At 41.5% G+C, this 576,716-nt stretch overlaps 9 protein-coding genes, 1 non-coding gene and 3 pseudogenes across 21 annotated transcripts; 4 read left to right on the top strand and 9 right to left on the bottom strand.

Annotated features, from left to right (window-relative positions):
* Positions 1-1,408: 1,408 nt before the first annotated feature.
* On the bottom strand, positions 1,409-32,805 carry C3H3orf52 (chromosome 3 C3orf52 homolog). Of its 3 annotated transcripts, none has more exons than XR_009451869.1 (7): positions 32,542-32,805; positions 26,257-26,386; positions 16,760-16,887; positions 12,544-12,614; positions 7,664-7,845; positions 6,546-6,848; positions 1,409-2,843 (listed from the first exon to the last, which is right to left on the bottom strand). XR_009451869.1 is itself a non-coding variant. In XM_059687866.1 (6 exons), the coding sequence occupies exons 1-6, from the start codon at positions 32,695-32,697 to the stop codon at positions 2,839-2,841; spliced, it is 672 nt and encodes a 223-aa protein (XP_059543849.1). In that variant the 5' UTR covers positions 32,698-32,802; the 3' UTR covers positions 1,409-2,838. The 3 variants fall into 3 exon arrangements, 1 of the variants encoding a protein (XP_059543849.1); XR_009451870.1 differs by having other exon boundaries at positions 6,546-6,797; positions 32,542-32,804; XM_059687866.1 differs by lacking the exon at positions 6,546-6,848 and having other exon boundaries at positions 32,542-32,802.
* A 10,987-nt stretch (positions 32,806-43,792) lies between these two features.
* Positions 43,793-89,142, bottom strand: TMPRSS7 (transmembrane serine protease 7). The gene is made up of 18 exons (XM_059687867.1): positions 88,853-89,142; positions 86,125-86,368; positions 82,942-83,072; positions 80,093-80,160; positions 78,794-78,987; positions 77,816-77,854; positions 76,334-76,562; positions 74,973-75,103; positions 72,535-72,647; positions 68,324-68,430; positions 64,079-64,215; positions 61,406-61,513; positions 57,756-57,866; positions 56,594-56,710; positions 51,286-51,457; positions 49,258-49,526; positions 45,973-46,109; positions 43,793-44,205 (listed from the first exon to the last, which is right to left on the bottom strand). Exons 1-18 carry the CDS (start codon positions 88,898-88,900, stop codon positions 44,038-44,040), a joined length of 2,523 nt encoding a protein of 840 aa, XP_059543850.1. The 5' UTR covers positions 88,901-89,142; the 3' UTR covers positions 43,793-44,037.
* A 13,506-nt stretch (positions 89,143-102,648) lies between these two features.
* TAGLN3 (transgelin 3) lies at positions 102,649-116,229 on the bottom strand. The gene is made up of 4 exons (XM_059687870.1): positions 115,902-116,229; positions 114,584-114,758; positions 104,589-104,691; positions 102,649-103,118 (listed from the first exon to the last, which is right to left on the bottom strand). Exons 1-4 carry the CDS (start codon positions 116,079-116,081, stop codon positions 102,977-102,979), a joined length of 600 nt encoding a protein of 199 aa, XP_059543853.1. The 5' UTR covers positions 116,082-116,229; the 3' UTR covers positions 102,649-102,976.
* A 90-nt stretch (positions 116,230-116,319) lies between these two features.
* ABHD10 (abhydrolase domain containing 10, depalmitoylase) lies at positions 116,320-141,942 on the bottom strand. Of its 2 annotated transcripts, XM_059687869.1 has the most exons (6): positions 141,749-141,942; positions 139,904-140,087; positions 132,298-132,409; positions 131,775-131,912; positions 123,368-123,442; positions 116,320-116,438 (listed from the first exon to the last, which is right to left on the bottom strand). In XM_059687869.1, the coding sequence occupies exons 1-5, from the start codon at positions 141,888-141,890 to the stop codon at positions 123,389-123,391; spliced, it is 630 nt and encodes a 209-aa protein (XP_059543852.1). In that variant the 5' UTR covers positions 141,891-141,942; the 3' UTR covers positions 116,320-116,438; positions 123,368-123,388. The 2 variants fall into 2 exon arrangements, with proteins under 2 accessions (XP_059543852.1, XP_059543851.1); XM_059687868.1 differs by lacking the exons at positions 116,320-116,438; positions 123,368-123,442 and adding an exon at positions 126,444-127,439 and having other exon boundaries at positions 141,749-141,938.
* A 3,725-nt stretch (positions 141,943-145,667) lies between these two features.
* PHLDB2 (pleckstrin homology like domain family B member 2) lies at positions 145,668-387,961 on the bottom strand. 9 transcript variants are annotated; one of them, XM_059687871.1, is made up of 22 exons: positions 387,807-387,961; positions 263,005-263,119; positions 231,291-232,642; positions 210,744-211,127; positions 204,241-204,384; positions 202,858-202,995; positions 191,649-191,777; positions 185,905-186,060; positions 184,864-184,974; positions 182,993-183,082; positions 179,663-179,806; positions 178,614-178,799; positions 176,727-176,867; positions 175,425-175,524; positions 174,136-174,240; positions 171,146-171,166; positions 166,760-166,967; positions 155,079-155,169; positions 153,997-154,143; positions 151,762-151,981; positions 148,098-148,183; positions 145,668-147,485 (listed from the first exon to the last, which is right to left on the bottom strand). In XM_059687871.1, exons 2-22 carry the CDS (start codon positions 263,069-263,071, stop codon positions 147,345-147,347), a joined length of 4,161 nt encoding a protein of 1,386 aa, XP_059543854.1. In that variant the 5' UTR covers positions 263,072-263,119; positions 387,807-387,961; the 3' UTR covers positions 145,668-147,344. The 9 variants fall into 9 exon arrangements, with proteins under 9 accessions (XP_059543854.1, XP_059543859.1, XP_059543857.1 ...); XM_059687876.1 differs by lacking the exon at positions 174,136-174,240 and having other exon boundaries at positions 387,807-387,960; XM_059687874.1 differs by lacking the exons at positions 263,005-263,119; positions 387,807-387,961 and adding an exon at positions 250,476-250,601.
* Positions 196,320-198,818, bottom strand: LOC132229276 (large ribosomal subunit protein eL21-like; annotated as a pseudogene).
* LOC132229613 (protein C1orf43-like) lies at positions 325,131-325,936 on the top strand. The gene is made up of 2 exons (XM_059686171.1): positions 325,131-325,139; positions 325,363-325,936. Exons 1-2 carry the CDS (start codon positions 325,131-325,133, stop codon positions 325,822-325,824), a joined length of 471 nt encoding a protein of 156 aa, XP_059542154.1. The 3' UTR covers positions 325,825-325,936.
* A 3,854-nt stretch (positions 387,962-391,815) lies between the features above and the next one.
* PLCXD2 (phosphatidylinositol specific phospholipase C X domain containing 2) lies at positions 391,816-454,517 on the bottom strand. The gene is made up of 4 exons (XM_059687881.1): positions 453,812-454,517; positions 412,229-412,689; positions 405,728-405,969; positions 391,816-398,422 (listed from the first exon to the last, which is right to left on the bottom strand). Exons 1-4 carry the CDS (start codon positions 453,957-453,959, stop codon positions 398,263-398,265), a joined length of 1,011 nt encoding a protein of 336 aa, XP_059543864.1. The 5' UTR covers positions 453,960-454,517; the 3' UTR covers positions 391,816-398,262.
* Positions 413,376-413,755, top strand: LOC132229277 (small ribosomal subunit protein eS25-like; annotated as a pseudogene).
* An 18,784-nt stretch (positions 454,518-473,301) lies between the features above and the next one.
* Positions 473,302-563,022, bottom strand: CD96 (CD96 molecule). Its single transcript, XM_059686172.1, has 14 exons — positions 562,884-563,022; positions 560,554-560,946; positions 546,157-546,281; positions 533,897-534,104; positions 530,137-530,192; positions 518,003-518,093; positions 515,214-515,402; positions 511,206-511,298; positions 493,244-493,312; positions 492,308-492,379; positions 480,447-480,512; positions 479,346-479,435; positions 476,289-476,412; positions 473,302-474,429 (listed from the first exon to the last, which is right to left on the bottom strand). The coding sequence occupies exons 1-14, from the start codon at positions 562,942-562,944 to the stop codon at positions 474,321-474,323; spliced, it is 1,746 nt and encodes a 581-aa protein (XP_059542155.1). The 5' UTR covers positions 562,945-563,022; the 3' UTR covers positions 473,302-474,320.
* Positions 483,073-484,758, bottom strand: LOC132231851 (cytosolic 5'-nucleotidase 3A-like; annotated as a pseudogene).
* LOC132232140 (small nucleolar RNA SNORD113/SNORD114 family) lies at positions 491,425-491,495 on the top strand. The gene has a single exon (XR_009452287.1). It is a non-coding gene; the product is annotated as a small nucleolar RNA SNORD113/SNORD114 family (small nucleolar RNA).
* Positions 522,951-525,354, top strand: ZBED2 (zinc finger BED-type containing 2). Its single transcript, XM_059686003.1, has 2 exons — positions 522,951-523,030; positions 523,264-525,354. The coding sequence occupies exon 2, from the start codon at positions 524,081-524,083 to the stop codon at positions 524,732-524,734; it is 654 nt and encodes a 217-aa protein (XP_059541986.1). The 5' UTR covers positions 522,951-523,030; positions 523,264-524,080; the 3' UTR covers positions 524,735-525,354.
* Positions 563,023-576,716: the final 13,694 nt, after the last annotated feature.

Consider the following 576,716-nt stretch of genomic DNA (forward strand, 5'->3'; position numbering starts at 1 on the left):
GGTTGCCTAGTGGGCTGAGCTGTGCTCCCCCAAACTGGGGAGCTCTGGGCTTGTCCTCCCACCTGTCCAGGCCTTAGTTTCTTAACCATAAAAAGAGGGGACTGCCTTCTAACACTAAGAGGATATTTTTCTAATCATAAAGAAAAATATTAAAGGCTGTGTCTGCATGCAGCTGCCAGCAATGCAGTAATAATGTGAATTACCTTATTTTACAGTAATGGGAGCAGAGGAGGAAGATTTAGAGAGATAGCTCCCATTTTTCTCAGCACTGGTCAGATTTTGAATGGGGCAAGGAGAGACTGTGCACCTGACCATAGTAAGACACAAACTTAAGTAAAGAAAGGCAAACCTCTTTATTAAAATCCCACCACTGCTTCAGGGTCAGTTTATGTCCTACTTCCCAGGCAAATATTTTTTCCAATTATACTATACTAGATACTCTTTCCTAGGACCACCCACAGCTCTATATTTTATCTTTATTTAATTTTAACACCTGACTCTCCCCCGCCCCCTCCCCCCCCCACCCCCTCCTCCCCCTCCCCCCCCGGCCGTTGTTTCTTGTTTCACCTATGCAGAGCCTGAATCCCTGTAAGACCAGAAGTTTCCTTCCTTATTATGGTCTTCTTCTACACTGGTGTCTTCTTTAGTCTTCTGCAAAACTCATTATTAAAAAATCTATAGGACTAAGTTACTTTGTGAGGCAAAAAAGAATTGAACACAGGGATAGAATTTTTGTTGGGGTGACAGGTTCCTCAGATCTGGCTGTATCCTTTCGGTCCATATCTAAAAGACTTCCACAAAAGACCAGTCTCAAATTGTTCAATTATTTCACAGGTATTTGTTAAAAGCTTATTATGCACCAGGCGTTATGCTCATCATTAAAATGTGTGATGACCAATATTCACCTCTGATAGCAGAGTAGTGTATATGTAAGTGCCATTTTTTCCAAACCCTCCAAATGCTTTCGTCACAAAGTTCAGGTCTTACCACACCACGTGGACTAAAGGGTGAACTCTATGGAAAATTCTATGACTCGTAAGTGGTCAAAACCCAGGACAAGGTATTTGCATCTTGGTGCTTTCCAAAGGAGAAGGGAAGATGAAAACCAACCCTGTCTTGATCCCAGATATACACCAACCTTTCCTTCCAGCCAGGCCCTTCAGACACCTGGCCCTGCCAGAGAGGGCTCTGGGAGGAAGTGGAAGGGATCAAAGCACCCGCCCTTCACTCACTGAAACAGAGAGGAGGACTCAGCCCACCCCAGTTCAATCTCACTCCCTCAGAAGGGGAAGCTGCCCTCAGGGAAATGAAAAGATCACTTCCAACACCATTTACTGCAAGAAAACACCAACCCAAATCATCGCCCTGGAGAGTTGCCACCAATGAAGCAAAGGGAAATGGGACAGTGCAGAGGGCAAAAATAATTTATTGTAAATATTTTTAAATCTTTTTCCATGAAAAGTCTTCATTATTTTCTAAAAAGTACAAATACATTAAAGCTTACACTTGACATATAAAAAATAAAGAGGAAGAAGGATAATTCACCTGTTTTGCTAGTTTGAGGAACTATCCTCAAAATGAGACAGCGTTACAATGAATGCATCTTCTAGTTCAATAAGAAGGAAAGTTTTCACATTATCCAGAGTCCTGGGTCCTAAAGAGCTTAAGGCAAATCTACCTGAGACAAGACTCAGACACACCCCCATACACAGCTGTCCCCCATACTAACTTCCACCTAAGGTCAACCTAACTGAGATATTAGGCTAAGGAGCTCTCATTATAGGACCACAAACTCTTTCTCCTGGAAAATTCCCAGCAATTTCCCTGAGAAAACAAATAATTCTGATCCCTCATGACAGGCAAATGACCGAGTCAGTTACCAATATTCTCCCACCCTGTAAGTGAACTGTCATTAATCTTATAACTGTTTCAGAGAGTGGTTCTTCCTGTTTCAAAACTATCTTTCATCAGATCTATGATCAATGCCTGAAGACACTGAGTCCTACTAGAAGGCCATAACACTGGACCATGAAAAGCACTTGTGTAATAGTTCTAGCAGATGGTTAGGGTTCTTAACGATTCCCTGATGGAAGGTTGTGAAAATATACATGGAAAAACTATCCAAAATGAGAGCAAAGTGTTCAAAACTCACAGGGAATTATGTTTTTAAAAGAGGTGTTCAGGAATCATAGGAACAATGAGGAGATGCAAAATAATTTTAAAATGTACATTTCCTTTCTGTAGCTACTGATAACACAGTGACATTGGATGATGTGCCTACAGCTGGTTTGCTAAGAAATGCAGTTACAGGTCATGAAGGTAGACACATAACCATGCTGCTCTGGGCTTAAATGCCCTCCCTATCCTCACAGGCTTGCTTAGAGGTAGATTAAATATAATGTTGAGCAGGAGAGGGATTTCAGTGAGCCACTGGCTCAATTCTCCCTCACCTGCTGCCACCTCTCCAACAACACAGGCTGGCGGGATCCTGCCCGAAAGTCTACCCCAGCACTGAAGAGAAAGTGTCCACATGGCTGTGGGGACAGGTAGCGCTTCAAGAATAGCAGTGACTTCACACTGGAAGGTTCACCCTGCTACTCGGTCACCCTTGTCCCATCTGGCTTCCTGCTTCTACCACCAGTGGGACCAGGGCAGCTCTTGCTGTTTTGCTGGATGTCTTACTGTGCACAATCAGGAGAAAAAGGACCATGCCTAGCCCTCTCGTCATTTCAAATCCTTCCAGTTAATTCACAGTATCTTTTCTGTAAAAAAGAATGAGTTATCTTCATCCCACAGCTCAGGGAACACTGCTTCAGACACAGACCGGCCTCAACCACTTCACTCTGAAAAGAAAACACAAACAAAAGACGCTTACGAATTATGATTAATTTAAACACCCATAGTTTCATTTGACTTTATTTGGTTTGAATATATACTCGTATAAAATTGGAATATTGTAAATTCCTAACAGAAAACTGCCTCTTCAGTCAACACACACACAAATACAAACTCTGAATCCTTTCCAAAAGGCAAATACCACATTGTCTGCTCATTGGTTTGGGTATAATTCATGAAAAATAACATTTGATGAGGCCTTTTGAATACTGAGGACATTTTAACATTCAGTCCTTTTTCATGATCTCATTATAAAAATACCTCTAAATGTTCAGGTTTTTTTTAAAGGTGCACACTATGTCATGAGAAATCCAGATGAGGGAAATGGTGTGAGCTGGCCTGGCTAAGGGGGTGATGCCCACGCAAGGCTCTGGGACACTAAATAGGGAGCCCTTCACACTCTGCCACAGGGTTCTCACAGTTGACGTTGGGACCTGGGTAGTTCTAGAGAGCACTGTAAGGCGAAGAATCCCTGACCTCACCACTAGATATTAGTATCCAACATACAATCTCAATAGTGACAACTAAAAATGTCTCCAGACAGTCCTGGCTGGTGTGGCTCAGTTGGTTGGGAGTTATCCCTGCACCCAAAGGTTGCTGATTGGATTCTCAGTCAGGGCACATGCCCAGATTGTGGGTTTGCTCCCCGGTAGCAAGTATGCAGGAGGCAGTCGATACTCAATGTTGTGCCCTCACATCGATGTTTCTCTCGCCCTCTCCCCTCATTTCTCTCTAAAAATCAATAAACTATTCTTTAAAAAAATAAAATAAAAATGTCTCCAGCCATTGCCAAATATCCCTGGAGGGAGAGGGGGATGCAGAATTGTCCTCAATGAGGATTAGTGTTCTTTGGCTAAACTCTTCCAGTTTTCTGGAGAATCTATGAACAGCCAAAATGGTTTCCCTTGATGCCCCAGGGATAGGATTCATTCTGGCTTCTCTGCTAGGAACCAGCTCATCAGCTTACCCCACAAAACCTGCAAACACGATTCACTGTCCTCACTGCCTGGAGCCCGGTCCTCTCCGTTCTCACAGAAACCCGGGTTTGCCTCTATTGCCCTCAGTCTGCCAGCTGACTCCTTCACTTATGAGAAACCTGTGCAAAATAACTAACCCAGATCCAAAATAGACCCTGAAGTCCCAACGAAGTCACTGTTTTACATTTGCAAAACAGACTTCTACTCCTCAGACTGGGACTCCACCCATACAGAATGTGAACAAACTCAAAGACAGGGGAGGGAAGGGTTGATCCATTAAAAAAAACAAATGCCTTTACCCTTGAGGGTATTATGCTTAAGTGAAATAAGTCAGACAAATACTTTATGGCCTCGCTTGTATGTGGAATCTAAATTAAAAAAAAAAAAAAAAAGAAAGAAAGAAAAAGAAACTCATAGCAAAAGAAAGCAGATTATCAGTTCAGTGGGAGATAATTTGGGTGAAAGTGGTTAAAAAGGACAAACTTCCTGTTATAAGTACCTGAGTGTATGTACAGCATGATGACGTAGTTCACACTGCTGTATGGTACATTTGAAAGTTCTAAGAGGGTAGATCCTAAAAGTTCTCACCACAAAGAAAAAAATTCCTCATTGTTAAAAAGAAAGCAACAGACTCAAAATGAAGTCACTTTTGCAAAGCCCCACGAAGACTTACTGCCTCAGAAAAAGGCTGAAAACGCATCAGCCTGGAATTTCCTGGTCAGCAAGAGTGAGGTCACCTACCTGATAAAATTCCCTGTCTTCCCAGCAAGGGAAGGTCACCTTGCCCTAAGTCCTTTCTTTTCATTTCCTTGCCCCGCCCTTTTTCTGCTTATAAAAACCTTCTATTTTTTACAATTGCTCTGAGCACCTCTCTGTTTACTAGATGGGCTGCTTCCAGATCCATGAATCATCCAATAAAGCCATTCAGATCTCTAAGTTTACTCAGTTGCATTTTTGTTCCTTAACAGTAACCCTATGAGATGACAGGTATAAACTGAACTTATTGTAGTAATCATTAGGAAATATGTGTCAAGTCAATTCTATCTCAAGTCAATTGTAATAAAATTATATATCTCAATATTTTTAAAAATCCTTTTTGATTATTATAGTAAGGAAAGTTTTTATTTCTATAAGGCATTACAATATGCCTGCAGCTAGGTCAAATAGTCATTGTATTTCCAAATCAGAAAATGAGAAATATTCACAAAATACCCCAGGAACCCAAATTAGAGCCTAATTTAAAGTTCTGACTCTAAAGTACACACACATATGAACCCCAGAGGAACCACAGCCTGGCCTCAGAGAGTCCTTGGAATCCCTGAAATTGTAAAATTTTGTGTAGGGGAGGAGTTGTGTGCCTTTTATTCTGGAGAGAAGGTACTTGGTTGTCCTCATCCTCTAAGGCAGCGGTTCTCAACCTGTGGGTCGCGACCCCTTTGGCAGTCGAACGACCCTTTCACAGGGGTCGCCTAAGACCATCCTGCATCTCAGATATTTACATTACGATTCATAACAGTAGCAAAATTACAGTTATGAAGTAGCAACGAAAATAATTTTATGGTTGGGGGTCACAACATGAGGAACTGTATTTAAAGACCCAGAAGGCTGAGAACCACTGCTCTAAGGAGTATACGAACCCCACAATGTTAAGAATCTCTGCTCTTTGAAGAATTAGAACATTATCTTTATGAAAAACCAACTCATCACAGGCATGGTGGTAACCCACCAAGCCCCCAGAGCATGTGAGCATGAGGAACTGGCCTAAGCACCCACAGGGTTCACTTGGTCCCTCCCAGGGGCCTCGCCTATCCCTGCCACAGCCATCTCTTCTCTTTCATTGGAGTTTACCTCTCACTTGCCCTACCTGCCTTCTCTTGTCTTTTTCCTTCCTCACTTCCCAAATGGTCACTGTCTACCCATCCATTTGAGAGGGCCTGATAGCCATAGTCCTGAAAATATTTAATGGCTGAAATGCTGCTCAGGCATGCTATGGAAAGTGGATGTGGGGTCACAGGGTTCCCCAGGAGAAATGATCGAGAGAGAAAGTACAATCTCCTGGGGAGCAGCAACTGGCTGACTCACGTGGCATCCCTGGGGCCGGAGGCAGAGTCCGACTGGGAAATGTCTCTGAGGCTTTTCGGCTGAGCTGTCCTCTGACCTCTAAAGCAACACCCCCTTTATCATACTCCCAACCTCACAATCCTCTGAAGCCTTTCTCACACTCCTCCCCCGTCCCTCACCTACATTTGGAAAGAGCTGGTAACCACAACATGTGCAGAGAGGGCTCGGAAAATCAAGGCCAGTCACCACAGCAGGCGGCCAACGCATCTCATGCAGGGTAGATTTCCCCCTCTCACCTCTACACAGGAGGCGCCCGTCCAGTTTCTTTCTTTCCAAAATTCTTGTGGAGGGTGCATAACCCCTCCACTCCACACATGTATGCTGTCTGCCTGGCCCACAGACACACTTTATTTATCCAGATGCTCTGTGAGGAAACTATTCCTTTATGAGACTTCCCCAGTGAACTGAAATGTGGCCTTCTGAATGTCATTATTTCTGTTTAGTGTGTATGTGTGTGTGTGTGTGGGGGGGGGGGGGGGGTGGTATTGTGTGTGTATAAAAAGCTTTAAGAACTGCTTGCTAAAACTTTCCGCCGAGATTAATCTACTTCACCTTCAGCCATCATGATCAGCGCCCGCTCTCGTGCTGAAGTCCTACAAGTGCTTTATAACCTCTGTTTCACTCTCCTGACGCTGGGCTGCTGGCACCGTGCCTGGTGCTACACGTCTCCTTCTATTTGCCTTTTTCATTCATTCCACTGTTACTTATTGCTCATGTGCAGAGAGTGTTTCTGATGGGTGGTCCACGAGAAAATGAGATGCCCAAGACGGTTGGCCTGTGGGGCTAAGGAAAGCTAGTGCATCTCTAAGGGAGGACTCGGAAGGAAGTGAGGAGAGATGGAGAGAAAGGCCAGAGCTTCAGTAGACACATGGAAGGACATGTCAACGCTGTGGCCATTCCACCTCCCCGCCTTCCTTCTGCCAAGTCTTGGTAGGAAAGTTCTCCTGATAAGCGGGGTATATTCTATGCTTATTAAACAACATAACAGTTTCCTTGTTTTGTTCTTAGTTTTAAAAGTAGATGAGTAGATTTATTATACTTTTCTAAGGAAATAGGTCAATTTGCCTTTTTATACCTCTCTATTAATTTCTTAATGAACTCAGTGGCCTTCAACAGAAGAAGAGATAAGTTGCCAAGTGAGATAATACTTCAATGATTTAGCTATATTGTTTATTGCAAACTCTTTAACACTTACTTCTCTTATGAAATCATGGTGTTTCCATGAAGAGTATAGTCACACTTCAAAGATATTGTGCTTTGGGTTCCAGACCACCATAATAAAGAGAGAATCACAATAAAGCAAATAAAAATCTTTTTGCAAGTGAAGGGTCTTGCCTTCGATTTGTAAAGAAAAAAAAAAGCAACATCCATGAAGCACAATAAAGCACAATGAAATGAGATATGCCTGTACTAATGACATTATGAAGTAGAGTATGGGGCTTAGCATGTGGATGAACTACAACAAGGAAACTTTCAGCAATCCTCATCTTTATAGTTCAATTACTTTTTCCATGATTTCCCCCCAACTACTCAGTCTGGAGGATAGGGACTGTGTAACCTCCACAGAACATGGAACATCACCTGCACAGAAATCAACCCGAACTCTCTGTCCCCAGTCTGGTTCACTTGTTTATCATCCCAACTCTGACTTTTTGACACGCTCAACTTACCATAGAGCAACAGGGACTCCGGATCAAGCCCCAGAGTCTCACAGCCAGACAGGTTCTGATCATGGAAATCCTGTAGCAAAATGCCCAGCACCAACTCCTCACTCATCATATACTTCATAAAACTGTCATCTTCCGATGGAACCCCAAACTGCAGGTGGTAGGTTATTGTGGCATTTTCCTCTCTAAAAGGCAAATTAAACAGAGAAAGTCAAATGAAACAGAATCGCACTGCCAGTCTGGAAACTAGTTTTAGCAATAACATTTCTTTTTTTTTTTTTAGTTCCTCGTGTTCTTCCAAGTACAAAATAGCAAAGGGTGTGCTGCCCTGGAAGAATCCTCTTCCACGGGTCCAGCACAGAATATTCCGGTGACCCCCACCGCCTCCTCCCGCTTAGAACACAGCCCCTGGGAGTCCACTGAGAGAAGACACTGAAGGGAGAGATGGGACCAGCGATTGTCAAGGAAGAGTCCAGGGCCCACTGTCTGCCCCAGCTCCAGCCTTTGACCGCCCAGGCAGGCCAGGAAAGCCCTGTTCTCCTCCTGTATTCCCTTCTGCATGCGCTCACACAACACCCCTTTCCCTGCTCCAACAAGTGCAGGTTAGTCAGAGCAAATTGCTTTAGCCAGTTCATTAGTGTTTAAGGTAGGGCCCAAAGCTCCCTGCCTTCAGGGGTGCAGAACTCCTGGTCTCGCACTGCTCACCCTGTGCACCAGCAGCAAATCATATCTCCCTGCTTTGACCCCAACTAAGAAACTTGTTCTGTCTCATTTCCACTCCCGAGGCTCCCAGCAATGCGCTCTCAAGAAGGGGACCTAAGGAATTTTTCCCATTATCAAAATAAAAATAATCATAGGGCTATTCTCAGTTAATGAGTAGATTATACTATCTGTTAAATGCTACATCAACATTTAAGTTTTCCACAATTATCCTATTACTTTCAAGATGACCCAGATTAAGAGCAAGAAATAAAATAATTAAGAGGTAGCCACATCTGAGACTCTAGCCCTAGGGCGTTTTATAAATAGGCCAGTCCCAATAGTAAGCGCTGCCCTTATTAAGGACAAGCAAAGAGCTCCCTCTTGTGGCCAGAGGTCACCTTAACATTAACGTGGCTGACAAGTTTATACAAAGACAGCCAAGAAAAGTGCCAAACCCTGTGGTTTAGATGAATGACAGTCAGACCCTGGGGAAACAGTTTCAAGGACGCCACTACAGGCAGGCTGAAAACTGCTTTCAAACTCTAAGCCAGCAACTCTAGTTTACAGGTGCTCCCTGTGCTTTACCTTCTAATTATCGCTAAGGATGGTCACATCTTGACTCACAGCCATCTTATGCTCCCATGGGCAAAGGGTTGGCTTATCGAAAGGACTAGAGGCTGACTTTCATAAGACCAGACCAGATGCTGAATGAGAGGTTTGCTCTGTCTAATGCAGCCTGGTCAGCCCATTGTCATTCTACCAAGTGAGTCTTGGGGTGAATGTACTCAAGGCTGAATTCTGAGGAGAGAAGAGCGATTTTCAGGGAAACAGAGAACTCTGTGGGCTTTGCCTCATCTGCCCACCACCTGAGTGGGTCCAGCAGCGGATGAACCAATGGGCATTTCCCAGGTTTTCATTGAGCGGGGCTGGGACTGAGGTCAGGATTTGTGTCTACACAAATGTCTGCAGGCCTGTGGCTGTCTCCTCCTCACAGGCCGCAACTGCGGCTTTGGAGGCAATGGCTTTTGTTCCTCAGTTGAAACTCTGCCTGGATTTTTAAAAATGTTCCCAGACAAAGTTCTTTATCTAAAATACTAAAACCCTTGGGTTTTTCTTTCCAATAACTTTTAAAAGCAGATTCTGTAACAGTAAGTGTTCAGACTTTGAATCATGTTTCACTCCTTTTTCTGATGAGTTTTTCCCAGTGTCAACCCCAAGCCATTACACAATCCCATGTCCTCTAAGCCATAATAGGAGACTGGATTCTTGGAAAAGCCCTTCAGTCTAGGTGGCTCTTAACTTTGGCTCAGTCTTTGAGTTGCAAATTGGGGCAAGTGCACGGAGAAAAGCATGTTGGGTCTAATTATGCATTTCTCCATTTTCTATTGGTGTTTTAATACCAAAGGCTTATGATTAAAATGAGCAATGTCAAAGAAGTCACCTTACTTGGCCATAGAAATGATGAGATCTTATTTGTGACAGCATGAATGGACCTAGGGCAGCCGGGGGCAAACTACAGCCCGCGGGCCGGATCCGGCCCGTTTGAAATGAATAAAACTAAAAAAAAAAAAAAAGACCGTACCCTTTTATGTAATGATGTTTACTTTGAATTTATATTAGTTCACACAAACACTCCATCCATGCTTTTGTTCCGGCCCTCCAGTCCAGTTTAAGAACCCATTGTGGCCCTCGAGTCAAAAAGTTTGCCCACCCCTGACCTAGGGCCATGGTCGGCAAACTGCAGCTCGTGAGCCACATGTGGCTCTTTGGCCCCTTGAGTGTGGCTCTTCCTGAGCCTTAGGAGTACCCTAATTAAGTTAATAACAATGTACCTACCTATATAGTTTAAGTTTAAAAAATTTGGCTCTCAAAAGAAATTTCAATCATTGTACTGTTGATATTTGGCTCTGTTGACTAATGAGTTTGCCAACCACTGACCTAGGGTATTATGCTAAGTGAAATAAGTAAGTCAGAGAAAGACAAATACTATATTATTTCACTTGTATGTGGAATCTAAAGAACAAAATAAACGCAATATTGAAATAGATTCATATATACAGAGACTAGACTGATGGTTGTCAGATGGGAGGAGGGTTGGGGGACTGGGTGAAAAAGATGAAGGGATTGAGAAGTAAAGATTGGTAGTTGCAAAATAGTCATGGGATGTAAAGTACAACATAGGGTTATACAGTTGAAAAAAGTTTTTAGGAGTAAAATAGGCAGGTTTAGGGAGTTTTAGGAATTAGGGGGTCCATGGGGGAGGAAGGCATAGTTGGTCAGGGGCTTGGAACTGCCAAAAGGCATTCATTCACAGAGGAACAAAAGGTGCCACAGAATAAGGGGAAAGGAAGATATCCACTCGAAGAAGACAGGGACAAGCCACAGGATATGGGGAGAAAGAGGAAACAAACTTTCACAGAGAATAGAGAAATGCTGACAAATGGGAGAAAGAGGAAAACAGATTTTCACAGGAGATAGAGAATTCTACCACTGAAGGGGGAGAAAGAGAAGGGGACAACACGAGGCATTTAAGTTTTAAAGTTGATATTTTACCAATAAGAAGGAAACATAAAGAGACAAAGAACTTCAGCCTTTATAAATCTTAGGGAAAAGGAGCTTAGTGGGCTACTCCCTTTGGGAGCCCTTCCCCACATGGGAGTCTGTACTTGTTTCCAATAAATTTCCACCTTTTCATCTACTACCTTTTGTCCGTGGCTTCATTCTTCGAATCCAACCTGGACAAGAACCCAGGAAAGAAACCACCCTTGCATCATGCTCAGAAAAAACCCCACTCGATTCATAGTCAATAATATTGTAATAAATAAGTATGGTGTCAGATGGGTACTGGAAATATCAGGGAAAGCATTTTGTAAAGTATATGATTGTCTAACTACTATGCTGTACATCTGAAACTAATCTATAATAATAAAAGCGTAATATGCTAATTAGACCAGACAGCCGAATGACCTTCCCGACGACCTACTGGATGAAGCCGGGGCTGCAAGGGCCGAGGCAGCTGTGGCAGCTGCGAGTGCTGAGCCCCTTGCATGAATTTCGTGCACCGGGCCTCTAGTACAAAATAATATTGAATATAAACTGTAATTGAGAAATAAAGTTTAAAAGAAAACAAAGTCATCATAAGGTCACATGTACATAGGAAATCCATAAAGAAGGAGAAATAGGTGGTCAAGGCAACCTGCCACTGTATGCCTTTTCAGACATCAGATCCATTTTCGTTTGTCCCCATTGTGCTACCACCTGCTTTACATACTTCCCCTCCCAGCTCTATTCATATTATGGCTTTGGAAATATATGGTTAGAGAGGGAGCCCCAGTGGAATATTGCCTTTGATGATCACATCCCAGGGATATCTTAGGAATAGTAGATAATAAAGCTTAGTCAGGTAAATTTTATCCTACAATACAAAAAGATAATCAAATGACTTCTCTATATACATATGCCTTTTACTTTCCCTGTAGTATACCCTATATAATAAAAGGCTAATATGTAATTGACCAAACAGTAGAATAACCGGTCGCTATGACGCACACTGACCACCAGGGGGCAGACACTCAACGCAGGAGCTGCCCTCTGGTGGTTGGTGTGCTCCCCCTGGGGGGGTGGGGGGGAAGGGGAACGCCGCTCAGTCAGAAGTTGAGCTCTCAGCCGGCAAGCACATTGGCAGTAGCAGGAGCCTCCGCAGCAGTGCTAAGGATGTCCGACTGCTCCCGGACTGCGACAGGGTGCAGGCCGGGCTGAGGGACCCCTGCGAGTGCATGATTTTCGTTGGGCCTCTAGTGTCTTTATATATTTTTAATATTACACAAGGAACATGGACTCCTATATTACTTGTGTTCCTCAAAATCACAAGTCAAACATGGCTTCTATCTTTTCCATCACATCACTATCTGAGATCTATTTCTATTTCTACCCTTAGCTCATTTATGCATTCTCTGTTAAACAGGAATGGTGTGCCTGGGACTGGCTTTTCCTCTCTTCTGTGTGACCTTGTTAAGTTATCTAATTAATCTGGGCTTCACTTTTCTCCTTTGTAAAATAAGGGAGTTGAGCCCAGCACTGACAAGCTACAATTCTATTGTTGGTTCCCTTTATGCTTTGAGACTTGGGAGGTCCTTCTAGGTAAATGGTGGTGTTGCTTTCCAGATTCTCCACATTCTTACCTGAAGTCCATTATTTCCACTGAAGTAAAATAACGATTCAGAGATGGGGATGAGCTGTACACATCTGTGAGCTGAAACAAACAGGAACAAGTAAAATAACCACACACATAATTGCTGGATCTTATTGCATATCACCTGACAAAGCAAAAGTACTCCTAGACAAAGGGGATTCAACACTAGCTAGAAACTAAGTTATCCAAAGACTCTGGATCAAGAAGCAGACAGAGGAGGGCCTAGCACCAACCAAAAATCAAGTTCACACTCATGTAAAAGAATCTCATTTGATAAGGATCACGTGACCAGGCTGGGATTTTCAACATCTCTTATGTATTGCACTGACACTTTGTGGCCTTAATGAAGAGAGGGGTCTGCAGCCTGTGTCCACCCAGACCCCAAGGAACTCGGACAGGAGAGAACAGGGCAGTGGCTGGGAAGACGGCAGAACAGGCCACTCGGGGCCTGGCGCATCACTGGACAAGGGCTTTCCCTCCTTTCTTGAGAGCTTCATTGTAAGAAGAAACAGCCACGCTAAGCCACAGGTAAGGCACTTTTCCTGGAAAATGGGACCAAGTGGGGCTGGTGTGTAATTGCAAAGATAATGAAGTTCTTATTTTATGCATGAAATATTGCCATCCCAAAAAAATGACACCTATGTTCCCACTACCCATGTTTCTTTGCTTCACATTTTATCACATCTAGTTCACCCTTTCACTCTAAGAGACAGAACAAACTAAGCTACTCTTCTTACACACAATTCCTCTCTCACCTAATGCTAGCCATTGTCCTAAAGAGGGTATGACTCCTTCTCATGCATGTTTTTTATAAATATAATATATCCTGGTGCAATCAGCGCTACATAATTTAATTTGTTTTTTATTAAAATAAAATGTGCACCATAGTCTACACAATCTTCTATGACTTCGTTTTTCTTTTCACTCGAAATTATGTTTGGGATTCACCCATAATGGTACATCTAGAATATGAAGGCCTTTCACTCTAACTCCTAACTCCTGCATAGATTTCACTAAATGGTTGGACCAATTTTCCCATGTATGTACAAACTATACTGAAGTTATCACCCTTGAATATCTCTGTGCCTCTTTTCTCATGTGTGTAAGAGTTTCTTACACACATGAGAAGAAATGCCAAGAAATGGACTTGGGTCCATGATTAGGCACATAGCCAAAGGAACTAAATCTTGCCAAACTGCTCTTCGTCTTACTCTTCTCCCAGGAAGGTAGAAATGATCCATTTCCCACCGCCCTGCTGGTACTTAGTGTTACCATATTTTTAGATTTTTTGCCAGTTTGAAGATTATAACATTGTACTTTACGTCGTTTTAATTTGCCGTAAGCAAATTTTATCCATTGCTTTTGTGCATCTAGGCATCTTGGTTAACATACCCTTGAAATGCCAGAAGTATTCCTCTTTTTCAGATCCACAAGGGAGCATATAATCTTGTTAACTATTCTGTAATTCAATCACAGAGATTTCCCTGCCTTGCTTTCTCACACCTTCAAGTAATCTTCCTTATGTCCCCTCCTTAATTCTCATGGTATAAAAGAAACCACAAAGTAGTCATTCTTGAGAGCATTTGAGATTTTGTGTCTTGCCATGATGTCAGTTTGCTCAAATAAACTCATAAAAATTCTCTACAGATTTGGACATTCTCATGTTGACACCTTCCTTCCAACCTTCTCTGTTCCCTCCCTCCCTCCCTCCCTCCCTCCCTTCCTCCCTCCCTCCCTCCCTCCCTTTGTTAATCCTAATGACCTAGCACAGTGTTTTGTACATAGGAGGCTTTCAGAAAAAATTCAAGTTAAAATTTTAAGAGGAGTGGTACACTAGATCACTCTTAGTGTCCACTGGAAGGTTCTTTTAGGTGGCATAGTCCCCTGTTATAATTAGGACATATTTATATATTTGGGAGCTGTTAACCACACTATCTACTTTAGGCTAAAACGCCCCCCCAGAAAAAATGGGGGGGTGCTCCGTGTTCTGGTGCCTCCCATACTTGGCCTATGAGGCTGGGTGCAGACTGAGCTAGGAGCCTAGTGAGCTGATTATCAGAGTCAGGCTTAGTGGCTAAATAGAAAACAGCTTCCAGAATAAGAGAAATTCCTTCTCCTAGGTTATCATAGGTGCCATGCTAACTCCTGCATCCAGCACATGCACATAGCTAATGGGCTGACTTTAGCAGAGAAATGGCCCCAACCCTAAGACAGCACTCAGGTGGTGAGATATGAGAGGGGCTAGGAAAGCTGTGTTCACAAATGCAAGACAATAAAGCAAAGGAGAGGACATAGCATTCCAATACACACTCCCACTGACCTTCCTTCTCCAGAAACTTTTGGAAGCTGGCCTAATGGGAGAAAGGGAGATTCTCGGCCTGACAATAAAAGTGATATCTCCAAGTTCCTCATTTTTAATCCTGAACATATTTGATTGGGAAGCCGTATTGAGGGGCGGGGGGGGGGGAGGGGGGGGGGCGCGGCTGGGGACAGGAATCTTTTCACTTCACTGCATCTTTTATCATCTGCAAGTCAGATAATTTTTTAAAAATATTTTATGAGGTTCTTTCTTTCTATGCATCTCATATGCACCTGTGGGTATACAGGGAGAACTCAGTGATTCTCATTGGTTAGAGAAGAAACCGGCTCAGAGGCCTGTGACCTTGGCCCAGAAAGCACCCTCAGTTCCTTTGCCACGACACAGTGACCAGCTGAAAACACCCATAGAGTGAGAGATATGGGTCTCAAGTGAATGATTAACTATGTCCATTTCCCTTTGACATAGAGAGTGCAGCCTGTAATAGGTGACATGTGTGGTTGCTGATTCATTTCATTTTTGCTCATCAAATGCAAACCCTCAATTTAAAAAGCAACCACGAGGAAAGCAGCAAGAGGCTCTTCAGTCTGCAGCTTGCTCCGCAGGCAGCTGGAAGGACGGGAGGAAAAGGGCACCGCAGAGGAGATAGAAGCAAGGAAAAGAAGGAGGAAGGGAAACCCAAGATCATCTTCCCAGAGCACAAACTCCTGTGATCAAAGGAGCAATCGAGGTTATCCCCTGGGGACTCAGAGCTGACGCAGGGGTGACTGAGATGGAAGCGCCTCCTTTAGGAGCTGTGCTGGAAGCCAAATGAAGAGAACTCGCCACATTCGACCTACCGCTGCAAAGAAGAGTGTAAGGGACAGCAGGCTGGCCTTGCTTGGATTTTCCTATCAAAACTTTTGGGTCTGGCTGTGAACCACCCTGTCTTTGACAGGATGACCAGGATTGCCCTGACCAACCCTCCTGGTCTGGCTGCAGAGCACCCGTATTTCACAGAGGGCTCATTCTCCTCAACTTCCCACTCCATAAATCATGCCACAGTCACCCACAGGGCCACATTCACACTCTCCTTCACTCCCACACCCAATCCGCCATTAAGCCTTATTGAATCAGAAGACCTCTTAAATCTCACTTAAATCTTCCTTCTTCCCCCTGACATCACCTAGTTCAAGGCTCCCTGTTTCATCTGGCCTACCGCAACGCTTCTCACTATACTCCACTGCAGTGTTTTTTCACCATTACACAAAAAGGTGAAAATGAAAGTTACCCTGTCAACCTGCAGATTAAAATCTTGTAGTGCTTTACCCAAGAGTAGGAAAACTTCCCTTCCTGTTAAGCTTCACCTCTGCAAGTCCCCACCACAGCATGTGGAGGCCATAGTACACTTCTGTGCAGACCCTCATCCCAAGAATCTCCTCCTTCAGGAGGCCTTCCAAGTCTCCATCTCCACATCAGTAGTCTAGATGTCCCCCCCGACTTTGTGGTCGTAAAACATCCTATATGCATCTCAACCATTTTTGCAATATCTATTTAGTTGCTTCCTCTACTTGGGCTGTGAGCCCCCACTAACAGCACACAGGTTGTAGCCCTGGCACTTGGCATATGGTCTAGCAGATCACAGACCCTCAATAAAGCTACAATTAAATCAAATGTAAGAGCAGAGTGAAGAAACAAAGCTTTACCCTCCCTCCAGCTGGAGGCCAAGGCTCTTCCCTCTGGTTTTGCACTACAGAAAGTCCATTTACAAATGTCTGTTTCTACCAAAATTCAGACCAAAAATATCCAAGCTTGAAGCTACTTACTCTGTGGCTCTATGGCTACTGTTGTAGCAGAATCCATATTCTAATTGTTTGAACTCAGTAAACAATGCATAAAGTCCCATTACCCTTTTCGTGAGCAGGTGAGGCAATTCCTTTTCAGTAACACACTCCTCTGGAATCTTTAGCATGACCAAGAATGTTTTATTTGATGATAACTCAAGTATTTCATTTTCATCTTCATCGATGTAAGTTACTAAAAAGAGTGGAAGATGGAAATAAAAGGTAAAAAAACACATATGCATAAAGTAATAAACTTATTCATTAGCTGCTACACTTTCAAGACAAACAAAACAAAACAATGAGCATTCATCAAGGATAAAGCCTGGGAAGAGTAAGCAAGTATGAACAGAAATGCTTTCCCCTCTTGGTAAAAACAAACAAAGACAGGGTCTTCCCTCCATCATGATAAACATGTTATTTGTTTGTTTTATGCCATAGGGTTCTCAGCTTCCATTGAATACAGACTGAAGGAAGGGCCAAAGGGCCAGTGGGATGGAGTGGGAAGAACGTGAATTTTTTTTTGTTAAACTGAACCTGCAACTAACTTAGCTATGTACACAGGTGTCAAGGCAGATGCCGGGGGACAGTCAGGACAATGGGACGAAGAATGAGTGATGGGGACAGGGAGTGGCCAAAGGAATCATCATGCACCAGAACAGAGCGGGACTCAAATATGAGCATGTGAGCCCATGTCTTGAAATCTCCCAGGGAGACATGGGCATGAAGTCATCACTCGTGAACACGTCTCACAGGATAGGAATGTTGACACACTCTGTTTGCAGAAGGAAAACCAAACTGTACTCAGAGCCCCGGGGTGTACAGGACAATGAGTTCTGTGTGGCTGCTTGTGCTCTAATGACTGAGCTAACTGATTTTCATGCAGTCAGAGCTAAAGGAAAAACACACAAAGTGAGGAGACAGGAGCTAGAAGTAGGACTCACGGTACTAATTATGCTCCTGATTCTGACTCAGCCTCACCATCTGAGCCCACGCACAGACCACCTCTCTGACCCTGAGAAAGGTGTAGGTGGGTGGAACTTGCCATAGACTTTTTTCTCAATTTCCAAGCTTTAAAAATAACATAATTAGCCTCTGTAACTGGACTTTGGAAAGACCCCAGTGGAACCAATTCAGTGTTTCTGATGGGAGGGTGGGTGAAAAGAAGGAAGAATTCTGGGACTTACTCCCTGAGACAGTCTGGTAAGGTGAGACATGAGGAGCAAGGGAACGTGCTGAGAAGAGCTGACAGAGCAGCTGAGACTGCCAGCTTAGAAAGGCCCAGCTACTCAAGGCTGGTGCACTGGCCTCTGGGAACTTAGGTTTCTGAGAGTTCCCACCATTCCCTGATAAGTGTGGCTCACTGTGCCTCAACTCTTTGTACAAACAACACGGCTTACCAGGAATATCTTTCCTTTGGAGAGTCTGGAATGTTAATAGGGCCAGACAGAGGCTGCCTATGTGACCAACCCCAATAAAACGCTGGGCACTGAGTCTCAAATGAACTTCCCTAGTGGAAAGATTTCACAGCTTGTTGATACAACTCACTGTTAGAAGAATGAAGTGTGTCCTATGGGACTGCACCAGGAGAGGACTCTTGGACACTTGCTTCTCCTGCATTTCACTTTATATCCTTTTGCTGTAATAAATCATAGTCATCTCCACAACTACATGCTGAGTCTGTGAGTGCTCCCAGCACTCACTGAATCTAGTGGTAGATGTTGGGGACCCCAAACACAGAAAATTACCCATGCATCTTTATTTGTTGTAAGTCACACATTACATTATTTTGTCTGACAATAGCAGAAAACTTGCAATGTACAGGAATCTGTAGCAAAGCAAGATTTTGATAAATTCTGTAATAAAAAGGGGTTTTCCCCATATTTTATATTATACTAGAGGCCCGGTGCACAAAAATTTGTGCACTCGGGGGGAAAGGGGGAGTCCCTCAGCCTGGCCTGTGCCCTCTTGCAGTCTGGGACCCCTCGGGAGATAACGACCTGCTGGCTTAGGCCTGCTCCCGGGTGGCAGAGGGGAGGCCCAATCCCTAGGTGCAGCCCCTGGTTGGGCTCAGAGCAGGGCCGATTGGGGAGTTGGGGCGCCGCCCCTGTCATGCACAGAGCAGGGTGGATGGAGAGGTTGCGATGCCACCCTCAATCACGCTCAGGGTAGGGCCAATTGGGGGGTTGGGGCACCACCCCTTGTCACACTCAAGGCAGGGTCGATGGGGAGGTTGCGGCGCCACCCTGTCACGCACAGAGCAGGGTCAATCAGGGGGTTGGGGAGCGCCCCCCTGTCACACACAGAGCAGGGCCGATCAGGGGGTTGGGGAGCTCCCTCCTGTCACACACAGAGCAGGGCGGATCAGGGGGTTGGGGTGCCATACCCTGTCACACTCAGGGCAGGGACAATGGGGAGGTTATGGCTCTACCCCATCACACACAGAGCAGGGCCCGTGGGGGGGGGGGCGGGGTTGGGGCGCCACACCCTGTCACACACAGAGCAGGGCCAATCAGGGGGTTGGGGCACCACAGCCTGTCACACACAGAGCCGCAGGGCAATCAGGGGGTTGGGGAGCTCCCCCCTATCAGGCACAGAGCAGGGCTGATCAGGGGTTGGGGAGTCTTCCCCTGTCACAAACAGAGCAGGCCGGATAGGGAGGTTGTGGCTCCGCCTCCTGTCACACACAGAGCTGCAGGGTGATCAGGGGGTTTGGGCGCTGCCCCCTGTCATGTTGATCCTGGTGCTGGGAGGCATATTACCCTTTTACTATATAGAGGCCTGGTGCATGGGTGGGGGCCGGCTGGTTTGCCCTGAAGGGTGTCCTGGATCAGGGTGGGGGTCCCCACTGGGGTGCCTGGCCAGCCTGGGTGAGGGAATGATGGCTGTTTGCAGCTGGTCACACACCCTTCAGCGTGGGGGTCCCCACTGGGGTGCCTGGCCAGTCTGGGTGAGGGGCTGAGGGCTGTTTTCAGGCTGGCGGGTGACTGAAGCTCCCAACCACTCCTTTTTTTCTTTTTTTTTCTTTTTTATTCTGGGCCAGCTTTAGCTCTGAGGCTCCAGCTCTTAGGCCTCCGCTGCTGAAAGCAGGTTTCTGGCCTTTGTTTACCTTCTGTATTTGAAACAATGTTGCGATCCTACTGGCTGAAGTCGGGCGACTAAAGCAGGTATCTGGGGTTTTGTTTAGCTTCTATATTTGTAACATAGTTGCTTAGAGTTGCAGCTCAGAGGCCAGCAGCGGCAGGCGGGGAACGTTGGAGTCCTCCGTCACTGAAGCAAGCCTCATGTTCTCTTCCAGCTGCCTGGCTGCTGGCCGCCATCTTCGCTGGCAGTTAATTTGCATATCGCCCTGATTAGCCAATGGGAAGGGTAGCGGTCGTACGCTAATTATCATGTTTCTCTTTTATTAGATAGGATGTTGGGATCTTAGTGAAAAGGTTATTTGTATCCTGCTTATGTTGTTTGCTACTGTCATTGGTTATTTGTCTTCATTCTTTTGTTGTTTTTGCTGTTACCATATCGAAAGCCATTCCCCATGTGTTTGAAATTCCTTGCAAAGATTATTTTAATAGCTGCATAATGTTAACTGGCTTGCTAATTTTCTTACATCTTTTAGTGTTTTCAGATTTCCACCGCTATAAATAATGCTGCAGTGGATATCTTTGAGCTCTACACCCACCCTGCACATTTCCAAAGTAGATATCAGTGCCTGGGAAAGGAAAGGGGGTGTCAGGGGGTGGATACAGAATTCACATAACTGCTAAACTCAAGGGCCCTGAGAAGAGATGCCATCTGAAAAGACATCTCCAATAATATTAGTTCTAAAGACCTATATTTAACTTGTATCATCGAATAATGTATCTGTCCCAAGATCTGGCTAAATAGATGTTTGTTAAAATAACAATAGCAATGGTTTTACCTAGTCAGCAAAGCTTGTATGTTATTAATGAGACTTCATCTGAGCAGCATTTTCCATGTAGAGAAAACTATGAGGGTTTTTTTTGTTTTGTTTTGTTTTGTTTTGTTTTAAAGCTTAAAACATATAAAGTGCAATTGCAAGTACACAGAACCAGCTCTTTGGTTGGAATATTAGCAATGAGGCAGCAGAGAGGTGTCTGCAGGAGGTAATGGAGCTTGTTAAATGTCTCCCAGGAAGGAGGTGGAGGTAAATCAGGTGGTGATGGATCAGATGAAAGGGAACCAAGAGAGAATGGAGGCAGAGAGGCCAGTAAATTGGGAGAGAGAGATTTTGATTGACAGCAGTGGGAAGTACAAGGAAGGAAGCGGAAAAGGAAGGAGGGAAGAAAAGAGGAAGAAAGGAAAGAGAAAACAGGATAATGGAAATAGAGCTGACTTTAAAGGTAACCAGATTTAGTTTGAATCCCAGCTCAGCTATTCATTAGCCATGTGATCTAAGCAAGTCACTTAAATGAACTCTGAAGCTGTTTCTGCAACAGAAACATCAACATATACATTGTAGGTGATGTTAAAGATGTAAACCAACACTCATAAAGTATGAAGCATGGTGCCTTGCAGTAACTGGGTAGTCAATGATGAAAGTTGCTATCAAGACACTACTAAGGAATGACTGACAAAACTTGGTCATTACCTAGATATGGAAGAGAAGAAGAAATAAAAAATATTCCAAAATATCAAGTAACTAGAAGAATAATGGCTACTATGTACAGCATTATGTACAGACACATGGATACCACTTGTAGATATGCAATCCTTATGCAATCCTCAAATCATCCTATGACTTAAACATTAATGTTTTCATTTTAAAATAAAGACATTGAGCCCTGGACGGTGTGTCTCAGTGGATAGAGTGTCTGTCTGTGTACCAAAAGGGTCATGGGTGTGATTCCAGATCAAGGGCATGTACCTGGGTTGCAGGTTAATGACAATTGGGGCATTTGAGGGAGACAACCAATCCATGTGTCTCTCCCACATCAATGAATCAATGATCTCTCTCTCTCTCTCTCTCTCTCTCTCTCTCTCTCTCTCTACCTCTCCCTTCCACTCTCTCTAAAATTCAATGGGAAAAATATCCTAGGGTGAGGATTAATAAAAAAAAAATTAAAATAAAAACATTGAGGCTTAGAGAAAAAGCATAATTTGTTCAGGTCAACTGAGCTAGTAAAAAGTAGGGTTGAGTATATTTGCAGACTCAGATTCAGAATCACTTATATTTTACCCATGTGGAAACTGAGGCCTAGTGTGTTGAAGAATTAGCCTAAATTTAGACAAATGCATGGTGGGCTTCTCAAGGGAAGGAATAAAGAATGTGAAAAGTAAGACAGCTGAAAACAAGCTTCAGGCACCACATGTGAAGGCCAAAGGCAGGAAGAGCAGGAAACCTAAAATCCAGGAGTTCTGTAGACCCAGAAGAGTACAACACAGCTAACAGAGCTGAAGGCTGCAAATAGGTCAGGGGATGGGAGGGAGGCCATTCATTGGGTTTCATGATCAAACAATTGTGGTGACCTTGGGACGAACAATTTGGAGCCAAAGGATTCAAGTGGTTTAGGGATACACAGGAGACAAATCTGAATGCAGACCACTCTTTCTAGAAGTTTGCCAATGAAAGAATAGAAAGAGAAAAAACACCCAAGTGAAGTGACAAGATTCTGGTGGAAGATTGCTTTGAAGGAGAGATGGTGCTAGCACATTTGAAGAGGCCCAAGTTGAGAAGAGCCTGAGGAAGCTTAGAGAGAAATGGATCATTCTGAAGGTCCACAGGTCAGAACCAGTTGGCAAGGATTCTATGGAGAACACAGGTGAAGGGGTCAGTCTTGGGAAGGTGGATAAATATATGCAACTTGAAGGAAAGAGGAACAGGTGAAAATTGCCAAGAAATTTCAAAGTACTAGGCCTGCTATTATGTTCCTACCCCCAAGGACCTTGGTACTTGGAGTTTCCTAATGCTGTCTCCTGGGATTTTCCCATGACTCATCCAACACCAGGGAGCATTGTCAAGATGTTGTAATATCATAAAATGGAGCTCTTTTCCCCAACTCACAGGTAAAATAAACCCACTCAATACAGCATCACTTGGAAAGTCCCCGCTTATATGTTGGTACCATAGCGTCCCTACTCACTGAAACCTGGATGTTAGAGAGCACAGGGGTCAGATAGAAATCCATAATGCTGTGGGGTATCATATAAGTATCCCTAGAGTATTAAATCTGATCACCTTTAAATCATATTTCTAAGCATCCATTTATTTGTCACAGTTTGGTTTTCATAACATTTTAAATATTTTTCCCAAACCAAGAAAAGTTTCATTAGAAAGGTGTTACTCCCATCTCTCTTCTCCCTGGTTGTGGCAAATTAGCAGAGAAAGTAGAACCCTTGAGAATGCTTAACTGATTCTCCAAATTATCCAAAAAGATGACTTCGAGAGCGGGGAAGGTTTTTTTTCCCCTTTACTCTTCACACCAAGGAATTGCTCATTCCTTAGGGAGGAGAGAATCCATTACTAACCTTTTCCCTAAAGACCTGTGAATTCAATAGGATTCCCTGGGCCCTGTTCATAACACTTTTCATTTAAAATGATCTCATTGTCTACAGTGAGCCTGTGAGAGCGCTGTCTTCTCTTTTTGCAGTGTGCACGCAGCCCCAGCTCAGTGTCTTAGGCTGAACCATGACCCTGAATTTACAATTACTTCAATGGCATGCCACAGGTAGAGTGGCAGGAGAGCCCACCCAGGGGAAGACAATAAGGGGTGCACAATTTTCAGAGAATCAATAATAAAACGACCATAGGTTGCTCTGCTGGGATTCTTAACAATGTCAGTAACAAGATCCACCTCCCTACCCAGTGCCTCAACCTCGGTACTCCATTGTCTCTTCCCCCAACTAGTTACCCTTTGCTGTGTCCACTCCAACTCCATAGATACCAACACCTCTGCCACAGAGCCTCACTCTGAGAACTACAGAGCCCTAAGACATAAGATTACGGAGTTGAGAGGAAGGGAAGAGAGAGGAGAATGGCAAATGTAGTTCCCGATGAACCTCACTTCTTAGTGAACTTGGATGGCACAGGTACAGCCCTTGACCCTGCCCTTTCCCCAGACAGCAGCATCTTCCACAGAGTGCTCAGAAATTCTACAAGCCTTTGATTCCTATCAATGGGCTTGGCAATTAGGCAATGGCTGATCTTTGCAGATGGTCATCCCAGAGTGCCTGCAGAGCTGCTGAGGGTGAGGCTGAGACTCACAAAGGGGAGCCCTGTCCCACCCCTTTGCACCTATTGCAACTCCACTGTCTATCTCCCACAGGCCCAACCCCCTGGCGTGCCAAGTAAAATAAAAGTATTTCTCTGATTTAAAAAAAACAGTAAAAGTTTGAAAATCTCTCACAGCAATAACGTTTTAAGAATACAATCTTCTAAAATAGGAAATAAAGTTTGCACTACAGTGTTAAAAAGTTCTTCCCTGAATACCATCCTATGAACTTGGCTGTCCCCTGAGAAGTTGATGAGGGAAATAGAACCCCTTCCTCTGCAGATTGCTCTTTATGAGCTGAAGGGACCAGATAACTTTTGGGGATGGAAGATAGCTCTTGAGTCTTGCACTTTAGAATCCCGGATGTTAAACATCTAGCTCTGTTGCATCATCCTTTGTTTTGGGCCCCAGATGCCAACAGACAAATCTGTCGACTTTTAGGATGGCATCAGCTAATTGTGATAGGACAAGGCTGTGTGACTCAACTATAGTTTCCACATCCACACGTGGGAGTTGATGGGAAGAGGGAGTATCAATGCTCACACAAAAACAATTGTCCTCAGCATGATGGCAGAGGTGTAACACCTCTTATTAACTTCTCCCCACCTCAAAACCAGCCTATTGCCTCAAAGAATGATCTATCCCATCTCAACAATGTCCTAAGTAAGTAAACGTAGTGCCTCACATTGACACTGTTGTCAATGTGAGGTTGGCATATGTTATCAATGTTTTCCTATTCCTTCAGGGGCCATACAAGTTTGGGAAAGGATCTGAAAGGATTGGAAGGGGGAAGAGCTGGAGGTGAATGGCAAATGCAGTTCCTGAGGAGAATTCCCAGGACACCCTCCAGAGAGACCCAGGGGTTTCCCTTCTTGTGCTCATTTTCTGACTAGGTTTGCTGTGGAGAGCCTGACTCAGCCCAAATCCTCATGGGACTGAATTACCCTCAAGAGTATCCCAGCTCCACTGGAGAGCATTATGCTAAGTGAAATAAGTCAGTCAGAGAAAGGTAAATATCACATGATCTCACTCATTTGTGGATTATAATGAACAACATAAACCGATGAACAAAAACAGATCTAGAGACAGAGAAGCATCGATCAGATGCTCAAACCTCAGAGGGAAGGTAGGGGAGGGTGGGGGTAAGGGGGAGAGATCAACCAAAGGACTTGTATGCATTCATAGAAGCATAAGCGATGGATGCAGACAACAGGGGGTGAGGGTGAGGGCAAGACTGGGGGGATAAGGGGACAATGAGGGGATACAGACACATTTGTAATACCTTAATCAATAAAAAATTTAAATAAATAAATAAAATAACAGAAAAAAAACAACAAAAAAAGAGTATCCCAGCTCCAACTAAAAACAGTTTTTTTCTCTCCTGTTTTGAATTGAAATGTTTGCCCACCGGAGGATGCTATTTTTATGCATCATAAAAACCTTAATACTGATAATCATAAAAAATTGGAAACTACCTACAAGACTTTAAAATGGTGTGGAAGACTACCCAATGGTGTAATTTAAAAAAAGAGGCTTCTAAACTTATTGTGGTAATCATTTCATAATGTATATAAATATTGAATCATGATGTTGTACACCTGAAACTAATAGATGAGATATGTCAATTATACCTCAATTTAAAAGTTTTTTTAAATGTTCATAAATAATTTTATAATAAATTGGAAAAATGATCTCAAAATACATTAGAATCCTAAAGGGTAGGCCACGAGACTACAAATAAAAATCTGATCTCACATTATTTTTATATTCATGATAAATAATTTTAAAATGAGATAATTATGTAAAACATACAGTTAGCATCATGTTTTTGTTTTGTACATACATACAACATAAATACAATATAGTTATGTCCAAAATAAGTTCAAATAATGACAGCTTACAGGTACATGGTTCAAGTTTTTAAAACTCTCAAATACACTATTCATTATTTTATCATGATAAGCATATACCAGCTATATAAGGTGAAGTACAATAATTATTTTTACTAAACAAACTATAAGAAAAAAGTCAACAAACAGGTTTAGAGATACAAAAATATCTCAATCAGTGTTTAAGTAAGTTAAAAATGTAAGAAATCTTCAAGATCCAATGGGCAGAGTTTAAAGTAAAACAGTGGTCTCCATACTACTTACGGAGCTTATAAAACAAACAACAAAACAAGAATCATGTATTTCTCCCACCCGTATAACACATTCCACACCAGTTTTAAATTCAAATTATAAATAACAAAATAGTAATGAGTAGATATACCATTTCAGTGTAAGTCATAAGCATTAAACAAGTTTTCTTAAAATGTCATGTGTAAATCCTCTTACCTCCAATAAGACATAAGCTTATGATGATCACTACAATGAGACCTAGGAAAATAAAGGCGATGGCCATCCACAATTTACACTTCCCACACAAAGTCCTATTACAGGAGCTCCAAGGGCTTTTCCGTTCAGCCTGGAAAGCAGAGGGAGATTGTGAGTTAGTCCTTTGGTTTCAACAAGCATGTTTGAATGCTTAGTATGGGCCAGGGACACAGAAGTGAAGGCAGCGGGATTCTGATCCCACCGGGCTACAGTCTACTGAGTCAAGTTTACAAAGGGGTGGGCTGGAACTTCACAGAAAAGTTAGTAAGAAATGCCCTGGGAACTCTGAGCGGGGGCAACCGGCAGGATGTTGAAGGGTGGACAGAAAAGTACTTCAAAGCCACAAAAGAGTATCCCTGGTATTGATTCATAATGGAAGTGGCCAAGAGCCTGCTGATTGATTTCTGGGTTTCAGGGGCAAGTAATGAGAGTTAAAATTAGAAAGAGTGAAAGGCTGAAGAATATTTGAGAGGGTTCTGAATGCGGCCAGAGCAGTTTGTACTTAATTGGGGTGTACTGGGGACCTGTTGAAGATTCTGGAACATAAAGCTGAATGAAAGTTTCAAAAAAAGGTCATGTATAGTATAGAGTGGACACACCAAAAAAAAAGCTAAAAGGCTACTGCTGTGACCCAGACTCTAGGTAATAAGGACCTGAGAAGGGAAATGAAGGGAAGGATGAAGAGACAACAGGAAATAAAGCTGGAATGGGCATAGTGAGGCACAGTGTGGGGCCAAGTAAAATAACTACAGCCAATACCATTTCTCTTCATCCTAACAGCTCTGCAAGGGAGGCTTTAGCCCACTTCAAAGATGCAGCTCAGAGAGATTGGTCAGGACGAACCCCTCTGTGAGTCACTGCACAGCTGATGCGCTCTCCCTTTCGTCCACAGCCGCCCTGTGTCACTGTGCAGAGAGCTCCAGGTTCTGAGCGAGCCAGACTCCTCCACTCCCAGCACTGCCACCTGCCCCTAAAAGGTCCCCTGACTCTTCTCCCACTGGGCCATCAGTAATTCCCACATGGACAGCATGGGAAACAATGGAATATGACGGAGAGAAAGTATGTTTCTGTATCGGAATCCCAGTTACACCACTTAAAGTCCGGTGACCATCAGCAAGCTACTAAAGCTCCCAGCCCCAATGTCCTCAACTGTAAAACATAAATAATAAATCTATTTTTAGGGGCTGCTGTGAAAACTAGAAATCATGTGCACGAAGCACTTGCTAACAAACATTAGGACCCGAACACATGGGCATAATCATGATTGTGTGTCCCGCTGCCCCACAAGCAGCTGCAGCACTCCAGAGGCTCGCTCTCAAATTGACTGACATCTTGTTCAGATCTCCCCCATCAGGATTTTGGTGGTGGCCACCAGAAAAGGAAACTGTGTGTCCACTATAGTTCACACGTTCTCAATGAGTGGTTGCCAAGCCTGGCGGCACATCAGAATCACCTGATGAGGAATTTAAACTACACAGACCTAGGCCCTACCCGGACCTAGGGGACCAGGGTGTAGGGAGGTGGGGGCATGCCCCAGCTTATGATTTTCACCCTCCCAAAGTGAACCAATTGTTTTGCCAGGGTTGAGACCACTGGTCTGAAGCCGCCCCCACTCCTCAGGGGCCAGGCCAGATCTCTCCTGGTGGAGGCCTCCCCACCACCGCACCCATGGAGAGATGCCCCAGTCCACGCAGCTCACCTGCCGCTGCCCTTTCTGGTTACATGTTCAAATATAAACAGATACTGGCCTTATCTTCCTAAGTAAAGTGAAACCACATCGAGGGAAGGGTGGCTCTTAAACTTCCCTGTTTTTGCATCCCACTCTTGCGCTTCATACAGGTAACAGGCACTTCATAATGTGTTGCCGAGTTACAGAGGGCTCCAAATATGTTAAGAATGTACCTTGAGAAATTCTAGAGTGGAGGTGACACTTTGGAGCACCCAAGTACACTCGACGCTGGCTCTATGGATCAAGGGTGAGGGAGCAATAGATGCCCTGGGACTATCTGAACAGATGAAAACCCTCTCGGGGTGTCTCTGGAGTCCAGGGACAAAGCCACACCTCATCTCCACCTGACGGCGGAGAACTGCTCCAAAGTCACCAAAGGCAAGGGCTCGATAAGGCCCGTCGGGGGGGAAGTCCCAGTACAAGGAACCTTTAACTGTTCAGGACACAGAAACATATCTTCCTGTTTACAGAGCCCCCCAGACACGGACCATTTTAGTGCTGAGACAAGGGGCAGCTGGGACCATAAAGATGAGTGCAGAATGGTCCCGAGTCTCCAGTGAGTCACAGAATGCGCATCAGTGCACCGCCTTGATTTCTTGCCCCGTCACTTGTGCTGTCCCTTGGAGGCGGTAAACCTAGACCCCTGGTGGTTTGAGACCACAGTTCTGTGACTTCCTGGGAGAAGTCGGCTCAGAATTACACAGCCCTCATCTATAAGAAATGCCTTTCCTGTCCAGCCAGAAGCTTCCATCCCTCAGCCTGGCCCCCGAACCTCTGTCATCAGCCCCGCGGCAGAGCCCACTACCCCTTGCATGACTAATCTTCACAGACTTAAAGTCAATATAAAACAGCCTGTTAGCCACTCCTGACCCAAAACTAGAGTGCAGTGCTTCCCAGCTGTCTGTTCTTTAGAACCAACCCAGGAATTAGTATTTTTCAGAAGTGTCCCCAGGAGAGCCCACTGTGCCCTGAGGGTGGACAGTCTCCGGTGTAGGAGGTGTGCACTACCTGTGCTATCCGAGTCTCCCCCCAAAACCCGATCACGGAGATGCACTGCCTCCTTCATTGGCTTCCTCGTCCTCTCTTGTCCAAATGTTAGGCCATGAGGAGCGGCCACAGGCAGGTTCTTGTGCAAGGTGCCTTGGAGATTTTTGCAAACCGCACCTTACAGTCTCTGATGGCACTAAATGGCTCAAGAATGTGTGTGGTTTTCCTCTGAACATTCCCCAGGCAGTCACATCCCTCTTCAGATAAAAGAACCCAAATACATGACACAGAGTCCTTCGATAATGGCTAGGCTACCTATCGCTTTGGTACAAAAAGCTTTTCTTCTCTGGCTGAGTCAGAGGCAGATATTACATAGATCTAGGGACATCTAGCATGAAGGAAACTGAATTTTATGATTTTCATTGTGGGATTTAATCCACTTGCTGATCCAAGCACAAAGGAGCCAGTTGATTCTTGTCCTAAATTCTGAACCACTCATTGCAATGGGGCCAATTTTCAGCTAGCCTATTTATATAAAGTCTTGCCTGCCTCAAAACGATCAGTGTATTGGATTTTTATTATTCTGATGATGATGTTTTTATTTCTTAAAATGTTTCTGGGACTTGTATTTGGAAACAGGTCAGAGCTTGTGTAATGAGCCATAAAAGAAAACCGGTCTCACTCCATTACCCATAATTTCTTTTTCATTTTTGACCGAACCATATTGCCATGTTGATAGTGCTGGCAGACAACGTGAAGTTCAATGACATACAGTCCTTTCCCTTATAGCCCCAAACCCAGAACAAGAAAGGGGAATGCGTTCTCTCCACCGCCCTTGATACTCTCTCAGCTCAACCTAGAAAAATATCCATGAAGTGGAATGGCTTCTTCCCAATTATCTAAAACTGTTCCCTACTTCTCACCCCTCTCTCTGTCCATCCACCTGCAATTCCATCATTCCAAATATGCTACCTAATTCTTAAATAAACCTCTGTAAATTTATGAACTGACTGAAATTAGTAATATGTAACTTAAGTTATTACACATAAATGAGTATAAGTCATATATTATATTTACATATTTAAATTATATGTTGGTATATATCTAGCTGTGTAAAACAAATAAAAAAAAACAAACAGCATGAGCCTGGCCAGTGTGTCAATGTTTGAGCATCAATCTATAAACCAGAAGGTCACAATTCAATTCCCGGTGAGGGTACACGCTCAGGATGTGGGCTTGATCTCTGGTGTGGGGCATGCAGGAGGCAACCAATCAATGATTCTCATCATTGAGTTTCTCTCTCTCTCTCTCTCTCTCTCTCTCTCTCTCTCTCTCTCTCTCTCTCTCTCTCTCCTCTCTCTTTCTCCCTTCCTCTCTGAAATCAATAAAAATATATTTTTTAAAAATTAGAAATCTTAACATATAGTTTAAGGAGACCACACACAAAATTCTTACAAGTCTGAATCTTGTGCTTGTGCTACATAACACTTTACAGAATTCTATATTAATTGATTTTTCCATTTAAAATACACTTCAACCTTATTCTATAGAACCAAAGAGAAAGGTTAGATAAGGGTTTTTTTCTATTTTTTCCCTTTATAAAAAGATTTTTCCCCCATTCATGCATTTCTAGAATGTCCTCCAAGTGCTCATGCAACCCCTCACCTTCATGCCATTATGTCACTCACCACTAGTTTCCCATTTGATGACCTACAAAGTAAATTCACAAGGAAGTCTAGACTATCTGTATATATACCTGAGTCCAGAGGAAGTTAGTAGTACAGCGATTTCAACCTGTGTGCTGCAAAAATTTTGAAAACATGCAATATCTGATTATTTAGTCAGGGGCACTCACCTCTTTTTCCTTAGATGGTTAAACTAAAAATTGACAATAGCGAACACAATAGACATCTGGTGTGAATGAATTAAAATTATACTTTTTTTGTTGATCGGCAAAATATATATTTTTGGGTGTGCTATAGAATCTTAGTAACTAGTATGTGTGTCATGAGATGAAAAGGGTTGAAAATTACTGAATTACAACATGAAAGCGCAATCTGTATTAGGAGGTGCTAAACAATGCTAAAATACCGATACAGCGTACCCTACATATGTTTGGCATTTTCTTCCACTCACTGTTTTCACCAAGGCACGGCCAGGCCTGGGGAGAAGCCAGGTTAGCCACAGTACATTACCATACCGGGAGAGCTGGGAAAACAGACCTCAGCGCCTTGCCCCAGGACACATCCTTTAGCTGTGAAGCAGTCGCCAGAACTCAGATCTCTGGACTCAGTCCCAAACCATGAAGTCTTCGGGTTGTCCTGGGTCTATCTATCTAACATGAGGCAAGTATTCCCAGTTCCCATTCCTGACACTTCCTTGGACTGACGCAGCACACCCACCGCTGTGGCCACGGGCACAGGATTAGACCATCTTCCTCCAACTTCCCTTCTCCAGTGGTGCTCAAACATAAGGAACCCAGTACTCTCCCAGGTACCTATCGGCAACTGTGAAAGCAGACTTAACAGTATTTCAGGGAGCAGTGTGGAAGCAAAAACAGTGCTTTCACCTTTTGAATGTCCTGCTTATCCCTGAACTCAACAGTTGGGCAGCCAGAGTGGGAGTGGAGGAGCAGAGTAGAGATACCAGGATGGAACCATATGCATGGGGAGTTCCACGCAGCCAGTAAAACTCAAGCGAGTCTTAAGGTTAATCACAAGGTACATGGCTGGGAATCCCAAGTCTCTGCTGTTTTACAAGCGTTTGATGAGCATGAATAATGTTCCCCCCGCAGCGAGGGCTGAATCAGGGGAGTTCCGCCAAAACATTACCAAGGACTTTCTTGGAGATTGAAATAAAGCCGAAGCAAACGAGGCGCAGTCTAATTCTTTAGGACAAAACCTTTGAAATTATTTTCCTTCCACCGAGCAAGGCAAGTTTATACCCCACCTCCAACCCCTAGCCCTTCTTGTTCTTGATGCTTTTTCCACTCTCCCCATCTCTCTTGCTGTGAAATCAAGTGGTCACACTGGGGAAGGCTAGCAAGTGTGTGTGTAGGGGCTCTGGGCCAGGCTGGGTGGGCGGTGGGGAGGAGGACGTGGGAGGAAGCAGCAAGGTAGTAACGAGGGAGTCAAGGAGGTTCTGGAGAAAAGGAAAAGACGCCATCTATCGCTCTAGTTCTATTTGAGAAAAACAACAACAACAACAACTAAAAGTTACAGGACTTTTTTGAAAACCATCTCTTTCTCTGGGGATTCTCTCTCGGAAGAGAGGAGCCACACACCTCCTAGGTGGGATTCTTCAAAGTTGCGTGGGGACCAGGGGGCTGCGAGGGGCCTGGGGCTCGGGCTGGAGCGCATTCCGGGGTCCACCCCCCTGAGGGCTTCCCATCGCGCACCACCCGCTCCCATTGTCGGTGGCGCCGGAGAGCGGGCTGGAAACCCGACTCAGAGGAGCCCGGCTCGGGTCCTGGCGGGGAGCCCGGATCCCAGCGCGCTCGGGCGATGTCGCGGGCGCCAAGGAGGCCTTACCGAGCCTGGACGGGGCTCCTGGGCTGGACGGGGCTGCTCTGCCGAAAAGGGGACAACCTGAGCGGCTCCATTGAGAGGCGTCTGCTCGTCCGGCTGCCCCTCGAGCACCGAGAGCTCCAGCTGGTCTCCGGGCGATGGGGGCCTGGCCCCTTCCATGGACGGCAGAGGACTAAGCCCGCCGGGAGCAGGCGGCACACACCCCACCCCAGGGTGCAGAGTCCAAAGCTGCCTCCCGGGTGGCTCGCTCTGCACCCCCGTGGGTGGGGAGCGGGGCGGGGAGAGGGAGACCTCGGGCGGCGGGCGGGGCCAAGGGCAGGGGAAGGCTGTTTTTCTGGTTTGTTCAGGGCGCTGCCTGCGCTCCTTTCTCTGTTCGTGCAGACAGGAAGCAGGAGGGCCTGGCTGGCTGGCCACTGTGGCAGGGATGGGCAGAGATGGCCTGGCAGCGCTGTGCAATGGGAGAAAGTTGGGTTTCCGCCCCCAGGAGCTGTCTGTTTCTGGGATTTGACCCAGCTTTCGCCGCCTAGCAAAAGTTTATTCATTTCATCAACAAATAATCCGAAGCAGCTCTTGCTGCCTGCATAGAGCCAGGTTCTGATCAGATGAAGATGGCTAGCAATACACAGGGACAGCTGCTTCCTTCCACAAGCCCAGGGGCTGGCAGAGGCAGCATCAGTAGTGAAGGGAGGGGACAGCTGGCTTTGGGGCCAGACTGTGCCAGTCAACCCCTCTCACAGGCTCCTCTCTGTGAGACCTGGGGCATCACCTCTCGGTGCCAGTTTCCTCACCTGGAAAGTTGGCATAACATCAGTGCCCACCGAATGGAGTTGTTGCCCTGGTTAAGAGAGCGGATGTCAGAAAAAATGCTCAGAACAGTGACTGACAGCAGATAGTCATAAACATTGGCTATTATGCCCAGCTGGTGTGGCTGAGTGTGACCCATGAACCAGGAGGTCACAGTTTGATCTCTGGTCAGGACAAATGCCTGGGTTGTGGGCTGGATCCCCCAGTAGGGGGCATGCAGGAGGCAGCCGATCAATTATTCTCTCATCATTGATGCTTCTCTCTCTCTCCCAGTCCCTTCTCTGAAATCAATAAAAATGTATTGAAAAACAAACTAAAACCTTGGCTATTATTATCTACCTTTAGGAAGAGGAGTCACAGACACACGCACACCTTCCCCCCCCACCCCCCCCGCCACACCCACACACACCAGCACCACATACATACCTGATGGAAAAGTATACACAGACACACACACACACTTCATGGTTCAAAACTTCTGGTTTCCTGAGCCTGGGATTATGTTGGCTAAGCCTGTGGATCCTCTGGAGCTTCTGTTCAGAGCAGGCTTGCCTCCCTACTTTTCACCCCTGCCCCCAACACATGCACATATTGAGAGCAGTTTGAAGTGTGGGCAGGACACATATAGATGGATTCTACTTCAGAAGATGTTGACTTGTGTTCAGAAGTCTGGCACCCTCACTGCCTGCTGTTCAGACACTGCCTAGATATTGGGTCTCTACCTGCTCCCAGATCATCTGCACTTTGGACTCCATCTGCCTGCTGATGGGTCGTGCTGACCGCAGCCACTCAGCTGCTGGCCTGCACTGACTTCTGCCGTCTCTGCTTTTCTCTGTTAGAGGCAGGTCCTGCAAAAGTCCATTACATTCTCAGCTGAGAATGTTTTTATGGAGGAGCAGGGTTAAGGGAACCAAGAGGGGATGTCCAGGCAGCTAAGGACTAGCTACAGCAGAAAACCATCAGCACCCTGAGACCTACTGGACCACTGATAGGATCTGTGGGGGGGAAAAAGTTGCAGCCGCCGTCAGAACTGCAGCCCAGCAGGGAGGAATAGCTATTCTCACCTCTTCCCACACTGCCAGTCTCCTGCCTGAGACTCCTCTTGGAAACTGGTGATGGAAATTGGACATCAGCCTCCCAGAGCTCAGAGCAGAGAAATGAATCTAGGGTGCTAAGAGAGAAGAATCTGACTGTACCTTTCCCTGCAATAACTGGCATCTAGTCTTCCCTCTCTAATATTCAATAGTCAGTAGACTCCTCTGCTCTGACCACATTCCTCTTCCTGGAAGGCCCTTGCCTAGCCCATTCTATTTCCATCCCCACTTCTTTGCATATGATGTTTGCTCTGCTCGGAATGTTTTTCCTCCCACTCCAGCCCACTTTCTGCATTGACAACACCCATAAATCCCAGCTGAAACATTTTTTCCCACTAAACCTTCCCTGACTCCCCTCTTCTACCAAAAGTTATCCACAGTCTTCCCTGCTACCAATACTCAGTGCACTTGTGCTTAATATGTCACATATTTAGTCCAATGTAATTTAACCAGCAGTATTGGATGCTTGCTATGTGTCAAGCATTCTTCTGGATGCTTGAGATAGGTATGAAGAGATAGGTAAATAAAACAAAATCACTGCCATTGTGAAGCTCACATTTCATGAGGGGAACCAAACTTAATAAATAATATTTCTAGAATATGGGAAGGTAATGTCTGCTATGGACAAAAAGGTAAATCAGAGTAAGGGAGGCTGGAGTCCTGAAGGGTGAAGGTTGGGGGAAGGGAAAGAGTTGCGACTATAAATATGATCAAGTTACCTCACTGAGAAGGTGAAATAAATATGTCCTGGGAAAGTAATGCACATCATATTGACTATCATTAATAATACTGTATTGCAGCCTGGCTGGTGTGGTTCAGAGGTTGAGCACCTACCTATGAACCAGGAGGTCATGGTTCCATTCCCGGTCAGGGCACAAGCTTAAGGTTGTGGGCTGGGTCCCTGGTGGGGGCATGCAGGAGGCAGCCAATCAAATGATTCTCACTCATCATTGATGTTTCTATCTCTCTCACCCTCTCCCTTCCTCTCTGAAATCAATAAAAGCATTTTTAAAAATAATAATACTGTATTGCATATTTGAAAATTGCTAAGAGAGTAGATCTTAAAAATGTTATCATGAGGAAAAAATTGTAACTATGTAAGGTGACATGTTAACTAGACTTACTGTGGTGATCATTGTATACAAATATCAACTAATTATGTTGTACACCTGAGACCAATATAATGTTATATATCAAATATGCCTTAATTTAAAAAGAAAAGGTGAAACTTGAACGCAGAGTTAAAGGTGGTAAGGGAGCTAGCTGTGCAGATTTCGGAAAGAAGAGGGAACTCCAGGACAAAGGACCTGATACTGGAGCCTGTGTGACTTTTACTTTCTGAGAATCAGGAAAGAGGCCAGAATGGCTAAAGTGGAGTATGAACAGTAATATTTTTCTTGTCTGTCTTCTTTATTGTTTAAGTGTCTTGAGGTGTCTGCATTCCCAGTACTTATCTCTGCATCCAGCACAGTGCTCTCTGTAAGTGTTGTTGAACTCGATGATTGCAGGATCTCAGTCTCAATGGGAAAGCCCTCTGTCATGTCCGATGGATTGTAGCTATCTTCCAAGCTATCTTTCCTCCTTTAAATGTCTTCTTCACTGCCCCAAAGGATGAAAAAGCTACTGTTTCCTGTCACAAACACACTCCAAACTGGATCTCCTCATGCCTTCTGAGCATTTATTGTAAAGTAAGGTTTATGTAGTCTGTAATCTAGACTACATTTCCAGAATCCCATAAACCTAAGCCCTGTACATGGTTGGCATCTGTGTGACAGTATAGGTTTCGAAGACAAGCAGAGTTAGAACTCTCACAATCTAGATGTTCTTGGACAAGGTGTTCAATGTGAGATTCTTTCCTCGTTGCAAAATAATTCCTACGCAGTAGAGTTAGGAGGATTAAGTGAAGCAATTAGAGCAAGGCACTTATTATTGTGCTTGACAAATAGCAGAGACTCAGTAAATACTCCTTTACTTTCCATGATCATAAGTATCTCTGTAACTCATACCTACCCCTGACCTTTAGTACCCAGCAACATCCTTTGATTTAACATATTTTCTTTCAATATTGATTTGTGTTCCTATCCTGCCATATTTTCTTGATCACTGACACTTGTGACACCTCCCAATGTTGCTCAAACCACTTAAATTCTTACTTACAACCTGTTCCTGATTTCTCCTAACTGCAAATTTCTCAATTTCCATACAGCTGACCTAGAATGTAGATTAGTGTTCAAACCTCAACTTGAGGAGTTTTTCATCCTGCTAGTCTGGCTCCAAACTAAGAATTCAGAATGAGTTTGAAAGAAATGTTTTTCCCTGGAGGTAGAACTGAGTTTAAATTAAACAATTCTTGATGAAAGTTAAGGATTAGTGAATGAGTAACCAAATTCTACCTTGTAGAGAGTGGCTATAGGGTTAAGCCTTGGACTGACCTGTGGCAGGGCCACAAACAAGTCCCAGCTTGGAGGGCAGAGCCCTCTTGGCAAAATGAAGTTTAACCTTATAGCCCTCCCTAGTTCCTTCCTAGGTAGCTAATGGCCTGTGGGAGGTGCAGCAAGTGCTGCTAAAACAAGGTGAAACTAACAAGAACATTGCAAACATGTTGACCACTACCCTTGTTTTGATCTCACCATAAAATAAAGCCTTGGCTTGCAGGTTGGATCTTTCTGTGTCCTCATCCAGGCATGGGAGATCTGCTGAGCCCCAACTATATTCTCTTGTCTGTCTTTTCTTTAATCCTTTACCAGGCCCGTCCTCAAGCTCACCAAACCCTTGGCTGTGCTGGCATGGCACACTACCTGGATTTATTTGTGCAATTTCTTCAAAATCTATTTCTATGGGGGTTTGCTTTTTAAAAGAATTGTTCTTTCATGTATACTTCTTTAAATGTGCCTTTTAAAAATGTACTATTCTTAAAAAGTAGTTATGTTTAATATATTCAAATTATTACTGATTCAATTTCTTAGTTTGCTTAAGGAGTCAAATGTAAATAACATTAAAAAATTCACCGATGGACCAATGGAGGAGGATCCAAGATGGCAGCCAATGGGACAGCAGACTGCAAGATAGTGTGTGAGTGAAAAAGTGAAGGGAGAGTGTGTGGACATGTGGGGAGTGTCTGTATTTGTGAGTGAGAGACAGCTATATTCCACAGGACTGTTGGTGACTGGTGGACCAGGCTCCCCTGGCCAGGCAGCCTCTACTACTGCTGAGATCTCTCCCAGAGTGCCTGGCTCTGCTGCAGAGACCGTGCCATCTTGAAGGGGAGAGTGGCTATGATCAGAAGCCCAGCCTTACCTTCAACCTGGAAGACCTCAGATACATCCCCAGGGACCAGCTGCCTCAGCTTCGAACCCATGAACACCGAGACTGCAGCCTTCCTGGCCATGGGCACCTATAAAGTTTGTCCAGGGGGAGACAAAGTGGCGCCAAATATGTGGACGGGCCCTGTGCCTTCTCACAGAGCAGATAGAAGGAACAGCTGAATCAAACAACATCCACCCATAATTGGTGAATTAAACACAGCTAGTGAGGCAATCTGTGGATGGAAAGGTCAAAGATCACCAAGAGCAGTGGTTCTCAACCTTGGCTGCCACATTAGAATCACCTGGGAATCTTTTTAAAATCCTAATTTCTGGGCCTCATCCTCCAGAAATTCTGTTTCTTTGTTATGGGGTGGGGCCACAACATTAGTAACAAAGAAACAGAATTTCTGGAGGATGAGGCCCAGAAACCAGAATTTTAAAACGATTCCCAGGTGATTCTAATATGCAGCCAAGGTTGAGAACCACTGACCTAGAGAGAGCTCTGCCTCCTCAGATTCATCTGGGTGTTTGTTGTTTGGGTGTTTGTTGTTGGTATTTTTTGGATTAGCTGTTGGTTTTTTGGAGTTTTCTCCCATATACATATTTTTTCCCTCTCCTTTTTTCTTCTCTTTCTTACATTTTTCCCTTTTCTCAATGTCATTTTTTCACTCTTTTCTCTCCCTTAATTCTCTTTTCTCTGGTGGTAACCTTTATTTGGGGTTATTGGTATCATGAATACATTTATGTTTGGTGCCCTGTGCATTGTGTCTTGTCATGTTGTATTTTGTGCCTTTAAGTCAATGCAGGAGAGAGAAAGCTACATAACCAGACACCCTGAGAGGACTGAACATAGAGAGACAAAGAAACAGCTCCCATATGAAAAAAAAGGAGGAATCACCAGAAAAGGAAGTAAACAAAATGGAAGCAAGCAATATGTGAGAGGAAGATTTCAGAGCAATGGTCATAAGGACACTGAAAAGGATGGAAGACAAATTCAACAATATGTGTAAGAACCAAGAAGAAATGAAGACCCAAGAAGAGATGAAAAATGACATCGCTGCAATAAAGAACACAATAGAAAGCATCAACAGTAGACTAGAAGAAGCAGAGAATTTCATCAGTGAGCTAGAAGACAAGGTAGGAAAAAATACCCAAGTAGATCAGCAACTGGGAAAAAAAAACCTCTTAAAAAACAGGAGGAGAACCCTAACTGGTTTGGCTCAGTGGATAGAGCATCGGGCTGAGGACTGAAGGGTCCCGGGTTTGATTCTGGTCAAGGGCATGTACCTTGGTTGCGGGCACATCCCCAGTAGGAGGTGTGCAGGAGGCAGCTGATCGATGTTTCTCTCTCATTGATGTTTCTAACTCTCTATACTTCTCCCTTCCTCTCTCTAAAAAATCAATAAAATATATTTTAAAAAACAAAACAAAACAGGAGGAGAGCCTAAGCTAACTTTGGAACAATACGAAATGAAACAACATCTGCATAATAGGGGTCCCAGAAGGAGAGAAAACTGAGCAAGGAATAGAAAACCTGTCTGAAGAAATAATGACAGAAAACTTCCCTGATATTGGGAAGCAGAAAGAACTCACACAAGTCCAAGAAGCTCATAGAGTCCCAAACAAGATGAACCCAAAAAGACTGACATCAAGACACATTATAATTAAATTGGCAAACACCGACGACAAAATAAAAATCTTAATGGCTGCCAGAGAGAGACAGAAAGTTACCTACAAGGGATCTCCCATCAAACTATCAATTAATTTCTCAACAGAAATACATCAGGCCAGGAGGGAATGGAATGAAATATACAAAGTCATGCAAAGGAATGGTCTGAATCCAATACTGTACACAGCAAGGCTATCAATCAAAGTTGAGGGTGAAATCAGGAGCTTCAAAGACAAAAAAGGACTAAGGGAGTTTATTACCACCAAACCAGCAATGCAAGAAATGCTAAAGGGACTGCTGTAAAAAGAAGAAATAGGAAGGAAAGAAAGCATAAAGAATGAATAAAAATGGTGACAAACAGGTACCTATCAATAATAACTTTAAATGTAAATGGACTAAATGCCCCAATCAAAAGGTATAGGGTAGCTGAGTGGATAAGAAAACATGACCCATATATCTGCTGTCTACAGGAGACCCACCTCAGAACAAAGGACTCACACAGACTGATGGTGAAGGGATGGGAAAAGGTTTTTCAGGCAAATGAAAATGAAACAAAAGTTGGAGTAGCAATACTTATATCTGACAAATTAGACCTCAAAGTGAAGGCCATACTAAGAGATAAGGAAGGCCACTTCATAATACTAATGGGAGCAATCCAACAAGAAGATATAACTCTGAAAAAAATATATGCACCCAATACAGGAGCACCCAAATACATAAAAAAAAACTTGTATAAGATATCAAGGGAGATATTGACAGCAATACAGTCATAGTAGGGGACTTTAATAACCCACTAACACCACTAGGTAAATCCACTGAACAAAAAATCAGCAAAGAAACATCAATCCTAAATGACTCACTGGATCAGATGGAATTAATTGACATCTTCAGAACATTTCACCCCAAAGCCATAGAATATGCATTCTTCTCAAGTGCACATGGGTCATATTCAAAGATAGACCACATATTGGGACACAGGCAAAGTCTCTTCAAATTCAAGAAGATAGAAATCATATCAAGCATCTTCTCAGATCACAATGTCAGAAAATTAGTAATCAACTACAATAAAAACAATGAAAAAAATCAAACATCTGGAGGCTAAATAGCATGCTATTAAATAAAGATAAGGCTACCAAAGAGATCAAAGAAGAAATAAAAAGCATCATGGCAACAAACAAAAATGACAACACAATAATCCAAAGTTTATGGGGCACAGGGAAAGCAGTCTTAAGAGGGAAGTTCATAGTTCTACAGGTCTACTTCAAAAAGGAAGAAAAAAATGGTAATAAATTAACTAACCTTACAACTCAAAGAGTTAGAAAGAGAGCAACAAGAAAAGCCCAGCAGAAGCAGAAGGAAGGAAATAATAAAGATCAGTGTGGAAATAAATGACATAGAGACCAAAAAAAAAAAAAGAAATACAGAAGATCAACAAAACCAACAGCTGGTTCTTTGAAAGGATAAACAAGATTGATGAACCTCTAGCTCACCAAGAAAAAAGAGAGGACCCAAATAAACAAAATTAGAAATGAAAGAGGTGAAGTAACAACTGATCCCACAGAAATACAAATGATTATGAAAAAATACTATGAACAACTCTACTCCAACAAAATGCACAACCTAGATGAAAATGAACATATTCTTAGAAAAATATAAGCTCCCAAAACTCAATCAAGAATAAAATAACCTGAATAGGCTGATAACTACTAATGAAATTGAAACAGTAATCAAAAATCTTGATATGATATTATACATAGCAAACCCTAAAGACTCCATCAAAAAATTATTAGGCTTAATAAATGAATTTGGCAATGTAGCAGGATACAAAATTAACGCCAAGAAATCTATGGCATTTCTATACACCAATAGTGAACTTACAGAAAGAGAGACTAAAAAAGCAATCCCATTTACCATTGCACCAAAAAAATTAAGATACCTAGGAATAAACTTAACTAAGAAGGTAAAAGACCTATATGCAGAAAACTACAGGACACTGAAAAAAGAGATAGAGGAAGACATAAACAAATGGAAGAACATACCATGTTCATGGATTGGTAGAATCAACATCATCAAAATGTCCATACTACCCAAAGCAATCTATAGATTCAATGCACTCCCCATTAAAATACCAACGGCATATTTCACAGACCTAGAACAAACTCTCCAAAAATTCATCTGGAATAAAAAAAGATCCTGAATAGCTGCAGCAATCCTGAGAAAGAGGAACAAAGTAGGTGGGATCTCAATACCAGATATCAAGCTGTATTACAAAGCCACTGTTCTCAAAACTGCCTGGTACTGGCACAAGAAGAGATATATAGATCAATGGAATAGAATAGAGAACCCAGAAATCAGCCCCAACCAATACGCTCAATTAATATTTGACAAAGGAGGCAAGAACATACAATGGAGTCAAGACAGTCTCTTCAATAAATGGTATTGGAAAATTGGACAGATACATGCAAAAAATGAAACTAGACCACCAACTTACACCATTCACAAAAATAAACTCAAAATAGATAAAGGACTTAAACATAAGACGAGAAACCATAAAAGTATTAGAGGAATCCACAGGCAGCAAAATAGCAGACATATGCCGAAGCAATTTCTTCACTGATACTGCTCCTAGGGCAATGGAAACTAAAGAGAAAATAAACAAATGGGACTACATCAAAATAAAAAGCTTCTGCACAGCAAAAGAAACCATCAACAAAACGACAAGAAAGCCTACTGCATGGGAGAACATATTTGCCAATGTTATCACTGATAAGGGTTTAACCTCCAACATTTACAGGGAACTCATACAACTAAACAAAAGGAAGATAAACAACCCAATAAAAAAATGGGCAATGGACCTAAATAGAAACTTTTCAAAAGAAGACAGAAGGAAGGCCAAGAGTCATGAAAACATGCTCAAAGTCACTAATCATCCAAGAGATGCAAATCAAAACGACAGTGCGGTACCATCTCTCTCCTATCAGAATGGCTATCATCAACAAATCAACAAATGACAAGTGCTGGCTAGGATGTGGAGAAAGGGGGGAACCCTCGTGCACTGCTGGTGGGAATGCAGACTGGTGCAGCCACTGTGGAGAACAGTATGGAGTTTCCTCAGAAAACTAAAAATGGAACTCCCATTTGACCCAGTGATCCCACTTCTTGGAATATATCCCAAGAAACTGGAAACACCAATCAGAAAGGATATATGCACCCCTATGTTCATAGCAGCACAATTCACCATAGCTAAGATTTGGAAACAGCCCAAGTGCCCATCAGTAAATGAGTGGATTAAAAAACAGTGGTACATCTACACAATGGAATACTACGCTGTGGTAAAAAAGAAGGAATTCTTATCATTTGCAGCAGCATGGATGGATCTGGAGAGCATTATGCTAAGTGAAATAAGCCAACTGGAGACAAATATCACATGATCTCACTCATTTATGGAATATAATGAACAACATAAACTAAGTAACAAAAACAGATCCAGAGACAGAGAAGCATCCTTCAGACTGTCAAACTCAAGGAGGAAGGTAGGGAAAGGTGGGGGTGAGGGGAAAAGATCAACCAAAAGACTTTTATGTACGCATATAAGCCTAACTAATGGACACAGAAAACAGGGGGGTGAGGGCATGAGTTGGGGAGGTCAGGGGGGTTATGGTGGGATAAGGACACATATGTAATAACCTTAATAAAATAAAATAAATCTATGCCATGGGAAAAAAATAAAAGTAAATTTAAAAATAAATAAATACATAAATTTTTTTAAAAATGTATAGTTGTTGCCAAGACTTGCTGACCAATATAAGATGTTCAATTTTGCTTTTCTTGTTGCAATACTTGCTCTTCTTTCTTTATCTTCTTTAAGAGCAAATAGTATCCCAAATGTTTATTGCATAAACCAAGAAATAAGCTATCATCAAAGTGACATCACCAAAACATTAGCATCTGTGAAGGAGACATTTTTTTGTGTATTTAAGTTCATTAGAGCACTAAGTATCAGGCATGTTTCTTTAATGGAATTTCTTATTTCAATAAGACAGATTTGCCTAAAACCTTATAAATAGCTGTACCTTTAATAGGCACATAAAAATGCATTATCTCGCCGAAACCGGTTTGGCTCAGTGGATAGAGCGTCGGCCTGCGGACTGAAAGGTCCCAGGTTTGATTCCGGTCAAGGGCATGTACCTGGGTTGCGGGCACTTCCCCAGTGGGGGATGTGCAGGAGGCAGCTGATCGATGTTTCTCTCTCATCGATGTTTCTAACTCTCTATCTCTCTCTCTTCCTCTCTGTAAAAAATCAATAAAATATATTAAAAAAATGCATTATCTCAACATTTCACCCATTTCATATCTTATTTTAGAGGCTTAGTTCATAACATTATCTAATATTTCTTCCATGCCTGAATCTATGGCCCTTTGATGCTTGAGAATGAATATAACTATATACTTGAGGCAATTTACTAGGGAATAAAATACATCTCTCTGCTTTTTAATAAATAACAAATGTATGCAATCTGAAGCTTGCTCAAGAAAAAAATTGGTTGTCTTATTTTATTTGTAATTACTCCATTCTTTTTAAAATAACCTATCATATAAATTACAGTCAAAAATCCAACTTGTACTATTACAAAAGAGGGACATATTTATGAATCCAGGAAACAAAGTTTGACACCCTCGTGTAAACACCAGGAAAGTTTGGTCTTCCGCATCCATGTCCCCAGCTAACAATGCCAGTCAAAATCCATTTTCCATCACTTTTTCTTCGACAAGACAAAGGTCCACCCGAATCTCCCTACACAAGAAGATAATGTGAGTATGAAGCACATTTGCCATTAACTTTGTCACTAATGTATCTAATGGACTGTATTCCACACTCCCATTCTGACAGGTTTTTGCTGTACTAATTATTATGCAGTTTGGACAAGTGTCAAGAAATAATGTGAAATTCCCAATATCATTTTAGAATTACTTTCCTTACAATCAAAATTCTGTATTCATTACAAGAAATTTGATTCTTCAGGCCAGAAGTAACATTAGAATATTCTTGCAGGGGAAACAACTCTCATAAACTGCCAAACAAATAATGAACCTCAATAGTAATAATGATATTAATAATAGCTAACATTTAATGTGAGCTATGTGCTAAGCTCTGTTTTGGGTCATTTAATCTTCACAATAACCTTATGAGGCATTGTTACCTTGGAAGGTTAACCTCTACCTCTAGGCCATGTACCTTCAGTGGTTGGCTCATAGTCCCAAGGAAGAAAGTACAAGAGACCCTGTTTAGTTAGCCAGGTCCAATGAGGTAGCCCTAAGGATCACTGGCTGGCAGCTGGCAGAAACAAATTGCCCTCACTTGAGGGTCCCTTCTGATACCTCAACTCCATAAAGCAAAGACTGAAGTGATACAAAGTTTAAAATAATTCCTACAGTATTCATCATTTAAATTATAATGCCTGGATATTTATTTTCTCATTTTGGAGAATAAGAAAAACTATAACTTACTCAGAGGCAAAGATAAAAAAAAAAAAGTAGTTCAAATTTGCTCCTGTATCCCATCCCCATAATTCTAAATCTGATTTAGGTAAATGCTGACTACTTGAGTCAGAAAATTTTTGAAATTATTGCCACATCTGTAAACCCTGGTGGTTAGGTGGAACAGGACAGTATAATTGACTAGCTGCAATAAGCACCCAGAATACAACAGTTTTAGCATTAGTGAAATAAGGGTTCAAATCCCAGGCCAGGTATTTACTGACTAGCTATGTGATCTTGGGTGATTTATTTACCCTCTCTGTGCCCCAGTTCCCTCTTCTGTAAAATGAGGATAAAAGCTCTATTTGATTTATTCTATATCAAGGATCTAGCATAGGGCTTGCCACAAAATAGGAGCTCAGAAGATAGAAATCACTATTATGATGAGTCGTTATGGCATGGTGGCTAAGGTTGTGGAAAGATGTGGGAACAAGTCCCATTGTCTTCCTCATTCTCTAAATTACCTGTTCACTTTTTGGAAATCATTTAGATAACTGCAGAGATTAGAATCTGAGGCTCAGAGCATTGTCCCCCAAAAGTTACCTCCAACCTTACCACTGTCAAGAAGTGACAGAGGCAAACAAATGAGTGTGCTCTGTCACCTCTCCCACTCCTCTTTCATTTCCCACAACCTGTGTCAAAGGAGTAAGTGAATAAAACCCTTATTTTCAGAAGGTAAATGGTTGCTGCTAAGGAAATCAGTAGCAATTCTAATAGGGTGTGCATGTGTGTATATTGCTTTGTTTTGTAGTTTTTGGTTTTAAGAAAATCATGGCAGAATGCTAAATGCTGACCTCATTCTCTTAATATTGAAGGAAACTACATGGGGACTAGAAAACTGAGTTTTATAGACTCAATTATTTAATCATCTTTCTGTGATGTTAGACCATCGGATTATAATTAACATCTGAATTAAGTGAAGCATTAGCCCTAGTTATGTATTTCCCAGTGTTGTGTAGACCAAATGTGAAAGCATTTATGGAAACTATAACATGTTAAGCAAGGGAACGGTAAGATGACTTACTCTGCAAGCATCTCTCTTGCCGGACATGACGCCCGCACAGAGCATCCGCGAAGTAATGATCCCATAGGTGGAAACACAGAGGGTTTGGTCAATGAGCTCTACCTCTGCTTGTTGCAAAACAGGGGAGCCTTTATTGTCTGAAAAACATGTTGGAGGCAGAAATCATGGAAATGACTATACTTAATCAGGTTTTTATTAAACAACTAGAGGCCCGGTGCACAAAAATTTGTGCACTCGGGGGTGGGGGGGGTCCCTCAGCCTGGCCTGTGCCCTCTCCCAGTCTGGGACCCCTCGGGAGATAACGACCTGCTGGCTTAGACCTGCTGCCGGGTGGCAGAGGGCAGGCCCAATCCCTAGGTGCAGCCCCTGGTCGGGCTCAGAGCAGGGCCATTTGGGGAGTTGGGGCACCGCCCCATGTCATGCACAGAGCAGGGAGGATCATGAGGTTGCGATGCCACCCTCAGTCATGCTCAGGGTAGGGCTGATTGGGGGGTTGGGGCACCGCCCCCTGTCACACTCAAGGCAGGGTCGATGGGGAGGTTGCGGCGCAACCCCCTGTCACGCACAGAGCAGGGCCAATCAGGGGGTTGGGGCGCTGGCCCCTGTCACTCACAGAGCAGAGCCCATCAGAGGGGTTGGGGTGCCGCCACTCTCACACTCAGGGCAGGGCCGAAGGGGAGGTTATGGCTCTACCCCGTCACACACAGAGCAGGACCCGTTTGGGGGGGCGGGGGGGGGGTTGGGGCACCACACCCTGTCACACACAGAGCAGGGCCGATCAGGGGGTTGGGGCACTGCACCCTGTCACACACAGAGCCGCAGAGTGATCAGGGGGTTGGGGAGCTCCACCCTATCAGGCACAGAGCAGGGCTGATCAGGGGGTTGGGGCGCCTTCCCCTGTCCCGAACAGAGCAGGGCGGATAGGGAGGTTGTGGCCCCGCCCCCTGTCGCACACAGAGCCGCAGGGCGATCAGGGGGTTCAGGGGGTTTGGGCACTGCCCCCTGTCACACTGATGCCGGTGCCGGGAGGCCTCGTGGCTCCGCTGATCCCCGTGCACTGGGTGTGTGTGGGGGGGGAGTGTCCCTCAGCCCAGCCTGCCCCCTCTCACATACTGGGAGCCCTCAGGCGTTGACCCCCATCACCCTCCAATCGCAGGATCGGCCCCTTGCCCAGGCCTGACGCCTCTGGCCTAGGTGTTCGGCCCGGGCAGCGGGGACTCGCAGCTGCAGCGGCCCCACGATCGTGGGCTTCACTTTAGGCCCAGGCAAGGGACCCCTAGCTCCTGGGACTGCCAGCTTCGACCGTGCCCAGCTCCCATCACTGGCTCCACCCCTACTTCCTGCTATCACTGGCCAGGGCGGAAAAGGCACCTGATTCTCCGATCATGGCTGGGGGGCAGGGCAAAGGTGGCCCCAGGGCCGCCTTTGCCCTGCCCCCCAGCTCTTAGCTCCCCCCTGGGTTTCCGATCACTGTCAGTGGCAGGGGGCTTCTTCCTGCTTTCCCTTTGGCCTCCCTGCATTGTGCCTACATGTGCAAATTAGCCGCCATCTTGTTGGCAGTTAACTGCCATCTCAGTTGGCAGTTAATTTGCATATAGCCCTGATTAGCCAATGAAAAGGGTAGCTCGTACGCCAATTACCATTTTTCTCTTTTATTAGTGTTGATGTACTCACATTAACTCCTTTCATTCTCAATAACAATTTTTTAGATACATTCTATTATGATCCCCAAGTTCCTAATGAAGACTGGGAGGCTTAGGAGGTTAAAGGACTTGCCCAGTGGCACACAACTAGCAAGTAACAGAGCAGGATTCAAACCCAAGGTCTGACTCGCTCACTTGGGCTACTGTCATACTCCTTCGCCATGTCCTCCTGCTTTCAGTAGGACTGTGAGTCAGCAACCGCTATTACCAACACTTACTAGCCAAGTGGAGCAGCGTAACATATATGGGAGTTTCCTAGGAACCGTAAAACATAACATTTTGGATATAGCCTTTCCACTTCCTTTTTAACCTATCTGGCTAAGAATACTCAGAAAAATACACATATACACTCATGCTTGTGCAGAAAATGTCTCCTGATAAGTTGGTTGAGTAGACTCTTCTTGTGCTTTAGGATAATGCATTAAAGTCCTGAGAGGTTATAAGTGTTCAAGCAGTTAGCCGACTTCCCCGTTGAGTCTACTGAGACCTTAGCAGGCCCAAACTGGTGGTGAACATCATAACTTCAATAAGTAAATGAAGGCAGTGAGCACTTGAGAAGCTGCCCAGTGAATCTTTAGGGAATGTCCCAGTGGTCGGCAAACTGCGGCTCGCGAGCCACATGCGGCTCTTTGGCCTCTTGAGTGTGGCTCTTCCACAAAATACCGACTTCTGCACATGGGCCACGAAGTTTCAATCACACTGTACATGTGCGCCTGCATGTGGTATTTTGTGGAAAAGCCACACTCAAGGGGCCAAAGAGCCGCATGTGGCTCCTGAGCCGCAGTCTACCGACCACTGTCCTAACCCCTTGGGAATGCCTGCAAGGGAATCTGAGATGGTTGGGAGCTCAAGGGCAAGTATTAGCACTAATCCTTGGAGAGGCATTCACTGTAAGTTATGGACTTTTCTCTTCACTATATTAGTATATTTAGAACCGACCATGACTCCAGACCATGACAAACCTTGGCAGGTTAGATGTATGGCTACCCTCATATACTCACACTTTTGTGAGTAATGAAAAAAATGCCCCTCCTGGGTAAAGGAAATGTAAAAAGCCATCCCCAGGCCTGAACGTGTGTCTGGAGAGCTAAGGGCAGGCTGGATTTCAGCCCTCACTCTCAGTACCTCAACCAGATGTCCCTGTGCAAGACATACTTGTATAATCCTCCAAACAGATGTCTAGGAGTTGACACAGTAGGGTGTGTGTGTGTGTGTGTGTGTGTGTGTGTGTGTGTGTGTGTGTTCTTTCTCCTTTATGAAGATGAATCACTTCTTTGGATGAAAAGGGAACCTAGAAAGAAGGAGGAATTTATTCCTATTTTTAGTGGAAAATTTTGAAAACCCCTCAGAGCCTGAAAGGCTATCTTTTCAATCCTGCCTTGCACCTGTTTCTTTTGGGGATACATGGAAAGCATCATAAAACAGGAATAATAATACCTTCCTCCATTCTACCTCTCAGAGTTATTAGGAGGCTCAAAGGAGACCATCTACAAGAACCCCCTCTATGAACCCCTAAGCACTAGATCAGCACAAGTTATTCTTATCTGGAGGGAAGAGCATAGCCGTTCACCCATACACACACCTGCTTCGTGCCTTCGCCCCCAGCCGGTCACCCAGCACTTTTCCCCACTGCGCACTTTCTGGCCAGCGGGAGGGATGCATATTGGCTGAATGAGCTGTTTCAGGGTCTCCGGCCAGGCGACACTGAGCTGTAGCAAGGCAATATCGTAGTCGAAGGTCTGGCTGTTATAGTACTCGTGGACCACAATTCTTCTTACTGGGGAGACAAACTTGGCGTTCCCCTGCACATACATCCCCAGGTGAGCAGTCCATGGCGTCGGGTCTGACAGCCTGGTAGAAAAGGAACCAGGCACGAAGTCAGTGGCTTAATGAACCAGACATGGTGAAACAAGTATTCCACAGAGAGATGAGCAAAGGGAGGTCTGACTTTCATTCCCTATCACAGTCGCTGGCTCTGTCCACAGACGTGGCAAGAAGCACAACTTCTCTGAGGCTCTCTGGTCTCCATATTAAAAGCAGAGATAGAGTAAGGTCTAGTGAGGGTGGTGAATGATAGCTCCTAGTATGCACCAGCAACATCCTAAGGAAATGTTGGAAATTTTCTTGCCACTGGTATTTCATAATCCACACACAGGTAAGAACGTTAGTGACTAGAATGAATGCTATATTCTTCCGAGTGATACTAACAATAGTCTTCGATGGAGGCAGCCAGGGCCAGTAAGACAGTGGTCTGGGAATCCTTTTGCCAAATTCCAATAATATAAATAACCAGATAGATTAGAACTCAAAGTGCTATAAGCAAGGATTTAATGAAATTATTGTTTGCTGGAAGATTTAAGGATCACTGCTCTAACTTCTCAGGCATGACCATTCCCAGGGGCCCTTCCAGAACTCTAATCCTGATCCCTGTGGCCTCCCACAAAATCAAGAAGGGTCTTGTCATCTCTATGGGAGGTTTTCATCTCATTTCACCAGTACAGCAGGCTTACTCTGGTAGGGTGAAGAGAATGTGGAAGCTTTGGAAGTAAAATAAGGACAGAATTCAAAGAGTGTGACCCCTAATTTGCTTAGCTGACATCTCATCGGTGGTACTGGCGACCCAGAAGGGTATGAAGGTTAACATATAACTTGGAGCAGTTTCATAGCATTAAAGACTAAGGGTCACATAAAAGCTGTTTTAGTCATTAACAAAAATCCTGTAATTTCTGGGAGAAGCAAACATTCTAATTGTATAACTTTGTTGAAATATCCCATCCACTAAAAATTTTTGAATAAGAAGGTAATAATATTTTTGTATCTAAGATCCAGTAGATTCTAAATAAGGTTACATTTTAAGTGAAGTTATTTTCTATGCTTTTCTTTTGTTAGGGGCAAAAATATAATATTGGGGACTAACTATAGTTATAAGAAATATGAATCATGCTCTGTTAACCTTGTGATTGCCTTGTTCTGATTAAAGAAAGGACATTTTAACCTAGCTGGGAATTTTATCCTCCCGCTACTCCAGTCAACCTTGGACCTGGCAGTCAACCTTGGACCTGGCAGTCAACCCTAGAATTCGGTCCATTCTCATTCAAGAACTGCCTATTATCATGGAAAGATTAACAAGTTGCCCAAACAATGGAGTCCTGCCCCAGCATGCATTGCCTCCTTCCCCATGCCTGTAATCCCTACTTCCCCATGTAAACTTTGTCCTGCCCTATATAAGCAGCTGATTTATGGGGGGGCTGCAGAGCAGATTTTTGTGGATGACCTGCTGCTCTTTCATACTGCCATTGTTGTTGGAATAAATGCTCATATACCACCCAAACCTGTCTCTGACTTGAAAGTCCTATCCTAGTTCTTCAGTTTAGTGAAAACTTATTCATTCTTGATGTTTTTTTGTGTTGTTCTTTTTTCTAAATGTCAATATTTCCTAGAAGAAATGTTTGCCACACAATTGATGTCAAAAACACACACAAAAAACCCCCACAAACTACCAATTATGAGTGAACGCCACCAACAGGAAGCTCTTTCTCACAACGTGAAGGCATATGCATCATCTGTAGTCTGAATGTGCCACTTCACAGTACAGACTGAGATGCCCTACCTGTTTCCATGGAAACAGTGGGCCGCAGAGAGAAGCCACTCCCTGGAGATGACCGAGGCTCCACAGTAGGCAGATCCAATGAAATGGAGGCTCACTTGCCAGGGCCACCCCCCTTCCAGGGTGTCGGTGCCCCCAATGATGCGGTGGAGGGTGGAGGCACTCCCACTGCAGCCTTTGGGAGAGGAAGGGTCATGTGATTTAAAGGCAGACTTAGAAACAAATTGGAATGAAGTCGGGTTTAGTGCAGAGTTTGTGACTGATTAACCAGGAAAGCAATTGAAATCTGCTTATCTAGATAGGAGCCAATGTGTGGGTCTTTCTGAAACCAGCACCAACAAACCACTCCCTCCCGAGTCTCCTACAGTAACGTGAGGGGAGGAGGGGACCTGTTAGTAGCAGCTGCTCTGATAGGAACAGCTGCCGTGGGGCTTAGGTTGTTAGTAAAAAGGAAAAAATTTCATTCCAAATGCAACTGAATTGAGACTGTCTTTGAAGTTCTGCTGATTTGAGAAAAGCATTTGGGAAACAATTTGAAAGTCCAAGACTAAGGAAAACCTATTAAGAAACACTGGTTATCAGAGCAATTCTTTTCCGGTGTAAATAGTACTGATAAGGTCAGAGAGTTAACATGTTGCTACATAGCCAATAGAGGCCACACAAGTAACAATACCATATGGCAGGTTAGTTTTCAAACCATAGATAAAGCAAGAACCAGGGCTTTATTTGATCTAAGGTAAAGCATAATTAGCAAAGTCATCCACTGTGTGCCAGTATGCATTTCTTTCTCATAGGTTTTTTATTTAAGAACTTGTCCCTTGAGAGAACCAAGATGGCGGCACAGGTTAATGCCGGAGATTGCTGCCTCGAACAACCACTTCAGAGATATAACTAAAGGACAGAACAGACATCATCCAGAACCACAGGAAGGCTGGCTGAGTGGAAATTCTACAACTAGGAGGAAAGAGAATATCATACCCAGACTCAGAGGAGGCGCAGTGCTGAAGTGAAATACTCAGGTGCGGAGTGCGCTCACAGAGCGGGCTGGTGGCGGAGGGTGCGGTTGTTGTTTTCAATCGGGAGGGAGTTTCAGACTCTGAGCTCCAGATCTGGGCGAGTCTCTGGGGACCCAGACTCAAACGGGAGAAGCGGGACTGTCTGGCTTTGGTCAGAACTCGAAGGCAGCTTTCTCTCCGAGGTTTGCAGCAGTTGCTGGGACTCTGAGAGGCAGAGCCCCTAGGGACAGAACTGAGAGCAGCCATAACTGCTCGCTCTGCCCGCCCTGTAGATCCCCGGGGACCCGCCCCGCCCAAGCCCTGCGCAGAACCATTTGCCGGATAGCCTCAGGCAAAGGCTAGATTAGCACCGCCCTAGAGATCCAGCACAGAAGCTCTCCCACTGCAGACACAGCTGACTCTCATAGCCAGTTAGCCTGGAGGTCAAATCACCCCTGGTATCACCGACAACAATCAAGGCTTAACTACAAGACTGTGCACAAAGACCACTAGGGGGTGCACCAAGAAAAGATAAAAAAATGCGGAGACAAAGAAACAGGACACAAATGTCAGAAATGGAAGATATAGAGCTCAAAACCACACTTTTAAGGTCTCTCAAGAACTGTCTAGAAGCTGCCGATAAACTTAGTAAGGCCCTCAAAAAGACTGGTGAGACCGCCGATAAATGTAGTGAGATCCTCAAGAAATCTAATGAGACCCTCGATGTTGTGATAAAGAACCAACTAGAAATTAAGCATACACTGACTGAAATAAAGAATATTATATAGACACCCAACAGCAGACCAGAGGAGCGCAAGAATCAAGTCAAAGATTCAAAACGCAAAGAAGCAAAAAACACCCAACTGGAAAAGCAAAATGAAAAAAGAATCCGAAAATACGAAGATAGTGTAAGGAGCCTCTGGGACAGCTTCAAGCGTACCAACATCAGAATTATAGGGGTGCCAGAAGATGAGAGAGAGCAAGATATTGAAAACCTATTTGAAGAAATAATGACAGAAAACTTCCCCCACCTGGTGAAAGAAATAGACTTACAGGTCCAGGAAGAGCAGAGAACCCCAAACTAAAGGAATCCAAAGAGGACCACACCAAGACACATCATAATTAAAATGCCAAGAGCAAAAGACAAAGAGAGAATCTTATTTTTTTAATATATTTTTTATTGATTAAGATATTACATATGTGTCCTTGTCCCCACGTTACCCTCTACCCCCCCCCCCCCGCTCGTGCCCTCACCCCCCCGTTGTCCGTGTCCATTGGTTAGGCCTATATGCTTGCATAAAAGTTCTTTGGTTGATCTTTCCCCCTTACCCCTCCCCTCCCCTACCTTCCCTCCAAGGCCCGACAGTCCAATCAATGCCTCTCCATCTCTGGATCAGTCCTTGTTCATCAGTTTATGTTGTTCATTATATTCCACAAATATAATGAGATATATATAGTGAGATCCTGTGGTATTTATCTGCTCTCCAGTTCCATCCATGCTGTGGCAAATGGTAAGAGTTCCTTTTTCTTCTTCCTCTTCTTAAAGAATACCTTTCAGCATTTCATATAATGCTGGTTTGGTGGTGATGAACTCCTTTAGCTTTTTCTTATCCGTGAAGCTCTTTATCTGACCTTCTATTCTGAATGATAGCTTTGCTGGATAAAGTAATCTTGGTTGCAGGTTCTTGCTATTCATCACTTTGAATATTTCTTGCCACTCTCTTCTGGCCTGCATGGTTTCTGTTGAGAAATCAGCTGACAGTCGTATGGGTACTCCCTTGTAGGTAACTGAGTTTCTTTCTCTTCCTGCTTTTAAGATTCTCTCTTTATCTTTTGCTCTTGGCATTTTAATCATGATGTGTCTTGGTGTGGTCCTCTTTGGATTCCTTTTGTTTGGGGTTCTCTGTGCTTCCTGGACTTGTAAGTCCATTTCTTTCACCAGGTAGGGGAAGTTTTCTGTCATTATTTCTTCAAAAAGGTTTTCAATATCTTGCCCTCTCTCTCCTTCTGGTACCCCTGTAATTCTGATGTTGGTATGCTTGAAGTTGTCCCAGAGGTTCCTTACACTATCTTCATATTTTTGGAATCTCTTTTCTTTTTTCTTTTTCGGTTGGGTATTTTTTGTTTCTTTGTATTTCAAATCTTTGACTTGATTCTTGGGATCCTCTTGTCTGCTGTTGGATCTCTGTAAATTATTCTTAATTTCAGTCAGTGTATGCTTAATTTCTAGTTGGTCCTTTTTCATGTCCTCCATGGTCTCACTATACTTATTGAGGGATTCATTAAATATATCGGCGGTTTCCATAAAATTCTTGAAAAACCTTATAAACGTGGCCTTGAACTCTATATCCAGTCATTTGCTTTCCTCCATTTCTGCCATTTGTGACCTGTTTCTTTGTCTCTGCATTTTGGCTGCTTCCCTGTGTTGATAGAGTGGCCCTGCGCGCCAGGTGTCCTGTAGGGCCCAGTGGCTCAGCCTCCCCAGTTACCTGAGGTGGACACTCTTGGTGCACTCTTGGTGCCTTGGTTGTTGTAGGATCACTGGGAGGAATTGACCTCCAGGCCAAATGGCTGTGAGAATCAGCTGTGTCTGAAGTGGGAGAACTTCTGTGCTGAAGACACCCTTTTGGGGCAAGACTTGCTTCAGTGGGGCTTTGGTGCTCACTGAGTCTGCTCCCTGAGTGTGTCCCTTATGGATCTGAGGGGTTTCAATCTGGATGGTCCCCCTCTGACCACTGGGTACAGTGGCTCCTGGATCTAAGGAGGTGCTAATTCAGCCTCTGCCTGAGGCCACACAGCAGGAGCCACGAAGAGGCTCAGCTGTGAAGCAATGCAAGCTGCTGCGGGGCCTTGGGCCTTCTCTTGGAAGTTCTGGGTCTGCCTGGCTCAGCTGCAGTTAGGTAATTATCAGTTTTCAAAGGGCCGGTACATTCACATGCAAAAGCCTCTGCCGCAGCCTGGGTGGGGCGGGGTCTCAGGGAATCAAAGGGTGTAGCAAGCAGCTATGGCTGATTCTCCGCCCAGCCCTAAGGAGTCCCGAGTCTCAGTGCCCCGGTAATTACTGCAAGCACCTCTGAGGGAAAGCCACCCTCAAGTTCGCCCGCTGCCCGACAGTTCAGCTTCTCCCCGTATGAGTCCTGGGTCCCCAGAGACTTCCCGGAACCAGAGTTCAGAGCAGTCGGGAGCTTGTGATTCAAAAAGACAGCCGCATCCTCAGGTGCCACCCCCTTTCCGCACGCTCGAGCCGCCGTACCTCTGCACTTCACCTCCGCAGCTCCTCTGGCTCTCAGTGTGCTTTTCTTTCCTTCTAGTTGTAGAATTTACACTCAGCCAGCCTTCCTGTTGTTCTGGATGATGTCTGCTCTGTCCTTTGTGGTGTTTTTCAATTGTTGTGGGAGGCGGCAATTTCCTGGTGTTTATCTATGCCGCCATCTTAGTTTCTCCTTAAAGAGAGAATCTTAAAAGCAGTAAGAGAAAGAAACCGAGTTACCTACAAGGGAATACCCATACGACTGTCAGCTGATTTCTCAACAGAAACTTTGCAGGCCAGAAGGGAATGGCAAGAAATATTCAAAGTGATGAATACCAAGAACCTACAACCAAGATTACTTTATCCAGCAAAGCTATCATTCAGAACCGAAGGTCAGATAAAGAGCTTCACAGATAAGGAAAAGCTAAAGGAGTTCATCACCACCAAACCAGTATTATATGAAATGCTGAAAGGTATCCTTTAAGAAGAGGAAGAAGAAGGAAAAGGTAAAGATACAAATTATGAACAACAACTATGCATCTATCAACAAGTGAATCTAAGAATCAAGTGAATAAATAATCTGGTGATCATAATAGAATCAGGGACATAGAAAGGGAATGGACTGACTATTCTTGGGGGGGAAAGGGGTGTGGGAGATGCGGAAAGAGACTGGACAAAAATCGTGCACCTATGGAAGAGGACAGTGGGTGGGGAGTGAGGGCGGAGGGTGGGGCGGGAACTGGAAGGAGGGGAGTTATGGGGGGAAAAAGAGGAACAAGTGTAATAATCTGAACAATAAAGATTTAATTAAAAAAAGAAAAAGAACTTGTCCCTTGATCAGAGTTATTAGCAAGTGAAGTTCTCCTTATAAACATCTGGTACATTAGTGCTTGTTATCAAGAAAGAAGGTGGAATCTATTCTAGTGTTTTTAAAACTGAGGAATAATTTCATATTCAGTTCACTAGTACTCTTCTCTGGGCCTGAGGCAACCTCTGCCAGGGGAATGACACCAAGAAGGGGATGAAAAGCAAAACTGAAGAGGAAATCTGGACTCTAGCTACTCACTGCAGCCTTCTTCATCGCTTCCATCTGGACAATCCACAGTCCCATCACACTTGGCATTTTGTTTCCGAAAGCAGATATCATTGCCACACTTAAAAGTTCTGTTGTTGCATGGAATGCCTAAACATGAACAAAAGAAGACAGGGGTTTGTTTGTTTTTTTATCCAAAAACAGATCTGAATAAATGACACTGAACTCTGCAAACGATGGCTTAAGCACAGGTTGGGTATTTTATTTGCTGCTCTGGGAAACACAGCAGAGGGAAATGAAGCAATGGCCCTCATTGGCCTGCCCCTTCACTTCAGCAGAGCCATTGGAAGGCCGGCAGGCGGGCAAGCGGGCGGGCGCATCTGCTGAGAATCAATCCAAGGGCCTCACCTTTCTTCCACTGCAGAAGAACTGCAAAGCAATTGGCCATATCATTGACTTTAGGTCATGACCTCTCTGCTATTATCTTGTTCTCCAAGAAAATTTTGGAGCAAAAATCATCACCATACTCAGTCTTTTTACATGATTGGGGCAGTGGGGGTGGGAGAGAGAATGGACAGACTGAATTATAGCACATTTGTTCACAGTGTGTGTGTCTCTGCAGGGGCATGGTTTTTAGCAAGTTCCCTCAGTGTCCTTCCGTCTGGAGCGGCATTAAAAGCAAGTAAGCAATGAAAATCTCCCAGTATTCACACACCCACACATAACACTCCACCCCAGTTAGTGACCAACAATCTCATTCTGTCCAAGACGGAGAGGATTCCCGGGATATGGATTTTCAGTATGAAAACTGAGAAAGTCCTGGGAAAAGAGACAACTTGATAAGTTGATTATCCTAATCCAACAGAGGTGTTTAGATTCTGATTTAAAAGAATTGTATAGCCCTGGCTGGGTTTCTCAGTGATTAGAGCATTGGCCTGTAGACCGAAGGGTCGCAGGTTTGAATCCTGGTCAAGGGTATGTACCTCTGTTGCAGCCTCGATCCCTGGCCCTGGTTGGGGTGAATACGGGAGGCAACCAGTCAATATATCTCTCTCCCATTGATTTCTCTCTCTGTTTCTCTCTCTCCCCCATCTCTGTTTCACTCTCTAAAAATCAATGGGAAAATATCCCTTGGTGAGGATTAAATTTATATATGCATTTTATAGGTAGAACAGCAGAGTGCCAGAGCCCTTACTCTGAGTGCAGTTCTGCTCGTCCTGGCCGTCCTCACAGTCCCTGAAGCCATCACAGACCAGAGGGCCCGGCTGCCTGAAGGAGCTGGAGTTGCAGGCAGGTTTAAGAGTCACTAGAATGAGAACAGACAGAACAATCCTGAGCCTGAGACATCACCTGGACTCTGATGACGAGCAGTGCCCCTCTGCAGGTAGGCTCAAAGGGTTAAGACGACTTAAATGCAATGAAAAGTGTGTTCTCCTCAAAATGGACATATTCAGGGAGAAAAGCAAATGTTTAAACTTCGGTGTAATTCCTAGCACTTTGAGTTTGTCAGATCTGAGTTTTTGCTTTTGTGTAAATGTGTTGAACTCTGGTGGGTTATTTAATTACAATTAAATGCATTGTAAGATTTTTATTTTAAGAAAAAAAAGCATCAGGTATTATTTAAATTGAACTTATCTACCTTCCTAAACAAAGTGGGAGGGTCCTGAGATTGGGGATTTTGTCTTATTCTTCTCTGTACCTCAAGCCTCTGTCCAAATAGTAGGTGCTCATTAAAGGCTTGTTATGAGCTCTGACCTGGTGGCTCAGTTCGTTGGAGTGTTGCTCCTACACCTAAAGGCTGTGGGTTTGATTCCTCGTCAGGACACATACCCAGTTTACAGGTTTGATTCCACTGGGGCACATTTGGGAGGCAACCAATCAATGTTTCTCTCTCATATCCATGTTTCTCTCTTTCTCCCCCTTCTCTCTTGAAAATTAATAGAAACATATCCTCAGTTGAGGAATTAAAAAGGTTTGTTGAATGAATTATGAATGTGAATTCTTAGAGGATAATAGACTTGTAGTCTATATGTAAGGAAAACTCTCTTTAAAATTATTTTATCTCGAGAGATTCATATCCTGAATTAGAAAATACCAGTGTAAATTGATCACAATTTTTTGGAGTATTTTTTAAAAATTGCCTTTTTAGCCAAAACCGGTTTGGCTCAGTGGATAGAGCATCGGCTTGAGGACTGAAACGTCCCAGGTTCGATTCTGGTCAAGGGCATGTACCTAGGTTGTGGGCATATCCCCAGTAGGAGATGTGCAGGAGGCAGCTGATCGATGTTTCTCTCTCATCGATGTTTCTAACTCTCTATCCCTCTCCCTTCATCTCTGTAAAAAATCAATAAAATATATTTTTAAAAATTGCCTTTTTACAAGTGACAGGCACAGTATATTAGCAGGCATTCTTAGAAGGTATGATTTCTTAGACATTTCTGGTTCTGTGAAAGTTATCACTTTTATTATCTGATTGTATTTTTTTCAGAGGTACCTCTTGTGAGGGGCAGGAAAGGACATTGCTACTCTAAAATAGTTCCTTAAGTCTCCAAGAATACCTAGTTGATGCCTAGGAAGTAGCTCTCAAAATGGCATGATGAGAAACAATGATTACCAAAACAAAACAAGACACACACACACACACACACACACACACACACACACACACACAAAACAAAACAAAAAAAACAAACAAACAAAAAAACACATACACACAAAAAAACAGTCCTTATTCTAAAATAACAATAATTACTTTGTTTTGAGCAAGGAATAATAATAATTAAAAACAAAAGCAATCTCAATTGCTATAATGATCAGTTTCCTTAGTAAATAGAAGACCCCATAGATTCAAAAGTTCAGTGCACTATAAGTTTAAAAAAGTTTCATTCTGGCCCTAACTGGTGTGGCTCAATGGATAGAGCATCAGCCTGAGGACTGAAGGATCCCACGTTCGATTCTGGTCAAGAGCATGTACCTTAGTTGCGGGCACATCCCCAGTAGAGGGTGTGCAGGAGGCAGCTGATCGATGTTTCTAACTATCCCTCTCCCTTCTTCTCTGTAAAAAATCAATAAAATATATATTTTAAAAAGTTGTATTCTGTTTTGTCAATTAAAAAAAGGAGTGTAGAGTCTAAGGTTATTTTTATGAATATAATTTACCACAATTAGTTATATTAACTACAATATTTCTCCAAGAATATAAATAAGATTCAATAGCTTCACCATCGCAATTATTTGAATTAAACTCTGGATCCTCAGGAGAAAGTGTTACCAATAGTATCATATGATCCGGTGAACTTTCATCCCCATATTGCTCCCTGAAACTGAAGATAGATTCAGAAATGACATGCAAAGAGTAATGGAAAACCAACAGATATCCTCCGCGCAAAATAGGAATATCCAATACCCCAACCCTTAGTCATCACCAATGTGATATTGATGCAAACTATATAAGTAAAAAATAGTAACAGTTCTTTCATTCACAACACTTGTGCTCCATACTTCACTGCAGATTCTCTCTAGCTGAAAGAACTGTGCTTTAATATAGGACTGTTCCATATTTAATTTTTTGAGGAAACTGCATAACATTTGCCATAATGGCTGCAATATGGAACTACCATTTGGCCCAGTGATCCCACTTCTAGGAATATATCCTAAGAAATCAAAAACACCAATCAGAAAGAACATACCAGTATGCACCACTATGTTCATAGCAGCATGATTTACAATAGCTAAGATCTGGAAACAGCTCAAGTGCCTATCAGTACCTAAGTGGATAAAAAAACTGTGGTACATTTACACCATGGAATATTATGCAGCAGTAAAAAAGAAGAATCTCTTACCCTTTGAGACAGCATGGAGGGACCTGGAGAGTATTATGCTAAGCTAAATAAGTCAGTCAGAGAAAGATAAGTATTATATGATCTCACTCACATATGGAATCTAATAAACAAAAAAACAACAACAAAAAGCAGATAAACAAAATAGATCCAGAGACATAGAAGCATGGAAGAATCTCAGAAGGAAGGTCGGGTGGGGGGAGGGGTGTGGGGGGGGGGGCGGGGAGAAGAGATCAACCAAAGAACTTGTATGCATATATGCATAACCCATAGACACAGACAATAGTGTGATGCAGGCCTGGGGTGGGGGGCAGGGGCAGGCTAGAAGGGGTCAATGCAGAGGGAGGGTACATCTGTATTACTTTCAACAATAAAGATAATTTTAAATTTTTTAAAAAAAATAAATTGTTTAAATAAATAAATAAATAAATAAATAAAATGGAATTGTTATATTTAAGATTGTGGTTGACTAAATTATTTGCCACAGATCACCACTTCCTGTGGTATATTATGCACCCCTATCCCTTGCCATGACCCCACACTGTGAAGAATAAATCTCCCTGTCCCTTGACTATGGACATAGCTACCTGACTTGCTTTAACTGGTGGGATATGACACAAGGGATGGTGTGCCAGTTCCAAGCCCACAATTTAAGAGGGACCATGTGATGTTGCTGACTCCTTCTTTGCTCTCGTCACTGCCCTGGCTAGCACCCTAGGTCAATGAGGAAAAGAGCCATGAGGAGTAAACCTGACCCCAACCTTCAAAGAACCAAACTCAAGAGGACCCAGTGCTTGAAGCAGAGCCACCCAATGAGCCCAGCCTAGATCAGTCACATCCCAGACAACCAGAATGAGTGATTGTTGTAAATCCCTGAGTTTGGGGGTTGATTGTTATGAAGCAATAGGTAGCAGCTGCGAAGACCCAGGATATGCAGCAGGAGCAACAGTGGCCCTGAGAAGTTATTTATTCATATGAAAGTCATAATAAAAGTTTGATTACCCACCACAGAAAAGTTCATCACTTTCATCAAAGCAGTCATTTACTCCGTCACACCGCTGGGCCTGAGGGACACACAGGCCCGAGGAGCATCTAAAAGATCCAACAGGACAGGCTACAGAAAATTAAAAAATAGAAAATATTGTGTGGGTCCCTAGAAATCACTGGAGCACATTAATAAAGAAATATGAAGTGATTAGTGATTAAGGAATTGACAATATAACAGTAGTAATTACATAAGTTCTTCATCAAATCTAAGTTACAGGTGATAATTGAAAAACAAAAAAAGCAGAATTTATGAGAGCAAAGAAATCAAATAAATTCACCAAAACAGAGTCAACATTGCAGCCGGGTCACATGTAAGTCAAACTTCTACTTCCTCCATTCTTGCCTAAGCTCTCTGGCAAGACTCAAAGAAAGTGAAAGCTGAAGAGTACCTGAGAGAGCCCAGCATTCTTAGTGTGCAGTTTTAGACACCCAAGGGGGGTATGAATGGACTCTGGGGTCTGAATCCTCTATGATCAGATGCATTCTTCTGAGTAGTCTTTAGTTATATTTTCAATTAATCTATGTCTCAAAATATATGAGTAACCACAGATCTTAGAAAGTTGGACCTAGAGTAATTAGTGACTGGCCTCGAAACTCAGGACTCCTGCCTCCTCCCCAGTCCATAATTTTTTTCACTTCAATCAGATTGCAAGTTAAAGATTCCATTCCTGGTCTTGATTCATGAATCCTAGCTTATAGCTACATATAATAGAAACTAGAGGCCCAGTGCACGAATTCATATACCAGTGGGGTCCCTCAGCCTGACCTGCAGGATCGGACTGAAACCCACTCTCTGACATTCCCCAAAGGGTCCCATATTGCAAGAGGGCAGCGGCCAGGCTGAGGGATCCCACCAGTGCACGATGGGGACAGGGGAAGGACTCGGGAGGTTGGCCAGCCAGGGAGGGACTGTGAGAGGGCTCCAGGGCATGTCCAACCCGTTTCACTCAGTCTCAATCAGCCTGACCCCAGCAGCAGGCTAACCTACCAGTCAGAGCATCTGCCCTCCTGGTGGTCAGTGCACGTCATAGCAAGCGGTTGAGCAGCTTTAGCATATAAATAGCATATTATGCTTTGATTGGTTGACCAGACACTTAGCATATTAGGCTTTTATTATATAGGATAATAAATCCTTCCTCCCTTGCTATGGTCTGAATATTTGTACGCCCTCCCCAAATTCATATGTTAAAATACTAATGTCTGCCCTAACCGGTTTGGCTCAGTGGACAGAGCATTGGCCTGCAAACTCCAGGGTCCCAGGTTCGATTCTGGTCAAGGGCATGTACCTTGGTTGCAGGCACATCCCCAGTAGGAGGTGTGCAGGAGGCAGCTGATCAATGTTTCTCTCTCATTGATGTCTCTAACTCTCTATCCCTCTCCCTTCCTCTCTGTAAAAATCAATAAAATATTTTTAAAAAATAAAATGCTAATGCCCAATATGATGGTATTAGGAGGTGGTGCCCTTGGAGGTGATTGGGTCATGAGGGCAAGAATGGGCTTAGTGCTCTTATAAATGAGGCTTCACAGAGTTCTCTAGCCCTTTCCACCATGAGAGGATACAAGGAGAAATCTGTGATGCAGAAAAGAACCCTCACCTAACCACACTAACACCCTCATCTTAGACTTCCAGTCCCAAGAAATGTGAGAAGTAAATTTCTATTCCTTACAAGCTGCCTGGTCTGCAGTATTTTGTTACAGCAGCCTGAATAGACTCAGACACTCTCTGTACAAAGGAGTTGGGGAGAGTACATGGTAAGGATCCCACTATCTCAATGATGCACAGTGGAGAGGATGAGTTCCTGAAAAAGAAGATGGCTTACTATGTACCTGTTTCCTTGCTGGAAATGCTAATATTCCCATATTCAGAAGTGGACTATTCTAAATCCAGAAATAGGGCATTAGCAAAAAGAAAAAGGGGAAAAAAAAGATGTGTTCTATAGGAGCCTTCTCTCACATCTTATCCTCATGGAGTCCTAAGTGGTTAACCCTGCCTTTCCCTCTTTTAACACGTCAAGAATTTCCTGAGAAAGTCAGTATCTACTCCCTCCAGCTCTAATGACTTTCCTCAAACATTGCTTTGTCTATTGACCACTTCCTGGTCACTGTTCCAGTGCTTCTCACTGTGAAGCTTGACATTCTGACCACTGGTGGCTGAGCGCTCCTTGACTGACCAGCTCTCCCTGTAGATGAGGCCAAAGAGAGTCACAACTGTTGGTCTCCAATCGACCAAATGTTGGTGTGCACATCGTATTTACAAATAATTCTGGCTAGCAAAAGACAAATAAAGAAATGGGCTTGGTCTATACTTTAGGAGTAATGTGAGATGTTATTTTACAAATATGTTTATAAATCAATAATAAATAATTATACTATTTGTTCATAAATTAAACTATAGCAGTAATAAATATGTAATTTTGTGTATTATCTATTATATATTTAGTTTACAGTATATAAATTTGTTAAATATATATTTATTTATGTAGTATTTATTATAAAAATAAAAATGTAATAGAAAACAGCAGAAATAAAGCAGTTTTCATTCCTTTAAATTCTCCAAGTTTAGAGTTATTAAGTATTAGCCTCCTTTTCACCAATTTCTTAAGGTTTTCTAAGGAGCTGATCCCAGGCTTACGTTGACTGATGTTGTAACTGCCATATTCCACCAGAAGTGGCTTGTCCGAGAGCTTGGAACTGCATTGAAGCTGAATGTGAACAAGAGGGCTGGGCACTCGGAAAATGGTCTGGTGATCCATGTAGGAGCCACAGTACCTGAGGAGACAAGAATCGAAGATACAGGGTCTGAGGTCTTTCAACTGCATTCCTATTGACCATGAATTCATTAATGCTTTGGTCACTTGAGCTTTGTTAGCATTTCTTTTTTTTATATATAAGCATTTCTTAGGGTGGAGCTGATAGTTATCCTTTCTAAGCTAAGTGTCTGTGATTGAGTAACGTCTGCCCCCTAGATGTTGTCCTCCGCTAAATAAAACAAGAGCAGTACCACAGCCTGTCTGTTACCTCGCCCCTTGCTTTCCTCACCAACACTTATACTCAGAAGAAATATGGGGTTCATTCTCCTGGTCCCCACTCATTTTGTTGTGTAAATCACTGCGCAATATTGCCTGCTTCTGTCTACAAACCTCTCAATAGAGCAGAGTGGAATACATGAGCTCAGATTGAAAATATACAAAGAACCCCAGCAACACTTAAAGCAAAAGAGAACAATATCGTTTCAAACTAAATTGAAATCAGATGCACACTTCAGAGCTTGTCCTTGGCAAAATTTCGAAGGAGTAATGTCTATCTACAATATTTCTCTATCTCAATTTTTCTTACTTGTCATCACCTAATAGACAATGTCCCTCCTGTTAGTAATTCTTATTATACGAGCCCTGTGGTTAGTGAAACATGAAGTCTTATTACACAGGGGCCCATGATAAGTTAGGCCTTTGCCCTGTGTAGGTGAGGCTCTTCCCAGGGTGAAACCTGCAGGGTCTCAAAAGGAAATAGAAGACACAAGGCTTGAGGGGGAATGTCCTCCACCGGAATCTGTGACTGTCAATCACTCCAGGTCCCCAAAGCACTTGGGAAGCACCGTGTGTTCCAGGACCACACACAGGTATTCAGTGGGAGGGGCAGAGAGTTAACCTATGATTTCAACATTTGAATAAGGAAAGCATTCATGTGCATTTCAGAAAGAAACTTTTGCAATTGGCTGATGTTCAGGACTTGATGGACTAACAAACCAGCTCCTGTGATAAGAGGAAGAGATAACAGCTGCCATGGCCACCAGGCCAAGTGGAAGCCAGTGTCTGAGAAGCATCTGAAAGCCAAGTGAAGCTTTTGAGGCCATAGACTATTCTAGTTGATCATCTTGGGATTAGAATACAAATTTATACGTGGAATCTAAAGAACAAAATAAATGAACAAACAAAATAGAAATAGATCCATACATACAGACAATAGATTAATGGTTACCAGAGAAGGAGGGTGGGGGTTGGGGGACTAGGTGAAAAAGGTGAAGGGATTAAGAAGTACAAATTGATAGTTACAAAATAATCAAAAGGATGGAAAGTACAGCATGGGGAATACAGTCAATAATATTGTAATAACCATGTGTGCTGCCAGGTGGGTACTTGAAATATCAGGGGGAACACTTGGTAAAATATATGATTGTCTAACCACTATGGTGTACACCTGAAACTAATACAGCATGATGTTAACTGTAATTTAAAAATTAAATTTTTTAAAAAGAATACAAACTGTGTTCTGAAAACATGATGATTGTTATCTGTGTCATAGTGATTTTATATATGTTCTCTATTAACATATACTAGGCTTTTCTTGCAAAGATGAGCCTCACTCAAATATTCAAAAGTCAGGAGGAAAAGTATATTTGAATACATGCTTGGGGTGAAGTTTAGAGAGGAACAGTCAGTAATGAGTCATGTCAGTGGCTAATGAAACAAAATTTTTTTAAAAAAAATAAAAGGTTGGAGCAACTCAGCAAAATTGAGTTTACATGTACAGGCATATAATGGGTAAGAAAACTGAGATGTAAGGAAGTGAAGTAATGGGTTAAAGTTTATATGGCAAGCGAGTGGAAGCAGGATTTAGACCAGCCGGACCCGGCCCGTTTGAAATGAATAAAACTAAAAAAAAAAAAAAAAAAAAAAAAAAAGACCGTACCCTTTTATGTAATGATGTTTACTTTGAATTTATATTAGTTCACACAAACACTCCATCCATGCTTTTGTTCCGGCCCTCCGGTCCAGTTTAAGAACCCATTGTGGCCCTGAGTCAAAAAGTTTGCCCACCCCTGATTTAGACACAACTCTGCCTGATATTATACCCTGGCACTTTCAGCACAGCAGCAGCCTTCCCCTCAGGAACTCTGCTTTTTGTAGGAGGGTCTTCCATTTTCTCAGGGTTCATCTACTGCATTCAAGCTGCCCTGAGCATATACACCCATTCCCATTCTCTCTCAACTCAAGATCTGTAGGCTTTCTGGTGTCAGATTTACCTTTTCCTCCTTCCCATGACAAATCCAACACCCCTAGGCTACCCTCAGCAAGCCATCAGAAATTAGTTTAATTAGAGCCTTTCCTTTGGAGATGAAAAGGGCTGATAATGGGAAGAGCTGGCATTTTGAATCCCAGGGTTCAGCTGCATCAAGATAATGTGATAGGATCTTAGCCAGCCACAGGACAAAGTGAAGAGCTGGCCCTTCAGGGAAAGTACTTAGGCCAGAAGGCTTTCCTAGTAATGTCTCCCCTCATACTTTAACAGCAACATATTTGGGTTAGGCCAACCTTTCCTCTGGGTAAGGCCTTCCATTGGATTCCACACATATGGAAATTGGGGTGGTAGGAATTGCTACTTGGTTGGGGGGAGTATCTCATTTTCAAAACGGCTCTATTTTAGGAATACAACTTTACAAGAGATATCTCTCTACAGATTTGTTTTATAGACATCAATTAGAATACTAAAATGCAGTATCCTTAAAGCCTTGGAACACATTCTATAATATTTGTCCATTCAATGTCATTTCAAACACAATCTTATGAATCATAAAAATAGCTAATTTTTTTGGTGTGTAATATGCATTATTTCATTGAATGTTTACCCCCCAAAACACCTTATTAACTAGGAATTATTATCTCATTTTATAAACTGAAGGTCAAAGAGGTTAAATAACGTGTCCTAGTTAATCACCCTACTAAAAGACAGAGCTGGAATTTGAACCCGGGTCTTCTGCTTGTGCTATAATAGACCCTCAATTCAAAGACACTCCCAAAGGAGTACAAAGCACATCTTAATAATGGAGCCAAGAATGCTTTAAATCAGATAGAATCTGTTCCAATGATGACAGGACGAATGACTATTTAGCAAGAAATCTAAAAGTCTCAAGAAAGTAAAAGTGGTTGTTCAGGAAAATCCTTATGAAAGGAAAGGTTTTGCCCTGGTTGTTGTGGCTCATTGGTTGGATTTCTGGTTCAATTCCTGGTCAGGGCACATGCCTGCTTTGCTAGCTTGTTCCCGAGTAGGGGGTGTGCAGGAGGCAGCCGATCAATGTTCCACTCTCAGGTCAATGTTCCTCTTTCTCCCTCTCCCTTCCTCTCTCTAAAAGTCAGATACATATATATATATATATATATATATATATATATATATATATATATATGGATTCGTTCATGGAATAACAGTGAACAAAGAATTAGCAAGAAAAATCCCTTAGGCTACCTTCAAAAGGATAAAAGGATTCTTATCACAAAGTAAACAGAGAAGCCATTCTGCTGCCAAGACAGGGCATCCTACAGTTTAAAATACAAGACTTATTATAACTTTAGGAGCAAATAAATAATAACAACAAGGAAAGGACAAACTAAGAATGAGAATGAGGACCTACTATGTTGGTTTGGGATGCGCAGGCACCTAGATTTCTCTCAGCCTTTCTCTGATCAACCTCAACCCATGTCCCAGACTCAGGATATAACCAGGCCAATTAGGCCTCTTGTACTGCACAGAATTGGCTAAGGGTTTCTAACTTTTATACCACCTGGACTCCTATTTATTATTTTCCTCCATGACTCCATAGTTTGAAAGACTTTATCTGCCAAACTATTGTTGTAAAGTGCAGTGTGCACATTCACAGCCCAGCAGCATAGAGCAAGGACTGAGGAGCCATAAAGCATTGATTTGAATCCTGTCTTAATCACTTAAGAGCTGAGTGGCCTTGAGCAAGTATTAACTCCTGTATTCCTCAGTTTCCCTATCAGTAAATAGTAAAGTATACTCTTTAAGGACAAGAAAACCAAGGCTTTGAACCTCTGAGCAGGGCCCTTCATCGGATTCCTCACACATGGAAACCACTTACATGTGCTCATTAATTTCCCACCATCCGTGGTCACAGCCTTTCACACTCTTCTTGGTTATTGAATAGTTATGGAATTTCAGTGCTATGCCAAGAGTTGATAAAGGAGTCTGTGAAAAACAAGCATAGGTAAAAAATATATATATATTATTCAATTAAGGACATATTTCAGGCTAAGATTGTCTTACTCAGAACCCATTTCTTGGCTTGCTTTTTTTTTTTTTTTAAAATATATTTTATTGATTTTTTACAGAGAGGAAGGGAGAGAGATAGAGAGTTAGAAACATTGATCAGCTGCCTCCTGCACATCTCCTACTGGGGATGTGCCCGCAACCCAGGTACATGCCCTTGACCGGAATCGAACCTGGGACCTTTCAGTCCGCAGGCCGACACTCTATCCACTGAGCCAAACCGGTTTCGGCATGGCTTGCTGTTTTAAGGCCATTTTATTCTTTGTGCCCTGTGGCCTGTGGTGGGGTAGACCACTAACTCTGAGCAAACTCGGATGAGGAGGAGAACACGATGGAGAGGAAAGTGGGCAGCCCCATGCTCAGGGAGCAGCTAGTAGGTCCCACTTTGAGTGAGCTAAGTGATATTAGATCATATGTAGGTTTCAGTTTCCTCCCACTAAATGAGCCTAGCTTTGAAAACACCCACTTATTAATGAGTGTAGACATTGTCCTCTTTCAGTGATAAAAATGACATAGTTTATGTAAAGCACTACTCAGACTCTTTAGATAAAGGAGAAGTGAGTCAGCATCCTCTTCACATGAAACCTGGTTATTCCTAAAGGCAGTTACTGAGTCACCCCTAGATCTTCACAGAAGAGACTACACAAGAGAGGGAGCTGCCTATATAGTACAAGTACATATGAGTGTGTATGCATGTGCGCACACACACATACACACACATACACACATACAACTGACTTTTTATGGCATTGTGTGACATGCATATACATTATGCCTAATATGCCACAATTTTAGTTTTAATTTTCATTTGAACCAAGAATTATTTGCAACTTCTTTCATTTGCAAGGAGTAGAATTTTGGTTTATCCATTTTCAAGTTCTCTAATTCTATCTTAATTACATAAAAGATTATTTATTGCCTATACTTCTTTTAATTTTTTAATTTATTAAGGATTGTTGTGATCGTATTTATGAATGCTCCAAGATCATTTTAAAAAGAAGGTAATTTCTCTCTCTTTCTGTTCACATGTGTTTGTGTGTATAATATCCTCATTATTTCTATGGTTTAATTCCTTTCTTAACCTAATTTTTTATTTCCCACTATCTGTTATGAACCAAGAGAAAGAAATTAACATCTCTTATTTAAGCATTGTTTCTTCTTCTTCATATGTCCTATAGATTTTGATCTATAAGTATTCATGCTATATCCTTGGTGTATAAACAATTGTCATAATTATATCTTCACTGTGGACTGCCCTCTTTGTAATTATAGGTTGCCTTCCTTTTTTCACTGAAGGTTGTTGCCCTGATTTCATCATTGGCTGGCACTACGGTTGTGTTCCATGCTTTCTTTCTGTTTACATTTGCCTAATATGATATTGCTCATCATTTATTTTCAGCTTTATTAAATCACTTTTTATTCATTTTGTCTTTTGAAAACAATATATTGAACAATTAAGTTTGTAGTAATACTTTGTGATTCAATCCTAGTCTATCTTTTTTGTTGTTCTTGCATTGAGATATATTGACATAAACATTATATGAGTTTCAGGTGTACAACAGAATGATTTGACATTTGCATATATTGCAAATGTTGACCATAGTAAGTCTAGTCAAAAATCCATCACCATATAGTTAAAATTATTTTATTTTAATAAGAACTTTTAAGGTCTATTCTCTTAGCAACTTGCAAATATACAATACAGTATAATTAACTATATTATTTTCACCTATAGTCGTGCTGTACATTACGTCCCTATGAATTATTTATTTTATAACTGGAAGTTTGTGCATTTTGACCGCCTCCACTCATTTTGCCGAACTCCCACCTCTAGCAACCACTGATCTCTTGTCTATATCTGTGAGTTCAGCTTATTTTTTTAGATTCTGAACATAAGTAAGATCATAATATATTTGTCCTTCTGTCTTTCCCTTTTCCTTTTCCATCCCCTCCTTTCATCTTCTCTTGCCCCCATTCTCTCCCCAACCTTCAGACTTGATAGTCATCTGAGGCTCTAAGATTCTGCAGCCCTGAGGCCTTAAGATTCTGGCAGTGAGCAAGAGTCCAGCATCTTAATGTTTTAATTATTTTGTAAATGTTTGAGATGATAATAAAAATAATTTAAGGATGCATGCCATCAGGAAATTACCACTAAGTACAGATTTAAGTATGATAAAAGTATACATTTTATAAATATTACTAAATTATAAATTTAATAAATATTTAACTGACTTGCACAAATAATATGAAGCTAGCATGCTCCTGCCTCAGGGCCTTTGCCTCAGCTGTTCCCTTTGCCTGCAGCACTCTTTGCCTAGGTATGCACAAGGTTAGTTCCCACATGTCTTTCAGATTTTATTTCCGTGCAAATGTTCCCTTGTCAGTGAGGTTTACCCTGACTATCTTACTTAAGATAGCTAATTCTTTTTTTAAAAAAACATATTTTATTGATTTTTTACAGAGAGGAAGTGAGAGGGATAGAGAGTTAGAAACATCGATGAGAGAAACATCGATCAGCTGCCTCCTGCACGCCCCCTACTGGGGATGTGCCCGTAACCAAGGTACATGCCCTTGACTGGAATCAAACCTGGACCTCTATCCACTGAGCCAAACCGGTCAGGGCAAGATAGCTAATTCTTGACTTCCTCCCCCAGCTAACCACCACTCTCTCAGCTACAGCCCCCTTCCCTGCTTTAATGTTCTCCATAGCACTGTACATCCATATAACATACTGTATACGTATTTCAATTGCTCATTTGTTGCCTATCTCCCCTACTGTATGGTAAACTCCATGAGAGCAGAGTTTGTGTGTGTGTGTGTGTGTGTGTGTGTGTGTGTGTGTGTACTTTTATGGATCCCAGTGTTTAGCATACTGCCTAACATGTAGTTGGCCTTTAGCAATGACATATTGAATGAATGCAAACTGTATATTGCTTACTGCTTACATCTAATTGCTATGTCACACTATAATGATTTTATACATATATACTGAAAGAGCAAAGAAGACATCTTGCCCTATCTCCCTCCACATGATATTACAGTTGGAGAAAGAAAAATAGTTTGCAGACTAAGATTAAAAAAAAAAAAAAAAGCAGGAACACCCTGTCTAACACCAATAGGAGATGTACATCTATACTCATAAAAGGGTAATATGCTAATTAGACCGGATATACTGGACGTCTTCCAGACGTTATCCCAGACATCGTTTCTGACAAAGCCAGGGGCATGGCTGGCCTGAAAACCACCTGCGGCCCCTCACCCAGGTTGGCCCCGCCGTCCATTTGGGATCCCCCCACCCCGATCCAGGGCCCCCTTCAGTGCAGGCCATCTGGCCCCCACCTATACACCAGGCCTCTATCTTATATAACAAAAGAGTAATATGCAAATTGACCCTAACAGCAGAACGGCCAGAACAACTGCTGGACCAGTTACTATGTCAGGCACCGATCACCCGATGGTGAATGGGGAACCAGGGGTGGGTGGCGGCAGGGGGCGGAGCTGGCTGTGGGCAGCTGGGGGAAGATGGCCCTGATCGCAGGCCAGGCCTAGGGACCATAACCACACACAAATTTCGTGCACTGGGCCTCTAGGATTCTATAAATTTACATTATGGTTTGCTTATACAACTGAAATATATATTGCCTAATGCAACTTATTATTTATTTATTATTCCTATTATTATTCCAATGGTGAAGTAATTAAAAATTAACAAATGAGCTCTGTCATAATAAAAGAGTAAATTCTTTGATCCCATAATAATGTCTTTGCATTTTTAATACAAACAGACAAAATAATAAATGGGAAAATAAGCCCCAGCCTGCAAAAGGCAGTTAATTTGTAGGCAGAGGGTTGAAGTTGCAAAAACTTTCATGTTCTAGAATTTCAAAAATATTTATGTGTTATAAAACTAACTAATACTTTTTTGTAATTAAATTTTATAATAGAGGTAATTTAATTCAAAAATAAATTGCTACTAAAAGTACTATAACAATATTTTTTAAGGTAGTGGTAAAACTAGGCTACCTGAAATTTCCAGGTACACTTGCATTTCGGAGGATAGTAGCTTGGGTAATACGGACTTGAAATTTTCCCTTCAAAGCCAGTGATTTCTTTGACCAACACTGTGTTTTCACACTCTGGAAGAAAAAAATTCAGTAACACACAATGATTTGCAGTTGTGACATTATGGGACTGACACTGCATATCTTTCTTTCACTATAAATGCACAGTTTCTTAATCAACAAGCATGTATATATGAATTTAAACTAAGTTTTTACAAAAGAAATAGTACCCTGCCCTAACCAGTTTGGCTGAGTGAATAGAGCATCAGCCTGCAGACTGAAGGGTTCCAGGTTCGATTCTGGTCAAGGGCATGCACCTTGGTTGCGGGGGCACATCCCCAGTAGGAGGTGTGCAGGAGGCAGCTGATCGATGTTTCTCTCTCATCGATGTTTCTAACTCTCTATCCTTCTCCCTTCCTCTCTGTAAAAAAAATCAATAAACTATATTAAAGAAAAGAAATAGTACCCTACATAGGTATAGCTAAACTGTTTGTTCAAATTCTATATTTGTTTTCAAATAATGTATTTTGGTTACACATTTACAGGATGCTATTACTTCATAAAAAACACAGTTAAGCCTGGCCAGCATGGTTTAGTGGTTGAGCATAGACCTATGAACCAGGAGGTCATAGTTCAATTCCCTGTCAGGTATGGTCTGGGCACATGCCAGGGTTGCAGGCTTGATCCCCAGTGGGGGGTGTGCAGGATGCATCCAATCAATGATTTTCTCTCATCATTGAATTCGCTCTCTCTCTCCCCCTTTCTCTCTGAAATTAATAAAAATATATATTTTTTTAAAACTCACAGTTTAAATAAATTTTTAAAAGCTTCTGAACTTCTTTTGTTCAACTAAGTGCATCCTTGTTGTTGAAATATACCTAGTTTACGTAACAAGTTCTGTTTAAGACAATCTAAATGTCTATTCTTGCTGTATGGTAACCCTTCTCCTAGAATGTAAGCTTCTTGAGAGTATTGATTTACCTCTATTTTGTTTACTGCTATTTCCCTAACACCTACAGCCATTCCTGGCATATAAAGATATAACTATTTGTTGTTATAACTATTTGTTGATGAATAGACAAAGTCCATTACAATGTTCCTGAGATAATCACATTCTTAACCTTTGAAGTTAGAGATAATTTTCAACCCAATAATATCTCAAATATCTAGTCCAATAAATCCATTTTACATTTAGTTTTGTAATAATTTGAAGCAGAAAAACCACCAAAATAAGCCAAAGCCTTAAAATGTAGATGAAACTACAGCTATCACTATGTAAGCCAAATCCTCTTCCCTCCTCCCCCTTATCTCCCATTCTGATCCCTTTGGCTTTATCAATGTTCATAAAGAAGTTACCAAGGAGAAGAGGGGGGACATCTGTAATACTTTCAACAATAAAGATAAATTATTTTAAAAAGTTACCAAGACATGACCTGTAAGATCCGATCAGTTGCAACACGTATCACAAAGAGACTAGAGTTTCTTATTGTTTTGCTTTACTTCATTAACCCAAGTCCAAAAGAGAAGAATGAGGGGGGTCATTTCTGCTCATTGTTGCCTAGTAAAACCCACTAAATCCTCAAGGTTTTTGCTTCACGGGCACTTTCTGGGATGGCATTCACAAGTATGACTATAAATGAGACATCACAAGAGACAGACAAGTGTGCTAGTTACTTGCCTACCAGCTCCAAACGGACCCTTCTCTGTTCTGCAGTGCCAGGCTGGGACTCTGCAAACCATTTCCTTTCTTTACTACCTGGCTCCCTGATAGGCTCTTCCAATGGGGGTGCCAATTGGAAACTAGAAGGCTGGAGGAGGAAGAATCAGACTTCCCACCTCTTATTCCTGGGAGGGTCACCCGAAGGACACTTCTTCACCCCCGCAGGTAACACTTCATTCCTGTACAGAGCTGAATCCTGTTAGCAGTTTCTCCACCGTCCACTTTATTGAATCTCCTGCAAAGATACCAGCCTCTGCTGTCTGGCACCCCCTCCTTAGAGGTCTGGGTTCCAGGTCCATGAATATCTGCCTCTGAACTCAGAAACACCAGCACCAGCTGAGCAGCCACCCTTCCCCAGAGTTTCATTTCACAAATCCCTCCTCCAAGCTCTATTCCCCCAGTTGCTTCTTACATGTGTTGCTTTCTACATGATACAAAGAAAACTCAGTTTTCTTTTTGCCTTTTGAGTTACCTAGTTAACACCTTTCTATTGAGTTACCAGTTCCTTAAGTTAAATTTTCTCTACTAGAATAACTGATACGATATTTATGTTCCGACTGGGCCCTGAGTCAGGGTCCCTGACCTACACAACTAGTGTTATAATACAGCCTCAGGAGAGATCAGACAGGAGCATCGTAACAAATATTTCTACAGGTGACTTTGGGGGGCGGGAGACTTACTTTGTTCTGGAATGACTTCAAAATATGCCCGGATTCCTGATAGCCTCCATATCTGAGGAGATTTAAATGTCACCAACATGAGATTATTTGTAGAAACAAATGACATTAATGTTCTTGTAGGTTCACACATTCTGAAACCAGATAACAAAACAATACGTGAACAGCAGGTTACTGAGGAGTGGGCCTACATCCAACACTAATTCCACACATTGTCTGGACCAGCCACACAGTTCTTGTTCATCAAACTCCACCAGCCAGGTCTTCATCCCCTAGTGGCTACAGGGCACAACACATGGAAAGGAGCTGACACAGGAACAGAAGATGGCCAGAGAATCTCCCTGGATGGCCATCACTGGACCCTCCTTGAGGGCAAACAAGGTAGAAAGGGGTACTTCGTGGCTAACAAAATCGGGTTCAAAACTCAGGTCCATCACTTAACTGGCTGAAAAACTGTGGGCAATCAGGTACTAAGTCATCATAAATGCCATGTCCACTACCTCGAATGGAAGGAGTAATAATGGTTTACTCCTCACAGCACTGTGATGAGGCTTAAATAAGAAAATAACTAGATATGTCTGGAAGGATGAAAAAAACTCAACAACAATGATCGAGGAGTGAGAGCCAGCGACAATTTTACCATTCCCTGCACATATCTATATACTGTATGGACTTTTGACACACACATGCATCCCAGAAATACAAAAAAATAAATACATACAGAAAACACTGTTGCATAGATAAATTAATACTATTCAAAGTAAAATCATTCATGTACATTTTTAGCACAGTGAAGCACAAATAATAATGCTGACTAAAGGCCAACTGACATTAGGTTAACAAAATACTAAGCACTCATAAAGTAAAAAATATATATATGTGTAAATGAAAAGATTTATGCAAAAATACAACAGATATTTGTTCTGGGTAATAGGCACTTGTGAAATAGTTGACATTGTTTTCTCTGACCTCACTTTCACAATGAACATTGTATTATTTTAAAATAAGGAACAACATTTGCTTGTTTTATTGATGTTATACAATCATCACAGAATACTTATTCTCACACTTTATTGAAACAGTGTACTTCACTATGATTGCAATCAAAGTAAAAAATTTTTAAAAATCTGGTAGATTTCAGAAATATTGGCGGAAGGTCCTGCTATACTGATTTCTACTCTCTTATGCTACAAAAGAAAAATAAACGTTGTATCTGAGAGGCTAATTCAGAGCATGGGTCAGTCACTGACCTGAGTATATGCAGAAGTGGCTCACAAAAAAACCCAAGGGGAACCCAGGTGCTACGAAAGAGAGACATTGTACAAAAAGCCTTTTCACCCACAACCAGAGTGCCTGCCTGATACCTGTACAGGACGGTGCTCCGGATGGGCAAGAGGGAGTCGTAGATGGTCAGGGAGTCGGTGACGCAGTTGTCGGCTTCGATCTGGACGGACTCTATCGACAGGCGAATCAGGTAGCCCACGATGGCCACCAGCTTGAAGTGGCACATGAGCCTCCCGGAGGTTGCAGAAATCTCCAGAGGGTAGCGAACGGACAGATGATCTGCATACAAGTACTGAGAGCAGCCTTCCTCTGTGGAGACAGCGCTCTTGTGTTGTTTTTAGGAATGACTTTTCTAGAAATCTTGTTAGAAGAGTAAAGAGCAGAAGAGGTCCCATGAAGGCCATCTGCTGCCTTTGCCAGTCTGAAGTCCACGCCCCTCTCTCCTGATCACAGCACCTGGACTTCACTTTGAGAAACTGTCCTTATCATGAATATATGGTTTGGTTGGGGTTAACCTCACCCCTAGGTGCAGAGGTAGGCACGTGACTCAGACTGGCCAATCAGAGAGTCAGATAAGCTGGGTCAGGAGTGGGCTTGTCAGCCAACCAGAGATAATGAGACCCAGTCCCAGCACTTCTGCAGGGACTATCGGGAAATCTATGCCGGTTTATTTCCCACTATGGTTACTAAACTGATAAATTATAAGCCTGGATCTGCAGGTGGCCATTTATGCCACCACATTGGACAAATACATTTGATGGGGCCTCAACAGAGGAAAGCAGAGATGCAGAGTGCCAGAGACCAATTCCAGCATGACAGCAGGGCTACATCTGGGAATGGCTGAAGGCATTTCCCCAAACCTGAATAAGATACATTAAATTGATTTCTTGGCTGCCAGACAGCTAAAGGGCATCTTAATCTACATGTTATTGCCTCCTACTGGCCAAACACCTAAACAGCTGTAGGCTAATTCCCCGTTCTGACAATGGACTCTGTACCAAACCCTGACCCTTTGAAGTGTATATCTCTGCCTTGCCTCAGGACAAGTTGTGTTAATAAAAAGTATGGGGTCCTGGGGATGAGGAGAACCTAAGGCCTTAGACTTAAGACCTTAGAACTCAGCTCCTTTAGCTAAGCTCCTCTGACCCCCAAATGCCTTACAAAATTATATCTCGTCTCCAGACTCTTTATTACTCTCTGGACTGTTATTTAAAATCTACCCACAACCTTCTCCCGATTCCTGAACCCTTCTTGATGCTGGGACAAGAGCACCAACAGCAGAGTCCTGATGATATGTTGTCTTAGAACCTGGCCCAACCGAACCTGAAGCCTCCCCCCCCACCCCCACCCCCACCCCAGGGGAGCCCCATTCATATGAGTCAATCAAATTTCTTTTATGCGTAGACCAGTTTGAGTATATTTCTGTCACTTGTAACTGAGAGAGCACTCACAAATACCATCAATTGAAAAGGAAAACTACAGCCCAAAAGATACCGATTTGGAGGCAGGGCGGGGTGGAGGATAGGGTAGGAGGAGGGAAGAAGCCACATGACATAATTTACCAGGTCCTATGGTTGAAGAGTAATCTGACCGAAGCCCAGCTGCATTGGAAAACAAACAAACACACATAGAAAAAAGACCGTCAATCTTGTCATTTCATCCTGTTAGAATTTTGCCTAGAAAAAAATATTTTCAGTCCTTTAAAAGCAATCCAGCATATCTGGGGTTTGTTTTAAAATAATCCAGTGAGGGGAAGGGAGGTTGTTTAGGTATTTACAGATCAAATAGGACAGATGTGAGCTGATGGTCTTTGGCACCGAGTAAAGGTAAGGGTACACTAGAGTTCATTTTTCTATTCTCTTTCCTTTTGTATGCTTGAAGTCATCCATAGTAACAAGCTTTAAACATTTTTAAAGGTAAAAAAGGAAACAACAAATATAATAATAATTAGTCATGTTAATTATATCTGAAATAGTATATGTGGTACAGAATTTTCATTCATTTAACAAATGTGTATCAGCTTCCTACTATCTGCCTAGCATATATATAATTGAAATCAAAAGAAAAAGCTGCATAAATTTTGTATTATGCAAAAATTAAACCATTATACTGTCAAGACAAATGATGGAATTTACATTTGACAAGGCTATGGGACAGGCCGTTTGGAGCACTGGGCAGTGCTACATAACATAGGTTCAGTTCTGTCTGGATGAGGAAAGAGTGAGACAAAGCTCAGAAAAATTTTCCTTCTGCAGGACTTTGTGCCTTGGAGCCTTAGTTTGAATAAACCAAATCAAGTATAGGGAGGGGTGCATTTTAATAAATTCAATTTCATATATATTTTGTCCCCAGTTCAATTGTCCAATCAATGTATGTAACCTTTAGTAACTTCCTTTACCAACATAGCTCCCATATCTTCAACTAATCCTGCTCCACTGGGACTGCCGAGAGAATACTTCATTACCACGGAGACTGCGATACTGACAGTATCAGGAGTGCTGCGGGAAGGAATGCTTAAAGGAGAATTACCCAACAATCACCATTTAGGACCACGGAGTCCATGTCCACAGCCAGACCCTGCAAGCTTCCCACAGAGGTCCGGTTTATGATGCTCGTCTGGATGGAGTCCTTCAGGATGGCGGCCACACAGTCCTCACAGAAGATATGGCCCTTGGCATGTGGCATGACAAACACAATCCAGAAGTGGACCAGGAGGCCACCTTTGTTGTTACTGCTGTAGAGAACGGAGAAAGATGTTCAGAGATACCTCTTAGGAAGGAGACTTTTACAGGAAGCCAGTGGCCCAACTGGTAATTTCAAGGTAAGGCCTGTGAGCACAACTTTCAACTGAGCGTGACTTCCTTCTTTAGGAATTCATCACCTCCTAGTACAGGGACTGGAAGGGGACAGCATCATGGTATGTGTATTCTTGTGTTGGGCTCAGATCTAGAACCATTAGTGTATAGTTGCACCTCCATGGAGAACACACTATTTCTGTGGCTGCCAATCAGTATTCACTGCTAATACAAATAGCAAGTTATAGTTTTTCATACCTCATGGTGTCCATATACAGTGCTAAATCTGCTTTATCCCATTTAATTGTATCAGAAAGGTTGGTTATTATTCCAGTTTTACAGATGAGAAAATTAAAACCAACTACAACTCAAAACCACACAGCTAGGAAGTAAGAAAACCAGGAATCCACCCCATTTTGGTTTCAGTCTGACCCTGGAGAAGGCACTGCTAACTGTTCAAATATTATCATGATTTATGGGGAGGAAAAGCCACACAAGATAATGTTCTGTAGTACATAATTTGGGTAATAAAAGTGAAGGAAAGAAAACAAATTGCTTTATTCTAAGACTTTAATACCGAAATGGATTGTGAATCTGTAGATGTATTGGGGGTGGGGGAAGGTGGGATACAGTACAGGGCACCTGATTTTTCCTAAAAATGATTTGGCCATGGAATACTTTTTTTTTTCTCAAGAGACCTCCAGTGATCAGTTTTTACTGAACATATTTTGAGAAATACTGGTCTGTGTTTTGTTTTTGCCCCGATCCAATATAGCAGCCATGTTAATGGCCATTTTGCCCACTGGCATTAGTACAGGGTCCTGGATCCCAGCTATGGGGAGAAGGCGGGCTTTGGTAGATAAAAAGAAAAACTCAGCAAGAGAGCATAGCAAAGAATTGGGTCACTATTGTGCTAAAAGGGAATTAATCCACAACCGCCCCTAAGAAGTTACTAGAGAATGGTGATACCTTGGCCTTTTCAGGGCTTTGAGAGGAATTTACAGCAGTGAACACAGAAATCCCAAAGCAAGGGACCCCCAATACCTGACATCTGCAATGACAGACTGCTTGTAAAATTTGGAGAAGGCAGATGTTGTGTAAACCAGGTTTACCTGAAAAAGAAAAACCGAGGTCTCTGAAGTCTTTCACTCTGGCTTCCTCTCACAGTACCAAGCTCTGATTAGCTACCAAGGAGATAAACAAGACTCAAATGAAGGCCTCTAACTCCAAACCCAGACATTATTCCTTGAATTAATTTTTTTTTGGGGGGGGGGGGAGTAGTTAATCCTCACCAGAGGATTTTTTCCCCATTTATTTATTTACTTATTTTTTAGAGAGAGTAGAAGGGAGGCAGGGAGGGAGGGTGGGGGCGGGGGAGAGAAACATTGGTATGAGAGAGACACATCAATTGGTTGCCTCCTGCATGTGCTTCAGCCAGGCCAGGGATAAAATCTGCAATCCAGGTACATGTCCTTGACCGGGAATCAAACCCAAGACCCTTTGGTGTGCAGGCTGATGCTCTAACCACTGAACAATACAGGCCAAGGCTATTCCTTGAATTCAAATAAATTTTTACTTCCTGTAGCAGTCTTGGGTTTTTTAACCTTCATTCTGCTTTCTCTGAAGAATAATTTGTTACCTTCATTTATTTCTGTCTTTATTCACCTTAATCAAGCTTAACTTCTGTGTTCTGCCTAAAGTTAATTTGCTCCACAATTAATAAATCAAACGCCTTTAAGCACATTTTAAAAGTGCTTGACCCAACCTCTTTTCTATTAATTAAATGGCATGGAAAAATTAAATTCTTAAGGACACGTTGCTATATTAGCCACTAGGGGGCGAGTGGTGCCCACAACCAGGACAACCACCCCTTTCCCTACTCACCAGTCTCTAGGGAAACACCCAGCCCTTTTAAAACTCCATTAATTGCATCTCAAAAGAGAGACATTTCAATCAATTTATCTTTTTTCTCCCTACTTAGCATTTCTAAAACCAAACGGACCCATTTGTCACATCTTCTCTTGAATTCCCCTTTCTACACAGTAGCAACAATTTACCCACCTAATTGCCCAGAAGGGGGAGTGGGCTGGGGAATCACCTTAGAAATAATATAGTATAGTGGGGGGAAATATGAGCTGTGACGTTTAAATTCACTACGCAACACAGAACACGTTACCTATACCTGCTGAGCCTCCATTGTGCTTTTCTCTCCCACCTCTCCTTTTCTCCTTCCTTTCTTTTTGTCTTTCTTCCAGTCTGTAAAATGGTTGTCAAAATGCCTACCTCTTTGGGATAATTTGAGGAATAATTGATAAATATTAAAAATAAAGGCCAGCGTGGCTCATTGGTTGAGTATCGACCTATGAACCTGAGGTCACGGTTAATTTCCAGTCAAGGGCACATGCCCAGGTTGCAGGCTCTATCCCCAGTGTGGGGAATGCAGGACACAGCCAATCAATGATTCTCTCTCATCATTGATATTTCTATCTTTCTCTCTCTCTCCCTTCCTTTCTGAAATCAATAAAAGAATATACATTAAAAAATAAAGTGTTTAGTACATACCCAGTATATAGAAAGCCCTCAATAAACAAGAGCCACTGCACCTATTTTTGGTTTTGCTTGCTCACTCTCACAGCTCTTCCTCAGTCTACAGTGTATGTAGACTAGTCTACACCAAAGTGTAGTGGAGTCACCACTGTGCAGGCCACCATTGCCATTAATATGCAGACACAATTTGGCAGAAACTTTCTAGTTAATACTATGTACCAAGATTGATGAATCAATATTTTTCTATTTAACCAGTAATAATTTTAGAAAATCACCCAAGGAAGTAATTAGAGATACAGACAAGTAATGTAAATAATTTATTGTAGCATTATCAATAGTGGCAAAAGCTGGAAACAACTTAAATACCCAATAAAAAGTAATTTTCTAACTTTGTAGTATTAAAACTTATTTACTTTTGTTCTTTTAAAATATTATCTTTTTATTAATTTCAGAGAGGAAGGAAGAAAGAGAATGAGAGAGAGAGAGAGAGAGAGAGAGAGAGAGAGAGAGAGAAACATCGATGAGAGAATCATTGATCGGTTGCCTGGGCACATGCCCTTGACCAGAATTGAACTCAGGACCCTTCAGTCTGCAGGCAGATGCTCTATCTACTGAGAAAAACTGGCTAGGTTTAAAACTTATTTTTTAAAGAACATTTACCTGCCTAGAAAAATACAATCTAATGGTAAAAGTTAAAGATCAGATTATAAGACTGAATATCTATTAACACCTTAATATTGAGCTATCCCTTATGTGTGTGGTCCAGAATAAAAAAGGGCTCTATCTTTGGTGATGTTAAATAAGATTTTAAAGTATTTTTATACTTTTATGGGTTTTACACTTTACATATTTTATTTATACTTTTTAAATTTATGCTTTACACTTTTAGATACTTATTTTATACCTCTTTTACATTTTTGGACTTTTCTAAATTGTTATAATAAATATGTATTAGTTCTTTAATGAGAACGTTCTTTTTAAGTGAAGAGATGTCAGTGCATGGAAGTTGAAATAAATGTATGCTGATCACAGAGTCAATCAGCACACATGTCACGTCAGTACCAAAAGATGTTTTAAAGATTACCTGGTTCAATCCCTTTATTTCACAGATGAGAAGAACTGAAACTGAAGCTCATAGAGCCATTTCTTTTACTTTCAGCAGAAAGAAAGAAGCAATTCTATCAAATAAGCAATTCTATCTTACAGCTGACGTGAGCTAAATCCCATGTTTCCTGACTATTTCTTCTGCCGATCCCGCACACTGTGACCCTCCACTCTACCTTTCACCCCCTGACCCCACCATGCCCAGCCACTCACCCCCTCCCCCACACCCCCCATCACCTCACCACTTGTTGTACAGTCCGTGTCACTGACAGAAATTCCCTGGACTCCTTCTGTCGGTATTCAGGAAGAAACTCAATATTGGTGATGCGAAACATTCCAACAAAGTAAAAAGCATCTTTGCTTTCTGTCTTGCCTGTAAGATAAGAGAAAGGGCAGGTAAGGGTCTTTCCCATATGTGTGGTAATGAGGCATTGCCTGATCTATGCCAGTATCAGGCTCCTGAAATTATTTAATTTTAGGCAACTATGTAGTCTACTGGTTCTGCAGCTTGTGGGGTTCTAAATGTAGTTAATAACATCTCTTCCATCAGCAGTAAATCACCATATCCCTTAGGATACTCTATTCTCTCTATCAGCTTCTGACAAGAACTTAAGAACAAGATTAAAAGGTAAAAGGTATACCTCTTAGACAGTCTACATGTCATAGAGTCACTAAGGGGCCAAAGAGAATATATACAATGTTTATGGATCCCAAGTCTGTAGAAGGTAAGGAGGTAAGAAATGTATACAGTCAAGCTCTGAGGAGAAGTGAGCGTAGCGTGAGAAGAGGGGACGGCCCCCAGTGGTCCTTCACTGAGCCCCTGGCCTCTCATCTTCTGTCTGACTTTGGCTGATGCCCAGGGTGCTGGCCCGTCCTCAGTTCTGTGCGGTGCAGGGAGAACTCATCCTTCTGATAAGCCACTGTGGTCCTCATCCCAGTGTCAGATCACTTTTTCTCAAATGCTTTGCCTGTGAGGTCCATGGCTTTGGGCATCAGGCCTGCCCAGAAACAGGCAAAGATACAACTGTGTCTGAGTTGTCTTCAGACAACAGGTGAAGACACTGCTGTTGTTTGAGAAGAGCTTGGGGCAATGAGGGCTTTCTTTCTGCCTTTTCTTTTCTTTCAAGCCCTAATAGAGGGTAGCCAGTGCCTGACTTAGCTTTGAAGCTCAATAAATATTTGTGGGAAGGAATGGAAAGAAGAAGGGAGCTAGAGGAAGAGCACAAGAAAATGCTAAATAAGTCATAGTTATTAAAAAGATGGTGCATGAATATTATGTGAACTGAAATAAATTAGGTGAAAAAAGAACAAGAACCATATGATTTTACTCATATGTGTGACATAAAACAAAAAAAGCAACAAATGACCAAACAAGCACACTCATAGACAGAGAACAGTATGGTGGTTACCAGAGGAGAAGGGTGTGGAAGAAGGTTGAAAAGCATAAAGAGGGTCAATTATATGGTGATGGAAGGGGGCCAGACCTTGGATGGAACACTTAGTGGAATATGGAGGCGATACAGAATTGTACATCTGAAACTTATACAATGTTATTAACATGCGTTTCTCCATTAAATTTAATTTTTTAAAAAGAAGGTACAACTTGGCTGAGTGATAAGAAGCAGCCTCTGTTGTATAGCCAACCCAGGGTCCCACTAGTTCCAAATGGTGTAGTGAGGCAGTGGGGCGGGGAGGGGGGCACAGAGTAGGCGGCAGGAGGCCTGAGCTTCGGTCTTAGATTTGTTCTTTCAAGATAAGTGACTTTGGAATGATCAATTTGCCTCACTAGGCCTCTCATATAAAACAAAGGTTTGTTTTGTTGCTGATTTTACCAGGTAAGTGATTCTGTGACTTTTTTTTTTTTTTTTTTGCCCCCTTGCAGACTTTTTAAAATTTGAATGAGAGCTGTGACTCCTATCTAGAAGTTCACATATCCTCTGGCATCCGTAAGTATTCAAGAAGAAGAGTAACAAAATTGTGAGGGAGATCAAGTAGGCCTTGAAATGATTACAATAACCAAACTCTTTAGCACAGCCTAACACACAAGACCCTGGTTGGTCTCCTGATGAGCTGTACACTTCATTGCTCAAGGCCATTGGCCACACCCAAGTTTCATGTATTGAAACTAACCTGTTATTTGTTGAACGGGTTCTCGCTATCCATACCATTTTCCCTTTGCTCCTACTGGTCTGTCTTCCTGAAAGGATCTTCTCTGACTTTAACACAGCCAACAAACTACTTCTACACAACAATCTTCCAAAACTTCATACAAAAATGCTAGGGCAATGGGAAGTCTCAGTTGAAGGCCAGAAGAGAACTGATGGGGAAGAAGTTGGTTTTTTCTGGGTTGGGGTTGTGTGTCTTTTGTGTTTGACTTAATTGCCCATTGACTTGACTTCTCTCACTGGTATATAAAGACAGACATTCTTCCTGTCTACCACTCTGTCCCCAAGTCTATCACAGAGCCCAGCTCATTGTGGCTACTCTAAGATGTGTCAAATGAATTGTCAGAAGCCAGTTCTTGAAGCTTTCTCTGAATTCTATCCTTGGGCAGGTTGGCTGCCTCTCTTCTGTAACTATAAAGTAATTGATTAAACAAAAAACAAAACAAAAATAAACTCACCCTCCCTTTCAGCACTAAACTCTTTTTTGAAAGTACAAAATCTATATGTGAGCTTTTTGAAGGTAGGAGATGTATCGTGGCATGCCTGATGTCTTGCATTATGCCACACAAATTATAGGTGACCTGAACTGTTCAAGATAATATTTGTTAATTCTTTGCCTATAAGGCTCACTTTCCAACCACATTTTAATATCCTTGATAGAACACATATCTTATATTAAACATATTAAGATGTATAGAGTGGGAAGATGAGCATAAGTCAACAAAGGCTATACAATTGCTGCACTGCATTGGGTTAGTCTTCTCTAAGGAAGAACTTAGTTATGACTCCTGTCCAATCAATCAGATCGACAAAAACATAAAAACAGAGGAGAGAAAGGCTCATGAGTACAATGAAGCTCAGAGAGCTGGAATATCAGGTTGCCTAGAAACAGGCAGTGGGTGGAATGAGGAAATGAAACAGTTTAGCATTCCATTCATTTTTAAAGCTCAAAATGGACTAAATGGATTACATTTCTGAACTAGTCAACATTTGCTCCTGAGCATCCTCCTCCGCTCTCCCTATCCCCCATCTCTGCTCCTCTTGCTCACCTGTGGGAAGAGAGCAGTAGTAGGAAAAGGAGAAAGGGGAAAGCAATTCTGGTTTCTTCCTCCAAAAACCTCAACAGTTTCAGAAATGGTTATTAGTCCAAGAAATAAGAAAAATCTATCAGAAACACCCAGGGGCAGATTGGGCCTGCATTTCTCCTGCTGACTTCACTGGGTAAGCCCTAACTCCAAAGGAAAGTAGGTTTTAACTCACTGATGTAGAGCCACAGAAGGGTCCAGGCTATGACTGCCAGGATGAACAAAAACACTGTGAAGAGAATGATTTTATTCTGGACATTCCAAAAGGGAGCTTTCTTCTTGGGCTGCTTCTTGAGTTGGGCTTTGTTGATGGGTTTTCTTGGTGGCCGTCTCCCTGGTCTCCCTGGTCTCCCTGGTCTCCCTGGTCTCCCTGGCAGCTTCCCGGGGGCACTCACCACCTGAACTGAGATATTAGATATCTAAAAATAAAAGATGTGTTATCAATTAGAAGGAGTCTGGAGCAAACATTTCAAACTCACGGCCCACAGGCCGCATGCAGCCCACAATGAATATTTTTGTGGCCCAGCCAATATAATGGTATGTAAGACACATTTTAATAAAAATGTCATAACTTAATTTTTACAATATCCTGTTAAACATAATCTATCTATATAAAACCCTAATTTGCAAATCGACCAAACAGCGGTACGATCAGCAGAACAACTGGTCGCTATGATGCACACTGACCACCAGAGGGCAGACACTCAATGCAAGAGCTGCCCCCACAGAAGGTGGGTGTGAGCAGGGGCCACCAATCGCCCTGCTAGTTGCCTCACAGATCAGCCCTGATCACCAGCCAGGTCTAGGGACCCTACCCATGCATGAATTTCATGCACCGGGTCTCTAGTTATTAATAACAAACTACAATGTTCACTAATGACTGATTACTATAATCGTGTTGCATTCATTTTCCTTACTCGCCTTACCTGCAGGTGCACCATTTCTCTCCACTAATACTAGGAGTGAATATTTTAGTAGCTGATTGCCACATCATTACTCTTGGACTGACTTTTTTGGTGTGTGCAACAGGAAATATTTTGCTTTCAGAGAACAAGAAAAATAGGTTTATTTGCATTATGCTTATTAATTTGTGTGGTTATTCAGTGTCTGGTAAGTTAATGTTCAAGAAAAAATATTAATTTTATTAAAATGTCCTATTATTTTATGTTAATGATTACTCATTTATTTCAGCCCTTTGTATTCAGCATGCCTCAATCGAAATAAACCTACATTTCTATGAAAATTGAAGCTTTTGTTATTTTGTGGCCCACATAAACTTAAACCTTGCTTATTTGGCCCGTGTTAGCTTTGGAGTTTGCCATGCTTGGTTTAGCGCTTAAGTGCTATCTCTCAGCAAAGAGAATTTGGTGCTAAAATGCCTAAATGTGTTAGTCAAATGATTTACATAAGCATAATAAATTGACTTGCATTTGAATCGCACAATTAAAATCAGAAAAAAATAGACATTATGTAAACTCCAGTGAAATGGTTCCCAGGTCCTCTCCTCAACTCCCCCTTTTGGCTAATAGATGCTGCAGAGGATAGGCCTGAATTTCATGGAGTGTAGACTGGAGGACTGGAAGGTCAGCAGTTGATTCCTGTGTACACGGCTGTGAGGATATGTGTTTGTGTTTAAATGTTTGTATTATATAGCTTTTCTCCCATGACCAATTTCTTCGGGGCTGAAACAGGATTAAAATAAAAGTATAAGTTCCTTAGAGAAGCAATTTCTTAATTGTGGCCTCAGGACTGAGTGGTAGGAGAAAGGCATGAAGGATGTTTGTGGGGGGCTGTATGTAGGAAAGGACCAAAGTGCTGCTTTCACCATTGCCGCACACGTATGCACTTTTATGCCAGCCGCTGCCCTGATCCATTTCCCAATCACAGACAAAAGAATGATTTAAAAATAAAGAATGAAATAGAGGACTCAGAGAGGATATTGGTTTTATTGTATTTGTGTAAAAAGTGTTATATGCTGGAGGAAAAATACATCATTTAACTATTTCCCTTCCCTTTTTTTCCTCCTCTATCCTCTGCCATTTGATCCTGTGAATTCTTTAATAATGTATGTGAGAGTTTAGCTTCTTTGAAGGAGAGATTTATACATGTCAGGGTAACTAAACTCCAGTGATGAAATGACTTTTAACCACACATTCTCTTGAAGGCAACCATCTAGAACACCAACTCCAAAGAAATAATCTCTCTTCTGGGCTCCCCTAAGAGTTCTTTCATTCTGTTACTCTCCCTTATTCTTCCCTTCAAAGCACCTGTCTTCCCGTCTTTAATCCTACCAATTCATGGGATAATATGTGGCCAAGGACATTCTCAATTATTCATGGCTCCCTCATTCTTTTTTGCCAAACACCCTTGTCAACTCCTGGAGTGAAATGTAGCTTATATTCCTCCTGGTGAAATTGAACTAGACCAGACCTCATTTCATGTGATGTCCTGCAGGTTTTAGGATGATGTTTCTAAAGAGAAAAACATTCCATGAGCTGATTATAGTGTCACACTATTTTCAAATATTCCCCCAAAGAAGTGAAAAAGAAAAACACGCAGAAATGCTAGTGCATGTAGCACTGACAAGGCCAGGGTTGGGTCTTTGAGCGCAGGAACACATTATAGGCAGTCTCAGTTAGCACTGATTAAATTTTAAAATGGAATTTGTGCAGAGATCAGTACAATTTCCCTGGAGTTTTACAAAAACAGCTGCAAATCAATTGCCAAGTACAGCACTTCAAAGCAAGCCCACATTTGTAAAATCCATTAAGTACCAGAGGAGGATAAAGTATTTCATTTTTATCCCCTTTATTTTTATAAAGTAGCAATGGTCTCATTTTACTAGCAAGGTCAACAATAAGTGGCACTCAAGCAACAGAGAGAGCTTCCCACGCTGTACTTACATTCACATCAGCAGGTTTGGATGAAACATCACTGTTTTCTTTGTCCATTTTTCAGTGTTCCACATGTGAACATCCAAAGGTGCCTCAAAGCCAGTTTTCAGCCCCTTACATTCTCTCTTGAGAAGAACTGGTGGCCGCATTCAAGCTAGCTTTCAGAGGAAAGGAATCAATTTACCTTCCCCGGGTCCAGTTCAGAAACTGAAGCTGCCTCATTGCTATATAGCGAATGTTAAAGGGACCTAGCAGTCAGCGTTGCACCCCAAGCTAAAGCTTTCTTCATGTAACTCTAATATGAGCCAGCCCCCCCGCCCCCGGACTGAGCCTCCGGGCAAGTTTGCCTCCCATGGATACAGTCCAACAACCCCCAAATATTTACAAATCATTTTTAAATTTTTGCCAGCCTCTACTAAAGCATATTAAAATATCTCATGTATAACCTTCGGCTCCACCACTTACAATTCTCCACATCCCATTGCTCTTGCTTCGGAAGCTTCACTCTCCATCTTAGCTCTCAATTTTCCAGCTACCCTCTCTGAAAAGCCCTAGCTAAGAGGTTTGTTTGTTTGTTTGTTTGTTTGTTTTCCTTTTTCTTCCCCTCCTCTGGCAATACTCAGTAAACCCAGGCTCTTTCTGATAACAGTCTCCTGTTCCCATCTCTCCCATTCTTCCCAAGTCAACCTGAGTTAGGTTCAAGCTGAGGAGAGGAAGGAAGTGGTGAGGGGCATTGTCAGAATTTTCCTTGGGAGGCCGGGAAGGAAGAGGCAGGGATTGCTCATATGTTACACACCTTGTCCTTGTGACAAGAACATGCTTCCCTGGGGGCACTGGGTGTCAATGGAAAACTAATCAATTGCCCTTTTTTATAAAAAATATGTTTTTATTGATTTTACAGAAAGAGGAAGGGAGACGAATAGAGTGATAGAAACATCCATGAGAGAAACATCATTGATCTGCTGTCTCCTACACGCCCCCTACTGGGGATTGAGCTCGAAATCTGGGCATGTTACCTGACTGAGTATCAAACCAGAGACCTCTTGGTTCACGGGTTGATGTTCTACCACTGAGTACACTGGCCACCCACCCCTCACCCCTTTTTTAATCCTTATCCAAGGATATGTTTTTATTGATTTTTACAGAAGGGGAGGGAGGGAGAGGGAGAGACATGGATGTGAGACCAAATTTGAAACCTGGGTGTGTACCCTGACTGGGAATCAAACCCATGTCCCTTTGGTGCAGGAGAGGACACTCCAACAAACTGGCCAGAGCTAACCAATTGCCCTTTAAAGAAGAAACACTACTCTGCTGACCTAGACACAAAGGGCTGGTCCTAGGAAAGCAAGTGAGAAACTGCCTGCTGCAAACGGCGAAAGATTAGTGAGTAAAACAGAGTGGCAAAAAAAGTATATCACGTTGTACACATTCGCTTCTGGGCTTTCTTTGTTTATTAATAGCACTGGCGAAATGACTAATAATGCTTTAGGCTTGCTAATTATAAGACTGGGATATTTGAAAATGAAGTCCTCTTTAATTGCCCATTCTTTCTGCATTATTTTCCTTATTTCTAGACCCGCTTATTTCACCAATATAAGTTAACTATATGGCCCTGGGCAGTGGCCACTGACACAGACTCTCCTTATGTTCAAACATTAGGCAGGCTCCTCTGAGCCCTCCCTTTGAATGGGCCTCATCCTTGGGCCTTGTGTCCCCGGCCTAGCCCAGTTGTAGCAAGAACCCTGATGTCAGTTTAGTGAGCATCTCCATCTTGATATTTGATCAAGTTCCTCATCCCCCAAGTTGATGTATAAATCCTTGGCCTGACTTTATCGAGAACCCCTCTACCCTCGAGATCTCCCCTTAGTAGGTTTCCATCCACTGGCCCCTCATTCTGTTTATTGGTCATAAATCAAAGGTTATCTTAACTGTATTTGAAATTGAGCTCTGTCCTATCATGAAGTCTCTCTTGTATTGCAAGAGCAGTGACTAAAACCTGTCTTTACTGCCTCTCGCTAGTGTCTTGCTGTTTTTGTTTGACATCACCAAGAATAAGACGGGGCAGCAAATCCTAGGAGGCTGCACTATACGTACAGAATTTAAACTCAGTCATAGCCTCAGCCTGTTTGGCTCAGTGCATAGAACATCAGCCGGTGGACTGAAGGGGCTTGGGTTTGATTCTGGTCAAGGGCACTTACTCGGTTGCAGGCTCAATCCCTGGCATGTGCAGGAGACAACCAATCAATGTGATGTTTCTCTCTCTCTCTCTCTCTCTCTCTCTCCCTCTCTCTCTCTCTCTCTTTCTCCCCCCCACTTCCAATCTCTATAAAAAAAAATCCTCAGATGAAGATTAATAAATAAATAAATAAATACATACACAAATGCAATCATAAAACCTGCCTGCTACAGGCTTTTTATTTTTTCCAGCAATCTATAATAATAAAAGCATAATATGCTAATTAGAGCAGATGTTCTTCTGGACGAACTTCTGAAAGAAGCCGGGGCTGCGAGGGAAGCCCAGGTCCCGGGTGCCAGAGGGAAGCTGGTGCCTCCTATATGTATTCCAACTGGGTATATGCCATGGTTAGGAATCAAACCCACAACCTTTCAGTGTACGGTCGATGCTCCAATCGACTGAGCCACACTGGCCAGGGCGAAACTTTTCTTATAAAGTGCTGGGGGCGCGGGGGATTATTACCTCCAGGGGTCAAATATTCCAGAGAAGCCACTGGTTTTGAGCAGCAATAACAGCTGAGGTACCAGACAGAGTCTTGGTAAGTGCCCATGCATCCATCCACGTGTTGCTTCCTCTCTCATGAACGTTCTGACACAGGCCTCCTTCAATCCCAAACATATGACAAAGAGTCACAATAGTCAGATGTGGGGCGGTGCTTCCCTTCATAAAGGTTTGAAAGACAGTGAAGAGGTTTTTATTCCTTTTCCAGGAACAAAGGCTCCTGTGCTGAGGGGAGCAGGGGAGGTGTCTACGTGCTGGCCATGGCGTGCAGTGACCTGCACTGGAGGAGAAACACTTCACCATTGCATTCGGCAGTGGTCACTGGGAGTCCATCACTTATCCGATAAATCAATTCAACACATAAACACTCTAAATATTTCAACCTTCTGTCCCAAAGGCAAGCCCAGTGCATCTGAAGGCCCAGAGGTAAGGCCAAGACATCAATCCAACCTGAGCCCCTGGAATAGAAGGCTGTTAGCAGTGGGGGTGACATCTCCATCCTTGTCTAACCAGAGGAGAGGCCAGCTCTCCCATAACTGATAAAGTTTGTTTCTGCTACTTAGGACCCACTTCTCTCTATTATGATAAATGGCCACTGGAGGCGTCATCCTATCTCCAGTCTCCACCCAGCTTTCTGCAGAGGGGGAATGAGTCCTCAGGAATCACAAGGGAAGCCAGCCAGCCATTTAACACTCTCACCCTCAGTGTCCTGCAATGAAACGACATGGCAGTGATCATGACTTCTCTTTCCCTGCTGACTCACAGGGAGCATCCTTCTAATCCTCTGGATCACATCCCATGGGTCTTTTTGAAAAAATGAAATGATAGGAGGGCTTCTTAGAGAACCTTTATATCAGGACTATTGTAATACCCTCCTCTAGGCTCATCTCTCACAGGTGCATATGACCACTGGCCAAATCTTCCTGAAATAACAGTCCAATCTCCTTTTGCTCAGTCCCCCTCGCCTGACATTCAAGATCTTCCTCGGTGTGAAACCAGGCTACCTTCCTCTGTCTTCCTGTCATATCTACTAAATTTGCTCTTTCAAAGTATGCATTTTCGATCTTTATTCATCCATGGTTATACATCTATTTGCTCAACATTTATTGCATGCCTACTATGTAACAGATGCCAAATATTGTTTAAATGAGTTAAATATATCACTACCTTTAAAAAAGCTCTCAATCTAGGACGCAGTCATGCAAACTACTGATAACAATATTATGTGAGAAGTGCTCTCAAAGAGGTGTCGACAAGATGACACAGAATCGTGGAAGCCAATATTAGCAGCCCTCTCCTCGGAATCAAGTGCCCCTAACACTGTCACCACCGTATCTGCAGCTCTCTTGCAAGCTTTTCCACCCCAGTCAGCAGCACTTTCTTCTTTACTTAAAAGTTTTATTGTGTATACCAGTGCATGAGAATTAAATGTTATAATAATTAATCAAATACCACTTTGTGACATCCCTCATGTTGTCTTGATTATTCAGTTTTGTCATGTGTATAGCCTATCTCCAAAAGCCTTGAAGATCAGGTCCCTCCTGGACTAGCCTCTTTGATGTAATAGCCTCGAGGGGCTGGGGGTGAGAGTCCCTTCGGGAATTGGTTGCGTCTGGGACTGGCACCACCTTATTTTAAGCTAATAAGTTAGCCTGATACATGGATGGTGGTAGAAGACACAAGACTGATGGCTCAGCAAACAGCATAAGTGTGCAAGTTTGCATTGGTTCCCTATTTCCCTTACGTTCCACAGGGGTGACACAATTTGGTTTAGATGGTTGCAGTTTATATCATGGCTGAGGAATGCTGAGCTTGGGGAATCTACCATTTTTATAGCAAGCTATAAATAAGCCTGCCCATTGACTGAGATATTCACTCATCCTTTAAGTTGCTCCCTGAAAACATACCCGGAAAAAATAGCTGAGATAGCCATCAGGACATTACATTCTCGGCATACCTAGCACATCGTGTCCTGAGGCTGCCATAACAAAGTACCACAAGTGTGGGGTTTAAAATGACAGAAATTGATTTTCTCACAGTTCTGGAGGCTAGAAGGCCATGTGTGAAATCGGTAGGGAAGAATCCTGCCTTGCCTCTTCTTAGCTTCTGGTGGTAGCTGGTGCTGCTTAGAGCTCCTTGGCTTTAAGCTATCACACTTCAGTCTCTACCTCTCCTCAGTTGTACATAGGATCCTCCACTCATGTGTCCCTGTCTTTTCTCTCCCTATAAGGACACCAGCCCTATTGGATTAAAGGCCCACCCTACTCTGGTATGACCTCATCTTAACCAATTATATTTGCAATGACCTTATTTCCAATTAAGGTCATATTCTGAGGTAGTGGGAGTTAGGACATCAACATATATTTTGGGGGACATAGTTAAGTCCATAGCACCCTGCAAGATCTATAAGAGTAGGAAAGACTATTAGAGAATTGTCTCTTTCAATAGAGTAAACTTGCTTCTAAGAGCACTGCAGAAATTCTATAGCCTGGTCAGTCTGGGGCAGCTGCAGGTGGCATTCTAACCATATTGGCTAGCTGTTATCCTAAACCCCACTATATTCTTCTGACTCTTTTTCCCTTCATAGGGAGGAGAGGGGAGGATGGCGCAGTATGACTGAGTCATGGTCCAGGAGGAGACATTAGTACATCACCATGGTCAGCCATGTCAATACCAGGGGCGAATGGTCAGAGATTGTCCTGCCCTAGACCAGTAAATGCGGAAACAAGAGGGTAATTGCTTATGCTTTTTTTCTTTCTGGTTCAGTGAACACATTAAAAAGACCTCTTTCCTCTATGTAGGTGCCTGGTGAAAAGACTGCACAATTCAATATAAATATATGGTTGAGCTAAGGGGCACTTGGGTGAACTAGATCAGAAGACATTCTACAATACATCCCTAACCAAAGAAACCCTAGAGGCCCAGCACTCACACAGAAAACTATCAACATATTGAGTTTGCAAAGCATCTGGCTCACTGTAGGAGATGAGTCAGCTCAATGTTTGATGAAGGAATGAATCTGCTGTACAAAAAAGCATTGACTTTGGAAATTATGTGAAGGTCACTGCATAACAAAGGGATGCTTTTTAAAACCAGCTGAACATCAGATTAATCAGATGGAAAGGGTAGGATTGGGGAAATGACTGAATAATGAAGGATGATAATAATAATGATAGAATAAAATAAAATAGATAAATCAAATGAACTTGGCATAGGGAGGCATGAAGAAAAAGCAGAAATAAAAACAAGAGGAGGAGAAAACAAAGGGACAGGAACAATTGAGTCATTTGATATGTGCACCCCAGTGCTTACATGGTCCTGGAGAGCATCTCACTTCTTAGCAGAGTCCAGTCTTGCCCTGCTCTGCAGATTTAGCTTCTCTACCCATGTCATTTCTGTCATGCTGCTCCATGCTCCAAGCTTCTTTGGAGTTTAGCACCTTGTTATACCAACTCTCCCATAGGCTATGTGCATATTCTGGAAACTGAAATAAATCGCATTCAACTATTTGCTCATTATCCCAACTCAGTCCCAATTAGAAATCCCAGTGGCCCTGATGTAATTTACAAGTGGCAAAGGAGAAATGCCTCAGTAGCCTGGCTGGTGTGACTCAGTGGTTGAACACTGACCCATGAACCAAGAAGTCACTGGTTTGATTCCCTGTCAGGTCACATGCCCAGGTTTCAAGCAGGCAGGAGGCAGCTGATCAATGCTTCTCTTTCATCATTGATGGTTTTTTTTTCCTCTCCCTCCCTTTCCCTTCTTCTCTTTCTAAACAATTAATAAAAACATATTTTAAAAAAAGAAATGCCTCAATATTGGTCATTTCTGTTAAAGGTGAAACGTTTGGGAGCACAGCTAACATCCAAATAAAAGCAAAAATTCTGCCCTTCTCTAGTCCCTCCCCGCCCCCAGAAGAAAAAAAAATTATCTCAGAATTAAATTAGACCCTTTCTCTCAAGAGTTGTTTGGATCTCCAACATTTCCTCCCCTACTTGAGGGAAGTTATATGGTAATGAAGCAGGGTTTTAATTTTCCTGTGTGTGTGTTGTTGTTTTTCTCAATTACAAACCAACTGTAGGTTCAAGTTTTGTTCCAGGCAATACATACGATGTCTGTGTGATTTATGTAGCATTAGCAACTAATTTATTTTTTATTCGTTCCTACCAGCACCTCTCTTTGATCAAAGCTTCCCCAAAATCTTAGGGTATCTGAGATGGGTGTTTATTTGCCAGGTCTCCTGGTTGTCATGTTGTTATTGATCTCATTGGAGAATTCTAAACCATGGTTAGGAAGGCTCATGGGCCTACTGCCAGGATGCAGGGACCTCCAGTGGAATCTTATTGCCTTTCCCCAACAAGCTAAGTGCATCTGGCTTACTGAGGGTGTTTGCTGCCATCGTCTCACTTTCTTGTCAAGCATGAAGGATATATGAGCAGATGTCTCTGCTAAGTGATCTTTCAGTGCATCAATTTGCTCCAGTGGGCTGGAAAGAGTTTTATCTTAAATGGTACTTTTTCACTTCTTTCACAAGTTGAATGTCACTAGAAGTCCTTGATAGCACCAACTCACAGTTACCCACAGCTGCCAAATCCCCTTTCTCAAGATTCAGGCCCTTCAGCCTCACTGATAAAATGCAGTGGTGTCTCAGCTAGTTAGCAAGGGATAGAATCTGCCCACTGGGCTGGTATCAGACTGGGAGGGCCATTGTTCTCCACAGTAATCTGGAGCCATGAGGCAGGACTGCACAGGTAGGGGCTCTGGTTCCTGACTTCTCTTATGGTAAGTCCACATTAGCTGAGGGAATTTGTTCCTTACCAAACCCCTGAGGGCAGCATGGGGCCTGGCATATAGCAAGTGCTCAGTAAATCTTGGCTAATGTACTAATTAAGTACCAATTAATAGCATCTACTAATTTCTATGAATTAATGGATACAGCACTGCTAAAGACCTAGCTTATCCATCCTTGTTACTTTTACAGAAGAGAGTATTGCAGATTACTTTTCTTCTCAAAATTAAATTTCGTGCTCAAGGAGAGTGCCTCGCTCATTTTATCCAGATCCTGGGCCCAATGAAAGGATTCCAAATAAAAAGAAAGATTGGCACAACACTGACACGGTTTTGCAGGAATATTTCAGGTCAGGAATTAAAAGTAAAACAAGCTACCTTAAATATTGCTACTTACGTGCACAGGGTGCTCTGAACTCAGAAAGGAATTAAACACATCACTTGAGCTGCATCCAGAAAATCATTCCTGTCTGCGCTTGACCTGAATTTAGACAGCTTTTCCCTGTGTGCTCCTGCTGGGGAAAGATTTAGTGCTCCTTGAGGGCAGGGACCCCTTCTTCCCCTGGGCATCCCCTAGAGCAGTGGTTCTCAACCATCCTAATGCCACGACCCTTTAATACAGTTAGTCATGTTGTGGTGACCCCCAACCATAAAATTATTTTTGTTGCTAATTCATAACTATAATTTTGCTACTGTTATGAATCATAATGTAAATATCTGATATGCAGGATGTATTTTCATTGTTACAAATTGAACATAATTAAAGCATAGTGATTAATCACAAAAACAATATGTAATTATATATGTGTTTTCCGATGGTCTTAGGCAACCCCTGTGAAAGGGTTGTTCGACCCCCAAAGGGGTCACAACCCACAGGTTGAGAACCGCTGCCCTAGAGCCTAATACTGAGTTTAGGATCCAGAAGGCAGTGTTGCATAGTGGAATTCATAAAACTTTGTAATCATAATGTTTAGAGTTCAAACTCCAGTTCACCTTCTTACTAACTGTGCAAGCTTGGGCAATTATTTAATCCTCACTTTCCTCATCTGGAAAACTTTGTAAATACTTTGCAAGATTATTATAAGCATTAGAGGAGATGTATATAGCACCTGATACTTAGTAGGTGCTTATCTTGCAAGTGAAATTCTCTTATTCTCATTATTTTTTCCCTTCAATTGTTCTGAAGCAAGATCTCTTCTCAGGCAGGGTGTCTCATTTTGTAATCTATGTGAGCCAAGCTCATCCCATCTTAAGACTGATGCAATGCTCTCCCAAAGAACTATTAACCCAAGAATGTGGAACCAGAATGGATCTTTCACTTTAGCCAATAGAAGGCCATTATGTGTGTTTCATTAAAATAAAGGTCAGTAGGGTAATATTTACCCTAAATTCATTTGAACCATAGTGAGATTTATCCTTGCCCTTCAAAATAGCTTGACATTCTTAGCTTAGGTCCATAAAAGTTGATATATTTATTTCAAAAATATATAATAGGCTCATAGCCACATCAAATTTTTTATTTAGCTGAGTGGCAAATCAATTAACCACATTTTGCTGTAGTTGTCTTGTCTAAGACATTCAAGTTAAATTCTGGAACTAATAATTTATGTTTTGGCCCCATATTTTGTGATATGATTTTTACCAGTTGACCCTTTTGTCCACCAATCCTGTGTGCTTTGCAAAGTCACTAACAAGCATGAACAGTTCATGGATTTAGTGTGCTCTTTGGCAGAAATGAAAAATTCTAAGATTTTGGGCAAGAACCCAGCAATCATAAAATTCCTTTGCAGCTGCCCAGGAAGAACACCAAGTTCCACCAGCACCCTACTAAGCAGATGATGTCCTTCAAAATATTCACAAACATAGTTTTAAATTGATGCGAGTGTAGAGAAATGGTCACACTTCAACTGTGCAGGTAAGACTGTAAACTGGTGCTGTGGATGGTAATTTGAGACTATTATTCAAAAATGGATGTTTAGCCTCTAGGAAATTTTCCTATGAAAAATATTATAAAGATATATGTACAAGAATGTTTCAGAGCATTAATTTTAATGGTGAAATTTGGAAAACTCTAAAATTCAACAATAAATGATTAATCAAATGAAACATGATACATCCATTCAATGAATTTTCAAGGGGGGAAAATCAGTCTTTTTCATGTAGAAGAGCTTTTTAGGTAGAAAGGACCAGCTTCCTCTTTTCACTTTGTTGAGGCATCCCTGTGGGTCACATCCTCCTGGGACAAGCTGCTCTTCTGCTTTCTAAGAAGCTTCAGTGGTGGATAGGTGGTAGCAAAGAGAACCTAGGTTACGGCCAAGGGATAATAGGGATGTAAACTTTCTACACATGCATTGTAGGATTCTACAATCATAGGCACTAAACTGTGGGCAGTAAGATCATAAAGGGTCTTTCGTGTTCCCTGAATTGCCTTAATATTTTACAACATTTTATGGGGGGGGGGTGCGGGGGGGGGCGTTGGGGCGGCGCGCGGAATCTGTTTTGAAATATAAAAGAAAAAGCTACCAAGCCCACCCAATGCACAACTACCTTGAAGCTAGAGTGATAGTTAATACATTAAGCATGCTAAACATAAAAACCCATGTTATTAACAAAGCAGTAGCAAGATAATAACATAGCTACAAACCAACATCTGAGTCACTGCGTGCTTCCAAGGAGCGTGGTTTCAGATGCTCATCTAGTATGGATTATGTCATAGCAGTCACTGGCAATTCAAGGCAATTTTGACTTAATCATGTATTGCAGAAAGTACAAATGTTTAAAAAGACTCTGTTCTCTTTCTATTGTTTGCTGCGTGCACATGATGGCAAAGAAGGACTGTTTTGATGTGAAAATTGCCATTTCTATAATTTACAGCATGTCAGTATCACACAGAGAAAAGCTAAGTGCCAGATGCCTAGAAGAATGCTGCTAGTGGCCCCCAAGCCAGTTCTAAAGGCCGAGTGGTGTCCCTGACTCACAGGGTGAGAATAATGACTATGCAGCCTTCATTCTCTCTCAATCACCTCTGCTTGTAACTAAAAAGAATACATAGCATGCTAAGTAGATCTATAATTTAAGAGGAGAAAAAGGTTGGGGGGGGGGGTGTGTGTATGTTTATTTTAAGGACTTTGCTCTGGATGTATTCAACCATTAGATTATTTTATGAAGCTGAAATGGGTAAATAAATTATCAAGGACTGGCACCTACCATGTGATGTAGTTCTTTTTTTCCCTTCACCATTTATCCCCCCAGACCCTCTTCCCCCTCCACCACCGCCTCTGCCTCACCAGAGCAATCACCACACTGTTTGTTGTCCCTGTCAATGATGAAGTGGTTGTTAAACAATGCTTGGGAGCAGAGAATCTTATCTTACTCAGGGGATATAGTGGCCTTAAGCTTATTCATTATCTGCACAACTGAGGACGTTACCAAGGCCAAGGCCATGTGAAAGATGGCCTTGAATCCACATCATTCAAGAAGCTGACCGTGGCCTATTTAAGTGAGGAAATTTAGCCTTCAAAACGTCCAAGGGAACTAAGCACGCAAAACAGCTTGCAAGAATGACGTGCTCTTTTCTGCCAATAATGCTATCGTAATTTAAAATTTTACCTTTGTGCTTGACGGTTATCATCACTGTGAAAGATTCATAGTCAACAGGATTATTTCAATTTCAATGGCTGGTAAAAGGAGCAGTTTTGGCAATTACATTTACTATCAACAGCAGTGCTGCCATCTATGCATGATGTCATTAGGGCTTTCTGTAAATGCCTGAAATGGCAGCATGCCTGGAAATAAAAAATAAGACCTTTTAAAACAGTGAGCTTTGTGTTTCCATTGACATAAGACCCAGCTTTAGTCCCAGTGTTTCGGGGGAAGGGTGATATGGAAAGTAGAGAACTCTGGCCTGCTCTGACTAGAGTCACATTTTCTTAAATCATCTTCTGTCTTTGACATATTCGAGAACCAAAGAACGGAACATGCATTCACACTGCAGATGGCACTGGCCATTAGCAAACACTTTTGTCCCTGTGATCAGCAGGGGCCTTGACCTTGGCTCTTGGGTTGAGGCGACAGATGTGTGAAGCTGAGACCTGCAACCATCCCATGGAATAACTTGTACCTTTCACATCAAGGCTAGCTCTAACTAAGCTGATGGAATTTGGCCTTTAAAAATGTAACTTGAAAACAAATAAATTTCATGACCTTAAGGTCCTGACTTTCAACCCTGCTCCTTAGCGGTCCAAGATGGGACAAGACTCCCCAGCATGGGAGCGTAGGTATTTATTGTTCCAATCACTACGGCCCTTGCTCAAGTCCACCCAGGAAGCAGCTGTCTTAAAATCCAGGCCTCTTCTTCATTGTTTTCCATCTATTGGGACAAGTGGTGGAAGCCCACAGTGCATTCCCTAAGCAAGCATTCGTCTAGCAATGGTCTCGTCTAGCAAGCATTCCCGGCTGTCCCAGGCCAGAGAACTTCCTTCAGAGGACCCAGGTGAACTCTGCTCTCTTTTGGCCCCTACACTTAAATAAGCAACTAAAGATACAAGGAATGGTAGGTTACATTCTGTTCGCTCAAATAAACTACAAATTCATTCAGTTAAGAGCCACGTCCGTATTTCTTTGTATCTCCTAGTGCAGTGATGGCGAACCTTTTGAGCTCGGCGTGTCAGCATTTTGAAAAACCCTAACTTAAACTCTGGTGCCGTGTCACATATAGAAATTTTTTGATATTTGCAACCATAGTAAAACAAAGATCTATATTTTGATATTTATTTTATATATTGAAATGCCATTTAACAAAGAAAAATCAACCAAAAAAATGAGTTCGCGTGTCACCTCTGACACGCGTGTCATAGGTTCGCCATCACTGTCCTAGTACCTAACACAATTCCTTAAATATACAGGGTGTCCCCCCAAAAAATGTATACACATTTTGAATAATTATTCATTTCAATGGGTTAAATCTGAAAAAAAAAGAAACATCAATTGAGTTACCAGCTGTAAGTGTGTATACATTTTTGGGGGACACCCTATATTAAGGACTCAATAAACTCTGCTGACTGATTGATTGACAGGGATGGTTTTCTATTCATTTTCATATCTTCAGCACATAGATGGCTTTTGCTGATTACCAGGATAGGACAGTTTTGAATAAATAAATGAAAAAAGAATGCTACCTTAAGACATTAGTTAATAATGTCTTAGGACAAGTCACTAAGAGAGAATTAGCAGAAAATCTGTTAAAAATCTTCTGCTGAGTCTTAGTGTATAAAATAGGTAAGATCAGTGGTGCCTGATTGAAGGACTGAGGACCCAGGACCCTATCTCCTCAGCAGCTCTGCCCTCCCCTGCCGTGTGGATCCCATAGAACTCTCTATGGAAGCTTAGAACTGCAAAGAACTCAGTCTGAAAAACCACCACCTAAACAGAGTTTGGTAATGTTTATAATTTCATTTATTTTTTACTTTTACCTTTTTTTATTTATTAACAATTCAGTATGTGGATAAAAGACCTTACTTATTTTGTTACTTAAATGCATTGCTTTACTTCCTCCTCCCCCCCCCCCCCGCCGCCCACGCCCCCCCCCACCCCCGCCCCCTCATTTCTACTGGTAGCAAAAATGAGATGAATTGGTGGTCCCCAGACTAATTTGCCTTCTTAATTTTTCTGTGGAGGAGCGAATCTTTAAATCCTATCCCATCCATGCTAGATCTCAGTCTTAGGCAATAGTTTAGGGGCTTAGACCCTATAACTAGAAACAAGCAATTTCCATTGCCTATCACTCCTGGCTGATGAAAAAACTGTATAGATGTCATCATCAGACCCAGGGCCTGGCCTGCAGGGAAAAGATTATTGCTAGAGAAGTGAAAACTGCTCACTCCTTCAGCTGCTCTTCACCCATTCGTTTGATAAAACCACCCACCCGTCAGACACTTCCTGGGCACCTATAGAGAGTGCCGTGAGAACTGGGGTTTGGGCTTGCTCATTCCCCACAGAGTCTCTAGAATAATAAGAACAAGGTAGGTACTCAAAAAATATGTGGGGGTCAAAGACCTTATTCTTGAACTCATGACATTGGGCTCTCAGAGTGGGCAAAACTCTCAATTGTCGACTGCAATGTCAGAGATAAACATTACAACCTTATAAGAGCTTCCTCAAAGCTAAGCTCTATTTCCACAGTTACAGCTACAGCTTAATCCTATCCTAGTGTCCACTTGAGTGAAATAGGAATCAGTCCTACCTGCAAAATCCCTAAGGCAAAAAAAAATGAACATTACACTTTAAGACATAAGACTAATTTGTTTATTTGGTGTGTTCTGTAAGTGGAGAAGGGAAAATTTGGGGAAATAAATAAATAAATAATCAGACAAACGGAGACTTGAGGGCAAAGAAGGAGCTGAGGGGGAGGAAGCGGAGTCTTTGCATAGTTCTAAATGAACAGGAGGTGGCAGCAGTAGGCAACGCGGGTTCTCAGCGGAAATGCAGCACTTGCAAAAACCAGGGACAGGAGGCTTTGAGAAAGGTCAGAAGGTGACTAACGATTTCTTTGTCATAGAGGCCCGTGGTGTGGAACATCCGTCCTCCCTACTGGGGACGGATGCAGCGTCTCACAGGATCTGCCTGGGCATCCCGTACCCCGTCATGCCCGCCTGGGAGGCGCCCTTGTTGCTGCCCATCTGCAGGCCTATCACATTCTGTCCTTGGCGAAGCTGCTCCTCTGAAAATCCTCTCCGATTCTGCTGGGCTTTCCTGGGCAGAGGGAGGGAGATGGAATAATGTCATTCTGACGGTTTTCAAACCCTTCCCAAGATAGGTAGTTAGACAGGCTTTGGTGGGGGCGGTCACCAGATAGAAGAGCAGGCCCTATCCCAGGCTACAGACTGGCCATGAACTATGGCCCTACCCTGGACTATGACCCTACCCTGAGCTATGGTTCTATCCTAAGCTATAGTTTTACTCTGAGCTACGGCCCTACCCTGAGCAATGGTTCTACCACACGCAAGCCCTGCTGTAATGCATGAGCTCTTACTCCTTGGAAGCCCAGATGTTTTTCTAGAATTTCCAGCCAAGATCAGTAGCTGCCTCTCTGGGGACTTCACTCTTGGATAACTTTTCTGTCACCCTCTTTCTCACAGTTACTTCAAACCCTTATGAAAATTAAAACCAACTCTTCTTACAAAGCATGTCATTAATCCCAGTCCACCCTTCCCTGTAAAGGCCAAGGGTTAAAGTTCCATTTTAGAGCTGAAAGACCAAGAAGTTATAAAGGGGGAATTTCTTACTCTAGATAAGAAGTCAGCAAACTTCAGCAAAGGGCCAGATAGTAACTAATTTTGGCTGTGGGGGCCATAGAGACCATGACAGGTCATTAATAAAACTAGGACTGAAACCAGAATTTCAACTGGCCAATATCTAGGTGATTTTTTAGACCAAGTTCTTTTGAAATAACACAGACTTGCACCTTTTTTTAACCATCAAAAAGAAGAAAAGGGGGGTTAGGGAAATGAAGAGTCAGTTAACTGGCACAACATGTTCTTTTCTCTTCATCTCCCACTGAATTATTGGGTTGAGTTTCAGCTCTCTACTACCCCCAACTCCTGAAAAACAACAAAACAAAACTCCTTAGGAAAAGGCCCTTTACTGACATGACTGTATAATTTATTATTCAATTCAGACCAGGCCATTTCTGAGAGTGCTATTAATAAATACACCAGGACAACAAGTATTAACCACTGTCTCAGGCAAATAGGACGTATTTTCCCTTCATTTAGTAGATAGATAGATAGATAGATAGATAGATAGATAGATAGATAGATAGACAGATAGATAGATATGGAGAAAGAGAGAGAGAGAAAGAGAGAGAGAGAGAGAGAGAGAGAGAGAGAGAGAGATATTAGTTTGATTCAGGGCTACTTGGGTCATAATAAAACCAAGTTCAGACATCAAGCCACCTCTGAGAAAAGCAATTTAGTCCTGCTCAATCTCAGAAGGAACAGAACCTGGAAGCAATGGTAGCAAAGGCCTGACCATTTCTGCCCCAGGGGGATGATGGCCTGAACATCAGCATCTTCCCTTGCTCTGGGAGACTCAGTTGTGGGGACAGGAGTGCTTGTCCCTGGGGACTTTGTGTTGAAATAGCCTCCGGGAACTACAAGGCTTCAGATGCTCCCTTTCGTTCAAGTCAACCTCTGCTCCCGCAGGGCTGAGAAAGGCTTTTACCTGTGAAACCAGGATGGCTCTCCCCGGTAGCAGCCGTCATCCTTGGTGACTGCAACGCTGCCTAGAGCCATCAGGGTCCTCTGCACAGCTGCCATGTCCTTCCCTGGAAACCAATGAAGAGATTCAAGCCAAGGAATCTGGAAGAGGGGGCTGGGCCTTCGGGAAGGGAATTCTGATAAGGGGCTGCAGGCAATCACAGTCCGGGGACAGGGATAGGAAATACTTCTCAAAGTGGCCTGCAGACAAGCAGAGCCCAACCTCTCAGAAAGAAAGAAAGAAACAAACAAATCACCGGGCTCATTCTTTTCTATATGAGGCATACCAGAGATGCCAGTTTCTAACCCGTTCAGAGTTGCTGTATGAATCAGACACTCCAAACACTTAGCAGCTCAGATCTAGGTATGTCCCCACTCTGAGCAGAGGCCCTGGCCTGGGTGGGCCCTGCTGGCTGTGGTGCGGAGAAGTCCTGTGGGCAGACTGGTGGTGGATTACGGAAGAGGATTTTCCTCAGGACGGGAAAGAGAAAAGGAGACTGGAAAGAAACCGGTTGGATGGATTAACTGCACCAAACCCCAGGTGGCTTCTCTCTTTCACTTTATCTGGGTTAAAAGGATCTAAAATCACCCATGTGCATCAAATTGAGTATTCACATGGCTGTTTGGGCTGGAGGCCTGGCAAATGAGGAAAAACAAATCAACACAGAAGCACTCAAGTGACACAGATGACAGACCCTTTATTCTGTGCTGCTTGAAGGAGTTAATGGAGACAATAAATAAGTGGTAGGCAGGCATGCATAAGAGAGAGAGAGAGAGAGAGAGAGAGAGAGAGAGAGAGAGGGAGAGAGGGGAGGGGAAGCACTGTTAGCTGAGGGGACCAGGCCAGGGACCCTTAACCCACGGAGAAGGCAATTAGACCCTCCAGGTCAGCCTGCTCCTCCCATCTTTTCTCCCTTCCTCCCTTCCAGTTGACGAACATGTCCTGGACTGGGAAAGATGCTGCTATGTGATTAGCCCTGCAATTTAGAACCAGATCCAAGGTCCATACGAACCAGTTTGGAATGCAAAAGCTAAAGGCACAGGGTTAGAAAGGAAGGCAGCATTCAGCCTGCTGGGGAGTGGGGGAAGTTAAAGGACAAAGATTAAAAGGCTCCCTTCAGGCTGAGTGAGCCATCTGTCGGCTCTCCAGCCCAGCCGCTGCCGCACAGTCACGGGGAAATACAGGGTTCTGGGGGAAAGGCAGACGGGAAGTGAGAATGGAGTACAACTCTAATAAAATAAGCAATTAAGGCCTACAGAGGAAGTCCAGTTCAGGATGTCCATTTATTCAAAGATGAGAGAGACAGCAGATCCTTCTCTCCTCGCCTCTCTCCTCCGTCCCATTAACCAGGGGCGGTTTCCTGGATCCTGAGGCCTTGTGGGACTGGTTAATGGATACAGGGATAAAATGCTCTTAATGTAGAGTCCCCAAGACGCAAGGGACAGCTGGGATAGTGGAGAATGGAGAACCTGGGCAGCAGAGAAAGGAAGAGAGCACAAGTAACACTGAGAATTAAGAAAGAGGAAAGACAGATGTGGTTATTAGCATGATTTTTCTCTTCTGCAGATGAAAAACGTTTCTGTAATTGTCACTGAATAGCAGGATACTTGGATATTTAAAAAAAAAAAAAATAGAACCGCAGTGATGCTGCTCTGAAGGACCACTCTGGGAAGTAGTGAGTCATTAAAGAGAACCTAGAGAAATGATTAAGCACAGGGAGGCTTAGGAAGGTTAGAGTGGATCACGCATCTCCACTCTGTACAATGAGCGCACTAGGGATGTTTCCGGTGGTTGGTATGTCCAGGTTCTGGGAATTTGTGGAGCTTGACAGCCAGCAACTCAGTCACAGACACTCTCCTGGAGCCATGGGTGCCGAAGCAAGTTCTGTTAACCGTAGACCCAAGCCTCCTTCGTGTAGCTGGCTAAAGTATATACTACATGAACCCAGAAAGGATGGAGGGAACTAAGTTGGGGGTAAAAGGAAGATATCTAGAACTATAAAGACCACCCCACCTTCATCCCAGAGAATGGAAAAGGAAGCAACTACACGATTGGGACAAAAGAAGCCAGGGAAGGAGGCATTAGATAGGAACAACATAGAAAGGTTTTCCTTAAGAGAGTTTCCAAGACAAAAGATTTGATGTAAATTATAGGCCAAACACTTTACCATACCCGACACTGACCCCATAGAATTGGTGTTATTCCTCCCAAGGTATTGATAGAAAAACGAATCTGGAGATATTCACTAACTTGATTCACCCACCAAGTAAACCAGGGCCTGGCTTTAGCTCTGGTTTCTGAAAATAAAGCACACAAACCGTCCACTAAGCCACTCGACATGGGTCCCCACCGCAGGCGGCTGAGGCAGCTGCCTCGATGACCAGGGATGAGCCGAAGGTCCGGCAGTGGCTGCTTCAGTGCCCGGGCAGAGCGAACGCACTGGGAGGAGGAAACTGGCCACAGTTCCTGGACCCCACAAGATCAAAGGCACCAGCCGCGAATGGCGGTAAGTCCTGGAGTGTTTTTGTCTGAAATCATTTCTCCAGGTCTCAACTTAAATAAGATTGAAGCAAGAAAAGGCAGTTCACGTCTGTTATTGTCCAGATTCTAAATAACGCCATGAACAGAAATCTGTGTCTGTAACTAGTTGGTGTCTAGCCTGTTTCTTGTCATGTGTGGTTCCGTTTCTGGTAGATGCTCCTGGGAAGATTTCCAGCACTCAGCCTGCACTTCCCTGACCAGCTCCGAAACCCAGATCAAGGGCTGTGGGTGGAAAGGGGCCGTTGTGGAGGCTGATCCCTGTCACTGGGGTCAAACGTTTAAATGTCTAAAGGAGCGGCGAGATGAAGCAGTATCTGTGAAGTGTGCCAGGTAGAAGGCAAGGAAAGCTAAACTGCTGTGTCACCGCCAAGTGCAGAGAACACAGCCTGCTTCAGGGCAAGAGCTTCTTGGATGACTTATGGGATGGTGCAGGGGTCTCTTTAAAAATATGAATTTTGAGGTCATTCCCTGGGGAGACTGATTCAACAGGCCTTGGGTGGGGCTTAGCAGTTTATATTTTTAATAAACTCTGTGAGGCAAGTTTGAGGAACTCGGGTTTCACCTGGTGGCTCCCAAATGTGACTGATCATCAGAATTACCTGCGAATCTTAAAAATGCAAATTCTGGGACAATCTCCTGAGGCGATTCCGATGCAGCCAGGTGGGATAGGCAAGCTCCAGTTCTTTGGTTTTTAATTTCTTAAAAAATCAAAATGTCTGGCATGTGGTAAATACTAAGTAATATTTGTTAAGCAATAACTCCTTCCTTCACAGATATCTTCTTCAAAGTCAAATAGTAAAATCAATAATTAGAAGGGCTCTGCTCCAACCTGTAAGCCAGCTCAGAGGCCTGGGAGCTTGGAATCTCTTTGATCCCTGAAAGCTACCCCTAGATCAGCGGTTCTCAAGCTGTGGGTCGCGACCCCTTTGGCGGTCGATCGGCCCGTTCACAGGGGTCGCCTAAGACCATCCTGCATATCAGATATTTACATTACGATTCATAACAGTAGCAACATTACAGTTATGAAGTAGCAATGGAAATAATTTTATGGTTGGGTCACAACATGAGGAACTGTATTTAAGGGCCAGAAGGTTGAGAACCACTGCCCTAGATACTGTGGCAAGATCGTTTGAAAACCACTGCTCAAGGCTATTCTCCCAAGGGGGAAGGAGGGGAAGAATAGTACCAACTAAGTGCTGGGAATTTTCTAGATGCTGGAGAGCAGAAATGATACTGAATCTTAATGGTGATCTAAAAATGAGACCTCTGCTCTGGCCAGTGTGGCTCAATGGGTAGAGCACTGGCACGAGCACCAAAGGGTCCCAGGTTCATTTCCCAGCCTTGGTCTCTCACATCGATGTTTCTCTTTCTTCCTCTCTTTCTGCTCCCCTCCCTCTCACTCTCTCTTTAAAAAAAAAAAAAATCATTGGGAAAAAATATTCTTGGGTGAGAATTAACAAAAATAAAAAGAAGAATGAGACCACTGGAAAAAGAAGGGTAGAGACATATGAAAGCGGAGTGGCCAAGTGTATACTAACAGCTCGAAGTTTTAATCAGGCTACCTCTAGCCCCCTATCACAGGGGAAGCTAATTAGAACTTGAAGTTGTGACAAAAGATGGTGGCCCAGTAGCTTCCATGTCTCACCAACAAACCTTTTCTGAGTCTCAGATAGTGACTGCCACTTTCACTTGATGGGAGAGTGCTCCCTGTTTACTGCATTATCACAAAACAGTGTTTCTCTAAGTGTGGTCTTTCTTCTAGTCCAAACTACCAAATGGTAATCTCTGGGGAGCGGGGCCAAGGTTCTGCATTGTAAGGCCCCCCTGGCCCAACCTCAGGGATTCTTAATGCCCAAAAAGTTCGAGGTCCATTACCTTAAAGATGCTATAACAAAGATTTTTTTTTTTATTACTTTCATGATAGCTTATGCATGTCTCTGAAAAGAAAAATATAAAGAGAACAGTAAAAAGAAAAAGAAATGGCCAGAGAAACGTCATGTTGGTGGAGAAAGTTGAGTTGGACATTCTACTTTCAATACTAAAACTCAGTGTTATGGTCAAAATTCTGCTCCAAAGCGTCTTCCATATTACATCAGTTTTGACTCATCCTTTGCTACTCCTGGATTACTGACTTTTTTCATCTTTCTGGGACTTAGAGAGAAAGCAATCGGTGGAAGGAGTCATTTCTTATTTCCCTGTGTAGAAAGTTAGGGATAGGCCCCAATTCTCCTTTTAAGGTGGAGGAAAGCTTGCTGTAGTCAATGGAGAAACGTCAGAGGGGAGGCAGGGCTTGCACTGTGAATTTAATTAATTTTTGTTGCGTGTCTCCCTGGAGAAACTCTCTAGGGCAGTGGTTCCCAGACCAGCAGAAGCAGAGTCATCTATGAATTGGTAAGAGATGCAAATTCCTAGGCCCTACCCCACACATAATAGTTCAGAAACTCTGGGGCTGGGCCCAGCAATCTGTTTTAACAAGATGATTCTGATGCACGCTGGAGTTTGAGAACCCCTGCTAGAGAAAACAACAGCCAAACACAATTGGGAGCAGCACTTGTAAGAAATGCTGTGAAGGCTGTTCGGATAGAAAAGGAAGCTTCAAGCAGGAGGCATCTGTGATGTCTCAAGTCACTACAGGCACCTCACAGTATCCCAAAATATCTCTCAAATTGGGTGAAATGTCTCTTTGCTCTGCTGTTGAGGAATGACACATGCAGTGACACCTCCTCAGAGAATATATTTGGACTTTCCAGGCACTCCATCCCCGGATGTAAAACCCACCTCCCCCCTAGCTGCCAGCCATTCAGGAGGGGGAACAGGGAGGCATGAAAAACCTGTGTGTCTCATTCATCATCAGTAAAATCACTGAGAAGAGTAATCAGATTTGACTGATCTTTGAGTCTTGCCTGCTCTGACATTCTAGAATTCTACATGTGTAATGTTCACCATATAGTTATGCAAAGGTTAGTCGTCAAGGGACTTCGAGTAGGGGAAAGAAGCCAGCATTGTGCTAGGCATTTTACACATTTAATCCTTACAGGAACCCTCTGAGGAAGGCGCTAGACCTGTTTATAGAGAAGGGAACTGAGGCTCTGCGAAGCTATGCAGTTCAAACACGGTCACACAACTAGGATGTAGTTAAAGGGTTTCAGCCCATCTACCTGGCTCCCAGAGTCATGCTCATTCCACTGTGCTGACATCTTCTGGGTCTGAAATTGGGGAAAGACATCAAGAGGATCATGACCAAGCCCTAGCTGTTTGGCTCAGTGGATAGAACATCGTCCTGTGGACTGAAGGGTCCTGTGTTCGATTCCGGTCAAGTGCACATCCCTGGGTTGCCGGCTCGATCGCCATTAGGGGGCATGCAGGAGGCAGCCACTCAATGATTCGCTCTCATCATTGATGTTTCTATCTCTCTCTCCTTCCTCTTTAAAATCAATAAAAATATATATTTTTTTTTTTTTAAAAAAAAGGAGGGTAATGGCCAGGAGGTGGGAAAAAGTGTAAAGCCCGCCCCTCCCTACTGAGGAATGGCAGACAAATGAGGGCAAAGGTCATCCAGGTAACCTACCAGCTTCTGTGTGAAGCCATTAATGGAATCCATTTGTGAAAAGACAAAATTTGTGCCTGTCCAGCCTTGCTCCTGTGCTCTCATTTTGTATTAGTCTTAAAAAAAAAAAAAAAAAAAAGGCCAGGCCAATCACAGCAGTAATTTTTACATTTATTATGCTCTGTTATTGCCAGGCACTATGGTAAGCACTGCTCACACATTATCTCACTTACTCCCCATGTCAACCCTGTGAAATAGATATGATTATTCCCATTGACATTAAGCTGAGGAAACAGAGGCTTAGAAAAGTTAATTGATATGTGATGGAGCAGAGCTTTGAACCACAGTCTAATTTCTGACTCACTGGACTACCTTCCAGGATAAGTGTTCTTTGGGTCTGTCTGACCAGCATACTCACTAACTCTCACATGTTCTCTCTCTTTTACACACACACACACACACACACACACACACACTTTTCTTGCTCATCCTTTCTCTCCTTCCCCCTTTCCCTCTGAAGATGCTGAAATCTAACCTCCAGTTCACTCTCCTCTGAGCACAGACAGCTGAGTCAGCCCCATCCCTGCCCTACCCCTACCCTTTCCAGTGGCCCTACCCGAAAGTCACCAACCAGGCACTCAGCTTCTCATTGAAGAGAGACTTGCCCAGTCCCCTCCCATGCTGTAAGTGCCCTTCCTCCTTCGGCATCACCAGCTCCCTCCCGGGGAACTTTACTAGTTTTGTCTATAACATCCCTGAGAATGGGTTGTTTTCTGGGCCATTCAGCCCTGGGTTCCTTTTTGAAGTCCAGAACCTTTCATTCTGGTGCCCCCATTCCGTTCCAAACATTTCACGTTGTATCTAAAAGGGTTTTCAGGATCGTGGGTGCATCTGGAGCCTCTGCCTGTCTAGATAACTGAAGCCTAAGTAGAAGGCATTTGGCAAGCCTGGGCTCCAGGCTCTGTATGTCTGCAACATAATAGCAGCAGAGTCACTGGGCAGCTATGGGCAGGATGAGCCCTCCTTGGAGAGAGGCCGGGCAGAGGGCAAGGGGAGCTGAGAGGTGTGGCGCATAACATGCATGCAGCGGAGGAAGAGAAGGACTCAGGCAAGGAAGGCTGGACCTGCAAAAGCCAGGGCCACGAGGGCAGAATCAGGAGTGAATGTGAGTAAACTGAAAACCACAGTCAGGGTGTAGAAGAGCAGGGGGAATGTGGCACTAAGCTAAGCAAATGGCTGGTCCAATAGCTCTGTATACAAACACGTACACGCTCATACACACATAGACACACTAACTGTGCCTCACAGCATCCCTCTAAGGCCTGCATATTCATCCCCAAACTCAAGAATGACAACCAGCTCTTACAGAAAGGACCCAGCCTCAGTTGCCCAGTCCATGTGCAATCTGTGGGCTCACTGCTGGGTTTTCTAGGGCCACTGCCCCACCCCCTTTCTCTGCTCAAAGAGCAACCCACCTTCCCACCTCTTGCTCCACTGCATAGAAACCAGCTCTGGCCTGAGCTTCAGGCAGTGATCTTGGGGGATGTCAAGTATCTCCTCTAAGGTTTAGAATGAGTCTCCCTGAAATTCAGTTCTCAGTTACCCCTCCATGGAGAGGGCCACCACACCCTGGGGACTCTAGAGGCCATCTAAACACTCCTACATGTTGCTTTCCTGTGGCCAGCTCTCCCTACCTCTTGCATGACCTTACCTGTAGCAGGCCGGCCACAGCACCTCAGGAGTGGGTTTCCTCCCTTAATTCTTGGACAGCTCCATCCTTCTTCTGCCTGGGGTTGAGACCCCTCAGTGTCTGCCTTGTTTGCTTTTTCTAGGAGCATTAACCTGTCCGGGAATCCACCTGTCCACTACCCTATCTCATGCCTCTCAACCTCCCTCTTCCCTACGAGGTATCTAACACACAGGGCTGGGGCGGTGGTATAGATCAATACCTGCTCTCGCTCCCCCATCACTGTCAGCACCTCCTGGGTGCTGTAGAGTCTTTGGAAAAGGGGGAAAGGTGAGCAAAGCATCCTCAGTAATGGAAAGTCAGGCAAGCACCCTAGGGAGACACACCTCTCACACACCTTCCAGGTTCTTCATCCTCCTACATTTCCTGTACTGGGTGGGGGAGCTCATGGGGCCCCTTCCATTTACATAAACCCCCTAGTTAGTGCAGGGGCTCTAGCCTTTTGTCCCACACAGCTCTGACTCATCCTCCTCCTTTTCAGCCTCATCCATCATCATTATGACTCAACAGCTCACTCATAGATTAGGTGAAGGCAACAGCCTACTGGCCAAAGCGTGGCATGGCAGACTAGTTAAGGCCTTACTGTTTGGCATCAGAAAGATTGAATTTGAGTCCTGAGCTCTGCTAATTACCAGCCAGCCAAATGATGAACACATGCAATCATGGGCAAGCTCCAGTTTTGTCATTTATGAAATGGGCAAATTAATAACTTTTACTTCATAGAACTGTAGGAGAATTGATTGGCAGTATGTAGTAAAGGACTTGAACCTTGCCTAGTGCATGGGAAAAATATCAATAAGCAGTAGCTATCTTCATTAGCTGGGGAAACTCATCATAGTTTTGATCTAAAAAGAAAGTATCAACTGTGGCATTCCACAGGGATCTGGAGGCACGTGCCCATGAAGTCAATGGCTTGGCCTGAATGTCTGGCTACCCAATTTTCCAAGTAATGGCAAACACAAGGAAAACTGACAGGCATCTTAGGATTTTAACTACTGGTCTCTGAGTGAAACAGGAAATGCCAGCTCTCTGCCTAACATAGAGGAGGGTGAGAGGATTAAGGAGGCAACAGTTTCTTTATAAGTTGTTTAGAAGAATAATGTTCTGCAAGAAATATATTTCAACCATCATCTGACTATCCCTTAAAATCTCATCGTCTATTGATCACAGGAAAGTTACCCCATTCTCACTGCCAGGAGAACCATTTGGTCGATGCCGTGAGCATCCTATTGGTTGGGTCGCTGATGACAGCCAGTGACAATGAGCAGGACAGAGCAGAGTCAACCTGGAAACCCTGCTGGGATTGGTCTGCGTCTCCCTGTGCCCAGGCAGGTCTAGTGTGAACAGTTGCATGGGTGGGCGTCTACATTTGGTCTCGGGGACACAGCACTATGACCATAGGTCCCAAATTCTCTGGCAGTGTCTCCACTCCCCACATATCCCCCAATAATGGTGGATTGTTATATATGTCCTGAAATGTGATATGATTTTTATGCCTCTTAAGGTTTCTTAAGTCAATTAGCAAATGTGAAAGAAGAAACCATTTATCAGACTCTCTGAGAGAATACATATCTGGAAGGTATAGTCACCAAGCTCCTAGTTTAATAAACGGTTGAGGTGCTATTTATTTCTGAGACTGAATGACAAAATTGCACCAGGTGGCTTTATCTGAGTCCCACTGCTGGTGAGTCAGAACACACCAACACACACACACACACACACACACACACACACTCACACACACCCCACTTTCTTCCAGTAGCTTTTTGTTCAGAAAGGGTATGATGTGGGAGGGATAGCAGGAATGAATGGCACCCATATAATGATTTTAGCTTCCTCTCTGTTTATTCCTTAGTGTTTTGAGGTCCCTGCTGTGAAATGGGGTGTGCATTTCCTTCAAGGAGGGTACCCCCTTCAATGGAACATCATAAAGGGGAGACTAACAACACCCCTGGGTGACAGCTGGTAACACACCCCCTCTTCACACACTCAAACACATTCACACACACACACACACACACACACACACAGGCACAGGGGAGAACACTGTGAGCAGATTTCACAAAGAAATGGGCAAGGAGAGGGGGAGGGGAGAACAATCCCCAAAGGCATAGAGCTGATTACCTTCCCATAAATCCACTGTTTGAAAAATGTCAGTGGTCCTGACACCGTAGGTCTCTGCAGCTTTTAGGAACTGGGAGATCTGCTCCATCTGCTTAAAAGCCATCTTGGACTCAGAGATCTTGGCAATGGGCTCTTGTCCAGGTGGGTATAAACTGTTTATCAGCTTGCACAGGACCTGAAGGGGAAAAGGCAGGGACACCATCAATTTTCCCTTCAATATTTACCGACCACTAATGCAGTGAACCCTGGCCCCCACCGGACACAGCTGAGAGGTTTGACACAGGCATGTCTTGGGCCCCAGGCAGGCATGAGGTCTAGGCTGGGTGGCCAAGCTCCCGTACCAAACCCCAAAGACCCAGGCAACCCCATCCCAGGGCTGCTGCTGACCTCAGTGAGCCCAGTAGCCCAGGAATCCTTCCATCCTTGCTCCTCCCTTCCCTTTTCCGGGTGAGGGTAAGAATGTTTACAGATAGGAAATGATGTGCAGGGACGAGGCCATGATTTCAATGCAGGGATGAGCTAGTGGTGGCGCCCAGGGTGGTCAGATGATAGCATCTAAGATTATTTCTGCCATCAAAAGGCAGATCCGAATCAGCCTTCAGTAACTCATCCCATATATGCTAATGATGTATACACAAACGGAACAGGGTACCCTCCTCCCAGGTACCTATCACCCAAGTGCTGGGCAGCCCAACAGAAGCGTGGGTTAACAGTTATGTAACAACAGTCAGTCACACCCTGATGGGAAACCATGGGCTTGTTTAAATCAGCAGGGCCTGCGGTCCCCAATTCCCCAAACACAGGAGCATCTGGTCAGAAAAGCAGTTATCAAATAAGCATTCCCTTCAGTTCCCTGAGAGCCCCTCCATTCACCAGACAGACATGGAGCACGAGGGGGGGGGGGGGGGCACGGCTCTGGAAGGAAGGTGGTGAGTCTCCCCGCTCCTTTGTTTTACTATGTAACCAACCATTCCCCTGGGGAAGGGATGGCCCCAGATGAGCTGATGCACCAAAAAGGCTGGAGCGATCTCAAGGAAATATTTACCTCTATTCTCACTGGAAGAGCAAAAGGGCTTCGGATTTGCCAAGAGCTCAGAAGGCAGCTGCTGTGTTGGTTGGGTGGAGAATCCCCTGAGCTAGCTGGGGAAGGGGCGGGGGGGGGGGGGGGAGAAGATCTTCCAACCCCGAGTAAGTCAAGGCATTTCCATGCCCTCCCAGGGGACCCCAAGCGGGCAGCAGCTGCTCCCCCCCGCAACCTCACCTGAAAAGAGAAGGAAGCCCTGGAGTCTGCCCTGCCCACCGATCCCGCCGTCCTTACCGTCCCGTCCATCAACCACTGCTGAAAATGGGCCCTGCCGGGGGGCGGGTGCTCGATGTCCTCGGCGCACTGCAGGATGATCCAGTCCACCAGCTTGTTCTCCAGGTCCGCGTCGTACTTCTGCTCGATCTTCTCCTGCACCTCTCGGCTTAAGCCGTAGCTCGGGCCCCGGTTAGCCATCGCTGCAAAGAAGAGAGGACACGCGCGGCATCCACACAATAGCGCGGGGCTGGAGGTGGCCGGGCCGCCTGGCCCCGCGGCAGCACAGCGGGCAGAAAACCGGGCGTGGTTTAAATCAAGGAGCCAATGAAGCCACGGGGATTTCACCTACAAACAAGAAAGGAAAGCGCAGCCACGCGCCAGCGACTCTAGAATAAAGCCCCTGCGGGTCCGGGGGGAGGGGGGTGCTGGAACCTGCCTCTCGGTCCCGCCTATCAGCCCGAGGAGATGATGCGCGGGGACTCACATTCACAGCAGCAAGAGAGCTGGGTGGTCGTTTCTCACTCCTTCCAGTAGCACTTTGCAGCGGCAGGGACCCTGAGATGGGACCGAGCAGGTGATTAACAGGCAGGGAGGACGGCCGCCTTGACGGTCAGCTGCCTGTGCTGCATGGCTTTTGCTAGAATGGTGCACTGATTCGATTTTCTCCAGGCTGAGGGAGGTCGCACCAGGGCCGTTGCTAAGAGCCCTCCAAAAAGCCAGCCCTCTCCTGTTGTCAGTCAAGCCCGCCGCCTCCCTCCCGCTGAGAGCTTCTTTCTCAGCCGCAGGATTCTTGCCCCTCCTCTGGGGGACGCGGCCCCTCGGATCCCAGGCCAGCGCACAGCTGCACTGGGGATGGGGCCTGCGAGAGGGTCCATGCAGTCAGCTGTCCATCTGTCAGGGGTTGCCAAGCCGCTCCCCCCTGCCTGAGGGAACAGTTGTCTGGCAGGATGGGACAGGAGGGGCTGAGAGCTGCAGCCATTAACTGGCTCTGCTGCTAGCCAGATTTCATCCAGAAACTTCCATCCTGTGGGAAACTGTTGTGCCTCAGGTTGACTTATTCAAGGACTGCAGCTTTTTAATGCTGTTTTTACTAGAAAGACACCGAGAGCATGTTTTATAAATTAAAAAGAGCTCAATATGCTAAGAACTCTTGGAATAAAAGATTTGGATAGGGTGTAAAGATTTTATTTTCATTAAGGAACAGTAGAGGACAACTAATGTATTATCAGTGGTAACTATGTTTGCAAACAAGACTTCAGAAGAAATCATCAGACTTATGTTGACCTGAAATTTGTTTTTATAACTGTTAAAGGGTTTGGCAGTTTATCTTCCTAGTCTGGGAGTAAAGATCGAGTCTTACTGGTTTTGTCTAAGTCTCTGGGTACTTATCGTGAGAGAAACAGCCAAAAACTGTTCTCTGGTTCATTCAACAAAATAGTTTTTGAGCACTTAACTGTTTCAAATACTGTGCTCGAGAGAAATAGAGCATAATTCTTGCCTCAGGAACGATTGATCATTTGACTCAGGCACATTAGATAAAGCAATTCTAGTACATGGGGTGGTGATCTTTGTTTCTGTGGGAAATTGATTAGAAGCTGTGCAGGAAATGACTCCTCAAATAATACATGTATTGCAAAAAAATCTACTGCTGTCTGGAGCCTGGACTAGTGAAAATTTAATTACTTAGTACATAAGTGGTGGGTGTGCCTGAGAAAAGACTTAGTGGTCAATAGTTGAAGGCTTAGGGAAGAGAATTCTGAAAAAGTAAGGGTTGTGGGAGATTCGGGAGGTCTGAGGAGAGCAGCCAGTTTAAAAAACAGCATGAGAAGGGCTGACTAATGAAGGTCTTCATGCTGCGTGGACTCCTCAGTTGGGGAAGTTCTACAGACAACAGAACTCTCTCCAGAGACTTCGAGCAAAGGGAAAAGGAGGGAAAATTGTCAGCAGAATTTTGAACGTCACTGAGTTGCATCATGGGTGGCAGCAATAAGGGCAATTGCAACCTCAGACTAAGGAAAGGGAGGCCCGGGGAGAAGGTATGTCACTTTTTCTGCAGCTGGGATTACTTTAAGGAAGATTTGGTTTGTTAATAAAGACAGAAACAATTCTGAAGGAGGTGCATTTGCCCCCATTTTAGATTTTTTCAGGCTATGCTTTGCAGATCTTTTATACCCAAAGATTTCTTCCCATTGCAACAAAATAACTGGGTGCTTTAAGTGAATGCTTGAGGTCAAGGTTCTGGAGAGGATATGGCGCCAGCAAGGTATAGGTTAGATGTGTCCAGAAATTCACAGGAAGTAATTACAGAAAAGAAGCTTGATTCCCTGGAGGAGTGACAGTGGAAATTGGCTCAACCCTGTGTTTACTGAGTGTCTACTAGTATAGTTAATTTTTCAACATAGTTTTTAAGTGCCCATGTATTGAGATTTAAAAAAATGAATGAGACATGGTGACATGGTTTAGTAGCCAAGCTAAACTTGTAAACAATAGGTGCCAGCCAGGTATCATGCTAAAACTATAGACAAGATACAAAGGTACAATTATACCTAGAGGAAGAGGGTAGGGGATTATGGAAAAGGTTTATAAGTGAAATGACTTTAAGTCTTAAAAGATGAGTATGTGTTTGCCCAATGAATGGGGCAAGGTATTTGCTAGGTGGATGGGTGAAGGCAAGGGGGGAAATGTTAGTGGCAAAAGCAGCTTAGTTAAGAAGGTGAAAATGTTCTAATATTCACAAAGCAAAGGGTTAAAGGGAAGAGACACACAGTAAGAAAAATTAGTCTGGCATGTCAGGCAGGCCCCAGATCATGCAATAGTGTGGTTGCAAATGCCCATGGTTAAATTTCTAGGAATTTTGAGGGCCAATGTTTAAATTCATCCATTATAAACAATTAAATTATATAAACTTACACTTAAATAATTATATTACAAACCAAAGTCAAATACTCAAAACAGATCACAAAGTTATTTTGCTATGTTTTAATATTACCTTTGTTTTTGAGGATATTTATATTTATTGTCTCTATATAGTTGTCCATGAAAGAATGTTCAGCCTAAGAAAAAGTCTTATAAGAGTTTAGTTGAGCCAAACTGATGACAATGACCAGGAAGCAAAATCTCAACAGACTGAGAAAAACGCTCTGGAGAATGGCAGTTTTACAGCTTATTTTATACATTAGTGGACGGATTAGTGCACATTGAAAGGAAATTAATTAGAACATTTTAATATCGCTATTTGCCCTTTCTCTATAATAGAAGCGTCAACCAAATTCATGATCGACAATGACAGATTGAAACACATGTGTGCGATTTGCACCAGCAAGAACTTTATATGTACTGTGCATGCACAAGTCAACTTAGCCATATATATATATATATATATATATATATATATATATATATATATACACACACTAGAGGCCTGGTGCACAAAAATTTGTGCACTCGGGGGGGGTCCCTCAGCCCGGCCTATGCCCTCTTGCAGTCTGGGACCCCTTGGAGGATGTCCACCTGCTGGTTTAGACCTGCTCCCTGGGGGATCGGGCCCAAGCTGGCAGTCAGACATCCCTCTGGCAACCCGGCAGCCCTCGGGGGATGTCCACTTGCCAGCAAGGAGCAGGCCTAAGCTGCAGTCGGACATCCTTAGTGCTGCTGAGGAGGCGGGAGAGGCTCCCACCACCACCGCTGTACTGGCAGTCATCAGCCTGGCTTGTGGCTGAGCAGAGCTCCCCCTGTGGGAGCGCACTGACCACCAGGGGGCAGCTCCTGCATTGAGCACCTGCCCCCTGGTGGTCATGTGTGTCATAGTGACCAGTCATTCCCAGTCGTTCTGCTGTTAGGGTCAGTTTGCATATTACCCTTTTATTATAGATAGAGGCCTGGTACATGGGTGGGGGCCAGCTGGTTTTCCCTGAAGGGTGTCCCAGATCAGGGTGGGGTCCCACTAGGGTGCCTGGACAGCCTGGGTGAGGGGCTGATGGGTGTTTGCAGGCTGGTCACACCCCTTTCAGGGTGGGGGTCCCCAATGGGGTGCCTGGTCAGCCTGGGTGAGGGGCTGATGGCAGTTTGCAGACTGCTCAAGCCCCCCCCCCCCCGGTGGGGACCCTCACCCCATGGAGGTTTGGCCAGCCTGGGTGAGGGGCTGATGGTTGTTTTCAGGCTGGCCACACCCCCTTTAGGATGGGGGCATCCCCACTGGGGTGCCTGGCCAGTCCGAGTGAGGGGCTGAGGGCCATTTTCAGGCTGGCCAAGCCTCCTGGCGACGGAAGCTCCCAGTCTCTCCTTTTTTTCTTTCTTTATTTTTTTTATTCTGGGATTTATTTTCCTTCTATAATTGAAACTTTGTAGCCTTGAGAGGAGCTCAGGGCCGGCCAGGGCGGGTGGAGGGAAGCCTCCTGCTCGCTCCAGCTCCGAGGCCATGGCCGGCTAAAAGCAGGTATCTGGGGTTTATTTTCCTTCTATAATTGAAACTTTGTTGCTTTGAGTGGAGCTCGGAGCCGGCCGCGGCAGACTGGGGAGCTTGGCTTCCTCCATCATTGGGGCAACCAAGCCTCCTGCTTGCTCCATCTCTGTGGCTGCTGGCCGCCATCTTGGTTGGGTTAATTTGCATGTAGTTGCTCTGATTGGCTGGTGGGCGTGGCTTAAGGCATAGCGAAGGTATGGTCAATTTGCATGTTTGTCTTTTATTAGTGTAGATATGAAGTGAAGCACCCCAACTTCTCTTTCAGGTAATCATCAGCAACACAGCAGTAAATATCAACACAAAGCAGATTATTATTGTAGGTCACACAGGGAGAACAAAGGGTAAAATATTTAACTGCAGCAGTGTTTGACTATATTCTGCACAGTGAGAAAACCTGAAGTCATTTTCAAGTTCCACCATTTCTTACTTCTTTTCAGTCGAATCAAGTTTCTAAGATTTCTATATTTCTGTTTTCTGGCTAATGAAAAGAAAATAGGATTCCACCGAGTCTCCTATCTACCTACTCCAGGACTTCTGTGAGGATCAAATGAGATGAGGCATGGGAAAATGCTTCACAGACATTTGGTTAGTGTAAAATGTTTCCACCTGGCTATGAAGCAAGTTGTGTTCCTGGGCTGAAGAAACTGCAAGGAGGCTAGTTGCCAGGGAGAGGAAGCCGGGTGTTGCTACATAATGTCAGTACCCCGACAGACACTTAGCATATTTGCCTTTTATATATATAGATTTCCAGTGCACATCATATGTACTGGCCATTGGTTGGATGGTCACATGGATGTATGTCAGTCACTTAGCCTTTTATATATATACTAGAGGCCTAGTGCACAAAAATTTGTGCTCTGGGGGGGGGGGAGGTTCTTCAGCCCAGCCTGTGCCCTCTCACAGTCTGGGACCCCTCGGGAGATAATGACCTGCTGGCTTAGGCCTGCTCCAGGGTGGCAGAGGGCAGGCCCAATCCCTAGGTGCAGCACCTGGTCGGGCTCAGAGCAGGGCCGTTTGGGGAGTTGGGGCACCGCCCCCTGTCATGCACAGAGCAGGGCAGATCTGGAGGTTGTGATGCCACCCCTAGTCATGCTCAGGGTAGGGCCGATTGTGGGGTTGGGGCACCGCCCCCTGTCACACACAGAGCAGGGCCAATCAGGGGGTTGGGGCGCTGCCCCCTGTCACTCACAGAGCAGGGCCCATCAGGGGTGTTGGGGCTCCATACCCTGTCATGCACAGAGCAGGGTCGATCAGGGGGTTGGGGCACCACACCCTGTCACACTCAGGGCAGGGCCGATGGGGAAGTTATGGCTCTACCCCGTCACACACAGAGCAGGGCCCATGGGGGTGGGGGTTGGGACGCCGCACCCTGTCACACACAGAGCCGCAGGGCGATCGGGGGTTGGGGATCTCCCCCATATCAGGCACAGAGCAGGGCTGATCAGGGGGTTGGGGCACCTTCCCCTGTAACGAACAGAGCAGGGTGGATAGGGAGGTTGTGGCCCTGCCCCCTGTCACACACAGAGCCGCAGGGCAATCAGGGGGTTTGGGCACTGTCCCCTGTCACGCTGATCCCAGTGCCGGGAGGCCTCACGGCTCCGCTGATCCTGGTGCTGAGAGGCATATTACCCTTTTACTATATAGGATAGAGGCCTGGTGCATGGGTGCGGGCCAGCTGGTTTGCCCTGAAGGGTGTCCTGGATCAGGGTGTGGGTCCCCACTGGGATGCCTGGCCAGCCTGGATGAGGGAATGATGGCTGTTTGCAGCTGGTCACACACCCTTCAGGGTGGGGGTCCCCATTGGGGTGCCTGGCCAGTCTGGGTGAGGGGCTGAGGGCTGTTTTCAGGCTGGTGGGTGACTGAAGCTTCCAACCGCTCCTTTTTTCTTTCTTTTTTTAATTCTGGGCCAGCTTTAGCTCTGAGGCTTGGCTCCAGCTCTTAGGCCTCAGCTGCTGAAAGCAGGTATCTGGTTTGTTTGGGTTCTATAATCAAAACAGTGTTTCAACTCCAGCTCTGAGATCCCAGCTGGCTGAAAACAGGTTTCCGGGGTTTTGTTTAGCTTCTATATTTGTAACAATGTTTCAAACTGCAAGCTCAGAGGCTGGCAGTGGCAGGCGGGGAACGTTGGAGTCCGCCGTCACTGAAGCAAGCAAGCCTCATGTTCGCTTCAAGCTGCCTGGCTGCTGGTCGCCATCTTGGCTGGCAGTTAATTTGCATATCGCCCTGATTAGCCAATGGGAAGGGTAGCAGACATATGGCTAATTACCATGTTTCTCTTTTATTAGATAGGATATAGATTAGCATCCAGGGAGGAACCAGGGAGGGTTACATGAAATCCATGGAGGTAGATGAGGAAGGTGGGAAAAATCAAAGCAAATCTGGTTCTGGGAAAGAATAGTCCTCTGCTATTTCAAAGGTATATTTTCTTTGATGCACAAAGACAATAGACAATATCAAAGGTAAAGATTGACCTTTGTCAAAGAAGCTACAGGCCCACGTAGCCCTCATGACCCACTTTTAGTTAGGAATTGATATGTTCAGACCACCCTGTCTCTGAGTTTGTAAGACCCACCATGCGGGCCTCCCCTGAGCTTATCACATTTAGTATGTGGGCCATTTTTCCTCTAGAAGATAGTGTATATTCTACATAACAATGTGCTATGGCTACTTCTTCCCAGCTTCCTCATATTCAGTGACGTCACAGTGGTAGCATGAAAGCAGCCAAGGCAAGAGTATTTATGCCATAGATGTTGGTAAACTCTACGAATCAAGGAGCCCCCTCTTGAATGCCCTGGAAATTCATACTTACATATCATCCAAAAGAGGGGTGTGTGTGTGTGTGTGTGTGTGTTTTCATAGGGAAAGGGACCCAGCAGTTCTGATTTGGATGAAAGAAAGGGAGAGGGTCAGATGACTAAGAAGTTTGACCTGTATACAGGCGTAGTGGTGGTGCCATTTATTGTAAGGGGACTCATAGGTAGGGAGGCATCTAAAGGGGGAGCATAGTAAGGTTTGTACTCACTGGGTTTGGGATGTTCATGGTTCATCCCAGATCATTAGGCAGTGGTTTTATGTACTTGGAGCTCAGGAGAAAAGCCTGTAATGGAGGAATGTACTTGAATCACCTGTATGCAGGTAGCACTTAAAACACGGAGCATGGGTGTGGTTGCTCAAGGTACATAAGTAAGTAACAAAGTCAGAATGAAAAGGGGCATATTAACATTACAAGGTGGGCAAGGAGGAGAGCCAGCAAAATGGGTTGATGTAGCATGGTCAGAGACACCTGGGGATAAACAACGGCAACACCTCTGACCTCAATGGTCCTTTGAAAGAGGGAGGCTGGCATATAAACTGAGAATCTCAAAGGAGTACTATCAAAGGGCATGAGGAGGGTGCTTGCTTTTCATGAGAGAGCACAGAGGACCCAGCGACGAACTTGACCCACTGGGTCAAGTTTTAAAGAGAGAGGGATGAGGAGCTCCTTTGATCTGTCAGCAAAACCCTGGAAGCCCAAGACAAGAGAGAGCCCAAATGGGAAAGTTTAATTTCCTCTGAAGATTCATTTGGTTTAAAAAAAACCTGGCTGCCTTTTTCTAGGTATATTCCCTAAGCAGCAAATCATCACATTTTCCCCTTGAACCAAGTTATGCATATATGAGTATGTTCTAAACTAAAGTTACTTTAGATTTGTATGTAAAGGGGATCTTAAAATGTATATAATTCTAACCATCTTCCTCCGGAAAACAGTTCTTTCGTTTTTTTTCCTTTTGTAAACCGTCCCAAATTTAATATGTCACATATTCCTTTTGGGTGCTGCCCTGGAAATGGCTATGTGGTAGGTAATGTTCTACTTGCTTTCTATCTCCTTTATAAAACTCAGCCCTGCCCAAAGCCCTTTTCCTCCTCTCCTCTGCACAGGCCTTTCTATTGGTTCCTCTGAGGACAGCACACTGTTTAGATTTGGCTGGAAGTGCCTCTGAGCTCAGCAGATGCAGGAGAAGCAAGTACAGTGTATCATGTGGCCTCACTGAGCCTGCCTTTCCATTGAACATGCTGAGGTTGTTTAGAGGGGTCATGGCGCTTTTTGGCTTTTTGAATAACGCAGGAGATCAACAGCACAAGGCACTCAGGGGCTGCTGGTTGTTGGAGCATTTTCCCTGTCACTGAATATATAGCATGGAGTGGTTTTAGTGGGGGGAAAAGAGCTTTGGGGAAAAATTAAAAAGGAACACTGAAGAAATTAATAATTTACTAGAATACACTAAATCCCACTGATTCAAACTCCTATTGAATTTTTGATGCTACCCTCTGCAAAGCTAGATTAAATTTTAAAATTGTTTCTATCTTTAGGTATTGATTTCCCCCTCCTCCTTTCTTTAACCATTGAGCATTTGAAAGGATATCACACCACACATGCTCCAGATCGCCACAGGAAGTTAGTAAAGGGTAACTACTACTTTGCCTCTACTTTTCTTCCTAAATCCCCATGGACTGCATTCATCAGTTCCTCACAGGACTGTGCTCTGTGCGTACTAAAAGCAAAAAGGTAGTGACTCCTATGTTTCCTTCTATTTGTGCTGTACTTAATTCCTACACTTTATTATCTAGGTTTATATTGTCGTTTTACAGATGAAGAAACCTCAGGGAGGCTAAGTATATTGTATCACAGGGCTAGTAAATATGGTGGGCCAGGATTGAAATCCACTCTATAGTCTGTCAGTAACCATTATACATACTATTCTTCCTCTACAGGTGTACTATGAATCTGTAATCGTATTTATTACATTTTATTGTAGTTATGTAACATGGGTCGGGCCCTTTCCTCATCTTTGCAATCCTTGTGCCTGCCAGTGACTGGAATAGCTCTTCTACCATCCACTATCAACTCCTTCTAGCACCAGGCACTGTGGCACACACAATTCACATATTTATGATTTTTGTTTGGTATAAAAGATAACTCAGTCTGTAGTTTTATTGCCTTGTAGGACATTAACCTGTTTCATATCTGTGTCAGGCTTCCTGAAGACCACTTCTAGGTTTGATTTGTTAGGACTCGGCATATAACTGTACTCACCGCTACAATTTATGACAGCAAAAGGATACAAAGCAAAATCCACAAAGGGCAAAGAACCTGAGGTGAAATCTGGAAAAACTAGGCACGAAGCATCAAAGAATTCTCTCCCAGTGGAGTCACACTGGATGAACTTAATCCCAGTCGTGTTGTGACAGCCCAGAGTTTTTACTGGGAGCTGGCCACTTAGGCAATCTCTGCCTGGCACCTATGCCAGACAAAATTCCAGACTCCCAGAGGCAAGCAGGTGTTCAGCACAAACTGCATTGTTTGTACGGACAGTTTATGCACAGTGAGCCACTTTTATCAGGCTGGGAACCCCCCTAAAATTCAAGTTCCCAGATGCCAGCCAAGGGCCAATCTGGTATGCAGGTCTCTGAGGATAAGCTGTCAGGCTGCTGCTATGTTAACCCTTTTTGGCACAAGAATTTAATCCCAGCATTCTTTCTTCCTGTTGTCAACTTTGTTTTATTTTGACAGACATAGCTCTACCAAGCTAAATGAAATCCAACCAAACCTAAATCTAAAATACACCAACTCAATAGTAGAGACTGACTACTGCAGTTATTAAAAAAACAAACACAAAAAACTTTGTATTTGTATTTAATATTTTCTTACTATATTTGCACTTCTGAAAGTCCTCTTAAATGGCAAGTACTTGCCTATTGAAATCTAAGGCACACATTAATAATAAAGAAGTGTTTCTGCAGGTAGGCAATACTATGTAATGATAATTCCCTCTTTAAAATATGAAATATATCATTAAATTTCCCCATTTAAATATATTACATATAAGCCAAAACTTAGAAATGATATAACCCCTGTATATCACTGTAGCTTTGAGCCTTTAAAAAAGATAGCCTTAATTTTAAGTTTAAATATAACATGCAGAATAGTCTTTATTTTTTGAACTTTATTATGCTTCAGATGTTTCTCTAATCATTTTAAGTTTGTGTTCCTATATTTTGTGAATTGATTTTAAAATCAGAATTTTACAAGTCTCCATATACAATGATACCAAACAAAATACGAAAATTTTAAGCTTTATTAATAATTCTAAGGAGACGAGAACACAATTAAAAGCTGACACAGTTAACAAAAGCATTAGAAGTTAAACATCTCTTGAATAAAAATATAGGAAATATAATAATGGAAAAAAAAATCAGGGACTGAAGGAAGAAGAAAGTTTTCCAATTTTCGAGCAGCTGGTATATTCCGCCCTCTGATTCTGCAGGTTATATATCTCTGGATTTAACCAACCACGGGTCAAAAATACTTAAAAAAAGAAAAACTCCAGAAGGTTGATTCCTAAAACAATACAGTATGACAACTATTTACAAAGCATTTGCATTGGAGTAGGTAGTACAAACCATCTAGAGCTGATTTAAAGTGTACAGTAGGATGTGTGCAGGTTAGATGTAAATACTATGCCATTTTTCTATAATAGACTTGAGCATCCTCAGAATCTGGTATCCAAGAGGTGGAGGGTGTCCTGGAACCAATCCCTGGAGGGTATAGAGGAACAATTGTACTTTCTTCACAATTTATATCACTTAAGTGCAAAGACATCATTAAATAAAACCTCATGTGATATCTACAAAATAATGGTAAGAGGAAAAAAACCTAATATCAGGATCTTCTGGATCCACTAGTTTACATACCGATTACAAAAGTGATTCTAGGTAACTACAGTTGAAAGCCTATCAATTAAGTCATCAATAGTGCAAACAAGAAGATGAATGTCTGCTTTTTCTTTCATTCGGTGATCACCATGTTTCCGAAGGATGACATCTACATCTGTGCTGACTACTCGGTCAGCAATCTGTATGGACGTGTGCCAAGATACAACGTCATCCTTCATGCAATGGAGCAATCTTATAGGGCAGTTCACAGGAATAGGGCTATGTAATAAGCAGTGGTGTTCAGCTTCTTTAATGAAACTATGCTGAATGTGATAAACTCCTTCTTCATTGTATTTTGATGGCATGCTCCACACGCCTTTCATCTCTATTTCCTTTTGTGCCTATTGAAAAAAATTAGGAAAATAGAAGTATTTATGACATACTAACACGTGCAATAATATTAAACAATATAAGAATTTAAATAGAAAAATATGTACAATATAATATAAATATTTAGGCATTTTTATGTCTTTTTTAATACCAGAAAGATTTGATTCAGTGAAATTGAGTGGTTGAAATCCATTGATTTCAGTGAAAAGCTGTATATCTGAAAGTTATACTTCTAAATATGTCTCAAATGACTTGAAAACAAGAAATTCAAAAAATATAAAATGTATGAAACTATAGTATTATCATGGGGTTTTCTGCATTAAAAAACATGTGAACCAAATATTTAAAGCAAAAATGATACTCAGTTGTCTTTAAGCTATTCCGGATTGCTCCTGAATTTGTAATTTCAGTAATTAAAACTTAGTTTCACTGGTTATTAAATAAAGTGAAAACTATGCTAATTATTGAGACACAATAATGGTTGCATTTTAAACATCCCTACTCAAATAGCTGTTATCTGCCACTGAATTGAATGAATGTTGTTCATCTGAAGAACAAACTTCACAGAATGTTTTATGTCCTGAATCCTCAAAAAAAAAAAAAAAGTTCAGAAATAGCAAAAATAGTATTAACCAAAGAAAATGTGCAATATGCATGAGTTCTACACCAAGAAACGGTATCAAGGCAATGTGGTTGAGAAGCTTGGTTTCCAAACAGCTGTACATCCTGTCTGACGCCCTCTAGTGTCCAAAGAAGGAGACAATGATTAGCGTCAGTAAAGAGGTACACCAAGTTCCTACGCAGTGAGAAATGCTGGGTTTTAACATCTCAAAGCTAGAAAAAATAGTAACACTCCCCACTTCTGCTCCCTGGACATTTTTGGGCTAGCTGTTTGTATAGAAAATAAAAAAAATAGTGGTCCTAGTGTCCCTACTCTTTCCTTACACATGTTTTTAAGTTACCAAGGGCTCAACATGTTTCTGTTAACTGTTTCCTGGTCTGATTTAGGATTAGCAAAAATGTGCTGATTGGCAGAATATAGATCTTCTCAGTCACTCAGGGGGTATCTACCATATACCATAATCCTCCCTTTGAGTGATGTGAACATACACACAAATAGAAATGTACCTTAGATCTTGTCATTTCTCAATAACAAACAAAAGAAACCACCCTATTAAATCAACTCCTTTCCACTCTGCCACATTCTTAAAATAATTTCTTACCATGAGCAGCATTATATTAGCGAGTTAGAGGATGCAGTCAAGAGGTCCAAGGTTTAGATGCAGAAAGATGCAATGGTAGGAAATTTAGCAGCATGAGGATACTGAGCAACTTATGTATGACAAATAATCAAGAAAGTGAAAAAAACTCAGAAATAGGAGATAAGTGCAAGGAAAACCGGCCTCACAATTTTAGACCTGACAGGAAATCATAAAGAACCTGACTGCAGACAATGCCATTTCTTAAGGAGACGGGAAGAACAAGTAAGCTAAGACTAAACTTAAAACATAATATATGGCACTGGGTTCAATGCAGAACTTGAGACATTTAACACTACATATGCTATTTTTTCTTACTTTTATTTCTCTTTTTCCTTCTGCTCCTTCACTCTCTAGAGCAGGGTTCTCAAACTTCACCTGAAAGACTTGTTAAAACAGCTTATTAGGCCACACTCCCAGTTTCTGATTTAGTAGGTCTCAGGTGAAGCTCAAGAATATGCTTTTTGACTTTTTTTACTGAATTAAATTTAATGCAGTGACACTGGTTAATACATTATATAGATCCCTAAGTTTCAAGTGTACAATTATGTGATACATTACCTGTATGCTCATCCCCCAAATCTAGTCTCCTTCAGTCACTATATTTCCCCCTTTACCTTTTTTGCCCCCTCGCCCTTTCCTCTGGTAACCACCATACTGTTGTCTGTATGAGTTTGTTTACTTTGTTGCTTTCTGTTTTATATCCCACACTAGAGGTCCGGTGAACAAAAATTTGTGCACTTGGGGAGGGGAGGGTCCATCAGCCCAGCCTGTGCCCTCTTGCAGTCTGGGAACCCTCGGGGGATGACCACCCGCTGGCTTAGGCCCGCTCCATGGGGGACTGGGCCTAAGCTGGCAATCAGACGTCCCTCTGGCATCCCAGGAGCCCTCAGGGGATGTCCACTTGCCAGCGGGGAGCAAGCCTAGACTGCAGTCTGACATCCCTAGTGCTGCTGAGGAGGCGGGAGAGGCTCCCACCACCACCGCTGTACTGGCAGCCATCAGCCTGGCTTGTGGCTGAGCAGAGCTCCCCCTGTGGGAGTGCACTGACCACCAGGGGAGAGCTTCTGCATTGAGCATCTGTCCCCTGGTAGCCAGTGTGTGTCATAGTGACCAGTCATTCCCAGTCGTTCTACTGTTCGGGTCAGTTTGCATATTACCCTTTTATTATATAGGATAGAGGCCTGGTGCATGGGTGGGGGCTGGCTGGTTTGCCCCGAAGGGTGTCCCGGATCAGGGTGGGGGTCCCGCTGAGGTGTCTAGCCAGCCTGGGTGAGGGGCTGATGGCTGTTTGTAGGCTGGTTACACCCCCTTCAGGGTAGGGGTCCCCACTGGGGTTCCTGGCCAGCCTGGATGAGGGGATCATGGCTGTTTCAGGCTGGCCACACCCCCTTTAGTGTGTGGGGGGGTCCCCATTGGGGTGCCTGGCCAGTCTGGGTGAGGGGCTGAGAGCCGTTTTCAGGCTGGCCAAGCCCCCCGGCGATAGAAGCTCCCAGCCTCTCCTCTTTTTCTTTTTCTTTTTTAATTCTGGGATTTATTTACCTTCTATAATTGAAACTTTGTTGCCTTCAGTGGAGCTCAGAGCTGGCCACGGCAGGCGGGAAGCTTAGCTTCCTCCACCACTGGAGCAACCAAGCCTCCTGCTCGCTCCAGCTCCTTGGCCATGGCCAGCTGAAAGCAGGTATCTGGGGCTTATTTATCTTCTATAATTGAAATTTTGTTGCCTTCAGTGGAGCTCAGAGCTGGTCGTGGCAGGTGGGAAGCTTGGCTTCCTCCATCATTGGAGCAACCAAGCCTCCTGCTCGCTCCAGCTCCATGGCTGCCAGCCGCCATCTTGGTTGGGTTAATTTGCATATAGTCGCTCTGATTGGCTGGTGGGCATGGCTTAAGGCACAGTGAAGGTACAGTCAATTTGCATGTTTGTCTTTTATTAGATTAAATATGAGTGAAATTATATGGCACCCCTATGTCCACTGTTCACTGCAGCACTATTCACAGTAGCCAAGATCCAGAAACAAAGTGTCTTTCAATGGATGACTAGATCAAGAAGATGTGGTACATATTTGCAATGGAATTCTAATCAGCCATAAAAAAAATGCCATTTGCAACAACATTTGAATTTTGAGAGTGTCATGTTAAGCGAAATAAGTCAAATGAAAAAGGACAAGAACCATAAGAATATGCCTTTCTAAGAAGTTCTCAGGTGCTGAGGCTGCTGGCCTAGGGACTATACTTTTTGAGCCGCTGCTCTAGACCATTTTCCTTTCTCTAATTTTCCGGGCCACAGGCTTGCCAGAATCTTAGTACCACAGGTAAAATTTAGATCCCTAAGAAAAGATGCCCAAGGAAAACTCAATAGATTTAATAAATAAATAACATATACAAAAATAAACAACTATTACCCACTATTTCTTTACCCTTGCAGACAACTGAAGTGCTTAAACATATGTCCAATAATAAAGTATAATAAACTAATTACCTTCCCAGTTATTTCAGAAACCTCATTCTACCATATTTTGCTGAGGAATATACTAATAATGAAAAAGTAATCTCTTGGAAGATGAGAAGTAGGAGTAAAAAAAAGAATGTCAACTAAATATCTAAGACAGAATTGGCTATCTTATCTCCTGTGAGCTAATTCTTGGAGAGCTGTGCTGAGAGGATCTGAGGCTGTTTACAGGCTAAAAAAAAAAAAAAAAAAGAAGTCATAATTGATTAGTCAAGTTTAATGTGGTCATACGAATAGGTACTATTTCTCACATGCCACAAAGAGGAAAAGAAGAGATCATGATGCATGATCAAAATAAGTAAATGCAATTAATAAAGAAAATGTTGCTAAAAAAAGACATTTAAAGTGTTATTTCATTAATATGGCTCCAACATTTGCCAGAATGAATTGAAGAGACTGAAGAAAAGGAAACCTTAAACAAGAGACTAAATAGTAAAGAAAGCAAAGAGATGGTATTTAAAAAAGCAGCTAAGACAAAAGATGGGCCAAAATAGTAAATCACAGGAATGATGACACATGAACAAATATTCAAAGAAAGAGGAAGCAGAAGGATGACAGGAGGTATGCCTGTGACTTACCTCAACAGGAAGCTGATTAAACTCTGTCACTAGGCCATCTACAGCTGCAGCTATACCAATAAGGGCCACAACCTTTTGTGGCCGTGCAATTGCAGCATGAAGCATAAGCCATCCGCCGAGGCTAGATCCAACTAGTATCTAAAATTGAAAATATGTGTAGTTTTAAAGAGCAATTTTTTTCTTTTCTATAAAGGTAGTGAGTAATTTAACAGAATTTATATACTTTTTTTCTTTTATATCCTTTGGCTCCCAGACTTTTTAATAGTTGATACAAAGCAGAATTAAAATTATGATTACTTTTTGTTAAAGTATTTGGTCTACAATGGAGAATTATGACAATAAAATAGGTAAAATAAGTAAAATGGTACTTACATTTTATGAGGAAGTTAAAATGACAGAACAATTTTAAGTCAAATATCAATATTGGTTGTTAAAATTTAAATAAATTTTCATATCAAAGAAACAGCTCAAATATCATGAGGGTATCATCAACAATGATATCATATTTAACAAAAATAGTCACCTGTGGTCCTTCAGCTAAGTCATCAATTATAGAAAGAACATCTTTTCTCCATTTTCCTACTGTAGACTCTTCTAAGTTACCTTCTGATTGTCCAACTCCTGAGTAATCAAACCTGAAAAAGGGAAAATACATATCTATATCCAGATATCTATCTAACTACATACTTGTTTCTCTGATTTTTAAGGAATATAGCACATTCATCATTATACAATGCCTAAAATGTATTAAATCCTATTGGCTTAACCATCAAATAGCCCCAAGAGCCATTCACTTTCTGATCTCCTCCACTGCTGGCAGCCGGGTCCATGTCACTATCCTCTCTTGACTGATCTAAGAGTCTCCCTTTCCAATTTTCACCCTCATAGTCTATTCCCCACATTGTAGTCAGTGATCTTTTTAAAATAAAAATCATGTCTTGTACAAACCTGCCAAAGGCTTTCTATAATCCTATATAATAAAAGGCTAATATGCAAATTGTCCCCTCGGGAGTTCAACTGACTGGGAGTTCAACCGTTGCTATGACGTACACTGACCACCAGAAGGCAGCATGGAACAAAGGAAGACCCTGGCTGGCAGCTGGCAGCAGGGGGAAGGAAGGCCCCGATTGGCCCTGATTGCTGGCCAGGCCTAGGGACCCTATCTATGCATGAATTTCATGCACTAGGCCTCTAGTCTTTAAATAAAATCCAAGGTCCTTACTACACTCTGGCCCCTGACTGCCTCTCTGATCTTGTTCCGTACTGCTCTCTCTCCCTCACAACCACATTGTCCCTCTCCTTCTTGAAGTTAATGGAAAACATCACCCATGTTCCTGCCCTAGAAGTTTTACATCTGCTTCTCTCTCCACATGGAATACTCTACCTCCAGATATCCACTTAGATGGCTCCCTCACTTGACTCAGGCCTTTGGCTCAAATGTTACATCCCCAGAGGTCTCCTCTGACCATTCATTCTAAAATGGCACTCCTTCCATCATTCTCTACTCCCTTACCCTGCTTTATTTTCTTCACTAGAGGCCAGGTGCATGGAATTTGTTCATGGGTAGGGTCCCTAGGCCTGGCCATCGATCAGGGCCAATCAGGTTCCCCACCTCCTGGCCTCGCCGTCTACTCCTTCCTTCACTCCCTCAGCGCCCTGCTGCTGGTCGCCAGCCGTGTTCCGCGCTGCCCCATGGTGGTCTGCGCATGTTATAGCGAGCAATCGAACTCCTGGTCTCTGGGTCAAACTCCCGAGGGGACAATCTGCATATTAGCCTTTTATTATATAGGATAGCAAACATTGCTACTTGACATTATACGTGACATTTGATTATTTTGTGTGTGCTCTGTCTCCCACACTAGCATGGAAGCTCCATATGAGCACAGGCTTTGTTTTGTTCACCACTGCTTTCCCAGTGCCTCGCACATGGTAAGTGCTTAGTATATACTTACTGAATTATTAGTGGAAAGGAAAGAGATCAAAATCAAATTAATTACCAGCCCATCCACTTAGTTTCTTCTCCTTCCAACTTCTTAGTTCTCCTGGCTCAAAGTCTGCCTGATCTGTGAATTTCATCTCTCCTCAAGGTCTCAATTCAATAAATCTACCACTCCTGTAGATCGCCATAAACCCTAGTTATATTTAACTACCCACAATTCTAAGCCCATTCATAACTTTGAGTCTTTGTATGGTTTCCTACTGCCTACAAGACCCACCTTTCCTACCCAAATTCCTAATTGTGTCACCTCCTTTGAGGAACTTTCTTTGCAACATATGCCCTGTTTAGAACCAGTCACTGTCTTATGTATGTACTCAATTAACACTTTTCATACTGTGTGTTGTAATCAGGTTTTGAGTACAGTGGGGCCTTGACTTACGAGTTTCCCGACTAACGAGTTTTTAGAGATACAAGCCGTCTCTCAGCCCATTTTTTGCTTTGAGTTGCGAGCTAAAATTTGGGTTACGAGCCAGCTTCAGATACCCCACCACTAGTTGGCGCAGCGAACGTCACAGTGAACGCCAGAACATCAGCCCAGCATCAGGTGCCTCACTCGTTCACTGTAATGATTTGAAATACGAGTAATTTGAGTTACGAGCTCCGTCACGGAAAGAATTAAACTCTTAAGGCCTCACTGTATTTGTTTCTCTCTGACTAGAATGTCAGGTCTTCAAGGTCGTACTGTCTTATTCAAAATTGCCTGCCCTGTATCATCCATACTCACTCACTTGCATTTTTTCCCCCTTACATTCTTTCCATTCTCTACAATTTGGTAACACCAATATCCTGGTGCAGCTCTTTGTCATCTCAAAACCACCATATCACAGTAACCTGCTAACTGTGCTCTATGACTCTATTCTCTCTTTGGATGGATCCACTTTATAACTGACAGATTATATTGATATGGCATTTATTTCAACGGCTCCCTGTGACATACAACATAAAAAATTAGTACTTTAGCCTGTATTTTTAGGCCATTATATTCTGGTCACCCCAGATTGACCTTTATTATTTCATCAAAGGAAACTACTGCTTTGGCCAAATTGATCAACTTGCTGCTCCTAAAGTAAGCTCTGTTTTCTTTCTCTGTTGCATGAGTCATACTATTTCCTTCACCTGAAATACCTTTTCCCATCACCTTCATTACTGATCTCCTCTCTCAGAACTTCGTACAAATGAACCTTTTTTTGCTGGAAAGCCTTTGCAGAAAAAGAAAAAAAAAATCTCTAGCTAATGAAATTTCTACAGAATTCATTTTTATCAATCACAATCAAAACCTGCTTTATAAGACAGTTTGTGTTCATATGTATGTCTTATCCCCCTGAGACTGTCTTTGCATTGTCCATAGTGACTAAGTATGTAAACCTCACAGTGAGTATCATAATACATTCTGAATGAATAGAAATGGAAGGTAAAAGTAAAAGATTTTATTCAAATTTTAGCTTTCATTTTTTTCTGATTCTTAAAATCTTGTAAAAACTAATAAATCCCAATGTTTAGTATACACGTAAGAGTATGTATGTAATATATAATATATATTTCTTTACAGATAAGGGATTTGTAAGTGATGATGGAGAAGAAAGAAATTAAAATTTTCTTTAGGTGTCTAGTGAAATGACTCTTGGGAAATGGGGCAACAAGGCAGCTGCTGAAGTCTAAATCACAGTAATTATTTCCTCTCAGTCCAGGATACATAGGAGACCAGGGAAAAGAGGAGAGAAAGGCACCAACTAGTCCTCCTTTTCTTCTCCTTGATAGGCAATTGGGTATTTCTCCTTGCTGCATTTTTTATATTTTCCTTCCAAATATATGGTAAAGATGCAGAATACATATAAAGGCACTTCATAAAGGAAATTATAACCATTTAGTGAGACTAATAGGTTGCAAGTAAGAACCCTAACTAAAAGTTAAAGATAATTCAAATATATTCAGCAGTTTTAGGACTTTTAAACACAGGAACAAAATCTGTCCTAGCCCGGCCAGAAAGGCTTAGTTGGCCGAGCAATGTCTCCATGCACCAAGAGGTTGTTGGTTCTATTCCCAGTCAGGGGCACATGTCCTGGTTTCAATCCCCAGTATCAGGTGAGAAAGAAAATTGGGGATTTAAGTGGATAGAAAAGTCTTTATAAAAGAACACTGAAGAATAGTGCAGGAAGCAGCCAATTAATATTTCTTTCTCATCGATGTTTCTCTCTCTCTCTCTCTCTCTCTCTCTCTCTCTATCTCTCCCTCCCCCGCCCTGCTTCTCCGTCTCTCCTCCTCCCTCTTCCCTCTCTCCCCCTCTCATTTCCTCTCTCTGAACTCAATAAAAACATATTAAAAAAAAAAAGTCTGTCCTAGTAGCCTCAATACTCTAGGACATATTCCCAAATCTAGAATTAAATATTCTATTAGGAATAATTATGCTAGAATACCAGCCCTAAAACAAAATGTTATAGTCCTTAGCTCTGACTCAATTTTATTTTAGGCATGGTGACAGGACATTAAGAATACATTTTCATATAGACAGACGTACTACTTGTTGTATAATACATAAAACTAACCATTTCCTCAAGATCTAAATTTTACAGCCAACAATCACAATAAAAGTAAACTGAGAAATTTTAGTATAAATAGAAGATAAAATCTCTTATAGCAAGCTAAATGCAATAGGTAATGGTGATTAGACTGTAATGGAGTTTTGATAAAAGCAAATAACAGACTTGATCAAATTAAAAATTTGTAGTGAAAGGCTATCCTTTTTAAAGGTTTGTTAGTATAAAGATACTAGAGGCCCGGTGCACGAATTCTTACACCAGTGGGGTCCCTCGGCCAGGCCTATGGGATCGGGCTGAAACTGGCTCTCCGACATCCCCCAAGGGGTCCCAGATTGTGAGAGGGCGCAGGCCAGGCCTAGGGACCCCAACGGTGCATGATCAGGGCCAGGAAGGGACACAGGATGTTGGCCAGCCAGGGAGGGACCCTGGGAAGGCTCCAGGGAATGTCTGGCCCGTCTTGCTCAGTCCCAATTGGCCGGACCCCAGCAGCAAGCTAATCTACCAGTCGGAGCGTCTGCCCCCTGGTGGTCAGTGCACGTCATAGCGACTGGTCGACAGTCTGCTCCCCGGTGGTCAGTGCACTTCATAATGAGCGACTGAGAGGCCTTAGCATATCATTAGCATATTACGCTTTGATTGGTTGAATGGACAACCGGATACTTAGCATATTGGGCTTTTATTACATAGGATACATAGACTGCATTTTAACACCATACCACTTAATAGTCTCCAAACATTATAATTCTATTATGATTACTCAATATACCTTTAAAATGTATTTTACATATATCCAAAATGCAGAAAACCTACATATGTCTTATAGGGAGATAGAAATGGATAGCTCTCACAGCCTCAATTTAAACTTAAGAACTGGCAAAAAGGTTATTTCTTGATTCAAAATATTTTAGGGACAAAGAGGGAGAATGATGACAATATTTCTGTTATCATGATATTTTGCTGAGGCTAGTCCCCTTCCTAGATAGCTCTTCCTTCTTATCCCAAACCTAACTATTCTTCAATGTTCCTTTATAAAGACTTTTCTATCCACTTAAATCCCCAGTTTTCTTTCTCTCACCTGATAAAGTAAAGGGTACTGCTCTTTTGACACTATCACTTTCTGATGAGTATTTTTCCCAAATTACTCATATGCATTTTCTCCTGTTTCCCAGCCTTATAAAAGGTTCTTTAAGGGTAATGACCATCCTATATAATAAAAGCCTAATATACTAAGTGTCCAGTTGGTCGTCCGTTCAACCAATCAAAGTGTAATATGCTAATGATATACTAAGACCGCTCAACCGTTTGCTATGATGTGCACTGACCACTAGGAGGCAGACAGTCGACTGGTCGACCAGTCACTATAACGTGCACTAACCACCAGGAGGCAGGCACTCCAACCAGTTGGTTAACACATTGTATGCGGGAAACGTATTTATACGTTTTACGTATTTATACGTTCTACCAGTGTAGAAGAGCACGGGACACGTATTAATACGTTTTTTATAGACTAGTGGTAGAATGCGGGTAACGTATAAATACGTAAACTAAAGTTATCGTAATTTTACTGAACGTTGCCATTTGCACAAGAAATTAGCAAAAATCGCCCGCGCCACCTGTTAGCGAGCAATAAAAACTACCCGCAAACAATGTGTTAACTTGTTGCTGGGGTCTGGCCAATCGGGACTGAGCGAGAAGGGCCAGACACGCCCTACCCGACTGGCCAACCTCCCATGTTCCTCCTCGGCCCCGATAGTGCACCGTTGGGGTCTCTTGGCCTGGCCTGCGCCCTCTCACAATCCAGGACCCCCTTGGGGGATGTCAGTGAGCCAGTTTTGGCCCGATCCAATAGGCCAGGCCGAGGGATCCCGCTGGTGCACGAATTCGTGCACCGGGCCTCGGCGGTTCTCAACCTGTGAGTTGCGACCATCGGAAAACACATATAGCATATCAGATATTTACATTACAATTCATAAAAGTAGCAAAATTACAGTTATGAAGTAGCAACGAAAATAATTTTATGGTTGGGGTCACCACAACATGAGGAACTGTATTAAAGGATCGTGGTATTAGGAAGGTTGAGAACCACTGCCTAGTGCAGTGATGGCGAACCTTTTGAGCTCGGCGTGTCAGCATTTTGAAAAACCCTAACTTAATTCTAGTGCCGTGTCACATATAGAAATTTTTTGATATTTGCAAACCATAGTAAAACAAAGACTTATATTTTTGATATTTATTTTATATATTTAAATGCCATTTAACAAAGAAAAATCAACCAAAAAAATGAGTTCATAGGTTTGCCATCACTGGCCTAGTGTTTTATATTTCACAGCACCCAAAACAGTGCTAGAAAGTCTACTTGCAAAAGATACACCAGTCTTCAGAACAAGTTAATAGATTTTTTAAGAGTTCTGAGAATGAAAATGAAACAATTAGTTAATCTGATAAAAGAACTAAGAACTAATTATAAATGCTATATAATTGATATAATTTTTACTATTATGTTAAACACATACTAGTAAAGTCTAAAAGTTTTTATTATTTTATTCCTAAAAGCTGTATTTTCTAGATCTACTGAGCAAATGTTAGTGGAACTACCTTTTTCTAGGCTGTTCTGAAAATAATTCAGAAATTACCTTAATCAAATCTCATTTTTTTAATGATGAAAATAGGTCCAGTGTTTATTAACGGACTTATGTGTCACAGTTATTGCTAGAATTGATTCTACGGCCCATGTTTCTTGAGTTCCAGGCCAGTGCTCTTTCTATTAAACCATACTATCTTTTCTGGCAAATTAGGCACTAAATAAATAATTGTTATAGGTAAACAAACCTAGTAACAGCAACATAAACATGTTATTTTACTAAAATAATTATCAGCATAAAATATTACAAATTGTGAAATCAAGTTTTAGTTAAACACCATATATCCCTATTTATACTTATACATATTCAAATCACAGCAGTGAGGAGAAAGAAAACGCAGGAAATGTGAATTATATAATACTAATTTTACAATACAGGAGGCCCTCCAATATTTTGTTCAAGGCTGTTCCATTATAATATTGATGAGATGTCACAGGCATTTAACTCTTGTTTATATCAATTAGTCTATGGTAAAACTGGCTTGTTTATATGTCATTTCACTTAAAGTTGCAGAACTTATCAATGACATTAACTGATGACTTACTGTACTTTTAAATGCATATATATTATTTTTAAATACATATTTTAGAAAGTAAGGTAATAAACAGTGGTAAGTAAAAGTCCTTAAGCCCCAAATGGAAAACCACAATATAATCACAAGAAAGCCAACTATAGTATATTGGTTTGTTGTCTTATTAGGTTATTGTAGCTAAAGAACTTAGTTATCATTAGTTTCCTTTCCTGCCAGCATTCAATGTGGCACAAAGACTTTTTAAAAAGGTCTTTTAAAGGTTGCATTTACAAGCACCCTAAGTCACAAGGAAGTTTACAACCATTAAAATAAATTAATCTATAAAAATGCTGGCTTGCTTCAATTGGTTAGAGCAGAAGTAATTCTCCACTGACATGCTACATGGTAGTAATATTTTCTCTAAAATGTGTTGTTCCTACCTTATATAGGCGTGACCTAGAGATTTGCAAAACTCCTCAATCGCCAATGCTTTTGTACCAGTCATATTAGAAATATAGCCAGGGAGGAAGATAATTCCTGGACTTTTGCCTTTTAGTCTCTTATAAGCCAGTTTTGGAAGGTCTGGTCGACTAAGGAAAGAGACTGATGCCTTTTGTCTGCAAGCTAAACAAAGTACACAAAACATAAACCAGAGTTTGCAAATACAGTTTTTGGAAAACCATATATATATGTATATATATTTTTTCAATCTTAACTTTAACTTGTCAAATTGATGTCAAATACTATTTCCACTTAATAGAAAACACAAAACACTGATGTATTCTATTCGTCTGTGCATATTCTATGACAAGTCTGTGCATATCTTCATTTCAAAATCAGTACCTTCTTTGAGTAAGGTCCAATCTTGCTTCTTCAAAAACGTTTGAAACCTTCCTCTCCTTTACTGTGGCTACAAAAACTTGTCAGTCTCTTCCATGTGAGCTGATAAAGTTTACCTCATTCTGGATTTAAGAAGTTGATTTTAAAAAATTAAATTGGAGACCTTAAAACTATTACTTTTACATGTAAGCTTGTTTCAAAGTTTCCATGTATAGTGAAGTATTACAAATTTAAAACTTTCAGTGAAAAGCAGGGCTAGAAGGAGCCAGTTACATTGGTTGGCAGATTGTATAAGCAGAAATGTTCATTTCCCGTTTCCCTAGTTCAGCACTCAAAAATCCTCCCTATCCTGTTAATGTTACTTCCCAACACAAGAATGTCTCCGCGAGACAATCATCTATTTAACCTCGGTAAGCTTTAAGTGGACAGGTTAACATTATATCCATAAAGGATCTTTGTACAATAAGAATTCGTTCAAAGCCTGGTGCTTCAGTGCTCAATAGATGAACTGGAACTTCTTTAATGAAATGTAATAATGAAATGACACACTACGCTAGAAAAACATATAACACGTCTTTTGATTGTGTACAATTAAATGCAAGTTAAACTGATTATAAACATTTAAACATTTTAACTCAAAACAAAGAGTATCTGCAATGACAATTCCCATTCCAAGCAATCATGCATCTGAGTGCCCAAGGTGTGGACAAAACAAAACCAAAAGCTAAAAAGGCAAACTTTAGAAAGACAGACTATATACACTTTGAACAATTATTAATTCCAATGGGTTAAATCTGAAAAGAAACATCAATGGAGCTCAGCTGTTAAGTGTATATACATTTTGGGGGGCCACCCTATACATGGGAGGGTAGCGCTGGAATAGGAAGAGGGAGGAACCAAGCACAAGATAAAGAAAATGGTAAAGGCTCCGATTTCTGGTTTAGATTACAGTGTCCTTTATCAAGGAATGATGATGGTTTTCACGGAGCGGGAGCCTCGAGAAGACAAAATGAGAAATAAGGCTCGATCTTTATACACTTTTACAACGAGACTGTTCCAATTGTAAGTCCCCTCAAGTCCACGGAGGGCAGGTCCGTGCACCTTCACAGAGTCACGATCTGTAAAAACCCCTACAACCCACAGAGAAAAAAGAAGAAAAATGAACTAATCAGCAAACGCGGTAAATGCTCGTTAACTTTCCCTCTTCGGCGCTGAGCGCAGGGCAGGCGGGCGGAGAGCGGGACCCTGGCGGAGCGTCACCGCTGGCAGAGGCCGGGCCCCGGGTCCAGGACACCCCGGGCCGCCGCGCTGCTCTCGCACAGCCTTCGCCAGAGCTGCCGGGACAAGGACATTTTTGAACGGGGCGCCAAAAACGCACAGAAAGGAACGGGTGAAACCGGGATGTCCGAAAGAACGCTTTCTGTTCCCGTCTTTCGGGCACTAACCTGGGAACCACCGTGGCGCCTTCTCGGGCTTCCGAACGAGTAACGTGCAGAGGCCACGGTGGAAGCCGAAGGAGACGGCCGTACAGCCCCACCTCCGACAAGGACCCCTGGCCGCCACAGCCGCCATGCCCACTCCAGCCATCTTCCCAGCGGCCCCTGCGCCCCGCGCTGAGCTACGGAGATGCCGCAGGGCGCAGAGGAAGCGAGGCTGCGCATGCGCCCCGGCTGGAAGACGGGATTGGCTAAAGAGCGCCCGGAAGACTCGCGGCGCTCGGAAGCGCGCATGCGCAAAGCGGCGTCGCTCTTGCCCGCTTTCGCTTTGGGGCAGTTGGTTGCCCTCTGGGGCGTGTCGCTAGCTATTGCTCAGCGGGCAGGTAGGTATTGCAGGGCTGGAAGCAGCGCGGAACCTTTCCAAGGTTCATAGGTTGGAAACCCGCTGTCTCATCGCCCTGAGGGCTCTAGGGAGTGGAAGCATAAAAGTTAAGCTTGATGCAGTACAAGTCGCTCTCACCCTCTTGAGGGCTTTTTTTGCATTTTTATTCTTAAACTTTATTATTTTTTTTCCATCACCATTTATCCTCCCTATATCTCCTCTACCTCCAACCCCTGACAGTTCTAACCTGTACTGGAGAGGCTTCCACAATCTGACCGCAAACCCACTTGTTTAAAGAGTGGAACAGAACATTCATCCTCCTCCGCCCCTTTCTAAATTTGGTTTTGTTCTTGCTCTTCCTCTTCCTCTGCCTGACTACTGAGTCAGTCTGACCCTTGCCTCACGTTATATGCAAAAATAAGTCCCAGTAGATTGAAAAACCAAAACAAAAACAAACTCTCTCGTTTTCCTCTCTAAAATCCATAAAAACATATTTTCAGGTGAGGATTTTTAAAAATCTCAACAGAAGAAATAAGTACATTTAGGAGAATATTTCTTAAATATATTTTTAATTGATTTTTCACAGAAAGGAAGGGAGAGGGATAGAGAGCCAGAAACATTGATGAGAGAGAAACATCGATGAGAGAGAAAAACATCGATCAGCCGTCTCCTGCACGCCTCTTACTGGGGATGTGCCCACAACCAAGGTACATGCTGTTAGCCAGAATCGAACCTGGGACCTTTCAGTCCGCAGGCCGATGCTCTATCCACTGAGCCAAACTGGTTAGGGTAGAAAGAACTTAATCTTAAAACTTGCAATTCCCAAATCATAAAGAATAAAAACATTTGACTATATACAGATTTAAGCATTTTTAATGTATTTTTATTGATTTCAGAGAGGGAAGGAGGAGAAAGTCATTGAAATATCAATGATGAGAGAGAATCATTGATCAGCTGCCTCCTGCCTCCCTCCCCCCACCGCTGGGGATGGAACCCACAACCCCCGGCATGTGCCCTTGACCAGAATTGAATCCAGGACCTCCTGGTTTATAGGTCGAGGCTCAACCATTGAGCCACGTCAGCCAGGCCTAAACATTTTGAATGGCAAAAGGTGCCTCTAGTCAAATGAGAGTCTAGAAAAATTTATTTTACAGCACAACAGAACATGAATACTTCTATTTAATCTGCTTCTAGAAATGATAAAAAATATAATTCCAATAAAATTGGTCAGTGGCTATGAATAGGCAGTTCATATGTGTAAACATGATGTCCAACCTCACTATTGGAAAATGTGAATTAAAAAAAATAACATGCCATCTTTCCCCACCCATCTGATTGGCAAAAATTAAAAACAGCAATTATTGTCAAGAATCCTGGGAAACTGGTACAAATATATGGCTGGTGGGAATGTGAATTGCTAAACTCTTGTCAGCTAATATGATCACATCTTTATAATTTTAAATACGTATCATTTTCAACACCCCTGATCCAGTGGTCCCATTTTGTGACTATCCTATAGAAAACAATATTAACACATAAGGATTCATATTATTACTACAGCACTAGTTTGTTTGTTTGTTTGTTTTTTTAATCCTCACCCAAGGATATTTTTCCATTGATTTTTTTAGAGAGAGTAGAAGAGAGAGGGAAAAACGGAGAGAAAAATTGATGTGAGAGAAACATTGATTAGTTGCCTCCTGCAGGAGCACTGACCAGGGCTTGGCCAGGGAAGAGCCTGCAACTGAGGTACGTGCCCTTGACCCGAATCAAACCCGGGACCCTTCAGTCTGCAGGCTGACATTCTATCCACTGAGCCAAACTGACTAGGGCAACTACAGCATCAGTTTTAGAAGCAAACAGAAGAAAAAAACGAAATGGCCAATAATAGAAAAATCCTATATAATAAAAACCTAATATGCTGTGTCCAGTTGTTCAGTCACCCGTTCAACCAATCAAAGCATAATATGCTAATGATATGCTAAGGCCACTCAACCGCTCGCTATGATGGGCACTGACCACCAGAAGGCAGACACTCTGACTGGTAGGTTAGTTTGCTGCTGGGGTCCAACCGATCAGGACTGAGCAAGATGGGCTGGACATGCCCTTGACCCCTCCCACAATCCCTCCCCGGCTGGCCAACCTTCCGTGTCCCTCTCCAGCCCCAATTGTGCAAAGGATGTCCAATTGCCGTGCCTAAGCCATCAGTCGGACATCCCCCGAGGATTCCCGGACTGTGAGAGGGCGCAGGCCAGGCTGAGGGACCCCCCCCCCCCCACCTAAGTGCACAGATTTTGTGCACCAGGCCTCCAGTGGTTAAATTGTGGTACAAGGATTTCTGGATTCCAGCTTTGACACTCTAATGTAATTCTGGAGGGTCTCAAGCATCAACAAGGAAGGCCTTATCTTGTTTTCCACTACTTAAAAAGTCACTATGGTTGATATACTTTGAGTAAAGCTACTTTAATGTCTTGGTCATAAATATTGGAGCAATGATTCGGAGTTAGAATTAAAGGCAAAGGTTAGAAAAAGTGAATCAGCCTATCTTTGGAGTCTTGAGAACCAAAGAAAACTTAGCTGGAAAAGTTAGCTAAATAGAAACTGAACAGATATCTTTCTTGAGAAATGTAAGGCCAGAAACAGAGAGCAAGGACAGCCTCTTGACTTCAGGACAAACTTTGAAAGTTGCTAAGTTATTTTGCTAGTTCTCTATTAGGCCTGTTGTAGACTACAGAGGGACTAAGTTAATATGGCGATGCCCAATGCACACCATTTCACCATCCCTCATATCCTAGCAATACATACTTATCCTCAAAATTTTTGGATAATTGCACAGATTCTCAATCATCCCTGTCCCTATTCTCTTCCTATATTTTTGCAGGTCTTGCATTTGATGTGCAGCAAAATGGAAAAAACAAACAAAGAAAACCTGATTTGTCCTAATAGTGGGGAAAAACACTGCACACAATCCATTGATCATTTCCTCTGTACACCCTTATTGGTCTAACAAATCAGAAAAAAATTGGGGCTGCTGTCAAGTAAAGGTACTTTTACTGACAGAGATGTGTTTGAAGTAGGCAAATTTGTTTCCATTGACCGACTGTAAACGTTGCCTTCATTAACCGGGATGAAAGAGCGTATTGGTGAGGGCAGTTTCTCTCTCTGAAACCTGCTGCCTTTGTTCAGGGAGACGGATGAGGTCCCCATGGAATAGAGCCCTAGAGCTTTACTTCACACCTGTGTGATTGATTCCTTGTCATAGAAGTACAAGTAAACACAGTCCTTGTAACCCCCAGTACTAAATGCCTCTGTGAAAAAAGATAATAAGATGTCAGGGTTTCCAGGGGTACCTCATTTTGTTAACAACAAGAATGTGACCAGAGATACTTCTAATTACTTGTTTTTAAACCACAAATCATATTGTTGGCACACAACATCCTTTATGTAGAGTCTACAATGGACTTTGGCTGATTAATCCACCCGGGCACACTTGTCATGTTACCAATAGGCAACTTCCTAATGAGAGATGAGTTTATCTTCAGGCTGAAATCTGGTCAACATTTTAATCCAAACTCAACACATTTTGACACACATTTTTAAAAGGTTTACTACATCATGCAAGATATAAAGTTGATTAGAATATCTTTACAATCCTATGCAGAGAGTACAGTACAAAAAAGTTGTATCTTTACATTAAACCAAGAAGATTTAAGCGATTATATTCACTTTTTTAGATCATTACAAGATTTAAGGGTGATCTCTGAAAAAGCAAACCCAGATAATAAAAATGTCTCCTGCAATCGTGATTTTGTCCTCTACTGTTCAAGTAAAATCATGTGTCATCCAGTTGCAAAATCTTATTATTGGCAGTATGTATACATATACACAAAGCACACTGCAAATGTAAAAAATTGTACCCAGTCAGGCCTGACAAACATTTCATGGACACTTCTAATCATTTCACCTTCACTAGTAAGTATTGTCATTATTTTCTACTTCTATTCATTTGCCACGTTTTTAGGAAAGTACATTCATACTTACAAACACACAACATAACAAACCATGATAAATGGCATTTAAAAAACTGTTATGAAAGAGACTTGCCTGAAGTCATTTAATTCAACCAAAAATTAATTTAACTCTAAGAAACAAAGGCTTATTGTAAAGAGATACATGATAAAATAGTACATTTCAGAGAACATGATTGAACTTCATTTGATATTTTATAAAACTACAGCATTCTGTAAATAAGTATTTTAATTGGTCTGTTCTTTGGTTAAAAAAAAACCACAAATCTGATTTCATAGTTATGTCATGTGAGGCTGCAATTAACAGGTGTGCTCTGTAACAAAGGAAAAGCCAACAATCTAAGGAATTGGCTACTGGTTACCTGTATTTTCAGCGCTGGGAATGGAGAAATCTTCAGGAAAACAAGCTCCTAATATTAAATAGTCTTTTTATTTTAGTTGCCCAATGTGACAAAATATGTCCAAGATTGTTTTTTTCTAAAATACACAGCTTTCTGTTCTTTCTTCTTTTACAAAAAAATGGTTTGCTATACATATACAGTAGCTTATGCTGGTGGCAACTCTTCAAAGTCAACTGCCTGGGCACTTGATGGCATCAAAGCATCATTTTAAAGTGTAGAATAACACGAAATGCAGTTCATCACTTGAAACTACTACCATTAAACAAAGGTCATGTCAAGTCTTTGGTTTGGTGCAATACTTAAAAATTAGGGCAAAAGTTCCTCCTGTAATATATTCTTCCCCAAGGCCCTGTGTGCTCATATTTATAATAATCTTCAGCAAAATGCTCCTGTTTTTAAAAAGCCAGGTAATACCAATAATGTCAATACCAATGATTTGGGTGCTAGAGTAATCACATATTTCCAAGTATGTACATTTTGTAAACTGTTTAGTTCACCGAGATCAACAATTGATAAAAAATAGTTTATTAGAAATGCTCCTCTAAGTGATGCTATTTACCAAAATAGTATTTTCTTTCTCACAGGTGCTTGATTCTTTTGCTATTTATGATCAAGCTTTGAATTAAAATCCCTTCTTTCTCATTTACAAATGGCTTCCTCTTAATATGAAAAGAGTTATGAGTATGCACAGTGAAAGGGATGGGTCTGTAGGGTCTTTCCATCTGGGATACAATATGGCTTCATTCTTGTAAGAGATTATTGCCGTCTGCCCTGAAGTGGACTGTCGCTCCAGTTCACTACAACATGAAGTGAGTGTAGCCTTCTGCCCCAGTAACTATGACATCCATCCAGATCCTCATGGCTTCCGGTGATGGGGCCACCATGTAGTAGATTCTGTCATGTGTCTTGACGCTAAAGGTGAGTAATGGGTTAGGACTCTAAAAATCAAAAAAAGGGAACAAAAATGTAACACATGTATCTTGAAATTTTAACACGAAACAACACCAGGGCTTCTTCCTCTTTAAAAGTTCCAATTTATGCAAATCTACACAGGCATTACTTTTGCTCTAGTATAACCTATACCCCAGTCCCAACACCGTTCTCAAGACTGACTATCTTTCTGGCCTTTCTGCACAAGAGTTTTCACAGAGAGCTCACCAACCCTCTTAGCAGTTCCTTCTGTAAAGCTCTAGGAGTGTACCTGGCTGATGGTGGGTGCTCAACAAATAATGGCTGTTAGTCTCAGCCCTACTCAGATCCTTCCTCATAAGCAGGTAGTATGTTCTTAGAACCCTAGCAAAGAGTCACTTGGCAGGGTCTCTCCAAACCGGTATGTCCCGAACATTTCCTCACTGTACCATGATGTTTTTTCCCCACAAAAAGATCAGCTATGCTAATTACTTCTATGGTTATTTTTCTACACCATGCTGATCATATCTATCTGCTATGTCAGAACAATCAATCTAAATTGCTTCAAATAAAACACACACACATATTTTGCCAATTTAGGCATGCATTAAAATGGTAGGAACCTGAAAATCAATGTTTACCTTATTAGCATTCTTGAGGTGATCATAGTATACTTCTTCAATGGCTTGAAAGTATATTACTCCTTTTAATTTCGTTTCATGCTTGTCTGCAACAATAGATGAGTGTTAAATACGTTCTCACCACCAATGGACAGGAAAAATTATAATTCATTATAGTCATCATTAAAATATTTATCTAATATTAAAATTATCTAAGTTTCAGGTATTTTAGGTTAGTGCAATAGCCTGGTTCTATATTGAAAAAAGATGAAATTATCAGCCCAAACTGAAGCGACTAAGCGACTGCCCAAGGTTTTCCGGCAAACTAGCAGCCAAAAGATAACCCAGAACTTCTGTCAGATGAACACACAAAGAATAAACACCATTGACATGGATATAAATCATTTCCCCACATTCCTTAAGACATTAGACTGGAACTATGAATATGCAGAGTTGTTGTAATGAAATTTATAACAATTGTGTTTTTCGACTTATATTTTAAAATAATATGCTACTTATATGTCTTTTCCATCAATTTCTTGTCCAGCATGCTTGATTTATTTGCCTGTTCCCAATAGAGCTTAACATCAATAATTTAATGTCCCTTCAATGCAGCATTTTCCAAACTGTTTCTAAGATTTCATCAGATTTTCCATAAAAAGCAAACAAAACACTTAAAAAACAAACACCCAAACCTCCAACCAAATAAACAACATCACTCTGTAATCTAATAAATTCCTGAAATATAACTTACATTCATCAAGAATCATAACACATGAGCATATTAAAAGTTTTTACAGCATGATGAAGATGCAGAGAAAGAGACTCTATCATACTTTGTTGGTGGAAGTGCAAATAAAAAAAAAGCCTTTTTTGGAAGGCAATTTGTAAAATAAACACAATTAAAAATGCAAAGCCATCCTCTTAGCAATTCTATTCTAAAACGTCTTGTATAAAAGCTCCTGATGCGCATGCACACAGATTTGTGTTTGTGATAGCAGAAGGCTGCCAAAGTCTGCTTGAGCTTTAGCAGGGAACTGATTCAATAACAGACCAGCCATAAAATGGAATCTAACAGCCACTGAAAGGATGGAGGTAGACGTGTATGTGCCCAGTAGAGAAAAATCTTGAAATACTGTTATGTGAAAAAAGTTATGAAGTTATGAACAGAGTGTAATTTGGTCCCAACTGTATTAAAGAAGAAAGAACACATGTAACATACTGAAATTGAGATATAAATGAAGAGAGAAAATCTAAAAGGATATTTCAGATGTAATAGTGGGAAAAGGTTAGGACTTTGTGATGGGAAAGAGGCAATTTCTTTATAGACATTTTTGTTGAATTTTATTTTTATTGTTTTACTAATGAATATCCCTTTCTTCCCCCAACAACAACAATAAAATCCTAGTATGAAAAACAATATCCCCTAGGAAGTTCAGTAGAAAATAAAGCTGTTTAATTGTATTTAACCCAGTGTATCTCTCAAACATTTGCTGGAAAGAGTCTGCAATATTCATGGGAATACAATAATACTTTGTTCTCTGAAGACAGATGCAAAATAAAATCTGAAGATAAAAGTAAATCTTGTTAGTGTTTCAAGCAGACAGAAAACTGTGGAATGAAACTTCTGTTAGGCACTTCATATATGAGACAGAACTCTGAAAAACATAGGCCTCACAAGGACACTATGAACTAAGAGAATCAACAATGGTTTGGTAAGCTGATGAGGTAATGCTACTCATTTTGTTTCAGTAGCATTATCCTATCAACTTACAGACATTTTTTTCTGTGCCTCAGTTTTTTAGAGATTCTTCCAAAGTTACCCAGTTAATATGTGGAGGCCAAGGACAGAGCCCGGGTTCAAGGCCAACAGAGAGATCAAAGACTAGCTTTCAGCACTCACCTTTACAGCTCCTTCATGCATACCAGGGTCATCGACCTCACCGATAAGCTAACGGGGCATGGCTAACGTGGGATCAAGTGCAGCCTGAACTGCAATCTGTATGACTTCCTGTGGACTGATCTGTTCCTGAACTTGGTGCTGTTTGGGGACGAGTGTGGGTGGAGGTGGCAGGAGCAGTCAAAGCCGATGATGGCTGCAAACAGAGCCAACTGGCAGCGTTCGCCAAACGGGGTCCCACCGGTCAGTTATAGAATATATAAACATTAAAAAGCTGAATTAAATATGATGTTGTCTGTTTTATGCACTAGGATTCTGAGTAACTTTCCATATGCCAAAGAGGTTTGTAAAAAATTGGAAACCAGTCACTAAGAAGTTTAAGTTTGGAAAAACTCATTTCCATGGGTCAGAAGGAAGGGCCACTGAACCACCCACCTGACAGATAAAATGAAGTAAGGATCCCGGAGAAAAGGAGAATGAAACTGTTTGTCTGAAATTATTTCAAAATTTTACTTTTGAAAAATTCTGGGTGAGGTTGCCTGTGGAGACTAGCACACAGCAAAGTTTTTTGTTTTTTTTAAAATGTATTTTGCAGACACTAAATTAGCATTTCTTATTAAATAGGCATCTTTTCTATCGTACTAACTGGAGAGAATGTCTTTGGATTTCCATAAAATTCAAGGTCATAAAGCCCTAGAGGGGCAAAGCAGGGGACCTGTAAGGTTAGGCCATTCGGGTCAGGCCACTAGCCACTGTAGTAACTGGAACCCCACTCAAAGAGCTCCTATGAAAGGCACGTACCCCCACCCTCTTCTCACCCCAATTCTGGGGCTCCACAGCCAGTATTTCATTTCTTTCACATGCTTCTTGGTGTTGATACTTCTCTTCATAAACATATCCTGACCTCACACTATACATTAAATGGCTGAACTGTTATTTTTTACTTATCACATACATACTTTTTTAAAACAATTCCTGACAAGGCTTTAAGTGCTGATACAGTCGTCACAAAACGAGTCTTTTGATAACCTCTGGGATGATCCCCCCTTCTTCAGAGCTGAAAGGAGGCCAGAGTTTACTGTGGTGGAAATGGACATGTTTCATATGGATCAAGAGTAAACAAGAGGCTTGTTGATAAGTATGCAGTCACACTAATATTCCTGTATTTATGGAAGATGATGTAGGGTGTGTTTCTCATAATCCATCATTTAGAGCATTCAAAAGATTTCAGTCACTTAATAAATACTTATTCACTAGTTCACTGATAAGCTTTACTCTCTGAGATAAAAAGACCATTCCAGTTTATAAAATATAGCTGAATGTCAGCTATCGTTGCCTATGACTTAAATAGGGCATATGACAATAGATAGATAGATAGATAGATAGATAGATAGATAGATAAATAAATAAATGAATAAATAAATAAATAAATAAATAAATAAATAAATAGAAACCTTTTTTTTTCTGGCTTCATGGTTTAAAAAGAGAAAATTTGGTCTCGAAAATATAGTCTATTTAATATATATTTGGACTTGAGCTTATTTAAGAACTACAATAGTTTATTTCATACTTTTAGAAAACATGATTTTTATTATTTCTAAGAGGAAATTCACATCACGTGGACCATATAATCTGAACATAAAATAATTATACATTTACAAAGTTAATATTGTCATTATTTCTATTATTTACCAATTCACTATTTATACTGAATTTTATTGTTTTTACTCTTTAACAGAGGGTTCCTAATTTGAATACATTGTTTAGATTTTTCCCATCACCCACCTGCATAATAAGAGAATGTGCGCTTGTTCCGATCAAAAACAAACCAACGTTTTTTCCAAGTTTTAATTTTTCCACCCATTTTGATGAGGAATCCTCGGCAGGTCTTCTCTGTGATGGACACATGATAACAGGTGTCGATATTGTGGCCAGCAGTCTCCACGTGGCTCCGCAAATCGAAGTCTTCCTTCCGGACAGGCAGATAGCGTGTCAAAGGTCGAGCCTGGAAAAGGGCAAACCCATTGCATCTGAAACTAGTTATCTGCTTCATTTAGACCAGAGGGGTAGAAGCAGAAAACAACTGAAAAACCTAAGCATTAAAATGCCCATGTGATTATGAGCACTTAAAATTCTTTTTTTAAAAAAATATATTTTATTGAATTTTTACAGAGAGGAAGGGAGAGGGACAGCGAGTTAGAAACATCGATGAGAAAGAAACATTGATCAGCTGCCTCCTGAACCCCTCCTACTGGGGATGTGCCCGCAACGAAGGAAAATGCCCTTGACTGGAATTGAACCTGGGACCCTTCAATCCACAGGCCGACACTCTATCCACTGAGCCAAACCGGTTAGGGCAGCACTTAAAATTCATCACATGGGGTCTAAAAAGTGGGTAGTATTTTAAGAAGGATGCTACAATATTGTGGGGGGTGGGGTGGGAACTAGGGGGTAAGCCCAGGCCAACAGATCCTATGTCTAGAGAAATGGACAGATGAGAAAATGGAAAAATGTCATTTATCTTAGCATTCAAAAAGGGTACTTAGCACTTAAAAACACAGGGAAATGAAGCATGAAGTTACCTGGGCAGCTTCCTACAGATGAGGACTCCTCCACTGTAAAGTTTCCAGTCCCCCCACCACCACCTCACAGTAGCTCTTAAATAATTTCAGACATGACTGATGGAACATTCTTTAGCAAGTACAGACCCCACAAGATTCCCCTCATCTATGCACATCGGCTTCCATAGAAATCTAAGGCAGAGATGTATGTTTTGCAAAGTGAACCTAAATTAAGGTAAAAAGTGGAGTCAAAATGCTGTTCAGGACCAGACACCGAAGAGATAGATGTAGATGTCCTTTATTTCACTGTGGCTGGAGTAGAGGTTCGTCTAACCTAGGAAGCACAGATCACCATGGGCAATGCTTCTAAAACAAGGCTTTCTTTTATCCTGTTAAATTAACCCACTCCTTTACCCTGGGGAAAATGACCTCATCATATACTTGGTTAAACCTTATACTTAGGATTAAAATAGAATTGTACTTTTTGGTTTGGCTTTCAGATACCTTAACGGTGAATCAAAATTTGGCAGAGGTTTGGCTTAATAAAATAAAATGAATATGTTTCACTTTGTAGTTCTCCTTCGATACTTTGCCTTTGAGACTGTGATACTTTGTAAACAGATGTTACAGACTTTCGGTGCATCGCAGCCGTAAAGAAAGTCTCTCACTGCTGTACTATCAACTGCCAGCAACTACAAAGAATCAGGGAAATGGGGCCTTTTACCTTTAAGTCTAGTAAACTTTGGTAAAACTGATTTGAACTTCAAATTACATGGACTTAACAAAATTTTATTTGAGTTTCTCAGAAAACATACATTATGTAAGCAGCTCTAGTGACAATCACAGAAATTCAAACTCTAAGATGACCAAGATAGAAAGTTAAACGGAATGGGTGGTTTCCCCAAGTTTTGCTCGAGTTCAGTAATTTCATGTGGACCGTTGTAGTAAAGGGGACACGTGTGACAATTCAGTGGTTAGGAAACATCAACAACAAACCAGAACACTAACACTACCACCAAGAAACAGGTCTGGTAAGATTACCCTCTTCTGGAGTATTTGCTTCCAAAAGATGCCTTAATAGGCTGTCTTCTCTTCCTCAGCCAAAGGTTTTAGTTTGGGTCTTGTATTTGCTTTCAGTAGTAAATCCAGCTGCATTTTTCAAAGCTCCTCAAAAAAATTCTTCTTTTAAATATAGCCCCCACAATGGGTAGAAGACAAAGTGTCTTTCCCATCAGATGTCCCCTGCACGAGCAGGGAAAGTGTCATCTGATTGGTAAGCCCTGATAAGTTTCAAAATCAACACGTTTGGTATTTTTCACCCACTAACGCAGGTTTTCCCCTTAGCCATTCTACGTCAAGAGCTAATTCCTGGAAGGCATCCTGACACAGCATTACCTTCCTCTACAGAACAGCCACTAGGGGGCAACATACTCCTATGTATCCACATTGATACACCAACCTGCGCCCTTTGTTTCTCCCTTATTTTCACTTCCTTTTCAATCAGCTTCTGCCTCTGGCTAGTTTCTTCCTGCAATCGTTTTTCCAGGAGTTCTCGGCGTCGTTTCTCTGCTTCCAGAGCTCGTTTTTTGGCTTCCATTTCCCGTTCCTAAACAGCATTAGGCAGAATACATTTTAAGACATGCTGGTTAGATTTGAATGAGTCCAGTTAATATCAAACAGGAAATCCTCACTAGAAATTCTGGTGTATAACCTAGTCTCTTATAACATGTAACCTCGACTAAAACACTCGTTATCACCTCTCACATGGCTTACAAAATCATCCTATGCAAAAAGGCAACCAGTAACTTGGACTAACAACTGAATTTAACAACTGAAAATCCAGCCGGTGATAGTACATTTAGTCATTTCATATTGATGACCACGACTCTCCCATTGCTAACAAAAAGCCTCTCAAATTGTCAGCCAACGCTGGTCATGCGATTTAGCCTTTCTTTCAGTTGCCTTCTTCTAACTGAAGGTCATGCATGGGTCCTTCCAATTCCTGTTGTTGCTCTGCAGCTTCCTGGCCAAAGGTCGCAGAGGAAGCACATGGGGCAGTTAGAAGAGGAAAGGAGGTGCCCCTGGGCAGGATGCGAAGGCATTCTGGGGGATTCCTAAGGAAGTTCAGATTCTGCTTGAAATACAGTCACAATAACGAGGGATTTTTAATGTTACAATAGAGTGGTTAATGCAAGCTGACAAGGAATGGAGACTACATAACGACATGACATCCCTCCTCATTCTTTGGCAGGCAAACAAAGCGCCCAACAAAAGGAAAACATAATACAAAGCATTCATTTCAGTCTACGTCAACGCTATGTCTATTTTCAATTATGAAAGATTGTAGTGCAGTAAAGAGCCTTCGAAATCATCTAACACCCTTAGTTTCCAGATAAGAAGAGGAAGCCGAGAAAGGCTGAGTGACTACTCCACGACCACACACACCACTGAGTGAGGCCCTAGGACAGCTTCCTGGTGTCAAGTGCAGAGAACCTTGAACCCCCACATCTCTGCCCTCCAGCATCATGATCTGAGACCTACCCTGGATTCTAGCAGCCGTGTCTTCTCTGCATGAGCCTGCTTCAAAAGTCTCTCCATCTCTTCTATCCTGGCAATATTTGAAGTGCTGGCGCTAAATAAAACACAAAAGCCTTTCAAGAATATAGTTTTGGAATGAGATCTCTTCACACACACACACACACACACACACACACACACACACACACACACACTCACAGGTTCACAAAAGTGTACGGCAAAATCCAATGAAATTTAAAGGTCTGAAGGGGCAAGTCAATTTAACTCTGAAAATCGTAGGTGATACTGACTTACCTCAGTGTAGGAGACAAAATGCGGGCAAGCAAAATAACGCCCACATGCTTTACTCATAAACAAACCAAAAACAAATTTTATGAAGAATGTTTTCAAAAGGCTTCTTGCAAAGTCTAAAAATTTTGGCCTGTGGGAGGCCTTCCCATTAGCTGAATTATTCAGTCAACAGACTAACAGGACTAACACTAAAGTTTTAGGTAAATGACACCTATGGTTTGAAGCACCTTTATTTGGTTTCGGAATATGTGCCATTAGCTGCTTTTTTTGTTGTGCTTTCACATCTGTGGGCATTTTATTTCTTACATGATAATGCCAATTAAAAAATGACTTCTTATAGGTGCAATGGGAGGGTGGTGGCCAGTTTTGTCAACAAGACCCACCCGCCATACCAATGAACAAACTGCATAAAGGGATCCAAGAGTTTTGAAAGAAATGCATTTTGGAAAAGACATCACACAAACAAGTAAAGGAGAAAACCAAAAAACAGAGGAAATGAACCCTGCAGAAGAGTCAGGGGTAACCAAATGAAAAAGAGAAGAACTTGGAAGTGAACAAACTGCATAAAGCGATCCCAGAGCTTCAAAAGAAATGCAACCTGGGAAAGACATCACACAAACAAGTAAAGGAAAAACACAACAGAGGACAAGAAAAGTTAAGGGTAACAACATGAGAAAGGGAAGAACTTGGAAATGTTTACCACTACACAAAAATCTCTGTTTTTCACTTGCTTACATTTTATTTCACTAGTTTGGAAAAGAGAAATTGTAGCTGAGGTCAAAATGAATTTAGTCTGATGTTGCAGCTGCGGAGAACCAAAGTTGTTTCTTATGCATGTCCGCGTGTATGACCGCTTACTTATCTGTCTTCTTTCCCAAACTCTCTTGAGGAGAGAGAGGCTTTTGTGCCTCTATCCCCCATAGCATAGCACCCGGCGCACAGTAGGAATTTGTGTTTGTAAGACATTCATATAAAAGTGAATTCATATAAGATATATAAGATAATTGCCGAAACCGGTTTGGCTCAGTGAATAGAGCGTCGGCCTGCGGACTGAAAGGTCCCGGGTTCGATTCCGGTCAAGGGCATGTACCTAGGTTGCGGGCACATCCCCAGTAGGAGATGTGCAGGAGGCAGCTGATCGATGTTTCTCTCTCATCGATGTTTCTGACTCTCTATCTCTCTCCTTTCCTCTCTGTAAAAAATCAATAAAAAAATATATTTTAAAAAAAAAAGATAATTATTACTGAGGTCTTCCAAAATCAGGTTTTGGATCATCTCAAACGTAGGTTGTTCTGAAGATATAAATGACCGCAGTAACACAGGACATGTGGTTTATCTTAAAAACAGTACTGTGAACACAGATGTTTTTAGCAGTTTTATTCATATTTGCCAAAATTTGGAAGCAACCAAGACGTCCTTCAGTAGGTAAAGAATAAATAGACCATGGCTCATCCAACATTCCTACTTATCATCCAGCTTGTGCCCTGAACATTGTTACAGAAAAGTCACTGCATCCACTCCTTCTTTGCTTGGACAGCATTGTTAGAATGCTGATTCTCATGCTGAATATTCCTACAGCTTCCATTCACTGACCTAAGCAGGACCCTGAAGCCACTTGAAACCTACCCAGATGAATTGGTTGCAAGTAACTTGGTCAGACACAAATATTTTCAGTCCATGGTTTTCCATATATTTGCAATTTGGGTTTATCTTGGGGATAAGTTTTCAAACATTTATCCAACTTTCAATATTTCTGTTCATTTTTTTAAAAGAAATTTTCGGAGTGTTTTCTATGTATTTGATAATAGTTCTAATTAATTTTATGCCAATTATATCCAATCTATTTATTTGGCAATGTTCTCAGAAATGTCTTAATTTTTGCGCCAAATGAGCTGAATTTTATGAAAACACTTGATAGAAGAAAGTACATGTTAACACTGACCATGTCTTCATTATTTTAGGCACCTAAAGTCAACTTTTTTTTTTTTTTAACTATGCTGGATACGCTGTAAAAAGATACTTAGTTATTTTATTAAAAATATAAATTAATTTTTATCCATAGACACTTAATTGTTCTCCACAGCCACATTTTTGGTACTGTTCACTTGAATATTTCCTTGACATTAAGCCACTTTTATTCAGCAAAACTTTTGCTGCTTTATGATATCATGTTGCCACCCTTTGATGAGATTCGCTTAGAGAAAGAGTCAGGAGGCCACTGAGGATGTGAGGCCTGTGCACATCTCCTGCCTCAGTTCTCAGAGCTGCTATGAAGTTGCTACACTCAGGTCAAAGCTGAGCCTTGCCGAAACCGGTTTGGCTCAGTGGATAGAGCGTCGGCCTGTGGACTGAAAGGTCCCAGGTTCGATTCCAGTCAAGGGCATGTACCTGGGTTGCGGGCACATCCCCAGTAGGAGATGTGCGGGAGGCAGCCGATCGATGTTTCTCTCTCTTCGATGTTTCTAGCTCTCTATCTCTCTCCCTTCCTCTCTGTAAAAAATCAATAAAATATATTAAAAAAAAAAAAAGCTGAGCCTTAAACATCCTGGGACAACTGCTGTACGCACATGTATGGACGTTACTTCCTCCTCCTAATTTCTGACTCCCTCATTTGCATATTGGAACTGCCCAATCCCTGTTAAGTTAGCCATATTCCTTCATTTTCATGGAGGACCAGAATGGGAACCAACTTGTAAGTTTCACCCCTATAAAACCCTGCCTTTCTCTTTTCTCTTCTGAGCACAATTGAGGTTGCTGCCTGAATCTGGGCCTCCTGGGTTGCAAACCTTTTTGATCAAATAAGTGCCTTTTGTTCTTTATGGGGCCTGGGCCTCTTCTTTGGTTAACACTACCCAAGATAGAAAGCAGACTATAAACCTTGGCCTAACATGAAGAGATTAGAAGCACCTCAAATTCTGGTTAAAGCATCTTTTAAAACCAAGTTCAGCTATGGATTGCTTTCAATCCGGTTCCCAATCTTCTTTCTTTCTCTCACATAACACTGCTGGTATTTAAGCTATCACGAGCAATCAGCTTCCTCAACATTTTCTAAAAAATATGAGCACAGGGTCAGAACTTAGAAAGTTAACAATGGCAATAGTAATAATAATGTATTACTATAGGTGGTATTTAGAACACTACGTTCTATAAGACAATCAGTAATTCTAGCAGAATAGAGATTTTATGCAGAATCAATTCTCAGTTACTGTTTTCTAAGACCAAGGTTTGCTTTCTTAGCTCCATGTTTGTTTACAGTGTAGCAAGAATGCTGAAAAAGCAAAAACATTGTCTGACTCAAGTAACTTTCTGGTAGATGCAAAAATGATGTCTCAACAAAAACTGAAGGGCAAATGTACCCACAAGTCTGAGGAATTCTGTAATTCTACAAATGGCTTTTTGTGACATAATAAACCACAAGACTAAGTTTATGTCACTAGAATTTCAGCATGCAATTACCTTTTTGAAATATGTATATTTCAGGATATTTTAATCCATCATTTTTTAAAAATTTAAAAAAAGAAAAATTGTAGTCCTTTATTCTTCTTTCTACCTATCTTCACAGAGTTCCCATTAAGGAAGTCCTGTTGAAACACACATTCCAAACATTAGTTCCTATTACCCACTTTCCTGATGTTTACCCTTTATTTTCCACCATAACCAAGGGTGTGAGCTTATCCTAGGGTAGCATGGATTTTTTTAAAGGTAGATGGTGGTGCAGAAGAGACATGCTTGTTTTTCTCTCGCTTGTCTGCTAGACCTTTTATAGCCATTTTCTACTTTGGCTTCAATTTTTTGACCTTCAGAGGATCTGACAGAAAAATTAAATAAACGCTGGTACTAATGACTGACTGTAGTGCCTGGTTACCCATATCTGCTAGCACTACCAAGTCAGTTCTGTGTGCAGGAACTATGGAAAATGACGGTGGTCACAGGTAACTGCCTGCCAGGAATGGTCACTCTGCAATGATGCTATTTTCTTAATGTGGCATGTTCAGTGGGAACAATCTTGTTTTCAACCCTAGGAAACCATTCTCAGAAAAAGCAACCCAATGAGCAAATAAAAATAAATTAAGGTTTTGCTGGTACTTAAGTGTTCAGATCTGAACTTGTAATGCTTGGTACATATAACTGAAATGGTCCCTTTTTAGGTCATTTCCTGTACTCACTGCTGCGCCGTAGTTGTTTACCTCCGTTAAATATGGGAGATGGGGTGGGGAGTGATGATCTGGAAGGATGCATATTTGCTTCTAATTTTGAAGGGAAAGAAGAGGGGGAGTAGAAAACAGAAGAAGAATAAAACTTCAAGATAGGAAAACCCTTAAAGTGTACTTATTTATTAAAGACTAGGGGCCCGGTGCACGAAATTCGTGCACTGGGTGGGGGTGGGGGGAGTGTCCCTCAGCCCAGCCTACCCCCTCAGGCGTTGACCCCCATCACCCTCCAATCGCAGGATCGGCCCCTTGCCCAGGCCTGATGCCTCTGACAGAGGCAGGGGACCCTCATTTCCCCCCATCACTGGTTCTGCCCCCAGCCCAGGCCTGATACCTCAGCCAGAGGCGTAGACCCCCATCACCCTCTGATCACCTGATCGGCCCCTTGCCCAGGCCTGACGCCTCCGCCAGAGGTGTCAGGCTTGGACAGGTGGCCCCCATCTCCCCCCGATCACTGGCTCTGGCCCCCGCCCAGGCCTGAGGCCTCTGGCCCAGGAATCATGCCTGGGCAGGGGACCCCCATCTCCCTCTGATCGCTTGCTCCACCCCCCGCCCAAGCCTGACGCCTCTGACCCAGGCTTCAGGCCTGGGCAAGGGGACCATCATATCACCCCAATCCCCGGCTCAGCCCCCCGCCCAGGCCTGATGCCTCGGCCAGAGGAGTTGACCCTCATCACCCTCCGATCACCAATCACCAGATCGGCCCCTTGACCAGGCCTGAGGCCTCCGGCAGAGGTGTCAGGCCTGAGCAGGGGACCCCCAGCTCCCCGCTGTTGCAGGCTCCGCCCCTGCCCAGGCCTAACGCCTCTGGCTGAGGCGTCCGCCCAGGGCAGCGGGGACCCGCAGCTGCAGCAGCCCCACGATCGTGGGCTCCGCTTTAGGCCCAGGCAAGGGAACCCTAGCTCCCGGGACTGCCAGCTTCGACCGTGCCCAGCTCCCATCGCTGGCTCCACCCCTACTTCCTGCTATCACTGGCCAGGGCGGCAAAGGCGCCTGATTCTCCGATCATGGCTGGGGGGCAGGGCAAAGGCGGCCCCAGGGCTGCCTTTGCCCTGCCCCCCAGCTCTTAGCTCCCCCCTGGGTTTCCGATCACTGTCAGTGGCAGGGGGCTTCTTCCTGCTTTCCCTTTCGCCTCCCTGCATTGTGCCTACATATGCAAATTAGCCGCCATCTTTGTTGGCAGTTAACTGCCAATCTTAGTTGGCAGTTAACTGCCAATCATAGTTGGCAGTTAACTGCCAATCTTAGTTGACAGTTAACTGCCAATCATAGTTGGCAGTTAATTTGCATATAGCCCTGATTAGCCAATGAAAAGGGTATCGTCGTACGCCAATTACCATTTTTCTCTTTTATTAGTGTAGATGGCTCAGCCCTAGCTGGTTTGGCTCAGTGGATAGAGCGTTGGCCTGCAGACCGAAGGGTCCTGGGTTCGATTAAGGTCAAGGGCACATGCCTGGGTTGTAGGCTCGATCCCCAGTAGGGGGTATGCAGGAGGCAGCCGATCAATGATTTGATGTTTCTATCTCTCTCTCCCTCTCCCTTCCTCTCTGAAATCAATAAATATATATATATATATTTTTTAAAAAGATGGCTCAAAAAGAAAAAAAAGGTCAAGCTTTCAAGAATTCATCATAGGAATATTGTTATAACATGTCCACAATTATTAGGGAAGAGGGGAGAGTAGTCTGATGTTTTCAAAATAACAACTAAGTAAAACATGCCAAAGAAATGTGGGCAGTCCCTCAATGATTACTACATTGGGGAACTAAAGTGCTGCATTTTGTATTCTCTGTTTTAACGTCCAATTTTTATTCCCCTATCATCATTATATAATAGTTGCTGAGTTACTGACTTTTGTTTGGGCCCTGTTATTCAAAAATACCACATCAAATTGGTCAGTTTACATTGGACAACAGTCATTTATGAATAACTACTCAAAGCTCTAGGATTTCTGTCCTGAGAATGTCAGCTCCCGCTAAGATGGCTCCAACACCCTCACCAGGACCACAGGGACTACCAAGCACCTTCAGGTGAGAGATGGTTTGATGCCCAAAGTTCCACACACTCATGTGTCTTCCTCAAAATAGTCATGTTATATATGTTTTTAAGGGAAATACTGCATCTTCTAATCTATACTAATAAAAGTGTAATATGCTAATTACATCGGGAGACCTTCCGGACATCCTTCCAGACAAAGCCATGGTGGCGGGGCCGAGGTAGAGGTGGTTAGGGGCAATCAGGCCAGGAGGGGAGGGCAGTTGGATGTGATCGGCTGGCGGGGGTGCAGGTGGGGGTGAGCAGGCTGGTGGGGGGGCAGTTGGAGGTGGGCAGACCAGCAGGGGGGTGGGGAAGAGTTGGGGGTGATCAGGCTGGTGGGGGGGGGCAGTTGGAGGTGAGCAGGCTGGCAGGCAGAGTGGTTAGGGGCAATCAGGCAGGCAGGCAGGTGAGTGGTTAGGAGCCAGTGGTCCTGGATTGCAAGAGGGATACCTGACTGCCGGCTTTGGCCCAATCAGACCTACAACGGCAGTTGGACATCCCCGAAGGTGTCCCAGATTGGAGAGGGTGCAGGCCAGGCTGAGGGACACCCTCCCTCCCCCTGTGCATGAATTTTGTGCACCCAGCAACTAGTCCTATCTAATAAAAGAGAAACATGGTAATTGGCGTACAACTGCTACCCTTCCCATTGGCTAATCAGCAAGATATGCAAATTAACTGCCAGCCAAGATGGCGGCCGGCAGCCAGGCAGCTTGAAACTAACATGAGGCTTGCTTGCTTCAGTGACGGAGGACTCCAACGTTTCCCGCCTGCCGCTGTAGGCCTCTGAGCTGCAACTATAAGCAACTATGTAACAAATATAGAAGCTAAACAAGACCCCAGAAACCTGCTTTAGTCCGCCGGGCTTCAGCCAGCAGGATCGCAACATTGTAAGCAAAGGCCAGAAACCTATTTCAGCAGCGGAGGCCTAAGAGCTGGAGCCAAGCCTCAAAGCTAAAGCTGGCCCAGAATAAAAAAAGAAAAAAAGGAACAGTTGGGAGCTTCAGTCACCCCCAGCCTGAAAACAGCCCTAAGCTCCTCACCCAGACTGGCCAGGCACCCCAGTGGGGACCCCGACCCTAAAGGGTGTGTGACCAGCTGCAAACAGCCATCATCCCCTCACCCAGGCTGGCCAGGCACCCCAGTGGGGACCCCTACTCTGATCCAGGACACCCTTCAGGGCAAACCAGCCGGCACCCACCTGTGCACCAGGCCTCTATCCTATATAGTAAAAGGGTAATATGCCTCCCAGCACCAGGATCAGCGGAGCCACGAGGCCTCCCAGCACCGGGATCAGCATGACAGGGGGCAGTGCCCAAACCCCCTGATCACCCTGCGGCTCTGTGTGTGACAGGGGGCAGGGCCACAACCTCCCTATCCACCCTGCTCTGTTCGTGACAGGGGAAGGCACCCCAACCCCCTGATCAGCCCTGCTCTGTGCCTGATAGGGGGGAGCTCCCCAACCCCCTGATTATCCTGCGGCTCTGTGTTTGACAGGGTGCGGCACCCCAACCCCCCTCCCCCCACGGGCCCTGCTCTGTGTGTGACGGGGTAGAGCCATAACCTCCCCACCGGCCCTGCCCTGAGTGTGAGAGTGGCGGCGCCCCAACCCCCTGATCGCCCTACGGCTCTGTGTGTGACAGGGGGCAGGGCCACAATCTCCCTATCCACCCTGCTCTGTTCCTGAAAGGGGAAGGCGCCCCAACCCCCTGATCAGCCCTGCTCTGTGCCTGATGGGGGGAGCTCCCCAACCCCCTGATTGCCCTGCGGCTCTGTGTGTGACAGGGCGAGGCGCTCCAACCCCCTGATCGGCCCTGCTCTGTGTGTGACAGGTTGCGGCGCCCCTCCCCCCCTCCCCCCAGGGGCTCTGCTCTGTGAGTGATGGGGTAGAGCCATAACCTCCCCATCAGCCCTGCCCTGAGTGTGAGAGTGGCAGCACCCCAACCCCCTGATCCGCCCTGCTCTGTGGGTGATAGAGGGCGGCACCCCAACCCCCTGATCCGCCCTGCTCTGTGAGTGACAGGGGGCAGCGCCCCAACCCCCTGATTGGCCCTGCTCTGTGCATGACAGGGTACAGAGCCCCAACCCCCTGATGGGCCCTGCTCTGTGAGTGACAGGGGGCAGTGCCCCAACCCCCTGATTGGCCCTGCTCTGTGCGTGACAAGGGGTGGCGGCGCAACCTCCCCATCAACCCTGCCTTGAGTGTGACAGGGGATGGTGCCCCAACCCCCCAATTGGCTCTACCCTGAGCATGACTGAGGGTGGCATCACAACATCCCGATCGCCCTGCTCTGTGCATGACAGGGGGTGGCGCCCCAACTCCCCAATCGGCCCTGCTCTGAGTCCGACCAGGGGCTGCACCTAGGGATTGGGCCTGCCCTCTGCCACCCGGGAGCAGGCCTAAGCCAGCAGGTCGTTATCTCCCGAGGGGTCCCAGACTGCGAGAGGGCACAGGCTGGGCTGAGGGACCCTCCCTCCCCCCCGAGTGCACAAATTTTTGTGCACCGGGCCTCTAGTCTATATATAAAAGCTTAAGCGACCAGCTGACCGGCCAACTGGTAGCTATGACACGCACTGACCACCAGAGGACAGACACTCAATGCACGAGTGGAAACCACAGGCATGGAAACATGGAACAGACTAATGAATCTCAGAGGGAAGGGAGGAAGGGGGGAGGGGGGAGGGAGGGAAGAGATTGACCAAAGATCTTATATGCATACTAGAGGCCTGGAGCACAGATTCATGCACTGGTGGGGTCCCTCGGCCTGGCCTGTGCTCTCTCGCATCCTCAGGGGATGTCGGAGAGCCAGTTTTGGCCCAATCCCCACACGCCAGGCTGAGGAACCCCACAGATGTAGGAATCCGTGCACTGGGCCTCTGGTATTGAATAAAGTGAAATACTAAACCTTCTAACATTAAATAATAATGGCAGCAAAAATAACAACTTTATTCATTATTATTATTATTATTATTATTACATAATCCCCTCCTTAAATTTGGGTCATTTCCATGTGACAAGCAGTAATACAATTATGGTTGCTTTTGTTTTTCCCAGGAATGCTTTTTTTTTTTCTCTGATAGGATATATCCAATAATATTAATATTGTGCCCATTAATTCCAGGATTAAAATACACTATACTCTATTTATTAAAACTATAGTATCTGTCCTTCCCTTCTTTCCCTTCTCCCCCCAAATTTCCTGGCTACAATGTCTGGTTACATTTGGGTCTCTCATATTCTTTTCATTTATGAAACACTAACTAACCCAAACAACTAAATATAACTTGCTAATAGTCTTTCCTTCTGCCTTTGTCACTCTTTTTTATTTTTATACTATTTTTTGGGGGGGAGGGGGAGGAGAGTAAATTATTGAAACCTTTGTAAAGAATGAAATTATATTCCGATGATGGAAATTTTCCATCAAAATATTTAAAAGGCCGTCCTCCCCTTGTATTCAAGAAACAATCTCTCCATTTCACAGACTAGCAAATCAGGGCTGAGAGAAGTCTGAGGTCTCCTTTAAGTGGCACAAGTACTCCTGTTCCCAGCCTGAGGCTTCATTCCAATATAGGAACACTTGTTTGTTGGCAGCTATCCAACTAGACATTTTCTTTTGAGACACAAAAATGCTCAATTACTGTTTATTGAATATGGGATTTCTTTTGGTTTAAATCATAATGCTTCTCAGCCAATTAACTAATCAAACACAGAAAAATGTCAACATCGAAAATATGTCCATTTTATTATATCCTGAGGTACTTATTTAGCTAACACGTATAGAATATCTACTATACATCAATATCTCTACTAGGTGTGGAAATTGAAAGATGATTAGACATCTTCCTTGACATTGAGGATTTCACCCATTAATTATTGAAGAAAAAATTTATACTGCAATGGGATCAGTGATATAGTAGAAGAAAAACAGCTAGTGCAATGGAAATACAGAAGAAAAAGCTCTGAAGGAAAATTTTTCATGAGTTTCCAACGTAAGTTTGAACTTGAGGGATGAGGAGAATTTCTCCTGGTCAGATGGGAGTGGGGCAATGATAATGGAATAGATATTTTGTAAGGCCAGACAAGATCAGTGCTCAGTAGGTACAGGTTGAGTGAGTAAAACAAATGAAAGCATGAGCTGACTACAGGCAGTGGTGTGCTGCTGTTCCAGCTCTCTGGAGGAAAACAAAAACCCTGATGTGTAGCAATTGCTGATTTATGTGGAATGTATATTCCCACCATGGCCAATCTCAAACTCCCAACATGACATCACTGATTGCAGAGTTAGGAGGAGATGTGCACATTTGGCACTTGCCAGCCAGTATGAACCGACTCTAGCCCACTGCTGACTGTACAGCAATCCATATGTGTTTGTGGAATGCAGGAGCCTATAAATGAAAGAATGAACAAACTACACTATTCCAGGGCAAGAACCGAGATGGTTAAAGGCACAGAGATCTGAGAATTCATCACCATGTCAATTAATACCAAGCTCTGTGAGGTGCATCAGGAGAAGAGAATGAATGGGGAGTTGGGCTGAATATAGAATGCCATGTTCTGGGGTCTGACTTTATTCAAAAGGTAGCAGCACATCATCAAAGCTTTTGAAGAGAAAAGGTACCATGACTAGATCTATGTCTTAGATGTGCCTTTAGCCATAATTCCATGAAAACAACATTGTTTGCCTCAAAGTATAAACACAAATGTGAATGGTTAAATCCTTACAAAAATTTCAATATGCAGAACAGCTAAAGCCTCCCTTTTAATGAAACACAAGGGTAAGAAATCCTTCGAAGTTCTTATTCCATTGTTGGAAATTATTTCTTTATTTAATCAAAAGCAGTCCTAATGAAGCTTAGAGTCAACCAACAGAAGCAAAAAGATTTTGAAGCACAGTATACATGTGAACTCAAATGTAAATAATGAAGAAAGATGAACTATATGATGTCTGACTGGCTGAGTCACACAGGATACAAAGAAATTACTTTAAAGGCCACCACGACACCCAAACTCTTTCTGCATTACAGACTCTATGTCTCAGAAATTTGGGTTTGTACATATACATACATTGCCCCAAATTGATGTCTTTACGCTTTGAAACCAGCAGGTCCTTCGCCCAACCAGACACCTTACCTACAAAGAAATCTTACCTAGAAATATTGTCAGGTGAGCAAGCAGAGATGCTGGTCTCCATGCTATCAGAGCTGTCTAGGCTCAAAGTATCAAAGGCCTGGTCCTTGTAGCCATGATCTGGGTAGTGGAAACTGTTCAAGTAGACATTTGATTCAGATGCTGTGCGGTTGTAAAACTCTGAAGATTTCTGCCTTTGTCCTTCACTCATCTGTTGGTGATTATACCCTGAGGAAAGAGCCATAAATATGTTACTGTGCCTCATTTTTAAGTCTTAGATCTTATAAGACTCAAACTAGCAACCCAAAACATCTGCCTATGAAACTTGGCCCTTGGTCTACTTTGTTTTGAAGCCAAGAAGATCAAAGAAACAGCATCATGCTCAGTGCAAGCACCAAATTCAAAGAAGTGGTCTTGTGAGTGATCTTTTTTTTGTCAGTGGATCACTTGACACTTTCCTATGCCATTCCCACATCTCTGCACAAGTGAGACTAATATTATCAGCACACACAGAAACACAAGAAAACCAAAACAGAAACACAGTGAAAGGCCCTGAACCCTTTCAAAATAGCTGGGTTCATGTCAGGGCAAAATGACTCCTAATGATAGGCAACAGTAGGGCCTTAGGGCAGTCACCTTTTCAATGATATTCATATTTAAGGGATACTCGATCTGGTCATAAAAGAGCAGCTGAATCATCGAGGTGTAGGATTTGAGAAACTTATCATTTACTCACCATCACTAACACTTTCAATCTGGTTAAGAGACAAACTGTACATTTTTCTCATTCTTTTTTTTAAATTTCTTTATTTGTCATTACTTATTTAAAATATTTAGAGTCAACAATCCTTCCAATGGTTGTACTCCGCCTAATTACTGTACATACAGTAAGTCCTAACATTATCGATAGAGTCTTGAAACTGTGGTGAAACGACCATACGAAAACCAGTTTTCTCACAGGCTAATTGATATAAACAAGAGTTAAGTTTCTATGGCATCTCATCAATGCTATAACAAAACATCATTATTTAAGGACCTATAGATATAGCTGTCTTATTTTTCCATCTGAACCACCAGCCCTCCATCAGTAGGTGATATTGACCACATGACAATGTAGGCGCTACATCAATAGCAGCAAAAGTACCATTACTAAGAGGTGTTCTCCTTACCCTGGTGCCTGGTCAGCTGTGCATTAGGTCATTGGCTTTACTTTGCATTATTGCTACAGCTTGTTCTGTAGTATCTGATTTGGGGCATCATAAATCGAGTTTTTCTTTCCTTTCAATTCTCTATGTACCATACACTCAGGAAGCAGGAGTCATACTGATAAACAATTTCTTATATTCATTCATTGCTTTAGCCAGTACTGTAGTTTGCAATCTCTTTCTCTCTGAGTAAACTGACTATTAGATCTACTAAGAGCACACAATTGGCCCATTTGAATTTTGCCTCTTTCCTTGTGCTCTGCTTATTTTTCACTGAGGCTTTTAATTGACAATGAAATGTCCAAAAAGCAGGCAAGAGAGTGAGAGAGGCAAGTGGTTTCAAACAGCTTCCTCCACTGTTGATTAAACGTTTCAATTTAAAACCAGAGCTACATCCATGATGCAAAGCATCACACACCAAAGGCTACTATAGAGGGATTTTAGTTCTATGAGTTTTCACTCATTAAAATTTGGAACAGTTTTAGGTACCTAAGTGAAAATATGTTAATTCAGATAAGGCCTCTTCTGGAAAAAAAGTTTTTATAATATAAAAATTATAATTATCCTATAATAAAAGCATAATAATAAAAGGGTAATATGCAAATTGACCCTAACAGCAGAACGACGAGGAACGACTGGTCGCTATGACACGCACTGACCACCAGGGAGCAGATGCTCAATGCAGGAGCTGCCCCCTGGTGGTCAGTGTGCTCCAACAGGTGGAGCTTCACTCAGCCACAAGTCAGGCTGACAGCTGCAAGTGCAGTGGCGGTGGCGGGAGCCTCCATGGCAGCATGACGGATATCCGACTGCAGTTTAGGTGGGGAGTGGGCCTAAGCTGCAGTTGGACACCCCCCAAGGGCTCCTGGGCTGCCAGAGGGATGTCTGACTTCCAGCTTAGGCCCGATCCCCTGGAAAGCAGGCCTAAGCTGGCACGTGGACATCCCCCGAGAGGTCCTGGACTGCAAGAGGGGACAGGCCAGGGTGTGGGACCCCCTGAGTGCACGAATTTTCATGCACCAGGCCTCTAGTCCTATATAATAAAAGCATAATATGGTAATTAGACTGGACGTCCTCCCAGATGTCCTTCCAGACAACCTTCCTGATGAAGCTGGGACTGCGAGGGAAGCCTGGGTCCTGGGTGCCAGAGGGAAGCTGGTGCTGGCAGCTAGGTGAAGGAAGGCCTACTCTTGCATGATTTTTGTGCAACAGGCCTCTAGTAAATTATAAATACCAGCACGTGCATGCGCGTGCGCGCACACACCCGTAAAAGCTAAATATCAGTAAGGCAATATGAATATATAAATGCACACCATGAGATTTTAGGCAGATTGACTGACATTACTTGTAGTGATTAATGCATAAAGCATTAAATGAAGCCCGTATAGTCATGAGAGTGGAGCATGTACCTTTAAAAAATACAAGGCAAACAATTCATTACTCAAATATTTACCTTTGATATTTGAACTTTTAGAATTACTAATTGCTCCTTTAAAAATTTTTTTTTAAATTATTCATTAGGAAAAGGAGGAGGACAAAAAAACTCACTAGAAATGATTTAAAAAGGTCATACATGTATCTTGCCTATGCTTTCAAAAGGTTTGTTGTGAAAGAAAAGTTCCACAGTGACACCAACTACACGGATGACATTTCCTTGTTTTAGTATGAAAAACAAATCCCTAAAAGACAACCATGTAATTGAAAACATTCAAGAATTATCTGCTTGGCAATGACATGTGCCATGCCTCAACTTCCCCTTTGCCTCCATCCCTCAATCCCTATGATGCAATAACACTTCCTTAGAAAAGCAGAAAGGAAGGTGAGTATATTTCTTCTTAAAACAATGCATGTCCTGCTCCTCAGATCTTCCAGGAGTCCTGTCCCCACCCCCAACCCCCCACCAAAAGTATCACAGAATAAGCAAATGAACTTAGTATCTTCAGGTGAGGCTAAAATCATTCAAAATTTTCAGATGCAAGCATGAGGAAAAGCTATGTGAGAAGGTGTACTGTGTTAAGGATTGCGCACGTAAATTTCCCAGATCACCCATTATTTGTTGAGGTTTGGCTCTATGTCTTAGAGAACCTTCCACCATTCAGGTGGTAAAATAAGCCTTACATTTTCATGGCAACTTAAATGAAAAAGCCAGCTGCCAATGAGCATGTCTTTCACAATGCAGGACTTTCGTTTCCTGCGGACCCAATGTGAATGGAAATGTTCTACCTTATGAATCTTCTCATTTCTCCCAACAGGCAACGTTTTATTGACCACGATGAACTCAACTGTCACCTGGCTTAGCCTCCTCCCTCCTGAACAATTAAAAAAAAAACCCACACCAAGTTGCCCTTGCTATTACAAATAAGGAGCTCTCCTCTGTGGCTCTGGAATTGTGCCAGGGTGATTCCAAAGATCTGGCTTTGGGATTCAGGCTCAGGCTTGGCCATCCAAAGGTGTAGGTACTTTCATTAGAGGAGAGGGCCTGAGTGGTGCTGGTGCAGTGAGGTAGCGCAGAGGACATACCTATGTCCTGTTCATCACAGATTCCCTATTTAGTTAGCATATGGATGGCATGAAATAAAGAATCACTCAATGAATTCATGTTCTCATCTATAAACGGCAACCAAATTAGTGGCTAAGTAAAGAAGTGGAATGCATTTACTTTCCAAATTTAGTAAGTGGATTGGGAAAAACGAGGCTTTTCCAACCCCTGAGACTGCTTGTTTTAAGTTATGCAGCAAGAATAACATGCAGCAGTGGACAGCATCTAAAAAGTAAAAAAGGCCTTGTAGATGCTTCAAATCCTTCCTGTGTGGACAGAAAAAGCTATTTAAAAGGGCATTTTATAGGGTTTATAAAGTGAGATCTGACAGCTGAGACCAGTCACTAAGCATGGCATATACAAGGACCCCAAACAACTCAACTCTCTTCACTGCCCAAGAAGAGCCAATATTCTGCACAGGCAAGGTCCACTTATTATTAGTTTTAGTGTCAGCCTCTGTGAATTCTGGGTAATTGGACCTAAGAAGTCCTGTGTGAGCTGATCACTATGAGATACACAGTCTTGCTCATATCTTCCAAATGCGTGGTATATCTTTAAGTGCCTATCTAGGCCTTAATACAGAAATGACTTAAAATTATAACCTGGGTTTAAGAGGACAAAATCAATCCATACTTCTGGCAATTCAGCCTTTCATAGCTCACCTGCTGAGAAATTCATTCTTCCTAACCATATTCCACAGCCGGAAGATGAAGGCACAGGACAAGTCAGGAGTGAAGAGAATGACAGAGAAAGGGAAAAAGATACAAGATCAAAAAGGATGACCAGAGGACAGGAAAAATATACGACACTTCAACATGCAGTCATTGTTGGTGTTAGTGACAACAGCAGATTGACAAGGCAAGATGTTCACATCTTTAGATTAAATCTGAGTTTATAGAGAAGAACTCAAGAAGCTAAAAAAAACACAAACAATAAGCTTATAATACATGCACACAGTCAAAAAAAAAATTTCTTAAGGAAAAAAAAATCTTTCACATACATCAGTCAACCAGAAAATAGGGAGAATAAAAACATGATTATAGCTATAAAACAGTTCATTCTTTCCCATGCAGACAGTAACAAATTGTCTTTAAGAGCGAAGGTTTGTAAAATGTCATTCAATTATTTGAAGCAGTGTCCATCAAAGTGTATAACTCAGTTCCCTAATATCCTAGATCTCTATCAGCTAGCCACAGTAATTACATCTTATTGATTCAGGCCAGCTGGTTAAACTGTTCTTCACTCTCCACTAAGTCTTTCACATGAAATAGTCTTACATGGAATGATTAAGTAGGAGCCCTTTAAATCTTTCCATCTTCCCACGCAGCCTGCTTTATTTATACCCAGTCTTTATAAAGGAGTAACCTCATGTCTTACACTTAGCCTATATACACCACAAGACCCACTCTTTCCTTTATCTAGATCCTGAGTGTTACAAAACAATGCTTCCAAAGCACTCACGCTTCCTGCATGGTCTGTCCTTGTCATAAAAAAAAGCAAAACAAAGAAGGTCATGCAGCTGCCTGTGAATGAATGGCAGCTGCACCCTGCAAGGGTGCAACGATTTTTCTCCATTGTGTAAAAGGAATAATCATCAGACTAAAATTCTGCCATTGTACAGTTTTAATTCCGATCATTTCTTAAAGATGACTTCACATTGACCTTTCACTATTAGCTGGAAACAAAAACACCACACAAGGAGGTTGTCATACCTTTCTTGGACTTTCCTGCATTAAACAAAAGACAAAAGGACAATGATTTCATTCACTCTAAAGCTCAAAAAGCAATAGTTCACAAGTTGTACAAAAGCCAATAACCATTACAACTTTTAAGAGCCGAGTTCCTGGGCTATCTGCTTTCAACTCTGCCCTCGAGGACCTTTGTCTGCATGATTCACATTGTTGGTTACATTAAAACAATGCTGATTGCGGGATGGCTTATACTTACACCGTGGTCCTTGATGTATCCTTGATGCACAAACAGCAAAAAAATAGCTCATTTAAGTTAACTGTGTAAGTCAACAAAAATGGTAAGATCTATTACATTTGAGTTGATGAAAATGTGTTAGATCCAAACTTTCTCAAAACCATGAAATTTTACTTGTATTTTAGTGCTCGTGAAACAATTCTAAATGAAATGATGATTCAACCCTCCAGGTCACTGGGCCACCAGTATGGGCTCAACAGAAAATCCTGCCAAATTTAAGGTCTGCTGTGGCTCTAAGAACTGCGGCCCCCAACCCCTCGTCCTCCACGTGGGGGAGCCACGGGAGACAGGCTGGCCTCACAAGACACATCTCATGCAATTGGATCAACACACACGATGCTTCTCCATTTCCTCAGAAGCCGTCTCATCAGCACCACAGAAACGCTTTAAGGAACACCACTTTAGCTGCAGTAGGAAGACTGAAGCGGCAGTCTTCTCGGGTGTACCAAAGACCTACCAGCGAAGAACCAGAGCAAAAAGATCAAAGACAGTATATTTTACAGAGGGCATTTCCCTAAGGTGACCTAAGAGAATCAGATCCATTTTCCTGTATGAATGTAGCTTAGGGATTCCCATTATTTGAAGGGAAAACAGAGACTAGAATATTAGAGGTGAAACATCCCTTTGTTTCACCATATTCTCACGAGGGTCATCTTACATGATGATGTTAATAGCTCTTATTTTTACAAATCCATGTAGTATAAAGGTCTTGTTTTCATTACTCTCTATTTTAAGAAAATGTTTTTAAAATAAAGTATGGTATTGGGGCCAATCCAAGCTTTGATGTTTTCAGCCACTGAGAAAAAATACATTTAAAAAGAAGTCTATAAATATTGCAGAAAAATGCTTCGATAAAACATAGTCTTGACTCAAATGAACAGTAATAAATGAGAGCTAAAAGGTACTTTTATGTTTATTATTTATAAATCATAAGAGCTATTTTTAGCTTCAGAAATTATTGTAAAACAAAAATAACAGGCCCTGGCTGGGCAGCTCAGTTGGTTAGAGCATCATCCCAATGTGCCAAGGTGGCAGGTTTGACCCCTGGTCGGGGCACATACAAGAATCAACCAATGAATACATACATAAGATAAATAAATGGAACAACAAATCGACATCTCTCTCTTTCTCTTTCTAAAAATCAATACATAAAACTTAAAAAAGAAAACACAAAAGTTCAATCAAATGTATTTTATTTAAATGTAACATAAACCTATCATACATTACAAACCTCTCTTCTGACTACTACACACTCTATTAACTATTAACTAATTTCTAATAATGATTCAAAAACCTTGCTCAAGCTCTAGCTCGTTGCTCAATGGTTAGAGCACTGGCCCTCAGACTGAAGAGTTACAGGTTCAATTCCAGTCAAGGGCACATGCCTTGGTTGCAAGCTTGATCCCCTACTCTGGGTCAGGGCGAGTGTGGGAGACAACCAATTGATGTGTCTTTCTCACATCGCTGTTTCTCACTGTCTCTCCCCCTCCCTTCCGCTCTCTCTAAAAATCAATGGAAAAAATATCCTCTGATGAGGATTAACAACAACAAAAAAAAAAAAGGAAAGAAAAAACAAACAAACCTCATTCAAGTGATATATATGTATATATACAAAAGTTATACACATACATATACACATCACACATACATACATATATATACATACCAAAATGTATATATTTTTTTCCTTTTTTTTTGTCTGATAGAAAACCGGTGATTATCCCCTGATACCATTGGCAGAGAGGCTGAGCAGTCAGGATGGAATCCCAGCCTGCTTGGAGGGAAGAGATTCAATCCCACTGGAACATGAATACATTTAGGGTCCACATGACCACCACTCTATCAGCCTCTGCATTTACATCCTTTCACACCTCCATCACATTTACCACTTTTTACTGAAATTATCTGTTATGTGTCTTTTTCCCTCACCAGACTATAAGCATTTCAAGGGCAAGAATCATGTCATTCATCTGCATTCTTGGTCTCTAGCACCCTGCCTATTCAAAAGTGAGAGCCAGCCAGGCTGGTGTGGCTCAGTGGTTGAGCGTCGACCCATGAACCAAGAGATCACAGTTCAATTCTGGGTCAGGGCACATGCCTGGGCTCAATCCCCAGTAGGGTGTGTACAGCAGGCCGCCAATCAATGATTCTCTCTCATCATTGATGTTTCTATCCCTCTCTCTTCCTCTCTCTGAAATCAATAAAAACATTTTAAATAAAAGTGAGGGCCAATACGAGTATAAGTTGTTGCCCTAAGCAACTGTGTTAACACAATAAATCTAATCTCAAGAAGACTCTCACAGTTGGAACTGCATTGCAGCTATTTCTACTAGCCCACAAAGACTATTTGAGAACCCCGTTATAAAAGCAATGCATTTTTACAAAGAAATAAAATACCCTGAGAATCAAAGTCTACCTGAAACCTCACAACCACATTAGAAGAAAGGCTCAAACCACATTAAAAGGCCTAGGGGAGTTTGTCCTGGGCCACTGGTGCTCCATTTACTGTGTCAGTTCAATGAATCTTTAGCACATGTTTCAACACAGTGGCTCAGCCACAAACCAGGTGAGTGACTTAGGGTCTCTCTTTTCTTTCTACCTATAAAATGCAAAGGTTAGCAATTCTCTAGGGGCATTTCTGGTTTGAGAATACTATTACATTTCTGAAGTGCAAAATTTGAAACATACCAGTCATATGTGTATATAGGAAAAGTTACCTTAGTACAACAATAATCTATCTATCTATCTATCTATCTATCTATCTATCTATCTATCTATCTATCTATCTATCTATCTATCTATCTATTCCTTCCCCAAAGGGGACACATGAAGAGTGAAATCAAGGGCTTTGCTTGCTGCCCTTTTAATGATCCTCAACCTTGCTCTCCCTCCCTCTCTCTGAAGAATTTTTATGCTTAACAAAAGGCATCGCATTTGATTTTTAAAGTGACATACCTCTGAGCATCCTCCGAGATTCTGAGTCTTTGGTCATGGTTGCCAGCGAGTGAGGGAGCACGCTGCCACAGCTGTTGCTCTGTCCCAGGGGCAAGTGAGCCTGTGAGAACCGGGAGGAAACACTTCAGGCAAACTGCAGCCCAGTGGTCCTTCAGGACACGGCCACATCCCTGTTTCCACGGCGCCTATCTAAGCACAGAGGGCAGGACAGGAAGGTCTTCCAACCCATTTGTGGATGCTCAATGATAAAGACCAGTTGCTGTCCCTCCCAAGGAGCTCCATGGAAGTCTCCACATCACAGCAGTTCCTCCAGTGGCAGCAATTCCAAAAGACAGGGAAAACACTTGTTCTTTAAAACCACCATTGAGAGCAACTCAAAGTTCCGCATGCATAAGGAGCAGAGGGCAGAGGCAGGGGCAGGAACGTGCAGGGCATGCACCAGGACAGAGCAGACCTACCCTGCGACACGGGCGCCTATTTCCACCTCCCCCAGTTATCTAATGGGCTGAAACCTGGAGAAATCTATAAACTCCTCCAGTGGTTCTAGAACTCTCTTTAATAGCAAAATCCTTTACGTAAAATATTCTTGGAACCCCAGTTTATAAAACAGAACGCCAGTTTAAAATAACGTTATTCTGACTAAGGTCAAAGGAAGAGCCCCAAAGCCTGTCCCCTCAGCGCCTCCTTGTCACCTCCCTTTCCTCCTCTTCCTGCAATGACCACTCAGGCATATCAGCAGAACATAAATGAGGGTTTAGGCATCAGACCACATGGTTCGTATTCCAGCTTCATGACTAACCAACTAAGGGCACTTGGGCTAGTCACTTAGCTTCTTTATACCTCAGTTTATCCATATGTACAATGAGGATAGCAATTAGTATCTCTACTGAATAGTCTTGCTGGATTTTCAAATCAGACAATCCGCATAAAGCACTTAGCCCAGTGTCAGGTTCAGAAATGACTCAATAAAAATCTGGTCCTATTATTCCTATAATCCAGAGCTTGTATCTTCCAATTTCCAGCTGTAGGATGCAGCCACAGGAGTCTGCCACATGAATACCTCCTACCACTTATGTGGTGGTGGCAGAAAATACCCTGGACCAGGTTCTTTGGTCCCAGAGCATACAATTCCAAATGTCTTCTGAATAAGACAGAAAATGCAATTTAGTCATAATGTCTGCCCAACAAGCAAACTTAATGATTTATTATTTAGCATTTTCTTTAAGGACCTTTGAGCATCTGTCAACATAAGGACGAGAAGACTCCCTGAATGTGAAGCCCACAGTTCTCCCCATGTCCTACCTTCGGGGCGGTGCTTCTCCCCATAGTAGCACTGCTGAAGTGTGGGGATATGGAAGGAGTGCTTTTCTTTCGAGGCAAAGTGTCACTCAGATAGAGGCCTTCTTTATGCTGTTTTTTCCTTTCTTCCAGACTTCTAAAGTGCTTTAAATGCAAATGTAAAGCAGAATAGAAAAACTTGACTAATTGCAACAGGTCACTGAAGAAATTAAGAAGTATGCATTTACCAAGAAGTTTGGGAATTTTAACAAAATTTTTAAAAATCCAACTCATACTTGTGTTCACTAACAGATTTGGGCTAGCTAGCATTCGGTAAGATGCACAGGCAGTAGAAGAATTTTTTACTGAACCTAGAAACAAAAGGGAAAAAAAAATCCACCTTTCAGTCTCATAGTTAGTGCCTGCTGCCTTGGGACCTCAGGACAACTTACAAATGATTATGATGGTCGCCATGTGGATGGCGGAACAGCCAGTGGACAAAGCAAGTAAGCAGTTTCTCCCCTTGTCTGTCTGGACAGTTCTGTGTGGTGGCACAGATCCCAGTGTGAGGAGAACAAAAAAAGGGAGAAGGAAGAAGACGGAGAGAAAGAGCAAGTAAACAGGGGAGTTGTTTTAAGGTTGGAATAATATTTCAATCACATAAACACACTCCAAATCGGCATAACGTTTCCATAAAAGGCATCCTTCTAGGTTACTCTTTTATTTAAAAAAGATCTTGGCCAAGAAGCCCCTAGAATAATCCCTCACATAAAAAAACAAAGCCCTCCTGTTGACTATTTCTTTTTTTTCCCCTTTCAGATTCCTAAGGCAAAAATTTGCCAACTTGACATTTATCCAAAATTTCCTTGGCCTCTCAAAAAAAAAAAAAAAGTCTTCAATAGTGAAGTTATTTCCTAGTTAAAGCTTCTTTAGGTTTGATCATTGTTATCCTCAGCTTGGGCTTTTGAAATATGTAAAAATTAATGCAAATTTGAGTTACTAAATTCCTTCTTTTTCTTTACACGTGCCAATTATGAAACATATCTGCATGTTTACTTTAACATTATCTACTTATAGTAGCTAATACTTACTAACCTAAAAGTACTGGGGAGATATAGTCCTTTAACAGAGAGTAAAGATACCTTCATGAAATGTAAGGGCTGGCACGGCACAGCAGGACTTGCCTATTTTGGGGAATCTAGTGTCTATGCTTCCTTATGATCTTCTGGGACCCAATTCACATAGGAATTTGATTATAATTTAAAGGAGGCTCATAACAGATTTTTTAAACACAAGCATACATATGCACTGAATGTAGTGAAAGGAGGGCAACATTAAGAATTACAAAAATATATATTTTAATCTGGTCAATATAAACTGTTGTTCTATGGCCCCAAAACACTACTTGGGTGACACTGGACAAGCTATCTACTATACTGAGCCTCAGTTCCCTAAATGTCAATATGCAGTTGATTCATATTTCATGGGATATTTAAAGGGAGAAATGAGATGTGTATTTGTAAAATGTTTAGGAAATTTTGACACAGAGTAAAGGAATGACATCTATTATGGTTTCAATAATGTTTAAAAATGTGTGTTGACACAGCAACTTTTATACCATGGATTTTATGGAAATAATAATTATTATTTTGAAAAGACCCAAGATAAGTTGCAATATTTTGGTTGAGTGAAAACTAATGTATGAGGATATAAAATTAGCTCAAATATATCAAAACTTAGGAGAGGACAGTCAAGGTCCCAAAGTTATAACATTCCCCACACCCTTAGGCCTCACTAAATGTCCTTTAAAAAGAAAATCAGCAAAGGAGTATGCACCTCGTCTTTTTAAGAAATTTCTTTGCAAAAGTTGAAGGAAAGATTTCCAAGCTCTGAACACCAGGTCCTAATTACCTGTTGCTCCTGCTGCTGCTGCCTTCTGTGTTTCTTAGCTGGCAGAGGAGGAGGTGTGTCATTTAAAGGGAAGGGATTGACAGACGGAGCCATGACTTCAGGCCAAGGGGCTGATGGAGGTTGAGTGACAGGATGAGGAGAAAGGGTAGAAGGAAACATAAATCCAGGACAGACAGGTGATCTTTGCTTTATGGAGAAAAAAAAAAGTATACATGTGTCCATATAAAATGAAAGAATAATGACAAAGAAATGAAATAAATAATCTCATTGTTCTCTTTTTCTTATATTTTAATCAAGAAATCACAAATGATAGGCTGTATCTTTCCATTTAGCCTCTAGTGAAAACTCCAACCTGCAAGCAACTTAGATCAACAGACGGTATTTTCACTTATTATTATTTGCCCCTTTCCAGATGTTTTAGAAAGACATAACATTAAAAAAATCCATACTGCAAAATGTAACAGAAAATAAAATTGCCCTAGCCAATTTGGCTCAGTGGACAGAGTGTCGGCCTGTGGACCAAAGGGTCCTGGTTTGATTCTGATCAAGGGCACATACGTTGGCTGCAGGGCCCTCCCTGACCCGGGCCCTGGTCAAGGCTCATGCAGGAGGCAACCAATCAATGTGTTTCTCTCACATCAGTATTTCTCTCTCTCTAAAATCAATGGAAGAATATCCTCAGGTGAGGATTAAAAAAAAAAAAAAGAAAAAGAAAACAAAATCAAACTGGAAAGGTGATTCAAACCAACAATTTTAGAAAGACTTTTGATTTTTAAGAAAGCTAGATCAGGTTAGAGTACTCAGATATAGAGTTTATGATTTTGAACTTACTTCTAGTAGTCCACTCTGTCCCATATATTTCATGGTTTCTTGTATTACAATTGGTAGAGCAGTACCCCCAAATTGGTATGTTTTTCAAACTCAGTATCACTTTGACCCTCTGGTCAACCAGACGTGTATTTGTCACAAGTGCCCTCATTTTCAGTTAACCGGGGTTAATTTTTGACATGAGGAAAGCAGTGAATGAATGAAATGTCATGCCAACACACCTCTTTATTTTGTGGCTGGCTCACCAGTACAGCTGTGGTAGGCCCAGTGGCAACAGCATCAGCGTCAGCAGGGAACTGAGTGGAAGGGGATAGATTCGTGGAATTGCCACATGGCTCATTAATTTCATTTACACTGATATAGCCCTAAAAGGAGGAATTTAGAAATTAAACACAAAGAAAGCAAAAGCTGAGGCATGCGAGAGTATTAATGCTCTAATATAATGGAGTTAGCTTAGAGCGGCACGGCCAGATATCTGTGGTATTATCAAATGCTTCATCAGGGAGTTATCAGCAATTAAAATGGATTTACAGTGCTTAATCATGAAAAATGATATTCCAAACATTAAAATCAATTTTCCCGTTGAAATTATAAATAACCCAACATCATTGATTTTAAAATACCCGGAGGTATCACCTTTCATTCTGTTGACTGAATGAGGTTGTCATTATACAACATTTAAAATAATCACACACAAATCAGAGATATAAAATTGACAATGTAATCATTCACTCTCTATTTCAAGAGCCTTTTCCACATTATTTTTAGATTTTTCTCTCTTCTTCTGTTTCCTGATAAATTAAAGTGTGAGTGAATGTGGGCTGAGGGCTACTGGTTTTTGCTCTAAGTCATTTATAAAACAATAATTTATTTGTAATGGAATCCAACTTTTAGGCATCTCAATTAAATGAGAATAAGAAGTACACTGTCCTCTAGTGTGCTTCTCCTAGCAAGACACATGAACACACACACACACACACACACACACACACACACCCTAAGGTGGAGTTGCAACTTGAGGATATTTCAATTCAAGGCAGCTCCTCCAACGCCCACTCTACCCCTAAGACAGAGAATTTCCAGTTACTTTAAATTCAATGATTCAATTTTGGCTTCAGCATAAATACCCATAAGTCAAAGTCTATCATCTTCAAACTCCTGAATTTATATTTGAGGAAAAGGCACTTGCAAATTTTCATGGAAAGTAATTGTACAGACCAATCATGATTTTCACCACACCAATAAAGCAGTATGAAAAAAGAATAAAGAATAGAAAATAGTATCTCTTTCAAAGGTAAAATAGTGTTAAATTTAACACTTAGGTTCTTCTATTAGCCCATCAATCTTTTTAAAAAATGGCTCAAACAAAGGCAAAATAACATTATGCTGATGAAGCAAAAATTCCAGGCTAGAAAGCAAGGCTTTACCGAGAATTGTAATTATGAGAAAGTAGAGAAAGTGGGAATTGACTGTTTATAAATTGTAGGTATCAAAATGCTGCTGAATTAGTCTCTCACTTCAGATAGAGGCAATGAATACTATGTAAAGTTTTATAAGATTAAATGGAAAAAAGGCAGTAGAAAACTGGGTTGTCCAAATTTCATTTTATCTTTGATAATGAATCAGAAATGAACAGTAACAACTTTTGAGTTATTCTTTTTTTCAGTTGATAGTAGAATGTTTCATAGACCACAAAACCAAATTAATTTATTCAAAAATGTATGCAGCTTGTCAAAAGTGGGACTTGTTTAAAAGTTAGATATAAATTTACCACTCCTTAAAAACTGAGAGAGAGAGTGAGAAAGAGAAAGAGAGAGTAAAGTCAGAAAGAAAGAAAATCAAAACAACTTGTGAGTCAAGTTGATTTGGTCCATGAAAGAGAACACATAGCTACTCAAAAGAGTTGCAGACACACAAAAATAATAAATCCAAATAGCCTTTTGAAACCAGGAAGTCTGCAGAGAAAAAGAACAACTCACTCATTAGTAGAACAGGAAAGATTTTATTCTTCTACTATGAGGTAAAGAGACCTTGGAGCCTACTTAATTCCTTGGATGCTATAAGCCTTTCAGACTCACTGTGTCCAGAGTCAAACTGCTTATCTTCCCTCTTGAACCTATTCTTACCCGAGTCCTCCCTATCTTAGGAAAATGTACTCAGTATCCATCTCATTATTCAAACTGGAATAATGACATGGCTCCTGACACCTTCCTTAATTTACTTCATCCCCACATCCAGTCAACCACAAGAACTGTCACCTCTGGTTCCAAGATCCTACATGCGCATCCAGCTAATTCTCCCCATTTCTGGGCCATTGCTTGACTCTGAGCCGCCGCATCTCCAGCCTATACTATTGCAATCACCACCACTCTGGCTTCCTGGCATCTCCGGCTCCTCCTCCTAGTCCAGTAGAGCAGCCCAGAGTGATGCTTAACCAATGGATGTCAAGTGATGTCACCTCCCAGTTTAAAACCACTCAGGGGCCTCCCACCCATAGAAAATAAACCATGTTCCTTTAACATGGCTCACAAGACCTAGCCCCTGCCCACCTGGCGAACATTCTATATTTGGCTACACTGCATTCACAACCACCCTTTGTCCACTGAATCTGCCAGTTCCGGGTTCTGAATTATGGGAGAGAAACTATGAAACTGAATCATCTAATAAAGCTTTTGTGGAAATAGTTCACAAATTGCGTCTGTGGTACACATTAAGCACACCGGTTATGTGATGAACATTTACTTCACATACCCTCCCCCCCCCCCAAAAAAAATACTTTCTATGCAGGAATTCTTAATTCTGATGTCTTTTTAAAAGCAATTTATAAAGGGGTTGTTATTATGCAAATTTTTAGGTAGAAGCAAGCTTTTTCTTTAGCTTTTTGTAGAATATAAGTATAAAAAGTTTTCTTTCTTAGTCAAGGTTATACTTTTCCAAATTAGAGTTAAAACAGTCACCATTGTAGCAGTGTAGCTCTATAAAAAGATATTTAGGAAAGGAGAGTGTTAGGGTCTGGGGGAACATGGATGTTTGGGATAAAGAGTGTATATAGTTTAGTATAAATAAGATTTTTTAATTTAGATGGAAAGTAGCAGAAATGACTTTGGGAGAAAAAAGAGAGAGAGAAAAGAAAGAAATCAGATTATCTTCTCAAATATAATGGGGAATTTTTATGTTTTAGGAGACTTAGAAGTAAAATAAAACAGAGGGAAAACTGAGAAAGGAAACTGCAGGAAGGAAAGAAGAGAATTTAAGACTAGTTTTCTTCTGGAACCTAAATATTTTGAAACTCTGAGTTAACTCACAATGTCATTGTCAAGCAAAGTATGCACGCACACACACACACACACACACACATACACACAAACACATACACACAGGGCATTTGCATAAGACACAAAAATAATGAAAGGCAGGAAGGCTATCAACACATGGAGTGCTTTCCTAAGTCATTTAAGCTCATGTTTTTCCTGTTCCGCTAATCGCAGAAGACTGAGGTGCACGTCCTGATGTCTAAGGTGATATGAGTGGGCATGAAAATCACAGCTCACCTCCTTTAGAGTATTTGGGTTGACAGGAAACCCTTTCCCCCCAGAGAGGCTGGAGTATTTCTTTTCCAGATTACAAAGATTTTCCTTTTCCTGAAAGAACACAAAATCTATTAAGTTTAATCAACCTTGGATTTCCCTGATGATTAAAACTCTTTAATTTTTTTTCAGATGATTTCATATATCTTTTGTAAAGTGTTTATATTTAAGTCTTTTGCCTGCTTTTAAAAAAATTATTTATTGGGTGTTTAAGTATTATTATTGAGCCATAGGAGTTTTTAATATATTCTGGATACAAGTTCTTTGCCATTTCCTCTTTAAAAAATCTCTTTCCTTACCCAGGGCACTTGCACTCCTATAATTTCTTCTGGAAACTTCATCACGTCAAGTTTTAAGTTTAGGTCTATAATCGCCCTCAAATTAATTTATATGTATGGTGTGAGAATGGATGGTGTTGAGGTACTTTTCTTCCTTGTTTACCCAGTTGATCCAGCGCTACCTGTTGTAAATACTTTCCTTTCTCTACTAGATTTCTTGGAGCCTTTGTAAAAAATGAATTAGACAGCATATGTGCGGGTCTACTTCTGGACTCTGTTTCCACTGATCTATATATCTATTTGCATGCTAGCACCACACACACAAGTAGTCTTAAATCCTGCAGCTTTATAGTAAGCCTTGAAGTCAAATAGTATAAGTTCTCCAACTGTGCTCTTGTTCAAAGCTGTTTTGGCTATACTATACTGTTTACATTTTCATATACAGGCAATTCTCATATTTTGCAGAGTTAATGTTCCATTATGTTGCCATGAACACTGAATTAGTGAGTGCAGAACCAGTGTCCCTAAAGGAATGACAGGGTTGGATTACTGTGAGCCTCTGTATTGATCAATCAGCAAATACACATAACTTTATTTTATGTGTGTTTCTGTAAATGATGATCAACTTAATTTTAGCATCAACCTGCCAATCTCTACAAAATGTCTGTTGGGATTTTTATTGCCATTGAACTGCACCTATAGATCAACTTGGGAAAGTAATTTTAATACTTATGAACCATAGTTTTTACAATAGAATTATGTTTCATGTATTTTTAATAAGGAAATGGTATTTCTGTGAGGGTGCTTATCCATTTATAAAAATTTATCCCTAAGAAGCTTTTTCCTTTTCAGCTAAAATTTCAGAAACCGCTTACATATTACACTACATAATTTAATCTGTGCCCTTGACTGTTATGTGCAAGGGTAAAATGGTGGTGGGGAGGCTAATGGTGCTGAAGCAGAGTTCATCCCTAGAGCAGTGGAAAGGAATGGCAACTACAGCTCCATTCAGAGGCTTGTAGGTGCTGAAGAAGCAAGAGGAGAGGCGCTGCTGGGGATTGGTATGGGTACAGAGGCACTTTGAGTGAACTTATAATTCTATATAAAACACTGATTTTCCTCTCTATTCTCAAACTAAAAATACCTAAAAAGGGAACACTCCAGCTACATTTCTTGTAGGTGGGGTCATGGTACAGCCTCATATTTTAATGTATCATCCGGGGTTTGTTTTTTTCCTGCACACCATTCTGGGTCCACCTCATATGATCCCAAATGTCACCTTCCTATGTACTGGCCTGCATGCAAAGCTTAGTTGGGAGACTAGGCCCTTCCACTCAGATTTCTGGTGCCTTATTCATGAAATTAGACTATGGCCATATCAGGAAATCTGGTTGTGGAGGGATCCCTTTGCATGTAGCCACTTTAGGGGCTGGGGTGTGGACATGGTCCCTTTGAAAGTCATTCTTAAATTGCAATCCACTGCTCACTATTAAAAGGCACTTGCTTTGTAGGAAATGACTTTCCCCAAATTTCCAGGGCTGAAAAGGAAATACGTACTCTTTGCAGCATCATTATTAAATTATTCTTTTCTTTCACAAAGTGATCTTGTTCTCTCTGAGCCTGCTGGACAATGTGGTTGGCTTGCTTTTTCAATGCAGAAATTTTTTCCTAGCGGAAAAGAAGATGATCATAGAAAGATGCAAATTAGACATACAAAGGTTTGCCAGTCTGTCCTAGAAACAAGAGAAGAGGTGTTTATAGCTGGAATAACGTTCTCATTGATGGTTGGCCGATTGCTACCCAGAGGCAGTTTCCTAGACGACAAAGCTCGCGGCTTTTCCTTACCAAAGTCCAACACAGTTTGAGCGATTTGAAATCTATTTGAAGAACCCAGAAGTCAACAGGAAATCTTGTTTTAGACTACAAATGAATTTTTGGCATCATCTTGGGAGACGCCTTATGGGAAAAACAATGGAATTTCTTATTTAAACTGAGAGCATAAGATGTCACCTTCTCCATCTTCCCTTTGCTCAATTTTTTGGGTTTAGTCCAGAGTGTTGGGTGTGATTCTAAATTCTGGAACAAGAGCTGATTTCTGGGCTGGACATCTGGGTGCTAGGGGTTGGGAGGAGTCAGTAATGTGCATGGCATTCATGGGGCTATTTCTAATGGTGACAAGCTATCAGCCAGCTTTGCGAACTATTGAGCAATGGACAGAGAAAGTTTCCAAATAGATTTTGTTCATACAATTATTCTGAAGCTAGTTACTATGACTGCAAAAGGAAGTAATTGAAAACAAATATCGAAATTTCTGATTTTCTCTAACTTGGTTTTCACATAAGAGAAAAAAATAGGTATTATTTATAAATGCATCCACAGCATTAACTAACAATGACTGTAACATGTAATGTTTATCTAGTTTAAAGCACCATTTGGCTCCATAATCTGCCAAATGTGATATGTGATTAAACACTCAAAGACATTCAGATGTAAAGACAGGCAGACAGACACATGCTATAGCTGTATTATTGATTATTATTGTTACACAGTGAGGGGCATATTATGATTTTTGTCTTGAATGACAGCCGGCAGAAGTACCTTTCTAGTAACAATATTCCGTTGATATTCAGCCACCTCACGCAAGAGCTGTTGGGTCAGGTTCTCCTTTTCCTCATCCAGACGGCTCTCATGCTCTAGCTGCTGGAATTCCAGGTCCTCAAAGTGTTTGCTCTCAACATCCAACAGGTCAGCATCCTTTGGAGAAAAGCAAATGAAAACAAGACACACTAGAATGGCTACAGCCTTTTTAATGTGAAAAAAAATTTAAAAGCAAACAGTCCAAAATATCTTTTCAATTACAACATCAAACAGGGTTATAGTATGGTAATCCTTCCTTTTGGAATTAACCCCCAGTGCAGAGACTGTTATTAGAATTGAAAAGGACTTGGGAGTAGGGGATGGAGACACATTTATTTCACCATCGATTTTAGACTACTTTGTGGACAGAGAAATTCTTGCTTTAAATCTACTGGGTGGCTTTAAAATGGATCACAAAGTATACAAAGAATTCAGTGAATAACCTAAACATTATCTGCAGACCAAAGGTGTGACATAGTCTCTTGATAACATTCCCACTTTCCACAAATGGTCAAATAAAATGAGACTTTAGTTCAGTGATTAAATTCAAGATTTCAAAGTTGTTGACTGTAAAAAAAAAAAAAAGAAAGAAAAGTTGTCATACATAACAGACCAGAGGTCTCTAAGAGGGATAATATGTCCCAAATGGCACACCACACAATCCACTAAGATGTGAAGAGAAAATATTAGAGCTCCTTTATACTTAATTTTAGTTTTTCCTTCCCTTTTATAATTCCTCAACAAATGTTCTTTAATCTACATACAAGTAAGTAGCATATATACATTATTTAATATAAATATATATTTTTGAGCATGCATAAGTATATATATATGATCAACGTAACATATAGGCATGCATGCTCACATAATTTTATTGAAGAGAGGTGTAATCAAACATATTTGGAGATTGGGGTTCTTAAAAGATTGTTTATAAAACTTCTTAGTGGAAAGAAGGGACCTTAGCTCTCATCAGGCACAAAGAGAGACTCAAAGATTATACACAGTACTCAGGGTAATCTTGAGGACACTTAAGAAAGATCTGAAATCATAAAAATAAGATAATCTAGAACGGACATTCTCCAACTCATAAGATGCCTGAAGACAAGAATGAATCTGTATCTGTGCAAAAATCGACCCGTGTTGTATAAGTTATTCTCCAATTTACTTTTTAAAAAAATCCACCCTTTACTTTTGGAGAGTTTGACAGAACTATAAATGTGGTATGTATAGATTTAAAAATATATAATTTATAAATAATCTCTGGCAAAAAAGGAGAGGCAGCTGAACTATATGGATTACAGCTCTTCATAGGCAAAACAGCCAAGACTTTTTTCCAATCAAAACATCAAAAAGAGATGAAAAAATAAATATATCATAAATTAGATCTGCATTAGCATTTTACTCCATCCACCTCCTAGTTTTTATGTAAGTGATAATAAATTAAGTCTTTTAATCAAATGGAATGTATTTCTATTTTATGGAATAATTTTATTCTGAGAATGATTCACAGAAGAGATATTAGCTACCATGTAACCCCTGTGATTAAAACCAACACTATAGCAACAGAAGTGTATTCTCAAAGCTTAAGAGCAGAAAAAACAATTTGAAAATTTATCATTTAAAACTTCTTTACACTTTAATTGGCCAGACTAAAATATGGTTTTGGTTTCAAGTTATTGTCTGACATTTCAAGTTTCTCAGACATTTCATGTTTATAATTTCTAAAGAAATGAATAAACTCAGACCAAATCTAGTCTCTACTGAAGAAATTAAGAGATAACTTAAGTATTATGTCTTGAAACAAGTATTAAGACATATAGTCTTGCAGCAATACATTAGCTGATATATTTATTCATACAGCTGTACACACTCATTTTTAAAGTCTTTCCATTAAACTTGATTTGTGTCTAAATGTTATTGAGATAAAAATTTAACAAACCCTTTTTTTAGTTTGTAGATAATCTACATTCAAAGTGGATATATGGCTCACAATATATACACTATGCTAGTCAGTCCCTCAATCCACATCTGGTTAACATGCAATATGTTATTTTAACCGCACGCAGGTCAGAGAGTCACTAATTAATTTGTAGTAAATATTTAAACCACTGCATGACAATAATAGCACACTAGGAAGGAAACTGGAAAACTAAAGCTAAACTCAGCACTCAGATTCCGTGGGTGTAATCATCTGACCAAGTTATCTAAACTATCAAAATGTGTGTCTATAAACTTACACTGTGAAAGAAAAACAACTTGGGAGGGCAAAAAAAACATTTAAAAGATATTAGATAATACAAATTTAGGGGATGAAAATTGGGGGCAGAAGCAGTTTCATCGAGCACAGAACAATATAGGCAGGAAGCTCCGGTAAGTATACAATGAGTTGCATGAAAATCTGAACTCCACCTCACTACTAGAAGAACATTATAGATCTCTACCGCTGGCAAGCTTAAAGGCCAGGTGTGAAAGGCCCTGAACCAGCTCACTAAAGAAAATTCAGTGCAATTCCTTTATTTTCTTTCCAATAACTTTTGAGAATTTATATGGCAGAGTTTATATGTAGATGTTTATGTTTTCTTTGCCTTGTAGAGGAAGAAGAGAATAGATGTGATAAAGCCAGGAGATATTAAAGTAATGATTTCATGACAGCTCAAGACTAAGTCTGAAAGAAAATTTAAATGGGGCTCAGGGTTTGTTAACATTCCTGCATCTTATGTTCTATAGTCAAACACTTTAACTGCATACTTTTGAAATTTGGAAAGATAATGGTACAATGGTACATCTAGTACAACCTCTTCATTTTATATAGGAGGATACTGAGGCCCATGGAGAATGAATGACTTGTGCAAGATTAAATTATAAACTGATTGTAGAGTCACTGACAAGGTCTCCCAATTATAGATATTATGGTGCCCCGCTGGTGTGGCTCAGTGGTTGAGCATCGACCTGTGAACCAGGAGGTCATGGTTCAATTACTGGTAGGGACACATGCCCAGGTTGTAGCTTGATCCCCAGTGTGGGGCCTGCAGGAGGCAGCCAATCAATGATTCTCTCTCATCATTGATGTTTCTATTTCTCTCTCCCTCTCCCTTCCTCTCTGAAGTTAATTATATATATATATATATATATATATATATATATATATAATGAAATATATATATATACATAATGAAATATATATATATATATATATATATATATATACACACATATATATATATATATATTATGGAATAAAATTTTTTTAAAACCAGAAGCCTAATCTCAACTAGGCAGCTGAGTAAATATCCAAAGCACAAGAAACTCTCCTAGCCAGGTGTTGCCTGCATTTAACAGTGGAACCTTTCCTGGCAAATTAAAGACTCATTTAATTTCAGCTTTCTTTCCCACACTACTCATACCCCGGGGAGCAATTTGATTGGTGAGCCCATATCCACTACATACTACTTCAGGCCATGGAACAATACAGATGAAAATGGTAATCTGACTCTTAAAGCAATGCTTCAGAGGTAAGAAGTGCAGTTATAAATCCATAGGGTTGAATACACAAAATCAACCTACAATTTCAGCTTAAGTATTTGAGACAACATACAGTTTAAGAAAATGATGTTCTTCCTATTCCTTTATGATTTTATTTTGTGTAACTTGCCACCTAATGAAATTTGTTGTAATAAAATCAACTTTGTTGTATCTAATTAAAATGCCTTGGGGAAAACTTTGTGGTGAAATGGTAATCTGAAATATTTGAGGTCTGAAGGGAAATGAGTTGTGAAAACACAGGAAAGTTTCACTTCTCACAAAACAAGTGAACTTTTTACTGATTAAGCCAAGGGATGGGTGAAGAGTTACTATGGTCATTATTCCTGAAAAATAGAATTCGTAGACCTCTTGATATCAAGAGAACAAAAGCTATCACAAGCCAGTTTCTCTCCTAAAGAAAGGGGTTTGTAGTAAGTATAATACACTCTGCTTGGGGAGGAAGAAGAAGGAGTCTTGGCCTTTAATTAGTGAAATATGCTTTCTGCATAATTTCCTTTCCTCTTTTGTACTCAAAATCCTTACAACATATTTATGAGTTGTCCTATAGAAGCTAGATTAAGCAAACAGCAATTATATCAACCTAGGTTCAGTTTATTAAGAGACTCTACCAATTTTTATTTGAAGTGATGTTTATAAAGAATGCAAACAGTAACTGCAGAGGAAAGAAAGAACAAAATATGTAGCAATGTTGTTGACTCATAGTATTCCAGCTATGTAAAAACTTTAATAATAAGGGAAGTTGAAAATATTAAACAACTATAAAAATCAGTTTCTCGACCTCTTTTGTGAACTGGCATAAAAACAAACAAATGACAAACTAAAATAATTTTATAAATACGATTATTCTTTTCCTAATCATCAATACCACAAGATTTCCAGAGATTGGTGCCATTGAGGGATTAGGAGTTTTCTCTTCATACAGCAAATTTAGCTGCACCTGATAAAATGAGTGATGAGGAAGAAACACTGTTGGAACTTTCTTTGATCCAACATTGTAAGAAATAACAAATATTAAAACTGTTATGCTGCAGTTTAACTTGTCTGCATTTGACACTCTTTATTAAGTGCTTTCCACCTCTGCAATATACAGAAAAGTTTTAACTAATTTTTCATAACCTAGTGATTCTCAAGGCATCAAATATCTTTGTATTAAAGGTCATCTTAAACATTTTCAAGGGTGGGCTATCTTATTTTTCAACTTGGAAAGCTCAAGAAGGTACAGACATAATGGCATGAATGAAACTAGCCTTCTTTTCTACTCATGTGGAATCATAAATTGTTAGTCACTCAAGACTAATTACTACTATGTGATTTATTTGAAAGTCCAAGACTCTTAATGACTGCTTCCCCAGGGTCACACTTTATTTGGGCTTCTGTTTCGAGGAAACAGCCCTGTTATCTCTGAATTAAGAAGTGGCCTTTACCAGTGATTCTGAAACCACCCCTGTAGTCATGTTTGCAGAGCGTGGCCGTGTTCAGCACGGCCAGCATCACGGATCAGTGAATAACCTGATGAAGTTCAACTAGCAGGTCTGTGCTGCACTGAGTTTTTAGAAGTCATGAAATTCACATAGGAGATGTTGAGGCCATTAGTACTGCCCTGCATCTTGAGGCTGCATGTCTGATTGCTGCGATCGTGCTTGTGAGTTCAACGTCACTGGGAAGTAGAAAGAAAAACCACACACTAAGCGGTGGTGGGGAGCAAACAGGAGAATAGGATACTTCTTGGACAAGAAGATAAAATCAAGCTAAAAAATATTCAAGGGCAAATAGTATTCACAATGTAGCACAGAATGGGGTGAAGATGTCAGTTGATTAAAATGCTACAATCTAGGTGACCATTACATGTCAGGAATTGCTCTCTTTAAAAAACTACAACAGAAAACAAAACAAACAAAAAAAGCACCCCCAAAACAAAGAATGTTTTTACATTATCAGTTAGGTGATGGATTCTAACAAGGTAATTTTTAACTGATTAGCATGAAATAATATATACTGTCAGCATGCATATTTCTGTTTAAAAAAGTATCTAATGACCAGAACTTATGCAAATTTATGGTATGTGAAAAAGGAAGTCAGAGTAAGTGGAATTTAACTGAAAAAGCAAAACAAAACAAAAAAAAGGCAAAAAAACAACGGGCACATTCCTGTTTGCTACTGACCCTCTTCAGCTGCTGCTGTAACTGTTCCCGCATGGACTCAGGGCAAGTGTCCAGCTGGGTCTTCTGCTCGGAGTACAGCTCCTGGAGCCTCTCTAGTTTTTCCCTTTCAGCATCAAGCTTTACCTTCTCCTGAAGTTCAGAGATCAGAAAATAGAAGAGTAGAAATTACCTTCACACCTAGGCAGGCGTTAGTGAACATTTCCCAAGGATAACACATACAGTACAGTATACGCAAACGCTAGGTACCCTATGGACGTAGAAACATAGGTTAGTGACTAGGGAAAGGGGGTATCAGTGGAAGCAGAAACAAGGGACCCGTTTCTGTATTCTCAAAACACAATCTACATCCTGGAGTACTGGCAATGACCCCCATCCTTCCTTCCTTCCTTCCTTCCTTCCTTCATGCCACCACGTTACAAAAGCCGGGGAAGCAACGGTAATGTTGGTCAATGGTCAACAAAGAACAAAAGCAATGCCAACTGAATTCCTAAGACAGCCTTGCAGAATCACTTGGCAGAGAGCCAGACAATGAAAAGCAGGCATTTACCTCAAGTGCTGTGGGAGTCCAATTTGCTCAAGACATTTCTTAGGCAAGCTTTGAAAATCACTGAAATTTTATTCCCATGTCGGAGGCACATTGGGTAATACCCAGCATCCGAAACAGTTCTAGCTAACTGGTCAACCTCAGTGCTTAAGCAATTAGAGGATCTGATTCCAAGGAGAACATCTAATTCAGAGGCTGAGAGAGTTAGTAAAAAAAAAAAGACTTGACCAAGCAGTGAGAGGAAGGTATATAAGAGACCCTGAATGTGTGACATTTACTGTGGAGATAAGAACGTCCCCTACAGGGACTGACTGAAAAAATAAGTGAAACATGGACTGTGAAAAAAGAGGAGAGGAGAGCACCCAGGAGTCAGAGAATAGAAGAGAAAGGAGAAGATAGCACTAAATCCCTCCGAAGTCACACACTCCAAAGTGACCCGGACATTTTCCAGAGTATAATAGGCGAATCTGTAATACAATGATTATCAGGCCTTCCAATGCCACTTGGTAAACAAACAAAACTTCAACCTGTTTAGCGCCGATCTTCCCAACTTGTGTTCCCTTTATGATACTCTGAACCCTTGACGTAAACTTCAGACCTGATTCTCTCCTTGCGGAACCCTCTCGGACTACACAAAAGCACTTTATGAAGCATGACCGCAGTTTCACCCTCAGTAAGCAAAATACCATGTCCTTCCTTCCTTCCCTTCATTCATTCCATGTGAATTGGTAGAAATAAAACTGGTTCCTAAGTATATTACAGAAGTATTTTTTTAAAAGATGAAGCTCTGAAGTAGTCCTATGGAATTATACTTACTATAACTTCTTCATCCAAAAGGCCATGATTTCCTGTGTAAACATATATTTAGATTCTTTATAAAAGATGTTATGGGGTTTTTTTGTTGTTGTTTTTAAGTCTAAAACTGTATGACATCAATACCTATGCCAGTTCACTTGAGTCTCTATTTTTGGCTTAAATTTTAAAGTGTCAAGAGCATTTTAGGAATGTATGTTTTGATTTAGAAATGCATTCTTTTCTCATAATGATTAAATCCAGAAATCATAAAACTAAAATCCTAATTCATATATCAACCTAAAAATGATTCTGCAACTTATATCTCAGCAGATTGTAAGGACAGTGTTCTTGCCTTTAATGGCAAGTTTGCTCATTGGGCACATACATTGAGCAGGAACTGGAGAAAGCAATGACACTGTTCACAGAAAAAAAAAAAAAGAAAGGATTCTCAAGTGCTGATTCATAGTAAAACTGAAAATACTGGCAGGATCAGTTGGATTTAGTGTTTACTTTTAGAATCAATCATTTTCCCCTTAATAAAACAGCAATACAAAGTACCCACTGTCTTTTGGCCAATAAAATGTATTTCCTCTCTGTGTGGATCAAAGATGGCCCTCTTTAGAAAGCAAACAATGTTATCCAAAAACAATTCCACTTCTAGATATTACATCACCAAATTTTGCAGTAACTCTAGTTCCAAACAGAAAGTTAAGCAAATAAGAAAATCACTTATTCCAATTAAATACCATAAGTTCAAAGCCCCCAAATTTAAAGTTATATTTGATAAAAAAAAAAAACACTGATACAATATTTGATAATATGAAAAGGTGCTGGCCTAAAACACAGGTCTCAATCCAAAGAAAGAAACAATTGCTCTGACATCCTCATTTTAAAAAATTGTTCATAATAGATCACAAATGAACAGCTAATAAAAAAATACCTTCTGTTTACATAGTGCCTTCCTCCTGAGGTGCTCAAAACGTTTCGCAACTCCATACAAGGGGGCGGTTAGAAGAATTATGCAAGCAGGCACCATCAGAGCCTTCGGCAGCTTCTCTGCGATTTACCAGTAAGGCTGTGACCACTACCTAGGTCTCAGAGCAAAAGCTCAGTGGGGCCAAGGATAGGGCAAAGGAAGTAAAGGGGAAGGATGAAAGAAGGACTAGTGGCAGGTGTGCCTGGCCATAAATCACAGAGGACCACAGAAGTGACAACAGTCCTGCCAGAGCCAGAAGTAGAACCAACTGTGAGTCAGAAAGAAATTAATATTCCTCTCTCCTATTTACTGCCCAGGAAGTTTTCAGAGGAAAATTAGCTCCAAACAGTAGTTAATTAGAGCTGAAAGTATCACCTAATACAGCGAAGGTAAAATAGATGGACAAATTAGACGGAGTTCTAATTGCTTTTTACAATTATTGCGCTCTAATTGCTTTTTACAATTATTGCGTTATAATTGCTTTTTACAGGGATTCTTGCTTTTTACATGTAAAATATAAAAACAGGGTGTTATTCTCTGCCTCCAAATTTAAAACTCACCTATACCAATGACCATAGCACAGTGATATTTCCCAAACATAAAATTGGGAAAGAGTATAACTTTTTTAAAGATTCATAAAATTGATTTTCAGGAAATACATGAATTAAGATAAATTTTTAATATTTTAACAAATTTAACTTTGTTGACAAAATAAATTTCAAGGAATTGGGACACACCAGGAAAACCCAGGTGTACGGGGGCCATTTACAAAAACAAGAACAGACCAAGATTCCCTAGAGGCACGGCTGCTTCCATCAGCACTGTTCTTGCATTGACTTGTCCTCGTCACCAATTCATTGCCAGATGGTGCCTGTTTTGTGTATTTAAGACTGATGTTCCTGAGGTGTATATTCAGCCAAAAGTAAATTATTCGCAGGCAAATAAAAGTAGAATTCAGTACATAAACCAGGCTTATAGTTGTTTCCATAGCGAGTTGTTCATTCACTCACTCAATAAATACTTATAAGGGGCTAGAGGTAGAGAAGAGAGGGAACTTGATCACTTCTCATGAAGTGCAGGCTATTCAGCTCTGTGGTTCTTAGCCCAGACTGTGTATTAGAATACCTTCTGTGAGCTTTTCAATATGTTATTTCCAGGCCTCCACTCAGTCAGAAAGGCTAAGTAATGAGCCTCTAAAAAATTTCATCAGCCCAGCAGGAGTGGCTCAATTGGTTGAGTACCGTCCTGTGTGCTGAAAGGTTGCCGGTTCAATTCCCAGCCAGGGCATCTACCTAAACTGTGGATTCGACCCCTGGTGAGGCACGTAAGGAAGGCAACAGATCAATGTTCCTCTCTCACATCGATGTTTCTCTCTCCCGTCCTCTCTCTAAGCTTGTCTTCGGGTGAGAATAAAAACAAACAAAACAACAACAAAAATCTCTCCAACTTTTCTAATATGCAGCCAGGATGACAATCACTGATTTAGCTACCCAGGATGATGTGAAAGGCAAAAGCAATTAACTATATTTTGATTTTCCTAATAAAGACACCAGATTCTACCACAGGGTACACCAGAAATTGTTCTTAAATATTTGGTCTTAGCACCTTTGCTTCAAAATATAAAAGGCTTCTCCTACAAGTAACATCCCAGTTGTTTTTGTCCCAAATTTTTACATTCATATTAAATGCCTCAAGTAAACTAAACAAAAAATTGGACTGTGAGAGATTTCAATATCCAATATGCAATCAGAGAGAAATGATGCATTTCAAATTCAGATGCAAAATGGTTTTCTTCTAATAGACAAATGGTCAGGAGTGGTTATAAAGTTACCCTAAATAATTGGAATTTGCACAAAAGAATTGCCAATAATCTTGAATGAACGTAATAGTCCAAGGATTGTCATAGGACCACTTATGTTGCTAGATCTGTGGTTAGAAGACAGTAACATAAGTTTTCTCTCTTTTAAGTTGTATTCTTGAACTGAGAGTTAACCTGTTGGTTGTACCTGAATTCCAATACCACACAGAAATTCTTGAATACCAATGAAAAAAATCATTTTAGCATATCTGAGTGTGCAATACTTGTTAAGCAGATGGGTCAAGATTGTTCTGAAAAGATTCTTACTTTTTTAAAAATATTTTTTATTGATTTTTTACAGAGAGAAAGGGAGAGGGATAGAGAGTTAGAAACATCGATGAGAGAGAAACATCGATCAGCTGCCTCCTGCACACTCCCTACTGAGTATATGCCTGGAACCAAGGTACATGCCTTTGACAGGAATCGAACCCAGGACCCTTGAGTCCGCAGGCCGACGCTCTATCCACTGAGCCAAACCGGTTAGGGCAGATTCTTACTTTTTTAGCTTGTATGGCTGCTAGTTAAAACAGAGGACACTCAGTTAAATTTTAACTTCAGGTAAACAATAAATTACCTTTTAATGTAAGTATGTCCCAAATAATGCATGAGACATAATTATGCCAAAAATGTCTTTTATTTTTCAAACTGTCATGCTATGGACTCATAGGGAATGGGCTCCCACAGCTCAGGCTCCTTTTCATTGGTTCTCACACAGTGTGCCTGTCTGGGTGGAACAGGCTGGCGCTTCAGCTGAACCCAGGTTTCTTTCTCTGTGGCTCCCTTCCTCTTCTGATCACTTTCCTTCCCACGTTTCAGGGAGCTATCTCAGTTCTTAGAGTGTTTAATACGCTCAGTACATACATTCATTCTGTTGGCCAGATCTTACCCTTAACTTGTTTGTTCACAACAATGTCCACCACATGTTGGATGACACACAGACTCTTCCAGTTTTGCTAGGGGAACATTTGTGAACACTGTACTTCCCTTGATGCCTACATCATCTTTTTTGTAGATTTGCATGTATGTGGCCAAAAGAACGATTCCACGTTTTCTAAAAGGCCCAGAAAACACATAGCGGGTGCCTCTCTTCTTTCCTTTTGTGTTAGCCATTTTGGCGAATTACTGAAAGATGGTTATTCCGGCCCAAAGGAAAAAGTTATTTTCTGTGTATTGAAAATGCAAATGTAACTGAGCATATATATATTTGGAAGGGGCCAAATCCAACAACCTCATTAGTTTGATAAGGTTTTCTTGAAAACTAAGATCCATCTTTGTAACTTCCAAACTGTTTAGCACAGAATCCAGCACACACTAGGTAATAGGAACATGAAACATTGGGTCAGATTTTGAATGGGTACAATGATGGGTTAAAATTCATAGTCCCTAAGCCATCATTTTTAAGAGTGGTCCATCCAAAATCCTCTCTGTACACCCTAGAATCCCTTTCCTTAACATTTTATAAACACTGTGGGGTTGTCTACCAGGCAGGCATCCTCCTTGGTTCATGGATTAGGCAACTGTTTTAAGCCCAAAACCACTTATCTGAAATTCTTAAGGCCACAAGTGTTCCAGATTTCAGAATATTCTTAATTTTAGAGGGGTTACACAGTTCATATAGCATATATTATATGGCATTTCCAGTGAGGTTGGGAAGATACCTTTACCTAAACATATTACCATTACTACAGCTACTTAAGAATATTCACATCAAGTGAATATTAGTCAAAGTCAGGTTTTGCGACCAACTAAATTTTGGTGCCAACCTTAATAAGGACTATTTTTCCCCCATGAAACTTTTCAGATTTTTGAATTGCAGAGGAATTTTATAAACCTATGTCAACGAATGGAGATGATCGAGAACCCATTCTCTGTCTGCCTCTGAGGCATTTTCCTATATTTCATTTTAGGATTTTTTCCTTTGGCTTTGACATTTTAATTACAAAATTAATGGATATTTAGTATAAAAAACTTGGAAAACTAAAACACTAGGAATTTATGTAATCAAACAACCACCAGAAAAGAATACCCTAATCTGGAATCCTGTTGATTTAATCCGCAAATCCTTGATATATTTCCACATCCTCTAACCAGGGAGCTAACTTTGAAATGTAAGAAAAAAGCACGGGAAGCGCTGGGTCCCTCTGAACATGGACTGCGATTTGGCCAATGCTCTGCACTCAAGAGGCATTAACACTTCGCTAAGGAATTCGGGGCCTGGCTCATGGTCTTCCCCTGGCTCTGCAGGAAGGATGGGGAGGAAGTAACAGGTACTTTGGCAAGATAATAATGGGCAATAAAACTTAACCATTTGAAATACAGTGATATATGCTTATTGTAGAAAAATCAGTCCATTAATTTAAGATTTCACTCAGGAGCATGTTGTATGGCATAGAGTAATTTAAGTTTCAGTTCACAACTTTAAGATTATTTGGCTACAAAATGTGCAGGTCTGGATGGCTATAGAATATCATAATCTACCTGAGTGAGGGTCATTAAGAAAACACAGAAGAAAAATCTTCTTAAACAAATATATATGCGCATACCTTCTCAGCAGCTGCCCAAATGAGACTTTGCCTTGGCTGAAGGCAGTGGAAAGAAGGGAAGCCGGCTCCGCACAAGGCTTTTGCCCAAACTGAGCTCCCACAGTCTGGTGGCCTCCCAACTCTCAGTCACCAAGCCCAGCAAAGTAAAGGAGTTTACTAGAGCAGAGATGAACAATCCTCTCTCCTTTCACCCATCCCCCCAAAACATGATGGCCTCTTTGCTTACTGCTTCGTCAACTAAACATCCCCTCTGAGTTGATGTGTGAGTCGGATACTTACATCTGCTCAGGGTTTTTCTGACTCATAGAGATTCCATCTGTGATGGGACCGCTGTCTGAGAACAAGGCAGGCAGGTGGCATTAGCTCGGAGTGACATGGAAACAAGCTTACTGATGCTCTTGACAGTGGTACCCAGAAGGGCAGTGAAAGGTTGGCCCAGAGAGCCGCTGAGCAGGTGTTCAATACGTATATAACTGAATACATCGTCTACATTTTATGTTACATTTATGTTTATATTTTATATGGTAACATTTAATAAATAATAATCATCTATATTAATTTATACTAAATATATCAAATTACATGACAGTTCCCAAATCAGTTAAAAGAAATAATACTAAAGACTGGTCTTGAGAGCCAAGGAGACGGGGTCAATAATTTCACAGCGGGATTTGAACTCTGAGGTGTTGCTAAACCTTCTTCCTACAGCCAGGCCTACAGGATGTGCTATCAACATCTGAATCGGAGCTTGCCCAACAGGGATATGTTTTCAGGTTTTGGTTTACTCATTCCACAGTTTATATCTGATAGCAGCAACAGGTGTATGGAAAAGGAAATGAGAATTCAAAAGAGCAAAGGCCACTTCCTCCTTCTGTCTTACGCTCCGGTTCGACTGGCAGTGTGATTACAAGCCCATTGGCATGTGCAGTTGGGCCGCCTGTCCCAGCTGTCCTGACACTTGGCTGCTTTGCTCTTGGGCAGGTGTTTGGCTCAGTGCTTCTGGAAAGGCCCAACCTAGATTCGTCCTTAGCAGGAGATCCATGAACAATTCTCAAAGAATACTGGGTGGTATGCTGGCACTCACTACAAGCTCAGTGAACAGTCTAAAACACTGCCTTCCTCTATTTCACAGGCCAGAGAGGAAAATAAATATCCAACAAGCCCAGAACGAATGTAAATGATCATGTGTGATTCATAAAAGGACTATAACAACAACAGGGAGAATATAATCTGCACTGGAGAGGTCTTTAAGGGCTTTTTGGAAATACTAACACTGAACCTAAGCCCTGAAAGATGTAAACAACAGACATGGAATATGAGGAAGGGAATCCAGGCAGGGCAAACTGATCCACAAGGGACCTTTTGTGGGGGTGGGTAGGGGAATAGATCTTTAAACAAATAGAAAGAAGACCACCGTGAGAGTGGTGTGAAGAAGGGGAGGGTGGTGACAGAAAGGCACATGACAAGTAAGGAATTCAGATTTATATGAAATCCAGCGGAACACAAACCTGAGCGATATGAGCTAATTTATATATATTTTTAAGAGTCACTCTGGATGCTGTGAAAAGAATGGGCTGAAGGAAAGAAAATGGGAATGGGACCAAGGAAGATATTTTGAAGACTCAGAAGAAAATACTGTTAGTTGAGATGCAGAGAAGCTGAAGTAATTGAGAGATGTGTTCATAATCAACGATGTGGGAGTGATGGAGAAGAAGTGTCAGATCTACTCCCAGGTTTCTGTATAAACATCGGGGTGGACAGAGATGCCACTTCCTGGGCTGGGAAAACCGGAGGAAGAATAGGATTGGAAAGGGAGAGGATGTGGAAGGCAAGGGGAAAGATAAGATCAAGAGTTCAGTTAGAGGGTGTCCCAGTTGACAATATCTGAGTGTAGCTGTCAGGTGGGCCACAGGATATGAGTCAGAAGTTCAGAAAAGGATGGTAGACTAAAGACAAACATGAGACAGTAACGAGCATATACAGGTTTTTGGAAGCCATGGCTATAAAATAATGTGAGGATACAAAAAAAAGGGTTCAGATCAGAGACAAATACTCTTAACACCTGGTTAGATAGAGACAGAGGAGCAAGCAAAGGAAACTGAGATGGAAAAGTCAGGAAGATGAGTAAGAGATAAAAATGAAAACCAGAGGAACATGGTATGGGAAGCAAAGGGGTGGGAGAGAAGGGAAGTGCCAAGAAAAAGTTGTCCCCTGTCTTGAATGCTCCTCAGGCGTCTAACCACAAGAGGACTGAAAAGCACCCCGTGAGCTGGGCAGCACCTACGTCTTCAGTAGTTTTAACAGGAGCAAATCTGATGGAGTAGTGGGAGCCTCAGCCAACTGGAATGAGGAATGGTTAAGCGGGAAGAGGACACACAGAGTGCTAGAACAACGAAAAAAGTTTGCCTATGATAAAGAGAAGTGAAATGAGGTATTAGCTAGTAGAATGTTTAGTTTTAAGTAATAAATTTTTAAAATTCTGAAGTTGGCATGTTGACAGTAAAGACCCAGTAAAGAGAAAGATGTTGAGGTGAATGGCATGAGGCCCATAGCATATACAAAGGCTCTGGTCTTTGAAGGGAAGAAAGAATCTTCCATAACTGGGAAGAGATGGGATGCTTCTCATTTCTCAGTGCAGTGGATAATTAGATCATCTCAAAGCCAGAGGGAGGAAAGGGGACCAAAGGTTTGAACAAAGCAAAGGTACAAAATCGCCATACTATAAAATGGTGGAATAAGTTTGTTTGAGAAACACAGTAATGCCACCAAGCAAGACAGGGGCTCCATTTGAGTTTGGTTGTCAAGAATATGTAGTAGTATCATCTAGCCCAGTCGGTTTTCACTTCCCTCAACCTCCTCTGGAACCCCTCACCCAAAGCTAGTTTCTGCCATTTTTCACACCATGTGATGACAGATAATAATCCCACCTTCTAAGACCAACTAATCCCTTAACAGCTGCATGAGCTGATCCTATACTTCAGGCTCCCACTTGTATGCATAGCCTCTATAAGCCACCAAAACAATAATAGGAAGGATGGAGGGCACCCCCTTGCTTGCTTCTGCTCATGTTCCTGGAGTTCCACATTACCTTAGGTTTGCAGAACATAACACAACTTTCAGTGGAAGTGAGATTCAGCACTGACTCAGCTTACTTCACTTTTGTGTAGAATCTGATGCTAATGACAAAGACAAATAGAACTTGTAGGCCATGCCATGCATAGGCTATACAAAGATAAGTAACTACAGGGATGGGAAGGCAGAAAGGTTCACTAGGAACTTGATACCGATTCCTATGCCCCGTAAGTTTTCCGAAATGACATAAATGATAAAATACTAGGAAGTCCCAAAACACAGACATCTGATGCCTCCAACGAAAGTTTCTTGCTATCTCAGTGCAGGATCTTTGAAAAGCATTATCTTCTCATACTGCACAACTAGACAATCAACCCTCTGACTTGGTTTTGAGCTTTGAAAGAAAAATATACCTATTACCCAAATGGGTTCTTTATTATTTCAAAGTCTGGGGCTAGACGAAACACACATAAAATTTAATACGAAAAAGCTGTGCAGTTTAATCTTGACAAGCAGGAAACCAAGATATTGATGTGTAGCTTTTAATCTGACTTCAATTTCTGACAATATCTTTTTGAGCTTATTTTCTGGCACCAAGATCAAATGCCCTTATTTATAGGTCTTGAACAAAGAAGAACCTATAAAAAGGAAGCCACATTCAGCAGAAAATCCTTTCCACATATTACCAGTAGAACTTACTCAAACTGAACATTTTTTCTTTTTCTCAACTTAGTGGAGAACATGGAGAGCAAGAAAGAATATGTTAAAGCTCGTTCTGCTTTTTCTTTCTCAAACTAGAATTTTAATTTTCAGTTTAGGCTTAGGTCAGCTGTCACTAACTCAGAATGTGAGAGGAGAGTAAATAAACTATTTCCCAGAGAAAAATAAACAAATAAACAGACAAACAGAAAACACAACTACCACCTGGGATTCTAAAAACTACAACTTTTCATACTTTCCCTAGTAAATGTAAGCAAACTTTTAGGTCGTGGCCTCAAAAGTATAAGCTAAGACCTTTTCCAGGATAAGTGTCAACTGTGTTTCACAGACAGGATTCCCTGGGTAGTGTGTGAGGATCTTCTGAAAACTGCAATGTGTCTTTCAAGGAGCAGTGCACTTGCATTGAAGAGCATGGCAAGGCAAGACAGGGGAGATGAATGGCTCCCATTCATCTTTTTAATAAACAGAAAAATGAAAAGAAATGAGGCAATCATATTTGAATATGCTTAAGCCATTTCTATAGGGCACCAGTGGTAAAGAAGGTCAGTATACTAAAATAATTCTCTAAAAAACACAGTAGAATCAGAAGAGGAGAAAGACTGATGGAAAACCATGGTAACTCATACAACATTTAGATTCAAACAAATGGGACCACCATTTTTTCCCATGAAAATTGCATTCAAATTAGCATTTTCTTTTACCTTGGTCTTTTCACCAACAATGTTCTTTTCCAGTTCTGCTATCTTCCGGTTTATGTGATCCAGAATCTCCTTCTCTTTCATCAGTTCAGCTGTTTCAGACTTCTGCTCCCCTTCCAAAAGAGCACATTCCATATCCAACTGCGGACACAAAACAAAGCCCAGAGGTGTTTCACCTTTAGGGGAACGCTCAGCTGCCCACTTTAGGGGTTCATCTTTAACAGCTTCAAATTCCAAGAAGTAACTACTGTATCAGCCAGAATGTGGGGCCTAGAGATTATTTCAGAGGGCCCATGAGAGGCTTAGGAGTCCTATAGAAATATATTCTATCTTCCTAGAATATAAGAAAACTAGTTATTTAATTTTCCTATGATGACCCTTTTTCTGCTTATTTCTCTGGATATTTTGCCTATCTGCTTAGTTTCTGGCTCCACCATGAACCATCTAGGGAGCAACCATGCCTTTCTTTGTTTGTCCCTAGAGCATGGGAAGCAAAAATTGCACTCAGCCAGCATGCCTGCACTGCATTCCTTAGGAATGCCAGCAGGAGGGGCTTCCAGGGTCTGTGCGCAAGCTGACAGGTGAGCAGTCCCCTTCCACTATGGGGCTGTCTGCATCATCTGTGAGTGCAAACATGCAGATCCTGCCTTGGCAGAACTATTTGCTCTTTCTCACTCCATGGAGGTAATATAAAAATGTTCCATCTCTTCCGTTATAGTTATAATTCTATAACCAGAATTACAGTCTGTCTGTGTCTTTCTCCCCCTTGGTTTGCAAACCTCTAGGAAGCTAAGTCCATGTTCAATTCATATGTAAATCCCTGCTAGAGTATCAACATGGTATCCATCTCACAGTAAGCATGCACCAAAAATATTTATTGGGTTTGAACTTGAACACCTAAATTCATGGTACCTTGAGTCACAGTCTTGTAGCAAGTTAAAAAGCATATACAGTAAGTCCTCACTTAACATCATGGAAAGGTTCTTGTAGTTGTGGTGAAACAATGTATAATGAAACCGAATTTTACTATAGGCCAGTTGATATAAACAAGAGTTAAGTTCCTACAATATCTCATTAACGTTAGAATGTAACAAAGTTGAACAAAATAAGTTATTGGAGAGCCTGCTGTACTAATTAAGATAAATTCAGTTATACATAAAGTAAATGAAAAATGGCTGAATATGTTTACCTCTGTTTATTAGGAAAAGAGAAATGTAAAACAAAAAGGCATTTTTATCCTGCATATATACCCACTGAACAAATGTTTGCTCATGTTGACTTCTCTGTATTCCAATGCCTGTGTCCTAATGGGCAACAATATTTTAAAGCTAAAAACAAAAGAAAGAAAAGCAGGGAGAGAGTAAAAAATTAACTCATGGCTTATACCTCTCTGGAAGATTCATCCATCTGGTCATTTATATCTTTGATTTTTTGTTCAAGTTCCTCAAGGTTGTTCAGAATTGTTATCCGGGTCTCCTCCATTGCAGCCAGCTCCTGAATCCTTTGTTCCTCACTTATGCCCTCTGGAGTCTGCAATCAATCGACACAGAAAAGAGATGTTCACACTTGAATTCCAGAATTTCCCAGTTCATGAACCAGCCCCAGGTCTAGTGTTTCTGCCTCTAGTCCTATCTGGATTCTAACAGCAGCCTTTTGATAGTTTAGTAGGAACTCTGCATTTCCCCACAGAATCTCAGCAGTTGGGCTCTTAGACTAGCTCACAGAATTTATAAATTCATATATTTTTAAAATGAAATAGCTAAGGTTATACAGATGAGGAAACTGTGGTCCACAGAGATTGTAGTTACTTCTTTACAAGGCAGAGACCTAGAACCTAGGCAAGACTTTGACCTCTTCCTCAGGGATCTCTTGGGCATGCTGCTGCCTTTCATTACAAACTCCTTATCTCTCCCATCTCCAAGTGAAAACATCTACAACTGTCTCTGGAATCTCTACCATACTATTGGGTCCTACTGCTGGGGTCATCTGCAAGTGAGCTTTCATGCTTATTTCTTTCTTTCCAACACAAGGTGGAAAAAAGCAAGGGCACATCCCATGTGGCCCAATCTCACTAAATGTCCCACAAAGTTAATTATCAGAACAAAACAGGCTTAATTACTTCTATGATCCCCTCCCCCAGTGATTTAAAATGAGACACCTAATATTAAGTTAATTCACATTTTGCTTTTTGTGTTAGCACACTACTTACATCTTATAGGATCTTCTTTCTATATAATGTTTAAGACACTATCTGGAAAATAGCCTTTAGTGAAATGAAACAAGGCCCTCGCCATCATTCATAAAATTATGTCATAAAAAAATGAGTTCCTAAGCAAGAAACGAGAAAGTCAAGAAAGAAATTAAGTGAGAGAAGGCATACTTACTCCCCTGAACAGTTATGCCAAACTAGAGGCCCAGTGCATGACATTCGTGCATGGGTAGGGTCCCTAAAACTGGCCGGTGATCAGGGCCAATCGGGGGCCTTCCTTTTGGCTGCCAGCTGGGGCCTCCCTTCCCTGGCTGCCAGCTGGGGCCTTCTTTCATTCCGTGCCTCCCCCTAGTGGTCAGTGAACGTCATAGTGAGCAATGAAACTCCCCATCTCTGGTTGAACTCCTGAGGGGACACTTTGCATATTAGGCTTTTATAGATATACATGCTCAGGGAAAAGGGAATGTTGATCATACACACAGCCAAAATATCACTGCTTGTTATGTTAAGAAAAAAATATAGTGAATTGCAAATAGCCAATTTCAAGAATTCAGGTTAATTATCTTGTGTATCACCAAGTAGAGACCAGTCTTACTGTATGTCAAGAAATGCTGGTATATTTAAGTTTCATTACTCTTTAAAAAAGGTGTAATTTTTTCATCAGTAAGTCAATGATTCTATAATTTCACAATTAGAAATTAAAAGCAGGTCAGATAAGTAAATTATTTACGATTATTCACTAATCATTAAAAGAAATATTCAAATGAAAAACTATTAAAATTTATTGTATCTCATTAAGTTCATTTAATTTATTTAAAAATCCTGCCAAAACCGGTTTGGCTCAGTGGATAGAGCGTCAGCCTGCGGACTGAAAGGTCCCAGGTTCGATTCCGGTCAAGGGCATGTACCTGGGTTGCGGGCACATCCCCAGTAGGGTGTGCAGGAGGCGGCTGATCGATGTTTCTCTCTCATCGATGTTTCTAACTCTCTATCTCTCTCCCTTACTCTCTGTAAAAAATCAATAAAATATATTAAAAAAAATAAAATAAAAATCCTGAAAATAACTTTAAGAAGATAGGCATCATATTGTGTTCTTTTATTAATATTCTTTACTCTATACCCCACTTGCTGCTTGCTCCTTAAGGAGACTAAATGATTGAGAAGTGACAAGTATCTCAGGTTGACTAGAACAAGGATGCAGCCCTTCCAAGCTGTGACATTTAGCTTTCTAATTGCCACCTGAAATCTGTATCTTATTGACTAATAATACAACTGTGACCTTTTTACCACAGACAATGAATCGCATTGTCCTAGTACTTAGGTGCTTGTGGTAGGGCCTGAGGAATTCCTGTAACAGTGCATGGCATTCCGAAATCACTGACATGTAATCCTAGCAGGAAAGCCTCAAGAAGGCCGGCATCCTGTTGGGTCAACATTTCATATTAGATTTCAACTTCCAACATGGTTTAAAAATATCTCTCCCACTGGTGGAAGCAAAGCATTAAGAGAAAACAAAAACCGAACAATCTTCAAAACCATAAAGACAGGTAATAGTGGCAATTATAAGAATCTCTATAACTCAAAGTTTCACAATAGGTATATTTAATAATAACTGGAGAGGCTGTTTATAGCAATACATACCATCTAGAAAATTACTGTGTGTTTATTTATAAAAAGCAAAATCTTTAAAAGGAATTCTAAAACTCTGGTTTGTGATAGAATGGGGTGTGGATGTAGACCTCATTTATATCAAAATAAAGAAAACCAATAGAGAGCCATGGGTGTGGTGGCCACTAAATATCTTTAGCTTTATAGGGAAAGAGAAAGCTTTAATTTTAATCTCTCTGGGATATTTTTATTGTAATGGATAGGATTCCACTGGGAGTGACATTATTTAATAAGCCCATTACACATGTATGTGCATCCCCAAGCATGCCATCTCTACAGTAACAGATAGACACAGAGAAAGGGGAGAGAGGATAGGAACTTTGCATCTGCCTTTTTTTGTAGATCTCTTCTTAGAAACATCTTGCAACCAGACAAGGATGCAAGTGTGAGGGTTTTCCACTGTAGACAAAGTGATTACTCAAAAGGAGAAGAGTGAAAAGTACTCATCACAAAGAAGAAAACATTTTTTGGTAACTATATGAGGTGATAAATGTTAACAAAATTTATTGTGGGAATTGTTTTGCAATATATGTTAGTCAAGCCATTATACTGTATACCTTAAACTTATATGCTGTGGTATGTCAATTATATCTGAATAAAATGGCAGCCAAATGAGAAGAGTAAGGTACTCTTAACTTTCACCTCAGGTGGTGACAGACAGGTTGACAAAAGCTCATTAAAGTTAGCTTATTTCCAAAGTTTTCTGTACCTTTAAGTGTTTGGTAAAGCAAGTTGCAGAATGGTTATCTCCAGGTGCCTAAATATCATTAAAATCTTTGTTTTATTAAATGGGCTTAGAGTTTTTTTCACATTCCTCTCTACACTAATCCTTAGATTGATTAATAACAAACACTGTACTTTTAAAATAATTCAGTGAGCAGATTACTCCAAGAGGAAGGGCACCAAAAACAAATGGCCAGAACTTTTTAATAAGATTCTATCTCCTGTCTTGAGGTAACATATGTCTGTCTTCAAAAAGTAATAAATGAAAAATGCATTCTCGGGAACCCATCGCCCTCTCACTGGCACTGTCTATGCTGCTGTGTGCAAACCACAGGAGCCCCTGACGTTTCCTGTCTCCCAGGAGGCACAGTCAGATGCTGCTCCAAGCCCCAGAGGCTCCTAGTCCACAAACCACATTTGAGCAATGGAAAACATCTGTCCTGCTCTGCTCACTTACATACCAACAGCTTTCTTGTCACAGTCCTCTTCAGGAGGAAACCTGTCTCCAAAAGGATGATCCTTAGGGAGAGCTCACAGCTTAGCATCAAAACAAAATCTAGCAGATCTCCATAAGAGAAGACATGTGAAAGGACTTAGGATAAAAAGGTAGCAAAGGATTTCTGAGAAAACACAATGTGACAACAGGTCAAACTATCAAATGATGGATCATTCACTGTGCCTGAAAGACAACTCTTGAGTTTCCTTCCAGGTCCTAGTTTTTTCTAACAGTTGCATCTTTCTGGCAATACAGACAGATGTGCTATTTGAAGTTCCTCTCCACAGAGAATTAGAAAAGTAGATGTGGTCATTAGAAGGAAGAAGGGATTGGACAATCTAGAGCAGTGATGGCGAACCTATGACACGCGTGTCAGAGGTGACACGCAAACTCATTTTTTTGGTTGATTTTTCTTTGTTAAATGGCATTTAAATATATAGAATAAATATCAAAATATAATGCTTTGTTTTACTATGGTTGCAAATATCAAAAAATTTCTATATGTGACACGGCACCAGAGTTAAGTTAGGGTTTTTCAAAATGCTGACATGCCAAGCTCAAAAGGTTCGCCATCACTGGTCTAGAGTCTTGATGGTCATGATGTATACAATGGGAGAACTCAAGGTAGGTGACTTCTGACCAAGAGCACTCAACTTTTTTAACAAGAAAAATCTTGTTGCAGCCAAACAAACAAAAATAAAAACAAATGCATAAACTCTCCTGAACAGTACTCAATGTGATAAATTACCTCCAGAATTTAGAATTTAGTACCATGATGACATATTTCTTGTAAAGAATCAGTAAGTGTCCTTCTCTTATAACAACAACAACAAAAATAACTAACATATCTTTTTTTATATTTGACTAGAGGCCTGGTGCACGAAATTTGTGCACTCAAGGAAGGGGGTGTCCCTCAGGCTGGCCTGTGCCCTCTCGCAGTCCAGGAGCCCTCGGGGGTTTGTCCAACTGGGCCTAAGCCGTCAGTTGGACATCTTTAGCACTGCCGCGGATGCCAGCATGAGCCCGGCTTCTGGGCTTCTGGCTGAGCAGCACTCCCTCTGTGGGAGCACACTGACCACCAGGGGTATCCTGCATTGAGCGTCTGCCCCCTGGTGGTCAGTGTGCATCATAACAACCAGTCATTCTGCCATTCATTCTATTTGCATATTAGCCTTTTAGTATATAGATTCTTTGGCCATGACTGCCAAGAATCTGAGTCTAACTTAGTGGTCAGAGCTACTTAAATAAATAAATTAACTAGTCCTATTTATTCTTAAATAAATAAATTCTTTTGATTATGATACTTGCTTTCCCAGACTCTTTTTCCTGTTTTTTACTATCTTGGTGTTCTAATTTTATTGTAATAAAATACTTATCTTCTAATATATTTTATTATAAAGTGCTCTTAAATCTTTTCTAGAGAACAGGTAGGAGAATTTTTTAAAATTTTATAGAAAAAGAATTCTTAACCTGTGTGAAAAAATAGCACCAAAAATTTTTCCTTGAACTCCATTTTAAAAATCCTCAAATTTGAAAGACATTTTAAAATCAGCAAACGACCAGCAAACTTAATAATAACTATGATGAAATATAAATCTTAAACTTTCATATGTCCAAAAACTTTCACAGAAAAGCCAAAAGTCAAAGTTACCATTCATGATAAAAGACTAATTTCATTACCAAAATACTTATTACTCAGTAAAAACAAGGCATTTTCCAAAAATTGGGTGAGGATCATAAATAAATGTATTTAAATACAAATTAGCAATTAAAACAGTAAAAATATGCCCACTTTCATGCATATTAAAAACAAGCTAATTACACCTATTAGCTTAGCAAATTGAGAAATTCTGATAATAAACAGCCTTATGAAGTGTATAGAGAACCAGGTGTTCTCATAAAATAAACTGTTGAAAGTGTAACTCTTTTGAGAATACAATTTGGAAATATTGATTAAAATAAAAAATATACAAACTCGTTTACCTAGTGTTCCACTTTTAGTAAGCGATCTCAGAGATAATATTTGCACAATATATATATACCTTGAAAATTTGCTGCATGTAGATTTTACTAGTCAAAAACTGGAAACAACTAAAATAGTATTCCCAAACATAGAACACTAGTCATCCATTGAAATGAATGAGGTAAAGCTGTGTATATTAATATGCAAAGATGCTCAAGACATTTAGGGAGGGGAAAAATGCAGAACACCATGTATATGTCTATGCCTATAATATATGGCCGTGGACGCACAGAAATATTAGGAAAGCATGTAAAACACTTTGTGTTTATCTCTCAGGTGTACAACTCAGAAGGGACAGAATGGGAGAGATCTTTCTTTCTACTTTTCTGAGCTGCTATATTTTTTACAGTGCAAGCTTACTGCTTCATAATAAACACTAATTTGCTACATCTTGCTAATACCTCTTAAACTGAAGCTTCACTAAACACATTTAGCAAACAAGCATGATAGAGCCTCTAGTCTCTACGCCAGTGATGGCGAACCTATGACACACGTGTCAGAAGTGACACTCGAACTCATTTTTTTGGTTGATTTTTCTTTGTTAAATGGCATTTAAATACATAAAATAAATATCAAAAATATAAGTCTTTGTTTTACTATGGTTGCAAATATCAAAAAATTTCTATATGTGACACAGCACCAGAGTTAAGTTAGGGTTTTTCAAAATGCTGACACGCCGAGCTCAAAAGGTTCGCCATCACTGCTCTACGCCAATGCAGATGCCCAGTCCTGGGCCCGCAATCCCAGTCTCTGTGCTCTGTCTCCTTTACCTTTGGCAGGATACTTAGGTAAGAGGACTCGTTGGAAGCTTTCAGAAAGGCAGAGGGGGGCGGTGGGGGAGTCCTGGCGAGGTCCCTGAGCAGCTCCTCGTTCATGGCGCTCCTGGGGGAAAGGAAGCTGGCACTGCTCTGACTCAGGCTCCCGAAGACTGCCACGTCCGCCTCGTGGCCAGCGCCTTTCTGGTGGCACCTGTATCTGACATCGGGGTTCACCAGGGCTTCTTCAAACACAGATTCCTCATCAGAGATCTGCAGTTTCTCAAGCTCCTTATTGATTTTCTGCACATCTGCCACGGTGGTGCCAAGGGACAAGCGACTGTCAGGCTTCGTGTATTCAGCACAGAGGCTGAGGATGGTCTCCAGACGCTGTCTCTCCTAAAACACGAGGGGAGGAGAAGGTCAGTGAGTCTGTGAGAACGGAGACAACAACAAATAGAAAGAATGAAGAGGCTGGGACCACTGGTGACTTTGTCCCACACACGAACCCACAGACACTTGGCTGGGGATGATTTCCATCTTCTCTGATGGACACATACAAGGATCCAGATGACACCAAGGTCAACAATGTCTGATATTCCTCCCAACCTATATTCTGGGCTGTCCCCTTTACCTGTACACACCAGTGTTGGTCCTAGCCCATAGAAGCAATCAGTAAGCCTTTTCTTGGTTTAACAATTTTCCAAACACTTGAAAGGGTTTTTAAATCTCTGTTTTAAAAAATCTTCACCCCCCTCACTCCCTGTACCTATCTACCTTCAACAATATCTAGCTCTTTCATCACTATAGATTTAGTATTTGTCCTTAAAATATATTTTCTAAGTTCCTATAGAAATATCATTCTACTGTTAGACACACAAAAAGAAAAATGTAAATATAAGAATTTTTTAATTTAATAGGAATATCTAGGTCATCATTTTATTTCTTGAAATGATTCAAAAATTTCAGCTCCTTTTTATGTTTCATCACCATGTGAAGGTATTTTCCACCAATTTCTCACATGAGTAATTGAAATGATAAAAAGGTGGGAATGCTGCATGAAAATGAAGACTATTTGATGTCGTGTCCAGACAGAAAGACAACAACGTAGTTCAGATTCTGAGATCATTAAATCCTTGATTCATTTAACTGAAAAATAAGATGATTGTTCATTTGTTTTTTAAAAAGCAATATATAGGCCATTGATGTCTATAATGGTACCACTAACTGAAACCCCCTCATTCCCCATGCAAAACAAGTAGATAGGATATGATTCTTGACTTTAAATAAATTTACTAAATATTCGTGAACAACAGGGTATAATTTACAAAATGCTTATCATAAGCCTAGACAGCACTGTTTGGATTGGGGAATCTCAACATCTTCACCTTAATTTTAATGTCTAAGGGGAAAGAAAAAAAAATAAAGTAACAAAAAACATCTGTTGTGATTAAATCTACCACACTGAAAAGAGAATTCAAAGCCTTCTAGAGAAAAGCATTTTCCAAACCGGTCGTCAGTTACAAAATAGAAAACTTTTAAATAGCACTGGGCTGCTATTTTCAATTTCTAATTGCAGCAAATCTATAAGGACAAAATCCCGAAGGCAGTTTGCTTTTTATTAGTGAAAGGAGTGTCAAGTAGAAAAGTCAAGTAGGTACAGAGTAACATAATTCCCTGGTTTCCATCAAATACATTCATTAAATGACAAAATAGAAGTCATTTGAGTTGTATCTGACTTTTATCTGGCTTCTAAACATGCCCCCAACCCCCCAAAAGCAATAGCTTGATCAAAAGGACTATTAAACTAGTTGCTATAAGCCCCCACCTCCCTTTCACTGCCTGAACTTCTGGACTCCAGCTGCAGCTCCGTCCTCATGGCCTCTTCCCACTGCAGGCACTCAGAGCCACACACCCGCATCCCGGGAGCGCTGCACCCTGTCCATCTAGAAGCCCGGTCCTTATTTATCTCCACAGCTGCCACCAGCTGCCAAGCCCTACCCATCTCAGCTCTATGGGGAGGGTTGGGAGGGGGTGGACTCAGCATTCATTGCCTTATTTTAAACCTCTCCAACCACCCGGAATATGCAAAAAAGAACCTGCAAGGGGATGTGTGAGGAAGGGGGCAGGACTGAGATATTACATTTTACTCTTCTCAATAGCATCTACCTTAGAGGCTAATCTCCAAAGGAAAGTGTTCTTTCTACCCTTTAGGTAAATTAAGTTGAAGCATCTATGATCTAGAGAGATTATAGAGTGTATAAATGAGCCTGGACATTACAGTTGGGATTTTTTGGAAATTGTCAATTTCCATTTATCAGGGCTCTCAGGACATGTGGCCTTCGAAAGCATAAAAGGTACTTCTGCCTGGCCTATAATACAGCAAAATTCCTCCCACATCTCCCTCCCAAAATAGTTTCTTTTGCTGCCAGTGCTCTTGCTTAATTCCCGAAGGAATAAATGACCCCAGCCCGAAGATGAATGCTATTTCAGAGAGTGAAACGCAGCATTCAACGGCTTGTACACAGGAAGTTTGGTCTACTGGTATGTGCTTCTCTATTCTTATCACCCCATTCACAAGCCAGTCTGTCTAGGCTTGAATCACACACACACACACACACACACACACACACGCACACACACACACCACTGCTGCCCATGAGTCTATAACAAATTCAGGCCACACCGTGGCACATTGGCCCCATAAAAGTGGCACCAAAGAAAAATAAACTGATGATGAAAAGTGCGTCAGAATAAAGTCTGCAAGGCATTTCGGAAAGCACTACAAGAAGCCTTTTAAGGAAAACCCTGAACAGAATTTCCCCTCAGACAATAATTCTCCCTTGAGCCCGCTTCGCTCTGGAGTTTTGTTCCTTCCCATTCATCACACCAATATTCTCCACTCTGCATGACCTAAAACCAGGGTGACTGCTCCAGACCAGGACACTCAGAATCCAACAGGGCAGTATTAATAATTATGCTGGAACATCAAGTGCAAACTGGGATTGGCAAACTCCCTTAAGTTCGATTTCCTTTGGCATTTCACCTAGTGATATGCCGAGGTGGGAGGCTTCCCTCTTGGAGATCTTTACATCCTACCTCCTTTCCAAACCAGCAATTTACTGCACATTCTCCTGAAAAGCCACCAGCACAGAACCCAAATATCCACATGGTCCATGCTGCTAGGGTTGAGAAAGCAGGTCACTTCAAAACACATGATTTCAAATACATTTTTATTTTTTCTCCCTCTCCATTTCCCCTTTCCTCCATCCCTGTGTACCACATGTATCAAATCAAAGAAAGCTTTTTTTAAATATATATATATATATATATATATATAATTGATTTTTTACAGAGAGGAAGGGAGCGGGATAGAGAGTCAGAAACATCGATGAGAGAGAAACATCGATTCAGCTGCCTCCTGCACACTCCCCACTGGGTATGCGCCCGCAACCAAGGTATATGTCCTTGACCGGAATTGAACCTGGGACACCTCAGTCTGCAGGCTGACGCTCTATCCACTGAGTCAAACCGGTCAGGGCCAAAGAAAGCTTTGAAGGAGACACAAGATCTGACAAAATATACCTGAAGAAAATGGTGTGCAATACTTTCCCTCGGGTTTAAAAAAAGTAAACAAACAGAGTGTTCCTTCCTTTTCAGGGGAATGTGTCGGGCATTGCCCCACTGCAGTTCCCAGCCCTCAGTTCACAGTTCGCATCCATCTCCTCAAACCATCCAGTCTCCTTGGAATCAACTACAGCTAGTGTAGGCCATAGGACTCTAAATATAATGCAGAAATAAATTAAGCAGAAAACTAAGCATAGTTAAAAAAAAAATTAAATCCTTCCGTTATAATTAAATATATTGAGTCATTACATGAACCATAAGGTCAATCTTTGCCGGGGTCCAACCCCAGCGGGTCCAGGGGTCCCCAAAGGTGTGGACAGAGTCGGTGAAGAAGGAATGTCAAGGAGACAGCGTTCAGTTGATCAGCAGCCTAGCCAGGATCTCTAGCCAAGTTCTGGTTTCGATCTCCAGAGAGGTTCTGCTTCGGATCTCCAGCGAGGTTCTGTAGCCATGTTCCCTCGCTAGGTTCTCCAGCCAGGTTCTGTCCAGGCTCTCCAGTCAAGTTCAGTGTCCAGGTTCCAGTCAGGTTCTCCTGCCAATCTCTGTAGTCAGGTTCAGTCCAGGATCCCTTGCCATGTTCTCCCGCTAGGCTCTGTCTCTAGGCTCCGAGGCCAGTCCCTCTCCAGGATCCTCCGGCATGCTCTCTCCAGCGAAGTTCTTCTGTCTCTAGGCTCCGTGTAGGTTCTGTCTTCTTGATTCTGTTCTAAGTTCTGAGTGTTTCTGTCTTGTTACAACTGTATTTATACCAGTTGATTCAATCCTATCAATCTCTATTACAAAGGTTAGGGCGTTTCTTATCTCCATTCCAGGGAGAAAAGATTATGTAGTTTAAGCATGATTGTTCATAGTTAAAGGGATTAATTACCCGCCTGGCACTTAGTTGAGGGGTTTTATTCCCTCCCTAACTTCAGGGGAAAATCCCTACCTGGGGATTCAACCTTTCTCGGAGAGGTGACTTTGGTTAAAACACAGCGCCAAGAAGGTGAGCAAACATATTAAGAACCGTATGCCATATATGCCAGGTCCCTTGAAACAGCAAGGATGGACCGGCTCCCGGCAAATTCCCCCTTTTTTATTTTTTAAAAGCAGGCATTAAAAAGAAAAACCCCAAATGCTCTCCCGGCAAATCTTTAATGGTGGATATAATTTAGTTGAAAGGAGATTGAATTTTCTTAAGAGAAACCTTTATAACTGATAAGTATGACTTTACTTCTCTCTACTGTTAACCCAAGAAATTCAGTATCTCCCCAATCTTCAATTCAACAGATATTTTAAGTTACTCAATGCCCAATAATATGCTGGTGATACCAAGTTGAAAAAAGACAACATATCTAGCCTAAAAACTTCAACAGAAGGCACAAATGGGTAATCAATTAAAGAAAACAGTGATAACAGAGGTTTACAGAAAATTTATGAATTCACAGATAGAGAAGAAAAATTACAGAAAAACAAATTTGAGTTGAGTTCTCAAGAATAAATGAGTCTGTGTGACCTATTGAACAGCAGGGTGGGCAGGACATTTCTGTAAAGGAACCATATCATCAAAGGCATAGAGTGGTGGAATATCCCAATATGCCAGCAATCAGCAACTACTGTGCTGCTAGGGAGATGGGACTCTTCATAGGAAGAGGGGTGAAGTGCATACATAGAAATAGGCCAACTTTCTTCCTCTTTATATCAGGACTCAAGAGATCCCAATAGCCCTAAACAAACTGTTGAAATAAATTCATAGACCCTGGTCTGAAAGTGGATGGCAGAATGAGAAGAGCTGGGCTAGCAGCATTATTTCCAGGACTCCACGAGCAAATTCTCATGTCTTCATTAGTGGGGGGACAATCAGGAGGAAAAACAGTAGCAATAAGTCTTTTATGTGAGTCTACTTGTTTTTAGAGATAAATGCTTTGGCACAGTAACTAAGGCTTCTAAGATCAGTTCTCTTTCTGGACACAGTGAAATGGTTCTTCCCTTCCCTACCCCAAATTAGATGTGACTATCAAACTTGCCTGGGCCAATGAAATGTGAGAAGCAATGTGTGTCACCTCTGCCTGAACAGCCAGTGTATGATTCATTGCACACCTTGCTTGCCACGGCGGAGCGGCAGAGGGTGCTGGCTCCAGCCGCCTGAACCCTGAGCGAGGAAATGTGGAGCGGAGGCTTCATGCACTCCGCGCTGGATACATGGAGTATTGTCACACAGCACGGTGGGGTTGGGGTAATGCTCCCTGACTCCACAGGGAGAGGCGAGTGGAAGCTTCACATTTGAAACCTCCCGACCCTGCCTTAAGCGGGTTTTTTTTGTTTTTTCTTTTGGCTGATCTTTATCTGTAGCCTTTCCCTGTAATAAATGATAACTGTGACTAGAACACCTTTCAGTGGGTTCTGTAAGTCTTTGCAGCAAATTATTAAACACGAAGGAGGTGTTGGGGAACTCCCTGAACCTGCAATTGGTGTCCAGTGAAGGTGGTCATGTGTAGAGACAGTGCCCTTTCACTGGTTTGCACACTTACCCAAACATTGCCTTAGTATTGTGTGTGTTTGTTTTTAAATCATTTTAGAAAAAATGATCTGATTAAGAAATTGTATATATAAGTAAGGAGTTTTTATTGTTTGGTTTTACAAATTATCCTCATGGAAGTCACTTTAATATCTAGCTAAGAATATTTCATTTTATAGTCTGTCTGGGAAGTCCACGTTCAGACTTGCGGTCAGGAAAACGCTTTATTCTTTACCCTTAGTTTAAACAGATGTGCATGTGTGCCTCATCAGAAAGGCTGAGCTGGAAAGAGGCCCAACTGATGCATGAGAGAGTAATGGCTTTGTGTGACCGTATCTGTTCTGGAGGGGACTGCAAGTTATTTGGAGAATTACTAATAACGTGATAGCTATTGATTGATTGGTAAACATGTGTTATGTGCAGATTAATACAAGGATATTGCATCATATACCCCTATTCTCCACCCATAGGAATGGATAACTGTATACCGAGGGAGGCTAAGACATATGTAAGCAACGAGGACAACATTTACCACTCAGTGGTTTTTCAGTACCTGCTTCTAAAATATACTCAGTGCACTCAAATACACAAACACACTGAGAGGAGATCAAGGCCATCCTGTCTGAGCTCCCTGAAGTTCCCTCCTGTCACTATCTCTATGTATCTGGTCCTCCTTCCTCCATTGCACACAGTGGCTAAGAGCATGAACTCTGGAGCCTGACTTCTTGGGTTTGGCTCCTGGTTCTGTTGCTACTTGTATGGCTCTGGGAAAGCCATTCAGCTTCTCCCAGACTTCATTCTTCATGTAAGAAACAGAGGATTACCAGGGTATCTACCTTATAGGATGGTCGAAAGTATTAAAATGCATAATATAATATATGGCTGGCACTTAGAATGCTGCCTGGGACAAAGTGAACACACGCTGTTATCTAAGGAGAGTCCCCAGGCTGAGCCCTCTGTCCGCGCCACTGCACCATATGCCCTCTCACTGTCCTTGTGGGATATCCCAGTGATCCCTTCTCCAACACTCACTTCTGCTCTGTGACTGCATCCCCTCTGTCTGAAAAATAAAGAATAATTTTTATCATATTACTCAGTACATCTACTCTTCTACTTCCCTTCAGACCCCTCCACCTCTACAACTCCAATCACAAAGAAGTTGCTAGTGCTTAAACTTCATTCCCCCTCATTCTCACCCTTTGCAATCTAGAACAATGTATTCTGCCTATAAGAGAAGGGGCACCTCTCACTTCTCCAGGAAAATCAGGAGTAAAGTGACCAGAAATAGGAGAAGTGCTTTGAAATAAAGGCATCAGGACTTTTTATGAAGGAAGCCACTCTCTGTGATCTTATATTTTAATGATTGTGGGGTGAACTGCCCTCTCTCCCCCACAGAACCACTGGACACTCAGGGCAGAATCTATGTGTCTAAGATTGATTACATGGAAAGAACATGGATTTGGATTTCTGGCACTTACCAGACCCCTAACCCAGAAAGTTATGATCAAGTTTAACCTCTCTGTTACCTGGTCTATGAAACAGAGATAAGTGCCTACCCTAGAGTTCTTGGGAGAATTCAATGTAGAATGTTTTATATACTTTATACGAAATAGTCTAAAGCCTGTGCCTGTCACATACCAGGTGCTCAGTGTTTGTTAACCACAATTAGAGATGGTTTCCATAAAAACTTGAAGTGAAATAGATCATTGTCTTTGGGTCCTGGGGAACCATCTCTAATATTGGTTAACACGCAAACCTTAAGACCAAACCCAATTTTGTTCAGGCAAAGGAAATGCAGGGAAAATGTTTTACTGAAAAAAATGCACAAATTTACAGGATCCCTCTGCCATTCTGGAAGGAGAAAAACAAATCCTTCGCGGCCCCAATCCCTTCTGCATGGTGGGCAGGCACCTGCGCCTCTGCAATAAAGCTCTGCCCAGTCACCACAGCAGCCCAGCCTCACTGCCGTTCGCTCCCTCAATTCCCGCCATTACAGGGCAGCATCAGGATGGGTAAAGTAAGTTAACAATTTTATGAACAGAAAACACAATAATTAAGACAAGAGTAAACTCTGTAAACCTACTTTTGGGCCACCCTGTATATTCCCTACAGCACATTAAGTCCAGCAGAGTAGCTTCTAGACATAACCCTCCAAAAATCCATTCTCCTATCCAGGGCACACACTTCAGCCCTGACATAAAATCTAGGTTTCTACTTCACACTGCCTGTGGCTCCACCTTAAACACCAGAAACCATCAGGGTCTCTGCCCTATCAGGGTGCAGCACTCAAATACCTGAGGACCTCATCATATCCTGCCTTTGCTCGTACTCAGATACTTGGTTCTTTCAGTCTCACTTCATAAATCAATTCCTCACGCTCCTGACCATTTTCTAAAAAATTATTATTACTCACCAGTGTCAACATCTTCCGTAAATCCTTACCTTCTACTATTTCTAGCTGTGTCTCTATTTTAGAAATACCCTGCACTTTAATATATATATATATATATATATATATATATATATATATATATGAATATAAAATAAGTATATATTTAATTATAGCACATTTACTAAGTGCATTTAATTATTATTAATGGTGGGAAGTAATCAACCAAAGAATTTGTGTGTGTATATGTGTGTGTGTGTATGTGTGTGTGTGTGTGTGTATATATATATATATATATATATATATATATATATATATACACACACATATATATATGTGCATAACCCATGGACACAGATAATAGGGTGGTGAGGACCTGGGACGGGAGGGGGGATTAGGGAGACAGGGGGTGGGGGGCGGGCTAGAAGGGGTCAATGGGGGAAAATGAGGGACATATGTAACACTTTCAACAATAAAGATTTTTTTTAAGTAGATGTAATACTTTAATATGTAACATGTCATATAATTAATAGGTTTTTTTATATATACATATATATGCTGATGTAACATTTACTTTTGTTTTCATTCCATCAAACATGTCTTAAAATATTATCACTTGATTTAATTAATCCTGTTGCTTTTTAACTCAAGAATGTTTTTCTCAATTTGCTTTTCCCACCAATTATTTGCTTTTGTTAGGCAGACAAGTTAATCTGTAACACAATGATCACCTAACTAGGATCTTCTGTACTTCAGTCCTTTTCCTGATGCTGTTCACATCATGTTGCCATTTAAAATCTACTGGCATGGTAGTTACAGAATAATCATGGGGAATGTAAAGTACAGCACAGGAAATATAGTCAATAATATTGTAATAACTGTGTATGATGTCAGATGGGTACTAGATTTATCAGGGTAATCACTTTGTAAGTTATCTAAATATCTAATCACTGGGTTGAATACTTGAAACTAATATAATATTGTGTGTCAATGTAACTGAAAACTAAATTTTTAAAAATCAAATGGTAGACTTGAGGTTTATGAAAAGTTTTACTGTTACTTGGGTTTAGTGAATTAGTCTTATTCCTTTTAATTCTACTTGGCATTTTTTCAAAATTGTCCTTTCCCGAAGTCTAAAAAACAAACCCAGAACTGGGATATGGTTTTAGCAATTTTGAGTGAGGAACACCAATTCTTCCAAACCAAAACTCTTCAACCAAACATGTCCCAACAGAAAGGTTTGCTCCTTGTGGTCACTTAGACTTCAACAGAGCAAAATTCTTGCATGTTTGAACTTGGAAACGCTAATCATTTCATTGACTTCTGCTTCTGGGAAGAAGTACTAAGTACAACGAGGAACCCTGGACATTTTATAGTACATAAGACAAACATAAGAAGACTATGAAACAAGGAGAAAGGCATCGGATCAGCTAGGAACTAGGACCTGAGGAAAAACACAGAAGTGAGTCCCCTGGGATTTCCTTGTCCACACACATCCCAGATTGTGAGCTAAAGAGAGGCAACAACATGCAACACCCTCACTCAATCTGCAGGGAATTATGCAGAGTGAATAAAGCCGAAATCAAAAGGCTACATAGCATAAGCTTGTATTTATGTACTATTCTTGAAATGAAGAACAGATGAGCCAGGGGTCAAGGAGGAGATGAGGGTAGGTAGGAGGAAAGTGGGAGTGGCTATAAAAGGGCAACAGGACAAACCCCTGTGGTGTTAGAACTGCTCTGTATCTTGACTGTATCAAGTTCAATATCCTGGTTGTGACATTGTACTATAGTTTGCAACATGTTACCACTGGAGGAAACTGGGTATAAAATACAGATCTCCAAATTATTTCTTATAATTGCACTTGAATCTACAATTTCCTAAAAAGATTAACTTTTGGGGGGGGGGGAGAGGAACATGCCTTCTAATAGGTCTTAACCTGCACTTTGAGATGGCTGAATCAAAATTATTCTGTTGAAAAAGTGGTGAGTGTATTTGCATTGTAATACTTGTTTTAGACTAAAAATAAAGCTCAAACTTTAAAAATATCCTTCATAGCAAATATTCACATGAACTTTTCTAGAATTGAGGAAGAAAATATTTCATTGTCAGAATTAGCTAGCAGTCATAAACTTATTTGATGAGAAATTTTAAAAAGGTAGATAATAAATGGCTTTTAATTTAGAGATATTAAGTAATTTGAAAAACAAATATGGAGATCACTTTTCTGAGAAAATATCAATAGCACTCCCTCATCACCCCATTCCTATGTACCTGTTGATATACTATATTTTGAATTTCATCTAGTTTGTACATTTTTCTATAAAATTTGAGCTTTATTTCTCATTTAACAACAAATCCTTGTGTATATTGGCTTGTCAAGTTTTAAAAAGAATGAGACTTTTTCCATATTCATAGCGTATGGGGCCTCCTTTTCGTCTAAATTACCTTTTATATTTCAGCATTTAACCTGAGAATGCTAACCTATGTTAAGTACTATTCACAGTACAGGTCCCTCAGTTCTGAGGAGGGATTTCTAAATGTGTGGCACCATCAAGAGGCAATAGCTTGCACTGCCACTGTAATAAGAACCTAGGTAGGGTTTGCTTTCAAATACAGAAGAACCTACTTTTAATAGGGAACTAATTGTCACAGACTCCTGTACCACAGAATTACACTAAGATTTCAGCCCTCTGTTTCCCCAATTTGGAGCCACTAAATCATTGCTAAACACTACTTTTTCCCTTTCTAACTCCCTCCCAGCCCTCCAAGTGAAAAAAAAGTGGTAATTTTTTATTCTCGGTTAACTGGGGACAGTTGACAATCCTAATTTGCTGATGATTGTTTCAATACTTACTGAACATCTACATATATGCCAACAATTTTCTATTTAAAAGATAAAGTCTTTATTCTCTAGTGATTCAAGGTGATGTGACCAGAGATAACAGTCTTTTTTATATTACCCACAGTTATATATTTACTTGTATTTTTTAAAAATATGTCTTTATTGATTTCAGAGAGGGAGAGGGATAGAGAGTTAGAAACATCGATGATGAGAGAGAAACATCAATCAGCTGCGTCCTGCACACCTCCTGGGGATGTGCCCACAACCGAGGTACATGCCCTTGCCTGGAATCCAACCTGGGACCCTTCAGGCCGCAGGCCGTTGCTCTATCCACTGAGCCAAACCGGTTAGGGCAATTAGAAATTAAAGAAGTAGGCTTAGAAAATGGATGACTTAGTTATGCAGTAAATAGCATCACCAATTTAATCCTGTGCTGTGCAATATATCCTCACTAATTTCACTTTTTTCCTGTTTTTCTTAACATAAGAAAATTTTAGATTATGTGGTTCACATTTATGGCTCACATTATATTTCTGAGCTAGACTCTATAAACCATCCAAACAAGGCATAAAAGTGAAAGAAGGCAGGGAATCACAAAGAACTGTCTGGCTGTTTTAAACATCAGAGCTAAGTAAAGCAAGACTCCACAGAAACAAGGCAGGCGTTGCTAAATTTGGTGATTAAATCATGTGATGTAATCATGGACATTCTGACTCAGAATACAGGAAGAGATTCATAGTACCTTAATATCCCTTTAAAAAGTTTGAGCCACCAAGTTTATTTGGTTAGAGAAACCAACCTCTCGCCCCATTTGCAGTTTAACTGGCTCACTTCCCACGAGTGCAAACATTTTTTAAAAATTAAAACTACAGTCAGGATGTAGCAAGAGGAAGGGCCACATCAGGAAGGAGCTGCCTTTCAAGTCAGACTAGAGGACAAAAGAGTTTTCAATACCTAAGCTTGCCTTCACATTCCAAACACATTCTACTTAAGGAAAAAAAAAAAAGATGAATACTATGGCTAGGCAACGATAGTCATTCTCTTAACATTGTCCATCCTGCACCCAACCAAGAAATGCTGTCAAATTTGCGATACAGGAAGATCTGAAGGCCCCAATATTGCTTTTGGGGCCAAGAGCCACTGAAGTGGATATAGCAAGAAGCAGGTAGAAAAGCAACACACAGCTACAGGTAGAGTAACTTTCACCTGTTTCCTCTCTGGTCTTTAAAATAGCACCTGTGTCTTATTACCTTAAGATTAAACAACACATACATTTATGTTATAAAATTCCATAACTCCTTAAATATGCTCAATTACACTTTTACTTAATATTAGAAACATTAGAGATCAATGGTCTACTCAACAGTACACAGCCTTGGTTTTTGTATGATCCTGGAGAGCACCAATTTTTCTAAAGACTGATATAAAATTTTCAAAATAAAGAAAAAAAACCCTCATTTTTACATTTTCATTTTTAATTGAAAACGGGAAGGGAATTTCTCCATTCCTGGAAATAAAATGTATGCATTTGTGCTAATTTAGTTGCATCTTTTGTATAGAGCTTCACTATTACCTGGAGCTTAGTGTACAAACGTAAGGTTGAAATGTCTGGGAACTAAGAGTACAGCCTGCAGCACAGAATAAGGCAGTGGTTCTCAACCTTCTGGCCCTTTAAATACAGTTCCTCATGTTGTGACCCAACCATAAAATTATTTTCGTTGCTACTTCATAACTGTAATGTTGCTACTGTTATGAATCGTAATGTAAATATCTGATATGCAGGATGGTCTTAGGCAACCCCTGTGAAAGGGTCGTTCGACTGCCAAAGGGGTCGTGTCCCACAGGTTGAGAACCACTGGAATAAGGACAGTCACAATAAGTGTCATGAATGAGCCAGAAACATTCATTTACTCCTCTCAAAAGCATGTATGCAATGCTTCGCATTTCCCTCGTCTAGGGGATGGATGTACAGCATTGAGTAAGACAGACATAGTCCCTACCTCTGGCAACTTAAAATTTTTTAGTCATAAACTGCTTTCAGAGGAGCTATGCGAAACACCTTCCAAACAATAGAGAATTGTCTCAGACATTTCACCTGTTCAAATAATAACTACCACGGAGATATTAACATGCACTTGAAAGAAAGCCAACCTTTATCTTCAATATGGTAGAGCATGTAAAAAGTTAGAAAACCGTATTCCATGATGCCTGATGAGAGCTGGCATCAGATTACAACATGTTTGAGAAATGAATACCAAGTCTGGTCTTACATAGTTCTAAACAGTGACAATGCTGTTTATCAGGGCACCACAGAGAACTGCCGTCAACCAGACAGAAGACAATGGACTGCTCTACAAAGCAATCTGTGGGAGTACATCGGTTCTCCACAATAGCACACAGATGCTTTGGCAATGGAACCAAGTGAATCCTCTTAGCCACAGCAGGGTTTTCCTTCAGATTATTTTCCTTGTTTTCTTTTTAAAATTACTTACCTGCCCCAGACCATAAGAAGTACAAGATAGCCATCACTATCTCTGAATTACTGGGAGGGTATCAAATGAGATGAATAAAAGAATATCCTGTCCACTTTATGATTTCTCTAGCCTCTGGAACATCCGTTTGTCAAAGGATCAGCATCCCAGCCCCCTAGAGATCCTTAGGCATTACTCCTAATTGGAAAATAATGCAGAAGTTGGAAGTTTAAACGACCATTGACCAGCCCTAAAGGACACCATGAGGTGTGAGAACTGAAATGCACACACTTCATGCACATTGGACCCAATCAAGACCTCACTTATTCTAGTAACGTGCTTCATTTGGAATATTTTATAATAAGGCTTGATATCTGATTTCTAAAATCATAAAAGAAGAAAAACCTGGCATAATAAAAGCAAAGTTTGGCAGCTGAGCGCAAGAAAGAAGAAAATTATAAAAAGGTAAACATCTCAAATAGCACAGCAGTTGGAAGCTGCTCACTATAGACTCCAAGAAATTTATTATGCCTCATTAATAGGTCCTCAGAGGTTCATAATTAGGGTTCAATCTTTAAGACTCAATGTAATTACCTTGAATTTTCAAATAAAGAATTAAAAGTAAAGAAAAAACACACAGATGAAACACTGCTATAATCAAAGCTAAGCCAAAAAACGCTGAAATTAGATTCATGAACTGGCTCTTTGGTTTCCTCATTAATGAGTTCAATAAATCTTTGGCATCTATTCATTCTGATTTGTGTAAGAGCTGTGTTTATTTTTTGAAAATTATGCTTTGACAATTTGGAAGCCCCAGTGAAAAGTCCAAGTGGACTGCATCGCTCAGGAAGTATACACCTCGTGGGCTGGAAGCCCAGGCACAGCTTGCCTTGGCTCCCGGAGCAAACCCCACATGGCAGTAGACCTTGACCTTCACTGCCTGGATATTCTCTGAAGGTTTTGTTTTCCTCCCCCGTGCTTTTGTTTTTGTTTCGGATTCTCAGCCAAGTTTGATTGGGGTTTTGGTTTGCAAACAACCTGTAGTTATTATCCCCATTGGTGGCAGCAATGACTGGGGATCTGGTTCTGTGGTCTGACCACTTGGTGATCTGTCTAGTAGAACTGGAATCTCGTCTTGCTCAGGTGAAAGATGACTGGACATTTGTTTATTGTTGGTTTTAACTTGTTTGCTGCTTTTCTATTTGTGAGTTCAAATCAGGACAATATTTTGTGCCCAGTGGAAAAGCCATTAGTCTTGCTCCAGTGTTTACTTTTGATCTGTAGCAGAGGCCATTGAACTTACGCTCTAAGTTCTTTATTTGTCTGTGCTCTGTTGCTGGGGTCCAGCCCCAGCGGGTCCAGGGGTCCCCAAAGGTGTGGACGGAGTCGGCGAAGGAGGAATGACACGGAGACAGCATTCAGTTGATCAGCAGCCTAGCCAGGATCTCTAGCCAGGATCTCCAGCCAAGTTCTGGTTTGGATCTCCAGAGAGGTTCTGCTTCAGATCTCCAGCCAGGTTCTGTGTACATGTTCTCTTGCTAGGTTCTCCAGCCAGGTTCTGTCCAGGTTCTCCAGCCAGGTTCGGTAGCCATGTTTCCTCACTAGGTTCTCCAGTCAGGTTCTGTCTGAGATCTCCAGCCAGGTTCGGTCACCAGGTTCTAGTCAGGTTCTTTTGCCATATTTCTGTAGTCAGGTTCAGTCCAGGATCTTTTGCCATGTTCTCTCCAGCGAAGTTCTTCTGTCTGTAGGTTCTGTGTAGGTTCTGTCTGTAGGTTCTCTCTTCTTAGTTCTGTGTCTTGCTGTCTTGTTACATCTGTATTTATACCAGTTGATTCAATCCTATCAATCTCTATTACAAAGGTTAGGGCGTTTCTTATCTCCATTCCAGGGAGTAAAGATTATGTAGCTTAAGCATGATTGTTCGTAGTTAAAGTGATTAATTACCCGCCTGGCACTTAGTTGAGGGGTTTTATTCCCTCCCTAACTTCAGGGGAAAATCCCTACCTGGGGATTCAACCTTTCTCGGAGAGGTGACCTTGGTTAAAACACAGCGCCAAGAAGGTGAGCAAACATATTAAGAACCGTATGCCATATATGCCAGGTCCCTTGAAACAGCAAGCATGGACCGGCTCCCGGCACTCTGTACCTGAGGTGGCGGGAGGGGGGAGGGGGAGGGGGGAGGAATCACTTGTGTGGATGAAATATTTTCCTACCTCCTGAGGACAATAATAAATTAAAATATAAGGACCTCTGCTTCTGATTAGTTTATAGAGAGTAATAGCATTTAAATAAATCTCACATTTCCCAAATTCTACAAAATAAAATTCTAAGAATTTTGATGTGTTCCTTTTTGAGAAAAAGACCTTTCTCATCAAAACTGCTGACTTCATAAAGTATTTTTCCCCCTTAGGAAATATGTTTCCAGGATGAAAGTGAATGCTTATATAAGTCAGACTGACTTGATAATCTTATTTTAAAAACAGCTCTTTTCCTTTTCCTTATTTAATCAGTATATAGTATAATTCAAGTATAATTTCATTTTAAATAGTTTGGATTTGGTTTATCATAAAGAGATTAGTTTATCTGAACTTCTTAAAGATAAGCTAAGTTACTTTCATATGATGCTTAAGATTATAAAAAATATAAATTTGTGCTCAACTAAACAAAATTATATGGGTAACCAACCTTTTAAAATCAATAATAAGTATGTTCTGTGATGTGTCAGCTTAAACCTAATTTCCAATATCTTTAAGTATCTTTGTCTTAAAGTGTCTGGTTGTTTCAGAATGAAAGAAAACCGCGAAGAAGAAAAGTTGATGAAAATTTTAAAATTGTAGGTCTGCAGAAATGGAGCTTTATTTGACTTTGTTTGTAACACCTGCAAAGAGTTAAGTCTATAAAGACATAATAAGATGCTAAAATTCTGGCAAAGTTTACAAAGGTTTATTTATGAAGTACTTATTTTTGTTAAATGTAATGCATGACAAGTACCCTATTAATGTAAAACTACAATGCAGTTATCTTTACTGAAACAGAACATTGGTCTTGGAGAAATCAGCCTATGCTTACGAAAGGCAGGAAAAATTTATTTTTTTGTGTAATCTGCCCGGGAAGCAGTTTCGGTATCTCACAAGAGGAACTTTGTGTACTTACGCTAACTGGGATATATCCTTGCATTTTTAAAATGACAAAAGTCACCCTAACTGGTTTGGCTCGGTGGATAGAGCGTCGGCCTGTGAACTGAAGGGTCCCAGGTTCGATTCCAGTCAAGGGCATGTACTTTGTTGTGGGCACATCCCCAGTAGGAGGTGTGTAGGAGGCCGCTGATCGATGTTTCTAACTCTCTATCCCTTGCCCTTCCTCTCTGTAAAAAATCAATAAAATATATTTTAAAAAATAATAAAATAAAATGAAATGACAAAAATCTTCCTCATTTCTAAATGATTTAAGACTTCTTGTTTATTATAAAATAACCCATTGTCACTTAATTATTAGGTAACCAAACTGCAAACACTTGTTGTTCAAAGACATGGACAATCCTATATTATTCAAATGATAAAATTTCTGGTGAATATTCGATTTTGCCTTACCGAGATCAGACCCTAAATTTAGAAGAAAAAAAAAAAAATTCCACGGTATCTTTTATACCTGAACAACCTTTAAATTTTCCCAGAGGACCCCTGGGCAATCACAAGATTTTTTCCTTAATCCTACAAAAAAAAAAAAAAAAAAAGCTAGAAACAATTAGGTTTGTTTTGTAGACCCCTTATTTATAAATAGGTCAAAACTATCAAGAATTGCATAGGAAAACTTGTCAAATCAAATGAGAAGTTTGCCTTTCCCAGGATAATTTTGTGCAGGTAAACTATCTATAATAATAAAAGCATAATATGCTAATTAGACCAGACATCCTTCCAGACATACTTCCGAATGACCTACGGATGAAGCTGGGGCTGCTAGAGAAGCCCAGGTCCCGGGTTCCTGCCAGTGGCTGGAGGGAAGCCCAGGTCCCGGGTGCTGGAGGGAAGCTGGTGCCAGCAGCCAGGGGAAGGAAGACCTGCTCTTGCATGAATTTCATGCATTGGGCCTCTAGTTATAATACAAATAGAGATCAGAGATGCATACTTATAGAAAGGCTCTGGATATACCGAATTTCAATGTCCTCATTATCTGTGATACATTCTTACCTTCAGAGGAAACACTGATTAAATAAGACCAATGCCTTATGCCCCAATAGATTTTAGCTCTCCTTTTTGCTGACACTGTTTATTACATTAACCATAGATTAACCATGGCCATATACTCTTAACCTCATCATTAGTCTCTGCTTTTCTCTCATGTTTACCTAAAGACTCTGCTTAAGTTATAGGCTAGAATGTGCCATAACAAAAAAAGACAGTCTCAGAGCCTCACTGGAAGAAGTTTGCCAGGTACTCTTCACTCTTGAGAGTTTAAAGAATAGACTTATGGGTAAAGCTTCTCAGCTGACATTATGTAGACAAGTACAAGACAGTGCTAGGCAGCTGCATCAGATTTTCAGGACTTATTTTAGTCCAGAAATAGATGACTTCATGTTAGCAATGAACCAAGATGCACAGGAATAAGAATGAATTACATAGAAATGATGGAACTGATACAGGAAATCTAATTTCTAAATGTAAATATGTGTTTTGGAAAATTACTGGTATTATTTTCAATGTTCTATTTTCTGATGGGAAGACCCTTTAGCATTCATCTTGTCCTATCTCTAACCTTCAATTTAGCTGACTATGATTTTGTAAACTAAATAAAACATTCTCTTAATGGTAGCTTGTTCTGCTTGGTCCCTCAGAAATCAGGAACCAATATTTTTCCTAAGACTCTTTACTTTTTAATGGCAGTAACATTACTTGCAGAGGCTCAATAGAATCTGCCCTCGGTTTTACTAGGATGTAATCAGACAAATATTCTATGCAACAGAATCCAAACCTAGACTGTCATATTTAAAAATAAGCATCATTTCATCAGCTATGACAAGCCCATTATTAAAGGAAAAGAGTTGTAACTTTATATTTGGAGCCACAAAGCTCTTCCAAGAAGTTGAACTGGGACCTACTGGTGGCTTACAAGGCATCAAGTTTACAGGCAGTAAGAAAGGTCACTTGGGATTGCCAGGAGCCTCAGCAGATGTGGGGACACTAGAGGATAGAGAAATTCACCAACACTTTTAAGTGCTAAAGATGAAAGCCAGTGGAAATGAATTTTGAGTTTGCTTTCCTATGCTTGGAACACAAGAGTAAATAAGAGCATTTGAGGAAGATCTTTGGAGCAATGGAAAGCACTGAAATGTTCTTCTAGATTTCTTAATAAATTAAATAGATGTTAACTCTCCTACTCCATTAATAACAGTTGTTCAACACGGTACAGTAGTAGGTTTGCTATCCATATACAATACAGCTTTCATATGTTAATTAGAACTTCTTCTAACTTATGTCAATGAATCAAGCCCAAATACAATGCCTTTTTCTGACCATGAAAAACCTCTGGAGATTATGATGACAAAGGAAACTATCATATTGGAGCATCATCCAACAGACACACCCGAGGAATAGCTAACTCCCTGAGGATACACACATTTGTATTCTTACTATTACATATTAGGATATCTCAAAACACTGCAACAGTAGACATTAAATTATCAAATCTATGAGTAATGCAAATTATTCTTTTGCTAAAATGTTAAACAAATTTTGTCCTGTATAGATGCCAATGATTTCTGCCCATTATAATCAACACAAAGGTTACATTTGTATTGTCCTATAGGGCATTAACATGTTCGGTATATAACTCAGAAATCTTATTCCAGCATACTTCCTTTCAGTAACTAAAACACTTTTGATACTTGTATACTTTTGTAAACCAGCTTTACCATCCTGCTGCTTCCCTCATTAAAGAAATACAGAATTCATCATTAGTGAATTAATCTAATCTGTGACAGCGAATCATCCCATAAACAAAAACAAAACAAGCAAAAAAAGTATGCTTAAAAGAATTTAAAAATGCAGTAATTTGTCCTCATTCATTATGGACTTCTCACGGAATGTTCATTCCTTTCTCATTATTTTTAATATTTTCCCAAATAAGCATAAATCCATTTTAAATAGAAAAGGACAAGCCAAAAACATTTGATTATATGTAGTCGGGAGTCACTATATATACTAAGAGGCATGGCTGAAGGGAGTGTGAGGTATGTATGTGGGTGAACAGTGCAGAAAAAAGGTTGAACACCATTTTGGCAACCTTTCAATTTTCCAGACAACTTACTATACAGATTTCTGCCTAAACCCTGATGCATTCTAGTTTCACTGATTATTTCTATGATACCATGAATACACAAATTTGACGATATACATAATATAAATTGATGTTTCCTGACAGTCTTAAAGAAAAATTTTGTAAGACATAAGAAACTCAGTAAAATTCACAACTACCTTTGTTAGGTGTCTCAGGAATTTATACCTGTGAGAAGTCTGCAGAGCAACTTAACATAATATTAGGAACATATGGACCTTCTAAATACCTACAGCTAACTAATAACAGTGACCTGGGAGGAGGAGAGATAGAGATAGTGGGAGAAATTCTAGGAAGGCACAGCAGTGGCTGGTGCACATGGAAATTCTACGTGCCCACATAAAACCTTGGAGTTTTTCTCCAAGAAGCTGTTCAATGAAACAGTGAGATCAAGTCAGGTGATTACCAATCGCTCCATCTCCTGCTCCCTGAGTCTCTCCTCCCTTTGCCGCCGGTGGTAATCCATCAGGTCGTCTCGTCCTGAAATGGAACTGATGCTGCTTTTCCGTTCCCGAAGGACAGGCTGGGGAGTTCCTGAGGCCTGTCTGAGGCTCTCCAAATCTGCATCATCCAACTCGACAGACCCACAAGAGAAGTTCCTCCTGGCCACGAACACCCTGTCTGGCTCTCCGGGAGGAAACGAATGATTGGAGCTGGTCCCCGAGTAGGACGCCTTATCGAGGTCATCAGAGGCACAGGAGGAGGTGGAGGCCAGAAGCATCTTCCGCGCCAGGCGAGGGCTGCCCGGGACACTGAGGGTGGAGCTTACGTAAGGACTGCCCTCGGACACAGAGGTTTTATAGGGTAAAGCGCCTGAGCTCAAAGAAGAAAAATTCAGGTAATTGTCGTTGTCTATGATGCTATGAGGTAGGTCCTTGTCCCCCGGCTTGGCTCGTTTGGAATTGCCCAGAGAGTTTCTTGGAGGCAACGTGAGAGGCGTCAGCTGGTTCTCTGTGGCCCTGTGCAACCTGGGCAGCGATCGGCTGTAGGCTCCCATGTGACTCAGGCTGCTGCCCGAATACTTCCTAGTTCTTACACCCATGTTCTCAGATGCCGGCTCCTTGTGTCTGGTCAATTTGGGCTGCAGGGTCAGGCTGTCCTGGATGCTCATTTTTCTGGCTTGCTTTGGGCTTGAGGGCATGCTCGCCGCCCCTGATCTGCTGATGGGAGAGGGGCTGGTGTCGCTCAGGGAGCTCCCATTCCACATGGCCAGGAGGGAGCCAGACGCCTTGCGGCTTTCCAGCCCTCCGAGAAAGTAGACGTTGTCGTGGGATTTGTTTCTGGAGCTATGTTTGGAATAGGGAGGCTTCTCCGAAAGCCTCAAGGACCTTTCACTGTCCCGGCCAGTGTAATGATCAAAGTCCGTTCTTCCACGCGAATATCCACCGACGGAGGGTGAAGTGCTGCGTAAAGGAGTAGGAGGAGGTTTCATGGAAATATTCTTGTCAGTGCCATCACAGGAGAATGGCTTGCTTCCCTGGATTTTGGCCAGGGAGGGGCTACTTCTGACACTGGTCCCCAAAGGGGAAGGGCTTCTCTTCGCAGGCACAGGCTGTGAGAGTGTCAGGTAGGAGCCAGAATAGTCTCCGTTGGCTTTAAATCTCAGGCTGGAAGAATACTTCTTCGGGCTCAGGCTCTCCATCATGTTTTGGGAATCGTTCTCAAGGGAATTTGCCGCAAAGCGTGCCTCTAAACTACCATTCTGTAAATCCAGCTGTTGTTGCACATGGCTATGCTCTGCCATAATGCTGCCGGAATCTGTAAAGGAAAAAGAAAAAGAGAAAGTTTTACTTAAAGAAGGTTTAAAAGGACCAAGTTCTTATCAGCCCACATCTGAACAAATAGCCTTGCGGCCTGACCTAATGTAATTAACAAACACAGTCTCTGTTTTAGTAATAAACCTAACAAACGTGTACTGCAAAATGAAGGAGAATCAGGACCACTGGTCTGGGATGTTGATTGTTCAAAAGAAAAAGAAAAAAAAGAAGCTCAAAAGGATATCAGTGACATTTGAGAGGAACAAATCCCTAAATGCAGGTGAAGGATTAGGCTGGTACATAAAAAAAAGCCCATTTCCCTTCAGGGTTCCGGTCCTGGGCAGACCACCTGCTTCCGGAGCACCTAGCAAACCCCAAAGGGAGGACGCAATGGGCCCTCCTTTACATGTCTCTGCTAGAATCACTAACTGCTCAGAAATCAGGTCCTGAGAAAACAAAGTTCACATTTTGGCTGAGAAAGAACATTTTATGTTAGATGCTGACAAAAAACCCATCAAGGTAAGAAGATGGTTCTTTAAGAGGGGTTTCAACAAACCTCAACAAAGAGACTTAATACAGCTCCTGTACCCACCAGGAAAAGGCAAGTAATAGAAGAAACAGTGTTTCCCAAATTACCATAGTATTCAGGAAAAGGGTGGACAGAATTTTTAAAAACCTGAAACTGACTTTTCTTTCAAGCTCCGGGTACCCCAAATGCACCATGCTCATCCTTCATCTCAAACTCCCTCCTCTCTCAGAAACACCTTTCTCCCTCTTTTGTACCTTTTTGAACCCACCCATTCCTCAAAACTCAGATTAGGAGTCTATCTTCCATGCTTACATTTTTTTTGAAATGTATGCAACCATATGGACATATTTGGATGTTAGCTTGAACAATATTAACTTAAGAAACTAAAGTTTCAGTCTATAAAACTATATCTTAATTAAAAATTATCACTGCAGCTCTAGCCTGTTTGGCTCAGTGAATAGAATGTCGCCCTGCAGACTGGAGGGTCCTGAGTTCGATTCTGATCAAGGGTAGAGATATCTTGGTTGCAGGTTCTAACCCTGGCCCTGGTTGGGGTGCATGCAGGAGGCAACCAATCGATGTATTTCTCACATCGATGTTTCTCTTTCTCTGTCTCTCCCCCTCCCTTCTACTTTCTCTAAAAAACAATGGAAAAATATCCTCAGGTGAGGATTAACAAAAAAAATTAAAATCAATAAAGGTTAAATCCTTGATAAATGCTGTTTTTAAAATAAATAAGTACATAAAAATTTTAAAAAATAAAAATTATCACTGCATGTGAGAAGGTTTATACATCTAATTGATAAAAAAATTACCTTCAGATCATCATCAAAGTGGACACACAGACATTCTCACTGAACTCATGCACTGCTAAGATGGTCCTCCAACTAACTCCTCAGGCATCTCAACCCTAGTTATTATATCTCTGGTCTCTATTTAAACAGTGTTGCTTATGGTTAGTAATCAGTTTCATAATGTGCTTGTTTCTGTCACTAGGCCACAAGATTAAGGAAGAGGGATAAGTCTCGTACTTCTATCTTATCTCCACCCTCTCCTGACTCCCACTGTTCCATGGGTGAGACACTCGATGAACATGTTTTTAATTTCGTCACAGCCTTCCCCACTCCCTCCCAGCCACAGACTGAAGGAACTTCGTCTTGCCTGCTCAGCGTCACAGACTTCCTAGGCAAGTTCAGGCAGCCTAATAAGGAATTGCTTTTATCCACAGAGCGGGGCCAACAAACAGTCTGGCTGCTAAAATCCTAGTGATGGGCTTAGCATCCATCTGCCCATAAAGCTGTAGCTTCTCCCAACAAGCTCTGCCTTGGGTTCCTTATCTTCCAACCAAAAGCCCTGCCCTGATGTATAAGCAGACGACTAGCTTTTGAAGTATCCTCACGAAAGTAAATAAAATTGGAATTCTCCTTTAGAATTGCCACCCAGCTGGAATCTGGCCCTGCCCTCTGGCTCTTGCCCGGTCTTTTGTTTCTCAGGAACAGTGCCATCTCTGCCCCCAAGAAAAATGTCCCTATGTCCCTCTCAGCAACTGTCTCCCATCATTCTGACCATGAAAGCAACAGTAGCCTGGTCTGAGACATATCTCACTATGCCTCCTTGGAGGACTGAAACCAAGATGACCTCTAGGCTTGGCCCCTTCTGTTCCCAACTGGTTTCATCTCTGGTTGGTTTGCCACATTGAAATTCCAGCAAACCTTGGCCAATTCCCTCAAGTTAGATATTTTATCATTGAGGACACCAGAAAATAGTTGGGATACTGAGGATATTATTGGGGTGTGGGGGCGAGACTTTCTCCTTCACCATCTCCTGTGTCCTCTATCACTTATCTATCATCTCCCTCCTCATTTTATCCATCAACAAATCCTACCAACATGTTCTTCAAACATATTCTAATCTGATCATTTCTTACCATTCCCCCTGCTACCTCCCTATTGCAAGCCAATATTTTCTACTAGAGGCCTGGTGCACGAAATCATGCACAGGTGGGGTCTGACCAGACCACCCCGATCAGGGCAGATTGGGCAGGGCCAGCTGGGGGGAGGGCACGCACGAGGTTGGTTGGCTGGCCCTGCCCCTGATTGGGGTGGGGAGGCCAATCAGGGGGTGGGGCTGGCCAGGGGGAGGGGCCCTGGGCGGTTGGTAGGCTGGCCCTACCCCCTGGGTGAACTCTGGTGGAACTCCTGGTGGAGGGACAATTTGCATATTACCCTTTTATTATATAGGATTGCCTTGTCTATATGCCTCTTCTCCTGCAACAAGAATAACCATAGACGGAATCACAACAAAAAGTTAGCAATGGTTTATCTGGGTGGTGATTTTTAATTCATCTTTCTCATAGTAGTTTTTATTTTTCACATTTTAGACAATGCATTACTTTACAAATTAGAAAAACCCCCACTTAGTATAAAATACTAGAATACAATCTATAGTTAGACTCCGTTTTAAAGTTAATTAGACCCATTTTTCCTAAGCTCCTGACCAATTTTTGAGCCAGATATTAGCTCTTCCAAAAAAAGTTTATTTTAAAGTACTTTTTATTAGACTAACTTAATACGCAAATGTTTGAAGACTTCTACATGACTCTTCTTTTTCTGAACTCTTCTAAATGACTCAGGCAAAATGTTAATTATGAAAATGTACCCATTTCATATTTTATGCATCTGAAATACTATAAAATCAAATATAATACCTTCCCTAATATGAATAAAGTGAACAAAGTGTTATTTTTAAAAGTCTCCAGATGTTTGTCGAACATAGTTTAGACAATAATATTAGTATCTTCATTTTTTTAAAAATGTAGTTATTAGGATATTTCATGATTTCAAGTGGTTCTGCTTACAGTATAGAAAAAAATTTAAATCTCAATAGGTATTTGTAAGTATTTCAGTAGGTAGGTATTAAGTGCCAACCACATGTCAGACTTTGGATTAGCAGGCATTAGTGTAGCCCACTAATATTCCTGTTCTCCTCCTTCAGAAACATAGCGATGTTGGTCTTCCTCGTTCCTGTGACATTAGGTATGGCTATGTCCCTTGCTTAGAGCAATCAAATATGAGAGAAAGTGACATGTCAATTACAAGTTGAACTGTCAAGGGCCAGAGCAAGATTCATCATTTTCATCTTACTGCTAAGATGACTAGCATGCATTCAAGTTTGTGGAGGATTCATTAGCCTACCCTCCACAACAAGGACACCATAGAACAGGGCCCTTGCCAACCCTAGACTGTCTTAAGCCACAGAGATTTGGGAGTTGTTACTAGGAAGGTGTTAATCTTCATTAAGTGCCTACCATAAACCAGGCTTTGAGCTAGGCATGGAAAGTATGTGGTCAAAGACACCCTTTCCCGCCTTTACACAGCGTACAGTCCAAGGGGGAAGACACACATATAAACAAATGCTGGAACAGCGTGATACGTACATCAATAGAGGAGTGATTGACAGATTGGCAAAGGGGCATGGAGGGAAGCTAACCCAAGAGAGAGGGGTAGTCTGGGGAAGTTTCGATAAAAAGAAATGACAATGATGTTAAGTCCTGTAGGAAGAAGGGGAATCTGAGGGCTATTATCCAATGGTAGCATAAAGCCACATCCACACCCAAAATGTTGTGATTTTAAGGATATACACTAAATCCCAAGCCCATTTGGGGCCAGACGACTGGTACATCCAGCAACATCATGTCTCTGACAGAACAAAAACTGTGTAGGAAAACAGCAACAGTTATTTTTTATATCACGGTCCTTAAAAATCTAGGATATAACACTCTTGGGAAAAACAGTATTTAATAGCCATGTATTTCCCTCTCCTAGTTAATCCTTTCCCATCTCCACCACTGCATAAGACAAGCTGTCCGGGATCTAAGGCATAAGCCTGGCCTCGGGGTGATTTAAATTAGACAGCATCCTCTAACCATTTAGGATATTTTAGACAAGGATAGAAAAGGAAATCCATAATAAGGTGTTAGAATACACAAGAAAATAATTGAAGCCGGTTAATGGGGAAGACTTTGGTTTTAAGATAATGTATACAAAATGGGAAACAGACCTAAGTTATAGAGAAAAGGTATTTCCACAATGTGCAGAGACAGCAGTCCGGAAAGCAAGGCAGAGCAGATGTTATGAAATAGAAGTCAAAGCTAAGCATGAAGCCCAAACTGCATTATAAATATTTACTCTAACAGTAGAGTTGAAGGGTTTAGCACCTCATGTCAAAATGGATATGTAAATTTAATTTTTGACTCAGAAATATAAGATATTGATGTCATTTTTTAAAATCCTTGCCTGAGAACATGCTTAGAGAGAGGAAGGAAGAGAGAGAAGTGAGAGAGAAACATCAATGTGAGAGAGATACATTGATCCATTGCCTTCCAACTGGGGGGTCAAACCCACAACCCAGGTATGTTTCCTGACCAGGAATTGAACTAGCAACCTTTCAGTGCACAGGACAATGCTCAACCAACAGAGCCATATTGGCTAGGCATGATGTCATTTAAGATGACAAAACCGTGTTAATATATTTCAACCTGTTTGCAGTTGCAAATGCTACTTAATCACCCAAATTAAATATTATCAAACTCTGTTCCCTCTTTATTTTGGGCCAATAAAACTGTAGAGTATCAAACCACTACATGTTCTTACTACCCTGCAGGATGGCAACACTCGGTTCTCCTCTCTATCTCACATACACTCTTATAAAAAATAAAAGGTACTTAATTACTGAAGCAGTTTGGTTGGCCAATCAAAATATAATACCCAAATATTCAAAATAAAATTGGCTGGAAGAAGATCTGCTTTACAGTCTCTAGGGAGAGACAAGCGGGACATTTGCAAATAATAAACCACATCTGAGAAACAGCCATGCACCATTTCTCCACCATACATACTTGGAGAAGAAAGTTACATATGATTTGGATGGAAGGACGTTCCAGAGAATATTTAAAGGAATATACATGTTTGACACCCCAGGTTTTCAGTTCAACCTTACTGGGTCTGTTAAGGATGGGTGAAAAGTTGTACATTTAAAGGTTTATCATCAAACCTGGCATTGATTCATTTTCCTAAAGCTTACTGTACCTGCCAGAGCTAAGTGCATGTATACTTGTCTCAACTTGCTATCTCTTAATCCCACAAGTCAACTCAATTCAAAAGGTGGAGAATCTGCCACATAGATGGAATTTCTGACCCTAGGAGTGACAATAATGGCTGTTGATACCTCTCTCCTTCCCCTCTTCTTTTCATTGCCAGTGACATAAGAAGAGTGAATGTCTGAAAAGGAGAAAAGTATAGGAGAATGTAGAACAGTGTGGACAAAAAAGGGGTTTTATGGAAAGTAACCTTACAGGTGAACTGGTCATAAATTCCTATCTGGGCAGGTCATGGTGGGTAGTCAAGCTCCAGGAATATAACCTCTTTAGTAAAAGGTTTATCTTTACCTTCAGCAAGCCCTGCCCAACGTTTCTGTACATCTAGGTTAACACACCTTTGAAATGCCTTTTTTCCGAGCCTCAGAAGCAAAATCACCCTCAAAAGAATATATAATCTTATTTTATTTTATTGATTTCAGAGAGGAAGGGAGAGGGAGAGAGAGAGATGGAAACATCAACACTGAGAGAAAAACATTGATCGGCTGTCTCCTGCACACCCTCTACTGGGGATGGAGCCCACAACCCTGGCATGTCCCCTGACTGGGAATCGAATCGTGGCCTCCTGATTTATAGGTCGATGCTCAACCACTGAACCATACTGGCTGGGCAGAGGGCATATAATCTTAACTACTCTGTACTCCAATCCCTGCCTTGCTTTCTCCCACCTTCATGTAATGCTCCTTACATTCCCTGCTTATTACAAATGCATAAGAGAAGCTGCAAACTTCCATTCTAGGAAGCATTTCCCCACCAGTCTGTTGAGGTTTTTGCTTCCAGGTGAATCCTCTGTTTGGATCAAGTAAATTTTTATAAAAATTCTCTACAGGTTTGGACACTCTCACCTGGACAACCACGTAACCTACCCTGAGTGAGGATGAAGGCGTGGCGGGGAGAGGGGAGGCAGGAGGTGCACCATACAATGGAAGAGATTGGGTGTAACTCCAGCAAGGAGGGAGCTCTGCAGACAGGATGCATCGGAGACTGCAGCTGAGTATAGGAAAAGAGGAGGAGGAGCTCGATGGTGGGGGGTGAGAAGAACACCGCAAGAGGTGTTGCCCAAGTGACAACCAAGAGGGGGCCAGTGCAGGAGAGGCCTCTGTCAACACGTGTAAGAGAGGAGGCGAGAAGACTCCACTGTTTCTATACTGGTGTGTTTATTTGGGGTTCCCTGTACATTTTATGTAAACAAAAAAGTCTCAGGAAATGATAAAATCACTGCATTATGTTACTGTGGAAGCATAACAGTCCCAGGGGCTTTCATGGCTACGGATATTGCATGCTCACCCACAGAATGGGCCCGCGGAGGCATCTGGTGCCCGCGTGAGAGAAAAGACAACACCGGGAAGTCTAAACAGGAAAGAAGTTGAAGTGTTGAAACATTTGGACTTACTTTCCAATAGTAAATTTAATTCCCCCGGAAGTCTTGCTATTCTGTCACCTGAAGTATATCATCATCTCATGGTCATCTAGAAATCGCCAGGAGTCAGGAAGAGATCTCAGAAAGATACCATACAAAGTCTTAGTACTTTTTCCCTAGGGAAGAAAAGTGCTTGATAAACTAATTTCAAGTGCCTTGGGCCTGTCCAGTGTTGCTCAGTGGTTGAGTGTCAACCCATGGTTCATTCCCAGTCAGGGCACGTGCCTGGGTTGTGGACTCCATCCCCAGAAGAGGGCGTGCAGGGGGCAGCTGATTAATGATTCTCGATCATCATTGATATTTCTATCCCTCTTTCCCTCTCCCTTCCTCTTTCTGAAATCAATAAAAACATTTAAAAAATAAAATTAAAGTGTCTTGGTAGATTCTTTACTCCTTGGTGCAATTCTTTTTAAAATACATAGTTTTCCAGTTCTGTGTGTATCAAATAACAAGGCAGTGAAGCTGATCCCACGCAAACTACAAGTCACCAACAGTACAGTGATCCTGGTGTCCCAAGAGCAGGCCCAAGAGCAAAGTTAAAAAAGACAGTATAAAATGAAGTGTTTGCTGTGTTGTACTGTGTTGTGTTGGAGGAGAGGGACTCCAAGTCTGGTCAATATAAATGCAGTTTTCCAGGTAATTTATACCAAGATAGCTTGGAGAGCCCCGAATTATGCAACATATTAATTGTCGGATGTTGCAGTGTAGAGACACTTCTTAGATCACCTAATAAAGCAGGAATTAAGGACAGGGAGACTGCAACAAGTGATAGAAAAGTGGAAATCATTTGATATTGCTGGGGAAAGGCAGGGTTGTAGATGACAGAAGCAAACTTGGGAAAATACAATCTACAAAAAATATCATAAAGTGATAGGTTCAAGTTTCCACTTTATGGCAGAGTTTGCTTCCTACCTGTGCCCTACAGAAGGGCCGTCGGAGCCGAGGGGCTGGCTCTGGGAGTGTATTTGGTGCGGACTGCTGCCTAGTGCGCAAAGCTCTCCCAGAACACTGGTGGTCCACAGGCTGGCCTCTTTCAGCACTGATGTTTACGCTAGGCAATGTTTCAAATAAAGCATGTCCTGATGACATGTAATTGAATTCAGACACCAACTTAGAACGGCCCCTCAGACACAGTGCCATTCTTTGCATAAATGCTAGTGGGCATTTCTGTGGAGACCAATAGCAGCAGATGGGGCCTGAGGGGAAGCTTTTAGAGGACTGAAAGGGAAAAATGGAGAAGTCTGTTTCAGCCCCAAACTTCAAGCTTAAGCATGGAGAACAATGAACACAAAAACCTCCCTCTTCCCACTAATCCCAACATGAAAACATGACGAAGAAGGGGGCTCATCAGAAGCTTCAGGAACAGCCGCTTCCTTCTCTAGCAACAGTCTCACTTCAGAAATCTGAAAGTAGCCTATTGTCCCCATCCTCCATTATCCAAACAGCATCCATATAAACCCCCAGCCCTCCCACCGCTCCCTTTGCAAACATACTTTCCTTAAACATACTTTCTTTTTTCACAAATATTTCCTTTCACCACTAAACCCTCCTCTGCCTCCTCCATTTCAGCAAACAAGCCTCCCCTCTCCATAAAGCCCCACAACCATTGGCAAACACCTTCCCCAGGCAAATATTTCCAGATCCTCTCTCCTTCAAATCTCAGCTCCCACAGTTTCTCAAGCATCCTTAAACCTGGACCTTCCCATTGTCTCAGCCTCCATCTCTACAGAACTTCCTCATCTCCTACTCACTCATCCAGATTCCCAAACTCTGGTCCTTTAACGCTTCCTCCACACTCAAGATTGTATATCCCGGTGCAGAGAAGATTGAAAAAAAAAAAAAAAAAGTTCTGTTAGTAGACATTGTACTCTTCTTGTTCTTTTGGCAAATAAACAAAGCAGCAAATGGATTCCACTCCTCTTCCTTTGTACCATGTTCTTGGTTATTTAAAGATCTGCCCATTCGGACAAAATAATTATTATCCACTAGAGACTCTTACGTAGGTTGACAATCTCCAAGGAGGATATTTTCATCTCTCAAAGTTCCCCAAAAAGCTGTTCCACAGAAATAAGTGTATTTTAGTGGCAGAATAATGGCTGTTTTATTCTTGCAGATTGAGCCTATTACAACAGGAGGTTATAAATCTTACTGTGTGTAGACACGCACATACATGCTCACAGACAGACACACAGAGACAGACACACGCTGCCCACATAGTGGTCTGAAATGCACAAGGGCTTTTTGTGCCTGCCAGAAGGGGACTGCTCTTGAGGACCTCGGCAGTTTGAGGCAGCCCCAGAATCCGCCAGGTGTGTGGAGGTGATGCAGAGCAGGGCGGGGAGAAAGGTGAGGACCGCTATAATGTTGACATGATATCTCAGGACACTGATTACATGAGTTTCTTCATTTTCTTTTGTTTTTGAACTTCTACTTTATTACATTCTGAAAACAAGTAAAAGAAGAGGTAAGGGGAAACCTTAAAGAAAGAACCAAAGTATCGGATGATGCTACAGGGAGGAAAGCAGCACAGAAGGGAGTGGTGAGTGATGGGTAATAATGAGAACATTTAATGTAAATGGAAGAAGCGAGGGCAAAAAATAAAGTTTCAGCTTGTGCGTATCACAATAAAGGAGTCGAACTCCACACTACCATTTACTTCTTTCATCCCTAGCTGTATTGAAGTCTAAGCTTTGTAAAAAATAAAAATAAAAAAATACTCCAGATGGTATTCAAAGGTTCCTAAAGTAGTCACAATCAACAGCCATACTTCAAACAAGGAATGAGGATCTTTTATTTTCAGTTTTATAAATTATTTTTAAAAAATGAATTAAGCTTCTTTGAAATTTGTACATTTGTATATTTTGTCACCTTTTAAAATGTTTTTCTTTTTCAAGTACAGTTGACATTCAACACTATTTTGTATTAGTTTTAGGTGTACAATACATTAAATGAGGAGCTACTTTTAAATAAGTCTAGATTGTCTTATATTAAGAACTCTTAAGAATCTTAGAGGACTCATAGTGAAGAAGGTAAAACATCAATTATAGGATTTTAAAAAAATGTGTGCTAGTCCCTTGAACATAACTTGTCTGTATGAACTTTAGACTAGCCAAGGAATTCGGCTGCATGTTTTCTGCGATAACTCTCTTCAGCCAATGAGGAAGGCAGGGAAGGGAGGACAGAAAGCAGAAGTGACCTCAAAAACATCTGGGTCATTCAAATTCCCTGCCCATATCGTGAAGAAATGCAGCCTCAAAAAACATTAAAACATAGACACACTTCTTACATGTTTATGTTAAGACAGAGACTGATACATTTCGTAAATTCTTACATTACATTAGTGCTTCTCTCAAAGTGGGAGAGTTCTTTAGGCAAGAAATTATAGACCCTTATTTTCAGGGTTCTTTATAGAATCCTAAAACAGTTGTAGTTCAAGATAAAAATTTCTAAAATGTTCCCAAACAAATCAAATGTTTCAAGATATTTCTTATTCCTGACTATTGACCTAATTCACCCTTGGGTCAAGGTGATTCTGACTGCAGACCTGGAAGAAGCCCCTCTATCAAGTGATCACCCCAGGGAAGATGAAGCCATAGAAGACGAAGGCGAGTCTGGAATCGCTACCGTGGAGGTCTTGGTCCATGTGCCCTATACTTCAGATGCACTTCCGGAGCAGAAGGAAGTAGTGTCCTTCAAGCTCAAAGCCAATCTCAAGAAAGAGAAATACTGACCCTGAGATCACCTGGGGATAAAGATGCTCCCTCTTGACACTGAGACCATCGCTCCTGGCTTGAATTGAAAGCTGAGTTCACAGGAGCAAGCTCTGGTCTTTCCACCATCCTGCCCCACCTCACATTACTGATCAAAATACACCCTCTTAAAAATCATCTTTTATTAAAGTAACATTCCCCAAACAAGCTACGTTCCCCATTCCCTTACCCAATATTTGTAAGCTGGAAATAGTCAGGCATGAGTAGGCTCAAGAGAGATGAAACAAACACAATTTGGCCACATCTTCCATGATCATGTTCTTCCCTTTAACTCAAAAATTGAGTGAATGGGTTTCAAAAATACTACACAATAAACAAAACAAAACAATAATGACACCATCTCTCCATTACTTAATGGTTGATTATGCAAGGTGGATGCTATAAGACACTTAATTTTTCCTTCTCCTGCTACCTACCTTGTAACCATTTCTTTTGCTTGTGAGAAAAAGGAAAAGGGAATGAATCAGCAAGATCAATTAATAACTGATTAAATTAAGTTTAATCAATGTTGGTTTTTTATATCTGGCCCAAAGACCTGATAAAGGAAATGGTTACATTAGGATGTTAATTTTATTGTAATGGACATTCTAGTGCAAAAAACACTGGACAGGCTGCCGGGAACATGAGTCAGGAGACCTGGATGGGCCTGGTTCTGCCAAAATAAAGCAGACGTAAAAGCTGGAGCAAGTCTCTTCACCTGTCTTCACCTTGTTTTAGCTGAGGTTTCCACATATTTAAAAAGGTGAGAGTAAACTGGATGTTCTTTCTGCTCCAACTTTCTAGACTCCCATAGATACTGGTTAAATAACAAGAAGTGCCAGTTATACAATGCAGGAAATGACCACAGAACAGAAACATGTTGTAGTGATAAGGTGGCAGCTACCTAATTGGGAAAAGATTTCACCCGCGCTGTTGCCCATGACATTCCAAGGGCATGGTAAATTGTTCCAGCATATCAGAGTGGGAAAAAGGCCTGGTCACAGCCATGATAATGCAATTCAATATGGGTATTTGATTCAGCAGGATGTATAAGAAATATTTTGTCTGGATCCCCATGGCTTGCAATTTCCTTCATAAATCTTAAGCTGTGTTTGAAACCTACTTCTGCAATGATATAAGCGGTGTGGCAGCCAGACATCATTTTCTAGTCCCTTCTGAATATCTGCTTGCTATGAAGCACTATTCAGGCTGGGTCTGAACTAGTCCAAAAAAATGTAAGAGCTGGCTGTCCTTCACTCTTACCTGTCCTTGTTTTAGCCATAAAGTGGTCAAGAAACAAATCTGGGGGAAATCTGTAACCTTTAGTTTTTTTCTATCCTTGATGCTAATTCCATAAGCATAGTGCCATCTAGAAAAGCACATGCAATGTGCCGATAAAATATTCTAAGATGATGAACCTTGATTTCTAGATTTTAAGTCTTAGAAAAGACTGTGCTGCTGCTTGAGGTTAACAATATTACATATTGGCATGAGCAAACTTTTTCTTCCCCTTAATTTGTAATGTAAAGGAAAGCAGCTCATCTGATAAATCAACCTATACACACTATGCAAAACAAACTATCTCTTATAAAAATTTATCCATGTAATTTAGCCTGTTACTCTCTAGTTTATTTGTCTGTTTCTTTGTATAGCAAGTATCGCCAAGCCCTACCTTTCCTACTGCACCTCAATAAAATGATTTTTATACTTTGGTTTCTCTTACTTCTTGCCTCTAAAGCAGATATGGCACAAAGGTGCCTTTCAACATCTAAGAAACATCCCTAAATATCATGCAAACAACTGTGTGCAAATTAACCCCTAGAAGATTTGAATTCCTGGGTGACAGAGACAAGCTCTGCCTCATTAGATATTTATTTTAAAGGGATTTGAAAACCTTGGGCTACCCTTTTCGTTATTTTTCACTTTCAAGAGATAAGAGTCACATTAATCAAGTGCCAATAAATATTTTCAGCCAATAGTTTTTGCTTTTTAATCAACTCATGTCTTCTCTCCTATCATTTAAAAAATAAAGGTAACAAGAATGACTAGCAAAAGGTGATTATGAAAAGGCTACTGCCTCTTTTATTGCAGCATCCAAAGGGACCAGTCCCCTTCCAAGAGTCATCACTTGATAATCATTTCTAAATATATTACCATGTACTTGGCTTTGAGGTGCACCCATTGGCTAGGTGTCATAATGATAAGAACCTACCTCCGCACAGGGTAGAGCTCTGACCTCTCCCAACAAAGGCATAGTGAAAAACTCTCCTATATTGCGAGAGCCTCCCAGATTTGAGGATTCTAACTACTGCGGCAGGACCACTTCGCACACAGAACTAGAATCCATAATCACAGGCCCCGTGGCTGAGTAATGTAAATGTAATGTAAATGTGGGAGTACATATGTTCATAAGTGATCAGGCCACATGTGCACAACTTTTCTGATAATCAAAAGCTCACTGAGATAATTGCTTTCGATAAACAGAGCTGTGCACAGATACCATGCTGGTTAAACTCTCCTAGGAAATTAACAAAAACTTTATATTACTATCATTTTCTTCCTCACAAGGCAAACAGATGGGATGGTGGAGACCATGGGGTATAAGAGGAACTATAATAGAACCGGATTCAGAAGAGTGGGCTTGCAGATTCTGCACTGTCCAGCCAATTGGGGGGATTGTGGCCAAAAAATTCATAGAAGAGGATTTTTGAGGTTCCTTTTACCCCCAGATTTATTTTGTCTTACTTGCTCAAAGAATAGCTAAGCTTGAAGTGTCTTCAGATTCCTGTCCCAAGTTCCTTGCTATCACATTTATCTTAGATATCCACTCATCAACGTATGAATTTCCCCTACAACTGCCCTAATGCACACTCATTTCCTTATTTGCCAGGTGTCTTTTTTTTCCCCCAAAGAAAAATGTTTTTCTATTATGATTTACATTCAATATTATTTTGTATTACTTTCAGGTGTACAACACAGTGGTTAGACAATCATATACTTTATAAAGTAGTCCCCCACCCCCACCCCGATATTTAAAGTACTCCACACCCAGGAGGCCTCTCTCATTCTCCCTTCTGTCCAAGACAACCCTATCCATTCATGCACTCTGCTCTTAACCCACAAGGCAAGGAGAGAGGGAAAATCTCCAATGTCCTGCTTTGTACCTGGATTCAAAAGCAGCATCTGCTATGTCTGTGGAACCATCTGTTGCCCCCTTTGCCATGGAAGGACGGTGCAGGCATCAGACGCAGAGTGTCACAGGTCACACAATGGAATTATCCCCATCTCGGGGCTGACACACCCAGGCATATGCTCCAGAGTCACAACGGCTAATGCCACTCTCCCCCACCAAAGAGTTTATTTCCTCATGGAGAAGGTACCGCTAAAGCCTCACAAAAGGTCAGATCCACTTTTTAAAAAGTTACATTTGCTTGAATATCAGTTTCTAAAATCTCTAATCCTAGGTTATTCCTAGAACTATGCCTGCTACTTGAGTCATTAAACTCTGAGCAACTCTTACACCTATCAATGACCTTACATGCTAACACTCCCAAATTCTGTGATTTTAAGTCCTCAGTGAACACAAGAAGTTCCTTCCAATCTATGGTCTATTAAGCCCTTTAAAGCCAAGGGCAAAAGAACCAACCTGCCGCTGACAATATGGCTTCTATGACATGGTCTCTTTGTTGAGCAAGAACACAATTGGCTTCTTGAGGATCCAAATGAGATGAAGATCCCCAAACTTGTTAACAAACGCCCAGGAGGCAATATCGCAGTGAAGAGTTGGGGGCTGGATGATTCATTGTGTGTCCTGTGCATTGCAGGATATTGCACAGCATCTGAGGCCTTGTCCCACTAGACACCAGCCCCAGCGGTCAGTTGGGGCTGTTCCCTGCTCCCAGCTGGGAGAACAAAAAATGTCTCCACACATTAGCCAAGACCTCCTGGGGAGGGCGGGGGAGGGGAGGCAAAATCCCTCCCTCTCCCCACTGAGAACCACTCCTATAATGTATACCAGGGCTTTAAAATAAATCACGTCACTTAACATGTTTTTTTGTTTGTTTCAAATGGGTGACATTTACACAGTTAATTATACCAAGATTATACCAAGACCTAACAGTCATCCTATTTATAAAGACCTTGCATTGCTCTTGGAAGATGTACTAGTACTAAACCACAGACTTCCCAAGCACAGCCTCTCTGCAAAGGATTAAGAATTAACATACAAAGTCATAATCACAACTGCTCTTTAAAAGTATTTAAAAGGAATCACAATTTTCACAGTAATTTACCAGTGCACTCCAGAATCAGACCTCAAAATAGGGCTTTGAAGAAAATATCGAGAACCAGTGGTTGGTTTAATTACTTGGCTTTTTTTCTTCTTCTCTCTCTTGTGCAAAAGCCCGCAAATAAAATGTTTCTGAAAAGATTGCTGAAGAGTTCCAGCTTTGGTTTGGGTTCTTTATGATAGGAGTTAGCAAGCTCTTAGCCCACTTTGCAGGAGTATCTCCACCTACCCCCCCCCCCCCCCCCTTCAAACAGGGATCAAGAGACAACGCTAAAGAGCAGCAGCTGCCAGCTGCATGAAACTGATTGAAGCCTGCAAACTGACTGAAATGATGGCTACTCTTAACCAAACATCTCATTTTTCCATTTGTGAGAAAGGCTGGGATTTGCAAACCTCTGGCTCTCAGGAGGTAAAGGCTAAGCTGGTTAACTAAGAGCAAAAACTCAACGCCCCCTTGCTTTTAAAGGAAACGCCAGTTATAAACGTTTTGGGGACTTTACAGTTTAAGTACATGTTTTAATTCCCACATTAAATATGTAAGGCAAACAACAACACACAATCAACCCAAAGCCTTTTAAGTAACTAAGACCAAGATATTAAAAGAGAATCATGAACAGACACTTTTCAAAGAACCTTAGCTCTTTATTCAAACAAATATTTACACAATGGAGGACAAGGGTATCAGGGAGATAGCCATTCTGTTAAAATAGTGGGCGATTCTAAAGGCTTATTTATCCTAAATTCAACTACTCTGTTGCTATCCTACCAGGAACTAAGAATTCAAGTGCTTTAGGGGCAAAAGGTTAACCCTCCGAGAAACTGTGAACTTCAGCTGAATTTGGATGTTTGCATCTCAGAGACATATGTCAAACGCCTAAAGAAAGCCAAAGTGGGAAGCTCAAAGTTACAAGTCCAATACTTGAAAATACCCACTCGTACAATGAAGGGAAATGTAGCTGACAAATATTTACACTAAAAGGACTCCACATTTTTCTGCCTCTTCTCCTTGCTCCACTCCCAGCGGTGTCTGGGGGTGACTCGCTGTGCACTCTAGAACTCTTGAGAGCTACCTCGGAGCTGCAGAGGAAAGACTTCTAGGGATGAGGGCAGGGCCAGCCCGGAGGATATCCAGCCCGGGGCAAATCTACCGACTGGCAAGGCTGCGGGAGCAGCTCTCTCTTTAGTTGCGAAAGGTAGATGGGGGAGGCGCGGGAAGTAAGTTCGACTTCCCAAACTCTTTCAAACGGGAAACCCCAGCGCAGGAAGGGGACAGCCTGTCAGCCTTTTAATTTCCTGGCGGTGGCGGGAGTCAGCCAGGTCCTGGGCGCTTTAATAAATGATGACTGCTGGGGCTGTTATTAAACCTACCAGCCAACCTTGCGCCTCCGCCGCGCGGGGCACGCGTGAAGGGGCTCAAACATTCCCCATCACCTCCAGCCGCTTGAGGGGTGCGGAGACCGCCATACCATAAACTTTTGGGGAAATCCAAGTCCAAATCAGAATCTGAGGTTCTTGGGCGGTTCAAACTCGTGAGCCCCACTCTTGAAACAAAGTGGAACCAGCCAGATATTTGGGGGGCGGGGGTGTCGTCTCTGACTCCCGCGCCCCACGCCACCCAGCCGTGGACCTTCTCCTTCCTCTGCCTACAGCGACAAAGCAACTATATTCCCAAGACCCCGATCCTTCTCTCCTGGGGTGTCCCAGAGTTCTCGGTAAAAGTTGCCTCAGGTCCCCCCAAATCCCGCCTGACCCCTACAATCGCTCTGTGAACGTCTCCTGTACCCCGACAGTCCCTTCCCAGGATCCTCACAACAGGAGGTCCAACCGTCCCCCGAGAAACCCCCCAGAGCAGTGCAGCCCAGGCTCCGCTCACCCCCAGCCTGCGCTTTTGTCCCTACAGTCGGCAAGAGAAGCAAAGAAGCCGGTCCCGGCGCCACTCACCGCCTCATCTTTCCTCCGAGCCGCCTCTCTCCACCCGCCCGCCGTCCGCTCGCTTGGCCCCAGCCCCGCTCTCCCGCCCGCCCCGCGGCCCTGGGCTCCCGCAGCGGCCGCCCGGCTACTCCGAACTGGCGGAGCGCAGTCAGCGCGCCCCTCCCGGCCCGGGCGGCCACTGCCTCCTCTCCTCCCCCAACCCTCCGCCGCACAACCGGCGGCGACCAACTCCGGGCGGGGGAGGCAACGCCCCGGGGGAGCGGCCGGGACGGGCGGAGGCGGCGCGGCCCCTTCCTCCCGGCTGGCCGCCGCCCCCTCCTCACCTGGGGCGCCCGGGCTGCCGGGTGCCGGCGCCGGGGGAGCGGAGGCGCGCTCCGTGCGCCCAGCAGCTCGGGGCGGTCCCCCTCGGGCTGCGGTGGTGGGCTCCGCGCCGCTCGGTCCCGCGCCCCCGGCCCCTTCGAACCACCGCTGCGCACCCGAGGGACTTGGAGCAAAGAAGCTCCCGGGCGGTTTGCAGTTGGGGCTCTACTGCGGCTGGCGGGACCTGGCTGCGCGCCCCATCCACAGGCTTCACAAAGCTGCGCTTCCCGCAGCAGCGCAGGAGACTTTTGTGGCAGGCTTTTTTTTTTTTTAAATGAGCTGTAAGAAGGACGGGAGGGTACTCATCCTGGGGTGACGATTTCCCCACCCTAAGGTGAGGTTTCTACTGGGAACTCCAAGTTGCCACACCTCCTCCAGACAGTTCACCCGCCAGCAGGTACCTGATGCGTCAGAAAAACAGCTTTGCCAAGTGGTTGGGGAACGGCCTTAGCTCAGGGCCTAGGATTTTTAAATGCATGCAAATGTCCTTTCATTTATTTCCCCAGAAAGTTTTTATCTTTGCCAACATATTTTTCTGAGTTGCTGTAACCAATGAGAACAGCGTGGATGTGAATGTCCTCCAATGGGTGCTGAGGAAGGCGACCGATTGGACCCAGGGTGGCCCTGACTGTGGTCCGCGGGAATGTGAGCCTCTGCCAAGTTCTGAGCCAGTCTCTGGGTTTACAAAGATAAAGGCCCTGGGCCCTTAGGAGCTCACAGCTGCCAGAAAGAGCACAATGCCCTGGCCCGTGGTTCAGTTAGAGCGTCCTCCACACACCGAAAGGTTGCAGGTACGGCTGGATTCAGGTCAGGGAACTACCTAGGCTGCCGGTTAGATCACAGGTCTGGGCATCTAAGGGAGGCAGCCCATTGATCTCTCTCTCTCTCTCTCTCTCTCTCTCTCTCTCTCTCTCTCTCTCTCTCTCTCTCTTCCTCTCTCTCTCTCTCCCTTCCCCCCTCTCCCTCTCCCCTCTCTCTCCCTCCCTCCCCCTTCCTTCCCTCTCTCAATCTGCCTTCCCCTCCTCCTCTCCCTCCCTTCTTTCCTCCCTCTCCAAAATAAAACTTCCTCCTGTGAGGATTTTTTTTTTTAAGAGCACAATGAAGCGCACACTAACTTAAGATCAGTATGGCTCTGGGCAAGTAGCTTTAGCTCCCACAACAATTTTTCATCTATAGTGTAGTAATAATGGCCCTGATGCTGCAGGGTGGTTAATAAGCTCCTGGATAAAGTACCTAATGTACCTGACACCGTGAGTGGCACTCCTGGGCACTCAACAGATGGCTTATTTAATGAACTCTTCATTTGTGCAAGTATAAGTCTGGCTTCTAATTTTGAGGAGAGGTTTACCTATAGACAGCTTGGTGTTTTATAGGACGAGTCCCCCGCCCCCCCAAACACACACCTTGCCGTCCCCCTTAGCCCACAGAAACATACATGGATCATTCCAACACTTAGCGCTCTAGCATCTCTCTCTTCTCTCCCACATCATCTGTCTCCCCGCTTATTGTATCATCACCATGATCATAAAATCATGTTATTTTCCCCATCTTATAAACAAAAAGCTCTCTTAATTCCACTTCCTCCTCCAGGCACTTGTCTCCTTCCCCCTCTTGTTTCTTACTGCTCATCCACAGCAAAACTGTAAAGAGTTGTTAAGAAAAGCTCTTCTCCACGTTCTCTCTTTCCATTTACTCCAACCAGGCTGTGCTTCTCCCATGTCCCTAGAATTCATCTTCCCAAGATGAAACTACTCCAGCTGAAGGTGTCTCTGTCCTCATCTCACTTAAACTATAAGTAACAATGAACACTTTTCTTCTCCTAAAACTGATTTTATTTTACTCTCATGACACCATGTTTTCATGTTGTTTGTCCTACCCCTGACTCTTTTGGGGATCCCTTCTCTTCTCCCAGACTAAGGAGTGGTAAGTGCCCCAACTTCAGACTTTGGACCTCTGTCTTCTTCTATCTGCGCTCCCTCCATTAGTGACCTCATCTTGTCTCATGGCACTAAATACCATCTATGTGATGACAACACTCCAATTTTACTTCCAGCCTGGGCATCTCCCCGGACCTGTAGGTGCCGTGCAGCTGCCTACTCGGATGTCTACTAGGCTTCTCCCACTTAATTTTTTTCAACACTGATATCCTGAAATTCCTCCTTCCAGCCTCCAAAGACCCTGTCATAACTGAATACTTTCTCTGATCAGGCCTAAAACCTTGGTGTCATCCTTGACTTCTATTTTTCTTACATTTCAAATTTAAACCATCAGAAAATCTTTTTGGTTGTATTTTTAAAACACTGTAAATTCAAAATGCAACCACTTACTACCTCCACTGTCATTGCCACCCAGCTCTAATCTCACCACATCTTGACTTTCAATACCCTTGTTCTCTTCATGCTTTTGCCCCCCTTGTGGGCTGTTCTCAACACAGCAGCCCAAAAGCTCCTTGTAAAACCTTTAAGGCATCTCATGACTCCCCTCTCAAAACCTTGCAGTGGTCCCCATCTCAATCAGAGCAAAAGCCAGAGTCCACAGACAACACATGCTCTTGTCATTCTCTAACTTCAGCTCTGGTTTCTCTCACTTAGCTCCAGGCACTTTTCCAAATATATTAATTAGTTTAATCCTTATAGCAACCTTATGAGGTAAATACTGTTATTATCCCCATTTTCTAAGTAAAAATGAGGCACAGAGAAGTCCATGATCATTCAGTTAATAAATCTGTAGAGGAAGAATTTGAACACAGACAACATGATTCTAGATTACATGCCTCTTGAATGCTCTCCTCCACCTCTTCTTTAAGTAGGAATGACAGGGGAAATTTCTGCATAATAAATAATCCCGAACCATTAGACAAAAAATAATCCTTATCAGCCTCCCCGCACTGCCTTTTTAAAAGAAAATCTGTTGATGTCTCTGTCTCTTTTACTATAGCTAAGCTCCTAGAAAGCTAGATGGATCATTTTTCATGTTTGTGTAAACCATATCCAAGACTTAATAGATACTTGATAGAAAGGGCTCAAAGAGTATTGATTTAATGGAGCTTTTTTAAATGACTAAATCCAGTGAACCATCTAACTCCTGATGAGTTAGTATGGGTCTTCAATAGCTTTCATAATGCCATAGTGACCTGAATATAGGATAAATAAACAAAAGTTAAATTAAATGTGAAGCGCAGATCCCAGCATCTTAAAATGTGTAGAATGCACTCAAAATTTAACAGCTATTGTTTTTGTAATAATCATTATTACTAGACTTTCTTTTAGTTGTGACATTTAAATTATTTTTATATTTTTATTGATTATTAGAGAGAGAGGAAGGGAGCAGGAGAGAGAAACATTGATGTGAGAGTGCAACATTGATGCCTCCTACCACTGAGCCCACAACCCAGGCATGTAACCTGACCAGCAATCAAACTGGCAATCTTTTGGTGCTGGGGACGATGCCCAACCAACTGAGCCAACCAGCCAGAGCTTAGTTGTGACATTTTTAAAAATAGAAAGAAAAAAGAAATGAGCTCTTTCCTTTTACATTTTCCATTTCCTGGGTTCTTTAAATCAAAGTCCCTTATTTAATCACAGACCCGAGCTACACCTCCCTCTGTCTGCCATTTCCTTTTGTCCACTTAGGCATATTGTGTGGTAAACTACACAGCAGAAATTGCTTCCCTTTTCCTTTCTCCAGGATCTGTAAAGATTGAAGTGCCTGATCTTACTTTTCTGTGTCCTTCACCCTCTCAGTTGAGGAAAGGTGAAGTGCTGCACACAGTGATATATGAATTATTTTCCTTGGAATTAATTTTGCTATTGTACCCTTTCATTAGCTAAGACTGGTTGGACTTGATTAACTCTTATGTCCTAACTCTGTACATTTTTTCTGTGTTTGCAATGATAGCCTTGCAGAGAATCAAGAAGTTTTCATTTACAGAGTGCAGTGAAAAGATCATGATTTTGGAGTCAGGTGGACCTGAATTTAAACCTTGATTCAGCCCCTTTACTAGCCAAGTAATTTGAACATTATTTACCTTCACTGAGAAATAAACTTCTATTCTGAAAATTGGGACTAATAACCTCAAACTCATATTTTTATGAAGCAATTTGATAATATATGCACCATGCTTTGGACAGGAGCACTCCCAATGTAGTTTTATTTTTTTAATAAAAAAATAAATATGGCATATATTTAAGGGGCAAAACATGATGATTTGATGATGGACATACATATAGTGAAATTATTACTACATTCAAATGATTTAACATATCTCACATTATTACCTTTGTGTGTGTGTGATGAGAACACCTGAAATCTACTCTCTTATCCAAATTCCAATGTTCAATGCAGTATTGTTAACTATAGTCATCATTCTGTACATTAGCTCTCTATACTTATTTATCTTACCTAACTGCAACTTTATATTCTTTGACCAACATCTCCCCATTTCCCCCACCTCACTGCATCTGCTGATCAACTTTCTTCTCTCTGCTTCCATGTAATTGATTTTTTTAGATTCCACATCTAAGTGAGATCATGCAGGTTTTTTTGTTGTTGTTCTGTATCTGGCTTATTTCACAGGGCATCAAAAGAGTAGTTTCCAGCCACACTTGCTCTTTTTCTATGGAGCTGTTGTCAATGATATAAATCATTGTGTTGGACTGTCCTATATAAGTTTAGTTCCTCATCATAAACTCCTTTTAGAATTTAGTACTTTTAGAATTTTCTCTTTTACAAAATCAGTGTACTTTAATTAATTATCAAAGGTATCTTCATGTATTTTCATACTAGATATGCAATCATTGTTAAGAAGAACTATGTAAACCAATGTTTCCCATTGTATCCTGGTTGCCAGGAAGCTCAGTGTGAAATTTACTGTTAAATTGTTGTACTTTGGTAATAAAGATTTTGCTTTCTATTCCTTTTTTTTGTTTGTTTATGTCTTCTATGCATTTTTATTCCAAAAACCTTATTAGATATTTGAATTTTACTATATGTTCTCAAATACATATTTAAAAATATGAAATGTACATAAAACATTAGCTCTTCAAATTAACACCAGAAAATTAACCAAAATTAAAGTGAAAATTTACCCTATATGCTGATTTATATTCATAATATTAAGAGATTAGTTCTCCAATTATGAGAATAATCTAAATATATTTGGAACATGTGATTAATTTCTGCATCAAAATGTTTCTTTTTGCCCAGCCCCCTACCTTTTCTGTGAGTCTGTATTGGAATCAGGCAGGAAAAGGATTCAGTGGTGTGTGTGTGTGTGTGTGTGTGTGTCCCCTTTGGATTAACCTATCCCAGGTGCATTTGTGTGGCCCACTTTTCAATCACTTGAGGACCCTGAATTGGTCTACTTTTCCTGCATGGCAGACTTAAAACAAGGAGTTTTCTTTGTAGCTTATCTGTTCATCACAGAAACAGCACTCTATCAGTAGTACTCCTTGATATTGTAAGAAACTCAGCTTCTCTTCTCTGTTGCTTTTCATTATTTTGTTTCCATATGACTTTCACCATCCCTCCAATTTGTTTCATACCTTAATTTCAAATTCTCCTTTAATATAATATACGTATATTTTTTCAGCCACATTGGGCAGGGATAAGTGCACTAATGGATGTGCCAGATATAAGCTGACCTCACTGCACTGAAGACATCTGACAACTCACAGCAGGGAGCAGGATTCAGAACATGGGGAATGTTAAACACAAATGCAAATTTATTAGGCATCTATTCTGTTCCATATGGTGTGCCTAGATGGATGGGAGATGAAGATAAAATAATACATTTGTTATGTCTCTCTAATAAGGAATATACTGGATAGCATATAACTGTAATCTATATATATAAAAGCCGAAGCAAAATTACAACCAAACTACTGAAACGACCAGAATGGCCGGTTGACCAGTCGCCATGACATGCACTGACCACCAGGGGGTAGACGCTCAATGCAGGAGCTGCCCCCTGGTGGTCAGTGTGCTCCCACAGCCAACCTCCCATGGCACCTCCCTCAGCTAGCTAACCTCCACAGTCCCTTCCCTCGGCCCCCATGGGGGGGGGGGGGCAGCAGGCCAACCTCTCGTGGTCCCTACCCCCAGCTGGCCAGCCCCCAACTAACCGGCCAACCTTCCGGGGTCCCTTCCTTTGGCCGGCCGGCCCCCTGATAGGCCTCAATTGCTGGCCAGGCCAAGGGACCCCACCTGTACACAAATTTGTGCACCAGGCCTTTAGTGTAATGTAAAAAAATTACTAGAGGCCCGGTGCATGAGATTCGTGCACTGGGGTGAGTCCCTCAGCCCAGCCTGCACCCTCTCGCAGTCCAAGACCACTCGGGGGATGTCTACCTGCTGGCTTAGGCCCGAGGAGATTGGGCCTAAGCTGGCAGTCAGACATCCTGCTCACAGTCCAGGGTTCTCGCTGTCTGGGATCCCTCACTTCTTACTGCTGCAAGCAGGAGAGGCTCCCACCACCGCTGCTGTGCTCATCAGCTGTCAACCCAGCTTCTGGCTGAGTGGTGCTCCCTCTGTGGGAGCACACTGACCACGAGGTGGCATCTCCTGCATTGAGAGTTTGCCCCATGGTGGTCAGTGTGCGTCATAGCGACTGGTCGTTCTGCTGTTTGGTTGATTTGCATATTACGCTTTTATTATATAGGATACTGTAAAAAAACGGTATCTATGGCTAATGAGTCTTTGCAGAGGAGATAACATGAACAAGGCAGGGCCACAGTAAAGCCAAGGCAAGCTAGGGACTAAAGCAGCTGGCCTGAGTCCACAGTGCATGGAGTGGGGCATGGGAGATGGAACCCAGGGAGTCAGGACCAGATTTGGGGGCAGGGGAGTGATGGGGCTTTGAATTTAAGATTTCAAGTCTAATACCATTTTAATAATGTCATTTCCTTGCTATACACTTGCACTGGCTCCCCCTTGCCTGACTAATACAGGAAAAGGCAGCAGCTGTGTAGGAAGTGGAAACTGATTATATAGGGCTAGGAAGAAAGAGAAAGATGAGCTCCAGCGACTGAGTTTAAAGTTAACTCCAAAAAAGCACCATGGATTCTATTTCCTAATACTGTATGTTAGACAAAAGTATCCATGCAAGTCCAGGGGCTCAACTGAATTATATAAGGTCCCAGTTAAGATCCCGAATCTCTCTGTCAATTCTTAACTGCGTCCTTTTTTTCACCTTATGATGATGCCATAGTCACAGATCCAAAGGTTCTCATTTAAATAAGCATAAAAGAGGGACCTTTTGGCTGTTGAGTCATGTGTTGGACTAGAAATTCAATGACTTAAAATTCCAATGTACTGGCTGTGTCACTAGGTGCTGGGGGCTACTTGCTTGACCCCTTTGATGTTTCACATTATGGGAATATTAAGTGCATTGTTTCTCTCAGGGGAGTTGTTAAGAGAGCTAATAAAAAATTATTATATAGCACCCAGCTCTGACTACAGATTTATCAGCACTCACGAGGTTCTAAATGATTGTCTGCAGCACTCGTTTCTGAGATACAGAGAGTGATATTTATAAGTAGTATAGTTCTTTTAGACTCATTGGAATTTCTGGCTGTTCTCAGGAACCAGGAGAGTTTCTGTGAATTAAAAATATGCCTAAAGAAGATGATTGCAATTCATTCACTGTGTTTCTCCAAAAGGAACAAAAAGAAAGTCTATTTAAAAGGTCCTCCTCTTGTTCATTTAGAGAGGTTGCTGCCCAGGATATTTGTATTATAATTATGAGATTGATATAAGAACTTCCAGAACTTCAACATGGGTGGATATTGTATGGATATTGTATGGGTGGATATTGATGTTTGGATATTCCACACCTTTAATGTTAATACTAAAGTTAGTGTTACAAAAGGCTTAGCTTAGCAACCCAACAACGCACAAGGGGGAAGTTACCTATATTGAATGAATTGTGGATATGCTTAAAGGGTGTGTTTCCCTCCCGCTTCCTGATGCCTGCTAGCAGAGCTTTCTGTGGCTCTCCTTCTGTTTCCTCTCCAAAAAGCCCAGGTGAAGTCTGAGGACCTCTAACAACTGGAGTGCTATGGCAGGGGTGGGGGATCACCTCACTGCTTTTCATTCCTCTGGTCTGTTGAACATTGATAGACAATGCAATCAAGACAATTCCTGATGTGGTTGATTATTTTCCTGTTGCACAAGCTCTTATCCTATCTGATTCCTGAAGTTTATCAAAGTGACCAGGCAGGTGGAAAATTTCTTACACAGGCAATTTTGAAGGACACAAATGGTTGGAGGGCAGCATTACTCTTAATGAATAATTCAGTGGTAATTTGTCATCCAAAGAAAGTTTCATCTCTCATGGGCTATTAGAATGTCATGTTAAATTCTCTATGACTTTGTAAATAGTTTAATGTTTTGATCCTATTGGAAATATCAATCTCTTGTCTTTAATTACAACTGCCACAATCCTCAGTATAACAAAGAAGGAGTGTTGAGGGATACAGATGGAAGAAGGTGGGTACGTACTGTGCACCTTCACAGGGATGGCTCCTGGGCACCACAGACCAAGCAAATCCAAATCATCACCTCCCCCCACTGGCACCTCTTAACCTTCCTTCTTTGTTATATTCCATAACTAAATAAAGGCCACTTCTTATATTTAGTCTTCCAACCCTCCAATTTGGAAAAGGTCCTCAGTCTCTTATTTTTTCTCAACCTCTATTACTAATCTGTCCCCAAATCAAATCATTTTTACCTCTTAAACACCTGTCAATAGTACTCTTCTCTCCATCCCCTTTACCTTCATTTATCACCTGGTTGTATTCTTAATTCCCACTCCTAGAAAGGGCCAGGACCAAGCCTGCGTGTCGGGGGAGATGAAGTTTCACTAGTCCTGGGGCTGAAGGAACATTGGGTGTGTGATAGACAAGGCTCACTCAAGGCAATGGAAGATGGAAGGGCCTAAAGGCAAAGGTAGGATTCACACTTTCATGAAAGAGTCAAGGAGTATCAAATCCAAGACCCTGTGTATTTGGCCCAGAGAGGTAATGGGGTTTGGGAAGTTGCTGAGTGATTACTCAGTATTTGAAGCTTGCACTTATGGTAGGGATGTGATGGCCAGTGGGTCAGCAGCAGGCAGACACTGGAATTATAAAGCTTCTAAATTAGGTCTGTGTCTCAATAGCACTAATTAAAGTTTGTAATTATTATATTTGTCTTTTTTTTTCTTATCTCCCCACTAAATTCTAAGCTTTGTGAGGTCAGGGACCATTATATCCCCAGAGCCTCCCACAGATTTTCATACATGGCAGACACTATAAAATATTTGTTGAATATGTGAATTGGTCTTGAATATTGAAAATTTAATCTAGTCACTTCAATCTTAAGAATTCTTCAGTGACTCTTCCATGCCTTCAGGATGAGATAAATCCAGAATCCTCAGTTTAGCATCTATATCCTATCTAATAATAGACAAACACGGTAATTAACCGTACCTCTGACACACTTCTCATTGGCTAATCAGGGCGATATGTAAATTAACTGCCAACCAAGATAGCGGCTGGCAGCCAGGCAGCTGAAGCGAACAGGAGGCTTGCTTGCTCTAGTGATGGAGGAAACCAAGGTTCCCTGCGTGCCGCTGCCGGCCTCTGAGCTGCACTCTAAGAAACAATGATGCAATTATAGAAGCTAAACAAACCCCAGAAACCTGCTTTCAGCCATCAGAGCTGGAGCTGCAACAGTGTTTCAATTATAGAAGCCAAACAAACCCAGGTACCTGCTTTCAGCAGCCGAGGTCTCAGAGCTGGAGCCGAGCCTCAGAGCTAAAGCCAGCTCTCAGTTCCAGTGACAGCCATAGAAGGTAAATAAATCCCAGAATAAAAAAAGAAAAGAAAAAAAGGAGAGGTTGGGAGCTTCAGTCACCCGCCAGCCTGAAAACGGCCCTCAGCCCCTCACCCAGACTGGTCAGGCACACCAGTGGGGACCCCCACCCTGAAGGGGGTGTGACCAGCTGCAAACAGCTATCATCCCCTCACCCAGGCTGGCCAGGCACCCAAGCGGGACCCCCACCCTGATCCGGGACATCCTTCAGGGCAGACCAGCCGGCCTCCACCCATGCACCAGGCCTCTATCCTATATACTAAAAAGGTAATATGCAAACTGACCCTAACAGCAGAAGGACTGGGAATGACTGGTCACTATGACACACACTGACCACCAGGGGGTAAATGCTCAATGCAGGAGCTGCCCTCTGGTGGTCAGGGCGCTCTCACATGGGAGGAGCTCTGCTCAGCCACAAGCCAGGCTGATGGCTGCCAGTACAGTGGTGGTGGTGGGAGCCTCTCCTGCCTCCTCAGCAGCGCTAAGGATGTCCGACTACAGTTTAGGCCTGCTCCCCACTGGCAAGTGGACATCCCCCGAGGGCTGCTGGGCTGCCAGAGAGATGTCTGATTGCCAGCTTAGGCCCAATCCCCCGGGGAGCGGGCCTAAGCCAGCAGGTAGTCATCCCCTGAGGGGTCCCAGACTGTGAGAGGGCACAGGCCGGGCTGAGAGGTCCCCCTCCCCCCCGAGTGCACAAATTTTTGAGCACCAGGCCTCTAGTATGTATATAAAAGCCTAAGCGACCATTAACCATTTCCATGGAACGACCAGAATGACTGGAATGTCCAGTCGCTATGGTACACAATGCAGGAGCTGCCCCCAGCCTGCAGGCTTTGATTGCTGATAGGGCCTGCTGGCCAATCTCCCGGTGCCTCCCCACGACCAGCAGGCCCTGATCATCCAATCGGGGCCGGGCCCTCGGGCTGAAATGGGGAACCAGGGGTGGGTGTCAATGAACGTGGCCCCTTTTCCAGGGAGTCGAAGGCTGCCTCCCTCCTCTGGGCTGGCAGCCAACCTCCTGAGTCCCTCCCCCTGGTCGGCAGGGCCTGCTGCCCGCCCACCACAGTAACAGTTGGCTCCTCCCCCTGGTTGGCAGGCCCGATCGCCCAATTGGGGCCTGCTGGCCAACCTCCTGGTTCCTCCTCCCGGCCGGCAGGTCTCAATTACCTGATCGGGGTTGGGCCCCAGGCTGGGACAGGGAACTGGGGGTGGGTGGCGGTGGATGCGGGCAGCGAGGAAAAGAGGAAGGGGGGAGGTGGGGAGGCAGGGAACTGCGTGGTGGCAGTGTGCGGGCCATGAAGGAAGGAGGAGGTGGGGAGGCAGGAAACCTGATCGGCCCTGATCTCTGGCTAGGCCAAGGGACCCCACCTGTGCACAGATTTAGTGCACCCGGCCTCTAGTTAACAAATAAACAAAAAATAAAATCATTTGGTTTCTCCAGGGTATGTTTCTACCTAGTGGCTTACCATTTCCTCTCTCCTCTTCCTGAAAGGAGGGGAAGTGTCAATCATGATATGCTTCCTGTAGTTATTTATCATGTTCATACACTTCTCCCCTCATAACCAGCAGCAGTCAGTTCAGGGGTCATGCTCTCCAGAAAGCTTTTCCCTATTTCAATCCCAGTCTTGGTTAAGTGCCAAAATATTTAATATTACTGGATTGCAAATTTTTCTATTTTATCTTCCATCTCTGCTCAAGACATAAACTCCCTTAGGTAAGGGAGCTATGATGGTTAAACTTTCTTAGGCTATGGTGCCCAGCTGTTTGGTCAAAAATCAGTCTAGAAGTTCCTGTGAAGATATTTTTTCGATGTGATTAACATTAAAATCAGTAGATTTTGAGAAAAGTGAATTACCTTCTATCATGTGAGTGGTCCTCATCCAATAGTTAGGCCTTAAAAGCAAAGACTAAAGTTTTACAAAGAGGGAATCATCACTACAACATAGAAATGCTCCTTGAATTTCCAGTCTGCTGCCTTGCAGAATCCATAGTCAAGACTGCAACATTGACTCTTACCTGAACTTCCAGCCTTGGGGCCTACCCTACAGATTTAAGATTTCCAGCCCCAACAACCATGTGAGACAATCGTTTAATTCCTTAGAATAAATCTCCATCTCTCTCTCTCCTTCCAGGGTGGGGCAAAAGTAGGTTTAGGATTGTGAGTGCATGAAACAGATTATTCTTGTATTAACATTTATGAATTATTGTACTATTTTCCATACAAACAACTATAGACCTACTTTTGCCCCATCCAATGTGTGTGTGTGTGTGTGTGTGTGTGTGTGTGTGTGTGTGTGTGTCTATTCTATTGATTCTGTTTCTCTGGGGAACCCTTACTAATGCTAATACAGGAGATTTCTATTTTAACTATTTTTGTTTCTGTGTCTAGAACTTAGCACAATAATTAAATGAAAATTTTAATCTAGCTTGAAATCATTCTCCCTTAATAAAGAGGACTTTGCAGTGCAGAGACAAGGTGCTGGTTTTAGGGAAATACTAATGAGGTTACCTGACACCAGGTTCCCAGCATATCCCTGAGCACCTCCTCCCCAACCCCGATTACTTGACCATCTGAGGCATAATAAAAAATAATGAGGAAAATATAAATTTTATGAGCCTATTTATTCAGTTTTGAATGCTGGAAACACATTATAAAGACTCAGCCAGCACAAGCCCTGTGAATTGGGAGTGATTGGGTTGCAGCCTCGTCCCTTCTGAAAGGAGACTACAGGATCAGCTTCTCTTCTAGAGAGATGAAAACCATGATGCCTTTCTCTGTTTGTTCCATCTACTCTTTTTTTGTGTGAGCTTTGATTTTTTAATGACTGATGAGTTACTGGAAAAAAAATTGCCATGCCAGCTGCTTTGGCCTACATGCCATTCAGCATCTGGTTCAAACTCAGCATGTCTTCAGTGAGGGCAGCCAATCTTAGGCTGCCTTCCTGCTGCTTGCTGGACTCCTAGGTTTATGCTAGCTAAACAATGCTCAGTTATTCCATATGTATGGTAGACAGGAAATACTCTAAAGTCATTACTGAAAATCTCTGAGCATGAAGTGCACACCCAGGGAGTTCTCACCTAAGTGTTGCTCATCACTAGCTCCATCCTCCTGGGACTCCTCTTTCTGGGTATTATCCTCCTCCATCGGGATCTTCTGCTGAATCTCAGAGGAGGAACTGGGATGGGTGCCAGCCTGTACACAGCAAGAAAAGAGAAATACCACGATTGGGAAGCTGAAAGCCACGGTGACCTCTGACAACTGACCGTCAACAGAATTACCATCTGAGGAACACTAATTACTTTGAATTTGAAAAACAAACATTCTGGGTCTTTCTATAATCTCACTGCTGATTAGGCTTTAGAAGGACAAAACTTAAACACCATCACCACCAATCATCATCAATGAAAGCACACTTTTGAATGGATTAATTAAAGATTTTGGGGGGAAAAACAGCAACAAAATATGCCAGCAAACAAGCAGTGAACAACACTTAGCCAGTAAGAAGAATCCATTTATCAGCATAGTTGTTTCTACTTGGGGTTTATTGTTGCTAATTTTCTAATTTCCACCTCCCCCATGCTTATTTACCAGCTATCCTGTTAGGTACTTTGTATTTATTATATCTTTTTACAAAATTTCATATTATAGAAAAGGTTTAGCTAATGTCTTTGTTCTAAAGAGCTCTCCAAGGAGCTTTTGACTTGTCAGGCTTCCTACAGGTCTTATATGTCCAGTTTTTTTGTTTTGTTTTGTTTTTCTGCAAACTCAGGGATGCAGACTAGGGGATGCCCTACAAGATAATATGATCTCACTGTCATGCAAGGACTCCTATTTGCTGTGTTCGTGCTGTGTATTTGATTTTCACAATAACTCTAAGAATAAGTGCTATCATTTCCATTGTACAGATAAGAAACTTCAGGCCCAGGAAAAATAAACAAGTTATCAAAGGTCACAAAACCAGTATGTACTGGTAAACTCCTTTTAAAATAACAATGCCCATTCCCTATTCAATTTTAAATTACTCTTTTTTTTTAAATTAAATCTTTATTGTTCAGATTATTAGAGTTGTTCCTCTTTTTCCCCCCCATAGCTCTCCTCCACCCAGTGCCCACCCCACCTTCTGCCCTTACCCCTCCCACTGTCCTCATTCATAGGTGTACGATTTTTGTCCAGTCTCTTCCTGCACCCCCACACCCCTTTCCCCCCAAGAATTGTCAGCCTGCTCCCTTTCTATGCCCCTGGTTCTATTATATTCACCAGTTTACTCTGTTCATCAGATTTTTTATTCACTTGATTTTTAGATTCACTTGTTGATAGATATGTAACTGTTGTTCATAATTTTTATCTTTACCTTTTTCTTTTTCCTCTTCTTAAAGAATACCTTTCAGCATTTCATATAATGCTGGTTTGGTGGTGATGAACTCCTTTAGCTTTTTCTTATCTGTGAAGCTCTTTATCTGACCTTCAATTCTGAATGATAGCTTTGCTGGATAAAGTAATCTTGGTTGTAGGTTCTTGCTATTCATCACTTTGAATATTTCTTGCCACTCCCTTCTGGCCTGCAAAGTTTCTGTTGAGAAATCAGCTGACAGTCATATGGGTACTCCCTTGTAGGTAACTGACTGTCTTTCTCTTGCAGCTTTTAAGATTCTCTCTTTGTCTTTTGCTCTTGGCATTTTAATTATGATGTGTCTTGGTGTGGTCCTCTTTGGATTCCTTTTGTTTGGGGTTCTCTGTGCATCCTGGACTTGTAAGTCTATTTCTTTCACCAAGTAGGGGAAGTTTTCTGTCATTATTTCTTCAAATAGGTTTTCAATATCTTGCTCTCTCTCTTCTTCTGGCACCCCTATAATTCAGATGTTGGTACACTTGAAGTTGTCCCAGAGGCTCCTTACACTATCTTCATGTTTTTGGATTGTTTTTTCATTTTGCTTTTCCAGTTGGGTATTTTTTGCTTCTTTGTATTTCAAATCTTTGACTTGCTTCTTGGGATCCTCTTGTCTGCTGTTGGATCTCTGTATATTATTCTTTATTTCAGTCAGTATATGCTTAATTTCTAGTTGGTCTTTTTTCATATCCTCCAGGGTCTCACTAAATTTATCAGTGGTTTCTAGAAAATTCTTGAAAAACCTTATAACTGTGGTTTTGAACTCTATATCCAGTAGTTTGCTTTCCTCCATTTCTGTCATTTGTGACCTGTTTCTTTGTCTCCGCATTTTTTATGCTTCCCTGTGTTGGTAGAGTGGCTTGGTGTGCTAGGTGTCCTATAGGGCCCAGTGGCTAACCCTCCCCAATTACCTGAGGTGGACACTCTTGGTGCACCCCTTTGTGGGCTTTGTGCACAGTCTTGTTGTAGTTAAGCCTTGATTGTTGTAGGATCACTGGGAGGAATTGACCTCCAGGCCAATTGGCTGTGAGAATCAGCTGTGTCTACGGTGGGAGAACTTCTGTGCTGAAGAGACCCCTCTGGGGCAAGACTTGCTTCAGTGGGGCTTTGGTGCTCACTGAGTCTGCCCCCTGAGTGTGTCCCTTATGGATCTGAGGAGTTGTAATCTGGATGATCCCACTTTGACCACTGGGTACACTGGCTCTTGGATCTAAGGAGGTGCTAATTTAGCTCTGCCTGAGGCTACCCAGCAGGGGTTATGAAGAGGTCTGCAGATTCCCCTTCCTTGTTTGGGGTTTGGAGGTGCCCAGATGAGGCCCAGCTGTGAAGCAATGCAAGCTGCTGTGGGGCCTTGGGCCTTCTCTTGGAAGTTCTGGGTCTGTCTGACCCAGCTGCAGTTTGTTAGGTAATTTTCAGGTTGCAAAGGGCCAGGGCATTCATATGCAAAAGTCTCTGCCACAGCTTGGGTGGGGCGGGGTCTCAGGGAATCAACAGGGCAGAGCAAACAGCTATGGCTGATCCTCAGCCCTGCCCTAAGAGGCCCCGAGTCTCAATGTCCTGGTAATTGCTGCAAGCACGCTGAGAGAAAGCCGCCCTCAAGTTCAGAGTTCTGCCTGCTGCCAGACAGTCCAGTTTCTCCCCATATGACTTTGGGTCCCCAAAGACTTCCCGGAACTGGAGTTCAGAGCAGTTGGGGGCTTGTGACTCCCTCCCGATTCAAAAAGACAGCCGCGTCCTCAGTTGCCAGCCCCTTTCCGCGCGAGCCTCTGTACCTCTGCACTTTACTTCTGCACCTTCTCTGAGTCTCAGTGTGCTTTTCTCTTTCCTTCTAGTTGTAGAGGTTACACTCAGCCAGCCTTCCTATAGTTCTGGATGAGGTCCGTTTTGTGTTTTAGTTGTATTTTTGAAGTTGTTATGGGAGGCAGCAATTTCCAGTGTTTACCTATGCCGCCATCTTGGTTTCTCTTTTAAATTACTCTTGATGTATTAAGGAGGATGGATTTTAATGTTGGAAGAACTAGAGGCACAAAGACCGTTATGGGTCTATACAATATTTGAGAGGACAGATGCTAAGAAATTAATTTAAAGCATTTGTTTAAGATAACAAGGTCCAGACTGTGATACGTATGAGAGGTAAAAGTCATCAGGCCAAGATGATTTATTGGTACTGGGAGGTGGGTACCGGGGAGAGTCTGGTGTAAATATGGGTAAAGTAGTAGATGATGGTGCTATTATTTAAGAATGGAAATAGAGAGTGGAGGAGATGTGGAATTATAAGGGGAATTCAATTTTAGATATGTTGAATTAGAATACATCTGTAAAACATCCAAGTGAAGTTAGATATCATGGCTGAAGATATGTATTTGGAAGATGTAGATATTGAGAAGTTTTGCTTTTCTTCAAAATGAGAGGCAGTAAGCTAACTGATTCATAATCTGAAGGAAGGAAGGTACAGAGGTAAATGGTAAAGATATAGGAGAAAGGGGGACCAAGTGATTGAAGATGATCATGGGAGAAGAAAGAGAGGGTAAGGTCAAGAACCCAGTGGATGGTTGGCTTTGACTAGATGAAGTGCTCCTCATTCTAAGAGAATAGGTTTGGGAAAGGAGATGTGAATAGATGCCCATCTAGATCAATAGCTATGTGTTAGGAGAGGTTGAGAGTAGAGGAATTCCATACTGAGGGCCTCACTTTTGTCAATGAATTATAAGGCCAACTCTTCCATTGAAAGTACCAACTTCAATATTATTTTAGAAGAAAATGCTGAAATATAGACTTGCATTGTTATATTAAATAGAGGCTTGAAAAACTTTTGTGCTGAAAATGCTGCCATCAAGAAAGTGAAAAGACAACTCAAAGAATGCCAGAAAATATTGCAAATCACATATCTGATAGGACTTGTATCTAAACTAGAAAAATAACTCTTAAAATGGAAAATGGGGCTTTTCTGGAGTGGTATTATAGCTGTTTCCTCTGGCACAACATACATTGAGAAGAAGAATGCCAGGAGCTAAATGTTTTATTTAAACCTGTGGTTGCTGCTCAGAAAATAAAGACAAAGTTGGTGGTTTATATGTTCTTCATGTAAGAGCAGTCTACTAAAGAAGAGAAGTAGCTGTGTTGTTAAGGCTGAGAAATTTGAAACAAATTTTCAGATGATACACAACTTCTAAAAATCCAAGATGGTGGAGTAGGTGGAAGTTGGACTCACCTCCTCCCATAATCACATAAAAATTACAATTAAATTATAGAAAAACCAACGCAGAGAACCATGTGAAGAGTAGCTAATCAGAAGTTCTATAACTAAGGATATGCAGAAGAAGCAACAATGAGATTGGTAGGAGGGGCAGAGGTATGAAATTAGCCTGCTCTGCACCCATGTGCCATGGTTAAGAATCTGGAGGAATATTTCAGCTACAGAGGAACAAGGGCTCTCAACCCTAAGCTGGGCTGTCCAGCCCAGAGCACCAGTGCTGGAAAGAGGAGCCCACATAATATCTGCTGTAAGACAGAAGGTTGATGGAAACCCAGGGACTGCACACAAAATCTTACTCGAAGGCACTCACCCTGGGCAGAGAGAAGATGGCTCAGCGCTGGAGTCATATAGGGAGAGACTGAATTGTATGGCTTCAGAGAGCTGGAGAGATGCCACCAATGCCTCTGTGTTGAGTCCCTTTCCCACACCACCTACTAACACCATCTTTACTGGTCTGCCACTCACCCAACAAGGCATTGGCCTGGGATCCACTCTGGAGTCTCCCTGAGGCCCTGCCATAACCAGTTTGTTCATGGCTGTGGGCTCTGCTGGCAGCAGCCAACCCAAGCCTGCATTGCAATCTTTCTTAAAAAACTCTTGAGGAATTCAGGTCAAGTTTGAGAGTGTCAGAGACACACAGGCAGAGACTGAGTTGTGTGGCTTTAGAGCAAGGTCCCTTTTCCTCAAACACCCAACATGCACCACTGATCCTGTGTGGAGCCCTCTCCCCACATGACATTAACTTTGGGAGCTACACTGGCTCCACGCTGAAGTCTTCCTGAGGTCCCACCCTAAGCAGCTCTCCCATAGCTGTGGGTTTTGCTGGTGGCAACCAATCTTCACTGAAATCGTTGCCTTTCTTAAAAACTCTGGGAGAATTCCAAGTGGGCTAAGGGTGGTGCTGGAGATGCACAGGGAGAGACTAAGTTCTGTGTTTATAGGGTGAATACCATCTTCTTGCAAGCCCTATGGGTACCACTGTTCCTGTGCAGAGCTCTCCCTCCAATGGCCAAAACTTAATGTGCTCTAGCCTGATAAACTTTACTGGCTCTACCCCAGCGGTTCTCAACCTGTGGGTCGCAACCCCTTTGGGGGTCGAATGACCCTTTCACAGGGGTCGCCTAAGACCATCAGAAAGCACATATATAATTACATATTGTTTTTGTGATTAATCACTATGCTTTAATTATGTTCAATTTGTAACAATGAAAATACATCCTGCATATCAGATATTTATATTATGATTCATAACAGTAGCAAAATTACAGTTATGAAGTAGCAACGAAAATAATTTTATGGTTGGGGGTCACCACAACATGAAGAACTGTATTAAAGGGTCACGGCATTAGGAAGGTTGAGAACCACTGCTCTACCCTGATGACTCCCAGACACCCTGCACCGTCACAAAGGTCCAAAGGCCAAAGGTGGGTGGCAAGTGGCCTCAGTGTACCCTGAGGCATTTGCTGAGTGCCTAAGACCATAACTGGCACTGAGCTTGAATCTACATTAATCTGGTGAATACCACTTGCCCTTACCTAGTGACTCCCAGAGAACCTAACTCATGCAACTTGTGTATCACCTGAGGTTTGTTCAGTGGCTACACCTTATAAGCAGCCACAAGATGGCAGTGGGTCTCAGGGTGCCTTGGGCCTTTCGCTGACCTACCCCAGGCCAATACTGGTGGCAGCTGGCCTTGGTACACAGCTTGACTGCTCCCACATATTCCTAGGCCCAGCATGGGCAGCTACCAAACATGCATTACTTTGTGGCTCCTAACAGATAACCCAGGACCAGTCACAGGCAGTGCCTGGCATTGACATGCATAAGAATCCCTCCCAACAGGCCCCAGAACCAACACAATTGGATTGTGATGGCTGGATTCAGATCACATCAGAGCACAACCTAATTAGCTCCACAAGCAGCACATCCAAAGGGTAGTCTTGGCAGGCACCACACCCAGATGGGGCAAAACACATTTTAAGGGGTCATCCCCAACACATACACTGTGGTCATGGCCAATCCTCATAGCCCAGATAGCCTGAGAGTCAACCTCATCCACAGACATACCAAAAACAATCAAAACTCACTTTCAACAAGAGGGCGCTAGGATCCCCAGAAAGGACATCGCTGGAGCACCCACCTCAGGTAAACAGGGAGACTGCGCCACTGGGCCCCACAGGACATGTATTGCATAAGGCCATCCTATCAAGACTGGGAGACATAGCAGATTTATGTAGTTCTCCAGAAAAAGAACTAACTGATATGGTGGCAAGTAATTGATCAGATATAAAGTTCAAAACAATGGTTATAAGAATGCTCAAGGAACTTGGCATTAGTGAGAACTTCAAAAGCACAAAAGGAATATAGAAACCATAAATAAGAATGAGTCAAAAATAATGACTACAATAATGAAATGAAAAACACACTAGAAGGAATCAATGGCAGATTAGACAGCAGAACAAGGAATCCAAAAAATTTATATGGGGCCACAAAAGGCCCTGAATAGCTAAGCAATCTTGAGAAAAAACAAAGTTGGAGGTATCACACTACCTAAGATCAAACTATACCACAAAGCTATAGAATCAAAACAGCATGGGACTTCCATAAAAACAGACACATAGATCAATGGAAAAGAATAGAGTGTCCAGAAATAAACCCACACCTACATGGTCAATTATTTGACAAAAGATGCAAGAGCATATAATGGGATAAAGACAGTCTATTTAATAAATGGTTTGGAAAAATTGGACAGATACATGCAAATATAAATAAATAAAAGTATACCACCTTCTTGCACCATCCTATATAATAAAAACCTAATATGCTTTGTGTCCGGTAGTCCAGTCATCTGTTCAACCAATCAAAGCGTAATATGCTAACGATATGCTAGGCTGCTCAACTGCTTGCTATGATGTGCATTGACCACCAGGGGGCAGGCAGTCAACTGGTCGACCAGGTGCTATGACGTGCACTGACCATCAAGGGGTAGACCCTCCAACTGGTAGGTTAGTCCAGCCAATCGAGACGGAATGTGATGGGCCTGACACGCCATGGAGCCCTCCCCCAGTCCCTTCCCAGCTGGCCAACCTCCTGTGACCCTCCCTAGCCCTGATTGTGCACCAGTGGGGTCCCTTGGCCTGGCCTGAGCCCTCTCTCAATCTGGGCTGAGGGACACCCCCCACCCCTCTAGTACACAATTTCATGCACCAGGCCTCTAGTATACAATAATAAATTCAAAATATACAATAATAAATTCAAAATAGATTAAAGACTTAAAAGTAAGACTTGAAACTATAAAACTCCTGGAAGAAAATGTAGGCAGTAAACTCTCTGACATTTCTCTTAGCAATATGTTTTTCTGATATATCTCCTTGGGTAAGGGAAACAAAAGGAAAAGTAAACAAATGAAACCACATCAAATTAAACTGTTTTTGCACAGCAAGGGAATTAATCAACAAAACCAAAAGACAATCTACTAAATGGAAGAAGATATTCATTACCGATGCATCCAATCAACAAGGGGTTAATACCTGAAATTTATAAAGAACACATACAACTCAACACCAAACAAAGAAACAATTCAATTGAAAAATGGGAAGAGGATCTGAATAGACACTTCTTTAAAGAGGGCATACACATGGCCAATAGACATATGAAAAGATGCTCAGTGTCACCAATCATCAGAGAAATGCAAATTAAAACCACAATGAGTTATCACCTCACACCTGTCAGATGGCTATCATTAATAAATCAATAGCCAACAATTATTGGTGAGATTGTGGAGAAAAGGGAACCCTTGTGCACTGTTGGTGGGAATGCAGATTGATGTAGCCATTATAAAAAACAATATTGATGTTACTTAAAAAATTAAAAATGGAACTGCCTTATGACTCAGTGATTCCACCTCTGAGTATATATTCAAAGAAATCCAAACATTAATTCAAAAGGATATATGTACCCCTATGTTGATTGCAACATTATATACAATAGCCAGGATATGGAAGCAGCCCAAATGCCCAACAATAGATGAGTGGATATAGAAGAGATGGTACATATATACATTGAAATATTACTTGGCTATAGAAAGAGAACTCTTACCATTTGCAATGGCATGGATGGACCTAGAGGGTATTATGCTAAGTGAAATAACTCAGACAAAGGCAAATACCATACGATTTTACTTATAAGTGTAATCTAAAGAATTAAATAAATTAATAAACAAAATAGAAACAGTCTCATAAATACAGAGTTCACACTGATGGTTTCCAGAGGGGAGGGAGGTTGGGGGGCTGGGTGAAAAAGATTAAGGGATTAAGAAGTACCAATTGGCAGTTAAAAAATAGTCAGGGGGATATAAAAGCCCAGAATATGGAATACAGTTTATAATATTGCAATAACTATTTATGGTGCCAGGTGGGAACCTTAAACATCAGGGGAATCACTTTGTCAAGTATATGATTGGCCCCTATGTTATACACCTGAAATATTCTAATTAAAAAGTAAAATTAAAAAAGACAACTTTTGAAACATGAAAAAAACCCCCACAATGATCATGGGATCTGAATAGACATTTCTCCAACCTGAAAATGATTACAGGATCTGAATAGATATTTCTCCAAAAAAGATGTACAAATGATCAATAAACAGGTGAAAATGCTGTTAGGCATTAGGGAAAAGCACATCAATATTGCAAAGTGATACCACTTTACACCCACTAGGATGGTTATAATGAAAAAGACAGATAATAATGGAGAGGACACTCATATTGTGCTTGTGGAAATGTAAACTGATACTTTGGAAGACAATCTGAATGTTTCTCAAAAGATTAAACATAGAGCTGCCATGAAACTCAGCAATTCCACTAGTAGGTGTATATCCAGAAGTAATGAAAACATATATTCACACATAACTTTAAAACACATTTTCTTATTATCATCCTATATGATAAAACCTTAATATACAAATCGACCAAACGGTGAAACGACTGGTCGCTATGATGCGCACTGACCATCAGGGGGCAGATGCCTAACACAGGAGCTGCCCCCTGATGGTCAGTGTGCTTCCATCAGGGAAGTGCCACTCAGCCAGAAGCCGGGCTTACGGCTGGTGACCGCAGCAGTGATGGCCACTCCCGCCTCCGCTGCAGCGCTAAGGACCTCTTGGGGGATGTCCCACTGGCACAGGGAGTGGGCCTAAGCCGGCAGGCAGACATCCCCCGAGGGGTCCTGGACTGTGGACTGCGAGAGGGTGCAGGCTGGGCTGAGGGCCCCCCCCCCAGTGCACGAATGTTGTGCACCAGGCCTCTAGTTATTCATAATAGTCCAAAAGTGGAAATAACTCAGATATCCTTAAACAGGTAAAAGGAAAAATAAAATGTTATGTATCTACTAGAGGCCTGTTGCACGAAAAGATTCGTACAATAGGCTTTCCCTTCCCCTGGCTGCCAGCACCGGTTTTCCTCCAGCACACGAGACCCAGGCCTTCGCTTCGGCCGGAGTTGCCTTCAAGCCTTCGCTGCTCTGGCCAGAGCTGCCTTCAAGCCTTCGCTGCCCCTCCCAGCCGCCCCAGGCCGGGTCGCACATGAGATGCCCTGATGGTCCCAGGCAGGCCGGCCGATCGCTGCTGCACCATCCGGCAGCCCCCGGTCGGGTCGCACATGGGACGCCAGCCGCCCTGGGTCACAGATAGCAGGCCCAGATGGTGGCAGGGCAGGCAGGATGGCGCTGTCCCGCCCCACCGCCCCGGGTGGCAAATAGCAGGCCTGGATGGTGGTGGGGCAGGCAGGATGGTGCTGTCCCACCCTGCCTGCACTATGCAAATTAGCTGCCATCTTTGTTGGCGGTTAATTTGCATATCACGCTGATCAGCCCATGGAAGGCGTAGCGAGGGTATGGTCAATTACCATGTTTGTAATTTCTACAGCCCTTATCAGGACTGCAGAGATGCCAGTTTACCACTCCATTAACCAAGAAAATGCCATTTACCACTGCGAGATTGGTAGACACACGACATTGCAGGAGTGCTGGCAGAAAGAGATTGGCTTAAAGATGTTGATTATTTGTGATGAACCTAGAAAGTTGGAGTTAAAAGCAAAACTCATGGGAGGCAGTACAGGGCAAGTATCCAATTACCATTAGATAGGATATAATGGAATATTATTTGGCCATAAAATAAAGGAAGTTCTAACACATTCTCCATCATAGATGAACCTTAAAAACTTTGTGCTAGGTAAAATAAGCCAATTACAAAAGCTCACATATTGCATCATTCCATTTATATGACATACCTAGAATAAGGAAGTATTTAGAGACAAAGTAGATTGGTGGCTAGTTAGTGCTGGTTGTGGGGCAGTGGTGGAAGAGAGATAGAAAGTAACTGCTAATAGGTATTGGATTTCTTTTTTGGAGTTGATAAAAATGTTCTAAAATTGGATTGCAGAGAACTCTGTGACTATGTTAACCATTGAGCTATATCCTTTAAATGGATAAATTGTATGGTATTGAAACTATACCTCAGTAAGCTGTTTTAAAAAAAGAATCTTGAGGACTGAGGCAAAGATTATTGACAGAGGCAAGAATTAAAGAACACTGCTGAAGACCAGATAATAATAATAATAGACATTATCTCTGAGGAGTCATATGCCAAGCACTCTGCTGAATGTTTTACAAACATTTTCTCCTATAATCTTCAAACCAAAAATCCAAATATGTTAGGTACTTTTTCTCTTATAATCTTCACCAAAACTCTCTCTCTCTCCCTCCCTCTCTCTCTCTCTCTCTCTCTCTCTCTCTCTCTCTCTCTATATATATATATATATATATATATATATATATATATATATATATATATATATAATGAAAAAGACAGATAATAATGGAGAGGACACTCATATTGTGCAATATATAATTTTCCCCCCCTCATTTCACAGGCAATACAACAAAAGATCACAAAACATAAAGAACTTGTCCAAGTTCAATAGCAAGAAAGAGATAGACAAACTATAGATCTATGCCTATGTCAGTGTGGAGCGTGTTTCTTAATACCTGCCCTGTACTGCCTCCCATGAGTTTTGCTTTAACTCCAACTTTCTAGGTTCATCACAAATAATCTACATCTTTAAGCCAATCTCTTTCTGCCAGCATTCCTGCAATGTGTGTCTACCAATCTTGCAGTGGTAAATGGCATTTTCTTGGTTAATGGAGAGGTAAACTGGCATCTCTGCAGTCCTAATAAGGGCTGTAGAATAAATATATCAACCATGAAGAGTTGTAGAATTAATCCATCAGTAAATGAGCACTCTCCTTACCTCCTCCACACTCAGGAGTCCTAGCAGCACTACTGGGTGTACAGTGATTTCCCGAAGTTCTGAACACTAAGAGATAAAGTAGCCAGAACCTCAACCAGAGCAACACATCCCTTCATTCTCCCCTATTTGAAGACGTTATGAGGTGAGAACAAAAGAACAACAGCTAGTCTCAACTTTTAGATAGAAAAACAATCTTCACATCCACCCCCCTTTCAAGATGCTTCTAACTTTAGAAATTCCTAAATTAGTCCCTGGCATGCAGTAAGTATCAATAAATTTTATCTTCCTTTTCCATTCCTTTCAAAGTCCCTCCTCCTGTTGCCACTTGGCACAGAGCTTACTCACTCTATTGAAACCTCTAGTCTAGAATGTAAAAGGAGAGACCAAATACAAACCCGGCTCACTAAACAGGTCTGCGGGGCACCATTTAAGCCGAGACACTTAGTGTCTCTTGAGGAAACTCTATCTGTTTATATATATATCCTAACACCACATTTCATTTTTTAAATAAAGTGAGAAGCAGCAGAAGAAACATACTTCTCTATAATAAAATATCCCAATATTTATGTGCCAAACATTGTACATTGTGTTTATGTTGTGCCAGATATTGTACTGAAGTCTTTATAGAAATGTTTAACATTAAACCCTTACACAACCTATTGTGGTAGGTTCTCTTCTCTGGCAGATGCAAAAAAGAGGGTGAAGAGGAGGAGTAACATCACTGAGGTGACCCAGTCAGCAGGGGAGGGGCCAGCCATCTCCAGGAGGTCTATGTGACTCTAAGGTCAGGTCTCTCCATGTGCCCATTACACTGCTTCCCATGCCATTTTTGTTACCAAGTTCCTTTTGGAGGTTGTTCTTCTAAACACAGTACAAAGAATGTGATTCTAACATGTACATATATGTTCAGCAATCACCCAGTATCAATGCAAAAATACTTGATTCAATATTAAAAAACAGAACCCAACACCATATTAAGAAAATATACCATGAGCAAGTGGGATTCGTTTCTGGAATGCAAGGATGATTCAGTATTTGGAAATCTATTACTATGAACACCAGATATAAGGGAAATAATAATATGATTATCCTTTGGATGCAAAAAATAATAAAAGAAAATAAAACAAAGCTTTATTTTAAAGCATCCTCATCAGAATACTCAAGAAAATAGGAGTTGATGCATATTTCCTAACCAGAATACCTCAGTCCCTAAGTCAGCATTGTGCTTACGGGGGAAATGAGACAGTTCTACTAAGATTAGGAGATACAAGAATGCTCCCTATCTCTGCTACTTTTGAACCTTATTCTAGAGTTATTAGCCAGTGCCATTTAAAACAGAGAAAAAATAAGAGACATGGAAATTGGAAAAGATGTAAAACTATTTTCAGATGGCATGAGAGTTTACCTAGAGAACCCGAGAAAATCAACACAAACAATAAAATAAGTATTTACTTTTAAAGATAATGTTAATTTAAAAATAATAAAAAACTTCAGTAAAGCTGCATGAATAGAACAAAGAACATTTTTTTTTTTCAAAATCATTTGAGAGTAAGTTTTGAACATGGTGCCCAACATCCCTGAATAGGTTAGTGTGTAACCCTTCAGACAAGGGCATTCCCTAGATAACCAAAATATAAGGACCAAAATCAGGAAGTTATCATTGACACTTACTAACATGGAATTCACTTTCTCCTTTCAAGTTTCAACAATTATCCCAATAACATTTTTTATAGGATACTAGAGGCGCGGTGCACAGATTTGTGCACACTGAAAGGAAATTAATTAGAAGAAATATTTTAGAGGCCAGGGAGGGACTGCAAGAGATTGGCTCCTGGGCTTGTCCAGCTTGTCTCACCCAGTCCTGATTGGCCAGACCTCAACAGCAAGCTAACCTACTAGTCAGAGCATCTGCCTCCTGGTGATCAATGCGTGTCATAGCAACTGGTCGAACAGTCAAAAGAACGCTTGGAGGGACAATTAGCATATATATATGCTAGGATAATGTCTCTTTAGTCTTTTTTCAGTCTGGAAGAGTGCAGTGTGGGTGGTGTCTCAAAGACTAATTTATCCCCACTCCCACCCCCTCTGTACCAGGGATAATGGAAAAGGCAGAGATTAACCTCAACCAAAACCCATCCTGCCAGACATCTAAAATGAATAATTGCTTGAGTGTGTAGAGAGAAGCCTGGAAGTGATGTCATGCTTTTATCTTTTATTTTTATCATAAAAGTTTTAAAGCAGCCAGTAAAAATAGAAATATGTTAAGCCATTCATTCTTTACTGAATTCTTCCTGGATAGAATGTCCACAAGAGAAAATTGCTTCATTTCCAAAAAGTTTTAAGACAGTATCTCTTACTTTAGATTTAACAGCACATCTGTTAGAGAAGTATATTATCCAGTCTGATTGTTTCCAAGTAACTCTCAGTTAAGGAGCCTGTTCTTAGGCAACGTTTTAAATCAACACACAAAGAGCACAACCATTCCCATTGTGTTAGATGTGAGTTCTAAGTAGGTAAATAAAAACTCATTTGACTCTGCCTCAAAGTACTGTTGGGAATTCTCAAAAATCTTTCAGATTACCACTAATTCCATGGGGCAGTAGTCTGAATGTCTTTCCCCTCACTATACTTTTATGATAATCAAATCATTACCTTTCATCCATGTTGACTATCCAAAAGGTTTTAAAACCATAACAGGTACATACATAGGTAACTCATGCTGTGCTTCTTTGGTGATAAATATATGTCCTCATTATGTTTTCTAGGAAACCTACCTAGGCACATTACTGGATATTCCTTATTCCAAGAGCCAAGACAGCTTTCTTGAACCAGTTTAAATTATCACATTGAGACTTTACAGTTTTTTAACAGCAGATTCTAGATTTCCTTGAGCACCAGGGATTCATGCTTCTTGAAGCCCACTCAATGAAAAAAAGTTTATGAACGTAGACATTCTATTTTCTAGTCACCTCTTTAGTGCCAGAATAATCACCATCTTGCCCTCTCCCCCCTGCCCACCTCATTCCCTTTTTTTTCTACCTTTATTTTCAGGAGTCATTTTTCTCAGAACAGGTTGGTTAAGAGAGAGGGGGATTATGGGAAGAATCAAATTTCACTTCTGGGTTACCTGGAGACAAGGCACAGGAGGGAGCTTTTTAAAATACAGATTCCTTAACCTCACTCCAGATATTCTAGTCAGAATCTTTGGAGGAGGATCCAATAACATGTATTTTTAAGAAGTTTCCCAAGTGATTCTTTCTTGGCTAGCACTGAGAAGCTATGTTCTCCCTGTATATTTAGCTGAATAATCACTAAAAACGAACTTTAAAGAGCTTTGGAAATGATGCTCTCTATATCCCCTTCTTTGAAAGCTTTTATGGAAACATCTATTTAATTCTGTATAATCTAGCATTTCCCAAATTTATTTGTGTATAACACATACCTTTTTTTGTTGTTGTTGACAAAACACATATTACTATTGCACACCCCAAAACATAGACTTTGTGAAATATTGGCTTAGAAAATACGACTTCCCCTGTTACTCCACTTCATTAACAGAGTCAGCAACTCTTTAATGTTGGCTAACTCAGTAATGAACATAACCACAGCTATTCATCAGGACAATTACACAGGTTTCATAAGGCCTTTGTGCCCAATATTATTCTTTAGCTCTTCCTCTGCTTACTCCTAAACATTAGATGTTAAAAAGTCTGAAAATCGTTGTGTAATTTGTATGCACTGGTTGCTTACTATGAGCCAGGCTCTCTTCTAAGTACTTTGAAGGCATTAACTCATGGTCCTCTAAGTAGTTTTATTATTATTATTACTTTTTAAAAAATATATTTTTTATTATTGATAGTATTACAGATGTCTCCCATTTCCCCTCCCTTATCCTTCCTCTTCCCAGCCCCTACTCACCCACCCCCAGGTTTTCACTCCACTATTGCCCTGTCCATGGGCTATGCATATCTATATATATAAAAGCCTAAGCGACCATTTTACTGTTCGACTGTCTGAACAGTAGTTATCACATGCGATGACCACCAGGAGGCAGATGCTCCGACCAGTAGCTATGATGCTCACTGACCACCAGGGAGCAGATGCCTAACGCAGGAGATGCCAAGCTGCGGTGACTTGGCAGCTGCGGTTCTCTGGTGACACACCCGGAACCAGAGAGGAGGGAGCCCAATTCCAGGGCACGTCCCCTGAGAACCATCCTCTCACAATCCAGAACCTCTCTGGGGATGTTGGAGAACCAGTTTTGGCCTGATCTGTGAAGGCCAGGCCAAGGGACCCCACTGGTGCATGAATCCATGCACTGGGCCTTTAGTAAGTATATAAGTTCTTTAGTTTATCTCTTCTTGTCTTCCCAATTCCCACACCAGGGTATGTCAGTCTGTTCCATGCCTCCATGCTTCAGGTCTTATTTTGTTGGTCAATTTATTCTGTTCACTAGGTTCCATAAATAAGTGAGGTCATGTGATAATTTTCTTTCTCAGATTGGCTTATTTCACTTAGCATAATAGTCTCCAGGTCCATCCATGCTATCCCAAAGGGTAAGGGATTCATCTTTTTTTCAGCTACATAGTATTCCATGGTATAAATGTCCCACAGCATTTTTATCCACTCATCTACTGATGGACACTTAGCTATCCTATCTAATAAATAGGGAGTATGCTAATTGACCAATGGACATGGACAACAGGGGGATGGGAGCATGAGTGTGCGGGGCGGGGGTGGGGGAGGTTGGGGGTTAATGGGGGGGATGAGGACACATTTGTAATACCTTAACTAATAATAAAAAAAGGAGGAAATATGCTGATTGACTGCCCCACCCTCAAAGATGGTGGCGCCCACAGCCAATAAGGAGGGAATATGCTAATTGACTGCCCCGCCCTCAAAGATGATGGTGCCCACAGCCACAAGATGACCTGCAGGGGAGGGCAGTTGGGGGCAAAAGGCCAGCAGGGGAGGGCAGTTAGGGGTGATCAGGTTGGCAGGGGAGCAATTAGTTGTTGATCACGCTGGCAGGGGAGTGGTTAGGGGGTGATCAGGCTGGCAGGCAGAAGCAGTTAGGGGCAAGCAGGCAGGTAAGCAGGTGGGAACCAGCAGTCCCAGATTGTGAGAGGGATGTCCAACTGGCAGTCGGACATCCCCTGAGGGGTCCCAGATTGGAGAGGGTTCAGGCTGGGCTGAGGGACAACCCCCCTCCAGTGCACAAATTTTGTGCACCAGGACTCTAGTTGTAAATAATGTTGCTATAAACATAGGGGTGCATATATTCTTTCTGATAGTGTTTCAGGGTTTTTAGGATTTATTCCCAGTAGTGGGATAGCTGGTTCAAACAGAAGTTCCATTTTTAATTTTTTGAGGAAACTCCATACTGTTTGCAATAGTGGCTGCACCAATCTTTATTCCCACCAGCAGTGAACTAGTGTTCCCTTTTTTCTGCATCCTCACCAGCACTTGTTTGTTGTTTTTTTGATGATAGACATTCTGACAGGTGTTAGGTGATATCTCATTGTGGTTTTAATTTGCATTTCTGTGATGATTAGTGACTTTGAACATTTTTTCATGACTTTTGGCCATTTGTATGTCCTCTTAGTGGGTTTTATTATTATAAAAAATGTTATAATTGAATACTGAGGAACAGAGGTTAAGTAGATAAATCTAAGAAAATGCACAGTTATTACAGACGTTAAAGCCAAGTATTCAGACTTAGTCCATAGCAGCAATTTTCAGCTGATGTGCTGTGGCACATCAGTGTACCACAAGAATTTTTAAAATATTCAATACCTGACTATTTAGTCAAGGGCACTAACCTTTTTTCCCTTAGATTGTCAAATATATAATGTCACCTCATTTTTGTTAAAAGCCAAGGAAAGCTTAAGTGTCAGGAAAGAAAGACACTAAAATTAATGCTGCTTTTCTCTGATGAGTGGGAAGGGGAGGGTGTGGGGATGAGATTATCTTATAATACTTATGTTGAATAATTTGACCTTTTGGTGTTTGTTTTTCTTTAATAAAACATTTTAAGTTTGCACATTTCATACCATTACAAGCATGGTCTGAAACAGAAGCAGTAAAGTCTGAAAAGATCATTGGATTCAGGGAAAAGATGATGCTTTAATGTTAATATGTATTTGTATAAAGGGTTGAATTGTAGTTGGCATGTGGTAACTGTTGGCAGCATGTGCCCAGGAAGGCCTTATAGGTTCTAGGAGGATAGGTTCAGAAGAGATATGGCCCATCTGGGTAAAGCCTGCAGCTAACACTACAAGGTCAAAGGCAAGACTCCTGGGCCAGCCTCTGGGAAGCAGCATCACAGATCTTTTCTACTTCTGCCTGGTCCTAGGATTGGGGAAATAACTCTCTCTGACACAGCTTGTTTACCCTCAGATAGCTCATGTCATCTATGTGGTTCCCTAATAATTAATTCTGGGCCTCCCAACCTATGCAATCATTGGTAGGTAGTACAGCACACTACTAGTGAAACTAGTCTTCATAAATTTATCTGTCCCTGCCTTGAACTTATTTATATTTTTAACCTGGGATATACATGTATCTATATTTATATCTATATTCATGGCATCTATGTCATCTATATGTATATCTAGATAGATGGACAGATAACGATAGATACCCCTGTTTGCATATTCTCACATGAAACAATCAGCATTTATTCACATTTAGCCTTGAATAATACTGAGTATTGGGACATATTAAACACAGGGTAAACATATTATAAAAATGAATTTCACAAGGGGTATTATAGTGGCATGCTATGGAGCTAGGGTTTTATTACATCTTACTGATCATTCCTCCAGATGGGTTTAGATTGATAGCTCTAAGAAAATGTTTGCAAAGGGCCCCCTTCTAGCATATTGACCTTAGAAATGTGCTCATCACAGATCCTGGGAGGATCCCTTTTCCCTTCCTGGCTTCAAAATGCTTTAGGCATGCATATTAACATAACCAATGGACATAGACACTGGGGTGGTAGGGGCTTGCCCAGGGTGGGAATGGCTGGGGGGGGGAGGTCATTTGGGGAAAAAGGAGACATATGTAAAACTTTAGACAATAGATAAAAATAAATAAATAAATAAATAAATAAATAAATAAATAAATAAATAAAATAAATGCTTTAGGCAAAAGCAACACTGTGTACTATGAAGCAAATACTGTCTCCAAGCCCAGTAATGATTTTTTTTAACACATGAAAAGTCTCTTTTAAAATCTGTTCAATATTTAATACACATTGCATTGGATAAATATTAAATGATACAGGAAATGTTAAAATATGCATATGAAAAGTGATTTGCTGAGGCCCCCACAATATTTGTAATTCTACCATCTTTAGTTTCCTCTTTTAACCCTGCCTCCTATAGATTCTGAACAAATATAGGGCAACAAAAAAATCACGTGACGATGCCTTTCTTTTCATTTTTTCTTTCAAAACTAGGGAAAAAGCATGGAAATACAGTTAGTTGCTTAAGATCCCACAGCCCTTCATGCTGGCAATGGTATTCTTAGACTCTGGGATGTGTTGTCTCTTCTTGTCATTTTCTTTATCCATGATATTTAGAAACAAAGGATTTATACATACCCAGAAACTATACATATTTATTTTTATCTCTGCTATGAATTCATATGTTATCTCCTAAGTTAACAGGAGAAATGTTGCATTTTTAGATGGCTTCAACTCGATCTCCTTTTCCTCCCCAGACAGATATGCCAGCCTCAGTTTCTCAGCTTGTCCTCATATAGTATATGCTGGAAAACTATTCCAAAGTGGAAATAATTACTTCATACTTTGGCTATTAATCTAATAGAGGTATGGAAGTGGGGGTAAGAAGAGAAGCTGCCTTTCTGGCAATCGGGAACAACACTGAGAACGGGGAAGCCTGTTACAAATGTTAGTACATCTTTTAGCACTGCTGGGGGAACAAAACAGTTTCATAATGGTTTGGCTAAAAAGTTGAAGTTGGGAATAGACACTAAAGCTAAATATCTTAGGATTTAGAATTAAATCTACTCTCTTCTTTCTTTTGAATAATTCTATCAGTTTCATAAAGAGAAGATATAAGATGAAATGAGGTGAAACAAAACAAAAGAAAATATTGTGAGATTAAAATCCAGTGAAATAATGTGAATAATCTCCCCAAATCTAGTTAAATAATAAACAAATAGAATTATTAGAAATATAAAATGCATGATTTTTATTTTTTATTTATTTTTACAAAAGAATGGTGAATGATCCAGGAATCCAGGATAGGAGAGGAGTAAGTGTGATGCCTTCATACAGGGAGGTGAAATAATCCATCTGCTAGTTTGAATTGTTTTTCAGTGTGGTGATAGATTTGAACAATCCATCCAAACCTTTTCACCCAGTTCCTCTCTTTACTGATGGAGATGAGAAAGATGAATGTTTCTTCAGTGGTTCCCATGACCTTTATCATTAGTATCTTGGTTCTGTTTAATGCTGGTGATAGGAAAAACCAAATGTCTTAAATTTTGGTGAACAGTCACTCAACGACTCAGAAAAACATTTGAAAATTAGAGAAAAAAAAACATTGTAACTATTTGTCTCTATTCTCTTTGATCTCACAAGTATTCTTGTTCCCTTTTCTCTTTCTAAGAAAACAAATCCAGGGGATGGTGACTGGGTTGTAAGTTCCCAAGGATCACTATGATATCCTACAGTGTTTGGCTCTTGGCAGAGTCTTAATAAATATTAAGCAGGTTTCATTGAATTAACTGATTAAAAAGGGAGATAAAGTCTTTTAGAAGCCAAAATAATTTTAAAATCTTGATAAGATTATTGAAGCCTGTCATTGAATCTTTGTTCATAGATCACCTGAAAAGGTGGAACTCGAGAGGGGAAGTCAAAAGATAATTTATTGGTGGATATATAAATTGGGGGTATTGTTGTGATGCATTTTTACCTGTCATTTGTAAATATCATCAACATCTAAATCAGTCAGCTCACATGAGGACATCGGGGGAAGGGAGCTCCGTGCTTACAAGTCCACGTTACATCAGTTGCTCGAACCCTTTTGGCCTCTCTCCCCGACTTGAGTCACTTTGCCCCGGAGGAGAAGGGGGACTCTCCCATTGGCACATTCAGGAACTAAACTGGCTCTGCCTAGTTGGGAGCCAGCTGAACTTAGGAACTATACATGCCGGCCTGCTCCTTCATGCTCCAGGCTGTGCAGAAGCAAGTCCCTTTGTGGGGAGCTGTGCAGTGACTTGTGGGTAAGTCTACCGACTTCTGAAGTGCAGATTGAGGAAGTCCACTGTTGTCATTCACCTAAGCCATGTTGTCAGCTTTATCCATAGTGAGGTTCACATTTTTAACTCCTTCTGCCAAACTTCCATATCTATCTTTTCATTGTTTACAAACTCGATTGGGAAAAGAATGTTACTATTATTATTATTTTTGGTTTGCCTCAAGCCCTATAAGGGAACTGGGCTCCAGCAACTCTATATAGTTAAGTCTGATTATCTTGGCATTTATTTATTCATTTAGCAATTCATTTAGAAATAGTTGTTGAGCTCCTAAAATATGCCAGGCATTATGGGAAGTACTGGTGCCCTACCCATAAAAAGTTCACAGTGTAGTGTGTTTATAAAGCAATTTGACAAGTCAGTAAGCACATAGCTTCCCAGGAGGTAAAAGAGTATGAGCCGAGCTGTTCAGTGTTTTGGTGTTTTCTTAACCGAGTCATGAACTAATCTGGTCTATCTAATCGAGCTGAGGTGCACAGGGCAGGCTGACGGGGCAGGCAGGGGCTCAATTCTAAAAGATCCTATCTAAAAGCCAGACTAAAGGCCCCAGACTCTGGGTAACTGGGTAAGAGGTTAGAGGAATGATATGGTCAGGTTTCTGTCCTAAACAGGTCATTTTGATAACTTGAAGGATCAAGCCAAAGAGGACAAGACTGAGGTGACAAGTTAGCTGATTGTTCTAGGTGAGAGATTATAAAAGCTTCTCTTGGTAATCCTGACATTTTGTAAACCCACCTGTGGTGATGATGATAATGATGAGAAAAAAAAAGATGAGGACTAAAGTTTATTGAGTTCTTGCTATGAACTGCCACTAGGCTAAAATGTTTCGTGCATGAGGTAGGTAGTATTACTCTTTTTCCGTTTTATGTATGAAAAAACGAAGGCTTGCAGGGGTAAGATAACTTGCCCAAGGGGGTAAAGCCAGCAAACTGCAGACCTAGAACTTAAACTCCATCCTGTCTGACTTCAGCTTCCATTCTGATAACTAACTCTGTGCTTTGTAAAAAATCTTCATAGCACTTTCTTACACAATGTCTTACTAGAGTGTTAACAGGATCCTAGGTCAACATTAAATTCATTCTAAACAGAGTTATTTGTTCTCATTTAATAGAATCATGTGCTCATGAAAATAGTTTGTGATAAATTTTGAAATCACAAAATGTACTGTTTCTTATTTGTGCATAAAATATCAGTTTAGTGCCTTCTTGGCCATATTTTAATAATCTAATGTCTTTGCCTTGCCATCAAACAGATACATACAGGATAAATTTTAATGTTAACTTTAAATAATTAACTAACTATACTTTAAAGTGTAATTAAAATAAAATAAGATAAGTGACTTGCAGCCTTTCTTTTGCTATGGATTATTTATTCAACACTCAACAAATACTGACTAGGCATCCAGTATGTGTTATGCACTATTCTTTCTAAGACTATGGAAGACAATAACCAATAACTTGTTTAAGTTTGCTATATCACGAGGAGCCTAGCTCAGTTCCATCGTACAGAGGTCCTTAATATGTGCTATCAGAACAAATAATGCCAGTGAAAGAAAGCAAAGGAAGGGCATAAATTAAATTGATGAATTTAAATCATTGTACTACCTTAAATTTGTTACTTTTATTTTTTATAAATTTTCAGATTAGCCTTCCCATCTGTGTTAATAAAAGGTAAAGAGGACTGTGCTGCTTTACATGGACTTAACATTAATTTAGATAAATAAGATAGATATCCATTTACCCAGCATGGGGAGTGCTTCAATGTTTGTATGAGCATTACTCATTCCAAACCTCCAGTTTCAAATAGAAATTCTAAAGTGCCATGATGAACAAATTGTCATTCTCAATGCATAGACGGGCTTGTTTTAAGTAAAGGAATTAATGATGATGGGTGATTCCAAACCACACAGCAAGTCCTGGCTGGAATCAGTGCTACCATGAGAAATTATAGACATAGCCTGTCTCTCCCAGATGGTTCTGGTTCATCTGATCTTCACTTCCTGCCCCACTCACACCCCTCACCACAGGACCATACCTCTCTGGACAGAATTGCCAAAGGAGTGTGGGAGGGCAGTGTTCCTGCATTCCTTTCTTGGCCACAGAACTACATTACGGCATGGCTGTTGGGCTTTAAGGATTTCCCCTTTGTTCTCATGTCTTCTTGTCTCCTGACTCTACTTATTTGAGAGTAATTGTAGGGTTTAATTCTTGTTTTAGCTTCCAAGATTCCCCAGTGCTTAGACAAAGGAAAACTAAAATTGGCAAAAGTATTTAATGTTACTCATATGCCTCAGAAACAACACCTTCTAGATATGAATAAATAGTATGTGGGTAAACTCATCTCCAATGTTCCAGGTTTATTCTTGTGACTAATTGGATAATTCTAGCAAGTACCATATGGAACAAGTTTTACCTGTCTGACACATTTTTGAGGCTTTATTTAAAAGATTATTTGATAAGATAATCAAATATTTAGTTTTATATTGTATTAATATTAATAATAATAAACATACTAAGGAGAGATGACAAAGATGAATTTAAAGATAACCCAGAAAATTATTTCCCAAATGAAGTGTCTTAAAAGAACCAAACAGATACTACTTGATTGTATTTCAACTTTCCTTTCCTTTTCTAGCTCTCTTACAAATGAGTAATTTGTGAGGCAAAAATTAAGAACATCCAAGAGAAATAAACCTTCATAATAACGAAGCACTTAGGAGCTACTTAAAAGTAAGTGTGGTTTGTGTATCCTTCCAATGGAAAGTGCCTGTTTATCTTACACTACTCCAAGCATTTCCCACTACACTTGGCTTCATTAAGAGTGTAAGAAGATGAGAATATTTTGAAACTAAAATGTCAATGTTTTCTTACAGATCTCTCCTTTTGATGGTGTAAAAATCTTTATATATTACCCAAGCAGAAATGTCCTGAGTTAAGGATCTGGATCTAGCTTATCAGAGAACATCTCAGACTTCTATATATTTGTTGAATTGTTCTATACTGATCTGTGTTTTTGACACTTACCTAGATTACGGAAATTATTTGGCATATGCAAGTCCTTTCTTATCAGTATTTCTATTTCCTCACCTATGCATTATTGATAATGCTTAAAAACTTCTCCTTGAGAGCATACCATGGAATAGCCATTCTTTGAATTTACAGATTAAATAAAATTCTAATGTTCTTAGTATGAGTAGATGAGGCTACCAAGAGATGGTACAAAGAAGTAGAGTCTAGAAGTAGAAATACAAGGAAGAAATCTTCCAAGGTTTTAAGAACACCCAGGTAGCATGAATTTTTTATGCATCTATGACTAAAAAGGCTAAACTAATCTGCAGCTTTTTTTTTAGCATTGTACATACTCTAAAATGGTCAATAAAATGTGTATCTGTTAGAGTACTCTCAATTACAAGTCCATTAAGTCAGTTTAAACTGCATTAAAATCTCTGAGTCATATAATGGATATCATGGATTCACTGGGCCTCAGTTCATTGATCCAGATGTGTTTCATCTCTGAGCTCTACTGAACACAAGCTTCATCTTAAGGACAGTTTTCCTCATAATTGCAAGAGAGTTGCCAGCTGCAAACAGAGTTACTTACTTTTTTCTTCTACTTTCAGGGTAAAGGTGACTTGCATCCCCTAAGGACAAGAAAGCTTTTCCCCTGGAAATATCTAGTAGAAGCTCTTTGAGCCCTGTCAGTGTGATTTGGGCCCATGCTCCACTCCAGAACCAATCTTAGAAAAAAGTTATGGGGTAACCCTTTGATTATCAGGCCATTGAGGGGCATAGGCTGTGTCAAAAAGGGGTGGATACCTAAACAATATAACAGATCTGCTGGAAAGGAGGAAAGGACAATGAATGCTGTAGGCTACCAGTTATGTCCATTCCAGAGTTCCTGGGAGGAACATGGGTATACTGTAAGCATAAAACCAACATGACCATCAACACACAGTAAGATTGGACAGTGGAAGCTGCCAAATGAATCAGATAAAAGATATATTTATAAGGTGAAGTATTGACCCTGATTCTGAGGGCCAGAGGGAAGCTTGCAAATGGGTTGGAGAATGAGAAAGGATGGCTAAGGATTTCTTTACTTCTCAAGGAGAGGAGAGAGCATGGTTATGAGTTATCTGCAAATGGAAAAATAACAGAGCAGTGATTCTGTGACTGACCACTCAACTCTCAACTATCCTTTGTGCCCAAGCTTTTTGCATCACAGCTACATGTGAGTATCCTTCCATGTGCATGGGACTTAGAATTGTCAAGACAATGAGACCTTCAAGAGCTAGCTTTGGGCATCCCAAACGAGAGATTTGCGTCTGCAGCAAAGCAAGAGACTCAAAGGCCATATTTTTAAAGAGAGGAAAAGTATTTCTAAATTTCTTTTTAAAAAAATTCCTTTAATACACCACGTGGTAAAACCTGGTGAATTTAATCATAGTTTTAGAAAAGGGGTGTCTGAGTCAGATAGAAAAAATGAAGCTAGGAAAGCTTCACCCTGTAGGTCTTGCTGCCCTGACCTCCATGGGCTGCAAGGGATGGAGGTAGGGTTGGGGCAGGGCAGAATTAGATGGAGGAGAAGCCACAGGGCCTGCCATGCTTCCTGCTTGGGATGCTGGAAGGAGGTCTCATCACAGGACATGGGGTGGAGTATTAGTTTCTGGGGCTACTACACCACAGTATTACAAACTTAAAACAACAGCAACTTATTGTGTCATTATGGAGGCCACAAGTCCAAAGTCAAGGTGTCGGCAGGGCCGTGCTCCCTATGAGACCTACAGATGAGAATCCTTTCTTGCATCTTCTAGCTTCTAGTGGCTTGCTGGTGGTCCTTGTAGGTCTTTGGCATGCAGCTACAGAACTTCAACCTCTGCCTGTGTTGTCATATGACATTCTCCCCACATGCGTTTGTGTGTCTGTGTCTGTTTTCTTATAAGTACAACAGTCACATTGGATTAAGGGCATACTCTAGTCCCGTATGACCTCATCTTAATTTAACTAATTATATCTGCAATACCCCTATTTCCAAACAAGGTCACATTCTGAGGTCCTGGGGGTTAGGAGTTCAAATATCTTTTGTAGGGACACAATTCAACCCTTAGCAGGTGGCCACATGAAAGTAAAAGTGATTGGTTTAGATAGAGACAGAGCTGGAATTTAGTTTGTTTCCAAGCAGCATAGACAGACTCAAAAATTCCCACTTGCCCGGGAAGGGGTGGTGAAAGTTTGCTGCAGGTCACCAGGTAAGGTTCAAGTGGCTCTAGAACTGGGGGTTACAGAACCAAACACCTGACCTGGTAACCTTCAGGACAGAACAGTCAGTCCTCAGGTGGGATGCACAGCACCACTGGGGGCTGAGGAAGGATTGAGTCATCAGGAGAAATTCCTGGGCCCACATGAGCTGAGAGAACAGACCATAAATTTCAAATTACACCAGCTGTGGCCTTCAATAGCAGATGCCAACAGAATGGTCAGTCCAGGGAGCAGCTGGGATCAGCCACTCCACAAAGGGACCAACAAATACCCAGGCAGCACAGTGTAAGTCCCAGAGCCATGCCCCCTTTCAACTACACAGCTACACGCAGATGCCATCCTGGAGATCAACAGGGGATGAAACAGGGCTCTGAAAGAGCATTTTTGTGAGTAATCCAAGCTGAGACCAAGTCACCTAAAGAGACAGGTAAGACTACAGGGTTGAACAACTCCACCCCCTTTACTCCCCCAACCCCTTTATCCCCTTTGATGAAAAGTAAAAAAGAAATAGAGAAAAACTTCATAAGATATACTAATACCTAACTTTTCTACCTAAGGTTCTGGCGTCAAGAAGTAGACTGGAAAGGTAATCAGTATAGCTATACTGCTCTTATATGGGGCTTTATGTATTGTCAAAACTTGCCAAATATAGGATTCTCTGACAACTGAAATTCAAACTCTTCAGCTCAGTAAAGCTGTTATCCCATTCAAGATATATGTCTTTTCAGTACTAACATTTTTGCCTGCCAGCAGTCTGGAATGGAAATAAAATCTAGAGTTCCTAACCATTAGACAATCTATTGCCCCAGCTCCACCTCCTGGTTTTTCTAGGGAGAGTAGTAAAAAGAACATGTACAAATACAACTTTGAAAAATGTGATAGCAATTGACAAACAAAGTCTTATTTTTAGCATCTTTATTGCTATTGTGCTTAAGGACAAATTCCCTGTCATGAAGCCTGTGATGGTTGATTTTGTGTCAACTTTAGGCCTTGTTGGTCTAGTATCCAGATATTTAGTCAAACACTAGTCTGGACGTTGATGGGAAGGTATTTTTTAGGAGAGAGTAACGTGTAGAAGAGAGGGCCTTTGAGTAAAACAGCTTACCCTCCATAATCTGCATGGGCCTCCTCCAATCAGTTGGAGACCTTAAAAGAAAAAAGAAAGACCTCCCTCCCAAAAAGAGGGAATTTGGCCAGTAGACTGCCTTTGGACTTGAGCTGCAACATCACTTCTTCCCTGGGTCTTCAGTCTGCTGGCCTACCCTGCAGATTTTGAAATCGCCAGCTTCTATAGTAATGTGAGCCAATTCTTTAAAGTAAATCACATATATTTATTTATGCAGTGATAAAATAAATCATGTATATATTTAAAAAATCCTATGTATTTATGTTGAACCCCTTCCTGATGACCCACCAGCCAACTCCGAGCTGGAGGCCTGGCCACTGCTCCTCTGAAGCCAGTGGCTGCTCCTTCATTGTACTCTGCCCACCTGGCTAGTGACATGGCCATTGGTAACATAGGTGCTCAATTCTACCTCTTGTCCAAGGGGCCGCTTTCTGGGCCTGTGACACTCCTCACTGAGGGACTCTTCATAGTACATGTTTCCTGAGAGGGCCTTATAGTGGGTGTTCTCACGCCAGCTATTCTGGGAGGCAGCGTAGAGAGAGGCTTGTGGCCCATGTATACACATATACAGGTGTCCCCCCCCCCCAAATGTATACACTCTTTGACAGCTGATAGCTCAATCTTGAAAATGAAATGTATTGTAATAAAAACTGCCTTTATAATTATTCAAAGTATCCGTATACATTTTTTGGGAATATATATAAATCTCCAAAAGTTCTATTTCTCTGGAGACCCCTAATACAGAGCCTTTATATGCTCTTCCCTTGGAACCACAAAAGATCCAAGCTCTTGAGCTCCCTGGCCCAGTGTCTTGGGTTATAGAAGAACCAAGTCTAGTCTGGCTCAGGAAAGGCATGAAAAATCCATCAGGGTGGTAAGATATCTGTTTCTTTGGATCCTATCATGAAAGATTTGCTGAAGGCAGGCCAATTCAGCTCAGAATTCACATTGCAAGCTCAGGATCATTTGTATCCTAAAAAGGGACCCATGTGAGATCTAAAAGGAGACATTTCCTGAAGTGTCCAGGGAATGGACTATCTTAGAACTAATTCTGGTTCCAGAAATGTATTCTCTCCACTAGCACGATTTGGCTGCTGAGTTCTGAAGACAGAATCTTGTCTGACTCTGGAATTTATTCTAATGCTATGTTGCTATTTTAATTCTAAAGTGAACCAATTTTTTTTGGACAACTGGTACTGGTAAACTATAGATCCATTTTTGTACTTGCGCAAAGAGACCCCTGTTCTGGCTCCAGTATTTTAAAGAACCCCATTCTGGCCATGCCCCTCCAGCCTTTCCCTTTTGGATTTACTCTTCTTCTTCCTTCCATTTTTGATAACAAAGTAGGTACTACAGATCTTGGAATTCCATGCCCAAATTGTTTGTTCATGGCCTGTAAGATCTGTTCTTTTAAAGATATATATATATATATATCTCCAGGATGGAGGGGTGGCCATGGGGCAACTGTTTGTGAGTAATGTGGGTTAATTTATAGGTGAGGCACAACATCATATTAAGTGGATATGAGATTAAAAAGAGAATAATCTCAAACTGGGCCAGGGCTAGCTCTCCCTGCATTGCTATGTTCTGGAATGAAAATCTAAGGGGTCTGAAAAATTTAAATTAAACTTTTATTTCCAAGTAGTTATAAAGATATTTTAGATATTTTCATCAAGGTTGGGAGGCAGAACATATTTAACTTTGTTTGTAACTTTTGAATGTTTAGACATAGCACATTTTTACTCTTTACCCTATGTGTCAATCATAATATTGAAGGAATTTGTGACTCAAATAAAGATTTAGATTAACTGATTGCTGAGTCCCCTGCCAACTCTGATTCCACATGTAGTAGCTAGAGACAGAAGAATATGGTCAGACTCTCTCTAGAGAGCTCAAGAAAAACAGAGTAACAACCTCAAGCCACTAGGGCAAGGATGGTTTGACCTAAGTCCAAGTTTCCTTTTGGTTAGACTTTCTACTTGAACACTACTTTCCTTCAAATTTTTATCATCACTAATGCCTCTGAGAAACTTTATTCCATGCCAGAGGTGGTTGCTAAAAGAGGTCTGACAACCCTTACCAATCTTGTTAGGTTTCCAGCTCAAAAATTTATTTGATAAATGTGGATGTATCTTGAGAACTGAATTTTCAGACCCCATTGAGGTTTGTTTATTTTTAAGGTATACAGATAAAAAGATCAGAATGAGCCATGGATAAACAGCATCAGGGTTGAGAAAATAGTGGGTTTGTTTCCTTTAAAGTATAGTATATCCATAAAGAATGTACTAATTATATTTCTAGGATATCCACTTTGTTGTTGTTGCTGTTTTTTTGTTTGTTTGTTTGTCTTGTGGGGTGTTTTTTTTTTTTTTGACATTTTGGGCATCTTCTCAAAATTCCCTGTTATATAAATTCTCCAAAAAAAACCCCACAAAAGAACAAACAAACAAATAAGAATATAAAATAAAGCTTTCTTCTACCCAATGTCCCCAGGTGGGAAGTAGTCACTGCAGTGGAATAGCCCTGGCTATGCCATGTATTGAAGATGCAGATAGGCCTTCCACTGCAGATAATAAACATGAAAGAGACTAAGTGGCATTGAATTCAGATGGATTATCTCCCTTGGCTGTTGTTGTTGTTTTTTGTTGTTGTTTGTTTGTTTGTTTTTTCAGACACAGTCAGAAAAATTGGTTAGAATCCTACATCTTTAAAGTTAAGAAAATGTATCTTTGTCAACTAGGATAGATCTGAATATTAGAAGGGGAAAGCAACAGGATCTATGAAATAAAACTAACTTTGAGCAAAGGAAGCATCAGGTATAGTGACCAGAGTTCAAGATGTATAGGAAGGATTGTGGCAAAGCATATGGCTGATGCATAATTTCCTCAGAATTCAGCCAGTCTGGACTGGTGTCAGCCTTTTGGAAAATGACATGAGAAAGCTACAACTTTGGAGCCTTACTACTGGGTATCACTGTACCTGTAGCAAGGCTCCATCCAGAAAAGGCATTGCTGCAAAGAGGTGACAGACTTTGTAGGACCCATTTTTAACAGTGACAGTGTGTGATGTTGAGAACACATGGCCACCATGATCCAATCAGATCCTTACTATAGAGAGTGGAAGCAGGACTAGTTCATGTGGGATAATGTCAATTCCTAGAGTTCTTGGTAATGCAGTTAAGTAGGAGACTTGAGAGTATATCCCAATGGGAGAAACTGGACTCAGTACTAATAGCGCATGTTGGGGAGAGGGTAAATTAAGTAACAAAAGAAAAATAACAACTATGGGACCATATTTTGTGAGCATATTTGAACTCAGTTTAGGAAGTAGATTGTACCATTCATTCCACATGTTGTCTCCAAGAAATCTCACTCTCCTGGTCTCAGACAAGGGCCACCATATTTCCATCTGCAAGACTACTGCATTTCCCTCTGATACTTTGCTGAATAGAACACAAACATATACACGGTTAATTTTTGTTATTTCTTTTAAGTGAGACTGGCTTCCCAAAATCCATTTCTATGAGTCAGCTTACATTTAACAGATACAACAACTTTCTGTCAAAGTCTTCTACAAGAGATTAATCTTAGAAATGAGCATTAGTGTATAAAGAAATGAGAGGAACATTACCAAATAAAAAAAGGCACCAGAACTCATCCAAGTAGAAATAAAGGACTAATACTCTACAAAATTTAGTTTGTCTTGCATTTATTAATGTAAATAATCTATTGCCAGCCTATCTTCTCTCCCAAGAGATACTTATTAATAAAGTGGACAAAATTCAAGATCCTTTCTTTTCATTCTGAATCAATTCTTATAACTCAGTCAGCTAAGCACTATTATTATTAACTAGTGGCCGATGTACGAAATTCATGCATGGGGGTGTCCCTCAGCCCGGCCTGCACCCTCTCCAATCTGGGACATCCCTCTTACAATCTGGGACTGCTGGCTCCTAACCGCTCACCTGCCTGCCTGCCTGATCACCCCTAACCACTCTGCCAGCCGACCTGCTCACCCCCAACTGCCCCCCTCGCCAGCCTTCTCACTCCAACTGCCCCCCCTTGCTGGCCTGATCGTCCCCAACTGCCTCCCCACAAATCTGCTCACCCCCAACTGCCACCCCCCGCCAGCCTGATCACCCCCAACTGCCCCCCCCACCAGCCTTCTCACCCCAACTGCCCCCCCTTGCTGGCCTGATCGCCCCCAACTGCCTCCCCACAAGTCTGCTCACCCCCAACTGCCCTCCCCCACCAGCCTGATCACCCCCCACTGCCTTCCCCTCCTGGCCTGATCACCCCTAACTGCCTCTGTCTCAGCCCCATCACCATGGCTTTGTCTAGAAGGATGTCTGGAAGGTCTCCCAGTCTAATTAGCATATTACTCTTTTATTAGTATAGATGTGTCTGTAATATCTGATAAGCCATGTGGTCCCTTGTAGTCTAGACATTCTGAGCCCTTTTTCATATGCTGGGCTACATTAACCTGGAAAACCATAGTCCTAAAAGCCTTGGGTATGAGATAAGAGTCTGAAAAGATACAATGAAAATACTAGAAAATATGGGAAAATAATTTTGGTAGGAATCCAAATTGTTCTACAGCCTAATTTAGAGTAAGGAATTAAAAGCTGAGAGTTATAAAGGGTTTAAATGGGGCGTCCTCAGAGACGAAACTTATAATGATTCACTTCTATTACTAACAAATGATGAAAACAGCAGCTGTGCTAACTTTAAATAACAATGGAATACTAAGCCTTTATTAAGTGCTGTGCTTAGTTTACAAATATATATATATGTATATATGTATATATTTACAAATATATATATGTATTATCAACACTAATAAAAGAGAAAAATGGTAATTGGCGTACGAGCTACCCTTTTCATTGGCTAATCAGGGCTATATGCAAATTAACTGCCAACAAGATGGCGGCTAATTTGCATGTGTAGGCACAATGCAGGGAGGCGAAAGGGAAAGCAGGAAGAAGCCCCCTGCCACTGACAGTGATTGGAAACCCAGGGGGGAGCTAAGAGCTGGGGGGCAGGGCAAAGGCGGCCCTGGGGCCGCCTTTGCCCTGCCCCCAGCCATGATCGGAGAATCAGGTGCCTTTGCCGCCCTGGCCAGTGATAGCAGGAAGTAGGGGTGGAGCCAGCAATGGGAGCTGGGCACGGTCGAAGCTGGCAGTCCCAGGAGCTAGGGGTCCCTTGCCTGGGCCTAAAGCGAAGCCCAGGATCGTGGGGCCGCTGCAACTGCGGGTCCCCGCTGCCCGGGCCTGACGCCTAGGCCAGAGGCGTTAGGCCTGGGCAAGGGGCCGATCCTGCGATTGGAGGGTGATGGGGGTCAACGCCTGAGGGCTTCCCAGTATGTGAGAGGGGGCAGGCTGGGCTGAGGGACACTCCCCCCCCCACACACACACCCAGTGCACGAATTTCGTGTACCGGGCCCCTAGTCTATATATATAAAAGCCAAGTGACCGGAATGCTGGAATGCCGGAATGACCGGAACAACCTGTCGCTATAACGTGCACTGTGGTGATCAACCAGCCTGATTGGGATCCTGATCGGCCCTCCCAACCACCCCTCGGCCCCTTCCCCCAGCTGGCCCTGCCCCCCGATCAGCCCCTTCCACCCCAATCAGGGATGGGTCGGCTGACCTCCCATGTTCCCTGCGCGCCCCCCCCCCCCCCCGAGCCCAGGTGGGCTGGCTGGACCCCACTCATGCACAAATTCCTGCACGTGCCTCTAGTATATATATAATTGTCCTAAACTAATAAGCAGTAAAATCAGCAGTGCCCTTAACCAATAAACAACTCTTGGATTTTGCAATTTTGCATATGATACATAGAAAGAGGAAGAGGATTTCTGCCCCCTGACCCCTATATGTATCCTAGAGACCTGGTGAGTGAATTTGTGCACTTGGTGGGGGGGATCCCTCAGCCTGGTTTGTGCCCTCTTGCATTCAGGGGGCCTGCGGGGATCGGGCCTAAGCTGGCAGTCAGACATCTTAGCGCTGCTGCAGAGGCAGGAGAGGCTCCCACTACCACCACTATGCTCTGTCTGAGCGATGCTCCCCCTGTGGGAGCACACTGACCACCAGGGAACAATTCTTGCATTGAGCATCTACCCCTAGTGGTCAGTGCATGTCATAGCAACTGGTCGTTCTGCTGTTTGGTTGATTTGCATATTAGCCTTTTATTATAAAGGATGATAAGTCAGCCAGTATGGAACCTTGTCCACATCTCGGGTCCAAAAAATGTGAAATGAATTGTTCCCTTTGTGCATAAAATAACATATGATATCAATATACAAAACTTAACATGGGCAACAATACAGAAATCTGTTTTCTAACCTTATTTTGAGGACTGCTCTAACAGGCTTGTAGTCCTTAATCTACTAGATAGTCTTTCCCAAACTTTTGTCATTCATTTGCACTCTTCATGACTTTTGCCATACCCTTTATTACCTGGACCATTTATTTTTCTTTAAATAATATCACTGTTTAATATAAATTAATAAAAGTAAATTTTATATCACTACTATAAAATAAATAGAAGGAAACAATATAAATAAATACACAGAAAATCACACTATTTATTCCATTCCAGCTAAATATTGTTGCTTGAGAAAGTCGTAGCCTGAAGCCTATTCTCTCTTTATTTTAAAAAAAATGCTGTGGTACATATATACAATAGAATATTACTCAGCCATAAGCAATCTTACCATTTGTGACAGAATGGATGAACCTAGAGGGAATTATGCTAAGTAAAATAAGTTAGTCAGAGAAAGATAAAGTCCATATGATTTCATTTACACATGGAATCTAAAACAAATAAACAAACAAAATTGAAATAGACTCATAGAAACAGGAAATAGACTCATGGTTGCCAGAAGGGAGGGTGGTTGAGGGGACTGGGTGAAAGAGGTAAAGGGATTAAGAAGTACAAACTGGTAGTTACAGAAAGTCATGGAGATGTAAAGTATAGCATAGTCCGTGGTCGGCAAACTGCGGCTCGCGAGCCACATGCGGCTCCTTGGCCCCTTGAGTGTGGCTCTTCCTAAGCCTTAGGAGTACCTTAATTAAGTTAATAACAATGTACCTACCTATATAGTTTAAGTTTAAAAAATTTGGCTCTCAGAAGAAATTTCAATCGTTGTACTGTTGATATTTGGCTCTGTTGACTAGTGAGTTTGCCGACCACTGGTAATACAGTCAATAATATTGTAATCACTAGGTATGATGCCAGGTGGGCACTTGAAATATCAGGGGACCACTCTGAAAGTTAGATGATTGTCTGAACACTATACTGTATACCTGAAAGTCACACATAATAATATTGAACATAAACTGTAATTGAAAAATAAAACGAGTTTTATTTTGGTGGTAGAAGACATATAGCACCATTCTGTGACTTACTCCTTGAAGTAATGAGAAAGATGGAAATATAATTGAAAAGGCCCTCACTTTGTGACTCATTGTTATTTCATTCTACGTGGATGTGCCTTTTAAAATCATCTCTCCCACTGTTAACAGTGAGCACGTTAACTTTTGGGAATCATTGATGTGAGCCTATTACCTATTAACTTGGAGTATTAGTTACTTAAGCTATAAATTCATCACAAATTTCTGTAGTTACACTTGACTAGGTACCAATTTCCGCACTAGGTCCTTCAAAGTGCAAAGCAGGCTTAAAGCTGACCTAGTTAAGGTATTTTCCAGGCAACGGGAAAAGAGGCATAAATGCTCGAATGGAGCTTGAAAGGTATTAAAAGTAGAGGCCTGCTCTGAAAGGTCCAGGCACTTGTGTCTGCCCACATAAATGCTGCCCCTGGTTTCAGACCAGGATTCTCATGCTGGTGTGTGCCTAAGAATAATCTAGGAAGCTTGTGAAAACATGAATTCCCAACTTCACTCCCACAGAGTCTGATTTGGAAGGTATGCAGTGAGGCATCTGATGATTCTGATGTAAAAGGTAGAAGAATGACATACTGAAAACCTTAGGAGAAGGGAAAAGTGCATTCCAATTTGGGAGCTGGTGGAGGAGAGAGTCAGGTGGAAGAGTTGGAGCTGGCATTCTGAGTGTAAGGGGATGCCTCAGGGGGAGAAATAAACAGGAATCAAGAGGTGGAATCCTACACAAATATAGCCTTGCCTTTTAAGTGGGCTTCAAAAGTGCTCTCCTACGAGAGTGAGAAGAAATAAGGCTAAAAAGAAGCGCCTCTAGGGCCTTGTGTATCAATGATTACAAATCTGTAAGGCTTCTAGAATTCAAAAAATGTTCAGGTTATATTCTGAAATCTGAAGGGAAACACAGTTTAGATTGATGTTTGGAATAAAAGAGTTAATGTTTAGTGAGAGGATTATTGCCTTATGCTGAAGTATTGTATTTACTTAACTTTTTGCCATAAATTGCTATGAATAATGGCAACCTTTGTTTTTGGTACTTTATGTATGAGCCTCACATACTTCCTGAAAGGTAAGTGCTGCAATTCCAGTTCTGTAGATAAGGAAACTGAGATTCAGAGAGGTCAAGTAACTTGTCCAAAGTTACATAGCTGCCTCTCTTTATGATTACCCGAGAAAACGTTTTCTTAGTGATTAACTTATTTAGGTAACCATTTGAATAAATCATTCTATTTTTTACTAGAAGGAGCATAATTGGGCAGGGAAAGTAGGCTTAGCTTAGCTTCCTCTCATCTCAGTTATGAGATGAACTACTTTCCAATCAATGTTAAATCATTGTTGTGATTTAACAATTTTCTCCAGGGTATAGATGGGCTTTCAAATAGGAAATAAAGAAGCAGGTGGGTTGATAACTCTTATAAATAAAATGGGCAGGCATCCCAGTATTGTCCTGTTCAGCAGCAATGTCTCCAAACTTGAGGCCCATCTCGCCCACTTCCTACACCAGATATGACCAAGCCCAACTATTTTAAGGGTCCCTTTGGACAGAAGAACTGAACTTCACCTCCTTCTTCCACGTGTTCTCTGAGGTGCTTAACCCTGCTGTGCTTTTCTCCTGATCTGAGTTGCAGTTAATTTGACATTCTCTCTAGTTCTTACCTCTTCTTCCTGCCTGTCCAAAGGCCAGGTCAATGTGCTCCTCATAATTCATTCATTCATTCTCTTCTTCATTCATTTATTGACTGCTAGTTATACCAGACTAAATCAGATGATGGTGATATTACAGAGAACCCAATTCCTGACCTCAGGGAGTTTATAGTCTAATAGAAAATATTAAATAAATAATAAAAATGGTATTATGTGATTGAGTAGGCTATGAGAACATACTGGTACACCAAAGGCATGGCTGGAAATGAAAGGGAGTTTAAGCTGAGATCTATACAATGAGTAGTAAAAGTTAGCCAGACCAAGGGAAGGTATATAGGAGGAAAATGTCCCTTGTAGACAAAAATAGCAAGGACATGGTATCTGTGAGGGAGGCATAGAGTGTAATTTTTACCCATTGTCATTATTTCAGTCATCACCAATATGGTGACAAGTTCCCAAAACACCATTTCCAGCTCATATGTCTTTTATCACATTTAAACATTGAAAGATATTTATAATGTGGGGGAGGAAGTAACTTTCCTCTACCCTTCAAATTTCTTTCTACTGGTCTAATAATTAAATTTGCATGAGAAAGATTAACAAGAGAAAATAACCAAATTTAATTATATATGCATGTATGAGAATCCCACATACATAAGAGAGTCAGAGACTTCACAAACATGAGAGGTTCAGTGTCAGAAAGGGACAATGAGGTATACATGACATTCTGATTTAAGGGTGAGGTAAGGCATCTTGGAGCTTCTGAGGTGAGGAAGATCATTAGCAAGATGCTAAAAAGAGCAGAATTCAGCAATTAGAAGTTTGTGCTACCCTGTAGATAGGCCATTAAAAGTTATTTCCGATGATAACTCTTATTATGGGCCAAGCTCCTTAATTTAAATTCTTTCAGAAAAATGTAAAAGTTACTCATGAACACACAGGGTTTTGATTGCTTTTAGCTCAAAATAATTCACATGCCAAAGTGGCCAAATTGGGGCTCTGAACTTCCTCAATAGTAAGCTTTGCTTATACATTAATCTTTATCTAACACAGGACTAGGGGTAGGATACTAGGTAATTGTAAGCTGTGAGTTGGATGGGGAACATCTGGGTGGAAAGGTAAGTGGCAAAGGTTTGGCCCCCATTTTGCCCTAGTCAACCTTGTTGAATGGGATTTAGTTTCTGTAGCCATTCATGCTCGTCCCTTAAGCATCTCCTTCAAAAGGTGATTCATTTCTAATCATAGATTTGGAATGCTAGCAATGCTCTTTCCTTTCCCTTCTGCTTCACATATGGTCTAACTATATATGGCCAAACCAGGGGGTCAATCTCCCTTGATTTTAAACCTCTGCTTATTCTTAACCAAATTTTCTTCTTGGTTCATTGCCTTCCCTACTTTAACAAGTTCTCAGGCTCTTTCCTTTTCATTTAGGGATCCTGAAACTATTCCTTCCTAACTTAGGTTTTTGGTTTTCAGAACAACAACAAAAAACAGCACAACACCTTATACATGGGTGAAATCTTGTACCACCCTGGCCTCCAGATTCCTTGGATCAGGAACAATGTGTATTGTGTCAGAAGTCCCACTTCTTATACTGTTTTGGCTAGGGGTTTTGTCTTGAAGATTTTTTAAAAAATGATTTATTTTGTTCATATCGACATATCACCTATAATATTATTTATTTATTTATTTATTTATTTATTTATTTATTTATTTTTGTTAATCCTCACCAGAGAATATTTTTTTCCATTGATTTTTTTTAGAGAGAGTGGAAGGGAGGAAGGGTGAGAGATAGACAGAGAGAGAGAGAGAGAGAGAGAGAGAGAGAGAGAGAGAGAGCCAGAGAAAGAGAGCGAGAGAGAGAGAGAGAGAAACATCGATGTGAGAGAGACACATCAATTGATTGGCTCCCACATTCACCCCAACCAGGGTTGGGGGGTTGAGCCTGCATGCCAGATATGTGTCCCTGACTGGAATTGAACCCACCACCCTTCAGTCTGCTGGATGATGTTCTAACTACTGAATAAAACCATCTAGGTCTAGCATTATTTAATTGGTTCTTTGTTATGCTTAAATTCATTTTTAAAGAAAATGATATTATAAATGAAAAACTACTATCACAATAAATAGATCATCTAAAAATAAATGCAATGAAAACAAAGCAATGCTATTGATTTCAGTTACATTAAATCCTGACTGTGAGCTGGGGGTTGGTTATGTGTCACAATAAGAGATTAATAACTGCTAGAGAGATGATAAAGATAACTCAGCATTTAAATACAGCTTTCTCCTTGCTGTGATGAGATATTATTTTGTGCAGTGTTCTTTGTCCTTTTTGAGGCCAAATCAGCACTGGTCTGGGCCATGTCCTCATAGCTGGGCTGCAATTGGATAATTGGGTGTGTTTGAAGCAACTATGTTCACTTAAGGCTGGCACATTCTAGAAATCTAATTAATATCCCCCTTTGAAAAAACATGGAAATTTTGAACAAAATGTACAGAATAAAAAGAATTCCCCTGAGTGGGTGGAGTGGAGCAAACATATGTATTGGGATGTCTGAGTCAGACCTGCTTTAGTACCTCCTTTCACTTGCATCAAGCGCCCCAGTTTGGATGATAAAACATATATCTACCCTAATTATATGGCTTAAATACCACACTTGCATGATGAATCATAGCCTTCAGAATACATTACTTCTTTATTCAGTTGAGAAGCAAAGAAGAGAAAGTCCAAACCAGGTTTGGGCCTCAAATATGCTTTATAGTTTTTCCAATTGGTTTATCGTTATTAGCCATTTCTGGTGCTCTGTCACTTTCCTTTCCTTTAGCTGCTCTTTACACATCTTTGTATGATTTCCAATTTTGTATAACATACTATGTTTTGAACTTTCAATCAAAACATTTATATTCTGGCAGAATATAAAACGTCTGAGAAATACAAGTCCATAAGTTTGCTTGAGTCTTAGTCATAAATATTTTCCCTCTCACTTAATTATTTTACATTTGTGTAAGATTAACTAAAGACAAAAATGACAGGAAACCCAAATATATTTAATATGCCACTTCCTTTCTCTCTTTTCAAAAATTTCTGACACCAAAACTCCAAAGAAAGTATTGTACACTTATTTTTATACTTAAATGTAAAGTTTCATTCAGCAGGCGTTCTTTCACTCAAATCTGCTACAAACTATATGCTAAAGTATTCTGCGAGATTTCAGATGATTGAAGTCTAGAGCTCTCCTTTAGAAAAGCTACAGTCTCATGAGTGATGGTTATATACATAAGCATCACAAAGCAATGTGATAAGGCTATTGGAGAAGCATTCTGTCAGTCTTTGTAATGTCTCTTCCCACCTTTATCTATTTTTTACGGTCACATTACTTTTCCCCTGGATTATGGCTGTGAAAGTTGCCCAACTGTTCTCCTTTGCTCTAAGCTTTCGGAACAAATTTAAAAATAAACAGAAAATGTAAAAAATTAATTTGTCTAACTTCAAGCTACATTCATTAACTTTCTCTCCAGAAACTCAAAGGCAAGTGGTATTTGATGGAGCCCCAATCTAATCCCTCCCTCAGGGACCTATCTCCAGGAAGTTGCTTGGAACAGTGAGATGAAATCAGGCAGCAAGTGACTGTCATAGAATGACCCATAGTGAGTGACCCTAGGCCTGAAGATGACCTCATGGAGTTGAAGAGGCTAACTGAGAATAACCACCTAGTGAGGCCAGGATTCTTCTTTCTTTCATTGATTCCTTCCAAAGTTGAGCAGCTATATCATTAAACGTTGGACTATAAAAAAAATAATCAGTTCCCTGTTTCTCCCACTGGATCTTTCACTGAATAAATTTGGACTTTATTAAACAACTCAGACACTGTGTGTTTATGCTGTCCTCCTGCATTCCCCTTCCTGAGCATTGTTCTTACAAAGTACCAGCTTTTGTGTTCAGTAACTTTTCATAAAGACACAATCCATGTACAGTATCTCCCCACTTCTTAGGCTGTCTTAAGTTCCATTCATGAAAACAAATAGTTGTCACTGAAAGATGGCTTGGACATACAGATGAGGTTCTAAATGAAGACAAGAAACAACCTTGATGAGGATATGGTGTTAAACACTAAACACACACACCACCACCACCACCACCACCACCGCCACCACCACAACCACCACCACCATCTCTCTGGCCTGAACACATTAGTGACCTTGGAAATGGAGTTGGATATACTAGGCAGCAGGGAGGCTCTAGTTTCTTATCTGAGTCATAGAATTCAGGTTCAGGGACCTGACAGGGACATGCATGGTTGGTGGCAGCGTGAAGAAGAAGGGAATGAAGTGCTAAAGGAATATTTCAAGTCTCTCACCTTGGGGCACCATTTTAAACATGCAAACTGGAAATGGAAAATCACCAGGCCACACAGGACGAAGGTCAGAAAAATGCATACTACTCAGGCACCTTTATTTCCTCTCTCCTGGACTTGATCATAGTGGTATAGTCCAATGTGCTGAGAGTGAGCAAAAAATGCTCCTGTTTAATAATTCTGCTGCAGATAGAAGGTCAGGAATATAGGCCTAACATCACACTTTACTTGGGTGAATCTGAGAAATATAGACACCAAATCTTAAAGGCAAAAGGGCTGTAAAGATCATCAATGTTTTTTAAAGTTCCTATTGTATGTAGGGGAGGGGGCAGTATTCTGTTTACTGCCTGTAAACATCAGCAGGCTGCCAGTAGAAAATTCCTGGGTCTTGCCATAGAACATAGAATCAAAATTTTGGGAAGCTACAGGTCTGAAAATCTACATTTTAAATAAGCTGCCCAGCTAATTCTTACATATATTAAATTTTGAGACTTACTGGCTTAATTCACCTTTTCATTCGCTGATGAGGAAACGGCCACTCCTCCAGTAAAGCAAACTGGTGGCAAAATATGGATGTGAAGAGAGTTGTCCTGACCCCAGTCCAATACATTTTCTTTGTGCTTTGATGAAGAGACTTGTACTATTCTATGGTGATGATTAAATCCTGTTAGAAAGGCTTCCAGTTTTACAAATACTTTGATTTTATCAGTAATATACTAAAGGGTGTACATTCTTTCAAAGGGCTTTAACTTGCAACACCAGTTGCCTAAATTGCCCTGAGAAATACCCCGATGAGTCAGGATGAGACACCCTTTAGTTGAGTCTCTTCTTGCAGCCAGGATTGTGTTTGGCTCCACTCTGTTCCATGGTAACCATGAGGTACAGCTGCTCTTACAAATTCTCCTGTGTGATAGCAAAGATGTTTCCTCTGAAGGTTTCATGGAGCATGTACTCAAACCATTGGCCCAGGATGGCAACTCTTGGAAATCTGCTGTTTTCTCATAGAACTGGTCAGGTGCAGCAGCAACCGTCCACTGCCACACACAGACTAACACATTTCCCCACCTCATCTGCCAATTTATTTCTTTAGTCTCTCATTTATTTTTATACTGTATATTGAATATCTTACCACATAGATTTTTCACTCTCTCTCTTCCTTCCTCTCTCTCTAAAATCAAGTAAAATAAAACACATACTTGGATGAGGATTTAAAAAATACCAAAAAAAAAAGCATTTGTAAAATGTTGTTTTAAAGAGTAAAACTGACTTCTGCATTTGGGGATTTTGTGTGTTGGTTAGTGGGTCATTGTTATGAACTGAATTGCATTCCCCCTAAATCCGTATGCCGAAGCCTTATCCGCTAATGTGGCTGTATTGGGAAATACGGCTTTCAGAGGTAATTGAGGTTAACTGAGGCCGTATTGGTAAGAGTCCTAATCTGATAGGATTGGTGGCCTTATAAGAAGAGACGAAAGCCAGCACAAGCGCTGGCCCTGTCTCTCCTCCCCCTGCCACCCCGCCTTCCCCCCCACCCCCACCACATACACCCTCCTTGTGCATACACTGGGAAAATGCAATATGAGCTTGAAGCAAGTGGGCGAGCTGTCGGCAAGGCAGAAAGAGGACTCTTACCAGAAACTAGCCATATTGACACCCTAACATCAAGCTGGGCCTCCAGAACTGTGAGAAGTGAATTTCTGTTGTGTAAGCCACCCAGTTCATGGTGCTTTTTATGGCAGACCAAGCAGACTAAGGGAGTCATGAAGAGACAGCCTGGTTTCAGAAATGTACATGAAAACACACAGTAGTCTGGCCCCAGACAGATGCCTTCCTGGAACATACTTCCCATCTCAGTCCCTCTCTCTGGTTAGTGTGCATGGCCTCTGTTTGAGGCATCTGTCTTTGGTCTTTTAGCCCCCAGTGTCCCTCAGGCAATTCCACCGCACAGTGACACTCCACTGAGGTTTCCTTGGGACCGTCAGCAATGACATGATGCTCCGAGTCCGGCCTTATTATATTCTCTTTCAAAAAGCCTTTCTTCCAACCTTAGCATCTCTAGAAAGGAGAGCTACTATGTAACTGTACACCTGCCAGGCCATGCCTTAGAAACAAGAAAAGGAACTTTATTAACAACGTATCAGGGTCAAAGACCTGACATATTATTATAAATTGGCATTGAAAAAGAGAGAAAGAGAATGTATCTGAAGAAATGAGGGAGCTAGTGACTCTTTAGGTTTTTGTGGAAAAATGAGGAGGATATCAGGCTTGTGTGACTAGCAGGTGGCCCACGGCCAGACTAAGGCTTGGCTCTCAGGAATTACTGACATGCCACAAAACCACAGGCTGGGAGACGGCATTCTCAGAGGGAAGAGGTTGAGCATAAGGTCACCCAGAGGCAGAGGAAAATATTTATTTTACTATTTAGAGTTGTTTTCCTTTCTCTAAACAAACTCTCCTTCAATTCCATAGCAGGAGTTTTCTTCTGTCACCTCTGGTTTCTGTGGATTTATTGTGAATTTCCCAGGAAGCCGCAGCCTCACACACAGTCTCCCGGCCATTTTACCAGGAATGTCTTGCCACAACTTGGTGATGCCAAAGCTGACCAATTAGGGTTCTGTCATTGTCATATCTGTAAAGGATTATAATTTATTAATATAGTTTTTCCTCTTGATAGCTTGTTAGTTCCTTCTGGAAATTATAGACGGAGGCATTGCCTTTCTTGGAAAATATAATCTATATATATAAAAGCCTAAGTGACTATTATAACCGAACAGATGATCAAACAGGCTGCATGGGGTAACCAGGCCCGCAGGGAGGTAAATGAGGGGCAACCAAACGACCAAGCAGCAGGCCAGCAGGCTGTGTGGGGCGACCAGACTCAAGGGGGAGGGGGCAGTTGGGAGTGACCAGGCCAGCAGGGGGGGGGCAGTAAGGGGTGACCAGGCCGGCAGGGAGACAGTTAGGGGCTACCAGGCTGGCAGGCAGGTAAGGGGTGACCAGACTGGTGGGGGGGGCAGTTAGGGGTGACTAGGCTGGCAGGGGGAGCAGTTGGGTCTGACCAGGCCAGAAGGGAGGCCAGTTAGGGGCGATCAGGCAGGCAAGCAGGTGAGCAGTTAGGAGCCAGTGGTTCTGGATTGTGAGAGGGATGTCTGACTGCCAGTTTAGGCTCGGACATCCCCTGAGGGGTCCTGGATTGGAGAGGGTGCAGGCTGGGCTGAGGGGACCCCCTCTCCCATGCACAAATTTCATGCATTGGGCCTCTAGTCTATATAATAAAGAACCAAGGTCGTAAGGACTGTTACCACTACAGGCTCGATCAGACCAGAAGTCAGTGCTGGATTGCCATGGCGACCTGGCACTGACTGCCTAGGGCAGTGATGGCGAACCTTTTGAGCTGGGTGTGTCAGCATTTTGAAAAACCCTAACTTAACTCTGGTGCCATGTCACATATAGAAATTTTTTTGATATTTGCAACCATAGTAAAACAAAGATGTATATTTTTGATATTTATTTTATATATTTAAATGCCATTTAACAAAGAAAAATCAACCAAAAAAATGAGTTCGCGTGCCACCTCTGACACGCGTGTCACAGGTTCACCATCACTGGCCTAGGGGGCTGCAGATCAGGCCTGGAGAGAGACCTGCAGAGAGAGAGGCAGGGTCTGATCCATACCCTCTGTGGCTGCTGTTGATCAGGACTTGCCTTTCTTTCTCTCCGGACCTGGCCAACAGCTGTGCCTCCATTTCTCTCCAGGCCTCCACAGGGGCTGCTGATCAGCCCTGCCTTTCTGACCAGACCCATTGATAGGCCCAGAGATGCTGACTGGCATAGAAACTGACCAATCAGAACCAAATTTGGGTGAATGTAAGGTGCCAATGGCTGCCTAGGAGGCAGAGCTTTTGATGCTGACTGGCATAGAAACTGACCAATCCGAACCAAATTGGCCAGCAGAGAAGGGCAGATGAGGGTGAGATCAGGCCAGCAGGGGAGGGCAGTTAGGGGCAATCAGGCCTGCAGGGGAGAGCAGTTGAGGGCAGTCAGGCTGGTGGGGGGGTGGGGACAGAGAGTTGGAGGCGAGATCAGGCCAGCAAGGGAGGGCAGTTAGGGGTGATCAGGCAGGCAGGCAGAGGCAGGTAGCAGTAATCAGGCAGGCAGACAGATGAGTGATTAGGAGCCAGTGGACCCAGATTGTGAGAGGGGCATCCGACGATTGGTTATCCCCTGAGGGGTCCCCGATTGGAGTGGGTGCAGACTGGGCTGAGGGTAGCCCCCCCCTCCCCCCGCACATAAATTTCGTGCACTGGGCCTCTAGTTTAAATATATTGCTCAAAGAGAAAATATATCATTTATGTGTATGTGCTAATGTTTTTAATAGAGATCTAAACCCTCACTTTTGGAGTTGCTGAGTACTAGTAATAGAGTTGTAAACGGGACTTTAAATAAAGAATTTGCTCAATATTATATTAGTCATGAGAATTATAACTATTGAATCCTTGTAACTGGAAAATACCATAGAGTTCATAAAATGAGCTCCATTAATTTTATGAATTAAGTCTTTGAAGACCAGGGAGGGAGAAGACCTCAGGCCTGCTGGGTCTTTGCGAGTTTTAGTGCAATAGTCCATGCTGGTTTTATTTGTCTCCTTAAAATCGTTACTCAGGTGAAATGCACTTATTGCCTTAGAGTGTGGTTTAGACACCAATCCTGACTGAGGAGTGAAAAGCTTCAGCGTAGGATGTGCAGCTGGAGGGCAGCCTACTCTTTCTGAGCAGAAGTAGGTAACATCATTCATGCAAAGCCTCACGCTTGATTGCATAAATACCCAACATTATTTAAAAAACGGAGAAAAGATCATCTGCGTCTGAAACATCTGGGTGGAGACAGGCGGGCTCTGCGGTTTGTCTCTTCCTAAGGTGTCAGAAGCGATATATGCTCAAGACAGTTATCGATTTGGAGCCGTTCCCTAAAACCCAGGAAACAAATTAAGTTCTTAATTTGGCCACAACTTTTTCACAATGGCTACACTTTAAAATTGCCAGGGAAACCTTCGAAAGCCCTAATGCCCAGACCAATGAAATCAGTATCTGGGTTGGGGCCAAGGCATTGGTAATTTTTTAACACTCCTCAGGTATGCAGCCAAGACCGAGAACTACTGAGTTAGGCATAAAATCAAGCAAAAACAAATTTCCTAGAATGTTCTTCCTGCCAAGGAAATAAAAACAATGTCTCAGTCATTACATTTAACAATTATTCCCAATTTGGTTGGCACTGTCTTTGGAATTTTAAAAAAGTTTAAATAAGTCAATGTTTAAACTTTAGTCTTCAGTGACCAACATGTATTTCTCTCCCTCCCTATGTCCTGTGTCTCAAGAAGGGATCTGCTTTAAGTGATTTTCCAGACAATAATTGTCTTTATGAAATTCCTAATGTTAGCCTATCCCTGTCTTATGCATTTTGTACACTTAATTTATTCCTCACAACAGAATTATGCATTAGGTACTGCTATCCTCATTTTATAGAAGGGAAAATTTAGCCTCAGGGCAGCTGATGTAGTTGCCTAGACTACACAGCCAGAGATGACAACAGATCTGATGCCCTGAACCACGGGTTTTTCTATCCTGGCCTTCCACATTCTGACAGTAGCATGGCGTGTGGAAAAGCCCTGGACTAGCATCAGTTCTGGTGCTCTAGTCCTGGGTCTGCCACTGCCGGGAGCCGGTCCATCCTTGCTGTTTCAAGGGACCTGGTATATATGGCATACTGTTCTTAATATGTTTGCTCACCTTCTTGGCACTATGTGTTTTAACGAAGGTCACCTCTCTGAGAAAGGTTGTTTCCCCAGGTAGGGATTTTCCCCTGAAGTTAGGGAGGGAATAAAACCCCTTAACTAACTGCCAGGAGGGTAGTTAATCACTTTAACTACGAACAATAATGCTTAAGCTACATAATCTTTACTCCCTGGAATGGAGATTAGAAACGCCCTAACCTTTGGAATAGAGATTGATAGGATTGGAATCAACTGGTATAAATACAGATGTAACAAGACAACACACACAGAACATAGACACAGAACCTAGAGACAGAAGAACTTCGCTGGAGAGAACATGGCAAAAGATCCTGGACAGAAACTGGCAACAGAACCTAGAGACAGAACTTAGCGAGAGAACCTGGCTGAAGATCCTAAAGACAGAACCTGGCTACAGAACCTGGATAGAACATGGCAAGAGAACCTGATTAGAACCTGGCGACTGAACCTGGCTGAAGAACCTGGACAGAACTTGGCTGGAGATCCTGGCTACAGAACCTGGCTGGAGATCCTAACCAGAACTTCGCTGGAGATCCTGACCAGAACTTGGCTAGAGATCCTGGCTAGGCTGCTGATCAACTGAATGCTGTCTCTGTGTCATTCCTTCTTCGCTGACTCCATCCACACCTTTGGGGACACCTGGACCTGCTGGGGTTGGACCCCAGCATGCCACTAACCTGTGATCTCAGACAAGTCCCACATCCAACTGGACTTGAATTTCTTCACCTCAAGAAAAAAAGAAGAGAGAGAAAAACAAACAAGCAAATCACAAAAGAACATGTAAAGAAAGCTAGTCATAAAAAACTACATTTTGTATTATATAAAATTGCATTTATATAAATTTCTAGAAAAGGCAAAGGTACAGAGATGGAGAGTTGTTTGGTGATTGCCTAACACTGAGGGTTGGCGAGGGGATTGACTGGGCAAGAGGCATGAGGGAACTTTTTGGGGTGATGGGATTGTTCTTAACTGAATTGTGGTGATGGTTGCATAACTGTATAATTTACTAAAAGTCATCTGACTACACACTTGCAATGGGAGAATTTTATGGTTTGTAAACTATACCTCAATGAAGCTGTAAGAAATGGTATTGGGACTTTTACTACAAGATGACTGCTGTATTGACTCTATAAAGGCTATTTGTGGCATTTTCACAATAAGTAACTTACGTAGCTGCATCTTTAACAACATTTTGACCTGCTTTTTATTCATACATTTTAAGTTGGTAACTATTGACAATGTATACATCTGTGTAACCATCACTATAATTAAGGTATAGGACATCTTCACCACCCCAAAAGTTCCCTATCCTTCCCAATCAACCCCCTACTTACCATTTCTGGCCCCAGGCACTGCAGACCTGCTTTTTGTCACCATAGATTACATTTCTCTTTACCAGAGTTCCATAAAAATGGATTCAAACCATGTGTATTCTTTGTGTCTGGCTTTTTTCACTAAGCATATTATTTCTGAGATCCATCTATGTTGTGGTATTTATCAGTAATTGCTTCTTTTTATTGCTGAGTAGGATTATATTGTATAGATATATCACAATTTGTCTTTGGCTATTATAGATAATGCTGCTATAAACATTTTGTACAAATATTTTGTGGGCTTATGTTTTCATTTATCTTGGGCAAATACCTATAACTAGGAATGGATTTGCTGGATAACATGGTAAGTATATATTTAACTTGTTAAGAAAATGGCAAACTTTTCCAAAGTGGTTGTACCATTTCAATTTCAACAGTATATGAAAGTTTAGGTTGCTCCACATTCTCCCCAGCACTTAGTATTATTACTTAGCATTATTCTATTTTTATATTATTACTGGTAATCTGATATTATTTTATTATTTATATAAACAGAGTTTTTTTCTCAATGAAATTTGTTACTACAAAATTTTGAGGTTTTCTCAAAGTAATAAGACATATGGCTGACTTTTTGAAACTCATTGTGCAAGTGAAGCCCTATTGATTGTCATCAGAGTTAATGAAAAATTCAAATAAATACTGCAATGTAACAAAATTCTCTCATAAAAATTTCAATGATATGCACTAAGTTGAAAAAGGCACCAGCTGTAATTTTAAGTGAGAAATAAAGGTTTAATTGGGAAAAATCTGGACATTTTTATAAAGTATGGTAGAAACCAATTAGTCAATTGACATGGGACTACTTTTTGTAGGGTTAGGCTCATTATTTGTGTATTGCTGCCACAGATGATATGTCATAATGTCCTGAGTTGGGAAAGACACATCTGAGTGTTGGGGCCAGAGTAATTTAATTTCTTGCATCCCAAATGTCTTCCTTTATTCCTGACATGTTGACCTGGACCTTAGGAAAAAATAATAATTAAAACTTGGCTTCCTCTCTTCCACCTTTAATAGTAATGATATGATGATGGAAAGAATGTTCTGAAATAGAAGGCCATAATGTCTTCCTCTACTGCCTTCAAAACATATCTCCTCATAAATTCTTTTAACATCTACAGAATAGCCCACACATTCTCAATGGAGGCAAGATCACTCCCAAAGTGGTGAAATTTGATTCTTGGGGGAGAGGGCAAAAAATTTTTGCTCTTCTTTAAAAATGTATAAAGCACAGATATACATATACTATATAATCATGTCTAATAGTATATCTGTAGTATTAAATTTCATGGGGGAGAGGGAGATAGAAAAAAATGTCTCTAAAGGCTCTTTAGAGGTATAATAATGAAAAAGCATTTTGAAATACTGGAATAGACAAAGAACAAGAAAGGCCATGCAGAGTTTCAGGGGACTAATCAAGTGAAATGTCTGCTAATCACTACATGCATTTGGTCTGGGATTGATCCCTCAGAACCTCCTTAGTCTCATGATATTGCTTGGCCTAAAGTCATTAGCTTTGGAAAAGGAAGGAAGAAATCTAAGATTTGTTAAGAAATACTTGTAAATTGAAACTTTAATTCTTCATCTCACTTTCTTCTAAAACAACACTTGCAAAGAAAGATGTTGACATCTCTGTTTTTATGAATGACAGAACAGAGGCTCAATGGTATGAACACTTTCAAGTTCTATAAAAATACAAGGTAGAATTGAGATAAGATTCCAGGTTTGTTTGATTTCAAAGCCCATGATTTCCTCCACCTCATATGATATGATTGTTGGTTGGTGGGATGGTGTCCCATTCAATTACCCTGAGTTCACTGGAAAGTGATTCAAGTGCCTGAGTCAGAATTGATGTGTTCTCACAGTTCAAATTCCAGGAATGACTAGCCGGTGAGGGTGGGGCTGTCACTGCGATATCCGAGGAGTTGGGGTGGGGGTGCAGTGGAGTTGGGGAGATCCTTCGGGAGGCTCAACAGTCTGGAGCTAACAGGAAACTAAGAGTTTTAGCTAAAAGAGCACCAATCTCAGGACCGCAGAGTGTCCATTAGTCACAAGTTTACATTCCATTCCTGTTGGTCGGTGAGGGAGGGGCACTCTAATCCCGACCAAAGGTTGAAGAATCAGTTTTGGCTAGTTGCCTATTTACTCTGATTCACAGCAAAAGGTGGACCTTTTATTCTCTGTGATCTCCCATATTTCACTACCAAGTAACCTATGCTTCAAGGAATGGCTGCTGATTTCAAAATTAAAAAATGAACATGCAGACATTTCTGCTTTTTGTTTTATGCCTAGAGATTAGTATGCAACTTTTTATTTTTTTTAAAAAATATGTTTTTATTGATTTTAGAGAGAGAGAAGAAGAGAGAGGAAGAGGGAAAGAGAGAAACACTGATGGGCTGCCTCCTGCACACCCTTTCTGGGGATCGAGTGCCGGAAGCCAGTCCATCCTTGCTGCTTGACACAGTCGCTGCAGGGAAGAAACATCTGCACAGCATATGTTTCAAGGGACCTGGCGTATGTGGCATACTGTTCTTAATATGTTTGCTCACCTTCTTGGTGCTATGTGTTTTAACCAAGGTCACCTCTCTGAGAAAGGTTGTTTCCCCAGGTAGGGATTTTCCCCTGAAGTTAGGGAGGGAATAAAACCCCTTAACTAAATGCCAGGCGGGTAGTTAATCACTTTAACTATGAACTATCACCCTTAAGCTACATAATCTTTACTCCCTGGAATGGAGATAAGAAACGCTCTGGAATAGAAATTGACAGGATTAAAATCAACTGGTATAAATACAGATGTAACAAGACAATACAACACAGATCTTGGCTGGAGATCCTGGCTAGAGATCCTGGCTAGGCTGCCGATCAACTGAACGCTGTCTCTATGTCATTCCTTCTTCGCCGACTCCGTCCACACCTTTGGGGACCCCTGAACCTGCTGGGGTTGGACCCCAACAATTGAGTCCACAATCTGGGCATGTGCCCTGACTAATAATTGCACCTGAGACCTCCCAGTGCATGGGATGATGCTCAATCAATGGAGCCACACTGGCCAGGGCTGTAAAACTTTTTGTGTAAAATCTCATCCACACATTTAGAGTTAAATCTTTAATCTTTTGGTGCTACCTGCTTTATTTTCTATGTCTGCCTTTATTTTCCTTTTCCAGAGACAGGTTGTCATTGTAACTGTGATTGATTATCTACCTTTGGGAGTAGAACCTTAACCTTTAACTTCTCCTGGGAGGACAAAAACCACATGTTCTTATCACCCCTCTCCCTTATACTTCATGCCAATCTCCAAGCAAAGAAAAATTAAGTGCAAGAAAGACTGCTTGTCCTGTGGTAGGGAAGAAGAGAGGATACTAAGCTGAAAGTCAGAAGAGGAAATGGCTTTAGTGCCATGTTCATTTTTTTTTCCTTAAAAGAGATGTAATGCATGATGCTTGCCTCACTCTGCTGTGACAAACCCTGTGTGCACAAAATGAAAGAAACCTCAGGAAACGTTCGCATATCACTCATAAGCAAGGACAGTTGAGATTGTTCTTTTCTTTTTTAGTATGTTTTTAAAGAGAGAGGAAGGGAGAGAGATAGAGAGGTAGAAATATCATTAAGAGAGAAACATCATCAATAGTCTGCCACCTGAATGCCCCGTAATGGGGATTGAGCCTGCAAACCGGGCATGTGCCCTGACCAGGAATAGAACTGGTGACCTTCTGGTTCCTGAGTTGACACTCAAAGGCTGTTATTTTATTTTCTAGCCAATGTAATAGGCCTAAGATCTATCCTGAAGGACAAATAGCAAGCATTTCACAAGAGGTTATGGGTCATCTTGCTCTATGCTTGCCTGCAAATAAATTAGACATAGAAAACAGGAAATACATATTCCAAGGTACTATGTAATACCGGAGAGGCTCAGTGGGGAGATTGCTAGTTATTTTTAATCCTCAAGGAAGACCTGAGGTATAAGGGCCACTTGGGTGGCATGTGGGACAACAAAGAGAACATGAGGCACATCCGGGAAGGTGCTCTGCCTTTGCTCTCTCCCCTGTTAATGCCTCACTTCTTGCAGGCCAGAGTCTAGGGAGGCAGAGGGCTGTAACTGCTGGGTTAGCACTTTCGTCCAGGTGGTTTCCTGTGTGGAAGTACAGAGCACTGGGAAGCGTAGAGAGAGCTGGTGGTGCTCTGAACATTTCTGGGCAGTAGCTTGAGAGATTGGATAAAGCTTTAACTAGAAGCCAAAAGTCTTAGTGTTGATCTCAAAATTCCACTCTAGACATTTGAACTTTTGCACATTGCTCAACTCTCTCAAACTTGGTGTACTTATTTGAAAAAGGTTTTAAAATGGAGGTATAATTCACATACTGTAATATTCACCCTTTTCAGAGTATATAATTCAATGGCTGTTAGTATATTCAAAAGTTGTACAACTATCAACACTTTCAAATTCCAGAACCTTTTAATCACTTGACTAAAACCAAAACACTCATACCCACTAGTAGTCACTCTGCATTCCTCCCTCCTCCCAGGCCCTGGCAACCACTAATTTACTTTCTGCCTCTGCAGCTCTGCAGAGTTGCCTGTTCTGGACATTTCATGTAAATGGAACATGCAATGCATGTTCTGGCTTCTATTACTTAGCACATGTTTTCAAGGTCATCCATGTTGAGATGTGTAGCAAAATTTCATTATTTTTTTAAAAATTGATTTTAGAGAGAGAAAGAGAGAGAGAAAGAGATACATGTGAGAGAGAATTATTGATCAGCTGCCCTGACTAAGAATTAAACCCATAACCTGGATATGTGCCCTGACTAGGAATAGAACCTGGTACCTTTTAAGCCAGAGCAAAGTTTCATTACTTTTAATGGCCAAATAATATTTCAGTTGTGGTTTTATATCTAGTCATTCATTCATCCACCCATCCATCCTTCCACCCATCCATCATCACTCATTTTTCACTGATCATCTGTTACGAACCAGTCTTGTCCTAGGCTCTTGGGACACATTGATTCATATTTATTACATGAATAAATGCAGGCACACATTTATTAGTAAATACATAAAGATAATTATGAGATCTTCTAAAACCCTCAGTTAAAAAATTAGGATAATGGATTATTTATGACTTTTAATTTTGGAAAGTCTTTGTATAGATAAAAGAAGAGCTGTGTATACCACTAGCTTTGTTTGCAACATGCTTTTCTGTATTCTGCAGGGCTTTTAAATTATAATCATTTTTAAATGTCATTATAAATTTGTCTGTTTTTCATATTATTCAAAAATAAAAAAAAGAAAGGCAGAATTCATGACCCACCCAACTGCTTGAAGGCCTGGGTTATTCAGCTATTTGAGCAATAGGCACAATGTGATTTTTGTACATGTCTCTTAACACAATTGTACAATTGTATGTAGGAAACATTAAAAAACGTTAGCTTCTATACATGGTTTTGGCATTGCCAATTATTGTTGATTGTTAATTCTAAATCTGAGTACTGCAGGAATGATCCTGGGTTCTTGTTTAGATTCTGCCTCAAGGAAGCTGTAGGAACTTAGGTCGAAGGCAGGGGGGAGGCTTGCTCATGGGCCAGAGACTGTGGTGGTTGCACAGGGCCCCATGCTCCGGAGGCCCATGCTTGGTTTAATGCTCTGCTGGAGCTGTCTTGACATTTTTAATACTTTGTGAAAAATGGGTCTTGTAAATTATGTAGCTGGTCCTGGAGAGAACAGACATTTGTTGAGTGTCTGCTCTTTACCTGCTACTTAATCTGACCCCTCAGAGCCTTGTTTTAAAGAGTAATGTTTCTTTATTTTTAAAATGGGAGGATTGGCCCTGGCTTGTGTGGCTCAGTTGGTTGGAACTCGTCCTATGCATCGAAGGGTGGTGGGTTTGGGGCCCTACCGGGGGCAGCTAATCGAGATTTCTCTCTCACATCAATGTTTCTCTCTCTCTCACTCTCTCTCTTCCCTCCTCTTTCTAAAAATCAGTTTTAAAATAAGAGGATTAGACTTCATATTCTTTAAGGTCACACACTTGCAAGTCTAAAATTCTCTAATTCTAGGTCATGTAAAATGTTCTTGTGAAGGCAATATTGTTGTACCAATTATTTCTTCTTTTTCAAGATTCATCTTAATTGTTATGTTTTCCTGGAAATCTTCCTTCCTTTATCCAGTCTCACTTAGTAACATTTCTTCTGGGTCTGCATGTCCCCTTTGCATGACAAGAGCTTTTTTGTGTGTGTGTGAACTGGGTATAGAGTAAAACTGGTTTCTGTCTCTCCTACTGCAGTTTATGCTCCCTAAAATCAGGTATTTTATAACTTACAAAATGCTATTTTGTTTTAGCAGAAACTTTAAACCACACTATTTTAACAGACTTCTGTGAGGAAACTGAGAAGTGCTTCTTAAAATAAGTAAGATTAAACAATTTATTAGCAGAAACAAAAATTCAGAGTTGTCAGTGCTTGATGTTATTAAAGATGGGACAAGCCTAAGGCAAATGCATAGCCCAAAACAGAGTCACTGGGATATAGAACTGAAGACATGCAATGAGAAAAGGAGTTAGGACATTTTCCCAAGTAACTTAAATTTAAAAGCACTATAGCTTTAAAATGATATATATAACAGTATAGAAATCTAAATAAACAAAAAGCAATATCTATTCATGTTGAAAAAATAATCAAAAGGTACAGAAGGGTATAAATTTAAAAAGTAAAAGTTCTCTTCATCCTAAACCACACTCTCATTTCCCAAAGATATTCTCCAATAAGTTTCTTGAGTGTCCTTCTGGAAATGCTTTATGAATAGTATATTTATATAGTCTTGTTTTTGTAAAAATAGGATTCTATTTACACATAGTTTGTTCTTTGCTTTTTAATTTAGTAATATTTCTTAGACCTTCTCCCATGTTGGCACTCATAGATCCCTTTTATTCTTTTTCAGGAATGAATGTTCTTCTACCAACCAGCTTGAACATTGTTAATTAAATCAACCCTTTCTGAGGAATATTAAAGCTGTTTTCCATTTGAAGAGTATGAAAAATCACAGTGAATAACTCCACATCAGACTATTTATCCAGCAATGAAACTGCTTGAAGTCTCTATGATTTGTATGAAGGAAAGAACGAATTCAGTACTCAACTTAGTGACATAGAGACAACTTTAAATATATTTGTTTATTCTTGTTCTCCAACTGCTTTTAGAAAGATTTTACAATTAGTGTGACATCATTTTTCAAAGTAATTACTGGCTCCCAAAAATAATTTTAAAAAAATCAGTCTGTACTTTAAAACAGGGGTCCTCAAACTTTTTAAACAGGGGGCCAGTTCACTGTCCCTCAGACCATTGGAGGGCGGGATTATAGTTTTAAAAAAAGCTATGAACAAATTCCTATGCACACTGCACACATCTTATTTTGAAGTAAAAAAACAAAACGGGAACAAATACAATATTTGTATTTGCATGTGGCCCGCGGGCCATAGTTTGAGGACCCCTGCTTTAAAAGACCGACTAAAACTTTCTGTTTCAGCAATGTGAACACTTGGAGTAGGATTAATGTTCATTTTTAATAATTTTTTGCAGAAATAAAATCAGAGACTATTATTACTTACTAGGGGCCCGGTGCACGAAATTCGTGCACTGGGTGTGTGTGGGGGGAGTGTTCCTCAGCCCAGCCTGCCCCCTCTCACATACTGGGAGCCCTCAGGCGTTGACCCCCATCACCCTCCAATCGTAGGATCGGCCCCTTGCCCAGGCCTGACGCCTCCACCAGAGGTGTCAGGCTTGGACAGGGGAACCCCATCTCCCCCTGATCACTGGCTCTGGCCCCCGCCCAGGCCTGAAGCCTCTGGCCCAGGAATCATGCCTGGGCAGGGGAGCCCCATCTCCCTCTGATCGCTTGCTCCACCCCCCGCCCAAGCCTGACGCCTCTGACCCAGGCTTCAGGCCTGGGCAAGGGGACCATCATATCCCTCCAATCCCCAGCTCAGCCCCCCGCCCAGGCCTGATGCCTCGGCCAGAGGAGTTGACCCTCATCACCCTCCGATCACCAATCACCGGATCGGCCCCTTGACCAGGCCTGAGGCCTCCGGCAGAGGTTTCAGGCCTGGGCAGGGGACCCCCAGCTCCCCGCGGTTGCAGGCTCTGCCCCTGCCCAGGCCTAACGCCTCTGGCTGAGGCGTCCGGCTGGGGCAGCGGGGACCCGCAGCTGCAGCGGCCCCGTGATCGTGGGCTCCGCTTTAGGCCCAGGCAAGGGAACCCTAGCTCCCGGGACTGCCAGCTTCGACCGTGTCCAGCTCCCATCGCTGGCTCCACCCCTACTTCCTGCTATCACTGGCCAGGGCGGCAAAGACACCTGATTCTCCCATCATGGCTGGGGGCAGGGCAAAGGCGGCCCCAGGGCCGCCTTTGTCCTGCCCCCCAGCTCTTAGCTCCCCCTTGGTTTCCGATCACTGTCAGTGGCAGGGGGCTTCTTCCTGCTTTCCCTTTCGCCTCCCTGCATTGTGCCTACATATGCAAATTAACCGCCATCTTGTTGGCAGTTAACTGCCAATCTTAGTTGGCAGTTAACTGCCAATCTTAGTTGGCAGTTAACTGCCAATCTTAGTTGGCAGTTAATTTGCATATAGCCCTGATTAGCCAATGAAAAGGGTATCGTCGTACGCCAATTACCATTTTTCTCTTTTATTAATGTAAATATTTACACTAGAGGCCCAGTGCACGAATTCATGAACCAGTAGGGTTCCTTGGCCTGGCCTGTGGGATTGGGTCGAAACTGGCTCTCTGACATCCCCCAAGGGGTCCCATATTGTGTGAGGCCAAGGGACCCCACTGATGCATGATTGGGCCAGTACATGATTGGGCAGGGGCACAATCGGGCCAAGGAGAGATACGGGAGGTTGGCCAGCTGGGGAGGGACCATGAGAGGGCTCCAGGGTGTGTCTGGCCTGTCTTGCTCACTCCTGATTGGCCAAACCCTAGCAGCAAGCTCACCTACCAGTTGGAGCATCTTCCCTCTGGTGGTCAGTGCATGTCATAGTGACTGGTTGACTGTATGCCCCCTGGTGTCAGTGCACATCATAGGGAGCGGGTAAGTCACCTTAGCATATTATTAGCATACTAGAGGCCCAGTGCACAAAAATTTGTGCACCCTGGGGGGGTCCCTCCTCCAAGCCTGTGCCCTCTCAGAGTATGGGACCCCTCGGGGGATGACCATCTGCTGGCTTAGGCCTGCTCCCTGGGGGATTGGGCCTAAGCTGGCAGTTAGACATCCCTCTGGCAGCCTGGGAGCCCTCAAGGGATGTCCACTTGCCAGCGGGGAGCAGGTCTAAGCTGCAATCGGACATCCTTAGCACTGCTGAGGAGGCAGAAGAAACTCCCACAACCACCGCTGTACTGGCAGCCATCAGCCTTGCTTGTGGCTTAGCAGAGCTCCACCTGTGGGAGCGCCCTGACCACCAGGGGGCAGCTCCAGCATGAGCATCTGCCCCTTGGTGGTCAGTGTGTGTCATAGTGACCAGTTATTCCCAGTTGTTCTGTTGTTAGGGTCAATTTGCATATTACCCTTTTATTATATAGGAGTACCTGGCCAGCCTGGGTGAGGGGCTGATGGCTGTTTGCAGGCTGGCCACAGACCCTTCAGGGTGGAGATCCCCACTGGGGTGCCTGGCCATCCTGGGTGAGGGGCTGAGGGCCGTTTTCAGGCTGGCTAAGACCCCCAGCGGGGACCCTCACCCCATGAGAGTGTGGCCATCCTGGGTGAGGGGCTGATGGCTTTTTGCAGCCTGGCCATGACCCACAGCCATCCAAGTTCCCAATGGAGGCTGGCTGGAAAGAGGTATCTGGGATTTATTTGTCTTCTATAATTGAAACTTTGTTGCCATGAGCGGAGGCCACAGCCGGCTCAGGGCAGGTGGGAAGCTTGGTTTCCTCCATCGCTGGGGCAACCAAGCCTCCTGCTTGCTCCAGCTCCGTGGCTGCAGTCCACCATCTTGGTTGGGTTAATTTGCATATAGTCGCTCTGATTGGTTGGTGGGCGTGGCTTGGGGTGTAGTGAAAGTATGGTCAATTAGCATCTTTGTCTTTTATTCGTGTAGATTATGCTTTGATTGGTTGAACGGTGGCTGACTGGACACTTAGCATATTAGGCTTTTATTACATAAGAAAATTCTTTTACAAATTGTGCTGACAACATCGTTGATTTGGGGGTAAGTTTTCTCTCTATCAGTTATCTCTAATCAAACAGAGAGTGAGTTCCCTCAGGCCTGACTCCACTCTAGCTCACCTTTCTGACACTCATGAGGTCCAATAAACTCTCCTTTGCATAAAAGTAATTGAGTAAAAGTTTTATAATTTATTATTTGTATTGGGAACCAAAAATATTAGATCATAGAATTGTTCAGATATAGATAATATTTTAAATAAATATAATCTATACTAATAAAAGAGAAAAATGGTAATTGGCGTACGACGATACCCTTTTCATTGGCTAATCAGGGCTATATGCAAATTAACTGCCAACTAAGATTGGCAGTTAACTGCCAACTAAGATTGGCAGTTAACTGCCAACAAGATGGCGGTTAATTTGCATATGTAGGCACAATGCAGGGAGGCGAAAGGGAAAGCAGGAAGAAGCCCCCTGCCACTGACAGTGATCGGAAACCAAGGGGGAGCTAAGAGCTGGGGGGCAGGACAAAGGCGGCCCTGGGGCCGCCTTTGCCCTGCCCCCAGCCATGATGGGAGAATCAGGTGTCTTTGCCGCCCTGGCCAGTGATAGCAGGAAGTAGGGGTGGAGCCAGCGATGGGAGCTGGGCACGGTCGAAGCTGGCAGTCCCAGGAGCTAGGGTTCCCTTGCCTGGGCCTAAAGCAGAGCCCACGATCGCGGGGCCGCTGCAGCTGTGGGTCCCCCCTGCCCGGGCCGGACGCCTCAGCCAGAGGCATCAGGCCTGGGCAAGGGGCCGATCCTGCGATTGGAGGGTGATGGGGGTCAATGCCTGAGGGCTTCCCAGTATGTGAGAGGGGGCAGGCTGGGCTGAGGGACACTCCCCCCACACACACACCCAGTGCACGAATTTCGTGCACCGGGCCCCTAGTATAATATAATATAATATAATATAATATAATATAATATAATATAATATTTTAAATAAATGCTTAATAAGTTCATTGCAAAGTTGTGGTCCAGGTAATTTTCACCTACTCTAACTTAGGAAGCAATACAAAAAGTAAATGCAAACAAGCCTAGAGCAGGTGAAGATTTTCCTGCAAAGAATGATTAGATTTTTAAATGTTTTCAGACCTCACTCCCTTGGTTTCTTCATCTATTTTTTTAAAAAAATATTTTATTGATTTTTTACAGAGAGGCGGGGAGAGGGATAGAGAGTTAGAAACATTGATGAGAGAGTAACATCGATTCAGCTGCCTCCTGCACGGCCCCACTGGGATGTGCCCCCTACCAGAATCAAACCCGGGACCCCTGAGTTCACAGGCCGAAGCTCTATCCCTAAACCAAACTGGTCAGGGCGGTTTCTTGATCTTGATAGTAACAATTAACTTTAAAAAATACTTTAAAAATCAGAATGCTCTCAGACTTAGAATGTTCCCTTCTTCTTCTTCTTCTTCTTCTTCTTCTTCTTCTTCTTCTTCTTCTTCTTCTTCTTCTTCTTCTTCTTCTTCTTCTTCTTCTCCTTCTCCTTCTCCTTCTCCTTCTCCTTCTCCTTCTCCTTCTCCTTCTCCTTCTCCTTCTCCTTCTCCTTCTCCTTCTCCTTCTCCTTCTCTTTCTCCTTCTCCTTCTCCTTCTCCTTCTCCTTCTCCTTCTCCTCCTCCTCCTCCTCCTCCTCCTCCTCCTCCTCCTCCTCCTCCTCTTCCTCCTCCTCCTCCTCCTTCTTCTTCTTCTTCTTCTTCTTCTTCTTCTTCTTCTTCTTCTTCTTCTTCTTCTTCTTCTTCTTCTTCTTCTTCTTCTTCTTCTTCTTCTTTAAATAGAAAAATTGCGAGCCAATTATTTAGACCATGCTTTTGAAAGGTCACCTTGTTTTCCATTCCTCTGTAATTGTGTAATAAGAGTTGAATGGCCTTGGGCAAATCACTTTATCTTGCAGAGCCTTAGTTCTGTCCTATATAAAGCTAAAATAACCTTGAATATCCATTTCAGTGCTAAAATGGTATGACTCCAAGGTTGTGGTAAGAGTAGAGAGGTGTTACAGGTGTTGCAAAGGACACATGATGAAAGAGGAAAGATTATGGGATGTTCCTCAAGAGGTTAATTCTTCTTCGAATTCATTAAAGAACAAATATGTCTCAGTTTATGCTTAGAAGTAAATATATATTTATTCTTACAATATATTCCTATTATTTCAGCTTATAAACATATTTGCCAGATTCAAAGAGGTCTCCCAACCACCAAAAAATGCCACATATCAAGTGGATATAAAAAGGCACAGATGTAGCAAATACAGAACCAATACATTTTTGCCTTTGTCTCAAGATAGACTGTCTCAAGGAATCTTTACACATGGATTGAATTGTTTTTAAGTATGGCAGTCAACAATAATAAGAAACAGAAATGCTGTGGCAATGGCTGGGTCTCTAGTTACCCAGTGTCTGAGCAGAGAATTAGGAAAGAGTGGGGCTATTCAATAATCCACAATGACTACTGTGCGTGCGTGTGTTTGTATTTGTATATGTATCTACCTCAATAAAACAACCCATTTCAAGGTTCCATATATTTCTCTTTAGTCATTAATTTCTTGTTAGGCACTAGTGATATGTGGTCAGTAGGGGAAACAGATATTGAATAAATAATCATACCAACACATAGATAACAATGAATTGTGACAATGCTAAGAAGGACAATAAAGGGTATAACGAGAAACAAAAACAGGGTCACATTTAGGTTATACAATCAATAAATGACAACTCTGAGGAGGAAGTAGCTAAGACATGATGCATGAGCAGGAGGTAGTTAGGAAAGATTTTAGGCAGAGGAATAGACTAAGCTTGAGAAAGTGAAAAGCTAGGGAGAGTTTAAAAACAAACAAGCAAACAAACAAACAAAACTGGTTGTGCCAGCACCCAGAGAAGAGAAGCAGAGTATATAGTATCAAGAGATAAGGACTTTTAATTTGAATACCTGATTTTTCTTAATGTTTTGAATCTTACTGGTTAGGGATGTAACCCTATCAGATTTGCGTATTCAAAATCTTCCACTGGCTGCTCTGTGGATAATCCATTAGAAGTGAGCAATAGTGGCTTTGGGGAGATTTGTTTAGATTTGCTATATTATAATAGTCAACATAAGGATAGTGGTAGATTGAATTAAGTGACAGCAAAGGAGCTGTAGAGAAGTGGATAGATTTTTAACATATTTTGAGGGCAGAATCACAAGTACTATGTCTTAACACCTCTGGGATCTTAAAAAAGATATTAGTTTACTTTGTCTACTACTTTAGAATACTCTGGAAAGGTGGAAAGGTATTTTGCCACTTCCCTTCAAGAAAACAGGTCTTATGAAAGCAGGGCATAGTGAGGCACACTGAAGGATCATCCCAGATAAGATGGGGAGGAGTCCCAAGGGTGGAGGAGGTGATGTGGGTGGGAAAAAGTGTGGATTTCCCAAGACTTGAAGATGTGTGAGGGTCGAGGAGCTAGTCTTATTTATATGCTTGCCTGATACTCCTGGCACCTTAAACAAAAAGCAGACATTAGTTGTTACTGTTCATGATGACAGTGATAGGTAGCAGGCAGTTTTTAGAATAGCATTGGCAAATAAATTTTGAGAAACTGTTATTGAAAAGAAGACTGTGGCTGGGGTAAACATGGAAACAGCTGGAGAGCATGTGGTTCTCCTCACATCTGGGAGCTATGAAAAGCAATAGTAATAGAGGCATTCCATATGGCTCCACCCTCAACCAAATGCTATGTAGCTACCTTCCAAAACAGGCAGATCTTCAGCAAAGATGAAAATGGCCTTGTCATTCATGAATCAGGGACAAAGGTTCCTGTTTCATTTTGAATATCATGACCCAGGTAAATCCAATCCAGTCACTTTACAGAATAATTCAGGATGTAGGAAAATAGGAACTCATAAATTGTTCAATCTTTTTTGAAGTCAGATCTGGTGATATCTATAAGAAACGTGAAAGTGTGCATTTCCTCCCCTCTCCTCATAGGAAATGAATGAATCATAGCTTTGATTCATTATATACACACTAGTGGCCTGTGCACAAATTTTTGCAATGAAATCCCAAAGGGGACCTCATGTCCTGTGGGACACAATGCCCCCAAGGACTTAAAAGAGGAGATTGATATTCGACTATCCAAGGTTCAGGATATCAAGTATGAACCTCAGCTCCTTGCGGATGATGATGCAAGACTGCTGCAGCTGGACACCCAGGGAAATCAGAGTTGCTACAACTATTTATACAGGATGAAAGCTCTAGATGCCATCCGTGCCTCTGAAATCCCATTTCATGCTGAAGGCCGGCATCCCCGTTCCTTAATGGGCATGAATTTTCTCTCCTACCTGCTAGATCTTCGAAACACTAGTACTCCTTTCAATGGTGTGCGCAAAGCCCTCATTGATACCCTGCTGGATGGCTATGAGACAGCCCGCTATGGGACTAGAGTCTTTGGCCAGAGAGAGTACCTGCGCTATCAGGAGGCCCTGAGTGAGCTGGCCACAGTGGTCAAAGCACGAAGTGGGAACTCTTAGCGACAACATCAGTCAGCAGCCAAAGACCTACCCCAGGCTCCTGGAGTTTCCCCAACAACCATACAGGTGACCTACCTCCCCTCCAGCCAGAAGAGTGAACGTGCCAAGCACTTCCTTGTTGTCCCCATAATGTGTCATTTTATGTCCAGAGTGCCTGGACAGCAGCTTTCCTACACTATGCTCAACTCACCAAACAAAATGTCCACTGCATTCATGAAAAATTATCTCCCTTGTCAAAACACTATGTAGGTGGCCACTGTCATAGTCTGGCTTCTTAATTGCAGTCACTTAGCAACCTACTGAGAGAGTCCTACTGCCTTAAGTGCTGTGAAGAGAGTGTGAAGAGACTACTAATTATAGAACTGGAAACTTCTGGAAGGTAAATACTAAACTTTGGGACTTTGGAGCTTGGTTTCCTATCAGAGGAGAGACATTTACCTGAGGAGTTTGAGTAAATCTGCTTTAGCGGTCAAAAAGGAGGCATTTGGAGCCTTGGAGTCAAAGGGCAACAGAATGAGTCCCCATATTGCTACAATAGCAGGAGTCTCTCTCCCGGCCAGTCTTTGAATGGAGAATGGCCTTTATTTCTCATAAGGGAAGCTGAATATTCGAATATTCCGGGCGATGCCCTGAGGTCATCAGAGTCATGAAAACTAAGGATATGGCCCATTCTGAGTAGGAACAAACATTATTAGGAGGGGAGGCTTCCACCTACTGGTCTCTGATTGAGCTGAAACACCCCTGAGATGATGGTAAGATCTATGGCAGTTTGAAGCCTCCTGACCTCCCACCCCATTAAGCACCTCAAACTCATGGAAACAGTATGAGCAGTTATTCCAGTGATGGAACTCCATTCCAAAGTTCTGAGGTGGCCTTGAACAGACTCTGATTGATCAGATCATGTACTTCACAATATGATCACTGCTTCCAAGATTTATTTATTTACTTTAAAATACATTTTTATTAATTTCAGAGAGGAAGGAAGAGGGAGAGAAAGATAGAAACATCAATGATGAGAGAGAATCATTGATTGGCTGCCTCCTGCATGCCCCCCACTGGGGATCAAGCTCACAACCAGGCATATGCCTTGACCGGAAGCAAACCTGGGACCCTTTAGTCTGCTGGTTGATGCTCTATCCATTGAGCCAAACTAGGTAGGGCTCAAGATTCTTTAGGAACTTTGTTTTGCATTGTTCATTTGGCTGAAAGATAAGGGTCAACAAAAAATGCTCAAGGCACATAGCGTGGCCAATCTTGGCACAGTTGGTAATCATTACCACTATATTAATCACTGTTTATTGATCCATTACCTATAGGGTCAGATACTATGGAAACTAAAAACCATATCTTAGAAAAGTTAAATTTTCCAAGTCCAAAAACCTAGTAAATAAACTTGAACTCAGAACCATCTGAGTGCAAAACTATACTTTCATGCACTATAGTATCTGGCTTCCCCAAGGTATATGACGGAGCATTTGATTCTTTCTCTTTTTTAAATGAAGAATATAATTATATGTACTTATAACAAAACTCTTTTGTTCTTATAGCCTCTAATATAATCTAGACAGGAAGATATATGATAAATGTATAGCCAAATATGAATGGTGTTTCTTTAATTATTGGTTGACAAAATAACTACTAAGTTCCCATGGGAAGTATATTATTACTCCTTCTAAGAAAAGTTCTACTAAGAAGTTCTATTGAAGACAACAATCTTTTTTCAAAGGAACTCCTAATCTGATGCCAGAAGTCTGATAGAACCTTGAACTACATGCATAATTTGTTGCGTAGCAGAACACTCTTTGGATGTGAGGAGCATTACTTTGTCCAGCGCATTGTTCCAAAACCTGCTGTGATGATTGGGAAGAATAAAGCTCAGTTTGAAAGAGTTATGAAGGGATTTGGTGTGTGAGCCTTGCTATTCCTTTATTACCAATTTGACTCCAACAAGGGAAAGAACCTAATGTAGCTCTCATAATGACACTTCTCTGCCCAGTCACAAGGCTTTCCCTCTGCCAACAAGAGAAGGAGGAGGTATTTCTTTACTGAGCAACTTCTATGTGTCTTCTGGGGGCTTTCCCATATATTTCCCTTTTAATCGTTAAAGCATTCCTCTGTGGTAGGTTTATCCATTCCAATTTGCCCACTTCACCACAGTCTTTTTTTCAGAGAGAAAGAATAAATGTACATAGATTGGAGAAGTAGATAAAAGAAGAATCAAGGAAGTGTTTCAGAGGGGGATTTTTCATTTAGGGAGTTTCAAGTTATGTCATTTAAAGTAATATTGGCATATCTATTCCCTTCTTGGACTTTTCTGCCTTTAGAAAAAGAAGGTCTTGACATTAAATAGCAGGACCAATGCCTGTGAGTTCCAGGTTTTACTTCTGACCTGCACTGAGTCCAACACCATGCCCATCTTAGTTTCTGTCAGAGGAGGGTGACCATGCCCATTTACCCACTGGCATTCATAAGACACAAAGTAACACCTGAATTACCACTTTGAAATGATCTTACAAGAAAAAAGGCATAATAATTCTTTTCACCTGCTAGTTCCTTTGTCTGCGTTCCTTTCTCTTGTTCTTTAACCATATTTAGGGCTGAAATATCCCATCAATTCTCTTCCTAGAAGCTTGTGATTTTCTCAGGTCAGAATGCATAAGGTAATTATACTGATTAAAGTGAGAAGTCTTGGCCTATTTCCCATTCATGTTCCTATTCTAGTCTTTGCCAGATTGAAGGATTCTTTACCACCTATTTATAATATATTTACTGGAAAAATGTTGCTTTATTCTCAAAGGTTTATTTTAGGGGGCCTAGAATGTCTATGTTGGTTTAAAGACTGTAGAAAAAAGTATTTGGTGCATCTTCAACTTGTTTTATTTTAGGGAAATATGCAATAGGGTTGGATCCACCCTAGAATAGCCTGGGTGGGCTGCCAGAAGCTCTACCCTGGGGTGGTCCTTTCTTTTTGGCTGTGGCTGTGGAATGTCTCCTTTTTTTCCCATGGGGGCTTATGTATTCTTTGGCATAAGGTGGACCAGAAGGGAAATGGCAAGGTCAGAAGCAGAGCCCCAGAGATCAAGAGAGAGAAAGCTCAGCGTCAGCATGGACCACCAGCCATGGCTTTGGAAATGGATAGAAGCAAAATTGAGCACTGCAATTCCAGCTTGAAAGGAATAGGCACCTCTAACCTGTAGCAAGTGTTTGGCCACAGTCATATATCAGAAAAAGTCAGGGAAAAAGTCTTGTAGATGACACAATGGAGAGAGCCCTCACTTCCAGCCTTTGAAACCCAAGTGCGAAAAATATCCTAAGAGGAAGAAGGATCTTTCACTTATGAGGACCATTTGATTTTAAATTAACTGCTCTCTAAAGAAATTCTGATAGCATAGCACACTATAGAGAATTCAGTGAATACCCCCAAATGGTGAATTAATTGAGCTGCTTAAATAGAGAACAAATTCATCTTGAGTAACTTGAAGTCATGAGGATAAGGATTATAAGCTGGATGTTCTCAGGTTCTGTATGGAGCACCTGAAGGCCAAATAGCTCAGCTCCACTAGACATCATAAATGCAACTCCCCCAGCCCCCCCAAAAAAATCCCTCCCCCCACACACAGAAGAGCCAGGATATGTCTGAAGAATGATAGAAATAGCCATAGTCAGAAGTATGATACCCTGATGGATGGTGTCCTCGTCTTCCCTGTGCCTATTCACATCAGGTCATTGGTTCCATCTACTGTTGGTGCTATTTAGTTACACCATACTTCAGAGGTCAGTGTTCTCTATATATCATTTCTTCTGGCCTCAGGTGAAGTCCTAATGATATTTATTTCCAAATTTTTCTTTATTTCATTTCTGAGAGAACTCTCTAGGGAGACCTTTAGTAGATATAGAGGCCTGGCTTGGCTTGGGAAGTTCTTTGAGATGGGAAAGCATTTGTCAAGTATCAGTTAACTGTCTTCTATGACAGGTGTTCTCAAAGTTTGGTACCAATACCAGCAGCAACAGCAGCACCTGGGAACTTGCTAGAAAGACAAATGCTTAGGTACCACCCCAGACCTACATGAAACAGAAACTCTGAGGTGTGGTTTAGCACTCCATGTTTTAACAGGCCCCTCCAGGTGATTCTGAGACCATTATTCTAGGACATATTTTTCTCTCTTGGGCTGCTGCATACCTGGGGATGTGTTATAATTGAAATCTAGTAGTGGGAGAAACAATTACATGTGTCAGGGTCCTGTGGAAATGTTCTCTCAGCTAACGTATTTTATTTTCCTCTGTTCTTAATAAGGTACTGCCAGGTTATTCCTAATGAAATAAAGGCTAGAGTTTCTTAATGTGAGAATCTGAGGGCTTAGTGCTATACAAAGTATAATGTGAGAAACCTGCCCCAATAGTTTACAGGCTGTGAGAGGCAGATCATATAACTAACACTGCAAAGGCCAACTTTAGATATTAGATGAATCACCTCCCAGCCATCACTTGGATCAGGACACCATTACAATCACACACTAAAACATAGTCATTTGTCAGTCATCTAGATGTGTCATTGGACCCTTCCCTAAAACAAAATGTGCCTTTATTGAGCAGGTTACTAAAGCATGAGAAGGCTGTCTCCCCTAGTTTCATTTATACCATATACTAGGAAATCTTAGATGAGCCAGCACCATGGAAAAAGTCCACAGAAGATAATTGTCAGGAGGGATTTGTGAAGGTTATTTGTGGTTTGCTTGATTGAGACTCCAGGGGTGTCTTTAATCTTAAACAGGCAGTTGTGATTGAGTCTCTGACTTGAGCCTTGGGGGCTCTACTCAGCATTTGTCTTTATATAACTATTGGTTAACCCTGGTGAAGCGGGTATGGTGGGCTAGTCTCCTCTATTTAGGAACATGTGCAAGATGTAGAGCTGCAAGAGTCTTTAGGGATCATCTGACCTACTGTTTAGAGACTTGAGACTTGGAGAGAAGATGCATGTCTCTGAACCTACAGCAGGTACAGACACTCAATACAATTATCATGTTAGTCTGCTAGGCTGTCGTCACTACTACACTGTGAGATCTTTGAGAGCGCAGACTTCATTTTCATCACCTTAGAATCTCTGGTACCTAGCATAGTGCCTGGTGCAAAACAGGTTCTTAAATTTTTAACCTCTGGCTTTGCTTCTAGAGGCTTCAACAAGATAAAGCATTGAAATGATCAGGGTTTATAGAAACCTGCTTATGTAGTTTATTCCACCTATTTATTAAACACAAAACAATAGTATCTTATACTTTGGTGGTACCCTTACATTATTTATAATAATAATATTTTAGTTCACTCCTCTCATTTTAAAATAACAAATTATAGCCCAGGAAAGATAAGTGACTTTCCTAAGGTTCCACTGCTTATTACTGGGTGGTAGGGCCTGGGCTAATGTACTAAGGCCCTAGGTTAGTGCTCCTGCCTGAAGCCCTGTCTTATCCTCTTAACTGAAGCCATTTTTCTCAGACCTAAATTTTAGAAGAAACAAGGGTTATTAATTAGGCCATTTTCTTCAGGCAGGTCATACATAGTCCTGAATCATAAAACCTCAGACTTTGGAAGGGGCCTTGGAGAGCATTGGTCCAACAGTCCAACCCAGACCAGGATCTCCTGTACAGACTTCCAGACAGAATGGCACTTTGTCTTTGTTTGAGTTCCTCCAGGAATGGAATTGTCAATATCTTATTTTTAAGCAGTTCTAGTTGACACAAAATTCTTTCCTTTATTTAAATAAAAGAAGCACTACTACACATTTTAATGTACCAAATGCTGACAGCTAGAACTACACAGAATGAATATAGTTCTTCATCATGGCAGTTGTTCCTCAATCTAAATATAATTTTCATCATCAACATTAATCTCTTCTCCAAACAAAACATTCCTTGGATTGTTCTTCAAAAGATAGGATTTCCAGAACCACCACCACTTTGGTTGCCCTTGTTGGACTAGCCTTTAACTTGCCAATATCCCAATTTAAAGGTAAACACAAGACCAAATATTTTAGATGTGGTCTAATGAATAAAGAATGCAATAGAATTTACTTCCTTTTTCATGGGTCCTAAATTTTTGTGAAGGAAGTTTAAAATTGCATAAATATGTTTGTCTACTCACAGCTGCTTCTTGTATTTTAGGGCAGCTAAACACTCTAGGTCTTCCTTTGAGGGGGAAGAAAAGATTCTTATTATATTCAATATTCATAAATAAATACATAAATTCCAGGTAAATTAAAATGTATATGTAAAAAATGAGTACTTGGGGAAAATATTGTATTTTATTTGGAGATTTGTGAAGATACTCTATGTATGACATCCAAAAATATGTCACAAAGGAAAGACTGATATATTTTGTTAATTGAAATTTAGAATTTCAGTATGGAAAAAATAATTTTAAAATCATAAAAATTAAAAATAGAAAACTGGGAAACATGTTTGCAAAATATGTGATAGAGTTTAATTTCTCTTGTAAATTAACTAAAATAGACCAAAGAAAAAGCCATAGATATTTGAGTGGCAAAAAAATAAAATGGCCCACAACGATGTAATGAAATGTTCAAACAAGCTAGTCACCAAAGGTGCTGGCACAATTAGATTTGTAAAAATGAATATAGTTAATATATGGTGTAGAAAAGTATCGGGCAAAACAGGATTTCTCACACACAACTGATGGGATTATATATATTTCTATTACTTGCTTTAGGATAATTTGGGAATATATATATTGTCAGGAGGGATTTGTGAAGGTTATTTGTGGTTTATTAATCAAATATTCCATATGTGGAATAAAGCCCAAGAAAGCAATAATATTTCTTTCTACAATACCACTTTTCTAAATTTATCCTAAGTAAAATATTAAAGATGTGTGCAAAAATTGTCATCATGGCAGTAATTATAATAGAAACAATAAATTCCCAACAATAGGGGATTGGTAGATTGCATTTATTACTAACTAGAGGCCTGATGCACGAAATTCGTGCAAGAGTAGGCTTTCACAGCCACAGTGGCTGCCTGGATCCCTCCCCTGGCTTCATCTGGAAGGTTGTCCAGTAGGACACCTGGGAGGACATCTGGTCTAATTAGCATATCATACTTTTATTATTATAGATGATTAACTATTATTGTGAATTTATAAAATTGATGTAAAAATATATTTACTTCACAATATTATGAAGTGAACCATATGTACAAAAGATAGTGGTGACATTTTAATAATTTATGTGTACATGATACACACATACTAAAAATCTGGGAATTAACACTACACAAACACATTTCTTCTTATCCCTGTGTTCAGAAATACTAATTTTATAAGTCAAAGTAGGTGAAGTTTTGCTGCAGTAACAAATAATCCACAAATCTCAGTGACTTATTATAACAAAAGATTAGTTCTTGCTTCTGTTACATCCCAAGGCAGGCTGCAATAGAGGGGGCCTCTCCTTACGCCCATTCAGAGATATGGATAAATGGTGGCTCCAGAAGCTTCCATCATCACTGAGGCAGGAATAAAGGATGGGACAACTTGCACACACTGCATGACACTTCTTTTATTTTATCATTAAGAAAAATCACAAGGCCATGTCTCACTTCAAAGGGAGTAAGAAAGTGGAAACTTACAATGAGCTTGGAAGGAAAACTGCTATTTCTGCAGACAATCCTAGTGATGACCTCATTGACAGTTCTATTTTTCTCCTATTTGTTTGTTTATATTTTCTGCTTTTTCTAAATCAACATATGGAATATTTGATTAATAAAAATTACTGTTAAGACATGTGTCCTTAATAATAAACTTGTGGAATGTTGGCTAGTATATTCATTGTCTGTTAAAATATTTCTCAATCTTGATCTTGATTTTATTAAGCTTATTTTTTCTCCCAGTTTGGTGCTTATTGGAAGTTTTGAAAAAATGTAGGGTGAACATTACCACATGTAGAGACATTAGTCCTTCCAAAGGACATTGATCTACTAAACAATTTTCTTTAATATGTTTGTTTAAAAGACTCGAAATCCATACTCACTGTTTTCATATTGAGCTGTTTACCATCTGGTTCTTAATGGTATTACAACAAACTTTGTCAAGATACTTACTGAAATCAAGATTGAATTCCTTTTTGATATTTATCTGGCATACTGTTTTAAGTTTGACAAAACTTGATTTTAACAACGCTTCTTTGGGATGAAGGCAAGATATTCTGACCCAACTGCCCACAAATTGGCTAATAATGATTAATTCTAGAATCTTGCTAAGGATCAACAGCGAATTTATTAATCCTGAAATCAGGGATTAATGTCTTGGGAGTGCAGGTACATTTATAGTTACACATGTTTCTCTCAAAGATGCTCCTCTCTCTGGGAGTTCCCTCACTGACCTGGGTAATCTGAGCCTGGAGACTTGAATACACTTAAAGGAGTTATTTTGTCTCATCTAACCTTGCTCATGCTTCAGTTCATTTCTAGCAATGCTTGTTCTAGTCTAGTCATTTAAAGAACTTAATCACTACTAAGAAAAACAGAGGTAAATTCCAAAGGAAAGAGGATATTTTAGATGTAACTGCCTGTTGAGGCACCCATTTCAGAGAGAAGTATTCTAAGCAAAGATAATACTATTACCCAATAAAGGGTTTGCACAGACTCATTGGAGGGCTCCTGGAGCCTCCTTCTGAACAGGAAAGATTTTCTCATGACCTTGAGGCTGAAGCCACAGACCTCAGAACTCCTGCAAGCACAGTTTCTAGAAATAAAAGTGTAAAGTAAGGCTTTTCAAAATGTTGAAGCACAGAGAGGTTTGGAATTTTAGAAAGTGCTACCTTGGAGTAGCCACTGGGGACAGAGATAGGGAAAACAGATGGGGACTAAGAAGAGAAACAAAATAAAACTGGAAGCAAGACAAAATAATATGTGATATAAGGTTAGTATGTAAAGACTAATTCGAACTGTACAATAATATGCAAAAATATATAGATAGCCCTAAAAAATAGACACTATGTCCAGAAATATTCAAAATTTCTCTTCTTTCTGCATAGGCTGAGAACAAAAACAAAGCTCTATAAAGCACCTCCTGTGTGCTAAGCACTTGTTCAAAATAGGGCAGAAAGTAGAGAGGGTCATTGCCTTTACAGGATTTACCATTGGTTAGAAAGACAGACGGTCTCTAAGCAGGAACAGAAGAATGGTAAATAGTCTGCTGGGATCACTACTTACTGCTAAGGAAGCTCTAGCAGGAGTTCATCTAATTTAAAGAGAAGTAGGGACAGTCAGGACAGGCTGTCTGGCATGAATGATATGTACACTGAAATAAGAAAGATAAGCAAGAATTTGGGACAGTGAAGAGGAGGGTGGAGAGCATTCCAGACTGAAGAATAATAATAATAACAGGAACAAAAATTTAAAATCAATGAACTATAAAAGCTTAAACTGGAGCTCAAAGAGCATCAACATTTCTGGGAGTTTGCCAGGCTCAAAGAATCTCTCTTCTTTCCCATTCTCATTTTTCATTTTTCAAGTGGGGAACATGAGCTATGACACAAGTTCAAGGTTTAACCTAGTTGTTGGGAAATTAATGTCCTTCCCCAAACTGACTATTTAACTTGGAATAGGAGTTCCATATTTACCTAAGGTCATTTTCAGTAGAAATCTGAACATTTTCTCTGAATGCAAGGACAGTTATTGCCTATCATTACATTCTATTATTATTATCATTGTTTCAAATAGTGACAGTTGCTTTTATAGTTTTTCTCTTTCCTTCACATCCTTTCACTATATCTTGACTCTCATCTTTGGATCCTGTCCCATTCCTGAGATACTCTTTGAGTAAACAGAGTTTTTGCCTGAGGGTTATTGAGCTAAGTCATTCTTTCCTTGCTTGATAAATTCAAAATAGGCAGGTTGACTGGGTACTTTGGTGCTAGAAGCAATGCTGCCTCTGTGTACAGCTACTACTTCATACTCCAAATACCGAGGACTGTATTTCATTTTCACAAAGGGGAATATTTGAACCACTTGAGAAAAATTTGCATAGTTCTCTGGATTCTTTTCTGGATTTAAAAAAAACCACTTTTGTACTTAAGAATTTGAGAGTTGAGAGTGTGGGGAGAAAAGAATGCATCTGCATAGCAGAAGGCTGAAGAAAATTCTCACTTTAAAATTGAACCATATTTAGATAACTAATGATCATTTCTGCCATCTATTTGAGCCCAATCTTTTTATGAATGCATTGTTATTTGATAAATATGAATTCTATTGTTATTTGATAAAAATACTTAGAAAGTAGAGCAAAGGATTCTAAAAGAATGGGCTCTTGGGATGAGGTCATTGTTATTGGGGAGATCCTGGTAAGACCCCCAAACTAAGCTCAGTACTGAGGCACAACATGTGTATTCCAAACTTTCCTGGCAACCTTGCCTTAGGAGGACGCTTGATGCAGAATTTGTTACTAAAATAGGAGAAAATAGAGAAAAATACAGAAGGATGAGAGCATGTGGGCTAGAGCTGTGGGGAAGGAGTTTTTGCAAGTCTCAGAATAGGTTTGAGTATGAGAAGATCAGGTGGGAAGAGGAGAAAATTTTAAAGACATGATCTTCATGGTCAATATATCTATTTTATAGTTCTTCAGAAGCAAGTAAAGAAGTTATATTTTGAAATATTTTTATAAATTAAACTTTTCTTTAATTGTGTTATTACTGTCACTGGGCCACAGGGATGTCAACTTGAATTACAAAAACTGAAAAATGACTTCAGGGAAAATTTTATACATTATGATGGTGACAGAGATAATGCCAGTGGAAATATTCTAACTACACAAATATAAAGGATGGTGGCCATTTATTCATTGATCAAATACTCAGCATCCACTATGTGTATAACTCTGCTTGGCCCAGGGGGGAAACTCCAAGACTCGGTATGCTGGAAGCAACAGACAATCTACTTGTGAAGACACACAGATAACTCTTGGTAAACACTCAATCAATACACCCACATATAAAAACAACTCTCAACATCGCTTTTAAATTTTGTCTCTACTTCTAATGCCATTACTATAATGGGGCCCACTCCCTTGCCATCAAAGCTACAAGCCTGCCAAGGCCCATCATGATTTTACCTGAAGAATATCTATGAGATGAGAGTTTCTGGGCCACCTGAGTCAGAACTATAAATGTGCTTTCCCCTTAGCATGACACTCTTTAACATGATTCTTAGATGTTACACTTTTTAATAATGTGTAGTATGAAGTTAACATTTGAGAACTCACTGCAACAAATATCTGACTTATAAATAAACTTTTGGCCCACATTTTGTAAACTAGACACATGTCAATGTTCTTGATTCATGGCTCCACTTATAAAATCTACAGAAGGCATTGGGTGACAAGTAGCAAAATGTGGGCCCACATAACCCAGTCCTTCATTACCACAGCTAATTTTGGGCTACTGTCAGGGACTTACATAGCTAAGGCAAAAAAAAAAAAAAAAAAAAAAAAAGGATCTGGGTCAGAGCCCTTTAAAAATATAGATTTTGTGAATTGGAAAGGTTGTAGATCAGTAATCAGTGAAACCTGAAGCGGAAATGTCATATATATAACAGTGATTCTCAAAGTGTGGTCTCCAAATGAGCAGTATCAGCATCACCTAGATTACAGGGGTGGGCAAACTTTTTGACTCGAGGGCCACAATGGGTTCTTAAACTGGACCCGAGGGCCGGAACAAAAGCATGGATGGAGTGTTTGTGTGAACTAATATAAATTCAAAGTAAACATCATTACATAAAAGGTCTTTTTTTTTTTTTTTTTAGTTTTATTCATTTCAAACAGGCCGGATCCGGCCCGCGGGCTGTAGTTTGCCCACGGCTGATAGAAACTTGATACTACTTGCCCAGACCTACTGAATTTAGAAACTCTGGGAGTAGGGATCAGCAATCTGAATTTTACAAGCCCTCTGGGTAATTCTGTTGCTGCTAAAGTTTGAGAACCACTCCTGTAAGAGTAGACAGAAAGACTGCATTAGTGGCCTAATGAACAATTTGAAAGCTAAAGTGCATCACTAAGGAACTCTGTATGAGCTAAAGAAAATTGTAGGTAGAGGAGAATGGCTCAGAAGGCAGAAGAGAACTGGAGAGAAAACATGATCTTCATAGATCCCTCAGTTCCATTTTTTTGCCCAGGTATGTCTACACAACACTGCCATGTCTTCTTTACAGAGTCAGAATGGATCTTAGTTTTCTTAGACCCAAATTGGCCTGTCTTGAGCCCTGGGGAATAAATAGAGATGCTTGGTACCAGGTACTGTAAGGCCATAGATACTTCAATGAGAGCTGAATTACATTTTAAATGAGAGCATGAGTTTTCTTCCAAATTCACTGAAACTGTAGACAAGGGCAGTGTTCTAGGAAGGGCAGTTTTAGCCCTGAATCTGGGCTGGACACAACATATTTTCTGTGCTCTTCAACACAGCCCAGTGAGGTGCATCTCCAGCAGATCTGTATTATTTTACTAGAGCTTCCATAACAAAGTGGCATGAAGTAGGTGGCTTAAACAACAGAAATTTATTCTCTCATAGTTCATAGTACATAGCTAAAGCAAAAAGAGGGTCTGGGTCAGAGCCCTTTAAGAATATAGATTCTGGGAATCTGGAAGCTATAAGTATGAAATCAAGGTGTTGGAAAAGTTGGTTCCTTCTTAGGGCTGTGAGGGAAGGATCTGTTCCATCTCCTTTGGCTTGCAGATGGTTATCTTCACGTCCACATGGTGTTTTCTCTGTAGGCATGTCTGTATTTAAATCTCTCCATTCTATAAGGATGTCAGTCATATTGACTTCATTTTAACTTGGTTACTTTTGTTAAAATCCTACCTTAAAATAAGGTCACATTTAGAAGTACTGTGCATAAAGACTTCAACATATGAATTTGGGGGTAGGGGAAGGACATAATTCAACCTGTAACAGTATACCTATTTTCAAAATGAGAAGTTATATGACTCCCTCAGGAAGCAGAATGGTTGTGTAATGGCATGCAAGCCCAGAGCTCTCCACAGGATTCTGCTGACTCTTAAGCTTATAAAAAATATTTTTCTAGGGCTTCTCAAGTTGTCTGGTTTGCCAGAAGCCAGTCCATTTACCAGGACAAAAGAAGGGCAATGCTGTAGAAGAACATGCAACATCAATATTGGAATAAAACACATTTCAAATATGAAACTAGTTGGAGGATTTAGCACCCATAATAGTTGCCCAGTACAATAGTGCCATATATGTATTTGGAGGGGGATCAGATAAACTCGGCTGATGTGATAGGACTGCTAATTTTTTTTCTATTGTGTGAAACAGATGGCATCAAACAACAAGTTGAGAATATGATGCACAAGAGGGTTATGACAAGCTAGCATCCTTTTGAAGGAAAAAATGTGGCACGTAATTGAGGTAAATTACATAAAGATGAACAGAGAATGAAAGAGCTGTTTCTACTACTCCAGAACCAAAGTGCCTTTGACCTTGGTGTCCTTCTAAGTATTCACATCGGAGAGAGGATGGGTCTGATTTATGATACCGTACTAAATGTCCCTTTGTTAGAAAACAAGAGAAAATAAATACCATAAATTCTGAGCCTAAATTTTAGAACTGGGTATTAATTTCAAATTATATTTGTATGTTTTAGAAATAAAAAAATAAGTAAGGAGAGAAAGAAAGAAAGAAGGAAGGAAGGAAAGAGAAAGAAAAGAAAGCATGAATCCTTATTTAGGAAATCTTAATGGTTCAATTTTAATAATTAATTCCTTATTACTGTTATATAGTGGAGATATTGTTCACTCACAAGAACCACTATCTTTGGAGAGAATGCATTTTCTCAGAACTTTCTGTGGCAAATGATACTGCCTTCCCATCAAAGCCCTTCTGTTTGGCTTCCTGTGTCATTGCATGTGACTGCCTCTTGGCTTACCTTCCTGTCTTCTCTTTTTCTCTCTCTCTCTCTCTCTCTTTTTTTTTATGCTGTTTGGTGGCTTTTCTTCTTTTGGCTCCTAAACTACACACACTTTCCAAATTTTTGTAAGTTGACCATAAGCTCTTTAAGGCTAGAATCTACCTTCTATTTGCTTAGCGATATACTTGAATATCTTCAGCCTAAGAATCTTTGGACAGAATGTATTTCTATGTTCTCTACCTGAGAAAGATTAGAATGGAGCAAGCATAGTAATTACCATTGGCTCCAGGGCCAATTGTCAAATCTCAGGGAAAAGCATATTATTAAATTTCCCATGACTCAGGGAAGGGGGGGCCGTGTTTATAGGCAACATCAAGGGTGAACTGTGAATACTTTATACTCTGATGCTGGCCTAAATTCTTGAGTTCTACATCCAGGTGTATAAATCATTATTAGTCCCTTCCTTCATATATCCCAGTTTTCTAAGATAGGGTACAGTTGATGATTCAGTGTTTTGGCAGGGAAATATTTACTCTCAAGAAGCTGGACTTTCCAGGATGCTTATGGGACATCCCCAAAGAATTAACTTGAAGGATGAGGCATAATTGTAGGAATGTGGGCTCAGATAGTAAATTAATATTTGGCCTATAAAATAGATACCAAAGCCCATAAATCATAAATACTTTGGAAATATAAGAGTAGAAAGGGACTTTCCATAAATTGTAATGTTGCCCTATGTGCTATACTAAAAAAAGGTTTTACTAGTCCTACTCAATTGACAAAGAGGGACTTAAAATAAAATTCAGAAAAGTCCATATAATAAGTGGGATTATTGCCCAGATGCATTTATACTACAGTTATATAGGTCATTCTCCAGTCCACATTTAAATTAGGTGCTCTTCAGAGGGAAGACTAGGGAAGATGGGTGGGGAGAGATCAACCAATGAACTTGTATGCATATATGCATAACCCATGGACACAGACAATGGAGTGGTGAGGGCCTGAGAGGGGGGGAGGGACGGCATGAGGATAGCAGCAGGCTGGAAGAGGTTAATGGGGGGGAAAGGAGGACCTATGTAATACTTGCAACAATAAAGATAAAAAAAATAAAATAAAAACAAAAAAAGTCACAACAATGAAAATTTTAAAACAAAATAAGTAAGATCTGGTTTTCATAAGTGTCTCCTCAAATAGCAGTTATCACTGTTTCTCTTTCTGGTTTTTCATAAGCATCAGCTCAGAAGCTTGCTTTTACACTATTTGTAAGTATCTCCCACCTTTGGCATTGCTCTAAGGGAGCTTAATATCTCTGAAAAAAAGCAAAATATGTTGCAAAGCTTGCACTAACAGCTCTGAGACTTCTTCAGGGCTAATTTTATAGCAAAGCAATGAGGCATATTTAAACCCCTTATTTGAGAAATGAGTGCCCATTTCCATTAAGTCAATAAAAATTCTGGGATCTCATTAATTTAACAAGATATAAATGAGTCCCTAAACCCATTTATATAAATGTAATTGTAGAAAAATATAAGAATTTTGCTAATTTGTTTACTAGAGGAAAACATATCTCAAATAATAATTCTTTGGTTCAGATTTCAAGCCAAAATTTCATTATTGCCAGTTCTATAATGATTATTGGTCTTTCTACTCTTATTTTTATTTAACCTTCAAAAGAAATTGTAATCCATGAACATAAATTGAATGACACTTAAAAATGTATAAGTAGGAGGTGGTCTGGGAGATGCTGCCACAAATCTGTATTAGCCACTGTTGTTAGAGCTTCCAAGCCCCCTTCCTAACTCATTTTCTGCTTTCGGAGTGTACTGGGCCACAATCAAATTCACATCCCACCTTCAGCACCCATACTCTGCATCTTAACTCACTGGCCTTTCTAAACTATCATCTACATGCCCTTCCATGTTATGTTCTTCCCTGGTTACTCAACTTTTTAATCTATCAGGGGAAATCATCTGACTGAATAGATTAAAAATGGATTCTTGAGGTTTGTTTTCTAAGGGTGTGGACCCACCATGCATCTGGCAAAGTGATAAGCCAAGTCATCTTCCTTTGCTCTGTCTACTCTTCTGTTTCATTTATGAATGACAATGATGATAGTACTAATAATAGTTTTGGGGAGTGTTAACAGTGTTATATGTGATATAAATTTTAGTTTGGCTCCCCTATTTCTGCCACTCATTCCCTATGGTGTGTCTCTCATTTCAGATGCAGGCAGCCGCCAATGCATCAAGAGTATTCTCACATTTCATGGCCATTGTGTTTGGCTTCTCAGCAGCACAGGGGGATGCTGCACTGAGGAGTGAACCACACCCGAGCTGTGGAGTTGATAAAAGAGCTGGATAATAAAAATATTTCTCTTTGGGCTAGGTTTGGCAAAGCCCTCCGTGTAAATTAAAAACACCATGAAGTTTGGACCTAGTAAACTGACATTGTTCTTTGAAATAAAAAGAAGTTAACATGACAAAGAATGTGCCAGAGTTAGGATATACACGACTGAAATGATTTGAAGTCAGCTCTATTGCAGCTTTTTTTAAAAAGAGAAAAACAGAAAAAAATAAACACATAAAAAGCACCCCAAGCCCAGGCGGCAGTGCCCTTTCCCAGGGCCCTGCATATCTTCTCTCATTTCTGGTGCTGGCACCTCTTCAGTCAGCACATCTTAAACCAGAGGGGCTAAGCCACTCGGACTCCCGTCCCTAGCATTTTTCTGTCTGATCACTATCTATTTCCTGGAGACAGACTGTTCATAGGCACCAGGATTTATGACCAAATTTGTTTGTTTTTTTCTGACTTTATTAATTTCCTAAACCACTAAAACATCACTGAGAGGTCACTGGTCAAAGGGCAAGTTCCTAGACCGGTAGCCTAAGAACAAGTTCCAAAATATACAGGCTGTGAAATGTTGCCCGCAGCACGTCGCCCAGAGGCTTCTCATGGCCTCTCCCAGACCTAACCTGAGGGCTCCGCAGGGAGGGCAGTCAACAAGGAAGCAGCGCAGTGACCACTGATGGACGACTGGATAAAGAAGATGTGATATAGAGCTCATACATACATACACATTGAAATATCATTCAGCCATATAAATGAAATCCTGCCACTTGAGACTACATGGATGGGCCTCCTAGAGGGTATTATGCTAAGTGAAACAAGTCAGACAAAGACAGACAAATACTGTATGATTTCGTTTATATGTGGAATCTAAAAAAAATTACAAATGAACAAACAAAACAAAACAGAAAGAAACCTACAGATCCAAAGAACAAAATGATGATTGCCAAATGGAGGGGGAAGCTTGGTGAAAAAAGTACAACTTCCAGCCCTGGCTGGTGTTGCTCAGTGATTAGAGCAGCAGCCCACACACTGAAGGATTTGATTCAAGGGCATGTACTTGGTTGCGGTACCTGGTTGCGGGTTGCAGGTTCCATCCGTGTGCGGGAGGCCACCAATTGATGTGTCTCTTTCACATTGATGTTTCTCTCTCTCTCTTTCCCTCCCTTCCTTTCTTCCACTCCCTCTAAAAATCAATGGATCCCTAACCAGTTTGGGTCAGTGGATAGAGCGTTGGCCCACAGACTGAAGGGTCCCAGGTTCCATTCTGGTCAAGGGCATGTACCTTGGTTGCAGGCATGATCCCCTGTAGGGGGTGTGTAGGAGGCAGCTGATTGATGTTTCTCTCTCATTAATGTTTCTAATTCTCTATCCCTCTCCCTTCCTCTCTGTAAAAAATCCAATAAAAATGTATTAAAAAATAAATGGAAAAAATATCCTAGGTTGAGGACTAACAACAACAACAAAAAAGTACAACTTCCAGTTATAAAATTAATTACCAGGATGTAATGCAATGATACTGTAATAAGTATGTATGGTGACCAGTGGTTACTACATTTATCATGGTTATCATTTTGTAAGGTATATAAATGTCTAATCCCTATGTTATACACCTGAAATTAACATAATGTTGTATGTCAATTATAATTAAAGAAAAACAACAGCAACAACAAAAACAATGAAGGTGCTCTCCCAGGCCCCGACTTTCTCTTCTCTGCAGAGCCTGTAGGTCCTGTGTACATGGAACACTAATATACACAGGGCTGAACCCTCATCATGCCATTGATAAGTGTTCCTAGACTTCGGCTAAATGGAGAGGTCACTTTAGTACATAATATACTATCAACTAAACACCATATGCAACTTTCTCTCCTATTAGGCCAGTTTGCCTCCTTCCCATTCCCTGCAGTCTACACTGCTTTTCCAATGAGGAGTGAGAACAAATTTCTAATTCAAGAGATGGTGTGGCAGCATTTGTGATGAACTCTACTGTTTGCGGGATATTAGAATAAAGGTAAAGTTCCAACCAGTGTCGTAATTGTGACCTGTGTTTTAATAAGTCTCAATAGTTAACTAAGAACAAGCATAAACTCTTGGCTAAGTTCCTGCTGAGTAAAGCAATTATGTTTATTTAATCAGCAAGTTTATTAAGTAGGACTCTGCCAGGAAAAGGATTTTCTAAGACATAACAATATAAGCCATTGTCTCTGCCTGCAACAGAAATTCAGGCCAATCGATCACAATAAGCCAACAGCATGGGTGACATGTGAGGTTCTGGAGAGATCACAAAAAGGTAGAAAATGAATTTCTCTGTCATCAAGGGACCCCCAGTACATGTTGGAATCCATTTCCCATAACCCTTGATAACCCTTGGTTGTCCTACATCCATCTGGGTCATGCAGAGACTCTCAGATCTTCATGCGCATTGGGGACATCTGGGAAACTTGATAACAACGAGACTCCTGAGTCCCCACTCCAAGAATTTTTGATGATATTGGTTGGAGCAGAGCCTGTGAAACTTCGTTCACTTTTTTGAACAAGCTTTCTCAGGTGATTCTGCCACAAGTGGTTCTCAGACTACATTTGGAGTAACCCTTGTCAGAGCATTGCATTTCCTGCTTGCCTCCTTCAAATTCAATCCTAGGAGCAAAAGAGTAGCTACTGTCTACTTAGTGGGGTAATGTGTTTCTATGCTTATACCCAGGAAAGGTGTGCGGGAATCAGAGTGCTTGATTTGCATGTGAGTGGGAGTGGATAGAGGAGGGGTTCTTATCCCTCTGTAGAAAAAGTCCCAGCTGCATTCCTCAGCTCCCCCAGCCTTCCTCAGGCCGCAGGCCTCTGAAGAAAGCTTGCAGGGAGGCACTGTGGGAGGTGTTTTCTTTATGAAATCTTGTCTTTCCCTGAGGCATGGGGATGTGCAAGGCAAACAGATAAGCTCTGAGGAATGTTCTTCTGTGGTTACTTTTACCTATGAATTTGAACCAACAAAAATTCTAAGGGAAATAAAAATTTGAGTTTACACTTGGCTATGTCCCTGACACAAATTCATAAGAAGCATGTCATATTCCCTGTGTCTACCTAGAACAGGATGGATCTAGGCATTTCTGAGTCCAGAGACTCAACAGTGGACAGAGCTTATAAAAAAAACCTCCCCATCTGTGGGGTGAACCCACAGTCACAGAAACCTGTTGCCTTAGTCACTTATATGCTCCACCCTTTCATGGGTTTACTAGTACTGTTCTTCATCTTTTCTTCCTTCTTCTTATTCCTTCCTGCTCCCTGTTGTTAATATTTTTAAATCTTTCTCTTACTATAAGAAATATAAAAATAATTTATTAAAAAAACCCAGAAATATAAAATTAAATCCTTAGAACATACAAATTGTAAAATTTTTTTAATATTGTTTTGGAAAATATTTTCCTCTGAACAGGGTATTCTTTTTAATAATAACAATAATAATAGATTTTGAACCATTATAACTATATTTTTGTTCTTTGTAATGTGAATGCATAGAGGTTCATAGTTCAAGTAAGAGAGAAGTAATAAATTCTTATAATGATGGTAGCCTTCTATTTTAATAAAAGGATGGGTGAGGGTATTCTATACTAAATTCAAAGGGTCTTTTGTTCAAATGCAGAAATTAATATAAATCTAATGGGAAAAATTGACTTTTATGTAAAGGACTAGGATTTTTATCATTGCCTCCCTTTGCTCACTTTTCAAGAGGAACCTTAGAGCATAGATTGGCAAGTTCCTGGGTTGAGAAGTCAGATTCTTACTTTTGGTTTCTAATTCCATTTTTGTGATCTAAGAACCATGCAATATTGACACAAATCACTTCATGTCTTTGAATAAGTTTTTCCATTTGTGAAATGGTTCAGTAATATGAGCCCTCTCATAGTATTCCTGTAATAATATAAGTGAAAGTGTTTTATATACTGTCAAGAATTTTCTCAAATGTGTTTCTATACTCATAACCTGGTGTGTGTGTGTGTGTGTGTGTGTGTGTGTGTGTGTGCGCGCACGAGCCAGGGCCAAAAGAATTGTTGCTTTGGAATAAATAAATAGCATAAAAGTCACAAATCCTCAGAGGACACCACTTAACATTTGCATTAAAAATAGTAACAAAGGAATTAAATGTCAAACTTAATTCACCAAGTCTTTTGTGAATTGGTAATCTTTAAGAAAAAGGGTAACACATACATACAGGGTGGGGCAAAAGTAGGGTTATAGTTGTGAGTACATGAAACACAGAGTTTATTCTTTTATTATTATTTATCAATTATTGTATCATTTTTCAAATGAACAACTATAAACCTACTTCTGCTCCACCTTGTATATATATATACACCAGGAAAATAGGAGAAAAAGTAATGAGGGAACAAAGATCTACATACTTGCTTAGGGATGACAAATGTTTCCCAGACAGGGTTTCTATTTCCCAGGGGAGCCTGGTATCTGGAAAAATATACTGATGATGTAATGAGAACTTTTCCCAGAGGAAGCACCTTCTACGAAGGGAAACAGGCCTCTGGATGCCGCCGATGGTTTTCAGCTGCGTGGCTCTGGCTGTCTTTCTCATTACCTCAGGTCTCTGTTTATGAATTGATGATTCTGCTCCTTTCTCTAAAATACTGCATAGGAACACCGGAAAGTAAAGTAAATTTTGTGAAATTATATGAAAAGCTAAAATTTAACAATAGATTCTCTGGGTTAAATATCATTATCTTCTAAACTGCTCAGACGCTTGTGGCAATCACTCGTCAAATGCATCCAACCCAGGAGGGTTCTTAATCTCTATCTAAACCATATGTGTCCCATCAATTTGTATCCTTCTGCCCAAACACTTACTGAACAGAGAAGCTAAAGATCATACAGTTTAGAGATGGAACAAAACGCAGAGACTTGACAGAACAGCCTGGAGATGAGGAAACCCAGTTCTCTAATATCCCTCTCCCTCGAGGTTGAACACACTTATGTATGCTACCAACACCCAAGTCCTATGCTCCGTTATTCAGGAATATATTGACAAGACTCCAACAAAAGCTTGATTTAGAGCCACAAAGTATTTAGATTGGGGAAAGGAAGCTGATGAATACTCAGTGGGCAGAGACTTGTGAGATAAAAGAGCCTGTCTTTATAATCTCTGGGATGTCAACATATGGGGAGAGGATGATGTCTGACAGTGTTGCTGAGCAAGGGTTCCAAGAGAACATATTTATCTGGGCATTGGGCTCCCTTCCGGACCTTTAGGCCCTAATAATTTGGACTGGCTTCCTCATCATCCTGGTTCCTGGTAAAATGACACATTTTTCTCCCTTCTGTAGTCTGAGCCTCATCCAAACACAGGGTTTCACACACAAGATTGAGGTCACTTATGTATGTATTAAGCACAACGCCAGCCCACAGGATAACTGATGAGTGCTGCTCTTAGGTCATAAATAAAAGTTCCATTAAATGTAGCTATTCACTGACAATGTCCATCTGGTAACACTCACAGTCACGTGCCTGGCCACGGGTCAGAGGTGAAAGGGAGGCAGAAGTTCACGAAAGGTATTGTTTTCATTGGCCCATATGTAAAGACTCAAGAAATTGCTTATCTATGGCCAGAGGGCTCCTTGGGCATTTGTGAATCTCTTCTTCAGGAAAAAATGAGAGTGGGAGTTGGTTAAATGGTATGCATGTTAAAGTATTCCAAACATGAGTCTCAGTATTTTCTCAGAAGGCCTCTGCACATAGGCCCAGCTAGACAATGCAAAATGAGCTGGCCAGGCAGAGGCCCCTCTGGGAAACCAGAGGCTTTGGGTGATGAGAGTGGGCAAGAGGGCATTTACATTCCTGGCAGTGAATGGACTTTTACTCAGCATGGCCCATTATTGACATGGCGATGGCAGTGATCCATGCATTTGTGGCCAAATCAGAGGGTGTGGGTGGGGGACTGGCTGGCTAGCTGAAGGGTGGACATGCAGAACTCCCCAGCAGCCCCTGAATTCTTGTGGCTGACCACTTCCATTGTTTTCATTCATGGGTTAGGGCTTGGTCTGAGAGAGGAAAGGGTTCCCTTTAGGTCATGTTTTTAGCACCACAGCTCCCAACAACTGCCCTCTTTCATTCTCTTCCTCTACAAATGCACAGTAACCTTAGTCTAACGTTTACAGAAAATAATAACCTTACTTCAATGGAAAGACGTTTGTTACAAACTATATATGTGTAGGTAACTCAGCCAGGTACTCAGGTTGAATCAACAAAATTTTATGTTAAATTTTGTTCATTCTCCTGAATATATATATCACCATTATCTAATACTGCTTCATGCAGAAATTTTATTTTATTGCTACAACACAGTTTCCAGTCAAAATTAATTAAACCTAAATGAGATAATTGGCCTGAACATTACTCAGATTAGCTACACATTTAGTTCCTTAATAGGGGGAAGGGCACTCATTTGCTACTCTCTACTCTGCCTTTTCCTAATTTTCATTTGGCTGCTCCCAATCAAGATCAATCACCTCGCTTTTTGATTCCTCTTCTTTAATTTATCTTCCAAGCCTCACCCTTAGCACATCCCACTAGCTCCTCCCAAATTCCACCTGCTTCCCCCATACAACCAATTCATATGCTACTCAATCGGAACTTAGAAAATCAGGTCTAAGTCATTATGAAAATTATTATCTCTACAGACTAATTTAGTAGCAACATTTTAAAAATGACATTTTGGAGAATAGCAACTACAAAAAACACATTTCCTATTGCTGGTAAAATCAGTGGGCCTCTGACAATAGCTGAGGATGTTGCTGTTGAGAATGGAATCAATGATAATTATAATTGTGACCATTTGTTGAGTTTTCACTAAGTGCAGGCACAATTCTGAGCACTTATATGTAATATCTTATTTAATCACACAGCAACTAAAAGCAGATGTCATGAACATTATCCTCATTTTCAGATAAAGAAAATGTGTATTTATGCTTTCTCAAACTAGAAAGGGGGACAGATATTTAAATATTGGATTGTAGGAATTAAAAAAGAATACACACACAGAAAACACCTCTACTTATAGTGAAAATCTTTTTTTTCCCCAATGCTGATGTATTTTACTAGAAATATTTGATCCCCTAGTTTGACAGCAACAATCTTCAAGATCGTCTTAGTGGAATGTGAAAGAATGACAAATGCCCTTTCACTGGCATGAGGGACTCTTAGCGGGAGACCCCAGGCCTGTGAGGAGCTGTGCTTCACCCAAAGCTGAACACAGCTTCCTCTGCTTGTCTACACCCACATCCTGCAGTGTATGAAGCCCTGGAGGAAAGCATACCTTTGTAGACTTGGGAAAAGTCCCTTCACTTTTTGTACACCTGTTTCCTGTCTCAAATCAGAGGTGACCACTCTGCCCTCTATCTGATCAGAGTAACCAGACAGGAACTTTGAGGCCAGATGCCGTAGTTTGGTGGCCTTCTTAGTGGAAAGAACTCAAGGGACTCTTTGCTTTAAAACTTGAAGGTTATCTGTGCCCCTGTAGCTCTCAGTACCTACTAAGGGCCCAGTAAGGGTTTATTAAATAAATTAATAACTCATCCTAATTTTTGCCAAGTTGTGAAAATTATGCATCTGTCCAGGCTGAAATATTCGACATTTGGGAAGCGCTTTTGGAGCAGGTGTTAAGTTGAGGTCTTCAGAAGGTGTGTGAACCTTTTGAAATGATGTGCAAAACTTTATATCCACATGCGGGGAATTTAGGGAGGATCTTTAGCATTTATCAAATTGTTAAGAAGTTTCTTCAACCAAATTATTTAAGAATCACTTTTTTGTGGTTTACAGAACAGCTACACTTCATTATTTTGTTAGATTTGTACAACAACCCTATGTGAAAGATATTATAATGATCCCTTATTTACAGAAGAACAATGTGTGAAACTGAGAAAGATGGCACAGGTATTAAATAAAAAAGCCTGGTGATAAAAATTGCAATTAAATTATAGAACAATCATACCTGAGAACCACCTGAAAACTAGCTGGACAGAACTCTTATAATCAAGTATATACATAAGAAGCCACATGGAAACTGTTAGGAGGGGCGGAGACACAAAATGGGCCAGTCCCACACTCACCTGTGATGGTCAAGAATTGGGAGGGGTTTCTAGGCTGTGGAGGTCCTCCCTGAGGAGCAAGGGGTCCCACCCCCACACCCAGCTCCCCAACCAGGACCACTACTGCCAAGAAGAGGAATCTCCACAACACAGGGCTGTGAAAACCAGCAGGGATTCTGTCCAGGTGAGATGAGCCTGCTGGAGTCCCAGCCTTTCCTCTTAAAGGGCCTTACCTGCTGAGAGACACACTTGCTCTGAGCTCCAGTGCTGGGCACAGCTCAAAATGTACCAGTGACATACAGAAAGGAAGCCAACCATCTGGGCAAGGGCTGGAGGAGCAGCTCTCTCTGTCATTTTACTTGTTTGTTAAGCGCCCCTTTCCCCTAAACATACAAAGATAGGAGGTGCAGGCTGGCACCTTAGCTGAGTCTCCAATAACCTGGCAAACACCAATCAGACAAGAAAAAGAAATAAAAGGCATCCAAGTTGGGAAGGAAGAAGTAGAAAAGGCATCCAAGTTGAAAAGGAAGAAATGAAACTGTCATTATTTGCAGATGACATGATACTATATAGAGAGGAACCTAAAGAGTCCACCAAAAAATGATTAGAACTAATAAATAAAGTCAGTAAAGTAGCAAGGTAAAAAAATTTATATTCAGAAATCAGTTGCATGTTTATACACCAATAATGAACTATCATAAAGGTAAACTAAGAAAACAATCCCATTCACAATTGCATAAAATACCTAGGAATAAATTTAACTAAGGAGGTAAAAGACCTGTACTTGGAAACTTATAAGACATTGAAGAAATAAATTGAAGAGACACTAATAAATGGAAGTATATGCTGTGCTCATGGATAAGCAGAATTGCCGGGAGCCGGTCCATCCTTGCTGTTTCAAGGGACCTGGCATATATGGCATACGGTTCTTAATATGTTTGCTCACCTTCTTGGCGCTGTGTTTTAACCAAGGTTACCTCTCTGAGAAAGGTTGAATCCCCAGGTAGGGATTTTCTCCTGAAGTTAGGGAGGGAATAAAACCCCTCAACTAAGTGCCAGGCGGGTAATTAATCACTTTAACTATGAACAATCATGCTTAAGCTACATAATCTTTACTCCCTGGAATAGAGATAAGAAACGCCCTAACCTTTGTAATAGAGATTGATAGGATTGAATCAACTGGTATAAATACAGATGTAACTAGACAGCAAGACACAGAACTTAGAACACAGAACTAAGAAGAGAGAACCTACAGACAGAATTCAGAACACAGAACCTACACAGAACGTTCTCTAGAGACAGAAGAACTTCGCTGGAGAGAACATGGCAAAAGATCCTGGACTGAACCTGACTATAGAACATGGCAAGAGAACCTGACTAGAACCTGGTGACTGAACCTGGCTGGAGAACCTGGACAGAACCTGGCTGGAGAACCTAGCGAGGGAACATGGCCACAGAACCTGGCTGGAGATCTGAAGCAGAACCTCTCTGGAGATCGAGACCAGAACTTGGCTGGAGATCCTGGCTAGGATGCCGGGGTCCAACCCCAGCACAGAATTAACATTGTTAAATGTTTATACTACACAAAGCAATCTATAGATTCCATGCAATCCCTATCAAAATAACAAAGAATTAGAAAAAATAACTAAAAAAATGTATATGTAACCACAAAAGACCCCAAGTAGCCAAAGCAATCTTGAAAAAGGACAAAGTTGGATATATCAAGCTACCTAGTAAAAAACTATACTACAAGTCTATAGTAATCAAAACAGCAGGGTAGTGGCATAAAAATAAACACATAGAACAAAATAGAGAGACCAGAAATAAGCCCATGAATATATGGTTAATTAATTTATGACAAAGGAGACAAGAACAGACAATGGGGTAAAGGTAATCTATTCAATAAATGGTGTTGGGAAAACTAGATAGATACATGCAAAAAATAAAACTAGACCAATTTTTCATACCATATACAAAAATAAACTCAAAATTGATTCAAGACTTTAAGTCTCCTAGAAAAAAACATAGGCAGTAAACACTCTGACATTGCTCTTAGTAATATATTTTTGGGTATTTCTCCTCAGGCAAGCAAAACGAAATAAACAATAAACAAACAGGTCTACATTGTACTAAATCGTATTTGCATAGCAAAGGAACTATCAACAAAATGAAAAGACGCCTACTGAATGGGAGAAAATATTTGCCAATGACACATCCAATAAAGGGTTAATATTCAAATAAATAAAGAACTCATGCAATTTAGCACCAAAAAGATAATCTGATTTAAAAAATAGACAAAGACGCCCTAACTGATTTGGCTCAGTGGATAGAGCGTCGGCCTGCAGACTGAAGGGTCCCAGGTTAGATTCCGGTCAAGGGCATGTACCTTGGTTGCGGGCACATGCCCAGTAGGAGGTGTGCAGGAGGCAGCTGATCGATGTTTCTCTCTCATTGATGTTTCTATCTCTCTATCCCTCTCCCTTCCTCTCTGTAAAAATATCAATACAATATATAAAAAAATAAAATAAAATAAATAAAAAATAGACAGAGGACCAGAATAGACATACCTCCAAAGAAGACATACAGATGGCCAATGAAAAGATGCTCAATATCACTAATCATCAGAGAATGCAAATTAAAACCACAAATGAGATATCACCTCACACCTGTGAGAGTGGCTATCATAAAAAAGACCAACAAACAGCAGGTGTTGGTGAGGATGAGGAGAAAGGGTAACCCTGTGGGATTGTAAATTGGTGCAGCTTCTATGGAAACAGTACGGGGGTTCCTCAAAAAATTAAAAATAGAATTGTCATAGAACTCAGCAATCCCACTTCTGGGTACTAATCCAAAGAAATCCAAAACACCAATTCAAAAAGATACATGCACCCCCACATTTACTGCAGCATTATTTACAATAGCCAATATATAGAAGCAATCCAACAGCACATCAGTAGACAAGTGGATAAAACAGTGGAGATATATGTATATTATATACATACTAGGGGCCTGGTGCACGAAATTCGTGCACTGGGTGTGTGTGTGGGGGGGAGAGTGTCCCTCAGCCCAGCCTGCCCCCTCTCACATACTGGGAGCCCTCAGGTGTTGACCCCCATCACCCTCCAATCGCAGGATTGGCCCCTTGCCCAGGCCTGACGCCTCTGGCCTAGGCGTCCGGCTCGGGCAGTGGGGACCCACAGCTGCAGCGGCCCCGCGATCGTGGGCTTCGCTTTAGGCCCAGGCAAGGGGCCCCTAGCTCCCGAGACTGCCAGCTTCGACCATGCTCAGCTCCCATCGCTAGCTCCACCCCTACTTCCTGCTATCACTGGCCAGGGTGGAAAAGGCACCTGATTCTCCGATCATGGCTGGGGGGCAGGGCAAAGGCGGCCCCAGGGCCGCCTTTGCCCTGTCCCCCAGCTCTTAGCTCCCCCCTGGGTTTCCAATCACTGTCAGTGGCAGGGGGCTTCTTCCTGCTTTCCCTTTCGCCTCCCTGCATTATGCCTACATATGCAAATTAACCACCATCTTGTTGACAGTTAACTGCCAATCTTAGTTGGCAGTTAACTGCCAATCTTGGCAGTTAATTTGCATATAGCCCTGATTAGCCAATGAAAAGGGTATCGTCATACGCCAATTACCATTTTTCTCTTTTATTAGTGTTGATATACACAATGGAATATTACTCAGCCATAAAAAGAATGAAATTGTACTTTTGCAACAGCATGGATGGATCTAGAGGGTATAAGTGAAATGAGTCAGTCAAAGAAAGACAAATATCATATGATTTCACTTATTTGTGAAACATCAGAAACAAAACCGAAACAAATTCATAGATGCAGAGAACAAGCTGATGGTTGCCAGATGGGAGGGATTGGGGGACTGGGTGAGAAAAATGAAGGGATTAAGAAGTACAAGTTGGTAGTTACAAAATAGTCATGAGGATGTAAAGTACAGCATAGGGACTATCTATAATAATAAAAGCATAATATGCTAATTAGACTGGACATACTTCTGGATGACGCCAGGCTGCGAGGGAAACCCGGGTCCAGGGTGCCAGAGGGAAGCCGGTGCCGGCAGCCAGGGGAAGGAAGGCCTACTCTTGCATGAATTTTGTGCATCAGACCTCTAGTAGTCAATAATGTTCTAATAACTATGTATGGGGTCAGGGGTACTAAATTTATCGGAAGATCATCTTTAAGTTATATAAATATCTAACCATTATGCTGTACACCTGAAACTAATATAATATTGAATGTCAACTATAATGGAAATATAATTGTTTTTTTTAAAAAAGCCTGGTGTTCTGTTCTTCGGTTCTTCCCATTTGCAGTGTGTGTGTGTGTGTGTGTGTGTGTGTGTGTGTTTGCAGAGGGAGAAATGACAACAATGAAATGTTAAAGAGGATTCTTTTAAAAGATGTATTTTATTTTATTGTTTCCATCTATGTGACTGATTAGTGATTGGCTTTTTATCCTCCTGAAGGTGCATAGAATGGGACCATGTCTTTCACCCACCTATTAGCTTCTATTCTCAGGGGAGATGCTTCATATAAACTGGCCCTGGCCTTCAGCTCAAACCTTGATCCCTCCATAGATTTTGCAACCCAGCAGAGTAGTATAAGAACTTGGAAGAAGATGCGTTGCCATTGACTTTGGACCTTACTTTCTTTATCTGTATAGAGTTACAAATACCACTTACTCTGACCTGAATACATTCCTCTCTCTTTTTAAAGGCAGTTGAAAACATACTTGATTTCTGGATCCCTCGTCTTTCCTGGATGCTTGGTAGCAACAAAGATTTGGGAGCCATTTCCTCATCTGAAACCCAAGGGCCTTAGGACAAGATAATGTGTGGATGGCATTAGCTCTAAAGTGCTTTTTATATTGTGGAAGAAAAGAGTGGTGTGGGAGAAAGGGACAGTATAAAAGCGAAAGAACAGCCAGTGGGTTACGGTTCCTGGAGTCATTACTTTCCATGATCTTTCTCCACTGGTGTTTGGGTTTACCCGTTTTTTGTCACTACACCTTGAGTGCCAGGATCATCCTTTCTCTCCCTCATCAGGAAACCCACTAGTCACACTACTGCACTTAGAACATCGGTGCTGGAGGAGGAGCCGAGAGGAAAGGGTGCTTCCTGTCTGCCTGTTTCCTCCCCCTCCTCTGGGAGGACAGATTGGTGAACTCTAACACTCCTTGCCCAAGGCTATTTTTCGCTGTTGACAAAAGACAAATCGGAACTGCTGGACATGCTCCTCCTAAGGCTCTGGAGAGAGTTGGCAGGATGACCTGTGCAGGTCTTCCAACTCTCAGAATTGGTGACTCAGCAATTTTTTCTTCAGGATTATATCATGGGGGGATTAGCACTTTCTCACTCAGCAAGTACAAATTAAGGCTTGGAAGACAGAGTCTGACTCATGCAAAAGAAGGGGAGTGAGAGTCCAAGTCTGAGTAAGTGGGCCTTATTTCATGTGCTTTGGCATCAGAGGTATTCTGTTACACAACTGCATTCCCATTCTGTTGCCCTCCTTGTTAAAGGCACCGTGGAGCACAGTTTTAATACAGTCGGTTAGAAACAGCGCACCTGAAACTGAGCAGTGCTGCAGCCTTCCTTACCTCACACAATTTCATATCATCTGGAGGTTGACATCTGAAAGTCTGGGAAGGACTTTCATCATAGTTCTCTTGCAAAACCTGCAAAACGCCATAGCAACACGCATATGCTGGGACAGAAATGTGATTGATAGAGAAGGGAGGCTTGGGTGGGGTAGGGAGTTGAGTACTTTATAAATCCAGCCAGCAGACCGAGTTGAGCATGCAAGACAGAAAAATGTACAAACTCTTCACTTTTTGAAAATGTGTGTGTGTGTGTGTTAGGTGCTTTCAGGAGTTAATGGGTTTATTTGTTCATGTGCTCACTTTACCATAGAATAACCACCATTCCCTGGCTGCCACCAAGGGTTGGGTGTTTCCCAAGCATGACTTCATCAGATCCTCCCAGTAACCCTATGAGGTAGTGTTATTATCACTATAAACAGAAAACTGGATTTCAAGAGATTCATAACTTGCCCAAGGTCACACAATTTAAATAGCAGTGTCAAGGGTCAAACTCAGATCTGTCTGATTGCAAGGTCATGACTTTACCAGGACTGCTTCCTTTCTATTATGGCATTATGTTTTCGTGAGCAAATATAGCCTTAACTGCTTCTTCCCTTGCGCTGGAATAGAAGTAATAATAATGACCATAGCACATGGAATTGATTATGTGCCAGGAACTGTCCCAAACACTTTATAATGTTTTCAGTAACTTATTCCTTGTAACATCTTACACCAAAGGGTTGAGCCCCATTTCTGGTTGAGGGGACTAAGATGTGGTGAGATTTAGAAACTGGCCTGAAGTCACCCAGCTAGGTAGGAAGAGGTGGAACTGGGAATCAACACCAGACAACTGGGCTCTGGAGCCTGAAAACCCATTGTACTGTGCAGTCTGGTCCTGGCCACATTTGACACAGTTTATGAAGTATTCACGCTCTAGGGAAGAAGAATCCTGGTGAGTCTAAGAGTTGAACCTCTAAGCCCTTGCTTTCCTTTGCCGGACTGGTCAAACACCCAGCTCCAGGCAGGGTCATAAAGCTGAGGGCAGCTGTGCTCTCTGTCTTTCCTCTGGGTGCCTGTGGGGCATGGGAAGCAGGCAATGTTGGGCAGGGGCTCAGGAGAAGGGAATGTCCACCCTGCATCACACAGACAGGTAGTTTTAATTTTTCCATTTCTCTTCTCACCTCTTGGCTATTGCTCTCCTTTTTCGGAAAAGTGAAATTGATTCTTTGGATTTCTTAGGAACCTGAGGGATTTGAATCTGTAATGTTTATAAATTTGCTGAGAGCACTGGGAAAGGAGGCTTCATTATGCACATGAAGTCATATTTTAACCCAAACCAAAAAAGAGAAAAATAGAGAGAAAGAGACTTGAGAGTCTGTAGGGATCAGAGCTGGGTATTGTGTTACAGAAATTTTCCATTTCAGACACAAAATACATACAGCAGTGAGTGAGCCAAAAAAGGCTGAGAGAGACTCCAGGAGGGCCTGAAGAAATAATACCTCCTCCTTTAATCCTGAGGAGTGCAGCCAGGTTCTGGGGAGGGCTGTCCAGAGGTCTGGATCGGATCACTCAGATGTCTGGGATTAGTATGATGACAATAGCAGCATCACAGGGCAAAACTTCAGAGAGCTCCCTAGGATGCCCTTGGCAAGAACCTTAACTTCTTAGGACCTGAGTTTCCAATATGACGATGAGACAAACACCTCAATATTTGTTGAGAGTAGTAAAAATCTCATACATATGACTATGTAAAATGGTATGATAATGCTAGTTAGATTATTATTAAACGAAACTTATAGCTAGCATTTATTCAAGCCTGACCATTCACGAGGCACTGCCTTGAAGCTTTCTAAACATTACCTCATTTAATCCTCACAACAACTCGATGAGATCAGTGGTATTCTTTTTCGGATTTTATATGTGAGGGAACTGCAGTTTAGAAAAGCTAAGGGACTGGCACAAGTTTATAACCTTAAGTGATAGACTCGGGTCTCCAATTTAAGTCTGGTCTGGCATCCACGAACTGATACCTTACCCTGCCTCCCCAAGAACAGACCAACCCTGGCCCACCCGGCTCTGGTCCTGGGCTGAATCTGGTGGGCGGGAGAGGAGCATCGTTTATCTGACAATGTGTTACTTTGGCCCTTCATCCTCTCTTTTAGCCGTGCCCCTTTCCAGTTATCATAGAAGCATCTATTTTAAAGAAATACTGAGCTGGTCTTCCAGGTAAATACACTGGTCTTGGCCCCCCAGGCTCAATTCTGAAACCGGTATTACCTGGAGCAGTGGTCTCTAAGGTCAGTATCCCTGACCAGCAGCCTCAGCGTTTCTCCCAGGGAACTTGGGAGAAAGGCAAGTTCTCTGGTCCCATTCAGATGGACTGAATCGGATACTCTGGGGGGGGGGGGGGGGGAGGACGCCCAGCCATCCTTATTTCAAAGCAGCCCTGGAGCTGATCCGGATGCAGCTCAAGTTTGAGAACCATAGGCGCTGGGGTAGACTTAGGAGAGAGTTAAATCAGGAATCGAGGGCTATGATTCCTAACAGCTGCCAGTGACTCATTTACCCCAGTCATTCCTTTCTGGGTTTCTGTCCTTTTTAGGATGAAGGATTTGCTCACGACCCATCCTGTGTGATAAATTCCACCAACAGTGTCGTTCCTTTCTGAATCGATGTGCACAGGGACGTTGGGCTTTATCCACTCCCGTGTGTGTGCGGAGCCCACTTCTGTTTTTGGAACCACAGGCTCACTTTCCAGTCGGAATGACTAGCTTCAAGTTATCCTTCATGCCGGAAGAGAAAAGCAAGGTTTAATAAAACTGTGGTTCCAAGTTGAAATCAACAATTGCAGAATTGGGGTTAGCGCTCCAAATGGGCTCAGTTGTAACGGCTCTGAACGGAGCTCTGCAGGAGCAAGGCACCTTGTCTCCCACCCCACTTCCGTCCCCTCTACAATTCATGACAGAGGGTGAAGCCACTAAAGCTGAAAATGGAGAGCTCATTGCTCCAGTTTTTAAAATAAGATTTGACTTGAGCTTTGTCCACTTCTCGGGCTCACTGGTCCCACATGTCTCTCAGCAGGAAAATGAAAACAACGCACATTTTCTTCCCTCTGTCTAGGTCCTTCTCCAGAGACCCGTGTAAAGTGGGTTCCCCTTCAACACAAATCTGTCTTTTAATAACCGTGCCGACATCACTTTCAATAACATTTACTCCAGGTTTGCTGGTTTGTTACAAAAGCCTGTCTTCTGAGATGCGGCGTGCGTTTCCTAATTAGAAAATAGTGGGGAATTTTATTTCACTTTGCCAGGAAATGGAAGCAATGGTTATTGATGTGAGCCTCATTTGGCATCCTTGGGTAGAAGGACATTTTCTTTCATCTCAACACAGACTCACTGGCATTAAGTTCTGGTTTGAGGGGTCTCTGGACTGCAACTTACATCTCCAAATAAGGTAAAAGGAGAATTTCAAAAATGCAAACGTGGTTTCTGTTGCTGGAAACTGTATTTGACTTTCAGGGGAGTTTTGCTCAGCACGTTGTGTTGCTATCTGGTCTTTAACTCACTGCAGACTGACTGAAAGAGTATCAGTCATGAGCGTGGGTGACAAACACCAAAGTGAAGGCAAGATGTGCTGTGGGTATTGAACCCTGACCTAGCGGGAGGGGAGGCTCTGTCTAGCAATGTCTTTCCCTGAGATGCTTTGCAGAAGTGTCGTGGCCACAGCCTATATCCAATAAGGGAGCGAGACGAAACTGGGATTTCACTTGGCCTTCCCTATTGGACAGATACACCAAGTTCTCTGCCCCTAAAGACCCTTGCCAACAATAAATATTTTATCTCAATGTAAAATTTTGAATAGAAATTTTGGAAAGAGACAAACCTGAGTCCAAAATCTGACTCTATCTCTCACTAGCTGTGTGCCCTTGGACAAGTTATTTAAACTCTCCAAGACCTGTTTCCTCACCTATAAATTGGGGATTAAAGTGATCAACCCATAGGGCTTCTATAAAGACTGATCTGGGCAATGTCCAATGCTGGATTTTAGTAACTGTTACTACTGTGTTTGGGGGCCATCTTAAAACTCAACTGGTGCAAACAGTAAATTTACATGCTACAGCAAATATTCCCCACTGCCTGTATTAGAGATATAATATATGGATATATATAATTACAGCGTTTTACTTTAATCAGCTCTGAAAAGCAGTAAGTTTTCTTTTTTCTTTCTTTCTTTAAACTCCACAGAGAACTCTACAGACTGATTCCTGGCATCCTGAGTGTTGCTCATAGTAAAGATGGCCCGGACTCCACATTGATAGGACTTGTTAGCAAAGTACAGCTTGTTGCATCGTTCTGTCCCAGGTCTAGTAGATTATAAAACCACTTTCATGGTTTCCTCATAGTTGTTGGCTCACCTCTCCCATGGATTCAGTCCTACAATGTCAAGCCATGAATTCTTCAAACTATACCCACGGGGAAAAAATCCATTTGGAACAGTTTGTTGGAAAAGAATTTAATGACAACTTAATGTGTCTAGTGAACTCTGATTCTGGTATTTAAAATAGATATAGAAAAAAAGTCAAGAAATAAACTATTAAGGTCAAAACATTATTATTTCTACCTGTTTTGTAAATCAATTTATTATTAAAGTGCATCACAAATTCAATATTAAAAAAGTGGGGAGTCTGTGAGAAAAGAGGATGGTAGAATTTTAGAATGTAGTAGGATGTGAGTATAGGCATTTCTTTCATAAAAAAATGCACATGAACACACACACACACACACACACACACACACACACACTTCAAAACTCCCACTGACTGGAGGAATGCAGAGAGAACCAGCGCGTGAATGGTGGGGGCTGGTGCAGAAACGCATGAGGTCATGGGTTCCACCCTGCCACAGTGAGATTATGCCATATGGCAGTTTATGTTTCTGTGGTTTGCAGAAGACGTGGGCTAGTTTTAAGTAATTTTCTTCAAGGTCCTCCAAGCCAGTTTAAAATTATTTTGTGAACTATTCATTCCATCACATGCTTTAGCAAAATCTACCACAATCTAATAAGCATCTGGATATGATCTCTGAGAAGCAGCTTAGAGTCCCCTTGTCTTAAATTTCAGCGTTCTACCTCACTGCAGCAAAATCTCCTTATCTCCTTGGTGTTCAAATTTTTTCCAGGCACTGAGTGTTTTGACTCAGTCTTGCTACACAATCCACAAGAGAGTCTTTAAGATTCATGGTTTGTGTCTCTAAGAGGTTCACAACATGAATTGAACATAAGATGATAATAAATAGGTCATCAAATGCTCGAGAGTTACAGCTTGTTTTGTTCTTTGCTTTATTTCTAATTCAGTCAGCACGGTATTTCTTGAGAGTCTGTTATGTGAAGGATAACGGCAATAGCTCTTTGGCCCTGGAGCTTGCTTGAGTTTTCTCTCCGTGCTGTACCCCCAGGTAATTACTATTTAACACACACACACACACACACACACACACACACACACACACACACACATACACTCACTCACATACACATCTTTGTCTCCATCTGCTTTTTTCCTTTTTTTTTTTTTTTAACATTTGGTACTTGTTTAATATTTTATTTTCTGAAATCACAAGGTTGGCTCAGAACAGGTTTTCCCAAACTTCCAAGTTGAAAATAATCACCTGAGATTAAAAAAACATAATTTCTTGGGCCTCTAAGCCAGTTGAAAGTTATTTAAATATAAATAAAAGAGGGACCATATATTCCCTGGTACATATGATTCAATAGGGCTGAGAAAGGGGTGAGGAATTTTATTTTTAGGGGCTTCTTATATGATCCTTTTCCAGAGATAAGTTTAGGGAACACTGGAATAGGGAATGACCTCTGATGTCACTTCCAGAACACTGCAGACAATCCTGCTGACTTTCTCAGAGGTCTTAATTGATAAATTACATCAACTCTCTTCTGTAACCCCTGGCCCTGAAGTTTTCCTGATTCCTGAACTTCCATAGCAGCTCTCTGCGTTAGTCAGCAATTACCCTGCACACATTTGCAGAATTTCTTCAATGCTGCAGACTTTTATTTAAATTTTTAACTTTATGTAATGTTTTGAAAGTTTTCATCATGCCTAATGAATCCCTGAGAGGAGGGGCAAAGTTTTATAGCTTTCTTTTTATTCTTCATTTGTACTCAGACAATGCTTTCAACTCAGATAAATGAGGTTTTGTTTCTAATTTAATTTTCCCTTTAAATATTAATATTTTTCTGCCTGGATAGAGAATATATTATTTCATCCCATGTACCAGGAGGCATATGATTTAGGAACCTTAGTTTTATCCTAGCTGGTGCAGCTGTTAGGTACTCAAATAACCCCTAATCCTTTATAAAAACTTAATCGAACAGCTGCCTTGATAATATGCAGTTTCAATAACAGCCTTTGTTGAGGAAAATAATATCTCATTGTAATAAGTCTCACAGATTGCTGACTTTTTTGCAAAGAAATGTCTAGTGCCCCAAACTGGAAATCAAAATACACACTGAAAAATTCTCCTTTAACTTCTACCATGGGATAGAACTGTATTCTTTGGATTTAGATACTGTTGGTATGTTTGTTATACTCATGGTTTAATTAGACTGTTTCAGTGCATTGGAACAGCTCCTTAAAGTACTGTAACAAGGATACTATTGTTCTTTCATTTGAGCCATTAAAATTATAGAAGGGAAAAATGAAAAAAAAATATCCCTGGCAGCATATTTTCTAATTCAGCTGTGACTTCTCCAGACCAATCACCAAAAAGCCTCTGCAAGGCAGTTTCTGTTTACACAGCAGTTTGATCTGGATTCTTATAAAATTAAACGTAGGTTGACAAATTAAATCTAACACTGTCACCCTCCAGGATGTTATAAATGTAAAGGAGACTAAAACAAATATGGAAAAGTTATTGTAATAGGACAGTGTAAAGTCAGATCCAATAAAACACAGTAATCTTGTTTATGAATATAATTGAATGCAAAGAACATCAACCAACAGTTGATATTGTTTAAAACATGTACCTACATCATCTTTCTTACTGATGTCTTTGTTCCCCTTCCCCTAGATTATTTTGTTTACCAGAAACATCTATTTTTGAGTTAAGTTCAGTGTTTTTGCATTATCACTATCTCTATCAAGAATTTATGAAATAGGCATCTTACATTGTTCATGGTTAATCACATTAGGGCACCCAGTCCCTTTGAACTCATCCTCAAATGGGTATTTTTTTTTAAATGAAAAAGGCTCACAGGTAATCTGAAACTTATGTCCCAATAGAACTTAACAGGAGAGACTCCTCCGCTTTGTCCAAATTCATTTGGAAGTGTTTCTCTCCAGCCGTTTCAGTTATCCAATAAATTTCCTTGCTGCTAAAAGCTTCGGAGTTAGTGTTTGTGGAACCATAACCCCTGGCTGACTACAACACTGAGGTTTAACTGCAAATCTTTAGGATCAAAATCTCCAGCTGTCCACAGGCTCATAAGTGATCAGGCTCTGGGGGCTGCACATCTCACAAGAAATCGACATTCGTGTCACTAATATCACTTACATAAAATTCTCCTCACTCCAAATAAGATTTGAGATTACATAGAAAGATACAATCCAACAAAATGGAAAAATAAAAGAGGAGAATAGGAGGAAATAAAGGTATTGGTGCACAAGACAGATTACTAAATGTGGAGTACTTTATAATCAGAAACGGAACTTGGAGGCAAATGAGAATACTCAGTTCAAGGGTCCACACATCCTTTTCCCTGAAGGAGAGGCTTCCTCAGAAGCCCAAACAGTCAGGAATGCTGCGGGGGGTGGGCGTGATGGATATGGAGTCTTAGCAAAGAAAAATCCACTATTCTCATGTGTGGCCACCCAGGAACAGTCCCTGGGCTCCTCTGCCCAGGCATTGATGTGGTCGGTGAGTTTCTGCATTTGGCTCTGCAGTGTCCTTTTACATTTCTTTTGAAAGGTAAATACATTAAATCATTTACTTCAGCAAAGTGTTTCCCAGACTTTAGTCATGTATGTACTAATTTCACAATCTTGCTATAGTCACATATATCTGTTCTATTTCTTTTTTATGCCTAAATACGTCCAATACCTTTGTTCTAAATAATGTATGTGAATGTAAAAGCTTGCTATGCTACATATTTTAAATACTTATGGAAATAAACTCGTATTAAAGTAGTTATATATCATCTTACATTCTGCAGAAAGTTTATCAATTGAACTACAATTTTGTTCTTTTAAAAATTATGCATAGAAGTTAATTTTTGGAGCCTTTATCTACCAGAAAAATGTCTGTTTTGCTCTAATTCATGATTTATAGTTTGGCTGGGTATAAAATTCTATGTTGAAGTTATGTCTCCTCAAATCTTTGAAGGTGTTTTCCCAATAACTTCTAACATCATACAATCATGTTGATAAGAAGTCAGAAGTCAGTTTAATTTACCTTCTTCACAGATTCCTTTTTTTCTCTTTGAAAGTTCTTATGTTCTTTTAATCTTTGGCATTCTAAAATATCATAAGATTACCTAGTTGTTTTTCTTTTAAATTTAATTGGCTAGACATGAGCCATTTTAATCTAAACATTATGCCTTTTTGACAGCTTCTTCCCTTCCATTTTCTGTGCTTTTTCTGAGACACCTATTAGTTAGGTATGGGACTTCCTGAATTGGGTCTCAAGGTTTGGAGCCTATATCAGTCTGAGGTAGTAAAATAAAAGCCTTTCTGTGTGTTCTCAGTAGGAAGTGGTTTCATACACAGAATGCGCCTTGGGAGGTTTCTTCAACTGTTACTGACTAGCTCAGTCTGCCATCCCAATGTGCATGATTCCTACATGTGCACCTTGAAGCTGCTTCAGACCTCACATGCACCTCTGCCCGTGCATCTGTCTGGAACTCTCCCCATTATTCTGGAGAATAATCACCTCTTCTCTTCTACCTTCTAAATCAGATGTCTAGGCTTTAACCCGAAACCTTGCGGGAGGGCACTCTGGAAGGGGCAGTTCCTGCTTTTTTGTCCTTTCAGTGTGGTAGAGATGCCACAGTGACAGGCAACCCAGCACAGAGCTACACGGATGAGTGCATACCCCAAATCTACCACCTACTGGCCATGTGGCCTCAGGAAAATTTCTTAAAGCCTTAACCTCTCTAACTGTAAAGAGGAAAAAAAATACTACTAGCTATCTCATAAGTTTGCTGGGAAAACTGATTGAAATAATGCATGTAATGTATGTAAATCAGCACCTGGCACACATTGAAGTACTTTCTGGTATATGTTGGCTATTCTAATTTTTACTACTACATTTAATTATCTCCTAAAATTACATTTGCACCAATGTCATTTTGCTCTAAATTTTGAAAAGGTTCTTCAACATTACTTTCTATTCTATTTTATAACAATAATAATTTTAATCATGTAGGAAACATTCTTATTTAGACTTTTTTATAGTGTCTTATTTTCTGTTATAAGTTTATTCTTTTTTTAAAATAATACTTTTATTTCAATAAGGTCTTAGAAAATCAAGAGGCAAAATCTTGGGCCTAGTTTGCCATTTTTCATGGAAGCTGACATTACTGAATCAAAAGGCTAGGTCCCAACTGTTTAGTTATTCTCTCTTTGTGTCAGGTTGTATGCTTAGAGCTTTACTTTCATACTATTATCTAGTTAACCTCAATCTTAAGACATAGATACTAGTATTATTACATTTTTAAAGATAAGATAACTGGGGCTTATAGGGGTTAAATGACTTACCCCAAATCACGTAGCTAGTCACGTAAAGCTAAAATTTAAACACAGACATATTGGTGACAGAGTTTAAGCTCTGAACCACTACTGCTAGATGGATATCATCATTGTAAATAGCTTCACAGTACCCTTGTATGTGTGTGTGTTCATCCAATCCTTCACTTATGAACACTTAGACTGTTTTTAAAATTTGCTGCCATAAACAAACCTTATTTACATATTGTATACTATGAGAAAATTTTAATGCACTTTTTTAATTGTTAAAAATAATTCCTAGAAGTAGATTTTATAAGTCAAAAGTTAACCACAATAAAACATTTTTATATGGTTTGACAAATTGCCTTAAGAAAAGAGGTTGCAGCAATTGATGTTTCCATCATCACAGTGTGTAAAAGTGCCTATTCCTCATATGTAAACCAATACATGCTATTACTTAATTTTTGCCAATCTCATAAAAATGAAATGTTGATATCAAGGATCAAAGATGGTGGTAGAGTAGATGGAAGTTACCCTCACCTCCTCCCTGGACTAAATCAAAATTGTAACTAATTTGTAGAACAATCCCTTGAATAAACAATTAAAGACTAAGTGGACAGAAGTCTTATAATTAAAGACATACAGAAGAAGCCACATTGAGATTGGTAGGAAGGGCAGAGATGCAGTAAGGGCTGGCCCTGCACCTATGTGTGGTGGTTGAGAACCTGGAGGGATATATCAAGTACAAAGGTCTCCCATGAGGAGTGGTGGTTCTTAACCTCATCTCATGCTGGACTCCAAGCCTGGAACACAAGAATTGGGAAGAGGACTCCACATAACATCTGGCTGTAAAAATCAGCACGAATTCCTTTTGTCAGGGAGACATGAAAGTCTGCTAAAAACCCAGGCATCCTCTAAAAGGGTCATTGCACAAAATCATGTTCACAAGCATTCACCCTGGGCTCTGGAAGAGGGACAGTGGCTCAGCGTGGACTAGAGTCATACAGGGATAGATTGGGTTGTGTGGCTTTGGGGAGATGGCTGGAGGGACAACTGTCAATGTCTCTGTGCTGAGGCTCTCTCCCCACACCCACAGGTACCATCTTTCCTGGGTCAAGCACTCCATGTCATACTAAGGTCAGTCTGAGGAGATCCACTGTCCCCACCCTCCCAACTCCCTGAGGTCCTGCCCTGCCAAGCTCCGTCCTGCCGAGGAATCATTTAGCTGTGGGCAACCTGGGCTCCTGCAGTCTTTTCTGGAAGGCTTTTGGGGAGATCCGGGCAGATTCAGGGGTAGGAGACATAGAGCGGGAGACTGAGTAGTGTGACACTGAGGCAAAGGCCATTTTTCCAACTAGCACCGCAACTCACCTAATTGACCTGGGGTTATCCATTAGCCTGGTTCTCCGACTCTCTATAGTTTCACCCTGCCAAGGAATCAGCTAGCTGCAGGTAGCGTTGGCCCACTGCAGTGTTTCTTGGATGGCTTTTAAGGAGGTCTGGGCAGACTCAGGGGTATTAGGACTCACCGAGAGGGACTAAGTTGTGTGGCTCTGGAGCAAGGGCCATTTATCCCTGATTGCCCAATGAAAACTGTTCCCCAATTGGAGATTCACTGGCCCTACCCTTCCAACTCCTTGTGGCTTTGCCCTGCCAAGCTCCTGCTCTGCTGAGGAATTGGCTCCACCATTCTTGTGCAGAGCCCTCCCTCCACATGACCAGATCTTAATCTATTTTAGCTGGTGAACTGCTGGCCTCACCCTGACAACTGAGAGACTCTGCCCAAACACAAAGGTGTGCAGGCCCCAGGCAGCTAGGGACTGGCCTTGGTGTACCATGAGACTTTTGCTGAGTGGCCCCAGATGCAGCACTGGCACTGAGTTTGAGTCTGTATCAACCTGGTGAAGACCACAGGCCCCTGTCTGATGACTTAGAACCTGACTCAAGCAGCTCACATACCACTGGAGGCTCTGTTAGTGGCTGGGACTAACAGGTATCCAGCCAGAAGAATCAGATCTTTGGGTGCCTTTGGCCTTTTGCTGACCTGCTTCATGCTTAGTACCGGTGGAAATCAGCCTTGGTACACAGCTTGGCCCCTCCCACATGCACCCAGACCAAGCAGAGGCAGCTACCAGCTGTAGATTGCTTTGTAGCTCCTAAAAAGTAGCCCAGAGCCAATCACAGGAAGAATATGACATTGACCTGCACCCAAGAGGCCCCCAAACCAACAACCTAGTAGCTGGCTTCAGACCACATCAGAGCATGACCTAATTAGATCCACAAGCAGCACATCTAAATGGAGATCCTGGCAAGCACCAGATCTTGCTGGGGGAAAATTCCAATTCATGGGATCAATCCCCACATAGCAGCATATACACTATAATTGAGGTCAATTCTTACAGTTAGCCATCCTGAGGTCATCCTCTCACCCATGGAAGGTTGAACTCCTAACTAATTGGGAGACAAAACAGATCTATTTAATACACAAAAATAAAAACAGAGAGACAGGCTAAAATGGGAGATAATGAAACATGTTCCAAATGAAAGAACAGAAGAAATCCCCAGGAAAAAAATAACTAAATGAAATGGAGGCAAGCAATCTACAATAGTTAATAGGGTGCTCAAAAAGCTTAGTGAGAATTTAAACAGCATAAAAAAAGGACATAGAACCCAGAAAAAAAAATACTAATCAGTAATGAAAATACTGCATCTGAAATAAAGAATACACCAGAAAGAACAAGAGCAGGTTAGATGAAATAGAGGATAGAATTAGTAATTTGGAAGACAAGGTAGGAGAAAACATCCAATTAAAGCAGCAAAAAGAAAAAAGAATTTATAAGAATGAGAATAGTTTAAGGGACCTTGGGAAAATGTCAAGCATAATAACATCAGCTTCATTCAGGTACCAGATGGAGAAGAGAGAGAGCAAGGAATTGAGAACATACTTGAAGGAATAATGACTGAAAACTTCCTTAATCTGGTGAAGGAAGAAGACACACAAGTCCAGAAAGTACAGAGTCCCAAACAAGATGAACCCAAAGAGGCCCACACCAAGACACATCATAACTAAAATGGCAAAGGTTAAAGACAAAGAGAGATTTTTAAAAGCAGCAAGAGAGAGACAGTTACCTATAAGGAAACTCCCTTAAGACTGTCAGTTTATTTCTCAACAGATACATTTCAGGCCAGAAGAGATTGGCATGAAATATTCAAAATGATGAAAATCTAGGACCTACAATCAAGACTAATCTACCCAGCAAGGCTATCATTTTAAAATTGAAGGATAAATAAAGAGCTTCCTGAACAAGAAAAAGCTATAGCAGTTCATTACCACACAGCCAATCCTATCTAATAAAAGAGAAACATGGTAATTAGCTGTACGTCTGCTACCCTTCCCATTGGCTAATCAGGGCGATATGCAAATTAACTGCCAGCCAAGATGGTGGCTGGCAGCCAGGCAGCTTAAAGCTAACATGAGGCTTGCTTGCTTCAGTGACAGAGGACTCCAATGTTCCCCGCCTGCCTTGCCGGCCTCTGAGCTTGCAGTTTGAAACATTGTTACAAATATAGAAGCTAAACAAAACCCCAGAAACCTGCTTTCAGCCAGCCCAGATCTCAGAGCTGGAGTTGATACAGTGTTTTGATTATAGAACCCAAACAAACCAGATACCTGCTTTCAGCAGCCTCAGAGCTAAAGCTGGCCCAGAATAAAAAAGAAAAAAAAAGAAAAAAAGGAGTGGTTGGGAGCTTCAGTCACCCGCCAGCCTGAAAACAGCCCTCAGCCCCTCACCCAGACTGGCCAGGCACCCCAGTGGGGACTCCCACCCTGAAGGGTGTGTGACCAGCTGCAAACAGCCATCATTCCCTCATCCAGGCTGGCCAGGCACCCTAGTGGGGACCCCCACCCTGACCCAGGACACCCTTCAGGGCAAACCAGCTGGCCCCCACCCATGCACCAGGCCTCTATCCTATATAGTAAAAGGGTAATATGCCTCCCAGCACCGGGATCAGCAGAGCCGCGAGGCCTCCTGGCACTGGGATCAGCGTGACAGAGGGCAGCGCCCAAACCCCCTGATCGCCCTGCGGCTCTGTGTGTTACAGAGGGCGGGGCCACAACCTTCCTATCCGCCCTGCTCTGTGCCTGATAGGGGGGTGCTCCCCAACCCCCTGATCGCCCTGCGGCTCTGTGTGTGACAGGGTGCGGCGCCCCAACCCCCTCCCCCCCCCAATAGGCCCTGCTCTGTGTGTGACGGGATAGAGCCATAACCTCCCCATCGGCCCTGCCCTGAGTGTGAGAGTGGTGGCGCCCCAACCCCCTGATCGGCCCTGCTCTGTGGGTGATAGAGGGCGGTGCCCCAACCCCTGATCTGCCCTGCTCTGTGTGTGACAAGGGGTGGTGCCCCAACTCCCCTATCGGCCATACTCTGTGAGTGACAAGGGGGAGCTCCTCAACCCCCTGATTGGCCCTGCTCTGTGCATGACAGGGTACTGAGCCCCAACCCCCCTGACGGGCCCTGCTCTGTGAGTGACAGGGGGCAGCGCTCCAATCCCCTGATGGGCCCTGCTCTGTGCATGATAGGGGGAGCTCCCCAACCTCCTGATTGACCCTGCTCTGTGTGTGACAGGGTACGGAGCCCCAACTCCCCTCATGGGCCCTGCTCTGTGCGTGACAGGGGGCAGCGCCCCAACCCCCTCATTGGCCCTGCTCTGTGCATGACAGGGGGTGGTGCCGCAACCTACCCATCAACCCTGCCTTGAGTGTGACAGGGGGCGGTGCCCCAACCCCCAAATCGGCCCTACCCTGAGCATGACTGAGGGTGGCATCGAAACCTACCGATCCGCCCTGCTCTGTGCATGACAGGGGGCAGTGCCCCAACTCCCCAATTGGCCCTGTTCTGAGCCTGACCAGGGGCTGCTGCACCTAGGGATTGGGCCTGCCCTCTGCCACCCGGGAGCAGGCCTAAGCCAGCAGGTCGTTTTCTCCCGAGGGGTCCCAGACTGCAAGAGGGCACAGGCCAGGCTGAGGGACCCCCCTTCCCCCCGAGTGCACAAATTTTTGTGCACCGGGCCTCTAGTATTATAATAAATGTTAAACAAACTTCTTTAAGAAGAAGAAATTTAAAAAGTAGAATATAAATATGTATAATAAAATGGCAATAAATATGTATAGTAAAATGGCAATAATCACTTTAAATGGAAATGGATTAAATTATCTAATCAAAAGATATAAGGTAGCTGAATGGGTAAGAAAACAAGACCCATATGTATGTTGTCTACAAGAGACCTACTTTAGATCAAAAGACACACACAGACAAAAAATAAAGGGATGGAAAAAATATTTCATGACAATGGAAATGAAAAAGAAATGGGATAGTAATACTTATATCAGATAAAAGAGACTTTTGTAAAAAAGGCTGTAATAAGGCAAAAGAGGACATTAAATGATAAAGACATTAATCCAATAAGAGAATATAAACCTTGTAAATTATTATGCATCCAGTATAGGAGCACCTACGTATATAAAGTGAATATTGATGGATATAAAGGAAAAGATTGACAGTGATATTACGAGGTTTTAACAACCCATTAACATCAATGTATAGATCATCTGGACAGACAATCAACAAGAAAATGGCAACCTTAAATGACACACTAGACCAGATGGATTTAATTGCTATCTTCGAGCACTTCACCCCAAAGCAGCAGAATAAATATTCTATTTACACATGGAACTTTTTCATGGAACACAACAGCCCCAAATTTATGGAACACAGAGAAAACAGTCCTAACAGAAAAAAATCATAGCAATACAAGCCTACCTCAAGAAAAAAGAAACTTCTCAAATAAACAAAAGTAGGATCTCTTACCCTTTGAGATAACATGGAGGGACCTGGAAAGTATTATGTTAAGTGAAATAATCCAGCCAGAGAAAGACCAGTATCACATGATCTCACTTATATGTGGAATCTAATGAACAAAATAAACCGACAAACAAAATAGATCCAGAGACATGGAAGCATGCAACATACTGAAGATTCTCAGAAGGGAGAGGGTGAGGGGTGGGGTGGGGAAGAGATTAACCAAAGAATTTATATGCATATATGCATAACCCATGGACACAGACAGTAGTGAAGGCCTGGGGAGGGGTCACGAGTTGGGAGGAGGGGATCAATGGGCTGGGGGGAAGGGGACATCTGTAATACTTTCAACAAGAAAGATAAATTCTAAAATAAGAAGCTTCTCAAATAAACAATCTAAACTTGCTCCTAAAGAAATTAAAAAAAAAAAAAACAAACAAAGCCCCAAGTGAGTAGAAGGAAGAAAATAATAAAGAGCAGAGTGAAAAAAAATGAAATAGAATCTAAAAAAATACTAAAATCAATGAAATCAAGAGCTGGTTCTTTGAAAAGATAAACAAGATTGACAAACCTTTAACCAGATTCATCAAGAAAATAAGAAAATAGACCCAAATGAATAAAATCAGAAATGAAAGAGGAGAAGTAACAACTGACCACAGAAATAAAAAGGATTATAAGAATATATTACAAAACTATATGCCAACAAACTGAACAATATAGAAAAATGGATAAACTTCTAGAAACACACAATCTTTCTGTCTGAATCAAGTCAAAACAGAAAATCCAAACAGATCGATTAGAAACAATGAAATTGAAAAAAATTTCAAGAGGAGGGAAGACTCCCAAGCTCTCAAGGTCATTTTACAAGGCTAGCCTTATCCTAATTCCAAAACCAGATAAAGACACTACAAAGAAGAAAATTATAGGCCAATATTTCATATAAACATACATGCAAAAATCCTCAACAAAATATTAGAAACATAATTTAGAAAAACATTGAAAAGATCATACACCATGATCAAATGAAAATTATCCCTGGGATGCAATTGGTACAATAATTGCAGATCAATTAACATGATACACCACATAAACAAAATGAAGGATAAAAATCATATGATGATATCATGGATACAGAAAAAACAGTTGACAAAGTCTAGCACCCATTTATGATAAAAACTCTCAGCAAAGTGGGAGTAGAGGGAACATACTTCAACATAATAAAGGCCATATATGACAAACTCACAGCTAACATGCCCAGTGGTAAAAAATTAAAAGTATTTAACTTAAGATCAGGAACAAGACAGAGATGTTCACTTTTACCACTTTTATTCAACATTGTACTGGAATTCCTAGCCACACCAATCAGACAAGAAGAAAAAGTAAAAGGCATTCAAATTGGAAAGGAAGAAGTAAAACTTTCATTATTTGCAGATGACATGATACTGTCTGTATATAGAGAACCCCAATGGTTCTACCAAACACTACTAGAACTGATAAAGGAATTCAGTAAAGTAGCAAGATACAAAATTAATAGTCAGAAATAAGTTGCATTTTTATACACAAACTAGAGGCCTGGTGCACAAAAATTTGTGCACTCGGGGAGGGGGGTCCCTCAGCCTAGCCTATGCCCTCTTGCAGCCTGGGACCCCTCGGAGGATGTCCAACCTGCTGGCTTAGGCCTGCTCCCTGGGGGATCAGGCCCAAGCTGGAAGTCAGATATTCCTCTGGCAGCCCGGCAGCCCTTGGGGGATGTCCACTTGCCAGCGGGGAGCAGGCCTAAGCTGCAGTCAGACATCCTTAGCACTGCTGAGGAGGCGGGAGAGGCTCCCACTACCACTGTTGTACTGGCAGCTGTCAGCCTGGCTTGTGGCTGAGCAGAGCTCCCCCTGTGGGAGCGCACTGAGCACCAGGGGGCAGCTCCTGCACTGATCGTCTGCCACCTGGTGGTCAGTGTGTGTCATAGTGACCAGTCATTCCCAGTCGTTCTGCTGTTAGGGTCAGTTTGCATATTACCCTTTCATTATATAGGATAGAGGCCTGGTGTATGGGTGGGGGCTGACTGGTTTGCCCTGAAGGGTGTCCTGGATCAGGGTAGGGGTCCCGCTGGGGTGCCTGGCAAATCCTGGGTGAGGGGCTGATGGGTGTTTGCAGGCTGGTCACACCCCCTTCAGGGTGGGGGTCCCCACTGGGGTGCCTGGCCAGGCTGGGTGAGGGGCTGATGGCTGTTTGCATCTGGTCACACCCCCTTCAGGGTGGGGGTCCCCACTGGGGTGCCTGGCCAGCCTGAGTGAGGGGCTGATGGCTGTTTGCAGGCTGGTCAAACCCCCCCCCTTGCAGTGGGGACCCTCACCCCATGTTGGTTGGCCAGTCTGGGTGAGGGGCTGATGGCTGTTTTCAGGCTGGCCACACCCCTTTTAGGGTGCGGTGTCCCCACTGGAGTACCTGGCCAGTCTGGGTGAGGGGTGAGGGCCGTTTTCAGGCTGGCCAAGCCCCCCCGGCAATGGAAGCTCCCAGCCTCTCCTTTTTTTCTTTTCTTTTTTTTTTAATTCTGGGATTTATTTGCCTTCTATAATTGAAACTTTGTAGCCTTGAGCGGAGCTCAGAGCTGGCCAGGGTGGGCAGGAGGGAAGCTTGGCTTCCTCCATCACCAGGGCAAACCCAGCCTCCTGCTCGCTCCAGCTCCGTGGCCACGGCCGGCTGAAAGCAGGTATCTGGGGTTTATTTATCTTTTATAATTGAAATTTTGTTGCTTTGAGTGGAGCTCAGAGTGGGCCGTGGTAGGCGGGAAGCTTGGCTTCCTCCATCATTGGGACAACCAAGCCTCTTGCTTGCTCCAGCTCCATGGCTGCCAGCTGCCATCTTGGTTGGGTTAATTTGCATATAGTCGCTCTGATTGGCTGGTGGGCATGGCTTAAGGTGTAGTGAAGGTACTGTCAATTTGTATGTTTGTCTTTTATTAGTGTAGATAATGAACTATCAGAGAAGGAAAATAAGCAAACAATCCCATTTATAATTGCATCAAAAAATGAAATCATTAGAAATAAATTTAACCAAGGAGGTAAAAGACTTGTGCTTGAAAAACGATGGGACACTGAAGGAAGATATGAAAAAGATACAAATAAATAGGAGCATAGACTAGTATGTGCTCATAAAAGGGAAAACGTAACATCATTAAAACATTAAAGCAATCCATATATTCAGTGTAATTCTATCAAAGTACCAATGGCATTTTTCACAGAACTAGAACAAATAATTCTAAAATGTATATTGAACCACAAAAGCCGCCCCCCCCCCCCCTCCAAAGCCAAATAGCCACAGTAATCTTGAGAAAAAAGAACAGTTGGAGGAATCACACTTCCTGATATCAAATGATATTACTGGGCTATGGTAATCAAAACAGCATGGTATTGGGATAAAAAGACATATAGATCAATGGAACAGAATAGAGAGTCCAGAAATAAACCAAGGCCTACATGGTCAATTAGTATATAACAAATAGGCAAGCACATACAATGGTAAAGACAGTCTCTCTTCAATACAGGGTGTTGGGAAAATTGGACAGATACATAAAAAAACACACACACAAAACTAGGCCATCTTCTTACACAATATACTAGAATAAACTAAAAATGGATTAAAGACTTAATGTAAGACTTAAAATCATTAAACTCCTAGAAGAAAACATAAGCAGTAAACTTTCTGACATTTCACTTATCAATATTTTTTTCTGATATATCTTTTTGGGCAAAGGAAACCAAAGTGAAAATAAACAAATGAGACTACAGCATGTTAACTTATTTTTTGCACAGCAAAGGCAACCATCAACAAAACGAAAAGACAACTTATTGAATGGGAGAACATAGTAGCCAATGATATATCTGATAAGGAGTTAATATTCAAAATTTATAAGTATACATAAAACTCAGCACCAAAAACAAAACAAAACAAAAAAACAATAATCCAATTGAAAATGTGCAGAGGACCAGAACAGAGACTTCTCAAAAAGAGAATATACAGGTGGCAAATAGACATGAAAAGATGCTGAACATCACTAATCATTAGAGAAACGCACATTGAAACCACAATGAGATATTACCTCATACTAGTCAAAATGACTATTGTCAATAAATAAATAAACTACAATTGTTGGCAAGGATGTGGAGAAAAGGGAATCCTCATGCACCGCTGGTGGGAATGCAGGCTGGTGCAGACAGTATGGAAAACTCTATGGAGGTTCCACAAACATTTTTAAATGGAACCGCCTTATTCCTCAGGATTCCACTTTTGGGTCTACATTTGAAGAAACCCAAAACATTATTTCAAACGAATAGATGCCCCCCTACATTCATTTATTGCAGCATTATTTACAACAGCCATGAAATGGAAGCAACCCAAGTGTCCATCAATATATGAGTGGATAAAGAGCTGGTAAATATATACAATATAATATTTCTTGGCCATATAAAAGAATGAATTCTTACCATTTGTGATAGCATGGAAGGACCTAGAGGATATTACATGAAGTGAAATAAGTCTGACAGAGAAAGACAAATACTATATGCTTTCATGGAATCTAAAGAACAAAACAAACAAACAAAATAGAAGCAAAGTAATAGATACAGGGATCAGACTGATAGTTGCCAGAGAGGTGGTGGGGGGCAATGGGAGCTGAGGAGCTGGATGAAAGAGATGAAGACATTAAGTACAAATTGGTAGTTACAAAATAGTGATGTAGAGTGCAACATAAGGAATATAGTCAATAAAATTGTAATAACTATGTATGGGGTCAGGTGGGCACTGGAACAATTGGGGCACCACTGTGTAAAATATATGATTGTCTAACCACTATGCTGTATACCTGAAACTGATCAAAATAATATTGAATGCAAACTAATTGAAAAATAAAAAAAATGAAGTGTTATCTCACAGTTTAAATCTGCTTTTATTTTTATTGTGGCTAATCAGCTCTTCATTTGATTATAGGTAATTTAATATTCCTCTTTTGTGAATTTTCAGCTCATTTTCTGCCCAGCTTTCTCCTGGGGTATTGTTTTTAGCTAGTATGAATTTGTAAATACTCTCCAAGGCTAATAATATTTTGTGTATTATTCATGTTGAAAATATACTTTCCCAGGTCACTATTTCTATTTTTACCTTTGCTTATAATATTTGTAAATGAAGTTTTAAGTATGTATGTAGTCAAATCTATTCAGTTCACTTTCACATATAATTTTTCTTTCAGTGGATGAAAAATATCAACCCAATATGAAACTTAGTCCATTATGAGTTCAACAATTTTGGGGCCTAACTTCAGGAAATGGGAGTTTTTTAAGATGGTGACAGATTCACTTACACCCTAAACATTTACCTAAGCCAACTTAAGGAAGATTTCCAACCATACTACGTCAAAAGCTATTCAGCTTGTCCTTCTGGCTAGCAGCCCACTTGAAATGTGTGGCATTAAAGACGGAGTTGAATTTGGATGTCAATGGAAGCTGTTGGGATGAGTGCTAGGTAGGTCAGCTCTAATCTTTAACCCTGAATTTCCTCAGTGGTATCAGGTACTGAAATCAGAACACCTTACTGTCTTTTCTTTAGCATTTTCTTCTTTGTTTTTTATTTCGGTTTAAAGTTGTTCCCTGGATAAATGTAACTCATAACTGAGCAGCCATCGGATTTATAACAAGACTGTCCACCAGGAAAATTTCACCAGGGTTTGGGAAAGCATGTAAGGCCTGGACTGCAGAGAATGGCTCTAAACTTAGGCACAGGTTCTGATTTGGGGTAAAGTTCTAGTTCTTTCTCTTCTACCTTAAAAAATTTTTAATATATATTTTTGATTTCAGAGACAGGAACAAAGAAGAAGAGAGAGAAAGAATCACCAATGAGAGAGAATCACCAATTGGCTGCCTGCCTACTTCACCTTTCCCCCCCCCTCCCCCCTCCCCCTCTCCCCCCCCCCCCCCGACACACACACACACACACACACACACACACACACACACACACACTGGGGATTGAGCCTGCAACCTGGGCATATGCCATGACTGGGAATCGAATCAGTGACTTCTTCCTTCATAGGCTGATATTCAACCAGAGCCACACCAGGGAAGCTATTTCTACCTTTTCATTTGAAGGATCTCTTTGGCTCCTCTGTTACTTGCCTTCTCCAGGCAATCAAATCATTCTCAGCCATGCCTACCACTACTGTCCCTACTCTGGTACTTTCACCTCCTTAGGATAGTCAGACACATTCTTAAAAGGAAGCAGCTTTCTCTTCAAAGTCTGAATTCTTAAAAAAGGAAGGATGCAAATCCTAAATCCCTGTTTTAAACAACACCACTTGGGTCTCAACTCCTCTGAAAGTCTTCCTGAGCACCCATCCGAAACTTTCTGTGTTGTGTCAGTCGCCCCTGCCCTTACAGCCTCATATGGTGCTGCCTTGGCTCCTTTACTGGTCCATCTGCTCTTAGAGATGTTGGTCTTCCTCTGAGCAGAACTGTGAGTTACTCATCTTTGTAGCACTTAGCACAGTGTCAAGCATATATGAGGCTCTATAAATGTCTTTTTATTGCTCTCTGTTAGAACAATGGAAAATATTTCATTCCAACATGCCGTTATGACTTTGGCTTGAAGCAAGTGGGAATTAATAGCTTCTGATATAAATGCATGTGAAAAATAGTAATGTCCCAGTTGGAGGCATATCAGATAGTGGCTCAAAGAGGAAAATGGTGACTCTCAGATAATCCCTTAGGAGAATAGCCAAAGATTAAACATAACCATATATGGTCAGAGTGGCTGTCTGCAGAATAGGTGAAAAAAGTCAGTTTGGAGAGTGGGCTAAAACTCACAATGTAACCAAATAATGTCAGGCCTCTGTATCCATTGATTAGTTTACTCGAATTTCTTTGGTTAATCTTACATATAAGATTATCTATACTAATAAAAGGGTAATATGCTAATTAGACCAGGAGACCTTCTGGGAGACCTTCTGGACGTCCTTCCAGACAAAGCCATGGTGGCAAGGCCTAGCCAGAGGCGGTTAGGAGAGATCAGGCCAGGAGGGGAGAGCAGTTGGGGGTGAGCAGGCCGGTGAGGGGGGCAGTTAGAGGTGAGCCGGCTGGCAGGCAGAGTGGTTAGGGGCAATCTGGCAGGCAGGCAGTTGAGAGGTTAGGAGCCAGCGGTCCCAGATCATGAGAGGGATGTCCGACTGCCAGTTTTAAAACAAAATTGATCTAATGCTTTTCTCATATCAAAATTATTTCCATGAATTGTACACACACACACACACACACACACACACACAGCTTGTAAATTATTTTACTTCTGCTGCAATTACAGCAAAACACTCACCCCAAATTCTGAAGATTTATGGCATAAAAGCTCCTCTGTTCAAAATGCTGCCTTTGGCTTAGTGGGCAGCGAAAAGTAGGTTTATCAGGGACATTCTTGCATCTTCTGAAGCCTGGACTGATATACCTCTCCTTACCTTCACTGCCTGGCAGTTGTTGGGCACAGATGGGATACTTATGGGCTACAACTCCATTTACTATTAATTAGCAGAAGGAAGACCATGGGAAGGTGTATATGTATCCAGATAGCTTTATGAAAGTAGAAACACCGAGTTCAGTTTTGCCTCATGCCCTGAAATGCTCTTTTTCCTGCTAGAAAACTGGCAAGCTAAAGAATCCAGTCTAATATTAGAAATTCAGTTTAACTCAAGAAACAGCAGTGTGCTCACTGAACCCGTAGAAGAAGCTGTGACGGAGTCAACTGGTGCTTGGTCATTTGGTCATTAGCATTAGAGTATGTATGAGATTGTGTCATATCAAACAAACGAACAAACAAACAAACATTGAGATCTGTATTTGAGTTAAGTTTGGCATTGATAATGACTGTTGGAATCATGGGTCATTTTGGTTCTCTGGTCTCATTAAGAGGCATTATGTGGTTGAAACATAAGCCTATCCTCAGCCTATCCCACCTTAACTGAATACATATGATGGGCAACCCAAGGGTGCCTTTTGCTGTTCTTTTGTTTTGTGGCTTCTAGAAAGGGAGTATAACCAATGTAGTTGTGGACAGTATCAACTAAGCATTATTTACTGTGCTGTTCATCCCTCTCCAAGAGATTACATAATGCGTCTTTGAGATATTAGCAATAGAATCAAAACTGAGAAGTGCAATGTTTTTGTTGAGTACCACAGAAAGTCACTTGAGGACCCTGCCAGGAACGCAGCCTCTTTTGTTGTTGCTTTTAATCCTCACCCGAGGATATTTTTCCATTGGTTGTTAGAGAGAGTGGAAGGGAGGGGGAGAGACAGAGAGAAACATCGATGTGAGACTCATCAATTGGTTGCCTCTCTGGACAGGGCCAGGGATAGAGCCTGCAACCGAGGTACCTGCCCTTGACCAGAAAAGAACACTGGACCTTTCAGTCTGTGGGCTGATGCTCCATCTACTGAGCCAAACAGGCCTCTTCTTAAAGAATGCATGGCATTCCCCTGTCACCCAGAAAATGACCAGATACCCCTTGGTGACAAAATAATAATTGTCTTTCTCTCATCTTTAAAAAGGGACAAAAGTGGGCAGCAAGGTGATGCAGTGTTGGAATGCTACATAAGACCATTTATGCCCAATTTCGTTCAGTATTTTTCTTGTTGGATTAGAGATTCGTTGCAGTGACTTGTGAGAGTCATTCTTCAGAGCCCTAGAGCTCCCTTGGCAAGGGCCTGGGGTGATCAAGTAAACCAGTGTGGGCCATGGTGCTACACTTCTAACTAGACCTTCCAGTCATGCCTTGGCACTTGGTGCAACTAACAGGTTCCTTTGAACAGTATTGCTCTGGGTGGCTTTCTTTCATATACAGTGAGTGAGAATTGGTCTTTCCTTTCTTTATGGGAGAAGTAGAGCAGAGAAGAATAAAATAATTCCAGAGGCTATATATATATATATATATATATATATATATATATATATATTCACTGCTTGGAATGGAACTTCATAATTCTGTCAGTCATCCTGATGACCACTCATTTCAGCAGAATATAAAAGGGCAGTCAGGGGAATCAAAGACAGCTACCCTTTCAGTTCAGGGCCTCAGGGAAGATCCTTGATGCATTCTCCTTCCTCTTTATACCTCCTCTTCATTACAAGTAGCTTTCACGAAGCTTACAAGAAAGGACATGAGAACAGGCACCCAATTAGCAACAGCCTGGGTGAGTAACCCTGGGTGGGGCACATGAGGGGGCTTAGGGATGCTCTCAGGATCTGAAACACACTTCAAGCTTGTCTACAGTCCTTGGCCACTGTTGTGTGAACTTCAGAGCAAGTGCAGATCTGTCCCTAATCCTTCCACCTTTTGATTATGCCACTTAACCCTCCCACCCACCCCCTCTCCTCCAAACACACACTGTTCCCTCTGACTCACTGCCATGCTTCTGTAACCTTGGGCAAGTCACGTCACCTCGAAGGGCCCTGTTTATTTGTAAGGAAGGGTAATAGTCATGACCGCCTGCTCACTGGAGCTCGAATTAGTGACATGCAGGTGTGGCAAAGCTGAATGTCAGTGCCAGGACTGCAGCTGGAGGGAAATCTGGGAGGCAGTTCTCCCTGCATTTTCCTAGCTGAGTGGGCTCTTTCCTAAAAAAGATTGATGCCCAGCATTTTCTAGTTTATCACCATCCAAGGTTATATTCCTGAGATCACCTTAGCAGCTTTCTATTCCCCCAAGGTCATTTACCTAAGAGATAAGGATGATGGCTCCAGAGATAAAAACTAGTTCTGTGTTTAATTTTTTTAAATATATTTTATTGATTATTTTAGAGAGAGGAAGAGAGAGAGATAGAGAGTTAGAAACATCGATGAGAGAGTAACATCGATCAGCTGCCTCCTGCATATCTCCTACTGGGGATGTGCCCACAACCAAGGTACATGCCTTTGACCAGAATCGAACCTGGGACCTTTCAGTCTGCAGGCCAACGCTCTATCCACTGAGCCAAACCGGTTTTGGCATCTGTGTTTAATTTTTAAAAGAACTTCCTGATCTTAACCTTTCTAGTTTTTATTTTTTATTTTTATGGAAGATAGGATATTAAAACCAGAGTAGAACTTAAAAATAATAAAGCCACCTCGTCTCCATTTTTAAAAAGAGAAAATTAAGGCCAAGAAAGCAGAAGTGACTTGCTCAGTGTTACACAGTTAACATGCAATGGTAGCAGAATCAAACATGACTGGGGTCGCACATGTTCTGTGCCATTCTGTTACTGATGGCAGAAGAACAAGTAACCCTCATGCACCATTCCTTCTGCATCACAGGTTAAGACCTCTAGTTCCTTTAGTCATCCCTGGCAATTTTTAAAATCACTTTCTCTACTAAATTTATAGTCAAATACCAATTAATGCCACCAGTGAATTTTTACTGAGAACTCTTAATCTTCAGGATATTGCATAAATAATTAAAAGTACACACACACAGAACTCTAAAGAGGCTGTGATTTAGTTCACTTGGTAAGCTTAAAACCTTCAAGATTATTTAACACTGTTTCAAAAACAGTTTCTAACATGTTTCTGGGAAAGAAACATGCAGAACCGAGGATGACCCATCGATACATGTTTGTGGTCATTCACGGTGAGGATGCATTCTTTCTTGAAACTGAGTCACCACTAAGAATTTTAAAAATTGCTACCAACTCATAGATCAAGACAATGGCAGAGCCAAGACTAGGATGGCTATTTTGGGCTGTGCTTTATGTTTTGTTTGTTGGGTTGCAAATTATCAACAAAACTACATGCTATAACATTATTTCTTATCCGGGGAATTTCCATTTTGCAAAGAGAAACAAAATGAGATGAATTTTGGTAGAGAATAGTCAGGTTTTGGGAAGTCTAGCTATTGGTTCTTGCCTCTACTCAAGATTCCTATCTGGGAAGCAGAGCTAACTTTTGTGGACTATATATATATATTCCACTATATATATACATACACACTGAGTGGCCAGATTATTATGACCACCCCATCAGTACAATGAGATGAATTAGTTATGCAAATAATAATAATAATAATAATAAAACCTTGAGAGTATTTGCTTAGGAAGTTTTCAATATTCAGTATTTTTGGAAGTGTCAATGAAGTACTGATGGGGTGGTCATAATAATCTGGTCACTCAATATATATATATATACTTGAATTGGTAGAATCAGATTGAGATACTGCTTTTCCTTGGGTTATAGAGAAGTCTGCCACCTCCTCATTCACTGAACCATCTCTGGTTGGCCTCTGAGTTTTCTCTTCTCTTGCAACCTGCTCAGGTACTAACTACAAGTTCCCAGCCTCTTACCTTGTGAAATCTAATGAGATCACCACAAAGCAGGCTCCCTGGGTGAAAGTCATCATTACACAGAAATACGTAAGGCCTCTAGCTTAATGCACTATGCAAGGCTTCTCTTGTAGAAATGAACCTTGAAACCTCAGTGCAACAATGACAAAAAAGAGTTGTCCAGAATTCTCTGCAGGAAGTATTTTTGATATTGTTGTAATTTTACAAAAAAATTACTAAGCTTTATGGAGCTTACCTAAGCCCACAGTGAAACTACAAACTCGGACTGCTTGAACCCTGTCCTCCAAATTCAGAGGTCTTATGTAAAAGCAATCTCATTTTCATTTTGCTTCTGGGAACCCCTCCAAGGCACAGTGAATTGCCAGCTTTTTGTGACCTTCAGTTCCTTAGCTGCTCCCAAGGGAAACTTGACCTTAGAACTGTAGAAAGAAGGGGAATAATTTTCGATTTGATGTGGGGCAGGGGCACAGTTTCTTTCTCTCTGTTTGCTTATTGCTCAATGCTTAATGTTCTCCTGTACCAAGATTCTTAGAGCCTCTGAGGTCACAGAAATGGGTGCACCCTAAAGTAAAGATGCAGACAACAAGAATGTCAGGTGGGATGGAGATCCAGGCAGCCAGGAGCGGTTCCCAGTGAAGCATTTGGAATAAGAAGACACTCAGTGCACTCTAGAGGCACAGCTGATGCTGGGCTCCGTGACTGCTCAGAGTGTGTCTGTAGGACAGAAATGGGATTCATAGGGCACAAGAATTCCTCCTGTCACTTGGGTTAGTTTCTACAGGGATTGCACCTACACCCATGGTGGTTTCCCACCTGTAGGAGGACTTCCTTAGGTTCTCGACCATTTGGTAACTGCTTGACCCCCAAGACATCTGTCTGGTTATGGAGTTAACCCATAGAGGGTTTGTGTCTATCAAGAGACTCCATGGGTCTCTTGACTCCAACCCATGTATCCTGTCCCACAGGCATGCAACATATTAAAGGACAGTGGTTTCTCACCAGTGGTTTCTCCCAACAATAATTCCTTTGATATCTTACTTAGCTTGTGGGCACATGAGTTTGAAAGATTTTTACCTTCTAAGCAGTTTTTATTAAGAATTAGTGTCTTTCTTTTCATTACTCAATGAAAATAGAGTAACACCCTTTCCCACAATGATTTGATATGATACCTAAGCAAAGCAATTAATATTTCAGTAAGTCTTTGTAGTCCAAGAACAGACTGTGTAGACATTTGGCATTTTAATTCCTGAAAATTGCTTTGTGCCCATACCCACCATTTGCCAGTCTTAGGAATCCAGAGACTGTCTTATGTGTTAGAAAAAAAGAGCAAATAATTTGGAGTCCCAAGATATGGGACTTGTTAGCTGAGTGATGTTGAGAAGGGCACTCAGCTTTATTGAGTCTCAAGTTCTGAAAAACTACCATCTGAAAATGACACCCTCCTTACAGGATTGTTATAAAGATTAAATAAAACCATACAGGAACATTTTGTCATATTTAGCCTACTCAAAGATAGAAATTTGACAGCAAAAATAAACTTAAAAAAATCCTGGTATCTATAATAATAAAAGCATAACATGCTAATTAGACCAGATGACCTTCCAGATGAAGCTGGGGCTGTGAAGGAAGTCTGGGTCCGGGGTATTGGAGGATAGCCAGTACTGGCAGCCGGGGGGAAGGAAGGCCTGCTCTTGCACAAATTTTGTGCATCGGGCCTCTAGTAATATATAAGATATTTGTTTCTATGTTGCATTAAAATCAAATAAACAAAAAAATGTTTATAAACTAGAAGATAAGAACAATATTCCCTCACAGCTTCAGAAAGGGATCAAAATGCTGACTTGTGGGGAATTGTTAGTGTGCGTGCATATGTGTTTGTGTGTGTGTGTTTTGTGGTTCCTTTCCTGGATGAGACAAATATTAGTGTTGAGTTTTATGCTGGTACAGGATCAAGAATACCTGCAGAGGAGGTAAAAAATGTATGCTTTCAGGATCCAAGCAAGTAAATTAGAAAGGACTCCTTACTCTTTTACATTTAGAATACAAATAGTATAGCTACTGTTGGGTGGTAAGTTCTCCCAGAGAGAGTGCTACAAAACATGGGCTTTGGAGTCCAACAGACTCCAAGTCAAACTTCACCTCTTCTTACTAGCTCATGATTTGGGCAAATTGCATACATTTGTTCTAAGAATTAAATTTAAAAAATGTAGGTAAAAAGGCAGTGGTTCATTTCCTGGTCATAATAAGCACTGGATAAAGGTAGAATGGTGTTATGAGTCCTTGTATTTCAGCTTCATTTTTTTTCTCTTTAATCTAATGTTTTAGTCAACAGAAAGGATATTAGGTGAGTTGAGTTCTGACAGGGTCAGCAGTATTAGAAAAGGGGACCCTTGGACTTGGTGATGCAACCCCTATTTATCACGCCTTTGCTAGCACACTCTTAGGTATGCATGAGGCATGTCAGTGGGAAAAAAAGGAACCCTTTGTTCAAAAATGTTTAGCCAACCACATTTCATGATGGCATTTCTTTATCTTGGTTTTGTAAATGCTCAGGAATTGTGGCTGCTTTGAAATTTCTGCCAGAAATTTCAGGGATTTTTTGATGCATCAGAACAAAAATGAAATAGGGGTGGGGAGCAGAGGAAGGCTTTTTTCTGCACATTACTCATTTACCTGTTAGATGGCACCAACAAGCCATTTGGACTCTAAGCTGACACGGGTCTCTTTGGGTTTCAGGTACTGCGAGCTGTGATAGGATAGACTGTTGACAGTTCCCATATTTGAAGCCTCGCTCTGCCCAAATCCTTTGGATTTAGTGGAGTCGGTATTAACTGAAGTGAAAGGACATAGCAATTAAATTCTTGAGTTCCCAGATAAGGCTTGGGATGGTGTCATTTCTTTCCCTGGAAATAGTTCAGATGCACTTTAGTTTGGCTCACGGATTTGCATCTCTGGAATATAAAGAGGCAGGGATGTAGCCTGAGAATTGCCTGGGTTTACTTAGAAAAATATTCCTAATTACTTAGGGAGACTCCAGTGACCACCACTACCAGGAATTTTTCCCTTTGTTCTCCACTGGTCCCTCCCCTTACCTCATCTCAAAGAAGGTAAGTCTAGTCCAATGCTAGCCTTTTGGCTACAGCGGTACCCAGCCAGCCTGGCTACGGTACATCAAGGACCCGTGGAGAATCCCCACCCCAGTGCATGCTCCTGGGTCCGCTTAACTCCGTAACCACATGGGAAAGCGGCAGTGAGAGTGAGGCAGAGCTGAGTAGAATCCTGGCTCAGCCTCTAACAGCAAACTTGGGCAAATTAATTGACTTCTGGTTTCTAACCTCCTAACACATAAAAGGAATAATAATATCTCTGTAGTCTAGTCAAACTAAAAAACAATCTCCCCTTTCCCCACTTAATAGCCACTTTGCATGAAATGGGAAGAAAAACTGGATATATTCTCAGGTGCCACCCGTGTTTTGGCCTTGAGCTAGTGCTGCACTGAATGACCAGGTCAGGTCTGAGTGTCTGTCTGTCCCTAAGGCAGCCTGCAATATAGTGGGAAACTGGCCAATGTATTTGAATGCCCTGGCGCCCTTCCCCCTCTTCAAAACCTCTTCCATCACTTGCCTTATCTACAAACATTCTCTAGAGACTGGCCAGACAGGGCTTAATATCTCCACAGAAATCTACCAGTTTTCCATGATTCTCCACCACATTCCTGGGAGTTAGCCACAGACTCACTCCAGATCTCGAATGGGGTTTGTGCCTGCGCCACACTCTGCAGTGGCCTCGCTTGCTGCCTCTAGTTAACTGCATGAGCCACATAAAAATTCCTGCCACAAACCTCAGCAAAGGGGATGCACTTCAGTTTCATAAATGATTGACAAAAATAGTGTCAAACTTTACCTCCGCTAATACACGGGCCAACTCCTTCCCGAGAGGGAGTTCAGAAAAATAGGGCCTCCCTACCACCAGGCCTCTAATCATTAAACGAACCAGAAACCATTGCTTAGGCCCGACAAATATACATGGTGACAATGTGACAACCATTCTAGAGGAGTTATATGCAGACCTAAGGAAGAGTGGACCATGTTCCTTAGAAAATAACATATTTTTAGAAAGTGTAGACTTGAAGGAGAAAGTTCATGTTTTTTGGTTTTTTTTTATGATTAATCTTTTTCTTTTTCAAAAATCCCTTAGTAACTTATCCTACAGACAGTCGGTTTCTTCCCATTGACTTCCAATGGCAGAGGAAGCTCCTCCTAAGCCACAAGCTCTTGTGCCCGAGGCGATAGTAGGTCTCTGATTTGTGCCTGAGTCTCATTCACATTTGTTTATTGTGGAGATGGGACGGGCCCTGTGGTATTTACTACTCCTCAGATAAAATTGCGCTCTGGCCAGAGAAGAATATGAGCTATAGCGTCAGAGAAGGGCATCTTCAATCAATGCTGCCTTGTGTCTGTTCTATAGAGAGACTCTGTCAGGCAAGGCTTTAGTGGTCCTCCATCAAAGGTAGGAAACAGCCATGCGTCAGTAAATGATTGACCCGGCTGCCCTGGCTGATAAGCTTAGGCAAACAGGCTTGATTTGCTACAGCAGTTTCAAGATTTTAACTCCCTGGGCTCCAAAGCAGAAAAATGCACATACCTTCCTGGGAGATCCTATCATCTGAGGTTGACAGCCCTGTGCAGGAACAGCTCGTTCCTCAGAATTATGTATAACATTTCTGGTATATATTGAAATTGGAAAGAATTCATACAAGCAAAATTCTGGAACAAAACCACGTTCGCAGAACTGAATGATGGAAGAATTTCAATAAATAAATAATATGATTTTTTTTTATAAAGAACGATAAAAAACTTTCCAAAGTTTCGAACAACAATTTTGTAGAGGAACAACAATTTTCAAAGGAGAGAGAAGATGGAAGATAACTACAACCCACTTCCAGGACATGTTTGAACAAATGACTGAATTCTCTGGACACACACCCACATCTACCACATCAACCTCAGCGGACCATCATCGGACGCTCTGGCTACAAGACTGGGCAAAATGCTGGTTCTGTGATCTTGAGAGAAGGGGCTGCGACCACAGATCACCTACCTTGATTGCGGAATTAAATTAGTCTTTTCTCAGCTTCCTTCTTGACTTTGCAGTGATAGCCACGATTGTTCCAATCCTTGCTGAAGAGTTTCAGATGTTGGGAAGAAGCATCTGCATTGGGCTTCCACTTTTCCCCCAAATTGAGGAGTTCTCCTCCGTTTCCTACCCCACTCTCTCTGGCTCCTGCAGACAGTGGTCACGGGCTGTAACTTGCTTGCAGCCAGGTATGTTGACAGATGTGAAGGAGGGAGGCCGTACTGGTCTCAGCTGCCTGGTCTGGCCAATCATTACACACCAGGCCAGGCTTAGTCCTGCTCAAACCTGACCAGAGATCTTGGTGACAAAAATAGATAGCAGAACTGTGGGAGGGTCTGTTAGCTACGGACTGTCCAGAAAAGCAATTTCCTTGCAATTGGATCTGTGAAGTATATAGGAAGAAAATACCTTTTATTTCACTCCTTTTTTTTAAAAAAAAATGTATTTTTATTGATTACAGAGAGGAAGAGGGAAAGAGAGAGATAGAAACATCAGTGATGAGAGAGAATCATTGATCAGCTGCCCCCTGGATGTCCCACACTGGGGATCAAACTGTTATCTCCTGGTTCATCAACCACTGAGCCATGCTGGCTGGGCTATTTCACTCCATTTAATGTTAGCAATATCAAAAGGGAATTTGGAGGTCACTTTATCAAATCTCTCATTTAATAATGGAGTTTCCTATATTGAATTCCTGTCATGTGAGAATCATCTGGAAGTTCCTTGATCAAATAGGGCTGCCATTTATCGATAGGGCACTATATATGTTAGGTATTTTATATGGATTACCACAAACTGTCATAATTACCTTGAGATTTTGTTCCTATTTTATGGTTAAGGGAACAGAGGCTCAAATGGATAATGGTCATGAAATGAGTAGGTGCTGAAGCCAGGATTTGAACTCAAGTCTGCTTAAAAATCAGTACCAGTGTCAAAGCACTTTCTATGATTCACTCTGTGGTTGGCTGCATAAAAGTCCCCAAAGATGTCCATGCCCTAATCCCCAGAACATGAGATGTCATCTTACATCATAAAAGGGACTTTGCAAATGCAATTAAGGATTCTGAGATGGGAGACTATCCTGGATTATCCAGGTTGGCCCCGTGTATACTAAAAGGCCTCTTAAGAGGTCAGAGTCAAAGAAGATGTGATAAGAGAAGCAGAGTCAGAGGGAGATTGAAGATGTCACGCTGCTGGCTTTAATGATGGAGTAAGGGACCATGAGCCAAGGAAGGTAGCTTCGAACTTGAAAAGGCAAGAAAATGGATTTTCTTTTAGAGCCTCCAGGAGGTACATAGTGCCAGCCCAGTGCAGACTTCTGAGTCCAGACTTGAAAGGTAATACATTTGTGTTATTGTAAGTAACAAAATTTACGATAGTTTGTTATATCAGCAACAGCAAACTGATACACACTCTCCCAGAAATACTCTTTGTGATGGTGAGCTTACTCTCTCACTTAGCATCCATTCCACATAAGAATACTCTTTATTAAACAAAGCTCCTCTTTTTGTAATGGCAACTCGTGGGTTCCACCTCTTCCCTGCACATCAGGCACTTGGGATGCAGCTGGAAATGATGAGAAAAAACACTGGGAACGGACTCAGAGCCTGAATTCTAGTCCCAGCTCTGCATTAGGCCACACAGTCTGGCTTTCCATTTTCTCTCCTATAACAGCGCCTGGACAAATGTTCTTTGGTCACTTCCACATCTAAAATCATAAGATTCTAAAATCTCAGTCGTGTAACAATTTGAAAATACTGGAAGATATTCCTGTCACTTTTCTCTCAATCTTTTGCAAGCTCAACATCCCCAGTTTCTCATGTGATATAGCTTCTGGACCTTTCATTCTTCTAGTTGCCCTTCTGGAAGAAGGGTCCAATGTATCAATTTCCTCTGCAATCTGTGCATGGGACCTGGCCATCCCCTCATGGCTGCGGGCCTGCCAGGTTTCTCTGGCTCTGCTACCACCCTCTCTTGCTTGAGCCCTTGTCATGATCCTTTAGGATCCTTTGGACTTGGCTTAGTCAGTTCCCTTTTATCTTATTCTATCCAACCTTGCTTCTTAGAAGAGAGCTCTATAGTCAATAAATGTCTTAATTTAATGTTTGCTTGTAACAGGAAGGACCATGGCATTGTGGCGCTAGTCTAATTTAGCTCATGGTCATTCTCATAGGCACTTGAAAGGCAGTGGTTCGCAACTTTTAAAGATCATAGATTTCTTTGAGAATCTAAGGAAAGCTATGGATCCTCTACCAGAAAAAAAAGTGCACATATATCTAAAATGTTGTGTGTTATTTCAGAGCATTCTGGTACCCCTGAAATGGTCCACCCACCCCTATGATGTGTGGCAAATTAATTCTATACCCATAAGTTTGTTGGTGAGAGAAGCTTTTGCAAAAGGCAATCCAACAAGGCAATCTGCCTTTGTCCAGATCCCCTTATAATTCATGGAGGCCTAGAGAGGATTCCACGAGCCCTGAATTGGGCAAATACCCAGTGAGGACCAGGGCAGGAGAGTATTCAGGCCCCAAAGCAGAGAAGTTCTCAGGTTAAACAAAGAACAGCTTTCAGTGGCCTCTTTTCGCAACAAGAGCTCTGCTTCTTAGAGCTTTTCTCCATAGAATGAACCTATTCTTTAGACACCAGGACCCTTACATTAAAGCCATCTGCTTGCCTAAGGCTTCTCTGGATTGCATGATACTGCTGGACAGAGGCTAACACTCTCCACTCCCCACACCCCCCATGCTATCCCCAAACGCTACCCAGCTGTGCAAACACGCTGGTCTGACTAGCATGTCTGTTTTACTGGCACTCGTCCAGGCCATCCTGAGTGAGGCTGAGGCACATGGACTTTGGCCACTGTCCCTCTCTGAGAAGGAAAGGTTTCATGTCTTACAATAATATCACTCCTCTGGTCACAGTGAGCAGATATGCAGAGATGTAAACAAAGAGACATACCGCTGAGTAAGAAGAATTCCTTTGGGGGGAAAAAGCAACAACAAAAATCCAGAATACTCAGGCATCGTCACCTCAGGGATTCACAGAAAAGGAATCACTTTCCAAGTGGGAAAAACAGGGTTTGCTCTCTGTATTCCATGGGAACCTCAAAAACAGTCTATGAGACTGAGCGACTCCACAACTTTTCCCCCCTCCCCTGTTTAAACTGCAGCACAGGACAATATGGAGAGAGGATGATCTGAGTGTGGACTTCTACAGGAAACATGAAGAAAGTTCCCTTATGAAAAACTAGGTGACTTTCTACCCCGAATAGCAGTTCATGTATTTAAAGAGCACAGCCAAACCCAATTCTTGGCAAAAGTGTGCAGTAGAATCAACTACATTTTTTTTTCCAGCTTGGAAAGGATCCTACACTTAGGTCACTTCCATAGCTTCTATAGATAGACTCTTTAAAAAACTCGTTTACTTTGAAAGGAAATTTTATATCACTATTGACAAACCCAGGATCACTTCTACAAAGAGACGGTAACCACAAAATAAACACAATATAAACAATATGATAATAAACGTAGTTGGATACTATTGTCTTTTTTTGTATTTGCTAGATAAACAAGGGCTAGAAGGGTTTCATCACTAAGCTAAGGCATGCCTGTTAGATAACCAGAATGAGTAAGTAAGCAATTATATTAATGCTATGCAAGGACATGGCCATCTTCCATCCCACGTCATCTTGCGGACCACCAGTGGCATGGATCCCACTCTCTGAGCAATGCATACAGTGATTGTGCAACTTTCTCTTTCGCCATCTGAATTTATCTGCTTTGTTTCACATGACTGTACTTAATTTTTGCTAAATCACTCACCAGTTAAACACAATCAACCATGTCGAAGGGATTGTGTTGGGTGATATTTGGTGGGGTGGGTGTAAAGCCCCCACCCCTACTACTAAGACCAGTAGTTACTCTTGAGTATTTATATGGCCAATAACACAATGTGCATACAAACAAAGGAGAAGTGCCTGCTCCAGTTTTATATTTATTATTAGGTTTAAGCTTATTTAGGTAGTTCAAGTCAAATACAAAGAAATGACATCATATCAGCATATCGATTGAACTTTTTCACAGTTAAAATGAGGTAATCTGGCTTTACAATGTTTTAGTTTGAATTAAGCAGTATAATCCAGGTTACAAGACAGGAGAGGGAGATATTTGAACAATTATTTCCTAGGGGAGAAAAGCCATGTGAAATGTGTATGAATAAGATAATTAGGCCACAAAATACATTTCGGAGTATCAAGCAGCATATATGTAAAATTTTAATTCTAACCTTAAAATTGGTATAATTTACTATTATTATTTTGCACAGTTTAGCTAATGGCATGCACTGTAATATAAAACAAGCATAGAGGACAAAATATAATATCTAATAGAACATTTTCAGATTCATGTATCATCTGAATTGACCAGACTTACTTTCACTATGACAATCTCTGTACAGTAGTCCAACCTTATGCAAGGTTCTGCTTTCCATGGTTTCAGTTACCCGTGGTCAGCAGCAGTCCAAATAAATTAAATGTAAAATCCCAGATATAAACAATTCATAAGTTTTAAATTGCACAGTTCTAAGTAGCGTGATGAAATCTCAAGCCATCCTGTCTAAGATATGATTCACCCCTTTGTCCAGTGTCTCTATACTGTCCACGCTACTTGCCTACCAGTTACTTAGTAGCCTAAGTTTTCAGATTGACTGTCGCAGTATTGCAGTGCTTGTGTTCAAGTAACCCTTATTTTACTTAATAATGGCCCCAAAATGTAAGAGTAGTCATGCTGGCAATTCTGATATGCCAAAGAGAAGCCACAAAATGCTTCCTTTAAGTGAAAATGTATGTATGTGTAGGAAAAAAACACACAGCATATATAGTTCATTACTATCCATGGTTTCAGGTATCCACTGGGGATCTTAGAACATATCCTCTGTGGATAAGGGTGGGGGGGGGGCTACTGAATTTTTAAAATGCTGATCAGTGAGGTTAAGTATTACAGTTGGCATATATACTATATATATGCATACACAATACAGTAATGCAAACACAATCTATATGTAATACTTATTAATTGGTGTATAAATTAGTAAGTATAATAGCAGCAAGGTACCACTGTCTCTAGACTATGTACTAAGATTTATCATATTGATATTACAGATTTATGACTAAAGTGTTATTAGTGTTATAAACTAATAACAAATGTAAAACTGCAAATGTTCAAAGCTGCCAAAGGCCTATTTGACTTTTCAAAGTGCTGTGCTTCTTGTTGGGCTCATAGCTTGGGGGCAAGCCCCTGATATCTGAATAAAGTACTGGCCCCAAGTTCTGGGCTCCAATCAGGGACAGTTCTAGTAACTGAGTAGAAGCAGGGAGGGGAGCTGGATAATGCATCTGAGAAGAGTAAGGAGCTAAAACCACTGTGATAAGAGTGTGTTTGGACATTGTTGAGTGTATGTGCCTTTTACTGTAAGTTTTGCCAACATCCTGCGATTCACAGTAATCAGCAGATGACAGAGGATGGCCAGGAAACAAGAGGAGAAAGTGGTATTCTTTGAAGGAAATAGAAAATGGCTCTAGACCATTGATGGAGTTGTCTTAATAGACTATGGGATTGAATTCCCAATGAAGAGAAGAAAAACATTTCATCCAAACGATGTGGCTTACCAATGAATTTGGAAAGCCCTAAGAATAAGATTTGTTGGAGAAAAGACTAGAACACTATGTCCACTGCAGGATAGAAGGAGTTATCTTAGAGTGCTTCCAGTGTCTAAGAATGTGGTACTTCAACACCATGGCATTGTGTGCTGCGTTCTCTGGGTTAGGGCCAAACCAGTGACATAATGTCCTTAGCATCATTATTTCTAGCAGGAAGCTGGGGAACCTTGGGGCAGTAAAGAGCTGTTTAGCATCTATTGGAACTAAGGGTAAAGCTTCCAGTTAAATCACTTACCACCCAACCAATCCACTCCTGTGTGTCCCAAGACAACATGTGTGAGTGACAAAGCCACGGCAGCAAATAGCAGGAAGCAGTCTGAGGCAGAGGGCCAATATGTACTGGAAAGTTAGTGGAATTTGGAGGGACAGCCATGTTCTATGCCATACAAACCAAACTTCTTTCACTGTGGAGTTTGATGTTACCATTTCTATACACATCCTCCTGGCATACCATGACTACTTGGTGTGCACTGGGGAAAGCCCAACTCTCAGGTGTTCACATACACATCAGCAGATTTCTTTCAGCCCCGCTCATCTCACTGTTCACATCACTAAAGGCGCCGTTGTTAGACAATTTCCATCTAACAGTGGAGCGTTTGAGAAATAACCCCAGTAGCATTTCTCCACATATGCACACAAAGAAGAATCACAACTGTACACCTGCTTAATATATAGCATTTAACCTCACCATTAGAGACCTGATGCTTTGGGGAGCTGCTTGACCAAGATTTGCAAAACAGCACCAAAGTAGCAGGCTGGCATCTTTATTCCAGATGGAAGAACAAGGCAGATTTAGCTCAGGATCACTTCCTTGCTGAGGCCGGGGAGGGGGGCCTCATGCCTGTGCCCCATTCATTAGCCCGTTCTGTTTCCCAGAACCTGACAGTAAACATCTGCAGTCAGCCAAGAGAGAACGTGACAAAACTTCAACTGCAGCATGAACTAACTCTGTCAGATGGTCTGGATTTGCGCGGCCCTTTTGCTTCCCAGGAAAACAGGTGGTTTCATTGCAGTCTTCATTCCGTCTCCACCTTTAGCTTTGGGTTAAGCCTTTGAGTTGGGTTGCCACAACGTCTCGATGTGGAGCACTTTCTTATGGTAAGATTCAGAAAAAACAGAAATAGAAAATACTGTTTCACCACAAAACTGCATTTAACTCTGGAGTGTTCCACCACATAGTCTTCTTGAACAGAAACACAAACTTTGTGAAGATGAAGAGATGAAAGAAAACTAGGATTCTGAAGATCGATCATTTCTGGGACCTGAATCTTGTGCTTTTCTTTGAGTTTATAGAAAATCCTTTTTTAAACTGTGACTTAATGGTTCTCAAGAATGCAGGGGTCTGGGCTCAGCACTAAGGAAAGTAACTAAATTTAACTACTAGAGAGCCTGATACAGAAGGTAGATGATATTTTTTGGCTTGACCCTTTAGATCTGCCATTAAATTACAATTTTAATTTTCTATCATTTCTCATTTCACGCGTTCTATCTTGACTTCTCTCTCCAAACCTAAGAATATTTTCTGTACCCATGAAACCACCGCAGCACCTCTAATAGGCTCCATCTCAAGCCTTTCAACTCTGCTGTAATCTAACTGAAACCTGTAATGGTCCCCTTGGCCAAGTGGCAAATGGTCCAGGGACCTCAAAAAATTCAGTCTGCTTTTCAGGATAACCATGGCCCTGAATCCTAACATCCTCTTTTGGATCAATCAAGTAGCTTTTTAGCTGACCTTGAAGTTAATTCTGAGTACTAGTAAATAAGATAAACTTATCTGATCAGAAAGGTCCCTAGAGCTTGTGAGAATAAGTGATATGGTCGGGTCACCATTTTTATTGGTGGCAGAGGCAGAATGAGTCACAGAACTCAAGTCTGTCCCACCACCGAGTCTCCTGCTTGGCCTTCTGTCAAGGAGCAGAATGCACACACCCCTTATCATACATGGAGCAACTCCTCCTTGGGGCAGACATTTAGCTAATTCAAGGTGTTTCTCAAGGGTGAACTGTACATAATCCCCCTCCTCCTATCTCCCAGAACTCCTGCACAGGATTTCAAAATGCAAGTCAGGCTGCCACCCACAGCAGCACGAAGGAGCGAGCCCCTGCACTCGCCATGCAGAGCGGGACTCCATGCACACGCCCTTGGTACCGCGGGCTGTGCTCTTTGTCATGCTCGGTGACTTTTCTCTCAGCATGCAAACACTGCGGTGCAGTTAAACGGTACAGCCCAAGTGCAACTATATATTTTAAAACTAAAGGGAAAAAATTAAGTAAACATTTCACTGAACAGTCAGCAGCCCTTGAGTGTCACTGGTATCCTGTGCAGACACCTGTCACACACCTGGCCTCGTAGCACCAAGCACCTGGACAAAGCTGAGGCTCAAATAAAACAGAGAAGAAGAATTCTCCTCTTGCCTCCTTATCTCTTTGCCAAGTAACAAAGGGTTAAAGAGGGGGAACTGATCTAGTCCCTAGCAATTGAGCATGAATTAAACACAAGACCCAAATGAAACAATAACAACAAATAAAACCCTGAGGGTGGGCCAGGGATTTCAGAGCTCATCACTGGAGTTTAATATCAGAATTGAAGGGAAATGGAGAAAGTGAGGGCACTCACTTCCTTACTCCTTTCCATAGAAGGTCCTAAAGAATTTGACAATAAAATCTCAGAAACCTCTTTGGAGAGGAGCTCAAATGTAAGAAAAGTTAATGCCCAGAAGAGGCATTTGTGTTATGACCTCCTCAAGCTGTGGAAGCTAAAGGTCAGGGCTTAAATTCCTTCACAGGGAGTAAAGGTTGGAAGACCAAGAATTGGGGGTGTGCATGTGCTTTTAGTAGCAACTCTAGGATACCCCCCACTGCAGGCAGCATGCAAATCCAGCCATGAGCATCGAAAAGTACAAATGGGAAACTACTGGGAGGTGGTCCAACGATCTGTATACATGCACACAGCCACCCAGGATTGCATGCTTATCTTTTCTCCTTTAGAACCTGGAAGCTAACACTTCCTTACAGATTCTCAGGCAGTTCTTAGGAGCATCGAAGTGCACGCATTCCCATGCTCAGTTTTCTTCCTGGCTGCTTTATTTTCAATCCTTTTCTGGAGGGTCTTCCTCAAGAACTGAGAGTTCTTCACTACCCTTTTCATCATCTGCCCCAGTGCGTGGCTTCCGAGTGGCTTCTCAGATCTGGACTGCACCCACACACGAACCCCGTCTGCCCTCTTAACTGAGGAGCCAGGACATCTACAGCAGAGTCACAGGTCACTCACAGTCCTGAGATGCATGGTCCTGCTAAGGAGGAAGACCATGGCAGCATCGGGCCTGGGTGAGAAAGTTCAGGAAGCTCCTTGGTGAGTGCTCATGAGGTAAGAAGCACTGAAGATACTTAATCTATAAATAAATAAGTGAATAAATAAAACACAAGAGAGCTTTTTATGGATAAGCACCTCTTATCAATAATAAAAAAAAATCCCCTTGTGAGTTTCAAAGCCCTCATGCAGTGGTGATTACTAGGCTCAGCACAAGGAAGACACGAACTAGAAATGTTCCAACACTGGATATTTCTCACTTGACGACATCCAAGTCATCCTAAATGTCCCCCGAGGTAGTCTTGTTTTCAAGGAGTTACAGAATGGCTCCAAACTCACTTGGCGTGTCCTCCTTAAATCCGTTGCACTTTCCATGCATCCTGTGTCTGCCGCCGCGGTGTCACAGACAAGCTCCCTTCCATTAGCATTGTGTCCCATGGCATAGACCCAAGTCCAAGGCAGACAACAAAGAAATGCAACTCCAAGCTCTGGCTTGAAGATCCTACTCCGAAGACAATTTTGTCCAAATGATGGAGGTGCTTACCTGGCAGCCATTTTGGGAAAAGCTACAGAATTAAACTTTTGAAAAAATCTGGCGTGCAATAAACATGCATGTCTGTCTATTGTTGGGCCCCACAATGAAAATATCTCTGGTCCTTGTTCCTTTCACTTTTAAGAAGAGGCCAAAACAAAGAGAAAGGAATCAATGCTTTAAAAGTGGGAAACACATTTCTGACACCAACGGCAGTCTGCACTGTTTATCTGAAGAATGAAGTTGACTAATTACCAAGGATAAGCTATGCAAGAACAGCTTGTAGCTGAAATACTTTGGTGATAAATGTCTTACTCTCTCAGGGATGAAGTGCTGACATTCAACATGTCTAGAGAGAACTGGTGTTTGGCCCTTTCTCCCCTCAAAACCCAAGCTTGATAGTAGAGCCACCGCACAGGGCAGTCTACACCTGCAAGGAGTCATTCTTTTGACCAGGAATGCTTTTCTGGTTCAGTTTTCTCACTGACTCAAACACAACATCCTGGAAGACAACAGGGAACTAGGCCTAGTGGGAGGACACACAATACCCCAATGTATCTTGGAGACTCCATTTCCATATAACATTCAACATCATAAACCATTGAGGAAATCCTCGCCTCGATCTCATGAAACATGCTTTCTTCCCTTGGACTTAAGTTTTTCAAAAGTCTCACTGGGAAAAATGCAATGAAAAGATCTTCAATTTTATCCAAATGGCCCTGTGAGGAGGGGAAAAAGAAAAAACACCCTCCTTCTCCTTCTATTCACTTCACCATCACTGCCCAGGGGCCATCCTAACAGAAAACCCTTCAGAACTCTAGCCTGGATCAAAAGATTCAATATTAAGATAAATAAAAATTGAATCAGCATTTAGCCAAAGCTCTATCCTCCTGTAGGAGGTCATTCAATTCAATGACAGTCGTGGCAAAGTCCACCAGGTCCACGAAGTCAGACGTGATGATGTTGACACCCATGGTTCCAGGCTTCTGAGTTTTTACCCAGTCCAGGATGACAGGAAGGTTCCTACACAGGGAGAATGTTGGGTGGGAGAGAAGAGAGAGTAGAGTTTAGAAGGACTCCTCCAGTAATAGAAACAAAACATTTCCCTTAATGTAACAAGAGTATACCAATAAAAACTTGAGCACCCAGAATTAGTCCATTTAAGCTTCATATCTCTTTCAGGGACAAAGTGATGTCTAGTCCACTAGAGAATTGTACTTTCAGGGTTTCTGTGCTGGAAGAGGATAGTAACCTCAAAGAGATCCATGTGAACAGGACCTTAAAAACTAATATCAAAAGCTTAATGATTACTAGGTTATTTTTATCATAAAACTTTTTATCATAAATCACTGAAAGAAATTTACAATAAGCATATCCACCATGTAGGTTTTACTAGTAACATTTTACTATACTTGCTTATCACATATCTATCCATGAATCTGTCACTCTATCTTTCCATCGATCTATCTTATATTTTTGACAAATTCCAACTGCTAACGGCTATACCCATCCCCAAAACACCTCAGTATGCATATCATTAACTAGGGTTCCATATTTGTTTACAAGTTTTCTTTTGACATAAAATTTATATACAGTAAAGTGCACAAGTCTTAAGTGTATACCAGTTGAGTTTTGACAAATGTATACAAAGAACACATACCCATATCAAGGTTTAGAACAGTGATTCCCAAAATGGGCGCTACCGCCCCCTGGTGGGCGCTGCAGCGATCCAGGGGGGCGGTGATGGACACAGGTGCATTTGTTTTAACTTTTTTGTATTACCTTTCTATTCTGAGCTCAATAGTCTCATAATTTCAAAGTTCAATGTTTCTAATTTACACCTTTCTTTACTATATTTTACGAAAAAGGTAGAAACATTAATACATATGTCTTTCTGTTTAATTGCTATTAAAATTTAAAAAAAATTAATTTCCAGGGGGCGCTGAGTAATATTTTCTCTGGAAAGGGGGAGATAGGCCAAATAAGTTTGGGAACCACTGGTTTAGAACCTTATCAGCACCCCAGAAAGTTCCTGCATGTACCTTCCCCTTCAATTCCTGTCCCCCAGTCCTCCTAGAGGCAACAATTACATTGATTTTTTTCTACCACAGATTAAATTTGGCTGTTCTAGGACTTCTTATAAGGCATGCAACATGTATTCTTGTGTGTGAGGTTCTTTCATTCAACAAATGGTTTTGAAATTCACCCATGTTGATGAATGCATTAGTGCTTTGTTCCTTTTAAACTTAACTGCATAGTATACCATTGCATGAATATACTGTAATTTTTTTTAATCCTTTTTCCTATCAGTGGATAAACAGGCTGTTTCCAGTTTTTGGATTTTATGAATAAAATTTTAGGAATGGGCATTCATGCAACATGTATTCTTGTGTGTGAGGTTCTTTCATTCTACAAATGGTTTTGAAATTCACCCATGTTGATGAATGCATTAGTGCTTTGTTCCTTTTAAACTTAACTGCATAGTATACCATTGCATGAATATACTGTAATTTTTTTTAATCCTTTTTCCTATCAGTGGATAAACAGGCTGTTTCCAGTTTTTGGATTTTATGAATAAAATTTTAGGAATGGGCATTCTTATACAAGTCTTTTAGTGGACATTTATTTTCACATCTCTTGGGTAAATAACAAGGAGTGAAACTGCTCTATTATGTGGTAGGTTTACTTTTAGGTTTATAAGAAACTTCCAGATCTGTTCCCAAAGAGCTGTGGTTCCATTGTACATTCCCATTAACAAAGTATGAGAGTCTGGTTGCTTCACATTCTCTCCAAAATTTGATTCTATCAGTCTTTTTAACTTTTCCATTTAGTGGGTGTGTAAAGATATCTCATAGGGTTTTAATTGGCATTTTTCTAATCATTACTGATGTTGAGCTGCTTGTCATGTACTTATTGGCCATTTGTGTATCTTCTGTCCAATTTTTTTTTTACTTTTTTTCTTTTAGTTATTAAGTTATAAGTTATTTATATATCTGGATACAAGTCTTCTGTCAGATATATTTTTTGATATTATATCCCTGCCTGAACTTGCCTATTGATTATTTTACTGGAATATTTCAGTGAGCTGAATTCTTTAATGTGGATGAAGTCTAAGATCAATTCTTTTAAATGGTTTCTGTGACCAACCTAAGAAACTTTTGCCTATTCCCAAGTCACAAAGGCATTTTCCTGTTTTCTTCTAAAAACTTATGGTATGAATAGGGGTCAAGGCTCGCCTTTCCCATATGCATATACAGTCATTCCAGCAGCATGTGTGCCTTCGTAATAGACAATGGCTTACTCAGTGTTTCACAAACAACAATCTGTCAGTCTCATTTTATAGTTTGAGGGCTTTCTATGCGATAGAATGTTTTGCCAAAGAAGCTCATAATCTAGTAACGTAAACAATGCTGACCATTTAATGTGATACTTTCTATATTAGTGGTAAGTGTAAAATTCCATGGGAGGTAGAGAGAAGGGAGCTATGAAGTGCCATCATAGTTTTGCATCATGGTAAAAATAGCTCGCTACATACTCGGTATGTTGAAAACGGTTTAAGGAAGATACAGATTAGGGCTTATATTTTGGTTAAGAAACAAGAGACTGATTAGGAAGAATTTGCTCTAGGCCAAAATGGAAAATAAGTGAAGTTTATTGTCTTAATGGGCCCCTTTCTCTTCTGTGGGGACACTCTCCTGGGTTGTCAGTTCCTATCCTTTGCTCCCTCAAAGCTGCCCTCCCTTCTTTGAATACACACCATGACTTCATTCTTCTCCTAGAAGACCTATCAAGGCCATGGCAGCATTCTGACCCTCTCCTCTTTATTTCCCTCTTGTCATGACAGCTAGAAACAGCCCATGTCTCTTCCCTCACTCAGTGGGCGCTACAGTTGGCAATGGGCAAAAACACATCTCATAAATTGATTTATATTTTTATATTCTTCACTAATTCTGATTTAATATACCACCATCATAGGGGCACTTCCATTTTTTAACTGGGACTCCTGGCAACATAATAACCTCAATTTGACCTTAACTGATTCAATTTCTCTGTGCCTCAGTTTCTCCCCCTAAACTTCATATAGTTTTGAGAATTAATTGCATGTAAAGTGGTTAGAACTGTGTTAGGGACATAGTCAAGCACTAGCTAAGTGTTCAGTAAAAGAGAAGGAATCACAGATGGTACAGTGTGAGGCAGAGGCATTTGGGTGCTGGGGTAAGAAACTTTCCTGATGTGATTGTCACATCCTGTCACCTACGTGGCAAAATGTTGCGGCCTGAGACTGAAGGGCCCCAAATCCAGTCTGCTCTTAGAGACAAGGATCTGGAATACACAATGGCTCATACGAGGGCCACAGAAACACTGACCCACTCAAGACTTTTTAAGTTCGTGGATGTTTAAGTATGAAATGCAGGCGCCATCTTCTGGTTATCCTGGGGAAATGAGACTTGAAGGTTCGGTGGCAACTCCAGCTGACTCCAGCCAGAGCCAAACCTCCAGGGATCCCTGGAACCTGGGCAGAGAAATGGGGGAAAGGCACGCACCTGCAGTCTCAGATGACAACCAGCTCTGTGTCAGCTTCGGGCTGCAGGTGTCAACCAAGGCCAGGGTCAAATAACCAGGGTTATGTACAACGAAAGGGAACTGTCGAATCCACCGTGAGGAGGAGCCGCTTTCTTTTCTTAACTCCCGACATTTACCAAGATGAGAGGTCAGTGGACAGGCCGAGTCAGGCGCTGCTGACTGTGGGCACCAAACCCCCTGGGCTGCAGGGCAGGAGGCTAGGAACTTCCCTGTGACTTGGAGGCGCCTGCACCGTGAGGCCCCCTGCACCGTGAGGCCCCCTGCACCGTGTTTCTGGGTCTCCGTACACAGGGAGACATCTGCCTGCCAATAGGATGACGTACCTATTTTGTGCCAGGTACTGTAGTAGGCATTTTCATGTGAAGACTCTACAATATTATATGGTATTATTAACCCCATTTAACCGGTGAGGAAACCTCAGCAAAGTTGTCAAAGCCCTCTCTGTTGTTAAGGGGCTGCATTCGTTTGCTAGGGCTGCCATAAGAAAATGCCACAGACTGGGTGGCATTAAACCACAGAAATGTATGTTCTCATAGTCTGGGGGCTGGAAGTCCAAGGTCAAAGTGTTGGCAGGTTGGGTTTCTTCGAGGCCTCTCTCCCTGGCTTGCAGATGGCTCCCTTCTCTCTGTGTCCTCACATGGCCTTTTCCCTCTGCCCACGTCCCTGATGTCTCTCTGTGTGTCCAAATTTCCCCTTCTTGTAAAAGCACCAGTCAGATTGAGTTAGATCCCACTCTAACTGAACTCATTTTAATTTAATCACCTCTTTAAAGGCCTGTCTCCAAATATAGTCACACTGTAGCTATTGGGGCTTCAACACTGACTTTTCAGGGAACATGATTCAGGGCGTACAGGGACCAAGTCAGGCTTGAACCTCAGGCCTCTGCTTTCAGCCCTTGTTCCCATCCACGTCCACAGTCCCATGGCTGTTCTGTCCTCAGGCATAGGCAAGAATTCCTTTCACTTCATTTTGGTGGAAGTGCAAGGTGTCTAACAATCTAGGGAAAACTATCATAGAAATTTAGTTGGAATTCTATTCTTAGCTTCCTTTTAGAGTAATGAACCAAGGAAATGGGATCTTAGGTCTGAAATTCACTTAACAGTCCGGGGGGGGGGGGGACAGTTAACTCTCTGCTGTGAATACCACCTCTATATTTGTAGGACAATCTTTCACTGTCTGAATTCTGATGCTCACCACCTGGAACTCAAGAACCAAAGCAGAAAGATGCCTTGTCATCTTTCTCTTGGCTAAGCTGATGGCCAGTGCCGGGACCAGTCTGACATACTCCTGTGTGCCTTAGTTAGGACTGACTTTCCAGTGTTGCACTCAGGGGCAGGCTCTGGGCCAACTGCTTCTTTCCTAGGCTTGTCCCACAGCCCAGAGGAAATGCCAGCCGCAGGTCGTGCTGGTGTGAGGGGACCAACGCTTGACCACAGCTGAATTTCCTCCTTCAGATGATGTGGAGCCTAGGAATGCAGGGTGTATCCCTGCAATATTCTTGTGACCAGATGGAGTCGAGATGCCCGAGTATGTTTCCGTCTCGGAGACATCTGCTTGCCACCAGCAGGCAAGGGCTCTGGCATGCCAGGGTGCCTTGGCTTTGGGCACTGGCCGCCATCGTTAGCACTAAGTCACAGAGCCGTGTGCTTCATTTGAAGCCAGATTAAAACTCTAGGAATTTATGAATATGAAAAATATTGTGACTCCGTGGGTTGGTAGTTGTAACCAGTAAGATCTGATCATATTCAGGTGCTGCTAGTAAGACAATCACAGGCCAGTGGAGCAGAAAAGAACGGGGTTCTGAAACATCTACATCAAGTCAATGCTGAACACTGAAAAGGGCTACAGTCCAGCAATACGCACTCCCCATTTGAGACATATCATTGCCTCTTACTAGCTACGTGGGTCCTGGCCATGGAAGCTTACTGAGCCCCACCTGAAATGGGGATGATCATGTGCCCCAGACAATGTGCCCTCCTAGAGGCTGGTTGGATTTAATAATGAAACGAAGTCATCTGCAAGAGGGTACTGTACATTCAGAACACAGTATACAAACGTAACCTGTCCTTATTTTTAAATATGCCCTCTCCTCATTAGTACAGCTCTCCGCACAGATGTTTATAATAGTGATTTTCATGTTGTTTGATAGAAATGTGTATGTTTATTTGTTCCGATGGACTGTAAGTTCCGCGAGGGCAGAGACTGCATTATGCATCTGGTATCTGTGGACCTAGCTGCTCCTAGGTTCTCCGCCATTGTTAAATGAATAAATAAATAAATAAATAAATAAATAAATAAATAAATAAATAAATAAATAAATAATGTTAGTCTACAAATTTATCAAAGGCATGGGGGAAATGGTATGGATAAGTGAAAATATATTATAGAAAAGAAAGTTCATAATTCTGGATCTTTCAGAAATATATTGCTAGTTTATGATATGCTCTTTTCCAAATTCAGCACAAGCGATTCAGTCCAGACTCAGTAGAGACCCACAAAAAGGGGTTTCTGGTATTGTTCATGGCCATGTCACCAGGAGCTGCCACCGAGAAAGAGAAGTCCCGGTGTTTCTCACTACCCACACTCCTGCCAGGTGAACTCCTGCTACCTGAAGGCATGCTATCCAGACTCAGAGCCAAACAGGCAAATAGGAACATGCTTCTGGATGAATCTTTCACTGTCTGAATTCTGATGCTCACCACCTGGAACTCCAGAACCAAAGTGATTTTTGCAAATATCCCTTGTAACCTAAGCAAGTTAGATTCCTCAGCTTGGATTGAAAAGGATACCCTACATCCAAATATATTTATAACAGTCTCTTCATACATACACATATACATGTATATAGACATACACACATGCATATATATATATATATATATATATATATATATATATATATATATATGATCCTTTTTTTTCCTTCCAAGTATATTTTTATTGATTTCAGGGAGGAAGAGAAGAGAAAGAGACAGAAACATTAATGATGAGAGAGAATCATTGTTCGGCTGCTTCATGCATGCCCCTTACTGGGAATTGTGTCTGAAATTTGGGTATGTGCCCTGACCAGGAATTGAACCATGACCTCCTGGTTCATAGGTGGATGCTCAACCACTGTGCCACACCAGCCAGAAAGCAACCTTTTCTTGACAACACTTATCATCTATTGGTGTCCAGCACAAAGAACATAATCTAATACAAAATTTCTGGAGATTCTCCTGCCTAATGGCACAGTCAGGATTGAGTCTGCTCTGTGGAAGTATTTAAAGCTATAGCATGGTTGGTGGCACCCCAAGCCGCTTCTTAGGACTCATTGTCACTGTGGAAGGGGAAGGACATCCCAAATCTTTGAAGGGTTATCTCTGAATCCCTAGCACTAGCACAGCAGTCACATTTAATGCTTCATAAGCGAGTACTTGGGACAGCTAAGAGGACAGTGGCAAGCACAAGATGCACCCCGTGCTAGAGGTGAACAGGCTGGTGTTGGCTTCAAGGGCTATACTTTAGCATCAACACTTAGAACGTATTTATGGTGTAATATGAACATTTTAATAAAGTATTTAGAACTCCTATAGACTCAGTTAATGCAAGCTACCTCAAATGAACAGCTTTTTCAAATAAGGTATTTTCTCTTGCAGTATTTTAAATCTTCAAACTGTATGGTTTTACTGCTGTTTATTCAGAAGAGAATAAAAATACATTAAAAAAATTAACTTTACTCTGGAGATGGGAGCAAATTCTTACCTGTGAACCAGTGTGTTCTTGAGGCCACCGACCAGGCCTCGGGCGATGGTCTTTGCTCTGGGGGTGAGAATCGCTTGAGAGACATGGAAGGAGCCACGTGGGGCCCGCTCACTCAGAGTGGTCTCCAAGAAGAGGATTAGTTTGCGCACACTGGTGGTATTTGCCCAGGGTGCTGGGATCTTCTTTCCAGGCCACAAGAAGGGGTATTGCTTGTAGAAGGGGCAGTGATAGAAAATAAGAACCTGATATGTCCAAAACAGAAAAAGTAAAGCAAATCATGAACAAACTGAGTATCAACTCCTTGGCTTGACACAATTGCTAGGAGGAAAGGCAAACAAATATAAACACATGGAAATTCAAGAATTGATATATATATATATATATATATATATATATATATATATATATATATATATCTTTAGAAAAGTTAATATGCAAGGATTTAAGCATTTGCATAAGTCTGAGTTAAAGATTCTTTTTTTAAAAATTTTGTTTTATTGCTTAAAGTATTACAAAGAGTATTATATATGTCTCCTTCCCGCCCCCCCCCTTGACATTCCCCCGGCCTCCCCTACACCCCAGTGTCTTGTGTCCATTGGTTATGCTTATATGCATAACCTTCGGTTGATCTCTTGCCAACCCCCCCCCCCCAACACCTCTCCCTGGGCTTTCCGCTGTAGTTTGACAGTCTGTTCGATGCTGCTCTGCCTCTTCTTAACTTTATTTTTGTCAGCATTTTGAAAGTATGGTAAAACCCTGAACCCCTTCTCAGGCTATGATTTAAATGAACGCATAAAATAAAATAGACAGGATTACAAAAGAAATCAATAAGATGGAAATAGAGCTATGAATATATTAATTGAATTTGTAATAAACTGATGTATGTGTTTCATAATAAATATATTAAATAAAAATATTTTATGGTAAGTACAAGGTCCATAATTTTGAATTAATGATGAGTATAAATGATATTTCAAGATATCTGCAATAGCTGATGTGTGATATGGAGATATATGTGATTTTTATAGGGATAAAGTCATAGTTACAGGGCCAATACTTCTGAGGGTGACTGCATCTATAATCTATGGGTATATACTTTTCAGTTAAATTCACCAACTTCTTATATTCCTCACACCAGGCGGAGAACCCCTGAAATTACAAGTCATGACTCAAATGCTCATGAAATTGGCACTGAGCTCTAGGACAGGGGTGGGCAACCCCTGGCACGCCAGTAACTTTTGCTGGCACGCGAAACCCTCTCTTATAATCTTCCATTTACAATTTTTTTCTTAATATCGACTTTTTAATTTTTCAGATAAATTCAGTGTAGGTGCATCTTAGATAAAGAAATAATTTTACATAACAAGTTATCTTAAAGACCATAGACATTGATTGGGGAGAAGAGAAGGGAAGAGCAATTTCTATGCATCTGCCTTAACTCTCCCTGCCTTCCTAGATCCGACCAGTGTTTTGGTTTCATCCACATACACTTGTGAATCTTTATTCTCAGTGATGAATTTTGTTAAGTCTCATAATAGGAGTAGCCTGACAGATGAAAGAAGTAGCTTGTGCATATCTCTGAAGGTCACGAAATATAAACCTGATGTAAAATCTCTGTCATCAGTGATGCAGCAGCAAAAGTTCCACTGATAATATCAAATGGAGTCATAAAGTTTTCTGTCGGACTATCAGTGTACATGTATACATTAAAAAATAAATGTATTTTTCATCATCATATACTGTGTTTTTGTCACTCGAATGAATTTTATTATTTCTTCAAGGTTCTTTACATATGTACACCTTAAGAGGTATCAAGTAGGCGTAACATGTTCTCAAAAAATTAGGGTTGGCACGCAGAAGAATTTTGAGTCAGAGATTTTGTTGGTTTTGGCACGCACTCACAAAAAGGTTGCCCACCCCTGCTCTAGGAGTTGAGATCAACACAGTGAACTTGTGCGTACTGATTCTGAATGAAATATCCCTTCCCAGGAGGGAGCAGGAACGTACCCTAGGCAGGGAAGAAGACTTCTGGGAGGCGCGGGTCTCCAGTGGGACCTCTCAGGATGGTGGTGATTTTGAAATAATTAGCAAGCCACATCTACAGCATTAATTAGTTTCTGAGACGCAGCTGAGGGACAGGGAGTTGCTATTTTGGTTGTCCCAATTCAGAGCTCTGCTGCTTAGGTTTCTAGAAGTAACATATTCCCCCCCTCAGGGCACAGTGATCTCTGCTTGGAGGAACTCAGTGTGCTGTTTACACTCCTTGGACTGCAATCCTCGGGTAGCTGGACGGAGAGCATAATCCTCCAGGCACCCACAAAGGACTCTGAATGTGTGTTTTGTTTCCTGTGAGCCTTTATCTCTTAACCATGGTGCCTGGCTAACTGCTCCTGGAGGCCTACAGTAGGAGTGCCAGGGCCAGAGCCCTGAACAGGCTAATGGTTGTTCTTGTTTGTAATGGTTTTGAGTAATGTCTGACTGACTGCTAATGCTGTCTGTGGTAAACACATGTGCTAATGAGGTTAATCACAGGCTCACTGTAAGCAGATTGTCTGGGAGATCGGGGAGGATTTCCTGCTGGCGGGGTAATTAGCTGGTTTGGAAGGCTGGGGTCTCCAGTGTCCCTGAGTGAGGAAAGCTGGCCCATGGAACGGGCTGCGGGAGAGGCGGGCTGTGTGACCCTTGGACAGGGCCCTTCCTATCACTGACCAGGCTGCCTGCCCCTGGAAGGAATGCCAGGGAATGAGAGGGCAGTGCTGCTCTTTCCTTAGCCTTGGAAAAGATGCAAAAAGTACCAATTACATGAAAGGGATTTTATGCCTTTCCTCAAGAGCCTTCCTGAGTGATTTGATCCTAAAGGTTCCAGGAGAATTTCTATTTACAGTAGGAGGTGGGACTAGCACACCAACTTTTATTCTACAGATTTTCAGGGGCAGCAACTCTTGTCCAGGGCCTGTGTTTGCATCAGCCTCCCCCCTCACTCTGCTGTATTTTTCTCTGAGATACTCTCCTCATCCAGCTCAGCAATTATATTGTTTTTCTCTTGAGATTCAGATTTAAAATATCATTTCCTTTGAGAATTATTCCTTCATTGACCTCATCTTATTCTGATCGGTCCTTTCTGAGGCCCCTGGGATATGGATGTATACTATGTACTATTTTTCAATCGATTGGTTACAAAAACCCCATTCTTTGTATAGTACATTTGAGGCCATTTTATCTTGTAATTGTATGTCAGTTGCTTTGTATTTTGCTAGTGTTATGTATTCTTACTTTTGCAGTAAGATTCTAAATACTGCCAATCTGTAGATTAAATTTTCGAATTCATTATACCCTGAAAACTCATAGCCACTCATGTACAAATATATATCTGTGAGTGGTGATATAACTGCTTATGAGTAAATGAAATGTGACTGAATGGTGATACACTTCTTGCTATTAAATTGTAGTAATAAAATACTCAGGGGCTTACATGCAAGGCAGCTCATTACATAATGAATACTTAAAGCTTAACCACCAGTAGGGGACTGCCCAACAGGGAGGGATGACTGATGGCTCTGCTGTCTCATTTTGCTTTCAAGGAGAAACCTGTCAGGGAAAACTTTGGAAAGGAAGGGGGACAGGGACAGTCTAGAATTCAAACTGATGACACTCTCCCTTTTCCTGAGATGCCATCACAGGGTCTTTAGGCATATCTGTAGTGGAGGATACAGATTAGCCCATACTTAACAACTCTGATAGATCATCACTGTATTGCTAGACAGTCACTGTCCACACCATTCATTACTCCTGTTCCTACTACAGATTCCATAACAATTTAGTGTATGTGGTGTGGCATCAATAAAAAGAGTGTTTAATTAGCATAGTCTATGACACCAGTTGTGAAAATCACCAAGATGTGTGAGCATTCCTGGGAGCCTGGGAGCCTGAAAAGCTGAGGGAACTCTGGGGAGCCTGTAGTGGAATCCTGGCTCCTTCACTCACTAACATGTTCTCCAGGGCAACTTGCTTAATCTCACTATGCCTCAGTTTTCTCACCTGTAAAGAGAGAATAATAACAAAATACCTATCTCATACTGTAGTTGAAATGATAAATGAGTTAATATATGCACTTTGCACATTGTAAAGGCTCACTAAATGTTAGCTGTTCCTGTTGTTGCTATTCCTATCTATATATATAAAAGGCTAAGCAACTATCTGAATGATAGCTATGACATGCACTGAACACCAGGGGGAAGATGCTCAATGCAGGAGCTGCTGAGCTGCGGTGACTTGGCAGCAGCGGTTCTCATGTGATGCACCTGGAACCAGAGAGGAGGGAGCCTGATTCTGAGGTGCGTCACCTGAGAACCACCCTCGCACAATCTGGGACCCCTCAGGGGATGTGGGAGAGCCAGTTTTGGCCCGATCCCCGCAGGCCAGGTCAAGGGACCCCACCTGCTGAAGGGACCTGGCTCACTCCACAGATGACCTTCAAGCCACAGCCCTGTCCCAGGTGCAGCTGGCCAGGGAGGGACCACAGGAGGTTGGATCCAGGGCATGTCTGGCCTGTCTCGCCCAGTCCTGCCCTGCTGGCTACCTTCTAATTAATTTCCTTTCAATGTGCACAAATCCATGCACTGGGGCACCAGTTATTTAATATTGTAAGAGAGAGACTCCACAGGGGTTAAAAAAAAATCTCTCCAAATGAGACCTGTGAGTCTAAATGTATATAAACTTCAGGTTTGGAGGAAGGGGTGTGGTAAATATTTGGCAAACCATCACTTACACATGTTTTTCTGAGGAAAAATAGCTTAGATAAATTTAACAGATACTAAGACTTAACTCATTAGCCTCTGTGAGTCTAAGGACTTAAGCGCTTTTATGAGTATATAAAACAATCCAGTGTTTCCAATTGCTCAGGTCAAACCTGGGAGTTATCCTAGAATCTCACTTCCTTTCACACCCTGAACCTCAACCATTAGGCAACCCTGTTGGCTCCCCCTTCTGATAAGTTCAGAATCTGACCACTTCCCAACAACAGTCTCCTCCCTGGTTTCCCCTCTTCGTCCCCTCCCCTATTCCTGGTCTCTTCCTGGTAACCAGAGGGAGACCATTACCACTAAGTCAGGTCCCAGCCCCCCGTGCTCAGACACCTTCACTCAGAGTACAAGCCCAGTCCTTGCAGCGCCACAGGCCCACACACTCAGCCATTCTTCCTCTGACCTCCTCCATGGCTGGCTCTGCTCTCCAGTGCCCCCTGCTTTTCTTCAAAGATGTTGGCACACTCCTGCTGAGGGCTCTGCCAGGCTGCTCCTCTCCTGGGAAAGCTCTTCCTCCAATGTCCACGTGACTAACTCCCTCCCATGCCATCTTGCAATGAGGGCTGCCCTGACAGACCTATTTAAAACTGTGACCAACTCTCCAGCCCACAGAACCCTGGCTCCCCTCACCAGCTCACCTTTCTTCTTCATGGCTCTTACCACTCTCTGCATTATATGGAATGTGTTTATTATGTTTACTATCTATGAACTGTCTCCCTCCACCTGAATGAAAGTTCCATTAAGGGACAAGGATCTTTGTTTCATTTACTAATTTATCCCAAGTGCTTAGACTGGTGTTCACTTAGCACACACTTGGTGTTCAAAACGTATTTGCAAGTGAATAATCTTTAATAGATTTTTAATTAAAAGCTCTTCCATAAGTTAAAAAATAACTGCCTCTTTAAGATGTTTTGGTTAATGTATCTGAGCAAGTGAGCAATTATTAATCAAAAGTACTTTTTTTTTTCTTTTTAAAGAGAGTCTAAATTGGAAGCTGACCATTCCTGGAGCTCTTGTTTCCCACTATCTACTATTTTTGGGGGGATCAGAGCAGAATATATCTGAGGCCCACATTCCTTTTCTTGGGTATATGCCTCCTGGGTCTAGGTTTGGGGACTCTTCTCAGCAAAAGCAACTGAGGATTAGTCTCCAAGCCTGAATCACTCCCATGGGCTCTTCCTTTCTTAGTTCTTTCCCACTATGACCCAAATTCTGTGAAGATGGCCTTTTAAAATATTAACACACCTGAAATGATCACTTCACATGCCTTTGTCAGCTGATGTTTTTACTTATCAATCAGTACTTGGCAGGAATGATCTGACATTGAGTTGAAGGCAGGATGGAAGGGACTGCCCCTGAGAGGAAACAGGGGGGTTAAAAGTGGACTTTATGGGAGAAAGTAAAATGGTATGACCAACTGGTTCATTTCACAACTTTGCTAGGGCTGGTTCTGGCCAGGCCATTCAAAGTCAATTTAGATGCCAAACAGGTTGCCATAAAGTTTTAAATATTTGGTAGGTGTTCATCCCTGCCAGGGAAGCCCTTGAAGCTATCCTGGAGTCCAGGAGCTTGTGTGAGTATGTTTAATATTCCAAACCATCTATGCCTTCTAGACTAAGAGCCCTGCAATGAGCTGTCTTACAACTGGCGATACAGAAGAGGCAGAAACAGTCCTGCTCACTCATCTCGGTTCTCCTACCTGGCACTTCTTCTCCCACAGGGTCTGCAGGGTCAGACTCTCCACATTGCAAGCCGAGCACAGCTTGTTTCCAAAGGCCTCCTGCATCCGGTGAACCAGATATTTGTGATGGGCCTCATCCATGGCGTAGAAGTGGTTGAAATCCAGGAAGACAATCTCTCGGGGGTGCTGCGTAAGAAACGAGTCAATCTCCATCAGCCCATCCCAGACCTTGATGCCAAAAAGTCCGTGGATGAAGTAGATCTCCTGGTCGGTATCCCCTGGCTTGGAGGACACACGCAGGTCAAAGTAGCGGATCCCAGCCTCGAGCTGCTCTCGGAAGGTCAGGTTCTGAGTCACAGACCATTTCTTCATTAGCTTCTTCACCAAGGAGATCCGGGCAAGGCGCATGACAGCTCGGGTTTGGTCAGGCCCCACTGGGGATTTCTCATCTACCCAGTAGCTGAATGAATCATGAGAGCCTACACAGAGGAATAAAGGTGAGGAAAACAGTTGAGACTGGACCTGGCAAAAAATATGCCAATTGGTAGGAAAACAAACAAAAATTAGGAGACAAATACACACCAAAAAATTGTAAACAAATAATTGCAAATTTTTTCATGCTTTCTAGGAATGAAATAAGCACAAATAAAAGTCATGCAGCATTTAGCAGCTTGTTAAGCCTGGTGTAAAACTGTAATCCTCATATATTGCTAGTGTAAGGTAAATGAATAAATACCTGTTTGGAAAGCTATTTAGAAATATGCTTGGAAAGAGGAGCTTGAAAATAATCATAGCACTTGATCTAGTAATTTCATTTCAGGAGAGCTATTTTGAGGAAATAAACTAATTTTGGAAAAACAAATGTGTGCTGGAGAATATTCATAACAGAGACAAACTGGAGGTGGCTTGAGTGTCCCTCACAGAGGAGTGCTTAATGGTGGCATACCAACGTCATTCACATAGCCATTGAAACAGAGGATATGAAAACTCGATGTCCATCTCAGCAATGCTGGGATAGGCATCTAAATTCTAGGAAAGGCAGAGTTGTTTAAAAATTCCGACTATTTTTTGTGCTTTTGTAAATACTATTTTACTATTGTAAAATGAGTCCGTAGGGGACATCTTATCGAGGCTGCCGTGGTAGCAGCTGCTCTTCAAGTTCACTATGCCACTCAAGGACAACAACACGAAGAAAGATATTGAAAAGTTGGCAAAGAAGGACAAAGACCCAGTGAACAAATCTGAGGGCAAGAACAAAAGAAGACGTGGTCCAAAGGCACAGTTCGGGACAAGCTCAATAACCTAGTCTTGTTTGACGAAGCAACATATGACAAACTCTGTAAGGAAGTTCCCAACTATAAGCTTATAGCCAGCTGCTGTCTCTGAGAGACTGCATATCTGTGGTGCCTGGGCCAGGGCAGCCCTTCAGGAGCTCCACAGTAAAGGACTTATTAAACTAGCTGCAAAGCACAGAGCTCAAGTAATTTACACCAGAAACACCAAGGATGGGGATGTCCTAGCTGCTGGTGAAGATGCATGAGCAACAGGTCCCACCAGCTATACATTTTGAGAAATAAAACTTTATTAAATAAAAAGTCCATAGGAATGATTTCTTGACAGATGAGATAAACATTCTGCAAAGTTCAACATGGGTTAGTGATATGGCTTCATTTCAACTCATCTATTAATGAGCTGAATCTGCTATTAAATGATCAAAAGCATGTCCCCATCCTCTGCCTGAGATGAGCTTATTGTTATAAAGTATAAGTGACCATGATAGACACATTTCTAGCTTTAGTGGGGAAATATTTCTAAGGTGAAAATTATCTTTTAACAAATTAAAATGCTTATTTCACACTAGTTGATTATGTTACCGGTTTTACTAAACCTCAAAGTATGCATTTCATATGTAATATGTAGAACTTGCCCTGGCCACTGTTGCTCAGTGGTTAGAGTGTCGGCCTGTGGACTGAAGAGTAGTAGGTTTAATTCCTGGTCCCAGTTGAGGCACATATGGGAGGCAACCAGTTGATGTGTCTCTCTTACATCAATGCTTCCCTCTCTCCCTCTTTCCCCTTCTCTCTCACCCCCACCCCCGCAAAAAAAGAAAAAAACATATAGAGAACTTTACAAAACTTTACTGTTTCTGCTTTATTATTTCAATTTTCTTGAAAATAAATCATTCTGGGATGGCTTTATCTTCTACTATTTTATCTTCTCAGAAATAAAGTGAAAAAGGAAAAAAAAAAGGTGACAAGCAATGCTTTATTTTTATGTAGTTTCCAGAACATGGAGAATATCCAGTAACTATTAAGAAAAAATATATTTACCAATCATTAGGCAAAACCAATTTTGCAAGCAACAAAATTACTATCATATTTCAGGTAAAAAAATGCTGTTACTACCAGAAATGTGGAGCAAGCCCCCCCTGGATTTCCCATATTGGTTGTTTCTGTTCATGACACTCACTGGATACCTGCCTAATGCTCTGCTTCCTTTGGCTGTTCTTTGGCTGTAAAAAAACAGGAAATCTTTATACCTCCTCATTGAGAGATTTATTATGAATACATTACATACACACGGTGAACAGCCCACTCTCTCTTCTCTTTAAATCATCTTAGCAGCTCAGCTGTTTAGGACTGTGTGCAATGCAATGCCAGGGAGGGTATCAGGGAACAGCCATTATCCAAGCGAGGGAGGAGGGACAGATCCCCTCTGGAATTGTCTTGTTGCTGCTGAGCCAGTTTCGTTTCCAGAGGGAGATGTGCTAACAACCTCCAACACTGTTCTCCTCAGCTGAGGATTGTGCAGCAATGTGACCGCGATGGGGCCTCAGGGACCACTTCTGTATACACAGGGACACACACGGTGCCCAGACTGTCCCACAGAAGAGGGAGGGCCTGCATATGCACTGGGAACACAGAGTCTCTCTTTATCTCTCTGCTCCCTTTTCCATTTCCTCTCTTCCTTTCTGACATCCTGTGTCCAGAGCCACCCACTCCCTCCCCTTGACAGGAAAGGACAGGACGATGGAGCAGATTGTTTGCTGCATGTTTTACAGTAGTTGTCCTACCCAGGCCCACAGCCGTCAAAACCAGCCATCATCTTTAACTACTGCCAATGCTTTTGACTGTCTACTTATTTTTTCCCCCAGGTAGCTTTTTGCCTCACATAGAGTGAAATAAATTGGTACTTAATTCTATTTAACTATTTCTTTTTTTAAAAAAAAAACAGGACAAAAATGTCTTCCCCCCTCCTGCACACAGAATATTTACAAAGTATGCAATCTGCAGATCAAAGTGATGAAAAAGCTAAGAACCATATGATTTCACACATATGTGGGATATAAAACTGAAACTTGTGAACACAAACAGCAGTGTGATAGTTGCCAGAGGAAATGGCGTGGGTAGTGAAGGGGGTTCTAACATATGGTGATGATAGAAGATCTGACTTTGGGTAGTGGGCACACAGTGCAACATATGGATCTTGTAACAGAAATCCATACCTGAAACATATCTATCTATCTATCTATCTATCTATCTATCTATCTATCTATCTATCAAAGCCAAGCTACCAGAACGACGAAACAACCGAAACGACAGGAGCGACTGGTCGCTATGACACGCACTGTGGCAGCCAACCGTCCCGATCTGGGCCCCGATTGCCGCCCCCCCCCCCCAAACCTCCCTCAGCCCCTCACCCTGGCCAGCCCAGCCTGACAAAATTCATGCACGGGGCCTCTAGTATGATCATATTAACCAATGGCACCCCGATAAATTTAACAAAAAAAAAGAATGTCTATAGCAAGGGTTCCTTTTCTCTCTGTCTGCAATGTGTGGATTCAATTCATGCATTCCCAGAAGAGGAAAAGAAAAAAGCCTGCTCCACTGGTCTTCCTTTATTCTCTAAGAGAATGGCTGCCTGAGTTGTTAGAGGGGCAGCTTCATGATTTCTCATTTGTTTTCTGATAAGGTTAGAAAACAGCTAAGGACCTCTTCCTGCTGTGATTTCTGCCACAGGGATGCCTATCCATCTTCACTCCTCCCTCTCAATGGCTCCTTTATCTCTGTCTAAAATAGATTTATGTGGTGCCCTTCATCTTAAGAACAGAACAAAGCACTTTCCCAAACATGCCTTATGCCTTCAGGCAACTGTCTCCTCTTCCTCATTCTCAGATTCTTGAAAGCCAATCCTGCTGCTTGGTCACCTATGATCTACTCCCTTCTTCCCATAGAAGGATAGGCCACCTCTTATCCTTCTATTGCTAACTTTGATCCCTATTACCTTCAAATCAACAACTCCAAATAGGCTTTATTCTTGCTGGCTTCTCTGAGAGTTTGCTAAGTCAGCTTTTTTTCTGCAAGCTTCCATTCCCTTGTCTTCCATGATGCATAATTCAAGGCATTCCCATCCTCCTGTTCTCACTCTCTTTCTGTCTCCTTTGCTGGCTCCCCATCTTCCTTCTTGTCCCCAAATTTAAATGTGTTCCAAGGATCTCTATTATCTGCCTTTCCGCACCTTTTCATTCACTCCCCTAGTTTACACAGTTCCATTGTACAGATGACACCAAAAGCTCATCTCTAGACTAGATTCTTCTAAGTTCCACATTTGCTTCCAACTTCCTGCTTTGGTCTTCCACCTGATGGCCTCCTCACACAATAAATTACACATTTTGAAAGCCCAGCCACTCAGGCTGTCCCTTCGCCACAAAGTGCCTCTATTGAATGTCTGCCAATACTTCACTCAGTCACTCAGATTGAAACGTTGGATTCAGTTTAAATTCTTCCTCATCTCTCCCCCTCTGCATCCAATCCGTTACCAAAACTTTGCATTTTACTCTTGCAAAATACATCAAACCTGTCTCTTCCTTTAAACTTCAATTGCCACCCTCTTGTTCACACATTCATTACCCTGATATAATCAGGACCGAAAGAACCCTGATTTTATCTTTTCACTCCAGCCTCAATTCATTCATATCCAAAAGTTATATCATCTCAAGATACTTCTGATTATGTCATTTTCTTCCTCCCGTCTCCCTCCCAAACTAGTTTAGGACTCTCTCCAGTGTGGCTCCAGTGCATGGTTTCAGACTCCTTTCTGTCAAGACCCATACACGGAGCCTGGCATATGTTGGTGTGCAATATATACTGATAGGCAGGCCACTTCCTTGACTCTGTCCACTTTCTTTTACTGACTTCCATAAATATTCTCCTATCCCAATTCTGTCCACATCTTCTCCTCAGGATTTATAACCCGTATCAAGTAAGTTGCTTACTGCACCTCAGTTTTCTCATCTGTAAAATGAGCTTGATAGTGCCTACTCAAAAACTGTGAGTATGAGAATGTATGCAAAGTGCTTGGGACAATACCGACACACAGTAAGCACTGAACTATTGTTACTGTTATTGTTGGTCATCTGTTAGTTAGAAACTAGAGGGAGGAAGGGTAATTGACTGAAATCCTTATCTTAAATACTTAGGGTCTGGAGGATTTTCTCTCCTGAAGTACTGTTCCTCTCCATCTTATTGGTTGATGTGAGATGGAAATGACAGCTTAGCCTCTACCTTGTTGACTGTAGCTGCCACTCACTCTCTTGATCATAGCCTGACCTTTATCATCACCTACTTCTAAAATCTTAACATTCAATATTCTACTTTCTGATCACAACTTACTTTTCTTCTGCCTCATTGTGACCTGATGCCTAATTCCCCCTGTTCTGAGAGCCCAGGTTGTTGTCATTTTCCACTTTTACCTACAGAATTACCAATATTATAACTATCTGAAAACGGTTAGGATCACTGTTGAGGTCTGTTGTCTGTCTGTACATTCAGGCATGGGCACAGCCCCAAAATGTACATGGAAATATTAACATGATACTTTCAACAAACTTTTTGACTAACAACAAATGTTTTCTCTTCTCCATTATTTCTCATTTATAGAGCGAACTCAATAGGCACATACCTCGGTTGCAGGCTCCCAGCCCTGATCAGGGGCATGCAGGAGGCAACCAATCGATGTGTCTCTCTCTCATCACTGTTTCTCTCTCTCTCCCCCTCTTCCTTCCACTCTCTCTAAAAATCAATGGAAAAATATGCTTGGGTGAGGATTAAAAATAAATAGACAATAAATAAACAAAACAAAAATAATTTAAACTACATGCCCTGAAATAATAGATTATATTACAATACAATATAATAGCATGTCAGATTATGTGGTGACCATACTTATAGCTATGGAGGGAAGAATGAAATAAGAGTTAAGTGAAGAATATGAGAAAGTGAGAGAAACTTCTTCATCACACTTCTAGGTGGCATCAGGAAGGCTGGGATGATGACCCTGAGTCAAAGAATCTCTGATGCCACATATTTAAAAAAATCTCTCTTTCACCTCCCTTAGGTACTACTCTGTTTTTGGGGACCCCTTCTAACTCTGAAGCCCATTAGCCCCTTGAAGACCATTCACTTAAGTCCACCTCCAATTCTGTGTTTATTCAACCACTCAAACATTCAAAGGCTCAGTGCCTCTGAATTATGTATTCTCAATGAGGTGACAAAAATTGGTTCTTGGGGGGGATGAAAAAAAAATCTTATTTTTTTATGTATAAAACACACACACATATACATATATAATATATATACACAGGGTGGGACAAAAGTAAGTTTATAGTTGTTCCTATGGAAAATAATATAAGAATTAATAAGTAATACAAGAATAAACTCTGAGTTTCACGTACTCACAACTGTAAACCTACTTTTCTACCACCATGTAATACACTCTCTCACACACAAACACACACATAGTAAACTGGCTAAATAAGACTCCCTAATGAGGTGATAAAGAACAAAATGCTGAGAATATTGCTCTAGACTGAGCTCCCTGGTAGCCAAATGGACGTCTGATTTGTCAACTCAGGTGAGCACTTAGAACAGTTTCTGGCCAACAGAATGAGCTCAAGCATATTGTTATTAATATTATTTAATTATTAAAAAAATATATCATCTACTTGGATGCTACTATCTGAGAAACAAATAATTCTGGTGTTTTTCTTTTTTAATAATGTTGTGAAACCTCAAATATTTAGATTCAGGTATCTGCTGTGGCAGTTAATAGGAGAAAATGAAGTCTTCAATTTAAATGACTTATTTTAGGTTACCACCAGAATTAATATCAAAAGGAGAAAATTCAGACCATAGTATTATACAATTTGTATAAATTAGCATTAAAAGTAAAATTATAAATTAATTCTAGTCTGGTCCTATGTCAATAATTTAGGAGTAAATAAGTATAGTAATTACATGATTTGAAAGGATAGGAAGGAAAATTCTAAGAATGTCCTTAATTTTTAATTTTTACATCAAAGAATTAGACATTTTCATGTGATTTATAAGAAAATCAATTGCACAAAAAATAAATCCAATCTAGTGCTAAAAGCATGTTGCATATCTTTAGAAATTGAAAAGCTATTATACATTATTTAAAATAGAAAAAACCCCACAGTAATGCCTTCCAAATCCATCAAAAAACCATATTGGTTTTCATAAATATCACTAAAGCACTCAAACACCCACTAAAAAATCTTTCCAAAATTATAAAGTATTTTAAACACCAAAACCCAGAATCAACAATATTTTCACAAGTTTTTTTTCTGTATTTTCTTACATGTTAAAAATATTAATGCATAGTTCTTAGGGATATAAACATGGCCAGGTTTGTGTTAGTTCACCTCTCTCACCAGGTGGAGGCAGGCAAAGGCAGATCTCAGGGCACCTTGGGACTTGTGATTACCTGCCCTTGAACCTGGTGCTTGTAAAAGCTAGCCTTAGTGTGCAGTTTAGTCCTTCCTGCACACACCCAGGCCCAGCAGAGGCAGCCACAAACTGAGGCTCACTTTGTAACTCCAAAGAGGTTGCCTAGGGCCAGTAACAGGCAGCATCTGATACTGGCCTGCATCAGAGTACCTCTCAAGGGGCCCCAGAACCAACATATCTAGTGGCCAGCTCAGACAACATCAGAGCAAGATCCAATTAGCTTCACAAGGAACATATCCAAAGGGAGATCTTGGAAGGCACCAGAAACTACTAAGGCAAATTCAGCTTTGTGTGGTCAGTACCTGCATAGCAACTCGTACACTGTGGTCAGTGTTGATGCTCATAGTCAGCCAGCCTGAGAGTTAACCCCACACACGAATGGGCCAATAGCAATAAAGACTCAATTACAACAGGAAGGCCCACATAACACACACAAGGGATATTCCTGGAGCACCCAGATGAGGTGTTCAAGGAGACAACATCACTGGGTCCCACAGGACACCTACCATATAAGGCCACTGTACTAAGACTGGGAGTCATAGTAGGTCCACCTAATACATAGAAACAACACAAAGAGGCAGCCAAAATAAAGAGACAAAGAAACATACCCTAAATAAAGAACAACAACAAACAAACAAACAAACAGGAGAAATCTTCAGGAAAAAAGCTAAATGAAATGGAAGCAAGCAATTAGCCAGATATAGAGTTAAAAAAATGGTTATAATAATGCTCAAGAAACTTAGTGAGAACTTCAACAAAGACATCACAAGCATAAAAGGAACAAAGAAATATAAAAAGAACCAGTCAGAAATGAAGACTACAACATCTGAAATGAAAAATACACTAGAAAGAATAAACAGTAGTTTGAAGCAGGATCAAATCAGCTATTCAGAAGGCAAGATAACAGAAAATACCTAATCAGAGTAGTAAAAAGAAAAAATAATTTTTTAAAAAATGAGGAAAATTTAAGCCACCTTTGGGACAACATGAAACATAACTACATCTGCATCATAGGGGTACCAGAAGGAGAAGAGAGAAAGCAAAGGATCAAGAAGCTATTTGAAGAAATAATGACTAAAAACGTCCCTAATCTGTTCAAAGAAAAAGGCACACAAGTTCAGGAAGCACAGAGAGTCCCAAATAGGATGAACCCACCCTGTCCGGTTTGCTCAGTGGTTAGAGTGTTGTCTCAAAGACTGAAGGGTTGTGGGTTAGATTCTAGGTCAAAGGTACATACCTCGGTTGCAATTTTGTTTCCTGGCCTCAGTCAGGGTGCATGCTGGAGGCAACCAGTTGATGTGTCTTTCTCACATCAATGTTTCTCTCTGCCTCCGCTTTTTCCTCCCTTCCACCCTCTCTCTAAAGATCAATGGAAAAAATATCCTCAGGTGAGAACTAAAAAATAAAAAAGAGGATGAACCTAAAGAGGCCCATACCAAGACTCATCATAACTAAAATGGCAAAGGTTAAGGACAAAGAGAGAATCTTAAATGCAGGAGGAGAAAGACAGTCAGTTACCTAAAATAAAGCTCCCAAAGACTGTCAGCTGATTTCTCAACAGAAACATTTCAGGCCAGAAAGGATTAGCATGAAATAGTCAAAGTGATGAAAACCAAGGACCTACAACCAAGATTAATCTACCCAGAAAGACTATCATTTAAAAAGCTTCCCAGCAAAAAAAGAGCTAAAGTAGTTCATTACCATACAACCAGTATTACAAGAAATGTTAAAGGGCCTTCTTTAAGAAGAAGAAAAAACTTAAGGAACATAATTATAAAGAATAAAATGTCAATAAATACATACCTATCAATAATCACTTTAAAAGAAAATCACTTAAATGCTCCAATCAAAATATATAGGGTAGCAGAATGGGTAAGAAAACAAGACCCATATATATGATGCTTACACCTCAGATCGAAAGACACACACAGACAAAAAGTAAAGGGATGGAAAATGATATTTAATGCAAATAAAAATGAATAAGAAGCTGGGGTAGCAATACTTATATCTCACAAAAGAGACTTTAAAACAATGACTATAATAACAGACAAAGGATACTACATAATGCAAAAGGGGATCAGTCCAACAAGAGAATATAACCCTTATAAACATTTATTCACCCAACATAGAAGCACCTAAATATATAAAGCAAATCTTGGTGGATATAAAGGGAGAGATCAACAGTAAAACAGTTATTGTAGGGGATTTTAACACCCCACTGATATCAATGGATAGATCTCCCAGGCAGAAAAATCAACAAGGAAACAGCTGCCTTAAATGATACACTAAATCAGATGTATTTCATTAATATATTAAAAGCATCTCACTGAAAAGCAACAGAATATACATTCTTTTCAAGTGTATATGAAACATTTTCTAGGATAGTCCACATGATAGGACACAAAACAAGTCTCAGTAAATTTTCTTAAAATGTTTTTGAAAGAGGAAGAGAGAGGGAAATATTGATGAGAATCATAATCTAGAGAGACATGATTCAATAAGAATCATCATCTATCAGCTGCCTCTTCATGTCCCCTATTGAGGATTGAGCCCGCAACCTGGGCATATGCCCTGACCAGGAATTGAACTGGTGACCTCTTGGTTCCTGGGTTGATGCTCAACCATTGAGCCACTCCAGCTAGGCAAGTCTCAGTAAATTTTAAGAGGATTGGAATCAGATCAAGTATCTTCTCCAACCACAATTATATGAAACTAGAAATCAATTACAAGAAAAAACTAAAATAAACTAAAAAACACACAAGGGTAAATAACATGTTACTAAACAATGAATGGGTTAACAATGAGATCAGGAAGAAATAAAAAGAAACCATGAGACAAATGAAAATGAGAACACAATAACCCCAAATCTATGGGACACAGCAAAAGCAGTCCTAAGAAGAAAATTCATAAACAATCTAACTTTACACTTAAAGTACCTAGTAAAGAACAGCAAACAATGCCCAAAGTGAGTAGAAGGAAGAAAACACCATATTTTTCCATGTATAAAATGCTATTTTTTTTCTAAAATTGTTAGACTAAAAATTGAGGCATGTCTTATACACGGAAGTCAGCTGAGGAGGGAGCCGCAGGTGCGTAGCTGCCCATACCTTGTCAAACAGGCTTCCTCCAATCACAAGCCTTATTGTTACTGACATTAACTGATGCCGTAATTGGAGGTGGAGGTGGAGAGTTCACAGGTGCAACAGGGATCTGAGCATTCTGAGCCCATAAAGATGTCAAAAAATAAAAAGATAAATACTGGTAAATGATTGTCTTCCTCTGTAAAATTCAAACTAAATGTAATCAGCTATGCAAAAGAGCATGGGAATAGAGCTGCAGAGAGACAGTTTTGACCACTGTCTGTATTATCAGACAGTGGAGAAAACAGGAAGAACAACTCCTTAAGATGCCAAAAAAGAAGGCCTTAAGAGGAAAACCAGCAAAATGTTTAAAATATTGATTTCTTAATTTTGGGTTGGAAAAGTGGGGGGCGTCTTATACATGGAAAAACACGGTAATAAGGAGTAGAGCAGAAATCAGTGAAATAGAGTCTAAAAAAATAATACAAATGATTGATAAAATCAAGAATTGGTTCTTTGAAAAGATAAACAAGATTGAAAAACCTTTAACCAGACTCATCATGAAGAAAAGAGAGAAGACCAAATGAATAAAATAAAAAATGAAAGAGAACTAACAATTGATAGCACAGAAAACCAAAGGATTGTCCTATATAATAAAAGGCTAATATGCAAATAAACCAAACGGTGGAACGAACGGTCGCTATGATGTGCACTGACCACCAGGGGGCAGATGCTCAATGCAGGAGCTGCCCCCTGGTGGTCAGTGCGCTCCCACAGGGGGAGTGCTGCTCAGCCAGAAGCCCTGAGCTGGGCTCATGGCTGGCAAGCTCAGCGGTGTGGCAGGAGCCTCTCCTGCCTCTGTGGTAGCACTAAGCCATCATTCAGGCTCCCAGACTGCAGACTGAGAGAGGGCACGGGCTGGGCTGTGGGACTCACCCCCCTGCCCCGCAAGTGCACGAATCTCATGCACCAGGCCTCTAGTAAGAATATATTATAAAACCTATATGCCAAAAAATAGGACAATCTGGAAAAAATAATTTTTAAAAAAACATACACTCTTCTTTTTACTAATTTATTGATTTGAGAGAGAAAGAGAGAGAGAGAGAGAGAGAGAGAGAGAGAGAGAGAGAGAGAGACATCTATTGTTGTTCCACTTGTTTTTATGCATTCATTGGTTGTTTCCTGTATGTGCCCTGACCAGGGATCAAACTCACAAACTTGGCATATTGGGATGATGCTCTAACCAACTGAGCTACCTGACCAGGGCCACTATCTTCTTTTCTGAATCAAGAAGAAACAGAAAATCTGAACATACTGGTTAGAATGAATGACATTGAAGCAATAATAAAAAAATCTTCCAACAAATAAAAGTCCTGGTCTAGATGGCTTCACAGGTGAGTTTTACTAAACATTCAAAGAACTAACAACACCTATCCTCTTCATACTATTCCAAAAAATTTAAGAGGAGGGAAAACTCCGAAGTTCATTTTATGAGGCTAGCATTATCCAAATTCCAAAACCTGATAAGAAATGAAAAGGAAGAAAATTATAGGCCAATATACCTGTTGAACACAGATGCTAAAATCTTCAACAAAATATTAGCAAACCAGATACAGTAATTCATTGAAAAGATCATACACCATGATCAAGTGGGCTTTTTCCCCCAACAATGCAAGGTTACTATATCTGCAAATCAATAACCATGTACACCACATAAAAAGTGAAGAAAAATCACATGAGCATATCAATAGATGCAGAAAAAGCATTTGATAAAATCCAGCATCCATTTATGATAAAAACTCTCAATCGCCAAAATATAAGTGTTTCCTTGAAGGTCAGGAACAAGACAGGGATGTTCACTTTCATCACTCTTACTCAACATAGTACTGGAAGTCCTAGCCACAGCAATTAGACAAAAAGAAAAAATCAAAGGCATAAAAAACCCCACCTTGGAATAAATTCAATCAAGCATGTAAAAGGCCTGTACTCAGAAAAGTACAAGTTACTGAAGAAAGAAGTTAAAGAAGATACAAGTAAGTGGAAACATATACCGTGTTCATGGATAGGATGAATTAACATCAATAAAATGTCCATACTACCCAAAGCAATCTATAGATTCAATGCAATTCCTATCTAGATACCAATAATATTGTATTTCACAGAACTACCATAAATATTCCAAAAATTGATAAGGAACCACAAAAGACCCTGAAATAGGCACACCAATCTTGAGAAGGAAGAACAAAGTTGGAGGAATCATGCTACCTGATATCAAAGTATACTACAAAGCCATAGTAATCAAAACATCATGGTACCAGCATAAAAACAGACATATAGCTCAATGGAACAGAATAGAGATCCCAGAAATAAACCCACACCCTTCTGCTCAATTAATATTTGACAAAGAAGGCAAAAATATACAATGGGGTAAAGATTCAATAAGCAATGCTGGGAAAATTGGACAGGTATTTGCAAAAAATTAGACCACTTTCTTACACTATATACAATAATAAACTCAGAATGGATTAAAGACTTAAATATAAGACTAGAAGAAAACATAGGAAGTAAAATCTCAGAGGGCTGGTTGAAAGGGTGAAAGGATTAAGCACAAAATAAAAACCGCTAATCGACAGACAGCAGTACGGTGATTACAAGAGGGAAGGTGGGTTGGGGGAAGGTAGGAGAGGGTAAAGAGCGGATAAATGGTGAGGGAAGGAGGCTTGATTTGGGGTGGTGAGCACATAAGACAATATACAGATAATGTATTATAGAATTGTACACCTGAAACCTATATAAATGTATCAACTAATGTCATCCTAATAAATTCCATACAAATCTAAAAAACAATCTCTGGGTATTTTTCCAAGGTTTTGAGACACCACGACTTGATTTTAGAAATGACCAAGAACATTTATCTAAATGTGCTTAGGGGGCTTCTCAGCAAGACTACGTTTCTGGAAGAAGAGCCATTTGGGAGATGCTTACACACTCGGGATCAGTGTCCACCCTCAGACTCGGACAGTGACAAGGAATATCCAGGGACACCTCCCTGGCCCTTCAGAGAGCCATGGGCTTCAGGTCCCCTACTGGTCAGCTCTCCCTTCCTATGGAGGCCACCACAGCTCGTCTTCCTCCCTGTCTCATGCCAACCAGCTCTGGCAGGACTGTGCGCTCCCAGGGATAGCCATGCTGAGCGGCCCACCAGCAGAGCAGCAGCTGAGGAACCAGTTTAAAAGGGATGTTACAGCACGGTTGGGCTACACTGCACATTTGGTGTCAGCTGATGCCAGCTTTCACCAGTGTTTCCGTACAAAATGGGCAGGATAGGAAAAAAAGAAAAAGTCCCTTTAAAGCACACAGTAAACTCTTTATATTGAATATAAACACGTGATAAGAAAAATAATTATTTTTAGTCCACATTATCCTCTTAGCAGAGTGGATCCTGATAACGGTGGTATCTTTTGTTTGCTAAGCACAACTGAAATACTCATTTTTGGCATCAGTGGCTTTCAACATACTGGAAGCAGTGTTAAGCAGAGGGTGGGGTTGTGCAAGTTTGGACAGAGAAGCTTGGAAAAACCCAAAGTACTCTGCTGAGGAAAGGCGAGAGGTGGGGGATTGGAGGGGAAAAGTATGGGAACATCAGGGCCTGCAGGGCTGAGGAGAGAGCTGGGAGAGGAGACAAACCAAGTGGGGCATTTTCAAAGGTGCGGCCCAATTTCACTTCTGTAATTCTCTCTAAATCATGCACAACTATTTTTAAAGTGACAGTTTGAAGCGATGCCATAATATTAACCTATCCAAAGCCAACGGGTGTCTGGGTCCAATTCTGTTTTGAGGCTCCACCACACCAGGGGTCTCCTCTGCTGGACTCCCCACCTCCTTGTCTCTCCTCCCCCAGTGACTGGACCAGAGACTGAGGCCGGGGCAGACCTAGCTGGGAATGGGGTAGTGGGAGTGTGGTGGCATCACATAAAGGAGGGGAGGTGGAAAGGTACAAGAGGAGGCTTCTCTCTGATGGAAGTGGACTTTAAAAAGATCTTTTTATGTAAAACCTTTTTCTTGGTTTGCTGGAATTTAAACGCTAGCTACCAGAGCGCTAGTAATATAAGCACCAATAAGCAAGATATATAGGTTTCATTAGGGTCATTCTAAGGAGAAAAAAGATTATAGAGGGACAAAAGCATAAAGCAGGAAATGAGACAAACACCAAGAATAGAGTGTTTCACAACACTTAGCGGTAACTACAGCAGCAGCCAGAAAAACGTCTGGTTCGGTTAATCCATATAAATAGGAGGCTTCCGAGTATCAGGCAAGGAATATATTTTCATTAGTTGACTTGAGACTTATGGCCACAGAGTCCAGTTCAAGCCTCACATGAACGGAGAGCCTTGCCATGGTGTCGGATCCAGCCTTCTACTCTAACCCCTGGTCCATCACTGCGGCCCACGCAGCGTGGTGTGGCCCTGCTATGCTCAGAAGCTCCAGCTCTGTTCCTCTACAACCCTCCATGGGGCTGACAATGAACTTTCCATAAATAACAAATGCCTGGGCTGCATGTGCTGCATGTGCTGAATTGAAAGGTAACACAAAGATTCCCAGAAAGGGTGAGTGACCCCAGGAGCGAGGCTTGCAAACTCGAGGGCTTTTTCTCTGCTCTTGCAATTCCATAATCTACACAAACCTCCCTGTGACTGTGGTATCTGGTATGGAGAATATGGACTTAGACAACCGAATCCAGCCCAATCTTCCATTTCCTTTTCCCTGGTTGCATACAAACAAAAAGAAAAAGGCATAGGTAATGCGCTCCCAGTTCCCCAGCTGCGTACTGTTGGGCTATTTCCCTCAACTCTCCAATAAGCTCGCGGAAGATGCAGACAGAATCGCCAGACTCCACACTTCCACTGACATTTAAAGGTCAAGTCTCCTTGTATTGTACATAATGATATTGCCCTCCCCACACGTCCAAAAAGGCTGCTGTGAGGATGACGGGGGGGGGGGGGGAGGAGAGAACCTTTGAAAGTTCACTGGGGCAAACGGCCTTGATGTACTGCAATTATGCTGAACACTTAATTTGAGAGAGCTTGTTTCATAAAATAATTACAGAGTTAAAGAAAATTAAAATCAAAGAATGAATTCAGCCAGCTATTGTTTTCCACCTGTTCCCTGTTCTTTATTGTCTTTAATATGTGTACCCTCTCAATATATAAAGGCTAGTAAAGAGATGGGTGAATGGCACAGATAGGATCAAGTTTTCAAACATTCTCTTTCTTAGCGGAGGCTTTTTTTCTTGGCTGCTGGGCCCTCAGTGCCAGAAACCAGGTGTTACCTGTGAAAGAGACATGGGGGAGGGAAGGAAAGGGAAGCCATGTGCCCTAGCTCCATTTCAACTTCCCCACCTGAAGGAAGAACTTATTTTGTCAGAAACACATATTCAGTACACATTTCTTTTAAAATTTTCTCATTTCCCTGTCCCCAGAGCTCATGGAACCCCCTCAGCCAAGACCTAACAGCATCCCAAAGATAGGCTGCTTACCTCCCGGCCTCGGAGCCCTGGCTCCTTCACCATGAACCCGCTGGTGAGCCCTGACCGGGGCTTCCTGTCAGAACATAACTAGGAGCTCTATCGGTAAAGACATTGCTATATGTCTGAGATTTTGCTGCTTGTGGATTCCTCTAAGATTTTGATGGTTTCTCATCTTATGTTTAAGTCCTTTATCCATTTTGAGTTTATTTTTGTGTATGGTGTAAGTTGGTGGTCTAGGTTCAATTTTTTTGCATGTATCTGTCCAATTTTCCCATCACCATTTATTGAAGAGACTATCTTGACTCCATTGTATGTTCTTGCCTCCTTTGTCAAATATTAATTGAGCATAGTGGTTTGGGTAGATTTCTGGGTTCTCTTTTCTATTCCATTGGTCTATATGTCTATTCTTGTGCCAGTACCAGGCAGTTTTGAGAACAGTGGCTTTGTAATACAGCCTGATATCTGGTATTGAGATCCCTCCTACATTGTTCTTTTTTCTCAGGATCGCTGCAGCAACATAAAATGATGAACAGAAACAGATCCAGAGACAGAGAAGCATCGATCATACCGTCAAACCTCAGAGGGAAGGCAGGTAAGGGGGAGTGATCAACAAAAGGACTTGTATGCATGCATATAAGCCTAACCAATGGACACAGACACCAGGGAAGTGAGGGCATGAGTGGGGGAGGGGGGGCAATGGGGGCATAAGGACACATATGCAATACCTTAATCAATAAAGAAAGAGAAAAAAAGAAAATAACTAGTAACACCTTCAATTTATTGACTGTTTATTACAGATCAAATGCCAGGCTTGGTTACAGGTTCTCATTTGATGTCTGCCACAATCCTGCAAGACAGTGATTACCTGCATTTTACAGATGAGGAAACTGTGGTTCAGACTGGTCTCGCAACTACTTCAGGGTTACAACGATTGCCAAGTGGCCACCTTGTATAGAAACCTAGGTCTGTCTGACCCAAAGCCACACAAACCTACTGTAGGAATATTGCTTCCCTATCCCTACTGAAAAACAAATAATAACAATAATAATAATTTTGCAAATAATAAATGCATTGTGCATTTATTTCTGATAACATGACGATCACAGTGTTTGCTCTTAGCGTTTAATGCCTAAAAACACCCCAATGCAGGAAAATTAATGAAGAGATTAAAGTGATTTTAAATTTTGTAAAGCCATGAAAAAGTCCCCTGTAGGAACACATGAGGGCACTCTAACCTTCTCTCAATTGAGGAAATAATTTCCGTTGCATTTCCGCAGCTCAGAGCCTTGGTTCTGCCCTGATCACTTGCCTGAGCTTATAAATTCATACTGGAGCTCAGTTTCTCCACTTGCATTTGAAGGAGAGTGAAATAAGCCTTAGGAGCTCTTCTAGCTTAAGAATAGATGGTTCCAACCTATTACCAGCTAGTTAAAGGAATTTATGACCCTATTTTAAAATAGGTTAGGAACCACTACAAAGAAAAAAGATGTTTCCTTCATACTTACTATACTTAAGCAAAAAAAAAAAAAACACACTTATAGATTTAACTCATCATATTTGCAAACAGCAAATCATTTCCCAGCCTGAAGCTGGTGCTTGTTTATTTTTGGCTCATCTGAGAATTTTGTCAAATTGCTGGAGATGCTTTCCCTTCATGCAGATTCAGGCTCTCACTTTCCTAAGGATGATCTACTGGTTGGCTAGCATTGGGTGTGCAATGTGTATTGAATGCATGGGCCAGTAGTTCACTTGTTTAGCGTCTCTGTGACAGCTCCCTTCACTCCAAAGGTTAATGTTTCAGTGATATTTGTTGTGGGGGCCTTGAGAAAACTATCTTCATAGTCACCTGGCTTGGTTGAAATTCTTCATGGGGAAGGGTTCAGATTCACTTGACAAACTGCAGAACAGCAGGGATCCAGGGGAGTTCCTTGGCTAAATCCCCTCAAGGACAAGGAGGATTTTCCTCTTCCCTGCAAATGAAGAAGTAAGCCAGGTGCTCCGACCGAGGACAGGGATAAAGGGGGGAAGATCCAACAAGTGGGAGTCTAGGTTATAGAAAATGATGGGTTTAACGGTAATTTGTACATTAGACCCAGCAGGGAAAGTGAACGGAAACACACCCTGCCCTGGAAGGCAAGTGTTTTGACAGGACTGCACACCTGCTAAAAGCCTCTGCGGCTCTTTCCCTATAGCAGCAAAAAGGTTTTTTCTCTGTTGGAGCCTTGCTGGGTGATTGCTACAGAGACCATTTAAACCACTGGGCTGCTTTTGTTCTGAAAAAAAAAAAAAAATCAAAAGCCTCCTAAATACCTGGTCTGGAAAAACAAAAAGTGACTTACTCAGTCAGAATAGGTTAACAGCCAGTCCCTCAAAAACAGCCTTCTTTATGGGTGTCCCTGCCTCAGAGTCCAGGCATTGGATGAAAAGAAAAACTCTTTACTACAACCAGCAAAAAGAATTATGAGACTGACGCGCTACCTACTGCGCTAACGAGGCACCTAGCAAAAAGTATTAAAGTGACATACAAACATTGGGTCCATCTTCAGCCCGATAATTTTTTTAAAAAACTTAAATGTAATTAAGTGAATTTAGCAAGACCTAGTTTTTACAATTCTAGACTTGTTACCGGGATTTTTGTTGCAATTTGCTTCACTTCCCTCTATCTCAGTGGTTCTCAACCTTCCTAATGCCGAGACCCTTTAATACAGTTCCTCATGTTGTGGTGACCCCCAACCATAAAATTATTTTCATTGCTACTTCATAACTGTAATTTTGCTACTGTTATGAATCGTAATGTAAATATCTGATATGCAGGATGTATTTTCATTGTTACAAACTGAACATAATTAAAGCATAGTGATTAATCACAAAAACAATATGTTATTATATGTGTTTTCCGATGGTCTTAGGCGACCTCTGGGAAAGGGTCGTTCGACCCCCAAAGGGGTCGTGACCTACAGGTTGAGAACCGCTGCTCTATCTCAATTTCTTCATCTGTAAAATGGAGATAATAATAGCACTTGCATCACTGGGTTGTAAAGCTTAACTGGGTTTACATAAATCAAATACAAAAGCAATATCAGGCACCTAGTAAATGCTTCATAATTTTTTTTAACCCTTACCTGAGGATTTTCTTTTTCTTAGAGAGAGAGAGGAAGGGAAAGGGAGGGAAAGACAGAAACTTCAATGTGAGAGAGAAACATCAATTGGTTGCCTCCCAAATGCAACCAGAACCTGGTTGGGTTTGTGCCCTGACTGAGAATTGAACCCATGACCCTTCAGTGCATGAGATGACACTCCAACCAACTGAGCCACACTAGCCAGGGCGTCCTAGAAAGTGCTTTATTTTTTTAAATGTATTTTTACTGGAGGCCCATTGCATGAAATTCGTGCACCCGGAGGAGGGAACCCTCAGTCCGGCCTGTGCCCTTTCGCAGTCTGGGAGCCCTCCGGGGATGTCCGACTGCTGTGGAGATGGGACAGATTCCTGCCACCACCGCTGCACTCGCCAGCCATGAGCCTGGCTTCTGGCTGAGTGGCACTCCCCTTGTGGGAGCATACTGACCAGCAGGGGGCAGTTCCTGCATTGAGTGTCTGCCCCCTGGTTGTCAGTGCATCATTGCAACCGGTCCTTCCCCTATTTGGTCGATTTACGTATTAGCCTTTTATTATATAGCATTGGTTTCTGAGAGGAAGGGAGCGTGAGAGATAGAAGCATCAATGATGAGAGAGAATCATTGATTGGATACCTCCTGCATGCCCCCAACTGGGGACTGAGCCTGCAACCAGGCATGTGCCCTGACTGGAATCAAACCTGGAACCCTTCAGTCTGCAGGCCGACACTCTATCCACTGAGCCAAACCAGCTAGGGGGCAATAAGTGCTTTATAAGTGCTATATGTAAGCTCTTTTTCTTTTGCCACTATTATTAATGCTATTATTATTTTTTATTATTATTAAAGCCTTGGGTACATCTTGAAAAGACTTTGTTATAAGCAATGCTGTTATAACATTTTGTCTCACCCTAGAAACTATTACTTTCTCTCTGTGTGTCCTAGAAGTGCCAGCTCTTTGTACTTAAATTCTTTGTAGATATTTCAGGATTCCATGTCTCTTTTTTTCTTATAAGATACTTATTCCGAACCAGTATACAGACACCAAGTATAAAGATAAGAAACACAGTTGTGTATAGCAGAAAGACAGGCGAACTGACTCAATGGTGAACAATGTGTCCCACCTGGAGGTGTGCTCAGAAGTTGGACCTGAGCTGTTTCTTGCAAGATGAATTATAATTGGTCTAGTGGCGTGTGGGAAATTGAGGGGTAGGGAGTAGGGGATATGGTAGAGGAAAGAGCATGAGAAGACTGGAGTCATAAAAAGAGACAGTGTATTTCCTTTTAGAGTTTTCTTTGGACCCTAAATAGTCACTGGCTCCCTATAGGCTACTAGACAACACATGACGTGTTCAGCACCTCAATGAAAACTTCTCTCGATCTGGCTGAAGTCTTGTTAGGGGCAAAAATAGAATACTGGGGACTAGCTATGGTTATGGGAAATATTAATCATGCTCTGTTAACCATGATTGCCTTGTGTTGGTTAAAGAAAGGACATTCTAACCTGGCTGGGAGTTGTATGTCCCTGGGACCTGGGAGTCAACCTTGGAATATAGTCAAGTCTTATTCAAGAAATGACTATTATCATGGAAAGGTAAACAACCTTGTTGCTCAAACAATGGAGTCCCACCCCAGCCCTCATTGCCTACTTTCCCATGCCTATAATCCCTACTTCCCCATGTAATTTTTGTCCTACCCTATATAAGCAGCTGGTTTATGGGGAGCTGCAGAGCAGATTTTTGTGGATGACCTGCTGCTCTCCCATCATGCCGGCAGCATTGGAATAAACGCTCATATATGATTCAACCCTGTCTCTGTTGAATTGGCTCAAGTAGTGACAGGCAGCATGGACCCATTGGTTGTCCAGTTTCAAGATTACAAATGACACCTTGTTAATTGTTTAAAAATTTCCTATTGTATCTAGTATGATGCAAGGTACATATTAGGCAGTCAAAAAGGATTCTTAATAATAACAGCTGCATATCCAAAATTTATGCTTGTTTTGTGCTAGGCAACGTGGACTCTGAGAAGAAAGATTCAATTGATGGGAACCCTGAGAAAGAATTTATTTGCTGAGATGGACTTTCTATAGTCAACAAAGGGCCCACATTTTATAAATAATAAGCCGAGCATCCACTTGCTGACAGGGGCTCCTCATGTTTCTGTATACCAGGAAGAACTGCAGGCTAAACTCCTGGCTTCAAGGACTATGCCCACTTGTTAACTCTTTGAGTCAACCACTACAGAGAAACCCTGGTTTCCTTTTCACCAACACACTGAGACCTGCCATGTCCAATCAGAACTCAACAATCTGGATACCTCATTTACATAAAGTGGATCAACTGAGAACCTAGGTGGGAACTTTAGTGATAAAAGGTGGCCTCCCTTTTGTCTCAGTGGAACACAGCTTAGGTTGCTACTTAAACTTGTCTCTCAGGCCAAAGCCCCTTTTTGCTCAAATAAATGCTTTTTATTCTTAACTACAGTCTAAAATTAATTGTGGTTTACAGCAATATTCTAAGCACATTATGTATATTATTTATTTAACTAGTGTCCCAGTGCACGGATTTGTGCATGCTGAAAGGAAATTAATTAGTCCCTCAGGTGCAGGGACTAACGCAGGCGGTCCTGGGTGGTGGCTGGTGGGGCAGGACTGGGAGAGATGGGCCGGACACGCTCTGGAGCCAACCTCCCTTGGTCCCTTCCTGCCCAGCCGCAACTGGGCAGGCACTGCTCCTCTAAGGGCATCTAGGAAGTGAGTGGGGTTCCTCTATCAGGTGGGGGTCCCTCAGCCTGGCCTGAGGGGAAAGGGCTGAAACTGGCACTCCAACATCCTCTGAGGGGTCCTGGAGTGTGAGAGAATCGTGAGGAATCAGGCTCCCTCCTCTCTGGTTCTGGGGTGTGTCACCTGAGAACTGCTGCTGCCAAGTGACCGCAGCTCAGCAGCTCCTGCATTGAGCGTCTGCCCCCTGGTGGTCTGTGCACATCATACCTACTGGCTGATCAGATGGTTGGTAGGTGGGACAGTCACTTAGCCTTTTATCTGTATACTAGTGGCCTGGTGTACGAATTCATGCACATTGAAAGGAAATTAATTAGAAGAAATATTTTAATATTGCTATTTGCCCTTTCTTTATAATAGAAGTTTCAACCAAATTTATGCTCGGCAGTGACAGGTAGAAACACACGCGTGTGATTGGCACCAGAGAGAGCTTTATATGTATCACACATACTTAGCCATATATATATATATATATATATATATATATATATATATATATATATAAACTTTCTTAATTAGACTTGCTTTCTGATTTAGCTAAACTTTTTGCCAGCCCAGTGAAGCATCCCAACTTCTCTTTCAGGTAATTGTCAGCAACACAGCAGTAAATATCAACATGAAGCAGATTATTATTATAGATCATGCAGGGAGAACAAAGGATAAAATATTGAACTGCAGCAGTGTTTGACTATATTCTATGCAGTGAGAAAACCTAAAGTCATTTTCAAAGTCCACCATTTCTTACTTCTTTTCAGTCGGGTCAAGTTTCTAAACTTTCTAAATCTCCATTTTCTGGCTAATGAAAAGAAAATAGGATTCTACTGAGTCTCTGATCTACCTACTCCAGGACTTCTGTGAGGATCAAATGAGGCATGGGAAAATGCTTCACAGACATTTGGTTAAACTGTGAAATATTTGCACCTGGCTATAAAGCAAGTCATGTTCTTGGGTTGAAGAAACTGCAAGGAGGCTAGTCAATAGGGAGAGGAAGCCAGGCATTGCTACATGATGTCATTACCTAGATAGTCGGACACTTAGCATATTAGCCTTTTATATACATACTAGACGCCAGGTGCACAAAAATTTGTGCACTCGGGGGGGAGGAGGGCTCCTTCAGCCTGGCCTGTGCCCTCTCGCAGTCTGGGACCCCTCAGGGGATAACGACCTGCTGGCTTAGGCCTGCTCCCGGGTGGCAGAGGGCAGGCCCAATCCCTAGGTGCAGCCCCTGGTCGGGCTCAGAGCAGGGCCGATTGGGGAGTTGGGGCGCCGCCTCCTGTCATGCACAGAGCAGGGCGGATCAGGAGGTTGCGATGCCACCCCGAGTCATGCTCAGGGTAGGGCCAATTGGGGGGTTGGGGCACCGCCCCCTGTCACACTCAAGGCAGGGTCGATGAGGAGGTTGCAGCGCCACCACCTGTCATGCACAGAGCAGGGCCGATCAGGGGGTTGGGGAGCTCCCCCCTGTCACGCTCAGAGCAGGGCCCATCAGGGGGTTGGGGTGCTCCCCCTTGTCACGCATAGAGCAGAGCCGATCAGGGGGTTGAGGAGCTCCCCCCATCACTCACAGAGTATGGCCAATAGGGGAGTTGGGGCATCGCCCCCTGTCACACACAGAGCAGGGCGGATCAGGGGGTTGGGGCACCGCACCCTGTCACACTCAGGGCAGGGCCGATGGGGAGGTTATGGCTCTACCCTGTCACACACAGAGCAGGGCCCGTGGGGGTGGGGGGGTTGGGGCGCTGCACCCTGTCACAGACAGAGCAGGGCGGATAGGGAGGTTGTGGCCCCGCCCCCTGTCACACACAGAGCCGCAGGGCGATCAGGGGGTTTGGGTGCTGCCCCCTGTTACGCTGATCCCAGTGCCGGAAGGCCTCGCGGCTCCACTGATCCCAGTGCTGGGAGGCATATTACCCATTTACTATATAGGATAGAGGCCTGGTGCACAGGTGGGGGCCGGCTGTTTTGCCCTGAAGGGTGTCCTGGATCAGGGTGGGGGTCCCCACTGGGGTGCCTGGCCAGCCTGGATGAGGGGATGATGGCTGTTTGCTGCTGGTCACACCCCCTTCAGGGTGGGGGTCCCCACTGGGGTGCCTGGCCAGTCTGGGTGAGGGGCTGAGGGCTGTTTTCAGGCTGGCGGGTGACTGAAGCTCCCAACCGCTCCTTTTTTTCTTTTTCTTTTTTTTTTTATTCTGGGCCAGCTTTAGCTCTGAGGCTTGGCTCCAGCTCTTATGCCTCCGCTGCTGAAAGCAGGTATCTGGTTTGTTTGGGTTCTATAATCAAAATACTGTTTCAACTCCAGCTCTGAGATCCCGGCTGGCTGAAAGCAGGTTTCTGGGGTTTTGTTTAGCTTCTATATTTGTAACAATGTTTCAAACTGCAAGCTCAGAGGCCGGCAGCGGCAGGCGGGGAACATTGGCTTCCTTCGTCACTGAAGCAAGCAAGCCTCATGTTAGCTTCAAGCTGCCTGGCTGCCGGCCGCCATCTTGGCTGGCAGTTAATTTGCATATCGCCCTGATTAGCCAATGGGAAGGGTAGCAGAGGTACGGCTAATTACCATGTTTCTCTTTTATTAGATAGGACTAGAGGCCAGATGCATGAAATTTGTACAAGGGGCTCGGCCCTCGCAGCCATGGTGGCTTGCCTTGGCCCTCGCAGCCCTGGCTTTATCCGGAAGGTCATTTGGCTGTCTGGTCTAATTAGCATATTATGCTTTTATTATTATAGATATGGCTAAGTGACCGTCAGTCTGACCAAACGACCGGTACATATGATGTAAAGTAGCCATTTAAAAATAAACATTGACTTGTGCATGAATGATATATATAAAGCTCTCGCTGGTGCCAATCACACACATGTTTTAATTTTATAATACTATATTATATGTACTATTTTAACATGTAATTTTTTTGCAGTGACGTAATTACTGCATGAATCTTTCTTCTAATAAATTTCCTTTCAATGTGCACAAACCCGTGCACTGGGCCACTAGTATACAGGCAGTCCTCGGGTTACATCAGAGATCCATTTCTATGGTGCGATGTAACTCGATTTTCATCGTAATTCAGAACCCACCTACATAAGCACCTACATCACTCACATGGAGCACATATGCAGCAGTAATGAAGTGAAACAGTAAAAAAAATTTAAAAGAAAGATAACAATTCCTGACCTTTACTTTTGGTAAATAAATAATAAAAAACTTAAAGCACATATGTACATTCGTCGAAATGATGGAACTTTTTTTTATAATACTGTACATGGGAGATGGCGACATAGCCACGAAACAACGTAAGTCAAGTACGACATAACCCGAGGACTGCCTGTATAAAGATTTTTAAACAACTTTGTTGTGTAGTGAAGAATTGACCTTACCCACAGAGAGTTCTGGTCTTTGTCCTTGGCTCTGGGAAGGAGGTAATCCCTTAAGGCCTGGAATATCCTACCTAATAAGAGAATCTTTGTAAGGGGGGCTTTGGGGCCGCATAAAAAAAGTCTAAGAATGTAATTATGGTGGTGGCTTTAAGTCCCCTGGATACAGGCTTACCCTCTGGAGGGGCTGGATACTGAGATTGGCCACGTGGAGTCTCAATAAAGACCTTGGACACCAAGGCTTGGTGAGCAACCCTGGTTAGCAGTACTTTTGTGCATATTGCAACATCAATACCAGGAAATGAACTCTGTCCACGAGTCCAGAGGAGAGGACAACTGGAAGTGCCACATCTGGAACTTGACTGGATTCTGCCCTACATATCTTTTCACTTGGCTAATTTTAATCTGTACCTTTCTCTGTAATAAAAGTGCCAGTTTTCACCTGGCTGGTGTGGCTCAGTTGGTTGAGTGTTGTCCCATGCACCAAGAATTCACCAGTTCAATTCCCGGTCAGAGCACATGCCTGGGTTTGGGGCTCCATCTCCAGTGGAGGATGTGTAGGAGGTAGCCAATCGATGTTTTTCTTTCTTTCTTTCTTTCTTTCTTTCTTTCTTTCTTTCTTTCTTTCTTTCTTTCTTTCTTTCTTTCTTTCTTTCTTTCTTTCTTTCTCTCTCTCTCTCTCTCTCTCTCTCTCTCTCTCTCTCTCTCTCTCCCTTCCTTCCTTCCTTCCTTCCTTCCTTCCTTCCTTCCTTCCTTCCTTCCTTCCTTCCTTCCTTCCTTCCTTCCTTTCTCTCTCTCTCTCTCTCTCTCTCTCTCTGAAAATCAATAAATAGATTTTTTAAGTACCAGCTTTCAGTGAATTCTGTCAGTCCTTCTAGCAGATTATCAAACCTAAAGGTGATCTTGAAGACCCCCAAACTGGCAACTGATGTCAGACTGAGGTCTGTTGTGTGGCCTGTGCTTCCTCTAACCTTACACTTGTGACAGAGATACTATAATTATATCCATTCTACAGATGAGAAACCTAAGGAACAGAAATGTTCAACTTTTATTCAAGGTACATAATTAGTAACTATGATTTGAACTTAGTTATGCTAAAACAAAACCATTTCTATATACTTCTCTATACTGCCTTTCATTTGAATAAACATTAAATATAGATATAAGATAAAAATATCAGGAACAGACATGAAAATGAGCACATGTTCTTAAATACTAAAATATTTAAGGTAGATTTTGCAGGAAAACATCTTGTATTACAATCAGGTATTTTATGAACACTGAAATAAATTTGATATGAACAGATTATAATTTTGCATGTTAAAATATTTCTGTGGCCTGAGCTAAGAATATAGTCATTTACACTGTTATGTATGAGAAGTGGGCCTTATGGTTATTGAGTATAGCAAAAGGTTTGTTTACAGAAATCTTTTACAGTCCTTGGGAACAATCTCATGGTCCCTTGCCTCTCCATTTTAATTACTGGGATGCGACCCTGTCATTCCCTGTGAGTTCACATGATTCTGCCAAGCAGATTTAACTGATCTTTGCCCTGTGCTTCCACTGCATTTTGTATACACTCGATGGACTTGGGATGATGTGCAGTAACTATCTCCCTATCACTGGCACCTGACTGAGTATTGAGGATAGAATCATGTCTAATTCATATCCATATCTCTATTTTTAGGTTGTAAGTTTCTGGCATATGGCAGGTACTGAATACATGTATATAGAATAAATGCAAGTATGATTACTTGAATGCAATTGCCTAAGGTAAGTTAGCCTAGGTGTCCTGATCTTTTCCCAAAATTCACTTTGGTTCATCCATCTCTTTACACAGGCAGAATTTTCACAGCACCTGTTCACCACCAGCACCTATACACCCCCAACTCCATTTATCTCCATTCGACCTTCTAGCTTGAGTTATCTGGGCCAATGAAGAAGAATGTGTCAGAAGACACAGAGGACAAAAATAAACCAGAAAGGATGGCTAAAGGAGTAGCTATAATAAAATATAACACTCAACAATTTAAAAGGAAAAGTCCCAGAGAGTAGATTTCTTGCAACTTATGCCTGTGTAAATTACCTTCTAATAACATCTCCTGGGGGCCTCCCATCTCACACACCTGAACAGGCCCTTGGGGGAAATGCAGCATTTGTAGAGAACTTGACTCTGTATTGACAAATGCAGATAGGCTGGCATCTTTAAGACATATAAAATATAGCTAAACGGAGTCCAAGGTTCATGATCAGGGGACAATTTAGCAGTTTCCTAAATCAAATAATATCTTTAAGCCTTGCCAACCCAAAGGGATAAACTTCACTATCAGACTTGATTATTTTCCATGGGGCATGTGGGAGAGTGTTAATAACCCCCAAATGGCCATGTGGCCAATTTAATTTTTAATCAGGTGCCTACTGAATTCATAATCATTCGCAATGCAACAAAGCAACTGCATAAGGCAGAACACTTGGAAACAGAGGATGTAGATCGACTTATTTTTTATGTGCTGAAAGCCAAGAGGCATCCCGCTGTCTGAAGATAAATATCAGCTTGGGAATCCAGAGAGCTGGTCCTGGTCTACCCGCGAGTGGCTGGAGGAAGTAGAGGACTGGAATAAATCAGAGGTTTTCAGGGCACTTTCAGACCTGAAGCATTGTCAAATAAAGTATCTATAGGAAAACAAATACAAGTAGAACTTCCCTGGTGAAAGGCCTGTTGGGACAGTCCCCACTCCTGACCTTGATGTGTCCTTAGGGGCACCCCCTAAGACTCTACAGGGCACCTTGGGAATTCCATTGCCCAAAATAATCTCCAAATCTCGCCCAACCTCTTATGATTTATGTGAGTTAAAGCATTTTCAATTTCATGTGTGCGAGGCATTTTAAAGCCCTCCACATATGGATGGGTATCTACTTTCCTTTGAAAAACTTTCCCTTCTTCAAATGTCCAAGAGACCCCAATCCTCACCATCAAATAAGGTACTGTACAGGTGATTCATTAATAAGAAATTCTTCCTCTACTTTGCTAATTGGCCCCCCTGCTCTGTCCCTGAACAGATGGCATCATCTTTGGTAAAGTAATGCCACACAAAGGGCACTTGGTCATCCCCTGAGGAGCCTTCTCAGCTCTGAGATAATCTTACTTCCTTTAACAACCTTTCAGCCTTGATTGCAGGAGAAAAGGTAATGTGAGGGTTTAGGGGAAAACAATAAAATATTTAGGGTAGATAGGAGAAAAAGTTAAATTAAATCTACTACAGAATTCTCCTGCTTTTATTCAGCCTCTTGGTGAAACCCTGGATGTCAGTTCATGAAATAAATGCTGTTTGATGAAGTGGTAAAGTAACTGGAAGTCTCTACTTCTCATCTGGGTTGTGGTGTAGAGCACACAGCTAATCCCATCTCACCCCAAGCTGCCAATATCTTGGGGAAACAGTTAAACAAGAAATGATAGAATTCATGCAGAACGAGCTGACACGGCTACCACCTCCCCCCCCCCCCCCCTTGGGAGGGTTGCTTATCTGGGACCAAAAGTTTAAGACAGATTTCTTGAAAGCAGTGAACTTTTAGTTAAAATCTTAAAAAATATATAAAAATAAATTAATTTCAAGTTGAAATATTTTATATTGGATATAAGAGTAGCTGTGATTGAGGGTGGAGGGGTGGGAAAATGGTGAAATGTAAGATTGAGCTCTAAAATCATTTCCACTGGATGCTAGCTACATCCTTCTCCCAATTCTGAAATGTTCCAAGGGTCCCTCAAACTCTGCGTATCCGCCCCGAACCAAGTCTATCTCCCTCCCTCCACTACTCCTATATCTGCTCCTTCTCCTCTATCCCTATTTCTGGGAATGCCATCACCCTCCTCCCAGTTACCCAAGACAGCTTTGCCTTCTCTTTTACCCTCCAATGAATCGCCAAGTCCTATTGATACTTCTTCCTATATATCTCCTGTGTCCGTCCCTTTTCCTTCATGCACACTGTCACTCTCCTTCTCAGGTCAGTATCACCTCCCACTTGGATGACCTCATCAGCAGCCTAAGTGGTTTCCCTGGTTACAGTACTTCTGGATTCAGTACATTTTGGGGACTGCAGCCCAAGCGATCTTTCCAAAACACAGAGCTGATCTTGTGCTTAACACTCTTCCCAGACCTATTAAGGTAAAGCTAAATCACTTTAACATGGCTTATTAGACATCTCAGTGTCCTGACACTCTCTTCCTTGCAACCTATGGTAAGCTACAATGAACCATTTCTGTTTCTTGCATGGGCCATGTTCTCTCTTGAAGGTCTTCACCTAGAACAAGCTCACTCTTGTTCCTCTTATCCTGGGGCTAATTCCTATGTATCCTTTAGATTGTAGTTTATTCATAACTTCCTCCAGGAGGCCTCCCTGGGCTCCCATCCCTTCTTGTTAAGATGCCCCTGCTGCCCGACCAGAGTGGCTCAATGGTTGAGCATCGACCTATATACCAGGAGGTCATGATTCGATTTCCAGTCAGGGTACATACCTAGGTTGTGGGAGGTGTTCAGGAGACCCAATCAATGATTCTCTCTCGTCATTGATGTTTCTATCGCTCTCTCCCTCTCCCTTCCTCTCTGAAATATATATATATTTCAGAGGCCCAGTGCATGAAATTCATGCATGGGAAGGGGGGGTCCCTCAGCCCAGCTTGCACCCCCTCCAATTCGGGATCCCTCGGGGGATGTCTGACTGCCTCTCGCAATCTGGGACCACTGGCTCCTAACGTCTCCCCTACTTGCCTGCCTGATCGCCCCAATCCCTCTACCTGCCTGATCACCCCTAACCACCTCTGCCTGCCTGCCTAATCACCTCTAACTGCTCCCCTGCTGGCCTGATTGCCCCTAACCACCTCTGCCTCGCCCCACACCTGGGACCCAGGATTCCCTCCTCCGGCCAGTCACAGGCACCCAGGAGCCGGGCTTCCCTCCCTCTGGCTGGTCGCAAGCACCCAGGACCCCAGCTGGCTTCGCCCAGGCCTGCCACAGCCACAGGGGACCATGGGCAGGTGGCTTAGCCTGGGCCACAGCCACAGGCGCCTGGGACCATGGGGAGGGTGGCTTGTCCCTTTTCCGGGCCACAGGCTCAGGCACAGGCATTGGCGCCCGGGACCATGGGGTGGGCGGCTTGTCCCTCTCCCAGGCCGCAGCCTGGCTGGTCCCCATTCCTCTCTCATAAGCTCATTTGTGCCTGGCTGGTCCCCATTCCTCTCTCCCCAGTGGTGAGTATCTGAGCCATTACAGCGTGATGGCATGATGACCATTTGCATATTAGCTCTTTATTATATAGGATATATATATATATACATACTAGGGGCCCGGTGCACGAAATTCGTGCACTGGGTGTGTGTGTGGGGGAGTGTCCCTCAGCCCAGCCTGCCCCCTCTCACATACTGGGAGCCCTCAGGCGTTGACCCCCATCACCCTCCAATCGCAGGATCGGCCCCTTGCCCAGGCCTGATGCCTCTGGCCTAGGCGTCCGGCCCGGGCAGCGGGGACCTGCAGTGGCAGCGGGGGGTGCCACGATCACGCGGGCTCTGCCCCTGCCCCTGCAGGATGCCTCTGGCCTAGGCGTCCAGCCCGGGCAGCAGGGACCCACAGCTGCAGCGGCCCCGCGATCGTGGGCTTCGCTTTAGGCCCAGGCAAGGGACCCCTAGCTCCTGGGACTGCCAGCTTCGACCGTGCCCAGCTCCCATCGCTGGCTCCACCCCTACTTCCTGCTATCACTGGCCAGGGCAGAAAAGGCACCTGATTCTCCGATCATGGCTGGGGGGCAGGGCAAAGGCAGCCCCGGGGCCGCCTTTGCCCTGCCCCCCAGCTCTTAGCTCCCCCCTGGGTTTCCGAACACTGTCAGTGGCAGGGGGCTTCTTCCTGCTTTCCCTTTCGCCTCCCTGCATTGTGCCTACATATGCAAATTAACCGCCATCTTGTTGGCAGTTAACTGCCAATCTTAGTTGGCAGTTAACTGCCAATCTTAGTTGGCAGTTAACTGCCAATCTTAGTTGGCAGTTAATTTGCATATAGCCCTGATTAGCCAATGAAAAGGGTAGCTCGTACGCCAATTACCATTTTTTTCTTTTATTAGTGTTGATATGCTAGTAGCCCAGTGCGCCAATTTGTGCACATTGAAAGGAAATTAATTAGAAGGTGGCTGGTGGGGCTGGACTGAGAGAGACCTGGACTGGGCGATACAGGCTGGCCATGACCTAGATCCAACCTCTCGTGGTCCCTCCCTGGCTGGCTACACCTGGGGCGGTGGCTCAAAGGGCATCTGCGGCAGGTGGGGTCCCTTGGCCTGGCCTGCGGGGATCGGGCTGAAACCAGCTCTCTGACATCCCCTGAGGGGTCCCGGAGTGTGAGAGGGCACTCTGCAAAGTTGCTGTCATACAGGGTGTGGAACGCAAATGCAAGTGCGCAATAAACCAGATTCGGGGCTGACGGTGCCCCAGCAACAACATAACCCACAGCCAAATGTGGAACACGCGGCCCCGCGAGGAATCAGGCTCCTTCCTCTCTGGTTACAGGGTGCGTCACCCAAGAACCGCCACTGCCAAGTGACCACAGCTCGGCAGCTCCTGCATTGAGTGTCTGCCCCATCATGGTCAGTGCGCATCATACCTACCAGCCAGTCGGTCAGTCGGCTAGTTGCTTAGCTATATATATATATATATATATATATATATATATATATATATATATATATATATATATACCCCTACTATATGCTTCCTCCAGCAGTAATTTCTACCTCTCCAGTCCCAGATAGCATATTGTGTTATAACTGACTGCTTTACTGCCCATTTCTTCAACTAGATTATAAGCTCTTTGGAGGTAGGAACCATGTCTGTAATTATCATCACTGAATCACCAGTTTCTAGGAGAGAGCCTGGCATACAAAAGATACCAACATATAGGCATTAAATAGAATGAAATAATGAATTTCTCATATTACCCCTCAGCACCCCTCAAAGCTGAGGAGTCATTTTGTTTCTCTTCAGTTATTATGCAGTTATTTTAGGACTTTCTATCCATTCCTGAGCAAGTTTTTTAATGGTTGCCTTTTGCCTCAGGGTAACATTTAACATTTAATCGTGGCATGATACACAAGGCTCATTAGCCTACTTTCCCAACCTCATCTCCCTTCCTTTCTTTAAATGAAATCTATGCTTGGGCTTCCTCAAGGTCACTGTAATCTCTGACTCCTTGGTACCTCTGCATTGTGACACTCATATTTCTTCCTGTAACACCTGAATATTTCCTACTTGCTCTATACAATTCAACCCAAGGGCCATCTCCTCTCAGAAGCCTAATCTACCAACGTTTCCTCCTCCTACCAGTAACGAAATTGGATACTGGTTTTCTGAGTGTTATAGTCCCTCTGCACTCTTCCCCATAGTGTTTGAATGTTGGCTTTCTTCTATTATGAAATCCTAACTTCCTGAAGAGCAGAGAGAAGAATCTTATTCATCTGCATATTCAACTCATCTAACTCAGTACCTGGCACAAAAGGGCACTCAACAAATATCCTGTGAATAAATGATTGTCCTTTAAATGAATACATTAAAAAATATAGACAATGAGAACCAAAGGAAACATAAGGAATAAGCAAGCAACAATATTTTTTTAGCCAAGTTGACACAAGGTACTCATATAATTTTTATGACGATCCATATAGGTATCTCCTGCCAGGACAGGACAATAACCTAAACTCAAACCCAGGGAGGAGGGCGGGACGCTGTCTTCACCTTTATCTGCTTTAAATTGTATTTTAAGAATATTGCTTTCAGCATATAAACCTTCAAATTATACATGTTCATAAAATATTCATCTCAGTCTGACAGAGTCTAGAAAATTTTCGGTTCTACCATTACCACAGACTGTGGCTGCACGGCAAGACATTTGCATTACAGAGTACAAATGCTGCCTATAAAATATTACCTGAGAATATATGATACCTTACACCCATTAGTTCTAGAATAACTGGAAATTTTAAAAAAATAACTTCCCCTGGCTGGTGTGGCTCAGTTGGTTGGGTGTTGCACCGAAAGGAACATGAAATGTTGCTGGTTCGAGTCCCAGTCAGGGCACATGCCTGGGTTGTGGGGTCGATTCCTGGTAGGGGGCATGCAGGAGGCAGCTGATCGATGCTCAGCTATCACATAGGTGTTTCTGTCTCCCTTTCCCTTCCTCTCTCTCTAAGAATCATTAAAAAATCTTTAAAAAGACAACCCTGTGATTCTCTTAGAAAATATCAGCTTAGTAGACAATCTAAGACTGCCAATGCTTCGTAGATAACACAACTAACCATCTCCAGTAGAGCAATGCAGGCTTTTGTGGCCAAACCTATTTTATCTTGGAGCAACTACAGATCTACTAGAATCCTCCTGGGTGCTGGTTGATCCTCATGTGTGTTTAGCAATATAATCCAAATTCCTATGGACTTGAGAAAGTGAAAGGGATCCTGCTCAACCACGGCTGTAGATATTCAACCAGATTTAGTCATAATTCTCTGCCTATATTGGATCCTTGACATGTGTTCAAATTCTTTTCACACAAACACACCCACCTATTACGATGTTTATAAATAATCCCTCCTCTGCAGCCTGGCTTGAAACTCTAATTAGGGTTAATTGGCATTTGTGCTTTTCCCAAAAGCAATTGCAGGATGCTAAAGCATTTATTTCACTAACATTGCCTCCAGTGTGCCTGTTCTAAGAAGCTCTTAGAGGCTGAGGAGAGATGTGGAGCCAACCTGTCCCATGCAGTGGAGGTCAGGACAGATTATGTGCTAGAAACCAAAACCTCAAAAGCCCGTCTGAACCAGCAGCGTGCAAGTGAAAGCAGCAGGCTCCTAGGATCTGAAATGTGGGTGGGCGTGTTTTGCAGGATCTTTCTAACGGCTAAACTATAACAGGCATTAGAATCAGGGTTCTCTTGAAGGTGAGACTAAGGTCATGGCTCAGTGTGTGTGCATGTGTGTGTGTTGAGTAGTATGTGTGTATTTGTGTATGGGGATTGTAATCCATATGTTGGGAGAGATCATAAGCTATTCCAATGGCTGAAGAAGGAGGTATAAAATCTGTATAAAGATGTGTTCTGTCTAGTTGATGTGGCTCCGCAGTTGAGCATTGACCCAAGAACCAAGAAGTCACCGGTTTGATTCCTATTCAGAGCACATGCCCAGGTTGCAGACTCCATCCCAGTGGGGGGTTTGGGGTGGGGTGCAAAAGGCAGCCGACCGATGATGTTTCCCATTAATGTTTCTAACCCTCTATCCATCTCCTCTCCCTTTCTTTCTCAAAATCAATCAAAACAGTTTATAAAAAAAAAAAGATATGTTCAAAGGAAAGCATTTGTAATGTCACCACTCTTGAGATGGGAACAAAATGACTGGGTTAGGAGGGCAAATAATGGAGAAATGAGGAAAAGAGGTCATAGAGAGTTGAATTTTTCCAAAGGCTTTGGATGGCTGGAGATGACAGAGTTTGACAGCTGAACTTGGAATGAGAGCATAGAGTAAGTAGTTAACAAAGATTTTTCTGGCTCTCTTGATCAGCTGCCCTCATATTGCATTTAAGACTTCCTTGGTACTCACACCCTGGGCAACCCTCCATGTATCCTTCCCTTAACTCTAAATCTCCTTGAGGGGATGATATTCAAGCTAGCCTGATCTGATCAGACAGAGAACACTGAGCCATATGCTTAATTGGAAGGTCAGCTCCTTAACTGGATTGTAAAGTACCAGAGGGTATGGACTGCATCTTATACCTCTTTTTTGTTGATCATTATAGGTGCAGGCTTTCAATAAATGAATGTCATAATTAATGCAAAAATGACAATTATTATATAATGCTCATTATGTAGCAGAAACTGTTCTAATTAATGTGAATTAATTCATTTAATTCTCACACTGACTGAATGACATAGTGCCATTGTTATTTCTATTTTACAGAGGACACTGGGGCACAGAGAGGTTATGTAACTTTCCCAAGGTCACAGAGTTGTGAAGGGCAGAGTTGGTGTACAAATCCAGAGACTGGGACTCCAGCATTAATACTTTTAATCAACCTAGGATTCTGCTTCTTAACAGACATGTGTGATTCCTAAATTCCTGGTGGCTTTTGTGTGATTGGGGTTGCAGATGGGGAAATCTAGGGAAGTGATGAGCCTTCTTAGGAGGGAAATCTACTAATGGTAACAACAAAGTCATAGTCTCTTTTTATTTCTTACCATGACCACCCAGAAGGAAAAACAAAGAAAAACAACATCAACAACAAAAGCCTATTCCCACTAAAGAAACCATTTTGGTCCCATGATTAGTTTTTCTTGATTGGGTCAGCCTTGGGAGCTTCAGTTGGGTTCTTGGGTTTCCACAGCCTCAATTCCAGGAGGAGGATGGATTTGTTTTAGAGCCAACTCATGGCTTATGTTATCCTCAAAGTGAAGCCACCTAAATGTCTTGTTCTATAATGTATTTTACACCCTTTTGAATGCACAAATCTCTTTTAGATGCACCAGACCTAGTCCAGCTTCCAGAAGTATTGAAGTAATGGCCCCTTCATCCTGCTCCCTATAGTGATTTTTGTCACCATGTCACACATGTGGGAAGTGAATGTGGGACCACAGGAAAACAGCGGTGGCCAAAGGCAGAACTCCATAGGAAAAAGATAGGATTTCAGAAAGGTATGCTCATCAGCAAGATGAGAACAGAGAAGCATCTGGGAACTGGAGAGCAGTGAGGAGCACCTGAGCAAGGGTTGACACAGGTCAGTGGAAGGGAGGTGAAGACCGGGACAAGAAATGAGAGCAGTCTGAGGCTGCAGCCAGAAAGGAAACATGATAAGTTCACATTTGACAAGGGGTGAAGGAAGACAGAAAGCATGTAGGGGTGGGGGTGGGGGGATTGTTCCTAGGGTAGAAGTTACATCAGAGTTCTGCTTCTGACTCCTCCAACCATTTCACTCTGCCTCAGAAATCTCATTTCTAACAGGGCTCCGTGATAAGCCTTATCATGAAATACAGGAATATTATGCAAAATAACAATAAATTGATGGGAAAATGTTCCGATTGCTTCACATGGCTATTTACACGAGGTGAACCTAACCAATATATCCAGTTTATATTTGGTTACAATTGAAAATTATGGTGGCTAAAAGCTTCTTTCCCAACACTTATTTTCTGGTCACCAATGATCAAGCTGCTACCCTGTACTAAGATTTAGGATTATAAAGATAAATAAATCATATTATCTGTGTGTAAGTTGTTCATAGATGATCTGGAAGACAGATACCTAAAAATATTAATTAGTTAAGAAGTGCTATGATAAAAATATTAACAAAGCATTATTAAGGGGCAGGAGGGGAAGTCCTCCAGCCATTTCCCAAATATACAACCATACCTTCACTTAATTAGCTTATTTCACCTGGAAAGCCCCCTTCCCAATCCTGAACCTCAGACACATCCCTTGAAATTTTGACCATTCTTCTAATCCCAGGTCAAATGCCATTTTTTCAACAAATAAGTTCCTAATCTTACACTTTGGAATCAATCTTTCCATTCTGTGTGCTTCTATAACTTTACTTATATTTTTGTTTACCCCAATTCGGTTTTTTTTAATTATGTATGGTGTCTACCATTAGATTATAAGCTCCTTTGAGGCCTAATTCATTTTGAGACTCCCACAGACCTGAGCCTGGAGGATTCATCTTTAAAAAAAAAATTTAATTGATTTCAGAGAGGAAGGGAGAGAGACAGATAAATAGAAACATCAATGATGAGAGAGAATCATTGATTGGCTGCCTCCTGCACACACCCCTACTGGGTATGGAACCTGAGCGGGAATCGAATCCAGTTATGTGCCCTGAGCAGCAATCAAACCGTGACCTCTTGATTCATAGGTCCACACTCAACCACTGAGCCACGCCAGCTGGGCTCTGAGGCTTCTTAAAATGCTCAGAGCCTGTTCATTCAGAATAACTAATGGACAGTCCCTTTTAGGATGCCAAAGTGAGAGGACCCTTCCTCCTTCTGGCAATTGTGATTCCCTGTTTGCACATGCCAAAAATTCCTGTTTTAAAGAGGCATAAAAGAAATGGTCTTTGACCTAAAATGACCCAATCATAGTTCCCATCTCTTTCTACATGTGAACAAAAAAACAAACCAAAAACACCTCCACCAAACCTTCAAATTAATCAAAGAATTTTCAATGTGAAAATGATTCTATATTTCATCTAATCCAACATCTTAATTATAAATGAGGAAACTCAGTCCCAAGAAATCTGGATACTTCTTTGATATCCCACAAACTGAATCATCAATATCAAATTTTGAAAACCTTAAGTTCAAAGCTCTTTCTAATAATTTACCCTCAATAAAAAGAAGAGGAAAAGAATGGCAAACAATCAACAGTAAAATATAAAAAGAAAAGGAATTCACTGAAAAGCTATATGAATTAGAGAAAAAAAATGTCCCTATCAGTTCATTTGTCCATTAAGAATATCATGCTTTCACTAACATCAGCAAAAAATATGTGTAGAGTTTAAAGCTGGAGTTTAAAAATATGACTATTGCAATTTCCAGGTCCTTTACTCTTAGGATCTCTAGTCACTCTGTGCAGTTGGCATTGAAATTGTTCTGAAGTTCTTCTCCGAGATATTTGAATATGTTTGAACACCAGTCACTAACAGGTGTTCTTGACAGTTGTGGAAGTAAAATAATACATCACGGCTTTGTGGAGAGGTGCACACTCACACATGCTCTCTCCCATCACGACTTGGGCAAATCCAGCAGATGCAGTCAAGTCTGACAGAGTTAACTTGGACCCAGACTGTTATTACTGCCAGGACACCTGCTCTTTCCCGGCCCATTCCCATGTCACTGATGCCCCCGCCGCATCCTGATAGATCAGACACTATCTTACAGATGTTCCAGGTCAGCACATGCCAGCACATACTCGTGTATGTGCACGCACACATACAATAGGTCTAGGTACTAAGGTTAAAACTTACTGGGTTCCAAGTCTAAAATTCAATCTACTATTCCAGTTGTAAATAAGGAAATGTATATGCATATACAGGGGTGGGCAAAAGTAGGTTTACAGTTGTAATACATATAGATAATACAATAAATAGTACAAGAATAAACTCTATGTTTCACACACTCTTTGTTCACCCCTGTATTAATCAGATATATAACATGTACACATATATATGTATCAATTTATCTCTTCACAGTGATTCATAATCAGTTAGATAAAAACCACTTAGTTTTGGGGGATGGAGGCAGGTAGAAGAAGGCATAGGGGGGATAAACGGTGATGATGGAAGGAAACTTGGCTTGCCATTATAAACACACAATACAGGGTACAGATGATGTATTATAGAATTGTACACCTGAAACCTACATAATTTTATTAACCAATGTCACCCCAATAAATCTTAAAAAATGTAGAAAATTAAAACACACACACACACACACACACACACACACACACCTACTTAGTTTGAAAAATTCTTTCATTTGCTGCAGAGGATGATCTGTGAAAACTGGGTTTCAATTAGAAATTACCCCTCACCCCCTTATACACTGCTGCTCTGCACTTCCCAAGGTCCCCTTAAGGGCACAAAAACAGTGCATGGGTTTTGGAGCTAGCTACACAGAGGTTTAGGTATTAGTTCTGCTATTTACTATTTGAGAAAATTACTTAACCTCACTGAACAATAATTTCCTTATTTCCAAAATGAGGATATTAATACCTATCTCGGAGGTGTAAGGATTTGAGCTAATGTAGGTACTGCATGGTAGTGCTCAGGAAATAATAGCTATAATGATGATGATGATGAGGGGGAAGAGGAAGAGAGGGAGGGGGAGGGAGATGGTAGCCTTCACTTCCTGAATGCCTTCTGTATTTCCTAGCAAGGCTTGGCAGAACTTAACAGCTAGCATTTAGCCAGGAAATATTAAGCATGAGGTAGAGGAAAGGGAACTACTGATGGGGTAGGAGTGTGAAAGGGGTGGCTCGCACTTAATATGTGACTTTCCTGTCTTGAGCTTATATATACATAAATACTAGTATACTTCCACTGCTGGGAAAAAGGGCATTCACAGTAGTGAATTCAGCATCTTTTGAAGAGTCAAGGCCTTTTTTTTTGTTTTTGTTTTTGCTTAGAGGGACCAGACTTTACTAAGCAGGGTGAATACATTCCTGTGTCCTACATCGTGGCTAATCATTGAATTTCCAGTCCCCACAGCAGGTCCCGGCTGTTAGCAATCCCTGGTAACTCTAGTTACTGTGAGATAATCTATAGCTTGCAGATCAAATGCCCAGCTCCTTCCCGGAGTCCTGGAGTCAGGTGCACTGCCAAGCCACAGGCGGAGCTGCTGCTGTGGTCTGAATTGTCCCAAGTACAACGGGAAGGAGGAAGCCTCAACCTACTTTGGACATGCCCTGAATGATAGAGCCACTTAGGGCCTGCTTAAGATGCCATTCTGTTTGCAAACACACACGACCTATCTGCTGTACCACTTGACAAAACAATCCTTCAGAATGCCTGATGGCAAATGACTAATGTTAAAAGAGGCCTGTGCATCATTCCAGTGATGACTCCACAGGCATCAATTAAACAAGGAGAAGACCTGTTCTGAAGCACAACCATCTGGCATTTCCCAAGAAGCAGTAGTCAAAGGCAGATAAAACACAAGTGAACCTGACTATAAAGACATTTAGCAGCCCTCTCCCAGCTCAAAGGCAGCAAGAGCCCATGAGGACCATGAACCTGGAAGACCTCCAATATTAGAGGTGATTAAGAAAAGGCTGCATCTGAGGCCAGCACCGCTCTTCCTCATGCATGGAAAGCAAAAATCTGGGGGTTGCATGAGGTCATCTTTTAGCCACCCAAAAGGCAGGCTGTTCCCAGGAATGCTCGGAGTTTGTCTGGTAGTCTAGGGGTGAAGTCAGTTGTTATGTCTCCAGGTGAGAGAAAGGATTGGCAGTAGTCCATCTTCTGCTTCTAGGAGTGCTTTCCAAGTACCAGCATCTAGGATTTTGTCCAGCACAGGAGGCCAAGATGACTGTGGTCCAAATGTTCTTCCCTAGAAACCATGATTTTAAGGGCCCATTTAACAAATCTAATGAGAGTGATGTCAAGTTATAACCCCCCCCAGAAAAGAGACAGTAGCTGGAGAAGAAATGGTTTTCAAGACTGCAGTTCAAGATCAGTCAGGCAGACACCTGTATATATAGACAAAGCTTCAAACACCACCACCTCATCACACCTAATGAATGCCTGTGACAAGCACTTGCATTCTCTATTTCTGGCATTTCCCACAACAAAAATATGTGTCCTTATTCTCAGTCCTGGTTCTGAACCTACTCTTTAATGATAATTTGTGCCCCCCCCCACCCCCCTTAATATGCAAGGTCAGAGAAGTTAAAAAGGAAATACTTTTCAGTTTTAATTTTGATCTAGATCTAAAATTGTTAATGATTTTTTTTATTCCTTACCCTTTTTCTGTGATTCTAGTAAATATGCACCCTTCACATATCTTGGCCCCAGTAATAAGAAGGTAATAGTCTTAGGATAAGGCTTTCAAGTAAAAACAAACAAACAAACAAAAATACAAAAAGACACAATTTTAAACCCCCCACAAGACAAACAAACCAACCAACAAAAAACAGGGTGCTTCCATTCTCCCGAGTCCCTTTTGCAAACCATGCAATGTACTTAAATGTCTTTATAGCAGTTGCCTCGGTGTTAAGTTTTTGGTTTGGAAATAAACAGAGGTTTAGTTAAGGTCACTGACAATTATTTTCTCAGCACAATAGAAAAGCCACCCAACCCATTAATAGCACTATAATGGCAGAAGCGAACACAGTGGGAACAAGTAGGAACAGAAGAGTACCTGGGATTGCCAGATTGGAAAGGGGGACGCTGTGGAGGTGAGGGGGCAGCGAGGCCATCCAGTCGGCATTGCAGACGTCCGATGAGGTCTTTGTCCCGCTGGGGATGGGGGAACAGATGGTCCCCATCCTGAGTTTCCTCCCTAGCATCCCTCTCCGTCAGTCAACAAGCCGCCCAGGCTCAGTCCAGTGCCACTCACTCAGTGATCATCATTGTCTGGGCTTTCTAGACATTTCAGGGCCACTTTGGTCATGCCCGTCTTGCCAAAAGGCCCTAGGGCCTGACGACGGGGCAAATAGGTGGTTTCCTTCCCCGCCCTGGCACCCGCAGTCCCACCCTCTCCGGCCCAGCCGCTGTTCCCCTCTTAATCTGCTCAGTCCCGGCTCCGTTAAACTTCTCAGGTTCCCCTCCGGAGCTCGGGAAGGTAGGCCCCTAGAGGTAAATCTTCAGGAACTGAACGTCCGAAGGGCAGCCACGCCCGGAGCCACTCACAAGACAGGTGCCTCCACAGCACATAGACGCGCCGGTGTGTCTGTCCACACGTGAGCGCCAGAACGCACCATCATCACCCTGATCTAGGCTTCTAGGTATGTCCCTGGGCTGGCACAGGAGCTGGGCCGGCCTCCTGTCCCCCGCTCTGGGCACACACTCCCCTGCCCTGTGCTTCCCGAAGCCGCTCAGAAGTGTAACGCGGCGCCCGGACTCGCGGCCGCCCCGCCCCGCACTGCGGGGCAGATTTGCCGGGCGAGGCGGCCGGTGATTGGCCGCCGGCGGAGCGCGCTCCGATTGGCCGGCGCCCTCCCCGGCTGCCCCTCCGAGCGACTCCCACCGCGGTTACTCCTGCCTTCCCCGGCGCAGACAGGCGCCGCTGCAGGGTCTGCAGGCAGGAAAACTTGCAGGCTGGGATCATTCTGACCTCAGACAGGTCTTTCATGGAGGTAAACTGTAGGATCTCTAATGATATGAGAACTCTGCACACCGATAATCATGGGAACGTGTTGGCAAATTGGCAGATCAGGAAAAACCCTGGCCTTGTTGTTGTTGTTGTTGTTGGTGGTGGTGGTGGTGGTGGTGGTGGGGGGGGGGGGTCCTGGAGGGCTTCAGGCCGGGCTGCTCCATGGTGACTTAGGAGACTGAAGATCCATATAGAGATCCTTGGCGACTCAGGAGACTGAAAGTCCATATAGAGATCCATGGGTCAGCTGACCTTTAATCACCAAGTGGCCCCACCTCCTCTCCAAGATAACTCCAACAGCAGGCCCCCACCACCTTTCCATAGGAGAAACTGCACATGTTCCTTTGGACATCCTTATTAAAATGTCATTTTCCAGGCTATTTCTAACATTCATGTAAGACTGCTTTTCAGCCTTTTAAGCTGCATAATATTACTAACAGGTTTTTTTTTTCTTTTCTAGAGGAGTATCCCTTAGTTAATAAAAAGTGTACACTATGCATAATGTGTCTTCTGATGCTTAAAGGACACTTCTCCAGAGGACTCTTTTTTTCAAGTATATCACAGGATATTTGGGGATATGTCACCCAGTTGTCTGAGTCTACCAAATTTTTTTCCCCATGGAAAATTACTCTGAAGGAATATCCCAAGATTTACCTTTGAAACTTTCTGGGCTTCCCTTGAACTTAAATTCCCTAACACAAAACTTCATGGAAGCTGCCCAAGGCAAACAAAATGTGTTCTTTAAGCTCTACTGTGGAATGTTCATGTCAGTGCTTCCCCTGCCCTCTTACTTTTCAGCTTTTGATGGAAGGAGTGAGCATATTACAAAAAGCATTAAACTCTAGACTTAGAAACATCACTGTATGTGAACTTGAAAATGAGGAGAATGTAGATGTTCTGTACCTCTGGCAGCTATTTCAATCAAAATGAGTGTATTTGCCCAAAGCAGCTCAAAAGAAGATGACACTTTCTTCCTATATTCTTGTGTCAGTCCTAGAAGAAATCTTACAGATGGAAACAGACTTTAGTACAGTACATGGCAGATAGCAGGTGCCCCATAAATATTTGTTAGAAGGAGGGAGATGCTTGGTAAACATGCTCTGCTGGGTCCTAGGGAGTACCTCAGATCAGTGCTATTCACATCTTAAGTGCAAATCAATTCTGATTGAGTTGGTTTGAGATGGGCCTGAGATTCTGCATTCTAGCAAGCTTCTGGCCTTGTTAGATGCTGCTGCTGCTGGTTCAGACCACACTTTGAGTAGTAAGTCCTTAGAAAGCAGGCTCATGTTTGATAGGATGGACTTTGCATTTCTTTTTTCTCTATTTTCCTAGGTTTTATAATATTTTATATCACTTTTATAATTTAAAAATTTTGCATTAAAAATTCTAACTAAGAGTCTCTAAATATTATAGATTAATTTTTTCTGTCATAAAATGTAGTAGAAACTAAATTATCAGTGGGATTTTTATACAATGCCACAGATACTGAGGGAATAAATAATTATAAAATAAAATTCAATATTTAGAATTTGAATAGTTAATATTTTATTACATACTGTATTATGAATTTATCAAAGGGAGAGGAGACTAAATTAATAGGAGGATTGAAATTTTAAAGCAAGTCAATTTTAAGTGATAATTACAAACAGAGTGCTTATTACTTTAAAATCATTCTGATAGGTGCTAGAAATAGAAGAAAGGTTAAATAAAAGTTGATATATAATGAACCTTAGATAATATGTAGTCCAGAAAAGAGAGTCAAATTTGTGAATTACAAATTGTAATGGGAATCTCAATGAAGGAATAATAGAGGTACATGTGGAGGACAATGAAGAGATATAGTTTGATGTGGGGAGGGCCAAGAATGCATTATTAGAAGAGATGGCTTTCAAGCCAGGACTGGAAAACTCATCTGGAAGGTGTGTGCAGGGTCCTGGAGATGGAAAGAGATGTGTAGCTGAGATAACATAAGCAAAGCTATGACAGTGAGTGGGAGATGTGAAAAACAGCATGTGAAATAGTGAGAAGTATAACTCATTTACTCTCATTGAATCTTCACAAGAGCCCAGTGACTTAGATACTATTCCCATCCACATTTTACAAAGGACACAAGCTTTTAGGCTACAAAGTTCTGCCCAAGGTTCCATAGCTAGTTAGTGGAAGAGCTGTGACTACAAATCTCTTGATCACTGTGCCAGCGGCATCCCATTACCTGTTATGCAGTATTATTGCAAGTCTGGTACGACAGTTTATGACCGAAGTATATAAGGAGTTTGGACTTTGTATTTCTGGGCCATTGTAGGTTTTTGAGAAGGGGAGTAAACTAATTCACCTTTATACCTCAGGAAGATTACTCTAGCATGCTGAAGAATGGCTGGAGAAATACCATCTTTGAGTTAAGTCACTGAAATCCATCATAGAAGCAATAGAGAAGTGAGAAGGCCTGCAGAAGGCCTGACACACAGACTAAATGCATGGCCGTGGCCTTTCTTAACTGTGGTGCTTGCCTCCTCATCCTCACTTCTCATCTCCAAGGACTGTGAAAGCTGTGACCTGTACCGCTAGGGTTCAGGACCTGGAACAGAGCCACGCACAAATGAAGAGACTAGACAAGAAATATGAATTTGAATTTGGAAATTACAGGGGGCCAGGCGGAGAGTCTTTCTCAAGAGGAAAAGCTTCACTGGTGCCCAGGCCCTGCTAGCTTTTTATTCAATTTTAGATACACATCTTGTCCTTAGTCAGGCAGGCAATTCCAGTAGCAGACAGACTATCTTAAAGGTCAGTAAATATTAGTAAAGATTCACTTTGAGACTATTAGGTTAGGAAGTTGCTTGAGCCACCATTGTCTCGACAGAACAATTGGTGCATAGCCTTATCTCTTGTCAAAGCTCAAGGTCCGTCAGCCTTCTGGGTTCCTTGTTTGCACTTTCCGGATAGTGTAGACAATGGATGGCTTCCAGCAAATGACCTATAATTCTAGGGCTTGAGTGGACAGCCTAACTATCACTGAAATAATTTTTCATCACTTGAAAGTCTCAGCAATTTGGTCATCTATTTTATTACCTATAACCATACATGCTTCTATGAATACCTCTACAGCTTTTGTTTTCTTTTCTGGAAATGTTGTCTTCATTATTTGATCATGGGCCCCTCCAAATTTCTGAGGAGTTTAATGCAGCTGTGCCCCCTATTAGAGGCTACATTATATTTTGAAAGTGTTTATGGCTCATTTTCTTTGGAATCTTGTGAAATTCCCAGAGTAAGCACCTAAATAGCTTGCTATTTAGGCATGTCTGGTTGGCAGGGCGAATGGCCTGGATTTTACCTGATTGAAGACAACCTAAAAGCCTCAGAGGAAACTTACTGACTTAATGAGACTGTGGTGGGGCAGTCTCTGGCCCTCACATCTATTACCCTGTGCTGCCTTACCTCCCATTCTGTGTGCTCAAGGAGGGGAGGGAGGTGAAGGACAGACCTCAAAGAGAATCAGAATCCAGGCATGTGTTTGGTGCAGGGACATTGCCTGGAGGTGAGTGTGGTTATATGATGCTTAGAGTTTCACAGTGATGTGTCATTCACATTTTATTTCCCCTTGGGTGGAGGTTATGGGGAGGGTGAGGGGCTGAAAGGAGGATCCAGGTAAATGAAAGATGGCTGGAGTATAAGGCTGCTTTGTTTTGTGCCTCATATCAGCAGAGTTTATTTCTCCCTAGTCATCCCCAACCTTCTTTCTCCAATTCAAGTAATAAAATACTATGTGATAAGCATCAAGGTAGAATGAAGAAATGTCACCAATGTGGGTGGTGCTGTAGACATGATGACAACAGCAGCAATTACCTCCAGGAAGAGAGGCATCACTCAGGAGCCTCCAAGGAAGGGAGATAAGGAAGTACACGGACTCATTCCTCAAACATTCTTAATATCGAAGCCAGAATGAAGAGCCGGGGATCCAGTTATTGTGCTGGATAGAGTTAGAGCTGGAGGCCATGAAATTGGGACCCATTTCCTGATTGTACCCAGGTGACTGTCTTTGAGAAACTGAGTAAGAGAGCAGCAGCAATGTAAGCAGGAAGTCATCATATGTGGCATCACCTTATGCACACCTGGTCTTTGTGGCCCACAGCGAGGATTCTGTAGAGAGATGAGTGAATAGCAGCAGCAATTAACTGTCCATAAGATTGTTTCTCCCAGATTTGAAAGCTTGATGTTCAGAAAGATCTTGAGAGCCTCTTTCCCTTTTATATTTATTGGACATCAAATTTTCTGTTATATTTTAAGGAAAATTTATTTTAATAACAATATGTTACTATGACACTCAAGAGGTGCTAATAACAAGTGATGACTATAAACTTAGTTTAATGTCGATTTAGAGTCATGTGCCACTTAAAGATTGGGTAAGTTTGACAAATGCTTTGATAGGCAATTTTATCATTGTGTGAACATTATGGAGTGCATTCACACAAACCTAGATGGTTTAGCCCAGTGGTCGGCAAACTGCGGCTCGCGAGCCACATGTGGCTCTTTGGCCCCTTGAGTGTGGCCACGAAGTTTCAATCACACTGTACATGCGCACCCGCACGTGGTATTTTGTGGAAGAGACACACACAAGGGGCTGCAGTTTGCCGACCACTGGTTTAGCCTATTAGACACCTAGTCCCGTGGTTGGCAAACTGCGGCTCACGAGCCACATGCGGCTCTTTGGCCCCTTGAGTGTGGCTCTTCCTAAGCCTTAGGAGTACCCTAATTAAGTTAATAACAATGTACCTACCTATATAGTTTCAGTTTAAAAAATTTGGCTCTCAAAACAAATTTCAATCGTTGTACTGTTGATATTTGGCGCTGTTGACTAATGAGTTTGCCGACCACTGACCTAGACTATATGTATAGCCTATTGCTCCCAGGCTACAAACATGTACAGTGCATTGCTGTACTGAATACTGTCGGCATTTGTAATAAAATGGTAAGTATTTGTACTGCTGAACATAGAAAAGGTACAGTAAAAAAAAAAAGATAATAAATGGTACACTCGTATAGGGCACTTACCATGAGTGGAGCTTGCAGGATTGGGAGCTGCTCTGGGTGAGCCAGTGAGTGAGTAGTGAGTGAATGTGAAGGCATAGGACATTGCTGTACATTACTGTACACTTTATAAGCACTATAAAGTTAGGCTACACTAAATTTGTAAAACAACACAAGTTTAAATCAAACACCAGAGAAATGAAGCAATCAAGAGGCATGGTAAACACATGTATGAGGCTGCTGCTAGCATAACAGCTTACTGTTTTACAGAAAACTTTTTGTTTTATATCTAGGAAGCGCACACTCTATAATATTGATAAGTAGTATAATATAGTGAAAACATAAATCAATAACACAGTAGTCATTTATTGTCATTATCAAGTATTATGTGCTGTACTTAATTGTATGTGCTATACTTAAATGACTGGTATCATAGTAGGTTTGTTTACACCAGCGTCGCGACAAACACATGAGTAATGTATTTACACTATGATGTTACAAGGGCGGTGATGTGACTAGGTGACAGGGATTTTTCAGCTCCATTATAATGTTATGGGACCATTGTCCCCTTGCATATGTGGTCCGTCATTGACCTAAATGTCGTTATGCAGCACAGGACTGTATTCCTGTTGCCACACAACATTCCTGCACCTTCTTCCATTCCCCCTACCGCCAAAATAAGTAATTGAGAGAATATAAAGGCCTCAGCGCTTTTATTTTCCAGCTCGTTCGTTAGTTGCAATGTACCTGATTTAGTATGTTATGGAGCCACCTTCTGGCATGAAAGGCACACTTCATGCACGTGGTAAATTTCCTTTCACTTTCAATCATCCTACAAACATCTCCACTCACCAGCACCAGTAGGAACAGCTGCAAGCTTATGCAAAAATACAGTGTCCTGGGTCCCATGCCAACCCTACTGAATCAGATTCCCTGGGGGAACACCCTTTTTCCTTCCTTTTAAATAAGTTCCCTGAAGATTTTTATGTCTCAAATGCTTTAGATCAAGACTTTAAAATATCAATTTCTCTTTTGAAAAGTAGAAGAGGTAGAATGGCAGAATCATCAGTTTTTATCCATATTGTCTATAATTTTATGCAACCAGAGAACAATATCTTGGCTCCACTGGTGGGAAACCCAACTGTTCTCCCTCCTTATCCCACCCCACGTTTCCTGGAATTATGAGAATGACATCACCAGTTAGGGGAATACTAGTGTCTATATTAGTAATCACTTGACCTTCAGTCACAATCAGAATGCCCTCTATACATTTGTTATTAATTCAGCAAATTTAACCATAAAAAAGAAATGTGTTCTTTTTAATGACCTGACTTTACATTTTGGGCTGCTGACAGCAGTTGGAAATAGCATGATGTCACATCATCAGTGGGGTAAATAGGGTAATTGAGAGCAGATATATATAAACTAGAGGCCCAGGGCACAAATTTGTGCACCAGTGGGGTCCCTTGGCCTTGCCTGCAGGATCGGGCTGAAACTGGCTCTCCAACATCCCCTGAGGGGTTCTGGATTGCGAGAGGGAGCAGGCCAGGCCAGCAGACCCCACTGGTGCACAATGGGGCTGGGGAGGGATGGGGGAGGTTGGCCAGCCGGGGAGGGACCACGGGACGGCTCCAGGGCATGTCCAGCCTGTCTCACTCAGTCCCAATAGGCCGGACCCCAGCAGCAAGCTAACCTACGGGTTGGAGCATCTGCCCCTTTGGTGGTCAGTGCACATCATAGCAAGCGGTAGGGTGGCCTTAGCATATCATTAGCATATTATGCTTTTATTGGTTGAACGGCCAACCAGTCGACCAGACACTTAGCATATTAGGCTTTTATTATATAGGATTGTAAAATTATTATATAATTAATAATATTAATAATATAATTTTAATATTATTAAAATTGCAAGTTTGTGCAAACAACTTTAACCACCAAAGATGATTCTTTTTTAAAAAACAAAGTAAATTTCAGTGTAAATACAGACAATATTTTTCCCTTTTAGTGTTTTTCCCTTGTCAACGCTCTCTGAATGTTAGGCTATAGTCAAAAGCCCTTAGTATGTGTCTTGGCCTTTTGATGATTAGTTTCAAAGGATTCTGGTCTGCTTAAGTCTCTGCAGCTAACCCCCCAACTTAACCACATGTTTTGCTCCACCCTTCCCAAACTGCTGAAATTGGTCTTGGAGGAAGTTGTATTTTGTCTTAATCTATCTGTGCCCACAGCTTCTGCTTTTTTTTTTTAGTAGAAGAAGTAAAAGAAAAAGTAAAGTTTATCCCACATATCTTTCTGTTTCATCCAAGTGTAAAGAAGAATGTCCTACAAGTCAGTTAGGCAATACAATGAAGTAGGGGAAGAAGTGATTTCAGTCCTGTGACTGAAAGCATCCAAGCCAAGTTTGGCAACAATAAGGCAGTAAGTGTGTAGAGAGGATTGAAGCTTCTGATGGAAGATTGAACTAGATGGGCTTTGGGGTCTCTCCAAGCACACTCTGTTTTTCCCTCGTTCAGCTGTAGAATTGTAACGTTACACAGTTCAGCCTTTCCTTTTTCTCCTGTTTATTACCTTTTCTTATGCAAATCTTTGACTTCTTTTGCTGGAACTGGGACTACTGGGATATCATATGTATAAATATAGACCATACATTCTAAAATTATGCTGTTACCAGAAAAAGTTTGAGATAGTAGTTTGTAGAGCAGTTTTCTAATATAGCTTTTATATTGGTCACACATTCTAGTCCCTGGGGCAGGTCAAATTTTTCTCTAATCCATCCCCACATTCAGAATCGAGGATGAGATGCTCTGACCTCAGGAAGCCAGTCTCAGAAAACAAAGTTCTCAGAGTGGGGAGTATGAATGGCCTGCATGGTCAGCTTTCTATGTTTCCAACACCTTCCCAGTAGCAGCACTGATATGTGTGCATTCCTAGGGCAGAACTTCTCAACTCTTCTACCTAACAGTGGACACTGCCCAGAGCCCCATGTTGCAAAGGGGAAAGCACTGATCATGGCATTGCTTTCAAGATGCATGGCTTATTTGTCCAATTCATACATAATCTACACTAATAAAAGAGAAAAATGGTAATTGGCGTACAACGATACCCTTTTCATTGGCTAATCAGGGCTATATGCAAATTAACTGCCAACTAAGATTGGCAGTTAACTGCCAACAAGATGGCGGTTAATTTGCATATGTAGGCACAATGCAGGGAGGTGAAAGGGAAAGCAGGAAGAAGCCCCCTGCCACTGACAGTGTTCGGAAACCCAGGGGGGAGCTAAGAGCTGGGGGGCAGGGCAAAGGCGGCCCTGGGGCCGCCTTTGCCCTGCCCCCCAGCCATGATCGGAGAATCAGGTGCCTTTTCCGCCCTGGCCAGTGATAGCAGGAAGTAGGGGTGGAGCCAGCGATGGGAGCTGGGCACGGTCGAAGCTGGCAGTCCCGGGAGCTAGGGGTCCCTTGCCTGGGCCTAAAGTGGAGCCCACGATCACGGGGCCGCTGCAGCTGCGGGTCCCCGCTGCCCGGGCCGGACACCTAGGCCAGAGGTGTCAGGCCTGGGCAAGGGGCCGATCCTGTGATTGGAGGGTGATGGGGGTCAACACCTGAGGGCTCCCAGTATGTGAGAGGGGGCAGGCTGGGCTGAGGGACACTCCCCCCCCGCCCCACACACACACCCAGTGCACAAATTTTGTGCACCGGGCCCCTAATTTATATATAAAACAAAATTAAAAAAAAAACATTTAAATTTGAGGTTATAGATCTTCTATGTTTATCCTGTGGCAGTGAGTCCCTCTTGGAGCACATCCATATCCCTGGGTAGTCATGATTCCTAATATGCAAGTTTCAGGTCTGAGGGAAAGGCATTGAGGATCCAGGTAGACACAGTTAACCTCTCTTGGTTCACTCATGCTTTGACCCAGTTCAGCAAGGTAGAAGACTGTACATGGATTTGGGGTCAAAGCTCAAAATCCTGTCCATTTGTCCAAACCTTAGGTAGCATGGGGCAACAGGGGATATGAGACAAAATTTTCTTGAAATCAGAGACATGGCCATGTTCTTGAAGAGAGTAGAAGACCAATGACATCCTACCTAAGACTTAACTCTTTGCTCTTGACTTGATCTGGAAAACCTTCACCTGCAGGGCCCTGCCTGTCTTACCACCCAACGTACAGCAGCAAAGCCTGACCAGTTTCGAGAAGGAGGCAGAAGACGGAAGCCTCTGTCCCAGGTCTAGAACTCCCGTGGCAATCCTTTGACCTGTTGAGACCTGTTCTTACTCTCAGTTTCAGACCACAGTGCCTCACCTGGCTAACCAGTGTTTTTATTTCTCTCCAGCTTTGCTGAAATGTAATTGACTTGTGTAAGTTTAAGTTGTATAACATGATGATTTGATACACATATATATATATTGGGAAATGTTTACCACAATAAGGTTAGTTAACACATCCTTCACTTCACATAATTATCGTGTTTTTTTTTGTTATGGTGAGAACATTTTAGGTCTGTTCTTTCAGCAATTTTCAAGTATGCAATACAATATTGTTTGCTATAGTCACTATGCTGTACGGTAGATCCCCAGGAAACTTACTCATCTTATAACCAGAAGTTCGTACCCTTTCACCAACATCTCCCCATTCCTTCTAGCCCCCAGGGTATTCATGTTGACTTACTTTAGTCTTCATTGGTTCCCTAGATTTGGCCTTCCCTCTGCACCAGTGGATACATGCCTGATTCTACCAATCTGAGTGAAATATTGAAATGGAGCCAGAGGCTTGTTCAATCTAAGCATCTGCCAAACCCCCCAGATTTAGATCCTGACATCTCCTAACTTGACTGGCCTGCCCCCATAAGAAAAATCTGAAGAAAATAGCAAATGGATGTATTAGTCTACGAGATGGAATGAATCCAATAAAGCTCAGATCACCACATTAAGTGACAGACCATCACCTGTTTTTGGCTAAATTCTGTGATCCACAAGGCTTTTTTTTTCTTTTCTTTTCTTGTATTCACTCATATGCCATCACCTGTCATTGGTGACACCTGTCATCCAATACTTAATTGAGCATTAACATGTCCAGGCCTCACCCTTACTCTGGGGTGCTGATATGTGCAAAGGAACCTCATGCTCTTGGGGACATTCCAGTCCGACAGAGGAGTTCAGGACCTGAAATTGCTTAACTGGCAGCGACAATATACATTTTGATTTGAACATTATACCAAAGCAATGACAGCAAACTAAGAAGTTTGGTTTCTGTAAAATAGAGTGTATCATCATACTAAGTATTTATTGAACAAACTAGAGGCTAGATGCATGGATTCATGTGCGGTGAGGGTGGGGGGGGTCCATCAGCCTTGCCTGTGCCCTCTCGTAATCTGGGACCCCTCGGGGGATGTCCCACTGCCAGTTTACACCGGATCCCCGCAGGATTGCTGACCCTTCTGTCCCAGGGTTGGGGAGAGGCCAGGGCCTGCGGGGATTGAGCCTAAACGGGCAGTGGGACATCACCTGAGGGAAGTAGCAGTGCACCAAGTAGCAGGTGGCCAGGGAGGAGCCTGAGCAGGGCCGGGTGCTGCACCACTCATGCTCATCCTGGCCTGCTGTGCCTGCCGCTGCCACTTGGTAGTGCTGCCGCGGAGTCAGGAGAGGCTTCTGCTGTCACAGCTGCGCTCATCAGCTGTGACCCCGGCTTCTGGCTGAGTGGCACTCCCCATGTGGGAGCACACTGACCACCAGGGAGCAGCTCCTGAGTTGAGCATCTGCCCCCTGGTGGCCAGTGTGTGTCATAGCGACTGGTCACTCCTGTCATTCTGGTCATTCAGTTGTAAAGGTCGCTTAGGTTTTTGCTAGTATATATATAGATACATAACAGTCATCTTTTACCAAAGTTTGGGGTGCTCTGAAGCAGAAGAAAGGGCAATGATTGCTGAACCTTCTGTGCCAGGGTTGGGGAGAGTCCAGTAAAAATGCTGGAGGGAGCTGCACCCATTGCCCTGGGTGCGGATCTGGCTGCAAAGACTGCTGTCAATCTCAAACTGTTTCTATAGTTTCTGCTAAGGAGAAGAACAAAAGCACTGCCCCAGGGCGTGAGGAGGAACTGAAGTCTCTATCTTGGGTAAGGTATGGGGAAACACAGCTTAGTCTCCTTTGATATGAAATGGTTTAGTGGTGGAGGAAAAGCTTGCCCTGGAGTCCTGGGAAAATCAAAGGGCTCTATTTGTTTCCTTGGAGAAAGAAAAATTGATTGAAGTTTTGGTGGCTCCCAGCCAGTACCTAAGGCAGAATAAGACCCAGAAATGAAACAAAAACAGTGGACTTGCAGGATGAATCCTTGTTTATTTTCTTCTGAACTTTGGATTAAATAACATCCAGGGACTAGAGAAAGAAAACCCCCTGAAATAAACAGATCGTTGCATCTTGACATACTGTTTGAGAGTTGCAATGTTGGGAAAAATGGGCTGATTTTGAGTCAAATTTAGTATTATTTATTAGTGTCTTAAGTACTTTTTAAACTTTCTTTTTGGAAATAATTTTAAACTTTAGCAAATATTGCAAAAATAAAAACAGTAAAGAATCTCCACATATTCCCCTTACCTAGATTCATCTAGTGTTAACATCTTGATTATCTGCCTTTCTCTCTTTCTCTGTGTATGTATATGTATGTACTTATGCATGTAAGTACATACATATTCATACACACATACCCATTTGAGAGTAAGTTATGTACATAATGGCTGCTTACTACTAAATACTTCATTGTGAATTGTGTAAAAATAGAAATATTTTCTTACATAAGCACAACAGAGCTATTAATACTTTTATCTGGCTTTCTGCCCATATTCCAATTTTGTTAGATGACCTGAAAGATACCATATATGGTTTGTCAGATTTCCTTTATAGTGTTTTTCCCCTCCAATAAAGGATCCAGTCTAGATTTAGATATTGAAATTAATTGTCATGTCTTTTTAGTTTCCTTTAATTTGGGGAATATTTTTAGAGCTTCTCTTTGTCTTTTAGACATTTCTTATTTTGTGATTTTTTTATATTACTTTGTGTTTGCATAGGTGATATTGTTGCCTTACTAAGGTGTCACATACAGAGGAGCACAATATCTATCTGTCTGTTGCTGGTGATGTTAATTTTGATCAGTCTGTCAAATTATTCTTTTCAGTCTAATTTCTCCACCACATAATCACTGGACAGGTGGACATCATGGACCTCCAGATGTGCTACCCTGAAAGGATACTATTATCTGTGTAAATACAAATGCATACATACATATGTTGAAGAGGTCATGAGTTCATTGATACCTCCAATCTATTCCCACATCCACTCAGGGTTCCTTCCTATCCTATTTCATATTTATATGTTCCTTCTCCCACATTGAAAATCTGGGCTCCCCAAAACACAACATTTACACATTTACTCAATCTTATAATACATACAAAACAAGCTGCAAATTGCTTTATTCATAGCATTACAATAAAAAAGGCCGACTACAAAGCCTTCCAGATTTGTTTGAAATTCTCTCACCTCCCCCTGCCCCTTGTACATAAGACTTGGGGTGTATGGTGATATACTGTGTTCAAAGCTACTTGGATTGACATTATTTTTCTTTCATTTTTTTCTTTCAATGTGATTACGGTATTTATTTGAAATACAACCGAGTTCCTCTGTTTTAGTTTGCTTTCAGTTTTAGGATTTTTTTCTTTCTGTTTTTATTTAATTAATCTAATTTTTAATATGTAGAACATTAACATACTTTTTTTCAGACAAAATTCTACAGAAAAGCATACTCAGAAAACTGTTGCTCCCTTCCAGATCCCGTCTGTTCATTTCAGTCTCCATTCCTGGTAGATAACCAACTCTACTTTCCTTGGTTTATCTTTCCCGTGTTTCTTTTTGTAATAGTTATATACATGTAATTTTGTTTCTTATTTTTCCTTTTTTCTTTCTTACACAAAGGCAGTGTATTACACACTTTTTGCACTTTGCATTTTTCACTTAATAATATCTTCTAGAAATCAGTCCATATCTGTCAATAAAGAGTTTCTTCATTCTTCTGTTTACAGCTGTATTGTACTCCATTTTGCATATTTACTGTAGTTTCAAACAATCTGCTACATTTGGGCAATTAGGCATTTTTCAATAGTTGATAATTATAAATAATGTTTCCAAGAATAATCTTGTGCCCATATAGTTTAATATTTTTGGAGGTAGAGCTTCAAGGTACATTCCTAAAGAGGAATTGCTTAGTCAAAGGATGACTTACTATGAAGTTTTCTTAGATAGTTTCAAATTCCTGTCTGTACTGGTTGTGCCATTTCACATTTCCTTCAGCAACATATGGGTGGGTGTACCTGTTTCCCCACAGCCTTGATGGCAGAGCACATTGTCAAACCTTTGAAATTCTTGTCAGGTGAATGGTGAAGAAATTATATCTTAATCAAGTTTTAATTTGCATTTTTAAAATATAGATGAATTTGAAATTTTTTTCAAGTTTTTAAAAGTTATTTTTATATCTTCTTTGTGGATTGTTGGTTCATAATTTTGGCCCAATTTTCCACAGGATTTTTTAGCCTCTTTATTCTCAATATTTCTAAGTTCTTTATTTCCCTTTTGCTGTGATACATGTTGTGAATCTTTTCATCTAGTTTATCATTTACCCTTTGGCTTTTTTATTTTTCATGAAAATTGTTTTTATTTTTAGTAGTCAACTTTATCCATCTTTTCTTTTTTTGCAGTTATTGTTATAGTAACAGTTAGTTATCTATGTATATACTATAATGGTATATATTCTAGCATATGCATGTATATATGGTATATATATAGTTATTATATCTATACACTAAATAATAGTGTATATATATATATATACATACATAGGTATAACTATATATAAATAGTTATGAAATAGATATGTATACCCATATTATACACACACACACACAAAGAAATATTCCATTTTCTTAAGAGTTTTTACTAGAAATGGGAGTTGAATTTTGCCAAAGGCTTTTTAAGCATCTATGAAAATTAATATTATGCTTTTCCTCTTGAGCCCTATATATATGGTGAATTATATTAATAGACTTGAACCCTCCTTGAATTCTTGGTATAATCTCCAGGTAAGGTTTTCAAGTTTCATCACTCTGGCTCAGATATCAGGGTCTCTATTGCATTGACTTAGTCTCTACTGATAGTCTCCTCTTTGAAGCTGTTTAAACTATTTCTCACACTCTGTCCCTGGAATAATACCCTCTTCTTTATTTTTTTCTCTTCTGTTCACGTGCTTTCATTTTTACATGTTTCAGATTATACTGTATTTGTTTAAACGTCTGTCTCTCCCATTAAACTCCATACTCACGGAAGGCCTGGAGTGTTTTTGTGTGTGTTTTTTTTTTATCAGTTTCTTGAGTGTGAAATCTAAAAACCCTAAACTTGACATCCAAAAGAGTTACCAGAAATGGTGTCTGTCATACTTGTCCATTAACAAGCCACAGAAATTAGAATCAATTCCTATTTATAATCATGTCAGATTCAGATCCAGTAGGCATCAAAGCATGTCCCTTTGAATCGGTGCAACAATTTTATGTTTAAGAAAAATCCAGTGCAACCCAATTATCTATAAAAGTGGATTTATACTCATCCCAAACTAGTGGTGCAAAATGGTTCCACCATATATGAAATTCTCAAGTCTCCATTCCTCTTCCTATTCAGCATTAACAGATATTGATGTCATGAAGAGAGAAAAGACAGACTAGAGAAGGTAACTCATACATGATTCTCAGGTTGTCAGGCCCACATCAAATTTGTCTTCACAGTTCAGGAAACTGTTGTTCCATCCCCTCCACTCTGCCTTCCCAGCACCTTTGAGTTTTTTCTGGTGATTGTGACATGACATAATACTGTAATCAGTTTTATTTGATGGTTTGACTTCTTTAGACAGAAAATGGGGAGCTGTCTGACAGAACTCAGGGCAACTGTGCACATGTTGCTGGCATTTACCAAGGGGTGCTGGATGCAGCCCTATCCATGTTCTCTTCTTTATGTTGTGATCTTGGGTTTGTTACTCTTCCCCTTTATAGTCTTCTGAGCTGCTCTCACAGAGCCTTTGAGCAAACATGAGGAATGTGAGTGAGCAGACTAGGCAAAGAATCTATCAGAAGTTAGAAGGGTACAAAGAAAGATGCTGCTTGGGGAGAAAACTTCAGTTCTATTGTTCTCATTCTATGTTAATTTGCACCCAACCAAGGTCCAGACCCATCACAGAGTGCAAAACGGGGTTTAAGAGTAATTTCAAAAGTGTTCCATGGCCCTGACCTTGTCTAAAGTCACATTCCCCTGTGTTCTGGTTGTGTCTTCCTGGCTACAGCATGGAGACTTGGTAGTGATCACAGAATCCAGGAAAAAAGGCCCCATTTGCAGGAGCTGGGAAATAAAACGCCCTGTTCCCACCAACTCAGCACATGTTTCTGGCTGGAACATCAGCCCATTTTTGCCAGTTAATGTCTGTTTCTCCAATAGTGATAACTGTCATTCACCACTTCAGCTGTGTCTGTAAGACACTCAAACATAGCTCAAGTTTTTGACTGCTGTTGTGAAAAACTTGAGCTATGTATGTCAGCCCTCGGAGAATAAAGTTTTTGTGTTTCTGCAGATTCACCCTTCAGGTTCAAGCACGGGCGCACTCCTAAGTCAGAGTGCCGAGAGGGCTGCCTTCCAGAACCTCTTCCCCTGCTCAGAGCCTCGGAGACAAAGGCCTTTTCATTATCTCTGGCCTTGATCAGTGTCTCTAAACTCTCTTTGCAGCTTCTGACCTTGATTATTCTCTTTTCAATTTATAGTCTCATTTTCCTTACACTTTCCTAGCCATGCTACCCCCAGGGCTCAATTATTTCTACTTTCTTTGTTTTCTGTCAACAATTTTTAGAATATACAACCTGGGCATTAAAAAAAAATCAATATTTCCTTAAGTGCACACAAAACAGTTCTTATTTATAGTGGGATGAGATACAAAAGCAGTTAAATATGATGATTTAATAGAGATTAATCACATGATGTACTGGAAGTCAGAGAGCTGGGTCATCATTTTAACTATGTCACTTCTAATTATGTGGCCTTGGGCAACTCAATTTCACAGAGCCTCTAACTCCTTATTTGTAACATGATCTGTAATGCATATCCTGATTAAATGTTTCATAATGTTAAAGATCTATGCTGAAAAGTTAATTTGATCAAGCCAACCATATGTCCTTCAGTTAAAACAAAATTTATGCTGAATCAAGGGAAACACTTTTTTTTTTTTTTTTACTAAGGCACTTACTTTATTGCTCATCCTAGGCACTTGCATATGAACAAAACTTGTCCCTACCTCTGGACTTATGTGTATAGGTTAACTATTGCTATGATAATGCTGTGTAACAATCTCATAATTTCAGTGGCACATAACAATATTTAATTTATACCCCTCTGAAGTAGGTTGGAGGTTGGTTGATCTAACTTGAGTGTGGCTTGGGCGGTTCTGCTCTTCTCCACGAGTCTCTCATCTTCTTGGAGCTAGAGGGCTAATCTGAAAATGTTCTCATGGTAATGGCATAGAAAAAGACAGTAAGTTCAATCATAATAGCACCATCCAAGCCTTGGGTAGATCATATTTTGATATTCCATTGTCCAAAGCAAATTGCATGGCCAACCCCAAAGTCAAGAGATGCTCATGATGTGGGTGGATAAGGAAGTGAATAGTTCTGAACAACAATCTAACACACTGTGCTTTGGAAATGAGTGATGAAAATGCTTATGTATGGCTTTTTCTCAGTGAAAATAAAGGCAGGGATGATGATGTGCAGAAACCTTAGGGATTAATCGCTACTTTTCCTTCTGTGGGGCCTAACTGAATTCACTTCTAGGGAGAGGAGTTGCTGGTTTTGAGACAGCCTTTATGAATTTGCTTGCATACAATTTTAAGTTGCAGTAAAACTGTCATTATACTCAAATGAGAAAGGTCAAGATCATGGCACTACCTCAAAAGCACCTCTGATTGGCAGATTTGTGAAAAATTCCTGTGAACCGCTGATTGAGTATTCCTCCATGGGTAAGCTCCTGCTCACTCTAATCAAGTTGGAGATAATTTTGAAAATGCTGATCAGGACTTATTTATAGAAGCAAAGGATGGTGGTTCAAAACGGAGCTAGTGCAAAAACACTGTGAGACACCTGCTATCTGACAGATTGAAAAATTACATGACTTATGTTGTATTTATATATGTAAAACTGTCTATCTCTTTATGGAAAGAATCTAAACATCCTTCAACTCTGCCATTTTTTTTTACCCCAATGCCTCCACTTGTTTTCATGTCTTCTGATGAAACAGTAATATAAAACCACAATGATGACACATTACTGATGATTAAGTTGTATTAAGCAGAAATAACTGCACATGAAACAATAGTTGTATATTATATTATGAAGTTAGTCTATTTGTTTCTTGAGAACTAATAAGAAATTGAGGGTGATTAAGGCAGGCAAACATTAGTTTATTTTTCCATTTATTGGGCTGTATAAGTTACCTATTACTGTGTAATATATTATCCCAAATTTAATGGTATTCATCAGAAGTATGTATTATCTCACATAGTGTGTGTGGGTCAGGAATTCAGAGGAGGCTTAGCTGGATGGTTCTGGATTTCATGAGGTCCCAGTCAAAAGATCAACTGAGGTTTTAGTTATCTGAAGATTTGAGTGGGGGATGGAGGAGCTGCTTCCAAGATGGTTCAATCACATGGCTGGCTAGTTGTTAAGCAGAAGAAGCCTCGGTTCCTTGACAGGTGGACACATCAATAAGGCTGCCCGAGTGTCCTCACAGCATAGCAACTGGCTTCTTCCAGAGCAAGTGGTCAAAGAGAGATCAAGGCAGAAGCTACAATACAATTTATGACCTAGCCTTGGAAGGCACACTCTGGTCATTTCTATAGAATTTTATTGGTTATACCAGGCCTGGGACTGGTACTCACTCACAAGACTGTGTAAGTGCATGCCCTGCATGTGAATATGTCCTTAAATTTTACACCCTTGCTGCCTTGTTTATCTTAATCTAGTCCTGACCAGCTGTATACATTTGCTGTACTTAGTGTTAGAGGGGACAATATAAAAGGCAAGAATCATGGGAACAACTTGGAGGCTGGCCACCACAAGAGTTAAGCACTTAACCAAGATTCTGATCAATGAGAAGGGACTTCCACTGGCTCATCAGTTCTCAACTTTGGTTGAGCACGTGAATCATCTGGGAGCGATGATTTAACTGATCAGGAGAGACAGTCATGATATCAAAATGGTCTCCAAATCATTCACATGTGCAGTCAGGGATAAGTACATTGAAAATGAAGTAACGGTTCCTTTTGAGACTGAATTCCACACAGAATTAGCTATTGTATCTATCAGCAACCTCTGTTCTCCCCTCATGTAGCAGAGTGTGGAGCAAGGCTTAGAAGGACAAGGGGCATCAGTAATTTATTCACTCACAAACTGTTCCTGAAAACAGAGCAGGTCAGGATGACTCGGTTTCTTTCCCCACCACCTGTATGTTCTGTTTGAACTGTTTTATAAAAGATTGGCAGGCACAGGGTTAACTCATCAATGCTGGTCTGATTTGAGGTTCTTTATTTGTTTCAAGACATATCAAAACAGGCACATTGGATGAACAGAGAGGTCCCCAGATGAGAAAGAGAATAATGGGAATTAAATGAGTTATATTAGGGTTAGGCTGTCTGTTTACTTATATACCAGTTTGCCAGTGTTACACACACACACACACACACACACACACACACACACACACACACACACGTAAAGCCAAGAATGAGATCACGCTTAGCTAATATAATTTCAGAAGCCAGTTCAGGTTTGTATCTACTAGGCTACATGGTTGCTGAGTAGTTATCTCTTTGAGACTTCCCTATCCCATGGGGCAGGAGCCTGGGCTGAATGTACTGGGGAGAAAGGTGAAGGGGTATTGGAATGGGGTTCTTATGCGGGATATCCTGTTTTTCTCCACTGAAAATAAATAACAGAATTTCCAACTCCTGCTAGAACTTTCACATTTTCTTCTTGTAATTTTCCTAGGAAATGCAAAAAACCTCAGAGATTATCATGATTTTGGCAAACAGTTTAGAATGTTGGCAGATGCCCAAAGAGAAAAAAGCTCTGTTACAGACATATGCTCGAAACCATTGTTGTCACCTCAATCAGATAATTAAAATGAAAAATAAAACACTGCAAGCATTTTTTATGGCAGCAGCCTAATTTGCACTTCTTACATAAGCAAGGACATTCCTGCAGATTGCATTGGATGTCAGCATAACATATCCTCTCACTCTTCTGTAAAGGCATACTCAGATGAAAGGGGACAAGTTGCTGGGAAAACAGGTCATTCTCTTCAGACATCCACAGAAGAGGCTTGGCCAGAGGGCGAATACTTAATAAACAAAATATCAACCTGCTCAATAGGATTCTAGCAGAGTTTCATTGTTTGGCAAAGTCTCAAAGGATTAGAGTGCTTCCATCTCGTGACAGTGTAGATCACTTCCAATGGACTCTTGGATGCAAGTGTACTTGATGGGAGGTGGAGGCGGCTTGAAAGGTGGGGGTCTTTCCATGCTAGGAACAAATCATTGCTCTTTTAATGCTAAGAATGTGAGGGGGTGATTGAAGTAGGAAACAGAAAGAGAAAGACATACTCCACTAGCTCTCTCAGAATTTTCTTGTCATAACTTTCTGCTTGTTAGTTTTGTCATGATAATATCATTAATTAATATTTATATGGTAATTTTATAATTTGCAAAGTGTTTTCGTTATAACCTTGTATCTAGAAATTGAATATTACTGTCACCATTCCATATATAAAAATTAGGCACAAAGGTTTTAATCATCTTGTTCGAAAGAACCAGACCAGCAATTCAAGTCTTTTAACCAAAACCCATACTCTCCATGGCAACTGCTGCCTAATAGAAGTGCTTCTCTTATGTGGGTTAAAAAGATTCCTCCAGAGACAAAATTTTAAAATTCTGTGTGGTGTGCTGTGGGGATCCGGTTTAAATGGGAAGTAAAGCTCTTCTGAATCCCTGAGTTGGTTGGTACTGGATAGATAATGCCAGAATCCCTTCTCTTTAAATAAGTGAACATTCTGAATGTCATCTTTGTATAAAGTGCTGTTCTCTGTTAGCACAACTCATCTCTTGTCTGAAATGCATCAAGCATACAAGTGAGTGTGAGATTTAGCTATACAAATGTCCCAGCAGTATTGATAATAGAAAACAGAAATATACCTGTGAGCAGATTTATGTCCACGACCCAAATACCTGCAGCCCTTGTCTGTCAATCCATAGTACCTTAATTTCCCTCTCTCTCTCTCTCTCTCTCTCTCTCTCTCTCCCATCAAAATATTGTTTCTCATTTCTATATAGCACAGACATTTGACTATAGCACAACAACAAAAATCATTTCAGATTTTCAGAGTCCCATAACTTTCTCATTTTATTATATAAATTCCTAATGTCTATTACCTGGTTTTCTGATGCTTTAATGGACACAGTATTTATCAAAAGGTAGATAAAGTATTAAGAAATTTGCACTTCTGTTTTTTTCAGGTAAATTCTGAATTTCTCAAGATCACATGGTGACCAAAGTGTAGTATTTAGATAAGAATCCATAAATTCTGACTACTGGTTTAGTGTTTTATTCACCATGAAACACTTACTGCAGATGGTGATAGAGTCTTCAAGGATACTCTCAGAAAAGTAGAAGAAGGTATTGCATGATGGTCAATGTTATCTTAGATAGTAGTCGGAAGATATGTGGAAGATCAGCCTTATGTATTATGAGGGTCTCCTCTAATTGTGGCCTAATCTGGACTGATTCAAAGTAGCCCTGTCAGAAAAGCAGAGCGTAACCTTATGTGTCATTTCAGATTGTGGATTGGAAGGAGAAGAGTTCCGGAAAATATTTCAATAAGGCAAAAAAAATGGGGGGTAACCAACTGCTTACTTTCTTTTCCTCCTGGGGAAAAAGGTAAAGGGCAGTAAAAGCTCATTCTGCTGAAAAGCAGCTGGAAATTTCTTAAAATTACCTTTCTCACTCAATTTCACACTTGAGCATCTCAGCATGGCTAGGCTCAGGCAGGTCAGAGATGCATGAAAATGAAAAAATAATAAAGATTAAAAGAAAAATCATTTTCAATTTTGAGGTAAGGTGAGGCACGGTTTTTATTTAATGCCCACTGACTGTTCCACCTGCTGAGTGTAGTGTTACAGCCTGAACCAGGCAGAAGGGCCACCAAATCAGAAGTTGTGTATCTAAACCCAACTGTGTGGAGCTTGGAAAGCAATATTACCTCTCTGAGCCTTATTTCCTCTGTTAAATATGAACGGGGCTCAATATAGGAATGATATCTATAGTGCTGAGTGAATGATGCATATTGAAAAAGTATCTGTTCCTTCATATCTTGGCATTATACTCACATTTCTTGTTGGTATTGACACCATTTTCTCACTCCAAGACCAAATGATACCAGGCATAAAAAGAGCAAAGCTGCTACCAATACTGGCCAGGATGTTCCATCTTTGGGCTTCTTAGTCACAATAACTGAAAAGGGCATCAAGAGAGAGGAATTTTAAAGCCAAACTTTTGGCCATTGGAAACCAGAATTAATTGAACTACTTCTCCCACCTGACAGATATTTTATTTAAGGGCCAAAGGGTGTTCCTTGACCACAGTCACACTGTGGGATCATGTCTATGCCTTGTTCTACTTTCTGGTTTGGCATTTATTCAATTGCATTTTTACATGAATGTCTTTCTTGGTCACGTATTCCACAACCGATCTTTTCCCTCGTTTTCCCAAGGCCCTGGTCAATTCCTGACACGTGGTACCCGATGAAATGTTATTTGCAGGAATGAATACATTAAAATAACCTGTAAATTAACTTTATCTGTGAAACAATGGTCTACCTTTGGGTTTTCTTGTTCTTGAAGGAGTCACTAAATGCTTTATGGGAGCACATGTGATAGGACGAGGAAAAAAGGGTAAAAAGCAGTGTGACCTTCCAAAGTCCTGAAGAGCTAATGCTGAGAAGCCCTGGACAATACCTGTGGAGCTGTAGTGCTGAAAAACCACGTTCCAAGACTTCTCATTTGAATGTCACTCAAGGAATCATAACCAGGCTAGAGATTTTCTTATCCGTTTCTATCACTTCCCCTCCTTTTTTTACTCTCCATATCCATTTCAGGAATAGAAAGGGGAGAAGGGACAAAATGGATAAAACTAAAACCAGTTGGTTTTGCCATTTCTGTGGTCTGAAAAGGGAAGAAGTTGAAAGTAACAGACTGGCTAAAATTATATTGGTGAGTAACCAATGGCTGATTTTTCTTATCCTTGCTGACCATCCCCATCCTCAACTCATTCATTAACATTTGAATATTAAGTTAAACTGCAGGAATCAAAGACTTTAAAATATTATGGATTCTAGACTAGCAGCAAAATAAATATCCTACTCTGGATGGCTTTACTTTTTAGTAAATGAGGTTGCCTGGTTCTACCTGGCAGTTAATAGAAGTATTTCCTTTTCAAAAAGTATTTCATGATCATGTTAACAATTCAAACAGCACAGAACTATAAAACTGCAATGAGAAGGAAGTGCCCTTACTACTTTAGGTACCAGTTACCCACACTAGAGGCAATAACTTTCAATAGTTAATTACATATCCTACCAGAAACTTTCTATGCATACATAAACACATATATGTATCATGAATATACATCCCCTTTATTACAAATGCAGCCATACTATACATATTGTTCTGCCTGTCCCCTGTCCCCTGGCTTTTTTTTTCTCTTAAAAAAATGTTCTTGGAATACTTTCCAATGAAGTGTATAGAGATTTACTTCATTCGATTAAACTACTGGCTAGTTCCCCAAATGTAGGCACCTACCATAGTTTATTTAATTGGTCTCTTAACGTCAGGTGGTTGAATTGTGTTCAGGCTTTTATTATCTCTAACAACACTCCAGTGGAATCCTTATACATTACAGATAGATCTTTAGCTCTTTAGGTTACATAGATCATTTGGGCAAAAAGTGCATTTTTATATCAGAATTATCTGGATTGATTTTCTTTTATCATTTCAACTAGATTATACACTGCTCATAGGTGGAGACTAGGTTTTTATTTTCTCTTATTGCCTAGATTTATTATACTGCTTTCTATACAGCAAGTCTCAAAAAATAAAGATACAGTCTAAAAAACTGGATTTAAAATATTAGGTTACAAGTCTTATCTATGTCTTACGTAGTTTGGACTGCAGCCACATTATGTCAAGCTAACCGTGTGTTGGTTATCAGTGTGGAAGACTTTTTCTCTCACAACACACATCCAGGATTCGAGGTCTTCCTGAGGCTCACCCTACCTCAGCCCTGTCAAAACAGATACTGCGGGTACCCTGGAAGCTCATGTAGTCTTGCCACACATAACCATGTGGTACTGTGTATGCATCAGTGGCTAAAGAGAGTTCAGAAATTCAAATCAGTGGAGTATTGTGATCACCCAAGGAACAACTAAGGACTATACAAAGTTCTGTTTAGTGAAATCAAAATTGGCTAGGCTCTACACTAGTAATATCGTAGTAAATAATATTTATCACCAAAGTTTTAGAGAAATAAAAGAACAAAAGGTTTTTTAAATGGGTGTTAAATTAATGTTTACAAATTTTCTTCAAGCCAAATATAGAAAACGAGACCATAGACTTCAGGAATGTCTCAGTGCAGAAGCAGAGCACCAATCTGGCCCCATTTCCAAAGTAGGCAGTTCTTAAAGTCACCAATATCTTAAAGATATTGGTAGGACCACGGTTTGCAACTCTGTTGCTATGTTGTGTGAGGATGATGCTCTAATGATCTGAGGATTGCATGACCTTCCATATGAAATAAAATGATTACCCAGGCGAAGTGCTCACCAATCAAATGAATAACCCCTGAAGTCAAAGAATTGATTAGACCTCTGAATTTATGATTAAGACCTGCATTGGGAGGGTCCTAACTTCATTGAATCCCTTGCCCTCTTATGATATAAAATAATGGATTACATTTAGCATTGACGTATTTTATTAATTGAATATAGGAATTCTCTTTGTTCCAAGAATCTCTTTCTTGATTCAGACTATATTTTCACAAGACTGAAATGTTACTCAATACCTTTCTTCTGGCTACTTCTTATTTATTTTTCAAATTTTAATTTAAATATATTTGCAGTGAGTATTTTCCTCTTCCCCAATTAAAATCAGATATTTCTGTTAGATGCTGACAATACCTTGTACTATATCATAGTATGTCACAAATAAATTCAATTGTATGGTTACTTATTCACTATATAACATCTCTAACAGATTATTATCTTCAGGAGGTCAGTGTTTTCACTTTATGCCCAACAATTGGCACAGTGTTTGGCAAATGGTAGATACTCAATAAATATTTCTTGAGTCAATAAAACATAACATCCAAAAAATAAATGGCACATGGCTCACCAGTGATATGGATGTCATTATTTTTAGTAGATCTATTGGCAGTTGTGGAAACTTCTGGAAATTCTTTGGTTGTGCTGATGAAGTCATCACCTAGGGAATGAAAGGGGATTATCTGAACTGATCCTAATAGCCATCTCAGTCTGATCAAATGGTGTAAAATCATGATTGGATTTCACTTGCTGTTAGAAAGAGCTCAATTTACATGGATTAAATACTCCTAAAATTTTATGTGTAAAGTTTACTAAGGTCCAATTTACAGCAAGGCTAGGATCCTAGGATCTGTCTAATATGGTTACCAAATAGTGAAACTTCCTATTGGCTTAAATAAATAAAAAAGGGGGCGGGGGAGAGAAGCTGTATAGCACACACAACAAACCAATATCTGCTAAAGAATCTCCATGAGAAATTTAAGCAATTATAGGAAAATATCTTAAGTTGGGGTCATGGAAAGATGAGGTCTATTCCTACTCTCTCACAATATCAGAGGTCTAGCCCAGTGGTCGGCAAACCCATTAGTCAACAGAGCCAAATATCAACAGTACAATGATTGAAATTTCTTTTGAGAGCCAAATTTTTTAAACTTAAACTATATAGGTAGGTAAATTGTTATTAACTTAATTAGGGTACTCCTAAGGCTTAGGAAGAGACACACTCAAGGGGCCAAAGAGCCGCATGTGGCTCGCGAGCTGCAGTTTGCCGACCATAGCCAATCAAAATACTGATTCTCCCCACTCTAATGTATTTGGAAAGGTCAATAAAAATTCCTTAGCAACATTCAAGTAGAAAAATGTATATTGACAAATCATTCAATTTTCCAATGGAAAAATAAAACAAAATGCATTTTTAATGAATTTGATTGGTTAAAAAAAGCCACTATATAGATTTAATTTTGAAATAAGAGACAGAAAAATCTAATACTTGGTCTCTGATTATCTTCTTTCAGTGACTGGGCAGAATTTTGGTTCCATTCATTATCATTGTCAAGATGCACTTTTAAATATCTATCTGAGATTGGATTCTTACCAATCCTTGCTTTTTAATCTCTGTCAAGATAAAGCAGACCACTACCTCTCCTGACCCTGAATTTTCCCCACTACTTACCATGAAGTGTGGAGCCCGCACCTGAGGGGAGTGAACTGTATGTTTCACTGGGCATCCATGAAGCTGCTAATGGAAGAACATAATGGAAGAGTCAATCTGTAAAAGACTAGTTATTTTCTCTTCTTTTTTTTTAAATTAAATCTTTATTGTTCAGATTATTACATTTGTTCCTCTCCCCCCCCCATTATTTTCTCTTCTTAATTTTAATTGAATCTAATGGTTATAAAAGAGGGATATTAAAATATATTTATCCCTAACTGGGTTGGCTTGGTGGATAGAGCGTCGGCCTGCGGACTGAAGGGTCCCAGGTTTGATTCTGGTCAAGGGCATGTACCTTGGTTGCAGGCAGATCCCAAGTAGGGAGTGTGCAGGAGGCAGCTGATTGATGTTTCTCTCTCATCAATGTTTCTAACTCTCTATCCATCTCCCTTCCTTGCTGTTAAAAAATCAATAAAATATATATTTTTAAAAAATATATTTAAAGCAACATCATTGAACTATTCTGCAGCCCACATTAGAAAGTCCCAAATAAAGTGGGAGCTGAGGTAATGCTTGTGGAAGTTTTGTATTATAGACAAATAGGAGAAGGAAGAAGAAATGAAAGAAAAATACTAGGAGATGTTCTTTCAGCCACTGATGGGGTGTTGTGACTATTCTCATGGCCATCCATAGATGAGCTAAAAGAATCGGAGAGAATGAAAGCCCAGGTGTGTTATGGTGGCTTTCAGTCAAGGAGAGGTGCCAATAGGACTTTGAAGAACTCGGTAGAACACATGAGGGAACAAAATAGTTTGTATTTGTGGGTAAGCTGACATTTTTATTCAACTGTGAAAATTGAACTGTATCAACAGTGAATTATCAGAACCCTATTGTTACAAGCCTGTTAGCTGCTGGGTGTATACTTTTGATGTATTCGGTGGCAAACCTTCCCCTTGAGTGGATGGCAGCAAACTCAGCACATATGGCTTTTGAAATAGAGCCATTAACTCATTTTGTTTAGTTCCCCATATCTGGCAAGAAAAATCCACTTCTTGGCAAACTCCCCATAACTGTATTTGATAACAGGCCAATAATGTGATGTAAAGTAAAATAACTATAGTGGTGCCTGAGTAGTATGCTCATTTATTTAAAACATTAGCATACATGATTTTACAAGTTAAGTTTTTTTTAGTGTGTCTAAACCAAAACAATAAAAACCAAAACAAAATAAAACAAACATTAAAAAAACAAAAACCAGCCTCAGCCTTCCCCTTTCTTGGTTTTTCCCTGAATGCCAAGGGCATTTGCAGCTGCAGACAAAGGTATGTTATTAGGTCCTTCAGAAGAGGCATTGGTCCCCGGACAATCTGTCACGACAACTTCCATGGGGAGTCACCCCGCTGGAGAGGGTGGTTTTGCACACAGCTATTTTGAGTTTAAGTAGGCCAGAGAGATGTTCTTATCTTCAATATAATTCTCTGACCCTGCTCCTGTGATCTTAACTCTTTTTTCCCCCCCTAGACTACCAAGGTATTCAGATGATGATGTATTGAGTACTTTTTAAATGTCCATTTTTAATGGCTAAGTTATTAAGCCAGGAATTTGATTGACAAAGAGCAACAATTATAAAAAGAAATTGGGACGAGGCCTGGATTTAGGTACAATTATGATGAAGGCAGTTTGTTCAGTTTTTTGTTGCTCTCCCCCTCCCCCCAATATTGTGTTCCCCTTAGTTACTAATTTTAGGGCTTAATGTCTCTATATTTTATCTCTTCAAATTCAGTTTTTAAGAAAGTATGTGATAAATTAATTTATGCTAAGGTTATAAATGGTTGACCAAGTGCTGTCCCTCTGAGAAAAACAGGTATTTTTTTTTAAAGATTTTTCCATTTCATGATTATTATCAGCAGATCAACAGAGAACAGTTTGTAATGATTAGTTACATGTGGATACCAAGGTGTTTTTTTAAGCATAACACAATTTCAGAAGATGGTGATATCATTAGTATGATCCATCCAAATTACAACACTTAAAATCATGCAAATTATTTTACCATTTCATAAAGCTTCTTTTCAGACTTCTAGGTATTTTTCAAGTGTAAAAAGACATCTCAAAAAATGTGTGATAGAATTAAACTACAAAAACTATTTTGGAAGAGCAAGGAGTTCTCTAATTTTGGCTTTAAGATTTTATTTTAACTTTGCTTAAAAAATACAGTGGGGAGTGTATTGAGAAAGGTGAAGAAAAAGGAGCTTCCAGTTGATGGATTCAGCATGTCTGAAAATACTTAAGTAATGTAAAAAAAAAAAACTTCAAGAGACCTAGATGGTTTGGCTCAGTGGATAGAACATCGGCCTGGGAACTGAGGTGTTCCAGGTTCTATTCCAGTCAAGGGCACATGCCCAGGTTGCAGGCTTGATCCCCAGTGTGGGGCATGCAGGAAGCAGCCAATCAAGGATTCTCTCTCTTCATTGATGTTTCTATCTCTCCCCCCCTCTCCCTTCCTCTCTGAAATTAATAAAAATATATCATAAAAAAACCTTCAAGAGAAAGAATATATTATAAATAAAAGTCAGCAAGATGAAGAGATGAACAATTTTTGCAATAAATGTGCCCACAGGAGGAGGCCTTCCTGAAGAATGCTTGTTTACAGCATCCTTAGTAAGATAGAATTGGTTATGTACAATGACTCATCTTTCACTAAATGCAATACTTTTCTAAAAGTTCCTACACTATCATTTAGCTATAAGATTTTTAGAATATGTTTTACATTGACTACTCCATCTGCCATTTTTAAGTCTCAAAAGTCTCAGCAGAACTGTGTTGCTATTGTCTTTTAATTGATTGAAATATTCTGTGTTCTTCAAGGCATGTTTAATACAAGAGTTAAATATCTTTCAAACCTCAGAGTACCCATTTTCATCAAAATCCACAAATGAACATGACTTTGGCATTTAGACGATAAACACCAGCTTGATGGATAACCTCCTGTAGCACATCACCATTATCAGCTAAAACATGAACACAGATCTATACTGATGGAGTTTCTCAAATATATTTTTTACCCTTTTTTTAAAACATAACCTTGATTTCTTCCACAATTTCTTCAAATTTTACTTTTGGTAAAGGTTGTTCAACAAGAAAACTATGTGATACCATTCTATCATAAAAATGTACTTCTGCCCTAACTGGTTTGGCTCATTGGATAGAGCGTCGGCCTGCGGACTGAAGGGTCCCAGGTTTGATTCTGGTCAAGGGCATGTACCTTGGTTTCAGGCACATCTCAAGTAGGGAGTGTGCAGGAGGCAGCTGATTGATGTTTCTCTCCCATCGATGTTTCTAACTTTCTATCCCTCTCCCTTCCTCGCTGTTAAAAAATCAATAAAATATATTTTTAAAAAATGTACTTCTCTTCTATGGTAAAAACAGGATCAACTTCAACAGCATAGTATTTTTCATTTACTTGCAATAACTTTTTTGGACATATGTCTGTAACTAGTTTATAGTTATCAATAATATAATGACATGGCAGGCATCTTTTCCCTTTGTAGAGAAATCTACTTAATGTCATATCAAAGTCTGTGGTGACCTGAAGTTTGGCAGCTCATCTTTTGATGAAACCAGTATAATTTCTGTTACTTTTGTAGGATTCTTGTGGCAAACTGAACTTTCAAATTCTGGAATCATTTTACATGTCCAGACATTTTTTTTTTTGGTTATGCAGTCTTTCTTAAGGCACTCTGAGTTCTTCTGTCATTAATTTTGTTCTAAAACAATGGCATAGGTGGCAAGCAATAACTCAAGATGCAGGGCTTATATACAGAGATCTCTATGACCTTGGTCTTCAGCCTCATCTTCCTCTTCAGGCTGAGTATGTACTTGGCTAGCGCTAACTCTTCCACTAGAACAGTGGTTCTCAACCTTCCTAATGCCACGACCCTTTAATACAATTCCCCATGTTGTGGTGACCCCCAACCATAAAATTATTTTTGTTGCTACTTCATAACTGTAATTTTGCTACTGTTATGAATTGTAATGTAAATATCTGATATGCAGGATGTATTTTTATTGTTACAAATTGAACCTAATTAAAGCATAGTGATTAATCACAAAACAATATATAATTACACATTCATTATGTGTTTTTCGATGGTCTTAGGCGACCCCTGTGAAAGGGTCATTCGACCCCCAAAAGGATCGTGACCCAAAGGTTGAGAACCGCTGCACTAGAACATAAATGCTGGAACAAGTTACAGTGTGTACTCTTGCCATGATCATCTAGTCCAAAGATGGGACCCTCATACTCTTCCCAGCCACAAAAAGAAGATGACATGCATGAGCTTTTAAAGTGTGAGGTTTGTGTTCTCGCTGTGCAGAAGTCCCCAGAAACTGTTAGTTTAACAAAAAATATAATTTTAAATCAGAGAAATGCATCTGTAATTTGAGACTGACCTAATTAGAAACTATATGAAAGAAAGGGAGAACAACATTTTAGAGGATAGGAAAATGGATTGAGATGTGATCAGAGACATAAAAGATTTTAGAATATGAGAACAAGAGTGGTGAATTAAGAGAATCAGCATCCAAGCCAACAGGGAACAGAGGGACTGAAAATTATCCTAGAGACTGAAATAGGAATTAGACCCAGTGCTGCCATAGGCTCTCTCATTCCTATGTCCCTACCACTGGCCCTCAACCCCTCAACTCTAGTCTCTCCATCACCCTCTGTCAATGGAAAGTAGAAAGGCTTGTTAAGAAAATTTTAGGCACAGCTATCAAAAGCCTGAGAAGAACCAGATAGAACCATGGGCAGGATAAGGAATGCATCCTCAAGATTTAAGAAGAGTATATAAAATTTGAAGGATAAGGAATGCATGCTTAAAGAACAAAATAAAGACCCCATGTGATGTCAGTAAGAGGTACTCTGAGGCCCAGAGGGGTGTGTGTGTGTGTGTGTGTGTGTGTGTGTGTGTGTGTGTGTAGTGAGCTTGTTGATTTTTGGTAATGGAGCAAATTGGAGGCATAAGGGTCCATGGAGATTTATATCATTTTTCTGCTTGTCTAACTTTGAGAGACTGAATTAAATGTGGCTTTCATCTCCAGTGGACCAGATGAATGACAGGGAAAACCAAAAATAAAAAAGTAATTAAACAAATTTTCTGCTCCATGGTCTGATCACCTGAGTGTCAGGAAGAAAATATGTTCTCAGATGCTACTAACCTTATACATTTTGGGCATTTAGTTGGTCAGATTGGTATCCCCATTTCATAGGTGCTTAAAGTAACATAAGCATCTGTTTCAGATTGAGGAAACTTGGAAGCTGAACTAAGATCAGACCTCAATATTCTTGAATCCCAGCTTAGACTTCTTCAAGTTGATAAACAAGATGACAACAAAATAATACATTAAACCATATATTTATAAATTTAGTCTAAGTGCAATGAACTTAGAACCATGACATTCAAATAAATATGAGCTACATAAAATACATGTATATAAACAAATATCCCATATCACATGTTCACAATTATCAAGGGCCTTAAAAACACTGCTGTGGGATTATTTCACCAGAAAACCATCCATTATCATCCTTTTTCCTGCCTCTGAATATTGCATAAATCTATTGAAATAAACATGCTGGAAGAAAACAAATCCCATTGCCAGTGCCTGCCATGAGTCTTGCTAAGTGCATCATCTAATATTGAATGTCACATTACAGCACAATCCAATGAGTAGGAACATGTTTCAAAACTAGTTTGGGAGTAAGCAATCAATATGCACTTGTTGGATCCTAATGTGTTTTTGTCAATGATTATAAATAGAACAACTCACTGCAGGGAATTTTCTATGTTTATGGATAAAAAATGACAATTTGTTAACAAGGACTTCTTATTCTTGTACAAGTAAAAATATGTGTGTTTCACTGCCAGGAAAAGTAATGTTTATTGGGTTTTAAAGTTTCTTTCTAGGTTTCACAATTTCTAAAGCTATTTTCATTATAAAAATGATAAAGAGATGTGTAAGGATAAGTAAAGTTTTCAACTGGGGAAAGACAGAAAATGTGAGGGATTACAATAGTTCATTTCAGTATGAAATCTATTCGAAAGACCAATAATAGACTTGTGTAAATTATAAAGTACTTTCAAGGTCTTTTCAGTTTTCCAGTGTCTGAGACAGAAAGTATCTTGGGTGGCTTGCCTGCTTAATATTGATGTGATGCCTGGGGAAATTTTTTTTTTTTAAATTCCTAGCACACATAGTATTGTAGTAAGCATTTAAATAAAGCAAATAAATAAAAAAGGTTAAAAATTCCATTTAAGTAGGTCCTTTCTTTTCACTGTATTTATGTGTGATTTCTTTCTTGTCCTTGCTTATGTGTACATACATTCTTTCAAACACTCAAGAAATATTTGATGAGTACCCATGTATGCCTGCCATTTTACAAACATTAGGACACAATAGTGAAGAAGACAGAAAAAGGGTTAGGTCAGCCATGGGCAAACTACGGCCCCCGGGCCGGATGCGGCTCGTTTGAAATGAATAAAACTATTGAAAAAAAAGACCGTACCCTTTTATGTAATGATGTTTACTTTGAATTTATATTAGTTCACACAAACACTCCATCCATGCTTTTGTTCCGGCCCTCCGGTCCAGTTTAAGAACCCATTGTGGCCCATGAGTCAAAAAGTTTGCCTACCCCTGGGTTAGGTGCCTGTTCTTGTGTATCTTATATTCTAGTATAATTTAAATAGACAATCAAATAAATAAAACAAAGAAAAACATCGGACAATAACTGTTATGCTGAGAATTAAAATATAGTATAATATCCTATCTAATAAAAGAGAAACAAGGTAATTAGCCGTACATCTGCTACCCTTTCCATTGGCTAATCAGGGTGATATGCAAATTAACTGCCAGCCAAGATGGAGGCCGGCAGCCAGGCTACTGATGAATAGGAGGCTTGCTTGCTTCAGTGACGGAGGACTCCAACGTTCCCTGCCTGCCGCTGCTGGGCTCTGAGCTGCTAAGAAACAGTGTTACAAACATAGAAGCTAAACAAAACCCCAGAAACCTGTTTTCAGTCAGCCAGGATCTCAGAGCTGGAGTCGCAACAAAGTTTCAAATACAGAAAGTAAGCAAAGCCAGAAACCTGCTTTCAGCAGCGAGGTCTCACAGCTAAAGCTGGCTCTCAGCTCCAGTGACAGCCATAAATCCAAGAATAAAAAAAAAAAAGGAAAAAAGGAGCGGTTGGGAGCTTCAGTCACCCGCCAGCCTGAGAACGGCCCTCAGCCCTCACGCAGACTGGCCAGGCACCCCAGTGGGGACCCCCACCCTGAAGGGGGTGTGACCAGCTGCAAACAGCCATCATCCCCTCACCCAGGCTGGCCAGGCACCCCAGTGGGAACCCCCACCCTGATCCAGGACACCCTTCAGGGCAAACCAGCTGGCCCCCACCCTTGCACCAGGCCTCTATCCTATATAGTAAAAGGGTAATATGCCTCCTAGCACCGGGATCAGTGGAGCCGAGAGGCCTCCCAGCACCAGGATCAGCGTGACAGGGGGCAGCGCCCAAACCCCCTGATCGCTCTGCGGCTCTGTGTGTGACAGGGGGTGGGGCCACAACCTCCCTATCTACCCTGCTCTGTTCGTGACAGGGGAAGGCACCCCAACCCCCTGATCAGCCCTGCTCTGTGCCTGATGGGGGGAGCTCCCGAACCCTTTGATCACCCTGCGGCTCTGTGTGTGACAGGGTGTGGCGCCCCAACCCCCTGATCGGCCCTGCTCTGTGTGTGACAGGGTGCGGTGCCCCAACCCCCCATGGGCCTTCCTCTGTGTGTGACAGGGTGGAGCCGCAACCTCCCCATGGGCCCTGCCCTGAGTGTGACAGGGGGGAGTGCCCCAACCCCCTGATCGGCCCTGCTCTGTGGGTGACAGGGTGGCGCCCCAACCTCCCCATCGACCATGCCTTGAGTGTGACAGGGGGCGGCGCCCCAACCCCCCAATTGGCCCTACCCTGAGTGTGACTGAGGATGGCATCACAACCTCCTGATCGGCCCTGCTCTGTGCGTGACAGGGGGGAGCTCCCCAAACCCCTGATCGTTCCTGCTCTGTGTGTGACAGGGTACAGAGCCCCAACCCCCCTGATGGGCCCTGCTCTGTGTGTGACAGGGTGTGGAGCCCCAACCCCCCTGATGGGCCCTGCTCTGTGCGTGACAGGGGGGAGCTCCCCAACCCCCTGATTGGCCCTGCTCTGTGTGTGACAGGGTACGGAGCCCCAACCCCCCTGATGGGCCCTGCTCTGTGTGTGACAGGGTACGGAGCCCCAACCCCCCTGATGGGCCCTGCTCTGTGTGTGACAGGGTGTGGAGCCCCAACCCCCTTGATGGGCCTTGCTCTGTGTGTGACAGGGGGCAGCACCCCAACCCCCTGATCCGTTCTGCTCTGTGCGTGACAGGTGGACTAAAGCAGGTTTCTGAGGTTTTGTTTAGCTTCTATATTTGTTACAATGTTTGAAACTGCAGGCTCAGAGGACGGCAAGGCAGGCGGGGAACATTGGAGTCCTCCGTTACTGAAGCAAGCAAGCCTCATGTTAGTTTCAAGCTGCCTGGCTGCCGGGCGCCATCTTGGCTGGCAGTTAATTTGCATATCTCGCTGATTAGCCAATGGGAAGGGTAGCGGTTATACACCAATTACCATGTTTCTCTTTTATTAGATAGGAAGGAAGGATAGCATAAGTTTAAGTTCTCGTTCAGCTTTTTGTTATATCATTGTCCAACAAACTCTTTTTTGCTCACTGCTACACAATTCCCCTCTCCCATATAATCAACAAGTATGCTTTAATTTATCTGTTCAACAATATTTATTGAGAACTAACTATTTGGCAGGCATTATCTTAGGTGCTGGGGACACAGGTAAGCAAGCAAAAAATCTCATGGAATTTACTTGCATTATAGTATTGAGAATAAGGGATGACAAATTAGTGAGGTAGAATTTCAGCATAGTTTATTACTAACAACTCTATTTTTTATTAATACCATATAGGATAAATGTTAATTTATTAAGTGTAGGCTTTCATCCCCAGTCTAACTAATATTTTTATTCTCAGTTTATAACCGATTGGTAAATATTTCCAGCTTCTAGCCTTGTCTACATAATAAGACATGCTGTTAGTACATTATTGCTATGGTTTCAATGGGCTTCATAATATTTCATTGACTTATTATCTTATCCTATCCCATATTCTCTTATTATTGGACAAATTCTTCCCAAATACCCCATCATTCTCATTCATACACACACATTTTTTATTTTTTCTAGATAAATGACATTATATATCTACCTAATATCACCCCTGTTATGCCCATTCAAAAGCAAACACTGTTCTGTATGTTGTGTCTATTATTCATTTACTTAGATAGTTTTAAAGTATTTTTTATCATATATCTAAACCATATGGTGTCTGGTTGTACTTGTTTTTAAATTTATTTAAAAATATTATTCCATATATTGTCACCTGGCATTTACTTTTTTGATTCAACACAATGTTATGAAGATTCATTCATGTTGTTGTATGTGACTGTCATTTACTCGTTTTTCATTACTCTATGATATTTTATTATATGACTATGCTACAATTTATTTATCTAGTCTCCTGGCTATGATCATTTAGATTATTCATAATTTTTGCTATTATGAATAGGGTACATATTTCCTGGATATATAAGCTAGTGTTTTGTTGTGTGTGTGTTGGAATATTTATCCAGGAAAACAATTGTTGGATTGCAGTATATGAAAATATTCATTTTTAAAACATAATGCTAAAATGATGGTAATAATTTATACTCTCACTAGTAATATATAAAAATGTACATTGCTCTCCAGTCAGTATAACATGCAGTAATTACATACTTCTTAACTGTTGCTAATTTATTAGGTATAAAATGGTTATCTAATTATAGCCTTCATTTGCATTTCCTGATTAATAGGGAAGCTGAGAATCCTTTTTTCTAGCCACTGTTTCATGATTTGTGATATACCTTTTTGCTCATTGTCTATTGCTTTGTGCTTTTTTTCTTATTGATTTGTAGGCATTCTTTATTACCCATGACATAACATTTTGATCCATTGTGAATTATATAGTCTTAGTCCTTTTTCAATTACATGTGTGACAAATATCTTCTCTCATATTATAGCTTTATTTTTTTTTTACCTTCCTTAAGGTGTCTTTTGATAAAAGATTATTTTTCTTAATTTATTTGATTCTAATCTTTCTATTTTGTTTTTGGTGAGTTCTTTTTCTCTCTTCTTTAAGCCCTTCCCTGCCTCAAAGCTTGGAGGAAAGTCACTTTTATTTGATTATGTTTTAGTGCTTTGCTTTTGACATAAAGAACTTAAAGTATACGGAGTTTATTTTGTAGAAATACATTTTAATGCCTTTTTTCCTTATAAATAATCAATGTTTCTAGGTCATTTGCTGAGCAGTCTCTTCTCTTTCCAGTACTCTATTATGTTGTCTTTGACACATATCTAAGTTCCACTTATTTGTGGCTCTTTGTGTGCTCTCTCTTCTGATAATGCCTTTTCAGTCTTGTGTTTATTTAGACAGTGAGTTTACAAGTGTCTCTTGTAGTCGACCCTTGAACAACACTGGGGTTAGGGGCCCTGATCCCTTTGTACCTAAAAATCCGCATATAATTTTAACTCCTCCAAGACAATTGCTAATAGCCTAATGTTGACCAGAAGCCTTACTCATAACATAGTTGATTAATACATATTGTGTGAAACTGTACTCTTAACATAAACTAAGCTAGAGGAAAGAACATGCTATTACAAAGATCAAGAGGAAGAGAATACATTTACAGTACTTTATATATTCATTGGAAAAAAATCCACATATAAGTAGATCTGTGCAATTCTAACCCATGTGTTCAAGGGTCAACTTATATCATTAACATATTTATTAAAATAAATATAACATTAAATTATAGAGGGTGATACACGGACTAATGTTGATAGTGTCTCATGAATTAAAAATTATGATTAACTCAAGTCTGTGAACCTGATGTCCATATAAGAGATGAAAGAAAGCAATAAATAACACTATACAAAACAATATTAGATGTTTCTCTTTTATTTATTTCCTAAGGACAAGTTCCAAGCAGGGAGATGACTGAGTCAGTGGGTAGAAAAGATTTTGAGAAATTTTAAAGGTACAACTTAATGCATGCCAAAAGGAACATGGCCGTTTACTGTTCATGGCAAAGAGACTAGCAGATAAAGTCATAGCCCCGCCCCTTCGGCATCCAAGCTTTCACTTCTGCCACATCCCTTGCTATGCTGTCACAATAGTGATCTTTGTCAATTCCTGCTACACAGCGGCTGCAGACCCTGCAGCCGCTAGGTGGGCAGATTAAAAGTAAAAATCATTTCTGTGCCTCACCTGGGCTCCCTCTTTCGTTTTTAGTGATAGTATGGATTCTGCTAGGATCCTTTTTCTATAGATATACTAAAAGCTTGCACTTCTACCTCCATTACTTATATCTTTAATCCGATGTCACCTTAAATTTAAGGTATTGAAAAGCTTTACTCTATTTAAAATAGGAACTCACTCTGACCCTTTCTCCTCACTGTCCCCCTTTGCTGCTTTATATTTTCTATCTCACTCATCATCATTTGTCTGTCTTTCCTCAACCAGGATTTGGAACTTAGATCTGTCTATTCACAGATGTCTGCCCAGCTCCAACATTAATGCTTCAAATATGGTAGATGCCTTATAATTCTTTGCTAATATTATGAACAAACCACATCAGAGTCACTCAATTTGTGTGTTGGAAGAATGAATGGGGCCCAGAGGACTAAAAGGGACTCATGGTTATACTTACAGTTTTTGATGTCTTTCCCACTGGAGGTCCAGGAGTAGTTGAAGCCTTGGGTAGTCACACTGGAATTGCTTGCTGTAAGACAAAATTTCCAGAATACAAGCTTTTTATAAAGATGTAATTTAACTTTGCTGTGATGTGCTGAATTTTTAATCTATGTGACTTTGGGGAAATCTGAAAATTGAAATATGCTTCCCTATGCAGTAACACTAGCTGGCATATTGAGGGAAAGTTCTGCAGCTTGTGTTTAATGCCAACTAGTCATAATTTACTTTCTTTTTCTGTTCTTGTAACCAACTCAGATGACTAGAAGTGCTGTCAAGACTACTTTAATATTATCTTAAAATCACATGACAAATAAAAGGTATCTATAATAATAAAAGCATAATATGCTAATTAGACTGGACAGCCAAATGATCTTCTGGACATCATTCCGACATCCGTCCTGATGAAGCCGTGGTGGTGGGGGCCAAGGCAAAGGCGGTTAGGGATGATCAGGCAGGCAGGAAGAGTGGTTAGGGGCAATCAGGCAGGCAGGTGAGTAGTTAGGGGTGATCAGGCAGGCAGGCAGAGTGGTTAGGAGTGATCAGGCAGGCAGGCAGGCAGGCAGGCGAGTGGTTAGGATCCAGCGGTCCCAGATTGCAAGAGGGTACAGGCCGGGCTGAGGGGGACCCCCCCCCCCCATGCACAAATTTTGTGCACTGGACCTCTAGTAGTATAATAATAATCACTAACCCTTATTTTTTAAATTATAGCGATTGTCATATCAATATATAGTGACCAGGTTACAAATTACAACAAGCAACTCAAACCCAAAATATCACCATCAAATGAGGAAATATAGCCTTTTGTCCAAACCTCCACATTATCATGTCTGTAGTAACACTGTGAGCCTGTTGTCTCTTTTGAATCATTTTTGGAAAGCCTTGCTATACTCACTTTGCGGTGTGTTGTTCGGAGTCAGGGTGCTCACATCTACAGGGGCCATTGAAGACGTAGCTAGATATCCTAGTTCAAAAAACAAATTTTCCAAATTGTCATAGATATTCACATTCACATGTTTAACTCTGCCACTGTGATGAACAAGGGTGGCATGCAGAGCATGGGATATTAAAGCTGGAAAGAATCTCAGTGAATACAGGGTATTCACTTCATTTTATAAATGATAAAATTGAGTCCAAAAGGTACATGCTTATGGTTACACACTGAATATTCAACATCATTTATTTGATACTAACCCAATCTCCTAACGCCAAGTGTATTACATTCATACTTTCAAAATATATTGTTACAGTCTCGACTGTCTGACAGACTCTATTCTACATGGAAATAAAAATAAAGACAAGGCTCTCACCCTCATGGAACTTATAGTGAATCATCACAACTGTGTATAACGTTTTAACATAGTAAATAGGGTTTTGTATTTACATTAATTCCTATCATTCAGAGTCACCTCTATCTTTTATAATCCATCATTTCCCATTCTCCTTCCCTCTCTCTTCCCCCTAAAATGAAAGACTAGTTCATATTCATTTGAATATATCTTTTCAGATGAAGCAAATTAGATTAAAGAAGAAAAATACCTAACCACACTCATTGAAAACATGTTTCTTGGAAAGACAAATTTTCAATATATTTTATTTATGTGCATTTTTCTTCTGTTCCAAAACATTATTTAGGTGGCTAACATAAATATGCAATGCCAGAAGATAAAAGAAGTGGAAAGGAAAAATAAGAGTAAGGAAAATATAGTTAGGAAAGGTAGAGTCCCATTGAAACCTGAGTAGAGATAGTATAAAAATGCACTTCTTGATGTCATATACTTTTAGTTTCTGTGTGCCCCCCATTTGGTCAGAACTTTCTAGTAACAATGCTAAGAAATACAGTATATGCTATGCCATCAATGAACATCATATGGTCAGTCAATTTTTAAGAAAAATCCAGCTATTCCCTTTATGGTAATTAAAAATAAATTTCTCCCAGCCTTGATACAAAGAATATTGTATAATGTTTTCACTCTTCTCAAAAAAGATCCTTACATTCTGACAGCCAGCATGCTCATGACCCCTCTACCTTTAGAGGTAGTGAGTGGCACCCCAGCTTCCCAGGTACCTCAATTCTGGGAAAGGGTATGCCTCAGATAGAAAGCATGGGTAATCAAATCTCTGAAGAATATATGTAGGATAAATAAATAAATTGGCATTGTGGTTTATGCATCTATGAGTTCAGCTATAGACATGATCAACCACAATCGTTTTGCAGTGCAGCCTACCAATGAACATCAAAGATATGCTAAACCCCAGGTGTGTTAGAAACTGCCTCAGATCATGCTGTATGAGCAACTAAAATTGGCAGCCAGCCTGAAAATAGGCAGAAAAAAATGTTTTAAAGACCAGATATGAATAACTTTATTTCTGCAACAAATACTTATTGAGTGCAAAGAATGGGGGATGAAATAAAGAGAAACTTGCTTCTGTCCTCATGGAATGCAGTTTAGAGAGAATAAAGGTCAGTGTGGAAGACCACTGGCTGATTACCGAAGCCAGCCCTCTTCTTTCTGGCACAGATACAGTGAGTAGAATTCCTAGTCTCCTGTGTGGTTAATTGTGGTCTTGTATTGAGTCCGAGCCAATGGGCTGTGAGTGATGATTGCCGTTTCAAGGCCTGACCTACAAAGCCTCCCACACATGATCCTGCATGAACTTTCCTCGGGTGCTATTCAGCTCTTATGGGGCAGGGAGACTTAGAAGGCATAACTTAAAGGAGACAGAGCTGCCGGCAGCCTGGGCTCTTGAATGACTGTGGGACAGAGCACCCAGCCATTGGCTTGGCCCTTCATTGGCTATTAATGATAAACGGACTTATACTTTATCAAGTATAAATGAACAAAAGAAAAGTTTGGAATTTGTTGTTACTGCAGTTTGCTTCCCTTCCCTTGCAAACAGTAAAATCCTATTTGCAGTTCAAGGTGATAGAGCTATCTGCCGTGGAGAAAATGCAGTGTACCATGGGATTCTGAAGAGGGAAACATAACAACAGAAGTGGGAGCTCAGGAAGGCTTTCTGCAAGTAGTGACATAGCAACTAGCCTGCAGGATGATAGATATTCGTTAAGAAAAGCTGGGAGTTAAGGGAAGAAAGAGGAGAAGCAAGGAGAAAAATATTCCATGCAGTGTGAACAGAAAAGGTAGGAGAGGACTGAAGCCAGTTGAATATGTTGAAGATACTTTGTGCACAGTAAAGAGATGCAGATGGAGCCCTGGCAGGTGTGGCTCAGTTGGTTGAGGGTTGTCCAGTTTAATTCCCTGTTGGGGCACATACCTAGGTTGTGGGTTTTGACCCCTGGTCAGGGTGAGTGCAAGAGGCAATCAATCAATATTTCTCTCTCACATCAATGTGATGTTCCCCCCTCTCTCTTTTTGTATTTTCTCTCTGTAAATAAATAATAATAATTATTATTTTTAAAAAGAGATAAGGATGGAAATTAAAGAAAAAGCTATATTCCAAAGGCCCATGGAAGAAATGACATTCAACTAGAACGTACAAGATGCTTTAACCTTAAGGGTAAGTCAGGGGTAGCCTGAACTATACAGTGAAGGCTCAACAGAGCATGGTTAATGATTGGACATAGGAAGTAAAGAAGAGAGAGAAGTCAAAATAAGTCCAAGATTTCTGTCTTGGGCAGCTTTCTGGCTCACGCTAATATTAACTGAGGAAATAAACAGAGAAGAAGCAGTTTTGGAAGTGGCCAGAGACACGAAGACAAATTAAATTTTGGACACATTTATTTTGAGTGCAGATGAGACATTAAATTCCAGCAGAAGTCTGACCATGTGAAACTGAGATGCAAATAGTATTTGTGAGACACCAGCCTGTAGACAATAATTGAAATAGCTGTGAGTACCAAGGAAGGAGGGCCCAGGGAGGAAAATGGGTCTAATAGGGAACAATGAATACTCCTTTCGTATAAGGGACTGGCAGAAGAAAAGAAGATTGAAAAGGAGGGTCCAGAGAGGCAGGAAGAGAGTATGTGGTGAGAGAGAAGCCAAGGTGACTGAGGTGTCCAGAAGCAAGGCAAGTCAGTACAATTTAGCAAATATTTGTTAGCGAACACTGTGTGCCAGTTGCTGGGTCAGTGATGTCCAACGCTGCCAAGAAGACAGTTTCCATATAGCTCTCAACTGCTAGAAAGCCACTGCATCAGGTCCATCAACCTGTATACAGATTCTAGGAGACAGATTTGCAAAGCACTTGAAGGCTTGCAAAAACATTGCAAATTATGTATTAAAAGCTTGAATTCCAGAGCAAGACTCGCTGGGTTGAGTCCTGGCTTAGTTCTAAGTTAGATGTATGATCTTGGGAAAGTCTATTGATATTTTTTTTCTCCCCTCCTTCAATTCCTCACTTGTAAAAATAATACTTCTCCAGTAGGGTGATCACAAAGGTTGAGAGTCATTCCTATCAAGTTCTTAGAAAAGTGCCTCACATGAGGTTAAGTGTTGAAATGTAATATTAGAAGCTACAAACTAGGGCATCCACAGTTTAGTTCAGGTGTTGAAAATACAAGCATGTCCTACCAACAGGAGACTTGAATCTCCTGATGAGTTTTACAATTGCCCATTTCCCTTGTTCTTTCTAGGAGGTCCATTCGAGGTAACTAATCTCTCCTTCCCCAGGCTGACCCGAGTCAAGAACTATATCCCCAAAGACTGCATCATAACTGGGTAATTGGCAGGGGTGAAGAGAGTGGCAGATTTTAGGGGCATTCGCTCTATGATGGGGAAGTAATTTCTACTGGCAGTTACCTACCTCTCCTCTTTCAATTCACTGAGCCACCAGTAGTTCAGATTCTTGTGTAGTAATTGTAACTTCTAGCTCGCTGACTCCCCCACTCATCAAAGAGGAGGGCCCAGCAGAGTCTATATAAAGAGCAGCTATGCTTCTCCTTGGTTATAATTTTATGAACCTATGGATCACAGAGTTAACTTAAATTTTATTTCTGTCACTGAGACAGCTTTATCTTTGTCCCTCTGTAGCAATTTCTTCAGCTACCTATTTTTAAAATTTTGTATTGTTATGTACTTTTTAAGTTATATCATTTTGGGAGCAAGGGGAAGTAAAAAAATGCATAGAAGAAAGCAATGACTAGCCATAAATAATCATTAGATACTGTGAATTATTGAGCTATGATGTGCTCCTCCTAATTAACAGAGGGAGAAAGGATGAAAAGGGGAAGGGAAAGGGGAGGGGACAAATAAGACTCTATTCATGTTCTGAACAATTTTCAGAAGGATAATGAAAATGATATTTACTCTGGGACCTCATTCCTTATGTGAGGCTTTCACTGAGAGTCTATGGCCCCTAACCCTCCCCTCCCATGGGTCAACATTATTCATTCATTCATTCATTCATTCATTCATTCATTCTTCCTCCCTCTCCTCCTCCCTCTCTCTTACCCTGAGAACTGACCTCCATAGAATTCACTGACTTAGTAAGTGAAAACAAAAAGAAATCATTTTAACAGGGGTGATGCAGTACCAATCCTATATAATAAAGGGTAATATGAAAATTGACCAAACTGTGGAATGACCAGTCGCTATGACATGCACTGACCACCAGGGGGCAGACACTCAATGCAGGAGCTGCTCCCTGGTGGTCAGTGCACTCCCATAGGGAGACCGCCACTCAGCCAGAAGCCCAGAAGCTAGGCTCACAGCTGGCGAGTGCAGCAGTGGTGGCAGGAGCCTCTCCTGCCTCCACAGAAGTGCTAAGGATGTCCAATTGCCCATCAGTCAGACATCCCTTGAGGGCTCCTGGACTGCGAGAGGGCATAGGCTGAGCTGAGGACCACCCCCCCCCCACCCCAGTGCACGAATCTCGTGTACTGGACCTCTAGTGGTGATAATAAAGACAAAGAAAAAGAACTAGAAAATCATCAGAGAACATTGCATTTATTTGTAAGCTACACTACTATTACCTAGACATCTCAGGCTACTAAGCAATTGCCAGCCACCTTTTAAAATACATCTTACTTAAAAGCAACCGACATTTTCCCTAGGGAGTTTGATTAACCACACTGAGTGGCACTGAATAGTTCCATATCATTTAATTCTGGCAGAATCATTGTAACCCTGATGAAGTATGATAACTTGACTGGGAATTTCATTTGTATCAAACTGATTGATTAAATGATCTTTTCTTGAGGTCAGAAAATAATGTGACAAAAACCCTTGCCTACTGTGGGTTTGCTGTAAAAGAAGGAGAACTTATTCAGCTCCATGTAACGTGTTGTTTGTGGACCACGTGGGAGGAGGAACATGTGCAGGCTACCTTGATCTTCATGTCGCTGTATCTCTTGCCTGGCTTAGATATCATTGCTGCTCTATGCTTCCTCTCACAAGCAGGCCTGTGGAGTTTGCTGAGGGCTGAATATTGCCAATAAGCTGCTAGGAACAAAAGGGTCAATGACACCCCATCACTATCCTGAGAAAGCCAAAGGTCATTTCAGTCTTATTGGTCTCCAGCTGAATTTTGATTGGGTCTTGTCCTGAGGCTCTGAACCAGGTTTCACAGGTTATTGAAAGAGTGCTCCTTTACTATGAGACCTTGTTCATCATATAGAAGGCAGAGCGACGTCACTTAGAGAACTATCTAGTTTCCTAGATAAATTAAATCCCACTCACTCCCCTCGGCTTTACACCATGACTTAAGGTTAAGGACTGTGGCCTTTTAATTTTTTTTAATGTTTTTATTGATTTCAGAGAGAGGAAGAGAGAGGGCGAGAGAGATAGAAACATCAATGGTAAGAGAGAATCATCAATGGGCTGTCCCCTGCACACCTGTTACTGAGGATCAAGCCGTAACCCAGGCATGTACTAAGACTGGCAATCAAACCATGACCTTCTGGTTCATGGGTCGATGCTCAACTACTGTGTCACAACAGCCAGGCAAGGCCCCTTGGCCTTATATGAGTTGACCTCTAACAATATCCACATTGTTACCTCTTATGACTCACTGCAAACATTCTTTCATTTATTCAACCAGCATTTGGGAGACTCTATCTTCCAAGCATTGTGCTTTGCACTAGGTGGGCTATCATTTCCCCTGGAGTTTAAGTTCATGGAGGATATGGACATCAACCAGAAAATCAATCCAAATATGAGAACACATGAAAGAGGGAGTGCTGATTCGGAGTTCTAGAAATGCTTCCCTGAAAAAGTAGTGGAAGAATTGGGGCAAGAGAGGGGGGTGGTGGTAGTTTGCAGGCCACAGCAAGTCAAAGGCCCTGAGGGCAATCTCACATGTGTGGTTTAGTGATAGCAATGTGTGTACCTGTCCATTCCTGGTGAGCCTTAACAAATCTTCAAGGAGTGCTTGTTCGGTGTGATATTGTGGGGTATAACATGTCTCCATTCACACCCATGGCCTCAGAGGACAGTGATCTAAGTAGGGTACACGGGTGGTAGCAACACTGCCTATTCCTCAGCTTTTTATTGTTTTTAAATGAAATTCCTTCTTAAAGTCTGACCAGGAACCTCTGTAACTATAAGAGAACATATCTATCTCCTGACATCAACTAGAGAATTTTAAAAAAATTGTATTTTGCATTACTCTTAGCCAAGTCTTTAAAGGGCTCATTGATTAAGATGAAAATTACTGATTACTATCATGGAAGATGGAGAACATAGATAAGATTTTAAAAAGTGCAACTGAAGACAAGTTTCAGAAGCAAAATCTGAAGATATAATAGAAGAAAATAGTGATGAGGTAAAGACTTAAAATTAATATAAATTTAAAATGTTAACCAATTGATAAAAAGAAAGTAAACACAGTAACATTCTCATATAAACAAGAACTCAAAAAATACTTTTCTTGAAAAAAGTTACCTAATTAAAAGGTGACATCTGTAATACTTTTAACAGTAAAGATAAATTAAAAAAAAAATCTTTAAAGGACCCACTAAATAAATAAATACTGCAATCAAAATAAAACCTCCAGTGATGGAATGATAATAAAGAGACTAGCAGTAAATACTGAAATAGGTGAAAATAAATTCATAGTGGTCACATATTTAAGTATCAAAGTTAATTTTATTCTTCACAACACAGCAAAGTCTCGTCAACATTTGATAGTTGGTTCTATATTATAACTTAGTATGTATACAAGTAATGTGTCTACCCAATGGAAGAGAGTTGTTTGCTGGTTGCTTATTTATTCTCCAGTTTGAGTATTTAGTATTTTAAATCTTATTAGCAAATCTTATTACATTATAATAAGTTGTTTTCAGGCAAGTGGCTTAGGAGAAAACCCTTCGTACAAAATATCATGTTTATATTATTTCATACACTACCATGAAGAGGGCTTAAAACCTTACCATTTCTATTTCTACTCAAAAAAATTTCTCACTAAAATTAAACATTACCCCTTAATATTATCATTAGTAATTCAATTAAGTCAAAAGGCATCTCTAGTCAGTTCTGAGTGGAATAGAGAAAACAGAAGCATGTTCTATAAGAGGTAATTTTACTTGGGTCCTCATGACATCAAAGCAGAAGCAAATCTCTTAATCCAGACTACAGCCATCTTTCCAGTAACCGGTCCTCTCACTGCTAGAGGAGAGACAGGAAAATACATGGTGGGTTAACTGGGGGAAATCTTACATAATAAAAGCCCAATATGCAAATTGTCCCCTGGACAGGGAGTTCTGCTGGAGTTCGACCACTTGCTCTGACATGTGCTGACCACCAGGTGGTGGCGCAGAACATGACAGGCACTGGCAATGCTGCACTGGCAGCAGGTGGCAGTGGAGGTGCTGCAGGCCCCAATGGGCTCTGATGAGAGCAGGACCAGGGCGAGATGATGAAGCAGGTGAGTGGGTGGTGCCAGGCCAAGGCCAGTGCAAGCCACTGGTTGCCAGGCAGGGGCTGATCGCCCATTGATACAATCACCCCACCGCGTCAAGCTCCCAGGCACTGAGGGAGCTGGACAGGGGCCCGATGCCCTGCCAATCTGATCGCAGGATGAGCAGCAGAGGTGGCAGGGGGTGGGCCTGCAACCGGGCTCCCTTAGCACCTGGGAGCCAGGCGGTGGCAGGGCAATTGTGGGTGAACAGGCCTTGCAGGCGGTGACTAGCAGCAGTGTTTGGAGTGTTTATGTGTGTGTATGCTGTAAGATAAGGGTGCAATTTCATTCTTTTGCATGTCACTATCCAGTTTTCCAAGAACCACTTATTGAAGAGACTATCATTTCCTGTTGTGTACTCTTGGCACCCATGTTGAAAAGTAGTTGACCAAATATGCTAAGGTTTACTTCTGACCTTTCTATTCATTCTATTCTATTGGTCTATGTGTCTGTTTTGTTTTAATATATTTTTATTGATATTTTTAGGGAGAGAAGAAGGGAGAGATATAGAGATATAGAAACATTGATGAGAGAGAAACATCAATTGGCTGCCTCCTGCACACCCTCCTGGGGATGGAGCCACAATATGGGCATGTGCCCTGAATAGGAATTGAACCAGTGACCTCTTGGTTCATGGGTTGATGCTCAATCACTGAGCCATACTGGCTAAACATCTATGTATCTGTTTTTATGCCAGCACCACACTGTTTTCATTACTATGACTTGGTAGGTTGGTAGTATAGTGAGAAATTAGGAAATGTGATGCCTCCTCAGAGCTCCTGGCCTGTGTGCCCTGGAGGATGGGACAAAGGGAACCAATGCCTGACTCGGCTTGAAAAGGCTATGTTGGGAGCCAGTGCTTGGCTAGCAGTGCTAAATGGGCATAGAGAAGAGAGATATGACCGTGCTGAGGGAAAGGAGCACTTTTCCTAAATAAGAGACCAAGGTACCTATTTCTCCAGACAAAACTGCAGTCCATGCAAAAAATTCCCACCCTGGGAGAATACCTAAGAGGAACAAAGAAGCCCCCAAATGAGGTAGGCTTCCAAAAACTCAAGGGCTGCAGGAAGGGAAGAAGCAGAAAATGGAGGAGAGGTATGACCTCTATCAAAGGGACAGCAGCTACAGGCCAGTCATAGATTTCTGAGAAATATGGAAAGTACCCCATGAGTTCAAGATGACCATTTTTATTCTCCCCATCCAGAAGGCACCTAAATCAGATCACAGACAGCATGACAAAGAAGGTCTTTCCCTATCTACCTCTCCCTCTTTTTCTCTACTTTATGATCCCCCAAAGTGGGTTCAAGCCAATAGCTAGGAGTGGAGGAGAGGAAGAAGCCAGGAAATCACAAAGACACCTCCTGCACCACTCCTCCACCTCCACTGACATAAAGCACATACCCTCCTGTCCCAGGCTTCCACAGCTGACAGACCCAGGCTTGGGAAGGGAGGAGGGAGAGAAGTTCTGGACTGAATTAACCTTTGCAAGTTTTGACATTATATTTGACAAGACTTTTTAATTATTGATAGGGGTCTGGTCTTGTGACTGAAAGGGACCAGACAACATTTATTATGTAAAAATCACCAAAAAAAAAAAAAGGCAAAGTAGTTGGCCTGAAATGTCTTTTTGAGGCCAGAAAGAAATTATTCAGTAGAACTCATTTGGTCAGGGAATGATGGAAAAAAAAGAAAATTAGTTTTTGCTAACCTAGCCAGGCCATCTTATTTATTAACTAACTGCAAAGGTAAAAGTTATTTATACATTCAGGTCATTACGGCTTGAGTGATCTGATTAGTCAAACTCAATTTTCCAGGGACTTCACATTATTCCTATGTAAAATCGAACCTGAAAATGTAACTTATTTTCTCAAATACAAATATTTTCACTTCGCCTTCCACTCCATCCACATATCATCTATTGGTGAGTCACCTAATCTTCTCAACAAATGCTTAATTGTACTCCATCAATTACAACACCTACATCAATTACTTCACCTGCAGCACAAAAAGCCTTTAAACCTATACCACCATTAACTGGAGAATTGCACTTAAAAGAGTATAGAGTGACTAATGACTACATCTAAACACACTTAGGTCAGCCTCATCAACCCCTGATATCAGGATGAGGTGGATGTTGACCTTCAGGCCAGCATAAAGCAGATGTATAGCATGAGATTCTAATCTCTGCACAAGACCCTGTCTACACATTGGAGTCAGGGTGTTTAGGGAAACAAGTTTCTGAATGACTAATGACAATGTGTGTTGCTGGAATACTGGTCTACAAAAGGTTTGCAGGACTCTTTAAAATATATACTAGAGGCCTGGTGCATGAAATTTGTGGACTGGAGGGTGTCCCTCAGCCCAGCCTGCACCCTCTCCAATCTGGGACCCCTCAGGGGATGTCCAACTGCCGGTTTAGGCCCAATCCCACATCCCTCTCACAATCCGGGACTGCAGGCTCCCAACCACTCGCCTGCCTGCCTTCCTGATTGCCCCTAACCACTTCTGCCTGCCAGCCTGATCACCACTAACCACTCCCCTGCCAGCCTGATTTCCCCCAACTGCCCTCTCCTGCTGGCCTGGCCACCCCTAACTGCCCTCCTCTACAGGCCTGGTCCCCCGCAACTGCCTTCCCCTGCTGGCCTGATCACCCACAACTGTCCTCCTCTGCCAGCCATTTTGTAGTGGCCATCTTGTGGCCACATGGGGGTGGCCGTGTTTGACCACATGGGGGGGCCATCTTTGACCACATGGGGTGGCCATCTTGTGCAAGGGCATGATGGTCAATTTGCATATTACCTCTTTATTATATAGGATTAGTGACCTGATGCATGATTCATGCACATTGAAAGGAAATTAATTAGAAGGTGGCCAACGGGGCAGGACTGGGAGAGATGGGACAGACACGCACTGGAGCCAAGGTCCCTCCCTGGCATCTGTGGAGTGAGCGGGGTCCCTCCGGAAGGTGGGGTCCCTCAGCCTGGCCTGTGGGGATCTGGCTGAAACTGTCTCTCCGACATCCCCGAGGGGTCCCAGAGTGCCAGAGGCCACTCTGCAAAGTTGCTGTTGTACAAGGTGTGGAACGCAAATGCAAGTGTGCAGTAAACCAGATTTGGGGCCAATAGTGCCCCAGCAACAACATAACCCACGGCCGAAGGTGGAATCACGTGGCTCCATGAGGAATCAGGCTCACTCCTCTCTGGTTTTGGGGTGCGAACCGTGGTGCTGCCAAGTGACTGCAGTTTGGCAACTCCTGTGTTGAGCATCTTCCCCCTGGTGGTCAGCGTGCATCATAGCAACCAGTGGACACTTAATATATTAGCCTTTTATATCTATAGCATATTAGCCTTTTATATCTTCCAGACTAAGGGGCAGCTGCCACGGTTGCCTCGGGCCGAGGCAAGCCGTCGCAGCTGCGAAGACCAAGCCCCTTGCACGAATTTCATGCATCGGGCCTCTAGTATATAGATATTTATTAATTTCAGAGAAGAAGAGAGAGGGAGAGAGATAGAAACATCAATGATGAGAGAGAATCATTGATCAGCTGCCTCCTGCATATCCCACACTGGGGATTGTTCCTGCAATCTGGGCATGTGCCCTGGTTGGCGATCAACCACTGAGCAACACTGGCTGCGCTGCATGATTCTCTTGATGGAAGAGGATAGAAAGCAGGACAGAGTGCATCATACATCATGTGATACATTTATGGACAATTACAAAATAAACTGAAAAAAATAGGTAGTCCATAGCTTTTCCTCAGAGGCATCGTACTCTGAGTGGGGAAAACTAAATAAACAAATATCCAAAGTAAGCCAGTCATCCAGAAGGCTACCTTTGACTTACAGTGACAAATCTGGGAAAAAAAGAGAAATTCTTTAACAACCTGTAACATGTGCCCCAGTTGAAATGTGATGAGAAGGGTATAATGACAAGTATTTCTTGGAATTCAAGGGAGAGCATTGAAGTTTTGTATGGAATTTGCACATATCTCTGGGCAATAAGAATTGCAATAATGTTGGGAAGAGCAGGGGTAACGAAAAGAGGAGGGTCTTTTTCTCTGATTTATTTCCAACTGAGGAAGTTAACTTCACTCCCAGAAAACACTGGTCCAGAGAAAGGAAAGATTAATAGAGGCACAGCTGTCATGTTGACCTTTTCATAGCAGCTCTACCAGCTTCACACCAGAAGGGATTTGTTCAGTGTCTAAAGGTATTTATTGAGCATCCATCATGTGCTCTCAGAGACCATATAATCAGTCTCTGAAGTCTGACTGTCTGGGTTCCATCCTGGTATTTCCACTTTTGGAATGACTGGGTAATTTAACCTCTGTGCCTCAATATCTTTATCTGTAAAATGGGGATAATTGTAGTACCTATATTAATGTTGTTAAGAATATTAAAAGAAGTAATACATTTACTACTTTAGAATGGCATCAGACCCATTAGAATCACTGAGGACAGAAAATGCAGCCGGGACTCAGCAAACACCAATTAGTTCAGGCTGAATATTAACAAATACTGTTAATATTATTGCTTGGTACTATTAATACAATCATGTCAGTTGGTAGAACACTTTCGGTAATTATTAAGGCAAGAATTGGAAGGCCTTTGTGAGATAGTCTTCTAAAAACCTTTTATCCCCCCTCCCCCATATTTAGGCAGACAACCCTGCTGAGCCTCCTGTTCTAGTACTCTCCATTTCTACGTATGCCCATTCTAGTTCAGACCATCGTCCCTTTAAATTGTTTAAAATCTACATCACTTGGTCTTCCTGCTCCCTGTTCTTGTTGCTACTACTTACCATACACATCAGCTTTTGTTTTACTCACATTATGCACATTTTCAAAAAGCCACAGTGACTGTTTGGTGATGTTCAGATCACAGCCCAAGTCCATAGTTCATTAACTTAAGCTCACCCTCATCTAGTTCCACCTCAGCTGAGCAACCTTCCAGCCACTCCCACCCCAATAAGCACTGCCAGCACGCATCACGCTTGTCTTTTTACATCCTGCATTCACCTTATTTTATTTATCAAAACTATTGTCTGAATATCTGTCTCTCATCTCTCTTCCATTTGGGGCCATATCTCCTTCCAGACTTCCTTGTGCAGACTTCTCCAATTCCAATCCCCTCACCCTCAGCACTCACTTATTTTCCTTACTTCTCAGTGCCTGGCTACTTTTGACAGTGGCAAAAGCTCTCAGCCATCAGTGGAGGCATCTGGACACCCCAAGGCAGGCATGACATGACCAGGGAAGGTGTCAGAAGTTGCTGTCACAGCACATCACCAGAGTCTTCTCATTGCCTTACAGGCTCTCCCTGAAAACCCCTCTTAGCTTTAGAACCAATATGTAGGCATACAACTGATCTGGTCTGCTTCCCCTGTGATTTGTATTTGACTCACCTTATCCAAAGGCACAGTTTCCAATTTAACCCCCCCCCCCGCCCTTTCTGACATACTTGCTCATAAATTAGTAGTTTTGTTGCACCCCCTGGGCAGCTGCTTCTTTCAGTCTGTACCCTCAGTATCCGATCCCCCGCTTGCCAAGGATCAGGTGTATTCACCTAGAGACCTGGCTGATGGTTATTCAAGGTGTCCAAGAGAGGAAATATTCACACTGTGGGGACCAGCTAAATTTTTACAGAGGGCTTCATATTAAAATCCATACCATCAGGTTAAAGGATTCTTCACAGGCATAAAATGAGGAGGGTCAGGGGCCTGGTGGGCAGTGAAATGGAAGGCTAGGCAGTAGGTCCTGCTAGAGCATAAGCTCAGTGTAACTTGGCCGTGCCTGTCTTGTCTATCACCATATCCCAGCACCTCAGAAATGCCTGGCACGCTGCAGTCACTCAATGTTTAATTGTTGTTGAATAAATAATCTGTAGAAGGCACAGAGCGGGCGATCCTGGGGCAGGAGAAACCCCTGATTTATGCCAGTATTGTCCCACCCTGGATTTGTCAGCTGTCTCTGATTGCTGCACTCAGGCATGTTTCATCTGGCCCTTTAGCTTGTCAGCCTCGCGTCTTTTCCTTTTCTGAGGACAGAAAATGCAGCCGGGACTCAGCAAACACCAATTAGTTCAGGCTGAATTGAACTATGTTTCCCTGGGTAGCTCTTGAAGTTTGTTATGAGTTACACAGTCTCCTCTAGTTAAAGAATATTCTTTTCATTTTTGTCAACATTTGTTTAAAAAATATCCTTTCATTGAGGGGAAAATACAAATTGGATGTTTGCAGCAAAATATGTAACTTCATAATTATGATTGAACTATGTAGTTCATTACATCTTAGAATCTGAAATGAAACCATAGCCTTTGACGTTGGTTCCCAGGACATGTTCCATCTCGCTCACTTCTGTTCTTAAGGAACACAGGAGGGTGAATCCTACCAGCTTTTGGGGCAGCTAGTCCTCATTACCTTACAGCTTACTAAGACAAAATTTGGGGTTCCAGTTGTAATTCAGAGATTATTCTAAGAAAATAAATTTTATTTAGATATACTCAGCCATTGATTTAACATGTGGGGTTTTTTTGGACATAAAAATCAGACTCAGAATTGTTCCAAACATAATCTATTGTTACTGTCTTGACAGAGGTTGAATTTTATAAAGCAAAACAAACAAACAAACAAACAAACAAAACTACTCTTAAATCAGAGCCTAATTTAAAACAGGGTTACTCAGCTTCAGCACTGTTGATGTTTGGACCAGATAATCTTTGTTGTAGAGGTTGTAGACATCCTGTCCTACAAAATGTACACTATTTAACAGCACCTGTGGCCTCTCCATAGTAGATGCTAGTAACACCCTCCCCCCTTCTCACTGTGGTCATCAAAAATGTCCCCACACTACCAAATGTCCCTGGGGGGTTGGAGGACAAAACTACACTGGTGAGAACCAAGGATCTAAAACAGTCCTGCCCTGGCTGGTGTGGCTCAATTGGTTGAGCATCATCCCATGCACCAAAAGGTCACTGGTTCAATTCCTGGTCAGGGCACCTACAGATTTTGTATCATAAAAATGCGCACTTGAAACTTAAAAGGAAAAATTAAATAAATAAATAAATAAATAAATAAATAAATAAATAATGATAAACAAAACAGTCCAACATGGCAGGATCTTATGTTAAGGAGATCTTTAAATCTTCAGAAATTTCCAAACTATACCATTATAGTGTGACAGAAAACAGGTAGCATTTTTCTGTTTTCTAACAAATATGTTTATGTGTGCTCTCCTTCCTTCTCAAATACTAGAGCTGCAGTAAACAGTAGACTTAAGGGTAATACCGTCCTTTCCCTTTCCTTGACTCTCTTCACAGAAATAAGAATAGTGCTTGGTCGGATGGAAACACATGACAGCATGCGTCAACCAACCTCATAGGAAACTCAGCTAGAAGACATTCATTTCTGCTCTTAATTGGAAGAATGTAACTGTCATGAGAGCACCCTTTTCTTTCTCTTTTGTTCATTGTTGTATTTCCAGCACCTAGAAGAGCATCTGGTACACACCAAATGCTCAATCAATATGTAATAAAGGAATTATTGTTCAGTGGGGTCCCTGACCTACTTCCTAAGGGAGATTATTTGGGATCCTTAGGCTGAGGTTTAAGGCTCTCTTTATTCTGCATTTTCCAATATTCATCGATGCTTCTCTGCTACACAATCCCACTCTCGGACCCAAGCTTAGCTGCAAACATTTTCTCAAATTCTCACAAACATTTTTGCCAATGAACCACTGCTCAGTTTGTTCTCTTTGTTTAGAATGTTATCAAGCTCTCAACCGAGTCAAATCAATACAACACACATTTCAAGAATCAGGTCTACCCTGATCACCTGCCTGCCTGATCATCCCTAACCACTCTCCTGCCTGCCTTATTTCATCTCTCTTAGGTAACATCTGAGTCCATAAACTCATAGGGACCTTTCTTTGCTCAAAGCCTAAGTCTTACTGGTCTGTACCTCACCTTGTGCATTTTAATCCTATAAGATGCAACACCTCTCACTTTATGATTTTGAGTTATCATTTCCATGTATGCATGTCATCTCTATCCAAGTACACTGCAACTTTTTAGAAGGCAGGAACAAATGATCATGTTTTAAAATAATATGGAATCTATTAATGATAGCTACATAATGAAGGTACATTATTTTCATTAATTCTTTTATTCATTCATCTATTCAACTAGTATTTTTTTACTGGCCTACTCTGTGCTAGACATGTGCTAGGATGTAAAACAAATATGCTCCTTGTTTTCATGAAGTGTTTAGACCAGTTGGAGAAAACATGATATCTAATGTGGTGAGAACTAGATTTAGCATCAGAAGACATTAGTATGAATACTAACTTGGCCACTTACTAGTCATGTGACCATTTATGCTCTCAGCATCTTAGTGTCCCCATCTGGAAAATGGGAATGATAACACTTGTTCTGTCTGGCTATCAGAATAAAGAAGATCACACCACATTGTATTTTATGTGCAAACATTTTCTAAGTGACTGAACGTGGTGGTTTTAATTTGTTCACAAATACTTTGATACAATCCCTTCAACAAGTGGAGCCTAATTCTCCTCTTCTTCCAGAAAAAGCCACTGTGGTGGGGGCCTAGGCAGAGGTGATTAGGGGCAATAAGGCAGGCAGGTGAGCAGTTAGGGGCTGTCAGGCAGGCAGGCAGAGTGGGTAGGGGTGATGAAGCAGGCATGCAGAGTGGTTAGAGGTGATGAGGCAGGCAGGCGAGTGCTTAGGGGTGATCAGGCAGGCAGGTAGAGGCAGTTAGGGGTGGTCAGGCAAGCAGGTGATCAGGTAGACAGGCAGAGTGGTTAGGGGCAATCAGGCAGGCAGGCAGGCAAGCAGTTAGGAGCCAGCGGTCCCAGATTACGAGAGGCTGCAGGCCAGGCTGAGGGAACCCGCTCCCCCCGACCCCCATGCACAAATTTCATTCACTGGGCCTCTAGTGTTATATAAGTTGCTAAATTTGGGGGTGATTTGTTATGAAGCAATAGACACCCACAGAGTACCGTACAGATTTAAAGTATTATTTCGAATATGCTATTATTTGTTAAATGAAGCATATCAAAATCTATAATGGCTTATTTCTGAATGATGAATTATAAGTGAAAGAAAAAGAAACTTTAAAAGGAAAATGACAAAACATTAAGAACTAGAAAAAAATCACATGAATGTAAACTTTCTGATTTGCAGGTAGTACTCACTCTGCCTCGCTCTTTATTTTCTGAGAGGTATCAACCTGTGACAGTGGCTGCAAGCTATCTGCCAAAGGCTGCAGGCAGGAATTGTTCATCACTACTGACCACTTTTGTTTCATTCCATTTTCAGTTCTCATTTTGAGCTAAAATTAATAGCTTGAATTAAATAAGAACGAAAACTTTACTTCTACTCTTCATAGAATATATATATTTTTGTATTAGAGATAGTCATCACAGTTCTTTGTTAAATACACAGGACATGAACATAGAAATTTATAATTTGTTTGCCAACTTCGGAAAGTCAGTGTTATTTCTTTGCTGTAGAAACAGTGACCCAGCCTGATCTCCATTATTAATAATGTCCCTGTGAGGCTGAATTCATAGTCCTAACTAATCAACTTGGTCAAAATTAATTTGAACCAGGACTAATTTAAATTTAAAATTGTATCTACCTACCTCTGGTCCACAGAATCTCTGTTTACAACCAATTTCTTAAACATCCCACTTAGATGGAGGAGGGCTGTCAATTTATTAACCTACTTAATAATATAATACAAAATTTAATTTCTCACTGAATATTTATTCACCCTGGTTTTCCTAGGACTTTAAGTGAAGGACTTTGGAAGTTGTGCTAACTCTTGGAAACCTCGAGAATAGTACTTATATGTTTATCTGAAATATCATAGATTAGAAAAGCTCATGAATGACACAAATGTTTTGAAATTTTTTTATTTATCAGTATGCTTTCTTAAAGGATTAATAGGACATGGAAATTAAAACAGTGTGAAAATATTCTTACCTGTGGGAGATATGTTGTTGGCTGGAGAAGGCTGGGTGCCAAGGGTAGATTCTGTAATACCTAGTGCAGGATCTGTCGGAGGGTTTACTGAGCCTGAAAGGACAAAGCAGAAATTTATCATGAATAAAAGTACTATAATAGAAAGATAAAGTATTGACTTAGTCTCCCCCACCCCAACTTTGTTTATTCATGTAACAAATCATTATTGAGGCCTTTTAGCAGGCAAGGCAGTGGTACAAAATGGCAAATAACAGAGGCCTGGGGCTGTCTTTAAAAAGCATACAGCTAGAGGATAGGTGGGGAGCCAGGCACTGTGTTGATGCTGTGAGAGTCAAAGTGAAGGGGGCCAGGGGGAGGCAAAGGAGGGGCACCGACCAAGTTTGGAAGGTCAAGGAAAGCTTAACCAAGACCTAGTAAAGCAATCACAGCAGCTAATATCTGAAGTATTTAAAAAGTAACCACACAGTTCACAAATCCATAAACCCATAAAAATTGTTTTATCAGCAAGCGTAGAAACACTGATACAACTATCAGACTGGATATAACACCAATGAACTTAAGATTGATGGTATGATTATGCTTTTTCTAAAATGCCTATTTTTGTCATAAAATTTTTATTTGGCTGCACTTTCCTCTCTGTGTGTGCGAGGGGGTTTAATGAAAGACAGGCTGGAATATGTCATTTGACTTATTATATATCCATGTCAATTCCTTAAAGCCTCCATTATTTTACTGTAAAATATTCCTATTAACAATACAAAACAATTTACAAATGCCAAAAGGATCTACTGACTTTAAGAATATGTGGGTTATATATGGGTAAGTGAATTTGAGGCTAGGCGACTTTGTGATTTTCTAGATAAAATGCTATTGGGTATAGTGCCACATCTGATGTCAATTATTTGGATATTTGATTACAAATTATACCTTTGGTTCTATTCTGTAATTTAATTTAAGAGAAAAGTATATATTTTTAAAATTATGTCACTTGAAACCACAGCATATTGGGAGGAATTTCTTATTGTCATCTAGATGCATCTATGTTTTATTTTTCTCGGTGGTAATGTTGTTACTGCTATTGGCTGTAGGTGGCACTAACAGCTGGCTCTGATTTGCTATCACACACATGATTCCTTGCTGTTAATCTCTGCGGAGGTGGGAGAGGGTAGTTATGTGGAGAGTATATGAATAGGTTAGTAGAATGACCATCTTCTTCTCCACATGCCATCCCAAACAAGATGGACCACTTAGCATGATGTGCACATTTGATCATGATTTGGCCCTTATCACATCCCCGACTGACTTCATTTCCTGATGCTGCCTGTCATCTTTTATGTCTCTCTCAGATCACATTCTCCATCCAGCAGGTGGTAGCTCAGCCCCGTTTCCTAAACAGGATATGCTCTCTCTGAGCGCTTGATCTTTGTGCATGCTGTTTCTAACACTTTCTCACCCCAAACCTCCTGGGGTGCACTTCCTCAAACTTAAAGAGGCCTAAGGAGCTTTATGATGTGTTCAGAGTTTACCCTGCAAAGGCCTTATTACTTGTTGGGCATGCCCTTCCAGAGAAGTAATTATTTTGTTCCTCACTTTGTATTTTTGTATTTCAGGCAAGTGGATGATGACTCAGTGCCTACAAATTCCCTCTTAACATTGGAAGGAAGAAGTCCAGCTTTAAGTACAGAGCTGACTACGGGTGCATCATGAGCCTTATCTTCCAAAGGAATAACCTTCATCAGTCGGAGCACACACTTGGAAGTATGATGCGGAGGTGTTTTTCTCTGTGGATTCCTTAGCACAGTGGTTGCCACACTGTGGCTCACATGTCAAATCCCACTCATCGCCTATGTTTGCAAACACAGTTTATTGGAACACAGCCATGCCCATTTGTTTATGTAGCATCCATATAAGAAAAATCTGTTGTCTCTGAGTGCTAAAGCAGAGAAATTCTGGGAATATTACAGAGTGGAAAAGAGAGTAAGAGGAGAGCAGTTTTTGTTGCCTTTCATAAGAGTAACAATGTTGGTAGGCTGCAAGATGAAAGTGTTTGAGGTGCTCCCTTCCCCACCTACCCCAGTCTCCCAGGAACTCCTCCCCGTCTGACAAAAGCCATGTAGAGCTTTCAACATGAAACTTGAGGCCAAAAATATCCTTCTGGTTTCAGATTGGCCTGCAAAGTCGAAACTCTGCATATTACTAAATGAAAGAAGGCAATCTGAAAAGGCTACATACTGTATGATTTTAATATAACATTCCAAAAAAGCAAGTCTATAGAGATAGTAAAAAAAGCTCAGTATTTGCCAGGGTTGGTTGGATGTGGGAGAAGAGGGATGAATAGGTGAAGCACAGAGGATTTTTAGGGCAGTGAAATGATTGTATATGATACTGTAATGATAGGTACATATTATTATACATTTGTCCAAATGCATAGCACCAAGAATGAACCCTAAAATAAGCTATGGACTTTGGATAATTATGATGTGTCAATGTAGGTTTCCCAATTGTACCAAATGCATATTCTGGTATGTGATATTGATAATGAGGGAGAAAATGCATATGTGTGCGGGGGTGGGGGTGGGGGTGGGGTTGTATACAGTAAATCTCTGTACCTCTCTTTTTTTGCTGTGAAGCTGAAACTGCTTTAAAAAAGAGTCTTTGAACAAAAACACAAGCACAGTTTTAACATCACAAAATATTGTTTTTTTAAACATATGTTTATGACAGAAATACAGTTCTCTTTGGAATTTGAGGTTGTTTGGTCTCTAGTTCATGTCCTTGGGTTCTGCCAAAGCTATTGGTAAAACTATGTGAGAACCAGTTACCTTTAATGTTCCAAGACTGCACCCTAACTATACCCAGCCTTCAGCAAAGAAGGTGTATTTATTTTTGAAAGAATTAGGCATATATATATGAGAGAAAGAGAGAGAGAGAGAGAGAGAGAGAGAGAGAGAGAGAGAGAGAGAGAGAGAGAGAGAGAGAGAGTTACTTATAGGAGGGATGGGATGGTGCTACTGTCTCAGTATCAAATAGGCACTTGTTTCTGAATAGTGGGGAATGAACTTGCACTGAGATATCCATATTCCTTTGCTGGTTAAGGATCTCAGGAACCAACCACCTGCATTTGTGACAGGACTGGGAAGGACCCAAGATGCAGAGAGAATCAGAGGGAAACTCTTTTCCTCATCAATTATTCTGGTTTTCATGAGTATGTTATAGACTACAATACTTCTGAAAATAGGAAGGTGGTAAAGATGTTAATAGTCCTTCAGAGTTTATTAATGACTTGTAAATCTATTTAAGTTTTATAGGCATTACTTTACTATTATATATGCATATTTGATGGTTTTCATTACAAATTTCTATTTTTATAGGTAATCTGTTGTCACAGTGTTTGTCAAAACATATGTTCATCTCTTTTATGTAGTAATACCTTCATTATTTTATCAAGTTAGTCAAATATTGAAATATGTAGAATGATCCTACATATCAATTTTGTCATAAAAATCTTCTTTGTGCCTGACTCTGTGCTTCAAACCAGGGGTACTAAAGCAAGATACAGTCCCTATCCTTAAAGTATTTATATCTTATACATGGTTTAGCCATTGTGCTATATGTATTTGAATGTTTTTAGCAATCCAGAAGGAATTTTTGGATTTTTTAAAAATACTAAATGATCATCTCTCTTGATCATTAATATAGTAGTGTTAATGTCAGTTAGTTAAGAGTTATTATTAATAGAATTAATAGAATTTGCAAAGAAAATGTTCTGTATTCACCTGAAATTCTTGAAAACATTCTTGAGTCAGCTTTTTATTTAAAGAATACTTTTTCAGTAGGGTCCCATTTGTCAAAAAATGTTTGCTACTTTGAAATTTAGTAATTTTGAGTTGTGTAGCTAGATTAAAATATCATGGAAATAATGAGCATTCTATTTGTTCCAATTAGAAACACTCTGAACTTATGGCAGTCTTGGCCACCCCTTGTTGACCTTATTAGCAGGCTACTCACCCAAGGAAAAAGTGATCTTTTCAGATGAGATATTCCACACTTTATTTCCAGGCACTGGAGTCTGAGCCACACACCAGATGGTCAGGTTGTTTGATTGGGCTGGTTCATTGCCATACACCCTTGTGAAAACAGACTTTATGTTCAAAAATCCACTTTTGTCTTTTCTCTCTTCATTTGTAATGTATATTTCTACAAGACGAATAAGAGCAAGATTAGTCACTCACATTGCTGGCATGAGCCATACCGTGATGCCGAGGCCTGGCGGGGGACAGTTTGGTTTACGGTAAAGGAGAGTCAAAAGGTGTCCCATGGCAGTATCTGGACAGTGAGGGTATGTTCCAGCAGACCCAGAATTAACTGGAACTGTTTGTTGAGGCTGCTGCATGGCATTGGTCCATGATCGAGATGTGAAATGAATTAAGAGCAGCGGTTCTCAACCTGTGGGTCGCGACCCATTTGGCGGTTGAACGACCCTATCACAGGGGTCACCTAAGACCATCCTGCATATCAGATATTTACATTACGATTCACAACAGCAGCAACATTACAGTTATGAAGTAACAACGAAAATAATTTTATGGTTGGGTCACAACAGGAGGAACTGTATTTAAAGGGCCAGAAGGTTGAGAACCACTGATTAAGAGGATTGTTTGGATTGTAACCAGGGCCCAGGGGACTTTGAGGGCTCTGCTGTGGAATCTGGATACACAGCAGGAATATGCCTAAGTGATCAGTAAACTACAAAATGACCTCGGCTGAACCTCTGAGGTGCTCTGTGCCATATCAGTGGTTCCCCTTCCACAGGTCCCCTTTACAGAGGCAGGACAAAGGAGCCCATGCCCGACGGCACTGGACCCCTTGTTGCAAATGTGCATGTCATGCATATCTGTACTTTAATGGTGTTGCTTATTGTTTCCTTTTCCTGCAATAAGCTGCAGATTTATAACCATTGTCATGTTGGGTCCTGTGAGTCTTCTTTAGAAATAAAGCCCTGTTTAACTGCCACTGTTAGTCCAACTTCCAAACAGCACACATGGTGGCAGGGATTTAATGTAAAACTGTCTGTCATCATAGGCCATAACTTTCTGAACTCTCACAGCGTCTTTACATTAAAGGCTCTACGTGCTAGTTCTGAAGCTATTACCGGCCAAACTCATAACTAAATGTAGTTATATGCTGGTAGAACTCTGACCACACCATCCGGCCTTATAGTTGGGAGTGTAATTATAACTGCACAGGAACTTCATTTCTCTAATATCATTTTCTCCTTAATTCAAGCTAGCCTTGTCCAACCTAATATTGCTATGGCTCACTTGCCTCCTTTCAACCAGATCCTTCTATCTGTGCACATACTGCACGTCCACTCTTCAATCATTAAGCCCTTAGGACGTTAGGTTCTGGTCAGCATCAGACTTCTGTCTTAAGAACAAAGCCTCAGGTCTGTCAACCATGAGAGCAGAGTTTCTGCTAAACTCAAGATAACATCTTGACCTCAGTTATGTCTTAGCCCCAGGCCCATGAGAGCAGAACAACCCTACCACTACCAACCACATCCTCATGAAATCAGACAGGATGACGCCATGCAACATCGGGACCAGATGCAATGATCATCTCCTCCCTTTGCTTTGGCTCCGAGGAATCAGTAGAGCCCAGAACCCCAACTCCCTTAGCCACCTTGACTAATAATTTCCCCCCCTATATAATTAATCTATCACCCAGAGGTCATTGGAGAACCAGGTTTCAGAGTACTGGCTTACCTATGCCTCTGGGCTTAGTGCCAATTCCCTAAATAAACCTTTACTGTACTTTCTTTGCTGAAAACTACCCTTCACGTCATATTGGGCTTTGATGAGTAGGCAAACCAACCCCTTTAGTTTGAAGTAACATAATGGACACATCAAACCGGGCTTATTTAACAGGAGAACATATCTATAATGACATTTAACAGATATTATCAGGATTGCATCCTGTCATTATGGTGGGTGAACTGGTTTTAAAGGGAACTAGTAACAAAACCAATAGTAGTTTCAAAATGAATCAAGTGCATTAACACAATGATTCATGAACACCAACTTTTAAGTTCATTATTTAAAAAAAATAATGCAGTAACTGTGTGGTTCAGTTACTGTTGAAAATATGTTGCACTTTGAGGAGAAATGACTCAGGAGAAAGGCTATTGTGCCAGGCAGGGGATGGCTGGGATTGTTCCAGCAAAGGTGGTCATGTTTATTACCTGTGAAAAACATAGCTTTGTGTAGTCTCACCTGAGCTTATTTCAATGTGTTCCTGCCCCAGGAACTTTTAATTCTCCAGGTGAGCATGTTCCTTGTCATGGAGCCAAGTTCTCTATGTGCACTTCCTCCAGTGCCCTCCCTCCCCTGTCCCCCACTCCACCCAGGTCCTTATAAGAAAATGTAGAAATCACTCATTTATTGACTTAAAGCAGTGGTACTAAGTTAATTAAATTATATGAAATTATTACTAAATGTATGTTGAATTAAACTTTTTGCCCTCATCTAAAATTTCTGCTTTTACTAACAGTGAAATAAAACGTTAGTGTTTATATATAAGTTGATGAAGTCAAGTGTATTTCTCTCATCCTGGGAAATGATACCCCCATCCTCTTGGAGGAGCCAGATGAGTATCAGAAAGTGGAATTTAAAGTGGCTGTTTTTTTTTTGGAATGAGAATTGTCCTTAAATGCCAAGATAAACTTAAGCAACCTCAATTTCTATTGTTCTTTGTTTTCTTTCTTTGCCAAACCCATTTCCATTGAATGATTTCCTTACCTTCTCTTTCACCTTGAGGAAAACTTCTGTCTATAAACCATGTGAGATTTGCTGTAGGAAATACATTCCTCAGTGAGCAGGTAAATGTTCTCTGGGTGTAAATACAAGACACAGGAAGAATTATTTGCAAGTTCAGAAGTACGGAATACCCCTTACATCTCCACCAACCCTCACAAAAGGCAAATTGGCAGAAAACATTTTCTCCACTCTTAAAACAGGTTGTGTGAAAAATTTGAATTACAAATAGACTTTCTCTTTATAAAGATGTTATAAATTAATGGCTAGAATCCAGGACAATACTGGTGTTGCAAATCTGGATTATTGGTTTTGTAAAAGGAAAATCACAGCTCTGCACAGGCAGAATAAAATAGTAGTAAATGGAAATGAAAAGATAGAAGGAAGACGCTCTAACAGGCAGAGGCCAGAGAAGAATATTCTGTTAGAATAAATGCTACACTTTGGTTATTTCCATTCCCCAAATAATATAATGTAGAGAGTGGCTACAGGGTTTCGACAGGTTCAAGCCTTGGACTAATGAGAGGGCACAGTCCTCTCACGGCAAAGCCACGTGCAAGTCCCAGCTTGAAGGGCAAAGCCCTCCCAGCACAATTATAGCCATGTAAGCTTGCCCTCATGGTCTGAACCTGTGGTCCCAGATGGCTGAGTGATGTAGGCTGCGGGATGTGCAGCAACTGCTGCCAAAACAAAGCTTGACAGAGTTCAGGTGCATGTAATTGAGTAGATTCGAACCCCCCCCCCCCCACCCCGAGAACATTGTAAACATCTTGACCACACCCTTACTTTGTCTCGTGGGATCTGGCTATAAAATAAAGATTCAGCTTGCAGGCTGTGGCACTTTCTCTCCATCTGAGAGCAGCATCCCACCTAGCCCCAGCTTTATTCTCTTGTCTGTCTTCTTTAATCCTTCCCCCTCCATCCCCCTCAGGTTTACCCCTGGCCGTGCTGAGCGCAGCACAATATAAAATATTATTTGTAGCAGTGGCCACAGAAACCCTTTACTATAAGTATCTCACTTTTGACTTGTAGAGAGTTTTCCATAATCCATTTTCATTTTATTATATTAATACTATAGGGTAAGAAAGATACACCTTATTATTGTCACTTGACAGATGGGAAAACCAAAGCATAGAATCACAGACTAGCTAAAGGGTGTGGGATGTAGTTGATAACACAAATTTGGAACTATATTACCTCAATCCCAGGCCAAAATATCTCCTGGTAAAACACATGTATTGAAATAAGAGAGAAATTGAAGAACAGGTTGTTTATGTCACAAAACTAGAAAGTTTAGAGGTAGGATTAGTTATGTTTTATTTTCAACACTGTGTTTGTTCTTTGTGAGATGGTGGTTTCTTCAATAGCTTGGTGAAAATATCCAATAAGGCTTATTGGATCCTCATTATTTTATCTGAGATACTGAAAAATAATAATTCCATTTATAATTACTTGCTTTCTCATCAAGAGATGTGTGTAGTTTTACATATTACCAGTCCTTGTTTTTAGTTCTCAAATATTTCCCAATTGATGAATATACTAGTTAACTAATAAAGAACCATTAGCTGTATGTGATGCTCGGTGTGCCAATTTCCCCACAGACTAGTTAGCCCGGAAGAGTCTGGACCTTCTACAGAGCTGAGAAACCAAATTTAAACATACTAAGTTACATTTCTCTGGTGAGATCCTACTGAGGTGCAGTGTAGCATACCTCAGTATGTCACTACAAAAATCTCAAGAAAATATCTAAAACTTTCAGAGGAATTTATCTGTTGTGTATCCAAGATTGGCAGGATCAAACATTGCAGCTCCCATTTTCCCACTCATTCAACACTTGAAAGTGGAGATACATGCAGTGGCAAGAATGCAGATCTGTGAAATTGCTTCACTTTCTGTCCTAAAAAAATCAAAAGTAAAATAGGTCCCCTAAAATATATTCCTTTTAAGTAAAGAAAAAATAATTCAGTTTATTTAATCCAATAAAATGCCAAAGGTTGATGATTATCTCTATGATGTAAAAGTTATAGGAAACGGAGTGTTATTATATCAACTAGAGGCCCGGTGCACAAAATCTGTGCATGGGGGGGGTGGTCCCTCAGCCCGGCCTGCACCCTCTCCAATCTGGGACCCCTTGGGGGATGTCCAACTGCCTCTTGCAATCTAGGACTGCCAGCTCCTAACTGCTCACCTGCCTGCCTGCCTGATCGCCCCTAACCCCTCTGCCTGCTTGCCTGATTGCCCCTAACTGCTCCCCTGCCAGTCTGATCACCCCTAACTGCCTCTGCCTTGCCCTGAACCCAGGACTCAGGATTCCCTCCCTCTGGCCAGCCACAGGCACCTGGGACCGCAGGACGGGTGGCTTGTACCTCTCCCGGGCTGGGCTGCAGATGCAGGCACAGCTGCTGGCACCCAGGACCATGGGGTGGGTGGCTTGTCCCTCTCCTGGGCCGCAGCCCCAACTGCTAGCATCCAGGACTGCGGGGCAGGTGGCCTGTCCCTCTCCTAGGCTGCAGGTGCAGGTGCAGCCACTGGCACCCAGGACCACGGGGCAGGTGGCTTGTCCTTCTCCCAGGCCACAGCCTGGCTGGTCCCCATTCCTCTCTCATGAGTTCATTTGTACCTGGCTGGTCCTCATTCCTCTCTCCCCAGTGTTGAGTGTCTGAGCAGTTAAGGCGTGATGGCGTGGCAATGAGAGGGCATGACACTATTTGCATATTAGCTCTTTATTATATAGGATACCTTTAACCACTCTTATGATTCATTTCCTCCATGCTCAGTTAACCCAAAAAAAGACAATGGTATGGTAATATCAGTAACAAGTGGTGGTTCCATTACTTTTTAAAGGTACTATCTCACCGAAAAAAAATTTTCTTGTCAACTTAAAAAAATGTTTAAAAGATTTACTCTTGTAGATTCTCTGAATTCATATTTTATGGACTGATTTAGACTTCAATTATTCTATACCACCTCCAGACTGTGTCCCAAGATTTTGTTTAGGAATATAATTCTTGTCCTGAAACTCCTCCCAATCTCTCTAAAACTGTAGACTAAAGTAGTTCAAGTTGAAGTCAAATATCTTAGGAAACATCAGCAGATATGGTTTTGCTGGGCGAAGAGAACTCTTTATTTGGAAACTTCTACTTGGTCCAAATGAGTATGAAAAAAAAACATGTTACATTTAAAAAAATAAGAAGTAAATATGCACAAAAGTCTACATGCGCACACATACAAGCACACACAGGGACCTGTTCCTCTACTCTAAATTAAATCATTCGCTCACTCTTTGTGTGCCTGTTGCCTCCGTGAGACAAGCCAAATCATTGATTTCCCCAACACATTATTCTAAGTCCACCTGGAATAAGTGAGGAATAGCACAAAGAATTGTATAATAAGTGCCAAATGTATTTGGAAATTTCTGTAGGAGTTCAGAGAAGAGTGAAATCTGAAAGTAACTTAGAGAACAAAGTTGAATTTTGTGGACAGGGAAGAGATGAGCCCAGACTACAGGTGGTCTCTGTTGGAAAGTAGTGGGGAATTCACAAAGCTGGGCGGATGGAATGGGTTCCTAGGCCAGGTGTGAGCTGGGAACATTGTCCTGGAAGCAGAGGGAAGCCAGTAGATGGTTGGAGCATTATGGGATTGAGGAGTCAGGAGAAATAGATCTAAATCTGGCTGTAAGACTGACCGTTTCCTTATTTCCACAGATGAAATACTGAAATGGTGACCATTTGTCAGTTAACCCATAATTAGTTTCCCTAAATTTGGACAAAACCTTTTCCAAAAGGCTTTGCAAAGAATCACTTTGAAAGCGTTTAGCTTTTTAATCTAGAAAGACAAACCTTAAAAAAAATTATCTATGTCTTTACCAACTCTTCATTCCTATCGGGAGTCTTCCTCCACACCTTACCCCCTTCCTTTTCATTTGGAATTTTACTCTCAGGCTCCATTTGTTTTTCACTCTGCCTATTTCTATATTTTTCCTATAACTCAATTATTTTCTTCCTGTTTCTTTCTTTTTTTTTTCTTCCTGTTTCTTCTTGGCAGATTTTTCTTCTTAAATTTAAACATGTATATTCACTTATTTATAATATGTATGAAAATGTATTTTTGCTTAAATTGTGATTATCCGTTTATTCTTTTTTTAAAATATATTTTATTGATTTTTTACAGAGAGGAAGGGAAAGGGATAGAGAGTTAGAAACATTGATGAGAGAGAAACATCCATCAGCTGCGTCCTGCACACCCACTACTGGGGATGTGCCCGCAACCAAGGTACATGCTCTTGACCGGAATCGAACCTAGGACCCTTCAGTCCGCAGGCCGACTCTCTACGCTCTATCCACTGAGCCAAACCGGTTAGGGCAGATTATCCCTTTATTCTATTCCAACTGAGAGAAGGAGATAATCACATTTACACTTTTCCAATTCTAGTTACATAATATAATAAAGAGCAAATCCAAATTTTTTCTCAATTGGCTATATTTATTTGAATGGGGGTGTTTTATTTAATCTCCCCTTTCCTGTAAGTTCTTTGGCTTTTTACTTACTGAATTTACAACTACAGTTTCTAAACCAAATTGAGACTCTTGGTCTGACAATTGGGCAAAATATTTGAAACCACAGATGCCCTTGAGGCATGTGGCTTCTGTCCACATTCACTCCTTTCCCATTAAATCCCCTTGGCTTGAAAGCTAGAAGATCTAGTCATCTGGAAACAGAACTACGACATGTAGGTGCTGGATTCGCTCTTTTACTACATGACATTTGCCAGGAACATCTTTTTAGTGCTGGAAGGGGTGGAGAAAAAGTTTGCATTTGTATCTGTGTTGCAGAAAAACCCACAGGCAGGGACACACCCATTTGGGAACAAGGCTCCTCCGAAAGTAGGAGGGAACAGGAACTGGAGGTACCTCCTCTGAGGCAGGAGTCAGCTAATAACTAACTATTCAAGGCACACAGAGCACTCACCCTGCACGGGAGCCACTGGAGACAAGACCAGAGCCTCTGGAACCTGTAAGTAACCACTTGTGGCGGGTGGGTGTTTCCCAGCTGTTGGGGGTTGCAAAGCTTGATGAATAAGGCTCTCATTCCCTTCAGAAATGACCCAAATAAGGAATCAGAGGTCAGGCTGCTTTTAAAATGTGATATGATTTTCATTTTTTAAAAACCCTTAAAATGTAGTAAATAAGCAAAACGTCTGGAGTCAGCTGCTGTCAGGAAGGTCTTATCAGCTGTTGGCTTTGCAGGTGCTGGTGCCGGGGAAGGTGGAGCGTGCTGAGCTGCCTGCCCAGGACCACAGGCGACACTGAGCCTATGGAGAAGTTCCACCCGTTCCTCCTCCGTGCCTGCCAGTTCCTCCCACTGAAAACAGCTAAGCCTGATGTTCGGATTTCTTAGAATCCCGGCCGCAGAGGACTCTGGAGGGATGAGCTGACCCCGCACTAGGAAGTTTATTACCCCGACCCTGGCAGGCTTTGTTGCCACTGACTACTTGTTGTAACTGTGCCTGGGAAGCCTAAGTCTCTGACATCAGCATCTGTCCTTGCTGCTACCCACACTGAGAGGGGCCTGGGGAAGCTCCAGCCTCGGGCGTCCTGAACAGCCTGGACATTGAGGCTGTTCATCCTACCTCCAAACACATTTTACAGGATCTAGGAGCACAGAGACAGTGGAAGCAGCCAGGAGAAACCTAAAATTTTCAACATTCAAAGACACCGTGGCGTGGTGGATGTAGATGGAGAACACTGAGTGGACTGAAGAGCTTTGCAGTTGTTGCACTAATGTGCTTTGACTCTGGCTGTGCCAAGGAGGAATCAGCAGGTCCAGAGCACAGAGGGAATGTGCAGGGGAGCCTCAGAGGCCATTTTGCTTGGCTCTGACTCACCCTGACTCTCCAGTGAAGCAGAAAGGAGAAAACGTCACACCAACCAGGTGTGGCCAGCCTTTGGCCATTACTGTGAAACCCCAAGAATTGCCATAGTTCCTTTCCAGGTACGCAGTTAGCCTTAGTTGTGGTTCGACTGAGAATTTTAGCTCAAGGAAAGTTGTAGAAGAGGAGGCAGTATGAGGCGGGAAGAGGAGGAAGAGGAGAGAACCGGGATGATGGCAAAAGGGGAGTTACTGATGAAGGAGGAGGAGGAGATCCGTGACATGGGAGAACTGGTTGGCCCTTTTGTGAGTGCCATGCCAACCCCAGTGCCCCACAACAAGGGGACCCGGTTTTCCGAGGCCTGGGAGTATTTCCACCTGGCTCCTGCTCGTGCTGGGCACCACCCCAACCAATACGCCACTTGCCGCCTATGTGGCAGGCAGGTGAGCCGTGGCCCCGGGGTGAACGTGGGCACCACAGCCCTGTGGAAGCACCTGAAGAGCATGCACAGAGAGGAACTGGAGAAGGGTGGCCATGGTCAGGCAGCACAGCGCCAGGACCCGAGGGGCCAAGGGCCGCAGATCCCCATGGGCATCGAGGGCGAGTGGGCCAGGCTCCTGGAGCAGGTGGGCGCCCTGGCTTTATGGGCCAGCCAAAGAGAAAAGGACCTTCTCAGGAGGGAGAGGGCAGTGGAATGGCGGGAGAGGGCTGTGGAAAGGAGAGAGCGAGCTGTGGAGGAGGTGGAAAGGGCCATCCTGGAGATGAAATGGAAGGTGAGGGCAGAGAGGGAGGCCCGCCAGAGGGGGACAGACCAGCTGGCAGCAGCTCACCCCTTCCATTTTGTTTAAACCGGGCTTGGGGAAATCTGTTCTGAAAACACTGACTTTAGATTCCAAGCAAAGAGCCATTTTAGTTCCAGCTTAAATATACAGCAAGGCAATCTAGTGGGATTTTGCTTTTAGGAGAAAGCTTGAATACTATGTGTTAATATCAGCAAGTTCTGAATTAAGCAAATGTTTAACTACGGGGTTCCTAGTGTTGTACTGATTAAAACTTTAAAATACACTGACTAAATATAGAGGTTCTGTCACACCGTGGGTGTGTGAGTTGTTCTGGGTCACAGTGTACCAGCCTGTCAGCACTGATGAGTGAAAATACTGGGATGTATGCCTCGCACTTGGTTTTGGTAAAGCTGGAGGTTTTGACAGTTGAGGCTGGTCGGGGAGCTGGAACGTGCCTGCCTGGCCAGTCCCACCAGGAGCAGAGCTGGGGCTTCCTGGGGACGAGGTGTTTGCGTGCATCTGGCAGTGATCTGAGAACTGGATACAAAGCTTGTTCTATGGCACTGAGCAGTGGAAGGACAAAGAAGCTTGAGCCTGAGGTCTCCAGACCCTTCCGATGTATACCTTTCTTCCACTGTGGCAGTGCTATGACACCTGCTTATATTAAAGCTGTTCCATCACTCTAATCTGTCTGAATCTTGTCTTTTCAACAACTTAACACAGAAATGATTAATGCATATCTAGTGCAGAGAGAATGAAAGACTTTATAACTCATTTGAATTAAATATTAAGAATAGAGAACATAGCCATAGCCAGTTTGGCTCAGTGGATAGAGCATTGGGCCATGGACTGAAGAATCCAGGGCTTGACTATGGTCAAGGGCACATACTCGATCCCTGGCCCTGGTTGGGGCACGTGTGGGAGGCAACCAATCAATGTTTCTCTCTGTGTGTCTCTCCCCATCCCTTCCACTCTCTCTAAAAATCAATGGAAAAATATCTTCGGGTGAGGATTAAAGAAATAGATGACATAAAAATGTATTCATAAATAGTTAAAAATGTAATCTAGTCTCATATTAAGGTCTGTTAAGGGAGGAGGAGTTAGTGAAGAAGAGATGAAAGAAAGCCAAAAAGAAAAAGAAAATGATAGATGGGTAAATAGAAAAAATATGGACCAGAGGCAGAAAAGTTAAAAAGAAAGAAAAAGGGATAAAGAAACATGAAAAGATGAGAGAAGGGAGAGACAGCTCCCTAGGCAAAATTCACCACAGGAAGATCAAAGAGACCATGCCTGTCTGGGAGAGTGAAGGACAGAACATTTTGTTAAATTCTGAGGTCAATTTTAATGAGTTCAGTTGCTTTTATTTTCTTCCCACAGAACACACAGACCACTTGTCCATTTGAGCAGTAAGTTTTGGATTTTATTCCTACCTCTGAAATGCTAACTGCATATCCATCCATTGTTCTCAGAGTTTTCAAAACTCTTCATCATTCAATTTTCAGAGATGTTTTGAAGAAAGGGTGACTAATTGTCCATAGGAAGAGAAAAAGTCCCTGCATTCAGGCATATCTTTATGCCTAAAATGTTAACTCAGGAATAGAATAAAGTCAAGGTGGAAATTACTCTGGTCTATGAGCTAGAGCTGACTGCTGCTTTGGATGATTCCTCTAGAACCTTACAAAAAAAAAAAAAAAACTGGGCTGGGAATAGGGAAAACAGAATGGTGAAAACTGGGGAAGATAAGAGGAGATAAAGATGGTAGCATTTCATTATTTTGTAGGTAGTCTAAGCACTCTGTGGGCACTGTGCTTCCCGAAAGTGGATAAGATCCTCATATAATGATGGTGTCTTGCCTCGCTCAGTCCTCACCTACATGGCTCCCTCTTATTGCAGCTCTAACAACCAGATCCGTCTTCCCTGTGAGCTGCTTGTGGAACAAACACAGTTCAAACATCAGGCTTGTGAAAAACCCAGGCTGTAATGCAGTCTGGTAAACCCCTTCCCCTCCCCTCTCCCCTAGCAACCTGACTGATGTTAAAGATTTCACTTCCTATGTGGTTTCCCCACTGGATAAGGTTGCCCTCTGAGGTGTGGTGAAAGTTCAGGCCCTCACCACTGCAAGGATGATGTTGGCTAGCAGGCTCATGCCCATACATTTGGACTCAGAGACTTATTGTGCTACAATATGCTAGAAAAAAAGAAAAGGGGCCTCAATACCTAATCTTACACACACACACACACACACACACACACACACACACACACACACACACACAGAACGTTTCTTAAGAAGGTTAAGGAATCCCCAAAGATTCAGGCTTTTACAAAACCAAAATTAAATAAACAAAATATCAAATTCTGTAAAGAGCGACTAGAGCTTTCCTTTCCAATATGTGCTTTTATTTTATGGTGTCTGTTTTATATGGTTCTCATTATTCTCTTCTTCCTTAGGCATGTTTAAGCCCACTGCTTTTGTTTCCTGTTTCATGTTAGGTAGTTTTCTTTATATTTCCCCTCCTAAATTTTTTCAAATATAACAAAGGTTAAGAATGACAAGAACATGAGCTATGGAGATGACTGAGTTAAAGTATGAAGCACAGGCCTAAGGAGAGACATGCGGCTTGTGGAGAGACTGCATTGTTGAGTCAGCTCTGGAATGTTCATGCGTCTCTCTTGTGCCTTCTTTAGCTGCGTCATTGGAGCTGGGTTAGAGGGCCAGGGGCTCATTCGCTCAGCATCTTTTGCTCTAATGTAAAAATCTGCTATGTGGTGGGGCCCTGAAGTTTAAGCTAATGGTCCCTTTTCCATCTCAGCTATGAAGGGAGGCTCCATGCCATACTGGAACTCTGGTGGAACCTCCCTCTCAGGAACACACAAGAACATGCCATTACAGGTGTGACACTTGGACATCCCTGGCCTGTCTAAGCCTGAGAGGCATCATTGTTACAATAATTTGGGAACTTGTCTATCTTACAGGGAAACTAAATTAGCCATAAACTTTATAACTTTAGTAACGCTGGAAAAACACTACTCATAACTGACTAAATGACCATTGCTCTAACACTGTGTGCTGCTTGTGTAGTAATATGTAGCACATAGTAGGTATTTCACATGTTCATGTTGACTTAGAGAGTTAATTCCTAAGGAATGAAGGGAGGGCATAGAAAATTACCATTGCCCAACACCTATAGTAGCCAGATGGCAGATGCTTTGCATATGTGCTCCCATCTGATCCATACTTCACCCTTGTGAGGTTGGGATCAATGATGAGGAAGCTAAGGAACTGAGATTCCAGGGTCAAGTCAATAAGTGATGGGTAAGACTTCAACCCAGGTCTATCAAGATCCACAATCTATGTTCCATGTTTTCATTATCCCACACTGTCTCAGTCACATAGTAGATTTATAAATATAAATGCAGAGGAAGGAATGGGTGAAAGAGAGTGAGTGAATGATAAATACTGGGAAGGAAAGAAATATTCCCAAGACATTTACAGTGTGTCCTGTACTTCATTACTGTGCATAAATTTAATTCACCTAAGAACCCTGAGAAATATGTATTATGACCCCAATTTTAGAGGTGAGTTGGCTGAGACTCATGGGGGTTAACTACTTGGTGAGGATATGTAGTTAGTAAGTGGTCTAATTAGGATTTGACAGTAGTTCTACCTGTCCCTGGAGCTGACTCCTTTCACTGTACCAGCTGGCCTGGATGTGGGCATGCTAAATTCTCACCCCAGCTTGTTCCTTTAGTAGTGACTCAGCCAGTTGTTCAGACTCTCCAGGCCTCAATTTCTCATCTGTAAAATGACAGGTACCCTACCTTTTTTTAGAGGCTCATTGGGAGCATCACATGATGAAAGCATGTGAAAGGGATTTACAGAATTCATAACTTATTGAAAATGCAATGGAAATTATAAGAATATCAGAGTGAGGAATCATTAATGTTTGGCAAGATGTTAAAAGAGCAATAGACAAGCCGTGTCCTGTAGCTGCTTAAATGGATTTGGTAAGAGTTTATTCACTAATTCCCCAGGAAGTAAATTTCTCCTGTTTTCCCTCTCAGCACCTACACAAGCTTGGTACAGAAGAGGAAATTTGATAAGATGTAAGACAAAGTCCTTTTTTTAAAAATTGGAATTTTGGGGTCCAACTTTATGGTTACATATCTAATTGAGTAATATTACCTATAAACACTGGTACCAAGAACCTACAAGAAGTCTTTATAAGAAACAAAATACCTACCAAATATTATACCACTAGATTATTGGTTTTATTTAAATTAATGAAATGAAGTCCACTGATAAAATTGGGAATTAATTGTGACAGAAAAATTTAAAATATTTTCCTATATGCTTAGAACTTCAATAGCAATGATCTAAAAGACTAATACATAAAATCAGCAAAAGCCACAAATACTTGAAATATATATATTTCATCTAAAACCATCCCACAAAGTCTGAGCTATAATTCAACTGTCAAATTACATGACTGATATTCAGCAGGCCTAGAAATCATAAGTAATTTAATGTTCTTGGGGCTAGAAGAGACTAGAATATAAGTATAATTTTCTCTCATCCCATGTAATAGGAAATAGAGTTAATGAGAATATTTTTTATTTGGAGTTATGAAAAGCTTGAATAAAATCATAATGCCACAAGACAGTTGATTAACATACATAATAGTAATATGAACAAAACAAGAAAATGGTATTTATTGAGCAATTAATATATGCCACACTATCTACTAAGAACTTTTCATAAGTTATTTCATTTAATTCTTAAAAACAACAATGTGCAGATACCCATCGAATGCCCTCTATATGAGTGGGAAAACTGACTACAAAGCTCTGAAATAACTTGCCCAAGGTCACAGCCAGCAAAGAGAAGAGCTGGCAAGTGAGCTCTGAGCTCAGATTCCAGGTGATTAGAGTCTGGGAACTACCTACTAGAAACTGAAGTCAGAGGGTCTACTTTACTTCCCCTTTTCTCTTGCCCTTTCTCCTGCTGCTAAGAAATAGCCGGGTTCTGAGAGGTACATAAGGACAGCTTTCTTCTTGTTAACTTCAAAATAAAAACAATGGGAAAGCTGGTACAGGAAATGGCTTTGAACAAATTAAATGTCAGCTGAGCATAAAACTCATTCTTTCACCAGGATTCACACTGCTCTCTGCCCTACTTTTCCTTCACTATCTACTTCAATTTTTATTAAAAAGAAATTTAAGCTATTGAGACTTTTTTTTCAGAAAAAATAAGGACTCAGGACCACAGATCACATACTCTGAGAGCCCAAAATCAGAAAGTAAGAATGCCCATTAGGTTTCCAGCTTCAATTCAACTTCCCTTCTACCTCACCAGAAATTAATTGGCTGAGGGCCAAAGAGTAATATCCTTTGGAAAAATGTTCTGGACAACGATGTAACCTCGGCGTGTTATACTATAAATTTTCAAAGGCTTTAATGTGACTCACCTCTCCCAAGACATCCATGGAGTTATTTTCCACAATCATGGGGATTTCTGGCTTAGCTTAAAGGCAAAGAAAACACAGTTAGTGGCACGTAATGCCATCTTACCTGACTACTAGTGTGTGTGTGTGTGTGTGTGTGTGTGTGTGTGTGTGTGTAAAAAATTGGTCATTTATAATATATTAAACACTCACTGTGTGCCTGGAAGAATGTTAGATTTTTAGGAAACAAAGGTGGGCAAATAATCTTCACTGTGCTAAAAGTATTTATATTTTCCTGAAAAATACAGATACATAAACAAGAAATTAGAAAACACTGAGATAAATACCATAATTGAGGACATATAGGATTTGAAGAAAGCTTTTAAGAGAAACTGCTAACCCAACCTTAGGGAATAAGAGGAAGCTTTTGAAATTTGCAACATCTAATTGATAGTTGAATTATAATTACTACTGAGTCAGGTGAAAAGGGGACTGTGGAGGAGGGGAGGGACAGAAATACAGTATAATGTATAGGCCTCTGAAAGGGACAGGAAAGACACTTTATACTTTAGTTGTTTGCTACTAGAAACTATTAGGAACTATTTCAATGATCTTGTTATCCTGCTAGATTATAGGTGCCTCAAAGCCAGACTGTTTTATTCATCTCTTCATCTCAAGCACTTAACAGAGCCCAATCCAAAGTAGGTATTAATTCTATCATGTTGAACTTAAGTGGTTTCAAGTAAGTTCTTTACAAAGTTTTTAAAATTTCATTTTATTTTTATTTCATTAATCCTCACCTAAGGATATTTTTCCATTGATTTTTTTTTTTGAGTGAGTGAAAGGGAGGGGGAGAGACAGTGAGAAAGAAACATTGATGTGAGAGAGACTCATCGATTGGTTGCCTCCCACACACTGTCGGATTTAGCCTGCAATCTAGGTATGCGCCCTCAGCCAGAATCAAACCTGGGACCCTTCAGTCTGCTGGCTGATGCTCTATCCACTGAGCCAAACCAGTCAGTATTCTTTCTTAAAAATTTAAATATATTTTTATTGATTTCAGAGAGGAATGGAGAGGGATAGAGAGATAGAAACATCAATGATTAGAGAGAGTCATTGATTGGCTGCCTCCTGCATGTACTACACTGAGGATGGAACCCACAACCCGGGCATGTGCCCTGACTGGGAATTGAACCATGACCTCCTGGTTCATAGGTCGATGCTCAACTACTGAGCCACACTGGTTGGGCTCAAGTAAATTCTTGAGTACAGCAGACAAAGCCGTCTATGAACCAGTGGAGAAAATATTAAAATATTAAGACCCTGTCACAGGTGCTGTTAATGCCTGCAAATTCACTTGACATTTGCCTTTACTTGCTGGTCAAGAGACCTCACCAAGTAGAGGCAAATGTGAAACTCTCCTAAGGATTTATTGGGGTTAGGGGAGCACACTGAGTCCACAAGCAGGGCAAACAAGAAATCCCAGAAAGTTTGTGGCGATAACAGATGGGGAGTTGGTGCCTGATACCCCAGATTCCTTGCCTCTGATGTGTGTTCTTCCAGAGTTCCCCAGGGGCTCGAGCTCCAAACCCACAGCTTGATCGTGTACATTCTATTATCTTCCTTCCTCTTCTGGTGTTTCAGAGAATTACCTCTCAAACAAAGGAATTCAACCCAAATCCTCCACTCCTTGCTTTCTTTCAGGAGAACCCAAACCAAAATACAACCCTAAAACACTGAGGAGAGGAGGGGCATTTCTGACCTTCTATTGGCAACAAATACTGTAGAATAAAGGACCCCAAAGAAAGAACAATTACTAAAAATTGCAGAGGTGGTAGAGATTATTTTTGAAGCTCAGGACAATCAGATTTGGAGCTGAGGAGCGGGAATTTGTGATGGCAGGTGACTTACCACTAAGGAAAGGAAAGTGAAAGGGGACGAGTGAGAGAGATGCAGGAAGCCACAGAGGAGCTGGGCAAACATCCAATCTCTGGTCTGTTAGAGAGTAAAGGCATTGTCAGGAAGAAGAAAAGAGCTGGATTTGGGCATGTAGAGTGGGTCTGTGGTACAGTTGGGTATTTATTTTGAGGTTTTCATATTTTTATTTTTGGCTTCATCTACTTGAGGAATAATCAAGGAATGCAGAGTGGATTCTAAATGAACTATGTATTGTGCTTCTATGCCAGGGCCATGATGATATATGTGCAGGTGACACCCACAAATAGGTTCAGACTAGATGAGACTATTCTAACACAACCTAGCCAGCCCATTTGGTAAAGGAGAAAGTCCAGGAAGCAGAGAAAATCTAATTATATCTACAAGGAGGCAGAATCTCCTATTTTTAAGCATGTACTGGAAGGAGTTCAAAGAAGAAACAGAAATGTTGAGACAGATGTACAGATAAATAGGGAGAAAAGAGTGAGATGTAAAAGTCAGAAGCGGTCAAGACCAAGATGAAAGCATTTTAATGCAGCAAAGAGGACACAGTTTAATTTGACAAGGCAATTAGGTCAAGTTACAGTGCAAAAAACCCTTGGTCAAAAGAGACACAAATTGCATTATTTAGAATTGATATTTCTTTGCACATCCCGGATGGCTGCCTTCATTGATTTGCCAATAGTAAGACCAGATGAGTTGGTTTCATGTTTGTGCTAAGACAGTCACACCTCGCTAAGAGCGCTGAGGGTGATAATCGATAAAAGAGATGAACAGTCTTTCCCAACTCTTCACAGAACATTGTTTAGGCTCCATAAGGAACCTGACCATCAGGGGGCGATTGATTATTTCCTAGCCCATCCATAGGGAGAGTTGGGGAAGGAGGGATGGAGGGCAGGAGGAAGAGACAGAGGAAAGCTATAAGCAAGAGGCTTCAAACTATATTAATCTTGGCTGTAGCTACTACATCTTTATGAACTGCAGGGCTGGCATTTCCTTCAAAATACTGAATTGTGTGACCTCTAATAATAATGCAATGAGATTGTAAGTAAAAACAAAGATTTCCTTTTTACTTGTTCTGTCAGTCACGACTTATGTTTTGTAAAGTTATTTTCTTTTAGTTTACCTCATTTTCAAAATCAATTAATTGCTCACCCGCATCACTGCTTTTCTCTTTGCCTTAATTTAGAAATGCTGTTTTAAAAAGCACATTCCTTATTCACAAAGATGAAAAAAATATTCAAAGCTAGGAGTTTTTGTTTATTAACATTTCCTTGCATCACTGAACAAAATAGAATTTTCACATTTCCCCCTCTCCCCCCAGTTTGGACCCTGCAGAGTCAGAGGCCCCTACTGTGGGCGTCCTTGCTGGAGGAGCTGGCCTGCATTCACCCCAGCCCGCTTTGGCGCGGTATGGGGGCGATGCCCGGAGAGCGTCTCTGGAACTCTGTTCATCATCCTTCTATTCTCACACTGGCCTTATTCTGTCTTGCTCCAGCAAGCAACTGAGACAATTAGACAGCTAAGCAATTATACTTTGGCAGCTATAATTAAAGAGATTTCCAGTATTCTTAGGAAATATTAAAGTTGTAAGTAAGTGAGTGGTCACCAGGAAACTGACCAATTGTGTGATTTCAATCATCTAATAACAGAATCGTTATTCTTTCACTTCGTATCCTCCGCCCCAGCCCCAACATGAAAGGCAGGTGTCAAGGTAAACAAAACTCCTGAATAGCTAGCCTTGCGTGGCTGCCCTCCAGGTCACAGGCTGCTTCCTCTCCAGCGGGAAAGTGAGGCAGGCAGCAGGGATGGCAGGATGGCGGGGAGTCCGGAGAACAAACACTCTTACCAAAAACCTTGACCGTGGTGGAGCCACTCAAGATTTTGCCAGGCCTGACTGTAACGTGGCAAGAGAACTTCCGGTCATCATCGTGGATTTGGACTGGAGAGAGGTAGAGCCCATAGTCTGCACCTAGCTTGACTCTGTCTTTAAATAATGTGGATTTGCTGATGCGGTGATCCCAGGTGAAAAGTGTTCCCTGAGTTCCATTATCTTCCTGGTGAGAAAAATAGTTACCAGTCATTGAGCACTCAAGTGGGCTAGGTACTCCACAAGTACTAATTTATATCTTGTAAAAAGAGAGATATGAACGAAGGATTAAAATGAAGAGGTACTAGTATTTAGTATCTTACTAGACAAAACATCATTACCCTTGACTTTCAGCTAAAAACGATTGTCAGTTTCTCCTAGTATGAACAGATACTTGCTGCTCTTCTGTTGAGAACTCCCCCTTTGAATCCTCTATAAGCTGCATATTTGGGGGGCACACAGCACTGGGGGCTAATGGCAGATAATAATCCTCATGCCAAATTCAGAAATCTTAATGGCAAGGTGTGCTGAGAAGGCTTTATGTTTTGCCTATAAAATCTTCAACTAAACTGGATAATTATAGTCACCCTCTCTCCCAGCATAACTTTAGAAAGCTCTCATTTAGGTCCCCTCAGGGCCAGGACTAGGATGAGGTAAGGAGACTCCTAGGGCACAAAATTTAAGGAGGCACTTACTCTCAGGGTCTTGTATACGCACCTTGGGCACCTGAGAGTGAGCACCTCCTTAAATTTTATGCTGTAGGCACTTCCTTTCCTCCTTAACCTCAGCCTTGTCAGTCCTTGCCCTTCTGCCCTTATTATTTCTATGTTTGTACTGCCTTCAAAGAGGACTCATGAAGAGTAGGCTGTAAATGTTAATCTGAACTTTGGAGACCAGAGATCATTTGGAGTATTTGTTTCCTCTCTTCCATATCCTTTCTTGGGTCTGTGAAGAAAAGCTCCCACTGTTCTTGCCCACCTCATTATTTCCATGGACAAGGTCCTGGGGGTGTCACAGCATTGGTCCATTCAGCCATTCTGCTGACTAAGGGCCCAGTGAAGAGGGGACTCTTGAGGGGCACAGGACAGAGGAAGGGCTATGTCCTTATACCCTTTAGTATAACAACATGCTCAATTCAGTTGCTTTGAAAACACTCAGATGCATAAATTTATTCTCTAGGGATTTGAACTCAGTTGTTCTGGGATGAGCCCCTCACTGGGGCAGGGCTGAGAACCACGGGTCTAACTCTAAATAACAGGTGGATCTTACGCACAGGAGCCAGGGGAAATGGAGGGAACTAAAGCGGATGAGGTGAACAGGAATGCATCTGGTGGGGAAGAAGTCATGAAATAATGAGAACAATGATCTGATGTAGAATCTCTAGTTTAAAAAAATGGGACAGATGCAGGGTGGAAGAAATGGAAGCAGGTGAGTGAGAGAATTCAAGTATGGGATAGGAGCAGAAACAGTGGAAACAGGAATGTAGACTTTTTGAATAGTTTATATAGATATTTCCAGAATATACTCAGTAGAAACTCTTATGTAAGACACAATTCTATAAATAACTATGGCTGGGATTGGTATCATTTTTACAAATATATATATCATACCCTGCTTAAGACCTACTCCTGAAGCAATGCACACACCTTTATTCTCACATAAAGAAGGACCTAGGTGTCTATCCTGCTGTCTTCTTAATGAAGAAGTACACAGAAAGCTAAAGGGAGAGAGCTTATATTCTGGAGACAAGGGCTCCAAAAGGAGCCTTAAGAATTAACTGGCACTTGACTCAGCATCTGCAGACCTGGAGCCCAATAATTAAGGAGGCAGGCTCCCCCTACAGGTCTTCCCGCTCAACAAGCTTGATTTTAGAGATCCTGCTTTGTGCACAGGGACTGTTTTGGTGAGGATCTTGGAGTTCAAAATGCTGCTTGACCTTTAGTAAATGACTTGCCACCTGGAACATTTCCATCTGTCACTCTGTCGCGGGAAGAGGGGCAGTCAGAGGCCACGGCTGGAGACTGGCAAGGAAAACTACTTTTTCCTTTATTGTGTAGCTGAGTGTGGCTAACTGGGCGGTTTCATTGGTGGATGAAAGATACAACAAAACAACAAAAACCCCCAAACCCCAATTTGCTCCAGGGTTGTTTGTTTTTCTGGGCAGTTGTAGAGGAAAAGTTTTGTTCCTTTGTTGGGAAAGATAGGATTCAGTTGCAAAGTTATGCCTGGTCACTTACAACATTCAGAGATCCGGAAAGAGCCTAGAATCCCAGTTATAAAGGGGCCAAGGCAAGACTGCCCATGGGTGGCTGCTTTCACGGAGCAAATGGGACGAGAGGCAGAAAAAAACTAGTGCAGTCAAGCATTGAAATATCTAGAGTTGGGAAGGGAGAATAATACCAATATCATGCTATGACCACTACTAAAATTTTATATTCTTACTAGAGGCCCGGTGCACAAAAATTTGTGCACTAGCGGGGGGGGGGGGAGAGGGGGGAGTCCCTCAGCCCGGCCTGTGCCCTCTCGCAGTCTGGGACCCCTCAGGAGATAATGACCTGCTGGCTTAGGCCTGCTCCAGGGTGGCAGAGGGCAGGCCTAATCCCTAGGTGCAGCCCCTGGTCGGGCTCAGAGCAGGGCTGATTGGGGAGTTGGGGCACCGCCCCCTGTCATGCACAGAGCCTGGCGGATTGGGAGGTTGCGATGCCACCCTCAGTCACGATCAGGGTAGGGCCAATTGGGGGGTTGGGGCACCGCCCCCTGTCACACTCAAGGCAGGGTTGATGGGGAGGTTGTGGCGCCACCCCCTGTCATGCACAGAGCAGGGCCGATCAGGGGGTTGAGGAGCTCCCCCCTGTCACTCACAGAGCAGGGCCTATCAGGGGGTTGGGGCGCTGCCCTCTATCACCCACAGAGCAGGGCCGATCAGGAGGTTGGGGAGCTCCCCCCTGTTACTCACAGAGCAGGGCCCATCAGGGGGTTGGGGCGCTGCCCTCTATCACCCACAGAGCAGGGCTGATCAGGGGGTTGGGGCACCGCCACTCTCACACTCAGGGCAGGGCCGATGGGGAGGTTATGGCTCTACCCCGTCACACACAGAGCAGGTCCCGTGGGGTGGGGTGGGGGGGGGGCGCCGCACCTTGTCACACACAGAGCTGCAGGGCGATCAGGGGATTGGGGAGCTCCCCCTTATCAGGCACAGAGCAGGGCCGATCAGGGGTTTGGGGCGCCTTCCCCTGTCAGGAACAGAGCAGGGCCTATAGGGAGATTGTGGCCCTGCTCCCTGTCACACACAGAGCTACAGGGCGATCACGGGGTTTGGGCGCTGCCCCCTGTCATTCTGATCCCGGTGCTGGGAGGCATATTACTCTTTTACTATATAGAATAGAGGCCTGGTGCATGGGTGGGGGCTGGCTGGTTTGCCCTGAAGGGTGTCCTGGATCAGGGTGGGGGTCCCCACTGGGTTGCCTGGCCAGCCTGGATGAGGGGATGATGGCTGTTTGCAGCTGGTCACACCCCCTTCAGGGTGGGGGTCCTCACTGGGGTGCCTGGCCAGTCTGGGTGAGGGGCTGAGGGCTGTTTTCAGGCTGGGACTGAAGCTCCCAACTGCTCCTTTTTTTTCTTTCTTTTTTTTTTATTCTGAGCCAGCTTTAGCTCTGAGGCTCCAGCTCTTAGGCCTCCGCTCCTGAAAGCAGGTATCTGGTTTGTTTAGGTTCTACAATCGAAACTCTGTATCAACTCCAGGTCTGAGATCCCGGCTAGCTGAAAGCTGGTTTCTGGGGTTTTGTTTAGCTTCTATTTTTGTAACTATGTTTCAAACTGCCAGCTCAGAGGCCGGCAAGGCAGGCGGGGAACGTTGCAGTCCTCCGTCACTGAAGCAAGCAAGTCTCATGTTAGTTTCAAGCTGCCTGGCTGCCGGCCACCATCTTGGCTGGCAGTTAATTTGCATATCTCCCTCATTAGCCAATGGGAAGGGTAGCGGTAGTACGCCAATTGCCATGTTTCTCTTTTATTAAATAGGATTAGTCATAGCTTAAGTTTATTTAGCTCCTACTGTTTTAGGCACTGGGCAAAGTTATTCCAAGTCTTATTTACTCCCTACAACAATCTAGAATGAACTGAAGTTAAGTAACTTGCTCAAAGGTCATGAAAAATAAGAAGGCACTTAAGTCACAGCATCAAAAAGCAGGGATGCCCAGGACCAGGGACAAGTAAGCCTCAGAGACAACACACACTAATGAAAACCAACCCATCACACACACACACACACACACACACACACACACACACACACATCAAAAACCCACTTCCAGGAGTATCAGAAATGAAAAATTTAAAAGAAATTCCTGGAGGCCAGAGGCCTTTATGTAGGTGGTTGATTACAGAGGTGTGAACAATTTGCTGATTGAAAGGGTCCTTGACACTCTATGACCCGAGGGGTCATAGAGTGTACTTCAGCTGCCACCTGATAATGATAACCTTAGGGTCAGCAGGAAACAGACTGGTAAGAGGTTCTTATTATATAGTCTTTATTCTTGTCTGTTTTTCTCTTCTTGTTCTTTTAAGAAAAATTTTTGGCAACTTTCATAGACTTCCAACTTAATGGGCCCTATGATTTAATGGGAAATATAGATTGCACTGGCATACCTACACTAGTCCTGACACTCAATATATGTAATATATGTTCAATTAATACAAACTGTCCTCCAGCCTCGCTGATGATCAACCAGCTACTTCATGAGTATTCTTTATCTGCCTGATAAACCGAGGCGTTATGGAGAGTCATAAAACCAACTCTTTAGAGATTAGTTTTTAATGCATAGTAAGAACAGGAATGTGCTCAGTTTTTCAATTGTTACCGTATTCACACCTCTCAATAATACCATGAGGTCGGTACTATAATGATCCCCTTTTATAGATGAGGTAACTAAAACTTAGGTTACACACCATATCCAAGACATGAATTCTGAGACAAAGGAAAAACATGTACTCCTATATGCACTTATCAAAATACCCTTCCAAATTTTGCCTAAGTGGAAAAACTTAATAAAAATTCTATAATAATAAAAAAAAACAAATTAATGACTACATAACACAGTGCATTGCTCAATGTGTTCTCCTCTGTCAACTCTTCTACAGGTGGCCATGGGGGACACTATGCCATGAGGCTCAGGGACCACAGCCTGATTGGGAAACAACGTTCCTTGGACAGTATAGCTGGCTCTCAAAATGGACAAACAGCAGCCTGCCTTTATTTAAAATGTTGATATTTTCTTCATCAGGAATTTTTCTTAAATTTTGATTTTAAAATATTTTATTTATATGTATATCTTGGTTACTGATTTTTTCAGCACTCCCTTAAATTGTCATCCAAGGTGTGAGCCCTATTTACCCTAATCTTGGCTCTTAGGTCACACAGCTAGTAAATGGAGGAACCAGGACTTGAAAAAATAATTTCCCTCCAAAGGCCATGCTGTTAATGACTTTGTTATATACAGCCTCACAAATGTAGTAGGATAAACAATCCTTGCCTTTTCTGCTTAGAGGCTATTTGAGAAGAATTAATGCACAAGAAAAATAAATACAAAACCATACCCCATACCTATAGAAGAGAAATAAACATATAATTAAGTTATGAACAAGAGTTAGATAATCTGCATGATAAGGGGTCATATTGAATCATGAAACACTGCTTCCCTGTGTCCCTTAAAGACCCGACAAACCTGGGATGAGTGGTGGAGGTTTTCCTATTTTTGTACTAGAATCAGAATTGCCAATCCAGAAAAGGGACATTGCTACTATTTGATTTCGTGACATTATTTCATCCCTGACATTATTTCATCCCTGGGATGCCGCAAGCTCTGAGTCAGAGCTGGCGGTGTTGACTACAGCACATGGTGGGTGTTGAGTGCCTATAGCTCATTCAGTAAATTCGGTTAACTGTATTGACTGCTACTTCTGTATCTCCACATTGCTTCCTATCTTCACGCCCCCCGTTTATTCTCCATCCAGCCAGTGCAGTCAAGGCAGCTGCTTGTGAAGCCCCCAGGTCCACTCTGTAGGGCACCAGAACAATATTTTTCTAATCATCACAATTATTGTCAATACTTTGTAGGTTGGCTGGCACTTTAAGTTTGATTATGATGAAGACAAGTAGAGGCTACTGTCATCCGGTAGAAGGCAGCGGTTTTGTTTTCTGAATTGCTAGGCTTCTCATAGGCATGGAGAACCAGCATTGTTCATTAGCACCATTTATCTTTTTGTTTAGCTATAAAACATCAAAAATATTAAAGAACAGTATATCTATAAACATACATTTATAGATAAAAATTTTAAAAATATAAGCATCTAGATTTTTTAAAAATGTTTTTATTGATTTTTAGAGAGAGAGGAAGAGAGAGGGATAGAAAGATAGAAACATAAATGAGAGAGAAACATCATCAATCGACTGTCTTCTGCATACCTGCCTCTGGGGACTTATTCCCAGGCATGTGCCCTTACCAGGAATTGAACTGTGATCTCTTTGTTCCTGGGTCAACGCTTAGCCACTTAGCCACACCAGCCAGGCAGCATCTAGGTTTTAGTTATATGCCTTTATCGCTAATATTGAACTGTTTGCTGAAATATTTCTGTCCTTCTTGTTGTGATTTTAAAGAGAAAAAACATGGGTTTCTCTTTATCTACAACTTTGGGAATAAACATTTTTTCCTGCCCCTTATCTCCCCAAATTGTACTCATGGGTCCCAGGGTTTTAGAACATGTCTGTCATTTGCTGGTCAACTGTTTTTTTTTAAATATTCAGCTCAAACATGATCTTTGAAAGATTTCCCAGGTCCATCTAGTCCGAGTCAAACTATTTTCCCTCTTTTTTTAAAAAAAAAATTTATCAAAATTGTATTTCATGGTAGGAAATATGTCCAATATAGTTTGTATCCCTGTAGGAGCTAGTACCCAAAACAGATTTGCATATGTTTATTGGATTGAATTGAAATCTATACTGTGGGAAATCAGGATGATCGTTTGGAATAAAAAAAGAATATTAGATATATGTAGAAGCTCCCAGGACAAGCCTGCAGAATTTCCCTGATGAATGTATGCTTGTGCCCCAGGACATAAATGGGAAACATATCACTTGTCCTTTTTCTACCAACTGCATCCCATCTAAACGTTCATGTATTGTGCAGTTTCTAATATATCACCTGCCATTCACTCAGACCTTCAGTGTCCACTAAAGGTTAACCCTTGGTGTTCACTTAGTTACCTTCCATGCTAGATCAATGTTGGATACCCTAATTGTGCCTGATGCCTGTCTACTTCAGTGTAGTCACAATTCTGGAAAGTAACTTCCCCAAATGCAAAGGATCTGCCCATGAACACATTTAGCACAGCCTTCTTATGGGGTCAGATACATATACCAAATAATTTTCTAAAGTTAACAGAGAATCCTAATAATCTGCATGAGGGTCATAACTGATTTAATTATATGCTATAAAATGCTACACATAGGAGGGCATATTTTTTTTATTTTCCAGTGACCTAGATTAAAATAATTTTAGTTTGTAAAATTGTTTGCAGACTCTAACGCAGACTTGAAAATGGGAACATGCATAGCTTCCTGGAGCTACTGAGTTTATTACAGCAGGTGTCTGTCCCCCTGAGCTCATCTCCCTCATCTCTGAATTTTATAAAAACCACATTATATAATGTTTGTGAGGACAACTGGCTTATTGCTATGATTGTTATTGCTAGTTTAACAAGAGATTAAAGAACTAAAATAGGGATTGGAGAGGATATTTATGTCCTCTGCAGACCTATAACAGTTGTGGCATGAAGTGCTGCAGTTTATTCCTTAATATGAGGAAATTAGATAATTTCATATCAGACTTGCTGAATCCCGCAGCCTCCAACAGCATGGAGCACGGATGTAAATCAGAAGAGCAAATAGATTTTGACATTTAAAAATGGAATGCACAGTAGGAATTTAATCAGCACATTTACCAATATAATATTTCCTTTGAAGAGAGGTTTCTTTCAAAAAGACACCTCCGGTTCTCTGTATCATGAGGCATTGTTTGAAGTGACAGCATGGCTTGAGGTTCCAGCAGAAGTTTAGGATTCACTCTCTCAGTGTGTGACCTTAGGTGCACTCTCTCTGCCCCTCATTTATCCTAACTGTCCTGGATCCAAAGATGAGGTCTATTTAGTCTTTTTCATTTCTTTAAAGAAAATTACTAGATAAGGATGCCGTACCATTTATCAAGTCACTGACACTTAATGAGCTGCTATTCATTAATCAAATCAAATGCACAGCATCAATTTAGTGACCATCAATTTAATATGAGGACAAGGAATAGGACTGTGGGGGAAGGAGACGAAGAGACACAGAGCCATTCCATTATTCATTGAGTGCCTATGTTCTAGGCACTATACCAAATGCTAAGAATTTTTGAAGTGAGTGATAACTTTATGTGCTGGAGAAGCTCATAGTCACACAAGGGACACAGATCAAGTGAAGGCTTTACATTTTCTTGGAAAAACAGACCCTTCACCCTAAAGATAAGATAAGACACTACCAATCAACTTAGCCAGCAAAAATATGGATAGTGAAGATTTACTAAACTTTATTATTAAGCTTTATTATTCCCACTGTTAGTTGAGTTTATGATAATTGGGGTAGAAACTGTTTTCTTATTCGTGGAAAACATTAAAAATGTAAGCCAAGGCTGAAACCGGTTTGGCTCAGTGGATAGAGCGTCGGCCTGTGGACTGAAAGGTCCCGGGCTCGATGCCGGTCAAGGGCGTGTACCTGGGTTGCGGGCACATCCCCAGTAGGAGATGTGCAGGAGGCAGCTGATCGATGTTTCTCTCTCATCGATGTTTCTAACTCTCTATCTCTCTCCCTTCCTCTCTGTAAAAAAATCAATAAAATATATTTTAAAAAAAATGTAAGCCAAGGTATAGAAAGTGCATTTCCATTACTGTAATGTTTAGCATTGTAAGTTTCTGCCCTCCCTCCCCCCACCCCCCCGGCCCCAGGTCCTCTCCTCTTCAGAACCTTTTCTTAAGAACCAAATTGTATCGCATTTGTTAAGAACAGTTGAATTATACTAACCATAGGCATCATGCCCAGAAAGCCTTATATTTTAAAAACCAAACACTATGAAAAAATAAGAGTGTTTTCTGACAGATAACAAAGAGACATTGGACAATTTAGCACAGTGAGAAAGATACTTTAGAATATTTTTTCCTTTCATTTTACTGACTACTCAAAATATATGTAGCCAGAGAGAAATTATCTGTAGGTTGTATTTCAAGGCCTACTAGCAGGTCAGTTATTTTTGATTTGTCACATCCCCAGAGAAATCTTTTTATATGAAGGGTCTACTTTCCAAGACAGTCCACAAAATGCTAGGTCAACTTGAAATATGAGTGATAACTCATGCAAATGCAGTATTTTGCAAACTATCAGCTGCTAAGTTCATGGATATCTATGATTCTGTAAGAATTTTTAAATTTTGTGTTTTTATTGTGATGACAAGCTAAAAAATAATATAATCATATTCTGGATCATCTAAATGAATACTCATTTTGTGATTCTCAAAATTATGTTTATGATTATCTTTATAATTCCTTAAGTCTTGTATTATTGTAACTGTGCAGAAACCTTATTTTCACATTATTGTAGGAGTCCCTGATCTCCCTCCCCCCCACTTTTCCCCTTTGCCTACCTCCACCCTCCCCTACCTACCTCTTCCTTGGACTTTACCAAATTATTGTCTGTGTCTATGGACTATGCATAGGTGTTCTGTAGCTATTTCCTTCATCTTCTTTATCCAATCACTACTCCATCCCTCTCCCTTTGTGCATCAGCCAGTCTAGCATTCCATGTATTTCTGCTTCTGATTACATTTTGTTCATCAGACTTTTTTTCATTAGATCCCACATATTAGTGAAATCATATGGTATTTGTCTTTCTCTGACTGGCTTATTTCACTTAGCATAATACTCTCCAGGTCCATCCATGCTGTTGCAAAGAGTAAGACTTCCTTCTTTTTTACAGCTGCATAGTATTCTATGGTGTAAATGTACCACAGCTTTTTGATCCACTGATCTGCTAATGGAAACTTGGGATGTTTCCAAACCTTAGCTATTGTAAGTAATTCACCTATGAACATAGGAATGCATATATCATTTCTGATTGGTGATTAGGATATATTCCCAGAAGTGGGATAGCTGGGTCAAAAGGCAGTTCCATTTTTAATTTTTTGAGGAAACTCCATACTTCTTTCCAAAGTGGCTGCACTATTTTGCATTCCCACCAGCAGTGCACGAGGGTTCCCTTTTCTCCACATCCTCACCAGTACTTGTTATTTGTTGATTTAGTGATGCTAGCCATTGTGGCAGGTGTGAGGTGATATCTCATTGTGGTTTTAACTTGCATTTCTCTGATGATTAGTGATGTTGAGCATCTTTACACATATCTATTGGCCATTTGTACATCCTCTTTGGAGAGGTGTCTAATCTTATTTTTTTTAAATATGCCCTTTATTTTGATTTTTCCCCCTTTGATTCAAACTGGCCTCAGCCAGTGCCTGGACTCATCTACCTCCTTCCCCTTGCTTAATTATTAAGTCTCAGGACAATGAGGTTCTGGTCAGTATCCAGTAGTCTTGGGTCTATTGACTACAGATACAGAGTTTTCAATCAAAATAATAATAATATCTTGGCCTCAGTTATGTTTTAGCTCTGGAAAACGGAACAATCCCACAGAACAAATCCTTGTGAAATGGGACAGAACAACCCCCATTGTTCACATCAGGACTAGATGGAATGATTAATTACCTGTGACTCTGGGCATGGCACCATATCCTTAATAAATCTGTACTTTCTTGGCTGCAAACTCCTGTTCATGTCTTATGGGGCTTTGATGCGTGCAGGCAAATGCCCTTTCAGTCCAGTAACATTATCTGATTTAACAGTATTAGAGGTGGACTATGTATATTGGTTAATAGCTGGTTGCCATTCAAGTGGCTTAGAAAATTTCTCATAAAATTCCAGATTTCTGAATTTTGAAGTCAGAAAACAAGACAACTATAGGCCTGCTGATCCCTGTGGCAGTAATAGAGCTAACCAGTGGCTGTTTGTAATATAGGTCCTCCTTCTATAAGGTACATTTTCCATCTATCTATCTATATAAAACCCTAATATGCAAATAGACTGAACAAAACAACCAAACAACTGAACAACCAGTCGCTATGATGTGCGCTGACCACCAGGGGACATGTGTGGAACATGGCAGGAGTAGGCAGCAGAGCATGGAACATGGCAGATGTCAGCTGCAGTGGGATGGTGGAGCAGGTAAGCAGGGGCACCAGACCAAGGCGGGGTGCTGGTCGCTGTTATCTGGGTGAGCCTCTGGTGGTTACTGAAAATTCTTTGCCTGGCGCCGGTCCGATCGATCGGAGCCCTCAGCGGGTGCAAGTGGTGGCTGCCAGCCCCAATCACCCTGAGGGCTTCTTCACCTCCCCTTGCTCCTGAGGGGTGATTGGGGCAGCAGCCATCACTCGCATCCACTGATAGCACTAGCCCCAATCCCTCAGTGCCGTCAGCGGTGCAAGCGGGGCCGGCGCCATCAGCGTGTAGGAGCAGCAGCAGTGGGAGCGGGGCTGCTGGCAGACAGGGGACCAATGGTCATGGAAGGAAGGGCTGGGCAGGGGTGCGGTGGATGGGCTGAGACCCACCCTGTGCCCACCGCAGCCTCGTGGCCCACAGATCCTTTCAAGGTGCACAAATTCATGCACTGGGCTCCTAGTATTTTATAAGCATTAGATTTTGTGTTTCCCCACATAAAGCAATGTTGTGTATTTCCCAGGATGTTATGGTAAGCATTCTGAGAAAAGGGAGTCTATCCCTAGGTATACATTGTTGGTAAAACAAACATTTGTGAGTAGGGGCTTCTGGAGATGGCTTTTCTCCAGGAGACCATCACACGCTTTTCTGTAATGGGGGCTTGGCATACAGCTTGAAATAGAAACTAACATTTAGAAGCTAATTTCTAAATCAGTGCATGCATAGACCCAGAGACTTGCTGAGTGTCTCCCCACAACCATTCCCAGCCTGACCCATAATACCTGTCCCTCATCCAGTATGTGCTTCCTTCCCTATTATCATTTGTTATTCATTTTTATTTCATTAATATTTAAAGATCATTGCAGGTATTCACTGAAAAGGGCAGCACTTACCACCAACCATGCAAAGGTGAACTCAGATGAAATTCCCGAGGAGATATTTTGAAGGCATGGTATTTTCAGAGTCTGATTTATCTCTATTTCTATTGTATTGTGGCTTCTCCATTCTTCCTGTGTAACTGTAACAAAACATAAGGTGGAAAAGACATGGATCTGTGATTGGTTTATAAAGTGCCTTTTATCAAAGAAATGAGAACCGTTTTAGCATAAAGATTCATCCATCCTCAGGGTATACCTATGAAGTAAAGAGGAGAAATCCCATTAGAGTCCTTACTGTGTAAATGGCAAAACAAAGTCACCAAGAAAAATCACCACTGAAAAATTATAGGGACTCTTTCCTAAAAGAATTAAGTTCACAATTTGACATGTTCCTCTGATTTATCCCTAAATTCGTGCTTTAGTCTTCAGATCACATTTCCTTAATCAGATAGAATGTAAAACATTAAATCTTAGCCTATAATTGCCCTTTTAAATTTTAATAGACTTAATATTTTTATGTCTGTGAACCTAAAACAGCAAAATGAATGGAAAGTACAGAGAGTTCCCATATTCCCCTTGGTCCCATGCTTGCACAACCTCCCCCACTATTAACTTCCCTAATCACAGCAGTATATTTGTTACAATCATGAACCTACCCTGACTCATCTTTATTACCTAAACTGCATAGTTTATTTACATTAGGGTTCACTCTTGGTCTTGTGCAGTCTATGGGTTTTGACACATGTATAATTACGTGTTCACCATTGTGTGCCGGGGTCCAACCCCAGCAGGTCCAGGGGTTCCCAAAGTCGTAGACGGAGTAGGCGAAGAAGGAAGGACATGGAGACAGTGTTCAGTTGATCAGCAGCCTAGCCAGGATCTCCAGCCAGGATCTCCAGCCAAGTTCTGGTCTAGATCTCTAGAGAGGTTCTGCTTAGGATCTCCAGCCAGGTTCTGTGTCCATGTTCTCTTGCTAGGTTCTCCAGGTTCTGTAGCCATGTTCCCTCGCTAGGTCCTCCAGCCAGGTTCTGTCCAGGTTCTCCAGCCAGGTTCAGTCACCAGGTTCTAGTCAGGCTCTCTTGCCAATTTCTGTAGTCAGGTTCAGTCCAGGATCTTTTGCCATGTTCTCTCGCTAGGTTCTGTCTCTAGGTTCTGAGGCCAGTTTCTGTCCAGGATCTTTTGCCATGTTCTGTCTCTAGGTTCTGTGTAGGTTCTGGTCTAGGTTCTGTGCCTCTTGGTTCTGTCTTCTAAGTTCTGTCTTCTAAGTTCTGTGTCTTGCTGTCTTGTTACATCTATATTTATACCAGTTGATTCAATCCTATCAATCTCTATTACAAAGGTTAGGGCGTTTCTTATCTCCATTCCAGGGAGTAACGATTATGTAGCTTAAGCATGATTGTTTGGAGTTAAAGTGATTAATTACCCGCCTGGCACTTAGTTAAGAGGTTTTATTCCCTCCCTAACTTCAGGGGAAAATCCCTACCTGGGGAAACAACCTTTCTCAGAGACCTTGGTTAAAACACATAGTGCCAAGAAGGTGAGCAAACACATTCAGAACAGTATGCCATATATGCCAGGTCCCTTGAAACAGCAAAGATGGACCGGCTCCCAGCAATTGTGGTATCATACAGAACAATTTCACTGCCCTGAGAATGGTCTATGTTCCATCTATTCATCCCTTCCTCCCACCAAACTCCTATCAACCACGGATTTTTTTCCCTGTTTTTATAATTGTCTTTATAGAGCTTATAAATTCCTTCAAGTAAAAAATGATACAGGAAAATATATAAGGAAAATCTAGGGAGACATCGTTAACACATTGGTTTCATTTTTAAAGTGATATGAGATAAATAGCTGTCTATAGACTTTTTGTGTGGAAAGTTTTATACACACACACACACACACACACACATATCCATTTTTTATTAAACTAAAACATCAAATAATAATCCTATATACTAAAGGGTTAATATTCAAATTGTCTCCTTGACCGGGAGTTCGACTCGGAGTTTGACCAGGGGACCAGGCTGTGCCACCAACCGCCTGTGGCTCCTCCCTCCGGCCACCCCCTCCCCATCAGCGCCCCCACCAGCTGGACCCCACCGGTGCATGAATTTGTGCACCAGGCCTCTGGTATATAATAAAAACAACTTTAGCATCCTAATATCTTAAAAACCTTATTTTTATATATATGCAAATCTTGTTTGTGTGCATGAGTTTCTCATACTTTGCAATCCTATTAACCAAAAGATGTTACCTATGAATTTTACTTAAAAATGTTTTGCATGATTCTTAAACAATTTGTGGTTAACATTTTTAGAGGCTTTATGTCATTCCATCATATATACCCATCGTCATTTGTTTAGTCACTTCCAATTATTGAATGATTATGCTCTTATAGTTTGGATTCTTACTTTATTTAAACTACTACACTCTATATAGCAAAGATCATCCTATACTAATAGCTTTTCTGACCATTCAGCTACTTAAGAATAATTATCACGAGTATGATTAATGAATCATGGATTAATATTCTCATTATTATCAACAGTATATATATTTAGAGTGGAATATTTCTCAGTTTGAGGAGGGTATATCTACCTAGCCTTTAGAACTTTGTTATAGTTTAATGTGTCATAAGTTCCAGCTATTCTTTCTACTCTCTCCTCCTTCTATGCTTAATTGAAACCAGGCCTTCCCATCAGGGAACATCTTCCCTGCATCATTTTCAAATAATAGCTGCTTATTTTCTTGTACCCTTATTTCCTCAAGATCAGGAGTTGTGTCAGCACCGTCCTTGCTCTCCATTGCTACTTTCAAGTATTACTCCAACCCCATAACTTAAAAAAAAGCACACCTTCCCTTTATAGTTAAAGACATTTAGCTATAACAGTATTTCCAAATAAAGTTCTTTGTATACCACCATCACAATATTTTTTGCCATATTTGCATACCATCATTATTACTATTTAATTTTATTCTTGAAAATATTGTAATTGTTTTACTTAAATACATTTATTTTAAACAGACAATTATCTAGGCACTAATATTTGTGAAGTCCATAAAATACACCTTATATATTAATTATATTTTAATGTACATTGCCCAAATATATAAGTATTACATTTTTGTAAATTTTGTCCAGATTGTGAGGTTGCCATCAAAGAATTAAAAATCTATCAAAAACAATAACCTAAAAATATAATATCAGAAATTGAGAAGCAATTTGATGGGATTGAAAATCTATTGTACATTATAAAAGATGAGTTCATGAGATGGAATAGAGAATTTATAAAGTGAATCACAGAAAAGAAAAAAGTAGCAAATATAGAAAAAGACACATTAGGGATGTATATAAATTTAGGTACTTTCTTTTACAATTGAAACCTAACAAATTTAAATGTGAATAAAAACACCATGGAAGTGTTAGAAATGACGACTGCATTCCTGTGTAATCTGGAAATGGGAAAACCTTTTCCTGTGATTCAAAATCAGGACCAACATGAAAAAAGATTGAAATATTTTATTTCATAAAAAAAATTTATTCTGCACTGGAAACATTATCATAGAAAGCAAGGAGAGACAACAAACTGGGCAAATATTTGCAACTTATATGCAACAGTTAATAGCTTTCATATATGGGGCATTTTCAGCAGAATAAAGATAGTAACCATATGAATCAAAACTCATAATGGGTTTAAATTATAGAAGTTCATGACACTTAACACAACATAATTACTGTCATTTAAGAGTGCTAGTGAACCAATTTACTTTTACAACTGGTAAATAAAGGAAAGGACCAAGTAAGTATCTGTTCTGCTTTTCATAGACAAACTGTATATCATGTAAATAATTGGTGGATAAGAGAAAGTTTTCTTTATAAGAATGCATAAGCTAATAAATGAAGGAATGGTAGATTTAGAACATCTGTTTGGCAATCCATAATAAATTAATGGATCTAGGTAATATTCATTAGTGGCTGCTTATATTACATGGCCAGATATTATGTGCTTCTGATGTAATTCTATAACATCATCTATGATGTACTCTTGCCAAAAAACAAAACATAAAAACAAAAACCTTAATGTGATCAAATCTCTGTATTTAACCAAAAGGTGACAGAGGAACATACAGATATGGGGATAATCAGGCTACAGATAATCAAATTTACTCAACAAATACATCACAAAAGAAAAATAAGCAATGTAAAATAGCCTTCAGATGAAAGAGGTTTATTAAATAATCACAACACATGGAGATTATTTGAATCCTAATTTAAACCAAATGTAAAAATAAAGATTATGAGGCCAACTAGACATTTGATGACAAAAGGACTTACTAGTTTTGTTGTTGTTGTTGTTTTTTAATTCTGATAGTGGTATTATGGCTACATATTTTTTCAACATCTTTATCTTTTAAAGATTTATCGTAAAATGAATAGGGTATCTTGATTTTCTTCAAAGTATTTTGTGAGGGGGCAGTTGATAAGAGTTTAAGGAAAATAAGATTGCCTATGAGTTGATAATTGTTGACTTTATATGTTTAGAATTTTGTTATAGTTTCATCTCTCATAAGTTCCAGCTATCTTCATGATACTATTCTATATAATTTTGTATACGTTTGAAATTTTCCACAATTAGGAATTTTTTAACTTTTTTCATGCATCACCTGAAATCATCTCAGATACTAGCAGCTATATGTAACACACTTGAGAAAAATTAAAGAATCCCTCTCCTCCACCCCCCAATTCATTCCTATTACCCAATGGTTGTAAAACTGTGGCCTGTGGGCCCAATTTGGCTTGCTGCCTGATCTATATATATAAAAGCCTAATATGCAAATTGTCCCCACCAGAGTTCGACTGGAGACCAGGAGTTCGATCGCTTGCTATGATGTGTGCTGACCACCAGGGGGTAGTGCGGAATGAAGGAAGGCCCCATCTGGCAGCCAGCAGCTGGGGAAGGGAGGCCTTGGCCAGCAGCCAGAAGGCCCTAATTGGCCCTGATTGCCAGCCAGGCCTAGGGACCCTACCCATGCATGAATTTCATGCACCAAGCCTCTAGTTTTGTAAATAAGGTTCTATTATAACATACATATTGTATAGAGGTGCTCTCATGCTACAAAGGTGGAGTTGAGTAGTTGTAACAGAGACTGTATGGACCACAAAGCCTAAAATAGTTACTATCTAGCCCTTCAGAGAAAGTTTGCTGACTCCTGCTCTAACTTTTCATCATCCATTATTCCCTGATATAATCCTGGGTAATTTCAGTAACCATGTAGATGACTTATTCAATACCTGGCCTCTCAGTTCTTTCCACTGTCACCTCCATCAACTGTCTCCACTCCATTTCAGCCATGTACTCTCACAGTCAAATCTCAGACCTATCACCAGGCACTATTGCTCCACCTACAAAATCACTAATTCAAACCTACAAACACATCTTCTTCTTGTGCAACTAGTCCCATCTCAACTGTTCTCTGACCTTATTGGATTTTTTAATGAGTTGATATCTCTACTTTCCCTCAATCCATCACCTGTCTTCTTTCTTTTCTTCCCTCATTATCAAGCTAAACTTCCATAGTTTCTATCATTTCAATAATATTCTTTCTAATATCCCGAATCCCTTGCCTTTTTTTTTTCCATCTGTTTAAAGAGAATTGGACTGTGGTAGACCCAAACTGTTTACTTTTTAATGCACAGGCCCAAACAGCCAAGCAGTGCTGGAGAAAGCCACAGTGCAAATTGTTTTCACTGCACTTTCATACCACAGTCAAATGAATGTTCAACACTGATCAAATATCCAATACATCTACTAGTACCTAGTGAACTCATTTTCCTTCTATCTATAGAAGGTATTTCAAACCTCTCCAAATGTCTTTTTCTGAAGCCTCCTTATTTGCCTGAAGATAATCATCTCCATTTTAGAGAAAAGATTACAAGATGGCACATAGCTTATCATATGTACTCATCCTAGTTTCCTTCTCTCCTGGTATAATAAAAAAAAGTTCTTTTTTCCATTTCAAGATAGTCCTACTACTAATGTTACGGATCTCAATGCCTCCATCTTCTCAGAAACTTTAATTTATTTAATTTACCTTTTTAATTGTATATTTAACTACTCTCAACTGCATCTTGCATATTGACTTTGAAACAACAGTCAATGTCTGTCATTAAATAAAACCATCACTGCCACCACCATCACTGTGACCACATGAATGAAAATCCTCATTTAAGTTCCCCTACCCTTTGCATTACTACTAACACATTTCTTAGTTGTGTCAATATTTGCTGTTTTCACTTCTTCTTTTAAAATTTTGTTGATTAAGGTATTACATATGTGTCCTTATCCCCCCATGACTCCCCCAACCCCCCACTCATGCCCTCACCACCTTGTTGTCTGTGTCCATTGGTTATGCTTATATGCATGCATACAAGTGTGGGCTTGTTTTCACTTCTTTGACTTCTATTCATACCTCTTCCCCCTTCACTCTGACTTCCAACTCTAATAATGTCACAAAACAGCTCTTGTGATCAATACATTTTGTTTATAAATACAGTACAATAATCATTTTGTCCTCTCAGAAACATCAGAATCAGTGGCTACTTCCTTTATTAAATACTATTATTATTCTAGGTTTTTATAATATAACTCTCCCAATTTTACTCCTGCCTCTTTAGTTACTGTTCTATTCAATTTGAACATTTGTTTTTCTCCATCCATCACTATGGACTCTGTTGAAGGGCCACATTGTTTTTCTTAGTTGATTTTCTACCTCTATATGATTTCTTTCACTTCCAGAACTTCAGTTAGCACCCACACTCAGGTGGCTCACCAGCTTATATCTTCTGTTTAAATCTTTATCTAGATCAGGAATTGTATATCCAGTTGTTTGCCTGACATCTTCTGTATGTTTCAACTTCATGTCTAACTCAACATGGATGAAGTCAAACTCAAAATAATCCCTACGTAATCTGTTTTCTAACACAATGAGTAATTTCTCATTTTTTTCCTGTTCTACATATTTGAAACCAAAGCATCATCCTTGACTGCTTTTTATTCCTCACTCCACATAAGCAACCTGCCACCAAATTCTATAGGTTGATTCTCCTACATATTTTTAATCTGAGCATTCTTCTCCATCTACTGCAACTTTTCTCAGTTTTACTGGTATCCCTCACCTAGATTTCTGTCATTGCCTTCTAACTGGCCTACACTAATTATCCTCTCAGCCCTTCTCCAATTTATTCTCTAAATGTTGGCCACAATAATCTCTTTGACATGCAAGATAAAACAAAAAAATAAAAACAAACCACCTTTTAATTAGTTTCCACAGTTTTTAGGATAAAAACAAAACTTAACCAGACTAATCAATCTCTCTAGCCTTATCTTCAACTGCTTTCCTTTCAAGCCTGCTCTTTTAAAAAATAATACCTTTTAAAATTCCCCACAGTTGCCATATCTTCCTCCTACCACAGAGTCTTTGAAACTCTGTTATCTGTAAAGCTATATTCCCCACCATTACCTGGTTAATGCCTGATCAAGTGTCACTTCTGCAGGAAACCTTTCTTGATTTTTCTGTTATGCCCTCTTCTAACACTGTCTGCTTTCTTACTGAAGAGCACTTCTCACTATTGCAATTTGATATTTGTTTTATTATTTGATTAATGTCTGTCTCCTCTCATTGGACTTCCTGATTCCTGAGGGCAGAGTCATGTTTAATGCATACCACTGTATCCTTCAAGTCTAGCACTGTAATATATTTATTAAAAATATTTGTTAGATGAAGAGTTAATACAATTTAAGAAGCGCCAACATTTAAGTTCAAGAACAACTTATGCTATAAAAACATATATAGATCAGTGGGACAGAATAGAGAGGCCAGAAAGAAATCTACACATATATGATCAACTAATTTATTACAAAGGAATCAAGGGTATTCAGTGGGAAAAGGACAATCTCTTTTATAAATGGTGCTGAAAAAACTGAACAGCCACATGCAAAAGAATAAAACTGAACCTCTACCTTACACCATTCACAAAATTCAACTCAAAATGGATTAAAATCTTGATTTTTTTTTGATTTAATGGTAAAATGAAAGTCAAAAGGAAAAATCAGTAAGTGGAACTACAACAAACTAAAAACTTTTGTACATCAGAGGGAATCATCAAATGAAAAGGCAACCTACTGAATGGGAGAAAATATTTGCAAATCATCCTATCTAATAAAAGAGAAACATGGCAATTAGTGTACGACCGCTACCCTTCCCATTGACTAATCAGGGCAATATGCAAATTAACTGCCAGCCAAGATGGCAGCCGGCAGCCAGGCAGCTTAAAGCAAACATGAGACTTGCTTGCTTCAGTGACGGAGGACTCCAACATTCCCCGCCTGCCGCTGCCGGCCTCTCAGCTGCACTCTAAGCAACATTGTAAAAAATATAGAAGCTAAATAAAACCCTGGGCTTCAGCCAGCAGGACCGCAACATTGTTTCAAATACAGAAGGTAAACAAAGGCCAGAAACCTACTTTCAGCAGCAGAGGTCTCATAGCTGGAGCCGAGCCTCAGAGCTAAAGCTGGCCCAGAATAAAAAAAAAGGAAAAAAGGACAGGTTGGGAGCTTCAGTCACCCGCCAGCCTGAAAATGGCCCTAAGCCCCTCACCCAGGCTGGCCAGGCACCCCAGTGGGGACCCTCACCCTAAAAGGGGTGTGACCAGATGCAAACAGCCATCATCCCCTCACCCAGGCTGGCCAGGCACCCAAGCGGGACCCCCACCCTGATCCAGGACACCTTTCAGGGCAAACCAGCCTGACAACACCCGTGCACCAGGCTTCTACCCTATATAGTAAAAGGATAATATGCCTCCCAGCACCGGGATCAGCGGAGCAGCAAGGCCTCCTGGCACCGGAATCACCATGACAGGGGGCAGCGACCAAACCCCCTGATCGCCCAGCGGCTCTGTGTGTGACAGGGGGCAGGGCCACAACCTCCCTATCCACCCTGCTCTGTTCGTGACAGGGGAAGGCACCCCAACCCCCTGATCAGCCGTGCTCTGTGCCTGATAGGGGGGAGTTCCCCAACTCACTGATTGCCCTGCAGCTCTGTGTGTGACAGGATGCAGAGCCCCAACCCCCTGATCAGCCCTGCTCTGTGTGTGACAGGGTGCGGCACCCCAATTCCCCTATTGGCCCTACTCTGTGAGTGACAGGGGGGAGCTCCTCAACGTCCTGATCGGCCCTGCTCTGTGCGTGACAGGGGGGAGCTCCCCAACCCCCTGATTGCCCTGCGGCTCTGTGTGTGACAGGGTGCGGCACCCCAACCCCCCCCCATTGGCCCTGCCTTGAGTGTGACAATGGCGGCGCCCCAACCCCCTGATCCGCCCTGCTCTGTGTGTGACAGGGGGTAGTGCCCCAACCCCCTGATCGGTCCTGCTCCATGCGTTACAGGGGGTGGTGCTGCAACCTCCCTATCGACCCTGCCTTGAGTGTGACAGGGAGCGGTGCCCCAACCCCCCAATCGACCCTGCTCTGAGCCCGACCAGGGGCTGCACCTAGGGATTGGGCCTGCCCTCTGACACCCGGGAGCAGGCCTAAGCCAGCAGGTCGTTATCTCCTGAGGGGTCCCAGGCTGCGAGAGGGCACAGGACGGGCTGAGAGACCACCCTCCCCCCCCCAAGTGCACAAACTTTTGTGCACTGGGCCTCTAGTCTATAATAATAAAAGCGTAATATGCTAATTCCCTGGTCGGCAAACCACAGCTCGCAAGCCACGTGTGGCTCTTTGGCCCCTTGAGTGTGGCTCTTCCACAAAATACCACGTGCTGGTGTGCATGTACAGTGTGAATGAAACTTCGTGGCCCATGTGCAGAAGTTGGTATTTTGTGGAAGAGCCAGTATTTTGTGGAGGAGCCACACTCAAGGGGCCAAAGAGCTGCATGTGGCTCGAGAGCCGCGGTTTGCCAAGCTGCAGTTTGCCGACCACTGTGCTAATTAGACCAGACAGCCAAACGACCTTCTGGACGTCATTCCAGATGTCCTTCCAGATGAAGCTGCTGTGGCAGAGGCTGAGGTAGAGATGGTTAGGGGCAATCAGGCAGGCAGGTGAGTGGTTAGGGCAGATAAGGCAGGTATAGAGAGTGGTTAGCAGCAATCAGGCAGGCAGGCAAGGGGTTAGAGGTGATCAGGCAGGCAGGGGGAGTGGTTAGGGGTGATGAGGCAGGTAGGCAGAAGTGGTAGGCAGGCAGGCAGGCAAGCAGTTAGGAGCCAGTGGTCCCGGATTGCAAGAGGGATGTCCTGGATTGTGAGAGGCTGCAGGCCGGGATGAGGGACCTCCCCCAACAGCCCCCTGCACACAAATTTCGTGCACCAGGCCTCTAGTATATCTAATAAAGGGTTACTATCCAAAATTATAAAGAACTCATACAACTCAATAACAAAAACAAAGAGACAACCTGATTTAAAAATGGGCAAAGGAATTGAATTCACAGTTTTCCAAAGAAGACATACACATGTCCAACAGGTACATGAAAAGGTGCTCAACATTGCTATTCATCAGGGAAACGCAAATCAAAACCACAATAAGATGTCACTTCACAATTGTTAGAATGGCTGTTATCAAAAAGACCAGAGATAACAACTGTTGGTGAGAATGTGGAGAAAAGGTAAGCCTTATACGCTGCTGATGACAATGTAAACTGGTACAGCCACTATAGAAAACTGTATGGAGATTCCTCAAAAAATTAAACATAGAACTACCATGTGATCCAGCAATCCCACTTCTGGATATATACCTAAATGAAATGAAATTACTGTCTCAATAAATATCGGCATTCATATGTTAATTGCAGCATTATTTATACTAGCCAAACATGTGGAAACAACATAAGTGCCCATCAATGGATAAATGGATAAAGAAAATGTTCTAATACGCAGTGAAATGTTATTCAGCCATGAAAAGGAAATCCTGCTATTTGGGATAGGATGGATGGACCTTGACAGCATTATGCTAAGTGAAATAAATAAGACAGAGAAAGGCAAGTACTGCATGATTTCACCTATACATGGAATCTAAAAAATAAAACTGAAATCAGAGATACAGAGAACAGATTAGTGCTTGCCAAAGGTGGAGGTGGGGGATTGGAAAAATGGGTAAAGGTGATTTAAAAAAGTACAAACTTGCAGTTATAAGATAAATAAGTTCTAGGGAGCTAATATACAGCACAGTGACTAAAGGTAAAAGTCCTCTAAGACTTTTGTTGTAATCTGGGAAATTAAAGTCACATTATACTCTTTTAATGAATCCTAATAACTACAAATTTTAAAATGCCTCAACATCATACAATCTTACAACATCAATAAGTTGAAAGCTCCTAACCTAAGAGAAAACCCCGTTGAGTAAAAATGAATAAGAAGTAAACACCAGCCCAGCTGCCATGGCTCGTGGTTGAGCGTCGACCTATGAACTAGGAAATGATGGTTTGATTTCCACTTGTGGGATTGATCCCCGGTAGGGGGTGTGTAGGAACCAGCTGATCAATGATTCTCATCGTTGATGTTTCTATCTCTCTCTCCTTCTTCCTTCCTCTCTGAAATCAATACAAATATATTTTTTAAAAAGAAGCAAACACCTATTTATTATATTTCTAACCTCATCCACAGCCTCAGAGCACTGACTAACACAAAGGATCAAAATATTGTGAAAAGAGAAAAACATCCTTTCTCAGCTAAGCACTCAAGGAACAGGGGATAGGAGTTAGCACGCCCTGTTGTGTGAGCAGAGGAGGGAGTAGAATAACCAATATGACAACAGAAAGGAAACAGGAAGAGGTCCCCACTGCCTCTGGTCTCTCAGCATTTTCATATTTAGATTCTTATATGTCACTTCAATTTGCATCTATTTATGTACATCATAAATGTTTGCAACTCATGTGTGCTTTGCCCACCCAACTAGCTTGCAAATGTAAAGACCTCTCAGGGATTTAAGAGGGAAATGGCACGAGTATGAGAAGTGAGAGAAGATCAAAAGAATAAAGGGGGAAAAGATGTATCATTGTGTGGGGGCCTGACAGGGCTTTTGAATGGCAACTGCCTTCTCTGAGTGAAGTGTCTACCCCTTAGCTCTATGCCAGGCTTACATTTTTAGTCGCTCCACAGTGAGGAATTTTTTCCCTTCTTTCTGTTTTCCTCCCTTTCTACCTAAATACACAACACTAGAACCATTTTCCTAACACCGAAGCCATTGCTTTTCATCCAATCCAGTTTACCAGCAGCAACGCTAAATCAGAAGACTGAGGGTTTTCTAACCACACAGGATGCAGACCTGGCACTGTCTGTCTATTGATGTGCAGTTTTGTTTTGTAGCTACAGCTGGGCCCCTTGGGTTACCCTTTATTTTAAGAAACACACTTTCTTTAAAGGCAATACCACTCTTCATTTTAGAGAACACACTACCTCTTCTCCATTTCTGACTTCATGTTGAAGATATCATATTTCATATAGGATCTGCATCCTATTTCCTAGAGGCATATCAATCTATGTTGCCAATCTTGAAGAGTAAACAGTAAGTCCTCAGATATGTAATAGTATAGTTTCCAGATCTAGGCAGAGGTGAAAAATCTATGTCTAAACCAAGGTCAATGTGTACTTGTGCTCATCTATAATAAATGTACTCTTGGGTTCCAAATTAGGCAAGTATAAAAGGAGGGAGGGGGATTCATTTTTCATAAGAATTGAAAAATAATTTGCTCAGTACATATTATACTTAATGAAAACTACCGTTTACCACGCTTGTAACCTTCGCTAGGAACCATGCTAAGTGCTTCACATAGATTATCTCTTTTAATCATCAAAATAATGGTTTCTATGAAGGAGGCAATGTACCTATTATGTTTGTTGTATAAGGAAACAAAAGCTTAGAGACTTTAAATAACTTGGCAAAGATGATGTATATAGTAAATGACAGAGTCAACATTAAAATCTGAGACCCCCGCCTGACCCCAATGAACAAATGATGTTCTCCTTATTCCTATTCACTCAACCCCACCCCTCCCTGTCCCCAGTTGAACTCAATTGCAATTTTTTTTTTCTGGAAAACAAACAGCAATTGGACTAGATCATTGTAAGGTGGTGGTGGAAAAGGTTCTAGTCTTTAGGTGGTCTATTTCAATCCCATGGTCTTGTTTCTTGATAATAAATGGAGAGGAGGCAATAAATTCATGCCTACTTGCCATGGGCAGCTCTATGCCCCCCTTAGCATAGCCTTTATGAAGTTTTTTTTTCTTGTATTACTAGGCCACTTTGCCTTGAGTTAAAAATATTCCATTTCCAGTGCATTTTTCATTTGTTGGCTTATTAGTAGAAATAGAAGTAATTTATTTTATGACCAAGTAGTTTAGGGTGGGAATTATTATGGTGATTTTCCAGATGGACTCAGAGAATTGGCAGGACAGATCCCAGGTGAAATTCATTTCTAGCCAGAAAGGAGCTAGAACTTAAGCCTAGGACTCCTGCCTGCAGAGCAGGTGTCCAAAGCGTGTTTGTGTGAACGCTACATGTGCAGCAGCCTTGTTGGCACCCTTAGCTATCCTGTACTAAATACATCCAGGGCACTTCTGTGCCCTCCACAAACCTGCTCTGTCCTCCCTGCCTCCTATCTTGGCAAATGGCACTGCCATTCAGGTGTGTGTGCCAGACCCCTGGATATCAACCTCAATTTTTCTCTCTTCTTCGCTCATACTGCAATTGTCTTATATTACCGAGTCATGTCTCTTTTTGCCCCGTGCATAAAATTTATCTTTTTCTTTTTTTAGTATTTTTATTTTTATATCAATCCAAACAACACTCTGTCTCGTCTGAGCTCCTGAGATTGTTTCCTAATTTGTCTCCAACATCTCCTTCTTATCCACCTTCATTTCATTCTTATACTAAGGTCAGGATGATCTTTTCATAACACAAATTTAATTAGGCTATCAATGTCATACCATCATTTGCTAAAAATGCTTCAATGTCTTCCCATGATAAAAATCAAAACCTCAAACATAGCTGACAATGTCTTACATGATCTGGCCCTTACCATATCTCACACTTCCTCCCCTCATCTCTGCACCACAGTCCCACTCATATTTCCCATTTCCTCAGACACTGCAAAGCCCTTCACACAAGCTGTTGCCTCTCGCTGGGTCACTCACTAACCTCCCACCTCTGAAATGGTGTGAACGTTAGTCTTTTTTTAGACCTCAGCTTGGACGTTGCTTTCTCAGAGACAATTTCCCTGACAGTTATTATATGCTCCCTCACAAGACCATTGCAATTCTTATTGCTTATCGCTGTTGCAATTTTACATGTATTGGTAGAATTATTTGGTCAGTTTCTACCTCCTTTACAAGCAATACTGCTTTCTGTTCAACTTTGCATACTTAGTACCATGCTTGGCCAATAGTTGGCACATAATACATATTTGTGCTTACCAAGGTTGTAGATTTTAGTCTGACTGCCTAGTGGGTAAAAAATAAAGCTGCACTCATACTTCCCACTGAGTGAGGAGGACATGTTCCTTAAGTGCAGCGTCCATGTTGACACGTTCCCAGGAGTTTCTGTGAAAGTCACTAGTGACTTACAGGGAACCCCACCAGCACAGTAGAAGCCATGTTGGGGGTGATAAAGGGCAATGAGGTCCTCCTTTTCGGTGACCTTGGACCATTGCATTTGCACCAAGATGGCTTTCTTCTGAGTTTGGCAGGTCAGATTGACATCAGAGCCAGGTAAAGCATAAATGTCTTCTCCTGCGCTGAATTTTCCTTCCCATATTCCTGAAAAGGAAGAACACAAGCCATCAGTTTACATGATTCACATGGAGTGACTCTTAGTTATAAATTTGGATGACTTTGATGAAGTGAGTGAGCACCATGGGAATGTTCCCCCTGGCTGCTTCGGGGATTGGAGAGAGCTCCTGCATGACCCAGATAGAGAAGCATGGATCTCAATACATGTGAGGAGGCATTAACTTTAGGATACAAGAGGAGCTTACTGACTTTTGAATGTTTACTTTTTGGTGGTTGGTCTAACCTAAAAAATAGCAAGATCTCTAGCTACCGGTGAATAAAATCAAGACCATTTTAAAGTTGAAATTCACCATCAAACTATTCTTACATTTAATACAATTGGCTTTTTTTGGTTATGCATCAACAGCTGCATGTAACACTCAAGTGATATTTTCTAAAACTACAAAAACAACTACAAACTTTGTATAGCAGTTTTTTAAAAATATATGTACAAGAGGTGTTTACATATACTGTCATGTTTAATCCTTCTCACATACTAGAGTGATATTATTAACACTCCTTTTCAAAGAGGAAACTGAGGCACAGGCAGATTAAGTTCTTTGTTCAAAGTCATACCTCAGTAAAAGAATATGAATTGGGCTGCCTAGAATCTGCACACTTTCTATAACCTCATAACCTCCAAAATGACCCCCAGCTTGGCTGAGAAGGGTAGGATATTTGATATTCAATATATATGGATTGAAAGGGCCTTTATCTCCATGTAGTTGGAGTTTACGGGGGGAAAGGGCATAAAACACCTCAGGTAAAATTTCCACTAGAGATAAATCATTTGGTTAGCATCATCTATAATCAATGCTTTGAAATACTAGATATAAAAGAAGATTCTCTCCCATCAGTTCTCTGACCAAATAGTACAGGACACTTAAAGTATTGCATCTTTGACATACCTTCAATAACGTAGGCCTCAGTTTTAGAATGAACATGGAATACTTTTATAGGAATGATATAGGATTGTGACAAGTACCACCGAAGCTAACAAAGGAAAAAGATAAAAAGATGACAAGCAACTGCGAAGAAACAAGGCTCTCAAAGGTACTTGACAAACAGGAATTATTATACTTTTATGGATGCAAAAGCATGCGTAGGCAGAGGTTACTATAGTTTAATGTATCTCCCTGTGAGCTCTCCTTTGCCGGATAATATGCTTCTGATCCTATCTACTGCATTATATTCCAAAGTCTCATTTGATTTAGATATTCTCCTTAAAAATCTTAGTAGCTCTATATGAAAAACAGCGCTAATTCTTAAGACACTCGGGATCGCTATAATACCCTCATGCTGTGGGATACAGAACTAATCTTTCTTCCTACCATTTCTAAATAGGCCCGTTAGGCTTTGGTTCCCACTGTCATAAGGACCCTGCTATGTCTCCCAGGTGTGTTACCTGCACATGCCTCATTAAATGCAACATGTGCTCAACTGCCAAAGACATTCGTATTTGGAGGAGAAATGCTTATTATATCCAAAAGAAGGAAAAAAAGGGCAGTTGAAAGAGAGAAAAAAGTTGAGCAAGGATCTCGGAACATTGATGGCTTTGTGAGTTATTTATTTTTTTAGTATTCCAGAGCTGTTCTGACTACCATTTGGAGAACATTTCATTTTTAAGAAGCGAAATCTCCCAGTTACTCCAGAGATTTTCTGAGGAAGGAAATGGATAAAAAATGTCTCTGAGCAATGGCACAAGCCACCCATCCCCTTCCTGGTTTTATTGTTCCTCAGTAATCCTTTGTAGACTCTAACAGCTCCCCCATAGCTGCTGGTTAAGTACATAACTGAAAACCTTCGCAACAACTGCCTTTGTGCTCAATTTCAGCAGCAGTCACAGGCATCTTCGATGAGCAAGAGGCCTCCCTCGCCCCCTAAAGTGGCTGATTTGACAAGAAAAGTACAACTGGAAGCCTTACCCCTGACAAAATGTATCTGGATGATGGAATAGACAGCACGGTATGTCCATTTTTTCTCCATCGTCTCCCGAAGGCCTTACAGCAGCATTTTCACCATGATCACAGAAGTCAACTGATGCCTTTAACTAAACAAACTCGAGCCACCCTATTCGCACTGAAAAACCCCAAATCTACCACACGCCCGTGTCTGTTTATCACTTGGCAAGACCCCAGGAAATGAAACGTAGACAGGAAAGTAATGTGGTTCACGGCTCAATATAACCTTCAGCAGAACAGAGTTGAAATTGTTCTCTGAAACCTTGTGTATCACCTTCGTTAAAAGACTTTTCAGTACACACAGATTCTCTCCGTCAGGATCTCTGTGTCAGTCGAGCTGCTTCTAAAAGCCAAAGGAAACCACGCAGAGCAGTTCATAATGTGCTTTTCACGCACTTCTTTCAGGAGCACAAAGTCATTTAACAAATGTGAGCCTCGTGTCTTTTATAATCTTTTATAATAGTTTTTCTGTTCAATTTTAAAATGTATTTGCTTTCCGGAATTGCTCCAGGGTGAAAGAACAAAACATTAACACATCAGAAAAGTAACTGAGGGGAGCATCAACTATCAAACCGAACGTCGTTGTCTCCCCTCTTGCAGGGGACCCACATTTCCTGGGGGTGGGGGAGTGAGGGCTCCTTTTCTGCCCCTGGTCTGGGAAGAACTGGAAGTTCGACAGGGAAGTCTCCCACAGTGCTGGTGGGAGGCCTCTTCTGCTGATGGCATAAAAACTTGTGTCTCAGCCCAAAACCATAGAGAGCAAGTCTGAAACAATCAGAATGCAAAGGCAGAGCAGTTCCTACCTCAGCTAGCCACCAAGCATGTTACATCAGCCCAGTCACTTCCATTTACAGAGGACCAAGATAGGACAGCAGGGAAGTGACTCCTCGGACATGATGACTATCCCCTGACAGATATGCTTCATGGTTTTCTAGCTTAGTATAAAATAGACCATCTTCACCTTCCAACATTAAGAAGACAAGCGTTAGTTGGAAGACTGCAGTGTTAAGTGTAATAAACAAAGAATAAAAATGAGTAATATATGTGTCAACATACAACTGTATGGACAATGGGTGACGTATTCTGTGACCTCAGTCTCACTACTACCTTTTGGCAGCACCCGGAAAACCTAAAGACAAAGGCAAAGGTGGAACTTCATTCACGAGGTGACAATTTTTTTTGAGGGAGGCCAGGGAGAGAGAATTTTCACCAGGTTGTATCATGTCATCATGTATCATGACATCATGTCATTAAGTGCGTACTGATCTCCCCAATTCAGGGACTTGGGGTGAATATGAATGATGATAAGATATAAGGTATCACCCCTGTCATTGAGGGGATTAGATTTTAGCTGGAAGAAGAGAGATTTGCAGATGGTGAAACAGGGCTACTGTCTTCCTGGATGTCCAGGCTACCCTGTACACATACCTGCCATGATTGTCATACTTACTCTTTACTACTCAGCTCATGATGTTTCCTGCAAAGGCCAGAAGATGGAGTTACCTATTTCCTAATTTAGGCCTCTTCAAGCATTTACCCCACCCCCACGGCTAACCTCCCCACTAAGTCTCAGATTACTGGAGGTGTTGGGTTAGGTGGTGATGACAAGGATATTTCAGAGAGAGTTGGGGAGTTTAGAGTCTTTGATTGAAAGGAGACATCATGGCACTTTATGCCTTCATCTCTTCCTCATTTCCCCCTAGAAATTCCAATAAATGACAGTGATGGACTATAGAGGTAAAAATAGTTCAATAGATATACTGGGGAGATCCTGATCTGTAGGTTGGTGTCCCTATTAAATTGGGACACTTTGCAAGCCTGGGAAGAAATTTAGTTACCTCACTCCACTTCTCATATTAAGGGGAATTTACCTAAGTGGAACCAATAAACATGTAAATTTATTGAATTCTCTAAGAACAATACCCCTCCCCACTCAATGTACTTAGATAGCTCCTTAAAAAATCCTAGTCTGAGAAAAATGTTTACTGATGAGAGAGAGAGAGAGAGAGAGAGAGAGAGAGAGAGAGAGAGAGAGAGAGAGAGAGAGAAATACCTGTGTGAACAAGAAACATTGATTGATTGCCTTTTGTACATACCCCAACTGGAACCAAACCCTCAACCTAGGTATGTGCCCTGATCGGGGATTGAACCTTTTGTTGTGGGGAACAACTCTAAGCAACTGTGAGCCATACTGGCCAGGGTTAGATGTCTCCTGTTTCTTATTGCTTTAAAGTAAAGCAACTCCACAAAAGATTAAAAATATAAAATAAAAAACCTTAAATTTTTAAAAAAAGGAAATTGTCATATATTTTCCTGCGCTACCTATTCCCTTTTAATGAAATCCTTACCTCTCATTGGGTTTGGCTACTCAAAGTACCTGGTCAGTGGCTGCTGTGCAAATCAGCCCTCTCTGGGTATTTATTCAGGGCCTGGTTCATGGTTCTTATTTCTAGAAACCTCTGCAGCCGGAGGTCATCAGATTTGACTAGTTTTCCTTTGGGACTCACCCAGACTCTAAGAGAGGGAAAAAGAAATTCAGATGCGCACCGAATCTTAATTGAATGCACCTGGTGTCCTGCAGCTGTGAGACCCAGGTGACAGCTGCTCCATGGCGGTTTTCATGCAGCAGGTGGCAGCAACACCCTGCAGACCAGCACAGCTCTCCCAGATATGGGAATTTTGCTTCCATTGTCTTTCAATCCCAATAGTATTTTCAAAAGGCCCTTTCAGCATGGGGATAGGCATTCTCTAAGCTTAAAAATAACTCCTCTATAGAAGTCATGTCAATCTCTTCTATTATCCTCACTGCTCACCAAATCCCAATTGCATGGCATTTCTTCTGTCTTAGCGTATACTCTGCTCATATAAAGAGGAAACAGAAGCAGTCAGTTTCACACACAAAAAGAAATCTTGAACTCCTTGAACTTCAGAGGCAAATTCAATTATTTACAAAGAGAAGCAGGGACACACATTATTTCTGCTACTGGCGAGCCATAAATGGTTGTTTTGAACAAACTTTTTCTATGCTCCATCTAAACACTTGCCCTCAATGAGAAAAGGACATTATCAGAAATAGGAAGTTGAGCAAAATGGCAAACTTACTTTTGTGGTTTTCATAGAGGTTAACTCAAACATTACTGATTTGTCTTGCATTTGATTCTTTACTTACACACACACACACACACACACACACACACACACACACACACAATGTGCAGTGGTAGGTTTCTCTCCCAAAATGTTTAGGAACCATAATGCTTAATGTTCATGCTAATAAAAAAATATTTAAGTGCCAAATCTTAGAAGGTTACAAAGATCCATAGTTCCGGGTGATTTAAAAACATAAATGGTAAAGACCATGTCTTATCCTTTAGACACTTACCATTTTGCTGGAGAAAACATCCCCGAGTGACACAGTGCACAAGATCAAAAGCGGAAGTAGGACAAGCCTTTAGACAAGAGGAGATCTCCCAGGGATCAAGTGGGACAGGAGCCTATGAAGTGTGGATTCTAAATTTGCCTTTATATTCTAGAAGGGGATCTGGTGGAGTCCATGAGGTAAGCCACCCCAGGAAGAGAAAACAGGAAGAACCAAACAATTGGTAGTATTGAAGCTAAAGGTTAATTCAGTGATTTGATTGTTATCATTGAATAAAGACTTTACTGGAGGCTTGAGACAGACAAAATTGCCCAACCAGTGAGCTTAGACTTTAAAAAAATACTATAAAGCTAAATCACATACTGGGATCCTTTTGTAGATCGCTACAAAAATATTATTTTTTTAAGAAAAATCTTTATTGTTGAAAGTGTTACATATGTACCCTTTATTTTTCCCCATTGACCCTTTCTAGCCTGCCCCCACCTTCCACCCCAGGCCTCCACCACACTATTGTCTGTGTTACAAAAATATTCTTAAATATATTGTATTTTTACAACTGTAGATTTACAATGAAATGTTGTGTTTCTATACTTGGTGAAAACAATAGGCTAGGTAAAATTTACCAAGGATTGGATCTGATCTTGTGCTAGTAATTTCCCCCATCCTAATTTTTTCCTCCAACTTTTCTTTTAAATAGAGCTTTGAGTGTGAGAGCAAGACAGAAGGAGGGAGAGAGGGAGGAAGGGGAGAGAGAGAGCAGAAGGGGAGAGAGAGGGGAAAAGGGAAAGAGAGGGAGGAAGAAAGAGAGGGAACTGCACTTTGATATTTGTTACTTTTTGTGATGGTGTAGCTCAATACAACCTCAATTAAGTAATGCTATCAGAAAATATATCATGATTAAAGTATTTTCCTGTTAACCAAGAACTAAACCAAATTCTTGAGGGAGGAAGGATTGTAATGGGGAGGAAAAATGAGTAAGTTAGAAAGTTAGTTCTCATTGCTGAACATCTTTTTTATATTATTGTTTAACATTTCTGGCTCAATGAAAACCTTGTGATGAACATTATGTCATTTTATTTGGTGATTGAGGTTCTTATAGAGACCACCAGATGAAGAAACTGAGCTTTGAAAGGTAAAAGTGTCATGCCTAAGTTAATGAGCTTGTTGTAAAGAATCCCATACTACTTGTTATATTGAGTCTTATATTACACTATCAAGTTATTTAGTTTAACATAATCAACAGTTAAAATCAACCATTCTTCAAATTAAAATGCAAATTGTCTCTAATATCTGGACAAATAAGAACCAGTCTAGAAATCATACCTTACAAAAAATGTAATTCCCATGACATTTTTCTCTATTAACCTGTACCTATATATCATGGAGGCAACAATAGTAATATGTACATATATATTTGCTCAAGAAGCTTCTGTTTGTGTGTTTTGTTCACTTGCTCACTGTTCAATTTGATTTCCTGGAGGAATTCTGACCAACTCTGGGTAAATCCAGACACACTATTTTGTATTGAAGGTATTGAATTAACCTCATACTGGTGTTATATAACTCAATATTGATTCATTTTACTTTCATGGTTCTTTAGCCATTTACTATGTATTTATTTTTCCCTTTAGTTTGGCTCAGAAAAAGCAGTGTAGGTCTCCTATTTACATCTCCCAACAGTTTTCTTTCTCTTTTTAGCCTCTCATCGATCCTCAGCACACACAACCCCTGGCTGCATGGGGAAGCTGCCCTAATTACCCAATGACTAGCTGGGAAGGCCCCATTTCTAGGAGAACCAGGTGATGATGCAAACAAATGAGCAAAGGAAAATGCTGTGTGGAGAGTCCTCTTAAACAAGCGAGGATCCTCAAAGGTTTTCTATCCTAAAGCAAAATCATGCCTTGTAGCTTTTGAGGATGTTAGAATCACCTTGGAGTGGGGAATATTTGTATCAGTTTCATCCTCTAACCATAGTGATGGAAGGAACTAGGGAACTTCAGAAGACTCACCCCCCCCCTCCCCATTACAAATGAGGAATCTGGTGCCCAGTGAAGAGAAATGATAAACTTGAAGCCACATAGTTATGTATAACATAAATACCTAGTCAAGAATTTGGCTTTACCTTGGGGCATTTCTTCCCTCATAAAGATGAATCATGTCATAAATGTTGTTATTGGCATGACCAGGAGTAAAGGAAGCAGAGTGAAATGTGGGCACTAAGTTACAGATGCTTGAGAGGAACCCAACATTTCACCACAGCTTTTCCAGGCCCTGCATTACTAGGTTGACTCTGGCTCCCTCTCCTACGCCCTCAATCTCACACTCCCTCATTCACCATAGTTCTGCCTCCTCTATCTTTTCTAACCTTCAGAAGCTCCTTGTTCATTAAACCCCAGGAGGCATTTGTCAAATTTTCTGCTTCAAATACTCTTCCACAGACTTGTTTCCTAACTGGATTCTCTCAATCTGAAGAATCACCCCCCTCATTGTATAAATGAGGTCATTCAAATACCCTCTCCCCCTCGCAAACTTTCTTGACTCCTATAAGCATTTAAGGGAACCCCTGCCATGGATCGTTGTCACATCAAGAGCTGTATGTCCCTCATGGTGCTTATCACTATGAGAAGTAAGGTTGCTAATTTTCATATTTGTATGTTTTCACCTTCCATCCTATCTAATAAAAGACAAAAAGGGTAATTGACCATACCTTCGCTACGCTTCCCATTAGCTAATCAGGGTGATATGCAAATTAACCACCAACAAATATGGTGGCCAGCAGCCACGCAGCTGAAGCGAGCAGGAGGCTTGCTTGCTCCAGTGATGGGGGAAGCCAAGGTTCCCCGCCTGCCGCGGCCTAGCTCTGAGCTCTGAAAGCAACAAAGTTTCAATTATAGAAGCTAAACAAACCCTAGTTACCTGCTTTCAGCAGGCCCTGGCCTCAGAGCTGGAGCCAGCTCTCAGCTCCAGTGATGGCAACAAAGTTTCAATTATAGAAGGTAAATAAATCCCAGAATAAAAAAAAAAAAGAAAAAAAGGAGAGGCTGGGAGCTTCAGTTGCTAGCCAGACTGAAAATGGCCCTCAACCCCTCACCCAGACTGGCCAGGCACTCCAGTGGGGACCCCCACCCTGAAGGGGGTGTGACCAGCTGCAAACAGCCATCAGCCCCTCACCCACGCTGGCCAGGCACCCAAGCGGGACCCCCACCCTGATCCAGGACACCCTTCAGGGCAAACCATCCGGCCCCCACCTGTGCACCAGGCCTCTATCCTATATAGTAAAAGGGTAATATGCAAACTGACCCTAACAGCAGAAAGACTGGGAATGACTGGTCACTATGACACACACTGACCACCAGAGGGCAGACACTCAATGCAGAAGCTACCTTCTGGTGGTCAGGGCGCTCTCACATGGGAGGAGCTCTGCTCAGCCACAAGCCAGGCTGATGGCTGCCAGTACAGTGGTGGTGGTGGGAGCCTCTCCTGCCTCCTCAGCAGCGCTAAGGATGTCTGACTGCAGTTTAGGTCTGCTCCCTGCTGGCAAGTGGACATCCCCTGAGGGCTCCCAGGCTGCCAGAGGGATGTCTGATTGCCATCTTAGGCCCAATCCCCTGGGGAGCAGGCCTAAGCCAGCAGGTGGTCATCCCCCGAGGGGTCCCAGACTGTGAGAGGGCACAGGCCGGGCTGAGGTACCCCCCCCACCCCGTGCACAAATTTTTGTGCACTGGGCCTCTAGTTAGATTATAAGCTCTGTGAGGACAGGGGCTTTGTGTATTTGTCCTCTGTTATACCTCCTAAAATGCCCTTTTACTCCAGCTGCTGTGAAGGCAACCAACTATTCACATGCACAACCTGACAGCACCTCTCCTCAGAGGCTAAGAATGCCTCCCACTTTCTGAGGTGGCATCTTTGGGGCAGAGACACAGGCCTCATCCATCCTGACACATGCACAACCCTGGAAGCTCGTGGAAGTCACCAGCCCACAGGAAAACACATGACCCATGGGAGCAGGAGCTGGTGTATAAATCCTCCCTCTTTTGATGTTTAGGTGGTTGATCTCAAGGTGTATTTTACATGGCTCCTCAGAGGGTGCCCAGGGTACCCAGACACATTTGTCCATGGTGCAAACTGCTTAATAATGCACCTTTGGATTGGCATTCTCTTTTTCCCTGCTTTATTTTGTTTTAATTTCCCATTCCTGTTCCAGAGAATAATAGTCCAAAATACCTGTAAACAGACCCTTACCCTGGGCTGTGCTTTTGGGCAGAGTGCATGTTATGGTGTCTCCTTGCTCACTGCTCTAACCCCAGTCCTCAGGATGGTAGTGGGCACATCCTAGGTACTATGTACATATTTTGGGTGATACTCTCTTGACTAAGTAATGCCATTTCCCGTCAAGGGGAACAACAATATAGCATACTTATCTCACAATGTTTACAACATTGAAATAAACTAATTAAATAGTCCTAAAAATAGGACATTTTTTATTCCAACGTGTTTCTCGACAAATATTGGACTCCATCTACATGTCAGGCAGTAGGATAGACTCAGAGATAAAGATAAAGAACCTTTCCCTATGCCATTTCAGCATTATCATGGAAAGGGGTGACCTCTATAAGTATGAGCAGTTCCAGGACCTCTGTTGGATTCACCACCAATATGACCTTTAGGTCCCCTGGGAAGGATATAAGACTAAAAATATTAGCAGCTCATAAAAGAGCCGACAGTATGTTCCCTGACAAAAGTACAGACAATATGTACCTTGACAAAGTGAATATAAAGTTTAAAGACATTTCCTGGCTGACTTTTCAAGTGCTCAAATCAACTGGAGAAAATAAAGAAATCTTGTCACATAAGACTTGAAATTCAATAGCAGTTCTTAAGATAGAAGTTAGGGTGACAAATCTAAGCCTACCAATGTCTATCAGACAAGATCTTTTTCTCTGATAACCAGAGAGTTAAAGGGTATAATGCTATAACTATGGGAAAATGAATGTGATAAAATCCAGGGCTCTTACATATAGACACATAGTATTTAAAAATATCAGAAAAGCCACAATGCAATCTTTGCTGTCACTATGGCTTAGCATTCACTAAAGTTATAGCTCCCTGGGAGCTGCGTTACTCCAGACACGGTAAGCCAATTTTATCCCAGCAGAAAACAGAAGGCACACTCAAAAGTGATAATCGGGTAGAGTTTAATGTGTAATTCATTTATGAAGTTGTGGTTGGGTGTAGGGGAGACAAGGGTTGACATAGTTCTAAGGACTACCACCAAGGGGAAGCCATTTTCTCCCCCAGAACTGAGGGGAAATGGGGGAGGGTCAGCAGGAGAGTAGCTGTGGGGAGGGACTTGCTGACAGGAACATGGCCTCAGTATAGAAGTGCAAACTGGCAAACCCTCAGGTAGGAAAGGAGCTGGGGACATAAATATCCTGACTTCATTCTCTTAGAGGGAAAAAGGAGAGTTAGGTCAGATAGTTATTTGCACTCATTTGCTGAAGCCAGAGATCAAGAGACCTCGTTTACACATTCCACACAGCTTAGCCGCCCAAAGGATCCAGAGAGGGACAAATAGGTAATGTGCAGCATACCAGCTATGTGGCCTTCAGTTAATGTAACAGGAGAGGTCACAGGCTTTCTTTACAGGTCTACCTGTACTAGAGCAGGGCTCACCCTTCATTGCCCAGCCTACTACCTCAGAAACCACCAGTCAAACAATGTGCAGCAGGATGATAGTTGAGGACTCTTTTCTTCCTTAGAGAAAGGCTTAAAAAAATGTCTCTTTAGTCATATGCAAATGAGGTGTATCTTATGGGATAGAGCTCCCCCTACTGGCAATGCCTGAGAGAGGCTCTCATCAAAGATCTCATGAAAAAAGAAAAGGAAATCGTAAGAGTTGTTTTCATTTTGTTCTGTAACCTAAAGAAGATGCTTAAACTTTCTGAGATGCTATGTCCTATCATCTGTAAAACAGATGGGTGTGAAGATTGATGCTATATACAGTGCTTGGCACCAAAATAAAGCTACTGTAAAATGACCTATTAAATTAACACAAAATATAATAACAATAATCTTTTGCCAAATGTTGACTTGTATTTATTGCCCAATTCTTCCCTTAATGAAAACAATTTGAATTTTTTTCCTCTTTGTGTCAACAGCAGATTCAAAAGAGCTGGAGAAAAGTGATCTGTGTTCTGGTTAGTGCTATCCATCATTAACTGAAGTCCCCAGCTATGTTTTGAGTCCCTAACACAGACAGTGATGTATGGAGCAAAAGGTGGCTAAAAAAAGTGCTTTTCAGACAAGGATTTGAGCTCAGAGGAATAGTTTAGAAAATCACATTTTGCCTTAAGAGAGACATTGGGGAAATGAGATGAGTGAGAGAGAATATTACAATGTCATCTTTCTAAGCAATGTTATGTATGGGGCATGGTCAGGAACTTAAGGTGTGGATTGAAATTAGCTTTAATTTAAAATCTGAGATTCACTAGATGTTCGGTTAATAACCTTGGTCAAATAACTTCTTTGAGCCTCAGTATAGTTGTTATGAGAATTCAGTGGGACTGCATATATAACAGTACTCAGTCCAGAGATTGGCTCATAGTATAGCTAATGAAGCCACAATAAAGTCCATAAAAATAAGATGCAAAGGAGAGGACGTAAGAGAAGGAAGAGTTTCCAGACAAAGCTTTTTCCCAATTCAGTGATGTAGATAAGTCATTTAACTATTTTGGATTCGCATTTCCTCATTAATAAAATAGTAAGCTGCTAAAGATCACAGAAATGAATATGGCCTCTAGTTCATTGATTCAAGATAAGTTTAATGGTCATCACTAAATGACTTTGAGAGATCTCAACATTATGCAGTCTGCTTGGCCTGCCATTAAGTTATGAAGCATAAGATATCCATAAAATATAGAGATGGATAGGCCATGTAAAACAAAAAATTACAATAAATTATATGAGTGAATATGTTAGCTCTGGCAGATGCAGCCTATAATCCTTTAATGCTCTCCTGCCCTCCACTAAGGAGGCTTTTTCTCTGATCCTTAAAAATCAATGTTACAGTGAATTAATCACGGCCTGCTATAGTGATTGGCTTAATGGGAAGATCTTTCTAGAGCTTACATAAAAATCTAAAGTAAACAGCCATCCAATATATAGATGTACTGGTTGGAGCATAGAGACACTATAAAAGACATTTACAATTTAATAGATAAATTTGACTTAAAAAAAAAACTTCTAAACTGGAAGCGGCTAGAATCTCATATTTTCTATCATTTTGCCTCCTTAGCAATTTTGAACAAATCAAATTTAAGTTTTATTAAAACCAGATTCTGTGGAAGTCATAGGCAAGTTAACCAATGCTCCTATCCCAGTTACTTCCTGGCATGATGTTGGTTCTATGTTATTTAATCTAGATCATACAAATGTCTACATCTCCATCAAATTCATTTGTGAATTTAAGTTAGCACCAGATTATTCAGCAACTGAGTCTTTTAAGCTAAACTTGAGGAAGTTTTTCAAGTTTCTGCAGCAGAAGAAGGTTGTAACACCTTGATAGAAAAGAGGGGTGATTAAAACACTCACTCTCCACAAATTTACATGGTTCAAAACACTAGGCATAAAGAGGCTAGGAGCTCACATTCTCATAAATATTCAGGGAATGATGAATCAATATGTACTCAGAGGTGGCCAAAATGTTCTGATTTATCATGTTTTACTTTTCCCACAAAGCAGGTGACAGAATAGGAATAAAGCAAAATGAATCTATTCTTATTAGATTGGGGCCACCATCTCATATTGTGTTTAGATATTGGATTTCCTGACAGCTTTCTGTACTGTCTGTTCAGTGCTTCCAAGGGAGCCAGGAATGGCCCAGGATACCAGTGTGTCTAGGAAGTGAGACATCTTAAATGGATGACACAATTTCCCTGGGCTCTGCTGCCAGTGGAGTTCCCTAAGCGAGTTAGTGTTTATGTGTTGGTGATATTTGGGGGATCAATGGAAACCAGAGAGAAATGATCCTTGTCTAGAATAATGATAGCATAAAAGACAGTGAGAACACAAAGGTGAATACGCTTATGATGGTATTACTCAGGCAGTATTGTCTATCTGAGTGAGGAGCTTCGTTTCATTTGCTTGAGAAAAACTCAAGGGCTCTTTTGGCACTGGTTTCCTTTCCTTTTAGGTTTTTATTGACTATACTTGCCTCTGATATTTCCCTTATACCCAATCATGGGATATTCTGCTCTTTCCTATATTCAATGTGACATATGCCCCCAAATCCACATGTTGTAGGGTTGGTTCTTTAATCCTTTCTAACATAAACTTGATCTGTCTGGCTCAAGGCTTCAGTGTGACAAAATAATAAAGTACCCTCTTCTCTTTGAGTTATACTTGAGCCTTGGTCTGGCTTTCTTTTTACTTAAAAATATAAGTTTGATGATAGGTCTGAAGTTTGCAGATAAGTGGAAGACCAAAAACATTTTCCATTAATTTTAAAAAAATGACATCATCTGGCACAGGCACAGAGAAAAAAGTAGACAACTTTGAATCAGAACAAAACCTGGAGATTAATAGTGCTTTGTCAAAACAGAAGTACCTGGGTTGGAAGGTGTGGGTGGATGGGCCGGTGGGGAGAGGTGAGAGGCATCACACCACCCAATCAGAAGATACCTTCATTCTCTGGTAGCTCTATCTAGAATTTCTGGGCCCCATAGCATCAGCAACTGACTGATTTCTCTGCCCAGCAGTGCCTGGCAGGAGGATCAAAGCCAGCCCTATACCTGCTGCACTGGGGCTCCACTCTGTCCCAGCAACACACCCAGGAACTGACTGGGTTAAGGGGTCGCCTGGCTGGAAAGGAACATTGGCTTATTCCTATCCCAGTTCCCCTTGCTCGGAGGGTGGGGTTCCTGTGAAGCTTGTTCTGACTTCTAAAGGCAAGTCCAGAGCAGTACTTTTTTGCTCCCACCACCCCACCTCCATACACACTTGTGTGGACAGCTCTTCTCATTCTTCTTTGTATGCCGTTCAACCTTCCACTCCACAATATCATCTACCTGAAGTTCTGTTTTCTTTCTTTTCTTCTCTGTCTAACCTTCCTGCTCTGTTTCTCACCAGCAAGTTCAAACAAGCAGTAGCAAAGGAATAGGGTGCATGAAGGCTGAGAGTAGAAAATTCTTCTGGAAATAAAAAGCAGAGCCAGAAGTAGCAGGAGAGGAAAGCAGTTAAGTACTTTTAGGATAGAATTTTGATAATGTAGCATTTATTTGAGGCTGAGAAGAAGCAGAGAGTAAAGAAGAAGAGACTAATAATTCAAGAAAAAGGGGCAAATATAAAGGATCGTATCTGGGATAAGGTTAAGAAGCCGAGTTCCAGAGCATAGATGGAATAATCAGACTGAAAAGGAAAATCAAAGTGGTTCTCCTTTCACAATGGAACAATATTATGGTGAAAAATGCTAGTAATGGGATATAGAAGGTAAGGAAGTTAAAAACCTTCAGATTTGAGTCTTCAACCTTGGATATAAATAGAAGAGAAGGTGGGGCATTTGTTGAACATCAGTGAGAGGATCCCTGAGGAAAATGAAGCAGGAAGATTTGAACTAGCAACTGGGAGGATGGGGACAGGAGGTCAAAGAAATAAAGAAAAGGGTTCCTGAGCAGAAATGAGGATGTGGTGCAAGATGACAGGTTGACTTTGGACTGGAATCAATGGTACTTGCTGTCAGGGAGCAGGAGAGGAGAATGTGTGACAGGCGGTTACTGCTTGTAAGGTGGTGACGTTAGAAGGTTGAGAGGTCCAGGTACAGAAGGAAAAGGGGAGACAAGTAAATTTGCTGACTATGGGGTATGTAGGCTGTAATGGAAACTAGGAAGGTAGCTGAAGAATGGGGAGAACAGGAAGGCTGAAGGGGAAAAGGGAGAAAAGGGAGAAGTCAACTTTCCCTCCATTGTTCACCATTCCCACTGGATCATACTTTTTGCTGCAATTTCACTAGTGGCTTAAAAAACAAGGAGTTGAATAATATCCAATTGGAAATTTAGCTGCTCCTTATTCTAATAGCTCATTGTTGTACTAGCTAACATCAATATATGTGGGCAATTGGCTTTGTCAGAGGGAGACTACACGCTGTGGCTCTTTTGAGTGGAGTGAGGAGAAAAAGGGTTGTGCTTTCAGCCTAAGCTCAGCAAACTGAGAACCACAGGCCTTGGACTTGGGAGTCAGGAAGTGAAGTATGATCCTTAGAGGAAGCAGGACACTAAAGAATAATCTTTGCCTACATTATTTTTGCCATGTTGTGTCTAACGTGTACCTGGCATTGAGGTAAAGGCATGGTAATGAAATTCTATCTAACCTCTGACCCAGGATCTCAATTAGGAACCAAGAACTAGCATTTGTGAAGTGGGAAG

The sequence above is a fragment of the Myotis daubentonii genome, chromosome 3 (assembly GCF_963259705.1).
Source record: "Myotis daubentonii chromosome 3, mMyoDau2.1, whole genome shotgun sequence".
In the NCBI taxonomy this organism is placed as follows: Eukaryota; Metazoa; Chordata; class Mammalia; order Chiroptera; family Vespertilionidae; genus Myotis; species Myotis daubentonii.

Coding starts and splice junctions, on each gene's coding strand:
- TAGLN3 (XM_059687870.1), bottom strand. CDS start 116,081: ATGGCTAACCGGGGCCCGAGCTACGGCTTAAGCCGAGAGGTGCAGGAG. Junction 114,759..115,901: donor AGTGGTTGATGGACGGGACG/GTAAGGACGGCG, acceptor TTTCCCCTTCAG/GTCCTGTGCAAGCTGATAAA. Junction 104,692..114,583: donor AACAGTGGATTTATGGGAAG/GTAATCAGCTCT, acceptor ATTGGTTTCCAG/GGAAGGACATGGCAGCTGTG.
- CD96 (XM_059686172.1), bottom strand. CDS start 562,944: ATGGAGAAAAAATGGACATACCGTGCTGTCTATTCCATCATCCAGATA. Junction 518,094..530,136: donor CCATGGATGTCTTGGGAGAG/GTGAGTCACATT, acceptor ATTTACACCCAG/AGAACATTTACCTGCTCACT. Junction 492,380..493,243: donor TCCGAACAACACACCGCAAA/GTGAGTATAGCA, acceptor TTTGTCTTACAG/CAAGCAATTCCAGTGTGACT.
- ZBED2 (XM_059686003.1), top strand. CDS start 524,081: ATGAGGCGGGAAGAGGAGGAAGAGGAGAGAACCGGGATGATGGCAAAA.
- PHLDB2 (XM_059687871.1), bottom strand. CDS start 263,071: ATGGAGGAGGATAATACCCAGAAAGAGGAGTCCCAGGAGGATGGAGCT. Junction 191,778..202,857: donor TTGTTGGTGAAAAGACCAAG/GTAAAAGAAAAT, acceptor TCTGAACTTCAG/GAGAAGGTAAAGCTTGATGC. Junction 176,868..178,613: donor AGCAGCAGCAGGAGCAACAG/GTAATTAGGACC, acceptor TTGCATTTAAAG/CACTTTAGAAGTCTGGAAGA.
- TMPRSS7 (XM_059687867.1), bottom strand. CDS start 88,900: ATGGACAAAGAAAACAGTGATGTTTCATCCAAACCTGCTGATGTGAAT. Junction 86,369..88,852: donor CCAAACCTGCTGATGTGAAT/GTAAGTACAGCG, acceptor TTTTATTTTTAG/ATATCTAATATCTCAGTTCA. Junction 78,988..80,092: donor TCTGTCATTGCAGATGTCAG/GTATTGGGGGTC, acceptor CGTTCTCTACAG/CAGTAACAACAAAGGTGGCC.
- PLCXD2 (XM_059687881.1), bottom strand. CDS start 453,959: ATGCTAGGGAGGAAACTCAGGATGGGGACCATCTGTTCCCCCATCCCC. Junction 412,690..453,811: donor TTCCAATCTGGCAATCCCAG/GTACTCTTCTGT, acceptor TCCTCTGTGTAG/GCTCTCATGATTCATTCAGC. Junction 398,423..405,727: donor AAGAACACACTGGTTCACAG/GTAAGAATTTGC, acceptor CTCCCTGTGTAG/GAACCTTCCTGTCATCCTGG.
- ABHD10 (XM_059687868.1), bottom strand. CDS start 141,890: ATGGCTGGAGTGGGCATGGCGGCTGTGGCGGCCAGGGGTCCTTGTCGG. Junction 131,913..132,297: donor ACTTAGCTGAAGGACCACAG/GTGACTATTTTT, acceptor TTTCAATTTTAG/ATACTAGTTGGATCTAGCCT. Junction 127,440..131,774: donor TTAATCAGCTTCCTGTTGAG/GTAAGTCACAGG, acceptor TTTTTTCAATAG/GCACAAAAGGAAATAGAGAT.
- C3H3orf52 (XM_059687866.1), bottom strand. CDS start 32,697: ATGGAAGGGGCCAGGCCCCCATCGCCCGGAGACCAGCTGGAGCTCTCG. Junction 16,888..26,256: donor AAGCTTATGTCTTATTGGAG/GTAAGAGGATTT, acceptor CACTCTTTTTAG/TAACTTACATCGATGAAGAT. Junction 7,846..12,543: donor GTGGAAATAATGGACTTCAG/GTAAGAATGTGG, acceptor TTTGCCTTTTAG/AGAGGAAAATGCCACAATAA.